Below are 487,587 nucleotides of genomic sequence, written 5' to 3'. Positions count from 1 at the left end.
CGACCTGGTCGTATGACATCCTTATTGACGTATCTATGTCCATCCTTATGTCAATCTCGGCACCTTAAAGGTATAAATATTACCGATATTGCCCTATGCAAAGACACGCGGTGGTGACGAGGACGGAGCAGCCAGACTTGCCGAAGCCCAGAGCAGAGCAGACCCCGCTGGCGCAGCCCCGCCTTCCTGACGCGCTGAGAACGAGAAGCCGTTTTTCTCCTGCCGAGAAATCCAGCTCCGGCGCTTCCGGGTAGCCCTCGCAGGCAGCCTGGAATATCGAGACCAGAGACGAGAGATACCATCCCTCATCCATCCTAGATTCCAGGTACAGAACTGAATAACCCCTCACAGAGAATTCTTTAGTCAGTCACTTGGCAAAAACAAACTTAACTTAAACTGTAACTTTCTATTCCCGCCCACGTATTAGACTTAGGTCAGGTACACGGGGTAGGCTTAGCTAGAAACACCAGTTGAGTACGATTAGTCAAATGTATATGTGTATGTAATATATTTTATTCATTTTAAACCTTCATATGGCTTAGAAACCATATCAATGTTTTTACAGTATTATTTTATACTTCTGCTTTTAATGTATGCACTTTACTTAATCACAAGTATTGCAATAATATCGATCCATTTCTCTTGTACGAGAAAAGAGACTGATCAATAAATAACATCTTTTATTGAACACGCCCGTCTCTTCCTTTTCTCTACAATTTGATGAGACTAAGAATGCACGTACTGACTGAGTAAAATAAATTGCCTTTTGTTTTCACACGACTCTCGAGATACACTCTTGATTAGGGGAGAGCAAAGTTGTCATGTTCTATGGTTGTCAGAAACTAAATCCCTTCTTGTCTATCCAGGGAGGTTCAACTCCTCCTTGCCTATTCGAGAAAGTTTCTAGTGAACTCTGAGCTAGCTGGCAAACCCAAAACTTTAAGTCTAATATCGACAGTAGTAGACCTAGTTAACGTCTGGTCTAGGCCTATACTATTGAAGGTATTATTCCAATGCGCAGAGCCTATTGGGATAATAGGAACTACACTACAGAAGTTTACAGTGAATTTGATATCTGGGTGTCGGGTATTAAGCCAATCGTGGAAACGGACAAGCATTTCTTCCGACCCGTTCCACTGACACCAGATATCGTCAATATAGCGATACCATGTTTTTATTTGTGATCTGAAAGGGTTGTTCTGGTACACGAAGCGCTCCTCATACAGGGCCATGAAGAGGACCGCCATCTCCGGGGCATAGGGACACCCCATGGCTGTCCCCTTCACCTGCATGTAGAACTCATCCATGAACCTAAATTAATTCTTTTTGAGTGCGATTCGGGCTAAATCAATTATGAATTTAGTAGGGACTCTTTGTGGCTTAGGTCTGGTTTCAAAGAAAAACTCTATGGCCTCTAGTCCCTCATCTTGAGGGATTTGGGTATAGAGGGAGGTGACATCAAAGGACACCATTAGATCATGATTAGCATCAAAGGAATTGCCTTCGATTTTGTTTATAAAATCAGTGGTATCTTTTATGTAAGATTTGACCTGATCCATAAAAAGGCTTCAAAAAGACGTTTACGTATTTTGCTATTGGTTCTAATACTGATTCACACCCATACTCGATGGGTCTTCCGGGTGGCTCAGAAAGATTTTTATGTATTTTAGGTAAAAAGTAAATTACCGGAATACGTGGCGTCTTTTTGGTCAAATAGTCGAATTCTCTAGGGTCTAGGATGCCCATGTCAAAACCCTCTGTAAGTTTTTGCTGGATTTCTTTTTGAATTTGCAGAGTTGCGAGAAGGAAAGCATGCATGGCACGCTGAAAACCAAAAACACAAGAAGCAGCCGCCGTTGTGAAAGCAGTGTCTGTGAGTGGCGTGTGTGGCAGCTACTGCTAAAGTGTGGGGTGCAGGGCTGCTTAGAAATGAAAATGGTCTCTTAAAATAAAAGTTTGGTCAGTGGTGTTGTTTTCTCTGCTCTCATGACCAGCTTGCTAGAATGCGCGTGCACGCGCAACGTGAAAAAGTGATGTGCGCGTTTCATGCCCTGTGCGCGTTCTAGCAAGCTGGTCGCCGCTTTGGGAGCACTTCCAGAAGCCCACTAAATGTCTCTCCGAGCAGCGCATGCGAGCTGACTCAGCGAGACCTAAAAACAGTTTGTCTCCTCAATCAAAAAACAAAAAAATGAAATGTCGGCCTATCTGCTTTATCAAGGGTAAAGCATATCAACATATACGAAGAAGATCTACCATCATCATGCTAAAATCACCATTAACTATAATCAAGTGTATATTTCACACAATGCAATGTTTAATAAAGGTGATTGTCTTAAAAAATATTCAATAACGTTTTTTTTTTAAATCACTCTAATAGTCCTTATCCGGTGGTGTGGGCAAGAAGGTGGCTGAGTTTGATATGCCATCCACTCTTCCACCACTTAGACCATCTATAGCTGCAGCTAGCTGTTTATCTTAGCAAATGATCACTGTGCAGCTTTTCCCTCATGCTGCGGTGTCTGCCGGTCCCTCCTCGTTGGGCAACTTCTGGCTCTGGATAGAACCAGAGTGCTGTGACCCGGTCAGCCAACCGCGTGTCAACAAGATGGCGGCTCCCTGAGCAATGGGGCCACTGCCCGAACCACGCCACCTCCCCCTGCGGCAAGGATGGCCCACAGTCATTGGGCCATAACAGGGCCCCTCCAGGATCTGCCGGGAGCCCAGGAAAATTTAGATGTATGTCATCAAAGTTAAATAGAGCAGGGACAACCCTCAACTAGCTCGAAGGCAGGTCATAATGTCTTTAAGATCTTCTAAAACTACAGCACTCCAGAGAAGTATTTAAGAACAACAATAGTGGTGTACAAGATTTGAATGTTAGTAAATAATACACCTATCTCAGGGTTTTAAGTGGGCCGGACCCTGTTGGTGCTCTAAAAAGCTCTCCATTTTTGCCCTCATCTTCGGGGGCAGGAGGGGGAATCTTAACTCTGCAGCAGAACCACCTTCACTGCCTTTGATGTAACTTCAAAGAGACTGGTTATAGTTCTTTCACAGTCTCGTCATTTCAAAACTGAAGTATTTTCAATATTCTATACAACGTAGTCATTGTTGTTGCTTATTTATCTTACGCAACTAACAACCCTTGACAGAGCTAATAGTCTAGGCTTAGCTGTTTCAGAGGCCAGCTGTAACAAACCTCACTATGGATTAAGCGCACAATTTGTAGTAGTCGTTAGCACTTTATTACCACTTGCACTTGAAAAGCTTTTTACAAGTATTTAATATTTTAAAACATCTGCTTTTTTGTAAAGGTTTTTATTAACTATCCCAAAAATATGACTATGACTAGTCCTGGCTTCTTGTAGGTGTAATGCTACTTGTATTATATATCTGGATGCAATGACAGAAGCAGCAAAATACCAGTCGGGCAGCACACTATGCAAAGCACAGATCTTTTGCTTACCTGTTTGTAAGCCATGCCCTTAATTACATCGCACCCCAGTTTTTAGGTCTCGTCCTTTACCATTCCGAAGGAATGGGAAATGGCGAGAATTCAAGTGCTCGAACTGATTGTCAAACCACCGCATTTTTTCGTGGCGTTTTCTTCAAGTGCACGTGGCCACAGGCACGCGCTTTTGGCCCATACACTTTCATGGCCATCTGTTCCTCAATGTCCCTCCCACCCTTCGTTTGATCTTGCCACGAGTTCAGGCTAATGGCCCTCCCCCCTCCCCCAGCACAGAGCGAGCATCGCGGCCGCACAGCACATCAAAGGGCTTCTCCCAGCGTGTGCTGTGCGGCTTCTCCTCCCCATATTATGTGGCCGGCCGTACTTGTGTTTCCCGGCCGCTTCCCGGCCGCTCTTGTATTTAATTAGCAGCAGCAGCATTTCTCCTGCGCCAGGCCACATCAAAGGCTCTGTGCCACTTTCACCCACACAGCAACACTTACAGACACGCAATGCCACTCACACCCACGCAAGCCCACTATCATCCACGGAACACCACACTCACCCACGCAACGCCACTCACCCAAGCAACACCACTCACACACGCAACGCAACTCATCCACGCAACCCCACTCATCCACGCAACCCCACTCATCCACGCAACCCCACTCATCCACGCAACCCCACTCATCCACGCAACCCCACTCACCCACGCAACGCCACTCACCCACGCAACGCCACTCACACACGCAATGCCACTCACACACGCAACGCCACTCACACACGCAACGCCACTCACCCACGCAACGCCACTCACCCACGCAACGTCACTCACCCACACCCACGCAACGTCACTCACCCACGCAACGCCACTCACACACGCAACGCCACTCACCCACGCAACGCCACTCACACACGCAACGCCACTCACACACACAACGCCACTCACACACGCAACGCCACTCACACACGCAACGCCACTCACACACGCAACGCCACTCACAGGGTGCAGATTGTGGGTGCAGATTGTGGGTGCAGATTGTGGGTGCAGATTCAGAGTGCAGATTCAGAGAAAACTCAGCAGCACCACCACCATTGCAATGCAATAGGTCTCGTTTTAACGCAAATTTAAGCTATAGGCCTTGTAAATGACAAAGCCTTTTATTTATGTTCCAAAAACCAGAACGCAAAAATAAAGGGCATTATCATTTACAATGCTAATAGTTCAGACTCACGTTATTGCGAGACCTATTGCATTTCCAATGCTTGTTTTAATTCCACTTAAAGCCCTGCGCGATCCACACATAATGCTTAGATACAAAAAATAAAAACCCTTAACATTCATACTTGCCAAAATTTTGAAATAAGCATAAGGTAGTTTCAGAAAAAAAATATTGGAAGAAATTATTTTCCCGTTCACTTCCTTGGGGTGGAGAACGTTTTCAGTGGTAGACAATCTCCATAACATTTTTTAGCTGAAAAAAACACGTCAGTCTGTAACCTTAATGGGAAGTATTGCAACAAATGAAATGGTAAACATAAAAAATAGTAGAGGGGCGGATAAGAACCACTGAGTGCATAGTGCAAAAGTCCACTCGGAAAAAGGGAAGCTGCTAGCGGTTTGGAAAAGAGAACGAAAGGGTAGGTATTTGTGCAAAAGAAAACATAAGACATGCACGCTAACCAGCTGTTTCCGTAGCTTAGCAACGACAAACTGAGCTCCTTACAGCAGAGTAAAGGGGCGTAGCTCTAGGGTGACAAACGCTCCGAGGCCATCTTGGACTAGCTTTGCATAGTCTGATGTGAGCGTTTCAAACTTAGTACGCATAGTGGGAAGGGGGTTCCACTGTAAGCATTATTAGCATTTACTAGCTGCCTGAAGCGTGATTATAACTGCTTATGCAAATTAAATCGTAGCCCAGTGCACCTTTTCCTGCAGTATATTTTGAAACCTAATCCTAGATCATTTTTCTTCCAGACACATAATGCTTACTGCTGTATTTCTAGGACCTTATAACCTATGTTAACGCTAGCATACTTGGAACTAAACAACGTCATTGGCGTAACACCGGTTTTTAGGCTACGCAACAAATCACTCATTTTTCAAGATGGCGACCACGCATGCACGTTAATCGTGCGACTCTACTAGCCCCAGAATTATTTCCGCTGAATTTCAATCGAAGAGGCGGTAAACAAGTTTCCTGTGTTCGGGGAGAGGATGGGGGTTGCAGGGCCGTGGTACGTCAGAGGACCGAGGTGAACTAAATTTACCATATTCCACTCGGAGTACTGTTTCTGTTCCTCCTGCCCTCGTACCCGAATGTGTACCATGGAGTCAGACGTCTCGGATAGCACGGAGCTCTCCCTCATAGACAGGCATATCGCTAGGTATGTAATGGTAGTTCCAGAGCTTTAGCCTTGTATTACTGCGTTTTTGTATAGCGCGTACTTTACCCAGAGGTGTCAGAGAGCTTTACAATAATAGAGCGAAGTGAATTACATAAGGTACAAGAGTGACATCATGGTAGTAGGTACCATTGCTAATATGTACAATAGTTACTCGTGGTGAGAGTTACGTATTAATAGGTTACAAATTCGCTCAAGTTTACATATTAGGAAAAGGTGGGGCGATTAGGGTTACACAAATATATAATACATATTTACAAAATTGAGACCGAGGGTCATGGTAGCTCTTGTGAGTGACATGAACAAACAGGGACAGGACCTGGGATCACGGGGCGGGTGCATTGTGCCTGGTGGGGAGCTTGGGCAGGAGAGTTATTGATCGCAGTGTCTTTGGAAGAGGAGAGTTTTAAGATCTGTTTTGAAAATCAGGAAAGAGGCGGAGATGCGAAGGTTTGGAGGTAGTGAGTTCCAAATTCTAGTTTCATTACTTGAGAAGGATTGTTACACAAGTCTTTCCCTTTTGAAAGTTGGAGGTTCGAGCAGTAGGTTTTCAGTAGTGCATGAAGGTCTGGAGCCGTCTGTTATTTTGAGTTTGTTCGCCAATTAGTTAGGGGTGGAAGTGTGTATGGCTTTGTGAGATGCAAGCATTCTTGTATATTGACCAAGAAAGCAAAGTGAAATCAAAATGGGTATAATATGGTAGTTTCTTTAGGCCTCACAGACGAAACGCGCCACTGAATGGAGGATGGATTTTTAGAGGAGCTATGTGAGTTTTGGAGAGTCCTGCAAGGAGAGAATTACAGTAGTGCAGTCTGGAGAGTACCAAAGATTGAACTAGAGTTTTCAGGTCTTGCTCAGAAATGAAACGCGGAATCCCCCAGAGAAGGTGCAATTGGAAGAGTGCATTCTTGGCCATGGTGTTGATTTGGGAATAGATGTTGAGTCTTTTGTCCACGATGACTCCTAGGGATATGTCACGGTCAACAATGGTAGGTTTGTTGTTAAAAATGTTCAGACCATCCATGATTGAACAGGACCGTGAAGAGTTTGAGGTTGAGAAAAGCAGGAATTTGGTATTAGATGGATTCCGAATTAGATGGTGAGACGTTATCCATTCTTGGATGGAGTTGAGGTTGGTGGCGAGGATTGAAATGCCAAGTGCGGAAGACACCTTTAGGTATAGTTGGGTAACATTGGCATATAGGTGATAATGGATCCTGGACTTTTTAAGTGGGTTTCCCTGCGGTTCCTAAAAGTGTGGCACAAAGATTGAGTTTGAGGGACACCTTGATCCACATCCTTTGATGAAAAGAGGCAGTTTGCAATTGTAATCATCTGAGATTTGCCTGTGAGGTAAGAGTCAAACCATTTGAGTACTGTGCCTTCAAGTCCCATTCTTTATTTTAGTGTGTTCAAAAGAGTGTTATGTTTTACAGTGTCAAAGGCTGCAGAAAGGATCAGGAGACAGGCGTTGCCTGAGTCAAGCACTCACAGGGCATCGTTGATAACTTGTAGCAGTGTTGTTTCAGTGCTGCAGTCTTGATTGAAGCTGGATTGAAATTCAAGAAGGTTGTTGTCCTTAACCCCTTCAGCGCGGGTGACAAAGCCAGCTCGTCATGGGCGTTACCTGCGCTGCGCGCATGACGAGCTGGCTTTGTCACAATCAAGCCATTTTTCAAATTTCAGCGCACGGCGGGATTTCGCGGTAGCGCGGAAGCGGTTAATATGTTCGGAGAGTTGCTCTGCTACACATCTTTCAGTGATTTTAGCAAGGAAAGAGAGGGTTGTATTAGGGCGGAAATTATTAAGGCCATTCACATCAGCCGATGGTTTCTTTAGTAGTGGGGTCACCTGACCTGTTTAGAGGGCATCAGGAAGGGAGCCTTGGCTGAGAAAGAGGTTAACCAGATTGATCCAGTAGGTGAGCATGTAGTTGTAGAAGTCTATTGCAATGTCGCTAGGGATGGGGTCAACAGAATGGTTTGAAGGTTTTGTTTTAAGAATGTTCTTGATGAGGGCATCTTCAGTGAGGATGTCAAAGCTGTGCCAGTCTTTAGATTTACAGTCCTGAAGGGGGAAAAGATGAGTTACATGGTCAAGGAGAGATTTCACTTTCGTATTGAAGAATGTGCACATTCTGCTGCTTTCTTGGGAGGGTCATCAAATTTGATAGATGAGTAAGATGCAGCGTTGCTGGTAGATTTGATCAGGTCAAAGAGTTTTTTAGGTCTATTTTTGGCAGAGTCCAGGAGTGTTCTGAAGTGATTAGCTTTTTCGCCGAAGTTGTGTTTGTGATAGCACGATCTGGCTTATCTGAGACTTGAGAGATTAATGGTGGAAGGGCACTGTCTCCATCTTCTCCAGGTATCTCAGGCTTTTTCTTTCATCGTAGAGGCATTTATTGAAACATGGAGAAGAGGGAGTGTGCCTTTTTTTTTTTTTGGGCCTTGTAGTGGAGCAACATTGTCTATCAAGACGGAAAGACTGGCGAGACACTGGGTGGTCTAGTCATTGACATCAGAGTTGGGGCTGATGTCTGGTAATGCCATCTTGGCTAAGTTGCAAAGAGTGTCTAGGTCGATATTCTTAATGTTACGAAACCAAGTGGTTGAGCTTTTTGTTTGGCCCAGGGTTACAGAATGAGAAAGGTACAATGAGAAGGGGATGAGGAAGTGGTCTGACCAGTCTACTAGTATAGGATCATCAACTGTTAGTAGCTCGTCTTTGGAAATAATATGGTCAAGGGTGGTGGAGCCCTTGTAATGTGTTGGTTTAATGTTGTGTTGTAGTAGATCATTTCCTGAGAGGAATGTGGCAAGCTGGTTGGTGGCTGAATCTTCAGAGATGCCCCAATGAAGATTAAAGTCTCCTAAAAAGATCACTTTATCGCTTTGTGAATATTGGTAATTTGGAAAGTCAGTGAATTCCTCAGTGAAGGCAGAGCTGTCACCTGGCGGGTGGTAAATGGCATAGAACCTAAAAGTGGGGCTGTGCTGCACATGAAGTTCCAGAGAGAGGCATTAGAATGTGAAGTAAAAGCTATTGGGAAGTTCCTTGAGTTGAAGAGAATTCCTGAAGACAGCTGCAACGCCTCCCCCAACTTTATCCACCTTGTCATTCTTGATAATGGAGTAGTCCGGGGGGGAGCAGGAGATCAAGAATAGTGTGCAAGGTGACATTGAACCAGGTCTCAGTGAGGAAGAGTAGATGAAGCTTGTGGTGATTGATGATGTTTGAGATTTCCAGCTGTGATTTTTGCATATCTGTAGTTGAGAAGCATACAACACAGTGCTGAGATGACTGTTTGGGTGTCAGGTGATAGGGGTAATTACCTAGGTAAAAGATGGCTGACATTTGGTTAGGACCATGGAGATGGTCGGTATGGTGCATTTATTTGTGTTGTCTGGCGAAGAGGAAGTGGGGGAGTTAGGGGTATTGTATCTAGCCAGTAAATTGGACATTTCTGTTTGGGAGACATTGTGTGCAGCTCTTTTAGGGTGTGGGAGAAGAGTATTTCTGAGGATTAGGAGTTCGGTGGCATTGTGTACTCAATCAAAAAATTAGGGCCACTGTTTCTAAAGAGAGAAAGTATCGACAAGTTGTCCAAGCCAGGGACATATGTAAGGTGGCAGTCAGCAGGAATGTTTCATATTACCCTCACACATCCCAAATGGATGTCATGCTTCATCATAGGGCTGTTGCTCCTCGTTGGGCCAGCACTGCAATGGGTCCTCCGAAGGGTCGATTTGGCGGAGATCTTTTGTTGGTATTCCATATGATGAGTGCAAGGGAGAGTTTAGGTGGGTTGGTATTTCATGTGTGATAGTGTGGATTAAAAATGAGCAGGGAGGCAACTAACTACTTTTAATAACTGGACTGCTCTGTCAGTTAAAAAAAACCTTTCTAGGTAAATGCTACCAGTAGGGTCATTAAGTCCATTGGTAGTCTAGATGTGAGTTGCTTCTTTAGGGTCCAACTCTAGTTGGTCAACATGTTTGCGCTGCTTGTGGTCAGGAGGATCCGTGGCACTTTGTCAGGACGGGAATAGTAAGTGAATCTTCATACCCTCAAATGTGTCAAAAGTGGTGCCCTTGCAGTGGTATCTATTTATTTGGAGTTGGTTTTCCAACCGGAGATCTAAGTACTCCCTAAGGTCTGGCAGAGGTGCCATGCTCAGTCGTTCTAGAGGTTTCCAAGTGCGATCAGATCGTCGCACCTACCCTTGTCCTCTGCTGGCCCCGAATTGTGTACTCGCCGGGTGGGAGTGAGGAGGTGGAGGGAGTAGAGTACAGTGGAAATTTTAGAGCTTAGGTGGGAGATGGTAGATGGTAGCTTGAAGCTTGGAGATTATGGAGTTGAGGTGGCCTAGTTTATTTTCAGGGTGCGCAGGGCTGGCCACGGAATGATATGTTGCTCGATAGGGGCGAAGGGTTCCGAAGGGAGTTCATCTTGAGAGGTAGAGAGAGGAAGGGGGAGGCATAAGGATGTGGGAGGGTATTGGAGAATGGGGCTGAGGGTGTAGCGTCATGAGGTGTTGGTTGGAACTGAGTGCGGGTTCTGCTGTGGTGTAAATGAAATTCTTAGTGCATTAATTGAGGGAGAGAGAGAGAGATGTATTGTGTAACAAATGGGGTGATAGCTATGGTGGGAAGAAGGTAGGCAGGGAGATATGGGAGTTGGAGAAAGGCAGGGGGCAGCATAGTGAGAGGCGAAGAGATGGGAAGAGGTTGTGGAACAAGAGCTAGGTTGTGTGTGTGTGTGGGCTGGAGATGAGGAAAACTACCTAGAAGGGGAGTGTGGGTAGTTGTTCTTGGCTAGAGAATAGGGGAGAGGTAGAGGTTGCCATACTGGAGAAATTGGTCGAGCGGCTGTACATAAAAGATGGCGAGATGTGGATTGATGTAAGGGGTGTGAGAAGGATTCGGGATAAGGAGAGAGGCAGATGGAGAAGAAAGATGGAGTGAAAAGGAAGGAAGAGTGTATGGTGGAGAGGTCCTATGTGAGGTGGGTAGTCTGGCTGTTGGAAATATGGACTGGTTAAGGTGGTGAATATCCTAGTTGGGGGGGTTCTTCGAAGTCCTTCCTGTAGTACCGTGAGGTAGAATGTGCATGCTGCAGAGCATTGCATCTTATATGTGTGTCACAGATCTGTATTTTATGCAGCTTAACTCAGCGACTGTAATGTTATTTGGTGTTGCTTGCAGGTTGCTGGTTACCGTCCTGGAGAAATAGTTTAGTAAGACAAGGGACCCCTCTAAATAGCCACTTGTAATCTGAAAGGCATCAGGTGGAAATTTTGCAGGTGTTAACCCCATCTATGATTGTTCTAACATAGCCTTAGAGCCCGACCTAGCGAGCTCTACCGGCCATTGAAGGGCTACTCCAGTGTTAAAGACCCGAGCCGTATTATGTGGTATATAAAGTTACACAAAAATACAGCATTGATATATCTGTAGAGCAAGATCTACACATCATACGTAGACCAAGAGCCTATGAGAGTCAAAAACACTGTAACATATGTTTTTTCCTTAGCAGATTGTGAAGTAACAATGCAGAGGGTTTCTTTTTGTCCCTTCTTTTAATGCGCTGCTGGGTGTGAGAATTGGGTGTGATGTTCCATATGTCTGCACTTGTCCTCCAACCGCTCACATCTAGGACACCTCTTGGATGCAAAAGGAAATACATTATCTTTATGTTATGTTATTTGTTATGTTATTTTAATTTGCACAGCTACCCCTAGGGGTTGCCCGCACCAGCCTGGTAGGGAAGGAGGAAGTGAAGTGAGGTGTTTTGCAGCTGGGTACACTGAAGAAGAAAATTAGTCTTATACAGTTCTCCTCGAAAACTGAACGTGCTCAGATTTTAATGCACATGCTCTGCTGTTAGTACACTGCACCAGAAAGAGGCAGGACCATTCACAGGTGATGGCTTGGAACCCAATTTTATTACAAGACTAGAGGCTCATAATGCAGTTTCCTTTCTTGCTGTGTATTTTTTTTTTTCACAACCAGTTTATTGATGAAGATGAGCATATGAAATATAGTGGCAGCCCACAATCAGGACTACACCACCAAACATTATGATACAATCACTGCACTTAACCAAGTGTCCAAGCAAGAAGATGATGCAATTAAGGATATCAGAAAACAGTTACCCCACCTTCACCTTATACTGCTACCTACCTACCCAACTCCCCGATCCCACCCGGAACCCACCCGAACCCCATGCATGTGTGTACTAACCGTAACGATGTAAGATTATGACGTGGGTAATGTGCGTGGACATGGGCCCTGCCAGCCAGTACGGGGCTAAAGGTCCTCTTCTGGCTCCACTGGAGGGTCCAGTGTCAGATCTCTATAGTCTGCCCACCTCTTCCAAATCTTAAAGTGTTTGCGGGGGCATCCTCGCGCCTCAAATATAGGTCTCTCCAGGCCCATACAGAAGTCCATACCAGCCTTCCATGCAGTCAGGGGGGGGGGGCTCACATTCTTCCACGCTCGGGCCAGGTCCCTTTTAGCCACCACCAGCCCCAGTAGGAGCAGGTGCCGCTTATAAATATTGCCACCAACCCCTTCCAGGACGTGCAACAGACCCAGACGGTGAGTACGGGGGAGGGTCCAGCCCAACACCTCAGACAGACAGCCCCAAACACCCCTCCAGAAGCCAACCAGCCTAGAGCACGACCACATTGTATGAAGTAGCGTACCCACCTCAGCCCCACACCGCAGACATTCCGGGGACCCAATCAGGCCCGCCTTCCACAGACGCTCTCGGGTATAGTATGCCCTATGGAGAATCTTGAATTGGATGAGTCGGAATCGCATTGCGATAGCCGCCCCCCTCGGGGATTCCAAAGCCTCTCGCCAGTCGTCCTCGTCCAAGGGGCCGAGGTCAACTTCCCAAGTCGCCTTCAGTGAGAGAAGAGTAGGGGAGCAGTGGGTGACCATGGTTTGATAAATGCGCGATACTTTTTTGTCCCCAAGATCTCCCATGAAGACCTTCGCCTCGATCGGGCTAAAGTCAGGGAGTGAGTCAAGGTTGGCAATGCTGGGCGTCAGTGCATGTCGGAACCGTAGGTACCGGAAAAGTTGAGATTGGGGCATATCAAATTCGGCACTGAGGGTCTGAAAGGATTTGAGCGCCGTACCAGACATCACTTGACCTAACTGCGAGATACCTATCGCATCCCAGCCATCGAAGCCTGGCAATTTAGAGAGTTCAGGTAGCATGCCGTTCCGCCATAAAGGTGTTTCAGCGGTTAGTCGGCCCCACCAGCCCACGCGACGCAAGGCCTGTCGCCATATAGCAAACACGAGTCTGGTAACCCTTGGCAGCGAGGTACGCAGTCGGGGTGAGTATAGGATGGTATGGAGCGAGTTATCGCCCATCAAAGCACGCTCTAGGGCATAGGCCGGGTCCCCACCGTCACAGTACCACCATTCGTTCAGAATAAGGAGGTGAGCGGCCTGGTAGTACGACTGCAGATCCGAGGTGGCCAGGCCTCCACAGTAGGTGGACAGAAAGCATGTGCGCAATGCCACCCGGGCAGGGCCTCCCGCCCAGAGAAAGCGGCCCAGCACTGAGTTAACCTGTTTAAACCACCGAGGTGGAATAGGATACGGATGGTTTTGCAACTGGTAGAGTAGGCGCGGGAGCGCAACCATCTTGAAAATGGCAGATCGGCCAAAGATTGTCAGGGGCATTTGAGACCAAGTTTTGACGTCCGACTGAACTCGTTCCCAGACGGGCTGCAGGTTACGGTCCCAGGCAGTGTCAGCCGAGTCCGAGAGAAACACTCCGAGGTATTTCAGCCCAGTCGTGGCCATTCGCAATCCCGAGGCCCAAGGGTCTGTCACCGGGTCTCCTGATAGCACCCACAGGGTGGACTTGTGGAGGTTGAGATACAAGCCCGAGGCCTCTCCAAACTGGTGCATGATCTCCAAGACATGTGGGCCCGAGCGTTGCAAATCAGTGAGGAAAAAGAGGACATCATCCGCGTATAGCGCGATCTTGTCCGACAGGGTAGTATTCCATACAAAGCCCCGTATCTGCGCATCCTGGCGCACTCTCGCCGCCAAGGGCTCCATGGCCAGTGCAAAAAGATAGGGGGAGAGCGGGCAGCCCTGCCTGGTCCCTCGGCCTATGCGGAATGTCTCTGACACCGCCCCGGCGACCCGCACCGAGGCTGTAACATCAGCGTAGAGGAGCTTTATATAGGAGAGGAAGACCGGGCCTAAGTTGAGCCAAGATAGCAAGGTAAATAGGTATGACCAGCCAACCGAGTCGAAGGCCTTGTTGATATCGGCCAGCAACAACGCCGCCTGGTCCCCCAGGGCTCCAACAGCGTCGATCGCCGCCTGCGCACGCCTGATATTGTGTCGCGTCGCCCTTCGGGGCATAAAGCCTGCCTGGTCAGAATGGACTAAGGCAGTAATGTGTGGAGCCAAACGGTTCGCTAGGGCCTTGGCCAGTATCTTAGCCTCAGTATTAATTAAGGAGATGGGCCTGTAGGAATCATGGCTATCTGGGGGCCTGCCAGGCTTCTGAAAGACCACTATTTCTGCATGGCGCCAGTCCGGTGGCAGTAGACCCCGGGTACGGGCCGCTTCCAGCGCTCGGCGGTAGTGCGATCCCAGCTGCACATGGAATTTTTTAAAAAACTCACATGGGTAGCCGTTTGGTCCAGGGGCCTTACCGGCGTTGAGTTGCCCCAACGCGTCTCCCAGTTCTTCCGCCGTGAGGGGTGCATCCAGGGCCTCCCTGGTCTCGTCCGACACCGGCACCGGTGGGAACTCCTCGAAGAAACGGGCTAAGTCGCCCTCAGGCAATTGGTCACGTGGGGCATACTGGTCTGTAAAGTACGTGGCGAAGCTTGCCGCCAATTCGTTTGGGTCGGTTAGAACGTCTCCGTTGTCGTTCGTGAGACCCGGTAGTACGAGGGGCTGGAAATTGTGTTGGCACAATCTATGGAGCATGGAACACGACTTGTCCCCCCATTGATACACCCTACTTCTGGTGGCGAGCCACGCCTGTTTGGCTTCGTCTAGCAATAGGGACGCATATGATTGCTGTGCCTGCAGGAGCAGCCGCAGATCCACCCCATCACTACCGGTACTGTGTTCTTGTTCGAGGGTCGCTACTCGGGCAGCTGCCTCCGCAGTTTGTTCTCGTCGCTGTCGACGGGCCGCCGAGCACCATGCAATATCGACTCCCCGTATAGTAGGTTTCATAGCCTCCCACACCACACCTACATCGGCACCCTCCACTAGGTTCTCCCGCCAATAATGGTCAATAGTCTCTCGTAAGTGCTTAGCGTACGCCGGTTTAAGGAGATGCCACGAGGACATCCTCCATCTAAACGGCTGCCGTTTCCGATGGAGATCTATTTTAACCGAAACCGGGGAGTGGTCGGACAGGCCCCTTGGCAAGATGTCAGCGCCCTTCACCCTACACAAATATTCTCCAGGCAGAAACATATAGTCCAACCGCGAGAACGAGCCATGCACTGCCGAGACATACGTATAGTCTCGGGTTACAGGGTGCATATGTCGCCAAGCATCCACCCAACCTAGCCCCTCACTCATGGCATGCAATCTGGTGGGCGGAAGGGAGGGGGGGGTGGTGCCAGTCACCTCCTGACGTCTCCGGCGATCCACACTCACGTCCATCACGTCATTCCAATCACCCCCAACCACTGCCAGTGATCCAGAGACATCCTCCCACACCGCAAACAGCCGCTCTGCCAGGGCCCACTGCAGGGGAGGGGGGGTGTATACACTGCCAAACACCACCGGCTCCGTGCCCACCATGCCCTTAACAAACAGGTAGCGACCCTGAGGATCCACCCACTGCTTCTCGTGCACATACGCCACCCTGCGGTGTATCAGTATAGCCACCCCCCTGGATCCTCTGGAGAACCCCGCGTGGAAGACCTGCTGATATCCAAATCTCTGGAGGCCCAGTGCCTTAGTGCCCATCATGTGAGTTTCTTGAAGTAGTAATACATCTGCCGCTTCCCTTTTCCCCCATCGCAACACCGCCCCCCGTTTAATCTTGTCTAACAATCCTCTGACATTCCACGTAACCACCCGCATAAAGTCTACAGGGAGTCGGTCGATCGATTCAGCCATAGTCAATCGGAGTCCACCATAAAAGCCCCCCAGGCCCGCACCACCCGCCACACACCACACAAAGCATCATTTTGGTACACACATGCATTACGCTAACTACCCCAAGAAAAACTATCAACCCCTTCGTCCCATGATCTGCAACAGTTCCCTCCCCCAACTCAGCAGTCGCAACCCCGACCGCCCGCATCCCGCCTCCCCCCACCCTATACCTCAATGAACCATGAAGTACCTGTCGCGGCATGGGTAGTCTCGAGCCCAGAACCGAGGGCCCGGGCCCACCCATACCAATGGATCCCAACATCCCAAGCAGAAAAACCATAAACACACCCCCCTCCCCTTGACATCCCACTCACAACTAGGGGAGTGGTAGCCCTTATATCGCAGTCCCCAAGTCCCAAACCCCACCAAGAACTCTCCCCCCAATCAGGAGAGCAAAACAGTACTATCTCAGAGCTGCACAGTGATCAGTAGTGCACAGGTCACAAGCGACTCAGCGCACCCAGCCCGGAGTCTCAGCATTTTCTTGCTGTGTATTTTGATAGCAGTTTCAAACTAACCTTATCTAGGCGGTAATTAACAACAAAGAAGAAATACAACCCACAGCTTAAATAAGGTAGTCCTAAGTAACTTTCTCTTTAGTTGCTGCAAAAAAAGTTGTGTAGTGAGCTTGTTGTAGATTTATAGCCTTGCATTAATCGTTGTGGCTGCCTGAGTGAAGGCAACACACAGCATGTGGTTTGGTGTTTATCTTCACCAGTGGGAGCGGCTGCTGGTGGCAACTTACTTTGTGACTGCTTCTTAGTGCGATCTATCAAAGTCGAACCACTCAATACATTGTATCCAGGGGACATGGGATAAAGGCAGCGCGGTCCATTTAGTGAGTTTTGAAGGCTACATTCTGGCAGCAAGTTCTGCTTTCCTCTAAATCAAATGCCCGAAATGAGCGCGTGGCCTTAATGTCAGTTGAGTTTTCATATTGTTTTTGTGTGTTTGAAACTAGGTCTCGCTTTGAAATCGAAATGCAATAATTGTGTTCAGTATTTCTAACATAATTCCTGTTTTAATGGATGCTGTGTGAAATGCAATGTTTATTTATGAACTGTTCATTTTACAAGTTAGCTTGAATTTCCAAATATTTTTGTAGAACTTTGTTGTGATAAAAGTTGCATATGCTGGTTGTTATAGAAAACAATTAGTGGAATTAGTTCCCGTGCTGTTATGTTTTTTCTGACCGTTGTGAGGATTCAATAATAGTGAAGATTGTATGGAGAATATTATTGCGCCTGAAATCTTTAGGAACAATCTGTTGACTTTCTGGGCACGTGTTTGTCTAATTCAATATAGAAAATGTTTTCTTCCACATTTAAAAATATGGCCTTAAAAATTGGTAACTCAGTGGCAACCGTACCAAACGCGTGCTTTACGTCCGGCTCGGAGGCGGGGGGAGGGGCAAGAAATAGTTGAAGAATAAGCCCTTGGTGATACTTGACAATATGATTAGCTATGATATTAATCAAATTGCTGGTGGTTCATGATTTATATTTGCATGATCTATATGATAATGATGCATATTATAGTGATTGCAGTCCTGATTCGGAATGCAGAAGGCCATCCCATGTTTGATCCAAGGCTGCTTCAGCACCCAAATTCTGTGGAAGGGTTTCCACAAGCCTTAGTGAACAATTATGTGAAAGGTAGATGCAAATCTATTGATAAAGCCTAAATGAGGGAAGAGTGCAGTAGGCCAACCATTCTCCACAAAGCAGCCCTAACCTCAATGCTTGGTGCAAATATTGTTACTTTTTTAAGCAGAATGGGTAAATCTACCAGAAGGGGTTTGAAACAGAGTTTGGGCATTATGCCAGGATAAGATGATGGACACACTCCGTCCTTTTGTGGAAATGTACCTTTTAGGGGTACAGTGGTGCAGGGTCACCCTCTCGTCCACGGGTTCCAAAGACTAACAAAAAGAGATCATCAGCACTGGAGTTGAAATAAAATAACAAGTTTATTAATCGCTCATGAGTGGGACCACGTCCACACAACATTCTCAAATGTTGCAGGAGGTAGTACACTGAATTAACAAACCATTGTCCCTTTTTATTAGGTCTCGCCTGTCGATGCGCATGCGCATCGAGCAAGCGAGACTATAGGGGCTCATCCACACTTTATCTAACTTGCAAGGAATCGTGGCGATTCCTTGCAGTGCCCGTGACTTTTAAGCTCAATGCGCATGTGCATTGAGCTTAAAAGCGCGTGCACAGCCGCCCGCATTCCTCCGACACCTTTGAAGTGAAGCTTAGCTTCACTTCAAAGGCCCGGCTTGTTCACACCCACATGCCGCTCTGCCCCGCTCCGCCCCCTCCCCTGAGTCATCCTGCCTGCCCCTTCCCGCCGTGTCGCATTTCTCCTCCCCCTCCCCCCTCCCCTCTCTTCCGTCCGTCCGTCTTGTTTTCTTTCTCTCCTGCCTCTCCTCGCCAATGTCTTTCTACTTGTAACCCCATTCCATCACTCGCCTCACTCTTCCCTTGTCACCCCACTCTCTCCCTTGTTATCCTTTGGGCTTAACTCAAGGCTTTTCTTTCATGTTTCCGTCTGCTTTTTTTGTGTTTTTACATGGCCCTTCTTTATGCCCTTGTTTGCTCCATTCATTGATGGGTGTTTGTGCGAGTACATTTGTGGAATTCCTCGGTCAGGCACGTAGTTTGGCATTGCCTGCTTGGGCTGTGGGTGGAACACTCAAAGCTGCTCGGTTTTCGACTGTCAATTTATGTAGACTTTGAATATTGGTTTTAAATTTAAAATGCTGCCGTTGACCATGTTGTGGCCATTCTGTGTATGACCGTTGGGAAGTCTTCTTGTAACTCTTTAGGTTCACCAGAGAGAATTTCCGTTACAAGAAATCCTTATTTAAAACCCCTATTGTCAGCCACAACTTGAATCCATCTTGCTTATTTCGCTGTATACTATAAAGCAATTAATTGTATGAACTGGGCGGTCCTTATGAAACAATACTTTTTGGTTAGGGGCTCCCTTTGATAATGCCGTGCTTTCCGCCGTCAGCACCACGCGCGGTAGTGGTTTTATTCTGTAAAATCCACTGGAATCTGCTCCCTTCTTCTGAAGTCTGGCAGTCTGCACTTCTGTCATGCTCTTTTGTGTTTCCTCCATGAAACGTGCATCTGTGTTGACTTTGAGGGCCAGATGTGTGAACTTGCGGTTTTACAATGCGATAAGAGGCTTCGAACACGTTACCACCCAGCTGACTGCCCCCATGAGCCCCTTGCACACACATTCTGTGTCTCCAGTTGTCATGGGCGCGGCTCCACGAAGCTGGTGTCGAACATGTGTGGGTCTCGGGAAGCCGTGTGTGCTGGCAAGTTCATTAATGCCAGGGTGGACTGCAGCTTGTTCGGGAAGCCCGCTGCTGCTTTTCATTCGGTGGAATTTTTTGTGGACGTTTTTTTCCGAAGGTGAAATGAGGGCTTTGTCGCAAGGTCGCCACTGTTTGGAAAAAAAGCCTTTAGAGAAAGCGTGTCACATTCCTTTACAGAACCGGTTGCAGAAGTCGTTTTGTCGCCTGCAACCTCTTCCTGCTCTGAGAATCTAACCAGGGAAACTCGGTTCCTTAAATTGCGATCATATTTTTCCTTATAAGGAAGTCTCTGCCTGTTCGTAAGATTTTGAAACCCTGCTTGTTGACTGTCAAGCGGGCTGTATAGGCTCTCTGAAAGAGTCAAGTGGCTGGAGGTCATCGGTATAGACATGCTGGATTAGCCCCTAGTCCTTGCTCAAATTAGTGTTTTCAGAATACAGCGGGGAACACTAAACCTTTATGACCATACATGATGGCTTGGGTTCTAAATATTAGCAGTGATGGAATTTGATTGCGATCAGGAGGCTGCCTGTAGATACTCGGTAGCGCTCTCCTTTATGTACTGTTCACAATCACAAGCAGGCTCTGTTCTGCAAGGTGCCGGGGGACCTTCCTGCAGCCCACGCGTTTCTAAAATGTCAGTTCCGTAGGTGTTTCCGACAGCCCTCCCCGCGGCTCACAGCACGTAACTTTCCTTAAGGGATGTTGTTTATCTCGTGTTTTGTTTTCTTTTTATAGGGATATGTTTTTATGCATTTATGACAAGGTCTCGTGGCGGTGTCACCTCGCATCCCAAAATACCTACCCCCTCACCCTCAACCCCTCACCCTCACTCACCCTCACCCTCACTCACCCTCAACCCCTCACCCACCCTCAACCCCTCACCCTCAATCCCTCACCCTCACTCACCCTCAACCCCTCACCCTCACTCACCCACACTCACCCTCACCCTCACCCACACTCACCCTCACCCACACTCACCCTCACTCACCCTCACCCTCACTCACCCTCAACCCCTCACTCACCCTCACTCACCCTCAACCCCTCACCTACCCTCACCCTCACTCACCCTCAACCCCTCATCCTCACCCTCACTCACCCTCAACACCTCACCCTCACTCACCCTCAACCCCTCCCCCTCACTCACCCTCAACCCCTCACCCCCTCACTCACCCTCACTCTCACTCATCCTCACTCACCCTCAATCCCTCACCCTCACTCACCCTCAACCCCTCACCCACCCTCACCCTCACCTTCACTCACCCTCAACCCCTCACCCTCACTCACCCTCAACGCCTCACCCTCAATCACCCTCACTCACCCTCAACGCCTCACCCTCAATCACCCTCAACCCCTCACCCTCACCCACCTTCACTCACCCTCACCCTCACCCACCCTCAACCCTCACCCTCACCCACCCTCAACCCCTCATCCTCACTCACCCTCAACCCCTCACCCCCTCACCCTCACTCACCCTCACCTTCACTCACCCTCAACCCCTCACCCTCACTCACCCTCAACGCCTCACCCTCAATCACCCTCACTCACCCTCAACGCCTCACCCTCAATCACCCTCAACCCCTCACCCTCACCCACCTTCACTCACCCTCACCCTCACCCACCCTCAACCCCTCACCCTCACTCACCCCCACTCACCCTCAACCCCTCACCCTCAACCCGTCACCCTCACTCACCCTCACCCACCCTCAACCCCTCACCCACCCTCAACCCCTCACCCTCAACCCCTCACCCTCAATCCCTCACCCACACTCACCCACACTCACCCACACTCACCCACACTCACCCACACTCACCCACACTCACCCACACTCACCCACACTCACCCTCACTCACCTTCACCCTCACTCACCTTCAACCCCTCACCCCCACTCACCCTCAACCCCTCAACCCCTCACCCTCCCTCACCCTCACTCACCCTCAACCCCTCACCCTCACTCACCCTCAACCCCTCACCCTCACTCACCCTCAACCCCTCACCCTCAACCCCTCACCCTCAACCCCTCACCCTCAATCCCTCACTCTCAAACCCTCACCCACACTCACCCACACTCACCCACACTCACCCACACTCACCCCCACTCACCCCCACTCACCCTCACACTCACCCACCCTCACCCACCCTCACCCTCACTCACCCTCACTCACCCTCACCCTCATGCTAAAGATTTACAAAAAAACCCATTAACAATTCTAAAAGCACTAACTCTAATGCTGCGAGACCTATTGCATTTCTAATGCTTGTATCATTTTGTTGCAATGTAAGCATGTGAAGAATGTGTGTTACACATCTGTCTCACACTCCCATCAGTCCTGCCAACGGATGTTGATACTTTGCTTGGACCAGTGATGGCTCATTCACTGTGTTGTCCCCAGCGGCTACCAATCCTGACGACGGCATTCATTGAGATCTCACATTGCAAAATGCTGACTGTGAGGTACGAGAGAAAAGCAGCACACAGGCACCATCCAATTCGATCATTGCTAAGGCAACCAACGCTGACGGCGATGCATAACATCTATGTGCGATTAGTCTTCTTAACAAGGTAATCCATCTTTCACCTACAATGGTAGACAAATTCTTTACACCAAACAATAACACTGACTTTTGATGTGGCACGCAGTGTTCTGAGAGACTCTGAATTCGACCTTCATTTTTCAAAACAAAGTCCTAACTTTTGAACTCTATTTTTTTTTTCTACGATCAAACTTTTGTTTTTCCAAATTTGTATTTTTTCATTTTTTGGCACAAAGTAATCTGCTTAAAGTAGAACTATTCTTAGAGAACTAGTATTCTTTGAAAACTTCCAAGATACAATATTTGACCTTGTCCACATTCAAACAGTTTATATATTCTGACATGGGATAGTCTCGACTTTTTCTTCTGTAATTAAGAGCCATTTCATAAATGTATTTTCGTCATTCATTCGGATAGCATTTTCAAATGTCATCTATATGCTTTGATTGAAACATTGCTTTAAATGCGTAGAGCACAAAAGCTTTCGTGGACAACCAGTACCAATGCATTTTTATGTATTTTGGGTGGGTTTTAACACATCATGTTTAGATATGTTTTTATGTGTTTAGAACTTAGTAATGTCGTACATAAGAAAGTGGAGTGGATGTTGTGTGGCGTTTTTAGCTCCGACTGAATTTTCCCGATTCATGCCCTTATATAGGTACAATTCACATTGCCCTTATATAGGAATAGAAACCAAGCCCTTATTTAGGCGTAGCCCATGCTACCCAAATACAGGCATGGCTACTTCCACCCGTACCAAACGACACGACTTCTTGGAAAACCAGCTTAAGCAGTCAGGGACTTCCCCTTGCCTGAATATTGATTTGTCCAAGAACTCAATTACTTTACAAAGAACAACTATTCCCTAGGGGTTCTTTCCTGACGTACAAATGCCCGACTTTATGTCACACTATGGCATTCCTAAACACCTTCACGGTATAAATATACCTTCACTTGCTCTAGCAAGATACGGGGGTTCGGAGCAGTTCGAAGACCTACTTGCCAGACGCAGCTCGCTACAGCAAATGCAGAAGGAAGCTGACTCTCCAGCTGACGCACTGATCAGGAAGCTGCCCTTCTCCTGTCGAGAATCCAGCTCTAGTGTTCCGGCTCCCCTTGCGGGGTGTTGGAAAATCGAGTCCCGAGACAGAAATGCCAGACCTCCTTCATTCTAACAAGGTATGGAGCTGATTAGAATCTAGAGAAACCTTTGGTAGATTCTTGGCAAAAACGAAACCTATGCTACACAATACTTACTTCATCCCTCGTACTAGACTTAGGTTAGGTACATTGGGGTAGGCGCAGTTTAGAAGCACCAGTTGAGTATTTTAGTCAATGTTATTTATATGTGTATTTTTATATGGCTTAGAAACCATACAATGCTCTTACAGTATTATTTCATATTACTGTTTACGCTGTACGCATTATACTTTACAGTCTGCATAACAATTGTAGCAGTTCACCTCTCTTGCATGAGAAAGTAGACTGTTCAAGAAACCCTTTTTATTGAAAATACCTGTCTCACTATTTATCTGCAAACTCTGTAGAAACTAAGCATGCACGATTGACTGAGTGAAATATTTATCTATTGTTTCCGCGACTCAAAGTGATATATTCTTATTCTTGGGAACAAAGTTGTCATGTTTATGCGGTTGTCAGAGACGAATCCCTTCTTGTGTATTCGAGAACGTTTCTAGTGACCTCTGAGTTAGCTGGCACACACACAATTAAGTTTAGTGTATTCGATAGAGAACTAGTATACTTCAGTCCTACGTCAAATCTATAGGATATATTATTCCAATGCGCGGAGCCTATTGGGAATATAGGTACTACACTACAGCCCTTGATCCCCTTGCTCACCTTGCCCACCTTCGTCACCACCTTCACCTTCGTCACCACTTTCACCTTCGTCACCTCCTTCACCACCTCACCTTCTTCAACACCTCCTTCACTACCTTCTTTACCACGTTCTTTTTGTACAGAAGTTGGTCTGACATACTTTTGACATTTTTCAAGTAAGCCAAGAAAAAGGCACACATAGTCCCTGAAAACCTTGCAAGAACTTAGGATTGTATGAGTTTTGTTGTTGGGATTGGATAGTGGAGTTCTAGTTGCTCAATGGTTGTTGGCTTTGTAGACTGTACTGTGGTTTGAGATTGGATTTAAAAGTGTCTTTCAGAGAGCAAATGTCAGACTTCTGTCAGTCGCTGTTATTCCTGAATCTTCACTGGTCAACAGTTACTCTGAGTATACTGCTGACGTCAAACTAATTAAGCTTAAATGCCGTCACTATGAGGGGATCTGGAGATCCCATTACAGCATTCAACATAGGAAAGAATATACCAGTGTCTAACTTGAATACAAAATAAAGATAAAACAGGCCAAATCGGTCTTCTTTACCAACAAAATTCAAGAGGCTTCAAATTCCTCAAAGGAATTATTTAAAACTGTCTCGAAATTAGCAAAGTGTCCTCGAGACACTATCTTTGTCCTGGATCAGAACTTTGTGGACAATTGGCCCTGTTTTTCCAGCACAAAGTCCTAGCTGTCTACGACGATCTCCACAATCTATCTACAACAATAGCAACGGACCACATGGAACAGACTGAACCCCCTGCAAATCATCTTTCTCAATTCTCCCTCCTAAATCAAAATCTGGTCAGAAATCTGTTAATTCAGACCAAATCAGGATCACCCCTGGACCCCTGTCCGCCTTACACACCTCATTTGGCCCCTGAGGCAATAAGCTCTATTTTGACCCCTTTTACTGAATGTGATAATAAGTTTTGGAGTCTTTCCTCAAAGATGGAAAAAGGCCTGTATAAGGCCCATTTTGAAAAAAGAATCCCTGGACCCATTGGAATTCAAACACTATCGTCCCATAGCGTGCCTTCCCTTACCGGCCAAGATACTTGAAAAAGCAATGAACCAGGAACTAATGGAATTCATAGACCTAAATAACATCTTAGACCTTACCCAGCATGGCTTTAGGTCACGTCACTCTACGGAATCCGCTTTAATTATGGCCACTGAGGAAATTCGCAGAACCATGGATGAAGGAGGCAGAGCTGTTCTAATACTGCTAGACCTGAAGGCAGCTTTCGAGACTGTCAATCACATGGTCCTATTAGATAGGCTCAGAGCAGCAGGCATTACAGATATTGCCTTAACGCTACTCAGGTCTTTTTTAGAAGCCCGAGTACAGCAAATCCACTGGGAGGGTCTTCAGTCGGGAGAGTTCTTTCTCCCATGTGGCGTCCCTCAGGGATCGGCGCTCTCCCCTACCTTGTTTAATCTGTACGTGTCCCCACTGGCAAAACGTATAAAATCTCACGGCCTGTGCTTAGTGTCTTATGCCGATGACACTCAGTTAGTGGTGTCTCTCTCCCAGACGGTGGAAGTCACAGCAGAGCATTTTCGTAACAGTCTCCTAGATGTAAAGAGCTGGATGAGAAAGAACTTTTTAAAGCTCAACACCGAAAAAACCGAGGTGATTGAGTTAGGCCAAAAACCCTCCATCTGGAGTCACCTATGGTGGCCTCCAGAAGCTGGCACATGCCCAGTCCCAGCAAAAAAAGTTAGGAACCTGGGCTTTATGATCGATAAAGAACTAACTTGTACCGCACAAATTAGTCAAGTTACATCGGCCTGTTTCTTTACAATTAATATTCTCCGGAAAATCCTGCCATATATACCTCTCACTTTGAAGAAAGCAGTGGTTGGAGCCCTTGTACTATCCCATATAGACTACTGTAACGCCTTATATCTAGGAACTGGTGAAAAACAAATCGCAAAACTTCAATCAACTCAAAATGCGGCAGCCAGAGTCCTGCTAGTTCTCCCCAAGCGTCACCCGACATCGAATGCCATACGGCTACTTCACTGGCTCCCTGTCAGTCGTAGAGTGCAATTCAAGACCCTCTGTCTAGTCCACAAGTCCCTTAATGGAAGGGGGGCGGAGGACATGACAAATCTTTTTCCTCGTGATGTGCCGCCCCGTACATTAAGATCTAGCAGTCTGGACTTGATCCGTACGCCTAGAATAAGGAGAGTCCGATGGGGCGGAAAGTCTTTTTCCTACCAGGCAGCGAAACTATGGAACACCATGCTCATTGCGCTACGCTCTGATTCAAACAGGATCCGTTTTAGAAAAGCTTTGAAAACCTGGCTCTTCTCTATTGTCTAACTGGCAGTTCTGTTTCACCTTCCTTCTATAGCGCCAAGGCGCCTCGGCATAAGCGCACTTAACAAATAATTCAGTCAGTCAGTCAGGGACCATGGCTTGATTCAGCTAGAAGACCCTGTTGATCCTTGTGCGGGAACTATGTGCTGATGAGTATACTCTTCATCAAGGCAGCCTAAGAGGAGGAGGAGGATTTTTTCTATCCGATTCCTTCGACGAAGTACCAATATTTCTATATTTAGTAGTTAACGTTCCTGTGGGAGATGCAGTATTCAGTAAACCTGGTGCAAGCAGTGACTTCATGTCCCTACTATAGGTAAACTCAATGTGCATTCAAGATATTAGAATTCACCAACTTATTAATAACCGTGCTAACGGAAGATCAGTTTAATTAATTTTCAAAATAATCTCTATTTGGTTAATTTTAGATAAGTGTCTTCCTTTTGTGCATGTATGCTTTCGTTAATTAAAAAAGAACTGAACAATTTTAGGTTGAACCTGGGCAGCTCATGACCCTGCTCTTCGAGGCATGCTGTATTCGTTCTATGGGCTGGTGGGGACTTTGGACTTCCCCAACGCTTTTGGTTGGTTAGTTGGCCTGCTTTTTAAAATTCCTTTTCTCTGGTTGGTTAATATTGTGCATCTGTCCCACCTTTTGGTGCTTGGTTCCCTACCAGCGGCCATCACCAATTGTTTATTTTAGTTGGCCAGCTCTCAACTCCATACTTGCATCCCTCCACCTACCCCCCCGCCCCCCCGTCATGTGCATCCATGTCGCTATCTGGAGGGAGAACATTTAGGCCCTTTTCTACAGGCCACTGGCCTGCTGTTAGAGAACGTCATGTGATCCCAGCAGGAATATCAAGCATTTGAAATGCATAAGTCGTGCATTACAGAAATTTTGACTTATTTGCGTTGCAAATAATAATGTAACGCCAATTTCTCAAACTTTTAGTAATGCGGGACCTACTGAATTGCAAATACTTTTTTTCCCTAAAGATCGAAATTCTTGTTTGGGATATGTAATGAGCATAACTGAGTGTTCTTAAAAGCTGCTAATTTTCGCCTGCACCCCCAAGCTCGAACAGATTGCATGGGATCGTCTTCCTGCCATCTTCGACTTTCCCTGCATTTGCAAGAGAAAGACACTGCCTCCATTTTGCGCACACGCCTCCGGTTTGTCACTTTCTTCATTTTCATCTGTTTAAGAGGTGAGATGCTATTCTGATCAGAATTCTAGTCATGCTGAGATTTAACAAAGGGCTAAGGCCAGATTCTTGCTGTGCCGTTATTGTGAACTGGTATTTATGCACTTTTTGACTCCTTATACAAAGACCTGGACTTCTTTTAGAAAGATCTGGACTTCTTTATTAAATTCTATTTACAAGTACTGATATTGTGCACCATTGATTAATTTCAAGCGGCCACTGAGAATGTTGCAGAAAGTATTGCTATTACCTTTATGCAGGACCACTAGAGTTCTGTGGGAGGGGAGGTCCAGATTATGTAGCAGGTTTGACTCAATTGTGCGGCAAGGAAAGGCAAATTATGTAACGCAATGCCGCACATTTTTTGATGGTGTTACTTTAATTATGTCATGTTTTCACATGTTAACCCTGCCTGACCAAAAGTTGCAGTTAATTAATGCCAGTTTAATATTAAAATACAACAATATTCAAATTAAAGATGACCAGTCAACCATTGCATAGATCCTTCTTCTATTCGGCAACATGTGTCGCTGTGATCTTACTAAATTGGAATCCATTTAATCTTAGGAAATTTTAATCCATTTAAGCTCGAAACATTTTTGGGTGGTTAAAATCTTCACGTTATGTCGCAGATGATGGGAGATGCAGCAAATTCATAATGCGGAAAATGTTGCAGCCCTAGAATTCAGTTAAAGTAAATGTTTTGATATACCCTTCTGTTTTGCACCTTTGTAGTTACTAATAAACAGACGTTTATTGTTCCCCAACTCAAGGGTACCAATTTAACCGACCTAAAGGAATGAAAGGCTGAGTAGACCCAGCAGAATCTGAACCCAAGACTGAGGGCAAACACCGGTCCCTGCAGTGGATGCATTAATCGCTTTGTTCTATCCTGTGATCACTGGGTATTCCTAGTACATCAGTCCAATTTCCCACCTGACACATTGTTTGTATGCAGAATCTTGGTCAGAGACCACTTCCGATTCCCCCAAAACCATCATGGTGTTCCGAAGCACTCTCTTGTTGGTCCTTTTCCTAGTCTAACCTTATCCTTTGTTTGCACTCTTGTAATTTCTGTGCTGGTCACTTTCCGCTCATTCTTTATTTGGCCTTTCTTTTGTAGTTCGTCTTCATCTGTCGGCAATACAGCACTGAATGTCTGTCCCACTTCTTCCAGCTTTACACCTCTGAAAATAAGACTACCTTTCCCCTTGTACTCTATATGCTTGTTCTCCTTTTTCCTCTGTTTCTTTCCCATCACCATCTCTACCTCAGTCTACCTCTTTGCATCACCTTGCTTTTTATTGATGATCATTCTTTCTTTCTTTCTCAAAGCACACTTCCTCTGTTGGTTCTTCTTGCTGACTCACTTGCACAAGCTTTGAAAAATTTCATACCTTAGAGAATCCATCGAATATCAGAGCGTCCACAACACAACCATCTGTGAATCTCCCAATTTCAGCCATAATCAAGTTATTCCGTTGATGAATCGGGAATAGGTTCCAGGTATATTCCCCTATAATCCGCCCATCTTTTCATATCTTGGGATGTTTTCTTGGGCAACCCCGGGCAACAAAGATGGGAAGCTCAAGCCCCATGCAGAAATCCAGGCCCTTTTTCCAGACCCCAACATAGGGTGGGGAGGTGTCCTCCCAATGTTTTGTAATATCGCGCTTTGCAAGTGTGAGACCCAGTAAGAATAAATGCTGTTTATATATATTCCCCCTACTTCATCCATAATATGCAGGAGGGTCAATCTGGCCGCATGAGGGACATCCCACACCAATACCTGTGACAGACAAGAAATGAAACCATGCCAAAATTTCGAAAGGGATGTACATGACCGGACAGTGTGGATGAAAGTACCTTCAACTGTCCCGCACCTTAAACAGAGCTGGAAGGCAATTAGTACTGCCCGCCTCAGCTGTTGCCTAGTGTAGCACACTCTGTGTAAGTACTTGAACTGTATATATCTAAGTCCACGCGGGGACTCCAGCACCTCGGTCCGATTCTCATCATCTAGTGGGTCCAGGTCAGTCTGCCAATCCTCCCTCGTATGGGGCAGTGTCGTGTGGCTATTGGTAACTATGATGGAATAGATTTTCGCAATTTTATGTTGCCCCAGATCGCCCATGAAAACCTTAGCAGCAATGGGGCTAAATTTGGGATGGGCTCCTGTAATGTTAATTAAGGCGCAAATGCATAGCAAAACTGCAATTTCATACCTTTAAAACCACTACATTTCACATTTCTGGGAAGTTTCCACCACCGGTGTGTTGGAGTGATTAGTCTTAGGGATATTTCTTTTTTCCTTGTTCATGTTGAACGTGCATGTTTTGTTTGCAGCTCCTCCTTGCTTGAGTCTGAAATTGAAGAGACATTTGCGCCTGTCCAGCATTTTCTGGTGAAAGCAACTTGTTTTAATTTTGTGAATTTCTGTGCAATGAATGGCCACCTTTCCGTGTAATTATGTTTCATCATTTTTAAACTTGGTAACACAATCCACACAAATATACTCCACACCATGGGTACTCATAAATATTTTCTCAGGGGCCACAAACTACAGTCTGGGATGTGCTTGAAGGCCGCATTGATGCTGGGCCATCCCGAGGAGACAGGAAGGGTTGGGAGATTATCGAGGCAGTTAAAAAACAATACCTTTTCAAAAATAGGAGATTAAGAAAAAAAAAACGGGGGAATGTATTTTCCTCATTGGCTCATGTTTAAACCGATGCAATTTTAGGTATGAGACCCCTAATAAAAAGCAATTTTAATTGTATATTTTTCAGCAATAACAGCAAGTACGATAGACATAGTTCACAGATAATTACATGTGTATCAGCACCATCAGTGCATCATGACAGTATAATGTAGAGTCCAGTATAATAAAAAATCGATAGAATATATCACATATCAAAGGATTAATGCACACAAAAAAATAGTTCATCAAATGAAAAGAAATTAATATCGCTCATGTATAGAATGGCATGAGCAGAATGTAAATGAGGACTATCTTGTGCAGGCAACATATTAGCACAGCATGGTAGCAGCCGATGTGTTTTTTTTTAACACACTTTATTGATGACCGCAGTATGACATGTGCAGTAGTGCATATTTGCATTCAACTAGCGAGAATTTATACAAACCCCCTTCTCCCCCCACCCTAACCCACCCCGCCCCTCTCCTGGTCTGTCTTGCTTCAGCTTCCACAGTGACCACAGGAGTTCTATACATAATCATCCTTCTATAGATTACAGTGTCCAGGGTGAAATTACAATGTCTTGGGTCTACAGGGCCTACTGCCCGAAAATTTTTGAGTGCCCGCATGTGTTCCTGGGTCGCGGCATCTTATGTGGAGGACAACTCAAGTGCTTCCAATTCAATCATCATGGCCTCCCAATCCAGTGCTACAGGTTGCTTCCTCAGCCCCCTCTCTTCCTCCCTTCGAAGAGCTGCACCTTCCCATTGAAGCATGTCAGTCTTCCCAGTAGTAACCGCAGGACATCTGGGGCATTTCCACCTCATCGTGAGAACCCTAATCGCTAAGATGAAGGCTAGGTCTAGGAACCTCAACTGCACCTTTTGTACCTCTAAGTGGTCTTCAAGCCTTCAAGGCAGTGTAGGGCCTCGTCCGGGACCTGCATTTATGTCACTACAGGTAGGGCGTTGTGAACTCATCCCCAGTATTCCCGTAGTCAATGTTTAAGTTGTGGGATGAGGTGCGTGGGGAGAGAGAGTATCGTGATCAGCCTCGATCGGATGTTCAAGGAGCTACATCTTGAGTGGATCCCAAAAATCTCTGGGGCGAGAGGTTGGGGGGAGGAGTTCCCAATAGATACATGTTTGGTCTTGCCAAAAAATCATGTCACTAATCCATTCCTTAAATTTAGGTGCTCTACCGCGACACTACCTGCATGCTACTTGCCTCTTGGCCAACAATAGGCTAAAGGAGACAAATTTGCAATGCTTTGCGGCAAGATCTCCCGTGTAACCAAGAAGAGCGAGGATGGAGATGGTGACAGTGTAGAGGATATCATCTGTTCAAGAGCGTTGATCACCTGCTACCAGTAGGCCAGCACAGAGCTGCATTCCCAGGCAAGATGTAGGAAGTCAGCAGCGTCAAGGATGCGTTGCCAGGCCTTCACCTTGCAGTCCACAGAGGTCGGATGCGAGCGAGCGGTGTAATCGCAGTCCGTATAACCCCGTCTAGCGGAACGGATTCCACCAGCCAATGCTCTGTCACTACATGAGGTGTATTTGGGAAGGTGAACCCAATAATGGGCATAATGTGCTTGGGTGCAAAGATAGTACAGTTGTTATGTTATGTTATGTTATTTTATGGCTTCTATAGCGCACGGCTACTCAAAAGAGTGTCCCGGCGCTTTATTAACAACCTGAAGAGCAAACACAACACAATAAAAGAACGAAGCGAAGAAAAAGAAATCTAAGAGGCAAAAAGCCAGGTTTTTAGGCCCTTCCTAAAGGATAGCAGGTTTGAATTGCTGCGTAGCGAGAGGGGCAGAGAGTTCCAAAGCTGAGGGGCCCGGAGCATAAAAGAGCGGCCTCCCAAGCGGGCCCTCCTCACACGAGGAACAATGGCGAGAAGCTTTGATTCTGATCTCAGAGATCGAGAAGGACGGTATGGCTTAAGCCTCCTCTGCAGGTATTTGGCCCCGGTGGAGTAGAAGGCCTTATGCGCGAGGGTCAGAGTTTTGAAGACTATCCGCTGTCGGATAGGCAGCCAGTGAAGCGACTGCAATAGGCCGGAGACATGAACTCGCCTATGCAGACCAAAGATGGCGCGGGCCGCCGCATTCTGGACCACCTGCATCCGTTGCAGGAGGTATTCGGGCAGGCCAAGATATAAGATGTTAGCGTAGTCCAATCTTGAACCAATCAAGGCCTGCACCGTAATCCTCCTGTGATCCTCGGAAAGCAACGGAAAGAACTTCCGAAGCATACGGAGAAGTCCAAAGCATGTGCCCGTAAGGGCGAGGATCTGAGATCTTAAGGTCAGACCGTTGTCAATTTTGACCCCCAAATTCTTCGCTAGCTGAGATGACTGCCTCGGAGGAGACATGTCCGCAGGCCACCACACCTGCCAGTCCGGGTCGGATTGACAGCCGAAGAAGAGTACCTCCGACTTATCTGAGTTGCACTTGAGGCTGTTCAATTGGAGCCATTTGAAAACAGCCCCAAGGCACTCACGGATACTCTCTCCGTCAAAATCCTCCCCTTTCCGGCAGGTGAAGAGCAGCTGGGTGTCATCCGCATAGGATACAATCTGGGCTCCGAAAGACTCAGCCAGAGCCGCCAGAGGGGTCAAAATTGGGAACGTCGAATCCCCCCTGTGAATAGGGCCGAGCATATACGTCCCATTGTAGTCTTGGGTGTTTACCGCCCCATATTAATCTGGTTAATTCCGAGCGCAGTGAGGAGAAAAAAATGCCGGCCGGGGTCATAAGGAATATTTAAGAACAAGTACAAGAGTTTAGGGAGGATGACCATTTTAATGAGGGAAACACGACCAGCCATAGCGAGAGGGAGAGCATTCCATCTCGTTATAGAGTTGGTGAAATGTTCCATCGTCCTCCCATAGTTGAGTCTCATAAGGTCGTCGCGATCAGCGGTAACATGGATCCCCAAATATTTTAGGTCTGTGCTGCAGCATTCAGTGGGAAAGTCTGTGTCAAATGGCGATACAGAAGCATTAAGTGGGAATAGTTGGGACTTTGCCTAATTGATATAGATTCCAGAGAGATCACCGAAACGGACGACCTCATGAAGTAATGGATTGAGATTTTGCGACGGCTCAGGGACAAAGAGGGTAATATCATCCGCTTAGAGGGATATAAAGGATGGGACGAAGGAAGCAGCGAAGAGCCTTCTCATGATGATGCTGTCTGACACTGGCAGCCAGAGGCTCCACGACCAAGGCATAGAGAAGCAGAGAGAGCGGACAGCCCTGCCGCGTGCCCCGGGTAATGGCAAAAGGGGCATGACACGCAGGCCCCCTCTACATAATTCCAGTACATTCAACACCACTTAATTACAATACACATAATTCCACTCCACGCCATGCCTCATAATTCCACTACACAAATCCACACCACACAATTCCACAACTAGCAATTCCAATCCAACCTGCAAAATTTCATTCTGCACCCCATACATCCACTCCGCTCCAAACCAAAACACATGGTTAAAAGACATTGTCATTTACAACGCCAACATCTCTAACTCTCACAAATACGAGACCTATTGCATTAGGCTTGTTTGTATTATTTGTTCTTGTTGTCTAGACCCATTTTTCTGTAATTTGGTCTTCTGTCATTGATTTAAGGATACAAGGAGCTAGGCATTGAACTAAGTGGTTTACGTATTGGGATGAAATCCGGGAGGCTGCTGCTTGGTAGCAGTTGAAGCATATAGCCAGGAGGGAAGTGGAAATAAGTATTCTGTTAATGGCCTTTCTCTAGTACAATGGGTTCTTAAACTGTGTGAGTGTCAGGGGTTTGAAACCTATATTTCTTTCTTACATTACTTTTTGATTTCTTTTTTAGTTTGTTGGAGATCTCGATCAGCTCAAATCTGCGCTCTCTCAATTTACATTGTAATCAGGTCGCCAAGATTGATGGCCTTGGCCGCGCATGGAATTTACAGCATTTAGACCTATCCTCCAACTGCATCTCTCGAATTGAAGGCTTAGCCTCATTGACCCAATTACGGACCTTGAATTTGTCCTGCAATATGATTACTCGAGTGGAAGGTAGGAACTTATTTTTATGCTGACACTCTTCTATGTATGTACTTGTGAAATAATTTCTGATAATGGGCGTGCAACGTCGACCAGTAAAATGCCGATTAAAATGAGTTTTAGAAAATCGCGCAAAAACAATTGTCCGTTTCTTATTAGGCCGATTGCTATGTATTTTGTCACATAACAGCTTCTTGCTGATTTTTTTTTTTCTATTGCGAAAATACCACATTTAAGACTTGTTACCATCTCGTCACACGTCACTAATGCAAGTGACTTAAAGTTAAGATGAAATTCTTACCGCTTTGGATTCATAATTGAAGTAGAAGTGGGTGTTTGCTATGATGTAGAATATTTTTGTCGCCATTCTATTTGAGGATGTTATTAGAATTGGTACCTCGTTTTAGACCTTCATTAACAAAATGGTAGTGACTTGAGCTCGTAGCAGTTTCCTAATTTTAAAAATGATACCGTACAACCGCATTTGTCTTGCTGCACATATTTTTAGTTAGGCTGTTTGGTTTTGTTTACGAAATGTGTTGTTCTACCAACGTGTAAAATCAGTGGTGAAGGCATTTTCAATTTATTACAATATTCTGTGGTGCCCCCAAGAGTAGGGGAACTCCCAGTGAATGCACACCGTTCAGTGTAATTGCTATATTTGACAAGTAGTATGTTTGACTTAGTGTGCAAGTGCAACATTTGCTCATGCCTGTGTTTGCACGCCCAAGCATAGTATTGCTCTTGCCATGATGCTGATGCCGTACAGTTTTTTGAAAACACAGGGATAAAATGTAGGCATAATTTATTTCCTCATCTTCTCATAGAGAATGTGAAGTGTGTGCATTCTTAGTCCATATGAATGTGGACCGGCCAGTTGCCATACTGCTTGTAACTATATAGCATCAACCTATGTGTTTCATTTAAAGTGCCCACATACCTGCAAAGTTCTTTTTTTTATTATAATCTATATTATCTTCCAGCCTACTTCAGCAATTATTATATGTACTTTTTGTTAGCACCAATAGGAAAGAGATGGGCTAGATGCTAGGCAGCAGCAGTAGGAAAACCAATTCTTTTTAGGTTCAAACATTATTGGAACTTGCACAGCACTCACAAAACGCACAAACTTGTCTGTACCAAGTGACCATAAATAAGCCTGTGAAAGTTCCTGCCTCTCCTTATTGAAGAGGCATATTGGAGACAGGGCCGGACTGGCTGTAGCAGGCAGTGGGCTTTTCCCTGGTGGACCGCTAGGGTGGGGGCCAGTTTTGGACCCATGGGGGGGCCGTTTTTGCTTCCGGGGGCGGTTTTATTGGCTCGCTGTAACAAAAGCAGCTGCAGTGTTTTCCTCGTGCGCACCCCCTCAATTGTTAGGGCTGGTTTGCGTTCCCAGGCTGGACCTGATTGGAGGTGTGTCTGTTCAACAAAATGCCAGAACCGTTCTCTATGCGTCCACGGTGTGCGTTCATATGCAATGCCTGTGAAATAAACTGGCCCAAGCACCCTTTAAGAGAAAAAAATAAGTCAAATGAAAGTTTAAAAACCCGCACAGACCAATGCACTCTGAAAAAGTCTGCCCCAAAGAGAGACAAAAATGAAATAGGAAGTAATGGTATTCAATTTCCCTTTTGCATAGTAATGGAGTTGGGTACTCAGATGACCATCCTATAGAGAACAAGCATTAGTAATGCATCGGTTTCACCTTTGTGATGAATAATAAGGTGTTTTTATCAATCACTGTCCGGGATGAAGAAAAGACCTCCCTTACAAGTATCACAGGAGTGCAGAGGATGTAGCACAGTGGCCAGAGCTGCTGACTGAAGAGCTGGGGATCTCGGTTCGAGTCTCGGTGGTGGGACATACTATGATTCTGGGCAAATCACTTAATCTTAAGTTGCAATATAAATCTGCTGCAAGACAAAATAATATTGTATTTTTCTCGTTGCCCATGTACTCAACAGTATACTATGGCTCCTGCCTGTGACTGACTTCAATCATTTTACTGCAAGCAGATGGTGTGTTCCCTTATAAAAAAAATGTGAGCACAAAAATGATTTCTATATGTTACAAGCTTGTTAAATCTTTTTGGGATCAGCTAAATGAAGGGCATCTATCTAAAGGTACATGATAATGAGAGAAGACTCTCAAGTAGCTGACAATTTATCAGTGCTAGAACGAAAAGACATCAGAATTTAAATCCTGTCACCCGATATGACCAAATTATGTGACGCTAGGGGCACAACTTAAGGAATCTTTTGAATCCAGCATGGAAAGTAGATTCTGGAAATGCCGTAAGGCTGAGCTTTTCAGACTGTTGCTCAAATAAAATACAGACTTGGTGTGAATGAGCGAGGAAATCCGGATAGAAGACTTGCCCCACATTCAGTTGAACTCCTACTGCCCGTCAATAACTGGATTTGTAATTCTTGCTGTATAGCACTCTGCAGTAACCTGGAGTAGACCTGCAACGCTATATAAATCTCCTAAATGGGTAGTGGAGAGTATGTGGCGCAACGGGCATAGCTGCTGACTCGCAAGCTGGGAATTCCGGTACGGGTCTCAGCAGCACAACATCCTGTGATTCTATGCAAATCACTTAATCTCTTGGTGATAAGTTGCTATATAAATCTGCTGCAAGACAAAAAAGCAAAAAGAGGCAAAACTTTATGAAAAAATAGTTCCACCAAAGTGGATGTTGACAGTATTTCGACTACGGAAAATGAATAAATAAGAGAAGCAGACGAGAAACCAGCATTGGTAAATGCAGGAAAATATGCTACAGCCAATAGAAATGGAGGAAAAGTAAGTGGCACTCACAAGAACCAATGAAAACCAGGAAAGAGAAGAGGCGCGATGTAAGCCCCTTCCAAGTTTATATTAAAAACAATACATTTGTCAAGAAAAGCGCATGCAAAACCTAAAAAGGATGCTTAGAAAAGGTGACTAGTTGGAGGCGTGTAAGTACTAAGAAGAGGAATAATGTCTGAATAGGTAATGAAACCCTATACTAATAGCAAATGGCAATTAGAAACAAGCATTGACAAAGCTAATAGTTTTTGCCTATGTGAGATTTATTGGCTCTGCTAATGTTTTTTAGCTATGTTGCAAATGGCTTAAAGTAATGTAAAAAAGGTGTATGACACAGCCAGTCCGTGGTATGGCAATTTTTGTTTTCAGTTATGCTTCACTGAAGCTAGCACTGCTGTATAATATGGCTAAAAACATTGACCGAGCCAATAGATCTTGCATAGGCGAGACCTATTGGCTTTGCAAATGCTTGTTATGGAATGCGTATGTTAGGTTATAAGTATTTATACAGTGTTTACAATGGCTGAATTGCTAATGTTACAGAATGGAGAATGCCCTTGCCAAGGTGTTAGTGTATCCAGATTCCGAAGCATTTGGGGACCATTCAAAACATTTGAAAATGTGCCATATAAATGTGCTGATTGTAACGTAAGTTATAGGTAGACAGAAAAGTCCAATAGATTACAGCTTTTATTACAGCGATGCTTTAGACTATGTGTTACTTTGAGCGCAAAGGTTACAAAAGAACCAAAAAAGCACTCCTGACTGCTTGTTTAGAAGTAAAATATAGCAATAATCTGTGTAAGGTGGGTTTCCAAGAGCTTTTGGACCCTGTGCCACTGCACCTGCTGCACAATTCAAATCATGACCCCTGTGCCTGCAAGGTAACTGCACTTGTGACTGCTTGTTTAGGATTAACATATAGAAGTAATCAGTGTTCTTTGGATTTCCTAGAGCTTTTGGCCCCTGTGCCACTGCATCTATCAAACAAGGAGCATAAGCGGGAACTATAACCAGGACGCCCTCCACTCACAAATTAAATAAAACGAGACCTGTTTATAAAAAAAAATAACTATTTCCAACATTTTTACCAAATGTGTATCATGTCTTACTCCTTGGTGAAGCAATGCTTGCTTATCTAGTCATGCCCTCCCATATGTGTTTGTCGTATTAAAAGTTCACCAACCACTCAAAACAGGTAGAAAGCACACCAGCTAATAGTCTCAAAAAAGGCTATCAAAAGAAAGATATTTTTTATGTAAAAAATGTGAGGTGGGTCAGAAAGTGCCTCACGTAAGCACCATCCATGGAGCTACTAGTTGGTACTCACCAGTTAGCTTACTCTGTCTTTATCAGCACTTTCTTGATGGAAAAGAATGTGAACTACCTCTAAACTAATGTATAAAATAATAAATAGAAAAGCGAGGTGTATGAATAAAGGGGACCTCTATCTACCATCTATACCTTGTAATGTGAAAGAAGTAAACTAAACTCCCCATAGGTTAAAATTGAGTTGTGGACATCTATCACACATATTCTTTAATTTTTTAATAGTGTTCACACTCCGTTAAGAAGATGGCATGTTTAGACCATTTTAACCTGAACGCCCGCCATGTTTCATTGTCCTAAAAGTTTACGGCAATTTCATCAGGGCACGGGGACACATCTCCACTTCAAGAATGCACCGGACAAAGTGGTTGACAGGTGGTCTCCTACCAGCAACTCACTGATGTGGATCTGGAGAGTAGCAACTCCCCACAGATCAATGTAACCAAGAGCGCAAATGGCCGGGTACTTGTGTCTAGAATGCACATGGACCTGCTGCACCATTCAAATCATGGCCCTAATGCCTGCAAGGTATCTGAACTTGTGACTGTTTAGTAGTAAAATATAGCAATATTCGGTGTTCAGTTGATTTCCTAGACCTTTTGGCCCCGGTGCTGCTGCACTTGCTGTACCATTCATATCATGACTTGAGGGCCTAGAAGGTAACTGCAATTGTGACTGTTTTTTCCATAGTAAAATATAGCCTTAATCGGTGTTCAGCGGGTCTCCTAGACCCTTTGGCTCCTGTGCCACTGCACTTGCTGCACCATTGAAATTATGACCCTAGTGCCTGCAAGTACACATGAGGAAATTGTTTATATCAAGGAATATGTGTCCTGAAAAAGGCATGTTTGCAGACTGAATAGATAATTATTGTGTAGCTAAACATAAACAGCAACGCTTTCATAAAAAGTACCTTTAAACGTATCCAATTCTCCAAAACAAGTTGTCACAGATGTCCTAATAGAAGCATATGCTTTATATATATCAAAGTAAACGGGAAACCTTTTTAAATTGTGTTACAATGTGGCAGGCCCTTTGCTGTGTAAAGATCTTATCCTATGCTTGACTGCGAATGGGGCATAAACAGTGTAAATTTCCAGAGATCACATGACAGTGAGACTAAAAAGCGGTTTTGCACTTTCTTCCTAAACAGGTAGTTTCACAAATTAAATGGACTCACCAAAAAATGTGCTAATGCTTTGTGCACATGAAGTACGAGATACCTTTTGAGATGCTATGTCTAAAGGTGAAATTTAGGGGGGGCGTGGCCAAGATGACGGCGAGGTAGGATGCATTGTTCAGAGCTCCTGCCCGCCGTCTGCCCAATTTAGCACATACCGGCCCCCGCGGGGCTCAGGAATAGCTTGGGGTGCCTTCGGAGTGCCCCCCTGACGAGACTTTGCCTACAGCTGGCCCGAGATCCCAATGCAGGCAACAACCGCAGCTGCCTTGCGGGGACAGCGAGGGAGAAGACCTGGCCTTCCCCTCGCCGACGCCTGGAAGCGGCCTCAACAACACGGTGGTCCGGAGTCCGGGCCATCGAGGCCAGCCACTCTGAACCCAGCTGCTTTACAGGCAACCCGGATGACATGCGGGTTGCCCAGCAGTACACCCAGCTGCCTGCGACTGCTGTCCTCATCCCGCCTTGGAGGGCATCGGGGCCGGGGACTTGAGCTCAGCCTCGACCCTGCTTTTCACTCTGCTCGCGGGGGCGGCTGAAGCTCATGGAGACAATCTAACTGCCCGTCACCTTAACTGGAACACTCCTCAGGAGCCAAGGCAAGCTGCTCTTGTGTCCCGAAACTCTAAGTGTTTACACGTCGAGAGGGCCCAGCAGCACGCAAGGCCGTGAGGATCCCCGGCCTTGATTTCGGTGTCGTCCGCCTGGGGCGCAGGGGTCCGGGGCAGCGGGCTCGGAGGGCCCTTGGGTCCTCCGGAGGACGGACGTGCCGCCTAGCACCTTGTTACCGGGCCTGGGGATTGGAGGCGGCCCGTGACTCTGCCCTCACTATTGAGCATGTTACCGGCCCGACGCTACATCAATGCCTGGGCCCTACAGCACACGTGGAGGTAGGCCTTGCCTTTGAAATATACTTCAACTTGCAGACGCCCGTTGAGAGAGCGCACCCTGCAGCCGCGCTGGGAGGGAGGCCACGTGACCTGGGACAGGACTACCCCTACCTCTAGGCAGCCATCGTGCCGCGCATTTCGAATCTGGGAAAGAGGCTGGAGGGCTGAGGCCTGCCTGAACTATTCTGGACTGGGGTGCCATTGTGTAGAGGCCCGGCCTAGCAGTGGCTATCTAAGCCCTTACTCCCACATCATCACGCAGCTGCAACAAGTGGAAGCGACGGCCCCACGCGGTGCCTAGGTCTGGCTAAGCTACCTGGATCCCTCGCTCCGGGATCGGGCGTGCCCGCCTACATTCGCCCCCGTGGCGCCTTTACAGTGGTCAGCAACAGCACTCCACATGTATACACAGCAGAGACACGCAGATGTGCGCTGTTTGCCTAGCGCCAACAGAGGCGTGACACACCAACACCTCCCTTGATAGGCTGTGATCTCTCCAACACCCATATCCCACTCAACAGCCCGCCTGGAGGTGTCAGAGGAGTATGTCCTCTTCCAGGACGAAGAAGGTGAAGCCCCTGAAGGACATTTTTGGATGCTCACACTCTCACACTCTATCCCCAACATGGCGACTGCGGCCCCCGTGATGGCGGCCCGATGCAGTCTGCAATCCCCAGTGATGAGCCTATTACGAAGGCATTCCTGGAGTCGCTGTTCCTAACTCTCAGAGAAGGCCTGCAATCTTTGAAAAATGATCTCACAGCTGAGATCAAGGAGATACATAGAGATGTAGACGACGTTGGGGATCGAGTGGCCGCCCTAGAGGAGAAGTGCGACACCGTGGCGACCGAGTCAAACATGCTCTAACAGGAGGTACTTCGATTACAGGACCATCATGTCGACATCCAAGCTCACCTAGAGGATTTGGAAAACAGGTCTTGCAGACAAAACATCCGGATCCTTTCCAGGGACACACTCCGATGCTTTTCCAAGATCTGGCCCTGATTACGCTTCAGCGCTGCTGGCAATTTCGCTCCGTGACTGAACACCTTTGACAGCAAGGAATCCCAATACTCCTGGGGTCATCCTTTTCGACTTATTTTTTGTTATGGCAAACTCCACAAGCTTCGATCACTCAGTCATGCTGACTTCTGAGCCTAGCTGTACCAAGTGATGACGACGACCAACATAGCACTAGCTCGGGCCTGAGGTCTCCTTGTCGAGGTGGCAGCGACAGGGCCGACGGAGACGTGGCCGGAAACCAAACAAGACAGAAATCGCCAGGAGTCAGCTGGCGGCCCTGGGGTTCATAGATCTTTGGCGCTACTTCCACCCCCGCAGTCGAGCTTACACCTTCTATTCAGGAGCACACAAAACATACGCTAGGTTGGACTACTTCCTTAGTTCTTCCCCACTACATGCGCTTGCGACTGACACTGAGATCCTGATGGCCTCTCTTTCAGACCATTCCCCTGTCGTTGCCACCTTTAAATTCCCACCATCATCGCAGCCTATTAGACACTAGCGCCTGCGCGATACCTTGCTCCATCAAGCTTCCATAGTTGAATAGATCCAGAAAGCCATCACAAATTAGCTTGTCATTAACGCTAACTCAAGACACCTCTTTAGCGACACAGTGGGCGGCACTAAACGCAGTTATACAGCTAACAACCTTGAGTGTAGTCTTAAATGGGCTGAACTCTCCCAGCTAGTCGCGGAGCTGGAGCAGATGCACCAGCGGACTGGTGCTTCCTGGGCCTGGGGTCAATTGTGTGTAGAGTCGAAGCAACTTGCAGCATTATACCAAGACAGGGCAGAATATGCGCCCCTCCGTCTCCGACACTCATACTACACGGGTGGTGACAGATGCGGTCGCCTCTTAGCCCACAAACTACGGGAGGCCAGACAGGGACGGGGTGTTCAGGCCATCGGCTCCTCCGACGATGCTGCAATAGTGGCAGTCTTTCGAGACTTCTACGCAGAGCTCTATTCGGGTGACCCTCTAACTGCTCATCACAGCGCCGACTATCTGGCCGCAGCACACATACCCTCCTTTACCCAGGCGCAGGCCGACTATTTGGATAAGGATATTGAGACTGAAGAAGTCATAGCCGCGATCTCACGCCTCAAGCTGGGCAAATCACCCGGGCCAGATGGCTACTCAGCGGCCTTTTATAAAACATTCTGCAGCCAAATGGCTCCCCTCCTGACGGGTTTGTTCAACACCTTTGCACAGGATGGGGTTATCCCGAAAGAAATGCTTAAAGCGTCGATAGTGGTTATCCCAAAACCCGGGAAAGATAAAACATCCTGCGTGCATATAGGCTGATCTCCTTATTGAACATAGACATTAAACTCTATGCTAGCATTTTGGCGACCCGTCTAGCGCCCTACATGTCCCAACTGGTTGAGCCGGATCAAGCAGGCGTCATCCCGCAGAGACAAATGAGTGATAACACCAAGCAGGTTCTGCACCTAATCGAAAAGGCGTCTTCAACTCAGGGAGAATACATGCTACTAGCTATCGATGAGAAGGCCTTCGACAGGGTGCATTGGCCCTATCTGGAGCAGGTCCTGACGCATGTCGGTTTCGGTGAGAAACTGCGTACTCGGATCCTCAATTGCTATCGCTCACCCAAGGCAACAGTTCGGGTTAATGGTCATACGTCCTCTCATTTTCCCATTTGAAGAGGCACCAGGCAGGGGTGCCCTCTTTCACCCCTTTTATTCGCACTCTATATGGAACCCTTAGCATTACGGATTAGACGCCATCCCCTCATTTCTGGGATCAATTTTGGAGTAGACTTACACACTATCAGCTTGTACGCAGATAACATTTTGCTTACTTTCTCTAACCCGATTCCTGCACTGCGATCTCTCTTCATTGAAATGCTCTGGTTCGCACAGGCCTCGGCATTTAAGATTAACATGGATAAGTCGATCGTATTTAATATCTCCCTATCCCCGCACACTCTAGCTCATCTACAAGAAGAACGCCCCATACAATGGGCACCCTCCTCGATTCTGTACCTGGGAATTCAATTAACCCCCTCCATATAGGCTACTGCTGAAACCAACTACTCCATACTCCGCGCGCACATACGCAAGGAGCTAGGCCAGTGGAAACACTATACACTGTCCTGGCTGGGTTGGATAGCAGCTACCAAGATGACCATCCTTTCCCAGTTTCTGTATTTTTTTTCAGACCCTCCTCCTCCTCCGCCCTCCCTCAGGCTAGATTCAACAGGCCCAATCGGAGTTGGCGCATTTTATTTGGCAAGGCCGCAAGCCCCGGTTTAAGCACGCAATAGCAATTCTCCCGCCGGAGAAGGGAGGTGTGGGGGTTCCTGATCTCCAGCTCTATTTCTACGCCTCGCAGCTTCGATATTTAGTGGAATGGCACCACCTAGAGTCTGAGAAACATTGGTTGTTCCAGGATCAGGCAGTGGCGGCCATGCCCCTACAGGGCATTCCTTTCCTCCGTGAATCACATAGAGCACCCAATCTCTATGCATCATACATCACAAACACGATTATGGAGTCCTGGGATCGCACAAACACTGCCCATAATCTGACTACCTATCCCTCCCCCCCTCACACCACTGTTGGATAACCCAAAATTCCAACCCGGCATGGGTACTAGGGCCTTCTCTGCCTGGCGCTCCACCTCTTGTCGGTCCCTGGACCACCTCTTTGACTTGGAGGGGATTATCCCATTCCGACAGCTTAAGGCAGATGATGGCCTTCCTGAATCGGAACGCCTGCCCTACCTTCAGCTCCGACACTGGGCTCTTCACCCACACATCCAACCTGAGGCTCAGCGCCTTCTGACTCCCTATGAGAAATGGCTCGTCACATGCGCATCCAATAAGAAAATAATTTCCGACCTACATAAAATGTTACTAACGTCCACTACGCATACATATAACGCTGGTCGAGCTTGTTGGGAACAGGATCTGGTAAGGACACTTAGCCACAAGGAATGGGAAGGCATATATCCTAGGGCTCGGCACTCAGCATACCACATGGGATTTACTGAGACACTGACTAAGATAGCTACATATTGGTATTATACTCTGGAACGCCTGCATCGATTTGACCCACGACAAAGCGCCCTTTGTTGGAGGGGTTGCGGGGAGGTGGGCACTCTAGTGCATCTCCTCTGGGGCTGTTACCGTATTCAATCATACTGGCCCCAGGTGCTCGATAAAATAGACACCCACTTCGAGACACAGCTCCCGAGATTTCCTACATACATTCTCTTGGGTTTACCCAATCCCATAACATATCCTCTAAAGTCCCGGAGGGGCCGACTGATTGCCATCGCATTAGGCGCAGCCATGCAGAACATCCTGGTACGTGGCGCACCGCCCAGCTCCCAACATTTTCCGGATGGTCACAGTGACTCTGGCTGGTGTTGGGTATGGAGACATTAACCCTCGCATTAGCTGGCAAGGGGTCTGACTTCCCAGAGATGTGGCGGCCCTTCTTGACCCAACTTGTGTCTGAGTTCCGTGAACTGACATGCCCCTGATACCTCAGACTTCTCCGCCTTTCAGACACACAGCTCCCACATAATGATTCCTCACAGCACCGCCATCGACCACGTTTATTCCCAGATTATTCTTTTTTCATGTTTTTGGTGGACAGAGGAATCCAGTTGTTTTAATTTTTCCCTTCTTCCCCTTATTGTTTATTCTTACAGGCCTGCTCCGCTCATATTACCTTGGTAATGCTACTATTTGCGACACCTGTTGTCTATATTTCATTGATTCCACGGAGCTCGAGGTCTTGTTTTTCCTCTTCCTTTAAAATTAATAAGAGTTAAACCATAAAAATGCAATTTGGAAAAAGAGCACAAGCAGTCTCCATGGAGAAAGTACGCTGGGTTTCTCTTTCCTATAAACGATCTCACTTTGAAGTCCGCTGAAAGGAAAATAAACACCAGGCTCCCAGGAAAACTCAGCTTGACTTCTTGAACTCGGTATTTGTAAGGGCAGCAAATGTGACGCGATTAGAACAAGATTTAAAGGCATGTTTATTCTAGAAAACAAGTTGGTGGAAGAATACTGTAAACACAGCTTTAGCATGGGAATGAATGAACTCCAGCTGCTCAGTCTAAAGCAAATGAAGCCAGCCAATTGAAAGCCAGAAAATGTGAGTTACAAACCACGCCAATAATAAGCCATGGGTGGTATGCATTCCCAGCCTAACTTTTTGAAAGTCCCCAAGATGTCATCCGCATACCAGACAGCTACGCTATCTGGTAGACGGTGACCTAAAAAGGGGAAGTGCAATTGAGCAGGAAGACCTGGATGCTAACTTTAGCGAAAGCGTGTTGACAACCAAAAAAAGCTGGTAGTCATTGAGGTGGTTGTGTTTTTTTCAGGCGGCTAAATTTCATTGCTATGAGTTTAGGGAAAGGTCTCCCTTTAATAGAAGGAGAGGAGGCCGATGATTTGCTAACTGTAGCATGCTGTAATTTGTGGGGAGTGCCTTTTTTGCAGGCTCTGAATGTTGCCATTGAGTCGAGACTTTGCACTCGCTATACTCCATATTTTAACACCTAGGTTGGTAACCGCTATCATGTGTACGTATCGTGGGCTGGATTATGATTTTTTTTGTCACACATGACAACACGAGGACAGATTGGAAACTATACACACATGAATCTTAGAAAAAATGTTCAGTTTAGACAGTCTCCTGCTGCATTGGCAAAAATGAGGCAGACTGTTGCTGGTGTTAGGAAAAATTACATGATATTTGAGTATGTGGATTTTATGAAGCACTGCAGTATCAACAGAAAACTCTATAGTGCAAAAGGCTGCTACAGAGAAAGCACTATAGATCAGCAATCTGTTTAAAGCAATTTGTGATGGAGATGCAATAGTGTGAGGGGATGAGGGTGAGGAGGACAAGGAATGAGCACATCTTGGCTCGGGGAATAGAGAATGATTGTCACCACCAGAATAATGTAGGAGAGTAGGATCTGCTATCCTATGGTCACCCCATTTTTTTGCTTTTTGGTTCACTGGTTTTCAACTTAATGTAGCTGTGGGCCTGCTAATCAGACCCACAGCCCTGCTGTTCTCTCTCTAAATTCACAACCATGTACTTTAGGTACCTCACCAATTGGGATTGGGTCACCTTATGAGCCCCTGTACAGTGTACTATAGGTACCCAGGGCATAGGTGCATCCAAGGCCTACCAGGGGCTGCAGCATATTTTTTGCCACCCCTGGCTGGCCATCCAAACTGACACAACTGGCTGATCACTCAGCTGGGGCAAGGTCGTGTAATCATACCTTGCTTAGATATAGTATACCTATGTCTAACCCTATATCTGGACACATATGCACCTATAAGTCACTCCTATGGCAGGCCTTAACAATCCTGAAGGCAGAGTGCTTGGTTTTATGTGAGATGGTGCTCTAGCATGAGCTGAGCCTGTCTGCAGCTTTCAGAACCATGTCCTTATAGCTGTTCCAGGATATTGCCATACCATATACTCTTAAGTGTATTATGAACCTCGCGGTTTAATGCTATCTTTGGTTTGGCTTTATCAAAACATGTCGTGTAAGGTGTCATACGCTTTGGAATACTACCCCCTCGCCAGTTCTGGCGACGGGGGTAGCATTCCACCCTTCTAGAGGGAGAAGACATGTTACTTTACTTAATCCCGGTTAAAGTTAACCAGAGCCTCAGCATCACAAAATGGATGCTGCTGCCACAGACACAAGTCTGGCCTGCTGCTCCTGGACGAAACTCCGGCAGGGGAAGCCTGGACAATAGGTTTCCTGTCACAGGGAGGTGCTAGCACCACCCTAGACAGGAGATAGTAGATTGGGGCAGGGAGGGCTGAATTAAACTAGACACTGCCTGGGGCACACAAGGTGTCCCATGCATAGGCCAGTTCAAACCGGTGCTGGGGCACTCCAGCCCCAGCGCGAAACTGGACAAAGGGAAAGGGGTGTAACCACCCCCTTCCTAGGTCCCACCCATAGGAGGGACCTAGCAGGTAATCCAGCCCCTTGATTTGGAATAAAGGTAGGAGCTGTGTCCTTAGACTTTAGATAATCCTGGCTGAAACTCTGATACGAAACTCTCGACCCTTTGACATCCTACTCGACGTAGAAGACTGAAGAATCTCCCTTGTGGTCAAGGAGTGACCACCCTGTGCAAGCAGGCACCATCAAGCGCTCAACGGTTTGCTTTGTTGTTGCTCCCGCCGGAGCTCGAACGACAGAGCCTGACAAGAACCGAACTTCCAGACATCCAACAGCCCGATCCACAGCCACAGCAAAGCTGAGACCCGTGGAGGCGACGAGAGACGTGGGACCGGCCATCTTGGAAAGCCAGCGAATCTTCTTCAGGCCCCCAAAATACTTCTAATGAGGGGGGTCCCAAAATTCCAAGAAAAAGAAGAAAGAAGGTCCAAAGAAACCTTGGTGTAATTATTGTAAAACTGCCTCTCACTGGTATAGTGAGTGCACCAAGAAAGGTACAGCCCCTACCACTGCAGCCCCTAAGGCACCTGCACCCCCTAGTACAGTCAGCAGTGGTAGTTCCCAACCCAAGGCTATAGTGGGGTTAACCATGGGTACTGAGGTGGATCCTGGCCTAGTCAGGATTGCTACTCAGGCTGTCCTGATCTGTGATGTGGACATGGCTATGTCCACTACTGTGAGTCCCAATACTTTGGGCAAGTACAGACAGACACCTTTGATAAATGATAAAGTGGCTCAAGCTTACAGGGACACATGTGCCAGTGTCACTATGGTGACACCTAACTTAGTGAACCCTGGACAGATTGTACTGGGTGATAATGACCTAGTGACCAATGCTAGCAATGTCACTACTACACATAGTGTGGCAGTTGTTAATTTCTCCTGGGGAGGGTAACTGGCCTCAAAAGAGTTGTGGTAAGTGCAGACCTCCCAGTTGAATGTCTTGAATGTCTTTTGGGCAATGATCTAGAAAACTCAGTATGGTCAGAAGTGGAGTATAGGACTCATGAAGAGATGCTAGGTATTTCAGCACATGTCCTTGCTGTGACCAGGTCACAGGCCAAAAAGTGCTTACCTGAACCTGTGCTGGATCTTGAAACTATAGACCAGACACAACCCAAGAGAAAGAGGTTGAGGTTCAGCCCTCCCAGGTGGATGATTCTGTGATCCAAGAGGGAACTGTCCTAGAAGAGCTTGAACCTGATCAGGTTGAGTTTCTTGGGACAGGGGGACCCTCAAGGGCAGATCTGGGGCAGGCTCAATTAACTTGTCCTTCTCTTGAACCCCTCAGACAGCAGGCTGCTGCTGAGGCTGCTGGGAATGCTCAAGATACCCATAAAGTGTATTGGGATGATGGGCTCCTTTATTCAGAGGCTAGAGACCCCAAGCCTGGTGCTTCCAGGAGGTTGGTTATACCTCTGCAATTTAGGGGCTTCCTTCTTACCTTGGCCCATGATATTCCCTTAGCAGGGCATCTAGGCCAGAACAAGACTTGGGACAGGCTTGTCCCTCACTTCCACTGGCCCCATATGTCAGAAGATGCCAAGGAGTTTTGTCGCTCCTGTGTCACCTGCCAAGCCAGTGGCAAATCAGGTGGCACAACAAAGGCCCCCCTCATACCACTACCTGTGGTGGGGGTACCCTTTGAGAGAGTGGGGATAGACATTGTTGGCCCAATGGACCCCCAAACAGCATCTGGGCACAGATTTATACTGGTGGTAGTGGATCATGCCACCAGGTATCCAGAAGCTATTCCCCTGAGGACCACAACAGCACCTGTTGTGGCTAGGGCCCTACTTGGAGTTTTCTCCAGAGTGGGGTTTCCACAGGAGGTTGTCTCTGACAGAGGTGCAAACTTCATGTCAGGATATTTGACTGCTATGTGGAAGGAGTGTGGTGTTAATTACAAATTCACTACACCCTGCCATCCACAGTGCAATGGGCTAGTTGAAAGGTTCAACAAGACCCTAAAAGGGTTACCTGAAAAGCTTAGGCGAAGACGGGACATCCTTTTACCCTGCCTTCTGTTTGCTTACAGAGAGGTCCCACAAAAGGGGGTTGGCTACAGCCCTTTTGAGCTTTTGTTTGGGGATCCTGTAAGGGGACCCCTGTGTCTTGTGAGGGAAGGATGGGAGTTACCTCTCAAAAAGCCTAAGCAAGACATAGTGGACTATGTACTTGGTCTCCGCTCCAGGATGGCTTGAGTATATGGAGAAGGCTTCCAAAAACCTTGAGGCTAGCCAAGAACTTCAGAAAGCTTGACATGACCAAAAGGCTGTGCTGACTGAGTACCAGCCAGGACAGAAGGTGTGGGTGTTGGAGCCAATGGCCCCAGCAGCACTCCAGGACAAATAGTCTGGACCCCACACCATTGTTGAGAAAAAGGGAGAGGTCACCTACTTGGTGGACCTTGGCACCCTAGGAGCCCCCACAGGGTGCTCCATGTCAACAGACTCAAGGCATATGTTGACAGGGCAGACATGGGCTTGCTCATGGCTACAGATGGGGAACAGGAGGAAGAGAGTGACCCTCTCCCAGACCTGTTGACTCAGAACCCTGATGATGGTTCAGTTGATGGAGTGGCCTTGGCAGACAGCCTCACTGACCAGCAGCAACAGGACTGCAGACAAGTTCTGCAGGCCTTTAGACATATGTTTTCCCTAACACCTAGTCAGACTAACTGGTGCACCCATGAGGTTGACACTGGTGACAGTCTGCCTGTGAAGAGTAAAATCTGCAGGCAACCTGACCATGTCAGGGACTGTATAAAGACAGAGGTGCAGAAAATGCTTGAGTGTGGAGTAATTGAGCCATCAGAGAGCCCCTGGGCCAGCCCAGTAGTCCTTGTACCAAAACCTCACACCCAAGATGGTAAGAGAGAGATGAGGTTCTGTGTGGACTATAGAGGTCTCAATGCTGTCACTAGGACATATGCTCACCCAATTCCAAGAGCAGATGAGCTCATTGATAGATTGGCTTCTGCCAAGTTTCTGAGCACATTTGATTTAACAGCTGGCTATTGGCAAATCAGGTTAGCTGAGGATGCCAAGGCCAAAACTGCTTTCTCAACCCCAGGAGGTCATTATCAATTTGTGGTAATGCCCTTTGGTTCTAAGAATGCACCTGCTACTTTCCAAAGGTTGGTGAACCAAGTCCTTGCTGGGTTGGATGACTTTTGTGCAGCTTATCTGGATGATATTGCTGTCTTCAGCTCCACCTGGGAGGATCACTTGATCCACCTGAAGAAGGGTTTAGAGGCCTTGCAAAAGGCAGGCCTAACTATCAAGGCCACAAAGTGCCAGATAGGGCAGAGTAAGGTTGTGTACCTGGGCCACCTTGTAGGTGGGGGTCAGGTTCAACCCCTGGAGAGTAAGATCCAGACCATACAGGACTGGGTCCCTCCAACCACCCAGACACAGGTCAGAGCTTTCTTGGGCCTGTCTGGGTACTACAGAAAATTTGTCAAGAATTATGGGTCCATTGTGACACCACTCAATGACTTCACTATAAAGAAGATGCCAAAAAAGGTTCAGTGGACAGTTAGCTGTCATAGGCATTTGATGACCCGAAGAAGGCCATGTGCTCTGCACCTATCTTAAAGAGTCCTGACTACTCCAAAGAGTTTATTGTCCAAACAGATGCTTCTGAGTTGGGGGTGGGAGCTGTGCTTTCACAACTTAATGTAGATGGTCCAGGCCAGCCCATTGCTTTCATTAGCAGAAGGCTGACCCCTAGAGAGAAACGTTGGTCAGCTATTGAGAGGGAGGCCTTTGCTGTGGTTTGGGCCCTGAAGAAGTTGCGTCCATACTTGTTTGGCACTCACTTGAAGATTCAGACCGACCATAAGCCCCTCTTGTGGCTAAATCAGATGGAGTGAAAATCCCAAACTGCTCAGGTGGTCCATTTCCCTACAGGGGATGGACTTTACAGTGGAGCACAGACCAGGGACTGACCATGGCAATGCAGATGGTCTCTCCAGGTATTTCCACTTAGAACATGAAGGGGGGGTGGGTTATGTAGGAGAGTAGGGTCTGCTATCCTATGGTAACCCCGTTTTTTTACTTTTTGCTTCACTGGTTGTCGACTTAATGTGGCTGTGGGCCTGCTACTCAGATCCACAGCCCTGCTGTTCTCTCTCTAAATTCACAACCATGTACTTTAGGTACATCACCAATTGGGATTGGGCCACCTTATGAGCCCCTGTACAGTGTACTATAGGTACCCAGGGCATAGGTGCATCCAAGGCCTACCAGGGGCTGCAGCATATCTTTTGCCACCCCTGGCTGGCCATCCAAACTGACACAACTGGCTGATCACTCAGCTGGGGCAAGGTCGTGTAATCACCCCTTGCTTAGATATAGTATACCTATGTCTAACCCTATATCTGGATACATATGCACCTATAAGTCACTCCTATGGCTGGCCTTGACAATCCTGAAGGCAGAGTGCTTGGTTTATGTGAGATGGTGCTCTAGCATGAGCTGAGCCTGTCTGCAGCTTTCGGAACCATGTCCTTATAGCTGTTCCAGGATATTGCCATACCATATACTCTTAAGTGCATTATGAACCTCGCGGTTAAATGCTATCTTTGGTTTGGCTTTATCAAAACATGTCGTGTAAGGTGTCATACGCTTTGGAATACTACCCCCTCGCCAGTTCTGGCGACGGGGGTAGCATTCCACCCTTCTAGAGGGAGAAGACATGTTACTTTCCTTAATCCCGGTTAAAGTTAACCAGAGCCTCAGCATCACAAAATGGATGCTGCTGCCACAGACACAAGTCTGGCCTGATGCTGCTGGACGAAACTCCGGCAGGGGAAGCCTGGACAATAGGTTTCCTGTCACAGGGAGGTGCTAGCACCACCCCAGACAGGAGATAGTGGATTGGGGCACGGAGGGCTGAATGCATAGGCCAGTTCAAACCGGTGCTGGGGCACTCCAGCCCCAGCTCTGGTGCGAAACTGGACAAAGGGAAAGGGCTGTAACCACCCCCTTCCTGGGTCCCACCCATAGGAGGGACCTAGCAGGTAATCCAGCCCCTGGATTTGGAATAAAGGTAGAAGCTGTGTCCTTAGACTTTAGATAATCCTGACTGAAATTCTCTGATACGAAACTCTGGACCCTTCGACATCCTACTCGACGTAGAAGACTGAAGAATCTTCCTTGTGGTCAAGGAGTGACCACCCTGTGCAAGCAGGCACCATCAAGTGCTCAACGGATTGCTTTGTTGTTGCTCCCGATGGAGCTTGAACGACAGAGCCTGACAAGAACTGGACTTCCAGACATCCAACAGCCCGATCCACAGCCACAGCAAAGCTGAGACCCATGGAGGCGACGAGAGACGTGGGACCGGCCATCTTGGAAAGCCAGTGAATCGCTTCCCGTGCAACTTCTGAGGCACCCTCGAAGTTGTGCATTGGGGATTGAGAAGCCCCAGCCCCGAGCATCCTTTGCACCGAAGATCACCTCTCCAAACTCACCGAGTGCTTCGTGGGGCCCTTTTGCATTTTCCTGCTCGGCGCGTCTGTCCAGTCACTTGCCCGTTGGCTAGTGGTCTCTGTGACGACGAACCTTTGAATTTTCAACGCTGCTCTATTTGCTCCAGACTGGCCCTTGCTCCCCTGAGCCCATGAGACCTTGCTGGTCTGATCCAGAAGCCATCTTCGATTCCTGCGTGGGTTGCATTTGCCAAGGCCTTTTGATTCCGAATCGAGAACCGACACCGCCATCAGCGAGAACCTTCGTGGGACAGTCCGTGCCCAGCTCCTGGTCGTCGTCGACACCTCCTGGTCCACGTGGCAGCGGAGACAAGCTTCACTGCATCACCTGATCGCAACCCGACATCGCCTGGTTCCTTCCTGGTCACTGGCTAGTGACCCAGACTCTGTCCCCTCTGCTTTCAGGTACTCTACAGCTTCGATCCACCCTTGGATCCAACCGGACTCTTCTCTCCTGGTCGCCTGCTGCATCTTTTCTCCAAGGCTCCATAGAACTCCACGACGAAACCTGACACACTTTGACACCTATGCACCCGCTTCCTGTGGGTGAGGTAACGCGAGTACTGCGGTGCTCATGTAGAGGTTTACACTCCTAGTGTCCTAGTTTTAAGTGGTTAAGTTCTAGTCCAGTCGGAAGACTTCCAAATCTTTAACTTTCTAACTTTAAGCACCCATTGACTTCTATAGGTGCACGCTTGTGCATTCAGACACTGCACCCGCATCCTGTGGGCCTCCTGCTCCCTAACTGCTGTTAGTCCAGTGTAGCCCCAGCGATGCCCTAGGCCTTACCATTGTTCGTGACGTGGTTCTTATACCACTATTTTAGTATATGGCTTAACGGGCCACCACTATTTTAGTATATGGTTTAACGGGCCGCCAGGGCCTATCCATATTTGTGCAACTTTTTTATGTTATATTAAGTTACTTGTTATACGCTTGTGCTCCTGTGCTCATAAAGAGTTAAGGGGATTTATTTAGAAATAAATACATATATATTTTGAATATATAACCTGTGTGGTGTCCTTTCATTTGGTATTAAATGGTTTGCATATGGTAAAACAGCTGGCTTCACATGCCCTCTTGAGTTTAGCCTAAGACTGCTTTTGTCCATGCTACCACTAGGATAGCTGGTCTATAAGGTTGACTTTACAACCATCACCATAAGGGTTGTTTGGACTGGTACAAGATGGTCACTAGAATAGTGAACATCATATACCAGGCCAACTTCTCACAAATGTGAGTTTTTTTTAAGGCAGTCTGATGATAGGACTGTGATCACTGAGTGATTTCGGGACACCCCCAAGTTTGCTGTGTATTTGTGACGACAATACAGTGAGATAATTCTTACATCACGTATCCTTAAAGTTTGGCTTTGTCATTATTTTAGCTTTAATATTTCCTGCTTCTTATTTTGTTTAATGGTGATCTACTTTAATAGCACATTAATGTCCTTGAGACGGTCCGTAAGGCTACAATATCTGAATAGCTTTGAGTTATAAAGCACCTTCTAACTTTGAAATGGTGATTGTTTTCCTGTTCTTAAGCATTCAGTGTGCGTTATGTTCATTATAGCTGTACACTACTAATAGACAAAGTTATCAAGGCACTCCTATCTTAAACATTTAAGCAGCTATAGGAATGCCTTTGCTTGTTGGGATGGCCGATCATCATGTATGTATTTAATCTAGTTATCAGTACATTTATTGTTTAATTTGCTTTCTTTTTCATGTCTAGGACTTGAGAAACTGACGATGCTGACAAAAGTCAATCTATCTTACAATCGGATAAATGACCTAACTGGTAAGTGTGTCCGGCTCAATCATGAATTAGATGGTTTTAACTTTCTCTGTCTTTTGTTTATAAAGATATTCAACTCTTTTCTTTGTTTTTCCTGCGAGAAATAAAGACGATTTTGTGTTTCCAGGACCACCAGCACTTGTTGACATAATTGGTAATTTGAAGCTAAAGACACCTAACTGATCTTGAGCCCGTAAGATAATATTCTGTGAGGGAAATAAGTTGACCCTCTTTTTATGTCTCGGCTGAGACGGTGCATGCATTGTTGCTTGTGAAGCATTTTGCTTACGTACAGGGGGTTTAGAGCTTACCGATTTCTGCCCATTATTTGGCTTCATCATTGCTCTCATTTCTTTGCTTCTCTTCGGTCAGCACATGCTCGCTTGACTTCCTCTTTGTGTTGGTCCGTCCCGGGGAGCATGGCCCAAATACTGCTTCCTTTGTCGAGTGTCCCATTCCACCCGCTCTCTCATGCATTGTTGCGGTTACTTGCTCCGTTCTTCCCACCTTCTGCGTTGTTCCTACTTGCCTCATCCCTGCCACCACCCTCCCTTCTGCGTTGTTGCTGCTTGCCCCTCCCCTCCAACCCAAATCCTGCATTGTTACTTCTTGATCCGTCCCTCCCACTAAAATCTTGAATTGCTGTTGCATGCCGTCTCCCCCTCCCTGTGTTGTTGTTTCTGCTTCTTCGCTCTTGCTTTGTTGCTGCTTGCCCCCTTCCACCCCCACTCCTGCATTATTGCTGCTTGTCCCCACCCTCTCGCTCCCCTCCTGCGTTGTTGCTGCTTGCCCCCTCACACCCACACTCCTGTGTTGTTGCTGCCTCAACCCTCTCTCCCACCCCCACTACTGTGTTATTGCTGCTTGTCCCCTCCCTCTCACCCCCTCTCCTGTGTTGCTGCTTGCCCCCTCCCTCCCATCCCCTTCTCCCACGTTGTTGCTCCTTGGCCACTTCCTCCCACTCCTGCATTGTTGGTGGAAAACCAACACTGTAGCCATTCTTTGTTGGACGTGTTAGCCAATAACGTATGGAGTTTGCATCTTGGTGGCCTGTCGACATTTTAGTAGTCCGATGGATGCATGAATACGCATAGTGATGGCCTGCATCCCATGGTAAAGGAGTCCATTACCTCGTCGTCCTGTCTCCCCGTCCCATTCCTTAACAGTGAGCAGCTAGTCTGCTCTACAGAAACCTATTACCTAGCTGAGCTTTTGCACTTCCCCCAACATGGCGTCGCCATCACGTGACAACAAAGGGGGAAGTGCAGTAGAGAAACTTCCTGTTCTTTTTTTTTTTTCTGTGTTGCAGTTTGCCTTGGTGCCTAGCCGAGCTATGGGTAAGTGTTCCCTTTTCTTTTGTTTGTATTGCGGCGTCCTGCTTTAGCGGTCGCTTTTGTCTTCATGCTTTGTGCACTCCTGTGCTGCCTGATGTTCCGGTTTTCTACGCGGTTCGCTTTTGCGGCCGCTTTTGCCGGGTGCGCTCACCTGTTGGGTCGCGGCCTGCTTCAGCGGCCGTTCTCCTGTTTGCCGGTCCGGGTGCGCCCTGCTTTAGCGGGCGGGGGTTCCGGAGGTGTTCTTGGCTGCGTATATGGTCCTTTGTGGTCCCGCTTCTGCGGGATGGAACCTGGGGACAAAATTTGGGTGGCTTTTTTTTTTTTTTTTTTAAAGCCGGCCCCTTTTTCCTGGTCCCGCGGGAGCTCGGGTCCTCGGGACTTCATTGCTTTAAGATGGGGTCCTTTTTTTCATGCACTCGTCCTATGTGAGTGTCTGTTTTGGTTCGTTGCTGTTGTAGTCATGGACTCGAGTGCCTCTTCCTCTGCTGCTCCTCTTGATGCCCTGCGCCTGTTGATTAATGGGGCGGTGGCTGCTGCCTTCTAGGCCAGGGACGCTGCAGGGCCTCCTTCCAAGGTGCCTCGTGGTTCTGTCGATCCACAGGCCGCTCCTGATGATGAGATGGGTCCTGAAGAGGATGAGGGTGTCCAGGAGCGATTTGTTCAGGGTGCTGAGCTCTCTGGCTTGTTTGCCCATGTGCGGGACAATTTGGGTTTCACTCCTCCTGTGGCTAATGTTCTGGAGGATGACTTCTTTACGCAGTATCACCAGCCGGCTCCTGACTCCTTCCCGTTGCATGGTGCTGTGCGCAAGGTGCTGGATCACGAGTGGAAGGAAGTGGATGAATCCCCTTCCCTCGCTTCTTGTCTAGGCGTTACCCTCTGGAGGGTTTTGCTGCTGAGTTTCCACAAGCTGTGAAGGTCGACAATTTGATGGCCAGTCTTTACTCTCAAGGTTTGGTCCTCTCGGATGACACCCTTCCTGCAGACGCTGTGGAAAAGCGTGTTGAAGGGGCGGTGAAGCGTTCCTATGCTGCTTTTCTGTTTGTGCAACTGCCTATTCAAATTACATGGTCCAGTCCTTCCTCGAGGATTTTCAGTCCCTGTCCCTTCTGTTGCAAAGGGGTGAGGATGCCACCCCTCTTTTGTCCCTGATGGAGTTGCAGGTGCGATACTTGTCGGATCTTTCCTTTGACAATTTGACTGCCTTCCCTCCGTTTGCTTTGATTCCGCGGGTCCTCCAGAAGATTTGGTTGGACCGGGCGGAGGTTCTCCTGGTTGTGCCGGAGTGGTCTCGTCAGTCTTGGTTTCCTCTGCTGCTGACCTTGTCTGTATGCCCTCATTAGAGGTTTCCCCTGTGTCCCTCCCCTCTGCGGACTCCTCTGGATTGCCTCCCTGCGCCGCCTCCGGCTGGGGGTTTGGCATTTGAGAGGTTGAGTTTGTTGGGTTAGGGTTGCTCGGTTGAGGTTTCCCGGTGCCTCCAGTTGTAGCGACGCCCTTCCACCTTGAAGTCCTATGCCCGTCATTGGAAGAATTTCTCCTCCTGGTGTCTTGGGAAGGGTCTCTCTTCTGCCTCCTGTGAGGCTGTTGGACTTCTTGCGGGATGGTTTTGTCTTGGGGCTCGCTGTTTCTTCCCTGCGTGTGCAGTGGGCTGCCATTCTTGCATTTCGGGGTTCCTCTGTGTCCTCTGTCTCTTCGTTGGTGGCTCGCCTTCTGCAGAGTTTTTTGATTCAGCATCCTGTTTCTTGCTCTCCTGTGCCTGCCTGGGATCTTCCCTTGGTCCTCCAGGCCTTGATGGGCCCCCCTATCGAGCCCTTGGCCTCTGTGGACCTTATGGTCCTTTCTGCTAAGGTTCTTTTCCTGGTGGCCGTTACTTTTGGGCGGCGGGTTGGTGAGATTGGGGCTTTGATGGCTTCTCCCACCTTTTTGCGCGTTTGTGCTGACAAGGTCATTCTCCGTCCTAGTCCGTTTTTTCTGCCTAAGGTGTTGTCATCTTTCCATTGTCAGGAGGATATTGTTATCCCGTTTTTTTTTCCGGATCCTGCCTCTCCTGAGGAGGTGGTCCTCCATTCGTTAGATGTGCTGAGAGCTCTCCGCATCTACTTGGAACAGACAGACCTCTAGTTTCCGTAAGGTTGATTCCTCGTTTGTCACCTATGGCCTCTCTGGAGTGGGTCTTCGTCCTTCTTTGTCCACCTTGACTCATTGGGTCAAGGGTGCTGTGGTTTCCGCCTACGATTCTGCCCACTGTCCTCTCCCCTCTTCTGTTCAGTGTAGGTCGACCAGAGGCTTTTCCTCCTCTTGGGCCATGTTCAAAGGGGCCTCCTTGAGAGACATTTGTAATGCTGCCACATGAGCTGCTCCCCATAAGTTTGTTTCACATTATCGTCTTCAGTTGGGGATTGTGGCCTTGGCTACCTTTGGCACTCATGTCCTGTCTGCGGTACATGGTTTGTGATTTGTACTGTTTTCTTTTGATTAAATGGACCTGTTTTTCCTCGTACTTTATGGTCTGTTTTTCTTACAATGCTTGGGTATGGGCTCACTGTTAAGGAATGGGACGGGAAGACAGGACGAGGAGGTAATGCCCGGTTATTCACCGGTAATGTTCCTTACTCCGAGTCCTGGTCTCCCCGTCCCATTCCTGAGCCCTTCCCTCTCTCCCTGTCTTGCATTTATTTTTGGGGTGATTGTTTCGTTTTCTGGGTTCTTTGGTATTCTCAGGAAGTTTCTCTACTGCACTTCCCCCTTTGTCACGTGATGGTGACTCCATGTTGGGGGAAGTGCAAAAGCTCAGCTAGGTAATAGGTTTCTGTAGAGCAGACTAGCTGCTCACGGTTAATGAATATTACCGGTGAGTAACCGGGCATCTCTCGATATTGCTGTGCTCTCTGTGTGTGGTGGTGCAGGAATGTTCTGGCCAAAAGAGTCCATCTATTACCAGGTGCAAGACATTTCGGGTTGGTCCACCCTCGCGGATTCTTTCACTGCACGCAGTTACAGCAGTGCGCAGCTGGTTACGAGAGGGCTGTCCAGGCCCTTGGGATACCAGCCCTCCATAAAGCTGTGAAACTCGTTTGTGCGGCAGTGGTCTGGAGGAAGACCACGCCCCCTTACGCCCCCTCCTCACACACATGGTGACGGGAACTGCGCCTGTGATGCTCTGCGGTTCCTAACACCACATGCTCTCTCCTTCTTTATCCATTCAGCCTTCAGGGTCATAGCAATGATGAGCGGCTGGGACCGTTCCCTTGAGCCCTCACACTACCTGTGAGGTGTTCAGCCATGCTTTCTGTACAAAGGCCACTGCTAGCCGCTCAGAAGAAATGCAAAATGGCTGCGAATAACACCCAGGTCAGAAAAGAATAGCCTTTGTTTTTTTTCCTGCTGTCAAAGTACTAGTAAGTGCACTTCAGTGTACTGCATTATGGCACTATTGCTGCAACTGATGATGTTAATAACTGTTTTCTTTGTACTGCTATTTAGCACTTGCTGCTGAATAATGTGTAACGAGGAGTGACATTATCATTCTTGGATGATTTAAACCTTTCTCTTAAACTTAGAAATCGAATTTAAAGCAAACACATGTGGTCAGGCCCTTACTTCACTGGTATTAATGCATGTGTTTTTGTTAACATGTAACATCAAAGTACCTACATGTACCAGGAACGGAATTGGGAAAATGTCTGAACAGTGAGAACACAGAAAATACAGACTCCTCGTGTGTATGTATTTGAAAGTTTTTGAACTGGTACACAATACTAGAGACTTTCAGAACACTAAAATGTCTTAAGTAATGCCATACGTTTGTCAGTGAAGTGCAGTGGTTCCAGAGTTCCCCCGTCTCTAATTCTACAAAACCTTATAATTCGAAAACTCGAGTGACCGGCGTGCCAGTGCTTGTTACTTGATGCAGTCCAAAGTCTCTCCTTGAGTGTGACGACTGCGTGACGTTTGTGCAGGAAAGGTAGGACCTATTCCTTGGCCTCGGGAATGTATAAAATGAAGCTGTGAAAGAATTCAGGATGGAAATAAGAGGACATGAAAAGAGATTTCATATTCAAAATTATGTTAAACTGTGAGAGAAAACACAGCGACCAGAAAATGTAACCTATCCATTAAGACCCAGGTCTCATAGGTAGTGAAATCCTGTCTCTCGATTATTCACCTGCTCAGGAAATGTTTGCACCCGATTCCTCAGAAATCACAGATCACAGTGGCTTGGGCGTGGATATTATCACGGCTGGATTATGTCAATGTTTTGTACTTGGGCGTCCCGGAATATTTAATCCAGCATCTACAGGTAGGCCAAATTTGGCGATCTGCTTACTGTACAAGCTACCTAAGCACTCACCTGTATCGCTTTTTTTGCGGGAAGCTTCAATGGCTTCCAGTGCGCCAGCGCGTAATGTTCAAAGTGTTAACCTTGACACACCAAGCACTCTACGACAGGAGCCCTTCGTATCTGAATGAAAGGATCAAGGCTTACAGACCTGGGAGAATGCTACGTTCCAGTCAGGCTGGGCTGTTAACAGTACTCCACTTTAAAAAGCAGCATAGAGGGGGTTCTTCATTTATGGTCCTGGCTGCGGACCAGTGGAACCATGCCTAGACATCTGAGATTAAGGAAATCAGTTTTAAGAAAGTGCTGAAAATATGCCGCTTTGATAGTTAGGTTTTCGGGGACACCGCCTAGGATCTATTCTCTCTTTCTGCCTCTGCTGCTTAAGCGCCGGGACACTCTTGGAGTAGCTGCGCGCTATATAAATAACCTTAATTAATTTTATTCATGAAGGTAATATTTGTGATCACCCTCTGTGGAAAAATGTAATTACAGCATGACCGCTGTGGTGCAGTGCAACCTGATCCATATAAAGGGAGACACTCAAAAGGTAGTTCCAATCTGGAAAGAAAAGACTGTTGGTTCTAATCGAGTAGAAATATGTTGTGTTTAATAAAGTCCTGTATTTTGTTAAACAAGTGAATAGTTGGATAACAGCTCTTAAATAGTGCTTTCCTCTTAGGACTGAATGTCTTGTAATGACATTGGTATACTAAATACCCATCAGGGAGAACTGTATACAATTTTGTTTATTAAGCTGGGCACTGAGAGTATACCAAAGATCTTCCTCAATTTCTCTAGTGGGAGCTACATCTGGTCGCTGAACGGCATCTTGAGCCACTGCCCAACATATGGGTGTTAGTTAAGGGTACATACAGTCCAATTAACCTAAACACAGCCCGTAGTGTCCCAATCCTGCTCCAGTGACTATACAGGTTTATTTCCACATGAGCTCTATAGCAAATGCTAATTTTTGGGGTCCCACACGATCAGTTTTGTCCCTTGTTTACGAATCACACTGACAGATGAGAGCCTAATGTAGCCTGTGTTTCTTATTGTCATGCAATACATAAAATGGCACTGCTCTCATTTTGAGAGTTCGAGCATGAAGGACCAGTACCAACAATACATTGTGAAGGGCCCATGCCGACTTCATAGCTATTTACAAGTAACCATATCTTGGCAGTGACAGGCAGTAGGAAAGGAAAGGAAGCATAGGAAGAAAGAAAAAAAATGTGAGGAAGAAAAAGACGAAATAAGCTAAATACATGAAAGAAGGACTAGAGAGGAAGAGATCAATGAGGAAGGAAGAAAGACACAGAAAAAGCCAGTTAAGAGATGGAGAAAATTATGCAAAAAGAGAAAAGCAGTAAAACAATTAGTGAATGGCAGAGAGAAAAGAAGGGTAAAGAAAAAGGTGGGGTGAGAGCATAAGAGGAAAGGAGATAGAAGAGGAGGAAGAAAGAACAAGAGAAACAAACAAAAGCTTAACAGCAACACCCCACTCCTTGTACAGTCCCGCAACATGTAGGTTGCAAGCAACCTGTACCAATTGTGCCCCCATGAGCACGCCACGAGAGACAGGGTCTCAGAAAACTGGTGGCACCCATAAAACAGTAGATAAAAACTGAAAATGATTTTTCAGAAGGGTGTGGGCTACATGGTCCTGCAATTTCAGCTTCCCAGATCCCTCAATCAATCAATCAATCAATCAGGGAATTGTAAGCACGCTACTCACCCGTGAGGGTCTGAAGGCGCTGAGGAGGGCGGGGGGGAGGTTTGGGGTGTTCGCAGCTCTGTTCAGCCGAAGAGCCAGGTCTTGAGAGTCGTCCTGAAGGTGTTCAGGGAGGGGGCGTGTCTGATGTCTGCCGGTAGCTCGTTCCAGGTCTTGGCTGCAATGTGAGAGAATGATCTTCCGCCTGCTCTGGCTCTGTGGATACGCAGGGTTTCGGCCAGTGCGAGGTTGGAGGATCGGAGGTTTCTTTTGAGTACGTGGAAGTTTATTCTCAGAAAGCGGTGCACTGTTCTAAAGTTCCAGCATTTGGGCAGCTGCATATTGTTAAACCAGCTGACAAGTAATTATCATGTGCGAGCTACTCATAAGTAGCATGCGAGCTACTGGTAGCTCACAATTGACCTGTTGGAGACTGCATTCAGAACCATATTCTGGCTATCAGAATGCACCTGCTGCCCTTGCGTAGAACCTCCACGGACCATGATAACAATGTGGCCTTGGGGTACATGGAACTTGGGAAGAAAGGACATAACTTAGGAGGAGGGTTCCAGCCAGCAGGAAGACGCAGGGCATCGTTAAGAACAAGCACAGCAGATCTACATCCCTTGGGGGACAGGCAGATTGAAGCACCGGTGTGCAGTCTGCACATAAGTGAGTCCCCAGAGAAACGGAGAAGTATGGCGAAAATGAATGAATACAGTGTATGCAGGGTACAGTGCAGAGGATTGCTGTATGTGCTGGGACAGGACAAGCTGCGGCTTCAGATGCATTGCTCCGATGAGTGGAGTTGGAAGGCTATTGAGATTTGCATACATAATGCAGTGTGATTTAGTTGCACATACAGCTCACCACATAAGCTCTCTTTTTTTGATGCACAGCAATCATGCTTTACAGCATTTCAGATGTAGAGGTTGCACAGCATTTCAGTTACGTACGTACACTTGTGATACAAGGTGCAGCATTCTAGATATATTAACAGCATAATGCACAGTGTGACAAATGCACAAACGGAACACCATTCCAGAGGAGCGCACAAAAAACACCACAGTATCCTAGATGTACCAGCATCACACTGTGGAGCATCACAAAAGTGCTACAAGCAAAGCACACATGAAAGATACAAAAGCAGCGTAATACACAATATTCCTGGTGCACTGCCAACACCGTACATTGTGTGTCAGACACTTGTGAAATTATTGGTGAGCCCAGCACCAACCCATTGATTAGGGGCATTTGTGTTAGATTACCTTCCACTTCACATATGCAAGCCCATATATACATCATAGGAGCTTCCAGAGCACGCACCACAGCTGTGATAGCAACATCCTCTTGTGAGCACAGTGCTTGTACAGGATACATGATTCCACAAGTAGTGCTACAGTGCTCTATCTCATGCTCCACACCGCTGCACCAGTAGCCTGTCAGAAGGAAAGGGAGATCTGCGCTTGAGCTAGAACGGGGTCTTCAACCTTTTGTTTAATAAGAGCTACTAATAGTCAATGAAAATCAACTCAAGCTACTAATATTATTAGTAGTGTACTAGTGACCACAGACAACATTATATTGTTGGTTACTATACGCAAGATTACTGCAGCGATCACCTCAGTGCATCAGAGGAGGTTGCCAGCGATAATGTAAAATAGGCTGAGTCAGTTTGGAACACTCTGCATGGGTAATACCTTCCTGCTACAGCTGCAATATTAGTAATAAGTCTCCCTCATGATTTATTACACAACAACTAGCTTTGAATATTTTTTTGAAATTCATCCATTTTTCTCCAAACATCAGCTTACGAGTTCTGAAAACATACACAGTTTTGTCCCGAAATCACAACTTGGGCATAAGTGCTTTAATTTAACTTAGCAGAAGGTTCTAATTAAGTAGGCTGTGATGCAAACAGAAGAGCAACTTACTGACAGCTGGAGAGCTACCAGTAGCCCACGAGTTATTTGTTGGAGAAGCCTGAGCTAGAAGTTGTAACAACGACTTCTGAGCCAGCACACTCAGCACATTTGGGCCAGGTGCTGTTTGACACTTCCTCTGTGACTGGCACCAAGGAAAACACATGGCACCAGCCATCTCAGTTTCCCACTTCCAGGTATGTCTTCACTATTTTAGACCACAAGAGACCACAGATAGCCTAGCACAGTTCTGTGTACCTGGAAGCTCCAGTGTACCTAAAAGCTATCTGAAAGCAACAATTCTCCTGTAAACAAGAGATAGACCCAGATTGGTTAACATGTTTCCCAGTATGTATACTAGCCATTTTACCTCCCCTTTTGTTCTTGCTGCTGTTTTTGGTATTTGGTTACAGTATGGAGAGCTTGTAATAATGTTCATTCCAGTGCTCTCCTCTGCCAACACTTTTAGTCCCCTGTCTAACTGCCCCTAACGAAATGTGCTGTCAGACCCTGTTTGTAAATCAATTCTTTGAGTACTCTGTGGAGCCCTCCCTTCCTTGATCAAGAAGAACCTGGAACTGGAGCAAAGTGGGGTCAATTGAATCCTACTTTTATACACATCCTTTAAATAGGAGTTGTAGATCTAATGTATAAAGTTTCAGAACCAGTTTGGGTTTGTTGTCTTTCAAATGTCATTTCCAGGATGTTCTCTAGACACTGACTTTGTTCCAAGTGAGGGTTCTCACAACATATAGTAATGGGTCTGGCTCCCAGGAGGAGTGCCTGGAACATGGGCACAATGAATTGTGGGTTCTCGTCATCTGGAAGTCATTAGTCTCCCCAAAGCAATTATGGGAGGCAGAGAAAAGGGCAGGCCCTGCCAAGAAACGTCTTCACAATGAACAACAGAAACTGCAGTCTCGGCCCTTACCCTTACCAAAAGCCAAATGGCGGTGCTCAAGAAAAATTATTCAACAGCCCTTTGCTAATAAAGACCTTATGGTGGCTTGACATTCGCCCCAAGCCTCAGGAATGCAGGCAGTACACTTTCATTGTCTTGTGGAAGCTGTCCTTATCCTCCATCTTGTGCCATGCTAAACCAGGGCCACCCAAATGTATCCCAGTGGCCTAGGTACTCAGACACGCACAATATGTTGAGGTCTACTACCATACTTGTAATGTAAACTCACTGCACATGCATTCGACATGCACATGAGATAGCCACGCAAGGTTCTAGATTATACTTCACAGTGGAACTTTACAAGAGTGTGGTCAGTAGTCGTTCAGTAGCCGTAACTCTGATTAATTGAGGATAGAATTGGTCACACTATGGATTCAAACCACTGATCCACTCAGGGCATGGACAGTAGTCCACTACTTATTATGATGGAACACTTGGTGCATCGCTTCAGGTCACAGAACCTTGTATTGTCAAGGGCAAGCCCCTTCCCTATTATTTAACTCTCTTCTGCGTGTTACTGCTTGTGTTTGACATAATGCCTAGAAAAGTGTGCTCAATATTGGCTTTAACTGTTTTCTAAGCTTTTAGCTTGTCTAGTGGCTGACTTTATACTGCTGGAACATTGGTTTGAAGTGGGGTTAGAGAACTTGACCAAGGAGAGTGTCACCATAGATAAGGAGACTTGGAAAAGTATGAATGTGGCAAAAATGTTCAAATTTGTTGAATTAGGCAATAGGATATATTGTCTTTTAGGAAGGGAAAATGTTCACTGTGTAAAATTCATCTGAGAAGGCAGTAGCTCTTTGACCCCACACCTCAGCCAACATGACGATGCATATGCGCTGAAACTTTTTTGCGATATGGGTTGAGACCCAGAGCAGGGTTTAGGAGTCTGGAGGTACCAAAAGAACAGATGATGGACGGAATGCTGAACCAATCAAATATTCACCCACAGTCATAGATCTGGGTGAAATCCATCGTTTTTTGCATTCCATGCCATTCCAGTTTAGAGCCTGCCATATGCAAATCTGTCTTGACCCTGCTCCCCATGGAAACAGTCCAGCCCGAACTACCAGGCCAAGTCACTCCTGGACCAGAAACCAGCATTCTGGGACTGGTTTCAGGGTTTCAGGCTACCTTGAATTTGATGGCGTAGAGAGCAAGGGACCATGTTTGGACAGACCCTTTCCACTTAGAGCAACAATTGCAAAAATAATAGATAATTACTTGACAAGAATACCATCAGCTCTGCAGACAATAGAGAATTCACAGTGGTGGCAGTAATACGATTTGTAGATGTTTTTACTTTCCAGAGGCCAGGAGTGTAGCTTACTGACATGTCCCACCTATTTGTAAACAATTCCTGCCTGTCCTTCAACCATCTATGTGGGTCCTGGATGTTGTATGTGTGCACCTTATTCAATGTATAGAGGATGTGTTTATGGAGACCATGTGATGCCTGTGGCCTTAGTCACTGGAATCCTTTTTAGGTCTCGCCTATTCTAGCCCGCAGGGATAAATAGGCGAGATTATAGTACGCGGAAAAGAAAAGCCAACCTAGCTGCGGATCGCGTACAGTTCATGTAAGCTATGCGTGTGCACATCATCCCCGGCCATATCACACACCACCATTTGTCTGTGCCTCGGCATCAGACTTCAAAGGCTGCCGCTCCCCCGCACCTCCGCGTGCACACCGCACACCACCATTTGTCTGAGCCTTGGCATCAGACTTCAAAGGAATGCGCTCCCCCGCCCCGCCCCCGCCGCCCCAACAGCAATGCCGAGAGCTTGTTTTTTTTTTTTGCATCCATTTCGCGGGGAAGCCGTGTTTTGTTCGGCGTTTTCTGAACATTTCTCGGTTTTTTTTGGGACGAAAGTGAAAGCCTACCGTGCTTGTTTACAGTAGCCTTGCTCCTCAAATGCTGTTGCTGTGTTGCCATCTCTCTAGGGACACTCAGCTTGAAAACACTCGACTTACTAGCTGCAATGCTACATCCGCTATGCTTTGCCTCTAGACACGTTAATCCCTCGCAGACTGGGCTGACTCTGCCCCTCCTGATTCTGAAACTGACCAACACAGTCACCACGCAGTCTCTTCTCTCTGTTTTATGATGTCTGCCCTGCCACCATTTACTTCGGACCTTCACCCTCACACCTCCTCACACTCTCACACCCTCACACTCCCACCCTCACACTCCCACACCTTCACACCCTCTCACGCTCACACACCCTCACACACCCTCACAACCCTCTCACCCTCACCCACACACCCCGACCCCCCTCACACCCCCTCACCCACCTCCTTACCCTCACACCCACTCACTCTCACACCCCCTCACCCTCACACCCCCTCACCTCACACCCCCTCACCCTCACACACCCTCACCCTCACACCCCCTCACCCTCACACCCCCTCACTCTCACACACCCTCACCCTCACACACCCTCACCCTCACACCCCCTCACCCCTCACCCTCACACCCCCTCACCCTCACACCCCCTCACCCTCACACCCCCTCACCCTCACACCCCCTCACCCTCACACCCCCTCACCCTCACACACCCTCACCCTCACACACCCTCAAAAACCCTCTCACCCCCTCTAACCCTCAAACACCCTCTCACCCCCTCACATCTCGTCACCCTCACATCTCGTCACCCTCACATCCCCTCACCCTCACATCCCCTCACCCTCACATCCCCTCACCCTCACATCCCCTCACCCTCACATCCCCTCACCCTCACATCCCCTCACCCTCACATCCCCTCACCCTCACATCCCCTCACCCTCACATCCCCTCACCCTCACATCCCCTCACCCTCACATCCCCTCACCCTCACATCCCCTCACCCTCACATCCCCTCACCCTCACATTCCCTCTGCCTCACATCACCTCACTCTCACACACCCTCACCCTCACACACCCTCACCCTCACAACCCTCACCCCTCACCCTCACACCCCCTCACCCTCACACCCCCTCACCCCCTCACCCTCACACCCCCTCACCCTCACACCCCCTCACCCTCACACACCCTCACCCTCACACACCCTCAAAACCCTCTCACCCCCTCTAACCCTCAAACACCCTCTCACCCTCTAACCCCCTCACATCTCGTCACCCTCACATCCCCTCACCCTCACATCCCCTCACCCTCACATCCCCTCACCCTCACATCCCCTCACCCTCACATTCCCTCTGCCTCACATCACCTCACATTCCCTCTGCCTCACATCACCTCACCCTCACATCCCCGCACCCTCACATCCCCGCACCCTCACATCCCCGCACCCTTACATCCCCGCACCCTCACATCCCCGCACCCTCACATCCCCGCACCCTCACATCCCCGCACCCTCACATCCCCGCACCCTCACATCCCCTTACCCTCACATCCCCTTACCCTCACATCCCCTTACCCTCACATCCCCTTACCCTCACATCCCCTTACCCTCACATCCCCTTACCCTCACATCCCCTCACCCTCACATCCCCTCACGCTCCCTCACACCCCCTCACACTCACACCCCCTCACCCTCACACACCCTCACCCACCCTCACCCTCACACACCCTCAAAAACCCTCTCACCCCCTCTAACCCTCAAACACCCTCTCACCCTCTAACCCCCTCACATCTCGTCGCCCTCACATCCCCTCACCCTCACATCCCCTCACCCTCACATCCCCTCACCCTCACATCCCCTCACCCTCACATCCCCTCACCCTCACATCCCCTCACCCTCACATCCCCTCACCCTCACATCCCCTCACCCTCACATCCCCTCACCCTCACATCCCCTCACCCTCACATCCCCTCTGCCTCACATCCCCTCACCCTCACATCCCCGCACCCTCACATCCCCGCACCCTCACATCCCCGCACCCTCACATCCCCGCACCCTTACATCCCCGCACCCTTACATCCCCGCACCCTCACATCCCCGCACCCTCACATCCCCGCACCCTCACATCCCCGCACCCTCACATCCCCGCACCCTCACATCCCCGCACCCTCACATCCCCGCACCCTCACATCCCCGCACCCTCACATCCCCGCACCCTCACATCCCCGCACCCTCACATCCCCGCACCCTCACATCCCCTCACACCCCCTCACCCGCCCTCACCCTCACTCACCCTCACTCACCCTCTACCCACCCTCTCACCCACCCTCTCACCCACCCTTTCACCCTCACCCACCCTTTCACCCTCACACACCCTTTCACCCTCACACACCCTTTCACCCTCACACACCCTTTCACCCTCACACATCCTTTCACCCTCACACACCCTTTCACCCTCACATCCTCTCACCCATCCTCACGCCCTCACACACCCCCTCACCCCCACACCCCCTCACCCCCACACCCCCTCACCCCCACACCCCCTCACCCCCTCACCCTCTCACCCTCACACCCCCTCACCCTCACACCCCCTCACCCTCACCCCCCTCACCCCCACACCCCCTCACCCCCACACCCCCTCACACGCTCACACACAACCTCAGACCCCCTCACACCCACACCCTCACACCCTCTCACCCTCAACCTCACACCCCCGCACACACCCTCACACTCTCACCCTCACACACCCTCTCACCATCACACCCCCTCACCCTCACACCCCCTCACCCTCACACCACCTCACCCTCACACCACCTCACCCTCACACCACCTCACCCTCACACCACCTCACCCTCACACCACCACACCCTCACCCTCACACCACCACACCCTCACCCTCACACCACCACACCCTCACCCTCACACCACCACACCCTCACCCTCACACCACCACACCCTCACCCTCACACACCCTTTCACCCTCACACACCTTGTCACCTCACACATCTTCTCACCCTCACCCCCCCTCACCCTCACACCTCCTCACCCTCATGTCCCCTCACCCTCACACCCCCTCACACATCCTCACCCTCCCATCCCCTCATCCTCACACCCCCTCACACCCCCTCACCCTCACCTACCCCCTCACACCCCCTCAACCACCCTCACACACCCCCTCAACCACCCTCACACACCCCCTCACACACCCCCTCACACACCCCCTCACACACCCTCACCCCTGCCACCCTCACACCCCCTCACCCCTGCCACCCTCACCCCCGCCACCCTCACCCTCCCTCACACCCCTCACCCTCACACCCCCACACCCACACCCTCACCCTCACAATCCCTCCCCCTCCCCCTCACACACTCACACCCCCTCACACCCCTCAACCTCACACCCCCTCACCCTGACACACCCTCACTCTCCCTCACCCTCACTCCCCCTCCCCTTCACCCACCCTCACTCCCCCTCACCCACCCTCACTCCCCCTCACCCACCCTCACCCACCCTCACACACCCTCACACACCCTCACACACCCTCACACACCCTCACACACCCTCACACCCCATCACACCCCCTCACACCCCATCACACCCCCTCACCCTCACCCTCACACCCTCTCACCCTCCCTCACCCCACTCTGCCCCTCCTGATTCTGAAACTGACCAACGCAGTCACCACGCAGTCTCTTCTCTCTGTCTTATGTCTGCCCTGCCACCATTTACTTCGGACCTTCACCCTCACACTCACACACCCTCACACACCCTCACACTCACACACCCTCACACCCTCACACTCCCACCCTCACACTCCCACACCCTCACACCCCCACACCCTCTCACGCTCACACACCCTCACCTTTTCGTCACAACAAAATACACTGAACATAATCTTCACAAAAGTTATTTACAAAACTTTAAGCTATTGCCATTATAAATTAAAATAACTTTTATTTAAGTATTAATTATTGAAAAAAAATTAAAAGCCATTGTTATTTGTAATATCAATACATGTAAGTCACGTAAATACAACACATATTGCATTACAAATGCTATATGTGTCACATTTGCGAACGTTATAACTATTGGCATTGTAAATGACAAAGCTATTAATTTCATTATTCTCAAAAACAAAACATAAATAAACAAGCATTTGCAATGCAATAGGTCTCGCATTTGTGAGAGTTTGAGCTATTGCCACTGTAAATGACAATGCCTTTTATTTATGTGTTTTGAAATGCTGCCAGCGGTGCATAAACACGCAAATTTCTTACTTATAGTCCTGTAAGTAAAAACTTTTTGATCTACAACACATCTAAAATGTGGTCTCTAATAAGTTTTAATGCATGCGCGGCTCTATACGAGACCTAAACATGAAGATCCGCCCCTTCCAGATACAGCTGGTGCATGCAATCAATAGTGCATTCATGCTTGGTTGAGAGGCTTAATGGTACATGCTACACGTATGAATTAATGACAGACATTAATGATGTAGGATGGCCTCGTGAGTGACATCATCAGGCTGAGGCTGCCGGAGAGGCTTGTGCAGACAGTGCCGTTTACCCCCAGTGGTTGGCATCGGAAGGGCTGTTAGAGACAAATATTATGTAGAAGCCCTCCACGCGTAAACTCAACCCGTAGGTATCAGAGCGCTTTAGGTGAGCACCAGTTACATTACAGACAGACACATTAATTTTTAGGCACGGGGAAAATAAGTGATTTGTCCAGAATCAGAAGATGTTTGAGTCTCCCGCCGGGATCGAACCCGGTTCCCCATCTTCAAAGTCGTCCGCTCTAGCTGTTGAGCCACATCCTGATCAAGTGAGCCTCGGACCCTGCATGGATGTCGCAGTCAGCTTGCCGGGATCATCATGTCAGGCGGCCTCTGCAGACAGATACAGTGGGGTGTCTGATAGAAAGCACGACAGCCAGACATCCATCCAATCTATTTTGAGGCTGTAGGTATGTGTCACACGGTTAATGAGAAGGCCACCCGACGCATGCGCAAAAGAGGAGTTCCTGCATCTCAGACCCAGCGGCAAGTTGGACCACGAAGCGAAGAAATAAAAGCCTGTATGTTTGAATGTTTGTATATTTTTGATTCAGATGACCTAATGCACGTCTTCACAATGATGTGCGGACCCTGCATCTATTTATTATTAAAGTGGATGTGTGTATAATCTAACTTTGGCCTGGTCGGTAGGCCTATCCGACGACATGCAATGTCTGTGTGCATGGATATTGGATTGTTACAGCAAAGGCCTTCATTTCAGTAATTACAGAGCAGTGGGCCAGGAATAAGTTTTATGCTGCCATCTGCTGTGTTGTCAATGCCACTGTGTCGACAGAGAGGGGCTTTGAAGGACGGAGAGGCAACAGGCAGATCAAAGGATGGGTGGGAGGGGAAAAAAACGCATTAGCGAGTGAGAAAAGCCAGAAACACCAATGGGGGCGGGGAAGCAGATTGCCTTCAAGCTTTCAAGCGAGTGGGAGGGATTCTGTGAGATTAGCTTCTGAACTCCTGTAACAAATGACTAATAAGCAGTGGCTAGAAAATGGTGCAGACACTTTGGGGAAAATGGCTTCTTCCATGTACATGGGCAATGTTAGGTTTTTATCCTTTGTGGCCAAAATCCATATAGATGTCAAGATTATTTATATTGATAAACGGAGAAGCTACCCTTGCCTCATGCCACTTGTGTGTTTCAATACATCTATCAATTCATCATTGTTCCCATTTCTAATTAAAGTTGCAGGTCAGTGTGTGCTCTGATACAAATACGTTGTAACAATGGTAACATTCGTATTGCATCATTTTCAGGCTAGAGCAGCTCACACTTTAACCCGGTTTACTCAATCAAATCCAGACCCGAGGTTCACGCGCCCTAGATGCATTGTCCACTTGCTATTCCGAGTATGTTTGTTTATTCATTTGAAGCTCTCTAAGCCCAGGACACACCAGGAGGATGACAGCGCCCTTTAAAGTTTGACAGGGTGAACGGAGCTATTGTGTGCTATCAACGATGCTACTGTGCGCACTGCATGTATTCCTATCCTATTATTAACACATGCATGCAATGTGAAATATAGTTGATACCTCTTCTACACTAAGGTCAAATCATTTGCAGTGTTATATAAATTGCATAACAACGTAGAACATGAGTTAGCTTTAAAAAGATAGTAAAATAAACTACTTTTTCAAACCCTTTCACCTAGGCAGCATCATTTAAAGTTATCCATAAGAACTGATGGATTTGCAAAGGGTCTTGCAGAGCTCCAGACATGGTCAAACCTCATCTGAAGTTTTAGGAGTGGCTGAATCTGTCAGTTAATGTGCTTTTTGTTCAAGCGCCTCATGGCAGGGCAGGCATTATGCAATGTAGTTTCTTATATTTCTTATATAATCTAATATTTTCACTCCCTTAACCTGCATGGGATGGCAAACTCCAACAAGGGAGTTTTCACTTTATTTTCCCAAAGGTAGCGCTGAGAAGTCATTGCTCATAAGTTCCTATAATATAGTCACTCACCTTTTGATATATCACTAGTTAAACTGGACGCAACGTAATGAAACGAGCTTGTAGTCAGATAAAATGTGTATACCGACATGAACACTTGTGCAAGTATACACTGCGAATTTCGAATATATAATAAACAGTCTTTGCTGTCACCTACGAAGGGATAGAAGAGAATGAAAGACCACGATAGTGAATCCACAGATGCAACAGAAGAAAACAAGCCGGGGTGCCAACCTTCGTGTAGCGCTGTGAGGAGGAGGGAGGGGGGAGAGAGTGCGCTGTGCATACCAATGGCGAGGTTAGCAGCGAAGGGGCCTGAAGCGCATCAGCAGGCGAGCCCTAAAGAGAGCCAAAATGGATCAAGGGAGCAGCAGGGCAGGGGGAGAAAGGAGGGGTGATTTTGCGAGGCTTCTGGCGGGGGGAGAAAGGAGGGGCAGCGGAATGCGTGCGAGGGGAGGAGAAGTGTGGCAGGCAGATGTGCGGCCTGGTGAGGGGGCGGGAATGCGAGCCTGGTGGGGGCAGGCGGATTAGGGAGATGCTTGTGCTTGTGTGGTCACCTGACCCGCTTTGTGGCCACGTGACCTCACATGCATGTAAATTGAAAGAGCTTGCAGGCAGTGGGCGGAAGCCATTGTAGGCAGCGTGCTGCATTTACGCCCTTTTAATATTTTGTAAACAGTGTTTTAAGTTGAGCAGAAATATTTAGCATATATAGAGGCGATCAAATGTCTTAAATGGGGTACAATAAAAGACAATCTAAATAAACGACATGAGGAGGGGAGGGAGGGGCTAAAGGCAACACGGACACCGGTTGAATGAAAAGTGAGATGCGGGCGGTGTTCGAAGCTATGAACAGTAGCATGGAACTACACGCTGAAACTGTGATACGCACATAAACACAATCCAAACAAACGGCATGAGGAGGGAAGGGAGGAGCTAAAGACAACACAGATACTGGCGAGCCCAAAGTGATTGCGGCACCATAATAAATAAATAAAGGCGCACGCCGTGTCGGGAGAGAAAGGAAAGCCAAGATCAAGGGAGCAGCAGGGCAGGGGGAGAAAGGAGGGGTGATTTTGCGAGGCTTCTGGCGGGGGGAGAAAGGAGGGGCAGCGGAATGCGTGCAAGGGGAGGAGAAGTGTGGCAGGCAGATGTGCGGCCTGGTGAGGGGGCGGCAATGCAAGCCTGGTGGGGGCAGGCGGATTAGGGAGATGCTCGTGCTTGTGTGGTCACATGACCCGCTTTGTGGCCACGTGACCTCACATGCACTGTGAAGAAACGCCAGTGGTTTCACTAGCCGATCAAGCACTATAATTCTCCCCCATTTCCCATTGCTTCGCAATGGAAAAGGACGAGACCTAAAAATGTGACATTTACAATACCAATAGCTCAAACTTTCCTAATGCGAGACCTGTTGCATTGCAAATGCTTGTTGTATTTGCTACTTCCAAATGGTACCTATGAAGGAAGCTGGGAAGAGCCTAGACCAGCCTAGACTGTAGATTTTTACTTAACACCTCCTCCAGGACGTTCCAGGGATCCTTTGTAATGGGTCAGAATTTTGAGTGCGGAGGAGAGAAGCCACTTTAGAGTTGAGAAGTTTCCCACCGCTCTTTCCTAGCCCATTATTCTCTGGGATGGCTATCCGCCCAATCTCCACAGACTAACAATTAGATAATTGGGCGAGCCCTGTCTCTTTTGTACCCTTTCTGTAATTTTTTCCTGTATGAGACACCATCTTTTCCTTAACTTCCTGCCAGCACCTTGTGCCGAGGACCAAGGCTGGATAGATCGTAGTAGAATAAGCACGAGAACAAAGTGCCCAAAAACAGCCTCAGTCTAAACTGTTAGAATACAAAACTACTGTCTGCAATTTTAGTGCAAAAATGAGGCAGAACAGCAAGTGTCAAGATTTTTCCACCAGAATCTAGTGTGTCCGCAACAGTGCGCACCAAAACCTTCTTGTGCACTGCGATTGGAGTATTTGCCACCAATTACCTTTGCTAGACTCTGCAACCTTCAACAAGATTGTTGGGTCAGACTGCTTAGATCCTGCTTCGAGGAAGAGAGCGGACAACTGTTCAGCAGGGGTGGGAAGGTGCCTGACATGCCGTTGTCAGGCTCTGCATAGCAAAATTGAGCTATGGCAAACTTGGCGGGAAGGGATTGCTTTGGCTGGCCACCTTTTTAGGTCGAGCATTCAAGACCTCCTTTATAAACTTTAGTATATACTTACATGTGTATGTAATTTGTGGGCTCTGGAGATCAACCCTAGGACTTGTCTGCTTCCGCTTAGGGACTTTTCTGTTCAACTGCCGCTATATAACTGTTTTGATAGAAAATGACCAGTAGAGGTCCGTAAAATACCAGAACTGGTTTCTGCTGAGGGACTCTTTTTTTTTTTCTTCTTCTGGCAACTACCTCTATTTAAGTTTCTTGATAGAAAACGATCAGCAGGTGTCAGTAAAATACCAGAGTCACTTTAGCATTCGCTAGATTCCAGTCCATAGAAATAGTCTTCCACGAGCACCCGTAGACAATAATTTTCAAATCTTGTATTTTCAGTGATATGACCACCGATGGCTCTGATTTTATATGAAAAACAGAGCTTTGTACTATACCATTTCATGCTGAAAGGCAATATTTCTCTCCATGTGTTTCCATACTTGGCGCGTCACGCAGTTTGGTGCTTACTTTCTCTTCACTTTTGCGAACAGTAGATGTTTGAGCACCCAGGCTAATGTGCTCCATCGCTAAATACATATGAGATCCCAAAGGCGAGACCGATTGCATTGCAAATGCTTGTTTGTTTTGCAATTAGAGCAGGGACCTTTTTTCTCGTGGACAGCAGTGGTCGCTGCTGCAGCCAGCTAACAGTTCCTCACTAGAGCTACAGATTGTGTGACCACTCTAACAGGCGTTGGCTTGCACAGTAATATTTTATGACTTCTTTATAATTGGCTTACATATAAAAAGACAGACACATGCGCTGGGATATCATTACTGTCTATACATTGAAAGCAGATACTCAAAATTATGAACTAGGATTACAAGTAAGTAACTTTTCTTATGCAACGATTTTCCTTGGTGTAACTTTGGAACCTAGTCCACTTTTGGCACCTCCATAAAAAGCCTCTTTGACATATGACCGAGAATCTGGCCTCCTATTGCCGAGTAGCAGTTGTTGCATTGCCGTGTAGTTCATTTGTTACAATATGTATTCATTAAACACGCTAAGCTGACTTTTGAGTTGGGTGTCTTCCATAGTGCTGCGATGTTTACTTATAAGGCTTTTCCCCCCCGCAACAGTGCATGATACTTTCATGAAAAAAAATAGTAATGTTTGTTGCGCAGACGGTCAAACAGAATTAATTACAGTGAGCAATAAAATGTCTGACGGTCATTCCCGCCTTTATTTCTTTCCTTCTTCAGGGTTTATGCCTCTTCATGGAAACGCCCATAAAGTGAACCACGTTTATCTTCACAGTAACTGCATCAGTAATCTGAACCATTTACTTCAGTCCATGGTAGGTTTGCACAACCTGCTGAGTCTCACGTTACAGAAGAATGGCAAAGGGAACCCAGTCTGCCAGTTTCCGGGTAAGAATCGTTTGAGGTGGACTGGAGTGACACGTTCCTCTTTCCAAAGCCGCCTCTCAGACACGGAGTGGGTGTTTACAATTTTCCCCTTCTATCCAGAACACATTTTGTGCTTTACGTGTGTTATTTAAAGTCCTATAACGAAAAGGAATGGCCCTATTGGGCTTTAATGAATGAAACATACCAGTATCATTACCCACCTAGTCCTAGGGCACTGCCCCCAGCCAGGCAAAAGAGCAGAGAATGGGTGTATGTGTTCCCTCTGAGTTTGTAAGGGAAAGGTACTATGGGTGGGTGCCCAATAGCAGTGCACCAGCAGCAGCAATGTAAAGGTTTGTTTCACAAGCCCTTGCTCTTTTGACTTGACAGCCACCTCTGTGCCAAAAGCACAGACATCATTTTCGAGGCTTACCCCGATCTAAAATCTCTTGACAGTCTAACAGTTGCCCATCCTTTGATGACCTTTAACCCTCAAGTCAATTGCACATGCTGAAAAATCATCTTCTTCCCCGCCTTTTCTTCCCCACCCGCTGTGTCCACTCTGTTTAGTGTACCTTGTTATTTCCAACCCTATTCTGCTTTAAACCCTGCATATGCTGTTGAACTTTAGAATGCGGTCGTCTTCATTTACTTCTAACAATGATCAACTCCACAATATCAGGACATTATTGTTGTCATCTCCTCTCTTGTAGTGGGCATTCTTTCCTAGGCCTCCACTCCTCACAATAGTCCTCACTTTAAAGAAATGTGTCTGCTTCAGTTTACCTCTAATTCAACTCACTTACTACCACAAAACAACTTTTTAGATGGCTGTCAGACTAAAGACCAATATAAGCGTTTTCATACCCGTGAAGTAAACAGCAATGTTTGACCTTCATCTCACCACATGCTTGCACTTGCATTCTGTGCTCAAACTCTTTGGCTCTGCCGAAGAGTTTGATAATTGTCCACCTTCCTTGAGCATCCTACCTTTTCTAGTCATCTAGACGTCCTTGAAATACGAGCCTTACCCTTCCTCTCTGCACTCTAAACTGTTCTTAAGGCTCATTTCTTTCACATCAAAGTTCTGCCCTGCTGGTGAGCCCCTTCACCCCACAAGTTATTGCTGTCAATATGTAAATAATTTGTTTAAATGTCTGCGTTATATCTTATGACCCATTCATCAACCTCTTCACTTCTAAAGCTATTTATAATGTTTTCGTCATCCGTGTTTGCTATGTACCATGATGATTGCTATGCACAGTGTTTTAGTTGTAATTCCTCATTCTTTTTCTCGTATAAAGGTAAATAGTTCAGAATAGTAGTTACATATGGAATGGAATTTTATTTATCAAGCCACAAGAATGAATTCATAAATGACTTGTTAAGCTTTACTGCTCGCTTTTTCTCAAATCACCATTTTACTTTCGCATACTAGCATTAAATTCCAGTTCTAGCGAGGATTGTCCTGCTTCATGTCTTTTCTAAAGCTGTTAACCAACGTTGTATTTGCATTAAAACATCAAGCACACCCAGAATTGGCAGTCCCAATCTGTTCCAGTTTTGTTGCATAGACCGTGCATTGCAATAGTGCCTTTCACTAACATAAATGTAAACTGTTACCCTTCATAAATATTGATCATTTATAGAACACACACTAATAATTGAATTGTTTCTTGCCTTTTTTAATGGTATTTTAATCTGATCTATATATTTCTTGTAGTTTAACATTCATCGTTAATAACCAACCTAACTGCCCGCAGCTTCTGCTCTTCAGCCATCAAGAAACTTGTCCCATTTCTGCTGCATGCATTTTCTGAGTTTAAGCCTGTTTCTCATCCAGGGGATACTCATCAATAGTCATAATCTATGAATAATCCCCGCCCATGTGCGGGATCCCGGAGCATTTAGAATATATATATATATATATATGTGTATGTGTATGTGTATATATATATATATATGTTCCTTTTTCTCCGTTCGGGGAGTTGTTTCTTCATGCACTCTCGGGTCTCCCAAATTACACCACACGCTTTTTTTGCAGATTAGTTCGATTTATTTCATCATTGTAACAGCGAGCCAGCAGCATATATATATATATATATATATATATATATATATATATATATATATATATATATATATATATATATATATATATATATATATATTTTAAGACCAGAGTCTCCTGCGCGTCACCACTCACTCCCAGTAGGCGCAGAACACAAAGCACGGACCAAATTTTACGGTGTTCGATTATTTATTCGCTTGTCGGTTCCATAACGTTTCAGGACCCCTGTGCCTTGCTCACATGACAGCGTTAGTGAGTGAGGGTGAAACATTTAAAGTGACAGTGCTCAATTTTTATTGGATAATATATCATATCATAGACCTAGAGAGTGGGCTTGTTAGCGGGACATTTACTGTATAATAAAGTTGCATTTAGTAAGAAAGTCACCAAATTGCAATAATGCATTTGCATAATGGATATTAATAATCATCAAATCGATGGTTAGACACTTTGTGCAAAATATCTCAAATTTCATGTAAACAATAAGAAGAACTCTCACATAGTTGATTAATCCCACTATGATGATACAATACTTTAGAGAGTGAGCTTATAAAGCAATAATAAATGTGTAATACACTTTCCTGTAGACTGGTCGTTAAACTAATACATTCAAGTAACACCTATATACGACCTCTATATGGTTAAAACACTGTTGTATATATACACAATGGATATTAAAAAAACACATCAAAATGATTGAATGCTTTGTGCATGATATCGTATAGTTCAAGAGATCTTCCCATTGCTAAATACACTTAACAAGAGCACAGTATCATAAACAATTCATATATTTACAAGTAGAGAAAGTCAAATAAACCCTATATCGTTTATAAAACCATTTCACCACTAAGTATCCATTATACTAGATTTAAAAAATACATATACATCAATCCATGATATAAATAACAGCCCCTCCCGGTCAATTCATTTTAATGTTTTTTTTATATTCAAAAGTGCCATATATCCCACCAAAAAGCCTATCAGAATACTGGATATTGTGACATATTCTGTTTGTGCAAAACCATAATAGTACAAAAAAGTGCTTAGTGCAATTTAAAATTCCTTGTTAATTACTGCTGATTATACTTCAGACATAGATCCTTACACTATTTTACTGAGCCCAGTTAAAATTGTCGTTCAAGGAGACATTTATCTGATTTCTTTATAGTATTCACACAAGTACACCCCCATACTGTGAGCTTGTGCTGAAGTTTTAGAATAAGACAGGTATGGCATATATATCACTGTGCCTCAAATATCCTACCCTATTGGAGCTAATATCTCACTTTTACCTAATCGCAATGTAAAATACATATTTTAGTCTCCAAAAGGAAAACCTGAAAATCATTTTAATAATAAGGTTTGAAGAAGAAACCAAATCTGGATTAGTAAATAAGGCAAACACTAAATAGACATTAAACAAGACATTCATATATATATTCCTGTGATGGACAGTGTCAAAATCAGTACAAAATTGCCAACCATTATTATCTCACACTTTTCATGTAACCAATTTCAGAGTCATTACGTTTGATTGATGATATATCGGGGATTTATTCTCAGATATAGTTTTTTCTCAGATATAGTTTTTTCCTGTGCCAATAGATCTTTTCTAGGTGTACAGAGGGCACTGTTGAATAAAACAACTATATATATATATATATATATATATATATATATATATATATATATTACGTAGGTTTGCATTGTAGCACCTATACTATCCCAACCCCTAAGGAAGAAAGAGAGCAGTAAACATTTGTCACACAACAATGCTTTATTGCCATAGAGAAAACCTGTAGTTGCAGATATTTGCCAGTAGGCTGCAGTAGAGTATAAAAAAACAAAGAAAAATGGACACTGTGCCTTTAAGGCGTTAGAGTAGGGGTACCGTGCCTTTAAGACCTGCAGGAGACCCCATGCTCCCATGATGCACCACAGGTGGCAGTTGAGTCAGTTCTTTTTTCCAGCTCCTTCTGAGAGGATCCTGGAGCTTGAGCTCTTCAGTTTTTGTGAATGAAACTGATTTTGAAGACATTGTTTCAGAAAATTCAAAGTTTTCTGTATTCTAAAGGCTTCTTCTGCTGGTTTTTGTGGACTTCCATACATTTTTTCCCGTGAGAATGCCAGCCTTATTCAGGAAATGTCCTTCCTGTGACAAGAAGAGGTCACTGGCAGATCCACACTCGGTGTGTATTGTGTGTCTTCCATCCTCACACAATCCTGACCAGTGCCACCATTGCCAGAGGTTCTCCAGGCGGACCCTGCGCGACAGGGAACGCATAAAACTCCAGGCACTGCTGGAAAAGGACAAGAGTCATCAGGGTGGTGGCCATGGAGGCCCCAGACCACCATCTTCCAGCAAACAACATAAAAAGCGGCGACATTCCACCTCTCCTGATCCCAGAAAGATGAAGGAAACAAGAGATTCACCGTTGACGTCGAAATCGCGTCGAAGAGGCCCAGATACTCTTCAGGGAAACAATCTTGACGTTGAGAGTCTCCGCCCCATGCAACTAAGCCGGCGTCAAGGCACCACACTTCGGGCTCGAAGGCTGTGGGTGCTGAGAGACCTAAGTCTCTGTCGACGTTGAGGCATCCGTCGTCGTCGAGACACTCTCCGCCGCCCTCGAGGGGGTCAGCGTCGAGAGTCGCAACTGCAAACATCTCTCCACCAGTGGGCTTGCCGTCGCAACTGCAAACATCTCGCCACCAGTGGGCTTGCCGTAGTCGAGAGGGTCGTCGAGGTCCCACCACTCGACGTAAAGAAGATCAGCGTCAACACAACGGCATTGAAAATCGCCGTTGACTCGACGCCATGGCAGATCAACGTTGAGATCTCCAAATCGATGCCGAAGGTCGGGGTCACCTCATCGCCATAGGCGATCGACGTCCAGACCACCATCGAGACCTCATTCAACACCGATGGTGACTCAGACCTCATCGCCGTCGAGGCACTCGACGTAGAGAGAAAAAATTACAGGAATCACAGAGGAGTCCCGACGGCAGTCGGTTCCAAGGTCCAGATCGTCATCTGGAGACCGGTCATCGTCTCCAGGACTGCATATTGTGGAGATATCACCCGAGGTATCCCCCAGACCTGCAGAGGAGAGGGCCCACTGTCTGTCGCCTTGCCGTCCGCAAGGTGCGGGGGTCAGGTGGCCCCAGTAGTCCGGGTTCGGATTACTCCCGGACATATTCGCCATCCAGGGCCACCGCTCGGAGAAGCACTCCGGGTGGACCCTCGAAGTCTCCCCCTAGGAGATCAAGATTCGCCTTCCAGACCAAGATCACCCTCTACTAAGTCCAGGGGTCGACACGGCCATCATCACGACAGACCCCATAAGAGAAGGTGCACAAGATCACCCACATGGTCTTCCTCTACAAGATCTTCGGTCCGGGACTACTCCCCAACCTTCTCTTCAACTCCTCCATCACGGGTGTCGCCCATCGATGACCTCTCGACTTTCACAGATGTTCTGGGTCGGGGTGCAAAGAAACTCAACATCACTTTGCATACCCCGGTGGTTCCCACGTCCGTCATCTTTGATACCTTACATCACCGTACAGCTCCTAGACCGCTGCTACCACTGGTGCCAGGATTTTTGGAACCGGCTATGGCCACCTTCCTCACCCCTGCGACGGTGGGTTCCGTTCCATCCAGAATTGCCAAAAAATACATGGCTCCAGCAGAGGACCCCTTGTTTCTCAGGGCTGACCCACCAGCGGACTCTGTTATTGTGGCTGCAGCCATAAAGTCCCACTCAGCTTCTACGTCCTCCTCTGTCCCCCCTGAGAAGGATAGTAAACAGATGGACTCATATGGAAGGAAGATGTGCAATACTTCAGCGGTACCTGCAAACACAACAATGATGGACAGAATGTGGATCAATGTCACACATTCACCCCAGTCCAAAGATCTGGGCCCAAATCCATCGTTTTTCCACTCCACACCACCCTGGGTTAGACAATGGCGATATGCAAATCAGCACTGACCCTGTGCCCCATGGGAACAGTCCAGTCCGAACTACAAAAGCCATGTCCTTCCCAGAACGGAAACAAGCATCCGAGGACCGGCCCGGTTTCGAGGTAACACCTCTCATCAGCCCGGCTAGCTTGATTCCAGTGGTGTGGAGTGCCTGGGACTCACGTCTGAGCATCCCCAGTACACTTAGAGCGGTACCTGCAAACACAACAATGATGGACAGAATGTGGATCAATGTCACACATTCACCCCAGTCCAAAGATCTGGGCCCAAATCCATCGTTTTTCCACTCCACACCACCCTGGGTTAGACAATGGCGATATGCAAATCAGCACTGACCCTGTGCCCCATGGGAACAGTCCAGTCCGAACTACAAAAGCCATGTCCTTCCCAGAACGGAAACAAGCATCCGAGGACCGGCCCGGTTTCGAGGTAACACCTCTCATCAGCCCGGCTAGCTTGATTCCAGTGGTGTGGAGTGCCTGGGACTCACGTCTGAGCATCCCCAGTACACTTAGAGCGGTACCTGCAAACACAACAATGATGGACAGAATGTGGATCAATGTCCCCTCATCGCTGCTGTGCTGAGTGGTCGCTCCCCAGTCTCACTGCCGAGACCTGGTATCGTTGTGCTGCGTTTTCACTTGTGCTGCTTTTAAAATAATTCCGTTTGAAGATTACCTGCAACGGTATCGTTGTGCTGCGTTTTTCACTTGCTCTGCTTTTATATTAATTCCGCCTGAAGATTATTTGTAACGGTAGCGTTGTGCAGCGTTTTAACTTGTGCTGCTTTTAAATTAATTCCGCCTGAAGACTATTTGCACTGTACTGCCCTGGTCGCTGCTTCGCTTTGCTTCCGCTGAACTTGCCACAAATACTTTTACTTTTCAAGCGCGATAACCCCCGGCGCTCTGCTCTGCCCTCCCCTCTGCTGCCATTTTGTTTATGTTGTTGTTTTGAGCGGTGTGCGTCCTCTTGAGCCCGCCCCGCCTCCCAGCTGAGCCGCCCTCGCCCCTCCCCCTTCCCACTATCCATATATGACAGATTCATTTTCGCGCAGCGGTCGCGCCCCATTCGCGCCGAAGGTGCGCCAAAGGTAAGCCCGTCTACGCCCGTCCGCGCCTGGACCGCACCCAGCGCCCGTCCCCCTGCTCTATGCCGCTCCCAACCCCCCAGAGTAACTTATGATGCCGCTACTCTCCTCGCCCTCAACCCCGGACGCACCCCACTTTGCTGCGCAACAACCCCAGGACGTACCCACGGCCCATTCTCTTGCCTCTCCTGTAAGTTCAACTGCTTCAGGACCCTCACCAAACACACTTCCTTCACACTCAGCTCCGAACCCAACGACTTAAAATGCATCCTACTGAACACCCGCTCGGTCCACAGACATGCAACCGAACTCTGGGACCTAATGGACACCGCGTCACCTGACATCGCTTTCCTCACTGAAACATGGATGAATGCATCCTCTGCCCCTGACATCGCCATAGCCATACCGGACTCTTACAAGATCATTCGGAAAGACCGCACCGATCAAACTGGAGGAGGCATCGCCATCGTCCATAGAAACACCATCAAAATTACAACCTGCTCTGACGACAATCTTGCATCCGCCGAACACCTCCACTTTCAGATCCACACCGACCCCAGGACCACACTTAGAGGAACCCTCATTTACAGACCCCCAGGCTCCCGATCTCAATTCAGCGACATCATCACTGACTTCATCACCCCGCACGCCCTCGCCTCAGAGAACTACATTCTTCTAGGAGACCTCAACTACCACCTTGACAACATTCTCGACAACAACACCACCACCCTCCTGGACAACATGGCCAATCTCGGACTCAAACAACTTGTTAACACCCCCACTCACACAGCCGGACACACGCTCGACCCTATTTTCACCTCCAGCAAACACATCTCCTTCAATCTCACTACAGCTCTCCACTGGACGGATCACAGCTGTGTTCACTTCAGCTACAAAACAACCCTGACCCACAACCGTCCACAACCCATTCCCCGAAGAAAATGGAACAAAATCACCACTGACCAACTCCTCACATCACTCAGCCAAAATACTCCCACCCTAGCAACGGACCCAGACCAAGCGGCCACCAACCTCAGGCAATGGATTACCCTCAGTGCAGACGAACTAGCACCCCTGAAAAAACACCAGTTGAAATCATCCAGCAAAAAGGCTCCCTGGTTCAATGATGACCTTAAAAAATCCAAGAAGACATGCCGCACCCTGGAGAAGAATTGGAGAAAAGAACCTACCTCAGACAACATGACCTCCCTCAAGACAGCCACCCGCAAACACCACCAACTGATTCGATCCGCCAAGAAATCAGCATTTAAGGACCGTCTCGACAACAACTCCCATAACAGCAAGGAACTCTTCAATATCGTCAAAGAATTCACCAACCCTCCCGCAGCATCCAACGACATCACTAACTCCCAAGACCTCTGCGATGCGTTATCCTCCTTCTTCTACAACAAAATTGCCGACATCCACAACAGCTTCAAGAATACTCCCAATGAACAACTCACCCCACCCCCTTCAGATCCCACCCCTCCAACTAACTACCTTAACTCCTGGAACCCAGTCACAATTGAAGACACCATTCGCCTCATGAACTCAATCCACTCTGGCTCACCTTCTGACCCCTGTCCCCACTACATCTTCAACAAAGCTGACTCCATCATCGCCCCCCAACTCCGCGACGTCATCAACTGCTCCTTCAACTCCGCCACCTTTCCAGAAATATGGAAACACGCCGAACTCAGCGCCCTTCTGAAAAAACCAACAGCAGACCCCTCAGAACTGAAAAACTACCGACCCATTTCCCTCCTCCCTTTCCCGGCCAAAGTCATCGAGAAAGCCGTCAATAGCCAACTCGCAGCCTTCCTTGAATCCAACAACTCCCTGGATCCCTCACAGCACGGCTTTCGAGCCAAACACAGCACCGAAATCGCCCTCTTTGCTGCGACCGACGACATCCGAGCACTCCTAGACAACGGTGAAACAGTGGCCCTCATTCTACTCGACCTCTCCGCCGCCTTCGACACTGGCTGTCATAACACCCTCATACAACGCCTCAACAACATCGGCATTCAAGGTAAAGCCTTGGACTGGATCATCTCGTTCCTAGCCGGAAGAACCCAGAGAGTCCGACTACCCCCTTTCTACTCAGAGCCCACCGAAGTCATCTGCGTCGTACCTCAAGGCTCCTCACTCAGTCCCACCCTCTTCAACGTCTACATGAGTCCCCTCGCCTCCATCGCACGTCAACACAACCTCAACATCATCTCCTACGCCGACGACACCCAGCTAATCCTTTCCCTCACCAAAGACCCCAACACCGCCAAAAACAACCTTCACGAAGGTATGAAAGAAGTAGCCGAATGGATGAAACAGAGCCGCTTAAAACTCAACTCAGACAAAACGGAGGTGCTCATCCTAGGATCCTCCCCCTCAGCTTGGGATGACTCCTGGTGGCCTTCCGCTTTGGGATCAGCGCCCACACCCACAAACCATGCACGTAACCTTGGCTTCATTCTAGACTCCTCTCTATCAATGTCCAGACAAGTCAACGCCGTATCATCCTCCTGCTTCAACGTCCTTCGCATTCTCAAAAAGATCTTCCGCTGGATCCCCCTCGAAACAAGGAAAACTGTCACCCATGCACTGGTCACGAGTCGACTGGACTATGGCAACACACTCTACGCCGGAATTAGAACAAAATTGCAGAAAAAGCTCCAGCGCATCCAAAACGCATCAGCGAGACTCATATTAGACCTCCCGCGCCAAGAGCACATCACCGGTCACCTAAAAACCTCCACTGGCTTCCCGTCAACAAAAGAATTACTTTCCGCCTTCTTACCCACGCACACAAGGCCCTTTATAAGCTAGGACCCGAATGCCTCAACACTCGACTGTCCTACTATCCCATCCGCCAACTAAGATCATCCAATCAAGCCCTCGCCGCAGTCCCGCGCATCCGAAAAACCACCATGGGTGGCAGATCCTTCTCCTTCCTGGCTGCCAAGACCTGGAACTCACTCCCCACCCACCTCCGCCTTACTCAGAATCACATCTCCTTCAGAAAAGAACTGAAAACATTGCTATTCGACAAACAATGAACCCCTCCCTCTAGCGCCTTGAGACCCTCTGGGTGAGTAGTGCGCTTTATAAATGCCTGAACTTGAACTTGAATGTCACACATTCACCCCAGTCCAAAGATCTGGGCCCAAATCCATCGTTTTTCCACTCCACACCACCCTGGGTTAGACAACGGCGATATGCAAATCAGCACTGACCCTGTGCCCCATGGGAACAGTCCAGTCCGAACTACAAAAGCCATGTCCTTCCCAGAACGGAAACAAGCATCCGAGGACCGGCCCGGTTTCGAGGTAACACCTCTCATCAGCCCGGCTAGCTTGATTCCAGTGGTGTGGAGTGCCTGGGACTCACGTCTGAGCATCCCCAGTACATTTAGAGCGGTACCTGCAAACACAACAATGATGGACAGAATGTGGATCAATGTCACACATTCACCCCAGTCCAAAGATCTGGGCCCAAATCCATCGTTTTTCCACTCCACACCACCCTGGGTTAGACAATGGCGATATGCAAATCAGCACTGACCCTGTGCCCCATGGGAACAGTCCAGTCCGAACTACAAAAGCCATGTCCTTCCCAGAACGGAAACAAGCATCCGAGGACCGGCCCGGTTTCGAGGTAACACCTCTCATCAGCCCGGCTAGCTTGATTCCAGTGGTGTGGAGTGCCTGGGACTCACGTCTGAGCATCCCCAGTACACTTAGAGCGGTACCTGCAAACACAACAATGATGGACAGAATGTGGATCAATGTCACACATTCACCCCAGTCCAAAGATCTGGGCCCAAATCCATCGTTTTTCCACTCCACACCACCCTGGGTTAGACAATGGCGATATGCAAATCAGCACTGACCCTGTGCCCCATGGGAACAGTCCAGTCCGAACTACAAAAGCCATGTCCTTCCCAGAACGGAAACAAGCATCCGAGGACCGGCCCGGTTTCGAGGTAACACCTCTCATCAGCCCGGCTAGCTTGATTCCAGTGGTGTGGAGTGCCTGGGACTCACGTCTGAGCATCCCCAGTACACTTAGAGCGGTACCTGCAAACACAACAATGATGGACAGAATGTGGATCAATGTCACACATTCACCCCAGTCCAAAGATCTGGGCCCAAATCCATCGTTTTTCCACTCCACACCACCCTGGGTTAGACAATGGCGATATGCAAATCAGCACTGACCCTGTGCCCCATGGGAACAGTCCAGTCCGAACTACAAAAGCCATGTCCTTCCCAGAACGGAAACAAGCATCCGAGGACCGGCCCGGTTTCGAGGTAACACCTCTCATCAGCCCGGCTAGCTTGATTCCAGTGGTGTGGAGTGCCTGGGACTCACGTCTGAGCATCCCCAGTACACTTAGAGCGGTACCTGCAAACACAACAATGATGGACAGAATGTGGATCAATGTCACACATTCACCCCAGTCCAAAGATCTGGGCCCAGTAGTTCGGACTGGACTGTTCCCATGAGGCACAGGGTCAGAGCTGATTTGCATATAGCCAGTGTCTAACCCAGGGTGGTGTGGAGTGCAAAAAAACGATGGATTTAGGCCCAGATCCTTGTACTGGGGTGAATGTATGACATTGTTCTACATTCTGTCCATCAACTGTGTGTTTTGTGCAATACTTCAGCGTCATCAATGAAGGTTGCGAGTGCCTCTGCCCTTCTCGAGAGATATGACAGATCTCTTTGGGGCTCCCTGGCACGATTAACCGAGAAGCTTCCCAAAGAAGACCGGCATGATTTCACGGAAATTCTGCAAGAAGGGGGGTTAGTAGCCAAAGTGCTGCAGCAGACGCTTCAGATCTCGCCGCTCATGGCTACTCCCATGGAGTCTGTTCAGGACACTCAGCCTGGCTGCGACTCACAGGCCTCAAGCCTGATGCCCAGCAAAAAAAATTCTTAACCTTCCATTTAATGGCTCGTCTTTGTTTGGGGCTCACGCTGACGACGAGATGAACAAAATTAAGCCAGAGATGGACACTGTCAAGGCTGTTGGCCTAGAAAAGCGCAAAGAGTTCAAGAAACGTTTCCGTCAGAGCGACAAACCTTCTTTTCAACAGAGGGTTCAAACCCCTCAATGGTCCTCCCAGATTCAACAAAGATCCCAGTTCCAACACAGGCGCCCTGGAAGAGGAAGAGGCAATAACAAACAGCAGTCCACCTCTATGCAGCCTCCCAAGCCTTCAACTGGAAGAGTGGAAAACCATAACAAGAGACAAATGGGTGCTGAATATTTTGCAGCATGGTTACTTGCTGAGGTTCAAGTCTCCTCCTCCGCAAGTGCCCCCCCAATTCAAGCGCCTTCCTCTTATTGAAAGTCAGCTGTTAAAGGACGAAGTATCTATCCTTCTGGCAAAGAAGGCAAGAGAGGAGGTCCCGCCCCTACAATTAAATCAGGGGGTATATTCCCGCTACTTCCTAGACCAAAAGCGAGGAGCAGCCAAAGAGTACAGACCTATCCTCGACCTGCGCCTGCTGAACAGGTTTATCAGAAAGGAGAAATTTCGTATGCTGGCCCTGCATCAGATCTTTCCACACCTTCACCAGGGAGACTGGATGTGTGCCATCGACCTGCAGGATGCCTATTTTCATATACTTGTCTCAGTGAACCATCGCAAATTTTTCAGGTTTCAGATCTCTTGTCACCACTAGCAGTATCGAGTGCTTCCGTTCGGCCTCAAATCCCCCGTGGACATTCTCCAAGTGCATGGCGGTGGTGGCTGCCTTCCTCCGCAGATGGAAGATATTAGTCTAACCATTCGTAGACGACTAGCTCCTGAAAAGCTCCACCCCTACTCTGCTTCAGAGCCATCTCACATACTGCCTCAACCTGATGCACTCCTTGGGGTTGGAGGTCAACTACAAAAAGTCGGTCCTCAACCCCACCCAACGAATACACTACCTGGGCGCCTCCCTTGACTCCGCAGAGGCAAGCATGTGTCCTTCAGAGGAGAGGTTGTCATCGATGCTTCTGAAGTGCCGCACCCTTCTCGACACCTAGAGTCCTACTGCCAGACAAGTGTCGTCACTACTGGGATCGATGGCCTTGTGCATCTACATTGAACCCAATGCACGCCTTCACATGCGACCTCTGGAGCAAGGCACTCGAGGATCAATGGTCTCAGAGGTCAGGTCACTGGGAAGATCGTGTCTCTCTCCACCAACTTGCCAGAGACTCCATCAGATGGTGGATGAAACGCTCTCACCTGCTACAAGGGGTTCCGTTTCATCAGTCGCCTCCAACGCAGACAGTGGTCACAGATGCCTCAATGCAAGGCTGGGGAGCTCATATGGACCAGCTTCAGGTACAAGGTCTCTCGTCCGAGACAGAAAGAAGCTATCATATCAACTTCTTGGAGTTACGGGCGGTCTATTTGGTGCTCAAGTCCCTGTACCCATCTCTTCAGTCCAGCCACATTCAAGTTCAGACAGACAACACAGCCACGATGTTCTATCTGAACAAACAAGGAGGCACCAGGTCACGAGTTCTGTCTCTGGAAGCTCAATCCATTTGGCAGTAGCTTCTGGCTAGAGGTCTCTTCATTGTTGCAGTTCACCTTCCAGGGACCCTGAATGTTCAGGCAGACGGTCTAAGCAGAGACTTTGTAGAAGCGCACGACTGGGTGCTCAACAAAGATGTCGCCCAGGAGGTGTTCCGGCAATGGGGAGTGGCAGACATTGATCTGTTCGCAGACGCGGCAAACGCGAAATGCCCGGTCTTCGCGTCCAGATTCCCCCAGCAAGGATCATGGGGGAATGCACTTTTGATCAGCTGGTCGCAGACATTGCTGTACGCTTTTCCTCCACTCCCTCTGATCCCGGAGAAGTTCTACAGGACCAACACCAGAATGATCCTGATAGTGCCGGAGTGGCCACCCCAGTGGTGGTACCTGGATCTCCTCCAATTGTCAGAGGTTCCTCACCGGAAACTACCATCCCGCCCGGACTTACTGACCAAGGACGAGGGGAGGGTGTTTCATGCCCAACCTTCCCTCCTTTCGATTGACGGCATGGTTCCTAAGGTCATCCAGTATGACCACCTAGACCTTTCGGCTGACTGTATGAACATACTTAGAGAAGCGAAGAGACCCTCCACCAGAAAGTCTAATGCTTTCAAGTGGAAGAGGTTTTACATTTGGTTTAAGGACAATGCTCTCGATCCAATTCAAGGTCAGGAGCAGGTGATTCTCCCATACTTGTTACACTTGGCAAGGTCAGGCCTGAAGTACCCCTCCATCAGGGTTCACTTAGCTGCTATCACAGCGTACAGGAAATCTCCTTCCCAGACCTCATTCGTCGTTGTGCCTGTGGTCAAAGATTTCCTGGAGGGGCTTAAGAAGGTGGTTCCACCAGTGAGGTCCCCTTCTCCTCCCTGGGAGCTTAACATCGTACTTACTAAATTGATGGGTGCTCCTTTCGAGCCTATTCATAAGGCGTCTTTGCAGCACTTGACCTGGAAAGCTGCCTTCTTGGTAGCCATCACCTCAGCCCGCAGGGTGAGTGAAATTCAGGCCCTGTGCTGCAAGGAACCTTACATGGTTTTTCATGCCAATAGAGTGGTGCTACAGACTCATCCAGTCTTCCTGCCCAAGGTGGTCTTGGATTTCCACATCAATCAGACCATCACACTGCCTACTTTCTTTCCTCAACCAACCACTCCCCTGGAGAGCTCTTTACACTCCCTAGATCTCCGGAGGGTTTTGAAATTTTACCTGGCTAAGACTCTTCCACTTAGAAAGTCTGACTGGCTCTTTGTCAATTATGGTTCAACTAATATCGGCCTGGCGGCTTCAAAAAGGTCTATCTCTAGATGGATCGTATCATGTATAGCTTTGTCATATCAGCTAGCTAACAAGGCTTTGCAGGGCAGACATGCCACAGCTCTCCTTCGCAACATTCCGATATCTGAGATTTGCAATGCGGCTACATGGCGCTCAGTACATACATACATACCCGCCATTACTGCCTAGATTCAGATGCCCAGGCCGATGCCCAGGGGGGCAGGCCTCTTTGAGGAATTTGTTTGCAATTTGAATGTGATGCTTATTCATGTTGTATATATTTGTTGCTCGTCCTCGAGACTTTGAGTATGGGCTTGCTACTCTATTCATAGATTATGACTATTGATGAGTATCCCCTGGATGAGAAGGATTAGTTACTTACCTGTAATCCTAGTTCTCATCCAGGGGTATACTCCTCAAAGTCATAAGCGACCCACCCACCTCCCCGGACGAGCATTACTGGAAAGTTATTGTATGATGATTGTGGATCTACTCAGGTGCTTATGCACCTCCAAAAAGAACTGACCTAACTGCCACCTGTGGTGCATCATGGGAGCAATGGGTCTCCTGCAGGTCTTAAAGACACGGGACCCCTACTCTAATGCCTTAAAGGCAAGGTGTCAGTTTTTCTTTGTTTCTTTATACTCTACTGCAGCCTACTGGCAAATGCCTGAAATTACAGGTTTTCTCTATGGCAATAAAGCATTGTTGTATGACAAATGTTTACTGCTCTCTTTCTTCCTTAGGGGTAGGGAGGGTTTAGGTGCTACAATGCAAACCTATGTAATTTCAGAATTGTGGCCATTGTGGAAATGTTTTAGGCTGTACATATATATATATATATATATATATATATATATATATATATATATATATATATATATATATATATATATATATATATATATGTTTTCACATATGCATATATAGTTATATATATGTATTTTCTATATGCTCTGGGATCCCGCACATGGGCGGGGATTATTCATATCTTATGACTTTGATGAATATATCCCTGGATGAGAACTAGGATTACAGGTAAGTAACTAATCCTTCGTTAAGCCACGGCCCTTGTCCAGTGTCTCTACAAGCTATGAAACAGTTTGGTAGTAGGGGGTGAGACTCGAGGTTTGCATCCTGTTCCGAGTAATAGATTGTTTTTAACTTTCCCGGATCCAGTCCATACCATCCTCTGGTATATAATCTTAAAAATCCCCCAAGTTGTCCTTCATTCTCTTTGCCACACAGTGCCCATGCAATGTTAGAACCCAGGATAACCCTATTAAATTGTGATAGAGTCCAGACACATTTTTTGTCTATGGACACCTAACTGTATTTCCTACTGCAAATAAATAATGTTCCTAGGTACGGTAACAGACTTTAAAATAGTGATTTTCTTTCATGACCTCCCCTTAGAAATGTTTCTAATACTTATGTTGTTTAATCTAATGTATATTTGAAACGTATGCTGGTGAATAAACTATTTTGACTCCATTGATAAAAAATAAAAAAAAGAATGGTCTTTAGCATGCCACCTTTCAGTATTCCCTTGAAGAAGGGTGGTCCCTTTCTGCACTCACTCTGTGAATCAAAAATTGTTTGCCACTCTAACATTTGGGTCTAATAAGGCGAGTGGTTAAAGTGGCCCTTTGGGGGTTGAACGTGCCCATTATCCTGAATGCAAATGTCACTTCCCAGAACTATAATAACATATTAATATGAATGTTTTCTTTCAAGGTTATAGACAGGTTGTTCTTCAGACAATTCCGCAGCTAAACTACCTCGATGGGAAAAATATTTTGGGTGAATCTGAAAATTTTGAAGAAGATTTTATGGATTTTCCAAATCTAGATTTTCTGGAAGAGTTTGCTTCTTTGAACTCCAACCATCTTGAAGGAAAGGTACTCAAGGTATTAAGAATGTTATTTAGTGTTCACCCATCAATTTATCTATAATTTATTTTGACTGCACTGACACATGTTCCATTTTTTTCCAGAGTGCTGCTAACTTACCTGTCACAACGCCTCGCATCAATGAAGTTTTATTGCGGTATAGGCAGCATAATAGAGTCCCAATACTAAGCACTTTAAGTTCCAGGAAGGATGCTGACACATCATCTGATCCAGAAGCAACTACAAGTGACGATGTTGATAAACTTAACAGAGAGATGAGATTAAAAAAACTGGAGGATCAAATTGCAGAGTTATTGCAAAAGGTAAAAAAAAAAACTGTATGCGTTACTGAAAAGTAATGGGGGTTTAAGGAATGTGAATACTGATAGAATTTCACTGTGTAAGTACATCCCACCCAGACAAAGACCTTTTCCTCATCTAGTGGAATTTACATGTTTAAGGCCTTCTTCAAATCTAATGAAGTGAGCACTCTCTTTTCCCCACAATGTGTGGCTTTTTAACAGAGTGGGGAAATCACCTGGTTTAAAAATATTCAATGATGGATTCGTCCGGGAAGCAATAGTTAAAACGTTTATTAGCCTGCTGCTAGTCTATCTGTATTTTAGCTACATGCTCCCAAACCGTTCTACCTCATCTTGATTTTAATTGCCTTGAATGGTTATCCGCTCAGTCACCCTAATTAATTCCGTACTATCCACCTCTGTCCCACGGACCGGACCCCTAACTTCTCGTGGAAAAAAGATCATTGTGATTCTGCACATCTCCCTGGTCTCTGCGCCATCTTAATCTCTCCCCCTCGCTCATGTCTACTCTCCCACGCCTACTCTCCCACTCGCCGGTTATAACAGGGACTCCCAAGTCGCTCTTACTATTCTTCATTTCCCCCCTTCCTCACTCCCCCTCATCTCCCCCCGTCCTAGCCATGCCGCCCCCCCCCCCCCACACCACGCTCTCTCCTCCTGACCCTGCACTCTCTAGACATGGCCCCAACTCATGGAACATCCTATACCCCTCAAACCTTTCAAAAAATGGCAAGAAAAACTTCAAGCATAAATTACTTACTTGTCACCCAGAAACCTTAATAGCAGATACCTATCTTAGTCTCACCTCTCCCATTAAATCGAATTACATTTTCTTTACCAAATGCCCCTCTAAATGGAAAAACACTTTCCTCCGCCACCTTCAAATCTCTAAATCTACTAACATTCCATATGGTTTCAAACTGTCTACCTCCCCATCCCCAATTTTTCCCGGTGAAATTGACATTTCCATCTTCAAAACTGGGAACATCATCATACAAGCCTCAGAGCACCACCTCTCCCTCTTTGAGAAACACTTTAGCACCTTGATACACCAACTCTCTCTACCTTCTCCAAACCCCACCCAGACCCAACTACCTGATGACCTCACCCGGCCCCCTCCCCCACTAGATCTCCCCATCCCTCCCCTACACACCAACCCAGAACAGACTGTCATGCCTACTCTCCCTCTCACTTATGACCAACATTCGCCTGCTCACCCAACTGCACCCCTGGATCCCCCTCCCCTCCCCACACTAGACACCCTCCTAAGACAATAATGAAACCTGCTGCATCCCCCACACCCTTACAACCAAACCCCCACCTACTCTTGTAACACAGACGCTTACCAACATCGAGCAAAATCTCTCCATTTTGACCTCTGAACTTTCACGGCTCAGAAAGGACTACAACTCCCTCAAATCCCTGGTCCTCCCCAACTACAAGGACCTCCCCTGTTCCTGTCCCCAAGGCATGCACCTACCCAATAAGTGGAGAACTACACCCTCCTGTGACCGAGCTCGTAGACCTCTTCGCTCTGTGAGCGACTTATCCTCTTCTGACCTCAGGAACCTCTGTAATGCCTCCCTTCCTAATCTGTCGGATCCCGAGCTCCACCCCCCAACATGCCAATATTCCTGTGATCACTGGTATCAACAGAATCCCATCCGCACGCCTTTCCCCCGACCCCCTGTTTAACTCCCCACCATCCAATGCAATCCTACAATCAGACAGCCCAGATCCCCTCTCCTGCATGCTGGTAAACTGCCGCTCGGCGGTCCGACATGCAACTGAATTATCCGAAACTATACTCAGCGAAGACATTGACATCGCCTTCCTGACCGAAACCTGGTTCAAGGACCACTCAGCGGCTTTTTTGGACCTAATCATCCCTCCCGGCTTCTCTATCCTCAGGAAGGATAGGCCAGTTAAAAAAGGTGGCGGTCTAGCCATAATATATAAAAACGTCCTCAATCTCTCCCTGCTAAAAGACTCAGTCCACCAAACCTTTAAATACCTTGGTGCTGAACTCATGATACAGGGCGCGCCCCCCATCCGACTGCACAACATCTACCACCCGCCAGGTGAACCGCCTCTCTTTGCTGAAGAACTATCTGACTTCATCTCACTATCCTCTCTTTCAAACTCCAAAAACCTCTTTCTAGGAGATTTTAACATCCATTGGAACAATGCAGAGGATCCCATAGTCATGCACCTCAACAACTTCCTAGTGATTAACGATCTCAAACAACTATGTCAACATCCAACTCACATCAAAGGAGCAACTCTTGACGCCATCATTTCTGAAAACGACCTCACGTCCCTTTCCAGCATCACCCCCACTGACTGGTCGGACCATCACCTCATTCTTTTTAAGATCGTAACTAATCCCGCTCGCCCAACAAAAATCTCCAAACCCTTAAAATGGACCAGAAACCTTAGTCAAATTCCCCCATACGTACTTGAATCTTAACTCCAAGCCCAACTCCTCACTGAGCATTTTAACAAGACAGTCAATGAGGTGCTGGATCACTTAGCCCCTCCCAAAAAAAAAAACAAGAAACATCCCATCTTGGTTCAACTCCAATCTGAATAATGAAAGACGTTCTCTTAGACAGATTGAAAGAACATGAAGGTAACACCCCTCTCCCTCCCATCTAGCACTCCTCAGATCAGCAAGATCGAAATACAAGAAACACATCTTCAAGGAAAAGGCTAGTTTTTTTCGATCACAACTTGATTGTGCAAAAAATAGGCCAAGAGAACTGTTCAATATTGTTAGAAAGCAGACAAAAGAGCTCGATTTACCCCTCGAGAAGCTTTATTGCAAACAAAAGAAAAGAAGGAGTTAGATCGAATGGTATGCGTGACCACCTTTGGGCCGGACACGCGCAAGCTTAGACAAGCTGTGCTTAAAATTGGCACCTTTTGGAGGACCTGGAGTGTCCCTTCCCGCGCCCTATTTTTGCATACAAGAAGAATCGTAGCTTGGGACAACAAATTGTGAGAGCCGATCTTTCTAAGCCTCAACCCAAGCATGATCTCCTCGCCCTATGGGACATGAAACCAATAGAAGGCCACCATAAATGTGGTAACTGTGTTTCATGTGGTAGTACTATTGAAGGAATCGAGTTTCAACATCAGGAAATAAAATGGAAACATCTTGGGTTTTCGAACTGCAGGACACGTAACGTAGTTTACGTGATAATTTGCCCTTGTCGCAGAATTTACATTGGCAAAACAAACCAGCAGGTCAATCTTCGCATAGGGCAGCACAGGTCAAGCATAAAAAGGAGAATATTGACTGCGCCCATGGTTGAACAATATGTGGAGATGTCCCATAATGAAAATGATTTCAAATGGTCAGTCCTTTTCACAATAAATAACGTGCAGCGCCCAGTTGACATTGACAAGATGCTTCTTGAAAAAGAAGCATACTTGATTTTGAAATTTCGTTGTATAACGACTGGGTTCAACAGTATGTCAGAATTGTCAAGAATTTGAGTTTTGGCTCCTCGCTGTTGGCTTGAAGGCGCTTGGATACAGCAAAACGCTGCATTTAAATGGTATGGTCACGCAAGAATAACGAGATCTATTAGAAGTGTTAATGTCTACAAGCTACCACCTGTGATAAGAATGAAGAAAGATTGTTTCAATTTGGCTATACAACGTTTTACGCTTTAAATAATCCTGTCTTTAATAAATGTGGCACTTATTTAAACTTGAACTATTTGAATACCTTTGGGTGGCCAACGTTCATACAAATAATTGCTTTCGAAAACTACAACCCCCAGGATGCATTATAATAAAAGACTGGACTTTTAAGGCATCTTAAAATGGCTGCCGGCTTCAGACACGGCGAGTGACGGACGCAGGAACATTGACTTCGTTGAAGCGGAGTAGACCACATTTTCAGGTATTGGTTAAGCATACGCGTAACGGATGTTCGTGTATTCCGGCTAAGATGGAGAGAACGTGACTGATATATTATCGCGCCTCCTTTTACACAGATGGATTGATTCCTCCTGGAACGAGTCCAAACTTACGTGCAGAAGTAGAGGCGAGTTTAAGAGACGCCGAGCCCCGGACGGGGCAGCAGACGGGGGCGAGAGGAGACACCTCGTTTTGTCTTTTAAAAAAAACAGGTAGGGCAGTAGTTTACTATGCAATAAAAAGGTCAAAAAGAGTTGTACGCTATGTGTATGTCCTGATTGAACGTTATTGTTCTAATAGGTGAAAGTCACAGCTGCTTGAGAAAAGGTGGCGCAGCCCAACTGTAACACGACAGCGGATTATAAATAAGGTATGGCAGGCTTGTATTAGCTTTATAGGTAATGAAAATGCCAATTGATATTAGCAATGTTGCTATAGGCATCATATGTTTCTTTGTTAAATAGGACAAAAGCAAACCGATACAGAAATTCCTCTGCCCCTCCCACAGCGCCAGTCCGCGTAGACGGAGGTACGGATCTTATTACTAACTCTATCCAGGTTTTTGACTGATTTAAAAGTACATGACCCATACATAGAGGTAATATGTGGTTAATTTCCAGATTTTAAAGCGTGCCATCTAAGATCTGAAGAAAAGAGTGTATCTATCGACATAAATGACCAATGGTCACCTGCAAAGGAAGATACAGGTACAAATACACTTTGTCCAAACGCTATGATAACTAGAGAAGAGGAAAATAGGTTGTCATTAAAACTTCATGTTTTCTTGCATCCTAAACAGATGATTAACAGAGCCCTGATGATGGTTTGGGGCTCAATGACCCGAACTTGAAACGCGTCGGCAAATCCATCAAGAGCTAATTATTACATTGAATGTTTTTGATTAAGTGATGCAAGTCTTGTTGCTCTTGTTATGAACTATGTCTTTTTTAGGATTGTGATTAATGAAATGATTTAGCATATTTCAAAATCTTGAATCGGATTTTGTAAATGTTCGTTGGATGTTTGTTTTGATTTTTTTTTAATGTTATTTCCTTAGGTGTTTCTGTAATGTTTTATGTCAATTAGGAATGTAGTTTGTTGATTGAATAAGATGTAAGTGCTTTGATATGTGTATTCTATTTACTGCCTTTAAATACTTTTTTCTGGAGTATACTAGTTTCCACTGAGAATATATGAATAATAGGTATAAATAAATGTACCAGACCAGATCTAATGAAATTGTTTATTTGGTCGCTGTTAAAGTCATATTGGAAGTAGCGTGAGAGGGGGGTATTTTTGTGTGTGCTTTGATATTATAAAAAGGTCCAGCCCTCCCTCAGCCCCCTCAAGGACCTAACTCCTTTTGTGTGCAATATTGTTAGAAAGCAGACATCATCTGCCCCCGAGAGCCAATTGCCTCCTCAGAGAGATGCGCAGAAATTGCCAACTTCTTCTCTGAGAAAATAACCAAAATCGAGCAATCGTTCCTCACTCCCCTGCCACGCCTTCCCTCTACCTGCTGGTGACATCTTTTCGAACAACAACAGCGGTCCCCAACATTAAGGAATATCACCACATGAATAAAATATAGACAGAGTCAATCTATATTTTCAAAAAAGACATGTCCAGCCGGACAGAGGTCTTTCAGAGATTTTACTCAGGATTTATGTATTGAAATCACATAAAGATACCATCCAACAATCAACCAAAGTGGACCACAAGCCTGTGTCCAGTACTAACAGAGCAAGTACAAGAGGTGATGTAGACAGCAGAGAAGGGCTTTGTAAGGCGGAACAACGTTACTCTATAAACAGTACAATTGTACAGAGTATAACAATCATGCACTGGACATTTCAGTAGTAATCACAGTTAGGTTCACGTGCATTAAAGGTCGACGGCGTTTCGGACCCCTATAAAATATCAGGGACCATCATCAGGACAAATACAATGAAAAGCCTTAGGTTAATTAAGCCTCTAAATGCCTAAAGGGGGGAAAAAGGAAATATTAAAATCAGATACAGGAACAGCTTAAGCATGATCAGTAACATAGTGACTTGAGTGTGACCAGTGAGCGACACAGTACCGGTCAAGCATGTCAAGTGAACTATGGTGATGGTGTATACAAGATTAGCCGTGATCAGGAAGAAGGGAAAGTACATATGGCAGTGAAAGTGTCCAGTGAGGACGTAAATGCAATCAAGAACGTTGTAGCACAAAATGTTGCCGCGGAGACTAAATTAGAATGGCCTCGCAGTGAGGGAGTGACGTCTGGTGAACGGCGATATTTAAAAAAAGGCAAGATGCGTGATCGTGAAGGATTAACTGACGCGGGTGGAGTCAAGAAATGGGACCAAGGCTCACCAGGTTGCCTCGTGAGATAAGGGCTGGCTCCTCGGGCATAAGAATAACACGCGATCACCCTGCAAGGGCGGAATAATTAGTAGCGGAAAAAACGTGGCATTTTTAGGTAACAAGCCGCGAGGGCTCTACCAAGGGAGTAACGAACTTACCAGAATCGAGTGGCGGCGGCCGCGGAGTAAAATAAAGTCCGTCGGCTTGCCAGGATACCTGATGGAAAGGGGGGCGCATTACCAATATGTACAGTAACGATAATAACAGTAAGAGAGGGGAGAGTGGAGGTAATCCGCTTACCGGGTTAGTCGGCCTGAATCATTTCCTGGCGTGCACAGGGAGGAATCATTCAGAGAGCAATATAGTCGCCTCGGATTGGTCCCAAGGTGGGGCATAGAAATCGATGACGGACTCACATAGGCGCCATCTTAGGACAGTGGTTGTGAGGGGAACAGGTCGTGACGCGAAGTGAATTCACATGCTTGGAGAAAAGACATGCTTTTAGAAAAAGGACGCGCTTTAAGAAAAATTGCATGCTTTAAGGACAGTGCAGTTTAAAATACATTTATACAATGGAATGCAGGACGGACTGAAGATAGCATCCAGTTCTTGATGAATGCTTCTGGGAAAACACATAATTATTACAATCCAAATACAAATGTAAAGCAGAGAAATAAAGAAATAAGTCTGACTCCAAAAACCCAAGTATCAGATAAGGGCAGTCCATTCATCTTGAAGGTTAAGCCCCGAATTCAGACTATCAGTCTTCAAAATCCATTTGAGTTCCTCCCTGTTCAAGAGGCGTGTGAGATCACCACCCCTGGGTGAGATGATGATTTGTGAAATCACAGTCCATCGGATATCATTCTCCGAGTGTCCCTTCTCCAAGAAATGTTCCACCAGAGGGGCGTTGGGTGTTTTACACCTGATGCGGCTCCGATGTTGGGAAATCCTCAGTTTAACCTTCTGCTTGGTTTGACCCACGTATATCAAGTTGCATGGGCAGAAGATGGCATACACAATGTTCTGACTATTGCAATTGGTAAAAGTTTTTAGTACATTTCTTACATTGTTATACACAAATTCCTTGCCATCAATTGAGAACTCACGCACGACCCGCAGCGGGCGTGCCCAAGGAGTGGGGGTAATTGCCAGTGGTCATGAAGGGTTACATTTCTAGTAGAGGGTAACGCAGCCCTCACCAATTGGTCCTTGAGATTTTTGTTCTTCTTGAAGGCAAACAACGGAGTGTCCCAATTTAGTACCCCTGAGTTTAGAATGTGCCAGTTCTTTTTTACACATTGTCTCACCCTGTTGGAGACTGGGGAATATGTAGTAACACAGACCAATTTTTCAGTGGCTTTTTTGGGTTTTGGGTCAAGGAGGGTTTCCCGTGGACAATACCAAGCTCTCTTCATAGAGTTCTTAATGAGGCGCCGGGGGTACCCTCTGAACCGGAGTTTATTCGATAATATGCTGGCTTCACAGAAATAATCTTCCTTTTTATAGCAGTTCCTTCTCAGCCTAAGGAACTGAGAGTATGGCAGACTGTCCCTCAGAGCCCTGGGGTGACAACTGTCATATCGTAGCAGCGTGTTTCTCTCCGTAGGTTTACGGAAAAGGGAAGTGTATAGGATGCCCTCATGATGTTGAATGTTTAAATCAAGGAAGGAAATGCTACTTTGGTTGTGAGCAATTGTGAAGGTGAGGCCATTACAATTATGGTTCAGCCAGTGTAGGAGCCCGTCCAGTTCAGGGATAGTACAGCCCCAAATCAAGAAAATATCGTCTATATATCTCTTCCAATTTTTTAATCCCTGGTAAAAGGGATTTGTGGGGCACAGGATGGTGTTCGTCTCCAGCCAATCCATGTACAGAATAGCCAGGGTGGGGGCAAAGACAGCCCCCATAGATGTACCACGCACTTGTTGGTAATACTGCGAGTCGTACATGAAGAAGTTTTGGGTAAGACAGATTTCTAAGAGTTGGATAATAAATATCGTCGGAACTCTGTGTGGACTGGGTCGGGTGTTGAGAATGCTCTCCATCACCAGCAGAGAGTCCCTCTGTGGTATATTCGTGTACAAAGACTCGACGTCTAATGTACACAGGGTCTCAGTGTTAGGGTCAAAAGTGTGGTTTTCTATGATGTTTATCATATGCATACTATCTCTAATATAACACTGGGTTGTTGATACAAAGTCCCTTAGGAAATAGTTGACATAGAGGCCCAGTGGCTCAAGGACTGAGCCACAGCCCGAAACGATGGGTCTACCCGGGGGGTTATCCAATCTTTTGTCGATCTTCGGTAGAGTGTATATCACTGGTATTCTGGGATTGGAGATGTTGAGGAAGTTATATTCATGTTGGCTGATGATGCCCTTTGACATCGCATCTGTTGTCACATGCCTGATGAGAGTCTGCAGTTTCTTTGTCGGATTACAAGGTAATCTGCAATAATGATCAGTGTTGGAAACCTGACGTAGTAATTCTCCCTTATAATTTTCAATGTCTTGTAAGACAATCCCCCCACCCTTGTCAGCAGGTTTAATTATGAGCTGGTTGTTATTTTTCAGGGTGGAAATGGCATTCTTCTCTTCGATCGGAATGTTAAAGGGTATGAAAAGATGAGATTTTTGTAGCTCAGAAATCTCTTTAAGGATAACCTTTTCAAATGTCACAATCTCTCTCGGTATCATGCTAGCTGCCGGAGAGAAGGTCGAAGGTGGTCTAAAAGGTGTAACAGTGGTTTTTGGCTCAGAAGGATTGAGTTCGAAGTAAGAACGTAGTCTTAGCTTACGAAAAAAGGCCATCAATTCAGATTGTAGGTCCAAGAAATTAGGGTACTTAGCAGGGACAAAAGATAGCCCTCTCTGGAGGAGTGACGACTCATAATCAGTGAGTAAGTGGTTGGAGATGTTAAAAATCGGTATAAGGTTGTGGGCACAGTCAGGAGTTACCATTGGTAAAATTTGTGTCTCGTCTGGCGTTCCCCAGGGGGATTGTGCCATCTCTGTTGTTGTTTTACCCTGCCTTTCTTTTGGGGTTCTGAGTTGCCTCTGGATAAAAAATGGGAAGGGTTGCGTTGCTGGCCACTTGTTCCTTCTCCTGTATCCGAACTGTCAGATGAGTCAGCTGACGAGTCCGTGAATCCAACCACTGTGTTCCTTTTATTAAAGCGTCCCCAAGGTCTAGGGGTCTGCTGGTGTGGGTTACAGTTGCGATTAAGATAGAAATCCTTCTGTAGATAGGGATAGGTGCGCTCCAAGGAAAAGAATGTGATGTCCTTCTTTACCTTGTTAGATTTTTTATTCTGTTCTATCCGGTGAAACTCGGCAACCGTTTTGTCAATTTTCTCCAAAAGGGACTTGGTATCAACAATAGTTTTGTCATCTACGATTTGTTTTTCCAAATCCTTAATAATATCGTCAAGTTTTTTCAATTCCTCAATCGCAGTATCAATCCCAAGTACTAACCAGTGGCGGGAACAGGTAGTACCAATCCCGCTAAACCCTGTGATGTATTTGGGGTTGTCAGTAAACACACCTGGAATATTTCTCACCTGTAAGCCAAGGGGTATGGTATTAGACTTAAGATACTGTGTCAACATAAGCATCATCAATTCTAGCCGTGCATGTTTTTTCTTATATTTTTCCAAATCATCTGGTAAGCTGGTGCAACCACTTACTCACTGATTATGAGTCGTCACTCCTCCAGAGAGGACTATCTTTTGTCCCTGCTAAGTACCCTAATTTCTTGGACCTACAATCTGAATTGATGGCCTTTTTTCGTAAGCTAAGACTACGTTCTTACTTCGAACTCAATCCTTCTGAGCCAAAAACCACTGTTACACCTTTTAGACCACCTTCGACCTTCTCTCCGGCAGCTAGCATGATACCGAGAGAGATTGTGACATTTGAAAAGGTTATCCTTAAAGAGATTTCTGAGCTAGAAAAATCTCATCTTTTCATACCCTTTAACATTCCGATCGAAGAGAAGAATGCCATTTCCACCCTGAAAAATAACAACCAGCTCATAATTAAACCTGCTGACAAGGGTGGGGGGATTGTCTTACAAGACATTGAAAATTATAAGGGAGAATTACTACGTCAGGTTTCCAACACTGATCATTATTGCAGATTACCTTGTAATCCGACAAAGGAACTGCAGACTCTCATCAGGCATGTGACAACAGATGCGATGTCAAAGGGCATCATCAGCCAACATGAATATAACTTCCTCAACATCTCCAATCCCAGAATACCAGTGATATACACTCTACCGAAGATCCACAAAAGATTGGATAACCCCCCGGGTAGACCCATCGTTTCGGGCTGTGGCTCAGTCCTTGAGCCACTGGACCTCTATGTCAACTATTTCCTAAGGGACTTTGTATCAACAACCCAGTGTTATATTAGAGATAGTATGCATATGATAAACATCATAGAAAACCACACTTTTGACCCTAACACTGAGACCCTGTGTACATTAGACGTCGAGTCTTTGTACACGAATATACCACAGAGGGACTCTCTGCTGGTGATGGAGAGCATTCTCAACACCCGACCCAGTCCACACAGAGTTCCGACGATATTTATTATCCAACTCTTAGAAATCTGTCTTACCCAAAACTTCTTCATGTACGACTCGCAGTATTACCAACAAGTGCGTGGTACATCTATGGGGGCTGTCTTTGCCCCCACCCTGGCTATTCTGTACATGGATTGGCTGGAGACGAACACCATCCTGTGCCCCACAAATCCCTTTTACCAGGGATTAAAAAATTGGAAGAGATATATAGACGATATTTTCTTGATTTGGGGCGGTACTATCCCTGAACTGGACGGGCTCCTACACTGGCTGAACCATAATTGTAATGGCCTCACCTTCACAATTGCTCACAACCAAAGTAGCATTTCCTTCCTTGATTTAAACATTCAACATCATGAGGGCATCCTATACACTTCCCTTTTCCGTAAACCTACGGAGAGAAACACGCTGCTACCTTATGACAGTTGTCACCCCAGGGCTCTGAGGGACAGTCTGCCATACTCTCAGTTCCTTAGGCTGAGAAGGAACTGCTATAAAAAGGAAGATTATTTCTGTGAAGCCAGCATATTATCGAATAAACTCCGGTTCAGAGGGTACCCCCGGCGCCTCATTAAGAACTCTATGAAGAGAGCTTGGTATTGTCCACGGGAAACCCTCCTTGACCCAAAACCCAAAAAAGCCACTGAAAAATTGGTCTGTGTTACTACATATTCCCCAGTCTCCAACAGGGTGAGACAATGTGTAAAAAAGAACTGGCACATTCTAAACTCAGGGGTACTAAATTGGGACACTCCGTTGTTTGCCTTCAAGAAGAACAAAAATCTCAAGGACCAATTGGTGAGGGCTGCGTTACCCTCTACTAGAAATGTAACCCTTCATGACCACTGGCAATTACCCCCACTCCTTGGGCACGCCCGCTGCTGGTCGTGCGTGAGTTCTCAATTGATGGCAAGGAATTTGTGTATAACAATGTAAGAAATGTACTAAAAACTTTTACCAATTGCAATAGTCAGAACATTGTGTATGCCATCTTCTGCCCATGCAACTTGATATACGTGGGTCAAACCAAGCAGAAGGTTAAACTGAGGATTTCCCAACATCGGAGCCGCATCAGGTGTAAAACACCCAACGCCCCTCTGGTGGAACATTTCTTGGAGAAGGGATACTCGGAGAATGATATCCGATGGACTGTGATTTCACAAATCATCATCTCACCCAGGGGTGGTGATCTCACACGCCTCTTGAACAGGGAGGAACTCAAATGGATTTTGAAGACTGATAGTCTGAATTCGGGGCTTAACCTTCAAGATGAATGGACTGCCCTTATCTGATACTTGGGTTTTTGGAGTCAGACTTATTTCTTTATTTCTCTGCTTTACATTTGTATTTGGATTGTAATAATTATGTGTTTTCCCAGAAGCATTCATCAAGAACTGGATGCTATCTTCAGTCCGTCCTGCATTCCATTGTATAAATGTATTTTAAACTGCACTGTCCTTAAAGCATGCAATTTTTCTTAAAGCGCGTCCTTTTTCTAAAAGCATGTCTTTTCTCCAAGCATGTGAATTCACTTCGCGTCACGACCTGTTCCCCTCACAACCACTGTCCTAAGATGGCGCCTATGTGAGTCCGTCATCGATTTCTATGCCCCACCTTGGGACCAATCCGAGGCGACTATATTGCTCTCTGAATGATTCCTCCCTGTGCACGCCAGGAAATGATTCAGGCCGACTAACCCGGTAAGCGGATTACCTCCACTCTCCCCTCTCTTACTGTTATTATCGTTACTGTACATATTGGTAATGCGCCCCCCTTTCCATCAGGTATCCTGGCAAGCCGACGGACTTTATTTTACTCCGCGGCCGCCGCCACTCGATTCTGGTAAGTTCGTTACTCCCTTGGTAGAGCCCTCGCGGCTTGTTACCTAAAAATGCCACGTTTTTTCCGCTACTAATTATTCCGCCCTTGCAGGGTGATCGCGTGTTATTCTTATGCCCGAGGAGCCAGCCCTTATCTCACGAGGCAACCCGGTGAGCCTTGGTCCCATTTCTTGACTCCACCCGCGTCAGTTAATCCTTCACGATCACGCATCTTGCCTTTTTTAAAATATCGCCTTTCACCAGACGTCACTCCCTCACTGCGAGGCCATTCTAATTTAGTCTCCGCGGCAAAATTTTGTGCTACAACGTTCTTGATTGCATTTACGTCCTCACTGGACACTTTCACTGCCATATGTACTTTCCCTTCTTCCTGATCACGGCTAATCTTGTATACACCATCACCATAGTTCACTTGACATGCTTGACCGGTAGTGTGTCGCTCACTGGTCACACTCAAGTCACTATGTTACTGATCATGCTTAAGCTGTTCCTGTATCTGGTTTTAATATTTCCTTTTTCCCCCCTTTAGGCATTTAGAGGCTTAATTAACCTAAGGCTTTTCATTGTATTTGTCCTGATGATGGTCCCTGATATTTTTTAGGGGTCCGAAACGCCGTCGACCTTTAATGCACGTGAACCTAACTGTGATTACTACTGAAATGTCCAGTGCATGATTGTTATACTCTGTACAATTGTACTGTTTATAGAGTAACGTTGTTCCGCCTTACAAAGCCCTTCTCTGCTGTCTACATCACCTCTTGTACTTGCTCTGTTAGTACTGGACACAGGCTTGTGGTCCACTTTGGTTGATTGTTGGATGGTATCTTTATGTGATTTCAATACATAAATCCTGAGTAAAATCTCTGAAAGACCTCTGTCCGGCTGGACATGTCTTTTTTGAAAATATAGATTGACTCTGTCTATATTTTATTCATGTGGTGATATTCCTTAATGTTGGGGACCGCTGTTGTTGTTCAAAAAGTATGCTCCCCATGGTCCCTGCTGACTAAATTTGGGGTCCCTTGTTGTCATTAAATTAAGGTGACATCTTTTCAGCCCTCTCACCCACGTCGACCACACCCCTTCATCCCAGCACTCCAACACATAGTCCTGTCTCTACCTCTCCTGTTTCCTTCTCCCCCATCTTACAGCTGAAAAAGAATGCTTCCAGGCAAAATTTCCATCCTGTTACTGAACAGGAAATCCTCAGCATCCTCTCCAAAATTAAGCCTTCTTCTCACTCCAAAGATCCTCTCCCCTCCAGTCTCGTCCATGACCTCAAACACATCATCGCCCCTTACTGGACTTCAATCATTAACTCCTCCTTTGCCACGGGGCGTGTCCCCGACTCTCTCCAGCTCGGTCAAATCACTCCCAACCTCAAAAACCCATCTGCTGACCCGAATGACCCTAACAACTTTGGCCCCATTTTAACCTCCCACTGTTATCTAAAGTACTGGAAAAACACATTCTCTGACAAATCGACAATCACATCTACAATTTCCACCTCCTTGACCCGTTGCAATCTGGTTTCAGAAAAGGATGCAGCACGGAAAAAGCCATGCTCAAGATTGTCGGCGACCTCCACCGGTTCCTTGACAATGGGGAGTCCTGCCTTCTCATTCTCCTTGACCTCTCCGCTGCCTTCGATACAGTTAACAACGCCTCTCTACTTAACTCACTCGAAACCCGTTTCAGCATCAACGGTCTAGCCCTCAAATGATTCTCCTCCTTTCTCCAACACAGAACACAACAAATCAAAATCAAGGACTGCCTCTCCAACCCCATGCCGGACTCCCTAGGCGTACCCCAGGGCTCTATTCTCTGTCCCTCCCTCTTCAACCTCTTTATGGAACCCCTTACCTTCATTCTGAAACAAGCCAGAATTAACTACCATCTCTACGCGGACGACACCCAACTGTACTACAAGATCAAGTCCCACTCCGATATTAGTCATCTTAACAATGCCCTGAGTATTATCCAATCCTGGTTCTTCTCCAATCACCTCAAACTTAACCCTAATAAAACCGAAATCATTCTCTTCTCACCTAAAAACAACAAGCTCCCGATCCAAGGCTGGCTCTCTGACCTCAATGCCCTGAACTGCTCTCTCTCCTTATCTAACTCAGCAAAATCACTTAGCTTCAATATCGACAACAAACTCACTCTTAACAACCACATTAAGAACGCGGCAAAAGGAGCTCTCTGCACTCTCCGGCATCTTAAAAAAACTCAAACCCTTCATTCCTTCTGACGACTTTAAATGGGTTGTCCAATCCCTAGTCCTCTCCAAAATAGACTATGGGAATGCTATCCTCACTGGAATCCCCAAAGCACACCTTGCCCCCCCTCAGATCTGTGCTCAACTCTGCCGCCAGGCTAATATCCGACTGCAAACGCTTCGACCACATCACCCCTCAAGGCCCTAAACTGGCTACCCATTGAGGGAAGATCTGCATACAAGACTGCCTGCATTACACACAAAGCCCTCCACCAACAAACCCCGCTATATCTCTCCGACAAACTTGAAAGAGCGGGCCGCTCCCGGCAGATGAGAATCTCAAATGCTCTACTTCTCTTCCCTCCTATCAAATAGGAGCTCCACACAATCCCGCTCCTTCTCCGGAAACGCCCCAATCATCTGGAATGCCCTCCCCAGAGATCTGCGCTGTAACTCCTTGTACCACAACTTTAAAAAAAAGACCTCAAATCCCACCTTCTCTCCAAATACTGAGGTCCGTAATCGCTGCATTCAACCCTTTATTCATCCCCTGTCATATATTTGCCCGACAGACTTTTTCTGTCCGACTCTTCCTCTCTCTCTCTCTCCTAGACTTTCTCTCCACTCGAATGCTAACCTCCCTCTTTTTAACCCTTACCCCTAGCTCCTCCTCAATCTCCCCCAAACTCGTCGCTCCCTTCTCCTCTCTTTTGCTCCCTCCCACCCTATTTCACTCGATTTCTTTACTTCGCTTCCTCACCTAACAGCCCAGATTTCTCCCTTTCCCCCTTTCCTAATGTGAGCTGTGCTGCATGTTTCGGGCAATGGATATATGATCAGCCCCATCCCATTTAACTGCGTAAATGAAAGCCTTGTCGGGGAAAAGGACCCTTCTAAAGCTCCCTTGCCTTTTTTTTATTGTTTCTGTGCTAACCGTCTGCCGTGTCATTCTCGTTCTACTCAGGGCCATAACTGTTAGCCTATTTGCTTATTTAAGAATTGTTTTTAATGTGTAATGTCTGTATATTTTTTTGATCTTGCGGAATCTACTGTACCGACTGGAATCTTAATGCTCATGTAAAGCGCTCTGCTACCCCCGGGTCTTGCAGCCCTATATAAAACTTTTGATATAAATAAATATCGCTGCTATATCCGCTTCGGCCATCATAGGTGTGTGCATGCCTATAGATCTGAACAAGGCTATCAATGCAGCCCTTTGCTGTCTCAAGCTTATTGTAGAATGACCCGAGAACCAGTCGGGGATGGGAGCTTTAGCTGATTTTATTCCAATAATGGCTCTGAGTACCAACGTTTAAGTTAGTTGTGCTACCAGCTACTTCCTAAACAATGTAACCTCCAGTAATGATGAAAACTATGCAGGCTGTGGCTGGCTTCCCCCTACTAATGTCCTAGTCTCAGTAGGCCCCAAACATGTCAGCCTTTACCCCGTCCTTCTGATGCTGTTTTACATAAAAAGGAGTAATAATGTTTTCTAGGGTTCAAGGATTGGTGGTATGTAGAGGTTACAAGGGTTGTTTAGGTTTTAGGGATGGTTAGTGTATAGGAGGAGTAAAGGGCATTTAGGGTTCAGTGATAGGTAGTGTATAAGGTTAGTAAGCAGTTTTTAGGGTGCAGGGATGGGTCGTGTATAGTGGTAGCAAGGGCTTTTTAGGGTTCAGAGATGGGTAGTGTATAGAGTTAGTAAGGGATTTTTAGGGTTTAGGAACGGGTAATATGTAGGGGTGGTAAGGTTTTTTAGGTGTCATGGATGGGTAGTGTATATGAGTAGGAAGGGATAGGGTTCAGGCATGGGTAGTGTGTGGAGTAGTAAGGATTTTTTTTAGGGTTGAAGGAAGTGTAACTTTATATTTAAGCAATAAATGTAGTTAAATACTTTAGTTTCTTTATAGTGTTATTAGATGACATATTGTTTTCACAAAACTATTTTAAGAATGCATATGTTGCTTGAACATGAAATACTTTGAAACAACAAGAGGCCTTTGGCAAACCCAGAGCAATTTGTTAAATTAAATAATGCAACCAGGAGCACAGTCACAGGCATAGGGTATTAGGACTGTCTAAATTAACAATCGGTCTAACATAGACTTTTATACAATTCATTAAATGCAATAAAATAGTTCGGGTGATCATTTTTTGGTAAGGAATCTTTAGAGCCATTAATTAATGTACTGGATGAGGAATTCAGGTGGACATTGACTTTTTATGGACACAATGTGGCCAGAGGGTAACATGTGCAGATATCAGGCATGGTGAGCGTGTGGTCACTAGGTGTACTATGTGTGCTGTGTCACGATTGGCTAAGTGTTCCTTACTTCATGTGGCATCTGACTTTATGGTGTTTTAGGAATGCGCACACCCCTCCGGCCATGTGTGTTTTATTGGGGCCAATCTGTGTGGATCATTGTGGTGTTGCTGTGCCTATCTGTGTGATTGAGCTGGGATTTATGGTTAGCGCATTTATCTGCTGGCTACATGCCACCCCACCTGTGATCTGTCAATCGGTGACCTTGGGCCTGGGTCTCAGGGCCTGCCTAACTACGTACTTCTGAGTCTGGGTTGACGTGGAGTTCACAATGGGCAAATTTGTCAATAAAGATGCAATTTCTTTTTATACACAAATGTATCGTAATTCATATTGACGTATACTTTTTCAATATTAACGCATATTTTAAAGAGTGAATATAACACTATATAAAACAATATGTTCATACTCAACTGCCCATGCAGCCTCCTGATCTAAATTGGACCTATACCTGCAATAACCCAACCCTCCTTAACTTTGCTGATCCATACCTACTACTTAGAATTATACCCAACTACATGAAGATATTAGTGATCAGAACCAGGCCAATTTAGATTATGCAGCACATACCTGCATTTGCTAATAAGACCCATGCTGACTATCTCCAATCTTATCTCTTCTATCTGACTCTACCGATTTCCTCATGCTCCCCTCTGGCTATTTTCCCCTCTGTCTCTCTACTCTAATTATTTCTCTTTAAGCCGAACATAACTGCATACAATGGAATCTCAACTGACAATATTTTACCCTACAGCTGCATACCAAAATATTAGATGGCACATCCATCCAGGAACAACTAAAATTGTTACCACCAAGGGATATCACTCTGTATTTGTATATATGTATATATGAAGATGAAGGATCACAAGAAAACAACAGCCAGCCAGGGCAAAAATCTGGATCCCAAAGGATACAATGAGTCACAAAGAAATAAAATATATAAGAAAGAAGTGACTCAAACAGATAGATTCACCAAAGAACAAAAATATATTTCCACTACAACGTTTCAGCTTCTGCCTTCCTCAGGTAGTTTCAAGATGGTAAGCTCAGTGGCTGCACAGATGACACAGCTGAATTTTCAAAAAGCATCATGAGTGAAGATTCCATTTGGAATGTGGAATCAATGCAGCCCTGAGAGTTCTTGAGATATGCATTAATCAGGTTGTATTGTCAGTAATGTTCAGTCCATCTGGATGCAATGATTTTAAACGGTACATCCAGAAGTTTTCCTTGGAGTCCAGTAGTTCTTCCTTTGAGACATGTTCTACGGGGAAAATCTTCAAATCTGATAGTGAATGATCCACAAGGTTAAAATGATTGGCTACAGGCTGGTCAATTTTCTTATTAATTATTGCTGATTTGTGGTTCCTGAATCGTGTGCGGAGGTCATTCACTGTTTGGCCTACATATTGTTTTTTACAGCTTTGCCGATGGCACTGAATCACATAAATAATGCATGTTGAGCGACATGTTAGATGCTGCCTTATTGCATAGGTTCTTCTGGTAACATAACTAGTAACTGATGATGTTTGTAAAAGGTATTCACACGTGATGCATCTTTTAGAGTCACAGCAATGAACCCCTGCATTTGTTACAGCTTGCTTGATTTCAGCTCTCACAATAAGATCGTAAATTTGGAGCTCCTTTCGTGGCCACGGAATGGGTGCCCCCACACGTCCTGCCAGCCACGGGCCTCAGACTACCATTCAGCGCGGCGGCGGGCGTGGTTACCGTGGTTACCGTCCCCTGTTACCGCCGCGGCCAGTCCATATCTACCCCCGCAGCATCCGCCTCAAAGCCTTCCTAGTCCGAGCTTTCAGGCCCATTTGACGCCAGTGGGGGCAGGGTTCGCCATCACCTCCTCCACTGGCGCTCGATCACATCGGACAGGTGGGTGCTGCAAATCGTCCGAAGGGGCTACTCCCTCCCCTTTGAGGCAACCCCTCCAGCCATGCCACCGCAGGACCACCGCCGTGGATCACTTGCAACTTCTGCAAGAGGAAGTTACGGCACTCTTGGTCAAGGGGGCCATCTAGCGCGTTTCTGGGCCAGAAGTAGGGTGTGGTGGTTACTCCCACTATTTTCTGGTTCCCAAGAAGGGCAAAGGGGGCCTACGCCCTATTTTGTACCTGCGGAACGTCAACGGCTTCCTCCGGAAGGATAAGTTCAAGATGCTGACTTTGGCTCAAGTTTTAGCTGCCCTGGACCCGGGAGACTGGATGGTAGCGTTGGACTTGCAGGACGCCTATTTCCACATTCCCGTCCTGCCGGCCCACCGGCGTTACCTGCGGTTCACGGGAGGCCACAAGCACTTTCAGTTTACCGTGCTCCCCTTCGGCCTTACCAGCGCCCCACGGGTGTTCACGAAAACGATGGCGGTGGTCGCAGCTCATCTGCGCAGGTTAGGGGTTTCAGTCTTCCCCTACCTCGACGACTGGTTGTTGAAGGCGGGCTCGCCCCAGACAGTCGTCAGCCACCTCCAGACTACGGCCAACCACCTGCACCTGCTGGGGTTCTCCATCAATGTGCCGAAGTCGCACCTGTGACCCTCTCAGAAGCTCCTTTTCATCGGAGCAGTTCTAGACTCAGTTTCTGGTTTATCCTCCCGAACAGCGGGTTCGGGATATTCAGGCTCTGATTTCGATCTTTCAGCCGTTATCCCGAGTCTCGTCAGGTTGACGCTGTGGCTTCTGGGGCTGATGGCCTCCTGCATGCTTCCGGTGCATCACGCCAGGTGGCGGATGCGGGCTCTGCAGTGGGACCTTAAGTTTCAGTGGGCCCAGCATCAGGGCAACTTGTCCGACCATGTCTTGATCTCGGAGGGCACTGCAAGACAGTTGCAGTGGTGGCTCACGGACCGCGATTGGGTCAGCGGCAGATCCCTCTCCCTACCCCAACCGGAGCACGTAGTTGTGACGGACGCGTCCCTCCAGGGCTGGGGGGGCCACATGGGAGAGGCGGAGATCAGAGGCCTCTGGTCTCCGGCGGAGTCCCGGCTCCACATCAACCTTCTGGAGCTGCGGGCAATCCAGCTTGCACTGAAGGCATTCCTCCCCTCTGTCCGGGGAGTGTAGTGCAGGTGTTCACGGACAACACCACCGCCATGTGGTACTCCAACAAACAGGGCGAGGTGGGGTCGTGGACCCTGTGCCAGGAGGCTCTGCGCCTCTGGCAGTGGCTGGAACATCAGGGCGTGACCCTGGTGGTTCAACACCTGGCAGGTTCCCTGAAAGCCAGGGCGGACGAACTCAGCCGTCGGTGCATGATGGATCACGAATGGCGTCTGAACTCGGACGTGGCGCAAGGTCTTTTTCAGCAGTGGGGAGAGCCTTGGTTAGATCTATTTGCCACAGAAGAGAACGCGCAATGTCATCAGTTCTGCGCGTTTTGAATTTCCAAGGCGGCACTCGCTTGGAGACGCTTTTCGTCGAGTGTGGAGTTGCAGTCTGTTGTACGCCTTTCCGCCTATACCACTTCTGCCCAGAGTGCTGAAGATCAGGCGCGATCGGGCTCAAGTCATCCTTGTGGCTCCAGACTGGGCACGAAGATACTGGTATCCCGAGCTACTCAGCATGTCAGTTGATCCCCCGATTCATCTGCCTTTTCAGGAGGACCTTCTGTCGCAGCAGCCGAACCTGTCCTGTCTCCACCTCCATGCGTGGAGATTGAGTGGCGACAGTTGAGGCCATTTGACTTGCCTCCTGAAGTCTGCGATGTAATTCTGGCAGCCAGGCGTCCCTCCACAAAATCGGTATACGCCTGCAGGTGGAACAAATTTGTGGCATGGTGCACAGCAAAGGCTGTGGATCCACTCTCTGACCCCCTTTCTGAGGTTCTCCTCTTCCTTCTTTCTCTTGCCCAGCAGGGCTCTGCTCTGGGCACTCTTAAGGGCTACCTCTCTGCCATTTCCGCCTTCTTAAGGCTCCCTGATTAGCCCTCTTTGTTCAAGTCCCCAGTTGTAAATAGGTTCTTAAAGGGCATAACTCGTATGTTCCCCCCTGTTCCTTTTGTGATGCCCCAGTGGGACTTGAACCTTGTTCTGACTTATCTGATGTGCGCTCTCTTCGAGCCAGTTCATAACTGTCCTCTTCGTCTTCTTACCCTTAAGACTGCATTCCTGGTTGCCATCACCTCTGCCAGGAGAGTGAGTGACTTCCAGGCCCTTTCTTCACAGCCTCCCTTCCTTTCTGTCCATCCGGACAAAGTTGTGTTGCGGATGCGACCCTCTTTCCTGCCCAAGGTAGTCACAGCCTTCCACATCGGGCAGTGATCACCTTGCCCACCTTCTTTCCGCCTCCGCCTCCGCATCCCTCGAAAGAGGAAGAGAGGCTCCACCGTCTGGACCCAAAACGCGCGCGCTCATACTATATGGATCGCACACGCCACTTCCGGGGTGATGTCCAACTCTTTGTTGGTTACGTGGGCGCTAAGAAGGGACGAGCGGTGCACAAGCGGACCTTTTCCCCATGGGTCGTTTTGTGCATCAAGGCATGCTACTCTTTGGCTTAAAAGGAGCCTCCTGTTAGGCTGAGGGCCCATTCCACTTGGTCCACAACGGCTACTATTGCCCTGGGCGTCCCCTTGCAGGACATCTGTCAGGCAGCTACGTGGGCCTCGCTGCACACGTTCCCAACACACTACTGCCTGGACAGCCAAGTCTGGAGAGATGGCTTTTTCGGCCGTTCCGATCTCCAGGACTTTCTGGTGTGATTATTGGTTCGCAGACCCACCACCGGAGTTGGCATTGTTGGGGTATCTATTCTAAGGTAAGGAATCTAATACTAACCTGTTTCTTTCAGATGCACAAGTTACTTAATTTCGGTAACGATATATCTGGAAGAAACAGTAGTTAGTATTAGATCCCTTACCGCCCCACCCATCCTCCCCGTTCTGCGAACCGATACCTAGGGTTAAGGTCATCCCTTTTCAGGCCCTATTTTCATGGCACCAGTGTTGGTTTTTATCATGGCTCTGCGTTTCTGCCGTGGAAAAGCTGTGTATAAGAACTGACGTCAGCGCGCGAGGGCGGCGTCTAAGTACCCCGACGTCATCCCGGCACCAACGATGCCGACGATGGACGCAGAGCCGTAGACGACGCCTACCGACGTGCAGGAGTACTGCCATGCAAAAATTTCTGGTTCCAGACTGACGCCTGGGAATATTCTATGGTAAGGAATCTAATACTAACTACTGTTTCTTACAGATATATCGTTACCGAAGGTAAGTAACTTGTGCATTTACCTAATTTGCACCTATTCTATCTAGTGGCAATCACTGTGAGGTCCAATAAAGTCACTGGAGATTGATCTTGTACAGTAATCTGTTCCATTTGCACCTCCTTGATCCAACTTGTCGTCTAGTCAACTCAAATATGTGGTCTATCCAAGAGAAGGATCTGAGTACGTGTGGGAAAAATTGAGTAACCTTGTTTCCCTTTGTGTAGTGGTTTCCATATATCCACTAAGCAGGTTGGCGTTGCCAATGCTTGTTTCCCAAGTCGTTAAATGAAGATTAACTTAATCGGGAAATAATGTTATCCTCATTGCATATAATTGTCTACACCTTATGATGTCTTTTATAAGCATTACTCATTAAATGCATCTTGAAGCCTGGTGTGACATATGCTGTCTCTACCAATTGACATTGTGTTGAATCAGTGCAACACAAGAGAGTGCATCTGCTAGGTCCCGTCTCCATTCCCAGAAACATTCCCAACCAGTTGTGAAAGAAGAAAATTCACAATTAAAGAGTACCAACATTGCCATGAAGCTAATCTTTTTTTTTTTTACTCCCAACACTCCTTTAACAATGGGGTTGGCTCATAACAACAACAATCGGACATCATGCAAATGGCATCGTTGAGACTTGCAAAGTTCTGAACTGGTCTACTGGACATTCCTCAGAAAGAGCAGTTTAATTTAGATCTGCAAGAGAAAGTTGATGGCAGATTTATGTTTAGCACAGAAAGTGTGGAATAATTTGACATTGTCTTCCTTGCTGTTCATTTTTCACCATCATTCTTGGTACTTCTCGTACGAATTCAAAATATTGGCATTCTAATAGAAAATTAGTAGAAGGGAAATTTGATCTATACTAGAGTATAACATCAAAATTCATATTTCAAAATTAAGGACCTAGCCACCTCATCACTACCTGGATCTCTGCATTGATGTCAGAGGCATTCAGTGGCTGGAATAATTAGCGTATGTTTGCACTTGGGCAATGAGCTGTCAATACTGTCACCAGTATCCTTGATTAATGCAATTTAGCCGGAAGGTATAATATTTGTTTCTGAACATCACTTCTGGTCGTAGTAGTTGTATTTGTAGCAAATATTCCTCATATCTTACTAAATTGCGCTTACCGTTTGCCTTGAGTGTGTAAAGTGTTTGGTCTTTGGTCCAGTCTAATTTGAACCAATGCTTTTTTACTACTATTTAGCCTTCTAGTTCAAGAGTTGTTACTCCTGTGAAAGTGATGAAAGCAAAACGAGAGACTGATCTGACATCGGAAAGTGATTGTGGAAGTGGGAAAGAAAACAGGCGTTTGTCAAAGAAAACTAAGACGCCAACCTGTCGAAAAACAATGCAGACTTCAAAGCTGCCTGATCACCAAAATACAAAAGCCAAGATGTTCGACAGGTAAATGGTTTGTTCAGATGTTGTTGCTAATATAGTACGAAGTTAATTTCTACAAATCCTTTTAAAACCTTATATATTATTTATTTAATACATTTCTAGAAAACAGCTGTCACCTTACAGGTATCCTTTAAGCAGATGTTTTCTTTTTTTTTAGTTCAAATCATTTTTATTGAAGAGAATCGCACAAAAACAAAAGAAAATACATACATAGAGAAAAAAGGGAAAAAAGAATAGGGGAGAAATAAAATGACAATGCAGATGACATCTTGGTACATGAAACAAGACAATCATTGTATGCAAACTAGCCAAGAAATACAAGCTATAAGCTAACGAAAAAGAATACATACTATACAATACAATACTATACTATCGTGCTCAAGTACCTATAAATTCAGCCATAGATCGTTTGTGGGTCGCAGGATAAGAAAATAACCTCGGGCATAGTAGAATACCAAGTGTGTCCAATTGAGAAAACATTAAGTTACATATGAGGAGTGAGACAAGAATACAGCATACCTCTTCATAACAATGGTGGCACATTACAGAGCTATATATTTCACAATAGACTAGATTCACGGTGGTTCAAATGACAGTGTTGAGGCGTCCAAGGATTTCCACAGTTTCCGGTGAGATTTGCGCCACGGGGAGGAATGAAGTGCCGGGTTGTCCACACCTCTCAGAAAGGACAGCCACTCTTGCCAGATTCTAAAAGACACGTTGCTAGCATTTTTCCAATTGCACAATATAACCTTACACGCTAGGGTAAGCAAGAGGTCCATCTAATGTCGGTCGTTGTCATTGACCAGTGTCGGATCCAAGACGCCCAATAAAATATATGAGAATTCCTTGGGAGGTTGAGTGTTAAAAATGTGGCCTATGCATTGGTAAATTTTATCCCAATATGACTGTAGAGTTGGGCAGGTGAAGAGCATGTGAGTGAAGTCACCAACAACGGAATTGCAGTTCCAACAACTCGGTCTGTCTCGTAAATGGAGTTTGAAAAGTTTTTCTGGTGTCCAGTATGACCTATTGAGCAACATGTATTTAGTCCGTGATAAGATAGGGGATATTTTATTCGAGAAGGCTGTACTATATATTTTTCCCCAGTCAAATGAAATATTAGTGGTGTTAGGTTCGGATTCCCACTTAGCTTCATTTCGTTTATGTGCTTTCCTAGGGTTAGGTGACAGAAGCTTGTATATTCTGGATACGGTGTGGCCAGAATTCAATAACAGTGGTGAAGTAATCAAAATCCTTCTCAGGGGTCTCACTGATACTTGGTCCTTTTAAACCAACAAAGAAGAAATTGGCACAGAAGCTGAAATATAAAAGATAATTTTTATTAAACTCAAATGAGGTGAGGCTACGTCACACAGAAGCCTTAGCAACTGAATGAGGCAGTCTAAGGAGTACAGAAAACTGGGGCTTTATATATGCTTTAGAGTTACATAGTAAGCATAAATGCAAGGGGCAGTCCTGGCTCATGTAAGCATGCAAAATGACTAAGTTGGGCATACAAGATCTACTTGCTCAACAAAGCAGGAGGAGAGTTACTTCTCCATACAGCAGCAAAAATAGCCTGACAGTTATACTAGAGAAGCAGGTGCATTCTACTAGCTAGGCCCTTCTGGGCATGTGCGAAGTGGAGGATGCTGATTATAGTTTGTCTCTAGGCAGACTACAAGAGCAGTTAACAGAAAGGTAGGACAGAGCACATGGCAGACAAAATGGCTGCCAGAAATACAAAATGGCTTTCAGCTCATGCTAACAAATCTGTCCAATATTTAACAGATGGTCCTTTTAGAATGAGCTAAAGACATTCCTATGATCCAGTAGGAACATAGAAAATATTTGTACATTAATTTTCATAATTTTATCAATTTCCTTATTCATTGCTAGGTGGGCTTTTTCCATTCTAAACATTTCATTAAGCTTGTATGAGCAGGAATACAAGGGGAACAGAGCGTTTAGTCATCATTAACATTCAGATAGCAGTAGAAAGTAATGACCACTATAGAATTATCATTTTTCTAGTCCTAAGCAAAAGCAAATCCTAAAATCATCTAGTAAACACCTTCAGGGCTCCTATGCATTTCAGTGACTATTATATACTCGGGTGAGACAGTGGCGATCCTTATCAATGCTCTCAGGTGAAATGGGACTACCCTTTATCAGAGTACAGACAGAACATTACTTTAAAACGATGGCAGCAGAACAATAAGAACAGTCACAAAAATGTACTTATGGTGGACCATTTTGAATGCTAAGGGCAGAGCCACTAGAGGCTATTTCTCCTCCATGGCAGTTCAGTCAAATGGGAACATCTCCTAACCCACTTTATACAGTGGCACTGGAAACACTTATGCAACTATGCCAAAGTCCGTACTAAGCCTCTTTGGTAGGCTTCTATCGTCCATCAAATCTACTTCCGTTGTCTTTTTCCGCGTTGGGCCTCTTGATTCAGGCCTTCCATGAAAATAGTGCTTCTCAGTATCTGTTGGAGTGCCCTCCTGGCAAACACTCACAGCTCACTCTAAAGTCTCAATGTCTCAATGCAGTGCACCAGTGTCTCTCCTCTGCAGCAGGCACTACAGATATTGTGCTCGTTGATGGTCGTGGGCACAGATCATCTCGTGCAGACCCGGGTCTACATTCTCAGGCTCCAACACTCATTATTCAGTGTCAGAGGACACTCGGGCTCCTCTTTCATTTTATTTTTCCTTTCATCATGGGTACCACAATGTAGTGCCTTTTGCCAATCTTGGATCCTCTGGTGCACTGCCCTTCCGTTGGAGCAAAGAAAAGGGGGGTGGCCAAAACTCAGGCCAAGAGGCTCAAGGGACCGCGCGCTGTCAGAGGTTACCAGCACATGACGGGTAGAAAACTGAAGCCTCAAACCAGCCCTGCCATCAACAACAGGGATCCTTCTCTTTCGCTCTTTTGCACTGAAACTCTGGTTCTGTGGCAAACAGGGAACCAGCTCCTCCTTCTTGTCTGATGTCCAACGCCGTCTGATGGAGCAAGCACGATGCTTTGGAGATGCCATTGATGAAGCCCTGGCGATCGCTGTCCAGCCTTGCTACTTTCTGGGTGCTGGGACTGTAGGTCCAAGACGTCTGCCCTTCATCTGTAGCTGTCACTGATGGGAATTAGGCTTAAATCAGTGTTCTGCAGGTTATTATGACTCTTCCTTTTACTCTGGAAGATCCAGCAGAACCTAGTGATGTAGGAAATGGGACACAGTTGTTAGTTTCCTTCAATTTAGTACAAAAACAGTTCATTGTATTTAACAATGGGACTGCAAGCAGGTGGCCTGCAATCTGCGAGGGAGTGGCAATACGCCATGGGACAACTCTGGTCTAGAATGCACTGTCACTCTCAAAGGCAAAGTGTAGGTAGCTACATGGGAATTCTATTTAAATCATCATCATTTAATCTTTATTTCGGCTCATTCGGCCATAAAAGATACATAAACATCAACAATACATTTATCACGGAGGATACACAAACAATCAATTCATATATAAGTGGGAAGCAGAAAGTATACAATACATCATCTAATACAATAAATATCTAAATATATAAAAGAAAAAGGCATGTAAACAAATATTTTTACAAAAGCCACCACTAGCCAGTATCAATGCAATATACCTTATATACGGTTTGCACACAATTTGTTTCTACAGGTCAAGAGCCATATTTTTGCGGGTAAAACTAGCACTTAATAAAAATCTGCTAACACAAAACACTGTGAGACGTCCAGTGTTTGTTTTAATAATTCGAAATGCTTCAAGATATGAACGTATACCTAATGTTTTGCACAAGGGTTTGATCCATTTTCTCCTTGCTAGTTCTAACTAATGTGTTTCCTCACACATAGTGGCATTGTCTAATGGGGTAAACATTTTCTTTTCCAATGATTACGTCTAGATGTTCCTAAATTCCTTATCTAGATCACCTCAAAAAGGAAATCACATGATACAGATTATCAGTGACATGTAGATACCTCCCTTTAATAATTGTGCATCAGGTGCACTATGCAATACACAGGCTAATGATCAAAATGTGGAAACAAAACACAAGAACTAGAGAGTCCTGGTATTTCCATGATTAGAACACATCTGATCCCAACACAAATTAAAGCAGCAGGAACAAAAAGGGTAAAAAAACAAATTAAAATAGGCATTGAAAATTTGTCATGTTAATAAAATAAACGTAAGGTATCTCCTATTGAGGTGGAAAATTTGTCTTACTATAGTATTGAGTCAGTTAACCAGTCCATCACTACCCTGACAGTCAGACTGGAAAACATCGAAGTGGGCCTAAAGAAAATTCTTGAAAACCAGTCTGGTCATACAAAAGGGAATTATACATAATATGGGGGTCCCTGGTACATCACTGCAGTCTGGAAGTGTGAACTTGAACAATACACCAACAATAATAAAAGGGCTGACTGGTGAAAGGAATACGGAAAAGGGAAATGGGAAATGGGACTAGGACACAGCTAAAATCCCCAATAACTAGGCACAATGCGACATCGATCAGGGGAGAAGCGGCAAAAGAAAAATCTATAGGAAAAACAAGAAATTACTTGGGTGATAGTCAGGCATGTGACACAACACCAAGAGTACGGGTGATACACAAAAGACCAAAGTAGTACACAAATTTTAACTGTACCACCGGCCGCGATACCATATACTGTAATCTCTGCTACTGTTCCAGTTCCTTCCCCGGGGGAAATGAAACTTGGTTTCCTTTAAGGAACAAAGCCATACACTACCTAGGAAGAAGAACAGGATTAACTAGTGCAATATCATGAGAAACGTTTAGGTCACCTTTAGCAAGAGCCGCAGATTTATAGTTCCTCCTTAGGGTCCAATCAGGGAACATTTAATCAAAGGCTGCCCATCCCTTAAGGGAAGGGGCAGTAACATGACTAACTGCAGGTGACACACTTTTAATCCTATATTTCTCTTTTTCTTTTCTTCAATGCCATTATAGCCAAATAGACATACACTGATGAATTGTTGTCTGTCATGTTCACAGCATGAGGTATCATATCTGTGAAATTTAGTAACCAGAACAAGTCCAACCAACTGTTGAGTAGCGATGGGCATTGTCATGACCATCCCCTCACAACACAGAGGAGCTTGTAATAGTATTAAACAACAAACGCATAGAAACAAAAACATGCATAACAGAAAAACACACATGCCAATCCATCAGGTATACTTGCTGTATACCAAGCACAGAAAGCATAGACAAATTACAATAGCATATGTAAATGAGCGATGACGCACAACACCATGTCATGCACTTTATGCACAGTGAACCTGCAGCCCAAAACCCAATATTCTTGCCTGCTTAATTTGTCAGGCTTAAAATTAATATTCAATTTCGTTATTTTCCTCACCCCCCTTTTGACAGCAGGTCACCTTAGTGGTGATTGGCTGTCAAATACAACTTACTGTGTTGCTTCTGACACACAGGACCAGCAGAAACAATTCATAAAAGGACAAAATGCGCACACACAAAAAACAACACAAAAGAGAGACACTTCACATAACACACGAAATAGCAACTGAAACCATCTTGTCAACTTTGCAATGACTAAAACATGTAAGCATATTAAGCCACCTTAATTTTTACTGTCCAAAAGTAAAACTGTTTCACAGACACTCTGTGTGTCCCTTGCGCCACAATTTTTCCTGTGAAAAATAAATCTGAATTTGCTAATCTTTTTTACCTAGGCATGTAGCCCACACAATTCTAACAAAGAGCTTCATCTTATTTTCTGTCTAAAACTAATGCAACATTTTATTTTCTGTTAAATGAAGGCAACTACGTGGACATTATTTTTCAAGCACAAAAACCAAAGGGGAAGCGTAGAGGTTGAGATAGAATCACCCTCCTGAACGGTTCATATAAACATAAGGATTCTATCAATGTGTGGAGGTGCAAGATATTTTTAAGGATTTTTTCAAAATTTAATTGTAGTGAAGTGGTAGACTCTCTCTTAGAGATGGAAAGATGAGAGCACGTGTGCTTGTTTAAAATACCCCTCACACACTAAAAAAATCCGTTAGTGTCATGCTTCATCATAGGGGTCTTCCCGTCCCTATAACGGGGCGGGGCGTGCTACGACCAGACGGACTACGCGGGAGCACTATAAATGTGACAGAGCTATGTGTAGGTGCAGTGATGATACGTGAAGTGTAGGGATCTAACTAGTGAATGCAAAAAAATACAAAAAATTAAAAATTCCCTGGCTAGTAGAACAAATACACTTTATTGGAGTCTCTGGCTGGGAATGTTAAAAGGGGGATGTAGGTAGAGCAATTACTGACTACCAAGTCGACATGTTTCATAGGCAGTCCCCTGCTGCCTACTCATCAGGACCAAATCGTGATCCCTACTGTGAATAGCTCAGTTCTAAAGAAGTAGGCCTACTGTCCTACAAATATACCGGCAAAAATAAGCTGGATATTTGTGCTTCAGGGCATGAGCTGGCCCGGGTGAAGCAAGGCATCAAAAATCAGTGCCAAAAAAAGTGACCCATGGTCTCTGTAAAAGAAAAGGAGGAAAACGAGGGAGAAAGCACAGACATATTCATGTTGTTACTGCTGGTCATGAAATGTACATCGTTAATTCGCCTTGATATTCACAACCATAGCCAATTTAGTAGGATTTGTCATGCTAGGTGCAATTACCTTCACCACAAGTTTGAATATATTAATCAAAATACACCTCTTGTTGTTGGACAGTGTGTCCGACATTTGGTCCAGAACCATCCAAATGGACGTGGTTCTTTCATAACCCATCACTCATACATTAGTGGCTCAACACATTCATACATCCGATCCCAAAAGCATCAGAAAGGACACATATATTTCGTATTTTCTCAAGATAAATATTCTAGAAATAGTATATCGTATTTTCTCAAGATAAATATTCTAGAAGTAGTACTAGTGAAGATGGTGATTAAATACACTCGTTATATACATACTTTTCGGTAGTTCTCTCAGTGCCCCATGAGCTGGCAGGAGGAGGAAGATTAGCGCGGTCTACTGAAAAATAAATGTAGCCGCCCCCACTGTTAGATGTGGTTCGTTCGTTTTTTGGCAGAGAAATGGCCCTGTGACCCATTTATTAAAGACTCGGGGTCCGAGTCTATCACTTACGTTACCGGCTTGAGCAATTCGCCTGTCATTCCTACCGTCCAGCTCCGAGGATAGGTAGTCGCTCGTCTGCCGGTGGAGTTATATTATGCCATTGCCTTCCGTCATGCTCATTGCTACGCGGGGAAACGCCCAAAGTGAAGACTAGAATGCGCAAATCCAAGATGGCCGCCGCAGAACGGCTCAATGTGAGGATTGCGACCAATAGTCTTTCTACGCTTTCTGTGGCCAGCGTGAGGGACCCGGATTGCCTTAAAAGAGCTAAATGCAAATTGTATTCTCGTGCTATACCTCATTATTAAATGCTTTTCTTTTACAGAGACCATGGGTCACTTTTTTTGGCACTGATTTTTGATGCCTTGCTTCACCCGGGCCAGCTCATGCCCTGAAGCACAAATATCCAGCTTATTTTTGCCGGTATATTTGTAGGACAGTAGGCCTACTTCTTTAGAACTGAGCTATTCACAGTAGGGATCACGATTTGGTCCTGATGAGTAGGCAGCAGGGGACTGCCTATGAAACATGTCGACTTGGTAGTCAGTAATTGCTCTACCTACATCCCCCTTTTAACATTCCCAGCCAGAGACTCCAATAAAGTGTATTTGTTCTACTAGCCAGGGAATTTTTAATTTTTTGTATTTTTTTGCATTCACTAGTTAGATCCCTACACTTCACGTATCATCACTGCACCTACACATAGCTCTGTCACATTTATAGTGCTCCCGCGTAGTCCGTCTGGTCGTAGCACGCCCCGCCCCGTTATAGGGACGGGAAGACCCCTATGATGAAGCATGACACTAACGGATTTTTTTAGTGTGTGAGGGGTATTTTAAACAAGCACACGTGCTCTCATCTTTCCATCTCTAAGAGAGAGTCTACCACTTCACTACAATTAAATTTTGAAAAAATCCTTAAAAATATCTTGCACCTCCACTCATTATTTTTCAAGAGCAGGAGCAGTGTGCAATATACTTCTCTAACAATCCAGAAGTCAGCTATTTGTATTATACCTAAATGTATGCAATTTCTGAAGCCTAAGTCACTTTAAAGCTACTGTAAACGGCAAGAATGCTGTTTAAATAGTCTATTTTACCCAATTTCGACTTTGATATTTGGGGCACTTAAAAATAAATATCCTATAATTGTGTTACATATTAATCATCCACAGAATATTTTCTACAAATTGCAGAGATTGGACATTAGACAGATCTCATGTAAATCCTTAGAAAAATGAGTTTTTTACGCCTGCGCCAAGTGATATTCCATATGCAAATGTCCTCATTATGCGGTACAACACAACTTAAATAACATTTTAATGCTAGGAGATCATAGTATGAGTATTAAGCTTTATAAATATTAAAAAACGATTTTAAAAGCACTGATTTTTAAAAATAATTTTCCATACTTAATAATTATTCTTTTAATAAAACCAATCATTTTTGATAATTCCACATATAAAAGCAAGCTGCATCCCTTGCCTATCATATTTAGACGCATTCATTCACAAGCCTAAGCACAGAAGCCTAACTTGAAACATGACAAATTTTTGCGCCACTTTGTTTTTTTAAAAGGACAGAACCAAGAATATGCTTATAAAAAAAACTTTTAAGAATGGAAATCCCTACCTTAAACCTTTTCCTCGTATCTAAAATAATGAACCTGATTTTTGTAACCTTTTTTTAAAACCGCATTCTGGAATGCAAAATTTTGCCCCGTGTTTAACTGAGAAAGTCCTGGCCGAGTGAACATTCCTGTCTATTCGTGGCCTACAAAAACGACAGCTGTTTGCTTAGCTGCAGTAAAAGCTTTTCCTCAGTGTTGAATCATGAGCACGGTGGCAGTCTTATTTAAAACTAAGACTCTTCGAGTTTTAAAATGCGTGTGCAGTACAGCAAAATCCAATTTATTCAGATGATGTGTTTGCCTGTTAATATCTAATACAATGTATGTAAGTAAAATGCTATAAGTTTATTTTTTTACAAAACACACAATTTCGTTTTTGAGGCCTTTTTCATTCCTAGTGAATGTGAATTTTTATTTGATCTTTTAAGCATTTAACAGTTTGTACATGTGGATAATTGCTTACTCTATAAATTAAATAGCAACACATAGCTATTTTAGCATATCATATGGTTCATTTCTGGATTTTTATTTAATGTCTACTTAATATTAATTAACTGACATTTTGCATAACAGACTGAAAACAACAAGAAAAACCACAAACACACATTGCGCTCATTTCGGACATATACAGAAAGGGGTCAAACACTCAGGACACACAATACAGCGCGCGTAATAGCCATTATTTCATAAATAGCGCAATCGCTATTTACTTACAGAAGTATCACCAATGTGAAACCACGAACCACATAGACATTTAAACACACATTTAACCCACAGATCAACACTTAGGACAGAAACAAAGGACAGCCCACAGACTGTACTTAAACCAAACCATTTGTAAATACTAGTTGTAAGTCATATTTACGAGAAACGCTTCTCAATAGTATTAAAAAAGACTGCAAAAACAGCCCAACAGACAAGAAGCCAAAATACACTCAATTCACTAGCTTTGTCTGGCAGAACACCCAACAAATCGCTCTGCATATCTCCATTCATAAAACTGCGCAGAAAAAGGATCCTTGTTTGTATTTTGTCATATTTTAATGCCCTGCCGATACAGAATCACCAAGGAAGAAATATGTTTTTGTACCTAAACCTATTTAGATATTCCCTCAAGGGAGCCGGCTAATTTAATTCACATCTCTCTATGGTACCTTCAAAAAGCAACACATTCTTCGATGTGTGCTTGAAACAGGCATGCCAAAAATAGTGCAAAATATGCAGTATAATAATCAAAGTAGCCCTTAAAGTACTCTTCGTACGTTGAGCCGTTCAAATTTCATAGGAGTAGAGAAAAATCTCCTCATTACCTGCCTATATGTGTTGCATCACATACATCTACATATTCATATTCATAGGAATAACTCAATATTTGGCCAATACATATCAAAAATGTCGTAGTAAGCGTTTCTAAACTACCTTACTAAATACAAGGCGTCATACTTGCAGCAAGTGCCGTAACTAACTGCCAAGTTGTGAATGACCTAACAGTTTTTTTTTTTTAATACTCCCACCAAAAAGGTTCTCAGTCAGGGGTCACATCATGTGGAGGATCAAAATCAGGAAGATCAGAAATATACTGGGCTGCAGAGACGGAGAATCCCCAGAATCTCTGTGCACAGAGTTCCTCCTTAGTAGAGTCCTGTCCGGTCCTTCTCAGTAGATTTCGGTTTCCTGACAAGATCACTCCCTCAGATAGCCACTTCTGATGAGGTCCACGTTGGAGCGCCAAACTGAAGTAATCAAAACCCTTCTCAGGGGTCTCACTGATACTTGGTCCTTTTAAACCAACAAAGAAGAAATTGGCACAGAAGCTGAAATATAAAAGATAATTTTTATCAAACTCAAATGAGGTGAGACTACGTCACACAGAAGCCTTAGCAACTGAATGAGGCAGTCTAAGGAGTACAGAAAACTGGGGCTTTATATGTGCTTTAGAGTTACATAGTAAGCATAAATGCAAGGGGCAGTCCTGGCTCATGTAAGCATGCAAAATGACTGTGTTGGGCATACAAGATCTACTTGCTCAACAAAGTGGGAGGAGAGTTACTTCTCCATACAGCAGCAAAAATAGCCTGACAGTTAAACTAGAGAAGCAGGTGCATTCTACTAGCTAGGCCCTTCTGGGCATGTGCGAAGTGGAGGATGCTGAATATAGTTTGTCTCTAGGCAGACTACAAGAGCAGTTAACAGAAAGGTAGGACAGAGCACATGGCAGACAAAATGGCTGCCAGAAATACAAAATGGCTTTCAGCTCATGCTAACAAATCTGTCCAATATTTAACAGTTGTAATTGGGTAGCTAGCAATGGGACGTAGGGTTTAATTGAGCGCGAGGAGAGGAGGCATTTAAATTTTAGAAATTCATAGAAGTTCATGGGGGTTAAGTTGGAGAGTTGAGAAAGGTAGCGGCTGTGTACCTGAAAAGAGGTCCTTAACTAGGTTTATACCTTTGTGGGACCACGGCTCCCAGTAGAACATACTGCCTTCGATTCGGAGCGAGGGGTCTTTCCAAAGAGAGGTCATGCTAGATTTGTTTATCTTAAGCTTATAAAGGTGGTCTAATCGTAGAAGAGCTCTTTTGGTGTTGAGGAGAACGTATCTTGAATGAGGAAGGTAAGATAGGTCCATGGTGAGGAGAGCAGATAGAGGCATTCTATCAATGAGTGATAGAGGCATTCTATCAATGAGTGACCTTTCTATTTCCAGCCATATTGGAGCATAGTCTGGATGCCCTGTCAACCAATTGGCTCCTTGCTTACAGAGAAATGCAGTTTGATAGTTCCCAAAGTTGGGCAGACTTAGACCGCCTTTGTCTTTAGAAAGCTGTAGCTTACTCAATGATATTTTGGGCTTCTTACCCTGCCAAAGAAACGAGTTAAAGAGTTTATATATTTTGTTTTAAAAAATCGGGAGAGAAAGTCATTGGGAGCATGCTAGTAAGGTAATTGACCAGGGGAGTCACCATCATTTTTAGGGTTTCAGTCCTGCCCCACCATGAGAGGTATTTGGGTGACCATCCTTCCAGTAATATGGATATCTTCTTATAGACCGAAGCTTCATTGACACGGAGAGTAGATATTCAGTCTTTCTCTAAATCGAGGCCTAAATATATAAAGCTTTTGGGTTGCCACGACAAGCCGGAGTCGCACATAATGTCCTTATTGCCGATATTGTTTAGGAGTTTAACTTCAGTTTTATCCTTGTTTAGTTTTTATCCCGACACCTTTGACAAATTGTCTATTGTAGACATCAGCGCAGGAATGGCTTTTAGCCTCCTCAGAGACAACTAGGACATCATCGGCGTAAGCCGCAATCTTGACCGTGTAATCATTAAAGTTGATCCAAGAGATATATTTATTGTTCCTGATGTGAAACAAGAACGGTTCAATGGCAAGTAGGAAAAGTGAGGGGGAAAGGGGACAGCCCTGTCTGGTTCCCTGTTTGAGTTGGGAGGCGGATGAGATCGAACCTCCAGCCTGGACCCTGGCCGAGGGGCTGAAATATAATGACATGACCATGCGCGTGAAATTTTCACCTAATCCAAATTTATTCAGCGCCGCTTCTAGATAAGTCTAGTCCACTTTGTCGAATGCCTTTTCAGCATCGAGCGTGGTGGCTACTATGTGGGCGATGTGGTTAATTTAGCCTTTTCCAAAACATGTGCTAAGACCCTAGTGTTGTCGCTAGACAATCTATTCTTTAAGAAACCCACCTGAGATGGATGGATCAGTTTAGGTAAGAATTTTTGTAGGCGGTTAGCTAAAATCATGGCGTAGATCTTACAGTCTAAGTTGATGAGGGAAATCGGCCTATAGTTTTTGGGAAGTGTTGTATCTTTCCCCTCCTTTGGAAGAACTGCAATAATAGCTTCGGCCAGAGTACCCGTAACTTTGCCTGTCCCACGGAATTCGTGGAATAGGTTCAAGAGGGGAAGAACCAGTAAGGAGGGGAAGCACTTATAAAATTTTGCATTAAACCCATCTTGGCCTCGGTTCTTCCCACATTTAAGCAGTTTAATAGCTTTTTCTATTTCCATGGCGGTTATTGGACTGTTGATTTCTAATCGTTCTAAATCTGACAGGGCTGGAAGGTCGAATTCATTGAGGTAATCCTGAATTTTACTCTCATCAACATCTTTGTTCTTAGAGTATAAAGTATTATAGAAGATTTTAAAAAGATCAGCAATCTTATCTGGTTCTGAATGAACCTCGCCTTTATGATCTCGTATACTATTTATCGTATTTTTCTGTACTTTAAACTTTAGATATGCTGCAAGACTTTTACCAGCCTTGTTGGATTCACAAAGCCTGAACTTCTACTGTTTATTAAGCCACACATCAGCTCTATTTCTTATTATTTTATTATATTCATATTTTTTGTTCACCAAATCATTCAAAACTGATGCATCTCTGGATGCTATATGTTGGCTTTCAAGGGTTAGGATCTCCTTTTCTAGTTCATCAAGTGTTTTATTGTAATTCTTATTAATGGCTGATCTGATTTTGATGATTTCACCCCTAATTGTGCTTTTCATGGCCTCCCAGCGGGTTAGGTCGGATGTGTAATACCGTTTATTATTCAAGAGATCACTCTGGATTGCTTGCTCTATGGTTTTCCTATGTTGTTCTTTCTCTAGTATCTCATCGTTTAGTCTCCAGAGGGATTGGCGGGTTGTCTGCCTGGTATTTGATATAGATAAGGAGATGCAGGAGTGGTCTGAAATCACCCTGGGTTCTATTGACGTCTCTACTATTCTAGCAGTGACGTTACTGGTAATAAATAGGTAATCTATACGTGAGTACTAATTGTGAGGTGGAGAGTAAAACGTGTATTCCCTACCTGTGGAGTTTTGTAGTCTCCATGAGTCCAACAGGTTGATTCGGGAGCAGAGGTTAGTAAAAGCTCTGTGGGGGTTGTTACTGCGATAGGCGCAGAGGGAGTCCCTATCCAAAGCGTGGTCAAAGGGTAGATTAAAGTCTCCCGCCAGTATATGCATACTAGAGTCTGGCATAGTTTCGATCTGTTTAAAGTGGTCAATCCAAAAATCTTACTCACTAGTGTTGGGCGCATATACTTTGGTAATAAAAAATTCTGTGTTGTCTTTAAGCAATTTGGTTGTAACCCACCTCCCATGTGTATCCGCCGTATGAGGCGCTATTTCAATGTTTGATCTTTTCACTACGAGTGATGAACTCAGCCGTCGGTGCATGATGGATCACAAATGGCGTCTGAACTCGACGTGGCGCAAGGCCTCTTTCAGCAGTGGGGAGAGCCTTGGTTAGATCTATTCGCCACCGAAGATAACGCGCAATGTCATCAGTTCTGCACGTTGGAATTTCCAAGGCGGCACTCGCTCGGCGACGCTTTTCGTCGCGAGTGGAGTTGCGGTCTGTTGTACGCCTTTCCGCCTATACCACTTCTGCCCAGAGTGCTGAAGAAGATCAAGCACGACCGGGCACAAGTCATCCTTGTGGCTCCGGACTGGGCACGAAGGTACTGGTATCCCAAGATACTCTGTATGTCAGTCGATCCCCCGGTTCATCTGCCTCTTCAGGAGGACCTTCTGTCGCAGCAGCAGGGGACGCTCCTCCACCCGAACCTGTCCAGTCTCCACATCCATGCTTGGAGATTGAGCGGCGACAGTTGAGGCCATTTGACTTGCCTCCTGAAGTCTGTAATGTCATTCTGGCAGCCAGGCGTCCCTCCACAAAATCTGTATACGCCTGCAGGTGGAATAAGCTTGTGGCATGGTGCACAGCAAAGGCTGTGGTTCCACTTTCTGCCCCTCTTTCTGAGGTTCTTCTCTTCCTTCTTTCTCTTGCACCGCAGGGCTCTGCTCTGGGCACTATCAAGGGCTACCTTTCTGCCCTTTCAGCCTTTCTAAGGCTGCCTGGTCAACCTTCTCTGTTTAAGTCCCCAATTGTAAATAGGTTTTTGAAAGGCATCACACACACGTTCCCTCCTGTTCCGTTTGTGATGCCTCAGTGGGACTTGAACCTTGTTCTTACATTTCTGATGTGTGCTCCCTTTGAGCCACTAAACAAATGCCCTCTCCGCCTTCTTACTCTGAAGACTGCTTTCCTGGTTGCCATCACCTCTGCCAGGAGAGTGAGTGAGCTCCAGGCTCTTTCATCTAAACCCCCTTTCCTTTCTGTCACTCCGGACAAAGTTGTGTTGTGGACTATGCCATCTTCCCTGCCCAAGGTTGTCACGGCCTTCCACATCGGGCAGTCTATCACCTTGCCTACCTTCTTTCCGCCACCGCATCCCTCTAAAGAGGAAGAGCGGCTCCACCGTCTGGACCCAAAACGTGCGCTCTCTCTCTATCTGGATCGCACACGCCAGTTCTGGGTGGATGACCAACTCTTTGTTGGTTACGTGGGCGCTAAGAAGGGAAAGGCGGTGCACAAGCGGACCATCTCTCGGTGGATCATCTTGTGTATCCAGGCATGTTACTCCTTGGCTAAAGAGGAGCCCCCTGTTGGATTACGGGCTCAGTCCACTCGGGCCACGGCGACTACAACTGCCCTGGGCCGGGGAGTGCCCTTGCAGGACATTTGCCAGGCAGCTACGTGGGCCTCGCTGCACAAGTTTGCAAGACACTATTGCCTGGACAGTCAAGTCCGGAGGGATGGCTTCTTTGGCCGTTCTGTCCTCCAGGACTTTCTGGTGTGATTATTGGTTTGCAGACCCACCACTGGGGTTGGTATTGCTGGGGTATCTATTCTAAAGTAAGGAATCTATCACGAACGTGTCTCTTTCAGATGCACAAGTTACTACTTGTGTAACTATATATCTGTAAGAGACATTAGTTAGTGATAGATTCCTTACCGACCCACCCATCCTCCCCGTTCTGCGAACCGATATCTAGGGTTAAGGTCATCCCCTTTCAGACCCGAGTTTCAATGGCACCAGTGTTGGTTTTTAACATGGCTCAGCACTTCTGGCGCGGAAAAGATGTGTCTAAGAACTGACGTCAGCACGCGGAGGCGGCGTCTAAGTACTCCGACGACGTCATCACGACGGACGCGGAGCCGCAGACGACGCCTACCGACGTGCAAGGGTACTGCTACGCAAAACATTTCCGGATCCAGTCTGACGCCTGGGGATATTCTAAGGTAAGGAATCTATCACTAACTAATGTCTCTTACAGATATATTGTTACACAAGTAGTAACTTGTGCAATAAGGCTAAAGAGTCACTGTTTTGTGATAATACTATGTCCCCTGAAGCCTAGGGCGGAGGTAGTCTGGCTAGATTTATCTGGTGATGCCACACCTAGGCAGTTGCGAGGTGATCATGAGCTGGTGAGTTCAGAGGAGACTACAAATTTGGCTTGTGTGTGCATGACGTAGAACGCAGAATCAAGGAAAAAAGAGAGGAAAACTAGAGGAAGGTGCAAAAAAGACAAATCTGTACATACCGATCGGTGGGATCGCGAGGAGAGAGGTTCTTTCTACAGCCGAGTCCTGTGTTGCGCGTGGTGCAGGCCAGCTCCGTTGAGCCCGTCTTGAAATGTAACAACCAAGCGTGAGTTCCGCAGGTTGTCAGTAATCGCAGATCTGTGATGACCGCCTTGATAAGGGCCAAGATCCGCAGTTCTGGAAGGGACAAATGATAAAGGAATGAGAGCGCAAATTCCAAGAAACTCGGAGGGTGGTGCGATGAAGGCCGGTTCGGGCGCGTCTGAAAAATCAATGTATGTGCATACTATGGGGAACAGAAATATAGGGTGCTTGCCTGCCTAAGTAGACAACCTATAAGTGTGGGCGTGTCTTCCTTGAGTAGGGAAAAAAATCCAGAGGTGTGTGGCACATGGAAAACCACAGTAGGTGAAGCCAGAAATGGGAGACAAGATAAGAACTCAAGGGCAGCCATGAGTTGTCTCGAGGGAAGGGAGCTCTACGTGCCGGCTTAATGGAGTAAAAAAAACGCCTGCGAGTCCCCCATAGACGCTGGTAAAATTTACGAGAGAACGCGCATAATGTGGAGCTGGCAGAAGAAAGAGAACAATCCATATGTAATTCAGGACGCGTTATCAGAGAACATGTAACCCAATGTGGCATCGTTAGGTTCCGAGAAACGGGGGAAAACCCCGTGTGTGCAGCACAGGGTTTGATAATAAAGCAGTGGACAATATGTGAACCAATTACGCAATAGCTAGGCTCGACCTAAAAAGGGGAGTGGCCTCGGAACACCTGTCTGCAACGCAGCTCCCTGGCGCATACTGGAGATACCTGTTGGCCTATTTGGCCCTCAGGGACCCTCAGTATTGAAAGAGAATTAATTCCCCAACTTAAAACGTGCCACAGGGCGCCTTTGCACAGTTGTGAAGGAAGGAGGCGTGGCCTAAGGTGATATGTCTGCAAGCACACCCTGTGGCGCGTTTAAAGTTAGAGAATTAATTCCTCCTAAATCCTGTGAGTCCCTGGGGGCCAACTAGCCCACCAGGTCCCTCCAGTATGCGCCAGGAGGCTGCGTTGCAGAGAGGTGTTCAGAGGCCACAGACCTTTTTACAACACTCTGCAATGCAGGTCCGTGGCGCTTACTGGAGGTACCTGGTGGGCTAGTTGGCCCCCAGGGACCCTCAGTATTGACAAGGAATTAATTCCCAACTTAAACCTCGCCACAGGGCGTGTTTGCACACATGTGAACTCAGGCCCCGCCCCCTCCCTTCACCACTGTGCAAACGCGCCCTGTGGCGCGTTTTAAGTTGGGGAATTAAGTCCCTTTGAATCCTGGGGGTCCCTGGGGTCCAACTAGCCCACCAGGTACCTCCAGTAAGAGCCTGAGAGCCCCCCAGCCATTTTAAACAAGCCCAGGGGGGTGGCGGTCCCTGGGGCTCCAGGGGGGCCCCCGGAGCCCCCCGCATATATTAAGTAAGAGCCCCTTGGGGTGGCGGTCCCTGGTCTAGTGTGGGGGGAATTGAGACTCCCCCACACTATTTTTTTAATAATGCCTCCGGGGGCAAATGACCATATTTAGGACGGGACACAGCGTTTCTTTTTTTTTTATATCGGTAGGATGCACGAACCCTACCCGCATCCCGCGATTTAAATTTTTTAAAAATTATTTGGCCCTGGCGGTCCTTGTGGGACCCCTGAGCAGGCCTAGGGGTTCAGGGTGTGTCTACCCTGCCACCTTTTCGCATTTTGCGGCATTTGTTTGGGGGATCGCTGCCAACACTTCCTGATTTTAAGTGTTGACAGCCAATTAAAATACAGCTCGTGCACGGCAGGGTGCGTGCAGGCTGCGCTTAGGGTACGCAGACCCTCCGAGCCCATAGATATATAAATTATTTTAACTGTCATTTTCTCAGGAACTACTGAACGGATTTACACCAAATAAGCAAAAGGCACGAGTCTAAACCAAGGACTACCTCTTTGCCATATGTGGTGTAATTCCATTCAGCAGTTCGGGCTGTAGCTGAGGCTAAAGGTCCTATGGGAAATTGCATGGGGAAAACGGGTTTTGGAACCCCCCTTTTTTCTCAGCCCCCGCTTGATGAATCATCGTGAAACTTTCAGTATAGTAGCGGACTGGAGCTGGCCAAAAGTTTGGAAAATTTCACACAGATTCGTCAATGGGCGCCAAAGTTATTCCAAATAGAATGTTGCGGATTTCCCATGGATAATAGGTCCTAACTAGAAGTACCTACTGGCGACCGCCAGTAGGTAATATATTCACTTAAAAAACCATAGGTTTCAGGCACGTTATAGTTTAGAATTAGCATTTAAAAAACCTTTGAAATCCACTAAAAAAAAACATAGGTTTCAGGCATGTTATAGTTAGAATTTAGCATTTAAAAAACCTTCGAAATTCACTGAAAAAAAAATAGGTTTCAGGGGCGTTATAGTTATTTGGACATTTCACTCGTACAAAGCCATAGAAATTCCGCCGTTATAGTTAGTTCAGCTAACTATAACTCACGCGCCCGCAGTGCACTGCTGATGACATCATCCAGTGAATGTGTTTTTCCTGAAAATTAAATATGTTTTATATATGTATATCTCTAGGTCGATGGAAGAATAAATAGGTATATAAGTGTCTAAATGGATGATTTTTTTTGTAAAATTGATTGTATATCTGACTAAGTGTATCTTAGTGAATACATGGGTTAGTGGGTAATGTTTAATTATGAAAATATCTGTATCAGTCTCTCACTTTGTGCATAAGTGGCTGCATGGGTTGGTGAGTAGCTACATGAGTGTCTATATGGGTTATTAGTTGTTTTTTTGAGTATCAGTATGAGTGTCTGTATGGTTCGGTGGTGGGAATTAGTGCATAGATGCATCAATGAGTGACTCACTGTTTGTATGTGGTGAAGACAGCATGTGTGCAGGACTGTATAGGTGGATGCGTGTGTGTATTGGTGTGTTAGTGAGTGAATGCCTGTCTCAATAGTGTCTTTATGAGTAACTACATATGTATTAAACTAGTATATGTGAGTGTTGGTGTATATAAGTGAGTATATATGAGAGTGATAGATCGGAAGAGTTTCTGTATAAATAGATATGTGTTTTCCTATAAGGGATTGTTTAAGAGAGTAAGTATGTGTACGTTTCTGTAAAAATAAGTGTGGTGATGTGTGTATAACTGTATATGCAAGTAAATGGATGTTTGATTTTATTTGCATGTGTGAGTAACTATGGATGAGTGGCGGTGTGTAACAGGATGTATAGGTTTAGTACATATGATTAGTGAGTACATGTATGAGTGACTGTATAGGACTGTTGCTGAATGAGTGGATGTGTGTGTAGATCTTAGAATTACTGAATAGGTGTGCTGTAACTGGTATTGGTGTGTCCATTGTTTTGAAAATGTTAGTTTCTATTTTTGAGTGTGTGCATCAAAGGTTATATTAGGGTGAGAGGATGTCTGCCACTCTATCACAAGGATGATGTAATCAGTGATGTCATTTGAGATGTCATGAGTGATGTCACTGACCATGTCATGAGTGATGTAATATATGAAGTCATCAGCAGTGCATTGCGAGCGCGCGAGTTATAGTTAGCTGAACTAACTATAACGGGGGAATTTCTATGGTTATGTACGAGTGAAATATCCAACTAACTATAACGCCCCTGAAACGTATGTTTTTTTCTGTGAATTTCCAAGATTTTTTAAATGATAATTTCCAACTATAACATGCCTGACACCTACGTTTTTTTAAAGTGAATTTCTAAGGTTTTTTAAATGCTAGTTTCTAACTATGCCTACAGAGGTAGGACGTGTGAAGAAAGAAGAAAGAACGCACAGAAAGAAATACAGAGAGAAGCAACAGAAATACTCAAAGACGAAAAAAAAGTGCAGGAAGAAGCAAGACGTGCAGAAACTAACCAACAAAGTAGCAGAAAGAGGCCTTGTTGCAAAATCACCCTGTGCCCACAACTTTTTCTGACTGGTACTGGTGTTAACTGACTCGGACTAACCAGGCCTAGAGCCAGTGGTATGCTAAAAGCCACTTAGAATACAGTGAAAACACCTACATAAACTAGGGAACACTGCGGATTTGGGGTACCCCTGTAATTAGCATGACCTCCTCTGTAAGCCCCTAGTACATAATAGGGCAGGGGGATTAAAACGACCTCTTAAAACGCACCACGGGGTGCGTTTGCACACTGGTGAAGGGAGCCTGAGGTGACCTGTGTGCAAACACGCCTAGTGGGCGTTTTAAGTAGGGGGATAAAGCCCCCTTGAATCCTGAGGGTCCCTTGGGGCCAACTAACCTACCAGGTATGTCCAGTAAGTGCCACAGAGTTGCACTGCAGAGAGGTGTAAAATGGGGCATGGCCTCGGACCACCTCTCTGCAGCGCAGCTCTGTGGTGCTTATTGAAGGTACATGATGGGCTAGTTGGACCCAGGGACTTTTAGGATTAAAGGGGACTTAATTCACCAGCTTAAAACGCGCCACAGGGCGTGTTTGCACACGTCACCTCAGGCCCCATCCCCTTCCTTCACCACTGTGTCACGGACCCCCCAATTTAAATAATTATTCCCCAGGGGAGGTGGCGGTCCCCGGGGCGTGTGTGAGGTTCGAGCCCCCCTACACAAGGTGTTAATTTTTTAATAAAAACAAGCCCTGGGGGGTGGCGGTCCCCTTGGTTGCGGGGAGGCCATGTGCCCCCACCAATATTTTATATTGCGGTCCCCGGGGCTTGGGGGGCCTATGAGCCCCCCCACCCATTTATTATGCAAGCCCCGGGGGTGGCGGTCCGCGGGCTGCAGGAGGCCGTGAGCCCCCCCCACCCAAATACTTTTGAAAAGCCCCAGGGGTAGCTTTCCCTGGGGCTGGGGGCCCCTTTGGGCCCCCATTATAATATAAACATTGCCCCCGGGACTTGGCCCACTCGGGGGCTAATTAATAACGAAGCGCAGGAGCCCACGCTTTGTTTTTTTTTTTATTTTCGCGCCCGGATCAGTTGGGCATTTTGGTATTTTTTTGTATAAAAAATTGGGTTTTTTTGGCTTTGGGGGTTCTTGTTGGACCCCCTAAACAGGCCTAGGGGGTCAGGGTGTTTTTACCCTGCCCCCTTTTCTTTTTTTTTTTTTAGCGTTTGTTTTACTGATTGCTGCCAACACTTCCTGGTTTGGAGTGTTGACAGCCAATTAGCATGTAGCTCGTGATCGGGAGGGTGCACGGATCGTGCGTGCCTCTAGATATCGATTTTTTTTTATTATTATTTTTTTATTTTGATTTTCTCTGCAACTAGTAAACGGATTTACCCCACTTAACAAAAAGAGTTCTTTCTGAACCAAGGGCTACCTTTTTGTCAAATTTGGTGTAATTCTGTTCAGCAGTTCAGGCTGTAGCCACGGCTAAAGTTTCCTATGGCAAACTGCATGGGGAAAACACGTTTTGGGACCCTCTTTTTTTCTCGGCCCCCGCTTGCCGAATCACCCCGAAACTTTCAAGATAGGAGCAGACCGGAGCAGGCCATAAGTTTTGAAAATATCGCGAAGATTCGTCAATCGGCGCCAAAGTTATTGGGAATAGAATGTTGCGATTTTCCTATGATAACTAGGTCCTAACTATAACTACCTACTGGCGACCACCAGTAAGTAACGCTACAGAGCAATGCAATTTCCAAGAAAAATACATTTGTAGTTTTCTAAAACCAAAACTTAATTTTTATAAAGCATTTATTTTAAGGAAAAAATCAAAAGTATTTAAGTAAAGGGGTTAAAGAAGTTGCAGAGTGATAGGGTTTATTCCAAGGGTCAGTGCTAAAGTATGTTTATTGGAGTGGTTCTTAACTGTTTGATTTTTGTGGACCCCGACTTTTCATTACTGGAATCTGGGGACCGCCACTGAATCATTATTGAAATCCAGGGACCCACAACTGTGTCATCACTGGGAGCTAGAATCCCAGGCCTAAGCATTTTCAGGTATTTGAACCGCAAAACAATACACAGAAAATACAGAAACAAATGTTCATCAAATAAATACACAAATGAAATGTTTTATTTAATGTGCAAACAAATATAAATTAAAAAAGCCAACATTTTAATGGAAAGGTTGGAGATTTTCTAAATTCAATTTAGGCCCCTCACCGTCCATATTGTATTCTGTTCGATGCACATGCACTGCTCCGGCGAATCGAGCTGATACTAACTTAATTTTTTATCTCCAATGTAAAATTCATTCACAGTTACAGAACTTGCTTATTTAAATGCTTTTTTTTAAAGTTAGTATTTAATTATCTAAGCTGTCGTGTACCCCTGATTTTGCTTTGCCGACTCCAATGGTTTAGGGTATGGTTTTAGTTAGAGTTAAGTTCAGGAGATAGTGAATGAAACAACATGTCATTGTAAAGCTTCTTCTTGGGAGTACATCAAATTCCATGTGACTGTTATCTGTTGTGCTCTGTTCACCCACTATTTCCCTCTAATGAAACAATATTCAAGTCGTTATTTCAACAAAACACACAATGCAGCTCTCATTTCTATATTTTCACTAGTTTCCTACATTCCAAAGTGACCAGTGTAAAATCTTTAGTAGCCTTTTTAGATCTTCATTTTCTATATGCATAGTAAATATTACATTCTTTGAATTTTCTGGGTCATTAAAATATGTCAACTGAGCTGTTTACAAATGGCCCTTTAAAAGCAGGAGTTTTCTGTATGCACTTGTAGGCCACATTGTTTATCATGGCCATTTGCTAATTCATTGCTATTCAAATTGATGAATTTCGCTCATTTGTTTATGGGAATTATTACGTCTTTTTTCTATATATTTTGATTTTGTAGTTCCAAACATAAATATTTTTTGTGTTTCGTTGTTTTCTTGATGTATGCACAGATGTATGTATTTTTACATCCTAGATTTGTGTGTCTTGAAAGCATAACTCTTCTTTAAACAACATTTATTGCCTCTTAAATGTTGTAGTGGAACAATTGAACTGCAAACAGTTTGTGCAGTTTAAATTATATTTTTCAGGTCTTTCTTTTAGTTATTGAACTTTATCTATTTGACAGTGGGCAGAAGCAGAATTTGACTAAACGAGTGAGACAAAGTACTCAGATTAAAAGACAGCCGTATAGCAGTACTTCTTCGGGAAATATAAACACAGAAGAAGAGACAACATTGTCCAGAGATTTGACTTGTGCACCTAAGAATAAACCAGGGAAAACAGACACATTAAAAATTGCTGAGGAATCTACTTACCGGGTAAGGCTTTTGTACTGTAATTTTATTATTTAGTGTGTTTTATTGCTGGTGTGTTAGAACCTGTTTCATCAGAGTAAACACACTGCTCTTTGAGCCTGGGGTGAAAGAATCCTCTGTAAATAAATACATTGCTTGTTAGCTCAATGTATCTGTTGAATCGAGTTTGTTTACATCAGCTATTGATTTGATCGATGTCTGTATTTTGGTTTTTGTTTATCAAAGTGGGTCCTGGGTTCTGTGTCAAACTGAACCAATCTGTCTTCAGTCGCTGGAAATATTGGTCTTTTTCACAAAGTCCCATATGGAGTTGCATGTTTTCGTTTGGTATCAGTACTTACATAGATTACCAAAATGATGATAGGGGAGTCAACCATCCAGGTTTTTATCCAGAATTCAGATTTGTAGTACATTTTATCCTGAGTAACTTGAAAACTTTAATCTTTCTCAAATTGGGTTATTGCTTTCCTGAGACCAGCTTAAATGGCTTTTTGAGTTTTCATTGTCTGTGGCACTAGAAGAATCACAAGTGTACACTCCAGCAGTTTACTTTAGTAGTTATATGAAATTGTTTTTTTCTGTGAATGGTTAACTGAGATTGTGAGTTGTAGTCTGATCCTTAATAGGTCGCATATACCCAGTCCTGATCTTGTTCTCCATCATCCAGTAAGTTCAAGGCAAAGTGGAGATACTAGCCGTGACTGAAGCACAAGTAGTCCAAAAAGGGTATCCCCCGCTGCTCCAGAGAAAGGTTGCACAGTTGGTGCACTACAGGCCAAACTCTGCCTGCATTATCGAACTCAGACCCTATTCCAGTCCTGTTGTTAACGTACATCAGATATCCCATGTTATTGTCCGCACTGGCCAAAATGTAGGCCGCTATGGTAGTCATGCTGCCTATCTTAAAAGTGGTTCTGGTTCACTCTGGTGTGTCTACGTGCCTCACAAATCCATTAGGGGTCCAGGAGAAGCTTCACTAGTGGGGTTTTGCATTGCAGAGTCTTACCCCGTCTGTCCCCAATGTAGCAGACTTCATCATGGTCCCAGACTATGTCTCTGTGTGAGATTACAGAGGCCCACCATGTGCTTATTTGAGTGCTATCCATGGTTCTCATGTCAAAATGTTGATATTACAGGAACCTGGATGTCATTTTCAGCTCTGACTCCAGCAATGACCTTCAGCATACATCAACCAGGATCAGGTCGACTATGAGGAGGCGTATCCGGTCCCCCCCCCCTTCTTCTCTAGTTGGACTTGCGTAATGCTAGTGGCCTAGACAGCTCAACTGAAAATGACAGTAACTGTCTTTTGGTTTCCCATACGGAATAGAATGCATCTTCTGCACTGGTAATTCGCAGGGCTGCTGAACCTGCAGCTATCTACTGTCGACACTAAAGTCAATTTACTTGGGTGTCTGTGGATCATGGTGCTATCTTGCCCATGGAGGTTCAGTCTTCTCGCCCATAATGTGGCACCCATGGCAGATCGGCAGAGGCTGTTACGTTTTGTGAAGGGGAAAATGAAATGTGAGGAAATTGCACTAACGTAGACATTAGTAGATACCAATGCAGAGCGTTACATGGTTAAAGAGCAATATATGCCTTAGTTTCATAAAGATGCAATGTAGGTTGAAGTTCACCATAAAGCAGATACAGAGTTTCAGCAGGTTGTCATCTAAATAAAAAAACATGTTTACAAGCCTTGAAGAAATTATAATCGGAGCACACAAGCAGAGTCCATTCTCGTTGTTAAGTGAGAGGTGGTTCAGAAAATATTAGTCAAAGGTGGCTTTAGTCTAAAGCATACAGAGGCAAATAAGCAGTCTTGGGAAATTGCTCTCAGAAAGAAGGTTAATGTTTCATTAAAGCTTTGTTAGAACTATGATAAAGAGAATGTAGAGAAAAGGTTACGAAGTTAAAGGACGGAGGTGATGTGATTATGTAAATGTATATTATGAACTCATGTATTCTTTGACCTGTTATTGGCTTTTATATACAATTGTGTTTAGGTCATCACTTTTTCAACTGTATAAGCAGCTGCAAGGTAGAAGCAAATTGAGATCAGCTTTTCAGCTCTAACGAGGTGACTGATCTCTCGGCCGTTGTGATTAAACCTACTTTTGCTTTGCCAGAGAAGTCTTGTCTCGCTTTATTCCAGTTTTCCCCAACAGTTTGCTGTTTCCTGGTCCCCAAGAATGGTAGGAAGTTGGAGTCCTGTCTTGGACCTCAGGTTTCTGAACATTTTCCTGAGAGAGGACCGGTTCAAAATGCTGACTTTGGCCTCATTTCTGTTGTCCTTGGACCCTGGATGAGGGAAGCATACTTTCTTCTTCTGGCCTTGTGCATCCTGCATGTGCCACATTCCCATTGGCATATGTAGGCTGTGCCTTGTAATCTTAGGCTGCTGTAGTGGGTCCAAAAGTGAAGCTACTTGTTTGATCTGTATCTTGGATAAAGCAGCTCAAGGCCTTCAATGGTGGGTGGTGAAAGTAAACATGGCAAGTAGCAGACCAGTTTCCCCTTCCCTGCTGGAGCTCTTGGTTTTGACGGATGAATCACCTCAGCTCCTTGGAGTGGATCTCAATGATGTGGAGATCAGAGGCCTCTAATCTTCGAAGGAGCTCCCCATGAATATTTTGAGCTGAGGGCCAGTCATCTTGCCTTTAAGACTTTTTTGCCTTCCACCAAGGGCAGGTCTGTCTAGGTCCAGGCAGATAATACTACCATGTTGTACTGAAACGAGCAAGGCAGTGTATGGCCTTGTGTTCTCTGTCTATAGGCTCTCCTATGCTGCTGATTGGTTTCATGGTTTTTCCCAGACGATGAGTCGCCTGGCAGTCTTTCTTAACATTTGGGCGAACAATCGTGCTTAGCGATCAGCTGGCATGATCTTGCCAATCATGAGTAGCGACTGCATCCGGAGATAGCATAGGGCATCTGCGTCCTGTGTGGGATGCCTATGGTAGGACTGTTGCCTATCTCCGAGAACATCCATTGTCCGGCTTTCTGTTCCTTGGAGTTTCCTATTTCTAATATTTTAGTAGGCGCTTAAAGATCTGGTATTCCGACTTGTTGAACCTGGGCGTGTGCCCTCCACTTCGGCTTCCTTTTCAGATGATACTGGTGTCCCATCTGCATGGCACGGTCCTGCACCCAAACCTCCACAATTTGCATCTCCAAGCATGGAGATTGAGTGGATCAAGCTGAGTAATTTAGGGTTGATTTTTAAAATGTTGGGTGGGATTCAGGCTGCTTTCTGCCCTTCCTTGAAGTCTGTCTACTCTGGCTGCGAAGCTAAGTAGTTGACCTTTAGTGAGGACCAACACTCTGACCCTCTTACGGCTAAATTATCTTATGCTGTTTTTGTTTATTTTGTCTTTGGCCAGGCAAGATCTTGTTGTAGGCACTATTGAGGGTTACCTTTCCACCCTTTCGGCCTTTGTGCAGTTACCTGATCAACCCTCTTTTTTCAAATCACCAGATCTGATGTGTTTTTTGAAGGGCTATCTTATGTTTCTGCCTGAGCCCTTCGAAATGTCACAGTGGATTTTTAGTCTTTCACTGTGCATACTACTTGAATTCATGCAAAGTGGCACTCTTAGATTGCGAATGCTTGTGAATTACTTCCTTATTGCAGCCACTTCCTTGTAATCCATGAGCTGCAGGCACTTTCGGTACAGCTACGATACTCTATATTCTACCCTAACAAATTGGTGCTTTGGGCTTGGGCATCCTTTCCCCTGAAAGTGGTGACAACCTTCAATGTAGGAAACAAAAAGATCCACCTCAAAGTGGACTTTGTATGTCTAGAGGTGTAAGGCATACACAATATTTGTTAAAATACCCCTCACACACCAAAAGGGCCCTTGGTGTCATGCTTCATCATCGGGGTCTTCACAATTATTACTATTTTTTTCACCTAGGATGCCTGCATAGGGAGGTTCCTACCCAAAGAAACTATGATTAAGACTCTGTTTGTCTTCTTCCTTTTTGTTTCCCTTGTGATTTTGCCTCACTAACAGATGAAAGTTTCATTTCACCTCTCGACCCGAAGACTCATGGGGCATTGACTCCTTACGTTTCTAGTATGTACTTACAACAAACTTACATGTTTTTTTCAAGCTAGAGACATGTTGTGTTTCTTTCAAACTAGAGACAATCCACTTTGGATTTTACCATATAGAGTGTGTGCTTTCTGTTCTATGTTTGTTTTGTTGGGTATTGTCCCTCCCTCCCTCCCTTCCTTTACCACAGCAGGTCACAATACCAATGATTAACTGTAGCATACTATGTCTACAAAAGTCACTGTGCATCACCTTTTTCTTCCATAGGTGATCTGTGTTTGCACATTGGGAAGTGCACGTGAAGTAACTGTGCTCTCTTTTACAGGCTTATTCTCAGAAATACTGACAGAGCTTTACAAATCATATACTCGTACCACATAGGTATTGTATTTTAGATCACTTGTATATACTTTTTCTTCACATATTGATAGCAACATAGTGAGTGACAGAGGGATCTTACTCCGTCCTGACGAAGAAGCTGTTACAGCTTTGAAACATGTTGATACCCCCAGGAGATTCAGCACATTACTAGCGTGATTTCTCCGACCCACGCTTTTAATGGTACCAGCTTATGACCAAATAAAGTTGTTTTGTATCCATAAGGCAAGGTATTTTTTAACATCATTCTTTCACTCACCCCTGACCCTACTTCACTCTCAACAAATACACCACACACACTTACAAAAACCAAGTGCTCTAGCGTAGTCGCCAGTCGCAGCACGCCCCGTCCCGCAGCGGGGCGGGAAGGCCCCGATGATGAAGCATGACACCAAGGGCCCTTTTGGTGTGTGAGGGGTATTTTAACAAATATTGTGTATGCCTTACACCTCTAGACATACAAAGTCCTCTTTGAGGTGGATCTTTTTGTTTCCTAAACCATTGCATGGAGGAGGATGCATCCACCATAGTACTCTTGCGAGCACTACCTCTTCATTCCCTAACCCTTGATTTTTTAACCTTCAATGTAGAGCAGTTTATCACAATCACTGTGGTTTTCTATAAGCCACATCCCCTTAAAGAAGAGAGCCTGCACTAGTTGAATTCCATACTGGACCTAATGCTTATAAATTTATAGGACTAAGGCACACCTTCTGGTCAATCAACTTTTCATGTGGAAGAAAGGGCAAGCAGTCTAAAACAAGCATTTACAATGCAATGGTTTTGCCTTTGTTAAAGTTAGAGCTATTGTCATTGCTCTTGACATTACTTTTATTTATGTTTTTTTTAACAGAAATAAATGGCATTGTCATTTACAATGCCAATAGCTTAATCTCTCGCAAATGCCACACACAAACACCCACAGAGAGCCCCCCACACACAGAGCCCCCCACACACACCCACACAGAGCCCTCCACACACACACCCACACAGAGCCCCCCCACACACACCCACACAGAGCCCCCCACACAATGCGAGCCCCCCCACACACTGCGAGCCCCCCCCCCACACACTGCGAGCCCCCCCCACACACACTGCAAACCCCCCCCCCCACACACTAAGTTTGGCGGACTGCCTGCGCTGTAAGCCTGATTGCCCCCGGACAACGTCGGGGCGGGCTGCTAGTATTTGTATATAATGCTTATATTTACTTCTCGGTGTGTTATGTTTGGCTGTTTAATTTTCTAAAATGCTTATGTGCGTTCATCCGTTAAATAAACATGCAATTGTACGGCCTCTATGTATTCTCAGAACACAAAATAAATATGAATACCTATACGATGAGTGAAAAAGAAATGGAGAAATACAAACGGAAATATTACTAAAAGAATGTGCATAACACCGGGAGCCCTAATTATGATGGTACTGCTGGGGTGGGTCGTGGGTAGACTACAGGGTGCAGATTTCAGTATTTTCTAAGTACCCTCCGTGCTCTGGCCGATACAGGTCTCGGAATGCCATGTAGCCGTAATTATGATGGTATTGGAGGGCGGGGTAGGAGGGGGGGGGGGTAGGGTGCGAAGTACTTTCTAATTACCTTCCGTGCTCTGACTGCAGAGTGAGTCATTTCGCACAGTGTGATCTTCGGCGCACGGCACCAGCCAGTCCACCGCCGGGGCTGCAGCCTCCATGCACAGGATGCAGAGGTAGCCACAGGAAACGGCTTGTGCAGTGGCAGTACGGCACACACTGCTCTTGGATGGAGGTGCTACTCTTGCATGTCCACGGACAGCACAGTACCCCTGCTTCCACACAATGGCAGCGCTGGACACTCTGGTCTTGGCTGGAGGGGTTGCTCCTGCGTTTCCACATACAACACAATCCCACGGCTTCAGCACTGTGGCAGCACTAGACACTAGTCTCCGTTGTAGGTGCTGCTCCTGCGTGTCCACGGACAGCAAAGTCCCCCAGTTTCCACACAGTGGCAGGACTGCAGGCTCTGGTCTTGGGCAAAGGTGCTGCTCTTGTGTCTCCATAGACAGCAGTACAATCCCACAGCTTGCGTACAGTGGCTAGACTGTGCGCTCTGGTCTCTGCTGGAGGTGCTGCTCTTGCAAGTCCACGGACAGCACAGTCCCACAGCTTCCGCACGCTCTGGTCTTGGCTGGAGGGGATGCAAATGCGTGTCCACGCACAGCAAAAACCTATGGCTTCAGCACAATGGCAGCATTAGACACACTAGTCTCAGCTGGAGCTGCTGCCACGATATGAGGTGTGATTTTAAAATAGCGTTCGAAGAGGAGACCACGGGTGCCGTCGCCGGCGGGAACGGGCATTGTAGAGCAAAGCACGGGCACCAGCGGGAAGGGGGCGGGAACGGGGGCCGGAGACATGGAGAGCGGGAGGGGGGCGGGAACGGGGGCCAGAGACACGGAGAGCGGGATGGGGGCGGGAACGGGGGCCGGAGACACGGAGAGCAGGAGAGGGGGTGGGAACAGCCAAAAATAAAAGCAAGCACTCACCTGGACTTCTTCCGGGTGCCGTCAATGCCGGACCAGATTCGGGGGCGTTCCCGGCTTTTGGCTGACGTAGCGTGACGTAGCCAAAAGGGAAAATTTCTCGGGAACGCCCCCGAATCTGGTCCGGGATTGACAGACAGAGCCCTCTCCCAATGGCTAGCCTCCATTTATGGAGCTAGCCAATGGGAGGAGGGGGCGGATACCCGACCCCACAGAGCAAAACATAAGATTTTGCTAGCGCATGCGTACTTCGTACGCATTGCCGAGGCAAAACCTAAAAAAGACTGATTGGCACTGCCCAATATATGGCACTCAATGAGAGTGATGGGTGTTATGGGGTAGGTGTAACTAGCAAGTTGTGCTTTGCTTATTTTGTGTAAAGTTTGAAGTTAATCATGAACATTAAGATTGAGTACTGCAATTACATGCCCAGTACTGCAATTTACATGGTTAATGGTATGCGTCAGTTCTGTGAAGAAATCTTATATATTTATATTACCTACTGGTGGTTGCCAATAGGTAGTTATAGTTAGGACCATGTTTCTATGGAAACAGTGTTTTTTGACTTGCTTATATCTTTGGTGTTTGACAAATCTGCACAAAATTTCCCAAAACAGTTTCATAGTGAGTTTTGTTGTGCATGGAAAGTTTCGGGGTGATCCGTCAAGTGAGGGTCGAGAAAAAGGAGGGTCAGTAAAAGTGCGTTTGTGATGTTAATTCCCATAGGAGCTTTTGACACAACATCAGCTAGAACTGCTTCACGGAATTGCACCAAATTTGGCTTAAAGCTAGCTATTGGTCCACAGATTGTGCTTTAAGGAAATTCAAATTTGTATATCTGCAATTGCTGCTACGTCGCTAATAATAATGAACTCATGCAGGGAAATGCAGAGTTCTGATTGGCTGCCAACACTTAAGCCAGGAAGTGTTGGCAGCCTTCTTTGGACTCTGCTTCGGCAAAAAAAAAAGGGGGGGGGCCAGGGAAAAAGACCCTCACCCCCTAGCTCTGCTCGTGGGAGTGTGGGGGGTGGGGGGGGCCTGGTGGCCACCAACTCACAGGAGCCTATGAAAATTTCGACGGGGGTGCCCCCTTTCTCGCCTCTTCCCCTCCTCACCCCGTCTCAAAGGTTACAGGTTACAGTTAGGTAATAACATATGAACACCGTAGGAATTCACTGGAAAAAAACAAAGGTTACAAGGACGTTCTAGTTAGGCTCAGATTTCACACTTGCGAAACCATAGAAATGTAGTAGTTATAGTTACCTTAGCTAACTATATCTTACGCCCCCATAATGCACTGCATATGACCTCATGACATGGTTTCCTCTCATTAGTTTTCGAGAAAATAAGGGTAAAAATTAATTGTATATTTTGGCAGTTAGGTTCTTGAGACTCTCGAGTTAGTGACAGTTTTTAGGTTTAAAGTATTTTATTAGAGTTTCTGCAACAAGAAAAACAATAATACATACAAAGGAATACAGACATCATGAAAGTATACTGCAAAGACTCTCCCCAAGAACCCCATCAGTATCCGGAGAGGACTAGCCAGGCGAGTGTAGAGCCCCAATAAGAGCGTGAGCGCCATGATGCACTTGTTCCAAAACTAGAACACCCCCCCCAACTCCCACCCCTCCCCATCCCAACTCCCCCCCACCCCCCTGTGCCTGAGCTAATGTCCAGCAACACCCTCACTTCCAGAAAGGAACCCCGTGCCCTCCCCTCCTCCCCCCCCACCCATTAGGAAATCGGGGTGGTCAGCCGCAGCAGTCGGAGATAACGTGGACAGGTGATCTCTTTGAATTCTGATTGCAATAGGACACCAAAAGGCTGCCACAGGTCATCAAATCTGTCTACCTCCCCCGCCACCGTGAGGGACATCTTCTCCATCCCTAGAACATGCCACAACCTGTGTAACCAGCCCGTGGTTGTGGGAAGCGTGGTGGTACGCCAATATATAAGGATGTTCTGGATCGCCGACCCCAGAGCGATCGCTATCTGTCTGCCCCTCCTAGAGCGCAGTGGGTACATCAGGCCATTGGGTAACCCTAGCAAAACATAGGCAGGAAGGCGCGGCAATTCTATGTCAAAGCACTGATCTATATCATCCAGGACCTCCCGCCAATACGGACCCAGCAACGGACAATCCCATAAAATGTGCGAGAGTGTTCCCGTCTGCCCACATTCGCGCCAGCAGGTGTCCTGTATGTGGTGGTTCATGTCGTGCAGCCTCTGAGGCGTATAGTACCAGTACGTAGATATCTTCGTAAAAGTCTCCGTGAGCCCAGTGTGGTAGGCCGAGTGCCGAGCTCGATACGAAATGTCGTCCCATTCCTTGTGACTCAGCGTCCTCCCCAGCTCCCGCTCCCAGCGCGCCCTCCCGGGGCTATAAAAGTGATGGGGGGGGGGGCTGTAGTAGCCGGTAAAGATCCGAGATAAGCTTGGCGTCGGAGGAGCGCGTCGCGAGCCACAGCTCGTATGGGGTAAGTTTCCGATCAGCCAGATCTCGCACCTGCGGCTGTAACGCCCAGTGGCGAACCTGCAGATATCGCATACGCTCCGTCTCGGGCAAGTGGTATTCCCTGCACAAGTCAGTGAACGACACAGCACCCTCCGGGCCATAAATATGAACCAAAGCACAGCACCTGGCCGTCTGCCAGAGCGAAAAAGCTCCAGGCTCTGTTCCAGGCCGGAAGTCAGGATTCCCCGCCAAGGGAGTAAGCGGCGACGGGAAGGTGGTAAGTTCATGTCGAGTGCACACGGCATCCCAAACGCGGAGCGTGGCCTGCGTGACAAAGGACGCATACAGATTGGGGGGCCTGTGACTCCTGCGAAGGAAAGGTATCTCCTGCAGAGTCCTGCCCGCCACCGCCTGATCCTGAAACAGCCAGTGTCTGTCCGACTCCCATTTACTCCATTCAACCAAGTAGCGCAACTGCGCCGCCTGGAAGTACTTGTGTAAGTCCGGGATGCCGAGGCCCCCGGACTCGGGTGCCAGTGTGGAGAGGGCTCTACGGAGTCTAGGTTTACGACCCTGCCAAACAAATCGAGCGATATCAGCCTGAGTCTGTCGTATCCATCCCTTCGGAGGCTGTAAAGGCAAAGCACGGAACAGATACAGCACCTGCGGCAAGAGAGTCATTTTCACTGCAGCAATGCGTCCCAACAGTGATAGCGTACCTTTGCTCCACCGGAGCAACTCTTCCTTCAGTTTGGTCCCTAAGGCCGCATAGTTAGCCGTAACCATGGCAGGCAGGGATGGTGCCAGCAGTACCCCCAGGTATGGGATCAGATCTCTAGACCATTGCAAGGGGAAGCGGTTCTGCAGCTCCAACCTGGTAGCCGAGGCGAGCGAGATGTCAAGGGCCGCCGATTTCTTTATATTCATTTTGAACCCCGCCACAGCCGCAAAAGCGTCCAACTCTGCGAGGCAGGCAGGGAGCGCCTCCTTCGGGTTGTCGAGCATAAAGATCACGTCATCCGCATAGAGGCTGATCGTGTGGATGTAGCCGCCCATCTTGACACCCGTCACTTCTGGGTTACTTCTAATCCTCTGGGCAAAAGGCTCCATGTACAGAGCGAAGAGCAGTGGGGACAGGGGGCACCCCTGCCTAGTACCCCGTTCAATCGCGAATTGGCCCGAATTGCAACCATTGACCCTCACCGTCGCAGTGGGAAACTTGTAACAGTTAAGTATTAGGGTGCGAAACTTCTCGCCCAACCCCAGCTTACAGAGAACCTTCTCGAGGTAGGGCCAATGCACCCGATCGAACGCCTTTTCGGCGTCCACCGAAAGCAGCATATGCTCCCCGGGGATCCGAGAGGTCTTCTCCAGAACGTGGACCACCCGTTTGGTGTTGTCCACTGTCTGCCGGCCCGGTACAAACCCGGCCTGATCCGGATCCACCAACCCCGGCAGATGAGGCGCCAAACGTGCGGCCAGGATCCCGGTGTAAAGCTTAAGGTCTACATTGAGCAGCGAGATCGGTCTATAGGAGGCACATTCGGTGCGGGGCTTTCCCGGTTTGGGAATAACCGACACCGTCGCCCTCAGTAGATCCGGGGGGATGGCCCCAGACTCCGCGAAGGAGTTAAAGAGTCGTGTCAGCAGCGGGGCCAGTTCCAGGCAGAATGTTTTGTAGAAGAGTGGAGTATAACCGTCGGGCCCTGGGGCTTTCCCATGCTTGAGTCGGGAGATAGCCCCAATCACTTCTTCCGGGCGGATATCCCGGTCCAGGTACTCAGCCTGTTCCGGTGTGAGTACCGGGAGGTCGACCGATGTGAGGTAATCAGCCTCTGCCGAGGCCGATGGGGGCTCGCCAGCGTAGAGGTCCGCATAGTATCGGCGGAAGCCTTCCGCTATCTGGTCGTCCTCCGTGACCAACCCGCCTCCGGGGACGGACAGGCCCTCGACCTTCTGGCGTTGGTGTCGTACCCGCAGTTTATTCGCCAGCAACCGGCCGCAACGGTCACCGCCAGTATAGTATGCGTGCTTCAGGCGCAGCGCCGCATATTCCGCCCTGTCCATGTCCAGTGCGGCGAGAAGCTTCCGCGCCGCCTTGAGCCGCCTCCAGACTCTGGGGGCCCCTGTCCTTTGGTGTACCTGTTCTAGCTCTCGAACCGTACCTGTAAGTTCGTCCCTCTTCCGCTGTCTATCCCTGTTCTCCGCCGAGGAGATGGAAATGAACTCTCCCCGCAGCACCGCCTTCAGGGCTGACCACTGCGTCGCCCGGGTGGTATCGTCGTTCTCGTTGTGCTCCCGGAACCCAGCAATTGCGGCCCGGATCCGCGACAGTACCTCCCGTCGGTGTAACAGAGTGTCTCGGAGGCGCCAGACCCCGCGTCTCGGGGATATCGGCGGCAACTGGAAGCATCCCGACACCGGAGCATGGTCCGACAACGTGAGGACCCCTATGTCAGATGCCGTCGCAAGTGCGGCCAACGGCCCCGTCACCAGGAGGTAGTCCAGCCTGGCGTAATAGGAATAGGCCCTCGAGGCGGGATGTAATTGTCTCCAAAGATCGTGCATGTCAAGGTCTCCTAAGTGTGAGGCACTAAGCTGTGAAATTTCCCCAGTCTGTGGATGGCGCTGCGCGGATCTGTCTAAAGATGAATTGAAGACCATATTCAGGTCACCACCAATGAGTATATGCCTATCTGGGGTAGTCGCAATGTCGGCTAGAGCAGACTGCAGAAACAAGTCCTGGCGATCATTAGTACTATACACAGAACCCACCGTGAAAGGGAAACCCCCTAACCTAAATCTGTATGCCAGGAGCCTCCCCTTCTGCTCCGCCACCTTGTGCAGTACCTCCCCCCTGAACTTCCCAGACACCAAGATAGCAACCCCTGCCGTTTTAGTAGTCCCAGAGGAAAAAAGCTGAACCGGGAACTTCGGGGACCGCAACCTGGGACAGTCCCGGGCCAGGAGATGCGTTTCTTGTAAAAGGCAGATATCCGCCTGGGTGCTCTCAAGAAGGGATAGTATCGCCCTGCGCTTGACCGGGTTATTCAAACCCTTCACATTAAGGGTAACGATCTTCAGGGCCATGAGTAAACAAAGGAGAAAGAGCTGCAATGGGGCCCGGAGACACGGGAAACACCCCGCCAGGCGGGGAGGCGGAGCGGGGCAGGCGCAGGAGCGAGCCACGGTGAAATAACCAAAGGGGAGGCGACATGTGAACCTGAAGTAGCAGGGGCCCAGGGCGAACACAACAGAAGGCCAGCACCACCCCTCCCCCCCTCTCCCAGCGCAGGAAGAACACAGCAACAACAGCACCCTGAAACCAGAGAGCCCGCCCAGCACACCATCAGAATCCCCTCCCGAACAGATACCTCCCCACTCAAGAAAGGCAACATGAGGGCACAAAAAGCACAGCAGAAGGCAAATGAGGCACATCCCAAATCCCGAACCCTCCCCCCCCCAACACCCCAAACAACCCTCAAACTCCCCAACTCCCCATCTCTCCATCTCTCTTCCACCCCCTCACACAGAACCCTCCCTACTCTCCCCAACATCAACCTTAATGGTTTGAAAAACCCCATTGTCCCAGTCCAGCCCCTAACGGGCAAGTCTGTGGTAAAGTGTCCGAGTGGACGTCCAGCCACCATCCATGCCCCCCCAGAGCCCCCCACCCCCCCCGGAACCCTCAAACCTGCAGTGCCAGTAAAGCCAAGATGATCTCCCCCAAGACGATGCTCAAGCCGTCAAGGCCACGTCATTGGACGACGTGGAGCCGGATACCTCCCGAATGGCGCTGTCCATTTCCGCTCTGACCGTAGGAGAGTCCGGTCGAGAAGGCTGAGGCGTGGTCCGGCGCCGTCGGACTGTCTGCCAGCCCCCTCTAGAATTGCGGCGGCGTGGCGTCGGGACATCTTCCTCAGTAGCGGTGATTCCTAGCACCCCACACGTGTCCTGAAGGGATCTCAGTTGGTGCAGTGTCCCGTTCCAGCGGAAAATAAGCCTGAAGGGGTGGCCCCAGGAGTATTGCGTGTCATGCTCTCGTAGAAAGTCCGTGGCAATTTTGAAGGATTTGCGTTTCTGCAACGTAATCGTGGACAGATCATGAAACAACGCAATCTGGTGACCCCTGAAGCTCAACGGTTGTTTCTGACGGGCCTCGCGGAGGATACGCTCCTTCAGAGGGAAATCCGGGAGAAAGGCCAATATATCTGGGGGTGGTGCCGAGGCCCTACGCGGGAGGCCCACTCTATGCGCCCTGTCAATCCTCACCGGAAAGTCAGCCGCTTCGCCCAGGACATCCCGGAACAGGTCTCGTAGGTAGGCTGTGACGTCCTCCCCCTCCTCTTTGGACGGAACGCCCCTGACCCTGATGTTGTTGCGCCTTGGCCGATTCTCAAGGTCCTCGGCGTGGGCCTGGAGGTCGATCTGCTGGTCCCGAAGCCGCAGCACTTCCTGTTGTAGGTTCGTGATCTCCTCGTCCCTAGATTGATTAGCGTCCTCCATGGTGGCGACCCGCTCACCAAGCGAATCAACTTCCCTCCTCACTTCTCGGACCTCGCCCGCCACCTCCTGCTTCAGGGTTTGAAAATCCTCCCTGAGTGTGCTAAACAGCGACTCCAGAAAAGACCTGGTGACCGGGGGCTCACCCCCCTCTGCCCCACGAGATCCGGACGAGGGGCTCGGCGTCGGCTGGGATCTGTCCTGTCTCGGGGCTCCCCTGCCCAACATCTCGGGTAAGGTACGCTCACCTTTCTTGCCTCCCCTGTTACCTGACATCGCAGAGGCGGCGGTGCGTCGCAGGGAGAGGGCCCGCGAACCACGTGGGCTCCCGCAGCAAGTCGGTCCAGTGCAGATCCGGGGCTCCTAGGCAGCGCCCCAAAGCTCCCCGACAGTCTGGATGAGAGATGAGCACGACCAGCACTCCACTGCAACACTCTCTTAGTGCGTCCCTGCTTCCCAGGAGCGGGTCACCACCCTGTCGTCAGGCTCCCGGCCGTGTCGCTGCTCCACCGCAGCCTTCCAGGTAGGCACCGCCGCCCTATGAGACCCTGCGCCGGGCAAGCCACACTCCGTCCAGCACCCTCCGGCCAATCAAACTCCTGCAGGGCCCCAGGCGCAGCACGCGGGCCCAGCAAGCCCACTGGGGGACGAGGGTCGGCAGTACAAGCCCGAGGGGCACAGGCCCGGCGGTGGGCAGGGTCACCGAAGTTCGTTGGCGCCCTCCGCCCGAGCCCCGCGTGTGTGCCCCTCAATGCAGCCACCAGATCAGTCTCACCGGTCACAGGCAGGCATAGGCGTCCCACCGGGGTCCACGCCGGGCCGCTCCAGAGCCGGGGCCCGCAAAGGAAGTCCACCTGCGTCTCCGGCCCGCTAGGCCTCCAGGCTCCGCAAATCCCCGGGTCCGCGCAGCGCTCCTCCCCGACTCCTCTCACCACCAGGGGCGGATGGCGCCGCACCGCCAAGGGCCAAGGCCGCCGGCTCTTCACGCCAGGGAGCACCGGCGCCGCCGGGGGTGGGCTCGACCGCGCCTCCGCTGGTCAGCAGGCCCGGGAACGCTCCACCTCACCGGGGTGCCGCGGGTCAGCCGCTCTCCCTTCGCCCGGCCTCGTTCAGGCCGCGATGTCCGCCCGCCTCAGGGGCCCGCTCTGCGCGGCGTCGATCTCCGCGTCTGTGCCTCCGGGTGCTCCCCAACCGCTCACACCTGGCTCCCGGCCGCTTCTGCTCCCCTCTCCGCTAGATCTGGGGGAGATCAGCAGCGCAGGATGGATCAAGGGCTCCGGGGACTCAGGAGCTCACGGAAGGAGCGACCGGTCAGCCCGCCATCTTGGCCACGCCCCTCCCTAGTGTGACAGTTTTTAAAAATTAAGAATTCTGATTGGCCCAGGAAGCTTTATTTCCGTTGGGCCGTTCGCTTCCACAGGAGCTGGACTCTCGCGAGCTCTCTGATTTGCTGACATCAACATTATTCCCCTGTCCGTATGTTTAAAAAATGTAAAAATGCTAAATGGAAACAGGGCAGGGATGGCCTGACACAATATGCCCCATGAGGAAGGACGCAAAGGGACCCTCCCTGGGGCCAAAGAAGAAAAATAAATGTCCAAAAATGCTGCGAACCCACAAGACTTTCGCAGGATAAAAGAAAATGAAGGCATGGCCACATTTAGAAGCAGTGTTTAGATAGGGGAGGGGGGCCCCACCCCGAACCTTTTGAGGCCCTGAGGAGTCCTGTGTGTGTGTTTTTAACTATTTACATAAGAAAGAGCTGCTCACTTTTCTGGTCCAGTTTTCAAAAGAATTGCTCTAAATAAGCTCCAGCAAACAAACGGAGAACTGAATTGTTCGTAGTTAGACCAGAGGAAATGTTCTTACCCAAGACAGGATGAAATCAGTTTTCCATATTGGGTAGTGACGCTGGCTTCAGATTGTGCAGAGATGAGCCACTCCCTGAATTTCTTAATGATGGTACGTCAGCAAGGAAACGCTTGTTTTATAAAAATGAATTGACTCTTGATACGCTGTTGAATACTTTACACAAGCGTTGTGACACTACTCGGTGTTCGAGACCCCAAAACCTCTTTCTTCATAAATACAAGAGACATGAACGCTCTACTCAACCGCCAGGCAGAGAAAATGCTCCGAAACTATTTTGGAAGAATTTCTCTTCTGAAACGATGCGCTGGAAGAAGACACTACCGGCGCCTCACAGGATTCAGGTAAAGTGCAACGTTCTTCTTGAACATGCACGTTAAGAGCTGCCGACCCGAGCAAGCATAATAACTAGACTGCTCACCGGGATTCTTTATCATGCATTCATTGCTTCGTGAACTGGGAAGTGGAGGAACATTGAGTGAGTTCAGGAAATGTTTTAAGGCAAGTTTGGTGGATAGAGGTGATCGCTTCCAATGTGGATATGTCGGTGCTTTTATCAACCTGACCTGCTGTTCAGCTTTGCAACCTTTTACTATGAACCTGGCTACAACGTTCCTGACATATATTTAGGTGTAATTCTCAGTGATAACATTAACGTTTGAACTAAAAAAAAAAAAAGGAACAGAAATTCACCAAATGTAGTTAGCAGCCCTAACTATAACTTGCGCCTCGTCATGCACTGCTTATGACTTCACATGGCATCATACATGTTCTATGACCTCATTTATCACATCACTGATGACATCTCAAATGACATCACTGATTGTATCCAATGATTGTGCTAGTTTAACAGTTTACATAGTGGCAAGTAACTACCATAATACATTTGTACCTAATATTTTTTAGCCTGGGTACAGATAAAGGGTGAGGGTTTACAAAACACGTCCTCCTAATGCACCATAGCTGTGATCCCCACAACTCTTTGGTTCAGCAGAAAAAGTTTCCAAAAGGAGAAAGATTCTACATAGTAGATGCTAACTTTTTTAAGCAGCCTTGAGTTATTAGAGAGAATCGTGTTAGCCTGATAATTTATACTTAACATAGAAGTGAGTCCGTGCACCAGGTGCTCACCTATGTAAGTTTGCTTGTTTTGTTTCAGAAGATGGGCTATCTGTAAAGTTTTGCAGCGTGAATCTTTCTGGATTCACTATGCTGTGCATTATTCCGCGGTCTTGTGGTTGGGTCCGGATTCGTAGTCTTTTCTTTTCTTTCTTTTTTTTTTTTTTTTTCGTAGCCCAGGTGGGAGTCGACGCCCCACCTTTGGTGTATTTCCGGTGACGTCAGCACGCTTCCCGCGGAAGCTCCCACTCCAGGGCGTCATCTTCAGATTCTTTTTTCCGCGGTTGGGTCTGGATCATTCCCGAAAGGGCTCCAGACATTTTTGGAGAAAGAAGAAGAAAAATACGCACCTTTTGCAAGAAAAGAGATTGAGAAGACTACAGGAGACTACATCATCGAAGAGGACGACAAAGGAGAAGAAGAACCTCAAGAACTTCGACGTCCATCGGAGAATGCAAGCTCAGGGGGACCCCTGAACGCATGAGATGGACAACACTCCTTTCAAATTCTGCCGTAACTGCCACCACAAGTACGCGTAGAAGGACCAGCACCCGGTCTGCAACCTTTGCCTACCGGTCGACCACGAGAGCGAGGACTGCAACGCCTTCTCCGCCTTCACGCCGAAGACTCTTCGAGTGAGCGAGAGACAGAGGATAGCCAACGCCACCATGCAGGGCAAGGGACAGCCACAGTCCCTTCGAGACCTGGGGCTATCATCAGACGAGTAGGACAACGCCGCCACAGAACGCGACGGCTACACGGTCGTAGAGACCGATATTACGAAGACTCCAAAGAAGGTAGGAGACTCTACGGCCCCATAGGCACCGAGAGACCCCCGAGTCTTGAAAAATTGAGGGCAAAACCTCGAAAGCGCAGACGCCGAAAACTATGGCGTCCGCGGCTACACCAAGGCACAGCGGATCCTCTGAGAAGGACTCCCAGGCGCCGAGAGCTGGAGAACAGCAGAAGACGTCAAAAATCGCCCCCGAAAAGGAGCGTTCAACGCCGAGGGAAAAGGACCCGAAGGGCGCGTCAGCGCCAACGAAGGACCCGAGAGCCAGCTCGGCACCGAAACCTTCGACGACGAACGTCAGCTCGGCGCCGAAAAGAGCGGCCGATCCATTCGATGCAGACCACGCGGCCGAAATGGAGAAAAAGAAAAGACGGCTCGAGGCCGAAATGTAAAACATCCTGCAGCGGAAAAAAGATTTCGACGCCAGGATGAAGGAATACACAATCCTGACGAAACCTAGGCTACAGGTGGTCGAGGAAACGGAAGAGGAGGACTACGACGTCGAAGGACAGTCGGTGGGCGTCGAGACCTTCGACGACCAAGAAGAGGAGGAGGCCTCCTACTAAGAGGATGAAGAAAAGGACCGCAGGACACTCCTTGGGTCTGCATCCTCGGAGACTCGGGAAATAGATTGGCAGGACATTGACAACGAGAGCCCAGAGGAAGCCGTCGACACGTATCCCTCGAGGCCCTCTTCGCCGGATGACATCGGAGTCTACAACACAGTCATCAGGAATGCAGCTGCAGTTTTCAAAGTAAAACTCGACGAAGAGAAGCAGAAAGCAGACTTCCTTCTCGAGACACTGCTCCCTACACAAACAAGGAGCCAATTCCTGCCCATGCTCGACAGTGTCATGGCACAGGGAAAAGAGGCTTTCAAAGAACCAGCTACATGCAAAGCCGTCACTCCCAGGACGGAGAAAAAGTATAAACATTCCTCCAAGGACCCACCCTACATTCAGGGATCGGTCTCAGCAGACTCCATCATCGCAGCCACGGCAAGAAAGAGGGCTAATGTGCCTAGTACTTCTGGGCCACCTCCAGGCAAAGAAAGCAAGAGGATGGACCTGGTGGGGAGAAGAATTGCACGGAATGCCGCAATGCACTGGCGCATGGCGAATTCCAATGGAACAGCTGGGCCAGTTAATAAAGAACATGCCACAGGAATTCAAGCAAAGAGATGAAAACCTTGTCGAAGAGGGGAAGAATGTAGCCAATTCTTGCCTCAAGACTACCCTGGACGGAGCAGACACCTCCAGCAGGCTCATGATGATGGGCATCACAGAAAGAAGACAAGCCTGGCTCAGAATTTCGGGCTTCAATCCAGAAGTGCAGCACAGCATCCTCAACACACCGTTCAACGGAGAAACGTTGTTCGGGGCCCCAGTTGACGAGAAACTCAGCCAACTGAAGAAGGATAACGAGACTGCAAGATCCATGGGGGCATTGCAGTTCAGAGGTACTAAAAGGGGCACCCCGTCACGAAGACCTAACGGGAGGGGAGCAAACCAGCCAGGAACATCACACCAGGCGTTCCAACAAGCCCACCAAGCAGACACCCAGACACAGCAGGGGCAGCAAAAACAGTTCTGGCAGTACCAACCAAGAGGCCAGTCCTTTCGCGGGAGAGGGAATGGACGTAGACAGAATAAGAGAGGGGGACAGCAACCCGCCTCTAAGTAACTCAATAAAACTCCATGTGCCCACCCGAGCAAAAACTCCAAGGGTGGAGCACAAACACATCGGACAGGAGTTACGCAAATTAAACACCTCCGTACATGTAAGACCAGTGGGAGGAAGACTGAAACACTTCTTCAGGGAGTGGAAGAGTATAACATCAGACAAATGGGTACTCAACATCATACAGTACGGGTACTGCATAGAGTTGGAAGGAAAGCCAATGGACAGAAAACCAAAAAGAAGGCCACTAGCAAGGAAAGACCTAGAGCTCCTTCGGGAGGAAGCAAAGGAACTCCTGCAAAAACAAGCCATAGAACCAGTACCTTACAGGGAAAGGAACAAGGGCGTATACTCCACATACTTCCTGGTACCAAAGGTGGATGAAACTATGAGACCCATCCTGGACCTAAGATTCTTAAACAAGTTCGTAAGAACGCAAAAGTTAAAGATGACCTCCCTACAAGAGGTACTTCCTCAATTGCAAGGCGGGAACTTCATGGTCACCATAGACCTAAAAGATGCCTACCTGCACATCCCAATGAACAGGGGCCACAAGCACCTCCTCAGATTCATCATCGGAGAAGACCACTACCAGTTCACAACCCTCGAGTTCGGACTCAAATCTGCACCAAGGGTTTTCACAAAGTGCCTCGCAACAGTCGCAGCACACCTACGAAGGGAAGGGATACACGTGTACCCTTACCTGGATGACTGGCTGATCAAAGCATGCTCATACAAAACGTGCAAGCAGCACGCACAGAGAGTGACCAGCACACTGATGAACCTAGGATTCTCCATCCACTGGGGAAAATCCTCCTTGGAACCAGAACAAATAAAAATCTTCCTGGGAGCACAGATCGACACCTTACAGAGCAAGGTGTTCCCCAGCGAGAAGAGAACAATAGCGCTCATGAGGGGGAGATGCAGCTCTACCAGAAGGGGCAAGCTCGGACAGTGAGCAAAATCATGGGCATGATGGCATCACCTAATGCCAAACGTACGGCTCCACATGAGACCTTTACAGAAATGGCTACAGGAGCAATGGTCACAAGCTACAGGTCGTTGGGAGGATCTAGTGGTTGTAACGCACGCAGTGCAGAAAAAGATGGCATGGTGGAACATGGGGAACATAACAAGAGGGAAGCCTCTGATGCCACCAACGCCAACAGTGACCATTACCACAGACGTGTCCCAGAAGGGATGGGGCGCCCACATGGAGGAACTCAAAGTAAGAGGCCTGTGGACACCAGCAGATGCGGTCAGACACATCAATTACCTAGAGTTGAAGACAGGTTTCCTAGCCATAAAGGCCTTCCAAACAAAACTGTACAACCAGAGACTGTTGATCCTGACAGACAACACAACAGTGATGTTTTACATCAACAAGCAGGGGGGGACACAATCAGCCCCGCTTTCTAAACTAGCGTAGGAGATTTGGAGATGGGCCATCCCACTCAAGATAGACCTGCTAGCCATACATCTACCAGGAAAGGACAATGTAGAAGCAGACTGGCTCAGCAGACAGACATCGGCATCCCACGAGTGGGAACTCAATGCACAAGAGACGAGAAGGCTTTTCGACAGGTGGGGGACACCGTCGGTAGACCTATTTGCAACACGCCAGAATGCAAAATGCCAAAACTTTGCATCCAGGCAGCCCGGGGAGGGCTCCCTGGGGAATGCCCTATGGATAGACTGGTCCAGGACATTTGCTTACGCTTTTCCCCCGATACCGCTGATGCACAAGGTACTCAGCAAGTGCAGAGCGAGCAACATGACCCTGATACTGGTCGCACCGCAGTGGGCCAGGCAGACATGGTACTCGCAGATCATGGAGATGACACAGAGTGCACCCCACAGATTCGGGAGAAGAAAAGACATACTCTCCATGCAAAACGGAGAAGTGCTGCACCCGGAGCCAGAGAGCCTGAGCCTCGTAGCGTGGCTCCTGAGGACATAGATTTTGCGCATTGGAAACTGCCAGAAAGCACCCTAAGGGTACTTCGGGAGGCACGAAGACCCAGCACACGGAAGTGCTACGTAGCGAAATGGAAGAGATTTACACTGTGGTGCAGAAGGGAAAAACTACACAATAAGATGAAAAAGGACTCGACAGTGCTAAAGTACCTCACGCACCTGCTCAACAAAAATCTGAGCTCAGAGGAGGAGCTTCGCGCGCACCCAAGATGGTCGCGTGAGCACAGGGCTCCCGGACCCTCGCCACCTCCATCGACTATCCTGTCCTTTATCCTGGTTCAGACGACGGGTGTTTATTGGCACAGTTCTACTGCTCATTTATTTGTTTCAACGAACTTTTTTGGACTTCGGGGTCCAGAGCTACAGACTGTCGCAGTTTTCAGGCCTGCTCCATGGCGACGCCCCGCGCTATCTTGTCTCGCTTGCCGTTCAGTAAGTGAACAACAACGGACTGCCAGACTTGCGTGGGCTGGCGATTGCTTTCGGTTTCGATTTCTGTCCGGAGCTTAACCTGACTTTGTCGGCTCCGTGGGCGGCCGGACACTCCTGCACCCTTGGTCTCTCCGTTCCTACTGCCGATCTGTAGCGGTTTCCAGATCTGAGACTGGCACCACCTTCGCCCTTTTGGTCCTACATTTGCCACCGCAGTCACCATTTTTACCCGTCAACGGGCGACCCGTGCGGGTCCAGGATCCAAGATGGCCACCAAGCCTGAGGGTGAGAAGCGCGGGCCTAAACCAGGCGTTCGAGGGAGTGCTCTGCAAACGAACATTATGGACCGGTACACCCAAGCTAAGGGATCGCCGGGAGCAGCAGCTAAAACCTCGACGACAATGCCGGAGGACTCATCGATTGAGGACGAGCCCTCGCTGCGAGATCTCATGGGCGCCATCACTGGTATGAAGGCCTCATTGGGGCAACAATATGAGGCCTTGACCCTCAAACTGGATACGGTGGCGATTGACGTCAATCTGATCAGGGCGGACTTGGCGAAGACAAACGAAAAGGTCAAATCCTTGGACCTTATGGCCTCTAGCCTGGTCACTGACGTCTCTGATTTGCAGGCTGAAGTCGGGAATCTGAGGAAAGCCAATGATTATTACTCTGGGCGCCCAGAGGACTATGAAAGCCGTGCCAGGCGCAATAACATCCGCCTGATTGGGGTCCCGGAATCATCGACTGCTGCCTCGACGGACCTATTGGTGGAAGACCTGGTGCTGAACCACCTGGCGCCCAAGGGTCTCAGCAAGTTTTTCGCTGTCGAACGTGCGCATAGGATCCCCGGCGGCACACCTAAATCGGGTGCTAACCCTCGACCTATCATTGCGAGGATTTTTCATTTCCGGGACAGAGACGCTATCCTGCAGGCTTCGCGGCAGTCAGGTCCCATTGCCTTTGAGAACTCTACTGTCAGCTTCTATCCGGACTTTACACAACAGGTCCAGAAACAGAGGCTGGGGTTTCAGGGGGTCAAGAAGAGACTCCGGGAAAGGTCAATGAAGTATGCCATGCTCTTTCCGGCCCGTCTGCGGGTGGTACATAAGGATCGTACTTTTTTCTTCGACCATCCTGGGGTTGTGAGTGACTGGCTTGACACGCTGCCTATGGATCATGAACCCTTTGAGGACTCTGGCAAGTCGGATCGGGCGGAAGGTGGCCCGACGGAGCAAGAGTAACTGTTGACTTTGACCCCGTACCCTTCCCGTTGGCTTTGAACTGCGCTATGCTGTGTTCTTAATGTTTGCAAGTAATAGTCTCTTTTTTGGGGGTAGGTGGGGGGTGGACGGGTCCTTTCTCCTCCTGGGTTTTCTTTTCGTAGATTAGTTGGGTGGTTGGGCGACAGGCACACTGCGAGTTTATGGGGCTCTTTGGTCTTCAGCAGGGGTGCGGGGTGGGGGGTATAGTTGTTTTGACATTGTTGGGGGGGCTGGGTTGTTTGTTTGAATTTTCATGTTACTTGCAAGGCGAAGGAAAGGCGCTCTCCTGTTTTTTGCAGTTGCTCTGGGTGTGGGGCTGGGGAGGGGCTGGGCACGGGGATGGGGGGTAGGGGACTTCGGTTATTGTGTTGGAACGTGAACGGGTTGGGGGATGGGATTAAGAGGAGGGTGTTGTTACAATTGCTGAAACGTTTGACTCCAGATGTTGTCTTACTGCAGGAGACTCATTTGCTCGGCAACAAGTGCTACGCTTTGAATAGGCGTGGTTATCGCCTTGTGGCGCACTCTGGTTTCACTTCGGGCTCTAGGGGGGCGGGCATTCTGGTTCGGGCCTCCCTCCCCTTGGCCATTGATGATGTCATATTGGATGATAGGGGACGATATGCCGCCATTGTGGGGCGCTGGGAGGGGAAGGTTCTTATTCTGATTTCTGTCTACGTGCCCCCGGGCCCCCAGGCCACCACCTTTGCTGATCTGAGTGGACTTATCCTGGGCCTCCCCGAGGGTTTGCTTTTGGTTGGGGGTGACTTTAATGCGGTGGTCTCGGGAATGCTTGATCGTCACCCTCCCAGGGAACTGCCGAGGGCCCAGACTTGGTTGAGCGACTTCCTGGAGACGTTGGGGCTCACTGATTGCTGGCGGTTGCTTCACCCGGGACAGTTGCAATATACCTATCATTCTGGTGCTCATGGTAGTCTCTCGAGGCTAGATTACGTTTTACTGCCCTCGGCCCATGCATCCCTCATATGGGAAGTTAAACATCTGGCACGGGGTATCTCGGACCATTCTCCGCTTTGGCTGGTGGTTGATGCACGGCAGGGTTCGGCGGGCCGAGTGGCCCCGATCAACCCCTGGTATTTGAAGGACCCCAGGGTCAGGGATGAGCTGGTTAAAGCACACGATTGTTATTTTGAGGAAAATGTGGGCTCTGTTTCCTCCCCTGGTGTACTTTGGGAAGCTTACAAGACTTGTCATTCGTGGCCAGGCCCTCTCATTGATCGGTAGCGTGAAGTTGGTCAACCGTGCTGAGACGGTTCGACTTGAGGGGGAGGTCACGGCCCTGGAGGAGGGCTTGGAATCTGGGGTTACCGCTGAGGGGCTACATCTACTGGAGTTGAAACAACATGAATACAGAGCTCTGGTCACTGAAGCTGCTAAGGAAATGGGGCGGGAACAGCAGGGACGCCTGTATGATGTGGGTGATAAGGCTGGGAAACTGCTTGCTTGGTTGGATAAGAGGGAGATGCGAGTCGTGTCGTCCCTGTGATTGTTGCGGAGAATGGAGAGTGTTGTACGGACCCTGTTGATATTGTCGCATGTTTTGCCGATTATTTCCGCGAGGTGTACTCCCAGGTGTCTGATCGATCGGAGCAGGACTCCCACCTGTTATTGCGTGATATTGCACTTCCCCGATTGTCTGATATTGATAGGGATGCTCTGGATGCTCCGCCTACTGTGGACGAGATTGCCGCTGCTGTCCGTTCGGTCCGATCCGGCAAGGCCTCGGGCCCTAATGGGCTCCCCATTGAGCTATATAAATTGCGCCCGGATTCGCTAGCTCCTCATTTGCGCTCTATGTTTCTTGAGTCTTTGGAGGTGGGGTTTCTCCCGCCAGACCAGAGACTGGCCACTATTGTTGTCATCCACAAGGATGGTAAACCTCGGGATCGCTGCGCCTCTTTTCGACCCATTTCGTTGATTAATGCGGAACCTAAAATCTTGGCCAAGCTGCTGGCGACACGTTTGGCATCCGTTATTGGGGACCTGGTTCACCCTGATCAATCCGGCTTTATACCGCATCGTAACACGGCGCTTAACCTCCGAAGGTTGCATGGAGTTCTGGCACGGGCTGAGACGCTGCGTGAGCCCGCCATCTTGGCGTCCTTGGACGCTACGATGGCGTTTGATACAATAGAATGGCCGTATCTGTGGGCGGTTCTTGCTAAGTTTGGTTTCGGTTCGGACTTCGTTCGATGGGTCAAATTGCTCTACGCCGGTCCCATGGCCCAGGTGGTGGTCAATGGTCGGGTCTCTGCGCCCTTTGCATTGAGCAGAGGGACGCGACAGGGCTGTCCCCTGTCCCCCTTGTTGTTTGCTCTTGCCTTGGAACCGCTGGCGGCCTGGTTGCGGTGGGAACCGTCCCTGAAGGGCATTAGATGGAATTCGGAGTTTGAGGACCGTGTATCTCTCTACGCTGATGATATTCTGCTTTATCTTACATCACCCCGTAAATCCCTCATTGTGCTGTTTGATGTCTTGACGTCCTTCCGCAAAAACTCAGGTCTTGTCATCAACTGGTCGAAGTCCTGTGTATACGTCCTGTCGGGTACCGCCCCCCTTCTGCCAAGCGGCTGTCCTATCGCGATTGTGGAAGATGGATTTAAATATCTGGGCATTTTTATCTCGCTGAGCCCTGCACTGCGGTTCGACCGTAATTTACTGCCCCCTCTTCAGCGCCTTCGGGCGGATGTGGTCGCCTGGGGGAAACTTCCTCTCTCTCCCCTGGGTAGAGCGGCATTGTTTAAGATGATGTTACTGCCCCGATTCCTCTACGCATTGCAAAACACGCTTGACGTTGTCCCGGCTACATATTTCCGTGAGGTCGAGAGTTTACAGAGACGACTGGTGTGGGGGGGTAGGCCCCGGATTGCCATTGCTAAATTGTCGCTCCCGTGGTACGACGGTGGAATTGCTTTGCCTGATATTCGTCGCTATTATTGGGCGTCTCAACTGGGGGCAATAAATCATTGCATGTATGGCCCTTTGCCGAATCCGGCCTTCGCGATGGACAAATGGTTGTTACCGGGGGGCGACTACAATAGAGCCCTCTACTCGAAACTCACCCCTCGCAACGTGACGGGCCCCACTAGGACGGCCGTCCAGGTATGGCGACATGCTTCCATGGCGCTTGGGTGGACTGATAAATTGACTCGTGCCACCCGCCTGTACGCCTCTGATAGACTTGGCTCACTTTGGCAGTCCCGGGGGTTTGATAGGTGGGACTTGATTGGTATCAGCAGGATTGATGATGTTTGGACTAAGGGGAGAATGAAGACGTTTGAGGAATTGAAAACCGAGTACGCGTTGAGCGATCGCGAATTCTTTCGCTATGCACAGATCCGCCACGCGGTGCTCTCGGTCTTTCCTTCGGGTGTGGAGATTCCGGAGTCGTCCCCGCTTGAGGACAGGGTACTGGACGGACATGTTCCTGATAGTACGATTTCGCTTATTTATAAAAAGTTAATCAACTCCAGGTCTGACCTCCTGTCTCGACTCAGAGAGGTCTGGACTGGTGATGGGCTGGAGCTGGACGATGAGGACTGGCAGGCGGCGATCTCCTCCCCTAAAGAGGTGGCCATCCAGGCGCGCCTTAGATTTGTGCAACTTAAAATCCTACATAGAGTGTATGTCACTGGTCCCCGTTTGGTGCATATGGGCTTCTCTGTGGATGGTTTGTGTCGGCGTGGCTGTGGTCTCCTGGGCACCTTTTTACATATCATCTGGGAGTGCCCTGAGATAGTGCGATTCTGGACCCGTGTGCACGAGGTGATGAGTGAGGTTACCGGGGTGCGATCGATGCCGGAAGCTAGGAGATGCCTGCTGAACGTATGGGAACCGAATGATTACTCCGTGTCGCAGCTTCGGTGGGTGACCTTGGGCAACATGATTGCCAAAAGAGACATTGCGCAATTGTGGGGCGCTCAGGGCCCGCCCAGACTTCAGAAATGGAAACAAAACATGGACTGGTGCATGTTCAGAGAAAAAACTGTGTATATTTCTCGTGGTACCCCCCGGAAATGGGGAAAGATATGGACTCAGTGGAACACTTATCGTGGTGATATATGTGCCTCTCCTCTCCCTGACCCTGATGTTGCACCTATGTCCCCGTAACCCGAGGGTTCCTCCACACACTATTGTATACTGATTGCAATTTGTTTCTTCTGGCCCCCCCCCCACTGTGTAACTCTTTCTCGATAGAACGAACGCTCATTGGATTGTCCTTCCACCACCATGTAATGCAACGTTGTGTATATTGATGTCTCTTTTTCTTCTTCCTTGCAAGTTGTTTGTGTTTGTGTTATAAAATCAATAAAAAGTTTTCAACCAAAAAAAAATCTGAGCTCATCCTCACTGAGGGTTCACTTGGCAGCGATAGTCGCTTACACGAGAGGAGAAACGTGCAAGAGTTTATTCACATCACAGGTCGTTAAGAGATTCCTGGAGGGAGCAAAGAGGATCGCACCGCCAAAGAGGGTGCCACCACCTGCATGGAACCTTAACCTAGTCCTAACGGAACTCATGAAGGAACCTTTTGAACCAATTCACAAGGCCTCCCTAGAAATGCTGACCAATGAAACAGCTTTCCTGGTAGCAATCACTTCACTGCGCAGAGTGAGCGAACTGCAGGCACTAAAGCTACAGGAACCCTACATACAGATACACAGCGATAGGGTGGTGATGAGAACGGACCCACACTTTATGCCAAAGGTGGTGTCAAGGTTCCACTTGAACCAGACTATACAGATACCGAGTTTCTTCCAAAAACCGTCAACAAGAGCTGAAAAGGGACTGCACACTCTGGACGCCAGAAGGGCAGTCATGCACTGCATTGAGAGAACAAAGGAACACAAGAAAACAAAGCAGTTCTTTGTGTCCTTCGCTAACCGTTGCATGGGGAAACCAGTAACTAAAGGAACAATTGCGCGATGGATCGCCCAAACAATACAGTTCTGCCACAAGCGGGCAGGGCAGGAACTAGCAGAGGGGACACGTGCCCACTCTACCAGGAAAAAAGGAGCTACACTAGCTTTCCTAGCTAACACACCAATTCAGGACATATGCCTGGCGGCAACATGGGCTTCAGTGCACACGTTCACGAAGCACTACTGTATGGATATACAGATGAGCAAAGAAGCACAAGTCAGACAAAGGGTGCTTCAACACATATTCAATAACCAACGCTCATCTTCCACCCAGCCGCCACAAACATGAGAAACCGCTACAAAGTCTATGCACAGCATAGTGAATCCAGAAAGATTCACGCTGCAAAACGAATAGTTTCTTACCTGTCGGTGTCGTTTTGCAGCTTGATGATCTTTCTGGATTCACTAGCGAACCCACCCACCTCCACCAGAAAGATGAGGCCGGAGAGAAAAGGTTGTTGAAACAAAGACAATACTTGGAAAAGAAGCCTTAAAAGGTTAAAGCGGTGAAAAGACTTTAGTTGAACATTGCCATAACTTCGGTAACAAAACGAACACGAGAAAAAAGAATCCGAAGATGGCGCCCAGGAGTGGGAGCTTCCGCGGGAAGCGTGCCGACGTTACCGGAAATACACCAAAGGTGGGACGTCGACACCCACCTGGGCTACGAAAAAAAAGAAGACTACGAATCCGGACCCAACCACAAGACCGCGGAATAATGCACATCATAGTGAATCCAGAAAGATCATCAAGCTGCAAAACTACACCGACAGGTAAGAAACTATTCGTTTTCTCCACAGTATGAAGGGTGCAGGTAGTATGATATTTAGCACCTTTAGATCTTGGCTACTTTTAGCAAATAGTATCTTTTTTGACAACTGTTGCATATTATGTATACTGTTCTTAGTAGATTCTTTTGAATACTTGTGGTGTATTTCTCATGAGTGTATCCTTGTTTGCAAATACTTTGCCAAGAATGATCTCTCTCCATAGAGTAAAAACTGTTTACAGTACTCCATTCTCTACCGATTTTAAATTCATTTCTTTGTGTTGATTTGATGTGTGTGAGCTGTTTGATACAGATAAAAGCTGTCCGTCCTAGTGCATTTGTTTTGGAATCGGCATTCGCTCTTTTGGCTTTCTCTGAACAGTTGTACACAGATTCAACACCATACTCAAATCAGGGCTACCCAGATGTATGTGGTTGTTTGTTAATCTGAACTGTGCTAGCTGTGAAGTGTATGGTATAGGTCAACTTTGCACACGTGTGCTTTCTGCAGCGAAGGGAGTTGTATATGTGATGGTAGTAATGATGGCTGATATTCTCCTGAGTTAGTTTGTACTTGCTGTCAGTCCTCTAATACCATATTAATTTATAGACCAATATGTGGAAAAGCGAAGATTGGATGAGGTCATCGGCGATGTCATCAGTGGTGTCATTTGAGATGTCATCAGTGATGTCAAATTATGTCATAGAGCATTTCATAAGTGATGTCATGCGAGATCATAAACGGTGTATGGTGTACAGTTAGCGCTGCCACCTATAACGTAAATTTGTGGTTTGTTTTTTCTAGTTAAAAAAAATTTAAGTTTTCACTGAGAAATTTACCTAATTATAACATTACTTTAGCCTTTGTTTTTTTCAATGAATTTCTGTGGTTACAAAATAAAAAATCCTTTTATCACACCGAACTATAACCTCACTTTAACCTTTGGTTTTGTTCAGTGAATACGTACTTGTATGTTTCCAATGTTTACAGTTCTTTGATCATTTATTTTTACAGTTTGTAAAACCCCTCATGTAATGTAGTTCTTTTAAAAAAAAAAAAAAATCAAATCATAAAATCATTTTATCTAGGCACTAGTTCAAGAATTGGACCAAGAGCGAGAAAAAAGATGGAAAGCTGAACAGATTGTAACAAAGTTAACAGACCACATTAAACAGCTGCAGAGCCAGACTAAGGAAGAAAAGGATATCAATAGCATGGCTGTGTATACCACCGACAGGTAAGAGAGCGCTGGTTCTTCAAACTTTGTTTTCCATATTTTTAGAGACAGCTGTCCTCAGCTGAGGCTGAATTATGCCCCCCCTACAATTCAGAACCCTGAGCAGTCTGTGCTTGTTGCACTACCGCTGAACACATTTGATGAATGGTGGAAAGATGTAAAATTGTGAAATTCCACACATGTGCCTCAGACTCCCTCAACTCATAAATCAAGACAGATGAGCAGAGAGAATTTCATTTGCCTGTAACTACATTTTCCCAGCCTTAGTGTTTTCATAGGTTCACAAACTTGAAGTGGTACCCATGATCAGTTTTGTTAATCCTTAGTAGTTTTAATGACTAGTAGTCACAGTCAAAATATAGTACTCTAGAGTAGCTAATTAGTCTTCAGTATGTGGTGTGAACTCCAGCCAATTAAGTAACTGTAAATCCAATTCTAAACCTGACTGTAAATGTTATTGATTTATTGTAGATTATGCAAACTGATAATTTACACTATTCGTACACAAATCTGATCCCTTAATTACATGTAATGTTGTTACTGTTTAATTAATTATGATAATATTCTTAGTATTGCAGCAGTTGATTTACTTAGGTGGAAGCTTATCCACCATAGTGGATATTTCGGGCAGTTGTTTTCCTGTTATAAATCCTGAGAAAATGAAGATTACATTGAGACTGTGTCCAACTGAATGAAATGGCCTAAAGACCAATTGGTGAAGGTTTCAAGATAGATATGATAGATCTTCTTTGAGATAGTTGTAGTCTGACAAACCACATATTGAGATCATCCTCAATGCATGGATTGGTTTGTTTGAGGGTGATGTCAGGGATGAAGTTGAAGAAGATTTCTGAGAAGACTGGGTTGTGTGGTGGAGTCTCCAGATCAGCAGGACCAATGAACTGGAAAAGGTAGGCTTCAGAATGAGACTGTCATCTATCCAGGTAAGGCTAACCTTGGGTCTTAACAAATGTGGGCTACTCTATTCTACACTTGAGCATTCTCTTAAGGAACATATCATGGTTAGTCAACATTTGTAGCTTGACATTGGGCCCATCGGAGAGTATAATAATGCTTGTTTTGCACTACTTCTGTCTCTGGCTCTCTGCCTGTCAAGTACCATGGATGGTTGTATAAGGCCCATTCCTACAAGTTGCACCTCTGGCTTTACTTAGTGTACTCCAAAATAAATAAAATTTTGGGATGCAAGATGGTACTTCCAAGAGAAGCATCCTTAACGCCTGTGTACCACTTATCCCATAGTTAATGTGATTTAAACTCTATAATGCAGGCCAGTGGTAGATATCTGCATTGTAAGAGGAATGTAGTGATTGACTGTTTTGAGTTAAGAGTTGCATGGATATAATCAAATTGTTAGGTGTCAAACAGAGGTACAGATGATCAAATTGAGATTTGTCTTTTTGCAGATCGTGCAACATGGAACTAAAAGTGAGTTGCAAGTCACCATATAGTATGAGATTTGACATGGGCTTAATGTAGTAGGGATTTATGTACAGTATGGATGCTTTTTGAATAATAGTGCTCAGTTTTGCACTGCAATGGGTTATTATGTATTTTATCATAACCAGAGCTATTCACTCGGATTAATTTCACTGGAAGTTCTAATCTGCAAAAGTAACATTTTGGTACAACAAGCAAAGGTTATTTGCAGACCTTTCTAACAGAATACAACCATAAAATGTTTTTTTTCTTACTCCCCCCTTCTCTAATCCCCTATATTTTGTACATTTATTTTTTGCGCTATTCAGTTTCCAAGTCCCACATCTGGTGGCACCAACAGAATGTCTTTTGTTGAGCCCAGCTCATCAGATTGCATGGGCCCACACATGCTGAAAGAGTCCATGGACCCACACTGATGCGCAATGAGATTTGTCTGTTTAAAAAAATTGTCTGTAAATTAATGGTAAGAATATGCAAATGATTAACCTATCAAAGCTTACTGAAAAGATTCACACCTACTGCAAATGGTCATAATCTGGGTAAAGACGTATCTACATGTAACTTAATATCTCAAAACGTAGACATGTTTGATAATTGTCTATCAAATATGCAGATTCGTCAAACAGCTCCAAACGTATTAGCAAGTCATAAAAGACCTATTCAGTGGAAAGTGAGTCTTAATAAGAAGTACACATTCACAGTTGTTAACTATGTAACATAAGGTTCATAAAGACAGTCTTACATAAAGATTTTCAGTGCAATCCCTTTTCTCATCTCATTTAAACCAATTGGTGGCCAAAGAGACGAAATTATGCGCCAAAGAAAGTTCCCTGCATACAACAATACAGAAAAGTGTAAACATTCAAGCTTAAAACCTTACTACTGACTATGCACAATCCGCCTGATAAGTTGTTCAGATAACTTCAGTGTCACTGCATTTCTAGTCTGCAGCATCTGTCAGGCTTCACTTTGCTTGGGTGCTACATATGATAATGAGTGGGAAGATATTCTCTGCAACAATTGTTTTTTATGTACTAGTGAGTAAAATACTTCAAAAAACCGTTCCTCGCAGAGCAGCTACTACCTGATCCGCTAGCACCTAGTTCCTTGTCGACCACAACATTTTGTTTAAAAATAGATAATTGTTTTTATGCTTTCCATGTACTTTAATATTCTCAATCTAGTTTGTTTTTGTGTTGATGAATCGCAGATTTTGTTGTGTATCTCTTGTATATTTTGTTTTTCTTTAGTCCGCGAACACAGGAAAAGGTGCACAATTGCTGGTCCAGTGAGAACCCCATATGTTACAATTATGTATTGTCTGTCTCAGAGGATCTGTATTTATACTGCTCCAAAACTTGGGCTTTGCCTTTGCCAACCTCCGGTTCTTTTCAATGCTCTGACAAATTGTGGCTTTGGTCATGCCAACTTAGATTGTGGTTGCATATACCTTATATGTGTGCCTGTTTTGTTAATTGTTTGTGAATACTCAAAAAGTACAAACTTATTAGAAGCAAATTTACACTCCACACGTCTGATTCACAAATTCATGAAATTACGGGTTGGCATCTGCACCTCAGTCTAACATTCACCAATGTTAAAGGTATGGCTTGTAAGCTGTGCAAGGCACAGGTTTCCAGGCATTCTTCTGGGCAGATCATGTTGCATTGCTTTCCGGATTTCTGTTTGGGCTGTGTGGAGTTCTTATTTGGCAAGAAAATGATGCCTTGTTTAAAGGCAATCTTTTTATTTGTCTCCCATAGGAAAATGTTTGTGGAGAAAGCCCTTCCACCTACACCCCTGCCAATACGGGAGTCATCCCTTCCTACCCTGGAAAGAGATTCATGCTAGCTCTTGGCTGAAGTAAAACCCCTACCATTTCCAGAGTGCAAAGGAAGTTAAGAGGAGTTTAGTTATCCTCCTAAACATACCTGTTTGGGGCATTTAAAAACATCCAAAGTTAATCCAGCTTTGAAATGCCCATTTTCACATTCTTTGAATGGGATTTACAGGTGCAAAGAACGCTGCACTCATAAATGGATTTAGGCATGCAATGTGGGCTATGTACAAATGGGAGGCCAAGTGGAGTTCATCTTGAAATGGGGTTTTTCCAATGAAGGTAGTGAAAACTCCCTTCAAAGATGCGCGATGTATATCAATATAAATTTGTAGAACGGACTGCACCAACAGTGGTATTATGTCTTCATGCTTCCAATTCCACTATTCACATGCCTGAAGACCAGAAGATAATAAGGCCGGGGAATGGTTTGAACGCAAACCTTAGTCACTGTTTGTGCTTGTTCTACTTGTGAAGCTTGCTAGCCTGCTAAGATCTCTCTCTCTCTCTCTCTCTCTCTACCTCTATCTCTACCTCTATCTCTCTCTTCTTCTCACCCCCCCACGCAACCCCCCCCACAAGCATGCTCATGGTTTTCACAATTTCTGTTCATTCTATAATGCTGTGAGGTTAGGTCCCATGGGCCAGAGACAACATTGCACCCCTGCAAAGGGGCTGACATGTAGGATAGCTGACCTGCAGAAAGCCAGTAGGGCTGACTGTAATGTTCTAATGGATGAGCACACTGGAATGCACTTGAATGGGGAACTGCTTCCCTTTCCCGCACTACGAGACATGTATAGGATACCGGAGGGTGACTTTCTGATCTATGCAGCGGTCACGACCGCGATCCGGAAACACTGGAGAGAGGGGCGCACGGAACCAGTGACCACGTTGGCATGCCAATATGTCGTGATGGCAGCGGGGACGGTTAAAGCGGTCACATGCCTCCAATCTCGGATGTTGTGGGAAGGCTTACGCCCATTGGCGGGCCTCAAAACGAAATGGGAGGAAGGTATAGGCCGTCCGATCCCGGATACCACATGGGAACATATTCTCAGGGGGGGCGTGGAAGGGGAGCAGGAACGCTCGACTCCAGCAGATTCAGTTTTTCATTCTACATCGGGCCTACTTGACCCCGGGAAAGATCAGAAAATACTTCCAAGTCCAAGGCGTGGCATGTCCCAGGTGTCCAGAGGAGGATGTTGAATTGGAACATATGCTATGGTTGTGTCCACGTATGGGGGGTTATTGGGTGGAGGTAGGGGACCTTTTGAATGCAGTTACAGATAGGCAACTAGAGTACGATATGGCCACTTGTTTGTTGCACTGGTTCCCACACACGGCTAAAACAAAAGTAACCAGCAAATTTATTGATTTGGGCCTCTTGCTGGCCGAACGAGAAATAACCTGGCATTGGAAGGCACAGGAGGGGCCTTCGAGCAGGCGCTGGCGCAAGGAATTCTGTAAATGGGCGAATTGTGAGAGTGTGGTGAGGGTACGGCAGGCTGCGCGTTTGGGTAATGATAACGCTCTGGAGGTAGCTAGGGCATGGGAGGCCTTGGTTCAGGGCTTAAGGGACTGGCAGGTGGAAGAGGGTGAGGAATGAGCAATGCATGACCATGTGATTGGTGAACACGGAACAATGCTTGCAAGCTCATTGGACAACTGGTAATACAGTGGGATATGAGACTTTGTATGTGCCCACACCACCGAATACGTAGGGGGGGAGGGTGTTGAGGGGTGAGTTGGGTATTAATATGGGGGCATATTTGATTGATATGGATATTGTGGTATGCATTTCTTTTGATTGTAAGATGACCATATAAAATCAATAAAATATGTTTTAAAAAAACAAATTAGCACACTGGAATGCACAAATGCAGTTTGTGTGCAAAATCATATTAAAGCCGAACTTGTTTTCTTTGCTAATACTTTTTTTAATTTTACCATGTCTGCAGGAACGCTGAACGTTTGCATTTAGTATGTGAAAAATGTTTTCTCCTAACTTTCCCATGTTTTGCATTACTAATTTTGTTAAGAACCTTATTGAAATCTCCAAAGTTATGTTGCCGCTTTCAGAAGTGATTAGATGGATTTGCTTGTTAAGTCTGCCTTCTTGGCTGTGTATGCTCAGCAGTTAAAGGACAGTTCTGTGTGCCTGAGATGTCTGCTTATGATTGTAACGACAGTTGCTTTTTTGTTGTTGTTTTCTTAGACTCAAGGAGTTGCTTCTTAAGGAAAGAAATAATAAAACCAAACTGCAAGCTGTTATCCAGCATTTGGACGCTGAATCGCAGAGACTTGAGAATGAGCTCAAACTGGTAATGGCTAAAGAAGAAGAACAGAATAAGACCTTAAAGAAGTTAGAAGACACTTTAGCAAAGATGGAAACAAAAAGTCTACGTCAACAAGCTGTAGAGGTATTTGTTTGATTATTAACTCACCACATGCAAGACAGTAGTTTTGTTTGCTATGTCAAGAGCCAGATTGTTTTCACTAATGGTAGTCTTACGTCCTAGGTACCCCCTTCCCCCACCACCCACCTACCTACCCCCAATCTCCTTCTGTGTGGTAACACAACGGAATGGAGGCACATGTTCTGGCATGAAAAATGGTAGAAAATCCAGACTTTGTGTGTGAATCTGCATTCAGACATTCCTAAACTTATGTCCTTCTCCACCTTCCCATGTCTCTTTTTCTTCACTGAAGTCTGTTATTACCTCAATTCTGAGAGGTGTGTTTGCGAGTGCAAGGTGGTCGGGCAGCAACTTCTGCTGAAGCTCTCATGTCGTTCCAAATGCCTCACAAATTGTTTGGGGTTTAAGATAGGTCTGTCCTTTGGAATGTTGATTACAATATTCAGGGACTTTTAGTTTAGTAGTCTACTAGTATTTATTCCAAGAAAGAAAATATGGTTTTACAGCTCTGTAGGGGCTAGTGAATGAAATGAAGGCAGTATGCTTCTCAATCAAAGTTTTCTATAGTTTTCATTCCCCATTCACATTTTTACAGATTAAACAAATCCAAGAGGCTGAACTTAAAGCTACAGCTGCTCATCGAGAAGCTGACTTACTCCGAGTAGCTGTCCGTCAACAGAAGGAGAAGGTACAACAACTTCATGAGATTCTTACTTCACGAGAGCAGGCACACAGGTATTTAACTCAATTGCAAAAAAAGTTAGAGCACTAGTGTATCCCACCCTCCTGCAGTCACACTAAGTTCTAATTTCAGCAAGAATAATAGTATTCAACATTTTAAGATATCTAACCATGTTAAAATATGAGATCGTGTCTTGATAATCCTTATAAACAGTCACTAAATTGGTAAGACTTAGCAAGATTGTTTCAACTCAGTATATGAATGTCAACAAAAGTAACAACTTGTGAAAGCAAACGCAGACTGGATGATGACTTATATTTACGCCATCAAGATAGACCAATATTGACTCATAAATTTGGTTTTGTTGCAGCGCTAATTATTAGTGTGGTATGCGCCATTCTGGCGCATGAAGACTACTGAAATTGTAGGATCCTTTAAGTACTTATACTATTTTGTTATAGCTGTAGAAGTCTAGGCTTTGGTAGAAATACATATTTATTTATTGAGCATTCTACTACAGTATCTACTAAGGAAGGCTGTCAACAATCCTTGAATCTGGGGGAAGAGGTGGAACTTTATTAACGGGAACCTTTGGTTTTTCAGTCCTACGAGAAATGAACACTTTATGATGAAGCACCTTACAATTCCTATAAAAACTTCAACTAAATAGTCATTATAGTTGTGATTCAAAATGTAGAAAAAAATTAAATTGACTAATTATAGTGAGCAAAGCAACCATAAAGTCCTCTGCAATACAGTGCTCATAAACTCAAACCTAGCTCGCCAGTCCAGCTCCCTCATATCCTTGTGAATACAGCCTTTAGTTTTAAATGATGTGATCCAGATGCAGGGTGTAGTGCCAGTTACTCCATACTCACCTGTTTGGGAATGACTTCACTGCTGGTAGGGTTGGAGAAAAAAATCATCAATAGATCATGTCACTAAATTCTGAATCTGTGTTTGCTGTCTCTTTTTGCTTATAATCCAATGTCTTTATGACACTGCAGAGGAGTCTCCTGTCTTGGAGCAACACTGAACAGACACTGAATCTACAGAAAGATGAGTAGACCAGATGACTTCCATCAGAGGTTAAATGCCACTGCCAACAGGGTACTTGTTATTCTTATTGTGTTCAGTACAAAAAAGCACAGGGATGAGTGAGGAAAAGGAAAGGGATGACATGAGCGAGCATTGCAATTCAGTACCATTTCCGCTCCACTGCTATTGGAATCTATACCTGACCACTGCCAAAGGTTGTGATAAAATCCGTATAAAAGTGACACTATTAAGCGTCTCAAACAACTTTGTGACTGGAAGTGCTCACTGTGCATCATGAGGCATTCTTTTCAACTCCAAAAGGATTCAAAACATCACTCTAATTTTCTCCAGCTGAAATTAGCTTTCCTGAAAATGTTTTGTCCTACTACACCTGCACCTTTCATACTTTATTTCTGACCAATCCCTACACCTGTAGTGTTTAATGTTCAAACTACACTATGAACATATGTAGATATCTTCGTTTGCTGGATTTCAATCTCTATTCATATATAAGGTGTGTAAAACAGGGTATAATAAAATTGTGAAACAACAAGACATAGCCTGCCTACATAAACAGTATAATACGCTGTTTTGTTATTTAGATTATAATGACTCCACCAAAACTAGTATGATAGTTGCAGGAGCTCAAGCCTGTACACATTACCTGGAGAAAGGGAGGGTGAAAAAAAAGAGAGAGATAAACGAAAGAAAATTATGTGCAGGAGGAGCAACCTCTCAATTCCTCACAGTTCAAATCATGTACTCATAGCATTAGACCTATAACAAACATCCTTCAGATCATAATCCAGGTGCACTTCACTTGCAACCCCACTTCAGGGAAATGTTTTCGATGTGCAGTCTGCTCAGGAACCATGTGGAAGCTCCAGCACCATGTGTGAAAACCTCCTTACTCTACAATAGCAGCACTATACCTGCTCCCCTTCCAGCACCATCCAGAGCTCTAGTAGGGATCTGCAAACCATTAATCACTCCCTTAAGCAGTGCAAATGCGCTCATGTTTTAAGAAATCTCCTTCCTGAAGAAGCTGGCCCAAGGTACAAAGTTACAACGCGTTACTTTTGTTTTCCATCATTTCGATATTGGAGTCTAGTTTGAGAGATGGAGGCATTGATGTACTTATCAAATTCCTGGAACTGGTGAAAGTCATCCCCATGGTACATGAAACAGATTCTGTTTGATTCATGTGATGTTTCCAGTTCTCCACTTTGTTCTTTTGCAGCTGTGCAGCCCTTCAAATAGTGAAATTCCCCTTCAGATGTGTTATTTTCCCATTCATTTGTTGCAGGCACTTTTGCATATCCCCAAAAGGCACCATAATCAGTGACTCCCCCTGAGTTGAGGGATGCCTGCTTTTCACCTTTTCAGTCCTCACCCCTTCCATTAGAGTCACCTAGAAGTGAGCACTGTGGGGAAGAAAAGTCTTGCTATCCCTGATCACCTTTTGTGTTTTCTTTAGGAGACATTTTCTCGAAGCTGATATAGTTCTCACAGAGATTCATCTGACGTGCAGTAGAGCGCAGATTACTGAGGCCGCCTGCTTACTGCCAGTCAATGAACGGGCTTCTGCTTGCTATTCTTGATGCTATTCTCTCTCACCTTGGGGACATACACCCTTCCGCCTCACAAAGAAAATCCCTGCTCCCTTTGATCCAACACCATTGGCAGTGTTTTAATAGTATTCCCGTTCCCTGGGACTGCTATGAAATTCTGCACCTGCCGCACAGTCATCCAGTAAGAGTGGCCATTCTGGCAGGTTTAACATCTTGTACACAAGAAGAGCGTCCCCATCAGTCTCCATGCTGGCTGGACATGGTAAGAACCCTAGTCAGAGCACCACCTTCACAGGCCTAAAACCGGAACACTCTCTGAACTCCAAACAGAAATGGCCATCATGGATTTTGAACAGTACCTGCTCCCTTAATTCTTTATCAGCAATCTGTAGGAGCCACAACTATTTGCAGCTGACTAGGAGACTCTGCCTCCAGATGATTCTAGTGAAGCATAACAGAAATAATAGGCAGTGTTGAAATCTATTTACTCTAAATCTTCTCTTGATCTTGCAGACATACCCCTAAAACAGTCAATGCTCAAAAACACTTGAATACCTCCCACCAGGCGGTTAAGGTATCTTTTAGAGTCAGGGTTTTTCCAACCTGGGGAGTGCAGGATCATCCACATATTTCAAATCCGTTTCATATGATATTCGAAGCCTTGAAGGCATTATATTTGATCCCGATTTTAAATCAGCTGCTTTAAGATTGTTTTCTGTACTTCTACAGATTCTTTTAGAACCATTCTGGATGTTGAACAATCTATAATTAAACTGTAGATTTCTATTTGAGCACAATCCTATTCAAAGCTATCATACTCCAAGGGATGTGGTGCTGGAAACGCTTTCAGCTCAGTCAGTGGTTTTTAAAGTAGCATTGGGCAAATTTAAAGGTGCTAATTCTCCTCCTTCATCCCTCTTGGACTAGGAAGCAAAGAGATGGTAGATCAAAGAGAACAAGAGATCCTTTTCTTAGGATGATAAGTATGCAAGGGTGAAATTCTAGAATAATCTATAGAATGATCACAACATTGACAAATATGCATTTTATCTTCCAGCTGAGCTAGCTGAAGAGTTTCAGAAGAAACTACTTTGTAGCATTTACAGATTAACAATGGATTGGTAGGCGCTACAGCTACACCTATGAATACCCCTTAGGTATGCACAGACATGCATGGCTCAAGCCTTTGCCCATAACTAGGACATTCGAGACAAGGTGACGAGGCTTTTGAGAAATGTGAAACTGGAATACTGTTATACTAAATCATTCAGTCTATTTATTAACTTCAAGAAAGACACTTATCAGCTTTAACATACATTCACTGCCTTCTTTAGATCCATTTATTAATGGGTGTTGGACTGGGCCCAATTAGACGAAAGGGGTAAAAGATCCAATCAATAACAAGTAGCTAACAAATCCTCTATGTTGCTAATAATACAGGGTTATTTCCAAGAGAGACAGATATGTCACGATTTTACTTGTGAACTAATCGTGTGTATATTGTCAAAGACTTTTTCTTCTGATTCATTTTACACGAAGAGTATTACAATGAATTGACCATGAATCTTAAAAAATAGGTAAGTATTTTTTGACACAATAATTAAAAACATATATTCTCAAATCTCATTTGATGATGCAGAACTATATTTTCTGATGGACACTTCTAACTGCAGATTCCTCACCTTAAGAATACCCTTAGGCTCCAGACATGATCAGGAGATTTTTCTTAGTATTGCTCCTGCGTGTGAGCATGTGGTGTCCTGGGAACAGGAAATAGACCCAGGCACCAAAATAAAAGTGGCCCCCATTAGAGAATTAGCACACAAAAAAATGGCCCCTGTTTGTATATTGGGATATTTATGAAGTTACAACGAAACGCTGTATACGTTTTTTGCAAGGTATGGAAGACTGCATGAATTTGAACTTACTGCAGGCAATGTTTGTTTCAATATTAGGGAAATATACAGTTAAAACAGGCTCACCAGACCATAAACTGGCACACATACAGCCATAAAACTGGCTTGCACACTGAGCTGACAGACTTTAGCAGGGTTAAAGTGTAAGAGGTACACACCCTTTTGACATTGTGGGAGCTGGTACGTGGGCCCGTGGCTTCCACTTGATAAATATAGTAACTTTTAAGTACAGGACCTGGGGCTATGTCTCAAACTGTGTCTTGACTAAACAGGACCTGCTTTGAAGGAAGTTGCGAATGGGGGTGATTTTAATCAATATTATTTGCTTGTTTGTCATTCACTCGGTACTCAATGTCCGATGTCCTGTGAGGTGATTGCTGACCTCAAAGCCCTGACGAATTTGCCGCAAAGACATACGGACAATGAAACATGTTGGCCTTCCTTGAAATGGTTTACAACATGCTGTGTTTTTAATGCTGAGCAAGCTCATGTTTCGGATTAAAAAGTTGTAACCATATATGTGAGTTCTTGCTCGATTTTACTGCTATTTGAGACATTCTGTCTTGTGTGTTTGACGGGGTCTTTACTTTCTTTTTCTTTTTTCAGTGATATACTTATCACCACTTACACCTCTCTACACTCTTTTTACTGGACACTAATTTCTTTTCAACATGAGAAAGTTATTAATGATGATAAAAACGTGGACAAGCTGGTGAGAACCTGCCAGTAGCTCCTCTGGAGGTCACACGTGAGTTCCTTTCTCATCTCTATACACATTTTCTTTGTAGTACACATACACCTAATTGCTGAGGGTATGTTTTTTGCAAGTGATCTGACTTACATTCTTTCTTTTATAAAAAACAATTCGAATTGTGGGCCCAGGGGACTGGATTAGACTGTATAATTGATAAAACAGTGGTTGGGTAGGAATGGAGACCCCCCTACACCAGTCCTACTTAAAAGAAATGGTTCTTGCCCGATTCAGCCAGAACTTTTTCATTTGCATTTTCTTTTTGAATAACTGCCGTAAGTATGCCAAATGTCTTTAGGTTGTGAGGTTTGGAGTGTAGCATATATTTCGGTCTGCATGTCACAATACAACATGCTTCGGAGCCATGCTTCCTTAATGGGACGTTGTTTGGTGCCTCAGGGTAGTGCAGTTTCCCTTTTTCCTAGCAGCAGCACAATGGTGATAAATCTGCGGTGGCAGGGTTTTATATCACTGACTATTCCCAGCAAGGCGAGTTGTGGAGAGGGGGAGAGCGGCATGGAGACCACATCAGAAAGCGTCCGAAACACGTCTGTCCAATACGTAGCTACAAGGTGACACGTCCCTGTCATGTGCGCAAAGTCCTCCTCCGGAACCCAGCACTTTGGGCAGCTGGGTGGTTTGGTAGGGTCAGATTTGGTCCGTTGTGGGGTTATGTAGACCCGGTGTATAAACTTGAAATGCAGCAATTTATGTCTGTGGTTGGGGATACCCTTTTTTATCTGTTCTTGACAACAAGCCTATTCCTTGTCAGCCAGTGGCTGACCCAAGTAGCCCTCCCATTTTGCACTGTATCCCCCTATCCCGCACTTGTTTGAGCGCCATCCATGCCTGACATAACTTTGTGACCGAGTGGGTCCCTTTTTTGTCAGTTATAAGCAACGTAAGGGGTGTGAACTCAGCTGGAGGAGAGGAGAAAGAAGGGGTGGCCGAGCGGAGTGCACCAAGCAGTCTGGTCGCTACAAATTTGTCCATGTATGACATCTCGGTTCATGCAGACAGGTCTGCCATGGTTATTGCCCGTTCACCAGGGAACAAGGAACCAATGGTGCATAGTTTGTTTATTGAGAGTGTGTTGCCCCCACAATCTCAGAGGGGAGTGGTAAAAATGGGTTTTGTTGCAGTGGGATGTCTGGTGAGAATTGGGAGCTGGTACCCAGTAATCAGCTCAGTTTACGTGCGGCCTAACAGGTGGTGGATAGGGGCTGTATGTCATTCTGGTTGAGTGGTATACCCTGGGGGAGCAGTGCTCTCAATAAGGTTGGGGCAGCCAAGTCTCGTTCAGGCTTGGTATATGGTATACGGGCATCTGGATGGAACTAGTGCCGAACAAATTGAGACTGTGCAACCAGGTAGCAGAGATGTAGGTCCGGAACTGAGAATCCACCTTGCTCATAAGGGAGTGTTAAGGTGTCCCATGCTACTCGCGGTCTATGTCCTGCCCATACCAAGCAGATAAGCAGGCTGTGTGAAAAAGCCGTTTGAGTGGGATTGGTATATTAACCAATAAATACAGAAACCGAGGAAAACGTTCATTTTAATGAGTGCAATGCATCCGGCCATGGATAGTGGTAGTTGGATCCACCTCTATATCTGTGAGGTAAGCTGTTCCGTTGCAGGCCCATAGTTTAGGCGGATAACTTGTTCCTTACTTCTATGTAAAATGATGGCCCAATATTTGGTAGTATCTGTCGTCTATCGGAGCGGCAGCTCGACTCTCCCTGAGTCGATAGTCTGTGATTGAAAACCGCTCTGACTCCCAGTTAACTCGCAACCCGGACATGGTGCCAAAACGACAGATTTCATTGATTAGAGGTTGCAAAATAATGTTGGGTTTCCTAATAAAGAGCAGGATGTCGTCTGCGTACATAGACATCCGCAAGGGTCCTGGCTGAACCTGGAGGCAGCTGAACATATGTATTTCTTGTAGATGCCTGACTAGGGGATTCATGGCTATTATGAAAAGTAGGAGAGACGGGGGACATCCCAGGCGAGTGCCACAGGATATCTGGATCGGGGGGGAGACAGTGAACCATTCACCCGGAGCTTGGCCGTGGGGGGTGAGTACAGCAGCGCAATCAAAGCAGTTAAATTAGCTGGGATGCGTTGTTTACGAAGGAAGTGTGGCAGTAAGGAATGGCCACTCCAAAGAGTCGAAGGCTTTCTCTGCATCGAGAAGAGCTATTGCTGTGGAGACACTGGGCTCTATCTTTTTATTACTGAAAAAACTGTCTGGATGTTTAGGGCGGAAGATTTGTGTGGGATAAAGCCGGATTGCACTGGTTAAAGAGTTTGGTCTAGCAGCAGTGACAATCTGGTAGATAGCATTTTGGCCAGAATTTTTTATTCATAATTTATTAGGGAGATGTGGCGTTAGGAGGTGCAGTTGGGGGGCTCCTTACCCGGATTCAGCAAGAGGGATATGGAAGGGTGTAGTACCCCCTCCTCGAGTGCCTCTGCGTACATTTCAAGCAACTGCGGTGCTAGTATTTGCTTAAATGTCTTGTAGAATATCCCTGGTCCGTTAAGTCAAGTCAAGTCAAATGATCTTTATTCAGATAAAAATATCCATAAAAGGACAGTTTATCACCACCAGAACAGGATAAATAGCATTCAAAGAAAATTATATGAATACATAAAACGCTGTTAAAACTTTAAAAAGGTTGGAATGGGCCTATAAGCTAGCAGCATAGTCACAAGTGCAAAATAACGCATTATATCATATGTAAAGTGCATTATAAGTAAAGTGCAACAGCTGGACGATAGATCTAACAATGATTACAACATCGAAATCAATAATAAAACATAGGGTTGATTCGAATGTACAATTATTTTATTTATTTTTGGTATTTTTAGAGCGCGAACAAATGCCCGTGGGCGTCTCGGCGCTATAGAATACGCCATAGAATAAAATGGTAAGCTAACAGTCATCAAGATACAACACCCTCCCAATTCAAGCTCAATCAACAACATATAGCTAATTGTACTGAATGCAAAGGGCCAACGGTGGACTCCCAGTGCCGCACCAACCTCTAATTATTTCCCAAGGTATCTGACAGTACTTGTGTTCTGATGGTGTGCATACACGACTCCTGTACCCACCGTTGCGGGGTACAATCCGTAAACAGGAAACAGAATCACCCAAAACAATGGAGTGGTGCACTACCAAGATATCCAAGAATTAATAAAGAAGCTCAGTCAGTATCTTCGTGGAAGAAGTCTTTAATTGTATAAATCCAAAGCATAAGTGTAAAAGCAATCAGCCAACGCGTTTCGTTCTTGAAAGAACTTCGTCAGGGCTGAAGAAAAAGACATAAATAACAAACATAAAGGTCTAAACTCAAACAGCAGAGACCACATTGCATATAAAAACATTTCATGTTAAAAAAGGACACAGGATCCGGAAACCTAACGTTAACAGCAACCTAAGGGTTCCATACTGTGCTTATAACCAACACACATTTTAAGACTAAACAGTTCCATCTGGAAATCACGTGGTGGTAAAATTTGCATAACTGGTCCCCAAACGTATGTGTATGGGGCCATTCAAAAGTAAATCACACCACTAAGTGTGATATGTCTTCTTCAGTAAATCACACCTCTAAGTGTGATATGTTTTATTAGATATTTGGGAAAAGGAAAGAAAAGAAAGTGGGGGCGGGAAAAGTAGAGCCTGTGCTCTTTCAAGAACGAAACGCGTTGGCTGATTGCTTTTACACTTATGCTTTGGATTTATACAATTAAAGACTTCTTCCACGAAGATACTGACTGAGCTTCTTTATTAATTCTTGGATATCTTGGTAGTGCACCACTCCATTGTTTTTGGTGAACATATAGCTAATGTTTATATGTGTCAGAAGGCGAGAAAGAGCAAAGAATTGCTCGGAATAATGTTATAGAGTTCATGAGGTATTAAAATTCATTCACTCATGGAAGCACGCGAACGTACTGCAACTGATAGAAACGTGCTTACACGGAATATTAAGTCATCACTACCCAATTTTAGAATCTCAAGATAAGCTTGTTTAAAATCCACAGTGGCCTTAGCCTTGAAGAAGGGAATTACAAACTGTTTTGTATATCTTGAATAATATTTACAAAATAGCAAAAAGTGTAACACTGTTTGCTTACTACCAATGCCACAAGGGCAGTTCATCTGCTCAAGATTGTTATTATATCCTATTGGGAAGCAGAGTGAATATTTTATACTGCCATCCCTCAGGCGATAAAGTAAACTCCTTTTCCACCTTCCAATACTTTTCCTGAGGTATTGCTGTGGCAAATGGTTTTCGGTAATTGATGTTTCCAGCAAGGGCGTGTATCTAATGATCAGTGTTTTGTGACGCTCTATATTCTGTCTCTCTTTAGAATAGCAATCATACAGAGCCCCCCTTACAGATTTAATACTTGTGGTCTCAACTCTTAGTGGGTGTGTGAATAGGTGCTCCAGATTTATGCTTGCGAGACTCTTTTACTGCCCTAAACCAGGGTATATTCCCACCTTTTTATCGCATCTGAGACAGTCGGTAATTATTTCTCTGGTTAGGGAGGCAGCAGGATTCTGCCACACTTTTATCCAGAATAAAGCTGGGCGAAATTTAATAAAGTCCTCCACATAGTGTAAATTCAATTCTTTGTGGCATATATATGTTGGGGAGGAGATTTGAGCCCCTAGGATTTTCCTACAGAACCTATTCTCCTCAGCTTGGATTCCACTACAATTCACATAACCCCAGACTTCGGCTCCATAAGTGGCTGTAGGTATGCATTGTGATTTGTAAATCTGCATCAATGGTACAACCACCTCGGCCTGCTTAGGTTGCCTACGGCTAATGATGGAATTCACTGCTTTACAAAGTTTGGTTCTACCATGGGCAGCATGGGTTTGCCAAGAACCGGAATCTGCAAAGACTAGGCCCAAGTATGGAAAAGTGCTGGTGCATACTAATGAATCACTGCCCAATTTTATAGACTTCATACAATGCTTTTTTGGCCCGCAAGTCATTATAAATGATTTTTTTAAATTCGTGCAAAGGTCCAAATTTGCCATAAACGATACAAATCCAGTAACTAAAGTGCGTAGTGCATTAGGTGTGCGGACCATAAGTACTGCATCATCGGCATAGAGAAGCACGGGGAAAATTTTACCATTAATTTTGGGGACATCACTAGTCAGTGAGGACAGGGAGTTGTGCAGTTCGTTTATATAAAGAATAAAAAGTAGAGGGGCCAGAACACATCCTTGTCTGACCCCTCTACCAATAGTGATGTCACCAGAAACCTCCCCAACAGTGCATATCTTCACCCGAGCCTTTAAATCCCTGTGCAAATATGCCAAAAAATAAACCACAGCCTCATCCAACCCATATTTTAAAAGAATCTCCCATAAACGTGATCTGTTAACAAAATCAAAAGCTGAAGTTAGATCCATAAAACCTAAGTATAATGGCACTTTTTGGGCGATCGTGTATTTGCCTAAAATGAGATTCAGATTTAAACACTGTTCCACAGTGCCAACATTGCTTCTGAATCCCAGCTGACAGTGGTTTAAAATTTGGTTGTCATCAGCCCAGTTCCTAATCTTATTAAAGACAACCCTGCCCAAGATCTTCAGAGTGTTGTCGATCAAAGAAATTGGGCGGTAGCAGCTCGGGTTGGATTGATCGCCCTTTTTGAAAATGGGCACGATGATGCTTGTCGACCAAGAATTCGGGATAGATGTGTTGGTCAAATTATTAAAAAACATTGCATAAAAGGGGCGCCCAGAACTCAGGTGAGTGTTTTATGAGGTCAATGGACTACCCGTCAGGGCCTGGGGCTTTATTCCCTGCACTTTGGATTATGGCATCCTCGACTTCCAAGATAGTTGTGACAAACTGTAAAACTGGGTAAGATGTATGGGTGCTGGGAATATGTATAGGGGCAGTGTAGATTTCGGAAAAATGTTCTTCCCAAAGTTCCCTAGGTATATTACAGCTTATTGGAGTGATAGCCGAGTCCATAGACCTCATTTCTTTACCTTCACTCCAAAATCCTGTTACATCCTTAAGTGATTTTGCCAATGTTCTATTAATATTGCCTCAGAACAGAGTCTCATGGTTATCAAAAGGGTATTGTGATGGCTTTAACTAGTACTTAAAACCTCAGCCTTAGCTTAAAAAAAAATCCAATGCAGATGATATAAAAACATAATCTATGGTGGATGAACATCCACGCCCTCTGTAGGTAGGCAGGTGGTCTTTACTCTGGTCAACACCAGCCTTTTCCATGGTATATATTAAGTAATGGGAGGATAGAAAATTACTAAGCTCCTCACCCCTTTTACGCGTGTTATACCAAACTGTTAGGGGGGTGGTATTAACAGTATTGCTGTGTAACCGTGCATTAAAATCCCCACCTAAACAGATACCATCTATTTTGCCATACCTCTGTGCGTCTTGTAAACCATCAATAAATCCAAACAAATTAATAAAATTCCTATTCTGTAGTGATATAAAATCATTATTGTAAAAATTGATTAAACATATCTAGGCCCCCCTTGTGTAGATTGTTGCTTGAAAATTTTTGTTGTTTGTCGCCACAGGTTTTATACTTCCCCCGGCTGCAATCTTTACCCAGGTTTATAGACCCCCGCATGGACGTCCTGTTTTTGGGCTAGGTACAATAATGTTATAACACGCAAACCCGTCCAAGATCAATTCACTTGTGCACCATGTCTCTTGGAACATCTGGATATAATATTGGCTAACCAAATCAACCCACTCAATTGAGTTTAATTTGGATCTCAAACCTGCGATATTCCAACGTAACACGTGCACATTAGGGTCTGAGCCTCCAGGATCTACAACGATTGAGGGTATAATTAAAGGTTCCAATTGTTCAGGCGTATAGGCCAAAGTTTGACTTATTAGTCAGTCCTGACTTTCTAAGCCAGACAAGGCGGTGAACCTATTTTGTGAGGTATATATGGGAACTGAATGGTTGCATAACCATTGTGGTGGTTTATAGAAAAAACCCAAGGGTAGTGGATGTATCTGGGTTGGAGCAGTATTGGTGCAAATTTGGGCTCTTAATAGCAATAGCCTTTTCACCAGGGGCGGGTGTCTAAAATTCACGACTATACAGTCACCTGGGATGTTCTTTTCTAATGATCCCACCCATCCTACTCGACGAACCATTAAAATATTGTTGGCATTTGTTGACCCCAGGCCCTTATACTTCATTAGCCAATCCATGCTCTTATTCTTTAGTTGTTTCTAGGATTCTGAATGGCTCTTTTTAAGCGGGGGCACCCCTGCTAAGGTCAGAACGTAAGGGCAAGCCTCTGGGGGTAAATTAAGAACGTCCTTAGATGGACTATTCCCCAAGTTAATAGGTGCTGCAGAGATAACGGGGGCAATAGTAGGAGTTGTGGGGGTATTTCCTGACTGCACAGAGGTAACTACTGCCGGTATTTGAGGCAAATTATTACAAGTAGACCTGTTACCAGATGCCGGCGTAGCCATGGCCGTTTGACTACCAGTTGGTTTGAGTATGGGACAGGCATCATTCTTAAAATTACCACACATTGTACATGCAATATTAACAATAGGGGATGTGCATACAACACCCTCCTTCGTTAGACCATCAGCAACAGCCTCTATCGATTTAAGATTATGTTCCCCCGGTGTCTTGTCAACAACAGTAACCAATTGTCTTTGCGTATCAAGTTTTTTAACAAAGTTTTCCATTCTATCAAGGCGTTTAAATTAGGCATTAAATTGTTTATCCACCAGGGTTTTTAAACGACCATGAATAGAGTCCACTATAGTGTCAATAAGGGTATCGTCCAGATTCCTACTAGTTCCTTGTACGTTTATTTTTTCTGTTTGGGTGGAGATAGAGTTACTTGTCGCCTCTGATGTTGTCAAATCTACAGTGGGCTCGTTTGTTGGTTCAATTAGGCTTATTGACGTAGTGTTGGCAGCATTTGTTCCTCGTTTCCACATACTCAAGGGGGTGGGTTGAGTTTTCTGGCGAGCTGGTTGTTTCCTCTTACTAGTCGTGAATTTAGATGCACCCCTCTTTCTTTCCCCCCCCCCTGTTTTAGTGGCTAGCACTGTGATTCCGGTGATAATGACCGCTTCAGGTCGTGATTGTGATTCGGGAATGTCCTCAACTCCATTGCTGTTCTCTAGGCCATCAAGCAGACTGCCGTGCTGGTGGGGGACGGTAATTACAATATTAGGTGATAATGGGAGGGGGCGAGGTGAATTATCCTGTTCTACACCTTTAGACTGTTGTTGGCCTATGGAGAGTCTTCTTTCAGTTTGCTCAATCTCTGTAGTAACCAGGTTAATGGCCTCAACGAACATACTTTCAATAGAGGTGACTGTGGATGGTTTTAGGCCTGCTACCACTGTGTGTTTCCCCATACTGCTTGATATCTGTCGCTCACCTTAGGCCAATGCTTAGGGGGGTGGCCCGGCCTGGCCACTTCTGGCCACTGACGGCCACAGACGGCCTGTCCTTTGCCCGGGCTTAGCCCGCGCACGTCCCGCAACGCGGGGCTCCCCTCTGCACTTAAGCGCCTCCGGGCACGGGCTGGGCGTAGGCGGCTTCCTGCCGCTAAGGCAGCTGGGACCTGTAGTCCCCCCCCTCTCTGTGGCCGCGCCGGATGTCAGCAGGCTTGCGGCAGCAGGGGGAGACCGGCCCTGGGAGTGGGAGCGGTAGCGGGAAGCAAAGTGCTGCGATGGCTCAAGGAAGCTCTCCCCCAGATGACGTGGGCAATGGCAGGAGCAGTGCAGGTAGGTTCCCCCAATGCGGCGTTTTAGCAGTGGCAGCAGCGGTACAACAACCGCTCTGCCGAGGCTCCCCTCTGCACTTAAGCGCCTCCGGGCGCAGGCTGGGCGTAGGCGGCTTCCTGCCGCTAAGGCAGCTGGGACCTGTAGTCCCCCCCCCTCTCTGCGGCTGCGCCGGATGTCAGCAGGCTTGCAGCAGCAGGGGGAGACCAGCCCTGGGAGCGGGACGCAAAATGCTGTGATGGCTCAAGGGTGCTCTCCCCCAGATGACGTGGGCAATGGCAGCAGCAGAGCAGTGCAGGTAGGTTCCCCCAATGCGGCGTTTTAGCAGTGGCAGCAACGGTACAACACCGTTAAGACCCGGGGCCTTTGCTCCATCTAAAGCGTCTATTGCCTGTGTTACCTCCTCCATGGTGAATGGTTCACCGAGGAACTGCGCCTGCCCTGTGGTGTGCCACACCATTGCAATCTCCTCAACATAGACTAGGTGTTGTGTAAAATCCTTGGGGAGCTTGGTTGCATATAACGACTCATAATACTGATAGTATATCCGCGTTGTACATAGCTACAGAGTTTTCAGCCTGTGTCCCGCTCCTCATGGAGGGCAGGCCAGTGTCCTGCCAGGGCGCTCCCCCTCTCTATATCAGCGCGCTGTGTGGTATTTGCTTAACAAATTAGCCTCCCTGTCTGGGTGCTCATTGAACTCCAGTAGGAGGGTGTTGTGTAGGTTTGGAGGTGTTTGGTATAATTGGTGATGTGTCTAGTTGTAACAGGTCTGCCTAAACCCTGGCAAGACTGCCACGTACCGAGCCCCCCTGTTTGGATATGCAAATACCGCGGGCATATGCCTTATAAGCATCCCAAAGTGTTGCGCATTTAGACACTGATGTGAAAAGAACAATTGATGGACAGAATGCAGAACAATGTCATACATTCACCCCAGTACAGAGATCCGTCGTTTTTTTGCTCACCATGCCATTCCAGTTTGGACCCAGCCATATGCAAATCAGTCTTGACCATGTGCCCAATGGAAACAGCCCAGCCCGAACTGCCAGCCCAGGTCCTCCCTGGACTGGAAACAAGCATCCTAGGAACGGTTTCGGGCTTTCAGCCCTCATCAGCCAGGATAGCTTGACTCCAGTGGCATGGAGAGCACGAGACCCAAGTCTGGGCATACCCGTCCCACTCGGGGTGACAAATGCAAAAAGAACAATTGATGAACTGAATGCAGAACAATGTCCTACATTCACCCCAGTACAGAGATCTGGGCCTAAATCCATCGTTTTCTTGCCCACCATGCCATTCCAGTTTGGACCCAGCCATATGCAAATCAGTCTTGACCCTGCGCACAATGGGAGCAGTCCAGACACTGATCCTGTGTTTAGAGTGAAGTATTCAGTTATCCCCTAGTTCAGATTTAAACAGCACATCCAGCAGGGCCATGGCTGTAAAAGACAAGCGGCATCCACGAGGATCAAGCCGACGCGCTGTATCTTTGGCTTGATCCTCGTGGAATGAGATGCACTGCTCTGCAACATCAAGCCTGGTGGTGTGTCCATCCCAGTGCTCCCCTATTCTATCCAACCTGGTGGTTAGGGAATCTAATCTAGAGTCTATGGCTCGGAACCCAGCACAGAGCTCCGCCATTATGGCTGCTGCGCCGTCCAGGGCGGGAGGTTGCTCAACCTGTTCCGACCCATCAGGGTTTTGAGTCCGTGCGTTCTGAAGTGCCTGGTTTGTCAAATTTCATTTTATGTTGTTTAGGGTCCCCGCTACCCATGCCTGCGTAGTGTACAATGATACCTGCTGGGTACGTTATGGGTGCAATGCTAAAGTCTCTATGGTTAGCAAGGGTGCTGGGGAATGATGGCGTTCCCTCCCTCACCGAGAAGTTGCAGTAGTTAGTGTCTTAGGGTCCTCACCCTTGATGTGAATGCGGGCCCGGTGTCACCCAAAGGGGTGAGCGTGCATCCCCCGGTGGGTCCGGTCCGGGGAAGGTCAGTGAGGCGCAGCTAAGCCAGGTGTAGCGATACACATTTGGCCTCATCGCCTGGCTTTCCCTCCTAGTTACGTGCGGTGGTACGTTTTGTTACATAGGTGCAGGCTCTACTTGCCCTGCATTATTGGTACTGGGTTAATGGCGGCCACCTCTCGGGTCTGAAGCGCCACCGCTCCTCTTCGAACTGCCCGGCCCGTACCCCCAGACCAGCGTGTTTGGGTGCCTCTCCGGTGCGTGAAGACTTCTCCTGGTATTCTGGGATTGCGTCCGCAACCCCCCTTAAAAGTTATCCTATCGCTGTTCCTATGTCTTGTCTCTAAAGCGAGGGGGGAATGGCCGTGCACTCACAGCGGAGGGCCTGCGGAGAGCTGCTGGGCCCGGGGGGTAGGCAGTGATGACCCTGCGCCACACAGGCCTCTGTGCTGATCTTCTCCACCGTGTCTTCACTGGCAATCCAGGTGCAGAGTGGGGCCCGCAAGAATGATTACCGGGCCCAGGAGGGAAGGCGGTCCCACTCCCTGACCGCGCAGGTCACCGCATCGAGTCCTTGCAATGTTTACTTCCACCCGCTTCACCCCGCTGTCGCAGCGTGGTGGGGGGGTCCTTGCAGGTGGTGCGGAGCCCGGGAAGAAGGGGGAGGGCGGCGATCTCCGTGCTGAACACGCTCCTATGTTGGGCCCTCGCGATGAGTATTTTCACTGGGCTGTGTGCGCCACAGCCCGTCTCCCCCCACTCACCAGGGTACCGGGGATGGGTGTTGCTCCTCAGGTTAGGCTGTTCGCGGCAGTGAGGGCGCTTCTTTTTTCTTCTCTGGTCAGACGGCCTGGGCAGACAGGAGGCCGAGCGAAGCACCACTGCGCCGGCCTCAGGCTCCCTCGTGGTCCCTATCACCACAAGGCCTCCGAGGCAGGCTGGATCTCCACACACCTCTGCCCGCCATTGCAGAACCGAAGGGCGGCCAACGAGAGGGTCTGTGCAGGGTTTCTTTGCCCCCGGTCCTGTCACCACAGCGTTTCCCGCTCTCTGTCTGCTGCTTTCCCAGTATTATGGGCTACCAGTTCATGTCGTTTCTGTTATTTCAGGGGCATCGGGCACCGGAGCTTCATTGCCGTTTGGCCATTATGGTCGACGGCTTGGCCACGCCCCAAAGGCTGTTACCATGAAAGGTGAACTTCACAGTCCAAGGCATCTGGTAAGTCCAGGTTGAAAAAGAAATGCAAGAAGTTGAAGCTTGACTCTCCCTCGTCCTGCCACTCTCGTCCACAGAAGTTGCGAGGATAGACCTGGTCTCTGTACCTCCCAGAGCTCATCCCAATACTACCCGAATTTCCTAGTCCATCTGCGATGTGGAAACAAGTAGTGCCTTTCCAGGAAGGTTTGTTGCGCATCTTGGGCAACTTTCTGACTTGATTTGACGCAACTTCGAATCCCAAGGATCCAGCGAATCCTCTAGTCAAACTACTGTTGACGGATCCGTCCTTGATGCCATCTGTTACTCTTAACCTCACTGTAGTGTCACCACACCTCTGGGGCTCACAGCCAGCAGACTTTTAATCCAGTGCCATAATCTTCACAGGTGTCTGCCAGATTAACGCCTCTGATGCCGGAGGCAGAACACCTTGTCTTATCGGATTCTGAGACACTCTACTGAAGTTGCGTCCTCCGCAATATTTGCACTGCTTATCCAACCTCATTTTGACTCTGGCAGAACACTGCCGCTCCGTAGGACGCTTTACATTACTTTTGCCTCAAATTCTGAACACAGTCAACACAGGGATGATCCAAGGAGAAATTTATATGTACCTTCAGGAGGCCAATGGACTAGACAACTCCAAGGACACTAGGTTAAACTTTCTCCTGGCCCTTCCACAAAATAATCTGCTTCTTTTGTAGTGGTCATCAGACAGGCTGCGAAAGTGTTAAACCTGCAACTGCTGTCCATTGAAGTTAAGACTAATATCCTGATGGAAAACTCAGATAAGTTTGTGACCGGATGTAATTCCTACCGTACAGTCCTATAATGGACGAAGCTGTTGGATGTTTTGCTTTTTGTGCTGTCTCTCGCCCAGCAAGGCCTTGCAATGGGCACTGTTAAAGGTTATTTATCTGCCTTATCTGTCTTTTTGTATTTACCCAGCTACCTGTCCTTATTTAAATCACCTGTTGTGATGTATTTTCTTAAAGGAGTAGTCCATATGTTTCCAACTAAGGCTTTTATGATGCCACAGTGGGACCTTAAGTTTGTTCTCACTTTCCTTATGCATATCTTATTTGAGCCAATGCCTAACTGTCCTTTTAGGTCTCGCCTACGCAGCTCACATGTGCCTGCTTGGAGGGCCTTTAGCCGTCGCTCTGCTCATTTTCACGCACACACTCGTGCTTGTGGCTGCATCCACCTTGCGGGAGCAAGCAGGGGCACGCCACAAGCACTCCACAAGCACAAGTGCAGTGCTTGAAAATGAGCAGACTGCTCTCCCATGCGCGCGCGCACCACTTGCGGGCTTACCTCCTGCTCCCCCTCTCTCTTCACGTGGCCACTCCCCTTCCTGTATGCGAGGCTCGCTGGGGCCGCGCTTGTTCTAAAGAGTGTAATTAACTCGATGCTGTTAAGTAATCCCATGACATGTGTGACATCTGCATCCAATCTTGATGTTTTAAAAGGCAGCAACACTGACAGCTTTGGAAACAGTCTTCTCAGGATGAAAAAATAGAAAAGATCCAGTCCTATATTTGGCCATGATCGCGGTAATCCGCGGCCTCTCTTCCCGTGTCCCTGGTATTGAAAATGTAGAGCTTGTAGAGGTCAGAGGTCACAGACATGCCCATCATTTCTAATGGTTTGTATTCGCTTCCAGCGGGCTCTGGCCAAGGAGGCCTTCCGCGAGTGCCCAACTTCATTGTCTACAGGCATGAAATTGCCGCCTCTTATGTTACTAAAGCACTCACACCTGCCTTTCCCCGTGCCCAGGCGCTCTCTGCTATTGTATCAAATCTGTCGTTAAGAGCTGGAGCCTGGTGCTTACTCCGAATGTTCTTCTGGTACCCTGGAGACGACCTCCAACCCTTGAAGAGAACAATAGGCACTCTGTGCTGCACGGACAGACGTAAGAAACGCACCAGGTGAGGAAGCGTTGAAGGGCTGGGATGTTTATATAGGGGGTGTGTTCGGAAAGCTGAACCACTTAATGAAATACCCCAAGGGTCTCTGGACACTTAACCTGAAGAGTAGACGCACTTGGAGCTGCCTTACTTTTCTTTGACCCATGTGTGCAGTAGCTCCTGTCTGCATCCCTGCATTAATATCGTGTTGAAAGGATCGAAACGTCGTCGACTCTTGATAGACCGCTTTGTGCATTACTCCATTATGTAAAACAAGTGCACTGACTGTCTTGAAAAAGCTTAACAGAATTTGCAATGGAACAAGCTATATTTGACTTGCCTGAAATGTCTTTGTGTATGTTTTGTACTTGTCATGTTCTAAAGAGGATACAGGACTGTGTCCCACTAGATTGATGTTCTCAACTACGGTTGCCCAATTGTTCTCATTATTAAATAATTGTCCGGCTAGACATGTGCAATATAGCACTGATTTCAGTCTATATTTATCGTGATAAAAATTTGATTATTTAAGGACCACTGTTTATGTTTATAAAGTGACGCCTTTTCATGTCAGACAATCCATTACACTTCCTGCATTCTTTGCTTGACCTCATCCCTCAAAAGAGGTATCAATTGATCCCCAAAATAGCTTTTAGCTTCTGCATCATCATACATTGACCCATAGGGTGGAGGTGAGGAATCTGCGGGAAGATGAGTATCCACCAGAAAGAGAGTTACTGAAGGTATTAACTTGTTCACATTGACATTTCGTTATTATGCCTGCTCACCAAGAAAAATTGTGTGTCCTCAAGTGCAAATTAAAATGTGTCATTAAGGGATAGAAAAGGGTAGCAGTAAGTGTTTAAGAAAAGACCCAAATTGCTTTAGAAAAAATTGTAGCAGCTCTGCTAAGTGCTGAACAGGATAATTTCCTTCAATCAGACCGAGCGAGATAATCCACAAGAAAGCATTAGCAATAATATCTTTCGGCTTTTAAGACCAGCATTATCAGGACAGATGCCTTTCATTTGGACTAACTTATTTTTCAAGAGCTGCATGTATGAATGCTTCTGGTGATGTACAAAGTCCAATTTATGATTCTGTATCTTTTTTTTTGTAAAGTATTTTTATTTCTATTTTTAAATGTTCTGCCTACATTACATTAATGATACCAAATCTTTATTAATACCATGTTACTCCATGGGCACATTGGAGCATCAGTGAGAAACGCACTTTTGTATCCATAATCACAACTATGAATTGAGTCCAGCTTACGTCAGAGTCCATGGACACAGAAGGTCATGTTCTAGCCCATCGCCGACACGTAACTGCCATTTGTAGATGTTGTCCATAATCCCTAGTACGTGTTTCCCCAGTATCTGTTCCCAGTAATTGACAAAGGAGAGTGTCCACTCAGGGGGGGGGGGGGTCAAGTTACATATATAAGTCTTAATTATATAAGTTACATATATGTCTTAATGCTACTTCATTTGTTTAAGTCATAATACATTTTTAAGAAAAAGACTATACAACCTTCCCAACATAAACAATGAGGAAACAAAAGGGCCTTATGTGGAGGGGCAAAGCATATCATAACAGACATTACTTGCGTGAGTGGGAGGCATAGCATACTAAAGTTTCTCAGAGGAAGGCTAGGAGCATAGGGATGGGGGAGAACTCCTAACCAAGGTCTAAGCCGCCTCACCAGAACAGGGAGTGTATAGAGTACTTATTCCATTACGGCGTTCAATATTATTCATATTTTCATTAACAAGGGAACCCAATAAGGTAAGCAAGGACCTTGGGTAATGACTTTATATCCAAAACAGTGGTCCTTACAAACACCAAATGCACAAAAAATTAATATAGACTACAAATCAGTACTATAATTTCACTGTCCAGCCAGACACGAAGTTTAATACTGCATTAAATTCATAATAAACATAAATACACCACATCAAATCGAGGGGACACAATCCTGTATCCAACACAAAATAACATACATGAAAACAGACATTTTCAGGCAAAACAACAAGATGCTTGTGAAGAATATTATTACAACAAGCTATCGAAAAACAGAAAAAACAATTCAATAAAATGAAGTTTATAACTGTTGACTGTAGTCGACGTTTCGATCCTTTAGCAGAATCGCTGGATCATCATCAGGACTCTAAAATGGAAGCCTGAGCAAGTAGGCAAGGGCCTGCAGAAAAGAATATAAAGTAAAAACACAGAAGACAAACATTTTGTCAATACAAATAACGACTGGAGCCAAAGTGACTGCCCTCACATTCTAATATGATTAGAAGTCAGAACAGATGACAATTGATGTTCGATATCAATTAGCCAGTGAAGATTAAAAATGATTTCACATCAAAGTGTTTGTGAAAAAATCGAAAAAAGTGAAAAGGAGTAAAAGAGGGTGCCGAGGAATATGAACCATTGAAACCAATGAATAGAAATAAATAGGGTGCCAAATCACTAGAGAGAAGACATAACCACCTTATATCCCCACTAAAACAGTGAGAAACAAAAAAGGGAGGATTTTACCTAGTATGACGCAACAGATCTTGCAGGAGGCCAGTAATGGTGTCTCAAACGATAACAAAAAAACTCCTAGAAAATGGGAGAATATATAAGCCACAATATCTAGAGATACGCAATATAAATATAAATAACGACTTGCCAGGGCATTCTCACCTACCCAGGAAAATTATGGTGGTTACAATATAGTATGAATGTACAGCCACGAAGAATGTGATGGTAACGGACCCCTGTGGGAGCCAAAGGGTCCCCTTACACTGAAACAAAGATGATGATCTATAGTCAAACATATGGAGAATTATGTGAAAATAATCCTAACAACAATATGGAATGACCATTACACATACCGAGACTACATTTCTGATAGATACATCTGCCGTGTGGATTCCTCACTTTGTGAATATCCCCCTTGCGTCAGCAACATTCGGAAATTCTTTTCGTAGCTTCGCGCCGACGTGGACTTGGACGTCATAGAGGCACGGCATCGCTCGCGACTCCGCTGACGTCACCGACGCCCATAATAGGCCCACGCCGGCGTGATGACATCAGTTCCCTTTTTTTCCGCGTCGTCGACGCTAACGGTTTCGGGAATCTCAGTAGCTATTCTAGTGACTTTGTTTCGATTTTCTGTGTTTCCTGCTTCTTTGTTTCGTGACGATGTCGAAGAAGACCGGTTTCAAGCCCTGCAGGGAGTGCGGGAAAATGATGTCCATCACGGATCCGCACGAGAACTGTATTTGGTGCTTAAGCTCCGATCACGACGTGGATGGATGTACATCTTGTCGTAAGATGAATCCGAAGGCCCTGCGGGAGAGGGAAACCAAACTACTTGTGGCAAGACTTAAGGCCGACAAGGGTAAGAAGACTTCAAGATCCCGCTCGAGGAGGACGAAGTCGAAGTCGAGGTCCCGATCTCGAGAGGGTTCGGCCTCTAAGTCCTCTTCGGACCATGCTTCAAAATCGAGGAAGAAGCACAGGAAGAGGAGGCATGAGTCTCGACGTCACTCTGTGAGAAGTCGAACTCTAGGTCGAGGTCCCCCAGGAGGGTTCGTTCGAAGGTGGTCCCGCCGCAGGAGACTCCGGATCAGGAAGGTGAGGCTTCGCCTTCGAGGTCGCAGGTACCCTCTGCGGCTCCGGAGTCCAATCCATCTCCGGCTCGAGAGAAGGAAGAAGTAGTCCCTGTGGAAGATGATGAATCTGCGCATATGGTTGAGCCGGATTTGATCCCACCTCGAGGTCAGCCTGAGGGTGTTCAACCACCTTTTCCAGCGCCGGGCCAAGACCCTTCAGCGTTCTTGAACGCTATGTATGACGTGTTTTCAAGGGCGTGGTACCCCTCTGGTGCACCTTCGGGTCCCATGGGTCCTCTGGCATTTACTTTGGGTGTTCCACATTCTTATGCCCCGGCTCCGTTCATGCCGTTTATGCCAGCCCCAACGACACCGTGGCAGTTCCCGGCTCCGCCAAGGTCGTCACCGGCTCGTCCTAAGTAAACGACTCCGATGCCGACGTCGCCTGCTCCAAGTAGACATCAGGAGCATACAAGTGGGACATCGAAGTCGGTACCGACGTCGGTTCCGACTCCGTCGGAGTCGTTTGTGGATCCGGTGCCGAGGCGTGTAAAGGAGAGGTCCAGAAGAGAAGCACAACGCCTCTTGGAGGAACAAAGTTATGCCGACTCTCGCCCTGACTTAGAGGAAGGTGAGCTGGGTGAAGATTGTTTTGAAGAGCTGGCTGATGCCAGTGGCCTGGATTTTTCCCCGGGTTGGAATTGCCCTCAGGGCATGATGCGCCTTCAAAGGATGTCCAGCCATATCATGTGGTGATGAGAAAGGCTGCGGGACTTTTAAATTTAACATTACCAACGGTTGAATTTAAGTCAAACCTTCTAACAGAAGTACTTCACTCACCGAGTTCGGCTGTGGAGCCTTTACTTCCATTTAATGAGGCATTAACTGAGCCCATTATGGAGGTGTGGAAGAAGCCACTCTCTGCTCCTGCTGTATCCAAGAGTGTGGCTAGAAGGTATAGGGTAGCTCCAGAGGACCCTGCATTCTTGACATCTCACCCTTCTCCAGAGAGCCTGGTGATTCAGGCTGCGTGCTCTAAGAAGTCAATAAGTGCGTTTCCCCAAGTTCCTGGGGACAAGGAGGCTAAAAAGCAAGATCAGGTGGCCAAGAAAACGTTCCCATCTGCAAGTATGGCTTTGAAGTCTACAAATGCCACTTGTCTCATGGGGAGGTATGTGAACGCACTTATGGACTCAATGCGTGCTTTGGTTGCTAAGATCGCTGAGGAAAATAGGAGTGATTTCGAAGAGGTGTTGTCTGACACCCAAGCAGCGGCACGCCTAGTAATTCAGAGCGGTCTTGACACGGCTGATTCTGTGGCTCGGATTATGGGTACTGCAGTTGCTACGCGAAGATCGGCTTGGCTAAAGTCCTCGGTCTTTTCTACTGATGTTCAGGCAGCGCTTTTGGATCTGCCTTTTGATGGAGAAGGATTTTTTGGCAAGAAGGCAGATACAGCCCTCGAAAGGTTTAAAGACAGCAGAGCTACTGCCAGGTCTTTGGGTCTCCAAATTAGAGGTACATCGGCCAGAAAGTTCAGAGGATTTGGACGCTCTTCCTTTCGGAACTTTAGACAAGGTCAGCAGCAGCAACCACAGCAGCAGAACACCTTGTACAGGTCATACAGGGGGAAGCAAAGGGGTCGTCTTCGAGGGCGTCAAACCTCTTCCTCCTCCACCTCCTCCAACCCCCCAGCCACAGAAAAGCAGCCCTAGATCTGCCATTCAGGATCATGTGGGTCCAGTGGGGGGTCGGCTTACCTACTTTCTACGGGATTGAGAATCGGTTACATCAGATCTTTGGGTTCTCAATCTCGTAGAAAATGGGTATGCCCTTCCCTTTCGGGAATTTCCTCCCAATTACCCTCCTTGCCAAGGTTATTGCACGGAGGAACACCTGTTGCTTCTACAGGAGGAAGTACAGACTTTGTTAAGAAAGGGTGCGATAGAGGTGGTCCCAGAGCAGGAAAGGGGTCAGGGATGCTACTCCCGGTATTTCCTGATCCCCAAGAAGGATGGCAGACTTCGTCCAATCCTGGATCTCAGGATCTTGAATCTTTATCTGAAACAAGAGAAATTCAAGATGCTCACCCTTGCACAGGTTCTTCAAGCGCTGCTGGAAGAAGACTGGATGGTGTCGCTCGACTTGCAGGATGCGTATTTCCACATCCCAATCCTGAAGTCGCACAGAAAGTATCTCCGTTTTACGGTGGGATTGCAGCACTATCAGTTTGCGGTCCTTCCTTTTGGAATTACTACTGCGCCTCCAGTCTTCACCAAGGTGATGGCGGTGGTGGCGGCACATCTCAGAAAGTCTGGGATTCCGGTATTCCCCTATTTGGACGACTGGCTGATCAAAGCAGAGTCGTCAGAGAAAGTGCTCCAGCATCTGCAGGAGACAACTCAGTTGTTGTACCGTTTGGGTTTTTCGATAAATGTACCCAAGTCTCTCCTGGTGCCCTCCCAGCGCAACCTGTTCATAGGTGCAGTACTGGACACTACTGTGTGTCGTGCATTCCCTCCTCCTCAAAGGATTCGCGACATACAGGAAATGATTCCTTTATTTTACAATGGAGCGGTAGTTCCAGTCCTGAAGGTCCTTCGTCTGCTCGGTCTGATGGCTTCATGCATTCTGTTGGTCAACCATGCACGCTGGCATATGAGGGCGCTCCAGTGGTGCCTTCGCAGGCAGTGGTTTCAACACCAAGGGGATCTCAGGGAGTCAGTGAGGATCTCCAGAGAGGCTGCAGCGGATGTTTCTTGGTGGGGCGTGGAAGGCAATCTGTCTCAAGGAAAGCCTTTCCAACTGCCTCCATCGGTGGCCACAGTGATAACGGATGCATCCACTCTAGGGTGGGGTGCTCATCTGGGGGATCTGGAGGTCTTTGGTCTCCAGAGGAAAGGTTGCTTCACATCAACCTTCTAGAATTGTGGGCGGTACGTTTGGCGCTCAAGGCCTTCCTCCCTTCCCTTCGCGGTCGGTCAGTGCAAGTCCTGACGGACAACACAACCGCGATGTAGTACATCAACAAGCAGGGAGGTGTAGGGTCGCAGTGTCTCTGCAGAGAGGCTCTGCGGCTCTGGTCTTGGGTTCAGGACCATCAGATTTGTCTGATGGCAAATCATCTGGCCGGGGTTCTGAACGTGCGAGCAGACAGTCTGAGTCGTCAGTTCTCGGCCGACCACGAGTGGAGGCTCCATCCAGAGGTTGTTCTCGACATCTTTCGGATGTGGGGAACTCCTCGGGTGGACCTGTTTGCCACTCGCAAGAATGCTCACTGCCCGTCGTTCTGCAGTCTCCAGTATCCGATGCAAGGAGCCTTGGGGGACACGTTTCAGTTGAGTTGGGGAAATCAACTCCTTTACGCCTTTCCTCCCATATCCTTGATTCCTCGGGTTCTGAGGAAGATTCGCCAAGACCGGGCCCAAGTCATATTGGTCGCCCCGGGTTGGCCAAGAAGGGTGTGGTACACAGATCTTCTCCACCTCTCCTCTCACCCGCCGCTCCGTCTCCCTCTCAGGGCAGACCTCCTCTCTGATGGAGGGGCAGGTTCTACACCCACACCTCCAGACATTACACCTTCATGCCTGGAGATTGAACGGGGCAACCTGAATACCTTTTCTCTCCCGCCTGACGTGGTGGATGTCATCTTGTCAGCCAGGCGTGACTCCACTAAGTCCATCTATTCATATAGATGGTCAAAACTTGTCACTTGGTGTGGGGAGAAATCTATTGAACCTTTGAGAGCCCATTTGTCTGATGTTCTCCAGTTTGCCCTCTCTCTGGCGTAGCAGGGGCTTGCTGTTGCCACAGTGAAGGGCTATCTTTCAGCGCTGCCGGCATTTCTCTGCTTGCCTGACCAGCCATCTCTTTTTAAATCTCCTGTGGTTTTAAGGTTTTTGAAGGGCCTCACAAATAAGTTCCCTCCTACTCCTTTTATTGTGCCTCAGTGGGACTTAAATCTTGTCTTGACCTTTTTGATGGGTGCTCCCTTTGAGCCTCTTCACAAATGTCCTATGAGGCTTTTGACTCTTAAGACAGTCTTCCTCGTTGCAATAACCTCAGCAAGGAGGGTAAGTGAGCTCAAGCTCTTAGTTCCAAGCCCCCTTTCTTGACCATTCATGCTGATCGAATGGTTCTTAGGACCAGGGCTGCTTTTCTGCCTAAGGTAGTGACTCCTTTCCACCTTGGGCAATCCATTACCCTCCCTACCTTTTATCCTCCCCCACACCCTTCCAAGGAGGAGGAGAGATTACACCGCCTGGACCCCAAAAGGGCGGTGTCCTTTTACCTGGACAGATCTAAAGACTGTCGGTTGGATGACCAGCTCTTCATTGGGTTTGCTGGCTGCAAGAGAGGAAGAGCGGTCCATAAAAGAAATTTGTCAAGATGGATCGTCCTCTGTATAAAGATCTGCTACTCTTTGGCCGGTAAGGAACCACCAGAGGGTATAAGGGCTCATTCTACAAGAGCTAAATCTTCAACCTCAGCATTGGCTAGAGGTGTTCCTGTAGAGGACATTTGTAGGGCGGCAACTTGGTCTTCCCTCCACACGTTCGCGAAGCATTACTGCTTGGATTCCGAAGTGAGGAGGGACGGCCACTTTGCACGCTTTGTCCTCCAGGATTTCCTGGTTTAGAAGAGTGGACACCCTCCTCCGGGAGTGGGGACTGCTGTGGGACTCTATTCACAAGGTGAGGAATCCACACGGCAGATGTATCTATCAGAAGAACAAGTTACTTACCTTCGGTAACGCTTTTTCTGGTAGATACAGTATCTGCCTGTGGATTCCTCACTGACCCACCCGCCTCCCCGTTGTCCGCTCTTCTATACCAGAGAATCTGTGCAAGCCGTTATTTATATTGCGTATCTCTAGATATTATGGCTTATATATTCTCCCATTTTCTAGGAGTTTTTTTGTTATCGTTTGAGACACCATTGTTGGCCTATTGCAAGATCTGTTGCGTCATACTAGGTAACATCCTCCCTTTTTTGTTTCTCACTGTTTTAGTGGGGATATAAGGTGGTTATATCTTATCTCTAGTGATTTGGCACCCTATTTCTTTCTTTTCATTGGTTTCAATGGTTCATATTCCTCGGCGCCCTCTTTTACTCCTTTTCACTTTTTTCGATTTTTTTCACAAACCCTTTGAGTGAAATCATGTTTAATCTTCACTGGCTAATTGATATCGAACATCAATTGTCATCTGTTCTGACTTCTAATCATATTAGAATGTGAGGGCAGTCACTTTGGCTCCAGTCGTTATTTGTATTGACAAAATGTTTGTCTTCTGTGTTTTCACTTTATATTCTTTTCTGCAGGCCCTTGCCTACTTGCTCAGGCTTCCATTTTAGAGTCCTGATGATGATCCAGCGATTCTGCTAAAGGATCGAAACATCGACTACAGTCAACAGTTATAAACTTCATTTTATTGAATTGTTTTTTCTGTTTTTCGATAGCTTGTTGTAATAATATTCTTCACAAGCATCTTGTTGTTTTGCCTGAAAATGTCTGTGTTTTCATGTATGTTATTTTGTGTTGGATACAGGATTGAGTCCCTTCGATTTGATGTGGTGTATTTATGTTTATTATGAATTTAATGCAGTATTAAACTTCGTGTCCGGCTGGACAGTGAAATTATAGTGCTGATTTGTAGTCTATATTCATTTTTTCCGCATTGGTGTTTGTAAGAACCACTGTTCAATATTATTCAGGTCGGCTCCCGGTATTGCCTTGAAAGGCACCGTGAACCTGACAGTTTAAGTCCCTTTGGGGTGATGCCTCGCCCAGAATCCGACCCCATCCCACTAGTCGCACGCCCCTCAGGGTTCTCCCAGGTCGCCAACACTTCCCTCCATTGGCCGGCAATTGGGTGCTTTCTCATGCCCTTAGATTCCTCCCAGCTGAGTGCCCTGCATTCCACTCCAGCCCACATGATGACGTCCTCGTTCCAGGTCTCAAACGCAGGTCCCCTCTGAGATTTCCACTCCATCGCAATGCAACGTTTCGCCAGACCTAGCACGAGATCCACTAACCTATTACCTACTTTACATTTTGGCGGCCTGGGAAAGAGACACGTCTGCACGGATGAGGGCAGCACTCTGCCCAACACCGCAGGAAGCTTACCGAGCACGGCCCCCAAAAGGGCCGTAGGCCTGGACAGTCCCAGGTCATGTGGCTGAAGTCCGCATCTGGATATAAACACGAGGACAGCCACGGACCTTCCCCCACCATAGGTCACATTAAGGCGGTGAGGTGTCATGTAAGCCATGTGCGTGTAACTGAACTGTATGTATTTGTGGCGTGTATTGCGAGAAATTTTCTTGTGATCGTGCAGAACCCTCCGCCACTCCACATCTGTAAGGACTCTGTCTCCGATCCTATCCCATTTTGCCCGTAGCCTATCTAAGGGACATACAAACGCCGATTGCAGGGCCACGTAAAACCATTTCACTAGGTGCCCGCCGTCCCAAGTGTGAACAAGGCATGCAATACTGGATGCGGCTCCGGCTCATCTCTTCCTTTGTTTCCACAGCTGAACAAACATATGGGCCAGGGCCTTGTAGCGCAGGAACTGGCCCGGGGACAGGCCACATTATTCCATAAGCCTGTCAAATGGGAGTAGGGATTTGTCCAGAAAACAATCCCCAACATTATCGAGCCGAGCCACTGTCCAGGGGGCCAGTTGCTCATTAGTGAAGACAGACTGTGGATCGCCATGTGGCAGACCCAGAAGGGGGGCACTATAGAGTCTACTTGACAAGTCGCCATTCTCTACCCAGGCAGCGCCTCTAGGCTTGGAAGGCAGTGTGCTGAAGTAAGGAGCTGTACGGGGTGGGCTTCGTAGGTACCAGTAATTTCGCCACTATTAAACTAGGGTGAGAGGCCGAATGCGACAAGTACGTCCCATCTACGTTCACACCCTCTGTCCATTGTGCCAGCCACTGCAACTGAAAAGCCAACATATAATATTCAAAGTTCGGTACTCCCAGTCCACCTTCAGAGACAGGCGGTGTAGCGTTGTGAGAGACACCCTAGGTCGCCCATCGCCCCACACCAAGTCTCGCAGTAGGGTGTTCAGTGAACGAAATCCGGCGCCAGGAATGAGAACCGGAAGATTGACAAAGTACAAAAGGCGCAGAAGCATAACCGTTTTAGATAATGAGATCCGGGACATCACAGGCAATTGCAGCATGCGCCAAAAGTGTACGCACACTCGTAACGAGCGCACCGCTCTACCCAGGTTGCCTTCCTTCAGGTCATCGAGCGAATGAAATATATTTATGCCCAGATATTTAAACGTGTTCAGGGCCCATAATATTCCTGCCATCAACGTGTCCGGCCTGGGGGCAGGGCCCGCAACTGGGAACTGGAACGTCTTTGCTTTGTTGACTCTTAGGCCCGCAAAATCTTCTAAAATACGTATAGCTAATGATGTACCCTCTGACAGGTACAACAATAGGTTGTCTACGTAAAGGGAAACATGATGCGTCCGCCCTGTAATATCAAGCCCGTTTCCGTCCCCTCCCAGGCGAAGTCTCTCAGCAAGGGGTTCAATTGCCAAGGCGAATAGGAGGGGGAAAGGTGGCACCCCTGTCTTGTCCCCCGAAACACCTTCTACTCCCTGGAGATTGTTCTGCCCATTCTAACCCTTGCAGTAGGCGCTGCGTACAGTAGCTGCACCCATCTCACCCAAGCCTCTCCCAAGCCCATGCGCATCATCACTTCAAATAGATAGTCCCACCCCACTGTGTCAAAAGCTTTTTCCAGATCGATTGAGAGCACCGCGGCCTCTAATCTGGACCGGGTCTCGGCGTGGTAAAGCAAAGAGTAGAGCCGGCGAAGATTATAAGAGGTGTTACGGGAAGGGATAAACCCATTCTTATCGGAGTGTATTAACGTCTTCATGTGCAGTAACAGCCTACCTGCCAACACCTTGCTTAGAATCTTACAATCCATGTTGAGCATGGTGATGGGCCTAAATTTCTTAACTCCTGCCCCCGGAATCTTAGATTTCGGGTGGGGGACCAGCAGGGCTGCCCGCATGGAACTAGGCAACTTCCCAGCCTCGTACGAGTCTGCATACAGCCGAACCAGGTGCGGCGCAAGTAGCTCTGCGAAACGTTGATAAAATTAGGCCTGAAGGCCATCCGACCCCGGGGTCTTGCCAGGAGCCAAAGCATATATGGTAGCCTTATACTTCAGGGTTATGGGTTCCCCCAGCTCGTATTGATCCTCTTCCTCCAACACTCGCAGGGGCAGACTCATTGATCTCATCCGGGCTGTACACCACCTCCCAGGTGTCCAGGCCAATTTGTGTGATGGGGGATCCCCCTAGCTCCGCTCTTATTAACCGAGCTAACAAGCGGGCCCGCCTTAGCTTCCTCTCTCTGCACCCTGTCTAGGTAATCCTTATGGTTATAGCAGCGTAGCCGCCCAAGTGCAGCATTATATTCCGCTCTCGCAGCCTGCAGTGCCACTAGGGATGCGTCCCCAGTACCCTGAGCCTTATCGAAGCAGCGGATGGACCCTTCCAAGTCTAATCATTCCCAAAGGAGCTCTCTATAGGCTCCCGTCGCCTGTCCCATATAATGACCCTGCACTACCACCTTGAACGCCTCCCATTCCACCTGAACAGAGGAGGCCGTGTTAGTCTTTCAGGGAAATATATATCTATGAGAGTGTGCAGTGACGTGCGAAAAGGTTCGTCCTCTAGTAGTGCGGAGTTAAGCCGCCAAGTGGGGATGGGAGGGCGCCTTCCCAGGGGTTGGTACGTCATTACCAACGGACTGTGATCTGACAGGGTACGTCCTAAGTATTCAGTATGGGTGACAGCGCTATTAAATGCGGTGGAACATAAGAACGAATCTAGAAGAGTATGCACCTGGTGTACCGGTGAGAAGAAAGAGAACTCCCTATGGCTATGATGTTGCAGCCTCCAAGTGCCTTCGAGACCCCAAGTGCCTTCGAGACCCCAGTGCGTGACCCATGCACTAAACCCCAACAGGATGTGACAGGTCCGCGACAACTTCCGCCACACAATTAAAATCCCTCCCCCCCCAAGAATCAGAGTGCACCTCAAATTACCCGCTAGTACAGCAGAAAAGGAATCCAGAAAGCCAACCTGATCCTGGTTAAGTGCATAAATTCCCTAGGGTGGCCTCTTGTCTGCCAAACTCCCAACAACCAGTGCTTATCTGCCTCCCGCATCCAGCCACGACGCTCTACAGCAAAAGGGGCCCCCGGTTTGACCCAGATCAGCACCCCCATGGCAAAGGCCTAGTATGCAGTTGTGAAGACCTGTCCCCTCCATCTCCGTTTCAGCCTCTCAGCCTCCTCCCTTCTCAGGTGAGTTTCTTGCAGGAACGCTATATGAATATCCCGTCGTCTCAGGTACGAGTAGATCTCATGGCGCTTTGCGATAGACCCCATCCCCCTGATGTTCCACGTTAGGAACCGTATAACACTTTGAGACCCCTGCCATTCTCATGGTATGTCGTCAAGCAACACTACGAAGGGGGCCCCCCTCAGCACCCTCCCATATCACATAACATTGCTCCCCTCTGCAAGCATAAAGGACCAACAAAAGGACCCATAACTCCCCAACCTGCTGCTGGCTCAAGGGGATCCAATCACCGCATCGCTTTGGGGCACACCACCAGATGTTCTGATTTAATGCTACAGCCACATCTCTGTTACGGCCCCAGCACAGCCTCCACCAGGCTGCGGCCCAGCTTCAACCGGACACTGTCTCACAGCGCACAGCCACTCCAGCGGGCGAGCGCCACGCCCTCCTCAGGATGTTCCGCTTCGCTGCCAACCGCTCTAGGCCAATCACTCTGGCCGCGCAGTAACCAAGAGCCTCCCTGTTGTCTGCCAGCCGCAAGCGCTCACCGCTCCAATCTCTTTCCCAGGGCCAAGCCGCTGCTGTTCAGGGCCCATGTAACCAGACACCGCTCAGCCGTAGGTTTTGCTGCACTATCGCAAGCAGCCGAATCTAGGCCCTTCACGTGACTCTGCCCCCTCAATGGCTGCAGTTCCAAGTCAGGGCCGGCGGGATCGTCACTACACCTGCTGGGGTATGCAATCCCGTTCCGGCCGGACACCACTCGTCCCAAGGCCCAACTGCGCACTTCAATTGGCTGCCACCCGCAGTCGAACGGGATCCCGGGCACAACCACTCCGCCCCCGGTCAGAAGCACGAACCAGGGGGCCCTCCAGGGCCAGGGGAGCTCACCTGTATGGCCACCCGACCAGACGACACTCGCAGTCTCATCAGGTCGCTCTCCCGGCTTCACCCTTCGATGGGGGCCGTCCGAGGCGCCCAAGCCACGTCTTTGGTGTCTCAGGTGCCGTCTGCAGGTGTCCCCGCTGCTTCTCGCGCCTTCTCACCGCCCAACACTCGGCAGACCCCAGGGGCAGCAACAGTCTCTCGCCCGGAGTTCAGCCCCACTTCCGGGCGGCTCACCGCCCTCGTCCCCGTTGATGTGGCCTCCGATACTCCCTCCACTGCGCAGGCTGGCACTCCCGACCTGTAGTACCAGCAGCCTCCAATCGTTGCCTGGGCACACCCCTCAGTACAGCGACCCCCACTAGGGATCCAGGAATGTGCAGGTCGGCCCGGCTGTATGGTTAGCGCGGATAAATTGTGGGCTGATGCGGAGCTTCCGGCTCACGTGTCCACATTTATCCTCGACCAAGCAATGCGCCTTCCGATTCGGTATCTTGTTACTGAATCGTCATTTGGGTTTTGCGATTTGGTACCTGGAAGGAGCATGTTGAGGCCGTCCCTTCCTAATACTGAATTGTAATGGTACGTAAGACATTAGCAATTTACCGCCAATTGAAAGTTGGTGGTAATCCATTTTGTGAATGGAATGGGTCTACCCATTCCCCTTTGATACTGATCTAAAAATATTTTTAAGAGCAAGTAATGGTCCAAGAGACCACTGCCTACTCTTAAAAAAATGAAACTTAAAAGTTTCATTTAACTTTTTATTTTTATAAACGATGATTGATTTATTTAAAAGCAATTGCAAACATGGTACCCCAGCAGTCCACCATCGCTATGATGTGGCTAAATCGTAGTGGGTCAAAAATTGTGACCTACCTTATTAATATTCATGAAATAGGTCTATGTGCGACCCTCTACAAATCGCTAATGAAACTCAAAAGATTTCATACATTAGGAATAGCGATTTCCTAATTGTGAATTGCAAAAAAATCGTCATTAGGAAATCCTATTCCTGACTTTCGTACATCTAGCCCCAAATGATTTTACAAGGCTACTTTTGAGCAAACTCTCATCTTCTACTGAAACGAGAAAGTACACCTACTCTTACCTAGACAATTGGCCGATAAGAATTCAGTTGGCTGAGGAAATACCCAAGTATTTTTTCATTTTTTATGCAGCACCCTACACAGTTTATGATTTTTAAAGTCACTGCCAAATGAATAACAAGGATACTCTAAGATGACGGTGTGTTAAAATAGATTCTATGTATGAGTAGTTTCCCGACAAAATAGTTTATTGGTCATGGGAAAGAACTCCAAGAATATTGTAATAAAAGGGAGGTCAAAACACAGTTGCAAGGGGTTTGTAGCAAATACCATTATTAGTGACAAAGTGCCATTAGTAGGAACCACTTCCCAATTACTGATGATCAGTTTCCGGGAGACTGTATACTGACTGGTGGTATTCAGTCCTTTTAGGAGACAATATTAGCTGGTTGGGCTTGATTATAGGGTTACGAAAGAAACACATGATGAATAAAGGGCTCATGCTCGGAAATAGATAATGAGCCTCAAAGTGGGCATTTGTATTTTCATACAATTGTATTTAAAGGATTTGCTGATCACATGAACTCGACGGTGAGAATTGAATAAAGGATATGATTAACAAACAAATCCTTAAGGATGTGTTGGAAATAAACAATGTAAATACATAGCAACTAGCACAAGAATGTCTGTATGTTCCGTATTATTATTGAGTTACTAATCGTTGGCCAACTGAGGGACTATATACTTTGAAGCTTCCCTAGTTTAAATCTTGCCTTTTTATGTTTTATTCAATCAGTATAAATACAGGCATCACAAATTAGAAAAGAAGGAAAAAAATATGCAAATAGAGTTCAGTATGCATCCTCAATAAATGGCTTGCACAATCTGTACAGCATGATGTTAACAGTAAATAAAACCTGAAAGTAGCATCCGACATGCAGCATCAGCACTAGAAGCTCTCTGGCACAATTCAGTAATGCAGAAATAGGGGGATAATAGTACGTACACAGTTCCGCAACTACACTTTAGTCTTATCCACAGTATCGTTTTTGGAAGCACCCATATATTTTGAGGTATGCAAAAAGAAAAGGATGGATTGCTTTAATTAATCTCTGCCTGTGGTAGTTACTCCGGCTGCCTCCCAATTTCTTGTAACTGCAAATTAGTCTTCACCCTGCTCTAACCAGAACATTCCTCTTATTAGAGGTGGTATAGCTTAAAATCCCTTACTAGGGCAAAACCGGTCCTGGGTTGCTTGTGTTCTGGCTCAGGGAAGGCTGAACACTCAGCACTTCCAGCCAGGACATATAATCGTGAAACAACGTGTTTGGAACTGGCATTATGTATGAGATATAAGTGCAATGGAAAAGAGTCAGGCTGGCCAAGGTGGCTGACAATAATATCCCAAGAGCACTGTGCATCCGGTAATAAAGGAATATATCAAGTACTGTGAGAGCCGGTTATTGTTCTCTGATCTGGTCCCATGTCTTAAATCTATTCACAAAATAAGTCTTTCATAATTGCGGTCTTTCTAACTACTCAAAAAACCATCTCTCCAGACATACCAGAAGCCAGACACCCCAACTCACTTATGTTGCAGGAGTGTACAATTATTCCTCTTGTTCACTTTTAATCACCCATCTCCATGCATGCATAATAGTTCCACTCAAATCTATGGAGCCACACTTTCAGGTGAAATAGCTAAAAATCACAGCCTCAAGAAGCAGGGGTGATGTAGCGTATTTTTCCAGCCAGAGGTGCAGCATACCATCAGAGGTACCTGTCTTCCCTTACTATGACAGCTGTCGCCATACATCCTTACTTTGTTGGGATTCATTATCAATGTGCCGTAGTCGTACCAAAGTTACACTTCACTCCTTCACTGATGCTCCTGTTTATGATCCCTTTGTCCTGGAACTGTTAGCAGATGTTTCTGAGGCTGCTCAGATTGTTGGCTGCCTGCATTCTGCAGATGAAATATGCTAGATAGCACAAGCGGGCTCTGTAGTGGGACCTCAAATACCGGTGTGCGCAACATGAGGAAAATCTGTTTAACTGTTTTTGGGATGAGATTGCAAAGCACCTGCAGTGATGGCTGCTGGACTACAATTGGGTTAGTGGCAGGCCCCTCTTCTTAACTTGCCCAGAGGTGACAGTGTTCACGGCTGCAATACTTCTGGGTTGGAAAGGTCATTTAGGAGACATGGGAATAGAGGTCTTTGGTCTCCAGTGGAAACTCGACACAACATCAGTCTGTTAAATTTGAAAATGATTCCCTTGGTGTTGGAGGCCTTGCTCGCAATCAAAGGAAGGCTGGTGCAGGAACTCAAGGACAACACCACTGCCATCTGGTACTGCAACAAGCAGGGTGGGGTGGGCTCCTGAGTCCTTTGTCAAGAAGCCTTGCTCTTCTAGAAATGGTTGACCTGGCAAGGGATTTCTCTGTTGGTGAACCACCTGGTGGGATCTTTAACCTCCAGGGCACACACACTCAGCTGCAAAAGTCTAGCGGATCAAGAATGGCAGTCGTGCCATTATATATGTTCGAGGCATGTGGGCTGCTGAATTCATATCTGTGCATAGATCGCCGTCTAGTGTTGGGTCCGGATGATTGCACATTGTTGTCCTGGAAGAGTCTTCGAAGTATGACGAGATAGGTGGCTCCTCCCTCGGACTACAGTGTGCATGGGCATCCTCTCCATCCCCAGATTGTTTTTCTCCGCCATTGGTTTCGGATGTACGGATGTTCGGATGTACGCTCGGTACCGATACGCTTTTTGAACGTTCGTTGCACTCCAGTCGTCGAATCGGGACGTGTGACCTTCTTGACACCATGTGGACCGACCGTTGATGGAACGAAGTCCATTCAAGTACTGCCCGCAGTGCAACTCGAAGTTCCCGCACACCGACCAACATCCAGTGTGCAACAAATGCCTATCTCCAGACAACAATGAAGATAGTTGCCTAGCCTGTGCCCAGTTCCGATCGAAAAAAACTATCCGGAATCGACGGGCGGCGAGGCAAGAAATGCAAAGGTCGGCGCCAGCACCCGAGAACATCTTCGACGATGACGGAGATCTAGCAAGCGCCGAGGACTCGGATCAAGATGATCAACAATACTCGGAGCACGACTCTGAATATTACCTCGAGGAAGGAGAACTAGTCGTCGACCTCGAGGAATATGATCAAGACATCGTAGCGGTCGAAGACGACTCCGATGGCAACGACGGGCGAACCGTGAGTACACCGCCCCATATAGACACTACACCTCTATCAGAGACTCAGGTCAAGGCATCGCCAGCAGGCCTTAGCCGAGATCAACAACCTCGTTCTACAGCCCCGCCATACCGCCCGTCTAAGAACACACAAAAAGAGCCCTCTGAGACACAATATACGACACCGGTTCAATCGAAACCGAAACTCGTCGACAATACTGTCTTCGTACCGAATTACGTCGAACCGAAGGGGACTAAGCCGAAGGGCGTCGACCCGAAGGCCACCGTACCGATACAACCTTCGAACCCGCAGACTATCGAGTCGACATCGAAGACCAAAGCTGTTGAGTCGAAGACGAAAGCCGTCGAGTCAACCTCGAGGCCAAAACACGTCGAATCGACACAAAAACAAAAGCACGTCGAATCGACCCCCAAGAAGCACGTCGAATCGAGCAAACCAGCCTCAGGTGTCGACAAGGGGAAAACAACGGTCGACGAAAGCACAAGGCCTGCGGCCAAGACTACTGTCGAGCCGAAACCGAAACAGAAAGTGGACCAAAGTAAATCGGTCGAGCCGAAGCGCCTCGAGCCGAAAAAGGGCGTCGACACAAAAACGCAGGCTCCAAAAACACCTAAAGACACTGTCGAACCGACAACACCGCTCGGTCCGAAAAAGGTGGGGAAGCCAACCAAAGACGTTGAACAGACAAAACCTGTTGAAAAACATCATAAACCGGTCCAAACACCAAAAACGGTCCAAACGCCAAAAGGCGTCGACCCGAAAAAAGACAAACCAAAGGCTACGGCACCAAAACCAAGGACTGTGGCAGAGAAACTTATTCATCCAGATCCCTCCACAGAAGACCAGTCAAAACTGTATATTGACCCAAACACTGGTATAGTGACTGTGTACACCAAAAAGAAAAGACCTCTGCCAATCAAGACTTTTCTACAATTCCCCTGAAGAAAAAGAGAGACTGTGCTACCTCTCCTATATTCTTTGAACCTATGACTACAGCTATGCCTCATACCCCATATGCCCCTGCCTCACCAGAACGCTCTGACTACAAACCAGACGAAGATCAGGACGCAGATGTAGGGTTTGGCTATCCACAAAACCCACTTGCAGACCCTCACTCACAGCCATGGGGTGGGGGAGGGGAACCAGACACTGAGGGAATTCTGCCCATTACAGAGCCTGCAGTTTACCCCACTAAGCCTTCTCCAACAGAAGACACAGTAGCCTTTAATTCACTGCTGGATAGAGCAGCATCATACCATAATGTAGATATGCACTCTGATGCTGCTGAGGAGGACTTCCTCTTCGATACCTTAACAACATCTGAGAGACATGTTAAAACACTCCCAATGCTAAAAGGCGTATTAAAACACGCAAGTGACATTGTGATGAACAGAGTGCCTGAATTAAGCAGACCACTCTTACCCAGTCCAAAGATCAGGGCTTGATCCATCACCGTTTTTTAGCTCACTGCACCATCCCAGCTCAGAACTTGGCTATATGCAAATTAGTCTGTTCCTGTCCCAGTGCATGATGGGAACAGGGCAAACCAAACTACCAAGCCAATTCTTATACTGGGAAGGAAACAAGCTTCCGGGGACCGGTTTCTGCCATTTCAGGCGTCGTCGGCACGGCTTGCTTGAATCCTGATGGTGCAATGAGCAAGGGACTCACATCTGAGTATACCCTTCCACGCTTATGGTGGACAAAAATGATTCAGAAAAGGGGGTGGTGATGAACAGAGTGCCTGAATTAAGCAGACCACTCTTACCCAGTCCAAAGATCAGGGCTTGATCCATCACCGTTTTTTTAGCTCACTGCACCATCCCAGCTCAGAACTTTGCTATATGCAAATTAGTCTGTTCCTGTCCCAGTGCATGATGGGAACTAGGGCAAACCAAACTACCAAGCCAATTCTTATACTGGGAAGGAAACAAGCTTCCGGGGACCGGTTTCTGCCATTTCAGGCGTCGTCGGCCCGGCTTGCTTGAATCCTGATGGTGCAATGAGCAAGGGACTCACATCTGAGTATACCCTTCCACGCTTATGGTGGTCCCCGGTAGCTTGTCTCCTTTCTGGTGAAGAATTGGCTTGGTAGTTTGGTCTGCCCTGTTCCCATGATGCACTGGGCCAGGGACAGACTAATTTGCATATCGCCAGGTTCTGAGCTGGGATGGGGCAGTGAGCTAAATAACGGTGATGGATCAAGCCCTGATCTTTGGACTGGGTAAGAGTGGTCTGCTTAATTCAGACACTCTGTTCATCACCACCCCCTTTTCTAATAATGCATCACAGCAATCCTCCAACTACAAAAGTAACACACAATCCACATACAACAAAAACACCAACAGGGGTGGATACAGAGGGAACAACACCAAGGGAAGAGGTCGTGGGGGCAATGCAAATAGATCCTCCACTAACACCAAGCAGTGACTTCTTACCACTACCCCCCAGACCATATAACACCAGTCGGGGGAAGAATACAACAATTTCTGCCAGTCTGGTTAAATATCACAACAGACAAATGGGTCAGGCAAGTTATCCAACATGGCTATTGCCTTGAACTCACCTCACCCCCACCCAACATACCACCTGTGCACCGTCCAATGTCACAGGAACATATTACGCTACTACAGCAAGAGGTCATCAGTATGCTACAAAAGGGGGCCATAGAACCAGTCCCACTACAACATCAGGGAACAGGAGTATACTCTCTATACTTCCTGATTCCAAAAAAGGACGGGTCTCTAAGGCCAATATTGGACCTCAGGCCCCTCAACCTGTACATTTTGTCGGAGCATTTCCACACGCTCACTCTCCAGCAAGTCTTACCACTGCTTCGCCAGGGAGACTTCTTAGCAACATTAGACCTCAAGGACGCATACTTTCATATCCCAATACACCCTGCTCACAGAAAGTATTTAAGGTTCACCCTTCAGGGACAACACTACCAGTTCAAAGTCCTACCATTTGGTGTCACGACAGCTCCAAGAGTGTTCACCAAATGTCTAGCTACAGTGGCAGCACATCTCAGACGGCAACATATCCATGTGTACCCCTATCTGGACGATTGGCTAATACACGCACCAACAGCCCAGCAATGTGCCAACCACATGTCACAGACCATACATCTCCTGCACAGTTTAGGATTCTCGCTAAACTACCCAAAATCACATCTACAACCCTCCCAGGTCCAACAATACCTGGGAGCAACAATAGATACACTGGCAGCAAAAGCATATCCCAACTCAGCAAGAATCAAGGGAATGCAAACGTTGATACAAAAGTTCAGACCCCAACACTCACTACCAGCTCGAGTGTTTATGCAGCTAATAGGCATGATGGCATCGTGCATATTCATAGTCCCTCATGCCAGACTACATATGCGTTCGCTCCAAGAATGCCTATCAAGACAGTGGAACCAGGCTCACGGGCAATTAAAAGACCTAGTGTTGGTGACCAGTCGGGCATACAACTCTCTGCATTGGTGGAATCCACAAAACCTTTGCAAGGGACGACTGTTCCAAGAGCCTGTCCCACAAGTAGTGTTAACCGCGGACGCCTCTCTCATGGGATGGGGAGCTCATGTCCTACACTACACAGTACAGGGACTCTGGACTGTACAGCAAAAGAAAATGCATATCAACCTTCTAGAGTTGATGGCAGTCTTTCTAGCCCTAAAAGCTTTCAAGAGACACTTATGCAACAAAGCTGTGCTGATCCGGACGGACAACATGACAGCTATGTATTACATTCAAAAACAGGGGGGGGGACACACTCGCCACAGCTGTCGCACCTAGCTCAAGCAATGTGGAAATGGGCCATTCAAAGGAACATGTTTCTCATGGCAGAACACCTCCCAGGCAAGGACAATCAGGTAGCCGACCTGCTCAGCAGGCACAGCCAACAGATACACAAATGGGAAATTCACCCCAAAGTGCTCCAACCATTCTTCCGGAAGTGGGGACACCCGGAAATAGACCTGTTTGCCACAAGCGCAAAATGCCAGTTCTTTGCTGCCAGGTTCCCACATCCGCAATCACAAGGGAATGTGATATGGATGAACTGGTCAGGCAAATTTGCGTACGCTTTTCCCCCAGCTCCACTAATTCCGCTGGTGGCACGCAAAATGCGCAAACATTCCCTGACACTAATCCTTGTTGCTCCCACATGGGCGAGGCAACCATGGCACACAACGTTCCTAGAACTGTCAGTGGTGCCTCATCAAAGACTGCGACTCACTCCCAGTCTTCTAACTCAGAACCATGGCGAAATCCAAAACCCAGATCCGCAACAGCTGAACCTGGCGATCTGGCTCCTGAAATCCTAGAGTTTGGATACCTCAACTTGCCTCCAGACTGCATGAATATTATCAAAGAGGCAAGAAAACCCACTACCCGGAGCATGTTATGCATCAAAGTGGAAACGTTTTGTCATTTAGTGTAATAACAATGACATTAACCCACTTGATGCTTCCACTCAAAACATCATTTGCTATCTCTTGCACCTACAACGTTGCAATTTAGCCTATTCATCCATCAGGATACATTTAGCTGCGTTAGCAGCATATCTGCAAAACAGGCAACACCTTTCACTATTTAGGGTGCCAGCAATTAAAGCGTTTATGGAAGGACTTAACGCGTCATTCCTCCAAGACACCCACCTTCACCAGCCTGGAATCTAAACGTTGTTTTAATCAGACTTATGGGACCACCTTTTGAACCACTACACTCATGCGAAATACAGTTTCTTACTTGGAAGATGGCTTTCCTTATTGCCATTACTTCGCTTAGAAGAGTTAGCGAGCTGCAAGCCCTAACTATTCAAGAGCCATTCATTCAAGTACACGCAAATAGAGTAGTTCTCAGACAAACCCTAAATTCATGCCGAAGGTGGTATCCCATTTCCATATAAATCAAACTATAGAACTGCCAGTGTTTTTTCAGAACCCACAGACAGTAGCTGAAAGGGCATTGCACACTCTAGATGTAAAAAGAGCCCTACTTTACTATATAGATAGAACTAAGGCATTTCGGAAAACAAAACAGTTGTTTGTTGCTTTCTCACCACAACACAAAGGCAACCCTATTTCAAAGTCAGGTATAGCCAAATGGATCGTTAAGTGCATTCAGATATGCTACTTAAAGGCAAAACGCACCTTAACAGTTTCCCCTAGGGCGCATTCCACACGCAAGCTAGGGGCATCCATGGCTTTCCTAGGAAATATTCCTTTACACGAAATTTGCAGAGCAGCCACATGGTCAACAACACATACATTTACAAAACACTATTGTGTAGATGTACATTCAAAACAGCAAGCTGCTGTAGGCCAAGCTGTTCTCAAAACTCTCTTCCAGACTGCTGCAGCTGACACAGGTGGCCACCGCTAGGGGAGATACTGCTATACATTCTATGCACAGATATGAATTCAGCAGCCCACATACCTCAAACGGAATATGCTACTTACCAGTATGCATCTGTTCTTGGCATGTAGGGCTGCTGACATTCATATCTCCCACCCACCTCCCCGGTGCCTGTTGCAGCTGTAGCATTCACTCTTTGCATGGCCATCTCTTACTGTACTATACTCCATCTCTGCCACAATGGCGAAAAACAATCTGGGGATGGAGAGGATGCCCATGCGCACTGTAGTCCGAGGGAGGAGCCACCTATCTCGTGATACTTCGAAGACTCTTCCAGGACAACAATGTGCAATCATCCGGACCCAACACTAGGCGGCGATCTATGCACAGATATGAATGTCAGCAGCCCTAAATGCCAAGAACAAATGCATACTGGTAAGTAGCATATTCCTTATTCATTGTTGCAGCCGTAATCACACAACATCGGCCCTTGTGGGTGCTGGAGTTTCCAAAGCACCTCTCGCTTGGAGATGCTTTCCACCTAGAGTGGAGCTCAGGGCTCCTTTATGCCTTCCTGTCGTGCACACCTTGCATTTCCATGCTTGGAGATTGAGTGGCAAAAGTTGACCTCCTTCAACCTGCACCCTGAGGTGGATGATGTCTTCTTGGCGGTAAGGCCTCCCTCCACAAAATCAGTATATGCCAGTCATTGGGACAAATTTGTGTATTGGTGTGGCACCTGACAAACGAGCCATTACAGAGGAAGTTGTCCGAAGTTTTATTATTTGCTCTGTCTCGAGCCCAGCAAGGACTTGCTTTGGGTATGGTTAGGGCTATTTATCTGCTTTTTTCGCTTTCTTGTGGTTGCTGGATCAGACTGTTATTTAAAACCCATTGTGAAGAGATGATTGGGAGGTTTATAATACGTATCCCCACCAAAACCCTTTGGGATTCTTCATTGAGACGTGAACTTCACCTTCTTGACGTACAGCCGTTTTGAGGTGCTGCACAGTGGGCTTATTCCAACAGGGCCACAACTACTACCACTTTGTTAGAACGTGGAGTGCCTGTCCTGCACATCTGTCAGGTGGCTACGCGGACATCGGTACACATGTTTACAAAGTACTGCCTCAACACTCTGGTCCATCGAGAGGGGCATTTCACCCGCTCAGTGCAGCAGGAACTTTTGATATGAGCCTGTTTACGTACCCACCATCATTAGCGGTACTGCTATGTTATCTGTTCACTAGATGAGGAATGTGTGGTTAGAAGAATTCATCAGAAGAACAAATTACCTTCAGTAATCTTTCTGGTAGATAATCTAACTGCAGATTGCTCACTAACCCTCCAACCTCCATGTTCTGTGACCTGGAATCTTTCTCCATCTAAAAAGTTCCCAGTCTAGAGATCTGCACACAGATCATACCCTTCTGCCGATTGACTCTACATCTGAGGACTAGGAGAACCTAAGAAAGCAACTGACGTCTGCACGTATGGTTGGCACTTATATGCATTTGCACACTGGATAACTGCTCTAGAAGTTTCCAGATCCAGTCTGATGCCTGAGGAATATTCACAAGGTGGTGAATCTGCAGTTAGATGGAGCATGTACCAGAAAGATCGTTAACAAAGGTAAGTAACTTGTTTGTTGCATTGATTTAGTGGGTGTTCATGCCAGTGCATCTGCTACTATGTCATAGAGCACTGGTAAACTCAGGCACCCTTGGTGAGTTCCTCTGCTTATGGGCATAGAAGCAGTTACAGCACCATTCAGGCCAATATGGGCTGTATGGTCAACGTATAAAAGATGAGTCTACTTAAGAAATGTATCACTGACCCCAATCTTAGCCAACACCGTAAACATAAATTTCCATTCAGCAGATTCTAATGCCCCCTTGGCGTCTAGAAAAACTGCTACAGCATGGACATCGGGGGTCAATCTGCAAAACTGCACCAAAAAGGTGTTCTACGGTTGTATACAGTTGACCTAGCTGTAACAAAACCTTCTTACTCAGGCAGAATCAGACAAGCCATGAAGAGTCAAAGGCGAATTCCACAATAGTTTCCAGTATTTCTGTGTCTGTATTGAGTAAGGAAAGTCAGCTGGCTTGCTAGGCTTCAAAATAGTTATGGCAAAGGATTCTAGTAAGAAGGTGGAAGCTATCCAGTCTATATCATAAACTCAAAATGTTTCATAATAAGCTCATGAAGTTCTCCTAAATTTGTGTGTATCGCCCTCGGAGTGGCCAGTGTGTTTGTAATCACATGAGATCTTAACCGATCAGATATCTCTCTTTTAAGCTGCAAGAGGCTATGACGTAGACTAAAAAAACTCCAGCATCTTTTTCTACACTTATTCCACAGATGTACAGATGCAAAGTTTCTCACACTGGCTCAAATTGGTCAACAGAGCCACCTTAAAAGTATCCTTCCTATACCTGAGCTACATCTCATTGAGAAACCTCTTTCAGCCCCTGCCTCCAATGCTTTTATCCCCAGTGTGCTGAGATGACAATTAGCCAGAACATTGGAAGCAGTTTTCCTATTTTTGCAGCTTGGATTTTGTATATTATTGATAGGAAACTATAGATAGCAAACATAGAATCCATATTCTAAAAATTATCTACTATAGTATCTTTTTGTTTATTTCTAGAAAAGAACTTGAAGCCAGAGTAATGTTGAATGGACCTGAATTTCAAGCAGCTCTGGCTAAGGCAATTGAAAAAGAAGAACAGAGGCATAGCCTACATGTTAACGAATTACAGGAAAAGATTAATTTATTGAAGAAGCAATACATGGAACTTGAGGATGAGTTTCGTGCAGCTCTTACTATTGAAGCCAAAAGATTTCAAGAGGTAATGTTGATCTTGGTCACTGCTGTTAGCATTGTGGTCATACATGCTTTCAAGTTTTCCTTTGTTTCTTTTTAGCATTTATTGTAATTGCAGGAAAGTGGCTGGGGGAGGGTAAGATGGAACCGGTACAGTCAATTATTGTATGTTTAGAATCCTGCCATGTGAGAGGTAAAAGATAATAGCATGAATTTGAAACGTTGACTCTCTTCACAGGTGATGGTAAGAAGAGGATGGCACACACCTGACATGGTATAATCAATATGAGTTCTGTATAGTCCAGCTTATCTCAAAATTGTTAAAGGTTTTCAGAGTCATGGCCTCTGCAGTTTTTTTTTACTTTTCTAGCAGGCGTTGTTTTTTTAACTAGATTTTAAGTTTTTGTGAAGGTTGTTAGCTATCCACCAGGGGCTATACATTGGTATGGGTATGAGAAAATTTGCTTTCATCATTCTGTCGAGGTGGGAATTATTGGGAGAAAGATATCAGAATGGTTAAAATGAAAGATGATCAGATTCAGAACTTATAGATAGAAGTTTTTGGAAAGCCCCTTGCAGCCATGGTCTACCATTTTTCAGCTGGCTTTACCTGACAGGGTTGTCCATCAGAGTTGGTTTCAACCTGTGGCATTTAGCAGATATTAACTACTTAAACGATGTTAACATACACTACTGTTAATTCGTTTTTGGTGTATTTTGAATGCATATGAGTTCCCCCATGCTCTGAGAGCTGGATTGTAGAGAGGTGGTCCGAGGCCACGACCCTTTTTACACCACTCTGCAAAAGCCGCTCCTGGCGCACTGCTGCTCGGAGTCCACTTGTGTCCTGAGGTCCTCACAGGAGCTGACCTGAGTGAACAATTAGTTTTGAAAATTTCTTGAAGATTTGTCAAACGGCACCAAAGTTATTGGCAAATCAAAAAACACTTTTCCTATGGAAACTAGGTTCTAACTCTAACTACCTACTGGTGACCGCCAGTAGGTAATATATATGTGTGTGTGTGTGTGTGTATATATTGGCATACCGAAACGCGTAGGTTGTTCACCAGTACCTTCATTTGGAATTTAATAGAAATAATAAATCAACACTGCTGCTTAGAAAACCAATGGTGAGAGTGTGACTTCATTTGGGTTCCTGTGGGTGACCTAGGAACGGAGAGGAAATATATATATCTATGTGTTTATATGTGTGTGTATATATGTATATATATTCACTAAAAAAACATAGGTTTCAGGGACGTTATAGTTAGTTGGACATTTGACTCCTATAACACCAGAGACATTTGCCTGTTATAATAATAGCTAAGTTTATAAAGCGCCTGGTTACACTAAAAACAGTGTGTCCCCGCTCTGTGAAGACAGAACCAGATGTTCTCCTTAGTTGCCAGGCCGGAAGAGCCGACAGAGAGCCTAACACTCCTTCGGGAAAAGAATAATAATAACAAAGTTTATAAAGCGCCTGGTTACACTAAAAACAGTGTGTCCCCGCGCTGTGAAGACAGAACCAGAATGGGTGCCGCAGCGTTAGGTGTTCGTGGTGTGACTGTCCTGCTGGTGTTTATTGTTGCTGGGGCCAAAAAGACTTGCAGCATACTAAAGAGGGGACCGGAGTGCAGGCGCGAGACAACGCTCATTTCCCCTAACAGGACTCCATCTCCCAGGAGCCTCGCCGTCCACACACCTGCAGAGGGGCCTGGAGCACCGCTCCTCTTGCTGACTGGTATTTATTGCGCGGCATCTTCCATTGCGCGGGAGCGTCCCGGGACAAGGGCGGGACAGTTTGTGGCCGGAAGAGGTCTGGAAGGGTCACCCCTCTTGGGTTTGTATTCTATTTATGCGATTTGATGATATTCTTGGACTAATAGTGCACAAAAGACTTCTAGGCTTTCATTTTTCTAAACACGAGCACTGGGAATTACCCTGGATTAACAGTAGCAAAGAATGGGGAAAAACAATCTCGTCAAGCTGGTCCCTGCCCTGAAGCAAAAGGCATTGCTAAACCCTCCATTACCCAGTCTGACAGCAATTGACCGCATCCTGCAGAAAACCATTGGTGTGGTGGCAAATGCTATCGAACACACAGAACACCGCTTTTCGCTTCCAGCCGGTGCTCTTCCTCCTTTTCCCCCTATCAACACATCAGTATTGACTATTAATTCCCAGGATTCGATAATAGCACCTTCGTTTGCCACTCTCCCTGGGCCGTATAATTTCTTAGCAACTCAAGACACTGCCCTTACCAGGGCTGACGTACATTCTGAAACCCCGCCTCAATTAACAAGGTTATCCATGACTCCTACTTCTTTTTTTAAATGACTCCATTCCCGATTCCACTCCTCAGTTAGAGTCTCCTATAGCTAATGAGTCACCTGATATATCAATAAGTTCAATCTTGGTCTCCCCCTCACCTCAGAGTGTAAACAACAATAGTTCGAGGGTAACTACTAGAGGGCAGAAGGCCAAGCATAAGTCAAACCACGCGAACACGCTAAGCCCTGTGGCCAAAAAGGTTAAAGGACTTGCAGGGGGCTACAAACAAAAGAAAGTACCTCTGAAACATAACGTAACAAAGGGTAAGACTGTTAAAAATATTGTCCCTGCTACTACAACCGTACCCACACCTAACAATGATTTGGGGCCTTATGCTGCAAATACGGAAAATCCAGTCATTACTTCATCACTCCTTCCCTTTCCTTTAAGTAATGAGGGTCTTTTTGATAAAATTGAATTATTGATGAAATCTTTAATGGCACCCCTCCTTGAAAGGGTAAAGCGCTTGGGAGACAAAATAGACACATTGGAACATATAATAAAAAATAGAGTGACCACCTTAGAGCAACTAACAGTTGGGGAAAACACAAAGCTTACTGAACAACATCATCCCCTTTCAAGTCAAAGAATAGGTATCAGCTGACTTCGCAGCCACCAACTGACCCTAGGCCCAAACCCGCTCAAACAACAAACACCACGGGAACTCAGGGTAGGCCTTTACAGAGGGCTTCTAGTAGGCCGGAATTTAATGAACAGGTTGGAGGGGTAGATTGCTCGGGAAAGCCTATAGACCATACGGGCCAGACGGAAAATTACCCCCGTGTATTCAATGTCCCTTCTCCGCCTGCTAAACCAAAGAGGACATTTGTACATATTGACCTACCCCCTCAATCACAGCCATACACTGTAGTGTTAGTTGGTGTCCCGGAGCTACCCCAAGGAAAAACTGAATCCTACTTTGAGTTAAGAAACAAAGCAGCCTATTGGCTGAACAAGAACAGGCCACTCCCTCCTGATATATCAGGACAAATATTATTTGCAAGAAGGCTAGCCTGGCTGGGGCATAGGAGAAAAGACGTTCCAGGGGATTGCATTATCATTAATTTTGGGGATAGGCGGGTGGTCCAGCATGTATGCAATTGGCCCTCCCAGTTTGGTGAATCTCAGATTCTTACTAGGGATGTGAGCTTTTTCTACCCTCGACCTCCCCCTCTACAAACAACAATGAGCCGAAGGGACATCGCAAACATGAAGCTGGATGAGGGAACGAGCATTAGATACAACATCCCAACTTTCAATTATTTTGATAAACTCTCCGAACTAGAAAGGGTGGATTGACTTCACTGCAATGGTTTTCTCCCTGACTCTACGACCTCCGAACCCACTTCTCCTAGAAATTTAGCTAAGTCAGACCATGGTGCTGTCATAGATGAACAACTCCCCCTAACCAATAGCAAGGCCTGTCATCAAGAAGAAACCATGAGAATGGTCCCTGGTCTTAAAACCAATAGGGTCGACCCAGTAGTTAAAATTTTATTCTGGAATGTTGCTGGCTTACGTGCAAAGGTCGTGAACGGCATCTGGTTAGACTTCGTTCACGATTTTGGCATCCTATGCCTGCAGGAAACTTGGGCTCCATCTGAGTTACATATTGAGGGATATAGAACATTCTTCTCTCCCGCACTACCCTCTTCTTCAGGCAGAGCAAAGGGTGGACTGACTATCTTTGTATCAAACATTCTTTATTTTATAAGCATAGACCCCATTAAATTGGACACAAATTTTCAAATACTTATGTTACACCAAAGTAACACTAAGGCTCTCGTAATTGTGAATGTCTACAATAACCTCCCGATAGAAGACCTGATAAAAACCATAAAGGAAATAAATGCTTGTCTATGACCTAACAGATAAAGTACGGAAAGAGCTGTCTATAATTTGGGGCGGGGACTTTAATCAGACTCTCTGTACGCAGAGTACTAATATAGTCTGTGGCATTGTTGATGAAAACGGTGATCAGATAACCCATTTCCCCCACACTACAGTTGGGCACTGTCTGAACGACACCTTTTGTGGTTTAGACCTTGCACTTGCCAACTATCTGCTGAATCCCCCCACTCCAGTCACACCTACCTTTATTGGTAGAGGCAGGCCAAGTGCAATTGATTTTATCTTTATTTAATTGATAGCGGGAAAGGACCTACTTGATTATAAAACCCATAATATCACGATTAGCGACCATTATCCAATCAGCATCACTCTAAAACTTATTAACAACTGTGTGAGCTTTAACATCAAGTCGACTTTAACTCAAAATAATCTCACTTTAGATAGATTGAATGGTTATTCGCTAAGGTGGGAAAAGGTGGACCCCTTGGCCATTACTGCAACACTGGTTTCAAATTTGTGCCCAGTGTTTGATAAATGCCTTGATCTAGCCACTACTAGTGAGGGCGTCCTGGCCAACTTTTTGATATTGATAGCTTCAATTAGGGAAATCTTATTTGTTAAGACTAAAACCGGTAAAACTAGAATCAAGGGCTGGTTCGATAACTCTTGTACGAAAGCTTATCAGAGCCTAAAATTAGCATTAAATAAAAAGGACAGATCTCCTACGGAAATTGCGGCACTTAGGAAAACCTACAAACAAGCACTAAAGATTAGGAAGAAAAATCTGAAAAAAGACCTGTGCACTCAATTACACAGATCATGTTCCTTGCGGGACAGTGCCGCTTTCTGGAAGGTCGTGAAGTCCCCTTTCTTAATAATTTCAACGGTCAAGGCCAGCATCGACGTTGCGATTGATGAACAGTGGTGGGTTGAGTATTTCGAGCGGATATTCAGCCTTCCTCACTCTGCAACTCAATCGATTCTGCCTGGCCCAAATCCAAGATCTTTCCCGCTGCTTATTAATGTAGCACATGAGAAGGTGGAGCTGGCCCTGATGGCCAGTAAAAACGGTAAAGCGCCAGGCCCTGACGGGGTTCCGATCGATTTATTTAAACATAACATGGAAGTCTGGTCTCCAATCTTAACCAGGGTCCTTCAGGCATCATGCGCCGTGGGTCTTATCGAATCATGGTCCAAATCAATCCTCCTGCCTATATTTAAAAAGGGGGATCGCCAATTACCATCTTGCTACCGCCCTATATCCCTCCTGGATTCTTTGGGGAAAGTGGCTGGCCGTGTCTTCCTAGAGCGCCTCCAGCAGTGGGCTACAGACAAATAAGTCCTGTCTGACCAGCAATTTGGGTTCCGAGAGGGCCTGGGATCAACAGAACAAGCCCTTAATTTATCACTGCTAATTGGTAAATATGTTAATGCGAAAGGGGGGGCCCTCTATATGGCATACGTTGACCTGTCAGGAGCATTTGACTGTGTCAACCATAGCAAGCTCTGGACCATCTTAGCTGATATGGGAATAGAGAGGCCCCTCCTAACATTTTTACGCGAATTATACACAGGCCCCACAGCGCGAGTTAGATACGGCGTGGGGGGCAAGCTAACAAAGTCGTTCAGAGTAGAGCGTGGGGTAAGGCAGGGTTGCGACCTGGCCCCGTTTTTATTTAACCTTTATACCAACGGCCTGGAAAAAGCTATGGCCACGGCAAGCCAGGACCTTCCCGCTATAAATAAACGCCCAATACCGATCCTGCTCTACGCGGACGACGCTGTAATTTTAGCCCGCACCCCCATGGAGTTACAGCGTGCCCTCGTAAAATACCACACTTTCATGGCTAACCTTGACCTTCACGTTAACATTAAAAAGACCTTTGTTATGTCTGTAGGGTCGAGGGTTAAGAATATCAAGTCCATGTACATTGATAATCAAAAAATAGAGAGCACCATCTCGTATCCTTACCTGGGCATTGTATTCAACCATAAATGCTCCTGGAAGTTTTCCTTTGAGTCTAGGAAACTCACTTTTAAGAGGACAGCAGCGGCCCTGGTTAATTTTGCAAATAAATTAGGTAAGGGGCCGACCCTTGAACTTCTAGAAATTTATAGGGCAAAATGCATTTCAAGTGCAATATATGGGGCGGGTGTGTGGGGATTCGCCAAGGTCGAAGAGATGCAAACGGTAGAGAATGGTTTTCTATGATTTCTTCTGGCTCTCCCTCAGGGTACGTCGACCTATGCATGTCACTTGGAATTGGGTTCCCCATACATAACAGACCTGATGAGGATTGAACCCTTACTTCTGTGGCACCGCATATGGTCGTCTAGTGAAACCACTCTGTGCCGGGAACTCATCGAAGATTGTATCTCTCTCGATAAGGCACATAAGATCGCCTGGATTGCCTATATTAGGAAATTCCCTAGCGATCTGGGAATGCTTCAGCATTACTCTTCCCCTATTTTAATTGCTGCAATTCCAAGGAAGTGATTTAAAAAGGCTTGCTTGGCTCACCTAGAATCTTTACGACTGTCTAGTGAGGTTTCCAAAATCACTACAACACTCACTACAAATCATTGACGGTCCAGCCTTATTTAACTTTTAGTATTTCGGGCTATGAAAGATTATTGTTAATTAGGCTCAGACTAAACATTTTCCACCATCTGGTCACTTTTCCTAAAATGAACACCTGGGAGAAATCTCCTCAACCTTGCTCTTGCGACGACATTGCTCCCCAAATAACAATCCATACAATAATGTTTTGTAAATTCTATCAGGATCTGAGGAAGCAGTGGCTTATTCCCATCTTAAAAGTCATGGCCCTTCGTAGGTGTCGCCCAGCATTTCTCGCGCTCCAATTTCTAGAAACTGAATCTTTTGCCCAATCTATAGCAAATTTTCTGAAATTGGTGATTAAGCACAGGCAGTACTTGGAGTAAAACTTGTTTGCACCTTTCCCGACAAAAAAAAATGTCGGTTTAATGTCCCCAATCTGTTGCGTTTTTTGCACTAAAGCTGGTTGATCGAATTTTTATACTCTCTGTTTTAATTTATCGTGTGGTAAATAAATAATTAATTACCGGTACTATTTTTGAATACATTAATAAAACCGATAGCTCAATAAATAAGAGGCAGGATCCGGGGAATCTGAGTCTAACAGGCTTTAATCAGGCACAAGGGAAGGGACAGGATCGGAACAGCCTGAAATAGAATGGCACGAGTGGCAGCTGCAACGTCTCATTAACAGTACAAGGTATATATAGTAAAACATTAGAATTACATTGCATACAGTAGGCGTAACAAGTGACAAGCGTAAGATAAGAACACATGGGCGTGAAAAGAAGGCGTGCACATAGACATGTGATGAGAACGTCACAGAAGTGTCATGAAAGTGGGTGGATACATGGAGGGGGCTACCTGGGCAGCTGGAACCTTTAACCTAGTGGTGCGCGCAAAACGGGCTATGACGTGTGACTGGGAGAACTGGGGGCTATGACTTCTGCACTAGAAGAGGAGACGGAAGTCTGCGATGTCAGGACGACATGTACCTATAGCATATCTGGTATCTGGTGTTTTGGAGTACATGTTGATAGAATCTAAAAGTTATCAGGGCAAAGGCTACTGGACACTAAGACTGGTGCATGCATATATTCTTTATGTATTGCGTGTGCTATGAATCTTCTATGGATATTAATTAATTCTCTTACATGGAGACAGAAAGACTAGACTATAGCTAAAGCTGTTTATGTGGTTCGTTAGCTTAGGAATGTGAAGACGGAGAGCTGAACTGATAACTAGAGGCATAACATATTCTTGGCAGACAGGCAGGCAGAGCCAGGCCGGGCACTGCGCTGCGCGGCAGGAAGTAAGTGAAGGGTCAGGGATGCAGGTGGGGGCTGCATCGCTCCTCGGAGTGGGTTCAGGAGACTGGAGCTTGAATCTGGTGCTCAGGCCCTTTGAGGCATAGAAACGGGGACAATTCAATAAATTAACGTGCATAATGTAAAACGTGGGCAACATAAGCCTAATACTCGTTGCTTTCACGAGAGCTGGAGACTGGCATACTAACGTTGGACACAACTATAATTGCGTCTTTAATCGATCATAGGGGAACATATGCATATCGATCATGTACATATTACATAGGATGTGGAACACGTAGGCACATATGACAAGGCAAAATTCAATTTTCCTTATTCCCTCCTTGTGCCCTACGTTTCCATCAGGAAACATCAATATTCATGATACCATCTATTTGTTCATATAACATCATTTGCTCGTCTCGAATTGTCTTGGAACGGGACTTAGGACTAGGAATACAAGAGGTAGCACACAAGCCGCAAATCGCAGGGCCACATTGTAAACAGAGGCAGCAACTGAATATGATCATTACTGCTATACCCAGGAATGACAATACTTTCCATCCCCAGGCAGATATTATACTCCAGAGCCAACCAGACCATGTCCAGGTGCCTGGATTCTGGTGTAACTGATGGGCTATTTTATGAAGTCTGGTTATAGCTGAATAAACAGACGGTGCGTTATTAGGAATGAAAATGCAGCAACTAGATCCGATGACTCTACAAGCTCCTCCCCTATCGGCCAGTATGACGTCAAGACGAGACGATTTCGGAGCACAACAAATCTCATAGCAGATTGCTCTTCAGTTAAGTTACCTAGAGCGGAAGTAGTCTCATTCACTACTGCTTCAAGGGTTCTGGTTAGCCTACGTATTAGCTTACTATTCTGGACAGGACCTATGAAGAAAAAGAAACCTTTATTGAAGTCTTGATATTGTTCTAAGGCAGTTTCAGTCTGATCGACAATTGGGGACTCGACCTCCCTTCTATGTCTAACGTGTACTAGATGTGTATTTCTGTGATAATCGGATGGGGCTAGGAAAACTGGTGGCAGTAGGAAGGCAAGGTAACATGTTCCATCCCAATCTTGGGGCAGACGTACATATGCGGTCTGGCCACATACAAAATATGAATGACGTGAGGCTTTGAAAGTAGATTTCCCACTGTCACTATACTCGACCACAGTAGTACAATCACTATGACCTACATGTGCGGAACCATTCTTTCTGACACATAATTCACCTTTCACGGGTAGAACTGAAATAGCAGGCAAATCTGGAGTAGTTTCGGACTGAACATTCAGGACCATGAAATTCGAGGAATAATTACCTAGATCATATACTTCATTTTCTAGATCTAACCCTGTTCTATGGGAAGGACCTTCCTTGTCTGGAAAACATGTTCTATTCAGAAGGGACATATCATTTGAGGATGACGTTAACGTGGACCATGCTCCACACGAACCATTGTGTGAAAACGGGTAGGGAAAGAGTGGCAGAACTCCCTTCGGTGTCTGGAAAGGGGGGAGTCGACCACACACCCAACAATTAGTGGCATTGCTGGTCTGATGTGAATAGTGTAACATTCGGATAAACGTATTATTGCGCATGGCAAGACGATAGGATAACTCGTGAGGAGGCAGGTCGCTAAAAGTGTGCTCTACTGTAGCATTAGAGGAAAAATGTACATGCGAATTAATTGGAAAACATAAATGTAAGGCATAACTTATGCAGGTAACCATAAGACTCAGAAATAACAAAAGCAATAAAGTAATAATACATCGACTTCGAAGATTCTTACAGTATCGTATTCTCTTAGAGTTTTGACTAACTCTCTCACTGTGTGGGTCTATCTCATACATGTCAGGAACCTGTCTAACCGTTTCACCCGAGAGGGACTTAGACAATTAAACTGGCTGACTTACTAGACCTCAGTTTTTCTTTATACTCCTGCTGCGGAGTTTTCTCTAACAGGGGAAGTTTAGAGTCAGTATCTGGGCAGTCCTTGAGAACGGGGCAGTCCTTGAAAACAGTTTTTGGCCGAAGTCCATGAAATCGCTTCACATGACTGGAGTGCAACCACCCCTTGCGGCCTTCGATCTTGACCGCCGTCCTTGTTGTCATTAATACAAGTCTTGGTTGTTTCCACCGGGGCTCCAGCGGACTTGAACGATCAAAATTCCTCACGAGGACTAGGTCGCCTGGTATGACCTCGTGCGGTTTTACTTGAGTGTTGTCTGGAAAAGCAGCGGCAACCTGTGAACGACAAGAGAGTAGTGCAGACATCAAGGAAGCCAGGTAATCTGTCAGCATATTACTGTCAACATCAGTTATTGTACGTGGTCTAGGTGTACCCCACATGTTTGGGGGACGACCAAACACTACCTCATAAGGAGACAGACCTGAACGGGAGTGAGCGACCATTCTCATATAAAAAAGAGCGACTGGCAGGGCTACCATCCAATCTACGCCTTTTTCTGCGCATACTTTGGCAATGCGGATTTTCAGAGTCTGATTATGTCTCTCTACGAGACCAGCTGCTTCGGGATGTCGTACACAATGGAACTTCCACTGGTACCCTAACAGAAGGGATACTTGTTTCATAAGCTCGGATGAGAATGGCTGGCCGTTATCTGAATACACGACCCTACGACCCTCGGTAATCCATAGCGTGGGAAAAACTCACGAACCAACTGCCTGGCAGTGGTCGCAGCAGTGTAATCTGGGACTGGATAGGCTTCGGTCCACCTGGACAAAGCGCATACAACTACGAGGACATACTTGAAACCTCGACATCGATCCATCTGAATATAATCCATCTGGAGGACCTCAAAAGGGTGGTCAGGAGGATGGAATCCACCTTGTTCCACCGGGACACCTTTACCTGGATTGAACTGACAACAGATCATGCAGGTACGCACTTTCTGTTTGGCTGCTGCTCGTAAATGCTTGTTAAACCAGAGGTTCTGAATACTGTCTAACATGGCCTTTTCTCCTAAGTGTGCTGGACTATGTGCGGTGTTAATAATAACTTGAACCATAGAGTCGGGGAGAAACCATGTGGCTTTTCCCTTCGTCAACCATCCTTGATCTGTCTGGACCCCTCCTTGTTCAGACCATTTCTTGATTTCCTCTGGGGTAGCATGTGACTGTATATCTAGTACGTCTTGTGTAGGGTCCTTAACGGTCATACAAGTAGTCTGATCTGGAATGTCTGTCGGTGTCGTGTTAACTGGAATATCTGGAGTCTGAGCTGTGAGCTTGGCTGTTCGATCTGCCAGGTCGTTACCCTGGGAAATGATGTCAGTGACTTTCGTATGTGCCTTGCACTTCATGATAGCGATAGCTGTCGGTAAATGTATTGCTTCTAACAGAGCTTGAATGAGGGGGCCATGCTGAATCTTGGTTCCATGAGAAGTCATAAAACCTCTTTCTTGCCAGAGCACTCCAAAGTCGTGTACGACTCCGAATGCATAACGTGAATCTGTGTATATGTTTACTTTCAGGTTCTTGGCTCGTATGCAGGCTTGGGTCAGAGCGATGAGTTCTGCTGCTTGAGCAGACAGGGTGTCAATACGATGTGTTTCTATAACTTCAGTTTCAGTAGTCACTGCATACGCGGCTACTAGTTCTCCTGTACTTGTTCTCATACATGAACCATCCACATAAAGTGTCAGGTCGGGATCAGGTAATGCAATGTCTGTCAAGTCTTGTCTTGGCTTTGTCATGATGTTAACAACTTCCACACAGTCATGTGTGGCAGGATTTGAAGTAACTGAAGGTAACAGTGTAGCTGGATTTAAAATGTTGCAGCGTCTGATTTCTATGTGTGCTGAAACAATGTCAGTTCATATCCTGTTAAACGTGCAATTGTCAAGTGCTGAGTCTGTGTTCGGTTTAAAAGAACTTCCACGGAGTGTGGAACCTGTACTGTCAGGGAGTGTCCTAACACTATGGAATCACTTTGTCTGATAGCTAGAGCTGTGGCTGCAACTGACTTGAGGCACGCAGGCAGAGCCTGGGCCACCGGATCTAATGTGCTAGAGAAATAAGCACAGGGCTTGTATTGTCCTGCTTGATCTTGTGTGAGAACAGATAATGCAGTACCATCACGTTCAGTGACAAAAAGTGTAAAAGGCTTACTATAGTTTGGTGTTGCTAGAACAGGTGCTTGGCATAAAGCTTTCTTTAACTCATTGAAAGCAAGTGTATGTTCTTGGGTCCAAGGGAGGACAGTCGATACGGCTGCCTCCTGTGTCGTTAACTGTATCAGTGGCTTGGCTAGATATGCGTACTGAGGAATCCATTGTCTGCAGTAAGAAGTGAGGCCGATAAAAGCTCGTACCTCCTTCTGAGTCTTGGGCTGTGGAAGATGTGCTATTAACTGGATACGGTCAGGTGTCAACTGCCTACCCCTCTTGGACAGTAAGTGTCCTAGGTAGACCACTTGCTGGACACAGAATTGCAATTTGGAAGGGGACACCTTGTGCCCCATCTCGGCCAGAAAATACAAGACTGTAAGTGACGCACGTTCGCAGTCACGTTCAGAACGGGCTGTGATCAGTAGATCATCGACATACTGGAGCAGGGCAGTGTCAGTTGGCATATGAATATTGTCTAGTTGTCTTTTAAGTGCTTGACTGTAAATACTAGGACTTTCTGTGAAACCTTGAGGAGCTCGTGTAAATTTATAGCTCCTTCCATTTAAACAGAATCCGAAAAGGAATTGACTGTCTGGATGAATGGGGACACTAAAGAATGCGTTCTTGAGATCAATAACAGTGAAGAACGTAGCTTCTGAATCAATGGCAGTTAATAGGGAAGAAATATCTGGAACCACTGGGTACTGGGGTATGATACATTTATTAAGTTCTCGAAGGTCAATCACTAATCGATAAACTGGAGGTGCATTGGGATCAGTACGTTTTAGAATCGGAATGATAGGAGAATTACATACATTGGAGTCAGTTTCTACAACTACTCCTTGAGCAATAAGTTTGTCAATAATTTTGGATAAGGCTGCTACAGCCTCAGGTGGCAATTTGTACTGTCGGATTCGTGGTAATACAACACCTTGTTTCAGAGTAACACGATAGGGTGTAATGTGCATACAACCTACATCAGTTGGACCTTGCGCCCATAAATGCTGTGGTACATTCAATAATCTTGGATCTAAATCACGTAATATATAATGACCATTAAAATCTCTTAAAAACAATCGTACTCCTTCTGGTGAACAGCATATAACTGCTCCTAATTCTTTCAGTGTCTTGATGCCCAGTAAATTTTCTGGACATGATTTCGTAAGTAACAAGTCTGTAGTTCGGGACAATGGACCAACTTCTAGAGTAACTGGTTTCGATATTTCATTAACAATAGGCTTTCCTGAAAATCCAAGGGAAACATTTCTAGAGCCTGAGAGCGGAGCCCCTGGAACCTCGTCATGACTGATGGTAGTCCTACTTGCCCCTGTATCAATCAGAAACTTTCTGTCTTTCCCTAATACTTGACTATGTACATAGGGACCCTCTTGATCTACAGGAATCTCGATGAGAGGCAAGCCAACCTCCCTCTCTAGGCTGTTTCATGAATACGGCTGATAATCTGGATACTCTGACTGTGCATACTGGTACATCTGCTGTGTAACGTGCTGTGTGGCAGCTATAGGCTGCGGTACTGTAACTGTCTGTTGTGCGTTCTGCGGTGTCTGGGCATTCTGCGGAACCTGTTCTTGTCTAGGCGGACGTGGTCTCTCTTTCGTTTTACCAGTAGCTATGTTGTGTTTCAGAACTGCACATTCGTTTATATAATGACCTGGCTGTTTACAGTAATTGCAGGTCCCTTTAACGGGAGCTGCAGGGTGACTAGTTTGATTCGGACCCCTCTTCTGACTGTCTTGTGGAACAGACTGTGCAACTAGTACTTTCATTTTCGTGTCTTTCATACGTCTCCTTTCATGTTCCTGCTCCTCCCTAATTCTGTTCTGGTGATACTGGAGCATCTGGAGCATTTGTGACGGAGTATTAGCTTGCCAGGTACTTTCGACTTTCAGTACTCGATTTTTAACTTGTGGTAAAGAATTCTCGACTAGTTTGGTAACAAAAAGATGTGGATACGATTCACTACTTGTTTTCAGACCACTATTAATAATGAAACATTTCTCAAATCTAGAATAAAAATCACTAGTGTCTTCATCTTGTTTCTGTTTACAGGCTGAGATGGCATCCCAGTCTTCCTTTTTCGTGGCTAATAATCTTGGCAAGACTTGTATCAGTAACTCGGGCAATGCTTTAGCTTTTTCCCCAAGACCGGTACCTGGAATTCGTGTATTGTCTTCAGTCTCTAATGCGGTCCAATCTATCTTTTTCTCTCCCACTTCCCATTCTTTTTCTTTAAGTTTTTCGTATATGCCCGCAGGCAACAGGACCTTTAACATTTTAATGATATCAGGATACGTGTATTCTCCCATACGGAGCATGTCCTTTAATTCACGGTGGAACCCTGCTGGGTCTTTATCGTGACAGGGTATTAACTTTTTCATTTCCAGAAGTTCTATTTTCGTGATAGGGGTGTAAACAAATACTCGTTCTAGATCACCCCCCTCTCCCTTAACTGGATGTACTTCTCGCAACGGATTCTGTCTATCTATGTAGAATGATTTTCTTACTGGGGGTGGGACAGGAACAAAATGTGGATTCAGGAACGTTCTGTATTTGTGGCGCTGTTCTAAGATGACACTAATTAAATCAGTACCTAGACCTTTCCATCTGTTTAAGAGTAACTCGTTCAGTACATCATGTAAAGGACCTGGATCAGAATGCTGATCCTCATACAATGTAATGAGGTGCTGGATCATATACGTACCCACCAGACGCTGCTCGGCTGGGGGCAGTTTCAGAAACGTTTGGGCCACTATTTCGTCTGGAAACGTGGTAGAATCACTAGTCCATCGGACTGCTGATCGGGCTAGTTCTTGTTCATGCATTGTACTAAGCTCACTATAACCTATTCGTGATTTCAGAATTTTATCGGTAGCCTGGAATACTTGTTCTAGAGAACATTGTTCTGGTACGGGAGGAGGAAAAACTTTCTTGTAATCTAGGCGTGAATGTCTGTCGGAAAATCTAGTTCTACCTACATATGCTATTCTGGCGGGATTCTCGCTATCTACCTCTTCACTTGAAGAGTCATTCTCTTTCTCGGTTGCTCTTTTTGCTTCCTCCTTCTGGTGTATACTTATAATTTCCTTACGTATTTTCTTGTACATACTTTCTATACTACCTAGTGTCTTGTGTTTTCCCTCGGCTATATTGTCACTCCACCTAGTCAGGCCTTTCATCTCGTCTTGGTCTTTATCAGGATAATCTTGTTCTCTTATTAAACAGTTAATCAAGAACTGTAAAATCATATTTTGAATCTCGGCTTTCCTGTGTGTCATAGCTTCGTGAATACTTCCTGGATTCTCCCCTGTACGGACAAAATGATATATTCTGTCTAGATGTTCTTTCATGTCGGGCAGGGTGGCCAAAAAGTTGGCAACCCGTCTTAAACGTACTGAATATAATATCATGTGATCTTCGCCTGGAACTGGATCATATATGCAGTCAGTAAGAAGTCGCTTGAGGTCTGCGTATGTAGCCACTTTTGGCGTACGCTGTAACGCTGCTTCTCGCGGCGTCAGTCGTCTTACTTGAGGCGGGGTGATAGGAGCACCTCCCCCCGCACCTCCTGAACTGGAATCGTCAGTTAATACTGTACGTGCTGGTAGAGTGACTGACAAAACGGGCACACCTAATGTGGGCTGGTCCGGGGGTACTTGCACATTAACGTGGTCCCCGGGACCAGTGGCTGGAGGAACAGGAATTACATTATTAACAGGGTGCTGCGGGTGAGCAGGCGGAATATGATTTGCATATGCTGGGACTGTATCGTCTAAGTAGGACGAAAGAAAAATTTCAGCTGCAGTCGGTTTATGACGTAGCTTAATCGGGACCAATGGTGGCGGTGAATTACAGGGTACTTCCGGGGTTGCCTTCGGCAAGCCCTCGGCAAGAAGAGGATACATACCTTTAATAAGGGCATTTCTCTGTCTGTCTGACTGTTCTGCTCTAACTCGTTCACCTTATTCTAGAAGTTCCCTTTCTTGGGCTTTTTCTGAGGATTCCCTACTTAACTCTGCTTTTCTGAATTCTTTTTCGGTTCTTTTATGAGATTCTTTGCGCCACAACTCGATGGCATCTTTCTGAGACTGTCTAGCTTTCTTTTTCCATAATGCTTCTTCTACTCGCATGATGCACTCGGCATCCCATGTACCTGTTACAGGCCATCTATATTTCTCTTCAAGATCCTTTGTGTAATCCACCCATAAGTCTAGATATAATATGGCATCTAAGCCATGCTTGTGATACATAAAATGTCCAGGACTGTCCCTAGGAGGGACAGGAACTGATTCTTCGAGTAACCCTTTTCTGGTTTTGATCTGACGTAATTTCGAAAACAGAGGCATGATCGGATCGTACTAGTACTAAACACAATACACAATAATCACAGTAATGAAATGGCAAACAAATCACTCATACCACGACATAAAAAATACATTAATAACAGTTCGAACAGAATACCACCTGATACACTGAAAACATAATACTTGAATTTCTCGAGAACGGACTTACTAGAATTACTGGATGCACTGCTAAAACAGTACAGAACATACCGGTCTCGTAAAGAGACACGTCATACCGTATCCACCTAGGTGGACACGTCGGACTGGATCTGTGTACCCAAACCCATCGGACCAGGGACAAACTAATGACCCTGTCTAGATACTCCCCCAGCAACGGTACTCACCGGGAAGCAGAACTTGAAGGCCTCGGACTGGACTGGACTGCTACGACGTCTGGTTACTACGCATGCGCTTCGGACCTCGGACTCCGGTTACAGGTGGGCCTCCGGATACCTCGGACCTTGCTCTCTCGGCTTGGGCTCTGGTCGGGACGAACCGCATTCCTCACCGCCTCGTCTGGATGCCGGACCGCAGTCTCCGTCTCCTCCGTGGGCCTGAGGGAGACTTGATGAAGCAGAAATATCTGCACGTGCACGGTAGAGTTCCGTCACGGCTGTAGAAGGGTCAGGGGGCCTGCGTTACATCGCCGGCACGTGGGGAAGGGGCTCGTCCCTATTCGGGCGCCATTATGTGGTAAATAAATAATTAATTACCGGTACTATTTTTGAATACATTAATAAAACAGATAGCTCAATAAATAAGAGGCAGGATCCGGGGAATCTGAGTCTAACAGGCTTTAATCAGGCACAAGGGAAGGGACAGGATCGGAACAGCCTGAAATAGAATGGCACGAGTGGCAGCTGCAACGTCTCATTAACAGTACAAGGTATATATAGTAAAACATTAGAATTACATTGCATACAGTAGGCGTAACAAGTGACAAGCGTAAGATAAGAACACATGGGCGTGAAAAGAAGGCGTGCACATAGACATGTGATGAGAACGTCACAGAAGTGTCATGAAAGTGGGTGGATACATGGAGGGGGCTACCTGGGCAGCTGGAACCTTTAACCTAGTGGTGCGCGCAAAACGGGCTATGACGTGTGACTGGGAGAACTGGGGGCTATGACTTCTGCACTAGAAGAGGAGACGGAAGTCTGCGATGTCAGGACGACATGTACCTATAGCATATCTGGTATCTGGTGTTTTGGAGTACATGTTGATAGAATCTAAAAGTTATCAGGGCAAAGGCTACTGGACACTAAGACTGGTGCATGCATATATTCTTTATGTATTGCGTGTGCTATGAATCTTCTATGGATATTAATTAATTCTCTTACATGGAGACAGAAAGACTAGACTATAGCTAAAGCTGTTTATGTGGTTCGTTAGCTTAGGAATGTGAAGACGGAGAGCTGAACTGATAACTAGAGGCATAACATATTCTTGGCAGACAGGCAGGCAGAGCCAGGCCGGGCACTGCGCTGCGCGGCAGGAAGTAAGTGAAGGGTCAGGGATGCAGGTGGGGGCTGCATCGCTCCTCGGAGTGGGTTCAGGAGACTGGAGCTTGAATCTGGTGCTCAGGCCCTTTGAGGCATAGAAACGGGGACAATTCAATAAATTAACGTGCATAATGTAAAACGTGGGCAACATAAGCCTAATACTCGTTGCTTTCACGAGAGCTGGAGACTGGCATACTAACGTTGGACACAACTATAATTGCGTCTTTAATCGATCATAGGGGAACATATGCATATCGATCATGTACATATTACATAGGATGTGGAACACGTAGGCACATATGACAAGGCAAAATTCAATTTTCCTCAGGCAGATTAATTTTAGTGTATTGATTAACTGTGTAGGCATACCGCACTTTATACTCGATCTGTCGTAGCTTTTATGCCAGGAGTCAAAACTGCTCGAGTAACGGAACAATGAGAAAACTCTGTCATTATTATGATATTTTATTATATTTGTTATATTGTTTTTAAATGTAATTTCTTTTAGCAATATGTAAATGCACTGTGATTTTATGGATGTTTTTCTCTACAACCGAATAAAGCTCGATTTTGATTTTTTGAATGTGTGTTTCTATAAAATGTAAATATATTTCTCATCCAGGGGATACTCATCAATAGTCATAAGCAGTAAATTATCCCCACCCATGTGCGGGACCCCGGAGCTTATAACAATATATATACATATATATATATAATAAATATATATGTAGATATAATAAATAAATATATATATATATAATAAATAACTATGCAGCCCTATAAAAACCCAACTAAAACAGGGGCAAACAGCCGGAAAAAACTTAGCCATACTTGTATAGTAACACATTACTTAAGAAAACTTGTACTAGAGACCATACACCCAAATGGCTTCATACAAGAATTTCTTTATTTTCCACCCACTGTGGTATCTTCAAGAAGAAGAACTCCACCAAGATCACGCTCTCCACGATCCCGTCGGAGGCATTCAAGGGACAGATCTAGATCCTTGCATTCTTCTTCAAGGAGGAGTCCTCGAAGACCTCGCACTTGGTCTACTTTATCTACCAAGTCCTCTAGGAGAGATTAATCTCCTACTTGTACTTCTTCACCTCAATCACGGGTTTCACCTGTGGACGATCTCACTACCTTCAATGAGGTGTTATGTCGAGGAGCGAGCAAATTAAATATAGCGATGGCGGTCCCTAAGGTAGACCAACAAAGAGAGAAGACCAGGTCCAAATGGATGTGTTCTCATGATTGGTGTAAGAGGATCACACGGATACGTGTGTGGGGAAGTGTGTTGCGTCACAACGGGCTGAAAAGTCCCATCAGACCGCCCTCGTGACGGTATATCATCATGTGGGGAAAAGGGGCAACAGCTCAGTGTACCGCCCATGCCCTCAAAAGATGGTACGGAATTGGAAAACGGTACCTGTAGCCTCAATTGTGCGCAACCTACAATACAAAAAAATGCAGTGCTTAAAGAAAAAGTGCTTGGTTAAAAATGACTACCTAAACTGAAAAACATTTGTCTTTGAGGATAAGTGTAGGTGTCAAGATTAAAAACCCGCGCATGGTAGTCAAAAGGTGAGACTACATTTGAGCGCTGTGCAGTATGGTCGACTAGTTTCAGCTAGATGGAGTTTTTCTCCAGCTTTCTTCAGGACCTTATAAAATAGTTAGCTACTGCAATACAGTGTGAATAGATATTTAGACACAAGTGCAAACACATTGGTTTCACACCACAGCGTACAATGTACTTATGGGAAGACAATTTTCCCAAAAACTTAGAACCTCAGTATCCACTTTGGGCAGGAAAAGAATCTTCTTCCTGTGTAAAAAAACAGAAAATACCATGTATCCATTAACACACAAGAGTCAGCATGACCCAAAAAAACCATCAAGACAAAACACACCTGCGAGAACAATTGGCGTTCCGCAAAAGATAAGCATATTAGCTTCATCATGAAGAGGCTTTTCCTCCTAATGATACTCACCCAGCTTTATGTGGGTGAAGACCTCATCTCGCCCGGCAACCGCTCGGGAAATTGAGGCCCCGCTCTAATGTGTAGAAAGAAGGGGGGGGGGGACACAGTTAGCACAAAGTTCAGCCATGTCCAAGCCAGTCGCTATACACAAACACCAATGTACGTGTGATAGACACCCCACTAGCTTGCCGTGAGCCACCCTCGCCACTGAGTCAACATTAATTGTTATCCTAATTACTACTTCTTTTGTGCTAGGCTTTATTATTAAGTTGAAAGTTGGTAGCCTAGAGACTGGGATAGTGATAAGGCCAGTAACGACCATATGACACCTCATCACGAATTACATACAGAACCTCGAGAGTACTGTGAATAGATAATATCACTGTGATGTTATTGTTCAAGATACGGTGGGAGGAAGACCCCAATCTTAAGGCGTTTCCTTCAATAGCGCTGTAAATCGTAAAGTAGGAGGGCAGCAAAGGCCAGCCAACACACTGAAATACGGCCTGTTAAACACCCATATGTAATATCACAAATGTCGTAGGGACTGTTAGCTACCAAAGTTGCCTACACAAATAGTGGTAATGAGTGCTAGGCTGATAAAACTAGCAACTCTAAAAGCTCACCTGTCCGTCGGTGCCCGTCGCTCTCAATCGAGCGGAAGGGGAGGCACCGACGAGTTCCAAGCGTCTGGTTTAAATGCGTATGGCTTCACATATAATTAACCAATTGCAGCAACCGCTGTGCTCGTTTGCCCATGAGTCCGCCCCTACGCATTGTGACTCGTAGGAAGCGGAAGGGCAGGCTCACCTGTGTATCACCGGGAGCGAGCACGGGAGTCAGGTCAGTAGCGTCTAGCACTGATCTCGTCGCGCATGCGCAGGGGTGTTGGAATTCGGAGACCACTAACCCATCGCGCATGCCCTGAAAGGAGACTGCAAGAGTAATTGAAAAACATCTTATCTAGCACAGTAATACGAAGATGCAACTGTGTTAAATATGGGGGCTGAGTATACCCCTATCCAGTAAACGTCGATCATGATGAATCCCCGTGAGTTTCAGGGACATAGAGAAATAGTCCTTCATGTCACCATAGACCATTTCGGTCAGTATATCGTGTACAGCTGGAAAAAGGCAAAGTGCTGGGGATAACAGTATCAAAGTAGTGTGTACTCAGACCCAAATGATGGGATAAGTCTAGTTAACTATCCTCATTAAAGGTAATGACAAAGGACACATTATCCAGATGTTTAACCAAAAAGAGGTGTAACAACGGAGTATATGGGTAAAAAATGTTGAGAAGAGGTGGCGAGTGGGCCGGCAAGCAGAAGGGGTCACACTCAATTACATTGGGTGAGCATTAATGATGCAAACAACACCCATAGGTTTGCATCTGAAAAAAGACCCGCAACACGAAGTTGCTCTAAATACTCAAAACACTAAATTTTACAGAGGGTCAAAGGGGTAATAATTTAACGACCTGTCACCTCATGCCCCTAGACTAAGGTAGACCAACAAAGAGAGAAGACCAGGTCCAAATGGATGTGTTCTCATGATTGGTGTAAGAGGATCACACGGATACGTGTGTGGGGAAGTGTGTTGCGTCACAACGGGCTGAAAAGTCCCATCAGACCGCCCTCGTGACGGTATATCATCATGTGGGGAAAAGGGGCAACAGCTCAGTGTACCGCCCATGCCCTCAAAAGATGGTACGGAATTGGAAAACGGTACCTGTAGCCTCAATTGTGCGCAACCTACAATACAAAAAAATGCAGTGCTTAAAGAAAAAGTGCTTGGTTAAAAATGACTACCTAAACTGAAAAACATTTGTCTTTGAGGATAAGTGTAGGTGTCAAGATTAAAAACCCGCGCATGGTAGTCAAAAGGTGAGACTACATTTGAGCGCTGTGCAGTATGGTCGACTAGTTTCAGCTAGATGGAGTTTTTCTCCAGCTTTCTTCAGGACCTTATAAAATAGTTAGCTACTGCAATACAGTGTGAATAGATATTTAGACACAAGTGCAAACACATTGGTTTCACACCACAGCGTACACTGTACTTATGGGAAGACAATTTTCCCAAAAACTTAGAACCTCAGTATCCACTTTGGGCAGGAAAAGAATCTTCTTCCTGTGTAAAAAAACAGAAAATACCATGTATCCATTAACACACAAGAGTCAGCATGACCCAAAAAAACCATCAAGACAAAACACACCTGCGAGAACAATTGGCGTTCCGCAAAAGATAAGCATATTAGCTTCATCATGAAGAGGCTTTTCCTCCTAATGATACTCACCCAGCTTTATGTGGGTGAAGACCTCATCTCGCCCGGCAACCGCTCGGGAAATTGAGGCCCCGCTCTAATGTGTAGAAAGAAGGGGGGGGGGACACAGTTAGCACAAAGTTCCGCCATGTCCAAGCCAGTCGCTATACACAAACACCAATGTACGTGTGATAGACACCCCACTAGCTTGCCGTGAGCCACCCTCGCCACTGAGTCAACATTAATTGTTATCCTAATTACTACTTTTTTTGTGCTAGGCTTTATTATTAAGTTGAAAGTTGGTAGCCTAGAGACTGGGATAGTGATAAGGCCAGTAACGACCATATGACACCTCATCACTAATTACATACAGAACCTCGAGAGTACTGTGAATAGATAATATCACTGTGATGTTATTGTTCAAGATACGGTGGGAGGAAGACCCCAATCTTAAGGTGTTTCCTTCAATAGCGCTGTAAATCGTAAAGTAGGAGGGCAGCAAAGGCCAGCCAACACACTGAAATACGGCCTGTTAAACACCCATATGTAATATCACAAATGTCGTAGGGACTGTTAGCTACCAAAGTTGCCTACACAAATAGTGGTAATGAGTGCTAGGCTGATAAAACTAGCAACTCTAAAAGCTCACCTGTCCGTCGGTGCCCGTCGCTCTCAATCGAGCGGAAGGGGAGGCACCGACGAGTTCCAAGCGTCTGGTTTAAATGCGTGTGGCTTCACATATAATTAACCAATTGCAGCAACCGCTGTGCTCGTTTGCCCATGAGTCCGCCCCTACGCATTGTGACTCGTAGGAAGCGGAAGGGCAGGCTCACCTGTGTATCACCGGGAGCGAGCACGGGAGTCAGGTCAGTAGCGTCTAGCACTGATCTCGTCGCGCATGCGCAGGGGTGTTGGAATTCGGAGACCACTAACCCATCGCGCATGCCCTGAAAGGAGACTGCAAGAGTAATTGAAAAACATCTTATCTAGCACAGTAATACGAAGATGCAACTGTGTTAAATATGGGGGTGAGTATACCCCTATCCAGTAAACGTCGATCATGATGAATCCCCGTGAGTTTCAGGGACATAGAGAAATAGTCCTTCATGTCACCATAGACCATTTCGGTCAGTATATCGTGTACAGCTGGAAAAAGGCAAAGTGCTGGGGATAACAGTATCAAAGTAGTGTGTACTCAGACCCAAATGATGGGATAAGTCTAGTTAACTATCCTCATTAAAGGTAATGACAAAGGACACATTATCCAGATGTTTAACCAAAAAGAGGTGTAACAACGGAGTATTAGGGTCAAAAATGTTGAGAAGAGGTGGCGAGTGGGCCGGCAAGCAGAAGGGGTCACACTCAATTACATTGGGTGAGCATTAATGATGCAAACAACACCCATAGGTTTGCATCTGAAAAAAGACCCGCAACACGAAGTTGCTCTAAATACTCAAAACACTAAATTTTACAGAGGGTCAAAGGGGTAATAATTTAACGACCTGTCACCTCATGCCCCTAGACTAAGGTAGACCAACAAAGAGAGAAGACCAGGTCCAAATGGATGTGTTCTCATGATTGGTGTAAGAGGATCACACGGATACGTGTGTGGGGAAGTGTGTTGCGTCACAACGGGCTGAAAAGTCCCATCAGACCGCCCTCGTGACGGTATATCATCATGTGGGGAAAAGGGGCAACAGCTCAGTGTACCGCCCATGCCCTCAAAAGATGGTACGGAATTGGAAAACGGTACCTGTAGCCTCAATTGTGCGCAACCTACAATACAAAAAAATGCAGTGCTTAAAGAAAAAGTGCTTGGTTAAAAATGACTACCTAAACTGAAAAACATTTGTCTTTGAGGATAAGTGTAGGTGTCAAGATTAAAAACCCGCGCATGGTAGTCAAATGGTGAGACTACATTTGAGCGCTGTGCAGTATGGTCGACTAGTTTCAGCTAGATGGAGTTTTTCTCCAGCTTTCTTCAGGACCTTATAAAATAGTTAGCTACTGCAATACAGTGTGAATAGATATTTAGACACAAGTGCAAACACATTGGTTTCACACCACAGCGTACAATGTACTTATGGGAAGACAATTTTCCCAAAAACTTAGAACCTCAGTATCCACTTTGGGCAGGAAAAGAATCTTCTTCCTGTGTAAAAAAACTGAAAATACCATGTATCCATTAACACACAAGAGTCAGCATGACCCAAAAAAAAACCATCAAGACAAAACACACCTGCGAGAACAATTGGCGTTCCGCAAAAGATAAGCATATTAGCTTCATCATGAAGAGGCTTTTCCTCCTAATGATACTCACCCAGCTTTATGTGGGTGAAGACCTCATCTCGCCCGGCAACCGCTCGGGAAATTGAGGCCCCGCTCTAATGTGTAGAAAGAAGGGGGGGGGGGGACACAGTTAGCACAAAGTTCAGCCATGTCCAAGCCAGTCGCTATACACAAACACCAATGTACGTGTGATAGACACCCCACTAGCTTGCCGTGAGCCACCCTTGCCACTGAGTCAACATTAATTGTTATCCTAATTACTACTTTTTTTGTGCTAGGCTTTATTATTAAGTTGAAAGTTGGTAGCCTAGAGACTGGGATAGTGATAAGGCCAGTAACGACCATATGACACCTCATCACTAATTACATACAGAACCTCGAGAGTACTGTGAATAGATAATATCACTGTGATGTTATTGTTCAAGATACGGTGGGAGGAAGACCCCAATCTTAAGGCGTTTCCTTCAATAGCGCTGTAAATCGTAAAGTAGGAGGGCAGCAAAGGCCAGCCAACACACTGAAATACGGCCTGTTAAACACCCATATGTAATATCACAAATGTCGTAGGGACTGTTAGCTACCAAAGTTGCCTACACAAATAGTGGTAATGAGTGCTAGGCTGATAAAACTAGCAACTCTAAAAGCTCACCTGTCCGTCGGTGCCCGTCGCTCTCAATCGAGCGGAAGGGGAGGCACCGACGAGTTCCAAGCGTCTGGTTTAAATGCGTATGGCTTCACATATAATTAACCAATTGCAGCAACCGCTGTGCTCGTTTGCCCATGAGTCCGCCCCTACGCATTGTGACTCGTAGGAAGCGGAAGGGCAGGCTCACCTGTGTATCACCGGGCGCGAGCACGGGAGTCAGGTCAGTAGCGTCTAGCACTGATCTCGTCGCGCATGCGCAGGGGTGTTGGAATTCGGAGACCACTAACCCATCGCGCATGCCCTGAAAGGAGACTGCAAGAGTAATTGAAAAACATCTTATCTAGCACAGTAATACGAAGATGCAACTGTGTTAAATATGGGGGCTGAGTATACCCCTATCCAGTAAACGTCGATCATGATGAATCCCCGTGAGTTTCAGGGACATAGAGAAATAGTCCTTCATGTCACCATAGACCATTTCGGTCAGTATATCGTGTACAGCTGGAAAAAGGCAAAGTGCTGGGGATAACAGTATCAAAGTAGTGTGTACTCAGACCCAAATGATGGGATAAGTCTAGTTAACTATCCTCATTAAAGGTAATGACAAAGGACACATTATCCAGATGTTTAACCAAAAAGAGGTGTAACAACGGAGTATTAGGGTAAAAAATGTTGAGAAGAGGTGGCGAGTGGGCCGGCAAGCAGAAGGGGTCACACTCAATTACATTGGGTGAGCATTAATGATGCAAACAACACCCATAGGTTTGCATCTGAAAAAAGACCCGCAACACGAAGTTGCTCTAAATACTCAAAACACTCAATTTTACAGAGGGTCAAAGGGGTAATAATTTAACGACCTGTCACCTCATGCCCCTAGACTAAGGTAGACCAACAAAGAGAGAAGACCAGGTCCAAATGGATGTGTTCTCATGATTGGTGTAAGAGGATCACACGGATACGTGTGTGGGGAAGTGTGTTGCGTCACAACGGGCTGAAAAGTCCCATCAGACCGCCCTCGTGACGGTATATCATCATGTGGGGAAAAGGGGCAACAGCTCAGTGTACCGCCCATGCCCTCAAAAGATGGTACGGAATTGGAAAACGGTACCTGTAGCCTCAATTGTGCGCAACCTACAATACAAAAAAATGCAGTGCTTAAAGAAAAAGTGCTTGGTTAAAAATGACTACCTAAACTGAAAAACATTTGTCTTTGAGGATAAGTGTAGGTGTCAAGATTAAAAACCCGCGCATGGTAGTCAAAAGGTGAGACTACATTTGAGCGCTGTGCAGTATGGTCGACTAGTTTCAGCTAGATGGAGTTTTTCTCCAGCTTTCTTCAGGACCTTATAAAATAGTTAGCTACTGCAATACAGTGTGAATAGATATTTAGACACAAGTGCAAACACATTGGTTTCACACCACAGCGTACAATGTACTTATGGGAAGACAATTTTCCCAAAAACTTAGAACCTCAGTATCCACTTTGGGCAGGAAAAGAATCTTCTTCCTGTGTAAAAAAACAGAAAATACCATGTATCCATTAACACACAAGAGTCAGCATGACCCAAAAAAACCATCAAGACAAAACACACCTGCGAGAACAATTGGCGTTCCGCAAAAGATAAGCATATTAGCTTCATCATGAAGAGGCTTTTCCTCCTAATGATACTCACCCAGCTTTATGTGGGTGAAGACCTCATCTCGCCCGGCAACCACTTGGGAAATTGAGGCCCCGCTCTAATGTGTAGAAAGAAGGGGGGGGGGGGGACACAGTTAGCACAAATTTCCGCCATGTCCAAGCCAGTCGCTATACACAAACAAACTAAGGTATCCACCACGGTGATCTTTGAGACCCTACATCACCATTCCTCAGCAAGGCCTTTGCTTCCACTTGTTCCTGGCATTATTGATCTTGCCACTCAGACTTTTCTTACTCCTGCAACAGTGGGGTCTGTGCCTTCGCGAATAGCTAAGAAGTATAAGGCTCCTAATCAGGACCCATTATTCCTTCGTTCAGATCCTCCCCTAGATTCCATCATTGTGGCAGGGGCGTGGAAAACGCAGTCATCGATGTCTTCATCCTCCGCTCCTCCTGATAAGGACAGAAAAGTGATGTGTTGCATATTTTTCTGCTCATGGAAACCATCGGTCTCTTTTATGAAGGTATCCAGTCATCGGCTCTATTGGGAAGATACGACAGGTCCTTATGGGATTCCCTGGGTCGTTTTGTTGACAAGCTTCCTAAAGGAGATCAACAAGATTTTCGAGAAATCTTGCAGGAAGGAGGTCTTGTCGCTAACCAAATGATTAGCGCTTCCGCGGATGGGGCTGATTTGGCTGCTCACGGATACGCTCATGGTATCTGTTCAAGACGGACTGCATGGCTACGACTAACAGGCCTTAAACCAGAAGTGCAGCGAAAAATCACTAACTTGCCGTTTAATGGTTCTTCTTTCTTCGGTCCTCATGCGGACGAGGAGATGACAAAAATGAAAGCGGAGTTGGACACAGTTACGGCGGTAGGTCTCGAAAAGAAGAAAGACTTTCGCAAACGTTTTCGTCCCAATGATGAATGTCAATTTCAACAGAGAGGTCAATCAAACCAGTGGTCGTCGCAAGGTCAACTGCAGCAGCAAAGGTCTCATTTCCAACAGAGACGTCCATGGAGAGAAAGAGGCAACAATAGACAACAGGCCTGTATCTCAAAGCAACCAGCGAAACAATGAGCAGTTACTTCCTCTAAACGTGTTTTCCACTCCGGTAGGAGGAAGCATCGTTGGTTTTCTGGAGGAGTGGCGCAAGATAACAAATGACAAGTGGGTGCTAAATATTGTAGAAATTGGATATCTGCTACGTTTCAAGACTCCACCTCCTTCCATCCCTCCGAGGGCTCTCAGATCGTGTCATCTCATACTTCTAAAGGAGGTACGCAGTCTTCTAGAAAAAGAAGCCATAGAACGTGTCCCAATTCATCAGAAGCGCCAGGGCATATACTCTCGTTACTTCCTGGTCGAGAAAAAGGGTCCCTCTGTGGAGTACAGGCCTATTCTGGATCTTCGCATCTTAAACAGATACATAAGAAAGGAAAAGTTCCGGATGCTGGCTCTACACCAGATCTTTCCACATTTACATGAAGGACACTGGATGTGCTCCATAGATTTGCAGGACGCTTATTTCCACATTCCAGTGTCCAGGAAGCATCGAATGTTTCTCCGTTTTCAAGTGGCTCGGCATCATTATCAGTTTCGAGTTCTGCCATTTGGACTCAAGTCAGCACCAAGAACGTTTTCAAAGTGCATGGCAGGGGTGGCAGCTTTTCTGCGCAAACGAGGAATTTTCATTTACCAATACCTCGACGACTGGCTTCTGAAGAGTTCCACTCCATCTCTTCTTCAGTCGCATCTGTCTGTCACTCTTCACATTCATAACAACCTGGGTCTTCGAGTCAATTACAAGAAATCGATTCTCAACCCCACTCAGAACATTCACTATCTGGGAGCGTCCCTGGTCACCATGGAAGGAAACGTGTGTCCTTCGGAGGAGAGGTTCCTATCTATCAGGAAGAAGTCACAAGAGCTTCTTCAGACTCTTCTCCCTACGGTCAGGCAAGTGTCCTCTCTCCCACGGTCCATGGCCTCGTGCATCTTCATTGTCCCTTCTCTGAGATCCAACTCCCTCTTGTTTCAGACAGACAACACCACAACTATGTTATACCTGAACAAGCAGGGGGGCACCAGATCCAGAATTCTGTCCCAGGAGGCGCAAGCAATTTGGAAGTGGTTACTGGCGAGACATCTGACCATCAAGGCAGTTCACGTTCCGGGTGCCCTAAATGTTCAGGCGGACTTCCTCAGCAGAGAGTTTGTAGAGGCGCACGACTGGGTGCTCAACGACAACGTTGCTCTCGACATTTTTCAACGCTGGGGTTTTCCAGACATAGACTTTTTCGCAGACGCAACAAACGCCAAATGCCCCGTCTACGCATCCAGGTTTCCCCAACCAGGTTCGAGCGGGAATGCGCTGCTGATGAGCTGGACCCAGAACTTGCTCTATGCCTTTCCCCCACTGCCTCTCATTCCAGTGGTGATCACCAAATTCTACAAGACCAAATCCAGGATGATACTGATAGCTCCGGAGTGGCCGCGCCAGTGGTGGTACCCGGAACTTCTGCAGCTCTCCGAAGTTCCACCTCAGAGGTTGCCTTGCCGTCTGGACCTGCTGTCCAAGAGTCAAGGGAGAGTGTTCCATCCCTGCCTTCCCTCGCTGCGGCTGACAGCATGGCTCCTGAAGTCTTGCAGTATGGGCATTTAGACTTACCAGATGACTGTATGAACATCCTCAAGGAGGCTAAAAGCCTTCCACTGGAGGTTCCTACGCTTTCAAATGGAAGCTTTTCTACATCTAGTGTTTGAATAATGGACATGACCCAGTCTCTGGTCAGGTACAAGTCATACTGCCATATTTGTTATATCTGGCTAAATCTGGGCTGCAATTTTCCTCCATCAAGGTGCACTTAGCAGCCATCACAGCGTACAGAAAGTCCCCTACACAGGACTCTTTCTTTAAGATGCCAGTGGTGAAGGATTTTTTAGAAGGACTAAAAAAAGGTGTATCCACCAGTGCGAGCGCCTTCTCCTCCATAGGAGCTCAATGTGGTCTTGACCAAACTGATGGGAACACCTTTTGAACCTATACATTGCAGGCCTTATTGGTCGCAATTACTTCTGTTCGCAGAGTAAGTGAATTGCAAGCTCTGTGCTGTAAGGAACCCTACACAGTATTTCATGCAAATAGGGTGGTTCTTAGAACTCATCCTAGTTTCCTGCCAAAGGTGGTGTCAGTGTCCACATCAATCAGGGAATCACATTACCTACTTTCTTTCCCAATCCCTCTAGGCCGCCTGAAAGGGCCTTACATTCTTTAGACCTTAGGAGGATGTTGAAGTTCTACCTAGATAAAACTAAAGGTATTAGAAAGACTGACAGATTATTTGTCAATTATGGTCCTATTAATACGGGCTTAGCAGCCTCTAAGCGATCCATCTCAAGATAGATAGTTTCTTGTATTTCCTTGACTTATCAGTTAGCTAATAAAGTTCTTCAAGGAAGACCTAGAGCTCACTCAACCAGAGGAAAGGCCTCAACTACGGCTCTCCTCAGAAATGTGCCCATAGGAGAAATTTGCAAAGCAGCCACATGGCGGTCTGTTCATACTTTTTCTCGCCATTACTGCTTAGATTCAGATACTCAGGCAGATGCGCAAGTAGGTCAAGCATCTCTGAGGAATCTGTTTGGTTGATTATTGATACCTATTACTTTAAGATTGGTTTTATTTGTAGTGCTACATTGCTAGTCCGCGAAGTGTGGGGTATGGGCTTGCTATTCTATTCACTGCTTATGACTATTGATGAGTATCCCATGGAAGAGAATCCCCTGGAAGAGAAGGATAAGTTACTTTCCTGTAATCCTAGTTCTCTTCCAGGGGTATACTCATCAAAGTCCTAAGCAACCCGCCCTCCTCCCCCGTCTAGCAATGTTTAGTACTGGTTTTAAATGATATTTTACTCGCCTTTACAAAAAGAACTGACCTAACTGTCACCTGTGGTGCATGCTGGGAGCATAGGGCTCTCTGAGGTTCTTAAAGGGAAAGTACATAGATTCTTGGAAGTCTTAAAAGCGAGGTGCCCGTTTTCTTTTCTGTCCCAGGACAGTAATTCCTATGCAGCCTATGGGCCAAACTGCCTTCAAAAACTTATGTTTTTTTCCTTGTTCTGGAAAATAAAGAAATTCTTGTATGAAGCCATTTGGGTGTATGGTCTCTAGTACACGTTTTCTTAAGTAATGTGTTACTATACAAGTATGGCTAAGTTTTTTCCTGGCTGTTTGCCCCTGTTTTAGTTGGGTTTTTATAGGGCTGCATAGTTATTTATTATATTTATATATATATATATATATGTGTGTATATATATTGTTATAAAGTCGGGTCCCGCACGTGGGCGGGAATAATTCACTGCTTATGACTTTGATGAGTATACCCCTGGAAGAGAACTAGGATTACAGGTAAGTAACTTATCCTTTATATACGTATGCCAAGGTGTATTGAAGAATGAATGGGTGTATTAAGTAGATGTGTGACTGACTGTATAACTTAGTGATTAATTATGACTTGCTTAATATATGTGTTACAAACTGATACAGACATTCACACAGTTTAGGTTGTCAGTTGGTGTGTACGCGGTTGCATGGTTTGGTTAGCAGCTAAATGAGCATCTATATCAGCTATGGATTGATTGTCTGAGTATCTCTATGGGTGCCTGAGTGTCTGTGTGGGTGGGTGAGGGTTGATACTCTGTGCATAGATATGTGAGTGGATAACTCACTGGGTATATGTGTTCAAGTCTATATCTGTGAAGGGATCTATGGCTGGGTGAGTGTGTAAGAGTGTCTTGGTGAGTGAATGGATGCCTGTGCGGTACATGTGTGAGTAAGTGCATATGTATTGGCGACCGCCAGTAGGTAATTTGTGTGTATATATGTATGCATATATATGTGTGTATATATGTATGCATATATATGTATGCGTATATATGTGTGTGTGTATATGTGTGTGTGTGTATATGTATGTGTGTGTATATATATGTATGTGTGTGTGTGTATATGTATACATGTGTGTGTATATATGTATACGTGTGTGTATATATGTATATGTGTGTGTGTGTATGTATGTATATGTGTGTGTGTATATATGTATACGTGTGTGTATATATATGTATACGTGTGTGTATATATATTTATACGTGGGTGTGGGTATATGTGTATACATGTGGGTATATGTGTACGTGTGTGTGAATATATATGTGCACGTGTGTGTATATATATATGTATACACATATATGTGTGTGTATATATGTATACATATATATGTGTGTGTATATTTTATTTATTTTATTTATGCGTTTTTATATAGCGCGGACTTTACCCGAAGGCGTTGGAGCGCTTCACAAAAGGAACAGAAAATTACAAGTGAACAAATTACAAAAGCAGACGTTAAGTTAAATGAGGTAAAAAGTGACAATTGCGAGCAACAAAATACATGAGGTAGCAAACAGTGCATTACAGGAGGAAAGAGTGACAAGTGTGCAGGTTACAAGAGAAAACAAAGTGCAATTAGAGGTAATATACTGCAATATATGCTAGACACTCAGGCACAAGAACAAACGTTACGTAGGCAATGGTGGCACTTGTGCAAGTATCAAAAGCAAACAAAATGTGAGAGGTAGCAAACAGTGTGTTACAAGAGAAAAGTGGCGTGTGCATGTTACAAAAGAGTACCAAACACAGGTACAAGGATAATACTGAAATAAATGGCAAACACTCCAACCACAAGAACACATTGGGAAGGCACTTCCATAGTCATGGAGAATAGAGTTTTCAGTAATGGGAGGTCTTCCTTCAGATAATAGAGCGGACGTGAATTACTTTTGGAGTCGTCTTTGGAGGAGGAGAACTTTGAGGTCTGTTTTGAAGATCTGGTAGGAGGTGGTGGTCCGGAGCTCAGGCGGAAGTGAGTTCCAGATTCTCACCACGTTGCCTGAAAAGGATTGGGCCATCGATCTTTCCTTCTTGAATGTGGGAGGTTCAAGCAGTAGATTTTCTGCATTACGTCATGGTCTAGAGCCTCCAGAGAGTTTCAGTTTATTCGCCAGGTAGCGAGGAGAGGAGGAGTGCAAGGCTTTGTGGGTGATACAGGCAGTCTTGTAGGTAGCTCTAGCCTCAATGGGAAGCCAGCGGAGGGTGGGTAACATCGGTGTGATGTGGTCGCTTCTTTTGGCCCCATAAATGAAACGAGCTGCTGAGTGGAGAACAGATCTAAGGGGGGACAAGTGGGATTTGGGAGGCCAGTAAGAAGAGAATTGCAGTAGTCCAGTCTGGAGAGGACCAGCGATTGCACCAGGGTTTTAAGGTCCTGCTCCGCGAAAAAGTGACGAATTCCCCAAAGAAGGCGCAGTTGGTATCGAGCAGACTTTGCAATGGAATTGATGTGGGAGATTAGATTGAGTTTTTTGTTTCATATTTCTGTCAAATCAATTCTATTTGTATCAAATTTTTATGGAATAATAAATGCCCCCGTATTGCCCTTGCAAAACTTAAACGTCCCAAAAATGGGGGAGGTATTCATTTTCCTGATTTTAAACAATATCATTCTGCATTTTTAATTAGGCAATATTTTGGCTTAACTTATGGATTTGAAGATAACCCCATGCCACGATGGATTGCATTTGAACACTCCCTACTGCTGGATTTCCCCTTTAAAAAAATAATATATATGTCTAATTGGATTTTGCGCTGTCGACATTGATGGGTTTATTGTTAAGTAGATTCATCTGATCCATCCATGATTGAACCGGGGGACGAGAGAGTGAGGAGGAGGAGAGGAGGAGGATTTCAGTTTTGGAGGGATTCAGAATCAGTTGATGAGTTGACATCCAGTTTTGGATGGAGTCGAGAGTAGAGCTTAGGATGGAGAGATCGTGAGTGGAGGCAACCTTGAGGTAGATTTGAGTGTCGTCTGCATAGTGGATCCCGGATTTACTTAGGCGATTTCCCAGTGGTTCTAAATAGAGATTGAACAATGTGGGTGCAAGCATAGAGCCTTGAGGAACACCTTGACCTACCGCCACAGGAGCTGAAAGACTGTTTGCTATTTTGATCATTTGGGATCTATCTGAGAGAAAGGTGGCACACCATTTAAGCACAGTGCCCTCCATGCCCATTCTCTGTTGAAGAGTGTTGAGGAGGGTGTTGTGATTGACAGTGTCAAAGGCTGCAGAAAGGTCTAGGAGAATTAGAAGACAGGACCCCCCCCCGAATCGAGTATCCTCAGCTCGTCATCAACCACTTGCAGTAGGGCTGCTTCAGTGCTGCAGTTTTGGATGAAGCCGGACTGACAATTGTCAAGAAGATCATTGTCCTTGATATGACGAGAGAGTTGTTTTGCTACACATCTTTCTGTGATCTTCACAAGAAAGGGTAGATTAGTGATGGGGCGGAAGTTGTTGAGGTCATTCGCATCAGCTGTGGGTTTTTTAAGCAGAGGGGTGACCTACCCAGTTTTGAAGGAGACAGGAAGGGAGCCTTGACAGAGGGAGAGGTTGACCAGAGTGGTCCAATAGGGAAGGGAATGGGTATAGAAGTCAATGGCACTGGGGATGGGGTCCAGAGAATGGTTAGAGGGCTTTGTTTCGCGTATGCACTTGAGGAGGGCATCTTCAGATATTGGGCCAAAGTTCTCCCAAATGGCTGAGGATTTGCGCTCCTCTTTAGGGGTAGGATGAGCGACCTGATCCACAAGTGATTTCACTTTGTCATCGAAGAATATAGCGAAATTTGCTGCTTTCTTTGTAGAATCCTCAAACTTGGAGGTTAGGGGAGAGCAGTTAGGAATCTTGATGAGATCGAATAGTTTTGTGGGTCTATTTTTGGCTGAGTCAAGAAGGGTTTTGAAGTGCGATGCTTTCCCAAGGAAGATGTGCTTGTGGTACTTGGATCTTGCTGAACGAAGCGTAGCCAAATTATCGGTGGAGGGCACTTGCCTCCATTGTTTCTCCAGGAATCTTAGCTGCTTCCTTTCTTCGTGGAAGGATTTGTTGAACCAAGGTGCTGAGGGAGTGGGCCTTATCTTTTTGCTTTTGAGCGGAGCGACGTTATTGATTTCGGCTGCAAGGACTGTGAGGCATTGGGAGGTGAGTTAGTCAACATCTAGGTTCGGGTCCAGCCTTGGAAGTGATAACAAAGCTGATTCACAGAGGGGACCGACATCAATATTTTTAGCATCACGGAACCAGGAGGTAGCCCTTTTAGGTTGGCCAAGAGTTAGAGTGTGATAGGTGAAGAGAGTATGGGATGAGGAGGTGGTCGAACCAGTCTACATGAATAGGGGTGGTGATAGAGAGCATGCCTGCTTTAGAAATAACAAGGTCCAGGATTGAGCCCTTGGAGTGTGTTGGTTCTGCGCAGTGTTGGATAAGATCGTTTGCAGAGAGGAAGGTGGCCAGCGAGTTCGCAGAAGAGTCATGCGGTACGCCCCTGTGGAGATTGAAGTCACCCACAAAGGTCTGATTGTCACTTCGCGAGTATTGGTCGCTGATGAAGTCAGTGAGTTCCTCCATAAACGAAGGGCCACTACCAGGCGGACGGTAAATGACATGGAATCTGAGGGGTGAGCGGTGGTGCAATTGAAGCTCAAGAGAAAGGCATTCAAAGGTGTGGAAGGAGCTGCTAGGAGAAGCCTTAAGTTGAAGGGAGTTTCTAAAGATGACTGCAACACCTCCCCCAATGTTGTCAGTTCTGTCATTCCTAAATATAGAATAGCCTGTGGGTAATAGGAGATCAAACACAGAGTGAGAGGTATCGTTGAACCAGGTTTCTGTGAGGAAGATCATGTCAATATTGTGAAAGGTGATGATATCGGAGATTTAAAGTTTGTGTTTTACTGCAGATCTGCAGTTGTGGAGCAGACAGCGCAGCTCTGTCAAGACTGTTTTATATGTGTGTGTATATATATGTGTGTGTATATGTATACATATATGTGTCTGTGTATATATGTATACGTGTATATATGTATACGTGTATGTGTATATATGTATACCCGTGTGGGTGTGTATATATGAATATTACCTACTGAAGTCGCCAGTAGGTGGTTATATGTAGGACTTGATTTCTATTAAAAAGCTGATTGTTCCGACAGACAGTCACTCGTGATACCCCTTATGTTTTGTCAAATCCACATGCAGGATTCAAGCTGAGAATGTCACAGGTTTGCAGGTTAAATTATTAGCTACTTCCAGAGAAGGGTGGCGATGAAAGGATCTTTGCTATTGTACTGCCTCCTGCGCATAGCCTTCTTTCATTGCAGAAAGTCTGGGGCTACAGCCCTGCATGCGAAAGTTCCTGAGGCTTGTGGGCCAGCTTTCTGCTGTCATGCAGAGGTTTAACGCAAAATGATACACCCCCGCCCCTCTTGCAGGGACCTACGTTTCGCTAGTTGCCATGGCTGGACGAACAGATGGTGTGAGAAAGTGGCTCTATATATACTGGACTAGAAGGAAGTACAGTGTGTATAGAGTCCGCCAACCCCAGAGGTATAACAGAGGTGAAAGTCAGAACTGACCTTACTCTCCAAAGTGGTAGCTTGGTCGAGCAGTAAGGCAGTACCACAGGACAGTGTAAAGCATTTGTTGTACACACTCAGTCAGCAAAAGGTTTCACACACTCAAGGACTGAACTCCAGGCTAATTGTTTGTATATCAAAAGATATAGTTGTTTTATTTTTAGAACCAACAGTTAAAAAAATTTACTTTTCTCGATATGAGTATTCTCATTTAGTTACTTTGCCAGGAAGCAATAAAGGTTGTGCACACAATAGTTACAGTACAAACAGTAAGCAACACAGTTCTGAAACACAGTCTAGCATTGAGCTCAATGGGTTTTTCATAGATAAGTACAGTTGATTACTCTATGGATTACTTTGGTAATTCCAGGACTAGATCTAAGATTCAGTCCTGGGGTCTAAGCTGAAACCAGATTAGCAAAAACGTTTTAGTTACTGTGAGGGATTTTCAGGAATATAAAGCTGTTTTAAAAGTTCACACTTAGAAACTTTTCAAGGTAAATTATTATTATTATTATTATTATTATATGAAATTTGTAGCGAGCTCAGCTTACCCGGGGGCATCCCGGCGCGAAATCTGACCATGAGAGGGAATTCAGGTTGCAGGTAAGTACGATCACGCTACTTTTGTAACCCAGCACTAATCTCCTAGGGCCAGCACTGGGGGCTTAACTCAAAACAGGTAGGTAATTGTGTTTCAGTATTTCGTACAATTTTTTAAGAATATTTGCAGTTTTCAAAAGTAGACACTTAGAAGAAATTTCACAGAAAAGCAGTCAATGGTTTCCTATGGCAGAAATTTAGATTACTAGCAAACACAGTTGTGATTACTTTTGCGGTCCAGTACTGGGCTACAAGGTACAGTACTGGCTTCTCTCCTGATCCCATGTGAGTAATTCGAAATTCGTTATTCGGCTGATTTTAGATGAATATTTTAAGGTTTCAAAACTTCACACTTAGAAGATTTTTCGAGTCAAACCAGTCAATGTTATCCAATGGCAGGAAAGTGAGTCATCGGTTTTCAGGTGAGTACTCGACTGGTGAAGTTGAGGTTCTGGGCTTAGACTCAGGGGTCCCCCAGGGTCAGGTAGGTACAGTTAGTACACCCTCAGCGGCACAGGGGCGGCCGGGTGCAGAGGTAGTTAGGCCCAATGTTACCCAATGAGAGGCAAGGGGCCTTCGGTTGGTGGCTGCTGGCTAGCAGGCCACGCGGCTGTGGGAGCTGGGCTCCTGGTCACTTGCTCAGGGCAAATGGGTAAGTAGAATAGGGTACAGGTTGCACTGCCAGGGGCAGGGTGGCTTTTGTGCCGTCGGGCGCTCAATGTTATCCAATGAGGATCTTGAAAAGGGAACAAAGGCTGCAGGCTCGGGGACGGTGGATCTTCAGGAGCGACCAACACTTCGAGGGGTAAGTTGGGATCTTGGAGGATGGGTAGGAACCCAGGAGTTGGGCACAGGGGGCCGTGGGGCGCCGGGTGCAGGGTGTCTTTTGAGGTCGGGAAATCTTACCCCCTGCTGGTCGCGGTCGGAGGGATCCTTTGTCCTGAGGCTGCAGGCGTCGTTGGGGTCGTCGAGGAGGGTCCTTGGGCACTGGACTCCGAGTCAGAATCGCCGGGGGGATGTCCTCAGGGTCTTGGTTCACTCCAGCACAGGCCAGGCTTGGCGGGTGCAGAGTGTGCAGGGTTCGCGGTTCCGGGCTGATGCCAGGGCTTGTTACTTGCTTTGAGCAGTACCACTGCTCGTGGGAGACCCAGGTAGTCAGAGTCACAAGGCAGTCAGGTCCTCCGGGGTTTTTGAGGTTGCTGACCACTGTAGACGCCGGGGTTTAGCAGGAGCAGGTTCAAGGGTCGACAGGCCGGTAGGGCTGGGGCTAAATCAGTTGGTGTCTTCCTCTTCTTAGCAGCTGCACGGCAGGTCTTCTTGTTTCTTGTTCTTCTTGCTTGTTTTTGTATCTGGATCTGGGGAAGGAAGGTTCAGGGAGCCCCTAAATACTACTAAATTTGGGGGCATTACAGGTAGGGCAAGGGCAGGGACCAATGGGTCCCTGTCCTGGGGTTGGTACACCCCCTAGCCTGCTCCTCTCCTGTGGGAGGGGGGCGGGAGCCTAGCTGGGATTGGGCAGGGCTCCCCATCTACAAGATGGCCAGAGCCCGGGGTTGTGCTTCACCTCGCCTCCTCCACCTGAGGGGTGGAGTTGGCAAAGGTTGGCACACCCCCCTTCCTGACGTAGTTTTTCCCGCCAGAGTGGGGGTAGAACGGGTGGGGGCCAGTTGCTGGGTACAGCAAATGGTCTGGAGAAGCTCTCAGAGGCGGCATGCCTTTGCAGCTTCCCCCTGTCCATCCTGTCCATCCTGGGGGAGGAGACATAGCACCTCGCCCAGGATGTGCATTGTTGCAGGCCCAGGAGAGCGGGGGGCTCTCCACCTAGGGGTCCAGCAACATGTCTGCTGTGTGGCAGCCTCTGCAGCCACTCAGCCCAGGCGTGGATTGTAGGTTAGGTTTCAGGGGGCATCTCTAAGATGCCCTCTGTAGTGCATTTTACATTAAATCCCACACTGGTATCAGTGTGGGTTTAATGTGCTGAGAAGTTTGATATCAAAACCTGTCAGTGTTCAGTGTAACCATTATGGTGCTGTGGAGTTCGTAATGACAACCTCCCAGCACCATATACTCTTAATGGTATCACTGTACTTACAATGCCCAGGAATGGCCCTGGGTACTGTAGGGGCACAGGGCTCATGCACCCGTGCCCACACCACTGGCATAGGAAACCCAGCTAGAGGGGTGGCTGATGTATGCCAGGGCAGTGGGGTTGTGGGCATGGCACACAGGGATGTGTGCCATGTCGACTCTTTGTTTAGTTCTGCACCTAGACACTCAGCCTGCAAAGGCAGTGTGTGGGTGTCAAGGTACAGGGCCCCTAAGGGTGGCACAATAAGTGCTGCAGCTCTTAGGGGTTTTCTCTGGTCACAATGCCCTGGGTACCTAGGGTACCATTTACATGGGGCTGATATGTGGCCAGAGATGTCAATTGGGTTTAGGCTTTAGTATAGTGTTTAGGAAAGAAACACAGGCCCTGAGTACCTGATTGGCAGGGAGCCAGGGCACACCTAGGAAAAGTGAATCAGGTATCAGGCAAAAAGTGGGGGGGTACTGCAACAGGAACTCACTTTCTCACAGATGGCATCTCAGCTCACATCGCCTGTAAAGGATGTCCGATGGACCAGCTCACAGTCTTCTTACAGGTGCCCGCAACATTTGCTGCTACGGAGAAAGAATGCTCCGAAGTACATTGGCAGACCTGTAGAATTCCATTTTTCACAAGTTTCTCTTCTAAGCTGCATTTCAGAATTTAATTTATTTTTAGCCACTATTTTTGAAAAACTATGCTATACAGTTAATGGTCATATGTTGTAAACAAACTTGGGGAGTGGGGGCGCCTGCCTCCAAACCCATTGCTTTTCATGCGGGTGATCTCGCTCATGCTGTGCAAAGTGGTGCAGTTGTAAGAATATCTTACCGGGGCTGCTTTTACTTCCCAGTCTAGTCCTGTCAAAGACTGACTCTGTTGAGGCCACATATCTGCCAGACTTAAGAAAGCTCGCACGATCCACACCTCATGTTCACCTTTAAAACCCAGACAGCTAGAGGTGTTAGACCGGATCTTGAGCTGGCAACTGTGTGCCAGGAAAAGGGCAGCTGGGTGGTTAGCATAACAAAAGCATAGTTGCCAGGTCTCGCTCTCCTTGGTTAATAGCACGTAATTATGCTAATTAACACGGGCCCTCGTGGACCTTCGCCCACATCCGGTCGGCACTTTGGATGTCAGGCTAATAACACCAACAACTGGCTTGCTTTAGGATACAACATGTGGTAATTTTAGTACATGCGCTGTGAGACTTGTTTGGAGTAGCGAATAGAAGCCCCGCCCACTCTCTGCCCATTTTTGCCATTGGCTTGTGTCATTGTCAGTCTTAAATGCTGGCTTCTGATTCAAAAATAGGCTTGTTAGTCCCTCCTTAGTACCGCCTCCTTCATTAATCACCTCCCATGGCGACTGGCCCCTTTACTTCGGTTGTTACACGGTATGTGCTATTTAGACTGTGAGCACTATTTTCTTTATTCAGTTTCTCTTATTGCAGGCACAACATGCTTTGGTGCCTTATTTTACCCCCCTCCCTCCTGTTGTTATACCTTGTTTACCCCCCCGCTCTGCCTTCCGTTGTCAGTGCCTTCTTCCTCCCCTTCCCCTCCCCTGCCCCCCCCTCCCGCCGGCCCTCCCGTTGTCCGTGATGCCTTGCATTTGCAGTGCAATAGGTCTTGCATTTACGGGAGTTTGAGGTATTGGCATTGTAAATGACAATGCCTTTTATTTATGTTTTGGTTTTTATAACATAAATAAAATGCATTGTCATTTACAATGCCAATATCTTAAACTCGCATAAATGCGAGACCTAAAGATTCCTGTCTGTTACACAGCCGACATGCTGAGTAGGATGACGGAGACTGCAGTTTCTGCTTTTCATGTGCCACCTACTCTTTCATAGAAATAATCACCTGGAAATGTCACATAAATGGGATAGTACTCAAATACGGATTGGCTGTCAGTGAGAGACGCCCCATAAACTGCTTCCTATTTTGTTTTTCTTTTTGGTCCGTTTAACGCCGACTGAAATACGTTAATATCGTTTCAAGAACAAGGCCCCCTCCCACTGATGTAGGTTACTAGGGCAGGTAAAATAGAATTATTGAGGAAAGACCCCAGGGCAACTGTAGATGTGTACAATATATGAGACTTGGTTAAACACAAGCATGATATTTATACATGCGGTGTGCAATCCAAATCCGTGAAAAATTATTTTATTAATACAAATTCATTAAAAATAACCTTTATAGGTTCTGCAATAATTTCATTGAACACATGTATAAAACAATAACATCACAATATGACCAACAAAATAAACACAAATGAATACAATCGGCAAACATGTCCATATCTCCTGTTCAAATTATCATATAAGGTGATTAATCTTCAAGTAAACTATTTATAACTGTAGAAAAATTGCAAATAACAAAGGAGAATCAAAGGACACGATAAATCAAAAATGTAATATGTAATGAAGTGGCTAGTTTAATGATGAACCTTCTTAATATCTATGCGCGTTTCGGCGTACAAAGCGCCTTCTTAGAAAAGTCACAGTAATTCCTATGCCAAAAAAATTGAGAAAAAAAAGTTGTACACCAAGTCTTATTTAAAAGAAACATATACTGCATTTTTAAAACCTTCTAACTCCATGATTTTTTGAGGAAAGCAGAAGAAGTGGTGATGTATAAAGATTTACATTCACCAAATAGGGTGCTCATTATGCCCCAGTCAAGAGAAAGATGAAATGTTCCTTTAGATGGTGAAAAGACCTAGAAAGGAAAATGTGCCAGATAGAAGAAAAAGGGTCCAAATGTATCCTCTATTGTGAACCTGAATATGTGAAGTGGATTAAGGAAGAGGAATATTTTTATGGCTTACCATGATTGAATTATGACATAGCCAAGGCAAGATAAATATAGAATGTATGAATGTGGGGTTTAAAATACGATGGATACCTGAAACATAAATTGTGGAAATAATATTAACCTAAAAAGAATCTAGATGGATCTTTAGCCACTTTATTAAATACTATGAATCGTGATATGTGAAAACGACCTCGTAGGTTTGATATGTAAATTGCTTGAGCTCAAGCAACCTAAAGTCAGGATTGGAACCCAAAATAACATTTGTACTGGGTAAATCCGCTAAAACTAGAGATAATGAATTCAGGACTTTAATGAAAAATTAAGGGATTTGTTATGACAAATGAAATTAGTCATGAAAAATAGGCATTTAATTCCGCTGAAAGACTTCTGCAAGAGGAGTATGGTCTTCGAAATAGAATTAAGTTTCACGAAAACGACTCCAAGAAATACCCAATAGGGTGTGGCTGGGTAGGAATTTCCGCTATATATGAGAAAAAAAGTAAAAAAGAAAAAATATTGCATTTAAATATATAGCCGAGCACACTAATGCTACAATTCGAAGAATCTGCAAAGGAATAGAGTTCCTTTAAATAACATTCTTGAGTTTTGGTGCTCCATTTTCATTAAAGTAAAATTAGAGTGGGAGTCAAAATGCATAAAGGAAAACTATATCAAAAAACGTGAACAATGCTGGTACTTGTATTTGAAAGTATGATTATCTCATATGAATGCTGAGGAGTGAATATACATTAAAACCATTCATATGACAAAATAGATGATTATGAAAAGGACTGATATATCCAGTTCAATTTCAATCCTTCTCTGCTATGTTAAAAGGACTCAACTTAGTTGTAAGGGTCGATAAGAAGGGAGCATTATATATCATTGATAGAATCCGCATAATTATGACAAGATTGATGATTATGAAAAGGACAGATATATCCAGTTCAATTTCACTCCTTCCCTTCCATGTCAAAAGGACTCAACTTAGTTTTAAGGGTTGGTAAGAAGGGAGCATTATATTACTGACAGAATCCGCATAATTATGCTCTGTTTCCAAAAAGCGTAGACTTCCAATTAACCCAATGTTTATATCCACCATAGATTGAGTTTAAGTGTATAGCGTCTTACCTGGGGGAGTTAGCAGCAAGAATTCAGACCGAAAAAAGGCTATGTTAAAACCCAGAAGTATTTATGCTCTGATACGCAACATTAAAGAGACGTGACGTTACGTAAAACTAAATTATGGATCTGACAACAACTAGACCGTAGAGTGGAAGATCAAAGGGTCTAAATGGAAGATAGACTATCACTAAATGAAGTAAAAGATGAATAAGGGCAGGGAAATTGATCACAACAGAGATGCTGACAATTTAACTAAGAATCTAAAGCCTAAAACCAACATGTGTATCTAATATAGTATAAAAATAGAAGCTATGTCGGTTTAGAGGAATACGAAATATGTGTAAATGAGAAATCCGAATGCGTTCATGATTTATGGGAAATGCGGACTAAAGCATATTTTAAATCTACTACACAGAAAAACTACTGGAAGTCAAGTAGAATTGATACTTAAATAAAATACATATAACAGCAGCTGCAGGATTTTTGTATACAAAAGGCAAGGAAATATAGCTGTAATGTACAGTAGCTATTTGTCAAAAATTTAAAAAAAACAAAAAACCCAGATGGAGAGGCTGATAAGATCACGATAAATGTCAGAAGAAGGAAAGTAAATCATCTTGTAGCTACCGGTGTAAACGCAGATAAAGGTAAAATTCATTGGATGGATTCAGCTTGAAGGGAGACAGTAAATATAGTCGAGGGCAGATGTTTTAAAACCACATATGTGTAATAGCGATGCGAATATTAGAGATGGGTGTTATGGGTGAAATTACTGTGCTGCACTAGAGGAGTATAAGAACTTAATCATTCAGGCTAAATCCTCATACTACTCCAGGAAGATCAGGATGCTGCCTATTCTAGTAGAGAATTGTTCTCCACAGTTAACACCTTACTGAGCTGTCCTCTGAACAACAGCTTCCAACCAGATAAGGCATTCACTGATAAAATGGCGACCTACTTCCAGAGCAAGGTGCTAGCTGTTTACAATGATCTGTCTACAACAGCAGACAGGACACCCATAGTGCAAAGGGGGGGCAACGATATATGTAATGCACAAGGTGTACTTTCATCGTTTCCCTTGCTAGATGTGAACAGGCTGGCTGACTTGCTGCTGAGCACCAAGTCAGGCTCTCCAATAGATCCCTGCCCACCTTTTGTGCTTCATTTGGCACCAACTGAAATCAGTGCCCTATTACTGCCGGTTTTGAATCAGATGCTGAGCTCGGGAGTCTTTCCACTAATATGGAAGAAGGCCTGCATTCGGACCCTGTTAAAGAATCCCAAGCTAGACCCTTCTGACGAGAAGAGCTATCGCCCTATATCCTGCCTGCCGTTGCCAGCTAAGCTAGTGGAAAAAGCCATGAATGTGGAATTATCCTCTTATCTTGAGACATGGCACATTCTAGACAGCACTCAGCACGGCTTCCGGGCTAATCATTCAACTGAAACTGCCCTGTTGATGGCAGCCGAGGAAATCCGGAAGGGGATGGATGAGGGAGGTAGGGTCACGCTGATTCTACTGGATCTTACGGCGGCCTTAGACACCGTAAACCACGAGGTACTTATCCAACGGCTGCAGGATATCGGTGTCAGGGGCCTAGCATTAGATCTCCTCTCCTCCTTTCTGTCAGATAGGGAACAAGCCATCTCATGGAAGGGCCATCAGTCAGACAATTTCACTTTTCCTGGAGGAGTTCCTCAGGGTTCGGCGTGATCGCCTACCCTGTTTAATATCTATGTCTCCCCTTTGGCTAAGATAATAAAGAACCTGGGCTTTAAACTGGTGTCATACGCTGATGACACTCAGCTGATTGTCTCTATGCCCCATTCTGCAGACTCGAAGTCAGCTGATTTCGCCGACTGTATGTCGGCAGTTATGCAGTGGATGAAATCGAACTTTCTGAAATTGAACACCGAAAAGACAGAAGTTCTCGAGTTTGTGACAGAAAGCATCCCTCTGGAACCATACCTGGTGGCCTTCGTCTGCGGGAGCTTGTCCGGTTCCAGTGGTGAAAGCAAGGAACCTTGGGTTCCTTTTTGATAAGGATTTGGCTTGGAAGCCACAGGTAAACCAGGTAGTGTCTGCATGCTTCTTTGTGCTTAAGGGGCTGAGAAAGATCTGGCCGTTTATTCCTTACCATCTCAAGAAAACGGTCATAACTGCCACTGTCTTTTCTAGAATAGACTACGGCAAAGCCCTTTACCTGGGAGTGGGGTGTGCACAACTGGCCAAACTGCAGTCTATTCAGAATGCGTCTGCCAGATTGCTACTTGGTCTGCCTAAATACCACTCCACCTCACAGGCCATCAGGAAGCTGCACTGGCTCTCAGTCCATTGGCGTATTGACTTCAAGGCGCTGTGCCTAGTTCACAAAGCGCTGGCAGGAATGGGGGCCCTCGATCTTCAACATCTATTTTCCAGGTACACGCCAACCCGCCCGTTAAGGTCTGCCTCTCACGGGCTGGCTTTGGTGTCTAAGATCAATAGACAGTGTTGGGGAGGGAAGAGTTTCACCCATCTGGCTTCAAGGCTTTGGAACGCTTTACCTCAACAGCTCAGGCAGATCTCCAACCACTTGCAGTTCAGGAGGGAAATCAAAACGTGGCTTTTCACTAGATAGGATCGCGGTCATCCCTCTCAGCTTGTTGCCTTGCACAGCGCCAAGACGCCTCGGCATTAGTGCGCTTTATAAATACCATCACTCACTCACTCACTCACTACCTCACTTATAGCATACAGCATTTTCCCAGGGCATCTCACTGTTGAGACCACGTTTATAGGTGTCTAAGACAAAAATCCAGAATACCTCTCTCCTTTTACGGCTATCGTTACTTTTACTCTTGAGTTATTTCCATTTTCTCAGGTATAAGCCACCTGATGTCATTGGTTGTATGTTCCTTTTCAAGGTAATGTGAGACTAAAGGCGCAGTAGCTTTGAAGGTACGGATGGCTGATCGGTGTTTTGTCAAACGGGTGGACAATGAGCGAGACATTTCGCCTACGTAGCCCAGATTGCAAGGGCATAGTAAAAAATAAATCACATTTTTAGTTTTACAGTTACAGAATTTATTGGCATGGATGGTATATCCATTGTGAATGTATGTATTGCCTTCAATTACAGTGTCACATGATTTACTTTGAGAGCATTTGAAAGTGCCTTTCACTGGCAAAGTGCCATCAATAGTTTTTTGAATGAATGACGGACTGCCTGTAAAGTGAGAATGTAGAATGATATTTTTATTGCGACGGTGAGCAAATAAAGGCTTAGGAAGCTTGAACACTTAATCAGTATGGCTATTGAGAATATGCCAGTTGGAATTTATCATTTGTCTGACTTTTTCCATTCATGGTGGAATGTTTAATGATACAAACTAGTTGTGTAACTGGAATATGAGTGTGTGATTTGAATAGGAAATATCTGTCATAAAATCTCGCTCTTTTGTAAGATTCTCTGACTAGACGGTGTGGATATCCACTGGTCAGGAATTTTGCTTTTCATAGTTGCTTGTAAACTAAAGTCTGGTAAATTGGACCAATTTAGTTGTAATCGTAGAAACTGTCTGAAAGGAATACTCTGTTTCTGTGCTTGTGGATGATAGCTTTCATAATGTAGTTCAAATGTGCATACAACTACTTGGATGCATCCCTGTGTGATGCAATCCTCGGGGTTCACAAAAAAATTACTCCACTGTTGTTGAATTTACATTATTCAAATTTTATGTATGGTTTCAAGTTTCATAATTTATGTTCAATATGTCGGTACATTTGGTGTAATGATGAACATCTCATTAAACACAGCATTTAATTCCAACTCCAATGCATTTCGGGCTTGGGGTGCCCTTTTTCAAGGAGTACTGTAAAGGGCGAAGAAGATATAAAAGTGGTTTGGATGGTAAAAATAACTATAGTCAAACACTAAGGTGTGCTCAAACAACCTTATGTGTGAAGATGCATAAAAAACCATGCATTATAAATGTGGGTATATGTGTAACAATAAGTTAAGTGCCACACATCATGTGTGCCCGATGTGAAAGAAAAAAGGGAAACTCGTGCAAGAAACCCAGCGTGTAAAAGTAATATGAAGGAAGAGTGAACACACGTGTTACATCAGAAACCACTTGCAATCGTGCAGCCGTTAAAAAGAAACCACGGGGTGTAGAGATGTTGCGCGATTAGTTACAAAGAGCGTGCTGATACAACTAGGTTTAATCGACTACTTACAATCGTTCGGTCGGAGTGTTAAAATGCTGTGCTCTGTGGAGTAAATATGATCAAATATTACCTTTATAGCCTAATCAGTGCCTTAAATAGCGTAACCCACACGGTAAACAGGGTATTAAAGAAAATATAGCTTACGTTATCGGGTTAGTGATGTTAAACGTAGATAGTGTTCAAGCTCCTGGATGTCGATCCGCCGACCAAAACGCGGAAGTGAGGTAGTGCGTGCTTTTGCTAGAGCTAGTGGTTAGTAACGTGACCTACAGGTGGGCCTAAACATCAACGATGGACTCACAAGAGCGGCCATTTTGAGTGGGGTAAACAAATCAAAACATTAAAGTGAAACATTCGACTATTGAATACACATATAACTAAAGTTAACTATAGTTCAAATGAATATCACTCTACTAAAAATACTGCCTGTCAGTAGAGGCCAATTAATACATAGTACAAAGCATAATTCATACTACATAAGTAATATAACTTTAAATACCACTTGATTCAGTGTGAGGTACAGCAAAGTCTCAGTGTCAGTAAGACCATACGAATGGTTTCATAAGGCGAAATTGGTCATAAGTAACAACTAAATTCAGTTCTGTCGTTTAGACCAAAAGGTTTCATACTTTGTAAGCGATAAATCCAACTCATTTCGCGTCGCAGCAGATGTTTGTGGTTGTCTCTCCCTTCCACTTTATCGATAATTTCCAAAACCATGAGTTTGATTTGGGCAATGGTGTGTCTTTGTTGGTTGAAATGAACTGCCACTGCAGACTTTTCGTTATTTGTTCTTATATTGGATTTATGCTCATTTATCCGTACTTTAATTTTTCTCTCTGTTTTACCCACGTAGATTTTACCACATGGACATTTTAGGGAGTGAATCAAGTTTGTGGAATCACAGGTTGCATTTACGTGAAGTTTGATGTTATTCCCTTTCATGGGGTGGGTAATTCTATTGCCTTTAGTAATGTTGTTGAAGTTGCTGCAATTCATACAAGGGCGTGTGCCCTTGTAGTTGGTTTGAATGGTGGGGGGTTTCTCTAATATTTCTTTGATGTTTTGACTTCTTGTATGAGCAAATATAGGTGGTTTCTTGAAGATGTCTTTGAAATCAGGCTCTAGTTCTGAAATCGGCCAATGTTTCAAAATGATTTTTTTGTAAGTTCGGCTCATGGTTGAAAATGTTGATACCAGGACCATCCTGTCATCCGGTTGTTTTATGTTTTTCTTTAATGCATCTTGTCTCCTGGTGGATAGAGCTTTTGTTTTTGCATCCTCAAGTATGAGTTTAGGATACCCTCTTTCTGTAAACCTTTCTCTCATTTCATTCATTCGTACTGCGGCAAGTTGATCATCAGATGTTATGCGTCTAACACGCAGCATTTGCGAGAATGGTAAATGGTTCTTAAGAGCTCCCTGATGGAAGCTACTATAGTGAAGGGTATTGTTTCGATCTGTGGGTTTTCGGTAAAGGTCAGTCTTAAACCCATTTGCAATCCTGGTGATGGCCACATCCAAAAAATGTATAGTGTCTTTACTCATTTGCCATGTCAGTTGAATCCTTTCATTTTTTTTGTTCAGTTCCATCAAAGCTTGTTGTAAATTTTCCTCGGTCTTTCCATAAGATGAATAGGTCATCGATGTAGCGTATAAATAACTTGATGTTTTTGTGGAAATTCTTATTGCCAAAGATGTGGAGTTCCTCATACTCTTTCATGTATATGTTGGCATATGTGGGAGCCGCACAATTTCCCATGGACATTCCAGACATTTGAAGGTACCAATTTTTGTCATGTTGAAAGTAGCTATGGTATAGCGTAAAAGTCATTAGTTGCATAAGAAACTCTTGCATCGGTAATTCGAGATTGCAATTTAAGATGTTTTTTTCAATGGCTTCTATGCCGCCGTCATGCGGGATAGAAGTGTATAATGCACTAACATCAGCAGTGCACAGTATTAGTTGTTCATCTGGATGGATGGGCACTTCCATAAGTCTTTGTAAAAATTCAGTGGTGTCTCTCACGTAACTTTTCATGTTTCTGACTGAAGGTTGGAGATACTTATCTATACATTTCCCGACAGGTTCATGTATCGATCCTTTGGTGGAGACAATTGGCCTAAATGGTGGGTCGACCAGATTCTTGTGAATCTTGGGTGTCATGTGTATGGAGGGACTCTTCGGATGTTCTTGAATAAGGAATTTTCTAGTACGATCATCAATGATTCCTGATTTGTGTGCTTTAGAAACGATGTTAGACAAGATCTCTTTGAATTCGTGAGTTGGATTGTTGGGTAGTTTCATGTATATGTTCTCGTCACTGATCAATAACCTTTCGGTTATACATGCTGGTATTGACAATCACTAAGGCGCCGCCTTTGTCTGCTTTCAAGCATTTAATGTTTTTGTTGGTGGCAATTTTCTTAAAAGTGTCTAGATCTTTTTGTGTTACAATTTTGATGACTTTCTTGTTGAAATTCAGTTTTAAAAGATCTCGTTTCACTAGATTCTCGAATAAGTCAATACATTTGTGACTGCTTGGTGCTAGGAATGTGCTGTGGGGACGTAATCCCATAAGTTGGTCCGGTTTGGTCTGTGTGGTCGGTGTGAGGACACAGTCAAAAAAATTACGTAATCTGAGTTTTCTGGTAAACTTGAAAGTACTGACTTCAAGTTCCAGTAAATTCGTTGTCGCGGTTGGAATAAAAGAAGTGCCTTTTTCAAGTGGTTTCATTTCATGTGTAGTCAGGTGAGCGTCTGAAATGTTGATGATTAAGTGTTCTTCTTGGGTTTGGTGTCCTTCTTCTGAATGGTGCTTCGCGTTTGTGGGGGCCCCTTTTCTTTGTCTTTCTCTTTTATTCTTGCTCCTCCTGAGTCTTCTCTTTCTTCTTGGCCAGGCTCTAAAAAATGAACCAAGGAGGATGAGTCATCGCGGGATGTAGAAGGTTCTGTAGTTTCACCAGTGGATTGTTGTAGTTGTTGTCTCGCTATAGTAGGAGTCGCAATGTTGTTTTTTCTATGTTAGAGGGGGTTTTGGATTGCGCACTGCCGCTCTGTATCAAAAATGAATAGCTGTGGTGTGCTTCAAAGATATCACCCCCTGACAGAAGGTGTTGAAATGCAAATAGTGTCCGCAGCACTTAAGGTAAGTGCTGACTCCCTGAGCACAACCTTGGAAAACGAAGAACGTTTTATAACTGATTATCAATAAAATTCAAATCCAATTTGTAATGACTTGCTTCTTCTTTTATTCACTGTTGTTTTTCACATGAATAAATTTGATTGCTTTGTCATGGTCGATCAATTCATATGTCACATTTTACTCTTGATAAATTCATCGTCACCCAATGCATTTCGGACAAATTGTCCTTCATCAGGGGTGTTCTGCAAATAATATAAACACAATGTATGTATGATCCCACAGGAAATGAATGATATACATGCATCAAAAACATAAGTTAAGACATTCAGGTATGGTTGCTTGCAGGTTGAAATAAACAGAGTTAATGTGCATATAGGGTGAAACTAAACAAAGTGTGTTCAAAAAATGATTTGTGCATGTTCACAGGATAAACCGAAATATGAAAAGTATTGTGTACCCAATGGAGGGCCACCCCCAAAGAAGAATTAAGTGACGTGCATAATCGATAGTGTGCAAACGTTTTAAAACAAATTGCAGATGAGCCGGTGCGAATATCGAACTGTGGAATGATGACAACCCAAGGCGTGTGTTCACTCGTGACTCGTCAAAAGGAGTTCGCGGTTGATGTTACATGATCAACAAAATGTTTAAGTTCCCAAAGCACAACGTGCTAACGCAGCAATTAACAAAAGCGACAAAGCTTAAACAAAGTGTAAAACGCTATGCGGACGACGTTAATATGGAACTTACTGATGGTGCAGCGTGGACTCGCGCGTCTACTCCATGCGTCTACAGCCGTGTGTGTGTGTCAAATATACGGAAGTGCACCCACCTGAAATCATGTGTATAGAAAGAGGACAACGAATAGGCGGCCATATTGTAATGGTCAAAAACTGATCTAGTGTGCGATTAAAACGAGAACATATTTGAAATACATGAAATTAATTAAATGATGCATCATAATTTGAACAAAAATCCTCATTTACAGGTAACATAAAAACTCCATACGATCATTTAGACCCAAAGGTTTGGTGGATTGTAAAAATGTAATCCAATGGTTCTCACGTTGCAGCAAAAAGTTATTGTTGTCCCTGTCTTCTCGCTTTGTCACCACTTCAACAGCAGCGAATCTAAGTTGACTGATGTTGTGTCTTTTTTCTTTGAAATATGTCGCCAAGCTGGATTTAGCGTTTTCAGTCCTTATATTGCTTTTATGTTCATTAATGCGTATTTTCAACTTTCGTGAGGTCTTTCCAGTGTAGACCAATCCACATGGGCATTTAACAATGTAGATCACATTTTCAGTGTCACACGTCGCATTCAATTTCAATTTGATGTCAGTGCCTTTCATTGGATGTTTTAAAACCGATCCTTTTATCAAATTATTGCAATTTTTGCAATTGAGGCAAGGTTGGTTCCCTTTGAACATGGTAGAGGTGGTTCGTTTGGTTGTTTAATGATTTCTTTTATGTTTTTCCCCTTTTGTACGCAAACAAAGGTTGTTCCTCAAAAAGTTGTTTAAAATCTGGTTCTGTGCTGATGATCGACCAATGTTTGAGTATTGACGTCTTGTAGAGTTTGGAAACAACTGAGAATTTAGAAACTACCACAGGTCTTGTGGTCTTGTCTTTATTCTTCATTGTTAATGCATCTTGACGTTTGAATTTGTCACAGCGTTCCTTTGCGTTGTTCAAGATGTTGTGGGGATAACCTCTCAGTTCAAGACGTTTAATCATGTTGTCTGCTTGTGTCTCAAATTTTGTTGGATCCGATACAATTCGTTTAACACGAAGCAGTTGAGAGAACGGTAGATGATTTTTTAATGATGATTGGTGGAAGGATTTATAGTGCAGTGTGTTGTTTTTATCCGTTATTTTTCTGTGCAAATTGGTTTCCAAATGATCTTTGGCTCTGTTGACACTGACATCCAAGAAGGTGATAGACTCTTGACTGATTTCAAAAGTAAATTGAATCCGTTCATTGATGTGATTCAATTGTGACAGTGCTGTTGTCAAAGAAATTTCATCTCCATGCCATAGAACAACAAGCATTGGAAATGCAAAAGGTCTCGCAATAACGCGAGTCTGAACTATTAGCATTGTAAATGATAATGCCCTTTATTTTTGCGTTCTGGTTTTTGGAACATAAATAAAAGGCTTTGTCATTTACAAGGCCTATAGCTTAAATTTGCGTTAAAACGAGACCTATTGCATTGCAATGGTGGTGGTGCTGCTGAGTTTTCTCTGAATCTGCACTCTGAATCTGCACCCACAATCTGCACCCACAATCTGCACCCACAATCTGCACCCACAATCTGCACTCTGAATCTGCACCCACAATCTGCACTCTGAATCTGCACCCACAATCTGCACTCTGAATCTGCACTCTGAATCTGCACTCACAATCTGCACCCACAATCTGCACCCACAATCTGCACCCACAATCTGCACCCACAATCTGCACCCACAATCTGCACCCACAATCTGCACCCACAATCTGCACCCACAATCTGCACCCACAATCTGCACCCACAATCTGCACCCACAATCTGCACCCACAATCTGCACCCAGAATCTGCACCCAGAATCTGCACCCAGAATCTGCACCCAGAATCTGCACCCTGAATCTGCACCCACAATCTGCACCCACAATCTGCACCCACAATCTGCACCCACAATCTGCACCCACAATCTGCACTCTGAATCTGCACCCACAATCTGCACTCTGAATCTGCACTCTGAATCTGCACTCTGAATCTGCACTCTGAATCTGCACCCACAATCTGCACCCTGAATCTGCACCCTGAATCTGCACCCTGAATCTGCACTCTGCACTCTGAATCTGCACCCACAATCTGCACCCACAATCTGCACCCTGAATCTGCACCCACAATCTGCACCCACAATCTGCACCCACAATCTGCACCCACAATCTGCACCCACAATCTGCACTCTGTATCTGCACTCTGTATCTGCACCCACAATCTGCACCCACAATCTGCACCCACAATCTGCACCCACAATGTGTGAGTGGCGTTGCGTGTGTGAGTGGGGTTGCGTGTGTGAGTGGCGTTGCGTGTGTGAGTGGCGTTGCGTGCGTGAGTGGCGTTGCGTGCGTGAGTGGCGTTGCGTGCGTGAGTGGCGTTGTGTGCGTGAGTGGCGTTGCGTGCGGGAGTGGCGTTGCGTGCGGGAGTGGCGTTGCGTGCGGGAGTGGCGTTGCGTGCGGGAGTGGCGTTGCATGTGTGAGTGGCGTTGTGTGAGTGGCGTTGCGTGTGTGAGTGGCGTTGCGTGTGTGAGTGGCGTTGCGTGGATGAGTGGGGTTGCGTGGATGAGTTGCGTTGCTTGTGTGAGTGGTGTTGCTTGGGTGAGTGGCGTTGCGTGCGTGAGTGTGGTGTTGCGTGGATGATAGTGGGCTTGCGTGGGTGTGAGTGGCGTTGCGTGTCTGTAAGTGTTGCTGTGTGGGTGAAAGTGGCTCAGAGCCTTTGATGTGGCCTGGCGCAGGAGAAATGCTGCTGCTGCTAATTAAATACAAGAGTGGCCGGGAAGCGGCTGGAAACACAAGTACGGCCGGCCACATAATTAGGGGAGGAGAAGCCGCACAGCACACGCTGGGAGAAGCCCTTTGATGTGCTGTGCGGCAGCGATGCGCGCTCTGTGCTGGGGGAGGGGGGGAGGGCCATTAGCCTGAACTCGCGGCAAGATCAAACGAAGGGTGGGAGGGACATTGAGGAACAGATGGCCATGAAAGTGTATGGGCCAAAAGCGCGTGCCTGTGGCCACGTGCACTCGAAGAAAACGCCACGAAAAAAAGCGGTGGTTTCACAATCAGTTCGAGCACTTGAATTCTCGCCATTTCCCATTCCTTCGGAATGGTAAAGGCGAGACCTAAAAATGTTGTCTATGTATCTCAGGAACATCTTGGCATGTGTCTGCCAAGGGGTCTGGTTCAAGATATTGTTCTCCTCAAAGTATTTCATGAACGCATTGACGTAAACAGGTGCCGCACAGTTGCCCATTGAGGTCCAGGACAACTGAGTGTAACATTGATCCTCCCACGTGAAATAACTCTGATAGAGTGTGAAGTACATGAGTTGCATAATGAATAGCTGGAATTCTCTGTCTAGGTCTGAATGTACCAAAATGTCCTCAATAGCCTCCATGCCAAGATCGTGTGGTATGCTGGTATACAGTGACTTCACATCTATAGAGCATAACCAGATTGGATCATCTTCCTCAAATGAAACATTCTGTATTTGGTGTTAAAAGTCGGTAGTGTCCTTAACATATGTGCGTGATAGTTGTATAAATGGTTGCAAGTATCTGTCAATGAATTTACCAGTTCCTTCATGAATACTACCTCGGGTAGAAACAATTGGTCTGAAAGGTGGTCGTGTCATATGCTTATGAATTTTTGGTAGCATATACATGCTTGGAGTTCTTGGATTGTTTGGAGTCAAAAACTGTTTAGTTGTGTGATTGATGATACCGTTGTCATGAGCAGTGGACAGAATGGTGAGTAAGATATCCATATATTGACTTTTGGGATTGTATTGTATGGCATTGTACGTGTTCGTGTCAGACAGATGTTCCTGTACTTGTTCACGGTAGAATGTAGTGTCCATGAGGACTAAAGCTCCTCCCTTGTCAGCTGACTGGTAGGTGATATCGATGTTGTTGGCCAAATTCCTGAGAATGGCAAACTCCTTATTGGTCATGTTGGTATATTTTTTCTTGCGTCCATAGTTAAAACCAGATATGTCATTTTTCACCAGATTCTCAAAGATATCAAAAGATTTATGGCTCACTGGTGCCATAAATGTGCTCTTGGCACGTAATCCTCTGAGTTGATCAACTTGAATGGAATCAGATATAGGCATGATGTTATCAAAGAAATGTCTTAAGCGAAGATTACGCATGAATTTAAACAAACTGATCTCCAACTCTAACTCGTTGGTGTGGCTGGTGGACACAAAAGAGGTGCCTATTTTGTAATACCGATCAGGGGTCAGAGGCCAAATGCCCAACAATCTACCATCTGTGTTGATGAAAATGTCGAGTCAGAGGTTGTGGGTATGCAATTATGAGGCGGATAAGTAGCAGCATGGTTCTTTTAGTATACGCAATATATTTTACTTTATTTTACACACAGGCAATGCGCAATGAGAGCTTGGCGGCACTATGCAATTATTTGTTCCCAACCCAAGCAGATGGCATATACATTTTAAATCCGTATGTACATTCAACTAAGACAAAGATATGTTTTGGTGGTTAACAACACTATGTAATTTAAAGACATAATTGTATGTTTTTACCTGTTATCCATGCACAGCAACCTTGGATACTCATCGCAGGGCTACACTGTGGTTTCATGCTTCAGAGTATGTTGTCTATGTTCATTAATGCTTTTAGTGGGAGGGACTATATAAATCATTGATACAATAGCGCCAAGTAGATTGATAAAGGCTTCTAGTAAGCCGAAACGCGTCTCTCTGTTATCTTGAGATTGAGGATGACCTGATCTAATAAAACTGATGCTGTATCCTGACTGCCCCGAGTCTGTGCCTTCTTCCGTGGATGCCTCTGTGGGAGCTGGTTGTTGTGATTTATATATATCGACAGGACGGAGCAACAGAAGGAAAGGACAACAGTGATGGGTACTGAAGAAGGCCTGGGAGCCGAAATGCATTTACCGCCACTGTCATCAACTCAATAAAGCTTGCTGTCGCCTTGAAGCCCCCTCTGGCCTCTAATTTCTTCAGCCTAGAAATTGGTTTTCCATATAATTCTGCGCCAGCCAGTGTCGCAGTAAAGATGGCCCTGTCACGCAAGAGTCCCGGTTCTAATCTGGCATCGCGCTGTTGCAGCGCTGTTCGTGATTGAGGAATCAATAAGAAGCGGTGACCGCCCGGACCCTCGGAGGAAAACAGGAAGAAGAAGGTATTCAAACCTCCATTGGACGTGACGCCTCGCATTTGGCAGTCCCTTCCTGAATGAAATCCTTGGCAAACTGGTAGTGACGGTACGAGGGGGCCCAGGGTTAAGCTTGTGGACATTGGGGAGCTGTAAAGAGTCCGTTTCCACTCACCTGAATGTCAGCACAGACCTACAGTCTTCAAACTCCTCGCCCATGCCAACGACCCGGTATTGACGGAACAGTGCATGCTGGGGTGGGTAGTTCCCAGAACTGCATTCGAACTGCCCAGGTGTGTCTACTACATAAGGGGGAGGAGTCAGTGGTGCTGACGAATATTTTCGACAGGACGGAGCAACAGAAGGAAAGGACAACAGTGATGGGTACTGAAGAAGGCCTGGGAGCCGAAATGCATTTACCGCCACTGTCATCAACTCAACAAAGCTTGCTGTCGCCTTGAAGCCCCCTCTGGCCTCTAATTTCTTCAGCCTAGAAATTGGTTTTCCATATAATTCTGCGCCAGCCAGTGTCGCAGTAAAGATGGCCCTGTCACGCAAGAGTCCCGGTTCTAATCTGGCATCGCGCTGTTGCAGCGCTGTTCGTGATTGAGGAATCAATAAGAAGCGGTGACCGCCCGGACCCTCGGAGGAAAACAGGAAGAAGAAGGTATTCAAACCTCCATTGGACGTGACGCCTCGCATTTGGCAGTCCCTTCCTGAATGAAATCCTTGGCAAACTGGTAGTGACGGTACGAGGGGGCCCAGGGTTAAGCTTGTGGACATTGGGGAGCTGTAAAGAGTCCGTTTCCACTCACCTGAATGTCAGCACAGACCTACAGTCTTCAAACTCCTCGCCCATGCCAACGACCCGGTATTGACGGAACAGTGCATGCTGGGGTGGGTAGTTCCCAGAACTGCATTCGAACTGCCCAGGTGTGTCTACTACATAAGGGGGAGGAGTCAGTGGTGCTGACGAATATTTTCGACAGGACGGAGCAACAGAAGGAAAGGACAACAGTGATGGGTACTGAAGAAGGCCTGGGAGCCGAAATGCATTTACCGCCACTGTCATCAACTCAATAAAGCTTGCTGTCGCCTTGAAGCCCCCTCTGGCCTCTAATTTCTTCAGCCTAGAAATTGGTTTTCCATATATATATATATATATATATATATATATATATATATATATTTATATATATTTATGACCTAGTTTCCATAGGAAATCCGCAGCATTCTATAGGGAATAACTTTGGCGCCGGTTGTTGAATCTTCGCAAATTTCTCAAAGAAGATGGCCCGTTCCGCTCCGCTTCTTCCCTGAAAGTCTCGGGTAGATTCGTCAAGCGGGGGCCGAGAAAAAAGGGGGGGTCCCAAAACGTGTTTTGCCCATGTTAATTTCCATAGGACGATTAGACACGGCTACAGCCCGAACGGCTGAACGGAATTACACCAAATTTGGCAAAATGGTAGAGTCTGATTCGCAGATCGGCCTTTTGTTTAAATGGTGTAATTCCCTCCAGTAGTTGTTGAGAAAACATGTATATATCTATAAGCGCGCACCCGTGCGAGCACCCCGCGATTTTTTGAAAACAAAAAAAGTTTGGGGGGGCCTTGGGGGTCCTTGTGGGACACCCTGAGCAGGCCTAGAGGGTCAGGGTGCTTCTACCCTGCCCCCTTTTTGAGTTCTACACGTTTGTTTTTCTGCTTTCCTGTGCCTCAGTCTACCGAGGCACAAGATGACTGCCAACAATTTCTGTTTTGGAGTGTTGATAGACAGTGGCAGCCAATCAGCATGCCTTCCAGAGAAAGCTGTTTACAATGATCTGTCTACAACAGCAGACAGGACACCCATAGTGCAAAGCGGGGGCAATTATATATGTAATGCACAAGGTGTACTTTCATCGTTTCCCTTGCTAGATGTGAACAGGCTGGCTGACTTGCTGCTGAGCACCAAGTCAGGCTCTCCAATAGATCCCTGCCCACCTTTTGTGCTTCATTTGGCACCAACTGAAACCAGTGCCCTATTACTGCCGGTTTTGAATCAGATGCTGAGCTCGGGAGTCTTTCCACTAATATGGAAGAAGGCCTGCATTCGGACCCTGTTAAAGAATCCCAAGCTAGACCTTTCTGACGAGAAGAGCTATCGCCCTATATCCTGCCTGCCGTTGCCAGCTAAGCTAGTGGAAAAAGCCATGAATGTGGAATTATCCTCTTATCTTGAGACATGGCACATTCTAGACAGCACTCAGCACGGCTTCCGGGCTAATCATTCAACTAAAACTGCCCTGTTGATGACAGCCGAGGAAATCCGGAAGGGGATGGATGAGGGAGGTAGGGTCACGCTGATTCTACTGGATCTTACGGCGGCCTTAGACACCGTAAACCACGAGGTACTTATCCAACGGCTGCAGGATATCGGTGTCGGGGGCCTAGCATTAGATCTCCTCTCCTCCTTTCTGTCAGATAGGGAACAAGCCATCTCATGGAAGGGCCATCAGTCAGACAATTTCACCCTTCCTGGAGGAGTTCCTCAGGGTTCGGCGTTATCGCCTACCCTGTTTAATATCTATGTCTCCCCTTTGGCTAAGATAATAAAGAACCTGGGCTTTAAACTGGTGTCATACGCTGATGACACTCAGCTGATTGTCTCTATGCCCCATTCTGCAGACTCGAAGTCAGCTGATTTCGCCGACTGTATGTCGGCAGTTATGCAGTGGATGAAATCGAACTTTCTGAAATTGAACACCGAAAAGACAGAAGTTCTCGAGTTTGTGACAGAAAGCATCCCTCTGGAACCATACCTGGTGGCCTTCGTCTGCGGGAGCTTGTCCGGTTCCAGTGGTGAAAGCAAGGAACCTTGGGTTCCTTTTTGATAAGGATTTGGCTTGGAAGCCACAGGTAAACCAGGTAGTGTCTGCATGCTTCTTTGTGCTTAAGGGGCTGAGAAAGATCTGGCCGTTTATTCCTTACCATCTCAAGAAAACGGTCATAACTGCCACTGTCTTTTCTAGAATAGACTACGGCAATGCCCTTTACCTGGGAGTGGGGTGTGCACAACTGGCCAAACTGCAGTCTATTCAGAATGCGTCTGCCAGATTGCTACTTGTTCCACCTCACAGGCCATCAGGAAGCTGCACTGGCTCTCAGTCCATTGGCGTATTGACTTCAAGGCGCTGTGCCTAGTTCACAAAGCGCTGGCGGGAATGGGGGCCCTCGATCTTCAACATCTATTTTCCAGGTACACGCCAACCCGCCCGTTAAGGTCTGCCTCTCACGGGCTGGCTTTGGTGTCTAAGATCAATAGACAGTGTTGGGGAGGGAAGAGTTTCACCCATCTGGCTTCAAGGCTTTGGAACGCTTTACCTCAACAGCTCAGGCAGATCTCCAACCACTTGCAGTTCAGGAGGGAAATCAAAACGTGGCTTTTCACTAGATAGGATCGCGGTCATCCCTCTCAGCTTGTTGCCTTGCACAGCGCCAAGACGCCTCGGCATTAGTGCGCTTTATAAATACCATCACTCACTCACTCACTCACTACCTCACTTATAGCATACAGCATTTTCCCAGGGCATCTCACTGTTGAGACCACGTTTATAGGTGTCTAAGACAAAAATCCAGAATACCTCTCTCCTTTTACGGCTATCGTTACTTTTACTCTTGAGTTATTTCCATTTTCTCAGGTATAAGCCACCTGATGTGATTGGTTGTATGTTCCTTTTCAAGGTAATGTGAGACTAAAGGCGCAGTAGCTTTGAAGGTACGGATGGCTGATCGGTGTTTCGTCAAACGGGTGGACAATGAGCGAGACATTTCGCCTACGTAGCCCAGATTGCAAGGGCATAGTAAAAAATAAATCACATTTTTAGTTTTACAGTTACAGAATTTATTGGCATGGATGGTATATCCATTGTGAATGTATGTATTGCCTTCAATTACAGTGTCACATGATTTACTTTGAGAGCATTTGAAAGTGCCTTTCACTGGCAAAGTGCCATCAATAGTTTTTTGAATGAATGACGGACTGCCTGTAAAGTGAGAATGTAGAATGATATTTTTATTGCGACGGTGAGCAAATAAAGGCTTAGGAAGCTTGAACACTTAATCAGTATGGCTATTGAGAATATGCCAGTTGGAATTTATCATTTGTCTGACTTTTTCCATTCATGGTGGAATGTTTAATGACACAAACTAGTTGTGTAACTGGAATATGAGTGTGTGATTTGAATAGGGAATATCTGTCATAAAATCTCGCTCTTTTGTAAGATTCTCTGACTAGACGGTGTGGATATCCACTGGTCAGGAATTTTGCTTTTCATAGTTGCTTGTAAACTAAAGTCTGGTAAATTGGACCAATTTAGTTGTAATCGTAGAAACTGTCTGAAAGGAATACTCTGTTTCTGTGCTTGTGGATGATAGCTTTCATAATGTAGTTCAAATGTGCATACAACTACTTGGATGCATCCCTGTGTGATGCACTCCTCGGGGTTCACAAAAAAATTACTCCACTGTTGTTGAATTTACATTATTCAAATTTTATGTATGGTTTCAAGTTTCATAATTTATGTTCAATATGTCGGTACATTTGGTGTAATGATGAACATCTCATTAAACACAGCATTTAATTCCAACTCCAATGCATTTCGGGCTTGGGGTGCCCTTTTTCAAGGAGTACTGTAAAGGGCGAAGAAGATATAAAAGTGGTTTGGATGGTAAAAATAACTATAGTCAAACACTAAGGTGTGCTCAAACAACCTTATGTGTGAAGATGCATAAAAAACCATGCATTATAAATGTGGGTATATGTGTAACAATAAGTTAAGTGCCACACATCATGTGTGCCCGATGTGAAAGAAAAAAGGGAAACTCGTGCAAGAAACCCAGCGTGTAAAAGTAATATGAAGGAAGAGTGAACACACGTGTTACATCAGAAACCACTTGCAATCGTGCAGCCGTTAAAAAGAAACCACGGGGTGTAGAGATGTTGCGCGATTAGTTACAAAGAGCGTGCTGATACAACTAGGTTTAATCGACTACTTACAATCGTTCGGTCGGAGTGTTAAAATGCTGTGCTCTGCGGAGTAAATATGATCAAATATTACCTTTATAGCCTAATCAGTGCCTTAAATAGCGTAACCCACACGGTAAACAGGGTATTAAAGAAAATATAGCTTACGTTATCGGGTTAGTGATGTTAAACGTAGATAGTGTTCAAGCTCCTGGATGTCGATCCGCCGACCAAAACGCGGAAGTGAGGTAGTGCGTGCTTTTGCTAGAGCTAGTGGTTAGTAACGTGACCTACAGGTGGGCCTAAACATCAACGATGGACTCACAAGAGCGGCCATTTTGAGTGGGGTAAACAAATCAAAACATTAAAGTGAAACATTCGACTATTGAATACACATATAACTAAAGTTAACTATAGTTCAAATGAATATCACTCTACTAAAAATACTGCCTGTCAGTAAAGGCCAATTAATACATAGTACAAAGCATAATTCATACTACATAAGTAATATAACTTTAAATACCACTTGATTCAGTGTGAGGTACAGCAAAGTCTCAGTGTCAGTAAGACCATACGAATGGTTTCATAAGGCGAAATTGGTCATAAGTAACAACTAAATTCAGTTCTGTCGTTTAGACCAAAAGGTTTCATACTTTGTAAGCGATAAATCCAACTCATTTCGCGTCGCAGCAGATGTTTGTGGTTGTCTCTCCCTTCCACTTTATCGATAATTTCCAAAACCATGAGTTTGATTTGGGCAATGGTGTGTCTTTGTTGGTTGAAATGAACTGCCACTGCAGACTTTTCGTTATTTGTTCTTATATTGGATTTATGCTCATTTATCCGTACTTTAATTTTTCTCTCTGTTTTACCCACGTAGATTTTACCACATGGACATTTTAGGGAGTGAATCAAGTTTGTGGAATCACAGGTTGCATTTACGTGAAGTTTGATGTTATTCCCTTTCATGGGGTGGGTAATTCTATTGCCTTTAGTAATGTTGTTGCAGTTGCTGCAATTCATACAAGGGCGTGTGCCCTTGTAGTTGGTTTGAATGGTGGGGGGTTTCTCTAATATTTCTTTGATGTTTTGACTTCTTGTATGAGCAAATATAGGTGGTTTCTTGAAGATGTCTTTGAAATCAGGCTCTAGTTCTGAAATCGGCCAATGTTTCAAAATGATTTTTTTGTAAGTTCGGCTCATGGTTGAAAATTTTGATACCAGGACCATCCTGTCATCCGGTTGTTTTATGTTTTTCTTTAATGCATCTTGTCTCCTGGTGGATAGAGCTTTTCTTTTCGCATCCTCAAGTATGAGTTTAGGATACCCTCTTTCTGTAAACCTTTCTCTCATTTCATTCATTCGTACTGCGGCAAGTTGATCATCAGATGTTATGCGTCTAACACGCAGCATTTGCGAGAATGGTAAATGGTTCTTAAGAGCTCCCTGATGGAAGCTACTATAGTGAAGGGTATTGTTTCGATCTGTGGGTTTTCGGTAAAGGTCAGTCTTAAACCCATTTGCAATCCTGGTGATGGCCACATCCAAAAAATGTATAGTGTCTTTACTCATTTGCCATGTCAGTTGAATCCTTTCATTTTTTTTGTTCAGTTCCATCAAAGCTTGTTGTAAATTTTCCTCAGTCTTTCCATAAGATGAATAGGTCATTGATGTAGCGTATAAATAACTTGATGTTTTTGTGGAAATTCTTATTGCCAAAGATGTGGAGTTCCTCATACTCTTTCATGTATATGTTGGCATATGTGGGAGCCGCACAATTTCCCATGGACATTCCAGACATTTGAAGGTACCAATTTTTGTCATGTTGAAAGTAGCTATGGTATAGCGTAAAAGTCATTAGTTGCATAAGAAACTCTTGCATCGGTAATTCGAGATTGCAATTTAAGATGTTTTTTTCAATGGCTTCTATGCCGCCGTCATGCGGGATAGAAGTGTATAATGCACTAACATCAGCAGTGCACAGTATTAGTTGTTCATCTGGATGGATGGGCACTTCCATAAGTCTTTGTAAAAATTCAGTGGTGTCTCTCACGTAACTTTTCATGTTTCTGACTGAAGGTTGGAGATACTTATCTATACATTTCCCGACAGGTTCATGTATCGATCCTTTGGTGGAGACAATTGGCCTAAATGGTGGGTCGACCAGATTCTTGTGAATCTTGGGTGTCATGTGTATGGAGGGACTCTTCGGATGTTCTTGAATAAGGAATTTTCTAGTACGATCATCAATGATTCCTGATTTGTGTGCTTTAGAAACGATGTTAGACAAGATCTCTTTGAATTCGTGAGTTGGATTGTTGGGTAGTTTCATGTATATGTTCTCGTCACTGATCAATAACCTTTCGGTTATACATGCTGGTATTGACAATCACTAAGGCGCCGCCTTTGTCTGCTTTCAAGCATTTAATGTTTTTGTTGGTGGCAATTTTCTTAAAAGTGTCTAGATCTTTTTGTGTTACATTTTTGATGACTTTCTTGTTGAAATTCAGTTTTAAAAGATCTCGTTTCACTAGATTCTCGAATAAGTCAATACATTTGTGACTGCTTGGTGCTAGGAATGTGCTGTGGGGACGTAATCCCATAAGTTGGTCCGGTTTGGTCTGTGTGGTCGGTGTGAGGACACAGTCAAAAAAATTACGTAATCTGAGTTTTCTGGTAAACTTGAAAGTACTGACTTCAAGTTCCAGTAAATTCGTTGTCGCGGTTGGAATAAAAGAAGTGCCTTTTTCAAGTGGTTTCATTTCATGTGTAGTCAGGTGAGCGTCTGAAATGTTGATGATTAAGTGTTCTTCTTGGGTTTGGTGTCCTTCTTCTGAATGGTGCTTCGCGTTTGTGGGGGCCCCTTTTCTTTGTCTTTCTCTTTTATTCTTGCTCCTCCTGAGTCTTCTCTTTCTTCTTGGCCAGGCTCTAAAAAATGAACCAAGGAGGATGAGTCATCGCGGGATGTAGAAGGTTCTGTAGTTTCACCAGTGGATTGTTGTAGTTGTTGTCTCGCTATAGTAGGAGTCGCAATGTTGTTTTTTCTATGTTAGAGGGGGTTTTGGATTGCGCACTGCCGCTCTGTATCAAAAATGAATAGCTGTGGTGTGCTTCAAAGATATCACCCCCTGACAGAAGGTGTTGAAATGCAAATAGTGTCCGCAGCACTTAAGGTAAGTGCTGACTCCCTGAGCACAACCTTGGAAAACGAAGAACGTTTTATAACTGATTATCAATAAAATTCAAATCCAATTTGTAATGACTTGCTTCTTCTTTTATTCACTGTTGTTTTTCACATGAATAAATTTGATTGCTTTGTCATGGTCGATCAATTCATATGTCACATTTTACTCTTGATAAATTCATCGTCACCCAATGCATTTCGGACAAATTGTCCTTCATCAGGGGTGTTCTGCAAATAATATAAACACAATGTATGTATGATCCCACAGGAAATGAATGATATACATGCATCAAAAACATAAGTTAAGACATTCAGGTATGGTTGCTTGCAGGTTGAAATAAACAGAGTTAATGTGCATATAGGGTGAAACTAAACAAAGTGTGTTCAAAAAATGATTTGTGCATGTTCACAGGATAAACCGAAATATGAAAAGTATTGTGTACCCAATGGAGGGCCACCCCCAAAGAAGAATTAAGTGACGTGCATAATCGATAGTGTGCAAACGTTTTAAAACAAATTGCAGATGAGCCGGTGCGAATATCGAACTGTGGAATGATGACAACCCAAGGCGTGTGTTCACTCGTGACTCGTCAAAAGGAGTTCGCGGTTGATGTTACATGATCAACAAAATGTTTAAGTTCCCAAAGCACAACGTGCTAACGCAGCAATTAACAAAAGCGACAAAGCTTAAACAAAGTGTAAAACGCTATGCGGACGACGTTAATATGGAACTTACTGATGGTGCAGCGTGGACTCGCGCGTCTACTCCATGCGTCTACAGCCGTGTGTGTGTGTCAAATATACGGAAGTGCACCCACCTGAAATCATGTGTATAGAAAGAGGACAACGAATAGGCGGCCATATTGTAATGGTCAAAAACTGATCTAGTGTGCGATTAAAACGAGAACATATTTGAAATACATGAAATTAATTAAATGATGCATCATAATTTGAACAAAAATCCTCATTTACAGGTAACATAAAAACTCCATACGATCATTTAGACCCAAAGGTTTGGTGGATTGTAAAAATGTAATCCAATGGTTCTCACGTTGCAGCAAAAAGTTATTGTTGTCCCTGTCTTCTCGCTTTGTCACCACTTCAACAGCAGCGAATCTAAGTTGACTGATGTTGTGTCTTTTTTCTTTGAAATATGTCGCCAAGCTGGATTTAGCGTTTTCAGTCCTTATATTGCTTTTATGTTCATTAATGCGTATTTTCAACTTTCGTGAGGTCTTTCCAGTGTAGACCAATCCACATGGGCATTTAACAATGTAGATCACATTTTCAGTGTCACACGTCGCATTCAATTTCAATTTGATGTCAGTGCCTTTCATTGGATGTTTTAAAACCGATCCTTTTATCAAATTATTGCAATTTTTGCAATTGAGGCAAGGTTGGTTCCCTTTGAACATGGTAGAGGTGGTTCGTTTGGTTGTTTAATGATTTCTTTTATGTTTTTCCCCTTTTGTACGCAAACAAAGGTTGTTCCTCAAAAAGTTGTTTAAAATCTGGTTCTGTGCTGATGATCGACCAATGTTTGAGTATTGACGTCTTGTAGAGTTTGGAAACAACTGAGAATTTAGAAACTACCACAGGTCTTGTGGTCTTGTCTTTATTCTTCATTGTTAATGCATCTTGACGTTTGAATTTGTCACAGCGTTCCTTTGCGTTGTTCAAGATGTTGTGGGGATAACCTCTCAGTTCAAGACGTTTAATCATGTTGTCTGCTTGTGTCTCAAATTTTGTTGGATCCGATACAATTCGTTTAACACGAAGCAGTTGAGAGAACGGTAGATGATTTTTTAATGATGATTGGTGGAAGGATTTATAGTGCAGTGTGTTGTTTTTATCCGTTATTTTTCTGTGCAAATTGGTTTCCAAATGATCTTTGGCTCTGTTGACACTGACATCCAAGAAGGTGATAGACTCTTGACTGATTTCAAAAGTAAATTGAATCCGTTCATTGATGTGATTCAATTGTGACAGTGCTGTTGTCAAAGAAATTTCATCTCCATGCCATAGAACAACAAGCATTGGAAATGCAAAAGGTCTCGCAATAACGCGAGTCTGAACTATTAGCATTGTAAATGATAATGCCCTTTATTTTTGCGTTCTGGTTTTTGGAACATAAATAAAAGGCTTTGTCATTTACAAGGCCTATAGCTTAAATTTGCGTTAAAACGAGACCTATTGCATTGCAATGGTGGTGGTGCTGCTGAGTTTTCTCTGAATCTGCACTCTGAATCTGCACCCACAATCTGCACCCACAATCTGCACCCACAATCTGCACTCTGAATCTGCACCCACAATCTGCACTCTGAATCTGCACCCACAATCTGCACTCTGAATCTGCACTCTGAATCTGCACCCACAATCTGCACCCACAATCTGCACCCACAATCTGCACCCACAATCTGCACCCAGAATCTGCACCCAGAATCTGCACCCAGAATCTGCACCCAGAATCTGCACCCTGAATCTGCACCCTGAATCTGCACCCACAATCTGCACCCACAATCTGCACCCACAATCTGCACCCACAATCTGCACCCACAATCTGCACTCTGAATCTGCACTCTGAATCTGCACCCACAATCTGCACTCTGAATCTGCACTCTGAATCTGCACTCTGAATCTGCACTCTGAATCTGCACCCACAATCTGCACCCTGAATCTGCACCCTGAATCTGCACCCTGAATCTGCACCCTGAATCTGCACCCTGAATCTGCACCCACAATCTGCACCCACAATCTGCACTCTGAATCTGCACTCTGAATCTGCACTCTGCACTCTGAATCTGCACCCACAATCTGCACCCACAATCTGCACCCTGAATCTGCACCCACAATCTGCACCCACAATCTGCACCCACAATCTGCACCCACAATCTGCACCCACAATCTGCACTCTGTATCTGCACTCTGTATCTGCACCCACAATCTGCACCCACAATCTGCACCCACAATCTGCACCCACAATGTGTGAGTGGCGTTGCGTGTGTGAGTGGGGTTGCGTGTGTGAGTGGCGTTGCGTGTGTGAGTGGCGTTGCGTGTGTGAGTGGCGTTGCGTGCGTGAGTGGCGTTGCGTGCGTGAGTGGCGTTGCGTGCGTGAGTGGCGTTGCGTGCGTGAGTGGCGTTGCGTGCGGGAGTGGCGTTGCGTGCGGGAGTGGCGTTGCGTGCGGGAGTGGCGTTGCGTGCGGGAGTGGCGTTGCATGTGTGAGTGGCGTTGTGTGAGTGGCGTTGCGTGTGTGAGTGGCGTTGCGTGTGTGAGTGGCGTTGCGTGGATGAGTGGGGTTGCGTGGATGAGTTGCGTTGCGTGTGTGAGTGGTGTTGCTTGGGTGAGTGGCGTTGCGTGCGTGAGTGTGGTGTTGCGTGGATGATAGTGGGCTTGCGTGGGTGTGAGTGGCGTTGCGTGTCTGTAAGTGTTGCTGTGTGGGTGAAAGTGGCTCAGAGCCTTTGATGTGGCCTGGCGCAGGAGAAATGCTGCTGCTGCTAATTAAATACAAGAGTGGCCGGGAAGCGGCTGGAAACACAAGTACGGCCGGCCACATAATTAGGGGAGGAGAAGCCGCACAGCACACGCTGGGAGAAGCCCTTTGATGTGCTGTGCGGCAGCGATGCGCGCTCTGTGCTGGGGGAGGGGGGGAGGGCCATTAGCCTGAACTCGCGGCAAGATCAAACGAAGGGTGGGAGGGACATTGAGGAACAGATGGCCATGAAAGTGTATGGGCCAAAAGCGCGTGCCTGTGGCCACGTGCACTCGAAGAAAACGCCACGAAAAAAAGCGGTGGTTTCACAATCAGTTCGAGCACTTGAATTCTCGCCATTTCCCATTCCTTCGGAATGGTAAAGGCGAGACCTAAAAATGTTGTCTATGTATCTCAGGAACATCTTGGCATGTGTCTGCCAAGGGGTCTGGTTCAAGATATTGTTCTCCTCAAAGTATTTCATGAACGCATTGACGTAAACAGGTGCCGCACAGTTGCCCATTGAGGTCCAGGACAACTGAGTGTAACATTGATCCTCCCACGTGAAATAACTCTGATAGAGTGTGAAGTACATGAGTTGCATAATGAATAGCTGGAATTCTCTGTCTAGGTCTGAATGTACCAAAATGTCCTCAATAGCCTCCATGCCAAGATCGTGTGGTATGCTGGTATACAGTGACTTCACATCTATAGAGCATAACCAGATTGGATCATCTTCCTCAAATGAAACATTCTGTATTTGGTGTTAAAAGTCGGTAGTGTCCTTAACATATGTGCGTGATAGTTGTATAAATGGTTGCAAGTATCTGTCAATGAATTTACCAGTTCCTTCATGAATACTACCTCGGGTAGAAACAATTGGTCTGAAAGGTGGTCGTGTCATATGCTTATGAATTTTTGGTAGCATATACATGCTTGGAGTTCTTGGATTGTTTGGAGTCAAAAACTGTTTAGTTGTGTGATTGATGATACCGTTGTCATGAGCAGTGGACAGAATGGTGAGTAAGATATCCATATATTGACTTTTGGGATTGTATTGTATGGCATTGTACGTGTTCGTGTCAGACAGATGTTCCTGTACTTGTTCACGGTAGAATGTAGTGTCCATGAGGACTAAAGCTCCTCCCTTGTCAGCTGACTGGTAGGTGATATCGATGTTGTTGGCCAAATTCCTGAGAATGGCAAACTCCTTATTGGTCATGTTGGTATATTTTTTCTTGCGTCCATAGTTAAAACCAGATATGTCATTTTTCACCAGATTCTCAAAGATATCAAAAGATTTATGGCTCACTGGTGCCATAAATGTGCTCTTGGCACGTAATCCTCTGAGTTGATCAACTTGAATGGAATCAGATATAGGCATGATGTTATCAAAGAAATGTCTTAAGCGAAGATTACGCATGAATTTAAACAAACTGATCTCCAACTCTAACTCGTTGGTGTGGCTGGTGGACACAAAAGAGGTGCCTATTTTGTAATACCGATCAGGGGTCAGAGGCCAAATGCCCAACAATCTACCATCTGTGTTGATGAAAATGTCGAGTCAGAGGTTGTGGGTATGCAATTATGAGGCGGATAAGTAGCAGCATGGTTCTTTTAGTATACGCAATATATTTTACTTTATTTTACACACAGGCAATGCGCAATGAGAGCTTGGCGGCACTATGCAATTATTTGTTCCCAACCCAAGCAGATGGCATATACATTTTAAATCCGTATGTACATTCAACTAAGACAAAGATATGTTTTGGTGGTTAACAACACTATGTAATTTAAAGACATAATTGTATGTTTTTACCTGTTATCCATGCACAGCAACCTTGGATACTCATCGCAGGGCTACACTGTGGTTTCATGCTTCAGAGTATGTTGTCTATGTTCATTAATGCTTTTAGTGGGAGGGACTATATAAATCATTGATACAATAGCGCCAAGTAGATTGATAAAGGCTTCTAGTAAGCCGAAACGCGTCTCTCTGTTATCTTGAGATTGAGGATGACCTGATCTAATAAAACTGATGCTGTATCCTGACTGCCCCGAGTCTGTGCCTTCTTCCGTGGATGCCTCTGTGGGAGCTGGTTGTTGTGATTTATATATATCGACAGGACGGAGCAACAGAAGGAAAGGACAACAGTGATGGGTACTGAAGAAGGCCTGGGAGCCGAAATGCATTTACCGCCACTGTCATCAACTCAATAAAGCTTGCTGTCGCCTTGAAGCCCCCTCTGGCCTCTAATTTCTTCAGCCTAGAAATTGGTTTTCCATATAATTCTGCGCCAGCCAGTGTCGCAGTAAAGATGGCCCTGTCACGCAAGAGTCCCGGTTCTAATCTGGCATCGCGCTGTTGCAGCGCTGTTCGTGATTGAGGAATCAATAAGAAGCGGTGACCGCCCGGACCCTCGGAGGAAAACAGGAAGAAGAAGGTATTCAAACCTCCATTGGACGTGACGCCTCGCATTTGGCAGTCCCTTCCTGAATGAAATCCTTGGCAAACTGGTAGTGACGGTACGAGGGGGCCCAGGGTTAAGCTTGTGGACATTGGGGAGCTGTAAAGAGTCCGTTTCCACTCACCTGAATGTCAGCACAGACCTACAGTCTTCAAACTCCTCGCCCATGCCAACGACCCGGTATTGACGGAACAGTGCATGCTGGGGTGGGTAGTTCCCAGAACTGCATTCGAACTGCCCAGGTGTGTCTACTACATAAGGGGGAGGAGTCAGTGGTGCTGACGAATATTTTCGACAGGACGGAGCAACAGAAGGAAAGGACAACAGTGATGGGTACTGAAGAAGGCCTGGGAGCCGAAATGCATTTACCGCCACTGTCATCAACTCAATAAAGCTTGCTGTCGCCTTGAAGCCCCCTCTGGCCTCTAATTTCTTCAGCCTAGAAATTGGTTTTCCATATAATTCTGCGCCAGCCAGTGTCGCAGTAAAGATGGCCCTGTCACGCAAGAGTCCCGGTTCTAATCTGGCATCGCGCTGTTGCAGCGCTGTTCGTGATTGAGGAATCAATAAGAAGCGGTGACCGCCCGGACCCTCGGAGGAAAACAGGAAGAAGAAGGTATTCAAACCTCCATTGGACGTGACGCCTCGCATTTGGCAGTCCCTTCCTGAATGAAATCCTTGGCAAACTGGTAGTGACGGTACGAGGGGGCCCAGGGTTAAACTTGTGGACATTGGGGAGCTGTAAAGAGTCCGTTTCCACTCACCTGAATGTCAGCACAGACCTACAGTCTTCAAACTCCTCGCCCATGCCAACGACCCGGTATTGACGGAACAGTGCATGCTGGGGTGGGTAGTTCCCAGAACTGCATTCGAACTGCCCAGGTGTGTCTACTACATAAGGGGGAGGAGTCAGTGGTGCTGACGAATATTTTCGACAGGACGGAGCAACAGAAGGAAAGGACAACAGTGATGGGTACTGAAGAAGGCCTGGGAGCCGAAATGCATTTACCGCCACTGTCATCAACTCAACAAAGCTTGCTGTCGCCTTGAAGCCCCCTCTGGCCTCTAATTTCTTCAGCCTAGAAATTGGTTTTCCATATAATTCTGCGCCAGCCAGTGTCGCAGTAAAGATGGCCCTGTCACGCAAGAGTCCCGGTTCTAATCTGGCATCGCGCTGTTGCAGCGCTGTTCGTGATTGAGGAATCAATAAGAAGCGGTGACCGCCCGGACCCTCGGAGGAAAACAGGAAGAAGAAGGTATTCAAACCTCCATTGGACGTGACGCCTCGCATTTGGCAGTCCCTTCCTGAATGAAATCCTTGGCAAACTGGTAGTGACGGTACGAGGGGGCCCAGGGTTAAGCTTGTGGACATTGGGGAGCTGTAAAGAGTCCGTTTCCACTCACCTGAATGTCAGCACAGACCTACAGTCTTCAAACTCCTCGCCCATGCCAACGACCCGGTATTGACGGAACAGTGCATGCTGGGGTGGGTAGTTCCCAGAACTGCATTCGAACTGCCCAGGTGTGTCTACTACATAAGGGGGAGGAGTCAGTGGTGCTGACGAATATTTTCGACAGGACGGAGCAACAGAAGGAAAGGACAACAGTGATGGGTACTGAAGAAGGCCTGGGAGCCGAAATGCATTTACCGCCACTGTCATCAACTCAATAAAGCTTGCTGTCGCCTTGAAGCCCCCTCTGGCCTCTAATTTCTTCAGCCTAGAAATTGGTTTTCCATATATATATATATATATATATATATATATATATATATATATATATATATATTTATATATATTTATGACCTAGTTTCCATAGGAAATCCGCAGCATTCTATAGGGAATAACTTTGGCGCCGGTTGTTGAATCTTCGCAAATTTCTCAAAGAAGATGGCCCGTTCCGCTCCGCTTCTTCCCTGAAAGTCTCGGGTAGATTCGTCAAGCGGGGGCCGAGAAAAAAGGGGGGGTCCCAAAACGTGTTTTCCCCATGTTAATTTCCATAGGACGATTAGACACGGCTACAGCCCGAACGGCTGAACGGAATTACACCAAATTTGGCAAAATGGTAGAGTCTGATTCGCAGATCGGCCTTTTGTTTAAATGGTGTAATTCCCTCCAGTAGTTGTTGAGAAAACATGTATATATCTATAAGCGCGCACCCGTGCGAGCACCCCGCGATTTTTTGAAAACAAAAAAAGTTTGGGGGGGCCTTGGGGGTCCTTGTGGGACACCCTGAGCAGGCCTAGAGGGTCAGGGTGCTTCTACCCTGCCCCCTTTTTGAGTTCTACACGTTTGTTTTTCTGCTTTCCTGTGCCTCAGTCTACCGAGGCACAAGATGACTGCCAACAATTTCTGTTTTGGAGTGTTGATAGACAGTGGCAGCCAATCAGCATGCCTTCCAGAGAAAGCTGTTTACAATGATCTGTCTACAACAGCAGACAGGACACCCATAGTGCAAAGCGGGGGCAATTATATATGTAATGCACAAGGTGTACTTTCATCGTTTCCCTTGCTAGATGTGAACAGGCTGGCTGACTTGCTGCTGAGCACCAAGTCAGGCTCTCCAATAGATCCCTGCCCACCTTTTGTGCTTCATTTGGCACCAACTGAAACCAGTGCCCTATTACTGCCGGTTTTGAATCAGATGCTGAGCTCGGGAGTCTTTCCACTAATATGGAAGAAGGCCTGCATTCGGACCCTGTTAAAGAATCCCAAGCTAGACCTTTCTGACGAGAAGAGCTATCGCCCTATATCCTGCCTGCCGTTGCCAGCTAAGCTAGTGGAAAAAGCCATGAATGTGGAATTATCCTCTTATCTTGAGACATGGCACATTCTAGACAGCACTCAGCACGGCTTCCGGGCTAATCATTCAACTAAAACTGCCCTGTTGATGACAGCCGAGGAAATCCGGAAGGGGATGGATGAGGGAGGTAGGGTCACGCTGATTCTACTGGATCTTACGGCGGCCTTAGACACCGTAAACCACGAGGTACTTATCCAACGGCTGCAGGATATCGGTGTCGGGGGCCTAGCATTAGATCTCCTCTCCTCCTTTCTGTCAGATAGGGAACAAGCCATCTCATGGAAGGGCCATCAGTCAGACAATTTCACCCTTCCTGGAGGAGTTCCTCAGGGTTCGGCGTTATCGCCTACCCTGTTTAATATCTATGTCTCCCCTTTGGCTAAGATAATAAAGAACCTGGGCTTTAAACTGGTGTCATACGCTGATGACACTCAGCTGATTGTCTCTATGCCCCATTCTGCAGACTCGAAGTCAGCTGATTTCGCCGACTGTATGTCGGCAGTTATGCAGTGGATGAAATCGAACTTTCTGAAATTGAACACCGAAAAGACAGAAGTTCTCGAGTTTGTGACAGAAAGCATCCCTCTGGAACCATACCTGGTGGCCTTCGTCTGCGGGAGCTTGTCCGGTTCCAGTGGTGAAAGCAAGGAACCTTGGGTTCCTTTTTGATAAGGATTTGGCTTGGAAGCCACAGGTAAACCAGGTAGTGTCTGCATGCTTCTTTGTGCTTAAGGGGCTGAGAAAGATCTGGCCGTTTATTCCTTACCATCTCAAGAAAACGGTCATAACTGCCACTGTCTTTTCTAGAATAGACTACGGCAATGCCCTTTACCTGGGAGTGGGGTGTGCACAACTGGCCAAACTGCAGTCTATTCAGAATGCGTCTGCCAGATTGCTACTTGTTCCACCTCACAGGCCATCAGGAAGCTGCACTGGCTCTCAGTCCATTGGCGTATTGACTTCAAGGCGCTGTGCCTAGTTCACAAAGCGCTGGCGGGAATGGGGGCCCTCGATCTTCAACATCTATTTTCCAGGTACACGCCAACCCGCCCGTTAAGGTCTGCCTCTCACGGGCTGGCTTTGGTGTCTAAGATCAATAGACAGTGTTGGGGAGGGAAGAGTTTCACCCATCTGGCTTCAAGGCTTTGGAACGCTTTACCTCAACAGCTCAGGCAGATCTCCAACCACTTGCAGTTCAGGAGGGAAATCAAAACGTGGCTTTTCACTAGATAGGATCGCGGTCATCCCTCTCAGCTTGTTGCCTTGCACAGCGCCAAGACGCCTCGGCATTAGTGCGCTTTATAAATACCATCACTCACTCACTCACTCACTACCTCACTTATAGCATACAGCATTTTCCCAGGGCATCTCACTGTTGAGACCACGTTTATAGGTGTCTAAGACAAAAATCCAGAATACCTCTCTCCTTTTACGGCTATCGTTACTTTTACTCTTGAGTTATTTCCATTTTCTCAGGTATAAGCCACCTGATGTGATTGGTTGTATGTTCCTTTTCAAGGTAATGTGAGACTAAAGGCGCAGTAGCTTTGAAGGTACGGATGGCTGATCGGTGTTTCGTCAAACGGGTGGACAATGAGCGAGACATTTCGCCTACGTAGCCCAGATTGCAAGGGCATAGTAAAAAATAAATCACATTTTTAGTTTTACAGTTACAGAATTTATTGGCATGGATGGTATATCCATTGTGAATGTATGTATTGCCTTCAATTACAGTGTCACATGATTTACTTTGAGAGCATTTGAAAGTGCCTTTCACTGGCAAAGTGCCATCAATAGTTTTTTGAATGAATGACGGACTGCCTGTAAAGTGAGAATGTAGAATGATATTTTTATTGCGACGGTGAGCAAATAAAGGCTTAGGAAGCTTGAACACTTAATCAGTATGGCTATTGAGAATATGCCAGTTGGAATTTATCATTTGTCTGACTTTTTCCATTCATGGTGGAATGTTTAATGACACAAACTAGTTGTGTAACTGGAATATGAGTGTGTGATTTGAATAGGGAATATCTGTCATAAAATCTCGCTCTTTTGTAAGATTCTCTGACTAGACGGTGTGGATATCCACTGGTCAGGAATTTTGCTTTTCATAGTTGCTTGTAAACTAAAGTCTGGTAAATTGGACCAATTTAGTTGTAATCGTAGAAACTGTCTGAAAGGAATACTCTGTTTCTGTGCTTGTGGATGATAGCTTTCATAATGTAGTTCAAATGTGCATACAACTACTTGGATGCATCCCTGTGTGATGCACTCCTCGGGGTTCACAAAAAAATTACTCCACTGTTGTTGAATTTACATTATTCAAATTTTATGTATGGTTTCAAGTTTCATAATTTATGTTCAATATGTCGGTACATTTGGTGTAATGATGAACATCTCATTAAACACAGCATTTAATTCCAACTCCAATGCATTTCGGGCTTGGGGTGCCCTTTTTCAAGGAGTACTGTAAAGGGCGAAGAAGATATAAAAGTGGTTTGGATGGTAAAAATAACTATAGTCAAACACTAAGGTGTGCTCAAACAACCTTATGTGTGAAGATGCATAAAAAACCATGCATTATAAATGTGGGTATATGTGTAACAATAAGTTAAGTGCCACACATCATGTGTGCCCGATGTGAAAGAAAAAAGGGAAACTCGTGCAAGAAACCCAGCGTGTAAAAGTAATATGAAGGAAGAGTGAACACACGTGTTACATCAGAAACCACTTGCAATCGTGCAGCCGTTAAAAAGAAACCACGGGGTGTAGAGATGTTGCGCGATTAGTTACAAAGAGCGTGCTGATACAACTAGGTTTAATCGACTACTTACAATCGTTCGGTCGGAGTGTTAAAATGCTGTGCTCTGCGGAGTAAATATGATCAAATATTACCTTTATAGCCTAATCAGTGCCTTAAATAGCGTAACCCACACGGTAAACAGGGTATTAAAGAAAATATAGCTTACGTTATCGGGTTAGTGATGTTAAACGTAGATAGTGTTCAAGCTCCTGGATGTCGATCCGCCGACCAAAACGCGGAAGTGAGGTAGTGCGTGCTTTTGCTAGAGCTAGTGGTTAGTAACGTGACCTACAGGTGGGCCTAAACATCAACGATGGACTCACAAGAGCGGCCATTTTGAGTGGGGTAAACAAATCAAAACATTAAAGTGAAACATTCGACTATTGAATACACATATAACTAAAGTTAACTATAGTTCAAATGAATATCACTCTACTAAAAATACTGCCTGTCAGTAAAGGCCAATTAATACATAGTACAAAGCATAATTCATACTACATAAGTAATATAACTTTAAATACCACTTGATTCAGTGTGAGGTACAGCAAAGTCTCAGTGTCAGTAAGACCATACGAATGGTTTCATAAGGCGAAATTGGTCATAAGTAACAACTAAATTCAGTTCTGTCGTTTAGACCAAAAGGTTTCATACTTTGTAAGCGATAAATCCAACTCATTTCGCGTCGCAGCAGATGTTTGTGGTTGTCTCTCCCTTCCACTTTATCGATAATTTCCAAAACCATGAGTTTGATTTGGGCAATGGTGTGTCTTTGTTGGTTGAAATGAACTGCCACTGCAGACTTTTCGTTATTTGTTCTTATATTGGATTTATGCTCATTTATCCGTACTTTAATTTTTCTCTCTGTTTTACCCACGTAGATTTTACCACATGGACATTTTAGGGAGTGAATCAAGTTTGTGGAATCACAGGTTGCATTTACGTGAAGTTTGATGTTATTCCCTTTCATGGGGTGGGTAATTCTATTGCCTTTAGTAATGTTGTTGCAGTTGCTGCAATTCATACAAGGGCGTGTGCCCTTGTAGTTGGTTTGAATGGTGGGGGGTTTCTCTAATATTTCTTTGATGTTTTGACTTCTTGTATGAGCAAATATAGGTGGTTTCTTGAAGATGTCTTTGAAATCAGGCTCTAGTTCTGAAATCGGCCAATGTTTCAAAATGATTTTTTTGTAAGTTCGGCTCATGGTTGAAAATTTTGATACCAGGACCATCCTGTCATCCGGTTGTTTTATGTTTTTCTTTAATGCATCTTGTCTCCTGGTGGATAGAGCTTTTCTTTTCGCATCCTCAAGTATGAGTTTAGGATACCCTCTTTCTGTAAACCTTTCTCTCATTTCATTCATTCGTACTGCGGCAAGTTGATCATCAGATGTTATGCGTCTAACACGCAGCATTTGCGAGAATGGTAAATGGTTCTTAAGAGCTCCCTGATGGAAGCTACTATAGTGAAGGGTATTGTTTCGATCTGTGGGTTTTCGGTAAAGGTCAGTCTTAAACCCATTTGCAATCCTGGTGATGGCCACATCCAAAAAATGTATAGTGTCTTTACTCATTTGCCATGTCAGTTGAATCCTTTCATTTTTTTTGTTCAGTTCCATCAAAGCTTGTTGTAAATTTTCCTCAGTCTTTCCATAAGATGAATAGGTCATTGATGTAGCGTATAAATAACTTGATGTTTTTGTGGAAATTCTTATTGCCAAAGATGTGGAGTTCCTCATACTCTTTCATGTATATGTTGGCATATGTGGGAGCCGCACAATTTCCCATGGACATTCCAGACATTTGAAGGTACCAATTTTTGTCATGTTGAAAGTAGCTATGGTATAGCGTAAAAGTCATTAGTTGCATAAGAAACTCTTGCATCGGTAATTCGAGATTGCAATTTAAGATGGTTTTTTCAATGGCTTCTATGCCGCCGTCATGCGGGATAGAAGTGTATAATGCACTAACATCAGCAGTGCACAGTATTAGTTGTTCATCTGGATGGATGGGCACTTCCATAAGTCTTTGTAAAAATTCAGTGGTGTCTCTCACGTAACTTTTCATGTTTCTGACTGAAGGTTGGAGATACTTATCTATACATTTCCCGACAGGTTCATGTATCGATCCTTTGGTGGAGACAATTGGCCTAAATGGTGGGTCGACCAGATTCTTGTGAATCTTGGGTGTCATGTGTATGGAGGGACTCTTCGGATGTTCTTGAATAAGGAATTTTCTAGTACGATCATCAATGATTCCTGATTCGTGTGCTTTAGAAACGATGTTAGACAAGATCTCTTTGAATTCGTGAGTTGGATTGTTGGGTAGTTTCATGTATATGTTCTCGTCACTGATCAATAACCTTTCGGTTATACATGCTGGTATTGACAATCACTAAGGCGCCGCCTTTGTCTGCTTTCAAGCATTTAATGTTTTTGTTGGTGACAATTTTCTTAAAAGTGTCTAGATCTTTTTGTGTTACATCTTTGATGACTTTCTTGTTGAAATTCAGTTTTAAAAGATCTCGTTTCACTAGATTCTCGAATAAGTCAATACATTTGTGACTGCTTGGTGCTAGGAATGTGCTGTGGGGACGTAATCCCATAAGTTGGTCCGGTTTGGTCTGTGTGGTCGGTGTGAGGACACAGTCAAAAAAATTACGTAATCTGAGTTTTCTGGTAAACTTGAAAGTACTGACTTCAAGTTCCAGTAAATTTGTTGTCGCGGTTGGAATAAAAGAAGTGCCTTTTTCAAGTGGTTTCATTTCATGTGTAGTCAGGTGAGCGTCTGAAATGTTGATGACTAAGTGTTCTTCTTGGGTTTGGTGTCCTTCTTCTGAATGGTGCTTCGCGTTTGTGGGGGCCCCTTTTCTTTGTCTTTCTCTTTTATTCTTGCTCCTCCTGAGTCTTCTCTTTCTTCTTGGCCAGGCTCTAAAAAATGAACCAAGGAGGATGAGTCATCGCGGGATGTAGAAGGTTCTGTAGTTTCACCAGTGGATTGTTGTAGTTGTTGTCTCGCTATAGTAGGAGTCGCAATGTTGTTTTTTCTATGTTAGAGGGGGTTTTGGATTGCGCACTGCCGCTCTGTATCAAAAATGAATAGCTGTGGTGTGCTTCAAAGATATCACCCCCTGACAGAAGGTGTTGAAATGCAAATAGTGTCCGCAGCACTTAAGGTAAGTGCTGACTCCCTGAGCACAACCTTGGAAAACGAAGAACGTTTTATAACTGATTATCAATAAAATTCAAATCCAATTTGTAATGACTTGCTTCTTCTTTTATTCACTGTTGTTTTTCACATGAATAAATTTGATTGCTTTGTCATGGTCGATCAATTCATATGTCACATTTTACTCTTGATAAATTCATCGTCACCCAATGCATTTCGGACAAATTGTCCTTCATCAGGGGTGTTCTGCAAATAATATAAACACAATGTATGTATGATCCCACAGGAAATGAATGATATACATGCATCAAAAACATAAGTTAAGACATTCAGGTATGGTTGCGTGCAGGTTGAAATAAACAGAGTTAATGTGCATATAGGGTGAAACTAAACAAAGTGTGTTCAAAAAATGATTCGTGCATGTTCACAGGATAAACCGAAATATAAAAAGTATTGTGTACCCAATGGAGGGCCACCCCCAAAGAAGAATTAAGTGACGTGCATAATCGATAGTGTGCAAACGTTTTAAAACAAATTGCAGATGAGCCGGTGCGAATATCGAACTGTGCAATGATGACAACCCAAGGCGTGTGTTCACTCGTGACTCGTCAAAAGGAGTTCGCGGTTGATGTTACATGATCAACAAAATGTTTAAGTTCCCAAAGCACAACGTGCTAACGCAGCAATTAACAAAAGCGACAAAGCCTAAACAAAGTGTAAAACGCTATGCGGACGACGTTAATATGGAACTTACTGATGGTGCAGCGTGGACTCGCGCGTCTACTCCATGCGTCTACAGCCGTGTGTGTGTGTCAAATATACGGAAGTGCACCCACCTGAAATCATGTGTATAGAAAGAGGACAACGAATAGGCGGCCATATTGTAATGGTCAAAAACTGATCTAGTGTGCGATTAAAACGAGAACATATTTGAAATACATGAAATTAATTAAATGATGCATCATAATTTGAACAAAAATCCTCATTTACAGGTAACATTAAAAACTCCATACGATCATTTAGACCCAAAGGTTTGGTGGATTGTAAAAATGTAATCCAATGGTTCTCACGTTGCAGCAAAAAGTTATTGTTGTCCCTGTCTTCTCGCTTTGTCACCACTTCAACAGCAGCGAATCTAAGTTGACTGATGTTGTGTCTTTTTTCTTTGAAATGTGTCGCCAAGCTGGATTTAGCGTTTTCAGTCCTTATATTGCTTTTATGTTCATTAATGCGTATTTTCAACTTTCGTGAGGTCTTTCCAGTGTAGACCAATCCACATGGGCATTTAACAATGTAGATCACATTTTCAGTGTCACACGTCGCATTCAATTTCAATTTGATGTCAGTGCCTTTCATTGGATGTTTTAAAACCGATCCTTTTATCAAATTATTGCAATTTTTGCAATTGAGGCAAGGTTGGTTCCCTTTGAACATGGTAGAGGTGGTTCGTTATGGTTGTTTAATGATTTCTTTTATGTTTTTCCCCTTTTGTACGCAAACAAAGGTTGTTCCTCAAAAAGTTGTTTAAAATCTGGTTCTGTGCTGATGATCGACCAATGTTTGAGTATTGACGTCTTGTAGAGTTTGGAAACAACTGAGAATTTAGAAACGACCACAGGTCTTGTGGTCTTGTCTTTATTCTTCATTGTTAATGCATCTTGACGTTTGAATTTGTCACAGCGTTCCTTTGCGTTGTTCAAGATGTTGTGGGGATAACCTCTCAGTTCAAAACGTTTAATCATGTTGTCTGCTTGTGTCTCAAATTTTGTTGGATCCGATACAATTCGTTTAACACGAAGCAGTTGAGAGAACGGTAGATGATTTTTTAATGATGATTGGTGGAAGGATTTATAGTGCAGTGTGTTGTTTTTATCCGTTATTTTTCTGTGCAAATTGGTTTCCAAATGATCTTTGGCTCTGTTAACACTGACATCCAAGAAGGTGATAGACTCTTGACTGATTTCAAAAGTAAATTGAATCCGTTCATTGATGTGATTCAATTGTGACAGTGCTGTTGTCAAAGAAATTTCATCTCCATGCCATAGAACAACAAGCATTGGAAATGCAATAGGTCTCGCAATAACGCGAGTCTGAACTATTAGCATTGTAAATGATAATGCCCTTTATTTTTGCGTTCTGGTTTTTGGAACATAAATAAAAGGCTTTGTCATTTACAAGGCCTATAGCTTAAATTTGCGTTAAAACGAGACCTATTGCATTGCAATGGTGGTGGTGCTGCTGAGTTTTCTCTGAATCTGCACTCTGAATCTGCACTCTGAATCTGCACTCTGAATCTGCACCCACAATCTGCACCCACAATCTGCACCCACAATCTGCACTCTGAATCTGCACTCTGAATCTGCACTCTGAATCTGCACCCACAATCTGCACCCACAATCTGCACCCACAATCTGCACTCTGAATCTGCACCCACAATCTGCACTCTGAATCTGCACTCTGAATCTGCACCCACAATCTGCACCCACAATCTGCACCCACAATCTGCACCCACAATCTGCACCCACAATCTGCACCCACAATCTGCACCCACAATCTGCACCCACAATCTGCACCCACAATCTGCACCCACAATCTGCACCCTGAATCTGCACCCTGAATCTGCACCCTGAATCTGCACCCTGAATCTGCACCCTGAATCTGCACCCTGAATCTGCACTCTGAATCTGCACTCTGAATCTGCACCCACAATCTGCACCCACAATCTGCACTCTGAATCTGCACTCTGAATCTGCACCCACAATCTGCACCCACAATCTGCACCCACAATCTGCACCCACAATCTGCACCCACAATCTGCACCCACAATCTGCACCCACAATCTGCACCCACAATCTGCACCCACAATCTGCACCCACAATCTGCACCCACAATCTGCACCCACAATCTGCACCCTGAATCTGCACCCTGAATCTGCACCCTGAATCTGCACCCACAATCTGCACCCACAATCTGCACCCACAATCTGCACTCTGAATCTGCACTCTGAATCTGCACTCTGAATCTGCACTCTGAATCTGCACCCACAATCTGCACCCACAATCTGCACCCACAATCTGCACCCACAATCTGCACTCTGAATCTGCACTCTGAATCTGCACCCACAATCTGCACCCACAATCTGCACCAACAATCTGCACCCACAATCTGCACCCACAATCTGCACCCTGAATCTGCACCCTGAATCTGCACCCTGAATCTGCACCCTGAATCTGCACTCTGAATCTGCACCCACAATCTGCACCCACAATCTGCACTCTGAATCTGCACCCACAATCTGCACCCACAATCTGCACCCACAATGTGTGAGTGGCGTTGCGTGTGTGAGTGGCGTTGCGTGTGGGAGTGGCGTTGCGTGTGGGAGTGGCGTTGCGTGTGGGAGTGGCGTTGCGTGTGGGAGTGGCGTTGCGTGTGGGAGTGGCGTTGCGTGTGTGAGTGGCGTTGCGTGTGTGAGTGGCGTTGCGTGTGTGAGTGGCGTTGCGTGTGTGAGTGGCGTTGCGTGGGTGAGTGGCGTTGCGTGGGTGAGTGGCGTTGCGTGGATGAGTGGCGTTGCGTGTGTGAGTGGCGTTGCTTGGGTGAGTGGCGTGTTGCGTGGATGATAGTGGGCTTGCGTGGGTGTGAGTGGCGTTGCGTAAGTGTTGCTGTGTGGGTGAAAGTGGCTCTGAGCCTTTGATGTGGCCTGGCGCAGGAGAAATGCTGCTGCTGCTAATTAAATACAAGAGTGGCCGGGAAGCGGCCGGAAACACAAGTACGGCCGGCCACATAATTAGGGGAGGAGAAGCCGCACAGCACACGCTGGGAGAAGCCCTTTGATGTGCTGTGCGGCCGCGATGCGCGCTCTGTGCTGGGGGAGGGAGGAGGGCCATTAGCCTGAACTCGCGGCAAGATCAAACGAAGGGTGGGAGGGACATTGAGGAACAGATGGCCATGAAAGTGTATGGGCCAAAAGCGCGTGCCTGTGGCCACGTGCACTCGAAGAAAACGCCACGAAAAAAAGCGGTGGTTTCACAATCAGTTCGAGCACTTGGGTGAGTGGCGTGTTGCGTGGATGATAGTGGGCTTGCGTGGGTGTGAGTGGCGTTGCGTAAGTGTTGCTGTGTGGGTGAAAGTGGCTCTGAGCCTTTGATGTGGCCTGGCGCAGGAGAAATGCTGCTGCTGCTAATTAAATACAAGAGTGGCCGGGAAGCGGCCGGAAACACAAGTACGGCCGGCCACATAATTAGGGGAGGAGAAGCCGCACAGCACACGCTGGGAGAAGCCCTTTGATGTGCTGTGCGGCCGCGATGCGCGCTCTGTGCTGGGGGAGGGCCATTAGCCTGAACTCGCGGCAAGATCAAACGAAGGGTGGGAGGGACATTGAGGAACAGATGGCCATGAAAGTGTATGGGCCAAAAGCGCGTGCCTGTGGCCACGTGCACTCGAAGAAAACGCCACGAAAAAAAGCGGTGGTTTCACAATCAGTTCGAGCACTTGAATTCTCGCCATTTCCCATTCCTTCGGAATGGTAAAGGCGAGACCTAAAAATGTCGTCTATGTATCTCAGGAACATCTTGGCATGTGTCTGCCAAGGGGTCTGGTTCAAGATATTGTTCTCCTCAAAGTATTTCATGAACGCATTGACGTAAACAGGTGCCGCACAGTTGCCCATTGAGGTCCAGGACAACTGAGTGTAACATTGATCCTCCCACGTGAAATAACTCTGATAGTGTGTGAAGTACATGAGTTGCATAATGAATAGCTGGAATTCTCTGTCTAGGTCTGAATGTACCAAAATGTCCTCAATAGCCTCCATGCCAAGATCGTGTGGTATGCTGGTATACAGTGACTTCACATCTATAGAGCATAACCAGATTGGATCATCTTCCTCAAATGAAACATTCTGTATTTGGTGTTAAAAGTCGGTAGTGTCCTTAACATATGTGCGTGATAGTTGTATAAATGGTTGCAAGTATCTGTCAATGAATTTACCAGTTCCTTCATGAATACTACCTCGGGTAGAAACAATTGGTCTGAAAGGTGGTCGTGTCATATGCTTATGAATTTTTGGTAGCATATACATGCTTGGAGTTCTTGGATTGTTTGGAGTCAAAAACTGTTTAGTTGTGTGATTGATGATACCGTTGTCATGAGCAGTGGACAGAATGGTGAGTAAGATATCCATATATTGACTTTTGGGATTGTATTGTATGGCATTGTACGTGTTCGTGTCAGACAGATGTTCCTGTACTTGTTCACGGTAGAATGTAGTGTCCATGAGGACTAAAGCTCCTCCCTTGTCAGCTGACTGGTAGGTGATATCGATGTTGTTGGCCAAATTCCTGAGAATGGCAAACTCCTTATTGGTCATGTTGGTATATTTTTTCTTGCGTCCATAGTTAAAACCAGATATGTCATTTTTCACCAGATTCTCAAAGATATCAAAAGATTTATGGCTCACTGGTGCCATAAATGTGCTCTTGGCACGTAATCCTCTGAGTTGATCAACTTGAATGGAATCAGATATAGGCATGATGTTATCAAAGAAATGTCTTAAGCGAAGATTACGCATGAATTTAAACAAACTGATCTCCAACTCCTAACTCGTTGGTGTGGCTGGTGGACACAAAAGAGGTGCCTATTTTGTAATACCGATCAGGGGTCAGAGGCCAAATGCCCAACAATCTACCATCTGTGTTGATGAAAATGTCGAGTCAGAGGTTGTGGGTATGCAATTATGAGGCGGATAAGTAGCAGCATGGTTCTTTTAGTATACGCAATATATTTTACTTTATTTTACACACAGGCAATGCGCAATGAGAGCTTGGCGGCACTATGCAATTATTTGTTCCCAAGCAGATGGCATATACATTTTAAATCCGTATGTACATTCAACTAAGACAAAGATATGTTTTGGTGGTTAACAACACTATGTAATTTAAAGACATAATTGTATGTTTTTACCTGTTATCCATGCACAGCAACCTTGGATACTCATCGCAGGGCTACACTGTGGTTTCATGCTTCAGAGTATGTTGTCTATGTTCATTAATGCTTTTAGTGGGAGGGACTATATAAATCATTGATACAATAGCGCCAAGTAGATTGATAAAGGCTTCTAGTAAGCCGAAACGCGTCTCTCTGTTATCTTGAGATTGAGGATGACCTGATCTAATAAAACTGATGCTGTATCCTGACTGCCCCGAGTCTGTGCCTTCTTCCGTGGATGCCTCTGTGGGAGCTGGTTGTTGTGATTTATATATATATATATATATATATATATATATATATATATATATATATTTATGACCTAGTTTCCATAGGAAATCCGCAGCATTCTATAGGGAATAACTTTGGCGCCGGTTGTTGAATCTTCGCGAATTTCTCAAAGAAGATGGCCCGTTCCGCTCCGCTTCTTCCCTGAAAGTCTCGGGTAGATTCGTCAAGCGGGGGCCGAGAAAAATGGGGGGGTCCCAAAACGTGTTTTCCCCATGTTAATTTCCATAGGACGATTAGACACGGCTACAGCCCGAACGGCTGAACGGAATTACACCAAATTTGGCAAAATGGTAGAGTCTGATTCGCAGATCGGCCTTTTGTTTAAATGGTGTAATTCCCTCCAGTAGTTGTTGAGAAAACATGTATATATCTATAAGCGCGCACCCGTGCGAGCACCCCGCGATTTTTTGAAAACAAAAAGAGTTTGGGGGGGCCTTGGGGGACACCCTGAGCAGGCCTAGAGGGTCAGGGTGCTTCTACCCTGCCCCCTTTTTGAGTTCTACGCGTTTGTTTTTCTGCTTTCCTGTGCCTCAGTCTACCGAGGCACAAGATGACTGCCAACAATTTCTGTTTTGGAGTGTTGATAGACAGTGGCAGCCAATCAGCATGCCTTCCAGAGAAAGCTGTTTACAATGATCTGTCTACAACAGCAGACAGGACACCCATAGTGCAAAGCGGGGGCAATTATATATGTAATGCACAAGGTGTACTTTCATCGTTTCCCTTGCTAGATGTGAACAGGCTGGCTGACTTGCTGCTGAGCACCAAGTCAGGCTCTCCAATAGATCCCTGCCCACCTTTTGTGCTTCATTTGGCACCAACTGAAACCAGTGCCCTATTACTGCCGGTTTTGAATCAGATGCTGAGCTCGGGACTCTTTCCACTAATATGGAAGAAGGCCTGCATTCGGACCCTGTTAAAGAATCCCAAGCTAGACCTTTCTGACGAGAAGAGCTATCGCCCTATATCCTGCCTGCCGTTGCCAGCTAAGCTAGTGGAAAAAGCCATGAATGTGGAATTATCCTCTTATCTTGAGACATGGCACATTCTAGACAGCACTCAGCACGGCTTCCGGGCTAATCATTCAACTAAAACTGCCCTGTTGATGACAGCCGAGGAAATCCGGAAGGGGATGGATGAGGGAGGTAGGGTCACGCTGATTCTACTGGATCTTACGGCGGCCTTAGACACCGTAAACCACGAGGTACTTATCCAACGGCTGCAGGATATCGGTGTCGGGGGCCTAGCATTAGATCTCCTCTCCTCCTTTCTGTCAGATAGGGAACAAGCCATCTCATGGAAGGGCCATCAGTCAGACAATTTCACCCTTCCTGGAGGAGTTCCTCAGGGTTCGGCGTTATCGCCTACCCTGTTTAATATCTATGTCTCCCCTTTGGCTAAGATAATAAAGAACCTGGGCTTTAAACTGGTGTCATACGCTGATGACACTCAGCTGATTGTCTCTATGCCCCATTCTGCAGACTCGAAGTCAGCTGATTTCGCCGACTGTATGTCGGCAGTTATGCAGTGGATGAAATCGAACTTTCTGAAATTGAACACCGAAAAGACAGAAGTTCTCGAGTTTGTGACAGAAAGCATCCCTCTGGAACCATACCTGGTGGCCTTCGTCTGCGGGAGCTTGTCCGGTTCCAGTGGTGAAAGCAAGGAACCTTGGGTTCCTTTTTGATAAGGATTTGGCTTGGAAGCCACAGGTAAACCAGGTAGTGTCTGCATGCTTCTTTGTGCTTAAGGGGCTGAGAAAGATCTGGCCGTTTATTCCTTACCATCTCAAGAAAACGGTCATAACTGCCACTGTCTTTTCTAGAATAGACTACGGCAATGCCCTTTACCTGGGAGTGGGGTGTGCACAACTGGCCAAACTGCAGTCTATTCAGAATGCGTCTGCCAGATTGCTACTTGTTCCACCTCACAGGCCATCAGGAAGCTGCACTGGCTCTCAGTCCATTGGCGTATTGACTTCAAGGCGCTGTGCCTAGTTCACAAAGCGCTGGCGGGAATGGGGGCCCTCGATCTTCAACATCTATTTTCCAGGTACACGCCAACCCGCCCGTTAAGGTCTGCCTCTCACGGGCTGGCTTTGGTGTCTAAGATCAATAGACAGTGTTGGGGAGGGAAGAGTTTCACCCATCTGGCTTCAAGGCTTTGGAACGCTTTACCTCAACAGCTCAGGCAGATCTCCAACCACTTGCAGTTCAGGAGGGAAATCAAAACGTGGCTTTTCACTAGATAGGATCGTGGTCATCCCTCTCAGCTTGTTGCCTTGCACAGCGCCAAGACGCCTCGGCATTAGTGCGCTTTATAAATACCATCACTCACTCACTCACTCACTACCTCACTTATAGCATACAGCATTTTCCCAGGGCATCTCACTGTTGAGACCACGTTTATAGGTGTCTAAGACAAAAATCCAGAATACCTCTCTCCTTTTACGGCTATCGTTACTTTTACTCTTGAGTTATTTCCATTTTCTCAGGTATAAGCCACCTGATGTTATTGGTTGTATGTTCCTTTTCAAGGTAATGTGAGACTAAAGGCGCAGTAGCTTTGAAGGTACGGATGGCTGATCGGTGTTTCGTCAAACGGGTGGACAATGAGCGAGACATTTCGCCTACGTAGCCCAGATTGCAAGGGCATAGTAAAAAATAAATCACATTTTTAGTTTTACAGTTACAGAATTTATTGGCATGGATGGTATATCCATTGTGAATGTATGTATTGCCTTCAATTACAGTGTCACATGATTTACTTTGAGAGCATTTGAAAGTGCCTTTCACTGGCAAAGTGCCATCAATAGTTTTTTGAATGAATGACGGACTGCCTGTAAAGTGAGAATGTAGAATGATATTTTTATTGCGACGGTGAGCAAATAAAGGCTTAGGAAGCTTGAACACTTAATCAGTATGGCTATTGAGAATATGCCAGTTGGAATTTATCATTTGTCTGACTTTTTCCATTCATGGTGGAATGTTTAATGACACAAACTAGTTGTGTAACTGGAATATGAGTGTGTGATTTGAATAGGGAATATCTGTCATAAAATCTCGCTCTTTTGTAAGATTCTCTGACTAGACGGTGTGGATATCCACTGGTCAGGAATTTTGCTTTTCATAGTTGCTTGTAAACTAAAGTCTGGTAAATTGGACCAATTTAGTTGTAATCGTAGAAACTGTCTGAAAGGAATACTCTGTTTCTGTGCTTGTGGATGATAGCTTTCATAATGTAGTTCAAATGTGCATACAACTACTTGGATGCATCCCTGTGTGATGCACTCCTCGGGGTTCACAAAAAAATGACTCCACTGTTGTTGAATTTACATTATTCAAATTTTATGTATGGTTTCAAGTTTCATAATTTATGTTCAATATGTCGGTACATTTGGTGTAATGATGAACATCTCATTAAACACAGCATTTAATTCCAACTCCAATGCATTTCGGGCTTGGGGTGCCCTTTTTCAAGGAGTACTGTAAAGGGCGAAGAAGATATAAAAGTGGTTTGGATGGTAAAAATAACTATAGTCAAACACTAAGGTGTGCTCAAACAACCTTATGTGTGAAGATGCATAAAAAACCATGCATTATAAATGTGGGTATATGTGTAACAATAAGTTAAGTGCCACACATCATGTGTGCCCGATGTGAAAGAAAAAAGGGAAACTCGTGCAAGAAACCCAGCGTGTAAAAGTAATATGAAGGAAGAGTGAACACACGTGTTACATCAGAAACCACTTGCAATCGTGCAGCCGTTAAAAAGAAACCACGGGGTGTAGAGATGTTGCGCGATTAGTTACAAAGAGCGTGCTGATACAACTAGGTTTAATCGACTACTTACAATCGTTCGGTCGGAGTGTTAAAATGCTGTGCTCTGCGGAGTAAATATGATCAAATATTACCTTTATAGCCTAATCAGTGCCTTAAATAGCGTAACCCACACGGTAAACAGGGTATTAAAGAAAATATAGCTTACGTTATCGGGTTAGTGATGTTAAACGTAGATAGTGTTCAAGCTCCTGGATGTCGATCCGCCGACCAAAACGCGGAAGTGAGGTAGTGCGTGCTTTTGCTAGAGCTAGTGGTTAGTAACGTGACCTACAGGTGGGCCTAAACATCAACGATGGACTCACAAGAGCGGCCATTTTGAGTGGGGTAAACAAATCAAAACATTAAAGTGAAACATTCGACTATTGAATACACATATAACTAAAGTTAACTATAGTTCAAATGAATATCACTCTACTAAAAATACTGCCTGTCAGTAGAGGCCAATTAATACATAGTACAAAGCATAATTCATACTACATAAGTAATATAACTTTAAATACCACTTGATTCAGTGTGAGGTACAGCAAAGTCTCAGTGTCAGTAAGACCATACGAATGGTTTCATAAGGCGAAATTGGTCATAAGTAACAACTAAATTCAGTTCTGTCGTTTAGACCAAAAGGTTTCATACTTTGTAAGCGATAAATCCAACTCATTTCGCGTCGCAGCAGATGTTTGTGGTTGTCTCTCCCTTCCACTTTATCGATAATTTCCAAAACCATGAGTTTGATTTGGGCAATGGTGTGTCTTTGTTGGTTGAAATGAACTGCCACTGCAGACTTTTCGTTATTTGTTCTTATATTGGATTTATGCTCATTTATCCGTACTTTATTTTTCTCTCTGTTTTACCCACGTAGATTTTACCACATGGACATTTTAGGGAGTGAATCAAGTTTGTGGAATCACAGGTTGCATTTACGTGAAGTTTGATGTTATTCCCTTTCATGGGGTGGGTAATTCTATTGCCTTTAGTAATGTTGTTGCAGTTGCTGCAATTAATACAAGGGCGTGTGCCCTTGTAGTTGGTTTGAATGGTGGGGGGTTTCTCTAATATTTCTTTGATGTTTTGACTTCTTGTATGAGCAAATATAGGTGGTTTCTTGAAGATGTCTTTGAAATCAGGCTCTAGTTCTGAAATCGGCCAATGTTTCAAAATGATTTTTTTGTAAGTTCGGCTCATGGTTGAAAATTTTGATACCAGGACCATCCTGTCATCCGGTTGTTTTATGTTTTTCTTTAATGCATCTTGTCTCCTGGTGGATAGAGCTTTTGTTTTCGCATCCTCAAGTATGAGTTTAGGATACCCTCTTTCTGTAAACCTTTCTCTCATTTCATTCATTCGTACTGCGGCAAGTTGATCATCAGATGTTATGCGTCTAACACGCAGCATTTGCGAGAATGGTAAATGGTTCTTAAGAGCTCCCTGATGGAAGCTACTATAGTGAAGGGTATTGTTTCGATCTGTGGGTTTTCGGTAAAGGTCAGTCTTAAACCCATTTGCAATCCTGGTGATGGCCACATCCAAAAAATGTATAGTGTCTTTACTCATTTGCCATGTCAGTTGAATCCTTTCATTTTTTTTGTTCAGTTCCATCAAAGCTTGTTGTAAATTTTCCTCAGTCTTTCCATAAGATGAATAGGTCATTGATGTAGCGTATAAATAACTTGATGTTTTTGTGGAAATTCTTATTGCCAAAGATGTGGAGTTCCTCATACTCTTTCATGTATATGTTGGCATATGTGGGAGCCGCACAATTTCCCATGGACATTCCAGACATTTGAAGGTACCAATTTTTGTCATGTTGAAAGTAGCTATGGTATAGCGTAAAAGTCATTAGTTGCATAAGAAACTCTTGCATCGGTAATTCGAGATTGCAATTTAAGATGGTTTTTTCAATGGCTTCTATGCCGCCGTCATGCGGGATAGAAGTGTATAATGCACTAACATCAGCAGTGCACAGTATTAGTTGTTCATCTGGATGGATGGGCACTTCCATAAGTCTTTGTAAAAATTCAGTGGTGTCTCTCACGTAACTTTTCATGTTTCTGACTGAAGGTTGGAGATACTTATCTATACATTTCCCGACAGGTTCATGTATCGATCCTTTGGTGGAGACAATTGGCCTAAATGGTGGGTCGACCAGATTCTTGTGAATCTTGGGTGTCATGTGTATGGAGGGACTCTTCGGATGTTCTTGAATAAGGAATTTTCTAGTACGATCATCAATGATTCCTGATTCGTGTGCTTTAGAAACGATGTTAGACAAGATCTCTTTGAATTCGTGAGTTGGATTGTTGGGTAGTTTCATGTATATGTTCTCGTCACTGATCAATAACCTTTCGGTTATACATGCTGGTATTGACAATCACTAAGGCGCCGCCTTTGTCTGCTTTCAAGCATTTAATGTTTTTGTTGGTGGCAATTTTCTTAAAAGTGTCTAGATCTTTTTGTGTTACATCTTTGATGACTTTCTTGTTGAAATTCAGTTTTAAAAGATCTCGTTTCACTAGATTCTCGAATAAGTCAATACATTTGTGACTGCTTGGTGCTAGGAATGTGCTGTGGGGACGTAATCCCATAAGTTGGTCCGGTTTGGTCTGTGTGGTCGGTGTGAGGACACAGTCAAAAAAATTACGTAATCTGAGTTTTCTGGTAAACTTGAAAGTACTGACTTCAAGTTCCAGTAAATTTGTTGTCGCGGTTGGAATAAAAGAAGTGCCTTTTTCAAGTGGTTTCATTTCATGTGTAGTCAGGTGAGCGTCTGAAATGTTGATGACTAAGTGTTCTTCTTGGGTTTGGTGTCCTTCTTCTGAATGGTGCTTCGCGTTTGTGGGGGCCCCTTTTCTTTGTCTTTCTCTTTTATTCTTGCTCCTCCTGAGTCTTCTCTTTCTTCTTGGCCAGGCTCTAAAAAATGAACCAAGGAGGATGAGTCATCGCGGGATGTAGAAGGTTCTGTAGTTTCACCAGTGGATTGTTGTAGTTGTTGTCTCGCTATAGTAGGAGTCGCAATGTTGTTTTTTCTATGTTAGAGGGGGTTTTGGATTGCGCACTGCCGCTCTGTATCAAAAATGAATAGCTGTGGTGTGCTTCAAAGATATCACCCCCTGACAGAAGGTGTTGAAATGCAAATAGTGTCCGCAGCACTTAAGGTAAGTGCTGACTCCCTGAGCACAACCTTGGAAAACGAAGAACGTTTTATAACTGATTATCAATAAAATTCAAATCCAATTTGTAATGACTTGCTTCTTCTTTTATTCACTGTTGTTTTTCACATGAATAAATTTGATTGCTTTGTCATGGTCGATCAATTCATATGTCACATTTTACTCTTGATAAATTCATCGTCACCCAATGCATTTCGGACAAATTGTCCTTCATCAGGGGTGTTCTGCAAATAATATAAACACAATGTATGTATGATCCCACAGGAAATGAATGATATACATGCATCAAAAACATAAGTTAAGACATTCAGGTATGGTTGCGTGCAGGTTGAAATAAACAGAGTTAATGTGCATATAGGGTGAAACTAAACAAAGTGTGTTCAAAAAATGATTCGTGCATGTTCACAGGATAAACCGAAATATAAAAAGTATTGTGTACCCAATGGAGGGCCACCCCCAAAGAAGAATTAAGTGACGTGCATAATCGATAGTGTGCAAACGTTTTAAAACAAATTGCAGATGAGCCGGTGCGAATATCGAACTGTGCAATGATGACAACCCAAGGCGTGTGTTCACTCGTGACTCATCAAAAGGAGTTCGCGGTTGATGTTACATGATCAACAAAATGTTTAAGTTCCCAAAGCACAACGTGCTAACGCAGCAATTAACAAAAGCGACAAAGCCTAAACAAAGTGTAAAACGCTATGCGGACGACGTTAATATGGAACTTACTGATGGTGCAGCGTGGACTCGCGCGTCTACTCCATGCGTCTACAGCCGTGTGTGTGTGTCAAATATACGGAAGTGCACCCACCTGAAATCATGTGTATAGAAAGAGGACAACGAATAGGCGGCCATATTGTAATGGTCAAAAACTGATCTAGTGTGCGATTAAAACGAGAACATATTTGAAATACATGAAATTAATTAAATGATGCATCATAATTTGAACAAAAATCCTCATTTACAGGTAACATAAAAACTCCATACGATCATTTAGACCCAAAGGTTTGGTGGATTGTAAAAATGTAATCCAATGGTTCTCACGTTGCAGCAAAAAGTTATTGTTGTCCCTGTCTTCTCGCTTTGTCACCACTTCAACAGCAGCGAATCTAAGTTGACTGATGTTGTGTCTTTTTTCTTTGAAATGTGTCGCCAAGCTGGATTTAGCGTTTTCAGTCCTTATATTGCTTTTATGTTCAATAATGCGTATTTTCAACTTTCGTGAGGTCTTTCCAGTGTAGACCAATCCACATGGGCATTTAACAATGTAGATCACATTTTCAGTGTCACACGTCGCATTCAATTTCAATTTGATGTCAGTGCCTTTCATTGGATGTTTTAAAACCGATCCTTTTATCAAATTATTGCAATTTTTGCAATTGAGGCAAGGTTGGTTCCCTTTGAACATGGTAGAGGTGGTTCGTTATGGTTGTTTAATGATTTCTTTTATGTTTTTCCCCTTTTGTACGCAAACAAAGGTTGTTCCTCAAAAAGTTGTTTAAAATCTGGTTCTGTGCTGATGATCGACCAATGTTTGAGTATTGACGTCTTGTAGAGTTTGGAAACAACTGAGAATTTAGAAACGACCACAGGTCTTGTGGTCTTGTCTTTATTCTTCATTGTTAATGCATCTTGACGTTTGAATTTGTCACAGCGTTCCTTTGCGTTGTTCAAGATGTTGTGGGGATAACCTCTCAGTTCAAAACGTTTAATCATGTTGTCTGCGTGTGTCTCAAATTTTGTTGGATCCGATACAATTCGTTTAACACGAAGCAGTTGAGAGAACGGTAGATGATTTTTTAATGATGATTGGTGGAAGGATTTATAGTGCAGTGTGTTGTTTTTATCCGTTATTTTTCTGTGCAAATTGGTTTCCAAATGATCTTTGGCTCTGTTAACACTGACATCCAAGAAGGTGATAGACTCTTGACTGATTTCAAAAGTAAATTGAATCCGTTCATTGATGTGATTCAATTGTGACAGTGCTGTTGTCAAAGAAATTTCATCTCCATGCCATAGAACAACAAGCATTGGAAATGCAATAGGTCTCGCAATAACGCGAGTCTGAACTATTAGCATTGTAAATGATAATGCCCTTTATTTTTGCGTTCTGGTTTTTGGAACATAAATAAAAGGCTTTGTCATTTACAAGGCCTATAGCTTAAATTTGCGTTAAAACGAGACCTATTGCATTGCAATGGTGGTGGTGCTGCTGAGTTTTCTCTGAATCTGCACTCTGAATCTGCACCCACAATCTGCACCCACAATCTGCACTCTGAATCTGCACTCTGAATCTGCACCCACAATCTGCACCCACAATCTGCACTCTGAATCTGCACCCACAATCTGCACTCTGAATCTGCACTCTGAATCTGCACCCACAATCTGCACCCACAATCTGCACCCACAATCTGCACCCACAATCTGCACCCACATCTGCACCCACAATCTGCACCCACAATCTGCACCCACAATCTGCACCCACAATCTGCACCCACAATCTGCACCCTGAATCTGCACCCTGAATCTGCACCCTGAATCTGCACCCTGAATCTGCACCCTGAATCTGCACCCTGAATCTGCACCCTGAATCTGCACCCTGAATCTGCACTCTGAATCTGCACCCACAATCTGCACCCACAATCTGCACTCTGAATCTGCACTCTGAATCTGCACTCTGAATCTGCACCCACAATCTGCACCCACAATCTGCACCCACAATCTGCACCCACAATCTGCACCCACAATCTGCACCCACAATCTGCACCCACAATCTGCACCCACAATCTGCACCCACAATCTGCACCCACAATCTGCACCCACAATCTGCACCCACAATCTGCACCCACAATCTGCACCCTGAATCTGCACCCTGAATCTGCACCCTGAATCTGCACCCTGAATCTGCACCCTGAATCTGCACCCTGAATCTGCACCCTGAATCTGCACCCACAATCTGCACCCACAATCTGCACCCACAATCTGCACCCACAATCTGCACCCACAATCTGCACTCTGAATCTGCACTCTGAATCTGCACCCACAATCTGCACCCACAATCTGCACCCACAATCTGCACCCACAATCTGCACCCACAATCTGCACTCTGAATCTGCACTCTGAATCTGCACCCACAATCTGCACCCTGAATCTGCACCCACAATCTGCACCATGAATCTGCACTCTGAATCTGCACCCACAATCTGCACCCACAATCTGCACTCTGAATCTGCACTCTGAATCTGCACCCACAATCTGCACCCACAATCTGCACCCACAATCTGCGAGTGGCGTTGCGTGTGTGAGTGGCGTTGCGTGTGTGAGTGGCGTTGCGTGTGTGAGTGGCGTTGCGTGTGTGAGTGGCGTTGCGTGTGGGAGTGGCGTTGCGTGTGGGAGTGGCGTTGCGTGTGGGAGTGGCGTTGCGTGTGGGAGTGGCGTTGCGTGTGGGAGTGGCGTTGCGTGTGTGAGTGGCGTTGCGTGTGTGAGTGGCGTTGCGTGGGTGAGTGGCGTTGCGTGGGTGAGTGGCGTTGCGTGGATGAGTGGCGTTGCGTGTGTGAGTGGTGTTGCTTGGGTGAGTGGCGTGTTGCGTGGATGATAGTGGGCTTGCGTGGGTGTGAGTGGCGTTGCGTAAGTGTTGCTGTGTGGGTGAAAGTGGCTCTGAGCCTTTGATGTGGCCTGGCGCAGGAGAAATGCTGCTGCTGCTAATTAAATACAAGAGTGGCCGGGAAGCGGCCGGAAACACAAGTACGGCCGGCCACATAATTAGGGGAGGAGAAGCCGCACAGCACACGCTGGGAGAAGCCCTTTGATGTGCTGTGCGGCCGCGATGCGCGCTCTGTGCTGGGGGAGGGGGAGGGCCATTAGCCTGAACTCGCGGCAAGATCAAACGAAGGGTGGGAGGGACATTGAGGAACAGATGGCCATGAAAGTGTATGGGCCAAAAGCGCGTGCCTGTGGCCACGTGCACTCGAAGAAAACGCCACGAAAAAAAGCGGTGGTTTCACAATCAGTTCGAGCACTTGAATTCTCGCCATTTCCCATTCCTTCGGAATGGTAAAGGCGAGACCTAAAAATGTCGTCTATGTATCTCAGGAACATCTTGGCATGTGTCTGCCAAGGGGTCTGGTTCAAGATATTGTTCTCCTCAAAGTATTTCATGAACGCATTGACGTAAACAGGTGCCGCACAGTTGCCCATTGAGGTCCAGGACAACTGAGTGTAACATTGATCCTCCCACGTGAAATAACTCTGATAGTGTGTGAAGTACATGAGTTGCATAATGAATAGCTGGAATTCTCTGTCTAGGTCTGAATGTACCAAAATGTCCTCAATAGCCTCCATGCCAAGATCGTGTGGTATGCTGGTATACAGTGACTTCACATCTATAGAGCATAACCAGATTGGATCATCTTCCTCAAATGAAACATTCTGTATTTGGTGTTAAAAGTCGGTAGTGTCCTTAACATATGTGCGTGATAGTTGTATAAATGGTTGCAAGTATCTGTCAATGAATTTACCAGTTCCTTCATGAATACTACCTCGGGTAGAAACAATTGGTCTGAAAGGTGGTCGTGTCATATGCTTATGAATTTTTGGTAGCATATACATGCTTGGAGTTCTTGGATTGTTTGGAGTCAAAAACTGTTTAGTTGTGTGATTGATGATACCGTTGTCATGAGCAGTGGACAGAATGGTGAGTAAGATATCCATATATTGACTTTTGGGATTGTATTGTATGGCATTGTACGTGTTCGTGTCAGACAGATGTTCCTGTACTTGTTCACGGTAGAATGTAGTGTCCATGAGGACTAAAGCTCCTCCCTTGTCAGCTGACTGGTAGGTGATATCGATGTTGTTGGCCAAATTCCTGAGAATGGCAAACTCCTTATTGGTCATGTTGGTATATTTTTTCTTGCGTCCATAGTTAAAACCAGATATGTCATTTTTCACCAGATTCTCAAAGATATCAAAAGATTTATGGCTCACTGGTGCCATAAATGTGCTCTTGGCACGTAATCCTCTGAGTTGATCAACTTGAATGGAATCAGATATAGGCATGATGTTATCAAAGAAATGTCTTAAGCGAAGATTACGCATGAATTTAAACAAACTGATCTCCAACTCTAACTCGTTGGTGTGGCTGGTGGACACAAAAGAGGTGCCTATTTTGTAATACCGATCAGGGGTCAGAGGCCAAATGCCCAACAATCTACCATCTGTGTTGATGAAAATGTCGAGTCAGAGGTTGTGGGTATGCAATTATGAGGCGGATAAGTAGCAGCATGGTTCTTTTAGTATACGCAATATATTTTACTTTATTTTACACACAGGCAATGCGCAATGAGAGCTTGGCGGCACTATGCAATTATTTGTTCCCAACCCAAGCAGATGGCATATACATTTTAAATCCGTATGTACATTCAACTAAGACAAAGATATGTTTTGGTGGTTAACAACACTATGTAATTTAAAGACATAATTGTATGTTTTTACCTGTTATCCATGCACAGCAACCTTGGATACTCATCGCAGGGCTACACTGTGGTTTCATGCTTCAGAGTATGTTGTCTATGTTCATTAATGCTTTTAGTGGGAGGGACTATATAAATCATTGATACAATAGCGCCAAGTAGATTGATAAAGGCTTCTAGTAAGCCGAAACGCGTCGCTCTGTTATCTTAAGATTGAGGATGACCTGATCTAATAAAACTGATGCTGTATCCTGACTGCCTCTAGTCCGTGCCTTCTTCCGTGGATGCCTCTGTGGTAGCTGGTTGTTGTGATTCATTTAATTCAGCGTGAGCGGTCGTCACGCTTTTCACGGAACACCAGTCGTTTGTGGCTCTCCTTTCTGACCGAATGTTCTTTGGAGGAGTACTGGAGTGCTAAAGGGGAGCCCCCAGTGTGGCAGCTGGGATGAGGAACGAGGATGACTACAGAGGGAGACCAAGGGCCCGTAGCGAGGCTGTTTTTGCGACAGCCAGCGCGGATTCTACGTTTTCCCAGCAAGAAATGCCTTGCCCAGAAGACCGGCGCCATCTGGTGACTGGGTCTGGGCACTGCGGATGGCCTATGCCGATGCGGTGAGGTGGGTTTGGCGCATCCGTATTTTGTCCATCGGTCCCCCTCAACCTCGAACTGGTGCCTGGTTTGAACCAATATTTTAATTTGCTGCATGTCATTCAGGACACTGAGACTCTGTTCCCCTCTAAATGACTAATTTTACAATTGCCTTTTGACCTCGGGACTTTGTTATAATTTGCAAGGTTTCCATCATTAAGACTATGTTGCAGGACTCCTGCCTGTGCCACCGCGTTTTTCTTTGGTCAGCAAGTAGGATTATGGGACAGGTAGTCCTAACAGGACACAAGCACGAGCTGGGAAGCAGATACAATTGTCGAGTAGCACACTTTGTGCTCAGTTGGGCCCCGGGGAAGCAGCTGTGATTTATCCTGTCATTTTACTTCTAGAAAAATGTACTGAAATCGCGGTTTTCAAAGACTGGGCTAGAGGGAACATTGTTTCCGTAACAGGGGTCAGAGGCCAAATGCCCAACAATCTACCATCTGTGTTGATGAAAATGTCGAGTCAGAGGTTGTGGGTATGCAATTATGAGGCGGATAAGTAGCAGCATGGTTCTTTTAGTATACGCAATATATTTTACTTTATTTTACACACAGGCAATGCGCAATGAGAGCTTGGCGGCACTATGCAATTATTTGTTCCCAACCCAAGCAGATGGCATATACATTTTAAATCCGTATGTACATTCAACTAAGACAAAGATATGTTTTGGTGGTTAACAACACTATGTAATTTAAAGACATAATTGTATGTTTTTACCTGTTATCCATGCACAGCAACCTTGGATACTCATCGCAGGGCTACACTGTGGTTTCATGCTTCAGAGTATGTTGTCTATGTTCATTAATGCTTTTAGTGGGAGGGACTATATAAATCATTGATACAATAGCGCCAAGTAGATTGATAAAGGCTTCTAGTAAGCCGAAACGCGTCTCTCTGTTATCTTGAGATTGAGGATGACCTGATCTAATAAAACTGATGCTGTATCCTGACTGCCCCGAGTCTGTGCCTTCTTCCGTGGATGCCTCTGTGGGAGCTGGTTGTTGTGATTTATATATATATATATATATATATATTTATGACCTAGTTTACATAGGAAATCCGCAACATTCTATAGGGAATAACTTTGGCGCCGGTTGTTGAATCTTCGCGAATTTCTCAAAGAAGATGGCCCGTTCCGCTCCGCTTCTTCCCTGAAAGTCTCGGGTAGATTCGTCAAGCGGGGGCCGCGAAAAAAGGGGGGGTCCCAAAACGTGTTTTCCCCATGTTAATTTCCATAGGACGATTAGACACGGCTACAGCCTGAACGGAATTACACCAAATTTGGCAAAATGGTAGAGTCTGATTCGCAGATCGGCCTTTTGTTTAAATGGTGTAAATCCCTCCAGTAGTTGTTGAGAAAACATGTATATATCTATAAGCGCGCACCCGTGCGAGCACCCCGCGATTTTTTGAAAACAAAAAAAGTTTGGGGGGGCCTTGGGGGTCCTTGTGGGTCACCCTGAGCAGGCCTAGAGGGTCAGGGTGCTACTACCCTGCCCCCTTTTTGAGTTCTACACGTTTGTTTTTCTGCTTTCCTGTGCCTCAGTCTACCGAGGCACAAGATGACTGCCAACAATTTCTGTTTTGGAGTGTTGATAGACAGTGGCAGCCAATCAGCATGCCTTCCAGAGAAAGCTGCATGCTCATTGGCTGTCAACACTTCAAACCAGGAAGTGTTGGCATCCATCTTGTGCTTGGTAGACCGAGGCACAAGAAAGCAGAAAAAAAAACGTGTAGAACACAAAAAGGGGGCAGGGTAGACACACCCTGACCCCCTAGGCCTGCCCCGGTGGTCCCACAAGGACAAAAAAGGCCCACATTTATTTTTTTTAAAACACGGTCTGTTTTTTTTTAAATTACCCCCCGGGGGGACCAAATCACGGGGGCATAGTGATAAAGACGTGTGGGGGGGTTCCCAATCCCCCCCCCACACTGCCCCGGGGACCGCCGCCCCCCGGGGCAAAGCAACGCAGCCCCTCTGCGCATACTGGAGGCTCCTGGTGGGCTATTTGGCCCCCAGGGACCCCCAGTATGCAAGGGGAATTAGTTCCCCCTCTGCAAACACGCCCGGGGGCTGTGTTGCAGAGAGGTGTAAAAAAGGGTGTGGCCTCATTACACCTCTCTGCAATGCAGCCCCCTGGCGCATAATGGAGGTTTCAGGTACCCCTAGTATGCAAGGGTACTTAATCCCCCAATTTAGAACACTCTACAGGGTGCGTTTGCACAGTTTAAGTTGGGGAATTAATTCCTGTTCAATCCAGAGGTCCCCTAGAGGGAACTATTCCAACAGGTATCTCCAGTAAGCGCCATGGAGCTGCGCTGCAGAGTGTTGTAAAAAGGGGGCGTGCCCTCTGAACACCTGCCTGCAAAAATGTAGTAAATCAGTGTAAAAAAATAACAATTAATATATTTAAAAATTGTCATTTAAAAAACCTTCGTAATTCAATGAAAAAACCATAGGTTTCAGGCCTGATATAGTTAGGAATTAGCATTTAAAAAACCATTGAAATTCACTGAAAAAACCATAGGTTTCAGGCCTTATATAGTTAGGAATTAGCATTTAACAAAACCTTTGAAATTCACTGAAAAAAAACATAGGTTTCAGGCCTTATATAGTTAGAAATTAGCATTTAAAAAACCTTGCAAATTCACTGAAAAAAACATAGGTTTCAGGCCTTATATAGTTAGGAAAAAAACTTTGAAATTCACAGAACAAGCATTTACAATGCAATGGTCTCGGGATTCTTAAAGTTAGAGCTATTGGCATTGCTGATGACATAATTTTTATTCATGTTTTTGTTTTTAAAACATAAATAAATGGCATTGTCATTTACAATGCCAATAGCTTAATCACTCGCAAATGCAAGACCTATTGCATTTGAACCCACACAGCCACCCACACAAAGCCACACACACACACACAGAGCCACCCACAGAGTCATTCACATAGAGCCACCCACACACACACACACAGAGCCACCCACACACACACAGAGCCACCCACACACACACAGAGCCACCCACACACACACAGAGCCACCCACACACACAGAGCCACCCACACACACAGAGAGCCACCCACACACACAGAGCCACACACACACAGAGCCACACACACACACACAGCCACCCACACACACACACAGAGCCACCCACACACACACAGAGCCACCCACACACACACAAAGCTACCCACACACAGAGCCACCCACCCACACAGAGCCACCCACCCACACAGAGCCACCCACCCACACAGAGCCACCCACCCACACAGAGCCACCCACCCACACACAGAGCCACCCACCCACACACAGAGCCACCCGGCCACAACCATCAACAGCATGAAATGGGGATGCAGGGATCATGTTGGTCTGGGTTCCAACCTTTGTGGATGTCAGTGTGGGGCAGGAGACAGAACCTGGGGCCTCTATTCTTGTTTCCCAGTTTTCCTTCCTGCATTCCTCTCTCCGCATCAGGCACTTTCCATACTTACTTCTTACAGCCCTATAGGTAGGTGGGTATGTATGACAGTATATTACACTGGCTGCTATACACGTCACTGCTGCACTAGACTTATCTTTTGACCGTGCGCTGCAACAATATTCCAGTCAATATTCAAATATAAACTGCCGTGACCAGTGTAAATACAAAACTGCAGGTGTAAAATGTCCCTGCATTCTCTGTGGACCTCTGTGAACAAATACTAATATAACATTCATGTGCGATGTACCACTCGCAGTGCGCGAGGCCAGTGGCATGGAAAATACACTTTGCAGGTCACTAACAAGATTCGGTTTCAAGTTTCTCCGACGGGCTTCCCCTTTCGGCCTCCCACTGCCTTTCTTATCTGCCCTCACCCTCACCCTCTCCCGCCCTCCCCAGCTAATGTCCATCCCGTCTCCTCTCCGCCTCTTGAAATGAGATCCCTGCTCCCTCATGATATGGATGAAGCGGAGAGATGAAGGGATCATCTTCCCACAAGATACAGCGCTGTCACCCTTTCCTGGGAATGTCCCTGGGTCTGCACTTTGCGTGCTCTGGCCTAGCAGGCAGCCTGTTTGTCTCAGACCTGCTGCCCAGGGGCAGCTCTCCCCCCAGGGGTCAGGGCATACCAGTACTATCAGATTTCCCACGATCCCTAGGGGGTTTGATACAGTGATACTGTCCAAGCAAAGCCCTGGCAAGTTACCGACTTGGATTATTTTTCTGTAGCACTTGTACTCAACATTAGACACTAATTGCACAGATTTAGAGATACTTGCTGCCACTGTAACCCGTTTGCACGTGCAAACAATGCAGCTTAGTTGCACCTAATAAAAAATGACAACAGTAAAACACCCACCCACACAATAGCTTTAAAATTGTTTTCTGCTTTACAATAACATTTGTGGAGAGAGGGGAACGAGAACAGCAGCGGACGACCTAATTAGCGGGAGGGGGGCGGGAAAAAGACACGGCGGGGAAAGAGATACGGAATTCCATCTTCCCCCGCCACGGGCTGTCGCACCCCACCTATGGCTCGTGCCTGCAGCTCCCGGGAGCCCCCCTCGCCCCAGAGGAGGCACGCGTCGGCTAAAGCCTTCAGTGCACACTCCACACATGGCCTGCGCGGCGGCGGCCAGCCCCCTCCACAGCAGCATCGCAGAGGCCGCAAGATCAAGAGGAAGAACTGGAGAAGCGAGGAACCTGCCGGAGCCTCCCTGTGCTGTGACGCCCACCTGAGATGAGTGCTGGGTGCCGTGGAGCAGGGGTCTGACGCTGGTGGAGCTGGGCTGCACTGCGGAGGTTGCTGGGCATTGCAGGGACTGCTGGCTGGTGAAACGTGTGCCTTGTGCATGTCTGTTGCGTCAGGCGGTCGGGGAGCAATGGCGGCCGCAAAGCTCCGCAAATTTAGGAGGCGTGTTTTGGGCGTTCTGAGTGACGGATGACGTCACAGGCGAAAGAACGCAAAAAAACACGCCCCCGAATCCGAAAGAGACGGGGCTTTATTGGAGTGACTCCCTTCTCCTCCAATGGCTGGCCTCCGTTTAGGAAGCCAGCCAATGGAGGAGAATGGAGGAGAGAGGCAGGTTCAAAGCCCCCTAACTCCAAAACATCTGTTCGTTTAAAGACAGTTTGCACATAACGGGCGGCAGTTCCAAGATGAAAGCTACAAAACGTGCCGGGCACACGAGCGCTAGCCTGCACCAACCCACTGGGGTAATAACTTTGTTTAAAAGAGATGCCTTTAAAGACAGACTCACTGAAGTTTTATTTTGTTTCAGGCACTACAAGAACCACAAGGCTAAGACATTGGCAACGCCCACTGGGGCAGGTTCTTAGGAAATATAAAGCGCATGGAACACGCTGTCTTTAAACGAACATATGCACGCCACTGATGAAAGGAATCAACTTCCTGAAACGCGTCTGGCCATGCTGTATAATGGATGTTCGGCTTGTGCTTTTGCCTGAGTGTGAGCTTTCAACAATAAAAAAGTGGAATATTTTCTGCTGGAGGCCTTCTTCCTTTGGGGCTACCTTTCTGATTTATATATATATATATGTCCAGCTCCAAACACCAGCTAGCTGCACACATGAGCGGGTGCACGCCAGAACGGGGGTGTGCCCGTTATATAAATCAAAGCTCCAAACATCCACAAACGATAAGTCTGTATAGAAAGCAGCATATATAGACACAAACAGAAAGCAATCGTTTCTAAATGTATATACCAACATTTTTTTTTTTAAATTTTCATGCACGATTGTTTGTTTAAAAATGAGTTGAGCGCCTTGGCTCTTTGCAGTACTTGACGAAGCCCTCTGGCGAAACGCGTCGTATGCTGTGAGGTTCCTCATTAAAATCTTCTGAGGAATCACCCCCTGCGTGTGCTGCTTTCTATACAGACTTATCGTTTGTGGATGTTTGGAGCTTTGATATATATATATATATATATATATATATATATATATATATATATATATTGCATGGAATATACATGAAATAAAATGCAAGCACATAATGAAACGCAAGCAGATGATATAGAATGAAACACAAGCAGATTATGCTGGACATCCGCTGCAAGAAATCAGAATGATATATACACTAAATACATCAGATGATTACAATACCTGAAGTCTTTATTTGCACACAGACACCCACACATCACAAAGTCAATATTCAAAGAAAACACCTCAGATGATTATAGCCACTGGAGACTCGAATGTGCACACAGACACTCACACATCACAATGGCAATAATCAAAAACAAGATGCATCACTGCCTGCAAGCTTCATCTTGGCCCCCTCCAGACTCAGGAATTCACAGCCAGGGTCCAGAGACTCCGCAAAACCAGGAGCTGCTGCACTGTAGACGCGTCTGTCATTCAGGCTCAAATTCCAGTTTCCAAGTCAACAAACCCCAGCTTTATATTCTCAAAACACACCGGAAGGTTCCGAGAGGCCTTCCTCTGCGCCAAGGAAACTTACTGGAATTGGCGACTTTCCATGCAAGTATTCCAAAGGTAAAGGAGTTCTCACCCTCCTTCTGCATTCTCATGTGTTCCAGCCTTTATCTTAACAAAACTTACGAAAGTCTCCGGCAGTACAATAAAAAAAAACAACCTTGAACATGAATACCCTAAACAACTTGGGAAATCTGGGGGGCCTGCCTGTGCGTGCAAAAAGCTCAAGCAAGACCGAGTCAGAATTCAAGATGACATAATACTTCCCAATGTACAACACAATTTACATTTGTGGGCCACTGCCTATAGCATCACACACTTCATATCCCCAATGAACAACACAATGCACATTGGAGCACCACTACTTATAACACTGCACTTCGAGGTACATTCCACACCTTGTTCTCTTTCTCTCATGCTTCCAAATACACATCCCGCACGTTCTGTTCCTGGCAACGCTGTTCTACTCTGTGAAGGCTCTCCCACTTTAAAACTACAAGATTACATGAAATACATCTTCAAGGAAACATGCACATGCAGGGAAAAATGATGTCTTACATTCAGGCAAGAGTACAGTAAAACACCAAAGTCAATTAAAGTAATGGTAGTTAAAGGTCAAGTGGTTCAAAACATGGGAGTGCCTCTAGTACTACACAGCACTGCTAGACTTGTGCATACTTTTGAATCTTGTGCCATTGGAAATGATGCAAGTGTGTGTGGAAAAAGATCAATTGAAGTTCCTTCATCTATTTGGAATTTCAAGGAACCACTGTGTTGTATCCTGTTGTTTGTATTATTATCTTAATAGTAATGACTTGTTTTTAAGTAGCATCATATATCATACTTCTGTTGCCTGTAAATGCTTCAGTGCATGGGCTTATCCAATAAATCCAGCTATTGTTATTACGTCTTAGCGTGTTGAATATACTGCACTAGGTATTAGACATAGATTTGTTAGACCCAGGCCATTGATGCCACTGTCCTGTTGCATGGGCTGGTTCTCCATTTCCCTTCATTTTAATAGTAACCTGTTTTATATAACACTTCATCCTGCACTTTTGCCATTGTAAATAATTAGCATTAGTATTACCTAATTTATGACGCCTAATTCACTGCTCCTAATGATTTTTTACGGGTAAGTAGAAAACTCCCTGAGCTATCTTCGGGGGTAAGTATATGGAACCTTTTAGGAGGAAGAATATATTGCTAAAGGCAAACATCACATTAGCATGCCGTTCCTCTGCAAATGCTGGCCTGCTACTGCTACACTAATAAGTGTTGTATCCGCTTTATTTTTTAAAACCAATACAGATACAATTTGAAAAAGCCAGTATTTGCCAAAACATATCCGTGCCAGTGCCTAGAAACCGCATTAGGGCATTTATTTGCTTGCATGCATTACTTCATTAAAAATAGCAATTTTGGCTTTCCCAGTGCTGGTTTTCAGAGCAGCTATACCAGTAAGTGCTGATGTAGTATTTGTTTATTGGCTACTTTTAACTTTTTTTATACACTCACATACAGTAATAATCGTGCAACATCATTTGAAATAATGTGGTCATTATTCATACCAGGGTACATCATAGCTATATGTATTCATTTGTGGCAAACCTTTTTAAAACAGATGTAGCCAATAAAGACTTCTGTGTTTTATTTTTCATTAATCCGAAGGTTAAGGATGGTTTTGAGAATGTCACAACTGAACTAACAGAGCACAAGAGTGCTCTTGTTCATTCTAAGCAAAGAGAAAAGCAGTCATCTACATTAGTTCAAGAGCTAACTACAATGGTGAAAGAACAAAAGATGAGGATAGCAGAAATAACAAAGTCGAAGGAAGAGTCGGTATCTGATTTAAAGGTATGGGTCTTTATTAATTTGTATTCTATTTAGGCAGATTATTGGTATTAAAACAGTACTGATTGAACCCGCTCCATCCACATTTTTTCATTAGCTCTCAACATGTTGTGGTTTGACCTCTGCTGTGGCTGAGGACTTAAACACAGGTGCCATTCACCTCCCTTCTGTTTGGAAGGGCAAACTGTTTTCATATAGAAAATCCAATAGCTGCCACATTGAGTTATCTGTCTGTGCAGTGTGCTTGCATAGAAGATAAGTATTGAGCGGTTGAGAGAGCGACATTTTTCCCCACCTACACCTAAACCATTACATGAGATTTCAGAAAAGCGTGCGTCCAGATGTTTGCACTTTGTTTTTGCTAGAAGAAGACTTTCCAGTCACAAGGTAAGTGACTCCTCCTTTCGGTGATAGTGCGCATGGGCATCGGCTCCATTGATAGATTGTTTTTTTCCGCCATCAGGTTCAGATGTGTATTGCTGCGCTCCGGTTCTGCACCGTTTCTCGGACCCGTCGACGCTCAATCCTCTACCCTCGACGGTATTGTTATTGATCACGGCTTCCCAATTCTTTGGTATCCTCTCAATTCAAAACAACTTCGATCGGAAAACTCGTGGAGGGCCATCGGGTCTACCCGCGCCGACAGTTCCAGCAATCGATGGAACGGACTCCCTTCAAGTTCTGCCCCAGGTGTCGTGCTAAGTTTCCATGCACCGACTTGCACGAAGTGTGCAACCTCTGTCTGTCGCCAGAACACGACAAGAAAGAGTGCAACATGTTCAGATCATTTCGATCGAAGAAGACGCTTCATGACCATCGGGCTCGATGTCACAAGACGCAACATCAAAGCGGCTCCGCACAGGACATCTTCGGTTTCGACACAGAACATCACGTTAAAGGAGAGGAGGAAGAAGAACAACATATCTCCGTGTCTGAAGCCGACTTTGACATGGAATAGGAGGAAAAGGTTACTCCGGGTCAGCATACCGTGAGTAAAGATACCCCCTTGCCCCCTCAACAAACAAAGAAAAATGTTCCGGTCCCTCCTCTGCCTTCGGGGCCAAAGTCTGCACCGACAAAAAGTTTCCGACGCCCCGCCCTCGGGCCCGGCTCCGAAACACATAGACAGGCCTTCCAGCTCGGGCTCGAGCCGTCCCCATATCAGTGCCGAACTGACACCTTCTGCACTGAAATCGAAACATCTCCTGGTAACAGTTCCACCGTTACTGAAGAATCCACCTTCCGCGCCGAAAGGCACTGAGCCGAAACTTCTACCCGAAACTGGCGAGCAAGGAGAAAGACACTCCGTCTAAAGAGCCTTAGCCCGATGCTCCACCTTCGGATCCAAAGCAGAAAATATGATTATACATCCTGATACAGGACATATCCATGCCACCCTTCCAAAGAAACGTAAAACAGACCAGCTGGAGGATTACCACATTCCTCTCTAAAGGAAAAGTGTGGGTACAAGCCCTTCTCCCCCTTACATTCCACCTCCTTCTCCCACTGATCCCAATTTACTTATTACTCCCTCAAATTCACCACCACTATCACCTGACCCATAGGATGGAGGGGATGGGGATGAGGCTCAGTATATGCCACAGGACACCGACACTTGGGAGGATTATCATACTGACCCCAATACAGATAATTCGACCCTGATCTGTAGCCGTCTAGACCCTCCCAACCTGATGATAACATTGGATATATTGAGCTTCCTAACAGGGCTGCTCAATATCACGGTGTGGAACTCCATAAAGAGATATTAGAAGAGGATTTCATCTTTGAGACTTTTACTTCTTCTCAAAAAACCATTCATACATTGCCAACGCTTAAAGGCATGTTAACCCCTCCCATACTCATGATGAGCTCAGCTCGTCATGAGGCACAGTGGAGCTGTGCTCATGTCGAGCTGAGCTCGACATAACTGCCGTGGCCAGCCCACGCGCGGCTAATTCCCCGCCTGTGCGGGAGAATTAATCAGTGGGCGGGTCTGTGACGAGCTCATCTTGTCATGAGCACAGCTCCGCTGTGAGTCATGAGCACAGCTGGGCCGCGGCCCCCCCAGCACCGTGGGGGAATTACCCCAGCAAGCAAGGGGTTAAAACACACAGATGACATATTTAAAGATCCTGTGAGGGCACAAATTATTACACCTAGGGTGGAGAAAAAATATAAGCCTGCCCCACTGACCCTGGGTAGATCAGAGATCAGTTGCCTTTAGACTCGCTTGTGGTTTCCTACGCTTGCAAGAGAGCTAACTCACAGACCACAGGTGAGGCTCCTCCTCCTGATTAGGAGTCTAAGCTCATTGATGCCTCTGGCAAGAGAGTGGATACACAATCAGCCAATAATTGGCGCATTGCCAATGCTCAAGCTTTGCTGGCTCGCCACGATAGGGCTCATTACAAAGAGTTAGAAAAACTCATGCAATTTTTGCTTGATGAATTCAAGACTAAGGCTAATGATCTTATCCAAGACGGTAAACTCATCACCAATACATCTATCAAGGGTGCCCTAGACGCAACAGACACGGCAGCCCGTGCAGAAAATACTAGCTTACTCCTACGCAGGCATGCTTGATTGAGAATCTCAGGATTCAAGCCTGAGGTGCAAACCTCCATTCTCAACCAACCATTTGATAAGGAACATCTATTTACCCCAGCGGTGAATACCTCGCTGGAGAAAGTAAGGAAAGACATAGAGGTCTCAAAGTCCATGGGGGCTTTGCAGTTACCTACCACTAGGGATTCCTTTCGACGCTCCTTTTACGGGGGTGGTTCCAAAAATGTATCCACCGAAAATCCCTCCTCTTCTTACAAGGTCAACGACCAATCCCCCTGATCAAGAGGTTATTTCAGAGGAGGTTTTAGAGGAATCAACGGTAAGGGTAGAGGCAACTCCCCCGCAAACAAGCAGTGACTTCCTTCCGTTGCCCCCCGATCATCCACTACCATCAGGGGAAGTCTCTCCCAGTTCCTACCTGTCTGGAATTCAATCACCTCAGACAAGTGGGTACTACAAATTATCCAGTATGGTTACTGCCTGGAGCTTACAAACACTCCCCCAAATATTCCTCCAAGATCACATGCAATGTAACAAGAGCATCTTACCCTTCTAAGACAAGAGGTTCTCTCTCTGTTGGAAAAGCACGGTATAGAGCCAATCCCATTACAATACTAGGGAACCAGAGAATACTCCCTGTACTTCTTCATTCCCAAAAAGGACGGCTCTCTACTAGACCTCAGAGTAATGAATCTATACATTCAGTCGGACCACTTTCACATAGTCAAACTCCGACAAGTACTTCCACTCCTTCAGCAAGGTGACTTTCTGTCCACTCTGGACTTAAGACGCCTATTTCCATATTCCCAATCTCCCTGCTCACCGCAAATACCTCAGATTTGTGGTAGACGGCCAACATATCAATTCAAGGTCCTCTCTTTCGGAGTAACAACCGCACCCAGGGCTTTCACAAAATGCCTGGCAGTAGTCGTGGCTCATCTGAGAAGACAGCACATCCACGTCTTCCCTTACCTAGACGACTTGCTCATAAAGGCCAGCTCACAGCAAAGCTGCCTATCCCACACTCGAATAACAGTTCAACTACTTCAAAACCTTGGCTTCATTGTAAACCTTACCAAGTCTCATCTCCAACCGTCCAACATATAAGTGTACTTAGGAGCCACAATAGACACAAAGCTCTAGCGTGTCCCAACCCAGTCAGAATCCGCAACATGCAGACTCTAATCTCTCAATTTCAGCCCCAACACTCATTATCAGCTGGAGTGTTTATGCAATTGCTAGGAATGATGGCGTCTTGCATTTTAATCATTCCTTACGCAAGACTCCAAATGCGCCCCCTTCAAGAGTGCTTAGCATGTCCGTCGAACCAGGTTCGGGGTTCAGTTATCAGATCTAGTGTTGGTGGACGGCTGCACCCATCGCTCTCAGCAGTGGTGGAATAAACAAAACCTTTCATAGGGGTAGCCCTTCATCGACCTGGTTCCACAGCTAGTGCTACCAGCAGATGCATCGCTCATTGGTTGGGGAGCTCATCTCCAAAAGCATACTATTCAGGGCATGTGGACTGTGCAACAAAAGCAACTCCACATAAACCATCTTGAGATGCTAGCAATTTATCTAGCTCTCAAAGCGTTTCAACTTCATCTAGTAGGCAAAGCTGTCCTGATTCGTACAGACAATATGACAGCAATGTACTACATACAAAGTTAGGGGGTGACACACATTCTCCAGCGGTCACAATTTGCTCCGAACATCTGGAGATAGTCCATAACTCACATAATATATCTCCTCGTAGAACACCTTCCAGGAGTTAACCAGATTGCAGATCTGCTCAGTCATCCATGACAACATATCCACGAATGGGAACTTCACCCTCAAGTTCTCCTCTCATTCTTTCAAATGTGGGGCTTCCCAGAGATAGATCTGTTCGCCACACATCTAAACGCAAAATGGCCAAGCTTCGCGTCCAGGTATCTACACCCATTGTCCAAAGGCAATGCACTGTGGATGAACTGGTCAGGGATATTTGCTTACACTTTTCCGCCTCTTCCACTCATTCCATGAGTGGTTCGGAAGCTCAGACAACAGTCCATGACACTAATCCTAGTTGCTCCCACATGGACCCATCAACCATGGTTCACAACCCTGTTAGAGTTATCAGTAGTTCCCCACCAAAAACTACACATTACTCCCAATCTCCTCACTCAGAACCATGGAGAGATAAGGCATCCAGATCCCTGTCATCTCAAGCTTGCGATCTGGAACCTGAAATCTTAGAGTTTGGCTACCTCAATCTTCCCCCAGACTGCATGAATATCATCAAGGAGGCTAGACGCCCTTCTACAAGAGCATGCTATGCAGCAAAATGGAAGCGGTTTGTGATATACTTTAATAACAATCTAATCGATCGACTGGATGCTTCAATCCAAAACACCATTTGCTATCTGTTACATCTACAGCGTTCCCATTTAGCGTACACATCTATATGCTTACATCTGTCTCTTTTCAGAGTGCCTGCTATTAAAGTATTTATGGAAGGACTTAAAAGAATAATTCCCCCCAACACTTCCACCTGCTCCAGTGTGGAACCTCAACATCGTCCTTACTAGACTCATGGGTCTACATTTTGAACCATTGCACAGATGTGAAGTACAGTTTCTCACTTGGAAGGTAGCTTTTCTCATAGCCATCACATCTCTGAGGAGAGTGGGTGAGCTTCAGTCACTATCCATAGAAGAACCATTTTTCAAATTCACCAAAGCAAAGTGGTTCTTAAGACTAACTCCAAATTCTTACCTAAAGTCATTTCTGCCTTTCATATCAACCAATCTGTTGAGTTGCCTGTTTTCTTCCCTCAACCAGATTCCGTGGCAGAACGTGCTCTTCACACCCTAGATGTGAAAAGAGCATTACTGTACTGTATTGAAAGGACCAAACTCTTCCGTAAGACCAAGTAACTCTTTTGTTGCCTTTGCTCCACCACATAAAGGCAAGCCTATATCCCAATCAGGTATTGCACCGTGGATAGTCAAGTGCATTCAAACATGTTACATTAAAGCAAAACGCACATTGACAATTCCCACTAGAGCCTACTTCACTCGCAAACTAGGGGCCTCTATGGCATTTTTAGGAAACATACCCATAGATGACATCTGCAAAGCTGCAACATGGTCTACACCACACACATTTGCAACACACTATTGTGTAGATGTGTTAGCTGGACAACAAGCTAGTGTGGGCCAAGCAGTTTTACATGCACTATTTCAGACAGCTGCAACAGCTACAGGTTATTCACTGCTTTGGGAGTTACTGCTTTATAGTCTATGCATAGCGTGTGATCTACAGCTCACATGCCTCGAACGGAAAATGCTACTTACCACAGTATGTATCTGTACTTGGCATGTAGAGCTGTAGAGCCCATGCGCCCACTCACCTCCCCGGGTACCTATATCTGTTGCAGTAATATCTTACTTGGATACAAACTACATGGACATCTATCTTTACTACTCTTACTAACTCCATCATCACCCTCTGCGGGAAAAGAATCCAGCGATGGAGCCGATGCCCATGCACAGTATCACCGGAAGGAGGAGTCGCCTACCTTGTGACTGGGAAGACTGCTTTGAGCAAAAACAAAGTGCAAATATCCGGACCCAACACTAGATGGTGGGCTATGCATAGCATGTGAGTCTACAGCTCTACATGCCAAGAACAGATGCATACTGTGGTAAGTAGCATTTTCCTTTTCTTAACAGCCTACTAATATTAAAAAAATTAATTTAAACTTTAAATATATAACATTTGATAGGAAAGGACTAGTAAAACCAAATTTACAGTGTTTATCTAATCTGAGTTGAAAATATCAGCAGTGAAGTTTAATTCCAATAACCAATCAAGGCTATATCCTTTTCAGAGTTCGAAAAATAGTATGCCCGAGTGTAGTTTAATGAATTCGAAAATCATACGATTGTTTGATGTCACACACCTTTCACATTTTATGCTAAGCAGTGCCTTCCATCTGCTATGTCTGAGCACTAACCCTACAATAGGCAAGATAAGATAGGAGATGAGTCAGGAGGTACAAAGAAGTGTATTTGTCTTGAGCATTATTAAGTTTATCAAGAGCGATTAATTAAACATGGTTGTATTCAGATGTTTCCAAATATCTTTGTATCTTACCAGCTGCCTAAAGCTGTGGACCTGTAAGACAAATATTTCCATAATGTCTGACCGGTATGTTTCCATCCTATTAGTAATTGTTTATTTTTATATAATGGTACTCTACACACTTAGGAGGTGGGAAGGTTATGTCAGCAAACCTGGCATTCTGGGTAGTGATTTGGGAATATTCAAAAGGTGTGGAGTCTGTGGCTAGATTCTAGATGGCCTGTCAAATTGTTGTCTGGTGTGAAGACTCCTCTTTGGTTTTCATTTTCTATGCTCTGCTTTTATAATCCAATCTCATTGTTGCTAGAAACTCTTTCGAGAAGCAATTGTCAGAAAGTGACCTGATGGCATTTCATTTATTTTCTTTCGAAAGGGCTATGTTGTTTTAAATATCAACAAAGTAAAGGTATGTTTGTATTAACCTTCTAAAATTCATAGACATTAAGAACAAGTTAACATAAAAAATGCAGAGATTAGGTCCATAAAAGCAAGATGTAAGAACCACCTCTTTCATGGACATATTTGTTTATAATTAAGTGCAGCTTTAGATACTATTGCACGGTGCCTAGTCCAGGCCTGAATCCATACTGAGCATTTGCAAGAAAATAATTTTCAATAGCCCCGATCTGAATCTGCCCCAGAAGTGTTCTGGCCACAACTTTCATAGGGGAATCTGTATGCGAAATTGGCTTCTAACATTTGGGATTCGCTCTCACCCCTTGTTTTTGGAAATTGAAAATAATATAGGAACGCTGAGAAGAAGGCATAGGAAATCCACAAGCATTGTTAAGGATATTAATCAGAAAAGCTCCCCAAAGAACATGAGTGCCCTTGAAAAGCTCCAGTGGTAAGCTATTGGAATGCAACTCTTTATAAGTGCCACGTCTGGTGCTAGCAGAACGTCTGTAAGTGTAAAATGTAAAGAACACTAACCATTAGACAGTTGATGTGCATTATCAAGGGTGCGATTACCGTAAATGAAGAAATAAGGGCAAAAGCTAGCTCAGGGCTTTAAGTGCCTACAGAGTTAGGGCCAGAAGTATGACCCGCCAATTACCTAGTCGCAAATTGCGTCACATTTGCGATTTACTAATTGGAATGCACAACAGTCTCTCAGACACTGTTTGCGATTCCTAATGGATTGGCGTCTAACATCCGGGATTCGCTCTCACCCCTTGTTTTTTTAAATTGAAAATAATATAGGAACGCTGAGAATAAGGCATAGGAAATCCACAAGCATTGTTAAGGATATTAATCAGAAAAAGTTCCCAAAGAACAGGAGTGCCCTTGAAATGCTCCAATGGTAAGCTATTGGAACGCGGCTCTTTTTTAGAAGTGCTACGGTCTAGTACTATCAGAACGTCTGTAAGTACAAAATGTAAAGAACAATAACCATTAGACAGTTGATGCGCATTATCAAGGGTGCGATTACCGTAAATGAAGAAATAAGGGCAAAAGCTAGCTCAGGGCTCTAAGTGCCTACAGAGTTAGGGCCAGAAGTATGACCCGCCAATTAGCGAGTCGCAAATTGTGTCGCATTTGCGAATCGTTAATTGGAATGCACAACAGTCTCTCAGACACTGTTTGCAATTCCTAATAGGGTCGCAAATTGCATGCCTCATTATTATTAATGAGGCAGGCGCAATTTGCGACCCCATAGGGAATGGCTAGCACTCACAGGATTGGTGGCCTGCCGGGGTCGTCAGACCACCATGTCTGTGACTGCCTTTTTAATAAAGCATAAAAACGGAATGCATTTAAAAAAAAGAAAAATGAATCTTTCAGTTTAATTTTTTTAAGGGCAGTCGGTGGTCTCTTAAAAAATATTTTCCCACATACTCACAAAGGGGAAGGGGTCCCTTGGGTTCCCCTTCCCTTTTGCGAGTGGTTTACCACCTACTTGAAGTAGGTGGTAAACTGAGTGTTTTATGCCCGCAAATGCGGTTGCAAAACATTAGTACATAGAATGTTAACTTGCTATTAGGAATGGGTGCCCTTCCTAATAGCGAGAGTCGCAAATGCCATTTCCCTTTTTTGTGTCCGCAAACGTGAGGATCTCTCGTTTGCGGCCTCAAAAAAGGGTTGTACATCTGGCCCTTAGTGTCTTATCATACCCTGTCACAAATGTACCATTTTATCTCACTTCAAACACCCACATACCCAGAAAGCGAGGTTACAGTTAGTATATCCCATGCCACTTCTTGCAGGTAAGTTTAACATTGTCTTATAGCCTTTCTGTATACCAATCTACTTATTTTCACCTCTACTGTATCTAGGGGGGCTTTTGTTTAATGCTACTGTTAGTTTATGATTGTTTTTACTACCCTAGAGTCAAACCAGCAATTTGAGAGCTGAATCCTACTATTCATATAAGTAGTAAAAAAAGATTATATGTAGTAGACTCTCAGATTCATAAGGGCAACTAATATCAGAAATGGGGTATGGTTTTCCAGACACAAAATAATATATTGCTTAGCTGAAAGTACAATCCTCTTTAACAGAACTAGGAATAATTGTTTTCTTTTGTATCCTTTTGACCCCTACTATAGTTACTTTACTGCTAACCCTATAATTATGTCACCTTCTAAAAAGAATTTCCTATCATAAAACTAATCATAAGTGGATTGCGATCGCTTAAAGGGCTAGGTGACACTTCATACCCAGTCATGTATCTGTACAATGACTCTGTTGTCTCGAAAATATAATTCAAGTTCCATTTAGCCAACATATTCACTAACCAAACAGATTGCCTATCAAAAGTTGCTAACTTGCGGAAAAAAAGTTCCTATCACCATATAATAGATTTTTACTAATGTCAGAGACTATTTTTGAACAGGTTTAGAGTACTGTAGAGCTCAGTAAGCGAGCACCCTTTGGCCTATAAAAATAGCCCCTGGAAAGTACTCTAATAAAGATAAAATGAGTATGGTTGACAAAATATACTCCAGAAGAAAAGCCACTTAAGTAGGATGTTTGAAAGTGATAGCTAGCAATACAATCCCGTTCTTGCAGCTTGTGCAGCGTTCCAACCCATCCTACTCTTCTGGCCGTGTTAATATCCTCATGAGATACCTTTGGCCCATTCATTTGTGTTAGCTGTGAGTTAAACCAATATACCACTTTGTTCTTCAAAGGGGCCTGGTTCTCTATAATAATCTTAGGCAAACAGGAAACGTTTTTCAATAGCATTGCATAAGGATTAATTTGTGGGTGTTTCACAGTTCTGTGCTCTTTTACTCGGGAGCTGACGGGTGCACTACCGAGCATAGGATGTGTTGATAAAAATAGTCTGTCAATGGTCTGATGTACAATTAAAGTACACTTCATGAGTGTCAGGTAAGCTTTTCTGATGCACCAAGTCATTACTAAAATCAGTTTGAGTTGATTTGTAATGTGCAATAATATTACTCTGAAGAGAGGTTATCTCACTTAAGCAAAAGTGCAAGAGATGTTATTTCTCACGCAAATTGTCAAGTAGCAGACCAACGTCTTGCAACATTTGAGCGGCTAATTAGTTACTTGCAATGAGAGCGGAATTGTCTATTGAGTAACAGTGTTTTACCCGAATATATGGCCAACAGACTTGTCATTAATCGGTACTAGCAGAGCTAGTATTACCCCCCTCCATGAGCACCAACTGGTTCATCAGAGGATCTGTGTACATCTGATTGAACCATAATTTGAGTTCCTTCTAAATTAATAGTTTTGTTCAAAGATGCCCATTGTAAACTGACGAGGTGGTCTGTGGTGGTCAAAACTGGTGCGCCCGCAAGACTTTCAGCCTGCAGCACATTAATCCATGAAGCAGTAACAGTGATTTCTTTGTCTAATAGTTTCACCGCTTTCTTTAGGGACTTATCAATGCTGGCAGAAGACAATCGCAATAGCTTTTCTCTTACCTATAGTGCATGGAATATAGCCAAACTAAATAGCACAAGTTGAAAAGGAAGAAGGCAAAAGATCAAAAAAGTAGGCACAGTCTTTCCTCTGATGAGCCACAGAGAGGCCAGCCTTTTTGCCCAGGCATAGCATGGCATTGCCTGAGTGCGTTTGTGCTACGGGTATACTGAACTGCTTAAATACCCAGTGCATTCTGGTGAGCCTCATCTCATTAGCACTGGGATCCTGCTATTTGAAGTCTCCAGTGCAACAATATACACACGGAGAACTCCTACAATGTTGTTCTTTCGTAACATGTCCTGACTGGCCTCAACCCAAGATAATACACTATCCTGGATTTGTTATCTACAATCTCAAGTTCAATCTGTAAAATACAGGGTTTGTTTTTGCAGTGGGCATCATTTAAACTAGTACAGGAATGGCTACACTTCACAAAAATCCTGGGCCACACCCCTTCTGTCATTGACAAAAAAATGTTCATCATATTTGGCTGTAGATAAACATACTCTGCCATCTAGTGTTGGGCCCATCTAGGCTGCTGGACATCAGAAGAAGCATCACAGTTGAATGGAGTTGACCGTGATATTAGATTCTCAACCATTCAGACTGGATCTCTTCCAGAACTCGAGTCATATTTAGAATGGTAGGGAGAATAAACCTTTTCAATTTTGTCCAAGTTGGACTACAAAATAGCCCTGGTCTGATTATCATGGGGTGGGTACTCATGGCCTGTTTTCCTCGCATGGAGAGTCCAACTGTACTGCTTGCCAGGCCTTCAAAAACAAGAAGACACTTCGGTACCAATACGTTTGGCTTTGAACCCACCCCAACATGCAGCACCAGGTCCTATCTGATGTACCAGGCATCTTCAGCACAGAAGACTCCAAGAAGGTCAAAGAGGAAGGCGGTGACCAATCAAACTTCACGCCAAGACAGAATGGCACTTGATGTTTCTAGCTCGGAGTAGAGTCAGAGGCCATGCCTCTACAGCCTTTAAGGGACCTAGGACAAAGACTACCCCTTATGGTCACTATCCCTCGATTATAAACTCGAGGACCTAACTACAGGGTATCTGCCTTGGAAAAAAGGTCTTGGCAGAAGGCAGACCACTGCTTCTCATAGAGTTGGGTGTCTAATTTTCGAGACCACTCACAAATGACTGATCTTGAAATTCCCCCATAGCTCCAGGAAAGCCTTCGACAAAGAGTCTGAATCTCTGCCCCAGCCAACACCTTCTTGGCCTCCAGCTGCTAACCAACCCTACCTAGGAGTTAGTGGACTATGAACGCCACCCCTAAGTCTGCTCCAAAAAAGGACTCTGTGCTGAACTCGGAGACCAGAGAGCCTCTGTGTGCCATTGATCACGCAAGATGCCTAATTCAAGTTAGTGAAAGATCATTATGCACCCCTCTATCGGGAAGTTAAATTTGAGGAGCCCATATCTGAGAAACTTTGGTTTTACCCATACCCTAGGTTGCTGGCCCTCAATTACAATTTTCATCACTCTGTCCCCAGTGACTCACACCACCACCTCGCTCACCTGAGGAGTTGTTCCACTCCAGTCATATGGACTCCAGTCAGGGGAGTGCCTATGACGCGCAAGACTCATACCTAAAAGGCCAGCCACCAGGGAATTGAGATGATCATGGGGAATCGGCATGTCCACCTACAAGGCGACTCTGGTTTAGAGCCCTACCCCATTAAATCCTCCTTGCTGATATTACAACATAGCATACAGTCAACCAGATTGCCTCAGCCCATCGTAAAGTCAAGCTGCATGTCCTAGAAGAAGAGGAGTAATTTTTCACTCTCTAAAATTTTAAGGTGTGTCCAATGCAGCACAGAAAAATATAAAGAACCTGTAAATGTCTGTGGTCACACTAGGGGTGGAAAAAATATAAAACCTCCCCAGGCCTATTGTTCCACCCTACATCGTACTCCCTGGTGGTGCATCCAGCCAGGATGCACGCTCATGCCCCCCTTCAGACAAAGGAAGTGAAAAAACTAAATTAAACAGCAAAAGGGTGGTTGTGAGAACAGCCACTGGGTGGAAGATTTGGGATGGATTACTCTTCCCTTATGGCTGAGCTTGATGAGGGGAGATGGAACAGTTGCTAAAGCACCTCACAGAACCCTTTCACAAAAGGGAGAAGAAAATGGTGGCAGAGGGGAAGACTATATCCACTGTCAATATTAGCTTTACCTGACTTTTTGGCACCCCATATCCCCTGTACCTCCTATTTTATTCTGCTTGGGGACCTCAATCTTCATCTTGAGGACCTGGACAATAATTGCACTAGATCCTTAATTGAGGACTTGGGCGACCTTGATCTGATGCTGCTCAACACCTCACCCACGCACAAGGCGGGGCACCTCTTAGACCTTATTTTGTCATATATCAAGAGTCTACTGACAGACCCTCCATTGCGACAATGTTGGTCAGACCATCTCGCTGTACCATTTAGGATCAGGTTGGCCTCCTCTGCTTCTCATCTCACGGCGTTCCCTGAAATGTAAAGCTAAGAATTGGTGTAAGCTGAACATTGTAGCACTTAATGGCACCTACTCTGCACTAAGCCCTCCTCCAACAACATCTTGATTTGGATCAAAGTATGATCTATCATTGGTTGGAGAAGGCGATTGATGCCGCTCTTCCTGAGTCTACTTAAAGGTGTGTTCAGAACCTACCCGCCTGCCCCTTGGTTCTCTGAATCACTTAAATCTGAAAAGAAACACTGCAAAGTGCTGGAAAGACTCTGGTGGAAGTCATACACTGTAGATGCTGAGTCAGAATATAAAGAATCACTCACAGCCTACCATGCCTCTTATAAATCTGCCTGTGCTTCTTCTTATACAGCTAAAATCACTAAGGGCCAGAACTGCCAGAGGACCTTTTTAAATGGGGTGAAAAAACCTTCGTATGCCAGTATCATCCTGTCCAAGCCTTCTCTTTCCCAACAACATTGTGATGAATTAACTCTCTTCTTCACTCACCAAGTGGATAACATTCATTCTCAGCTGGCCAAAGACTAACTGCTGCTAGAGGCTGAATACGACGATGATCCCTATGATAGACGTATAGTAATGTCCAACTCTTTGGCATCTAAAGCAGAATATGCTGCCAGCTTAAGCAAATGGTCTCCCCTGGACCTATCATCCTTTGTTGGTATCTTGCTTTTAATCAAAAGTGGCTCTCCACTGGACCCTGTCCCCCAGATAAGCTCTGCCTGTTGGATCCACCTGCCCCAATGACAATTATGGAGATTCTGAATACATCTCTTAAAGAGGGACTGGTACCTCAATGTAGGAAGCATGCTCTAGTCCTCCCTCTTCAATCTTGACTGTCTTTTGAACTTCGGCCCCATTTCCTTGCTATCTGTTTTCTCCAAAGTACTGGAAAAGCATGTCAGTGCCCAACTCTCGTCGTTTGTTGACACGCATTACCATCTCCACCCTTCCCAGTTGGTTTCAGTGCTGGGCGCAGCACTGAATCCACTCTTTTGGTCGTAACAGAACATCTTAGACAATATCTGGATGTGGGAGGCACGGCCGAACTCATCCAACTGGACTTGAGCACAGCTTTTGACAAGGTGTCCCACCCTACCCTGGTTCAAAGGTTGGAGTCAGTAGCGGCTAAATCCGCTTACCTCACGTTAAGGATTAATAAAGCAGCCAACTCGAGCAAAGAATTATATAAAATCGTCAATGAATTCACCTCCCCGCAGGTGGAGCAGACTGCATTTGTGCCCACTGCTCAGTGGGTGGATTTATTTTTTTTATTTTTTTAAGACCTTTATTATTCAACGTGCATGGTACACAGCATTCAGCTTACAACCCGCCAGGGCCAGCCGCGTATGTCTTTAACTGCATGATTATCAGTAGATGAACACAGCCTCAAGGCCGACAACCCTGAGGTTCGGCGGCGTAATTTGTTCCATTTGAGCACTTCACAATCATCAAAACATTCAGTAGTATGGAGGTATAGGCCTATAGGGTTTTCTCTTTTTGTATTTAAATCTGTAGTTACAGAGCTGTGATAACACTTATCAACTGCAGCAGATGGATAGCGTCCCGTTTTTACACATGTGTGTCATGAGGAAATGTGTCAGCTAGGTCCGCCCTCCAAGAGGGCGCGGGGCAGCGGTAGTAGAAGATGAGGCTGCGTTACGTCTTAAGTGTGTCGGTGAGCGTATATCTATGTAGCTTATCGTACCTAATGGGAATGGCTGATGGTTATATTGGTGTTCAGGTAGGATCGCCTGGGCTATGGCTGTTATTCTCAAAGACCCCATGGTGTAGCATGTACAGTAACTTACTGCTCAGTGGGTTGATTCGCTTGCAGTTTATTTCGATAATAAGGTCAAGACGATCTATTCCACATTTGCTGCCCCCAAATTAGATATCCATCTAAACCAAGAGGCCCCTCCCTGCCATCCCTCCATTTCTGTCCACACTGAGTTCCCTTCCATTCTGGAATTCGAGCCCACCACTGAGGTGGAAGTGTTGGAAACTCTCTTGAAGGTAAAATCTGGTTCCCCCACAGATTCCTTGGTCCCGGGTAAGTGCAATCAGATCTTTCCATCACTGATTGGTTCCCTTACAGACCTCTTTAATGCCTCATTTGATCTCGCTTTGTTCCCTAGTTGTTGGAAGGTGGCTCAGATCAAGCCTATTTTTAAAAAAAAACAACAGCGACCCTACCATCTTGTCTAATTATAGGCCGATCTCGCTTTTGCCTTACTTTGGTAAGGTACTGGAGCATCTTGTCAACAAGCGAGTTTCAACATTCATAGAGGAACAGGGCCTTCTTGATCCCTCTCAGTCGGGATTCCGGGCCGTCCACGGGATCGAGACTGCAGTAATGGAGGTAGTGGACAACATCCGCCTCTCTCTTGACCGGGGTGAGTCTGCTGTTCTTATCTTGCTGGATTTATCGGCAGCCTTTGACACCGTCTCCCACAGTATTCTTTACCAACGACTGTGGGAGATTGGTGTCAGAGGCAAAGCCCGTGTATGGTTTGAGAGTTATCTGGCCAGCCGGTACACCTATGTAAAGATGGACACTCTGGAATCCAATAAGATTCCCCTTTCTGTTGGAGTTCCTCAGGGGTCGATTTTGAGTCCCTTGCTTTTTAATCTTTACCTCACCCCTCTGGCGAATGGTAATAAAGTCCTATGGCTTTTCCACAGTGTCCTACGCAGACGACACTCAGGTGTTGATTACCTGCAGCTTGGACTTTCTTGATACTCGCTCCAGATTCCAGAAATGCATGATTGCCATTAAGGACTGGATGAGTACCAACAAACTCCAACTGAATTCCAGCAAGACTGAAATAATGCTGCAAGGCCAATCAGATATGGGCACAAGATTGGTGGCCGCAAGAAATGGGATCTTGTCCTGAGCCCAAAGAAGTGGTTCGTGACCTGGGAATCATGATCGAACCCACTCTCTCCTAGAAGTCCCATGTCAACCTGGTGTCGCGTACCTGCTATGGCATCCTGCGCAGGCTGCGGAAAATATTTAAATGGCTTCCCCTGGAATCCAGGAAACCCTTGATTCAGGGGCTCATCATTAGTCGTTTAGATTACGGCAATGCCCTGTTTGCATCCATAAATGAGTGTCTATTGACCAAATTACAAACGGTCCAGAATACCGCAGCACGCTTGGCGCTGGGGCTGCCTCCTAGATCATCAGCCCTACCCAGTCTTAGGGAATTACACTGGCTCCCTGTGCGCCAAAGAAGCCACTTCAAGATACTTAGCATTGTCCACAAGCTTCTAATGGGAACTGGTCCTTCCTATTTAGCGAAGAAACTGGTCCTATATAATCCTTCCAGAGTTCTAAGGTCCAGTTCTAAATGCCTTCTGGTTCAACCAAGGGCCAGAACCTTGAGAAACGGCTGTCGGGCCTTTTCTTATATAGCTCCCCTACTCTGGAACAGACTGCCCCTCCATTTGTCATCCATCTCTAACCACCTGGCCTTTCGTAAGGGTCTGAAAACATGGCTCTTCCCTAACTGATCATTGTCACCTCTTTATTCAGGGTCGTTGTCTCTTTCTGCTAAGCGCCTTGAGACCTTTTTGGTGATTTGCGCGCTATATAAGAACCTATAACTATGACTATGACGGATTCAGCCTTCGAGTGGAGTATCCCCTTCTTAAAAGACTGCACGTTTCAAGTTTCCTAATCCAATGTGAAGTCCCATGCGCAAGCCTTGACTTCCTGTGTCCCACAGGGATCCATCTTAAGGCTTACAATTCAACATCTATGTACGCCTTCTGGCGAATTCAATATCAATGAGAGTTGTGGATTCACCCTTTTCTCATACGCCGATGATACACAGATCATCTTCTCCTGGTCCTTGGCACAGAGAAATTATCCATCCTTACTGAATCTGGGTATGACGAAAAATTTCAGCCTGGTTGAACCAAAAACTCACTTAAACTCAACAGTGATAAGAGCGAGGTCCTAGTTCTAGGTAATAACTCCTCCCTCTAGGGGGGCCAACCATTGACCAGAAGTGCTAGGGACCCTTCCCATTCCGGTATCTAAGGTAAACCGCCTGGCTTTCTTATTGATGATAAGCTCTCAAGAAGCCGCAGATAGCTAAGGCAACTGACACAGCCAGAGGACCCTTACCCAGGCACTGGTTTTTTCCTGCCTGGACTATGGTAATATACTGTGATTTGGGCTGATAACTCGTCTATACTGTACCTGCAAATTGTCCATAACAGCGATGCCAGACTGCTCTATCACTTACCCAGATATATTTCTGTTTCTCATTTATTAAAAGCGCATCATTGGCTTAAGGTGGCCAAACGAATTGAATTCAAATCATTGTGCTATATTTTAAAGGCCAAATTTGGCCTGTGGCCACTTTACATTCAGGAACTAGTATCTCCTGACCAGCCGACTCTGCTACTAAGATCCTTGACCCAGGCCCTGATTAATAATAATAATACTGCCATTTGTAGAGCGTGAACAGCTACCTCCGAAGAGGTGTCCCGGCGCTATAGCAACAGGTGGCACGCAAAGATATGTGGCGTTCAAAGATTCCAGGAGGTTAATCTTGATTAAAAAGCCTTGTTTTAACTGCTTTCCTAAATTGTGTTTCCGAGGTAATCTGGCGCAGGGCGTTGGGCAAGGCGTTCCAGATCATGGACACCCTTAACGTGAAAGATCTGCCGCCCATCGGGGGTGCATAGCAGGTTCTGAGAACTAGACCTGAGGAGCCCAGACTGCTTGTACGCGCCTAACCTCAGCTTCAAATAACTGGGGCATGTTCAATGGAATGCCCGAAAGGCTAAGGTTAAGAACTTGAATTTAATTCTGTTAACGACCGGCAACCAATGCAATTCTTTGAGATTCTGAGAGATATGCGGTCTAAATGGAAAACGTTTGCTCGATCTCACAGCCGCCTTCTGGACCATTGCAGTTTCTTTATCTGGTACGCTGGTAGGCCCAGATAAAGGCCATTCGCGTAGTCCAAGCGAGATGTTACCGTGGCATGGACAACGACCCGACTACAGTTTTCTGGCAAAAGGTGTATGACTTTTCGCAGGTTTCTCAGACTGCTAAAGCGTGCACCTCTCACCTGCTGAATTTGAGACGAAAAAGATAAGTCCGCCTGCCATTTTACTCCCAAAATGTTTGCACCACCTGCAGGGGCGGGAGGACTGTCCATTTCCTCCAGCCACCAATGGTCTGCAGCGGGGGGGTTGATTTTTACCAAAAAACAACACCTCAGTTTTGTCTGCATTCAACTTGAGTTTGTTGTTATTCATCCATTGAGCTATATCCTTTAAGCAACTCTTAACATTATCGACATATCTTTAAAAGGAATCATCGGCGTAGGAGATTGCCTTCACCCCCCAGTTGGCAACAAAAAAAGAGGGGCCTGATAAATGTTAAAAAGCAGTGGGCTCAAGGCCGACCCCTGCGGAACCCCACACCATAAGTGCTTGCAATTTGACTGATGGGGTTGAAGCGCCACCCTCTGCATGCGCTTATGGAGGAAAGATTTTAGCCACACCAGGGCTGTGCCCTCTATCCCCATGTCCGAGAGGCGCTGGACCAGTATGGAGTGGTCCACCGTATCAAATGCCGCTGAAAGATCCTGGAGCACAAGCAATGCCCCCGAATCCAGCTCCATCCTGACTGAATCCGCCACCTTTATCAGCCTGTCTCTGTGCTGAAACCAGCGCGGAAGCCAGATTGTGTGTTGTGCAAGATAGCGTGGCTCTCGATATAATTTGCCAGTTGTCTCTGCACCATCTTTTCAAGCATCTTTGCTGGTGCAGGCAGCAGATAGATCGGTCTGTAGTTATTCAGTTCACCTGAATCAACATTGGGTTTCTTCTTGAGGGGGAGGAGAGTGGCGAGCTTCCATAAATAGGGAAAGATGCCGGTAGTGAGGGATGTGTTCCATATTTCAGACAGCACCTGGATGGAGGAGTTAGCCAACCTCCTTCCACAGTTTCGGAGGACGTGGGCCCTTCGGAGAACCCGACTTACAGCCCTGGATCACCGCCAGTGCCTCCTTCTGTGAGATCAAAGTGATTTCTAAGAAGAGAGACCTAAGTGTTTTCCTTATCATTACGTCTGATTTGACAGTTTCAACTATTGCCGAAAAAGAATTGTATACCTTACAGGTTTTGTTGCAAAAAAAATCTGATATTTTCTCACATAATGCCACCGAAGGTTGTGTGTCAGTCATCAACTCGCGAGGTTTAAGGAAAGCGTTTACAACCTTAAAAATAGCCTTGCCAGGTTTATCAGCATTCTCAATACATTTAGCTATATAATCTCTCCTAGCTTCCTTCATTGATTTGTACATTTCTTTCAGCGATTTTTTTTAACTTTTTTTTTTATATATATATTGTTTTTGCTGTGCTATCGTGGTCCGCTCGCAACTGTCTCTCAAGGCGCTTGCATCTGCTATTCGTAGTCCTCAACAACTCCGAGAACCCGGTTCCCAGGTTTCAAATTACCCGTATGACGGACCATTCTTTTGCCTACCTTGGTCTTAAGCTTTGGTACTCGTTACTGGATGATTTTCAGAAACTGTAAATCATTTGTTATCTTCCGTGAGATGCTGAAAACTTGGTTATTCTGATTTTGTACTGTTGGGACAGCTAATATGCGACCGCCTTTGCGCTGGGAAACTCTTCGTGGTAGCTGTGCACACTACAAGTTGCTAATAATAGCTGGATTTTTCACTCGTCCAATATCTCATCACGGGAGAAGTATACTAGCATCAAACTCTGCCGCCATGCATGGCTTAGTGTGTATGTCCAAACCAGCGGTTGAACAAAACCTCAGTATTTGTTTGGTCTCCAAATCGACAGCATGTTAGAAAAAATCAAAAAAGGCACTAAAAAAGCTGTGTGTTTTCTACAGATCAAAGCCTAAAGCTTTTTTCCATAAGAAATAGTAAAGAGGGGGTCACATGGTCATCAACCCAATTTATGAAACCGGAATATAAGCAGCAGCAGCTGTTTCATGAAATTGAGGAAGGTGTTGAACACTGCTAGCCCAACTTTTCTTTTGAATGCATTGGCAAAGCCACAACTTTCCCTGGACATTTGTGTAAGTTACCTCTCTGGCAAGCCTACAGAGCCCTGCCTGGGCAGGACATGTACACTGCATGTCCTGACAGTAAAACCCACACAAATGTCATTTGTATTGTGGAAAGACTTGATCGCCTAGTTAGCGAATACAGGGTTACATGCTGACCCTCCGCTGTTCTAACAACTGAATGTTGCGACCAAAGTAGGCACTCCAAGGTATCAAGCAACTTGTTATATTAAACCTGACTTGTATCTCAAGTCGAGATTAATGTAACTTGTTTCAGTGTGCAGCTTTAGCAAAGCTGCCACTTTGTTGCCTTTACAACTCCTGTGCCTTACTGGGCACACATGGAGCCTGCTCCATAAGACAGCTTTCTGCCATCCTGGAGAGATGTGCCAACTACTCTCAGGAAAAAGAACAATGGGGGATTGCAGGCCAGGGAAGCGTCTACCCCCCTCCTACAGGAATCCACTTAGGCGAAAGCCCCAAAAGGCAGGATTCAAAGTTGAAGCCACCTCTGAAGGGAAGATGTGTAACACCCAGTGGGAGGAATGCTCCATTGTTGAGGTGGACAGGCTAGAACAGGAAACAGAGAGGGGAAACCAGTTGCCAACCCAGTTTTCCCAGTGGCTTTTTGCTCTGAGGTAGCCACAGCCCAGGGGTGGACTGGTGATGTCTGGTTACTGAGAGAGGTGTCTTGCTATCTTGGGAGTGGGCAGAATGGTGCATCCTGGCATAGCCTGATGCCACACTCTGCAGGAAATGGTCACCAGGTAGGAGGGAACCTGGTAGCCCATTGGCCACCAACCGCATCCTGCAAGGAGGGCATCTTCCGAGCATAAAGAGGGCACCCCTGGCACCCAGACCTCAGATCTCGACTACCTTGGAAGAAAAACCGAAGAAGGACTTCCCTGCTACAAGGATGGACCAGCAAAGAGAGGCTGCACTGACGAGGACTGCACCTGCTGCACCTGGTGACGAGCAAAGAGAGGGACTATGTCCGTCGTGTCCTGCTCCAATCAAAGCAGTCTCCAGAGCCCAGTCAAGCCGAGAGAACTTCAAGGACCAGCTGACTTGCCTCCTGCTCGCAGCACACTAAAGAAGTCTGCTGAGGCAAGTTGGTAGCCCAAATTCTTCTTGCCGCAACCACCGCTGCCGTGCAGCACCGAGGACCAAGACCCTAAGCACATAGTCAACTAAACTCAGGAGTTCTGTCGGAGAGTTGCTGGGCCCCTCAGAATGCGAGTTATTGAGTCTTGAAAGGATTGGCCTGTGACCATGACAAAGGGCACCTGGTAGTCCAGTGGTGACTGGACTTTGGACAGACCGGAGAGGACTTTGTGGGACATTGACCGTGCAACTAGGACTCCCTCACCATCTTAGTGGACCGAGGAATCCATGCAGAAAGACACCTGGCAAACACTTCACATCCATAGCATCTTTATGGCATCTTCAGCATCCTTCTTCTCTTGCATCAGGATCACTCCATAGGAATCCGTTGCAGTGTGGATAAAGTACCTGGAACTGTCGAAGGGCTGCTCCTTCTGTGAAGGTTACGGTTCTGGAAAACCTTGCTGGTCCCCTTGACTAGTTCTGTGCCAGAGTTGGTCACCCCAAGTACTTCTAACCAACCACATTGATACTTACCGACGTTTTCCTTGAAAAAGATTATGAGTGTCCAATTTGTTGACTTTGCCAAAGCTTGTTCTGGTTGAGTGAAATTGCTCCTATTTATTATTGTTTATAAAATCTTAACTTTACCACCTTTTGGTATTCACAAATGTAAGTTACTACTAGTAACTTTACTCCTAGTAAACGTACTTCTAGTAAAGTTACTACTAGTAAAGTTACTAGCGGTAAAGGTACTAGTAATAACTTACTTTTGTGAATACTGCACAGTAGTAAAATTAGACTTAGGTTTAACTTTACTTTGGTGAATCAGGCCCAATATCTCCGAAACTCAGGGTTATGGTTAGTCCAGTGTTATTGGTTACCGATGATTATTGGCTATTAATAGTGACTGGGATTTGTCTTCTGCTCTCAATTGCATCTGTTTTTCATGGACCACTTAGCTTTAAGGTTCAGTACTTAGTGTTCTAGGAAATCTTGGACATATAAGTTATGCACAGATGTGCCAGCTTCTGGGACAACAAGGCATAACCTAGTTAGCTTTTAACATTTGATAGTGGTGTACTACTTCACATAGCTTTCATAATAACCTTATTCAACTTATAATTTATATCTTCAGCGACAATTTATTGATTTTTAAAAATCCATTATTCATAACTCACACTCCTCGTATTGCAAAATCAAAAGTGAAAGCATGAACAATTATATATTTTGTTGAACAGATCCCAATGCATTTTGGGACAAAGCCCTACTTCAGGGGAAGGTATCCTAAAATGTAACCAGAGTATCAATATTCAATGATCAATGTATTTTAAGTGTAATGAAAATCCCCAAGTAACCACAACAGACACCATCCAAAATGCTGGAAAAAAAATCCTCTGCATGTTACAGTAACTGGAAAGAAGCTGAAGTGAATAGAGGAAAGTAAGTTCATTGTGCAAAGTACCACTCTCATATGAAAAAGTCCCATATTAAAAAACGAGGAATAACTCGGTGAATGAAGAAGCGAATTCGGTTCACTTTGTGCCCGTGAAACACCAGTGCTTAAAACCTCCACGAGTGAAGAATTTAAAGCAGCTCGACCTTCTTTGACGCAAAAAGTGTGAAAGACAAATCCAGCTTCCTGAGTATGGCTGAAGTTACTGGTGGTAGTGACAGCCAGTCAGGGTTCTTGAGGGGTACGTGTCTGCATGTAATTCAGTGAAATCATGATTAGAGCCATGTTACTGACAATCTCTTGCACAGGCTGCATCAGATACTGAAGTGTTCAGTGAACCAACTGTTGCAAATTTGATAGTTTTTCATTCTGCTCCAATCACTGGAATGATCAGAGGTATTCTTTACCCAGCATATCAGGGCATTGCAGGTCATGCTTTACTTCAGAACTCCTGCTTCTACTGGACCTGGTGGTTCTTTAGAGGCTTAAACTATCGAATAGAGATTTCTAGCCGCAGATTTCTTACCTTTGAATAACCCCAGGTGTCAGACTGGACCTGGAAGATTTTCCAGCAGTACCCCTGCGTGCCAGTAGGTGGTTTTGTTGGCTCAACGTCGTCCCCGTCAAAAGTGACATGCGCAGTACCTATACAGGCACCACTGTCAGCTTTTTTTGTGAGATTTCATCTCCTGGTGTGAGCATGTCACCCAAGAACCCAGCAGGTTTCAAACCATGTGGGGCCTGTCCTAGGCAAATTGGTTGCAGACCCCCTCTTGGTGTGTTTGTGGTGCCTGAAGCCAGGACACAATTCCAAGGCGTGTGAGGACTGCCGCGTCATGCACCTGACGACGCTGAGGGAGCAATCCCTTAAGTTCCTCGCCGCCAGACGTCAGTCGACTCCACGACAGTCGAGGTCCTGTTTGCGTAAGAGGCCCCAAGACCATTTGCGGAGCCTCTTCTGATATTCCTCGTTGCCCTCAAAATTGTCAGGTAATTCGCACAAGAAGTGGAAACGCTCTGCCTTCCCTGCGTCCGTCGAAGTCACTCCAGGCCATGCGAGTCATTTGGGTCTGAACTTTGGGCTGCTTCACACTTCCCTAATTGTTCCAGAGCCGGAGTGGACCCCACCCAGCTGAAGAAATTTTATGAGGCCATGCGCCTCAATTTTGGGCAGCCCGGTCCGCTGGATTGCCGTTGGACCCCACAGTCGTGGGAGGGGACCCCACTGAAACCATGCTGGCGGGTCCACCCTCACTGTCAGTCAGGCCACAAGGATCCATTGCTGGTTCCAGAGCGGAGCTGCTGGAGAAACAGAGACCTTTCTCTGCACCCGCCCGTGTGCCAACTCCTCAGGTAATGTCATTCCCATCATCATACCCGAATCTGACACGGAGCCAGATGGGAGTCGTCTGATACTGGTGCCGGCAGAGGATTTTTTCCCCGGGGAGGAGCCAGTGCCCTATTTAGTGGATAGGCCTGACAAGGGTGATGTGTGGGAGGGTGTCAGGTTGAGGGAGGTAAAGGGGGACCCAGAAGAGACTTAGCTGAAGACTGTCATTGGTATTCTCCCACCATTGTGCCTGAAAAAGAAAACAAAGAAGGACTTTTCATTTTACAGGAAGCAGAGACCCAAACAAGGGAAGGACAAGGTCATGCACAGGAGTGGGACATAGATGTAAGGAGAGGAGACAGTGAAGAAATACCGACCACCAACCTGGATAAGTGCTTAGCATGTTCCTGTGCAAAGCAGGATGTGTTGCCAAGAGAAAAACACACTCCCCGCGTAAAGAAAGGATTCCGGGTGAGACTCCGTTTAACTTTTTCTTAACAACAAGAGTATAAATGTTTGGAAAAACAGTATAAAAATCCCCCAATACAGGAAAACGGAGATCAACATTGGTATAGGCGACAAGGGGATCAACAGATATATGGAATATAAGAGGGGGGTAAAATAGAAGGCAAAATGATATATGGTCATGAGGCTTACCTATGGTATATTCTTTTTCGAGGGTGCCAACTGGCAGAATCCAGAAAGTGACCTGAAGAAATAAATGAAAAAGATAGTTATCGAACTGAATAACTAGAATTAACCTTTCCTCTTATACCTTAGAAAACCTAAATATATAGTAAAGAACTGGATTGTGAATCAAACATGCTCAAAGAGAGACCCTTATGGAGACGACCCAGTTGACGAGGGCAACTGGTATGAGGAACTGGGTGAGGCCAGCAGGTTAGACACCTCACTTGACACTAGCCTGGTTTCCCCTCCTATTGTGGCTACGGAGGAGGAAGCTTCTTTCCCTATGGTGGTGCACAGGGCAGCTGACATCCTGGACCTTCAGCTGCCCCCAGTGGCTTGACTGGGGGTGCTTCAAACAGGAGTCACCCCCTCAGAGCCTTTACTCCTATTTCATTAAGCCGGATGTCCTACTTAGGGCATTGCCCAAGCACTGCATAGGGGCTCCTGTGAATAGGACGATTGCCCTCCTTTAACGCCTAACTCCTGGGGAACCCAGTTTCCTTACCCAGCATCCCACCCCAGAGAGCTTTTTTTTCCAAGCCTCCTTGTTCCGCATTCACCCTGGAGCGTTCCCTACCACACCAAATAGGGATTCCAAGAGACTGGACACCTGCGGTAAGTAAATGTTCTCTTCCATCAGCCTTGCACTGCCGTGAGTGAACACCATGTGCCTATTGAACCGTTAGTCCCATACACTATGGGATTTGGCTGTCTATGGTCCATACACTCTAAGGCAGTTGCCAACGGAAGAGAAGCAGCAAAGTTCTCAATCAGGTGTGGTCTTGACACAACCGACTCGCTATATAGAGCGATTTCATAGTTTGTGACCTTGCGGAGCACGCCTAGCAGAGAACATCTGGTTTTTCAGGGAATGTCCAGGATTTCCTCATGAACATGCACTTTGATGGCTCTCGCCTATTTGGAGACCAGGCTTATTCATCGCTGTAGCATTTAAAGGATAGCAGAGCTTACATCCAGGTCCTTGGGCTGGTCTGTGGCCCCTGATCAACTCCACTCCAGATTCCCCCCTTTTTGGAGCTATGGAAGGGGTCTTAAGCTGCACCCATAGCCTCTCAGCTACCACAGCCAGTAGGCGCCCCAGCCAAGGGCTCTAGTCCCACAGATCATGTGGGACATGAAGCCAGTGGTCAGGTCAGTCCACCAACAAGCCCCTCATCCCCCCGGCTTCCAAACCTTATTTTGTCGGCCATCACAGGCACCCAGTATTAGGGAGGATATTCCATCCCCTCCCCCACTGGTTGTCAGTAACATCAGGCCGATTTGTACTACAGATAGTCTAAAGTAGCTTCGCCCTTTCCTTTGTGATACCCGCTTCACCCATCCCACCCACTTATTATTGGCTGACGGAGGACCATCATTCCTTGCTCTGTTAAGAAGTGCAAGCTCTCTTGGCCAAGGGAGACGTAGAGAGCCTGCATCAGAAGTAGGTTGTGGTTGCTATTGCTGCAACCTTCTGGTGTCAAAGGACGGAGGATTTCGTCCTATTCTATATCTGCAGCTTCTCAACCTCCTCTTGAAAGAGAAATTCAGAATGCTCTCGCTCGCCCAAGTTTAGTCTGCCCTGGATCTGCGAGACTGGATGGTAGCGTTGGACTTGCAGTATGCTTGTTTTCGCATCCACGTCCTGCCAGACCACAGACGGTATCTCTGGTTCATGGTGGGCCACAAGCACTTTCAGTTCACTGTGCTCCCCTTCAGCCTTATCAGTGCCCCTCGGTGTTCACCAATGTGATGGCGGTAGTCACAGTTCACCTGCCGAGATCAGGGATTTAATTCTTCCTCTACCTCAATGACTGGTTATTCAAGTCCGGCTCACCCCAGGCAGTCTTCACTCGCCTTCAGACTACAGTGAACCTCCTGCTCTCACTGGGGTTCACTATCAACATGCAGAAGTCATACCTGGCTCCCTCTCAGACGCTCCTCTTCATCTGCACTTTTATGGACACGGTGCAGTTTCGGGCCTATCCTCCCGAGTGGCAAGTCTAGGATATTCATGCTAAGATATCGACTTTTCAGGGGGGCGCGTTTCAGGGGGCGCGTGGCTAAGCTGGCAAAGATGGCAGACGTGCTCGGGTAGAGCTCCGCCTGGAGCTCCCCATACACGGCCACATTTATCTGCCCAATGCTGACCTGCTGTGGCTCCTGACAAGCAGAGACGTGCCTGGATGCCTACAGCGTCCCGGAGGCGAGTTTCCCCGAAAATCGGGGACTGCTGACCGTGCCCAAGACTCTGAGCCCTGTGATCGGCGGGGCGCGCTCCCAACTCATCGGAGCCGCCGGCTACGCGAGTCCGAGGCTGAACTCCGCCCACCAGGCCCCGCCGAGTGGCGCAGCTGCTTTCACGGTGCTGCCGGGAGTGAGACTCGGGCCACGCTGAGCGGAGGAGTGGGAACCGTGCCCTAGATGTCTGCCCCGCTGGACTGGATAACCGGCGTGCCTTGGCTCCTGGCATTGACCCCTGGTGTGTCCGCGCGACGGCCTGGCGACCGTGCACTGACGCCCGACCCAGAGGGGCTGACTTCGTGAATCGCACCCTACTTTCGGAGTGTGCCTGCTGAAATCCCAGGCTCGGGTAAGTGGGCCCCTTGACGGACTGTGCTCTACTGAACTGACCTCGCTGCGAGCTGGAGGCCCGGTGACAGTGGGGACATTGTACTGTGGAGGGCCGGCAGCGAGTCATGGTGGACCCTAGTGACTCTGGACATTCCTGGGTGGCCCCCCAGTCACCCCCCTGGCCTCTATCGAGCTCTGCCCATTTGGTCCTGGGTGTTGTGGCTCTAGTGGTCGGGTTGGGGCGCTACCAGCAATCTTCTTCTGGTCCTGCATGCTGGGGTAACACTGTGGTGCTTCTGCTGTTCTGGATGCCACACACAGCTGCCCCACAGCTCCACTCCCACCTGCGCTGCTATTCTCAGTTGGGCTGCTGGATTGTGACTGCGGCTCTGCTCTGTTATCCGTTCACTGCTGCATCCCCGACGGGGGCACCCGGGTGTGGCGAAGAGGATCTACTATCTGAATGCCACTGGTAAGTGGTGCAACGCACGCTCCACACCCGCGCCCTTCTGTGTTTGACCGGTGGATGTCTTGTCTCGGCGGCTCTGACATTTGGCACGACCCCTGTAACTGAAGCAGAGGCCACTCTTCTCCTGGCGTTGCAGTGCAGGTAGAGCCCCCACCTCTGAGATACTGGTTCCAGTGGCAGGACTCTACACCCCTTATGCACCACGCCGAGCTGCACTTCAACCCCTAGCACCACGCTCTTCCGCTGGCTGCTTCCCGCCGGCCCCGCCACCCTGTGATGGGGATCTCCTGGTGTGCTGCGTGCCGGCCTCTGCTCCCTGCAGTGCCTGCCCTGGCGTGACGGCTTCTTCCGTGCTGAGCCGGTGCTCTTGGTCCGTGACCGGATTGTACCAGTGGACGCCACGCAACTGAGGCCCCAGCCACATGTCCCACGGCACTCGTGCTAAGGTGAGTGCAGGACGTACCCTAACCTCGCCTCTGTCCTTCAGCAGTAAATCAAGCAAGATGGCGACGCAAACTGCCACGGACTCCACCTCTGGCAAATTGGATGCAGTTTTGGCGGCAGTCGAGAACCTGGGCGAGACCCTGCAACAAGTGCGCACTTCCTTAGAAAATAAAATTGACAAGGTGGCCATAGACCTTACACATTTGCGCGCAGATCACCGCAAACTAGCGGACCTCACCTCTGCCACAGAAGCTGACGTCGCTCTGCAGGTTGTAGCCGCAGACCAGCATATACAAAATCTGCTCAACCGCGTCGAGTTCCTGGAGGACAGGGTCGAGGATGCCGAAGGGCGGACAAGACGCAACAATGTGCACCTGGTGGGCCTGCCGGAGGGCCAGGAGGGGAAAGATCCGGGTGTGTACACCGAGACCTGGCTCCGTTCTCTGCTACCTGAAGGCACTCGCTCATCTCATTTCATAGTGGAGTGGGTGCACAAGATGCCTGCGAGGCTGTTGCCAACGGGCTCCAACCCCTGACCGTTCTTGATCTGCCTCCTCAATTACAGGGCCAGAGATGCCATATTGCAGGAAATGAGAAAACTATGGGACATTCAGGTTGATAATCATAAAATAATGTTCTTTCCAGACTACACAATACAGGTCCAAAAACAGAGGTACTCCTACATGGCAGTCAAAAAACGCCTTAGACAACACAATCTGCAGTACTCTTTCCTGTTCCCAGCACGTCTTCATGTAGTTGCCAATGGGAAGACTCATTTCTTCCAAACCCCACAACAAGCGGCAGAATGGATGGATTCTTATGCCTCCGCAAATCCTGAAGCTGCGCCCTCTGGCCCGCAACAACAGTCACGCAATGCGTCCTCCCACCGCCGCTGTACTGGCAGACGGCGGAGGCACTCTCAGACCTCCCAGTCTGCTGGACCAGACCGGAGCCAAGCGCTGAGGGAGCGCTGTGAGGTATTCCTGGCCACTGCGGACATCACAGGCTCTCAACTGGACGACCACGCCTCTGTCTCCAGCCATCAGGACCGGGACCAGATCAGTGACAATGATTACTCCGACGTCCAGCAGGCCTCTTATGAACTGCTTAACGTCACTGCACAAACGTCCGACAACATTGTCTAACAAGTTGTATTAGATCATCGCTTATGCGACACGCCTTTGTCATCTGTTGGGGCCAGCGGACACGGCCTGCCCTACCTTGCACTGTCTAGTGCTGCAGTCCCTGGGATCTTCGACACAGTTGCAGCTTGGCTGTGTCTTGAACTCTGCTCCTACGATGGTCCTGGGGCTCCTCTCGTTCCTTTTTTATTTTAATTTTATTTAATGCGATTTTATATAGCGCAAACTTTACCCGAAGGTGTCAGAGTGCTTTACATAAGAACCAGTTGCAAAACATAAGGACTAAGGATTACATGCGTTACATAAAAGATACAAACAGAAAAAGTTGCAAATGTACAAGATGTAAAGTCACACAAAGAAGAGACTGGTGATTAGAGTTATCTCTATATACATAGGGAAGGGCTACGGATGGATATACTCTAAGAGTCACATAGGAATGGTAGAGAGTACACAGGACTGCACACTCACTCGTTATCCCTGAGTCAGCATGGATCACCGGGCTGAGATATCGCTCGGCGCGACGATCGCCCCTTTACGACTGGCTGACAGTCGGGGAGCTCCTGAGATTTTTTCAAGATACTTGCATATCCTTTGTTCATTACAAGTGTTTAGCGCACCCCCCCCCTTAGTCATTGTGTGAATGTTGTCTTGGTACAAGGTTTGGACGATGGCCTGTTGCAAAATCGCCCTTTTGGTATTACTTACTCTTTTTGAACTGTTTGCTTCGCCATCTAACGTGTGGAAGCTTAATTTTCAACCACTTAGGGCTATAGGGCTAGAGGAGCCAATAATGCGGCCACACTCATTGCTTGCGAAGTCTACTTGTTTATGTGCTCTTTCTTCTGCTCACATTCTTCACACACTATGGCCTCCGTTAAAATAGGCACATGGAACGTGCGGGGCATGCACACTCCATCACGACGCTATCAAATATACTCTTATCTCTAGCGACACCTTATACAGATATTGCTGTTGCAAGAGACCCATTTGTCCAAAACTGAGCTGCCACACCTACATCGCCGATGGCGGGGTAAGCTGTACGCCACAGGCTACTCAGCGTTTGCGCGAGGAACATTAATATGGGTCAGACCGAGGGTCCCTTTCAAAGTTACGGATGTCAAAATAAACACTGAAGGCAGATATGTGGTGGCGCACGGTACCTATTCACCTATTCACATTCAGGCCTATTTCACTGCTTCCTTTGCCAATTAAGATCTTGGAGAAACTGGCGACAAAACATCTGTCCAGCTTTATAGAGACTAACATCTGCTTGGACGAGGCTCAGTTTGGTTTTAGGCCAGCCCACGGTACTGAGTCTGCATTGGTGACCGCTTTGGCTGACCTTCGTTCGCGTGTCGACCTTGGTCGAGCAGCCTTTTTAGTGCTGCTCGACATGTCGGCCGCGTTCGACATGGTCAGCCATGCCATTCTGGCCACGAGACTAGAGGAGATTGGGGTATCTGGCCTGGCCCTGGATTGGTTGGTCTCTTACCTTGGTAATAGACACCAGGTGGTAGCCTTGCCGCCCTACCGTTCTGACATCAAGAAAGTGGGGCAGGGCGTACCTCAAGGGTCGGCCATTAGCCCTATTCTATTTAATCTATACCTCCGTCCCCTGGTCAGATTGATTAAGTCCTTTGGCATTGCGGTCATCAATTATGCCGATGACACGCAACTTATCTTCTCGTTTGAGGGTAGGGATGCTGTGTCGCAGGAGACGTTCCATCGCTGCATGACAGCTACCGCAGAATGGCTGAGTTTGAACTCCCTGCAATTTAACAGCTCAAAACCCGAGGTTCTGCACTGCTCAATGGATCGCATTCCCCGGCCTCTGCCACCGGACTTTTGGCCTTCTTCCTCCCAGGGCACTGGGGCAGCGGCAGCTTCAACTCGGAATCTGGGTGTGATGTTCGAATCTAATCTACAGCTAGACGCGTTTGTCAATAAAACCATGGCAACATGTATGATGCTGCTCCGAACATTGTGGAAGATTCTTTCCTTCCTCCCGGTCCATGCCCGCCCAGAGGTAGTGCGTAGTATCATCTTAAGCAGGCTGGATTACTGCAACGCGCTACTTCTGGGTGCGCCAGCTATCCTAGTGGGTAAACTGCAGCGAGTGCAGAATATGGCTGCTAAGCTGGCTCTGTCTAGACGGCGTTTTGATTCCTCTTCCTTGGCGCTTATGGATCTCCACTGGCTGCCAATTGTCCAGCGGATTGATTTTAAAGCTCTATGTCTTGTTTTTAGGGCCCTCCATGGCCAGGGGCCGTCTTCGTTGCAGACGATGTTCTCCTGGTATATTCCTACCAGACCCCTTCGTTCTTCATCAGCTTGTCTGGTGGTAATCCCTAAAATTGTGAGGACTCGGATGGGCGGACGCTCCTTCAGATTCGCCACAGCTAAACTGTGGTATGCTCTACCCTTGCCCTTAAGAAGCAAGGAGGATCTTCCCTCCTTCAAAAAAGGTTTAAAAACACACCTCTTCCCAGGATAGCGTAAAGATTGAGGCAGCATAACATTGCGTATGGCTGGTTAAGTCAAGCGCCAGGATACCCTTTGGGTGACAGTTTTGCGCTATATAAATATGCCATAAAATACATACAATACAATTAGACGACAGGCATGTAGTGCTTGCCTCGCTGTATGCCCCTAACACGTAACAAGGGGTGTTCCTTGATCATATCTCACAAATTCTAGCACCCTGGCATGATTTCCCTATGCTGCTACGGGGTGATTACAATAGTGTATTAGATGCAGGACTGGACAGGTTGTTCCCTCCCCTCCCAGGTATGAGCACAGCACACGCCATGAGGGCTCTAGCCGGCTGGGCGTCACAGTGGAACCTGATTGATGCATGGAGACACTCACACCCGACTGACAGAGTATACTCCTATCAATCGGGGAGGCCCACAGGCTGCATGTTCGCCTTAACCGCTTTATGACGTCTCCCGCCTTGTTGCCTTATGTAGTCTCAGCACATTATTTGGGCCGAACCCACTCAGACCACAACCCCCACATCCTAGACCTGCAGTGGGCAGACGCCCGACCCCCAATCGCCACCTGGCGGCTGCAGCCTGTTGTTTTATTAGATGCGCCTTTCCGTGGCTCCTTGGCCACCGCCATTGCAACATTTTGATGACAATGCAGGCACAGCATCCGCCGCTCATATAGAGTGGAATGCTTTCAAGGTGGTGATGCGTGGCCACTGCCCACACACACAAGGGGGTATGCGCAAGCAGCTGGAGAAGAAATTGCTCAGAATAGAAAAGCGCTTAGCTACACTTGAACGGGGCAGGACATGGATGCCACAGACACCCTGTCTGACGTGTGAGAGGAACACTCCCGGCTTCTGGATAGGTTACGCTGTTTAAACTATGCGGTACACGCTGTGAAAACTCACCACCAGGGTGACAAGGCAGACAAGCTACTCTTCTGATCTTCTGACTCCGCCGATCACATCCGTGCATACTCCGCAGGGTACTGTGGTGTACACCCAGGCAGCTATTCATGACGAGTTTACTTCTCACTACGCTCAGTTATATCTATCCCAAGCGCAATCCACACCCGCTGAGCTTCAGTCCTTCCTGACAGGAGTCGAGTTACCGTAGCCCACCCCGAGCAACAAGAAGAGATTAATGCTCCCCTCTTGCAGGAGGAAATACGTGACAGCATTTTTTCGCTATCTAATGGCAAATCACCGGGCCCTGACGGCTTGCCCGCTGAATTTTATAAGGCATATTCAGACATCTTGCTTTCGCAGCTACTGACTCTGTACACAACCGCCATAAAAGACTCCTCGCTCACGACTACACAAAATGAGGCGACCCTTGTCTACTTACTTAAGCCGGGTCGAGACCCTCAACTCCTGGGCTCCTATAGCCCTTAGACTGTTCCCATGAGGCACAGGGTCAGACTGATTTGCATATGGCCATGTCTGAACTGGGGTGGCAGAGTGGGCTAAAGAACGGTGATGGATTAAACCCAGATCTGTTGACTGGGTGTGAGTGTTTGATTGGTTCAGATGCTCCGTCCATCACCACCCCCTTTTGTACCGCTTTGTTCTCCATAAGTTGGCAGGGTATGCTCAGACGTTGAGTCCCTTGCTCACTTTGCCACTGGATTCAAGCAAGCCTTTGCTGAAGACCGCTTAAATGCCAGAAACCGGTCCTAGGAAGCTTGATTCCGGTCCAGGGAAGGCATGGCTTGGCATTTCGGGCTGGACTGTTCCCATGAGGCACAGGGTCAGACTAATTTGCATATGGCCATGTCTGAACTGGGGTGGCAGAGTGGGCTAAAGAACGGTGATGGATTAAACCCAGATCTGTTGACTGGGTGTGAGTGTTTGATTGGTTCAGACGCTCCGTCCATCACCACCCCCTTTTGTACCGTTTTGTTCGCCGTAAGTTAGCAGGGTATGCTCAGACGTTGAGGCCCTTGCTCACTTTGCCACTGGATTCAAGCAAGCCTGGCTGAAGACTGCTGAAATGCCAGAAACCGGTCCTAGGAAGCTTGATTCCGGTCCAGGGAAGGCATGGCTTGGCAGTTCGGGCTGGACTGTTCCCATGAGGCACAGGGTCAGACTGATTTGCATATGCCCATGTCTGATCTGGGGTGGCAGAGTGGGCTAAAGAACGGTGATGGATTAAACCCAGATCTGTTGACTGGGTGTGAGTGTTTGATTGGTTCAGATGCTCCGTCCATCACCACCCCCGTTTGTACCTATAGCCCTTGGCACTCCTCAATACAGATTACAAAATATTTTCATCTGTGCTGGCCAAACGCTTAGCTCCACTGGTAAAGACTGATTCACCCCGACAGGAACAGTTTTGTCCCTACCAGAAGCACCTCCGTCAACATACGACGGTTATTCCACGTGCACACGTATGCCCCCATGACTGGCCGCGATCCGGATGCCTAGTTCTCGATTTGGAGAAAGCTTTTGATTCCCTAGAATGGCCTTATCTTGCGGCGGTCTTGCGCAAATACGAGCTGGGGGACGATTACATCCAGATGGTTGGCCTCCTTTATAGACGCCCTATGGTACGGGTCAAGATGGGGAAGCTAATTTCCGACGCCTTGAGAATTAGACGAGGGACAAGGCAAGGATGTCTGCTGTCCCCACAACTCTTTTTCCTAGCTATGGAACCCCTGGCAGCATTGCTCGGGCCAGTGGTGGTGATTGGGGTCTACAGCTAGGTGACAGGCTACACACTGTCTCGCTTTACGCGGATGACCTATTATTGTATGTTAGAGACCTGCGGACTATCCCACCGGTCATAACGGACATCTTCCGACAATTTGAACGACTGTCAGGGCTCAAAGATAACTGGTCGAAATCTGGAGTTTATTCTGTTGTCAATGGGGTGACTGATACACCTATTATTATCAAGGGAGCCACGTTGACTTGATATCCATCCATGTTCAGGTACTTAGAGAGATATATATATACATCTCCCACAGACATCTTAGAGGGCAATTTGGTACGAGCCATAATGGCAATGTAATTGTAATTTGTAATTTGGACTTGTAAAGCGCACTAATACCCATGGATGTCCTGGCGCTGTAATGCATACCGCTGTGAAACCCTTCCTGGCTTTTCCCTGTGAAATGTCCACTCCTGGGCACCCCCAAGGTGAAGCCAGGCATCCCAGGGCTGTTGGGGCCATTGTGGAGATTAAGCAAGCTATTGCCCAGAGTTGCAGAGTGGGACCCATGATTAGAATCAGGTCCGAGGAAATTGAGCCCAAGACCCGCCGAGGCAGGAATTGAACCCTGGTCCCGGGCCAGACCTCTGCATCAGGGTCTGCCGCTCTAACCATTGAGCCACACTTCTTTGTGCAATCAGAGCACAAGCCCAGTTAAGATTTTCTGGAGCATGGAGGCCATCCTTCGTGATTTGATGTGGAACAAAGGCAGGCCTCGAATAGCACTAAGCAAACTATATGCGCCCTCGTGCAGCGGCGGTCTTGCAGTCCCGAACATGGAATTGTATTATCTGGCTTCCCAGCTGCAATGGGTGTCAAAATGGATGAGTGGGTGTGGAATGACGGATACTGCGACCACAACACTGCCATGGCCACAGTCCCAGCTGTATTACTTTTTTCACCCTATAAATCGCCTCTCCTGCCCGTCCCAGATCTACGTATCGCTGGTTCACAAGTGCTTCAGGAGAAGCCTGCATCTGGCACACGACACGCCTCCTTATGCTCCACTGTTACCATTATTAGGAACTCCCAGAGGCAAGGGTAAAGTGTCTGACTCTGAATTACAAGGGTGGCATGAGGCGGGCCTAGACGTGGTGGGTGATTTATACGCGGAGGACACCCTTCTCACGTTTGACACTCTATCCATGGAAAATGACATCCCTACCGGCCACTTCCTCTTACATGCGGCAATAGTGCACACCCTGACGCGACCTGGGGAGGCATCACCACTGAGCCCCAAACGCATTTCCTTGTACAATACCTGCATGTGATGGGAGAGGGCTCACACGTGGTACACTGGCTGACAGAGGCTCTCCTGACACACACACTGAAGCCACTGAAAAGACTACGCGAGAAGTGCGCTGCCGACAGAGGACGTTTGTGGGCTGATAAGGAGTGGGAGACAATTGTGGCTGGATCCACTTACATACCACGCAACTCATGATTCAAACTCATTCAGACATGCATAATTCATTAAGCGTACCTTTCCCCTGATGAGATTAATGACTACTTCCACCTTGACACCTCTGTTTGCCCCCGGTGTCCCCTAATTGACGCTGATCTGCTGCACATGTTGTGGTTGATCCTACTGGCACACAGTGGTGGACGCATTGGCAAACTGCACCACGGTCCTCTTGCCGTTTACCTGGAAAACCTATATCCTGGGGCTGCACACACGGACAAAAAAGAATAGATTAGCATCCAGATTCATAGACCTGGGCTTGATAACGGCAAAACGCCTCATCACGAAACGATGGAAACACGCTGACCCACCAGTGCCAGCTAGCTGGGAGAAGTCCTTTACAGTATGGGCGCAATCTGAGAGCACTACGCTACATAAGGAGGAAACTGCGGGGTTGCGCAAATATCCGATTGCACAGGCCTGGGGTGAACTCCTCAAACACCTCACGCACCCAGAGGCTGTGGAACGAGACTCGCAGTCCCCTGCCGTGACTGGTGCCGTCACACTATAATAAGCTGCCCCTCTCTATTCCCCCATCCCCCCCTCCTCCTCTCTTTGACAGACTAGCAGGGAAAATTCAATAAAAAGATGTTTAAAACTTTAAATTAAAAAAAAGATACCGATGTTTCAGCCTCTGTCCTGGATTTCGGTGAGACTGACTCAGAGGATGTGGGGCCTCATGGCCTCCTGCATCCTGCTGGTGACGCATTCCAGCTGGCATATGCAGACTCTGCAGTGGGAACTGAAGGTCCCGTAGATGCAGCATTAGGGGAATCTCTCCCACATGGTCCAGATCTAGGAGGAACGGCAAAAGACCCGCAGTGGTGGCTAACGAACCGTGATTGGGTCGGTGACAGACCCCTCTCCATTTACCAGCCAAAGCTGACTGTAGTGGCAGATGCGTCATTTCTGGACTGAGGTAGCCATGTAGAGGGGCGGAGTTCAGAGGACTTTCGTCTCTGGCAGAGTCTAATCTTCACATAAACCTTTTGGAACTTCAGGCGATCCGCTTGCCATTAAGAGCCTTTCTTCCTGCAATCAAGGAAAGGCTGGTGCAGGTCTTTACAGACAACACCACTGCCATGCGGTACTACAACAAACAGTGCAGGGTGGGGTCGGGGACCCTCTGTCAAGAGGCCTGTGCCTCTTGGCATGACTGGAACATCAGGACATTTCTCTGGGCATTCAACACCTGGCAGGCTCTCTGAACATCAGGGTGGATTAACTCTGCCGGAGATGCCTACTGGATCGCAAATGGTGTCTCCACCTGGAGGTGGTGCAAGGTCTCTTTCAGCAGTGGGGAGAACCTTGGTTAAATCTGTTCGCCACTGCCTAGAACGTGCAATGTCAGCAGTTCTGCACCTTGGAGTTTCCAAGGCGACCCTCGCTCATAGGTGCTTTTCGTATGAGTAGAGCTCCGGCCTCCAGTACGCCTTTCCGCCAATACCACTACTGCCCAGAATTCTCAAGAAGATCAGAAATGACCAGGCCCAAGTCATTCTTGTGGCTTTGGATTGGACACTGTGAGTCTGGTATTCCTAGCTGTTGAGCATGACCATCGGTCATCCGTCAAGCTACCACTTTGGGAGGATATTCTGTCGCAACAACAGGGCAGGGTTCTGCACCCACACCTGTGAACTCTTCACCTACATGCATGGAGATTAAACAGCGACAGTGGACAGCTTTGACCTTCCTCCCGAAGTCTGAGGTTATTTTGGCAGCCTGGCGTCCCTCGACCACGACTGAATACACCTGCAGTTGGGGAAAAATTGTATTATTATGTGCCTCCCACAATATCAACGCCCTTATTTGCACCCCTCTCAAGTTCTATTGTTTGTTCTGTCTTTAGCCCAGCAGGTCTCTGCTTTGGGCAAAGTTAAGGATTACCTGTCTGCCATTTCTGCGCTTTTTTCGGTTGCCAGACCAGCTTTTACTTTTTAAAGCCACCTGTTGCGGCAAGGTTCCTTAAAGACCTACAACATATGTTACCACCTAAGACTTTTATCATGCTTCAGTGGGACCTCAACCTGGTTCTGACCTTTTTGCGTGTGCACCATACGAGCTACTACACAATTGCTCTCTTACGCTGCAGACTATCAAAACTGCCATTTTTAGTGGCCATATAATCGGCCAGGAGGGTCAGCAAACTGCAAGTGCACTAAGTCACCCTCCTTTATACCACCTTTTACCAAGACAACTGGTTCTTCAGACAAGTGCCTCCTTTCTGCCAAAAATGATCACCCCTTTCTATGTAGGCCAGAACATCACCCTGGCTAGCTTCTTTGCTCCACCTCATCCCTTCAAAAAAGAGGAGAGACTCCACTGCCTGGACCCAAACAGAGCTTTGTCGTTCTACCTTGACCACACAAGAGAGTTCCTGGTGCACAATCAACCGTTCGTTGGTTATGTGGGGGCAAAGAAAGGGAAGGCTGTACAGAAAAGAACCATCTCATGAAGGATTGTCCTGTGCATTAAGATCTGCTACACATTGGCCAAGAAACAACCCCCTGAGAGCTTGTGGGCTCACTCTACCAGAGCCAAGGCTTTGACCACTGCGTTAACGCACAGCGTTCCTTTCCTGGATATCTGTGAGGCAGCGACATGGACGTCCCTACACACGTTTATAAAACATTACTGCCTGGGCAGTCGGGTCCATCGTGATGGGCACTTCGCCCTTTCTGGCCTGCAGGACTTATTGACTTAATTAGATTCGCTGACCCACCTCCAGGGAGGTATTGCTTGGGCATCTATTCAAAGGTAAGGAATCTGCAGCAAGAGGTCTCTATCATGAACAAGTTACTTACCTTCAGTAATGCCTTACATGATAGGGGCTTGATCTAGCTTCATATTTCATACCGACCCTTCCATCCTCCCCACTTTGCGAACCGGTTGAGGTATGGGAACACCCTTTTCAGGGCCTTAGTCTTTTCCACACCAGTGGTCAGTTCTCATTGTGGCTCTGCACTCCTAGCGTGGAAAGTCACAAAAGTAGCTGAAGTTAGTGTGCCGAGTTGGCGCCTATATAGGTACCGCGCATGTCACTTCCAGTGTGGACAACGCTGACATGTAACTGAACAATGCCTCCTACGTGCGCGCTAGGGTACTGCTCGAAAATCCTCCGGATCCAGTCTGACTCCTGGGGATATTCAAAGACAAGGAAACTGCGGCGAGATAGTGTCCACCAGATTAGGCGTTAGCCAAGATTAGTAACTTGTTTGTTTAGTGTACCATTAACATCAAGAAATGGACTAAAAGAGCAAACAAGTTGGGTGTTTCTATGCATACATTGTTATTCATGTAGATTAAAGTCACGATTGATGGTGCTGCTTATTATTGTTGGTTAGCAACATTTAAGTAGAAGAAAATTATATGTTCTATAGAACATCTTTACCCCACTGCCTTTTCATTAAAATGCATCTTGTATTTTGTTAAAAATAGTTCATACTTATCTATCATTTGTTTCTTTTGTTCTTTTGTTGAATTAAGAAAAAACTTCGAGCACTTGAGGATACAGCGGACGAAGAAAAACGAAAGGCACTTCAAATTGAACTACTCAAGCAAGACAAGGCTAAACTTATTTCACAGCTAACTGCCCAAGAATCTGTGATAGATGGTTTAAGAGCAGAAAGAAAAATCTGGGGACAAGAGCTTGCACATCAGGGTAATATACTCAGGATTATTTGGGATTGCTAAGCACTGTTCTAAAAGTGTTTTTTTAATTGGCTAGACCTATTTTATTGTTCCCCCTGTCTTTATTATTAGTTAAATATGCCTGAAAATAAAATATACGTGGCCAGGTAAAATAGTTGTGTTTTGCTTAAGAAATGATGACCAACTTCAAACACATCAAATTGTTGGTACCTTTGTGCTTTAGGGTAGCTAACTTCCTTAAACACAGACTACACTCACCTCCTATCCCTTGCCTCTTAGGCAACATAGTCCAAGACAAGCACAATTGGAACATCAAGACCACCATCTACATCCTCCGTTGTAAAAGGTAGAGTAAATGGACACTGTGACCAAGCACAACAAAAGCTCATCATAAAGGAGATAGCTAACATAGACATGATTATGGCTTTTTCCGTTTTTTTCCGGTTCATGGATCTTTGCTCCACTCACATGCTATGTGATCCCAGAATATACAGTGCCGATAGAGAACATTCTCCCCGTATCTAAGCCATTGCCTTATTTGTTAGGTAGGCCTGGAGAGGGAGACATCTGAGGATTATCAACTTTAGGGAGGTAAATGTGACCCAAAGGAGGACTTACCTGAAGTCCTTCGTTGGTATTCTCCCACCATCATGCCTGCAAAAAAAACCAAAGAAGGACTTTTCATTGTAGAGGAAGCAGAGATTTATGGTTTATTGAGGCTCTTGAAGGAGGAAATTACATATTATTTGTGTCTTCAATGTTGCTGTTCTCTGATAATTCGGATGATCAGTCTGCGTGTGGAAAATTTGCTCGGTCAGATTATGCTTTCTTGTGCTAACTGTTGTATTCTTCCTGTATCTCTGCAGTTAATTTGGTGTTTGAAACGCTGTTGTTCTGCAGCAAACGATTTGGTTTAGTGTATGCTACAGAATCATAACTGCTTTTATCACTTTAAATTTGCTCTACCAAAGTGTGGTTGTTTGCGATTTTATCTATGATTGATCATTTATTTGATCATCAGATTCAGCTCCTTTCTGCACATATAGAATCACTTTTCCTTGCGGCTATAGCTTATGTTTTATGTTCCCCTAGTTTCCATTTCAATTCTTCTGTTAATACTACCACTCCCATAATACATTTTATACGTGGTGCTATATTGTTTTTGCTTAATGTGCAGTTTTTTTATCTGAGTTCTTGTAGTAACAAATCATGCATGATAAGTAAATTTAAATTAACTTGGGTTACCGTCTGTAATGCATCTTCTGCTGTCTTCTGCGCTCTATTCTCAGTAGTTGTATGCATCCGCAGTCAAGAATTTAGTTGATGGCAGTGTTGGGGGTGATGTTTCTCTTGCTTATCATCATCTTTTGTTCTTAGGCCACAGTGGCACCCTGGGTGATCCAGCATCTGAGTCTGTGTCTGCAGGATCTCTTGGGCCACCTGGTCCTCGCAGGCTTCGAGGTATTCTGGAGTCATGAAGAAGCTTGCAGTAGTCTTCTTCAGATGAGCATAGCTGACACCACTTGATACTCTGGGGGAAGCTACCCCTCTGTCATGTCACTATTGCCCAAAAAGAGTTCCGCCTGAACCACCAGCACCATGGTACATGTTGGCTACTTTTGGCACCATGTTCATTGATTGCTCAAATCGTAAGTCTTATCCGCTGTGCAGCACAAATTTTACACTGGCTACAAGGCAGAAAATGAAGCAGATACCAATCACAGATATAGGTCATCTTTCATACGTAGTTTCTCGCTCCTATGCTGGCAGGATCAATAGTGGGCAGAAGAGCTCCTTAACTTCAAGCTAGGTATCCACCTTCTTTTCCCTATAATGGCTAGATGGTCTTAGTTATCGTTTGCACTACACAAGCCCCAACTTGTGGTGTAACAATCAAAGAAAGGGAAATCGATGTAATATTTTGAAAAAAGCCACTGACCACATTGTAAGATGAGAAAACATGACTGGAATGACATCCCTTACCGTATGTTCAGTTTAAGGCCAAAATATGTACGACATTGAGATATGTGAATTTCTAGCGCCACTAATCTGCAGTGATTTTAATTGTAGTCTTGATAATGAAAAGTTGCTACAAAGCTACATGGTGCAAAAACAACGGTCAGGTATGCTATCAATAGACTTATGCTGATTCATGGCTTAGTGGATTCCTAGATTAGACTACACCCCATATATATGGGATTTACATTCAAATCACATCCCCGTAAAAAGTGTATGACAATAGTTTTTTTTAATGAACAAAGGGACGGACTAGGAGCCTTAAATGTAACGATTAAACATCGAAGGATGGTGTTCCTCCAAGGAAAGGAAATGGGTGGAGGAGAAGCTGTCAGTCTGGGCTGGTCAGCTGGATCAGGGAATCTGATTGATCAAAAGTGAATGCCCTCACACACCCAGAAAGGTATCATTCTTCATCATTGGGCTGCTCCTTGTTGGACTTGCGCTGCAATGTCAACTGGCCCCTTGAGGCGTCTTTGTCGGAGGTCTTCTGATGTGATTGCCGTAATGATGAGTGCAAGTGAGGATACCGTGTGTGTCTGGTGCGGCAGTGAGTGGTTAAAAATGTCTAAGGGGTACCAAAGATGGTTTTAACAAGGTGATCCCCATGACAAGTAAAAACAAATGCTGTTTTAGGGACTAATGACCCTCGACAGGTTAAACTATGTGAAGTAGGGTCAACATGTTTCTTGGCATTGTGGCCCAACTGGACTTAGGCAATTCATCAGGACCAAAATAGATGACGCCCCACACCTGATTAGGAATAAAGGTGTGTATTAAATAAATGTGCCCAATATTGTCAACCATACCTGCTACGGTACAGGACATCTGAAAACCGACCCTACTCGAGTAGTGTTTGTGCCCCTTAGGAGTGGGCAGAGGACAGTGCTTGGCTGCAGAAACAAAGTGGTCCCACACTGTAATTCATCCGTAATCTATTCTCTGCCAGCCTGGAAAAGCATCCTTCTATGTTTAATTAATACATTTGTTTTGGGATTAGCAAATATTATACATAATGTCTCGATGCAGAAATACCCTAAGGTGTTTTCAGAACATAACCCATTGGTATTAGAACGTAAGGGGCCATGCAGAGAACAACTTTTAACTAGACGTTTGACAAAGCTCTTTTGTTAGATTCAGAATATATTAAATATATGGAGCCGTGGAGACCTGATTTTTTTTTACATTTAATGTCAATGTGAGGTCAATTAAAGGCAGGTGTTTGATGGGCAACATTAAGCTATACCATCAGAAAACAAAAGCTGGTGTTCAATCAGATTGGCAAACTCTATGTAGAAATAGCTGATCTAGAAGCCAGGCATATTACAGCTACCATTAATAAACATCCTATGGAGCAGCTTTTACAAACATTGCAGTATAAACATAAGTGTCCACAATATCTATACTAATGAACTTGCAATGAAGTACACTATTTAATAGTGATCAGAACTATGAATATAGCAATTCCATTGGAAGGTGCTTGCACTAAAAAATAAGACAAAATAGATCCTGAAACAGAATAGATGCTATTCAGAGCATGAAAGTTATCCTAATGCATGACCCAGGGTAGATTGTTCAGGTGTTTCACGATTTTTATCAAGAATTATATGAAGCCGAAACAAATCCCATGTAAGACCTGTGTATCTTGATAATGTAAAACTTGATATTTAAAAGAAAAATTTATTTTTTAACGTATTTTGTTTAATTTTGTCATTATTCATAGCACACATGCTGGCTGACCCAGTCTCTCCCTCCCTCCTCCAGTTTGCCACAGTTCTCGCATGGCACTGCCACATCAGCCCATAACATTTTGTCTAAACATTAAAGTGAAACGTGCTGTGTGATCATGTAGATACCATTCACCAAAAAAGGACAACTAACAGCCCTTCTAGCAATCGGTGGGTGGAGTGGGGTTGGGCGTTGGCTCATGTAGGACAATGGTGGTGGGTGTGTGTATGGTGGGTTCAATTGTCTGAGATACTTGCTTGTGGTGGGTGATAGATGAGGGCCTGCGTTTAGAGGAGTCTCGGGACGTGTTGTGGGTGCACCACCTTTTTGTGCTCATATCGTGTTACCCATCATCTGCCTGGCACCTTATAATTGCCTGGTTCCCTCGTTGATGTATTTCGACCAGTGAGTGATCCCTATTTAGCTCTGGGCCCTGTTAACCTCTTGATGTAATGCATTTCATTCATAGTTGTCCCATCTGTGGAGTTCCGCTAGCCATTTCTTAAAATTCGGGCTACCAACGGCCTTCCAGGCTATTAATATTTGACGTCTGCCAAGTTTGATCGCCAGATCTGTGAATCTATTCAATAATTGCTTCTATCTTCCTTTGTGTGAAGAATCCCTAGTAGTAGGAATGCTCTGGGAGTTTGTTATCCGCCGTCCTATTGATGCTATCTCCGCCACCTCAGTCCAGTAATTTTGTGAAGTTGGACAGTCCCACACCATATGCATAAATGCAGTATTCTCGCTGTATTTAGGGCAAGTCACACTTGCATTGGGGTACATTAGATTTGCTCATTTTGGTGTGATGTATATGCTATGTGGAGGTAGTATTGGATTCGTTTAAAACTCGCATTGTATGATACCGTTGGGGTGAGCGCCAATATTTTAGTCCAGTCTGTGTTGCTTATCTGGCCACCCAGGTCATGTTACTATTGTTCTCTTAGTGCCTAAGTTTAGTCTGTCCCTGCAGCTCCCTGTATATGAGTGACGTTGCATGTCTTGTTCAAGAAATCTCACAAATGCTCTGCAGGCCCTTGTGCATCTGAGGTTATATTAGCCCCTCTCACCACCATTGTTGTGTGGGCATGGTTATTGCTCCATGGAACAAGAAATCGCTTGCTTGAGCTCCATATTGTTCCGTTCAGCAATTTTGCTCATGTCCATGAAAGCTGGGTTGGTGGTGAAATTTTGTTGTTATAAATATTGTGTTGTGGTTCTAAAAAGATTGGAAAGCACTGCGCTAGTCGTCAATGTAGAGAACGCCCTCCAGACAATACCATAACTGGCATGTTGTTTTCTGTTCATAGGTACCTGCACATCTTGCAGTTATGTAGGCCACATTCGAATTTCAGTTCATGAAATGTTTTAATAGTATTTTGGTCCTCAAAAGTTTGTAAATACTATCAGGTTACTTTGTCTAAAGCCCTCCAACTGAGGGAGTTCATCTGCTGCTTGGCCACCCATAGCGGTGGTCTCCTTGCTAAGTAGACTTTAACAGCCAGTGACTGTACCCGCAGCTGGCTACATCTTGATTACGAGCTTGTAGCAAATATGAAATCTGAAGTTATTCCACTCCTGCATCCAAAAGTCAGATTGCAGCTGAGTGGTAACCTCAGGACATGGCTAAGTCCCCAAGGGAGAAAAAGGGGAAGGTAAAAGAAAGAAAGCACAGAAGACACTGTTGTATCTCAAACCTGAAGGTCCCCTCTAAAAGGTGAGTCAGCAGTATCACAGGCAGTAGAGGTTACCTATAACATACAGTCTAGTCCCAGATATCAAGTACTAGTTCATAACCACAATTAAATCAGATATATGGAAATCATAATGTGCATCTTACCTGTTCCTGGATGGACTAAATTGTGACAAGTTACCAATAGAGGAGCTGAAAAGGGAGTCTGGTAAAGCCTTCAAAGTGAGGGATGTAGAAGGGATAGCCGGCAAGATACAAACAGCATGAAATTTATGCCTGGGCGGTAAATTCCGTTCCGCTCGCAGAATTTGGGTAGTTTCGCGTTCTGCGGAAAACGCGAAATTGCCCAAAATTCTGTGTTCCGCGGCTTTGCGTAATTTTTTGCTTGCTCGCATTCTCAAAATGCGTGTTCGCAAGATATTTCCCCCCGAGCATGCAAACAGCGATCGCGAACAGGAAAAAAGCATCGTAAGGAAGCAATTCCGCGTGTTCGCATAATTTCGTCATGTTCGCTGAGATTTTTTACCATTTCGCTGAGTTTTGCGTAGTGTGACTATGCAAATTCCACCCATCCCTAATGAAATTACAAAAATAGATAGTGAGGTACACAAAACAGGTGTGAATTGGGGACTGCAGCTAGATCCCATGCAACAGCTAAAGTTGCAAGACCCCAAGTTATATTTGACAGTGCAACTTACGGTGACTCTAAGTGAATAAGTGGCACATGAGGGATTTCTGTCTAAGACCCAAGGCTAGCCGCCTCTGTCTGCCTGCCACTTTCTCAAGTCCTGCCTTGTCTAGTGCTCTGTGATGCCTGTGTATTTTCTTGTGTTCATGCATCCGACATGCCGCCTTGTTCTTGGTAATCATCTGTGTGCCCCAATGTTTTGGTCACTGCTAAATAAATTGTGAAAAGACTATCTGGCATGTATTGCCATTCCATAGCAGTGCCCCAAGTTTGCTTTAATTTTTTCTGGAACCTGATAAGGGTTCTTCTGCAGTACGTATTCACATTTTGGGAACACTATCATCTTAAAAATGGCTGCTTGTGCCACTAGTGAGAGGGGCATCATTTTCCAGTGGTAAACACCACTTGTTATGCAGTACAATCAGTATGATGCTTTCAAGTAGTCCTGATGATCTCCATATCAGGATAAAATAATTCATTCTCTCCTGTTCTAAATTGGAACAATCTCAAAGTTCTATTGTCCCAGGCAAAGACTTCATATAAGGTACATTTGTCTCAATTCTTCTGGTACCCAGAGTGTTTCCCGTATTTTCCTAAATATATTCATAAGCCTAGGCACTGTATATCTGGTGTCACATTTTGGAAATAAAATCTGTATAGAGCAAGATCTTGTTCTTGTTCTTGTTCTCTTTGGCCCATAGGAAATCCTTTAACAGGGTGAACATCCCTGATCCAGGAGGTCCAGAGGCTGAATATGCAAGCGAGAAGCCTGAGGAAAAGAGGCTAGCCTTGTCTCACCCCCCACCCAACCTTTATTGTAGGTGGCAATATATAATTAACCCTCAGGGATCCAGTAGTTTCTCCATGATTGCCACCCAGGACTAGAATTCCATCTCAAATACTAGCCTCTGCAGAACCACAACTTGAGTGTTGCTGCTGCAGCATATACTTGCATGCGGCCTTAGATCTAGTTTGCCTCTCACCTCTACTGCAACAGTGGGCTGAACTATGGTGGAGAGCTGAGCTGGAAGCCAAATGCTAACAGGAAAATGCTCCATTGGCTTTACTCACTTCAATTGGAGAGCCCTGGAGTTTGCTGTTTCCTTTGGCTATAGGGACTGTCCAAATGTGAGAAAGTGGCACATGCAGCAGTGGGGAATGGAGGGCGAAGAGGAATAGAGTCTGACAAGTGTTGAGAAGGGGAGGTGTAGAGCAGGTGGTGCCCTGGATGGGGGTACCCTCTTAAGTCTGTACCCTTCTCCTCTACATGTTGTTCTGCTGATATAATGCCCACTCCCCCTATTCTTGAAATATTGTCTCCACTGTAGATGATTTCACCTCATTTATGCCTCATACACAGTTTATCAGGAAATATTAACCTCAAGTCATAGGCGGAGCCCCGCCTATTGCTGTGCATAGTTACATTCCACTACCCTCACCCTGCGTACCACGCACCAAGAGGACCCAGGAGTTGCACTTGCAGAAGTTGATGTTCGAAACCGAAATCACGGATCTTGGTGACATCAATATTGCCAATGACTGCACACACCAAGAGAAAGCAGTCTTTTGAGTGTGTGTGTGGGATGGGTGGGGGGATGGCGAGGGAGGGCAAGCATTGTAGGCCAATAAGTGCTGAAATAGGGTTTCTGGTTTGGGAAAATGGAGAGAGGAGGTGAGGGACACCCATATCTTTATCTACTGTTCTTCCTCTCATAGCCCCACACTATTCTGGTACGTCCCGTTCTATCTTCTCTAGCTCACTTCTAACGCTATTCTGGCAAAGGTCTCTTGAAAATCTTTGGTTTTCTAAACCCTTTTAAGTGTTCCTTTTAAATTGCGTTTTTAATCCCCAAGTATAGGAGTGAACCAAGCTCGAAGTGTATTGTGGCACACAGTTTTAAGTTTGCCCTTATCCAAAAACTGTTTGATTGCCTATTTTGTTTAGTCATATTGACAGTTTTCTTGTGGTGGTATCATTTCTTCAGATTCTTAATTGTTTGCCTTTTTTTCACACTCCGTTTTATTCTCCTTAACATATGCACCTTTCATTATCCCAATATGGTGAATGAATATGGTGTGTGGACTTTTGGAATGAGAGGGCTTAAAGTGTTCTGTTATTGGCTAAGCAATAGATCAGATTTTCTGACCTGATTCTGCTCTATAGCAACAACTTCCTGGAAACTTATCTGGTTTCGGATCTCCTGACACATGATATTCAATGTGTGTTTGGTTATTTCTTGCATGATCTCAAGTGTGGAAGGATTCCTCGATAACCATGATAAACATATGAAGTATTTGTATGACCATCTTCTTTCTGATGATCGGCATTGCTACAATTTCTTACTGACTCCTTATTTTCAACAATGTTATATTAAATAGTTTCATCTAGAGTTATACTGCATGTCCTTCTAGTTGCTAAATGCATTGTGAATGTTTTCTTTTGTGGATACTTTGGTTTGTGTTTATATTGGTTAAACCTGAGCCTCATAATGTTTTGTGCAACAAGTGTTTTTTTCTGCTTTCTGTTTTTAGGAGTATCTTTAGCTCAGGATCGTGGGAAACTTGAAGCAAAAATTGAGGTTCTAACCGCTGAAGTCGAGACCTTGAAAAAACAAAATGAACGCGACAATGATACTTTGAGAATTAAAGCAAAGGTTGTTGAAGACCAGACAGAGACCATTAGAAAACTAAAGGAGGTAAGCTATGGCTCTTTGTTTTTTCAGTTTCATAAAGAATGCTATACTTTACAGTGGACCGCATTAAAGTGGATTACCGGGTTAAGTTAGCGCACCACAGTCTTATAAAGTATTTATGCCTCACATAAAATCTTGCTATTTGAGGAAGGATGTTCTTTTTGTTATTGTGACTTAAAATACCTGATGTTTTAAGTGTCAAGTAGACTTCTGTTTTCTATCAGAAATCAAGATAAAATATTAAGGTGCATCGTTTTAATGCAAGATGGATCTGTGCTTCATTTACCACCTAGGCCATTACGTTTTCTAATTCAAAAGAATTAAGTAAACATTCTGTAGCTTACCGTCAGTTAAAGGATAATTGTAGTGCATGTCCCTTCAAATGATTGATCTATTTATATTCCCTGCTCTGTGTCACGCACTTATACATGTTGTGGGAATACACTGCTCTTGAAGTATGATATTATTCATCCTTCCTGGACTCTATGGTCCTCTGCAATTGAAGACAACAGTACTCTGTGGTGGGGATGGGAATAGGAAAAAGAAACTATAGCTGGAGCAAAGTGGTCATCCGTTGTCCCTGCAGTGAGTAGCGCCTGCTAGTTTGAGAAGATTCCAGAATTTCTCACTACTGCTGCAATATTATATGCAAATGACTGACTGAGTTGCTACCTGTCTGAGGCAAAAAGAAACCAGCAATTATCCAATCATGCTACATCTTCTTAGCTACACCACCTCTGTCAGAAATAGTTAAAGAATAAATCTATATGGATGTTGAACGAAAACAAAATGTTTTCTGCAAGGAATTCCTACTGAACAGCCAGTTTAGTACGCCCCCAAAACTGCTACATTAAAAAAAATGTTTTCCACATCTACTTTCAAATTCACCTTTCTTCAAAGGGTGGCAATCCTGGTCATGTTAAAGGTAATATTTGTTTGTAGCATGTGTGGCTGTAGAAACACATGCTCTGCATACTCCTGCCATCTAGTGTTGGACTTGGATGTTTGAAAGTTTTTTTTCTTCTTCAAATAAGCTTTCGAGTCATGGGATGGACTGTGACAACTCCCTTAGATCACAACACGCATGGGCACCAACTCCATGTTAGATTTTTTTTCCTACTTTGGGTTCGAACCTACACTGAGATGGCTCAGAGACTGCCCTATTCTTCGGGCCCACACAGTTTAAGTTCAACACTGAAGATTCAAAAGAAAAGTCTATGTCTCGACTCCACTTCGCTCCTCTATTCTGCCAGATGCCTTCAGAAGACCGCCAACTACTAGTCAACACCCCAGAGACCGGGGACCTCCACATGCTATTTGGGTATCATGAGTCCTTCCTCGATAACCAGCACCGGAGAATGCAATCCAGAAGGGGTGGTAGAATGAACACCCTTCCAACACTGCCGGATATGCAACTCTAAGTGTCTATGGTGAGATTATCACTACTTCTGCAATCTCTGCCTCTTCCCCAATCAAAATGATACCAGCTGCAAGTCCTGCCTCGCATTCTGCTATAAGAAGACCTTGAGGTAACGCAGAGAGAGGTGCTGGGCACCCCACAAATTACACCAGCAACATTCCTCTGAAACTCTGGACATCATCAGAGAAAAGGCTCTCTTTGGTGCCGAATAAAACCTGTCAGTCTGGAGTCTCAGCTGCTAAGCCAAAACCCATATCCTCAAGCGAGTTAGAGCGAGAGTGGGAAGAGGAAATCGAACCGGACCAAAGATTGCTGACCCTCAAAATAAAGACACACAGGCTTATAGCACCCATGCCTGCCTCTAAGAGCCATGCGGCCAACCCGAGGTTGCAAAAGAAATCCCACACCAAGGTAAAGGGAGTCTGGCATCAATCCCCGAACCTTGACAAAAACTGATTCTAGGACCTCTGTCGCCTTCAGCTTTGACAGTGAGAGAATTCTTTGGAGTCAAATAAGCCTCCTCTTAAGGGTGTCAGTCCTCACCAGCTTTGGAGCGTCTCGCAACCCAAGGGCAAAAAAAAAGCCCTAACTCACACCAGAAGTCTACACCAAAGGCACCACTGATGATGGCACCCAAAATCCTGTCCATGCTGAAAGCTTCGCTGACAGCCGAATCGGAAGAGTCAGAGGCACCGACAGTGCAGAAACTACAGAGGGAACTTGATGCCAGGAAGAAGTGTTCTTCATACATTCCATCCCAACTGCTAAGTCTGGGTGCCTAGTAATCGTCAGCTGCAAGAGGCACTTTTCGTTAACAGCATCCCAGGAGAAGAGCTAAGACCAAACGAGCCTCCGTCTTATCAAAGACAGCATCATACATATCCCTAACAAGTGGTCAGGGGTAACATTAGGGGTGCATACAGGAGAAACAACATTGGAAATGGCAGAGTGACCCTGGGAAAGGAACTTCCACCTCTAAACTTCGACTCGCCCTTCCTTCCCCTCAATCACGTGACATCTGTTCTGGTAGAATACAAGATTTGCTCTGTTGCTGGCAAAAAATAACATCAGTCCAGTCGGTTTTAGCTATGGCCCACCACAGCTACTGTGTAATGCTTTTCACATATCCTCTCAACATTCCACCCTGCAGACCTGTCCTCAGCCAAGGCCATCTCTGGCTCTTTGAGAAAGAAGTACAGGCGCACCTCAAAAAGGGGGTAATAGAAAGGCTGCCTTAGCACCAACAGGGAAATGAGTTTGCACTCTTTATTAGCTCATTTGCAAAATGAACTATTCCCTCATGCCCTCAATAAATGAACCTCTCAATAAATACATCTTGTCGGAACAATTCCATATGACAACCTGCAGGATGTCCTCTCTCTGTGCCCCAAAAAGGTGACTACAAGACAACAATCAAACTCAAAGACACATATTCCCAAAAACCCACTCACTGCACCCTCTGTTGGTATCTTCACTTTGTGGTAAGTGGAAATCACTACCAATACAAAGTAATCTCTTTCAGGATCACCATGGCTCCAAGGGTGTTCACAAAGTGTTTAGTTGCCGTCCATCTGTTAAGGGGAGGCGCACTCAAGCCTTCCCCTTTCAGGACAATTGGCTGATCAATAGTGGGGGCAGGCAGCAGTGCTTAGCTCCCAGTCAAGCAGCATTTTGCCTGCTCAACATCTTTTGATTCACCATAATTGCCACCAAGTCCCATCACCACCCTCAATAGATCCAACCCTTCCTGCGATCTGTGTTGAGTGCAGTTACAGGAAAAGCCTACCCCGACAACCAAAGGGTAGCAGCATTCAGAAGCTGCGGCCTCTTTCTCAACCTAATTGTCGTATCATAGTCCGAACAGTGAAGTATTTTTTAGGAATCATGGCCTCCTGCATTGTAGTCATATTGCACACCAGTCTTCACGTGCACCATTACTGGAGTGCCTTGCGAGAGAATTGTCACAAGTGGAAGGTCACTGGAAGATATAGTGATGATGAAGGCCAGTACTCGCTACTTTCTGCAGTGGTGGAACAGCAGCATGTTGCAGGGCTGGTCTTTCTCAAACCCACTTCTGCAGGTAAACATCAACATCTGATAGAGACTACTATATCTCCTGAGGCGGAAGCCGGTAGCCGAACGTAAAGAGCACTCTAATTTTTAACCTTTGAGAGTCACAATTGCAGTGTGTTGTTGTTTTTAATTACTGAGTGGCACGTCAGAAGTGTGTTGATTGTAAACTCACCGTACCGAAACTCAGTCTCCTCACCACTCCCACGCAGCGGATCTTAGCGTTGCCGAGGGAACTCGTCCAAACAACTCTTGGCGCCATCACTGACGCCACACCCCTCTCAGAGGCCACGCCCTTCCCTCCCAGGACCTACACCCTATAAACTATGTGCATATTTCGAACGCGCAGCGGGCGCGACGTTTGCGCGCCTAAGGCAAGCCCATCTGCGCTCGTCATCGCCAAGACATCGCCTCTCGCCTGTCCCCCTGGCCAAAATCCACAAGACCCCCGCCACTATGATAGAAAATCCCTAGCCGCCCTGAACCCCGGGCAGAGCTGCGAGATGACTTCAGGAGTTCTCGGGCCGACTCGCCTCCTATGTAAGTCCTGTCATTTCTCCACACCCATCCCTTGCCTATTTAGGCACCTCTCAGGCACGCATAAACAATCCCCCCTTTTCATTCTTCAACTCAATGTCCGATCCCTCGTTAAACACCACCTAGAAGTAAATACTCTCCTACTTGAAGAGAACCCTGACATTCTCTTTTTATGCGAAACCCGGCTCCGCGACGATACGACTAGCATACCGAACCTCACGCTACCAGAAAGCTACTTAATGAAATCACTAAATAGAGAAGCCAGAGGAGGTGGCATCGCTGTCATCTACAGAAAACAATTTATCTGTTCCTTTACTAAAGAAAATATCTCGAGCTGTGAAAGCGCTCGATTCAATATCACGACGGGCCCACACTTCTCCCTATCTGGCCTTTACATCTATCGGCCCCCCGGACCTGCTTCTAAATTCATTGAAGCTCTCCTTGAAACGGCAAACTCCTTAGTGGTGAGCTCGGCCAACTTCACCATTTTAGGAGACCTTAATCTCCATTTCGACCTGAATCAAGATTCCATCATTAAAACTCTCTTGGCTGACCTATCAGCCTTGCAACTTTACCCTTTGATTCAGGCCGCCACCCACTCGGCCGGGCATACACTAGACCCTGTTTTCACTAACATCTTGGAGACTGCGACAGAAGCGCTCAAACCTATGGGATGGACAGATCACTACCTAATTAAATTCACTATACTGATCACAGAAACATTCAAGAAGGCCGAACCTACTCAACACCTAAAAAGACCGTGGCACAAACTTTCAACCAGGGACTTGCAACTCCGCTCTTGTAGAATTCCGGCATGAGGCACATATGGACATCAACACTACATATGCTGCCTTCCATGACTGGATCACGAAGGGACTAGATGCCCTCATCCCTCTCAAATGATCTAAAGGACGTAGTTCCCCTTCCAACCCATGGTTTGACAACACCTTAAAATCCATGCGGAAGGAATGCAAGAAAGCCGAGAGAGTCTGGAGACGAGAATACTATGATAGGGATAAAGCTATCTACCTGTTTAAACAAAAACTTTACCACAAAGCTATTCGCTCCGCGCGTGCTACCTTCTATGCAGACGAAATTAACTCTAGCCCTAACCCCGCTAAAGTTGTTTTCAAATTGGTAGAAGAACTGCAGAGTAGCAGATCTCCCTCCTCCAACATCGCCTCCGCGCAACAATGTGAGGACCTGGCCACATTTTTCGTAGAGAAGGAGCAAAAAATCTACAAATCATTCCCACAAAGCGCTTCGGTCCCATCTAACCCCCCTAATTCCATCAGTAACGGCACCACTATGATGCTCATACCTGAAATCTCACATGAGGATCTTACGAAGCTATGTAAGAAAGTCAAATCTGGATCCCCTGCAGACCCGATGAGGCCGGCCCAATCTATCGAATCCCTAGAATTTTTCTTGCCTTGGCATTAATATTGACTCTCTGATTCTGTTAGACCTCAGCGCAGCCTTTGACACGGTCTCCCATAACATACTACTTAATCGTCTGGCCAATGTAGGAATCTCAGGTCCTGCCCTGGAATGGTTCCGCTCCTTCTTGAGAGACAGATCTTTCCGGGTGTCGGCCCCCCATTTCTTTCCCAGCCTTACCCCATCGGACAGGGTGTCCCTCAGGGCTCTGCACTCAGTCCATCCCTTTTTAACCTATATGTGCAGCCACTCGCCGCAGTGGCTAAAGAATGGGATCTCACGCTGGTGTCATACGCTGATAACACGCAGCTGGCCATCACTCTCACCGAAGGCCCTTCCACCACGGCCTCAAGATTTAGGGATGGCCGTAGCCCAGTGGATGACGGACAACTGCCTGCAGCTTAATGCAGGAAAGACGGAGGTGCTGCTCCTCGGTAAGAACACCAGCTATTGGAACAAGCACTGGTGGCCCTCATCGCACCTCCTAAATCCCTGGTTAAAAACCTTGGCGTCTGGATGGACTCCGCACTTAGCTTCCAGACCCACACAAAAAAAGTGGCAGCTACCTGTGTGGGCCTGCTGAGGAGCCTCAATCCTATACTCGGATTCTTCGACTCCAAGGTTCGTCAGCTGATTGTACAAGCCACAATTCTCTCCCGCCTGGACTACGCCAATGTTCTACTACTGGGCGCCAATAAAGCGGAAATAGCATGATTGCAACGCGTGCAGAACACCGCGGCAAGAGCCTTGGTTGGTCTCCCCCGCAGATGTTCAGCCAGGGCTACTATTCAAAAATTGCACTGGCTACCCATCGAATCGCGTATCCAGTTCAAAGCACTTATCATGACTTTTAAAATACTTAAAACTGGACGCCCAGAACTACTCTGCCCACTCCTAACACCATATGTGCCTCAACGCAACCTTCGCTCACTAGGTCAACACCTACTGATTATACCCGGGTTCTTGCTCTGAGCCTGTTTAGGCCTTTTCCTTCGATCTTTTATGTGTTGTGGGAACAGTGTGCGGATTCCTTCGGGCTTCAAGACGTGTTAGTCTTGTGGGCGCTTGATGTCAGTGACGGACCCTCGCCTCATTTGCGTGTGATGCTTGGGGGAGGATCATGATTCAAAAAGGATGTGGTGATGGACAGAGTATCTGAATTAAGCAGAACACAACTACCCAGTCAAAAGATCAGGGCTTGATCCATCACCGTTTTTTTAGCTCACTGCACCTTCCCAGTTCAGAACCCGGCTACATGCAAATTAGTCTGACCCTGGCCCAGTGCATCATGGGAACAGGGCAGACCAAACTACCAAGCCAATTCTTTACTGGAAAGGAAACAAGCTTCCGGGGACCGGTTTCTGGCATTACAGCCGTCTTCGGCCCGGCTTGCTTGAATCCTGATGGTGCAGTGAGCAAGGGACTCACATCTGAGCATACCCTTCCACACTTTTGGTGGCCAAAACGATTCAAAAAGGATGTGGTGATGGACAGAGTATCTGAATTAAGCAGAACACTCCTACCCAGTCAAAAGATCAGGGCTTGATCCATCACCGTTTTTTAGCTCACTGCACCTTCCCAGTTCAGAACCCGGCTACATGCAAATTAGTCTGACCCTGGCCCAGTGCATCATGGGAACAGGGCAGACCAAACTACCAAGCCAATTCTTTACTGTAGAGGAAACAAGCTTCCGGGGACCGGTTTCTGGCATTACAGCCGTCTTCGGCCCGGCTTGCTTGAATCCTGATGGTGCAGTGAGCAAGGGACTCACATCTGAGCATACCCTTCCACACTTTTGGTGGCCAAAACGATTCAAAAAGGATGTGGTGATGGACAGAGTATCTGAATTAAGCAGAACACTCCTACCCAGTCAAAAGATCAGGGCTTGATCCATCACCGTTTTTTAGCTCACTGCACCTTCCCAGTTCAGAACCCGGCTACATGCAAATTAGTCTGACCCTGGCCCAGTGCATCATGGGAACAGGGCAGACCAAACTACCAAGCCAATTCTTTACTGGAAAGGAAACAAGCTTCCGGGGACCGGTTTCTGGCATTACAGCAGTCTTCGGCCCGGCTTGCTTGAATCCTGATGGTGCAGTGAGCAAGGGACTCACATCTGAGCATACCCTTCCACACTTTTGGTGGCCAAAACGATTCAAAAAGGATGTGGTGATGGACAGAGTATCTGAATTAAGCAGAACACTCCTACCCAGTCAAAAGATCAGGGCTTGATCCATCACCGTTTTTTAGCTCACTGCACCTTCCCAGTTCAGAACCCGGCTACATGCAAATTAGTCTGACCCTGGCCCAGTGCATCATGGGAACAGGGCAGACCAAACTACCAAGCCAATTCTTTACTGGAAAGGAAACAAGCTTCCGGGGACCGGTTTCTGGCATTACAGCCGTCTTCGGCCCGGCTTGCTTGAATCCTGATGGTGCAGTGAGCAAGGGACTCACATCTGAGCATACCCTTCCACACTTTTGGTGGCCAAAACGATTCAAAAAGGATGTGGTGATGGACAGAGTATCTGAATTAAGCAGAACACTCCTACCCAGTCAAAAGATCAGGGCTTGATCCATCACCGTTTTTTAGCTCACTGCACCTTCCCAGTTCAGAACCCGGCTACATGCAAATTAGTCTGACCCTGGCCCAGTGCATCATGGGAACAGGGCAGACCAAACTACCAAGCCAATTCTTTACTGGAAAGGAAACAAGCTTCCGGGGACCGGTTTCTGGCATTACAGCCGTCTTCGGCCCGGCTTGCTTGAATCCTGATGGTGCAGTGAGCAAGGGACTCACATCTGAGCATACCCTTCCACACTTTTGGTGGCCAAAACAATTCAAAAAGGATGTGGTGATGGACAGAGTATCTGAATTAAGCAGAACACTCCTACCTAGTCAAAAGATCAGGGCTTGATCCATCACCGTTTTTTAGCTCACTGCACCTTCCCAGTTCAGAACCCGGCTACATGCAAATTAGTCTGACTCTGGCCCAGTGCATCATGGGAACAGGGCAGACCAAACTACCAAGCCAATTCTTTACTGGAAAGGAAACACGCTTCCGGGGACCGGTTTCTGGCATTACAGCCGTCTTCGGCCCGGCTTGCTTGAATCCTGATGGTGCAGTGAGCAAGGGACTCACATCTGAGCATACCCTTCCACACTTTTGGTGGCCAAAACGATTCAAAAAGGATGTGGTGATGGACAGAGTATCTGAATTAAGCAGAACACTCCTACCCAGTCAAAAGATCAGGGCTTGATCCATCACCGTTTTTTAGCTCACTGCACCTTCCCAGTTCAGAACCAGGCTACATGCAAATTAGTCTGACCCTGGCCCAGTGCATCATGAGAACAGGGCAGACCAAACTACCAAGCCAATTCTTTACTGGAAAGGAAACTAGCTTCCGGGGACCGGTTTCTGGCATTACAGCCGTCTTCGGCCAGGCTTGCTTGAATCCTGATGGTGCAGTGAGCAAGGGACTCACATCTGAGCATACCCTTCCACACTTTTGGTGGCCAAAACGATTCAAAAAGGATGTGGTGATGGACAGAGTATCTGAATTAAGCAGAACACTCCTACCCAGTCAAAAGATCAGGGCTTGATCCATCACCGTTTTTTAGCTCACTGCACCTTCCCAGTTCAGAACCCGGCTACATGCAAATTAGTCTGACCCTGGCCCAGTGCATCATGGGAACAGGGCAGACCAAACTACCAAGCCAATTCTTTACTGGAAAGGAAACAAGCTTCCGGGGACCGGTTTCTGGCATTACAGCCGTCTTCGGCCCGGCTTGCTTGAATCCTGATGGTGCAGTGAGCAAGGGACTCACATCTGAGCATACCCTTCCACACTTTTGGTGGCCAAAACGATTCAAAAAGGATGTGGTGATGGACAGAGTATCTGAATTAAGCAGAACACTCCTACCCAGTCAAAAGATCAGGGCTTGATCCATCACCGTTTTTTAGCTCACTGCACCTTCCCAGTTCAGAACCCGGCTACATGCAAATTAGTCTGACCCTGGCCCAGTGCATCATGGGAACAGGGCAGACCAAACTACCAAGCCAATTCTCTACTGGAAAGGAAACAAGCTTCCGGGGACCGGTTTCTGGCATTACAGCCGTCTTCGGCCCGGCTTGCTTGAATCCTGATGGTGCAGTGAGCAAGGGACTCACATCTGAGCATACCCTTCCACACTTTTGGTGGCCAAAACGATTCAAAAAGGATAAGGTGATGGACAGAGTTTGGTTTGCCCTGTTCCCATCATGCACTGGGACAGGAACAGACTAATTTGCATACAGCCAGGTTCTGAAACTGGGATGGTGCAATGAGCTAAAAAACGGTGTTGGATCTAGCCCTGATCTTTTGACTGGGTGAGAGTATTCTGCTTAATTCAGAGACTCTGTCCCTCACCACCCCTTGTTGTAAATATTTTTGTCCACCCTAAGCGTGGAAGGGTATACTCAGACATGAGTCCCTTGCTCATTGCACCATCAGGATTCAAGCAAGCCGGGCCGAAGACGGCTGTAATGCCAGAAACCGGTCCCCGGAAGCTTGTTTCCTTCCCAGTGTAAGAATTGGCTTTTGTAGTTTGGTTTGCCCTGTTCCCATCATGCACTGGGACAGGAACAGACTAATTTGCATACAGCCAGGTTCTGAAACTGGGATGGTGCAATGAGCTAAAAAACGGTGTTGGATCTAGCCCTGATCTTTTGACTGGGTGAGAGTATTCTGCTTAATTCAGAGACTCTGTCCCTCACCACCCCTTGTTGTAAATATTTTTGTCCACCCTAAGCGTGGAAGGGTATACTCAGACATGAGTCCCTTGCTCATTGCACCATCAGGATTCAAGCAAGCCGGGCCGAAGACGGCTGTAATGCCAGAAACCGGTCCCCGGAAGCTTGTTTACTTCCCAGTGTAAGAATTGGCTTTTGTAGTTTGGTTTGCCCTGTTCCCATCATGCACTGGGACAGGAACAGACTAATTTGCATACAGCCAGGTTCTGAAACTGGGATGGTGCAATGAGCTAAAAAACGGTGTTGGATCTAGCCCTGATCTTTTGACTGGGTGAGAGTATTCTGCTTAATTCAGAGACTCTGTCCCTCACCACCCCTTGTTGTAAATATTTTTGTCCACCCTAAGCGTGGAAGGGTATACTCAGACATGAGTCCCTTGCTCATTGCACCATCAGGATTCAAGCAAGCCGGGCCGAAGACGGCTGTAATGCCAGAAACCGGTCCCCGGAAGCTTGTTTCCTTCCCAGTGTAAGAATTGGCTTTTGTAGTTTGGTTTGCCCTGTTCCCATCATGCACTGGGACAGTAACAGACTAATTTGCATACAGCCAGGTTCTGAAACTGGGATGGTGCAATGAGCTAAAAAACGGTGTTGGATCTAGCCCTGATCTTTTGACTGGGTGAGAGTATTCTGCTTAATTCAGAGACTCTGTCCCTCACCACCCCTTGTTGTAAATATTTTTGTCCACCCTAAGCGTGGAAGGGTATACTCAGACATGAGTCCCTTGCTCATTGCACCATCAGGATTCAAGCAAGCCGGGCCGAAGACGGCTGTAATGCCAGAAACCGGTCCCCGGAAGCTTGTTTCCTTCCCAGTGTAAGAATTGGCTTTTGTAGTTTGGTTTGCCCTGTTCCCATCATGCACTGGGACAGGAACAGACTAATTTGCATACAGCCAGGTTCTGAAACTGGGATGGTGCAATGAGCTAAAAAACGGTGTTGGATCTAGCCCTGATCTTTTGACGGGGTGAGAGTATTCTGCTTAATTCAGAGACTCTGTCCCTCACCACCCCTTGTTGTAAATATATGGGGGAGGATCATGGCTCCACCGACTGCGAGGCATGTCAGCGGTTGAAGCCGAAGTCGCGGCGGGAGCGCCGCATGAAACTTCTCTCGGCTTGCATGTCCAGATTGGCTTCGTCTCCTAGCTCAGCTTCTGCGAAGGGTTTTTGAGCGGCCGTCATCGTCACCGTCCTCCTCATCCATATCCTGTGCCGCAAGAGCGGTGCTCCCCTGTGGGTAAGTTATTTTTTAAATTATGTGGGTAGGTGTCACAGTTTGTCCTCAAGGGCGGGTTTCTGGCCTGTTGGGGGCGTGGGCTCTCTGCGGGTGATGCGGCCCCGCGTATCGTCCCCCTAGCCATCCTTCCCCAATGAGGGGGCGTTGAGAGCCCAGATGGAGACCTATGCGGCGGCTGTGCAAGCCTCGCTGGCTCCTCTTCCTCCTCCTTTGCCTCCTGGGACGTCGGCGGATCCCTTGCGCCATGCGGGGCTCTCCGCGGCGTTGCCGACGGCTTCGGCCCGGCGCCGACAGGTTCAGCTCCAGGTTTGGAGGTTGTGGTGCTCCTTTTTGGGCCTGGCCCGTTCCCACTCCGCTTGGTCTGGGGATGGATGTCTTAGTTTGCAGCTGCCCCCCACGGAGGAGTTGCTTTTTCCGCCGTAGGGCCCTACGAAGGCGGGTGCGGACTTCGCTCGTGCTGTTTCCACGGCTATGGGAATTTTGCACATGGGAGATCCGGCTTCCCAGTTCCCCTCGGACCATCTTTTGGAGGTTCTTCACCAGGGCTCTGGTGGGAGGGAGCTGCTGCTCCCCTTTGAAGGTTCGCTGCATTCTTCGCTGACGGGAACTTGGCGGCACCCCGCCACTGGGGAACCGGTGCCCCAACACCTTCTGCACCCGCACCTTCTAGCGCCGTCTTTCCCTTCACCCCTCTGCCAGTGGCCCCCTCTTGTGGAACGCCTTTCCTTCCCTGCTATCGTTGTTGGCTCCACCCTCTCGGGAGGCCCGCTGGCTGGACTCCTGGGGCTGCAATATGTTTGCCTCGACCAGTGCGGCTCGGCGGGCCCTTAACACCTTATGTGTGCTAGCTAGGGCCACGTCTTGCTTGTGGGACTCAACGGAGTCCCTTAGATCTGCAGCTTCGCAGGAGGGTGCTGGTGTTGACTTGCCACACCATTCGCTAGATGGCCGGAGCTGGCAGCGTTTATTCTCCGCTCTGCTCTGGATATCACGGATGTGCTGGGTCATGCCATGGCTTCTACATTTCATTTCCCCTTCACCGCCATCGACTCCATCTGAGGATGGAGTCGATGACCATGCGCAGTATTGTCCAAGGGAGGAGTTACCTATCTCGTGACTGCAAAGACTTCTTCCAAGAAGACAACAACCTGCAATCATCCGAGCCCAACACCAGGTGGCGATCTATTGCAAAAGTGTACGAATCTGCAGCTCTACATGCCAAGAACAGATGCATACTGGTAAGTAGCATTTTCCTTTTCCAGTTTTTAAGAGGCCTGCTTTGGCCTACACCAAAGGCCATCCAACAAATAATATCAGCCATAATATCAAATTGTTCGCCGTGATAGATTACTCTAAATATGCTGGATTTAGAGTTAATGCTACCCATTGGGAACACCAATACTGCATTGCGCCTAATTTTCCTGGGACATAATTCCGGCAGGAGTTTTAGTTAATTAGCTTTTGAATGAAGAATAACAAACATGTTTGGATCTTGTATACCCATTTAGAACAGATTCTGCCATCTAACTGTGAAGATTTCACCAGGGTTTCCAGGCAAAATCTTAGCAGTAAAGACTTATGGCTTTGCAAAAAAACCACAGAGTTGGTAATTGTGTCCAGATCAGAATTAATCCTAAACACATAAAGAGGATCAGTAAATTATCACCTCAACAAGCATTAAAAATGCAATAGGTCTCGCCTTTTATTAAGTTAAAGCCATTTGCTTTGCTATACAATACCATTAGCAAAGCAAATTGCTTTAACTTAATCAAAGGCGAGACCTTTTGCATTTCCAATGCATGTTATGTAACGCAACTGATGGTATGTAAAGTACTCTGATACCTTTCAAGTTCGCGCTATATAAAACTTCGGGGGGGGGAGAGTGTGTTTTGTCCTGGTAGATGTACGATGTTAGCGTGGTCGCTCATTCGGTTTACACCATTTAGGGTCATACAGGCCACACCTTTAAATCCTGGCGGCCTGACTCATGCTTTCATCTTCACAAAACGGTGATACGGGCACTATTTATAGCACCTAAAACAACAGAGCGTTTTCTCTGCGCTATATAAAGTCTCTGCTCTTGTGCCTGTTTGGCTTATAAAGCACTTCATGGACTTGTAGGCGCTTCAATGTAATGAAAAGTGGAGCTCCCAGAGAGGGCTGTTTTCCATAAGTACATGTACTGCTGCAAAAAGCAGAAGTAAATTTATTGGCCCGAGTAGAAATCGAAGTGAGCGCCCCCTTATTTAATGGGGTGCAAAGGAAGGAGTTTCTCTACGAGGAGACATGTGTTCTCTGTGGGAAAAGATGTATATTGTGTAAATGCGCAGCTCAGCCAAGCTCTGCAGATAGCACCAGCTGCGGACAAGCTGTAGGTGTGGGGGGAGTGAAGGAGAAAGATGTGGGATAGAGAGACAAATGAAGGTTGAGAGGGATGGTGGAAAGAGAGAGAGAAACTGGGGTTTTGATGTGGGGATGGATGGATGGATGGATGGATGGATGGGTGGGTGGATGAATGAATGAATGAATGAGTGGATGGATGGATGGATCGATCGATGGGTGGATGGGTGGGTGAGTGAGAGAGTGAGTGAGTGGGTGGGTTCTGTTGTGGAGCCAAAGACTACTGAGGGGAAAAGATGCATCAAAAGATAAATGGCATCCGCTGAAGAAAACGGAAATGTGAGAAGGATAAAGAGGAATGAGGCCGCGTGCAGCAGCAGCAGAGGCCTTCCCACCAACTGCCCCAGCTACAGGAGCGCCTCATAAATGAAAATAAATAACAGAGCGCCGCTGGTAGGGAGACGGCACCACCAACTGATAGAGAGGCACTAACACACCCACGCACAGCAATACCTACACACGGTCATGCTACGCTTGCAACGCCTCCCAGACACGGTAACACACCCAAAGCATAGCATGTCCAAAAGAGAGACACGCCACAAAAACATCTTCACGTGCAGAAAGAACTACGCAGCACACAGCGTCGCACACAGCAACTCACCAGCAGCCTCCCTGGTACAAATAGAGAGTCACACAACACTGAGACAGGTGCACCAACACACAACGTAACTGTCAGTGGCAACACGCTCCCACACACAGCATTACTCCGCAATGTAGACACCTTAACACACTAGTACACAACACACAAAAGATGAGACACACCAACAAACTCTTTGGTGCACATAGAGAGACCCACAACAAATACACCATCACTGAAACACATGCTCAAAGAGCTACACATGATACACAGCATCACTCAAACCAAAACGTATAAATCATCATTAGTACAAAGAGACGTTCACATAACACTGACACAGGCACACCAACACATAACTGACTGACACAATGCACACACACACAGCATTACTGACCAACACAGACACACTAACACAACAGTACTGCCATACGGAGCAACATAACCTCATGGGTGCACATAGAGAGCATTAAAACAAACACAGCCCTCTGATACATGCACGCATAGCGTCACACACGCACCAACACATCTACACCATCACTAGTACAGAGTCACACAAACAACTTTGAAGACACTGACACTTGTACACAAACATAATTGACAGTTACACAAAGCACACACTGCATTATTTAGTTTTGTTTATTGTTTAGTTAATAAAAACCATAACAACATGCAGGCAAAAAACAATAGAATGCAATAATGACTATAAAATCGCTTGGCTTCACAACACATTACAAGATTACCTGCAAAAAGCATTGTGTATATGTTTACAGCATTAGTAACTAACACTGACCCACAAACAAACTGTACTGCCACACTGAACCACACAACATGCAAAGCATCATAGTCTCACCACGTACACACTTTGCATAAAATGCATCACGTACACATGCACATGCAGGCACACACGGCTGCACACGGCCAAAAGTACCCCTGACACAAACCCCCCAGAGCACTATATCACTGATACTAAAGCAGCAATTCACTCAGCACATCACTGATATGCAGTCACCCTACGTGCTCAGTGTCTCTGACACAACAATACACTCAGTGTCATGGGTCCCACCCGCACTCACAAAAAAAGCAGCTAAGCGCTTTAAACGCAACTTCCTGAGGTCCCACCCTGAAACACCCTTTGCCGACACCTACTTCTCTCCGGTAAATGGATCCTTGAACACTGATATCATCTTCCACACCGCACGCAGAGCTCAATGGAAAAAAGCGTTTCTTACCTTACTCAACGTCTCCACCACCAGGAAATCCGCACATGGACTAACTCTCTCCATCGCACCATCTAATCTCTTCCCAGGCAGTACAGCCATTACTATTTACAATAACGGGATTGTTCTAATTCAATCCACGGACAGAAACCTGGAACTACTCGACAACCTGTTCCCCACTTTCAAAGAGCACCTCCCCAATCATCGGCCCTCCACACATACCCCAATCCAACTGAACCAGAACTCCTCACTGCCAACTAACGTCTCAGAGCGACCCACCGCCTCTGACCCTCACAACCCGACTCTATGCCACCTCAAATACCCCCGCAATACCGCCACCCCCGCCACTCCCTACACTCCCGCCGCACCCAGCTCCCCCTCCAACAGTGCCAACAGTGCCCTCTCTCCCCCCACTCCCTGCTCCCCCCCCTCCGGGCCACCACTCCTCCCTCAACATCTCCCTCCCTACTCTATGCACACAAACAACTCCTGACATACACCCCTCCCTCAACATCTCCCCCCCACTCCCTGCACTCCCGCCACTCCTAGCCTTCGCTCCGCCCCCAACAGCGCTCCTCCCATTCTCGGCACTCATCACATTCCAGACATACACCCCTCCCTCAACATCTCCCCCCTCACTCCCTGCACTCCCGCCACTCCTAGCCTTCGCTCAGCCCCCAACAGCGCTCCCCCCATTCTCTGCACTCATCACATTCCAGACCTACACCCAACACTCAACATCTCCCCCCCCACTCCCTGCACTCCCGCCACTCCCAGCCTTCGCTCCGCCCCCAACAGCGCTCCCCCCATTCTCGGCACTCATCACATTCCAGACCTACACCCAACCCTCAACATCTCCCCTCCCACTCCCTGCACTCCCGCCACTTCTAGCCCCCACTCGTCCCTCAACAGTTCACTCCCCACCCTTAGCTCCCCCTCCACTCCTGGTCCCCACTCAACATATCCCCCCCCATTCTCACCCCCCATCATTACACTTGCCCCCCCACATCGATCAGTCACCACACGTCTCGCATTCTCCCCTCCCCTCCTGTTACCGACTACCCTTCCAATAACTCTAACCTCACACCCAACGGCACGCTAGACGCAATAATGACCACCCTCCTCCAAGTGAAAGAAGATCTCCGCACGCTCAAAGAGTTAATCCTCACGCACACCGAGCACCCCCCCCTCTCCACCACTTCTCAACGAATCATTAACTCCCCCCCACTTCCTAGGCACCCCATACTTGGGACCCCTATTCCCTCTCGCAATACCTCCAACAGGCCTAAGCGCACCATCGGGACACATCCCAATCGCTCTTTACATTGGACCGCCATCCCCTCTCGCAATACCGCCAACCGCCCCCAGCGCGCAATCAAGACTCTCTCGGACCGCGACATACACACCCTACTCAGCACATATGACCCTGCAACCCAAAACAGCTTAGCCACCACTCACATATCCATCCCTACGATTGTCTCCAACCCTATTAGGCACCCAACGCATAGCAACAGAGGCTCTGTCCCCGACAACCTCACTAAAGTCCCTCTCGCTATGGCCCCCTCCACTTCCCCTTGCACCCCCAGACTCAAATGCACACTTCTCAACTGTAGATCGGCCCAAAAACACTCGACGGAGGTCGCCGACCTCATCCTGTCTAGGAACCTTGACTTGGCCATACTAACGGAAACATGGTTAACTCAATCCTCCAATCCTATCATGGATATCCTAGTCCCCCCCAACTACTGTATCACTAGACTTGACAGGTCCCACAAGACAGGCGGAGGAATAGCCTGCATTTACAAGAGCAATCTCTCTATTAATAAAGTCACCGCCCCTTCTCTTACCTCCTGTGAATACTTCTGCCTTGATGTCATCAGTGAGAACAAACCTGTATGCTCACTACACATCATGTACCACCCCCCGGGGGACAACCTCCTCTTCTCCCAACAACTCATGGACACAATGTCAATCAACGCAGGACGGCAAAATACACAAATCTACCTGGGTGACTACAATCTCCACTGGAATGATAGCAGTGACGCAGTAGTTAATAGCCTCAAAAACTTCCTTATCACCTCTGACCTCACTCAAATTTGCAACACCCCAAAACATGACAAAGGATCTATCCTCGACCTGGTCATCTCCAAAGAAGGCACCACTCAACTTGACTCAATACAACCCTGTGACTGGTCAGACCACACTATTATCACATTGCTCATCAAGGAAAAAGTAAAACTCATCCCGGTACAATACGCCATGCCCAAAGTTTGGAAAAGAGACATGAGGAAACTCAATCCAATCTCTCTACCCCCTAACAGCTGCAATCTCCTACTCCCCCCGACCGACGTCACTGACGTCCAGGACCTAACAGACCACTATCTCAACTCCATGGCCTCAGTAATCAATTAGGCCGCTCCAATGCAACTGAAAAGAGTATCCACTAAGATATCCAACCCCTGGTACAACGGGAGTCTCAATGAAGAGAGACGGGCTATGCGAATGGCAGAGCGCACCTGGAGATCAGTCCCCTCAGCACTGCATCTTAAAACTCTGAGGAAAAAGATAAATGCATATTTCAGGAAAATAAAACGATCAAAATCAGAGTTCTTCAGACTCCAGCTAGACCAAGCAAAAAACCGTCCAAGTAAACTGTTCGAGCTAATCCGATTTCAATCTAAGGAGCTACCCCCAGCTGTCAACAGTGTGAACACTACTCCTTCTTGTGAAGATTTCTCAGCTTTCTTTAACAAAAAAACTGACAATATAAGGAGCGACCTCCTCAATGACGCAATCCTTTACTCAATACCCAACTGCATAACTCCCAATAAACTAAAAAACAATGCGACCTGGTCATACTTTGACACCTACTCTGAAGAAGAAATTGACAGAATACTCAGCACCCTAAAACCATCCAATCACCTCAATGACCCCCTTCCTGCTAACGCCGTAAAATACTTCATCCCTCTGCTACTCCCACTCTGGACTAAAATTATCAATAGCTCACTACAACAAGGAACCATCCCTGACGCCCTCAAAGTTGGACAAGTTACACCTTTACTAAAGAAACCAACAGCCGACCCCACTGATTTAAACAACTACCGTCCGATTACCAACATTCCCACTCTCGCCAAACTCTTAGAAAAATTCGTCCAACTACAATTGACAAAGCACATAGAACAGTTTGATCTCCTCAACCCACACCAATCAGGCTTCCGAGCAGGGCACAGCACTGAAACTGCTATGACTCACATAATTGACGACGCCATCCAAATCTTAGATGAAAATAATACCTGCCTCCTCATCCTTCTTGATCTCTCTTCAGCATTCGACACAGTGAAACATGAGAACTTACTCGATCTCCTAAAGACAAGAATGGGCTTCTCTGGGACTGTGCTTCGCTGGTTCACTTCCTTCCTACACAACAGGTCTCAAAAATTCAAGAGCAAAAACTTGATGTCCTCCCCAGTACCGGTATCTCTAGGTGTCCCTCAAGGATCCTGCCTATCCCCTACTTTGTTCAACCTAGTGATGGAGCCTCTCACCACCCTGCTACAAGCATCCAATGTACACTTTCACATGTACGCTGATGACACTCAAATATATCTCAAGTTACATTCCCCCAAAGACATCCTGAGTCTGAATTCAACGATCAGAAGTACCCAATCCTGGCTGGCCGATAACCACCTCAAACTCAATGCTATGAAGACTGAGTTCCTCCTAATCTCACCTCCCTCGAAAATATCCTCCGCACAAACATGGCTTAAGCACCTAACAGCACTCAATGTCCAACCGACAATCGTGGACTCAGCAAAATCCTTAGGCATAACACTTGACACCAACCTCAACATGCAGCAGCATATCAGCAAGGCTACTAAGGGGGCGAACTTCCAAATAAATACCTTGAGGAAACTGAAACCCTTCCTTCCAGCAAAAGACTTCCAAACAGCAGTACAAGCTCTAGTCATCCAGCGCATAGACTACGACAGCGTGGCCCTCTGCGGCCTCCCCCTAACGTCAACTGCACCCCTCAGAGCGTCACTAAATGCGGCAGCGAGACTCATCACTGGATCAAAAAAACATTCGCATATCTCCCCTGACTTCAAATCCTTGAACTGGCTGCCTCTTGAAGCCAGAATACACCTGAAAATTGCCTGCATGACGCACAAGGCTATTCACCTGAAATCACCTAGCTACCTCACTCATAAGTTGACAATTTCAGGAGGGTCCAGAACTACCAGGAGCCCAAACAATCTTCTGCTGAAACCGCGAAGATTCCGGAAGGAAAAAACTTACAAACGCTCCTTCTCTGGAATGGCGCCCAGGATCTGGAACGCACTTCCTCCTGAAACTAGGCTCATCTCCTCCTCCCTTCTCTTTAAGAGAGAAGTCAAAAGTATCCTTATGGCTAAATATACTTGAACAATGCGTCTGACCTACACTGCGAACAGTATTCCAGTATTTTATTATGATTTAGCCTATATATTCCCTTGCACATGTGTTGTGACTTATATTAGTCTATATATTTTAGCATATTAGCCTTGATTCCTCATACATGTACTATATATTTTAGTATAATAGCCTTGATTCCTCGTACCTGTACTATATTTCTGTTATTTTTGTTATGTACATGAACATGAACTTGATGAATTACCTACCTACTATGCCCCCTGTTTCCCCTACCCTTCCACCAGCCTGTGTAAAGCGCTCTGTTATCTGCAAAGATCTTGTTCGCGCTACATAAAACTTTGAAATAAATGGGTACACACACGTGTAGCTACACAGCATCATTGACTCACGCTACTGAGCATACAAAGCGCCTTGTCTCACAACAGAAATAGTCACAGCCTATCAGTCCTGGTAGGGGCGGGCAAGTTAGAGCAGCAGGGAGTCGCCTGGCAGACAAATGGCAGCAGAAGCGCTCACCAGGACGCTTGCAATACGGAAGGCTACCAAATTGCCTATTCTCCGGGGGAGTGCGCTAAATGACATTAAATACCACATGCGTAGACTCAGCTTACATGAACTGCTGAGAATCATTTTGCGTGGACATGAAGGCAAGCCCTATTTTAAAGTCTGCTTTGTTTCGGTAAAAAAAAAAAAAAAGCTATTGGCATTGCTGTGGTGAGGGAGGGAGGAGAATGCTTCACTTCAAAGGCAGGAGGCAGGCAGGAGGCTCGAGCAACAGGTGGCTTTGATGTGGTGATGCGAGGCAGGCAGGCGGATAGAAGCGCGTGCCCTGGACACATGCACTTCTGGAAATCTGCATTTTTTGAGAGCTTAGTTTAGCTCTTAGTTTAGCCCCAATAGTCTTGAGCTATTAATTCCAGCGGAATTTAATAGTCGAGACCTAAAAATATGCCTACCAGTTTTCTCTCTATTTCAAATAAATTGGTACTTCATAGTTATAAGGTTATATACAAACGAAGGCCAATGCTCATGTGACCTGTACTCATCCCTAAACTGTTGCACACATTTGAGTAAACTGCCAAACAAATGTACAATGAAAAGCTTTGTACAGGAGGGGCATGGTTAGCTGAGCTCTGAGTAATGTTGTTCTCTTTGCAACTCATACTGGCTCCTTGCTTTTTGAGGCCATGTTATCAGTCATGTAGAAAAGAGTAGCCCCAGTGAAGCTGATATGAGTAGAGGATATGAAAGAGCTTATAGTGTTGTCAGGATGTTTGAAATGCTACTCTCGGAGCTGAAATAGACCCAAGATTAGAAGCAGCACTTGTTCTGCAACCAGAGTTACGAAGATGGCACCTCCCATAAAATGGCAGCTGTGGTGGCTCAAACTCAATCCAAATTCTGGAAGCTGGCATGTCTGCAGTCAGCACTTCGAGGTTGAACAGCAAAAAACTAAAATGGGAGAACCTAACATACCAATAGTGCTGCAGTTATAGAGTCCACTGGTCAAATCTTCCTTTCCTTTAGTTGCGGTGTGACAGCATCAATACAACCTCTAAATGGGTTTTGCCTGCCTTTCCTGCAGTTGCATAGTGACTGCATCAACATCTAAAGGTGTTTTACCTGAGGAAGTGCCCTTCCATGAATCTGGCTAAGGTGGGTGTTGTGGGTTCCCAAATAATACCACATGGTGATGGGACATAGCTTTGAATTCCTAAGAATAATTTTTACTTTATATTCAGGATATTTATAAATGTGAAAGACTTATATACTCAAATTGGAGAGACACTAAGCCTAGCCTCAAGTCTGTTTACTGAGTGAGTTGAGACGGAGGAAGCGGTGGCCCTTGCTGTTGATTTGTGGGTATGGTGTCGAAGAGAAGGTGCCATCTCATGTCTTCTTAATGACATGCGTGGGGTAACTAAATGAAAATGTTCAGGCCAACAAAGGAAAAAGAGTTACTCCAAATAGGGAGGATGGTATGAGCAAGTACACCGGGATGAATAATAAAAACTAGGATTAAGAATGTAGTAATCTAAAGAATAGTTTTCTGTCTTATGTTTTTTTTCACTTCATTCCCACTTTTAAATTAGGGTGCCTGAGTAGAAGAGAAAGCTTATAATGAGAGAAAAAGAGATGTGCTAATTATTTTATGAAATACACCAAAGATGTCCAAATGGAAGACCTGAAAAATAGGTGTAAAGGCTATGTGATGATATCAATGTTTATTGCATCCATCTAAGCTCCAGTTGAAGAGATGCTGTATCCCCGTTGCGCCTCTGAATCTAACTCTGTGCCCTGCAAGACCGCATGGTCATCATTTGGTCAGCAGAGCTTTGAGAACACACACCTGCTGCTGTCAGACTTGTCTCCAGATCCTGCTCAGCTGCACTCAGCAGTGGCTTCTACTGGCATCTTGGCCGGGGCTCCGAATTTGTCTCTGATTCGTTCCTAACTCCATGGTTTGTGGTGAGGAGCCTAACCCGCAAGCTTGGGATTCTGAACCTGCTACATGAATTATACTCCAGACTGCGTACCCACTTTGCTGGCATCTTTTAAGTGAACCTTCTGAAAGTAAGTCAAGATGGGCAAAAATATTTTTGGGCTTAAGTTACCCAATACAAGATGGCACCTGTATTTCCTACTTCACCTCTTCCTATAGTCGGTATTTCTTGTGCAATTGCTTTATAAGAAGCAGAAAATGTATCTCTACTTCAATACAACACAGCAGGAATTATTTTTTTTCCCATTCAGTTTGTCATCCCCACCAAAATAATGTTGTCCTTACATGATTTATGCATTTTTCTGTAAGTTTCTGTTTAGCTTATGATAAGTCCTTCTTCTTTCCATTGTTTATTTGTTGTGCATTCTGGTACATTTTAAGTGGGTTTTTTGTAATGTTTTTGAAAAACTGTAAAATATCTGTGGCTATCCGTGTTTAATCTTTTTGGTCCATACAAAAGAGGATGAGGTTTTTCCAGTGCTTATAAAGCAATTTACCTTTATTTTCTCCTTTTCCTTGTTCAGTACTTTTGTAAATAGTTTTTCCCTTCTTCCTGCTTCTACCTACATTCTTCTTAACCTTTCCTTGAATTTGCTCTAGCAGGTAGCTTTTCATTATCTTACCTCCTTGCCTGTCTAAAGTCCCTGTACTCACATCCTCTTTCCAACAGTCCAGTCCCACCTCATGCCAATAGTGCATGTGAATGTAGATTTGTTTGCTAGCTTACTAACATATGATTCTCTTCCAGTGGATCCTCATCAATAGTCATAAGCACTTGAATATTCCATCCCATGCGCGGGGACCCTGAAAATATATAAAAATTATATATGAAAACATATATATGCAGCTCTATATATTTACATATACATTTTTTTTATTTTTAAACAAAAATGCAGCTTTACAGACACCAACAGGCTAAGCAATGCTGTGCAATCTTGTCTTTGCACATACACATATAAACCAGGAAAACCAAAAGACACTTGAACTGCTTTTAATGAACAAAAGAAAAGTAGTCCTTCAAAGAGAAAAACAGGCATTGTTAGCCCATAGGCTGCATTGTAACTTCAATAGCATATAAACTGAAAGCAAATGTAGACAATCAAAAACTGTCCCTTTGCCTTTAAGGCAGCCATGACCCCTAACATCCCATCATGGCTCTGGGGAGACAGTTAGGTCAGTTGTTCTTTCCGGTTCCTTCCGTCAGTACCCTGGTTAATCAACTCCATCTTTTTTTGACGTTTCTTTCAGAAATTATATTCTTTTTTCACTTAAAACCATTGTACTTCGACATTTTACATTTATTGGGGTATTCCTTTACCTTTTTTCAGAAGTTTGGCATTTTGTATCTCTCAGAAATGCCTTGCCTTTTTGATCCTTGCCCTTCCTGTGGGAAAAAGAAGGCCAAAACAGACTCCCACTCTGTCTGTATTCTTTGCCTTCTGGATTCTCATGTACCTGAGACTTGAAAAAACTGCCAGCCATTATCAAGACGGACTCTCAAGGACAGAGAGAGGATCCGCCACCGTCAACCAGTCTTAATCGAAGATTCGCTCTCCGTTGGTACGGGGTCATCAAACGTCGAGACACCGCTCTGCATCGCCACCATCAGTACGGCTTTCGACGTTAAGGCGCAGCCCTCCGTTGCCGTCAATCTGGTGGCAGTCAACATCGAGGCCTGGGTCATCAAAGACCTCCCAAAAGGATTCGAAATCGAAGCAGAACCCTCTGTCGCAGCCATCAACACGCAGACTCCTCCTTTTCAGCCCACAAGACGGCGCTCAACGTCGAGGCCTAAATCGACGGCGTCAAGGGGTTCGACATCGAGAAGGATTTCACCATCACCTTCCCCACGTATGATGTCGAGACCATGTACTCCGTTGGGTTCTCCTCTTCCAACATCTAAGCACAAGTCTCTGTCAATGGGACATCGGTCGACGTCAAAACACACACAGCTGACGTTGAGGCAGAGGTCTCTTTCATTGGACTCTCAGGTTTTAGTGGTGCATAGTTCGATCTCAAGGAGATACCATTCCATGTCAAAAGACCTCTCGGAACCTTCAGTGTCTGCTGCAGGATCCCCAAAAGTCATCTCGATGTCGAGAAGCTCATCTTCTCCGTCTCCGGAACTGCGGGTACAGAAATCCACCCCACAGATTACTGCTTCACGTACGCAACGAGGGGAAGAACACAGATCTCCCTCTGTTCATCTTTCACCCAGGTGGCTTCTCCCGGTTGATCATTGGCAGAAAGAGCCTTCTGCACAGGTTCAACAGCCTTTGGACTATTCAAGCCCTCTGCATAGATCCCCTTTGGCTCGGCTGGTGCAGGCAGTTGACCGATCACCCTCCACACCATCCGAGTCGCCAGAGGGACAAGTCTCCGTCTCATAAATCTGCTTCTCATGGACGTTGTAGGGGACGAAGATCACCCTCCTGGTCGTCCTCCTCGACCCACTCCTCCTAGACTGATTATTCATCCACTGTTATGGGCGGTCCACCCTCCAGTGTGTTACCTGCTGATGACATCAGCACCTTCCATGATGTCCTATCCCTAGGAGCACAAAAGCTAAACATATTTGAGACTCTGCATCCGATGTCCGAGTCGAGGCCTTAGCTGCCATTAGTTCCTGGTCTTTTACAACCAGTCATGGACGTTTTCCTTACTCCAGCAACAATAAAAATGACCCCAGCAAGGATCTTAAAGAAATGTAGACCAGCAGAACAAGATCCCCTGTTCCTCAGGTCAGATCCTCCACCTTATTCGGTGATTATTGTGGCTGCAAAGAAGGCCCATGCAGTGGCTTCTTGTTTTACAGTTCCTCTGGACAAGGAGAGCAGAGCCCAAGATTCTATGGGGAGAAAAGCTTGCGGCTCTGCAGCAGCATCTTTGAAGGTTTCCAGTGCAGCGGCTCTGTTAGGCTGTTATGATAGAGCGTTGTGGGACTCTCTAGAACGCTTTAAAGAAAAACTACCCAAAGAAGACCATCAAGACTTTGGGGAGATTCTCCAGGTGGGAGCCCTCATGACCAAACAAATGATCAGTGCGGCAGCTGATGGGGCATCTTTATCTGCTCACTCATATTCGCATGGTGTATGCGCAAGAAGATCCTCCTGGTTGCGTCTAACATCTTTGAAAGCGGAGATCCAGCAACGCATCCTGAACCTTCCTTTTTTGGGAAATTCATTGTTCGGCTCTCACACTGATGAGGAGATGGGCAGGATGGGGCCGGAACTGGACACTCTCAAAGCTGTGTGTTTAGAGAAAAAGAAAGAGTTCAGACGTCAGTACAGGCCTTACGATTGAAGGGCGTTCCATCAGAGGGTACAAGCCCCTCAGTGGTCCCAAAAGCAGTACCATCAGGACAAATATCACTATCAGGGACTTCCCCCCTCCCAGATGTAGAGGAGTGCCCCAACAGTCCTCTTCAGCAGCAAAGAACAACGGCATACAATGAAAGTTCACTTCCTTTTGTCGCCGTCACCCATTCCAGTGGGAGGAAGCATCTTCAGACATGTAAAAAAGTGGCGCAAAATAACACACGATCAGTAGGTGCTGAATATACTACAAAATGGTTATACACGTTTTCGTGCCCCTCCAAAGTGCATTCCCCAGTGAAGTCAAGAGTTCACCAACTGCTGCTGTTGCGTCAGGAGGTAAATTGACTATAGAAAAGGTTGCTTCATCACAGCAAGGAAAAGGGGTATACTCCAGGTTTCTACTGGTGCAAAAGAAGGGTCAAAAAGAGGGTTCAGATCTATTCTGGATCTACAATTCCTCATCAAAAACATTCAAAAAGTGAGGTTTTGTTTGCTGGTGCTCCATCAAATATATCTGTATCTTCGAGAAGGAGATTGGATGTGCTTGATAGACCTCCAGAGCGCTTAATTCCATGTCCCGATTGCCATGGTGTAATCGGCACAGGGAACGTTTCTACGCTTCATGATAGGCGCAAACATTATCAGTACAGAGTCCTACCATTCGGCCTGAAATCTGCACCTCGAGTATTCACAAACTGCATTGCAGTGGTAGCCGCAGCTTTACGTCACCAAGGTCTGTTCGTCTACCCATATTTCAACGACTGGCTTCTGAAGGGCTCATCTCAAATGGTGGAAAAACACTATTGAATATGCCTGAACTTACTGCAACGCCTGGGCCTGCATGTAAATATGGAGAAATCAATGCATCAGCCCACTCTAACAATTCACTACCTAGGGGCTACTCTGGACTCCAGCGGAGGAAAAGTGTTTCCTTTGGAGAAGAGACTGTTATCAATCCAGCAGAAGTGCAATCTCCTTCAAGTTAATCTGCCCATAGTTCAACAAGTTGAATCACTTCTGGGGTCGATGGCATCTTGCATTTTTCTGGTTACCAACTTTAGACTGAGAATGAGGCCTCTACAACAGGACTTGAAAGACAAATGGGATCAGACGTCGGCACGATGGGAAGACAGTATTCTTCTCTCCCAGTCTGCTAAAGCATCCATTCCCTGGTGGACTCATCGAAAATATCTCTTGGTGGGAGCCCCTTTCCACCAACCTCCTCCGACACAATCCCAGATCACAGACGCCTCACTTCCGGGTTGGGGTGTACCCATGGGCCTTCTATAGACTCAAGGCAGGCGGTCAAACAAAGAACAATCGTATCAAACATGCTGGAGCTACGGGCAGTAGATCTAGCTCTCAATGCATTCTACCCATCGATACAATTCAAGTCGATATCCGGACAACACGACCACCATATACTATATAAACAAGCAAGTTGGGCTCACTGTCGCCCTTTGTCCCTGAAGGTTTAGGCATTGCCTCCTGGCCAGACAGCTCTTTATCACAGCGGTCCATCAGCCAGGGGAACAGAATTAACAAGCAAATTCTCGGAGTCATCATTTCTAAGATCAGCAAGACTGGGTATTAAACGACAAAGTGGTGGTGGACATTATTCTACATTGGGGTCATCCTATCGTCGACCTCTGTGTGGACGAGTCAAACAAAAAATGCCACGCCTTCGCGTCAATGTTTTACCGACCATGATCGATGGGGAATGCCCTTTTGATCGCCTGGTCTGGAACCTTTGTTTACATTCTTCCTCTCATCCCGATGTTAATAGCCAAACTCACACGCTCCAGGATGAGAATGATTCTTATAGCACCAGACTGGCCACGGCGGTGGTGGTACCCAAGGAACTGCTACACCTCTCGGAGTGTCCCTACATGAGGCAGAACGGACCTTCTGTCCAAAAGGAACGGGAGGACTCATCATCCCAACCTTCCCTCGCTGTACTTGGCACCATGGCTCCTGAGGTCCTCCAGTCCGGCCACCTAAATCTCCATCAGGACTGTATGGACATTTTGAGGGAATCCAAAACACCTTCCACGAGACATTCATATTCTTTTAAATGAAAACGATTTTATTTGGGGTGTATACGCAATGGTTTTCAGCCTACTAAGGGTCAAGAGGAGGTAGTTTGACCTTTTCTCCTACATTTGGCAAAATCAGGTCTAAAGTTTAATTCCATTAAGGTGCACTTGGCTGCCATTACAGCCTACAGATAGGCTCCGAATCAACTTTCTTTCTCCCCCTCCAGGTGGTTAAGGATTTCCTTCAGGGTTTAAAGAAAGTATTCCCCCCCCTGGCAGGCCAACCCCCCAAGAAGTTGAACTTGGTTCTTTCCAAACTGATGGGCCCTCCTTTCGCACCTGTTCATGAGGCGGCCTTTCAGCATCTCACATGGAAAGCCGCCTTTTTGGTGGTGATTACTTCAGCTCGTAGAGTATGCGAAATTCTGATGGATACATCTGCCAGTGGATTCCTCACCCTGTGAATATCCCCCTGCGTCAGCAACGTTCAGAAAATTCTTATGCAGCACGCCGGCGTGGACGACGTCATAGGAGCACGGCATCGCGCGCAACTCCGACTGACGTCACGGACTCCTTATTAGGCCTACGTCCGCGTGATGACATCAGTTTCCCTTTTTTCCGCGTCGTCGACGCTAACGGTTTCGGGAATCTTCTGTTGCGAATCGTGGTAACTTTGTTACTGTTGGATTTCTACTGTATCTTTTTTGGTGTGGCTGTCTTTTCGAAAGATGTCGTCGAAGAAGACCGGTTTTAAGCCCTGTGATGCTTGCGGGAAGATGATGTCCATCACGGATCCGCATAGTGACTACATCTGGTGCCTGAGTTCGGATCACGACGTGCAGAGTTGTCGATCCTGTCTAAAGATGAACCCGAAGGCTCTTCGAGAACGTGAGGCCAAACTGCTTGTTGCCAAATTGAAAGGTAGGGAGGCCAGGAAGAGTTCAAGGTCGAAGTCAAGGTCGAGGTGCTCGAAGTCAAAATCGAGGTCTTGTTCGAGGTCTCGTTCGAGGTCGGCTTCGAAGTCGACGTCGGGGCATGTTTCCAGGTCTTCGAAGAAGAAACATAAGAAGAGGAGACATAGTTCCAGGCATCATTCAAGGAAGGATTCAGACTCAAAAGCTAAGTCATCTGGAAGAAGGCATTGAAGGGGCATGGTGACTCCCTCACCGAGTCGAGATCCTGAAGGTGAGGCCTTGCCTTGCGAATTTCCGGAACATTCACCGGCTTCGGAGTTGAATCCGTCTCCAGTTCCATCGGAATCTCCGGAGCGTGAGGAGAAAGAGGTTGCTGATCCTCAGGGCTCGACGACTCCGGTTGGCCAACCCGAGGACAAAGAGGAACAAGAGGTGTCTACTCCGGTACAGCCTCCTCAGGAGCAGCCGGTGGGCTCGTATCCTCCCTTTCCAGGTCCTGGACAGGACCCCTCGCATTTTTTAAACACCATGTATGGTGTTTATGCGAGAGCCATGTACCCCTCTGGAGCACCGGCTGGTCCCATGGGTCCGTTGGCTTATAATTTGGGTGTGCCTCAAGCCTATGCTCCGGCGCCTTTCCTTCCTTTTATGCCGACGCCGACTCCACCTTGGCATATCTCGGCGCCGCCGAAGTCATCATCGCCGTATGCGGCTTCACTAACGTCGGGTAGACCTCTGGATCCGCCTCGAAGCTCGACGCCGGCTCCGCGTTCGACCAGGCTCCGGAGCCTTCGGAGTCGATACCGGACCTGACGAAGTCGATTCGAATGGAGAGGTCGAGGCGTGAAGCCCAGCGCCTTTTGGAGGAGCAGAGTTATAGGGAAGCTGAATACGAGGAAGGTGAGCTTCTTGATCCAGAGGATTAATTTGATGACTTGCGAGAGGCAAGTGGTTTAGAGCTGTCCCCTGAGTGGGATTTGACATCAGTGTCAGGTGCTCCTTCTAAAGATGTGGCGCCTTATCACGTTGTGATTAAGAAGGCAGCAGACTTGTTGAATTTGACTTTGCCTACAGCTGAATACAAGTCAAATATACTGACTGAAGTGCTTCATTCACCGTCATCAGTGGTTGAACCCATTCTTCCCTTTACTGACGCCCTAACGGATCCAATACTGAAAGTATGGAGTAGGCCTCTAACGGCTCCTGCAGTGTCTAAGGCCGTGGCTAGGTGTTACAGAGTGGCTCCTGGTGACCCTGACTTTTTGTCATCTCATCCCTTACCGGAGAGTTTGGTGGTGCAAACTGCCTGCTCTAAGAGATCTGTAGGCTCTTTTCCTCAAATGCCTGGTGACAAGGAGTCAAAGAAGCTGGACCAGACTGCAAAAACAGTATTTTCATCTGGCAGTATGGCCTTAGAATCAACAAATGCCACTTGTTTGCTAGGACGGTATATCCATGCTTTGATGGATTCAGTGAAGCAGTTGTCACCTAAGCTTCCTGAAGAAGACAGAAATTTTTTTAACGAGGTGATGTCTGACACGCAAGCTGCTGCTCGGTAGGTCATTCAAAGTGGTATGGACACGGCAGACTCAGTGGCAAGAGTAATGGGTTCTTCGATTGCCCCTAGAAGAGCGGCTTGGCTAAAGACCTCGGAGTTCTCGGCTGATGTTCAGGCTGCATAATGGATTTGTCCTTTGATGGCTCAGGCCTTTTTGGGAAGAAGGCTGATGCTGCATTAGAACGGTTTAAGGACAGCAGGGCAACAGCAAAATCTTTGGGTTTGCAATCCAGAGGCTCTGTGACCTAAAGATATAGGGGATTTGGAGGATCTTCTTTTTGACCCTATAGGCAAACACAGCAGCAGCAGCAAAATCCTTTGTATAGGTCCTACAGAGGCAGACAAAGAGCTTGTCCCCGTGGACGTCAGGCCTCCTCCTCCTCCTCTTCCTCTTCTGCTACCCACCCCCCTCCCACAGCAGCAAAGCAGCCCTAGATCCACCATTCCTGATCATGCGGGTCCTGTAGGGGGTCGGCTTACCTATTTTCTACAGGATTGGGAATCGGTTACATCAGATCTTTGGGTTCTCAATCTCGTGAAGAATGGGTAAGCTCTTCCCTTTCGGGAATTTCCCCCAAATTACCCTCCGTGCCAAGGTTTTTGTTTGGAGGACCACCTGTTGCTTCTGCAGGAGGAAGTCCTGGCACTGTTGAGAAAAGGTGCAATAGAGGTGGTTCCAGAGCAGGAAAGGGGTCAGGGATGCCACTCCCGGTATTTCCTGATCCCGAAAAAGGATGGCAGACTTCGTCCAATCCTGGATCTCAGGATCTTGAACCTTTACGTGAAGCAGGAGAAGTTCAAGAAGCTCACCCTTGCGCAGGTTCTTAAAGCGCTGCTGGAAGAAGACTGGATGGTGTTGATCGACTTGCAGGATGCATATTTTCACATCCCAATCCTGAAGTCACACAGGAAGTATCGCCGTTTTACGGTGGGATCGCAGCATTACCAGTTTGTGGTCCTTCCGTTTGGTCTTACTACTGCGCCTCAAGTCTTCACCAAGGTGATGGCTGTGGTGGCAGCACATCTCAGAAGATCAGGGATTCTAGTATGCCCTTATCTGGACGATTGGCTGATCAAGGCGGAATCTCCAGAGAAAGTGCTCCTTCATCTGCAAGACACAACTCAGTTGTACAGGTTGGGTTTTTCGATAAATGTACCCAAATCTCACCTGGTGCCCTCCCAGCGCAACCTGTTCATAGGTGCGGTACTGGACACAACTGTATGTCAGGCATTCCCTCCTCCACAACCGATTCGCGACATACAGGAAATGATTCCTTTATTTCACAATGGAGCTGTCGTTCCAGTCTTGAAGGTCCTTCGTCTGCTCGGTCTGATGGCTTCCTGCATTCTGCTGGTCAACCATGCACGCTGGCATATGAGGGCACTCCAGTGGTGCCTCCGCAGGCAGTGGTATCAACACAACGGAGACCTCAGGGAGTCAGTGAGGATCTCCAGAGAAGCTGCAGCGGATCTGTCTTGGTGGAGCGTGGAGGGCAATCTGTCTCAAGGAAAGCCCTTCCATCTACCTCCATCGGTTGCCGCAGTAATAACGGATGCATCCACTCTAGAGTGGGGTGCTCATCTGGGGGATCTGGAGATCAAGGGTCTTTGGTCTCCAGAGAAAAGGTTGCTTCACATCAACCTTCTAGAATTACGGGCGATACGTCTGGCACTCAAGGCCTTCCTCCCTTCCCTTCGCGGTCGGTCGGTTGGTTCAGGTCCTGACGGACAACACCACCGCGATGTGGTATGTCAACAAGCAGGGAGGAGTAGGGTCGCAGTGTCTCTGCAGAGAGGCTCTGCGTCTCTGGCCCTGGGTTCAGGATCATCAGATTTGTCTGATGGCAAATCATCTGGCTGGAGTTCTGAACGTGCGTGCAGACAGTCTCAGTCGGCAGTTCTCAGCCGACCACGAGTGGAGGCTTCATCCAGAGGTAGTTCGTCACGTCTTTCGGACGTGGGGCACTCCTCGGGTGGACCTGTTTGCCACTCACGAGAATGCTCACTTGCCGTCATTCTGCAGCCTCCAGTTTCCGATGCAGGGAGCCTTGGGGGACGCGTTTCAGTTGAGTTGGGACTCACAACTCCTTTACGCGTTCCTCCCATACCCTTGATTCCCCGGGTTCTGAGGAAGATTCGCCAAGACCGGGCCCAAGTCATATTGATTGCCCCGGATTGGCCAAGAAGGGTGTGGTACACCGATCTTCTCCACCTCTCCTCGTGCCCGCCGCTCCGTCTCCCTCTCAGGGCAGACCTCCTCTCTCAGATGGAGGGGCAGGTTCTACAACCCCACCTCCAGACCTTACACCTTCATGCCTGGAGATTGAACGGGGCAACCTGAATTCCTTTTCTCTCCCACATGATGTGGTGGATGTCACTTTATCGGCCAGGGCATGACTCCACCAAGTCAATCTATTCATACAGATGGTCTAAATTTGTGACTTGGTGTGGGGAGAAGTCTATTGACCCTTTGAGGTCTCGTTTATCTGACATACTTCAATTAGCTCTTTTCCTGGCTCAGCAAGGGTTTGCTGTAGCTACAATTAAAGGTTATCTTTCGGCTTTGTCGGCTTTTCTCTGCCTGCCGGATCAGCCGTCTTTATTCAAATCTCCTGTGGTTCTAAGGTTTTTAAAGGGTCTTACGAATAAATTTCCTCCTACTCCTTTTATTGTGCATTTATTGTGCCTCAAGAATCTTGTGCTTACATTTCTGATGGGTTCTCCTTTCGAACCTTTGCACAAGTGTCCCATGAGACTTTTATCTTTTAAGACGGTCTTCCTGGTTGCAATTACCTCGGCAAGGAGGGTAAGTGAGCTTCAAGCTCTTAGTTCAAAGCCCCCGTTCTTGATCATTCATGCTGAACGAATGGTTCTTAGGACCAGGGTTGCTTTTCTGCCTAAGGTGGAAACTCACTTCCATCTAGGACAGTCCATTATCCTACCTACCATCTATCCTCCCCCTCACCCTTCCAAGGAGTAGGAGAGACTTCACCGCCTGGACCCTAAGAGGGCGGTGAGCTTTTATCTTGATAGAACAAAAGACTATCGAGTGGATGTCCAGCTTTTTATTGGATTTGCTGGCTGCAGAAAAGGAAGAGCTGTGCAAAAGCGCACTCTCAAGATGGATTATACTGTGCATCAAGATCTGCTACGCCCTGGCTGATAAGGAACCTCCAGAGGGTATAAGAGCTCACTCTACTAGAGCAAAGTCTTCTACATCTGCTTTGTCTAGGGGTGTACCTGTAGAGTATATTTGTAGAGCGGCAACTTGGGCTTCCCCCCACACTTTCGAGAAGCATTACTGCTTAGATTCCGAAGTGAGGAGGGACGGCCACTTTGCGCGTTCTGTCCTCCAGGATTTTCTGGTATAGGAGAGTGGACACCCTCCTCCGGGAGTGGGGACTGCTGTGGGACTCTATTCACAAGGTGAGGAATCCACTGGCAGATGTATCCATCAGAAGAACTAGTTACTTACCTTCGGTAACGCTTTTTCTGGTGGATACAGTATCTGCCTGTGGATTCCTCACATGCCCACCCGCCTCCCCGTTGTCCACTCTTCTATATGAGGGAGAGGTGTTGCGCCGCGTCCAGGGCGACTGATGCTGGAATCTGGGGATCAGGGTTCGATCCCCGGCTCCGGCGGCAGGTTAGTCCAGCACCATGTGACTCTGGGCAATAGCTTGCTTAATCTTCCCGACGGCCCCCAGCGCCTAGAGACCCTTACGGGTGATTGTGCGCTTTACAAATGTGGATTATTAATATTATTATTATTATACCTAATATTATGTGACGTTAAATGTGTATATATATTACCTACTGCTGGTCGCCAGTAGGTATATATAGTTAGGATTTTTTCTCTATGGGTTTTTTGAAAATTCTATGTCTAATAACTTTGGCGTTTGTGGACGGAATTGGCTGAAATTTTCAGGAAAATGGCACATTTTGTTTCTGAGCAGCCCCTGAAAATTGGGGGGGGGTTCGTCCAGGGGAGGTCGAGAAAAAAGGGGGGTCCCAAAACGTGTTTTTAACATTGAGTTTTCCATAGGGCGGTTGGCCTCACTTTTAGCCCGAACGGCTGAATGGATTTGCACGAAACTTGGCAAAATTGTAGGGACTGGTAGCCCGATGTGCCTTTTGTAGGTCTCAATATATGTGCTCCAGTGGATTTTGAGAAATTCACGTTTAAAAAAAGATATATATCTGTAACAGCGGACCGGGCAGCGCTCCAGTTCGCGTACTTTTCGCGCAACGGAGCTTTGTGAAGCGAAGCTGATTGGTTCTCCGGCGTCTGTCAACATTCCAAACAGTCCATAGCGGCCGCCATCTTGTCTCTCGGTAGGATCGAGAGACAAGAGGAGGCGAAAGGGAAGGGACAAATGACGATAAGGGGGCATAGTAGATCCTCCCTGACCTCTTAGGTTTGATGTACCATTTTGCCAAGTTTGGTGTAATTCCGTTCAGCCATTCAGGCTGTAGACGTATCTAAATGTCAATAATCGAACGGCTGAATGGATTTGCACGAAACTTGGCAAAATATTAGGGACTGGTAGCCCGATGTGCCTTTGCTAGGTCTCAATATATGTGCTCCAGTGGATTTTGAGAAATTAACGTTCAAAAAAAGATATATATCTGTAACAGCGCTCCGCTTCGCATACTTTTCGCGTTACGGAGCTTTGCGAAGCTGATTGGTTCTCCGGCGTCTGTCAACATTCCAAACAGTCCGTAGCGGCCGCCATCTTGTGTCTCGGTAGGATCGAGAGACAAGAGGAGGCCAAAGCGAAGGGGGAAATGACCATAAGGGGGCATAGTAGATCCTTCCTGACCTCTTAGGTTTGATGTACCATTTTGCCAAGTTTGGTGTAATTCCGTTCAGCCATTCAGGCTGTAGACGTATGTAAATGTCCTATGGAAAATTGCATGGGGAAAACACATTTGAAAGTGTTGAAATTTAGAACCAATTAAAATGTTACTTTGGTTTTGTATTTGTGTGTGATGAAAGTTAATTGGTTATGTATATATGTCAAATGAGAGGAAACCACAGCCATTTTGTGATACTACTGTCTGAGGTACATTTGTGAGGAATTTTTGGTGGTGAATTTCTGGTGTTTGATTTACACAGTACTAACACTTCTCCTACTTTTAAAAAGGTGAGTTGTTAATTTGTAAGGGGAACTATGTTGTACACTTGAAGATAATTTGAAAAATGTTTTCTGTTATTTATTTGCAGTCCTTTCTGTTATACTAAATACTTGATAAAGTTAGTTTTATATTATGTATTACTAAAAACGATAAATGAAAGTGATTATTTTTTTCTGCAATTTACAGCAAGCAATTTCAAAATAAAATGGCTCACAATGAAGAGACCGTGGCAATTTCTTTTGAATTGTCCACTACATTGATTGAAATTGAGAGCACCAATAATGAAATATTGTCACATGGAGGAGATGACTTGTATGATTCCATTAGATTGATTGAAATGGACAGCACCAATAATGAAATATTGTCACAAGGAGGAGATGACTTGAATGATTCCACTACATTGATTGAAATTGAGAGCACCAATAATGAAATATTGTCACAAGGAGGAGATGACTTGTATGATTCCATTAGATTGATTGAAATGGACAGCACCAATAATGAAATATTGTCACAAGGAGGAGATGACTTGAATGATTCCACTACATTGATTGAAATTGAGAGCACCAATAATGAAATATTGTCACGAGGAGATGACTTGAATGATTCCACTACATTGATTGAAATTGACAGCACCAATAATGAAATATTGTCACAAGGAGGAGATGACTTGAATGATTCCACTACATTGATTGAAATTGACAGCACCAATAATGAAATATTGTCACAAGGAGGAGATGACTTGAATGATTTTTTTGATCAATCTGTTGATGGCGAATTTATCGAATGTTTGGAGACCATAGAGTTACAAGAATCATCATTGCAGACTTTTCATGAGGAAATTGCTGATGAGGACATGTTACTAGTTCTTTCAAATTTAGAAAATTCTGAAGAATACATTTATATTTAGAAATCAAAAATTGTTTGAGACATTATTCATTTTTATTTTTAATTTATGAGGTTGTAGCGAAGTGATTGTAGTATAAAATGAGACTTATAGTATAGAGTGCAACATTTTTATGTTACATGGTAAGTTTACTCATATTTACTTCCCTTCTGCCACTATATTATCTCCAATGTGTATTTGACATCTCTTCTTCATCTCCGGCCTCCTTTCTCTCACTGTGTGTCTCCGATGCATCTTATCGCTGCTATTTTGTGTAATTACAGAAGAGAGTAAAATAAAATAGTTCGGAACGTGAAAAGGGGGCAAAGTAGAGTACCCCTCACCCCGTAGGCCTTTTCAGGCGGTCCCAAAAGGATCAGTTTCTGCTTTCCTGAGAGATTATGGTATGAGTTCCATATACCACAATAATTTGCATTACAACATGCAAGATATCTATCTCCTATTACCAACTTTTGGAGATATTCGCGCTAAGCGCGAATATCTCCAAAAAGTTATACCTGCCCTGAGCAGTTCTTAGCCATGTTATCCAATGGGAGGTGGATAACATGGCTAAGAGCATTAGCTCGGTAATGCATGAATATCGCGGACTTTTTAGCGATATTCATGCATTGCGGCCGTTTTTTATCGCATTTGCGATAAACCTTGATAATAGCAAGGTTTATCTTCGATAATTTCTGACGATGCTTAGCGGTAAAAAATTCGTTGGTAAGCATCGTTAGCGATAAATATCGCTTAACTTTGGTAATATGCACCAACGTCTGTTAACGTTCGATTCGAAGGAAATGAGGAAGTGTTGAAAAACATTGTTTGCGCCATCTTGCCTTTTTTGAAATGCCACACTTTTGTCGTGCACGGCAGCCATTTTAGATGCCTTGACCAGACCCACTCTCTGCACGCTGTCGATTCGTAGCATGGCTCCCCACCCACGCAAGCATCTTCCCCAGGCACTGGTCACCCCCGCTCTCTGTCTTATGCATGGGCAATAAACCTCCCCCCATCTGCGCTGCTCTTCCCTGAGAATCACACTCTGTGCCCGCCCGACACCTCCCTTTCGCCCTATTCACTACCGCACCCTCTGACACTCCTCTTCCTCTGTGTCCGATTGTCCAGGCTATCAGCTAGCCCTGCAGATGTAGTTTATGGCTCCAGCTGTAAAGAATCACCCCTCTTTAAAGGAGTTATAGTAGATCAAGGCCCACACCCGATGAGATCCGTCACACCACACGTGTTCCTACTATCTGAAAACCATCCTGTATTGTGATTGGGGAGGGGACCGAGCCTGAAGCGGAAGATTCCAGGAATGACTCTTTGTACATCAAAGTTTTTACAATTATGTGTCACATTAAAAATATATAGCACTCCAACAAAGTAGTAGGAATATAAAACTTTAATAACATATAAATATATACAACAAAACAAAAACAGTAAAAACATTTAAACAACGAAGAGACCGTGGCAATTTCTTTTGAATTCCTGATGAGGACATGTTACTAGTTCTTTCAAATTATGAAAATTCAGAAGATGTTGCCTGGGGGTGGGTCGTCAGTAGCAGTCTGTTGTGCGAATAGTTCCAAGGCAGCAGAACGCGCTGAAATCTAGATGGCACGAAAGTGATGTCTAGTAAGTTGCCGCCCAGCAAATAACGGCGTGGGGCGCCGCGGGGGGTGGATTGTCAGTAGCGGTCTGTTGTGCGAATAGTTCCAAGGCAGCAGAAAGCGCTGAAATCTGGATGTCACGAAGGTGATGTCTAGTAAGTTGCCGCCCAGCAAATAACGGCGTGGGGCGCCGCGGGGGTGAGTGAGTCCAGTAGGCACCACAGCTATTCTTACCGGCATTGCAGAATTACTGCTGGGGACAATGCCTGTGCTGTAGCAGGGTCACAGCAGAAACAAAAAGGATTCTGTTGAAGATGTTGTTGGTTTTCAATTTGAAAACAGTTCTGGTGTCAATTGCTATGCTAATGTAGTGGTTAATGTTTTGTTTTCTCTAGAAAATGTAAAAGAGGGGGAGGCAGTCCAAAGTTCCGTTAAAAGGGCAAAGGAAAGGATCGGTGGTTTGAACTATCAGTCAAAAAGGGGAGGGGGTGCAACAATTTTTCCTACCGGGTCACACTGTGCTTTCACCGGAACTGAGGTCTGCAGGATTCTAGTAATTCAAAGTGAGGCTGGCGCCAGCATGGGAGCGCCGACGTCCCGCAGATACAGTTTCGTCACTCCACGGGCGATCATGGCAGTCATTCCCCATCGGGGGTGTCTGCGGGGGTCGGAGACTCCCGCGGCTCCTGTAGAATCTTCAAGGTCGTGGAGGACTACGGTGGTGGAGTCAACCAGTGACCGGGCCATTTCTTTATGCTGGGCCCGCTCTTGCCAGGTCGACCGCCATTTTGAGAGTTCGGTAGCTACTGGCGATCGCGGGGTCAAATGAGCGGACGGGCTCCACCCTGCCGGGCGAGACGTTGCAGCATCGCCACAGTGGAAGAACCCTTTTCCGGGCGCTTGGAGCGCCGAGGGTGCAGGTGGGAAGCCTCCACTGGGGAGGCGGGAGAGGCCTGTTCGCATCGTCTCTCCCTCCCAGTGCACCCCACGGCGTCTCGCTTGAGATTTGTTATGGCCGGACCAGGCGATGAGGACGAGGGGGGGGGGGTCGGAGGCATGTGCAAGACATCCCCCCCCCCAGTGTTGTTGCAGCCATTATTCAAGATAGAAGAAGTGTCCCGTCCGTCTTCGGGCCGGGCTTCCGGTGGATGTCGGCCGGACGCCCCTGGCTCTGGCCCCATGAACGGGTTTCTTGGTTTATCGGCTGCAGCCGGATCCCGTCCGCCTCGGCCCCCCGACCGTTGGTGGCCGGACCGGAAGAGCATGTGGCGGGACTACCTGCAACTCTCAAGGGCCACCGCGGCCGGACTGGGAGAGAGAGGGGAGGGTTGAGGAGACATTCCCCCCCCCCGAAACTCTTCAGCGTTGTAAAGGCAATCCCCTGGCCGGGTCCCGATGGCCTCGGCCTCTCCTCCGGCTACACCCTACGTTAGGATCTCCTGGCCGAGGCGTGGCAGCAGGATCCGCCTTATATGGGCTGCTCCCGGCTGGGCGTAGCCGCAACCCTGCCCCACCTTGGAAGTTTCCAGAGTGGGGGCGGATGTTCTACTGACTTGCATTTTCCCTAGTCTATCGATTTTTTTGGCGTGGCAGGCGGTGGGACAGCGAGGGGTGATTTGGTTTCTCTTACTGTTTTTCTGGTCTCTCACCACTGGCATATTTCTAACGTTTTCTTGTTTCTAGGACATTAATAGGTTTTATCATTACGTTATGTTATCGTTTCTTTGTTCGTTGTTTAATAAAAGTTTATGTTCATCAGTGGCCTACTGATTTTCGTTTTCCTATTCTTTTCTTTCCAGGTTGTTTCATGCTAAAGTTTCTGTTAACAGGATACAGTGATCACTTCGTTATTATTGCATATGTCCTTTTCACTAGGGGTGCTCTCTGGTCGGGCCAGATGACGTATCTCTAGTAAATGGTCCGGGTGAAACAGGTGCATCAATCAGTGGGGAGTAGATAGGCATGACAGATTACAACGGGGGAGAAAGGTCCGCATTACGTACCCTTTCACTATTTGCAAAGATTTTCCTACGTATATTTGCAAACAGGGAATACCTCCAAAAAGAACCAATTCCCAAACAGTCAATGTTTGGGGAAACAATCAATCAATGAGGAACGAAATAGGCACGACGTGTTAAAGGTTTGCGTTACCTACCCTTCACTATCTGCAAAGGGAGAGAGAATATTCCTATTCTTCCTCGTTTGCAGGCAGAGAAGATTCTTAAGAGAACCAACTTCGAACAATTCAATGCTCGATTCAAACAATTAAGAAGGGGTACTGTGAACACAAATGAACGCCGCTTATGTACATACACATTGGTATTATCAACAGGTTGTTCCTAATGTTTCTATTTTAGGGAGGTCAAAAAGAGATCCCATTAGTGGCCTACTGATTTTGCTCGATTCCTTTTCTTTTTTTACACGATTTTTCGCTATCTGCAAAGACTAAACAGAGTATTGTGACTCTGTGCTTGTTTGTAAATAGAGAATGAACCAAAGAGAACAATCAATCAAATGGAGAGAGAAGCAGGCACGACGGATTACAACGGGGGCAAAGGCCTGCGTTAACTACCCTTCACTATCTGCAAAGAGAGAGTACTCCTAATAGAAATGAGGGGTGGGGGGCAGCATTCAAAGCAGATCAGTGTGCATAAACACGAAAATGTTTTTACTTACCACGTACTTGACATTCGACAGCTTATGATATTTGCTATTAAAAAACCATTGAAATTCACTGAAAAAAACATAGGTTATAGACCATATATAGTTAGGAATTAGCATTTAAAAAACCTTATTTTACTCACACAAAACCATTGAAATTCCATATATAGTTAGTTGCACTAACTATATATCGCGCACCCGCAATCCACTGCTGATCATGTCACATATTACATCATTCATGACATGGTCAGTGACATCACTGATGACATCACTGATGACATCTCAAATGACATCACTGATGACATCTCATTTGACATCATTCTTGTGCTAATACGATAAACCTCTTCAGACTCTAATATAACCTTAGATACACTCAGTGTATACAGACACTCACACACTGCCACTCATCCATGGAGTTACTCACACACCCAGTCAGTCATGCAAAGAAACAATCTCACCTCCATTTCTTCAACTATACAGTTAAACACACCTTACTTATTGAAACATATACTAACACATATTTACTCTCTTATACAATCCCTGATACAAGTTCACAATGATCGATACAACCACTCACTCATTCAGTGGCTCTCATGCACAGTTATTTATATATGCCAACTCTCACATGTACTGTGTTTTACATATGTATTTAGTATGACATGTAGCATTGAGATATCCATTCACTCATCAATACACTCATGCACACAGTCAACTGCCCATGTAGCTGTTTCCACATGCACTCTTGAACTCATACACCTAGTGAATAAACTGCTCACACATCTATGCACAGAGTCACACACCTTACAGCCACCCCCACACAAACTCAATCTCCCATAGAAATACTTGGGCAACCAATTAATAACACATATAGCCTCTCGTATAGCTAATGATCAACACATGCAGCAGTTTACATCACAACAGACATAATGATGCACAAATTAAGACAGTTTAGTCACTAACCCATGCATTCAGTGAGACATATTTAATCACTCACTCATACAGTCAGTCACGCACCTACTAAATCCTTCATCCAGACACTTATACATCCACTCATTCTTCAATATGTAAGACATATTTTAACTTTACAGAAACATACAGTCACTGGATGTTGTCATCAGTGATGTCATCAGTGATGTCATTTGAGATGTCATCAGTGATGTCATCAGTGATGTCACTGACCATGTCATGAATGATGTAATATGTGACATGATCAGCAGTGGATTGCGGGTGCGCGATATATAGTTAGTGCAACTAACTATATATGGAATTTCAATGGTTTTGTGTGAGTAAAATAAGGTTTTTTAAATGCTAATTCCTAACTATATATGGTCTATAACCTATGGTTTTTTCAGTGAATATATATATATATATATATTTGTTTTTATATATTGAGTTTGGTTTCATGCTTTATATTCACACTGTGTGTGTTATCTTGAATATTTTGTACTATGTACATTGTATATGTATATATCTATTGTCATTGGTCCGTCCGGGTGCCTCGAAGGCACAGAAAAAAGGGCGGAACTGATGTCATCACGCCGACGTAGGCCTAATAAGGAGTCAGTGACGTCAGTCGGAGTCGCGCGCGATGCCGTGCTCCTATGACGTTGTCCCCGCCGGCGTGCTGCAAAAGAATTTTCCGAACGTTGCTGACGCAGGGGGATATTCACAAGGTGAGGAATCCACAGGCAGATAAAAGTGTTACCGAAGGTAAGTAACTTGTTCTTCAGGTGCTCTGTTCCAAAGCACCGTACACGGTTTTCCATCACAACGGAGTGGTTTTAAGGACCACCCCTCCTTCCTTCCGGAGGGGGTGTCGGATTTCCATGTCAACCAAACGATCTCGCTACCTTCTTTTTTTACCAATCCATCTACACCAGCAGAAAAATCTCTTAATTCCCTTCATCTTCAGAGAGTTCTGAAATTCTACTTAGATAAGTCCAAGACCATTAGTAAGTCTGATCAGTTATTTCTAAATGATGTTGTGCCATCAGAGCAGGTTTCCCAGCCTCCAACCTTTCCATCTCCAGATGGATAGTGTCTTGCATCAAGCTGGCATATCAATTGGCAAATAACCCCTTCTGGCTTCTCCCAAAGCACATTCCACTAGGGGAAAGGCAGCTGCAGTAGCTTTTTTACACAATATACTGATGGCTGAGATCTGCAAAGCAGCCACTTGGAAATCAGTACATACTTTCACGAGACGCTATTGCCTCGATTCTGAAACCTGAGCAGATACTCAAGTAGGCCAAGCCTCTTTGAGGAATTCATTTCAATGCTAAATTCATTCAAATTAGTTTTATGGTACTCATTTGCCTGCAGGAAGAGGGGATGGGCTTGCTACTCGATTCAAATGCTTATGGCTATTAATGAGGATCCCCTGGAAGAGAATTGTAAGAGACTTAACTGTAATCCTAGTTCCATTCCAGGGGTATCCTCATCAAAGTCATAAGCAACCCACCCACCTCCACGGGCTAATGAGCCAAGACTATCATCTCTTTGTGCCCTGACCTCCGGGTCTTCGCAAAGAACAAGTGACCTACCTGTCACCCCCGAGTCATGATGGGAAGCTAGGGTTCATGGCTGCCTTAAAGGCACGGTGCTAGTTTTTGATTCTCTACATTTGCTTTGAGTTTCTATGCTATTGAAGTTATAATGCAGCCTATGGACTAACAGTGCCTGCTTTTCTCTTTGCAGGACTACTTTTCTGCTATTCATTAAAAGCAGTTCAAGTGCCTTTTGGTCTTCTTGGTTTATTTTTGTATGTGCAAAGACAAGATTTCACAGCATTGCTTAGTCTTTCTCTGTAAGGCTGCATTGTTTATTTTTTAGAAATTGTTATATATATATATATTTTTTTTTTCTTCAGACAAATTGCAAAGATCTGCTGAATGGAGATTTTCTACTTAGGACATGAGCTATATATTCTGGGGAGCTTGCTGCTAATATTCAAAGCCAGTGTCACTGTCCTCTTCTTTGCCCCAAGATACCTTAAAAAGAACTGGGCTAGTAAATGTGTTATTACTAACTTATTTGGGCCTGTTCCTGCTCTACCTTGACATAGGGTATATACTTGCTAAGATATTACTAAGCCTACTGTTAGCTGTAGGGAATTTAGTGATAGCAAAGAGTGGTGTTGTATGAAGAAGGAAGAAGCAGCTCATGTAATAAAGAAACTTCATGAACAGAAGGGTGCCTAGGAACACTTGCCTGTGCAGTTCACACTGTGAAGTCCACTTTACATTAGTGAATCTAGTCTGTGGAATTGTGTATTTATTGCTGGCACAAAGACCTCTAAGAATCAAATTTTGTTGTGCATGTGGATGGGTGGGTTTTTGATTGTTTGAAAAAGGCCCTAGGAATGCCTTCCTGTCAGGCTTGTGACAATTGCACAAGACATTTTACCTTTGTATTCTGTGCATGGTTCTATTGCATTTTATATCTTTCAGCAAAGAACAAGTACCTTGCAATATGTTACCATTAACAGCAGTCAGTGTTTCATAAAGGTGCCTTAATCCGTCACCATACATTTCAAGCTTAATTTTGGATTGAGACTGTAGGAATGACGATTTAACTTGATGGTCCTGAGGCTGAACAATAAACAGGTCCTACATCAGTGTACATGTTCAGAACAGATCCTTAAACCTGGTTTGCTGAATTTGTATATGCTAGGAAACAGAGCAGTAGTTGCCGCCTTCATGTTTCTGAGATGTATTGTTAACAGCTCATACACTAACTCATAGATGTTGTGAGTTAATGTAAGCATTAAAAGCATGTGGCTCTTACGGGCTTTCATTTCAGACCACCACAGTGTATACAGGAGTGATGAATGTTGTGTTTTATGTGTGTGTGGGGGGAGGGGGGATTGATTCTGTAGATATCCGTATGCTGAGTGACCTTTAGTCTCATAGTCCTAGTACCTGAACGGTTAGAAGCAAAGCTCTGTTTTGCTCTTTATGTAGGAGGACATCCTAGAAGAGGCACATGAACGGATATGTTGCTCAAAGGTCAGCTTCAAATCTGCTGACCTCTACACAGCAACTTGCAGTACACAGTAAGCTGAAGCCATATGAAGCAGTCATGCTTTAGAGACTGGAATGGATGTAGGTCCTGGGGGTCACAAGACCTTGTGAATGTCCAGATGGGAAGATTAAGTGGCTTACTAAGGGCTGAGTCGGTCTTAGCATAAGCATCCATCACCAAATAGTGCCTAGAAGTTGGGGCTGCACTTATACTTTTTTACACCAGAGGACCCAATAGCAATAATAGTGTTGCAAAATGCGGTATTTTCCATCAACTGAAAAGCAAACTTTCCCTTCAGCGGTTGTAATTGGGTTTAACTGGAAACCCTATTTATGATTAAGCTATTCAGTATCTTGTTATCTCTGTGCTTCTACTCAAGTCAGTACTTTCCATCGCAACATTTCTTCTCAAGGTACCTTTGCCACTACTGGTGTTTTTTGCCTTTTTTCCACACAAATTGACTCTTTTTCCTGAAGATTCATATGTTGCCATTAATATATATGGCAAAACAGTGGCTTCAGCTGGAAGTCGCCCTTTATTCAGACAAGTGACAACTGACATTTGACCCATTCTCTTCGCCCTGCACTTTACAGTTACAGAGATGAAGGAATCTGATAGTGATCATCATCTGATTTTTCTAGTAAGGAGTGATGATGGAAATCAAAAATAAAAAGATAATTTAAGGGCATTTCAATGTAGAATATTTTAGAAAGCATAAGTCTCAATGTTATACGTAGCTGTAGCTTACGCCTGTACGCATATGCTGCTGGAGAGGATGATGGTAAATCCAGTGTGTTTTTCCTTTCTAGGGTCTACAGGACCGAGATGAACAGGTCAGAAAGCTCAGGGATGAAAATATTGTAATTCAGAAGACCTTTCAGGGGCAAATTGATGACCAAAGTGCACAACTTGAAGATCTTAAACTGAAACTAGGAAGGCAAAATGAGAGAAAAGAGGAACTAAAGCAGCTACTTGAAGACCGAGACACTGAGCTGGAAGATATTAAAAAAGAATACAGGTAATCAACCATAACTTGTACATGTGAAGTGGAAAGTCTGTAAGTATGTGTAAACAATTAATTTCATGTGGGCATTTGGTTGATTGTAGTCTTTTTGGTCTTTTTCAGTATGATGAACAGAAAGTGGCAAGACAAGGCAGAACTGCTGACACAGCTTGAGGCACAAGTCAAGCAGATGAAAGAACATTTTGATAGCAAGGAAAGAAAGCTGATTGAAGAGAGGAACAAAAGCAATCAGTCGCAGAAGTAAGAAAATACATCTTTATAACACTTAGAGGCAATTGGCATCCAAACATCTATTATCAGTGGGCTGTAAATTCCAGTGGGCACGGTAATAGATGTTAGTGGGGCCAATTAACTTAATAGATTTTGCATTTTTTCACAGTGAGAATTAGCCTTAAAATTACCATATGAATCTCCAGAAAAACATACTGGACCGGGCGTGGAAACATCAATTTCTGCACATTATTTCCCAAAAACCTGTAATCCCTGTTATTTACTCATCCCCAGTATTACAATGAATCCTGGTAATGCTATCCTGTTGAAGGGAAATAACAAGATTGTAACTGCCCCCTGTAATTAAGGCCCTAGTGTTGCTTATAATTACTTTATGCTTTTGAAACATACCTATCACGTTTGTAGCTTTTTCAGTGTAAATGATGGAAAATACAGTACATATGGTTGCTTCCCTTGAAACTGTGAAATCTCCATTTTGATAACTGTTCCTGTTGTGATATGTAGTCTTATAACTTGTCCATTTTTTGCATATTGTAACATTATCTAAAACTAGGTCATGTGCTCAGTCTAGTTTGCAGTAGAATTTGAGATCAACAACTTCGCCGCCTTTTTTGATGAAAAGGCTGACCAGGAGGATTCTCTTTAGAACGATTATGATTAGAAAAATAGGTAAAGGCAAAACTGACCTGGTTGCCTGCCTTTCTTTCCCCACAAAGTGCTTCAGGACACCCTCTTCTGCTTGAGCACATGTCCACCACAGGTAGACTGAGCTGCTCTTCTAAACTGGAGGGGGTCTTATTCTTTCTCCTGGCCCAACTCAGCGTCACATTTTACGTGCCTCCCTTGTAGAATGATGTCTCGAAATGCCTTGTATTTTGTCGCATTGTATATTGTGATGTATAGAATGCCTACAAATACATTCTACAACTGCCAGAATTCACTTAGCAATTAAAGCAGGCATTAGGAGTGTGGTTACCAATCAGCAACAGGTAACAACATTTCCAGATATGACAAATGCCACTATTTCCCGATTGCAAAAAGCAGATCTTCGTATTATTTTTGGGCATATTTAACTCATACTTTTATTGTGAGGGATATTTCAGCAGGTCTACAGACTGTTCCATCATCCACATCCAGCTGTAAGTAACAATGTCCCATATTAGGTATTTCTCGCACCAGTGAGAGTAAGATGTTATTCTGGATTTAGGAGTAAATACAGTAAGCGGGGGCTTAAACTCTACAATAAGGTTCTCCCATATGCTTCTTGAATATTGGTTCTGATGGATACATCTGCCTGTGAATTCCTCACCTTATAAATATCCCTTGCGCCAGCATTCCGCTCAAACTTTTTCCTAGCTCTCAACGCCGACAAGGTCATCACAATGCTATGGCTCCGCATGACGTCACTGGAGCCGTAAGAGGGCCACCTCGGCGTGATGACGTCAATTCCCTTTTTTCTACACTGTCGTCGCTAACTGTTTTTCTGGGACTCTCCATACTATCTGCTAGATACTTTGTATTTTGGATTGTTTCTTTCTATGATTTTGCCATGTCTGCTCTGAGAAACTCTGGTTTCAAGCCCTGGAAAGAGTGCGGGGGTCATATGTCGATCACTGACCCCATGAGGACTGCCTGTGGTGTTTATCATCAGATCACGACGTCGAGGGCTGTTCTTGCTGTAGAAAAATTAACCCGAAAGCCTTGAAGGAACGGGAAGCCAAGCTGTACATGGCTAAAGTGAGAGAAAAAAAAGGGGTCGAAAACGTTCCAAGTCGAGGTCGTCCACTTCACATGACTCGAAGAGGAAGCACAAGAAGAAGAAGAGGCATGGATCTCTGCGCCACTCGTCGAAGGCTATGGTTTCAAGGTAGCATTCTCCGGCTCCTCGATGTCGTGAAAAGGACTTTGTCTCCTTCACCTTCAGTGTCTCCTCAAGCAACTCCGATCCATTCTCCTTCGTGCAAGAGGACTCCAGTGCAGTCACCAACGCCGAGATTTTCTCAGACTACGGAAGGTTTGTCGAATCCGGCTGATGCTGAGGCTCCTTCAGCTCCTGTGGCCCCTGCGGTTCCACCTCCGGAGGTGCCTCGATTGGATCCCGAACCGGCTCAGTATCCTCAATTTCCGGCGCCAGGTTCGGATCCCTCGCATTTTTTAAATGTGATGTATGACGTGTTTGCTAGGGCTTCATACCCTTCTGGTGCACCTTCGGGTCCCGTGTGTCCTCTGGCATTTAATTTAGGTGTGCCTCACCAATATCCTCAGGCACCCTTCGTGCCAATCATGCTGACTACGCCGTCCTGATAGTTTCCGGCTTTGAGGATGTCGACGCCGTAGGTGCAGTCTCCGACTCCATCCTCTGAACCTTCTTCTCGGATTCGTTCTGTGCCGGTTGCGGCTGCGGATCCTTCTTCAACGCCGCTCCCGGAGCCATCGACTCTGCGTGTGGTGCTGACGCCGCAACTGAAGGTACGCTCGAGGAGAGAAGCGCAGAGGTTGATAGAGGAGGAGCAGTACCAGGCTGAAGAGGTGGAGGAAAGTGAAATTTATGATACTGAGGATATTTTTGAGGGTCTGTGTGAGGCAAGTGAACTTGACACCTCCTTGGAGTGGGACTTTGCTTCACAGAAAGCTTCCCCTTCAAAGGAAGTTGCACCTTACCATACTGTGAAGGAAGGCTTCAGAGCTCTTGGATCTTCAGCTCACTATGGCTGAGTATAAGCCTAATTTGCTCACAGAGATGCTTCATTCTCCGCCCTCTGCGGTTGAACGACTTTTGCCGTTCAATGATGCCTTGACTGAGCCAATTCTTGATGTATGGCGGAATCCTCTTTCTGCTCCTGCAGTTTCAAGGTCGGTATCCAGAAGGTACAGGCCTGCTCCAGGGGATCCTGTGTTCCTTTCGTCTCATTCTTCTCCTGAGAGTTTGGTGGTACAGGCTTCATGTTCTAAGCAGTCCACGGGCGCTTTTCCGCAGGCTCCTGCTGACAGGGATTCCAAGAAATTGGAACAATCTGCAAAGAAGCTCTTCTCTTCTGCAAGTATGGCTTTAAAGTCCACCAATGCTACCTGTTTGTTGGGTAGCTGCATTCATGCCCTTATGGACTCTGCCAAACAGCTTCTTCCAAAATTGTCTGAGGAAGATCTGGGAAATTTAAGTGAGGTATTGGCAGACTCACAGGCTGCGGCTTGCCAAGTCATCCAGTCTGACCTGGACACAGCAGATTCGGTTGCCAGGGTGAAGGGCTCATCCATTGCTACGAGAAGGCATGCATGGCTACGGTCTTCTGGGTTTTCTCCTGATGTACAGGCTGCCTTTCTCGATCTTCCTTTTGATGAGTCTAGACTTTTTGGAGAAAAGCTGATTCTGCTCTGCAAAAGTTCAAAGACAGTAAGGCCACAGCGAAATCCTTGGGTCTGCAGACTCAGGCAAAGGGTTATGGCTATAGAAGATACCGTGGCTCCGGAAAGTCTTCCTTTCGTGGTTTCCATCAACCACAGCAGCAGCAATAGCAACAAAACCCCTTGTACAAGTCCTACAGGGATAAAGGCAGAGGTTGCCTTCGTGGGGCGGGTTGTCAGCTGCCTTCCTCCTCCTCCACCTCCCCAACCCCTCCTGGAAATACAGGAAAGCAGCCCTAGATCCGCCATCCTGGATCTTGCAGGTCCTGTGAGTGGCCGGCTTACCAATTTTCTGCAGGATTGGAAATTGGTCACTACTGAGCTTTGGGTTTTAGATCTGGTTGAAAATGGGTACGCCCTTCCCTCACAGCGCAACGTGTTAATAGGGGCAGTACTGGATACCACTATGTGTCAAGCTTTTCCTCCTCCGCAAAGGATTCTTTTTTTTTCAGAACAAGATTTTATTGTTGTGCTGGATAAGATTGCAAGATATCCACAGCACTCCGAACACCGGAGGAGCTGTGAGCATAGTATCAAAAATGCAAAGGAAAGCAATCAACATAGTATTACATATTAATCAGTATCATCAAACAGACCCTATTCCCCCCACCCCACAAGAACTACCCCCCACCCGTGTCCCCCCCTAGCCCCGTTCACGATGTCCATCCTGGTCAAGCAAAGTAGTCCGTATGAAAATAGCAATACACTCTTACCCACGCCCTGGTACTTAAAGCAATTGTTCACCAGTTACATCTTGTTGCATTGGCGGCTCCAGCCACAGCCCCCTGTAATCCGCCCACCTCTTCCAGATTTTGTAGTGCTTTCTAGGGCAGCCACGGGCCTCAAACACCGGGCGTTCCAGCCCCATAAAGTAATCCAATCCCTGTTTCCAGACCTCTAATGGGGGGGCTCTAGGTTTTTTCCAGGCACGGGCCAAGTCCCTTTTAGCCACCGTAAGTCCCAGGAGTAGTAAGTGTCATTTGTAGATGTTGCCACCCACCCGCTCCATGACATGTAAAAGACCCAGCTGCGATGTGCGGGGGAGCTTTCAGCCTAGCACCTCATCCAAGCAGTCCCAAACACGCGACCAGTATCCTTCCAATGCCCCGCAGGACCATACCGTGTGCATGAAAGTGCCCACATCTCGGCCACATCTCAGACAGTCCGGGGAGGCAATCAAACCAGCCCTACACATCCGCAAAGGATTCTTGACATTCAGGAAATGATCCCTTTGTTTCACAATGGCACGTTTGTTCCAGTTCTGAAGGACCTTCGCCTGCTCGGTCTGTTCGCTTCGTGCATTCTGTTCGTCAACCATGCACGCTGACACATGAGGGCACTCCAGTGGTGTCTCCGTAGGCAGTAGAATCAGTATAACAGAGATCTCAGGAAGTTAGTCAGGATCTCCAGAGAAGCTGCAGCGGATTTGTGTTGGTGGAGCGTGGAGGGCAATCTGTCTCAAGGAAAGCCCTTCCATCTACCTCCATCGTTGGCCACAGTGATTACGGATGCCTCTACCCTAGGGTGGGGTGCTCATCTGGGGGATCTGAGGTCAAAGGTCTTTGGTCTCCAGAAGAAAGATTACTTCATATCAATCTTCTGAAATTGCGGGCGATACGTTTGGTGCTCAAGGCCTTTCTCCCTTCCCTTCGCAGTCAGTCGGTTCAAGTCCTAACGGACAACACTGCCGCGATGTGGTACGTCAACAAGCAGGGAGGAGTAGGGTTGTACCGTCTCTACCGAGAGGCATTGCGGCTCTGGTCCTGGGCTCAGGACCATTGGATTTGCTTGATGGCAGATCTGGCCTGGGTGCTGAACGTGCTTGCCGGCAGTCTCAGTTGGCAGTTCTCTGCCGACCACGAGTGGAGGTTTCATACCGAGGTAGTTCGACACCTCTTCCGGACTTTGGGAACTCCACGGGTTGACCTGTTTGCCACTCTCGAGAACGTGCACTGTCCATCATTCTGCAGTCTCCATTTTTCGAAACAGGGAGCGTTGGGGGATGCGTTTCAGTTGAGTTGGAGCACACAACTCCTTTATGCGTTGTAATTGTACAGATATCCCTGCACTCAAAAGTGATGCTCTGAATGTCTTTTTGAATTAAATCACTTTTTTTGAGAACCTAAACCTGTTTGTTGCCAGTGATATTCTGAGAGAATATAATGTAATTTGTTTTGACTAATTATGAAAAGGAGATGTTACTTTTGAGTGCCGGGATATCTGTACAATTACATTGTTTCTGTAGTAGGGGATCTCTGTGTATAGTCCTAATCTAGTGAATAGTCCCGCCCATGTGCGTGGACCCCGGAGCAATCAAAAATAATCTCTTAAGGTGTCAAACCATGCAGAACTGCATCGACACTTAAGAGAATTTAAAGACAGATAATGCAGCCTATATCCACAGGCTACACTGTCCAGTACTTCAACTAGAAATTCCACCAAAAATCCACAAACAGCACAGCCTGTCCAGATTTCGCCACAGAGAAAAACCTTGCCTTAACAGCAAAACCCTCTGGAATGATAGAGAGGAAGAAATGGACAGACAAGCCCAGGCTGCCATTATGTGGCTCAGAACAGGATACTGTGCCTTTAAGAGAATTTTCCAGAACTTCACAGTATCCCAGAATGCACTGCAGGTCCCTTTTACTTTCAGTTCTTTTTTCCGGCTCCTGCAAGCAGGACCCTTTTTAAGCGTTTATTTGGTGATTTTTCACTGTTTTCAAAGTTTTTCTTGAAGTACTTTGGTGTTTCTTCCTTGCGTTTGTCTTGGGGTACTCTTTATTTGCCAGCATGCCTGCATTATTTGACAAATGCCCGGAGTGCTCGAGGACTAAGGCCAAGCCTGACCCTCACGAGGTGTGCATCATCTGCCTTCCCTCATCTCATGTCCCGGAAGAGTGTGACATCTGCCAGGGCTTCTCTAGCAGAACCCTGAGGGACAGACTGAAGATCAGACTCCAAGTCCTGGAAGACAGAAGACTGAAGACACAAGATGGGTTTTGAAGGGCTTCCTCTGCCCGTGCTGAGGCCTCTGGGGGGCTCCCCAAGGGCAGGAAGACCAGCAAACGTCTCCATTCTCTGTCGGCGTCGATTGCACGGACTACGGCGTCGAGAGGGATGACTACAGTCTGTTCCCCGTCTCCCCAGGGCTCTGGGTTGAAACGGCGTCGACGCTCGGCGTCGAGGGAACTGAATAGACCGCCGTCGAAGTCACCGGTGACGATTTCGTCGTCGTCGTTGAGTATTTCACGTCGAGAAGGGGCCCGGCGTAGGTGCTCGCCGTCGAGGTGACCCCGCCGCTCGCCGTCGGCAAGGAGAAGGAGGTCGTTGTCGTGGGGAACCTAGATGCCGAGGAGGCGTTCAGCGCCGAGGAGATGCTCGCCGTCGAGACGAAGGCGCTCGACGTCATGGAAGAGGCGTTCGGCGTCGAGGAGAGATGCTCGCCGTCGAGACGAAGATCGCCGTCGAGACGAAGATCGCCATCGAGGCGAAGGTCGCCGTCGAGACGAAGGCACTCGACGTCATGGAAGAGGCGTTCGGCGTCGAGGAGTCGGCGCTCGCCGTCGGGTCGCCGTTCTTCGATGCCGAAGAGGCGCAAAAGGAGTTCTGGCGCCAGGAGTCAGTCGAGCAGGCGGCTGGTGCCTATGAGGGATTCTCCAACATCCCAGCCTAGGAAAGAGGGCGGTTCACCGGGCTCGGTGTACTCCGAAGTGTTTACGCCTTCTAGGCCAAAGTCGGTTACGCCCCCTCCTCCATTGCCCAGGGATGCCACCGCCGCGGGCTCCCACCCCGCCTCCACTTCCACCTCCTCCTCAGCCTCAACCTCGACCTCAAGCCTCAACCTCAGATTCTGGCTGACAGACCTCCTCCAGTTCCTCGGAGGACGGCGTCGCTGCCTCGATTCCCGACGCCCCCTAAGGGTACCCCTCGGCCGAGGGCCCCTGCTGGGCCAAAGTCGCCCGCTCCGGTGAAGCCGGCTGAGCGCCCGAAGCCAAGGAGATCGCAATCTCGCTCGGATCGGAGGGGGAGATCGCGGAGTCGTCACAGGTCCTCTACGAGATCTAGACGGCGTCACAGGAGGAGACGGTCACGGTCCCTCACGGATTCCTCCGGGACCAGAACCTACTCACCGATCTTGTCGGAATCCCCGGGGACGAGAGTATCGCCGGTGGACGACATCAGCACGTTCCAGGATGTTCTCCTGAGGGGTGCAGCGAAGTTGGGTATCACGGTGACGGTGCCTACTCCAACAACATCCGTGATTTTCGAGACACTGCATAAGAAACACCTGTCTCGCCCTTTACTACCCCTGGTGCCGGGACTTGGGGAGCCTGCAGAAGAGTTGTTTCTCACCCCTGCGGTGACGAAGTCCGCTCCCTCGCGGCTCCTAAATAAGTACAGGGCCCAGGATTCTGACTCTTCGGATGGATCCTACTCCGGATTCTGTCATTGTGACGGCGGCTAGGAAGCAGCATGTCACCTCCCCGTCCTCTACTGTACCTCCGGATAAGGAGAGCCGCTGGATTGATTCAGTGGGCAGAAAGGTCTGTGGGACGGCCTCTACTGCTATGAAGTCCGCCAGCGCTGCGGCTTTGCTAGGGCGCTATGATCGTGCCCTATGGGAGTCCCTCCAGCAGTTCGCTGAGTTCCTTCCCCGGGAGAAAAAGGAAGACTTTCAAGAAGTCCTGAAGGAGGGGATGCTGGTGTCGAACCAGCTCATCAGCGCGGGTGCGGATTCGTCCCTTCTGGCTGCACACGGGTACTGTCATGGTATCAACCAGCGGCTTCGGCTTACGTCACTCAAGCCCGAAGCTCAGCAGAGGGTGGCCAATCTGCCTTTCTCGGGTGAAACCCTGTTTGGCAAACATGCGGATGACGAAATGGCCCGCATGAAGGCGGAGGCCGAGACCCTGACGGCGGTCGGGCTGGAAAAGCCTAAAGAGAAGAAGACCTACCGCCCGTTCCAGAGACGGTTCGGGGGTCAAGGCCATGGGCGAGGACAGACTTCGGGACAGCAGCAACAACTGCAGCAGCAGTTCCGGAAGCCCTTCCAGAAGCACCAGAGGGGTAGAGGAGGCCAGCAGGCCGCGGCAGCGAACAAAGGCCCGGCTGGGTCTCGACCCTGAGCGGTTACTTCCCCTACATCCGTTACCCGCTCCGGTGGGGGGAAGCGTTAAATTTTTTCTGGTAGAGTGGAGACAAATTACTCAGGACAAGTGGGTGCTGAATATTGTTTGCAATGGATACAGTCTTCGTTTCACCAGCCCGCCTCCCTCCATTCCACCGGTTTGCTTGCAGTTTCAACTGCGCCAGCTCCAGGCGGAGGCCAATATTCTGTTAAGGAAAAGTGCGATAGAAGACGTACCTCTGTCTCAAAGGGGAAGAGGTCTGTACTCCCGGTTCTTTCTGGTTCGCAAGAAGGACAAGAACGAGTTCAGGCCCATTCTGGATTTGCGGCAAGCAAACAAGTGGATTCGCAGAGAGAAATTTCGCATGCTGTCGTTGCATCAGATTTATCCTCAGCTGCAACAGGGAGACTGGCTATGTGCTATAGACCTACAGGATGCGTACTTCCATGTGCCCATTGCACACAAACACAGGAAGTTCCTGCGATTCCAGGTCGGTGCCAATCATTATCAGTACACAGTGTTGCCATTCGGGCTGAAGTCTGCACCCAGAGCATTCTCGAAGTGCATGGCGGTGGTAGCCGCACACCTGAGAAAGAACAAGGTGTTTGTCTACCCGTACCTGCTCAAGCGCACTTCCGGAAGACGTGCGTTCTCTTGAACAAGCTGGGGTTGCACATCAACATGTCCAAGTCTGTCCCGACTCCGGTCCAGTGCATACAGTACTTGGGAGCCTCCATCAATACGCTGTCAGCAAGCATGTCTCCTTCGGTGGAGAGTCGGTTATCACTCCTTCGGAAGGCTCAGGCTCTTATGACCGCTCCATCTACAACAGTGAGGACGGTGTCTTCTCTACTGAGGTCGATGGCCTCTTGTATCTTCCCAACGCACGGCTGCACATGAGACCATTGCAGGAGTGCCTGGAGGATCAGTGGGATCAGAGGAAAGGATCTTGGGACGACAGGATACGACTGTCTCGGCATGCTCTTCAGTCTCTGAAGTGGTGGTGTTCAGCGGAGAATCTCCTCAGAGTGGTTCCCTTCCACAAGGACATTCCCACACAGACTATCATGACGGATGCGTCTCTCCACGGCTGGGGGTGCACTCCGGAGACTTACAGATACAAGGAACGTGGACCCCGACGGAGTCCACGTATCACATCAACTTCCTGGAACTCAGGGCTGTTCACTTGGCACTGAAGGCCTTTCATCCGTCCTTCCAGACCAACTCTCTGCTTGTACAGACGGACAATACGACCACGATGTATTACCTCAACAAGCAGGGGGGGGTCGAGATCGCGCACTCTGTCGCAGGAGGCGCAGGCGATCTGGCACTGGCTTCTAGCCAGAGGACTGACAATAACGGCTACCCATCTACCAGGTGTGCAGAATGTTCAGGCCGACACCCTGAGCAGACTGATTCAGGAAAACCACGAGTGGGTCATAAACGACGAAGTACTAGGAGAAGTCTTCGCAAGGTGGGGGACTCAGACGTAGATCTGTTCGCCACCTCCGAAAACAGCAAATGCCGAGACTTCGCCTCCAGGTACTACCAGCCGGGGACGCTAGGGAATGCGTTATGGATCAACTGGTCGAACAGTTTTCTGTACGCTTTTCCACCCATTCCCCTGATTCTGGCAGTGCTCATCAAGCTGTCCCAGTCCAGGGCGCGGATTATCTGATTTTCATGTTAACCAGACCATAACTTCACCTACGTTTTTTCAGAATCCTTCATCTCCAGCGGAAAGGTCTCTGCATTCCCTGGTGTCAGGAGGATGTTGAAATTTTATCTGGATAAAACCAAAGATATTCGTAGGTCAGACCAATTGTTTATCAATTATGTATCAGTCAGGACCGGTCTTGCTACCTCAAAACAGTCCATCTCGAGGTGGATTGTGTCCTGTATACAATTGTGTTATCAAAAGGCTAATAAGACCTTAGGGGGCAAACCTAAGGCTCATTCCACCAGGGGCAAAGCTGCCACGACTGCTTTGCTGCGTAATGTTCCCATTGCAGAAATCTGCAAGGCGGCCACTTGGAAGTCGGTCCATACCTTTGCTAAGCATTACTGTCTGGACACTGATGCCAGGACAGGCGCTCAGGTTGGGCAGGCTTCGCTGCGAAATCTGTTCGCACAGTAGTGGTGTTATTCCTTCCTCTCCACCGCCGCTTTGGTGTGGGGATGGGCTTGCCATTGTATTCACTAGATTATGACTATACACAGAGATCCCCTACTACAGAAGGAGTAGTTTCTGTCCTGTAACTCCAGTTCTGTAGTAGGGGTATCTCTATTATAGTCATAAGCGCCCGCCCTCCTCCCCGGTGGAGAGAGATATTCATATAGAAATGCTACAGGTCTGGCGTGTTACGCCTTCAAAAAGAACTGAAAGTAAAAGGGACCTGCAGTGCATTCTGGGATACTGTGAAGTTCTGGAAAATTCTCTTAAAGGCACAGTATCCTGTTCTGAGCCACATAATGGCAGCCTATGGAGCTTGTCTGTCCATTTCTTCCTCTCTATCATTCCAGAGGGTTTTGCTGTTAAGGCAAGGTTTTTCTCTGTGGAGAAATCTGGACAGGCTGTGCTGTTTGTAGATTTTTGGTGGAATTTCTAGTTGAAGTACTGGACAGTGTAGCCTGTGGATATAGGCTGCATTATCTGTCTTTAACTTCTCTTAAGTGTCAATGCAGTTCTGCATGGTTTGACACCTTAAGAGATTATTTTTGATTGCTCCGGGGTCCACGCACATGGGCGGGACTATTCACTAAATTATGACTATAACAGAGATACCCCTACTACAGAACAGGAGTTACAGGACAGAAACTACTCCTTATCACAGTGAATGCTTTTGCAGGACCTTTGTACTTCAGCATCTAGGTAGTAGGGTGCATGTGTAACCTGAGTGGCACCGCGTTCAAATTGTTGTTTTGTGATTTGCTAATATTGAAGACAAAAATATTATTCAATGACCCGAACTGACTATATATTTGTTTGAGGTGCGCTCCCCTTACGTTACTACCGTAAAAGTGTTGTTAAAATCCTTTATGCGTTTCCTCCCATACCCTTGTTTCCTCGGGTTCTGAGGAAGATTCACCAAGACTGAGCCCCGATTGACCAAGAAGGGTGTGGTATACAGACCTCCTTCACCTTTCGTCGCACCCTCCGCTCCGTCTCCCTCTCAGGGTAGACCTCCTCTCGCAGTCGGAGGTGCAGGTTCTACACCCCCACCTCCAGAGCCTGCACCGTCATGCCTGGAGATTGAACGGGGCAACCTAAATTCTTTCTTTCGCCTGACGTGGTGGATGTTATTTTATCGGCCAGGCGACACTCCACCTAGTCCATTTACTCCTACAGGTTGTCAAGATTTGTTAAAAGGTGTGGAGTGAGGTCTATTGATCTTTTAAAAGCTTATTTTCTGATGTTCTTTGTTTTACGCTGCTTTTGGCCCAGCAGGGTTGTGCTGTGGCTACTGTTAAAGGTTTATTGTCTGCTTTATCTTCATTTCTTTGTTTGCCTGATCAGCCGTCTCTTTTTAAATCTCCGATTGTTTTAAGGTTTATTAAGGGCCTAAGTAATATGTCTCCCCCACTCCCTTGGTTATGCCCCAGTGGGATTTGAACTAGTTTTAACTTTCTTAATGGGTTCCCCAATGGAACCTATGCATAGTTGTCCTTTGAGACTGCTGTCATTCAAAACGGTCTTCCTTGTGGCTATCACCTCGGCCAGGAGGGTGAATGAGCTTCAGTCTTTGAGTTCTAAGCCACAGTTTCTGACTATACATATACATGCTGAAAGGTTGGTTCTCCGGACCAGGACTGCTTTTCTACCTAAGGTGGTAACTCCCTTCCATCTAGGGCAGTCCATTACCCTCCCTTCTTTCTATCCTCCCCCTCACCCTTCCAAGGAGGAGGAGAGGCTTCACTGCTTGGATCCTAAGATGGCGGTTAGATGGCTGGATAGAATGAAGGACTAGTGACTGGACGATCAGCTCTTTGTGGGCTAAGTTGGACGCATGAAGGGCAAGGCGGTGCACAAGTGCACTTTATCCAGGTGGATCATCTTGTGCATCAAGATCTTCTACGCTCTGGCTCGTAAGGAGCCTCCTGAAGGCATTAGAGCTCATTCCACCAGGGCTAAATAATCTACTTCTGCCTTGTCCAGAGGTGTTCTTGTGTTGGTATAGAAGGGTGGACACCCTCCTCCGGGGGTTGGACTGCTGTTGGATTCTATTCATAAGGTGAGGAATCCACAGGCAGATGTATTCATCAGAAGAACAAGTTACTTACCTTACCTTACACTTTTTCTGGTGGATACAGTATCTGCCTGTGGATTCCTCACTAACCCACCCGCCTCCCCATTCTCTACCCTTTTAATTAAAAATTAATTAATTAATTGTGGGTTTATATAGCGCTAGAATCAACTCCCGGAGGAGTATCTCCACACTTCGACCGCTGGGGAACCCGTCCTGGCTCACCCTGAGAGATGGTCCCTAATGGGTATCTCTAAGGTGCGACCAAGCATCCCCGGCGGTCTGGGGGGCCGTTGTGAAGATGAGGCAAGCTAATGCCCAGAGTTGCCGAGTGTGGTCCCTGACTAGAGTAGGCACCGAGGCGAGAATTATCGAGCCCGCTGACCCTGGTCCACGACCCTGCCGCGTCGGGAATCGAACCCTGGTCCCGGGCCGTCCTCTGCTTACGGGTCTGCCGCCTCTAACCAGTGAGCCACACCACTCCACCTTACCTTAAAAGAGGTATTGGTTAATATGGTTGTATCATATTGTCATTTTGTATGGACTCTGTTTGCCTTTGTGTAGGCTAATAGGAAATGTTTGCTTTCTTTTGCTTTCCTATGTCACTTTACACTGTGTGTATTTGTGTGGATACTGTATACTATGTATGCAATGTCTCTATGGTCAGTCCACCAGTTTGCCTCGGAGGCACGGAAAAAATGGGTGGAACTGACGACATCACGCCGACGTGGCCCTCTTATGGCTCCAGTGAAGTCATGCGGAGCCGCGACTTTCCCGGAGCAGACATAGCAAAACCACAGAAAGAAATAATCCAAAATACAAAGTATCTAGCAGACAGTATAGAGAGTCCCAGAAAAACAGTTTGTGACGCCAGCGCGGAAAAAAAGGGAACTGACGTCATCACGCCGGCGTGGCCCTCTTATGGCTCCAGTGACGTCATGGGGAGCCATAGCATTGTGACTACCTCGTCGGTGTGGAGAGCTAGGAAAAAGTTTCTGCGGAATGCTGGCGCAGGGGATATTTATAAGGTGAGGAATCCACAGGCAGATACTGTATCCATCAGAAAAAGCGTTACCGAAGGTAAGTAACTTGCTGATTGCAGAGCACTCCTCATTCCGCTCAAACACTGACCAGTATACTTTTATGAGATGCAACACTGGATCTTTTTCTAGACCCAGTCCTGTAGATTAGGTCTTTCAACTAAATCATCGAACCGGTCATTCCATACTTGAGGTCGATGTTGGGCAAAGAGCATAAGTGGGTGCTCAATAATGGCATTCTTTTAGACATGTTTGATACAGGAAAACTGCATGCATCGCTGTTTGCACTTCCACAGAAAATGCAAAATGCTCTTTTCATAGTTTGGTCGAAGACCTTCGTCATACGTGAAAACCACTTCTGTTAACCCGATAGTAAAAGTATATTTTGTTTCAATGGAGGCATCTAATTGCCCATCTGTGTCAAATATTTGGTGATTTTTGCTTGGTTTCCGGTTGCATTTTTCAAGCAAAGATCGCTTGTTGTATTGTCCTGGTTCATCTGAAATTGTGCGTGTTCATTAATTGTTAAATTAATTTTGAGTGATGGTGTTAAAGATGAATCTTCAGATGGATACATATTCCTGCAGATTCATCACCTTATTGAATACTCTGTCCAGACTTCCAGGGTAGTACAGAAAAGTTTTTCCAAGCAATGAGAGCCCAGCAGTGCTTATTTGGCACCACGCAGCTTTAGCCATGACTCCATTTCCAGAAGTGATGTCACCCGAGGTATATTAGGAGCCAACCAGCTCGCTGACATCCGTTTCTGTTTTACCTCACCTCATTGACCTGGTCCGGAGCTGCCTCTTTCTGTCTTCCTGAAAACATTGTCTGCTTTTGAAAGCAACAAGGGCAAATGTCTACTCCCAGTGCAATTTCCAGGCCTTGCAGAATTATTTTGGATTCCCTCTAAAGCTAGTAATGTGATTTTGGCCCCATTACGTTGTATGTTTTAGTGTACTGTGTTGTGTGTTCCAGGTAAGTGAGCTGGAATCTTTGCTGCTTGACTTGCTTGAGCTTTCCATCTCTCAAATGGGTCTGGATGCCGATAGGTGAATGTGAAGTTTTGAATTTCCACATATTGCAATTTGCTTTGGCTTCCCTTTCACTGATCTTACTCTGGTAAAGGAGATTTTAATGTGGCCTGTAATTTGCTAGGGTCAATTTATTTTTTATACTTTAATCATTGATTCATTATTCCCTTTGCCAAGTATTCATTAATAATGCCTATGATTTCAGAAATGAATGTTAGAAAGAATGTCACCCTTCCTCCCCTTAATGTGCTTCTTGCCTCGCCAGGGATAGTAAGCAATCTTTAAGGACAATTGCAATACTATACAATGTGAGGGTGAGCAGGAATCAGCAAGTTAGAATGATGTCTGGATTTTTTTCTGTCCGCTTCCTTACCGCCTCCTTTTTCGATGAAAGTGAACATAAAGGATGTCTATGATGCCTAGTACTTGGGAGGGGTATGAGGATACTAGTGGATTATTATTGCTATAGGAGGCTCTGCCTCTCCCCCTGCTCTGCCCAACTACTTGGGTCGTGCAATTTCATGACAACAAAAGAGATTGCTGTGGAGTTCATCCCTTCTGCAGCTCTCACATTGATAACCACATAGCCTGTGTTTCTCAAAGCTCTGAAAGGAAGTGGCTGATTTATTTAAAATGTTCATGAAAGTAGTCATACATTAATATTTATAGACCACTGACGCTTCTTTTTTTCCACCGGCTCTCCCACATTTTAATGTTATCTACAAAAGGTGAATATTCCACTATATTAACAGAAGATTGTGATAAATGTATGGCATGTGCACATTCATGACTGAAGTGTTGCTTAGTGCACATTTTAAAGTACAAATATTTTTCAGAATTGCAGTGGAAAAACTTCACTCTGTTGATGATGCATTCAGAAGACAGCTTGAATCCGTCGTAGCTTCTCATCAAGCAGAACTACTGCAACTCTCAAATGAAAAGCAGAAACAAATTGAGGCAGCAAATGAAAAGGTAACCTATTATATGTATTTATCAAGATCAAATTGAATCAAATATAGCACAGCTAAATACATTCTTAGTCAATAAAGTTCCTTACATGCTAATTGACGTGTACCCCTGACCAGGGTGCCCAGGCTGTGGTGATTCTGGATCCTTAATAGCGATTTTTGGTCATGGTCGAGCCCGTATCATCCGTGGTTGCCATTACCTAGGCCTTTCTCATGGTTTTTGGTCTTGCTTAGAGTGGGAGGGGTCCACAAATCTCCAACCGTGTGCAGTGAGAGTCTACTAGGAGCACAAGCGTGCTGGTGGTAGCATACTGCGTTTTAAGTCATCGTTATCAGTAGAGTGATAAGGAGTTTTTACCTGTCACAAGAGTGGGGTGTAAAGGGCCCACTCGTGTTCCGCTGTTGTGTGCTTAACTCACCCTTGACCTATGTTGTTATGAATGTAGCGCCAGACAGTGCACCCTTGTTTGCGTGTGTGTGCACTGTGATGTAAAGGTACCCCTGAGTGGTGCCGTACATAGAAGACTTATCGTTTCTGTGTGAGCACACTGTGATGTATGGTGCAGTAAATGGAAGCCTGCACACATATGTTGCGTGTGCTTGCAGGGACGTGTGTGAGTGTCAAGGGCAAAATACAAGGAAGCCTTTAAGTTTCATTTAGGGAGATGCAGTGCCTGTTGGAGAAGCATGTGGCGGTCAAGTAGCCCCCCAGACAGATTTCTGGATTCCTGCATTCCCGACAGCTGGCTAGGACACACACTGGAGGGAGGAAGAGCCAGGCCCTTTCTTCAAAAAGGCTCTTTGATTGTGAGAGAGGGTACGGGTCTAAGGGACCTAGACACATCTCAGAAAGGAGATATAGCTAACAAGAGAATCTTAAAGAGTAGGGCTGGGGGGCCTTTGCAACCTTTTGATGAACCTAAACTTACCAGATTCTTGCCTTGTGTTTGCCGCCGCCAGAGTCACAGGGGAAGCATTGCTGGTCTGCTAGTCTCAGGAGAGGAGACTAGTACTACATTCCCCAGCAGCCTTAGCAGTGCGCATGCCGCCCACACCTGAAACAGCGCCAGGAGGTGCATAAAAGGGACACAGGGCTCCCACAGCGCGGGAGCTCAACTTACCGGGTTCCTGCCTTGTGTTTGCCACCACCGCCGCCAGAGTCACACTGGGAGCATTGCTGGTCTGCCGGTCTCAGGAGAGGAGACCAGTACTACATTACCCAGCCTTAGCGGTGCGCACGCCGCCCATGCCTGAAACGGCGCCAGGAGGCACATAAAAGGGTCACAGGGCTCCCGCAGCACCCGTCAGAGACTGGAAGAGGCTGAGCAGGGCCACCCCCCTAAGAAGCTCCAACTTCTATTCTGTGCCGAGGTGAGTGTAGAAATACCACGACATGGAGAAACATACCATTATAACAAGCTCCCACCCCTCTACCTCCATAGACAGCATGATAGAATGAGCAGTTAATATTGTTGCAAATGAGATCGAGCTAACTGAGAGGCGATTGTATTAGATCCCCCCCCCCCCCCCCCGATGCCAAATCCGTTCAACAGTACTACTAGACATTCACCAAATATAAAGGGTGATTGCAACATAGAACATAACCAGAGCAATCAGGGCGATAAGGGCAATGGAGCCCTCGAGGATCACCCAGTAGTGGTCTGCAAAAAGGACATTGTACCAGACATGCATGTCTCCCCGAACCCAGTATTCACAGGGGCAAAAAGAAAACTGGCTAAACCGACCAGCTCTAAGAGGAAACAACACCCTCCTCTTTAAAACAACAACGCACAGCCCTGAGCTCATGGATTCCAGCGATTGTGGAGACTGCTGATGTGACTGTCGACTTAACTTTATCAGAACCATTCAATCATTCTACTTTTGCTCAGACTGAACCCACAGCAGCTCCTCCAACCCGCCCTTGATCTGGTGACATTTCAATCGACATTATAGTGGAAACTGTATATGAGCATATTAGAGACCTCGTGGACAAGAATTTCACTGCCCTTAAGAAACGTTTAGATCGTTTGGAGTCATTGACAAATAAATTGAATACACATACTAATATCTTTAAATCAACCACAGAACAAGGGGGGTCTTCCAATGCGCAATCCCCTAGTGCAGTGAAATCGAACCAACAACCGCAAACTCCGACACCTATGCCCCCCCTATAACAGTGCATGTGGTATGTGTAACAAAGCAACGAAATGTCCTCTACCTAAACCCATTCCTGCTCAGAATAAACCATCAACTACAGGCCGCATGAACAGCCCAAGTGCCCATACCCATCCAGCTAATTATGTAGCCACTGCAAATTCTATAAATAAAGCCACTTCAGGGTGTAGCACTCAAAGCGCAACCACCGCTATCGAAATCCATGATAGCGGAATGTCTGCTGATGCCATTCGAGAAGTTCTTAGCTAACCACCAGCAGCATGTCCCTATGTCCTAGTCTTAGCAGGCGTTCCCCCTCTAAGAAAAAATCAGACTGAAACTTGGGATCAATTGCAAAACAAAGCTCTGACTGGCTTGTCAAACACAAAGGGTTTAGGGTGGCAAACATTAGCGACATCATTATGGTGCGCAGGGTGGGGTGGGTTGGACCCTCATTAAAGAAAATTGAGGGAGACTGTGTTTTCATTAACTTTCGATGACCGTCACTAGCAAGATCGATCTTGATGATACAGGAGTTTAACAACATCATTCCAACCCTCATCTGGTCACTGCCCCTAGGTTTTTTCTATAAACCAACCCCAGAACCAAACATCTTTGCCATCCCCCCTCATACAATGCATAACAGGTTTCCCGCCCTGTCTGGTCTAGACAGCCTGGATTGACTGATGCCCATGCCAACATTAGCTGAACCCGCTCCCATTAGTTCCCTGTCCAATTCCTTGGGACATGTTATCCAAGAACCATATGAATCAAACCTGCATGTGCTAAGCTGGAACGTTGCAGGCTTGGCCTCTAAATTAAACTCTGGGTAAATATAGTCCAAAAATATGACATCCGCATGTTCCAAGAAACCTGGGCTACAAGGGATCTATATCTAGAAGAGTTTGAAGGTTTTAAACATTGTACCCGCTCCTAAAGTAGGCCGCCCATCAGGCGGACTCTCCATCTGGATTAATATCTCCTTAGGTGGTAGTGCTTTCAAGCCTTGATCTACACATGGGACCCCAATTTGCTTTATCGCTATTTATAATAATGACTTTTTAATCTTACCAAATATGAATTTTATTAATTTGTTTAATTTTATTGCCAATTTACAAAGTCAAAAGGCGTCCCATAAGTTGGTTGGAATTTGCTTAGGCGGTGACACTAACACCAGGATTCCCAGGGAAAATGAATTAGCTACTGTACCCCGGCTTACGAGCACCCATGCAAAAGGGGGACAGAATTGTTAGATCATTTGTCTAATCATAACTTATTAAATGTGATGGAAATCGCTGCTGTATGTCACAATGATAATTGTTTAATACCTACATACAGGGGTCGGGTTGCGCCTCTACCATTGATTGTTTTTATATCTGTCACACTTGAAGATTTTTTTTATTAAAGTCCGAGGTTTTATCTACTGTACAGGGCGACTATAACCCGATTTCAACTACAATTATATTTGCCCAGAGACTAGATTTTGTTAAAGAGCCTGGGGCCAGTAATCTAGTGCCCTCGACTGATAATCTAAGAGTGACCTGGAAAGGCATTGATAACAAAAATTTGTTTTCCAAAATGATAAAAGCAACCCATCACTCATTGATAATTGTCTGTCACCTAGTGATCCTAACCCAAAGGCAATAAACGCTTTTAGTCATCTGTGCTGGCATCAAACGATTGATTTCTAGGCCTGCATTAGATAATAATCTGAACCAAAATGTTTTAACAATGCCTGCTTGCAAGCAAACCGAGAACTCCGTGCAGCACTCACAGCAACACCAAGGGATGTAACTCTCGTTAAGTCTCTCAGGTCACACTACAAACAAGTGGCCAGGCAAATAAAGACGAGATCCTAAAAGAACTCTGGGACGATCTTGCCTGTGCCGCCAGTCTTAACAATGGGAACGGTTTTTGGGCAGCAGTAAAATATATGAGGTCCCCATAGGTCTTTTTTTCAAGATTTATATAGCCCCATCCTAGAGCGAGGAACCTTTAAACTCCCAGGGTGTGTCGCAGATGTTGATATCCGTGTCAGATGTTGAGGATGCCATTTATCAAAGCCTGGGTAATAAGGCGCCTGGTCCCAATGGGATTTCTTTTGATCTTATCAAGCATAAACCCGAATTCTGGGCACCCCTTTTGCCTAATGTTTTTAACAATTTAGCAAACACTTTTATCCCTTCACATGGACTACCAGCATTTTTGTTCCGATTTTTAAAAAAGCAGACCGATCCAACCCTAGCTGCTACAGACCGATCTCCCTGATTGACAATACATTGAAGATTCTTGGGAGGATCCTGTTTAGCAAAATTGTGTCTTGGGCTGAGGGGGAACACTTTTAAAATAAGTGCCATTGAGGTTTTAGAAGTAAATTGGGAACAATGGAACAGTGCCTAAATCTTAATCTGATTGTCGGCAAATATACCATAGCCCAGAAGTCGCCCATTTACTTGGCTTCTATGGACCTCACTTCAGCCTTTGACTTTAACAGGTCACACTTGTGGTCAGTTCTTTTAAAATATGGGTTGGATGAGGTTTTAGTTAATTTTCTTGCACAGGGATTTGAAGGCACGGGTGAGGATTGGTAAGGACGGGGAGGTGTCAAGGGACATCAATATTGGTAGAGGGGTCAGGCAGGGGTGTGTACTGGCCCCTCTCTTATTTATTCGATATATTAATGATTTACACAACGTAGTGTCTGAACTTATTAATGATGTTCCGAGAATCAACGGTAATACACTCCTCTCATTGTACGCAGATGATATGGTTATAATGGGTCTCACACTGAATGCACTACGCACTTTAGTTAAGGGTTTCGTAGATTTCATGGCTGGCTTAGACCTTTGCACTAATTTAAAAAATCATTCGTAATGACCTGTGGCCCTAAAAAGCACCTTATTAATTCAATTACCTCAGGTCCAGAACGCTTGTTACGCACTTGCACTTTCCCATACTTGGGGTTAGTATTGTCTGACAATGGCTCTTGGACAGGCCATGCGGCTCATAGTAGAAGTACATTTTCAAAGGCGATTAATTCAATTTTGAGCCTCCTGCAACCCAAAGGAGCTGAGGTAGTGCTATCCATGAGTAAAATCTGTAAAACACTGTGCATTCCGACCGCACATACGGCGTAGAAGTTTGGGGCTTTACAAAATGCAGTGGTATCCAGGGAGAGGAAAATAGATTTTGCAGGAAACTCTTAGGGGCCCTAAATTCCTCCTCACAATTTGTATGCTATAACGAATGAAAACTGCATTATATTGAGAATTATATTAGGTCCCCGTCCCGCTATATTTTGGTTAAAAGTCAGGCAAAACTCAGCAGCTACTCTGACGAGAGACATAATAGTAGACTGCCTTAAATGTGATAAGGGAGGGAGCATACCCTTGCTTGCCGCTGTCAGAAAAAGCTTGAGCAGCTTGAATTTGGAACACATTTTTCTAAACCCAACTGACCTGGAGGGAATAAGTAAAAACACCCTCCAAGAGGCCTTATAGGAACAATATAGCAACACAAGAGACACTTAAGAGCTCTCTAAATCATCAGTTGTAAGGTACATGTCTTTGGTGGATGCTTATAGCCCCCCCATCACATCTGCCGTCCAGCTACTTTTTAAAGAACATAGGCCGGTTGGAGAGAAGTTTGCTCTTTAGCCTTAAAGCTGGAATCTTAAAATACTCACTTTGCTTCCCTATTAGCTTTAATATCAATCTTTAGCAAATGCCCTGCCCCTGTGGCACATGCAGCAATCAATCTATGTTACGCTTTTTATTTTCCTGCAACTTTTATCAAAAATACACCAAACAATTTCTAATCCCCTTCTTTAAGGCTACTGCTATTATTGATTATAGAATAGCCTATTTGGAAATTCTTAAGCTCAATAGAGATGATCTGATTTTTTGTGTAAGGTCTTTCTTGAGAGTGGCAGTTCGTTCACATGTTTCAAAGAGCACCCCCTAATCCAGCTAATTGTATTCAATCTCATTATGCTGTTATTTGATTGGAGTTATAAATATTTATTATGGGATGGTGCTCCGCAAGAAACTGATGTTCTCTACATTAGAATCCTCCTTTTATTATTATATTCAATTGCACTTCGTATTATGCTGCTAAAACTATTTTTATTTGATTGCACTTTATTACAATATGCTGCTATTCATTGAACATTTGATTGCACTTTATAATACTATGCTGCTACCTCTTAAGGGTTATATACTCTTTGTGTTCCAACGTTATCCATGATGTTGCTGCTTTGAATATTAAGCCCCTTTTTAACATATAGATGTTATTCTTTGATACAAACTACAAGCCCCTACATGCCTACTGTTTATATACTGTGCATTGTTTATAACTGTACTTTGCTGGTATTTTAATCTGTACTTTTATGGCTATTCATATCCGAATAAAGATTTATTGAATTGTATTGATAAACCTATATCAGTAAGTCTGACATTCAGATGTGATCTTCTAGTCAATCCCATGGCTTGTTTTTGGGACTGTCAAGTTTGGAGACACTCCTGCTGCAACAGACTGCTATGTAGATGAAGGATGAGACAAAGGAATGGCCTCTTTAAAGTGGGCAATCCGGATAACATAAACTTCAATGTCTCAGACACTAAATTACATTTAGGTCTGGAAAGATTATGAAAAGGGGAGTTTAAGCCTCCCAATTTTGTCAGTCTAAAGTTGTTCATCATAGTGCAGAAGCTTGGCGCTATGTCTTCCTGTTGTGTCCAGGACTGGTGACTGAGGGTCTGCCAGTCTCCCTGCTGAGTTAGTCGACATCACCCAGGAGAATCAAGAACACCCCTTGCCCTGGAGCCTTGAGAACCAGCTTGACTGACCGAGACCAGTGAGCCCTGTGAGATTTTCCGGAGGGAGCGAGATCCTGCAGAGTGAATCCCAGGAAGCAGAGTGTGAGATTCTGGTTCATCGGAATCAGTGTACTGTTCAGGCTGCCTATTCATGTTTGCTGTGTTGATCACAGCATGCTCGGAGGGTGGAAAGGGGGGGAGGGGGGTCACAAATTAGATTTAACTGCAGTATTGATTAGGCTGTCTGCCCTATGTGTAGTTTGTGTCCCCTGTGTGCCAGTTGGGGGCTGCAGTTAAGAGTAAGGGTCGTTGTCCTGGTGCCAAGAGGAGAGCCTTACCCCTGTGCAGCACCATGACCTGTGCAATCACCTTATTGTGCTATTGGGACCCCCTTGTACCAGGAGGGGCCGCAGTGAAGATTGAAGGCTGTCGCCCTGATGCATTGCTGTAACAAGAAGTGGTCTGTTGCTCTGTGCAGTGCACTAAATAAAGCAGTCATAGTCATGTGTGCCCCTGTGCAACCCCGGTATGCCAGGAGGGGACCATGCTAAAGCAGCGTGCAGCCGCCAAGAAGTGGGCTGCGGTACCTGCGGAGGAAGAGTAACACGTAATCCACCGAGCCCATAATTACCTAGGACCTGCCTCAATCAATCAATCAATCAATCAGTTAATCTGTAAAGCGCACTACTTACCCGTAAGGGTTTCAAGGCGCTGGGGGGTGGGGTGGTGCTGCTGCTACTGGTCGAAAAGCCACGTCTTGAGTCGTCTCCTGAAAGTAAGCAGGTCTCCGGTTTGTCTTAGGTTGAGGGGGAGGGTGTTCCAGGTCTTGGCGGCGCAGTGGGAGAAGGACCTGCCTCCGGAAGTGGTTCTACGGATGCGCGGGACCATGGCCAGGGCGTGGTCAGCGGAGCGGAGTTTCCTGTTGGGTACGTAGAAGGAAAGTCGACTCTTGAGATAGGCTGGGCCGCTTTTGTGGAGTGCCTTGTGTGCGTGGATCAGGAGCTTGAAGGAGATTCTTCTGTCGACGGGGAGCCAGTGCAGGTTCCTCAGGTGGGGGGTGATGTGGTCGCGGCGCGGGACGTAGAGGATCAGGCGTGCAGAGGTGTTCTGGATTCTTTGCAGTCTGTTGATGAGCTTGGACGGGGCTCCGGCGTAGAGGGTGTTTCCGCAGTCGAGTCTGTTGCTGATTAGGGCCTGGGTGACTGTTTTCCTCGTGTCTGTCGGGATCCATCTGTAGACCTTGCGGAGCATACGGAGGGTGTTGAAGCAGGTAGAGGAGACTGCGTTTGACTTGTTTGATCATGGTGAGTTTCAAGTCGAGGATGACTCCCAGGTTGCGTGCGTGGGTGGTAGAAGCCGGGGGTGTCCCCAGTGATGCAGGCCACCAGGAGTCGTCCCATGCTGAGGGGTTGGGCCCGAGAATGAGGATCTCTGTCTTGTCTGAGTTCAGCTTAAGTCGGCTTTCCTTCATCCAGTCGGCGACAGCCTTTATTCCCTGGTGGAGGTTGGATTTGGCGGTGGGGGGTCCTTGGTGGTGAGGGAGAGGATCAGCTGCATGTCGTCAGCTTAGGAGATTATGTTGAGGTCTTGCTGTCGGGCGATGCGTGCGAGTGGAGCCATGTAGACGTTGAACAGCGTCGGGCTGAGGGAGGATCACTGTGGGACGCTGCAGATGATTTCGGAGGCTTTGGACCGGAACGGGGGAGGTGGACTCTCTGAGTTCTGCCGGAGAGGAAGGAGGTGGTCCAGTCCAAGACCTTGTCTCGGATCCCTGCTCGTGGAGGCGCGTGCGTAGTGTGCGGTGGCAGACAGTATCGAAGGCGGTGGAGAGGTCTAGGAGGATGAGGGCCGCCGTTTCGCTGTTGTCTAGCAGGATCCTGATGTCGTCCGTGGCGGCGATGAGGGCGGTCTCGGTGCTGTGGTTGCTGCGGAATCCTGATTGGGATGGGTCCAGGATGCTGTTGTCTTAGAGGTGACGGGTGAGCTGGGTGTTAACTATCTTTTCGATGACCTTTCCTGGGAACGGATACAGGGAGATGGGCCGAAATTTCTTGAGGTCACTCGGGTCCGCCTTGGGTTTCTTCAGTAGGGTGTTGATCTCTGCTTGCTTCCAGCTGTCAGGGAAGGTAGCGGTCTTGAAGGAGAGGTTGATGATGCTGCGCAGGTGGAGTGCGATGGAGCTGCCGGCTTTGTTGAAGATGTGGTGTGGGAGAGGGTCAGACGGGGAGCCGGAGTGGATTGTGCCCATGGTCTTGATTGTGTCCTTGATGCTCACGTTGGCCCAGGTTGTCAGGGAGTCGTGGTCGATGGGGTGCGGTGGGTCCGGCGTGTCTAGGCCTGTAGGGGTCGTCCGGGGGTTGAAGCTGTCATGGATGTCGGTGATCTTGCGGTGAAAGAAGGTGGCGAGGGAGTCGCACAGGGCCTGCGATGGCGGGATGTCGTTGGCGCTGGCGCTGGGGTTGGAGAGTTCCTTCACGATGTTGAAGAGCACCTTGCTGTTGTGTGCGTTGTTGTCAAGGCAGTCTTTGAAGGAGGTCCTTTTGGCGGCCCTGATGAGGTGGTGGTGGTTGCGGATGGCGTCTTTGTTGGCAGCCCGGCTGTCCGGCGTCTTGTCGCTGTGCCATGGGTTCTTCAATTTCCGGCAGGTGCGCTTTGATGCTGGGAGCTATGGGGTGAGCCAGCTGGCTCTCTTGCTGGTGTCTCTGTTGGTTGGCTTTTTCAGCGGTGCTAAGGTGTTGGCGCAGTCGTCTGAGGGTGTGTGCACCATCGTCTTGGTTGGTCGGTGGGTTGAGTGCGAGGTTTGTCTGTAGTTGTTCTTCAGTGACTTTGCCCCAGCATCGGCGGGGGGTCTGTAGGGTGCGGTGGTGTGTGATGGGTTTACGGAAGGTGAAGTGGAGGCAATGGTGGTCTGTCCAGGTGTGTCCGGAGGCGTGGCTGAAGGCGACGTGGGGGCTCGAGGAGAAGATGGCATCAAGCGTGTGACTGGCGATGTGGGTCGGGGTCGTGACGAGCTGTTTTAGTCCGAGGTTGTCGATCAGGGTGGAGGAGTTGTGGTTGTTGTTGTTTTCCAGATGATAGTTCAGGTCTCCGAGGAGGATGTAGTCGGTGGAGGTCAGCGTGTGCGTGCTGATGAGGTCGGCGATGGAGTCGCAGAATTGTGGTCGGGGTCCGGGCGGTCTGTAGACGAGGGTGCCTCTAAGGGTGGTCTTGGGGTCCGTGTGGATCTGGAAGTGCATGTGTTCGGCGGTGCTGAGAGGGTCATTGGTGTTTGTTGAGACCCTGATGGTGTTCTTGTGGACGATGGCGATTCCTCCTCCGGCTCCATTGGTGCGGTCTCTACGGGTGATCTTGTACCCGTCGGGGATGGCTATGATGATGTCCGGAGAGGAGGCTTCGTTCATCCAGTTCTCGGTCAGGAAGGCGACTTCCGGGAATACATCTTCGAGTAGGTCCCAGAGCTCGACGGCGTGTTTGCGTGCGGAGCGAGTGTTGATCAGGATGCATCTGAGCTGGTTGGGTTCCGTCGTGGCGGGTGTCTCGGCGGCTTCAAGGCAGGAGAAGCTGTGGGTGCGCTTCGGGGCGGCCTTGCAGCAGGTGTGGTTCCTTCCTGGGTTGAGGGCGACGAGGGTACTGGTGTCATAGCGGAGTCGGTCTTCGTGGCTGGTGCGGCGGCCACGGGGTTCTAGCGCTGGGCGCGGTCCAGGCGCGGACGGGGGCGCCTTAGGCGCGCCAAAGGCGTGGCCGCCATATATGGGGAGGTGCGGAGGGAGGAGCAGCTGGGAGGCGGGTGGCAGGGGCAGCGAATGGGCGCGGAGGGGGCGGGCCGCAGGGGAAGCAGCAGCGGGGAACGGGAGCAGGGAAGCGGAGCGGTTGCGGGTAGGAGACCGGCAAAAGGGGTACAGAGCAGACCGGGCAGTGGGGGCACAGAAGTAAAGGAGGTCGCGGCGGCGAGTGGGGGCAGGGGGGAACAAAAGAGGAGCGGGTGTACAGAACTAGGGCTGCGGAGTACAGGAGAGAGACGGTCAGACAGAGTACAGGCACAAAAGAGGAATGGGTGAACAGAACGAGGGCAGCGGAGTACAGGGAAGAGGCGGGCAGATTTGATTTTGATTTGATTTGAAAATAATTTATATCGCGCAACTAAAACCCTAAGGTATCAAGGCGCCTAACAAAATGAATAAAAAAAATGGCAGATCAAACTACAAGTATGCGTGCGCAGAAAGACGGGTCTTCAGGGCCTTTCTAAATAACTGCAGGGTGGGGAGAGACCTCAATTCCACAGGGAGAACATTCCACCACTTGGGTGCCAAGTTGGAAAAGGCTTTACCACCCCATCTAGCTCTTCGGATACGCGGGACTGATAGGAGAGCCTTGTTTGAGGAACGTAAGTTCCTGCAAGGACTGTAACAGGACAAGATGGATACAATTCCTATAAGGCTGTTTTTTGCTAAAGCCTTATAGATCAGGCACAAGGTTTTAAACAGGATACGATCCTCCATGGGGAGCCAATGAAGCCGTTTTCTGGCCAAAGTGGCCGAGGTGCCCCGAGGTAGGTCCAAAGCAAACCTAGCCGCTGCGTTCTGGACTACCTGCAAGCGCTGCAGCAGGCTTTTATTCAGTCCTGCATACAGTGCATTGCAGTAGTCCAGGCGAGAGCCCACTAGAGCAACTGCCAGTTGTTTCCTAGCTTGCTGCGAAAGATAGTGCCTGATCCTCCTCAGTATGCGAAGGATGCCCCAACAGGTAGAGATGGTCCTGTTTACCTGTTGACACATACTGAGGGTAGGATCGATCACTACCCCGAGATTTTTGGCAGATGCAGCAGGGACAGGACATGCTCCCTGTGAGTCTGGCCACTAATCGGCTGACCATACCTCCTCCTTACCTCCGAACACCATCACCTCGGTCTTCTCCCCATTCAGTTTCAGCGAATTGTGAATCATCCACTGTCCGACAGCCTCCATACAATATCTAAAATTGGAGGCAGTCGGAGTAACTGACTGGGAGAGAGAGACGAGGATCTGGGTGTCATCCGCATAGGAAACTACCTCCATCCCAAAAGATCTAATTAGTCTGGCAAGGGGGGTCACATAGATGTTAAAAAGGGTCGGGCTTAACGCCGACCCCTGAGGGACCCCACATTGCACAGACAGGGATGGAGATAGAAATTTACCCAGCTTCACTCTTTGCTCTCGTTGATCGAGGAAAGAGGTAAGTAGAGCTAGTGCCTCCCCCTGAACCCCAATCTCCCTCAGGCGAAATGTTAGAACTGAGGGAGAAAGGGTATCGAAGGCGGCTGTAAGGTCTAAGAGGATCAGGAGGGAGGTCTGTCCCCCATCCACACACATACGGATATGCAGACAGAGTACAGGCACAAAAGAGGAACGGGTGAGCAAAACGAGGGCAGCAGAGTACAGGAAAGAGACGGACAGACAGAGTACAGGCACAACAGAGAGCAGATGCAAACCTAAGGCCACCACTGGCCACCAGGGATGAGGCGCAGGTGGTAGCCTGTGGACAGTGGAGGGTATCGACTTCAGCAGCGGCAGAAGGCGACAGCGGGAGTGCAGGCGGAGCTGCAGCGGGGGGTAGTGACCTACCAGGCCACAGCATCTAATAGTATGCTCATTGACTGGCCACAGACAGTATGCTCGTACATTCTTACCCAGTGAGAACAGGTAAGACTGACTACTGGGCCAGTGGGCCTTGGGATAAAAATGCTCTGACTGACGAGCTATGGTGCAGAGACACTTTGACTTTCTCACAGCCATGGTGGAACTTCTTGAACTCACTAGCAGGCCTTGCTTGGATGTCGCCTAATGAAAATGGAAAATAACCGTTCTTCTTAGATAGGGACATCAGAAATATAAGGCCTCCACTTCCAAGGCTGGGCCCAGTAGCTCCTGCAAGTTCCTTGACCCTCTGAACGGGGTGCTGACAACTTTAAAATTTAAACATTATGATTTTAAAGCAATTTAGTCAGTAAGACTTGGTCTACCAACATTGCTGGTGTTAGTGTATTAAGAACACAACCATTCAGAAGGATTCAACATTTTAAGTAGTACGTCCAGTCCCCATAAATCTAAAAAGTTCAAATTACATAACCAAAAAGAAAAATAAATCCTCTTAAAAGGATAAAATGGGTAAGTGGAACACATGTAAAGAAACATATTAGTTAGATTCCTTATCTTAGAGTAACCGCCAGGCGATAGACTGGATCCGGAAAATTTTGCGTAGCAGTACCCTTGCGCGTCGGTAGGCGTCGTCTGCGGCTCCACGTCCCTCGTCTGTGTCGTTGGCGCCGGGATGACGTTGTCGGAGTACTTAGACGCCGCCCTCGCGCGCTGACGTCAGTTCTTCTTTTTTCCGCTCCAGCAAGCTCAGGTCCGGAGAAAGCAGTACCTTAGTCACTTTTTGACTAAACTTTTTTGATCATTTTTGATCTCTTCTCGAGTTTTCACGACTCTCGGTGCCGGTAGGGATTTCCCGTGTTCAAGCCCTGTACCGACTGCGCCCGACTGATGTCGGTTACCGATCCCCAACAACTGTGCCTGTATTGCCTTGGGGCTGACCACGACGACCGGTCGTGCCCCGATTGCCGGGCCTTGACATCGAAGGCTAGATGGGAGCAGTCCCGTAAGCGCCTCGAGCTCCGGCAGTCGGCCCCGCGCCACTCAAAGTCCTTGTCCAGGAGGGGGTCGGGGGACCGGTTGCGGGGCCACAGTCATCGAAGCTCGACGAGTCGACACCATTCGTCGAGCTCCAAGTCCTCAGGTAAGAGGCATAAGAAGTCGATGCAATGACATCGCTCTTCCGACCATCCCCGATGCTCGCACGATGTGGCTGGGGGTTCGGGCGACACTGTCTCCGCCGGCAGGCGCCGCGACCAGATCCATACCCGCCGGTCCCTGGGCTGAACGCGACGCCGGTGGAGATCGAGGCCTTCCTCATGGCCATGCGGTCCCTCTCTTCTCCGTCGGGTGCCGCGGTGCCTCCGGGCCCCGCGGCCCCGACTGGGAGTCCAGGCGGGCCGGGTGCTTCGGCCCCAGCGCCGTCGGCGACTTCGGTCCCGATGCCGCAGGCTCCCGCTGGATCCTGTTCCTGATCCGGGTCGCCGCTAGTCGACCTCACGACCCCGCCGGCGTCGACCCCCAGGGTGTCCCCCCACGGCGCCGCCCCTGATACCTCCCTCGGTCCGGATCCGGCGTCGACCGATGCCGCATTCGACGCCAGCTGAAGAGCATTTCTTCTTTGATCCGGCTCCATCCTTTGACCCTGAATTTCAGGAGATGGGGGACGAGGGGAATTGGGAGGGGTCTGAGGACCCTCTGACACGTGAGTGTCAGTCCTTTCAGGACTGGACAGAGGAACTAGGGGAGGCCAGTGGTCTTGATACTTCCCTGACACTGGCTTTGTCTCCCCTCCTACCGTGGCTACAGAGGAGGGGGCTGCTTATAGTGTGGTGCTGACGCGGGCAGCCAAGGCCTTGGCGCTTATGCTGCCCGTCGCTACTGTGAGGTCTAACATCCTCACTGAGGTCCTTAAACCGCAGACAGGCACTCCGGAGCCTCTGCTGCCATTTAATGAGGCTCTCATGGACGTCCTGTTGGGCACCTGGTCCAGGCCCCCTAGAGCCCCCTGTAGATAGGAACGTCGGCAGGCGCCACCGCCCAGCTCCGGGCGACCCTAGCTTCCTGTCCACCCACCCCACCCCCGAGAGCCTGGTTATCCAGGCCTCTACTTCCCAATCTGCATTCCCGACTGCACCCCCAGATCGGGAGTCCAAAAGGTATGAACAGTTTGGTGAGAAACTGTTCTCATCCCTCAGTTGTGGGTTGCGGTCAGTCAACACCGCTTGTCTTTTGGGCCGTCATACCCACTCTCTGTGAGATACGGTTGCGGCCGTGCTGCCAGAGTGCCCGGAGGAGGCCCGGGCGAAGCTCGCTCAAGCCCTCGCGGAGGAACGAGACGCAGCTCGGTATTCCATACGATGTGGGCTGGATACCACGGACTCGCTGGGCAGGGCGATGTCAACAACGGTGGCGGTTCGCCACCACGCCTGGCTGAGGTCCGCCAACTTCTCGGCCGATGTCCAGAACACCCTCATGGACATGCCGTTTGATGGCAGCCACCTCTTTGGTGGCAAGGCAGATTATGCGCTAGAACGCTTCAAGGACTCCAGGGCTACGGCCAAGTCCTTGGGCCTCTCTGGCCAGCGTCAGCAGCAGTCTGCCTTTCGCTCCTTTCGTGGCCAAGGAATGGGCGCCCCTTCACGTCCTGCCAGCCACAGGCCGCAGTCTAACATCCTGCGCGGTAGCGGACGTGGGACAACGACGCGGCCAGTCCACATCGACCCCTGCAGCACCCGCCTCAAAGCCCTCCTAGTCCAAGCTTTCAGGCCCATTTGGCGCCAGTGGGGGGCAGGGTCCGCCATCGCCTCCTCCACTGGCGCACCATCACTTCGGACAAGTGGGTGCTGCAAATCGTCTGAAGGGGCTACTCCCTCCCCTTCGAGGCGACCCCTCCAGCCATGCCACCGCAGTACCACCGCGTGTCGGGGGATCACTTGCAACTTCTGCAAGAGAAAGTGTCAGCCCTCTTGGCCAAGGGGGTCATCGAGCGCGTTCCTGGGCCAGAAGTAGGACATGGTTGCTATTCCCACTACTTTCTGGTTCCCAAGAAGGGCAAAGGGGGCCTGCGCCCTATCTTGGACCTACGGAACGTCACCGGCTTCCTCCGGAAGGAGAAGTTCAAGATGCTGACTTTGGCTCAGGTCTTAGCTGCCCTGGACCCCGGAGACTGGATGGTAGAGTTGGACTTGCAGGACGCGTATTTCCACATGCCCGTCCTGCCGGCCCACCGGCGTTACCTGCGGTTCATGGTAGGGCACGAGCACTTCCAGTTCACTGTACTCCCTTTTTGCCTTACCAGCGCCCCATGGGTGTTCACGAAAGTGATGGCGGTGGTCGCAGCTCATCTGCGCAGGTTAGGGCTGTCAGTCTTTCCCTACCTCGAAGACAGGCTGTTGAAGGCAGGGATGTGGAAATACACGTCCTGCAAGTGGTCAGTCACCTTCAGACTACGGCCGACCTCCTGCACTTGCTGGGGTTTTCCATCAATGTGCCGAAGTTTCACCTGTGTCCCTCTCAAAGGCTCCTCTTTATCGGAGCGATTCTGGATTTGGCGCAGTTTCGGGGTTATCCTTCCGAACAGCGGGTTCGGGATATTAAGGCTCTGATTCCGATTTTTCAGCCTTTATCCCGGGTCTCGGTCAGGTTTACGCTGCGGCTTCTGGGGCTGATGGCCTCCTGCATCCTTCTGGTGCATCACGCCAGGTGGCGGATGCGGGCTCTGCAGTGGGACCTGAAGTTTCAGTGGGCCCAGCATCAGGGCAACCTGTCAGACCATGTCCTGATCTCGGAGGGCACTGCGAGACAGCTGCAGTGGTGGCTCACGGACCGCGATTTGGTCAGCGGCAGATCCCTCTCCCTTCCCCAACCGGAGCAAGTAGTTGTGACGGATGCGTCCGTCCTGGGCTGGGGGGGCCACATGGGAGAGGTGGAGATCAGAGAACTCTGGTCTCCGGCGGAGTCCCGGCTCCACATCAACCTTCTGGAGCTGCGGGCGATCGGCTTGCACTGAAGGCATTCCTTCCCTCTGTCAGAGGAAGTGTAGTGCAGGTGTTCACGGACAAAACCACCGCCATGTGGTACATCAACAAACAGGGCTGGGTGGGGTCGTGGACCCTATGCCAGGAGGCTCTGCACTTCTGGCAGTGGCTGGAACATCAGGCCGTGACCCTGGTGGTTCAACACCTGGCAGGTTCCCTTAACGCCAGGGCGGACGAACTCAAGTCGTCGGTGCATGATGGATCACGAATGGCGTCTGAACTTTGACGTGGCGCAAGGTCTCTTTCAGCAGTGGGGAGAGCCTTGGTTAGATCTATTCGCCACAGAAGAGAACGCGCAATGTCATCAGTTCTGCGCGTTGGAATTTCCAAGGCGGCACTCGCTCGGAGACGCTTTTCGTCGCGAGTGGAGTTGCGGTCTGTTGTACGCCTTTCCGCCTATACCACTTCTGCCCAGAGTGCTGAAGAAGATCAGACGCGACCGGGGCCAAGTCATCCTTGTGGCTCCGGACTGGGCACGAAAATACTGGTATCCCGAGCTACTCAGCATGTCAGTCGATCCCCTGATTTGTCTGCCTCGCCAGAAGAACCTTCTGTCGCAGCAGCAGGGGACGGTCCTCCACCCGAACCTGTCCAGTCTCCACCTCCATGCGTGGAGATTGAGCGGCGACAGTTGAGGCCATTTGACTTGCCTCCTGAAGTCTGCAATGTAATTCTGGCAGCCAGGCGTCCTGCTGCGGGGCCCGGGAACCCTGACGGCCCGAGAGCCTCGAAATCAAGGAGGCGGGCTGTGCAGGAGGGTCGCCTTAGGCTGTGGCCGTCCGAAGCGAATGCGGGACCCTGGAGGGCGGTCCCAACAGAAGGGGAGACGGGCGACTCGCGGCTCGGCAGCGGAGGCCGCGCGGAGGAGGGCCGGAACGGCGCTGAGCACTAGCCGGGAATCTTGCCCTGGAACACTGGGAGTGACAGACATACGCCGCAGGTAGCGGTGATCGGGCGAAAGAGAAAGCGAGGGCGGAGCGGTCCCCGTGGTGCGGCGCGGAGGACGTGGACTGAGTGGCGGACCAGAGGTACCTTGCTCCTGCCGCGGTGAGTGGGGGACGGCCTGTTCGGCGGCCCCGGGCAGCGGAGGCGGCTGCGGGGGACGGCCGCGACCTGAGTGCTGCGGTGGGGGTGAGGGAGAGAGACTTGAAGGGCATCACTCATATGTTTCCCCCTGTTCCTTTCAAGATGCCGCAGAGGGACTTGAACCTTGTACTGACCTATCTGATGTGCGCTCCTTTTGAGCCACTTCATAACTGTCCTCTTCGTTTTCTCACTCTTAAGACTGCATTCCTGGTTGTCATCACCTCTGCCAGGAGGGTGAGTGAGCTCCAGGCTCTTTCTTCTAAACCTCCTTTCCTTTCTGTTCATCCAGACAAAGTTGTGTTGCGGACGCGACCCTTTTTCCTGCCCAAGTTAGTCACGGCCTTCCACATCGGGCAGTCCATCACCTTGCCCACCTTCTTTCCGCCTCCGCATCCATTGAAAGAGGAAGAGAGGCTCCACCGTCTGGACCCAAAACGTGCGCTCTCATACTATCTGGATCGCACACGCCAGTTCCGGGTGGATGACCAACTCTTTGTTGGTTACGTGGACGCTAAGAAGGGATGGGCGGTGCACAAACGAACCATCTCTCGGTGGGTCATCTTGTGCATCAAGATTTGCTACTCCTTGGCAAAGAAGGAGCCTCCTATTGGGCTGAGGGCCCATTCCACTCGGGCCACGGCGGCTTCTACTGCCCTGGTGCGGGGAGTCCCCCTTGCAGGACATCTGTCGGGCAGCTACGTGGGCCTCGCTGCACAAGTTCGCTAGACACTACTGCCTGGATAACCAAGTCCGGCGAGATGGCTTCTTTGGTCGTTCTCCAGGAATTTCTGGTGTGATCTTGGTTCGCAGACCCACTACCGGGGTTGGTATTGCTGGGGTATCTATTCTAAGGTAAGGAATCTAACTAACGTGTTTCTTTCAGATGAATAATTTACTTACCTTCGGTAACGATATATCTGTAAGAAACATTAGTTAGTTAGATTCCTTACCGCCCCACCCATCCTCCCCATTCTGCGAACCGATATCTAGGGTTAAGGTCATCCCTTTCGGGGCCCTAGTTTCATGGCACCAGTGTTGGTTTTTATCATGGCTCTGCGTTTCTGGCGCAGAAAAGCTGTGTATAAGAACTGACGTCAGCGCGCGAGGGCGGCGTCTAAGTACTCCGACGTCATCCCGGTGCCTGGGGGTTATTCTAAGGTAAGGAATCTAACTAACTAATGTTTCTTACAGATATATCATTACCGAAGGTAAGTAACTTGTTCATTAAATTTAAAAAAAACATGCTAAATTAAACGTGCCTTCATATAATGTTTTCAGTGCTTGTGGGTACAATTTTGCACAATATTAACCACACCTGTGCTTCTTTGACGTGCTGTACTCTTGATGGGTTCTTGTCACTCCTAATGCCTTGTGTTGGATACTCGCTCCGTTTGCTCTGCTTTTGACTCTGCAGCTCAATTGTTCGCCACAGCTCACCTGTTTAGGTATTCTGACTTGTGGCACAATCTGGTTCGAGGCATGTGGGCTGCTGAATTCATATCTTGTGCATAGATCGCCGCCTAGTGTTGGGTCCGGATGATTGCACATTGTTGTCCTGGAAGAGTCTTCGAAGTATCACAAGATAGGTGGCTCCTCCCCTGGACTACAGTGCGCATGAGCATCCTCTCCATCCTCAGATTGTTTTTTTCCGCCATTGGGTTCGGATGTACCTTTCTTTACTCAAGTTCGGAAACTTTTCTATAAGGCCAAAAGGCCTTCGGGGTCGTCGGTATTGTATATTCGATCAGTGCCGAGTTCTGGTTCCAGTTCTTTTCGAAGCAGGACGTCGAGGAGAGCCGCGTGGCCTTTTTGACACCAGAGGCCCGATCGTCGATGGAACGGAGCCCGTTCAAGCGATGCCCCCTTTGTAACTCGAAATTCCCTGCAAATCGATGTACACCCGGTGTGCAACAAGTGCTTATCACCCGACCACAACGAGGACAACTGTCTAGCTTGTGCTCGATTCCGGTCGAAGAAGACGCTTCGGCTCCGACGTGCAGCATGACAAACGATGACGAAGCCAGCGCCCGACCCGGTGAATATCTTCGATGAACACGACGATGAGGTCGTCGAGGCCGAGGATCCAGAACAAGCGTCGGATCCAGGTTCGGAGCACGACTCCACCTACTATGAAGACGAAGAAGAACGCGTCGAGGAAGAACAACACGTCGAAGAGGTAAGGGACGACGTGTCCCCCATCGGAGCCGTCGATGACGACTCGAGTGATGAACCAGGCCCAACAGTGGGTACTGGGCCTCAAAAAGACACTCAAAGACTTGCAAAGGCTCAGGTCGAGGCATCGCCACAAGGCCTTAGCCAAGATCTTACCAAACATTCTATAGCCCCGCGTCTCGGCCCGGCTAAGAATATCTCACACGAGCCATCGGTTGCCCTACAGAAAGCGAAACCGAAAGCTGTCGAGACAATAACGAAACCGAAACTGCTGAAAACAGTCCTCGGATCGAAGAGTGCGGCCGCATCAGTTTCGACGCTGAAAAAAAGCGTCGGCGACCCGGCTGGATCGACCACAAAGGGTGTCGAACCGACGAGGTCAGCGTCGACGGACAGCGACACAAACAAAGGACTCGAGTCTCGAAAAGCCATCGGGTCGAACAACAACAGCTCGGCAAAACACTCGAGCCGAGGCCTAAAGGCGCCTCGAAGGAGCAGGTCGAACCGAAGAAAAAGAGCGCGCCTCCGACACAACAGACACCGAAGTCCCCGCTAGGCCAAAAGCACGATGACAAGGTGACGTCTGTCGGTCCAATATCAACATCGGGCCATAAGCCACCGATAAAGTTCGGACTGCCCCCAACAGCACGGCCTAAGGTGGTCGATCCGAAGACAAGGATCGCACCGACCAAGTCGGTGTCACTTGGGAAAAGGAGTCATCCACTAGATGAGGATGTTATGTACCAGGAGCCCTCCTATGATAATCAGTCGAAGCTTCATATCGACGCCGACACAGGTAAACTTACAGTTTATCAAAAATAAGGTTGTAAGATCCTCTGGAGTCATATAAAATCCCACTGAAGAAAAAAAGGGATTCTTCAACCTCACCTGTCCACTTTGAACCTGTAAGGTACTATAGCCAGGACACCTCTGCAGGCTCACCCACATGCTCTACTGAGGATATGGGGTATGACAATGATGAACAATATAGTTACCCTGCAGGCGATGATCAGGAGGACCAGACCCAATCCTGGACTGATCCTATTGACCAGGGGGAGTCACAACCTATCCCTGATACTCCTTTTTACCCTGTAAAAACTTCGCCAACAGAGGATACAGCAGCGTTTAACGCGTTAATAGAGAGGGCAGCACAAAATCATGATGTGGACATGCATGCTGACCCAATTGAGGAGGATTTCTTGTTTGACACTTTCTCAACTTCAGAGAAATCAGTTAAGACATTGCCAATGTTAAAGGGGGTCCTCAAACACGCTGGAGACATTTTCAAGGAAACCACAAGAGCAAGGGTTGTTAACCCCAGGATTGAACGAAAATACAGACCGGCGCCTGTGGACCCTACATACATTCGGGGACAGCTGCCGTTGGACTCTTTGGTGGTATCCAATGCTCGGAAACGTGCCAACTCCCAAACTACTGGTGATGCTCCCCCTCCAGACAAAGAATCTAAAGTATTAGAAGCTTCTGGTAAACGGGTGGCTGCTCAAGCAACTAACATCTGGAGAATTTCCAACACACAGGCCCTATTAGCCAGATACGATAGGGCACATTATGACACATTAGAGCAACTGCTACAACATTTGCCTGATGCCTACAAGGAAGGTGCGGAAACTCTCATACAGGAAGGGAAACTAATATCCAACGCATCCAATAAATGTGCACTAGATGTAGCAGACACTGCAGCCAGGGCCATCAACACAAGTGTCATGCTCAGAAGGCATGCTTGGTTGCGCATCTCAGGGTTCAAACAAGAGATTCAAACCACATTAATAAATCAGCCTGTAAACCCTGATTTCTTATTTGGTCCTGATGTGGACACAATATTAGAAAAAATAAAAAAGGACACTGAAGCAGCCAAATCCATGGGTGCCTTGCAGTCACAACAATTCAGAGGCGGTTCCTTTCGCCGCTCCGGTAACAGAGGAGCTACACGAGGCCAGGCATCACAGCAGACCCCATACAGTAAAGGGAGCACGCAAACCACCTATAATAAAAACAACAGAGGTGGTTACCGTGGCAACAGCAACAAAGGTAGAGGACGAGGGAATAACAACACCAGATCCTCCACCAATACTAAACAGTGACGCCTTCTCACTGCCCCCGGACCATATAACACCGGTCGGGGGACGATTACAACAGTTCCTATCAGTCTGGGAGAGCATTACAACAGACAGGTGGGTGAGGCAACTTATTCAATACGGCTATTGTCTAGAGCTAACGTCCACTCCACCCAACATACCCCAAGACACCGTCCTATGTCCGTAGAGCACATAGACTTATTGCAGCAGGAGGTTATCAGCATGCTGTAAAAAGGGGCCATAGAACTCGTCCCTATAGAGCAACAGGGTACAGGGGTGTACTCGCTGTACTTCTTAATCCCCAAAAAGGACGGGTCTCTCAGACCTATACTAGACCTCAGGCTCCTAAACCAATACATCTTGTCAGAACATTTTCACATGCTCACTTTACAGCAGGTTCTACCATTACTACGTTAGGGAGACTTCCTCGCAACATTAGACCTAAAGGATGCGTATTTCCACATACCGATACATCCAGCGCACAGGAAGTATCTCAGGTTTACCATACAAAACAAGAACTACCAGTTCAAAGTACTGCCTTTCGGGGTAACAACTGCCCCAAGGGTGTTTACCAAGTGCCTAGCGACAGTAGCGGCGCACCTGCGGAGGAACAACATCCACGTCTACCCGTATCTGGACGACTGGCTTATCCAAGCAAAGTCAGCCCAGCAATGTGCCGACCACATGTCCCGCACTATTCACCTCCTCCACAGCCTCGTATTCTCATTAAACTACACAAAGTCTCATCTCCAGCCCGCCCACGTACAACAGTACCTGGGAGCGACAATAAACCCTCTGGCAGCAAAGGCTCAGCCAAACTTAGCAAGAATCAACAGCATTCAATCGCTGATCCAGGGATTCAGACCCCAACACTCGCTCCCAGCACGGGTATTTATGCAGTTGATAGGCATGATGGCCTCCTGCATATTCATAGTCCCCCACGCAAGACTACACATGCGTCCGCTTCAGGAGTGCCTAGCACAGCAGTGGAACCAGGCTCATGGACAATTGAAAGACCTAGTGTTGGTGACCGGTCGCGCATACAACTCTCTGCATTGGTGGAACCCACAAAACCTTTGCAAGGGTCGACCGTTCCAGGAGCCTGTACCACAAATAGTGCTCACTACGGACGCATCTCTCCTGGGATGGGGAGCGCATGTCCTCCATTACACTGTCAAGGGGCTGTGGACAACCCAACAGAGAAGGATGCACATCAACCTGCTGGAACTGATGGCAATCTTCATGGCACTGAAGGCGTTCAAAGTACATTTGTGCAACAAAGTCGTGTTGATCCGGACGGACAACATGACTGCCTTGTACTACATACAGAAACAGGGAGGGACACACTCTCCGCAGTTGTCCCATCTAGCGCAAAGCATGTGGAAGTGGGCCATTCAGAGGAACATCTTCCTCATGGCGGAACACCTCCCAGGCAAGGACAACCAGATGGCGGATCTGCTCAGCAGACACAGCCACCAGATGCACGAGTGGGAGATCCATCCCTCAGTGCTGCACCCGTACTTCCAGCAGTGGGGTCACCCAGAGATAGACCTATTCGCCACAAAAGAAAACGCAAAATGCCAAAGCTTCGCCGCCAGATTTCCACATCCGCAGTCTCAGGGCAATGCGATATGGATGAACTGGTCAGGCAAATTTGCGTACGCTTTTCCACCAGCCCCGCTCATACCACTAGTGGCACGGAAACTGCGACAACACTCCATGACACTCATCCTAGTTGCTCCAACGTGGGCAAGGCAACCATGGTACACCACGTTCCTAGAACTTTCCGTGGTGCCTCATCAAAGGCTAAAATTAACACCCAGTCTTTTAACGCAGAGCCATGGCGATATTCAGCACCCAGATCCGCAACAGTTGCACCTTGCGATCTGGCTCCTGAAGTCATAGAGTTTGGTTACCTGAACTTGCCTCCTGACTGTATGAATATTATCAAAGAGGCAAGAAAACCTACTACCAGGGCATGCTATGCGGCGAAGTGGAAACTGTTTGTCATCTATTGCTCCAATAATTACATAAATACGCTAGACGCATCTACTCAAAACATCATATGCTACCTGTTGCATTTACACAGATGCAATCTGGCTTACAGTTCCATACATATCCATTTAGCTGCTGTGGCAGCTTATCTTCAGAACAGGCAGCACCTTTCCCTCTTCAGAGTGCCTGCTATTAAAGCTTTCATGGAGGGACTCAAACGAGTAATTCCTCCTCGACACCCACCTTCACCTGTCTGGAACTTGAACATTGTTCTCACCAGACTAATGGGACCCCCTTTTGAACCGCTACACCCATGTGAGATACAGTTCCTAACGTGGAAAGTGGCCTTTCTAGTGGCAATTACCTCCCTTAGAAGAGTTAAGTGAGCTACAAGCTCTAACTATTCAGGAGCCATTCATACAAATTCACTCAAATAGGGTTGTGCTACGAACAAACCCTAAATTTATGCCAAAGGTGGTCTCTCAGTTTCACATCAATCAGGCTATAGAACTGCCAGTGTTCTTCCCAAATCCAGATTCAGTGGCAGAAAGAGCTCTGCATACCCTAGACGTTAAACGAGCTCTCCTGTACTATATAGACAGGACAAAACTTTTCAGAAAAACTAAACAACTGTTTGTTGCCTTTTCACCACAGCACAAAGGCAACCCCATTTCCAATTCAGGTATAGCCAGGTGGATTGTTAAGTGCATACAAATTTGTTATCAAAAAGCTAAACGCACATTAACAGTACCCCCAAGAGCGCATTCAACACGCAAATTAGGGGCATCCGTGGCTCTCCTAGGGAACATTCCTCTAGAAGACAAATGTAGAGCAGCCACATGGACTACCATACACACATTCATCAAACACTACTGCGTAGATGTACACTCCAAACAGCAAGCAGCTGTAGGACAGGCTGTTCTCAAGACTCTTTTTCAGACTGCCGCAGCTGGCACGGGCAACCACCGCTAAAAGGGAGACTGCTATACATTCTATGCACAAGATATGAATTCAGCAGCCCACATGCCTCGAACGGAATATGCTACTTACCAGTATGCATCTGTTCTTGGCATGTAGGGCTGCTGATATTCATATTCAATGCTTGCAATGATTTTGTGACTTTTGAAAATCGTGTCTTAATCTGCTCACACATTTTGTTTAGAATATCTTTGGAAAGTTTACTGCACATTCTTGCGGTGAAATTTCTTTTAGTGATTTTCATATCCCCAATTTAAGTAGTAATTATAGCCTTTAAACATCCATCGTTAAAAAGGAGACCTACCAGACTCATGACTTTGCACGCTAAACTTGTATCTGCCTATTTGGTTGGTACAAAGAGTACTTCTTCAGATGAAGAAGTATTTACCAGTGAGCCGCAAAATAGACAGTAACGGTTTCTTCTCCCTTAGTGACTTCTGTAAAGGAGTTTTTGCAAAAGTATATCAAATCCAGATGAGATTTCGGCAAGCAAATGAATGGGAATCTATCTGCATTATCCAATTTATATATGTCTGCTTCTGATGGACACTTCTCCCCGCAGATTCCTTCACTTTCTCCAGGTTGGTGGCCTCAATTAAATAAAGGACATCCCTAGTATCCTGGCCCTACGCCCGACACAATTGGTCTTCCTGGTGGTGACAGTACCCCCTTATGAATCTTGGGCAGAGTATAAAAGTAGGGTAGTCTGGTGTTGTCATTGATAAGGAATTCTGGCTAATTTTTTTAGATCCATCCTTGGTTAAGAGCAGATGTTGTAAATGATTTGATTTGTGTCAAGAGACGTGCAGTAGGATCCTCCAGGAGGGGGGTGTAGTATCTGCTGTCCTGTAGTTGATGCAGGCATTCCGTCCTGTAGTTGGTGGTGGACATAATGACAATGGTGCCGCCTTTCTCTGCTTCTTTGATGATGATGGTAGTGTCGTTGGCCAATGTTCTAATGGCCTCAGTTTCCAATCTGGATGTATTCTGAAATCCTGCATTGGTGCTTTTCTCCGCAATCTCTTATAGGACTGCCTTCTCAAAAGTGAGGACTTCAGATGGTACCATGCTAGCGTTGGGGGTGAACGTCGAGGGTTTGCTCTGAATCAGTTTGATTGCCAATAAAGGCTTTTAGGCGTATTTTCCTAAAAATAAATTGGAGTTCACAGTTGATACGAAAGTTGTCAATTTTGGGAGTAGGCACAAAGCCCAACCCTCGTTTCAGTACTGTTTTTTCTACATCGGTTTGCGGTCTCTCAGAGAGATTAACAATTCGTTTTTCTTCTCCGTGTGGCTTCTCAATTCCATATGTTGGTGTGCTTGATCCTTCCACTGTACCTGCTTCTGCTGGTTGTAGCTGCCTCTCCTTTTTCTGCCTCTGGCTCTGCCTAAAAAAGGTGGTGGCTGATAAGGGGCAAACTGTGGCTTTTGGCCTGGCAGTAAGTTTAGGTATTGCCACATGGGTGGTCCCTGGTAGGGCGAATGACCATATCCCTATGTCTGGAGAACCGCAGCCTTAGTGCCCGGCGGCGCAGGGTACGCCTAAATCCCCTGGGTTCACCCACCTTATCAAATACAGAGACACAGACTCTTCGTTCTGGCGTAGAAGAAGGTATTTATTAGCTGCAGCTAGTACAGTGGTCTTAGAAGTCGTCAATGCAACGAGGTTCAAAAGAGACTGCCACTTAACTCCGTGGCGCACAGGTTTAAATACAGTACAACACAATGTAAAAAGCCAATTTCACAAGAGCATGAGCTATAGGCAAACGTTAGAAACAATGTTTTAAGACTAAGGCAACTCAAATTCCCGGTCTCGTTTGTCACTCGACCTCTTAAGTAAATTACAAGTGAATCCACATTATTCAGTTTACGAGCAAGGGAAACACACAGGTGTGTGTCGCAGGAGGACAGTCGTGAAACAGGAGAATGCAGGAGACATGTAGCGAAGGACAGCAGATAAGATAAACTAAAGAAAACAATGGTGTGAACCAACATGTTAGTCCGTACGGGGATTACTCCGCTCAGACAAGAATTAGTGTACTTGGCCAGACCCTGACACTCACTAGTAAACATTAGCAGAGAAGCCACCTGACACGCAAAGGCAGAAACGACAGAAATACATCGCAATCGCCAAGCTGCCTGAGTGAGGGCAACATAAAATGGCAGCGGTCACAAAATGGAGGCTGAGTACGAACGAATTTGTAATTTTCAGAACCTCAGACCCTCCTTTTGCCATTACTCAGGCAAAGACAAACCAACTCATGCTAATCTGAGTCAGAGTCAACACTGATGTTCATAGGGTCCTCAAGTCGTTGCTGCACAATCATTCGAATATTCTCTGTCTTCTGAGTAGCAGATGATGGAACACACAAAGTAGCCAACAGGCCACAGACTGCAGGACCACATTGCACACACACACAACAAGAGAATATGACGGCTAAGATTGCTCCAATGAATGTTAAGATCTTCCATCCCCAAGTTGACAATATTCACCAGATCCATCCCATAAAAGACCAATCTCCTTCGTCTTGATGAATCGACTCGGAGATCGTGTGCAATTTGGAAATGGCTTGGTATACTGCTGGAGCGTCGTCTGGAATATAAATGCAGCAACTAGATCTAATCAGTCTACAGACACCACCTCGATCTGCTAGGATAACATCTAGAGCAATTCGATTCTGTAATGTCATAAGACGGTCAGCCTGAAGCTCTGCTGTAATGTTACCTAGGACACCTGCAGTAACACTAATAGTGGTCTCAACCACCCGAACCAGTTGCCTAATATGCCTACTGTTAATCATCGGACCCCAAAAGGGAAGGAATCCTTTAAGGAAGTCTCCTCTCTCTTGCTCTGTCGTGTCTTTAGCATCAATTACACCTCTGCTATGTCTAGTTTTGTGATGGTCTGATGGAGCCGTATATGTAGGGGGAAGGAGAAAAGCTATGTAGCAAGTTCCAGAGAAATTGGAAGGAAGCCAAGTATGGCCTCGGTCATTGCAAACAAAATATGTTCCTTGTGACGGGACCAACGGAGGAAAATCAAGGGATGAAAAGAAATATGTATATGCACATTTCTGCTGTATGTCATTTTTCTTGCTATTTAATTGGAGACAAAAATTACCTTGATAGGGCACAGTCCATACTGGAGAGGACTCACCCTTCTTAGTCTTGTCCCCAAGAATAGAGACATAGTCGGTAACATTCCATCCATCGTAAGCTTTCCTCTCATCTAATGGAATCTTACTCTTCTCTACGATTTTAGCCATTATTACTATGCCTTTTATCAGGGAACTATGACTAAAATCTAGTTCGATCCCAGAAGTTCTTACAGGGCTTCTAAGTCTGTTATGGTATGCGGCCGAAAACATTGTCAAATAAGCCCAAGCTGAACCTTCATATGAAAAAGGAAGAACCAGATATGGCATTCCCTTTTGCGCATTATGTGGCATAAGACCACACACCCAACAGTCAGTCATGTTAATAGCCAACTGATGTTGGTGCAACATCTGAATGAACGTATTGTTCATATCCTTGGCTCTCCTAATCTGCTCATGAGGGGGTAGAGTATGCATTTTATGTGAAAGGACAGAAAGACGAGAAGGCAAAGAAGATGTAGAATTATCAACATTTCTGGTTTGCAGAATATGAACGATCCATCCTGTGCAAGCTAATAAAATACATAAAACCATCAAAACACACAGTTACGCCAAAGCGAATACGCAGTAATTTACAGTACTTGATTCACATTTCCTTCTTCCTGTTTTCCCTATCTATGGTTGTAGCGCCATCCATCTTTGTCTAAAAAAAAATGTCGCTCACGGCACTCTTCCTTAATCACTCAGCTATTTATTTCTGTAAAACCTGAGGCACTAGCCACTTACTAAAAGGTCAAAAACCAGGTTTCAGTCTGAGACTCCTACCGTGACCCTGCGACGGAGACAGATGGCACATCTATAACTAAAACAAATTTATATCAACAAGGAAGGAAAAATACGAAGAGTTCGAAAAGAAGTGTCTTCAAATAGGAGAATGTTCACGAAAAAAAATTCAGTTCGTTTTATTAATTCTTGGTCTTAAATTGTAACGCGTTTTGCTCGGCACAGTCTGGTCCTGGAATAAAGCCTCTGGATTGGTAGTATCTATCCGACGATGCAAAGGCACAGCAGCTTGAAGAATGTCATCATCCGCTTTTTCTGACTGAGTCCCATAGATTTGAGCGTCACTGAAGGGAACGAAATGAGGAATAGCCGCAGTGTCCGATTCTCTCAGACCACTACGAATCCATTGGTCAAAGGGCAACGGCAGTGGCACTTTCTTACAGTGCACGCCGTAGACCCAATTGCGCTTTCCCACCACTTTGACAGCTGTGCGAGTGACGAGCAGGACTTGCGTAGGGGTTGACCAGCGAGGCTCCAGATTCTTTGTCCGTTGAAAGTTCTTCACACAGACCCAGTCTCCAGGTCGAATCGTGTGACCTGGGTCTGTGGAGGCTTCCGGCAAAACACTTTGCACCTGTTGACGAATAACACTCAATTTAGTAGTCAAATCGTGCAGATAGTCAATTAACAAAGGATATGGTATGTCAGAATATCTTTTGGGACGAGGGACACCCCAAACATTTGCCGGGCGTCTGAATACCACTTCATAGGGGCTAAGTCCCATACGAGAGTGTACAGTAGTTCTGGTCGATAAAAGAGCTAGGGGCAAAGCATCAGGCCAAGCAAGACCAGTGCTAGCTTGGATCTTAGCCAACTTCAGTTTGAGTGTGCCATTGTAACACTCAACCAAACCTGCTGATTGTGGATGGTTTGCCGCATGGAATTTTTGCCGTATACCGAGACTAGAACAGACTTTCTGCATAATCTGCCCCACAAATTCACTTCCATTGTCACTCCAGACAATGCGCGGCAAACCAAATCTAGGGAAGAATTCCTTTATTAGCACCTTATCAGTCGACCAAGCAGTATTATCTTTCAAGGGGTAGGCCTCTATCCACCGGGAAAAGGCACATACCACCACCAGAACATACTTGAGGTTGTTTCAGCGATCCATATGAATGTAATCAATCTGCAACACCTCAAAAGGATATGACGGAGGAGCAAAATGACCTGCTGGAGTTGGGGTACCCTTTCCTGGATTATGCATTAGGCAAACAATGCAATGTTTAACCACATTTTCTGCACATTTCGGAATTCCTTCATTCTGCCATACCGGGGCCAAAAGCTTACATATACCCTTCGCACTAATATGAGCTGGACCATGAGCCATAGTCACAACCGGTAATACATAAGCGTCCGGTAATAACCATCGCTGATGTTCCGACAATTCTGTCCAGCAGCCCATCTGGTCTAACATTCCCGTACTTAATTTCCAGGTGCTCAATTCCTTCTCAGTAGCCTCTCCCTGAATCGTTTGCACTCTCTCAATCGTATCTTCACACATTCCAACTTCCCTAACCCAATTTGCAGGGCCTGCCACATACATTCGGCTAGCAATATTTCTAGCTGTTGTTTTTGCTACCTCATCTGCAAATGCATTTCCACGACCCACATCATCTGTAACTTTCTTATGTGCACTACACTTTATGATCGCTATTTGTGTAGGTAAGGTAAGTGACTCGAGAAGATCCGTCACTAACTGGCCATGTTGAATCTTTGTTCCATGGGAAGTGAAAAATCCTCTCTCCCTCCACAACTTGCCAAAACTATGTGCAACGCCAAAGGCGTACTGACTATCCGTGTACACATTCACTCTCTTTCCCTTTGACAACACACACGCTCTAGTCAAGGCTATTAATTCAGCTGCTTGGGCTGAATTATGTTCAATACGTGCTGTCTCAACAATAGTGCATAAGGTAGTGACAGCATAGGCAGAAGTGGTTTCTCCATTCGGGAGCTTAAAACAAGAACCGTCCACCCAAAGGGTCCCATCCGGGTCCTTGAGCGGAGTGTCCTTTAAATCAATTCTACCCTTCGTTTCTTCTTCCGTTCGGAGAAAACAATCATGTTTCTCCCGATCATCTTTCTCATCTGGAAGGGGCAACAACGTAGCTGGATTTAACGTGTTACATCTTTTAATGTGTACATGACTCGCTAGAAGTGTCAGCTCGTAACCAGACAAACGAGCACTCGTAAGATGCTGCGTCTTAGTTCTGTTCAGCAAGGTGTCCACTGCATGTGGAACCATAACAATGAGTGTATTATCCAATACTAATCCAGCAGACTGTCTAATAGAGATTGCGGCAGCTGCTGTAGCTCTGAGACAACTGGGCAAAGCTTTAGCTACTGGGTCTAATGTAGCGGAGAAATAGGCGCACGGCCTTTGTTTATCTCCGAATTGCTGTGTCAAGACTGACAATGCGCAACCCTCTCTCTTGTGAACGTATAATGTGAAGGACTTGTTGTAATCTGGGGTCCCTAACACCGGAGCAGAACACAGGGCAGTACGTAAATCAACAAAACTTTGCTGACATTCATCCGTCCAAGGGAGCGGATGGGGCGTATCTTTCAACGTTAGTGCCAGCAATGGTTTCGCCAGGAGCGAAAAATTAGGAATCCATTGTCTACAATAAGAAGTGATACCCAAAAAGGCACGCACTTCTCTCTGTGTGGTAGGTACAGGCATCTGTGAAATAGCATGAATACGTTCTGGGGTCAATCGCCTTCCCTCCTTCGACAAGAGATGACCTACATAGGTCACTTCTTGGCGGGCATATTGCAACATAGAGGGTGACACCTTATGGTTCAAAGCAGACAAATGATGCAACAAAGCAACAGTCGCACTCTTACACACATCTTCCGTATCAGCAGCCACCAGTAAGTCATCCACATACTGAATAAGCGTAGCACCAGGAGGCAAAGAAAAAGCATCAAGCTGAGACTTGAGAGCTTTACTGTAAATAGAAGGACTTTCACAATAGCCTTGAGGAGCTCTCTTAAAGCGGAAACTTCGGCCACCTAAAGAGAAACCAAAGATGTCCCTGCTTTCCTCAGCTATAGGAATGCTAAAGAAAGCATTCTTAAGATCGATCACTGAAAACCAAGCTGCCGAAGCAGGGATCATCGTTAACAAGGCTGTAATGTCCGGAACAACAGGAAACTGTGGTACCACTATTTTATTGACCTCTCTCAGGTCGATAACAAATCGATAGACAGGAGGTTGTGAGGGATCCGTTCTTTTAAGAATCGGAAGAACAGGACTGTTACAAACATTGCCTCTCGTTTCTTCAACCACGCCTTTCCGAATAAAATCATCAACAATAGCCAATAGTGCTCTCTCCCCATCACTTGATATACGATATTGGGGAATACGTGGCATCCTAGCATTCTCTCTAACTGTAACAACATACGGCGGGATCGCAAGACGACCCACGTCATTTGGACCCTGTGGGGCCCGTAGCCCAAAAGACTTTCCGAGAGAGAAAGCAACTCAGGTGGAAACTGATCTCGAGACAAACGTATGGGAGACATCAGTTTCTTCCCCAATGTAAGATGCACACCAGAATGGGAACAATACAGTGTTGCATGCAGTCTTTTTAGCAAATCCAAACCCAGCAAATTTTCCCCACAACCAGTTTGTCAAGATGAGTGAAGTTTCAAAATCATAAGGGCCAATCGAGACGGGCAAGAAACCGGATTACCGACTGGGGCGCCAGAAAATCCCACGGATGTATTCACAAAGCCAGACAAAGGTGCCCCAGGGAGTTTAGAATGCATAATAGAACTTCTCATCGCACCAGTATCCAAAAGAAACGGTTCTAAAACGCCCATAGTATTGACAGTAACATATGGCCCATTTTGATCTACAGGAATCAATACAACTCCCTCACTTTGTCCATGGCTGTCCTATTCAATCTGAGAATCGTCGACTCCATTTTCAACATAATAATCATAATTGTAATATTGTATGGACGGAACTGCCTGTTGATCAAAATAATTCGAAGTAGATGAAGGAAAAGATCGCTGCTCCTTAGAGGACGCACCCTGTCCTCTACATCCTGTCTGAAAATTACCACGACCACGGGGAGTAGACATCCCATTATTACGCTGTAATAGAACCGGACAATTATTCTTAAAATGCCCTTCTTCCCTACAATATGCACATTGATTCGGGCCTAACGAAGGTCGCGGCACATAATACTCAGGCTTTTGTAATAATCTCTGAAACTGCGGGGGCTGTTGGAACTGGGAAGACTGCTGATTTGGATTCGAGCGAGGCGGATACGCCTGCTGCAAGAGAACCTTTGTTTTCAGATCTCTATTTTTCTTCTCTTGTTTCTCCTTTTCCTCTTTATCTCTGTTCTCATAATACTGTGCAGTAGCCAATATTTTGGCAGGGGAAGAGACAGCCCATGCACTTTCAGAACTCTTTAATTTGTTCGACAACTCAGGAAGCAGATTATATACAAACTTATCCACAAATAATCGCTGACCACCCTCTACACTCAAATCCTGACCACTGTGGTCTATAAACGTCTCTTCGAAACGAGTGAAGAAATCCGAGACACTTTCGTCTTTCTTTTGCTTGCACGCGGCCAGCTTATCCCAATTTACTCGCACTGCAGGCATCATTGTCTTCATCAATTCAATTATTCTACCTGGAAGAGCTGTAATCAAATCCTCAGGCTTCGCACCGCCTACCTGATTTGCATCTGCGGCTCTAATAGCAGCCCAATCGCCACCTAATAAAGCCAGGTGATTTTCCTTGCGAATTCGTGCCCATATACCCTGCGGAACCACATTTCCGAACAGCATATCGACATCGGCCAAATTTATAATGCAAGCGTCGACTGTTTGGGACAATTCTTTATAGTATCCAGCAGGATTCTTACGAGGGTCCGGAAGAGTGCTCTTAAGCGCTAAAACTTCAGACCTCTTCCAGGACTCATGGACCCATATACGCTGGAAATGAGCGGGGACAGGAAGCCAACCACCGCTTCTCTCCACACAGGAGGAACCTCACGCATCGGATAATTCTTACTACCTTGTTTGTTAGCGGTGTTAACTCCAGAAACAGACAAGGACAAGAACATAGTGCGGAATGCAATGAGTTTATTCACTGCCTCTTCAACCCCGTTTCCTACAATAACGCCTTTATCGAAGTCAACCTGTAATTTCAATAATTCCAAGGGAACTGTATCTGACTCCATATCATCCCAACCTTTAATAAGGGTTTGACACATAATATTAAAAACATATCTCTGCGTAGGTTCTGACCACTGATAGAAGTTACTCATAATATCTGCAGTACTGTATTCTAATCCCTGCTCAATCCATCTACGAGCGAGAGAACCCAAAACCACTTTCTCGTCCGTAAGAGGAAGCTGACAACGAGATTGTCCTCTAGAAAAAGCTGGAGACAGATTGAAAGACCCGATAAGAGGAGAAAGGAAACTTGAAACAGCATCCGTTATCCTCCTCTGTGAGGTAGGAGAATTCTTCAGAAGAATAGGGGGCATGACAGATGTAGAAGGCAGCGGAGACTGAAACATAGCAGGCTGAGGAGCAGGAGAAGGCGGAGGCTGAATCACAGACTGCAAGGATGGAGCAGAAGCAGAAAAAGAAGTATTGACAGGCTGAGCCTGTTGCTGAACAATTGGCAAAAGAGCAACCACTTGCTGAGCAACGGGAGGGGGTAACGGAGGTGCGGTAGCATTTTGCACATAGGGCAGAGGGGAACTCGGCAAACAAGTCATTAAGTCATCTTCTAATTCCTTATGTTTATCTGAGGAGGAAGTAGGCAACATTGGATAGCATCTATCTATCGCCATATGATGTTGTCTTTCTGACACCTCCTTCGCACCTTCTTCTTCATTATCTTTAAGCTGTTGTGCAGCCTGTAAAATCGACATATCTTGTGCTTTCTTATCCTTTTTTGCTTGTCTAATTTCTTTCTGTTTGGCTTCTTTACGCCAAAGGCGAAAGGAGTCAAACATAGGGCTTTTCTTTTAAACAAAATCGTTCTAAATTATCCAGTATAGTGGGGTCAAAGCTACCATTTTGGGGCCATCTTAAAACTCCACTATTTTTCGTATATCGGACCTATGTCTCGTTAAAGGTAATGAGACCAATACCATGTTTCGAATAGAGCTCGTAAGTGGGAGTTCCAACTGGAGGGATCGGGCACGATTCCTCCAACTGGGAATCCCTCGTACAACCTAAACAACAAAATCTCTTAAACTTACTCAGTCCAGGCATCGTTACTTCTCTAGACTGATCACAAACAACAAGGGGTGAAAAACAGTAAGACAGTACAATCGTACTCACCCCTTGGCTTCAAGGATTGCAATACCTGAATATACCAAAGAACAAAACAAAGCAAAGGTCTGTGGGAGCGACCCACCAAATACTTAACTAAGAATCGTTCCACACCAGCGAAGGTCCGTCTATCGTCTCACTCTACCAAACGTCATCAGAAGGGTCCAAGGCAGGGCGACAGTCAGGGCAGCAGTCGTCAGCAGCCGTCGGAGGGGAGTAGCCGCGCTGTCAAAGACCTTCGGTCCACTTCCGACATACAGGGGTCGATCAGGTGGTGCGCCTCCTCCAGAATTTTCTTGTGGGGCTCCTCACGACCCTCAGGCTCAACCGCTACCGCTGAAGTCGCCCCACGTTGGGCGCCTGTTGGAGAACCGCAGCCTTAGGGCCCGGCGGCGCAGGGTACGCCTAAATCCCCTGGGTTCACCTGCCTTATCAAATACAGAGACACGGATTCTTCGTTCTGGCGTAGAAGATGGTATTTATTAGCTGCAGCTAGTACAGTGGTCTTAGAAGTCGTCAATGCAACGAGGTTCAAAAGAGACTGCCACTTAACTCCGTGGCGCACAGGTTTAAATACAGTACAACACAATGTAAAAAGCCAATTTCACAAGAGCATGAGCTATAGGCAAACGTTAGAAACAATGTTTTAAGACTAAGGCAACTCAAATTCCCGGTCTCATTTGTCACTCGACCTCTTAAGTAAATTACAAATGAATCCACATTATTCAGTTTACGAGCAAGGGAAACACACAGGTGTGTGTCGCAGGAGGACAGTCGTGAAACAGGAGAATGCAGGAGACATGTAGCGAAGGACAGCAGATAAGATAAACTAAAGGAAACAATGGTGTGAACCAACATGTTAGTCCGGACGGGGATTACTCAGCTCAGACAAGAATTAGTGTACTCGGCCAGACACTGACACTCACTAGTAAACATTAGCAGAGAAGCCACCTGACGCGCAAAGGCAGAAACGACAGAAAGACATCGCGATCGCCAAGCTGCCTGAGTGAGGGCAACATAAAATGGCGGCGGTCACAAAATGGAGGCTGAGTACGAACAAATTCGTAATTTTCAGAACCTCATGTCATGTTCATTGGTGCTCATAGATGTAGATGTTGACTGCCCCGACTATCAGTACTGTCGAGTAGTTCCTTCTTCATGAGGTGTAGCTGTCATCCGAGGAGTTAATTTCCACTCCTGGGTTGTAGACATCCTTCAGGTATGGGTTGATTTTTTTTCCTTGCTGAGTTTAGAGATATCTTTTTGTAATTTAGCAACCTTTTTGTCTCATTAGATAGTCTTAATTATTTGCAATTTCACTATTGATTTCTGCCAATTTGGAATTAAAAGACGCAATGGTAATGCTGGCTTTTAGGGCTCCTTCTGCCACTGTGATTTTAATGATGACCTTGTCTGCTAGACGTTTGGCTGTTTTGATGATCAGCATCAACAATTCCCCGGTACACTTCCAGGGACCATTTATCTTTAAATAGTTTATCCTCCAGGAATATTCTTGGAGTATTAGAGATGATGAGATTGTTAGGAGCTATATTGGCGTGCAGATATTCGGTCATTATGTCTCTGTGCATGATGATTTTCATGAGTTGTCTTTTCATTGTTGTGATGGTGTTCCAGTCACTACCTTGGCTACTGGATGAGGCTCCTCCATCCGCATCTAACAGAGAGGGTGTTCTAAGTATTTCAGAAACAAGGTTGTCACTGAACGACAAGCCTTGGTTATTCTCCATTGTTTGAAAAAGTTTTAGTGAAACCCAGAACAACAGGAGGGGGAGGGGAGGGGGGCGGTAGGTCCCACTGTGGGTAGGTCCCACGGCGCTTACTGACCCTGTGCCAATAGTCCCTGCTCCCCCGGAAACAGATGGGCCACCAGAGAATTTTCCTGGTGGTGAACACACCTGGCATGATCGTTGAATGCCAGGGTGGAGAAACTCAGCCTTTGGTGGCAGATGGATCACGAGCAGCAGTTGCACCCGGAGGTGGCACAGGGTCTCTCCTGGGAATGGGGAGAACCTTGACTCAATCAGTTCGCCACCTCCAAGCACACACAATCTCAGCACTTATGCACGTTGGGGCTTACAAGGTGTGTCTTGCTCGGACACCCGTTCCATCTTGAGTGTAACTCGGTACTCCTTTATGCCTTACCGCCAATACCACTCCTTCCCCGAGTTCTCAGGAAGATCAGCAACGACCAGGCCCAGTTCATCCTAGTGGCCCTGGATTGGGCATGGAGAGTATGGTATCCAAAATTCCTAGGCTTGAGCATGTGTCATCTAATCTGGCTACCCATCCGGGAGCACCTGCTGTCTCAGCTTCAGGACAGGGTTCTGAACCCGGCCCTTCACAATCTCCACCTTTGATCATGGAGATTCAGTGGAGGTAGGTCATTGTGGCAGCCAGACATCCTCAACAAAACTGTATACGCCTGATGGGTCAAATTTGTGGGCACCCACCAGATCAACCCCCTCCAGGCCACATTGTCCAACATTCTGTTGTTTTTTTGTCTCATCCCCAGCAAGGTTTTTCTCGGACACAATTAAAGAGTACCATTTGGCTCTTTCAACTTTTTTTTTACGGTGTCCGGATCAGCCCTCATTGTTTAAGGCCCCAATTATTATACTCTTTTTGAAAGATTTACATTTGTTTCCTCCCTGTCCCTTTGTCATGTCACAGTGGGACCTTAACTTGACCCATACATTTCTGATGTGCACTCCCTTTGAGCTACTTCACACCTGCTCCTTGCGTCTTCTCACCCTCAAGACAGTGATCCTCGCCGCCATAACATTTATATGGTGTGTGAGTGAGCTTCAGGCCCTCTGTGTCAACCCTTGTAAAAAATCTTCTCCTGAGACAGGCTGTGATACTGTTCCACATCAGTCCGAACGTCTCCTTACCGATGTTCTGTGCTCCGCCTAAACCTAAACCTGAGGAGCAGGAGAGGCTCACTGTATGGGCCCAAAGAGAACTTTCAGCTTTTATATTGGTTGTAGCAAAAAATACCAGGTGGACGATCAGGCCTTTGTGGGGTTCTCTGGAGCAAAAAAGCAAGGCTGTGCATAAGAAACCATCTCTCTCTGTCTTGTGCTCTGTTAAGCAGACCCTCCAGGATTTCGCGATTTCACAGTTTGCAGCGAAATCGGCACTTTTGTAAAAATGCCACGATTTTTACATAAGTGCCCGCGAAATCAGCACTTTTGTAGAAATCGCTGCATTTTTACAAAAGCTAATCCATGCCGCTATTTCCTGGGGGGTCTGGTTAAGATCTGCTACACATTATCTAAAAAGCAGCTTGCAGATGGACTGCGTGCTCATTGTACCAGGGCCATTGGCACGAGGAGTCCCTGTCTAGGATATTTGCCAGGCTTCTACATGGCCGTCCCTGCATGCATTCATGAAGCACTATTGTCTGAACATTCAGGTCTGCAGAGAGGGGTATTTTCCCCTCTCTATCCTGCAGGGCTTTCTGGTCGCAGTCTTGCCACTGACCCACCTTCAAATATGTGCTGCTTTGGTATCTTTTCGAAGGATGAGGAATCTGTGGTTAAAAGTCTCTATCAGAATAACTAGTTACTTACCGTCAGTAAAGCTTATTTTGGTAGAGACTCCAACCACAGATTCCTTATCAACGATCCCATCCTCCCCATTCCGTGGTTGAATTCTGTCTATTAATAAGATCCCAAGTCTAGGAATCCTCACACAGGTCACACCAATTTGCTTTTGGGGAATCTGTGTCCGGGGGCTTGGACCCATTCGAAACCAGCTGGCATCAGTGGACAGGAATTGAGCCTATATATGCTCTGCACCTCATTTCCCAAGCGGAACGGCATCAGCACGGAGCTCCATGGCGCCAGCTCCTGACGTGCAAAGGTACTGCTGAAAAGCTTCCAGATCTAGTCGGTCGCCTGGGGAATATTCAAAAGGTGAGGAATCTGCGTCTAGATAGAGGTTCTACCTGAAGAAGTGTTACTTAAGGAGCATATCCAGTGAGAAGGATTAAAGTTGAGGGGTATCAAGAAATTTTTTATGTTCTAATAATTTTGTCACAGTTTGATGGATCATCACTTAATTTGGCAAACACTGCTGTTTGGGTTATCAGGTTCATGGAGATCCATCAAAGGGAGAGGGAGAATTTAAAGGGGTAAACAAAGTGTTCATTTGCTAGTACTTTTGTTACTATTTGATGAATCGGCACAACATTTGGCTGACATTTAGACGTTTTTGCTTTCCTGTAGTTATGTAAAATCTGGAACAGATCCACTAAGGTTGAGTCAAAGTTAAATGGGGTCGTGGCATTTAAATTTAATTCCGCAAGAGGCAAAACTTCACATCAATCTCTTGGAATTGAAAGCAGTTTTCCTGGGTCTTCAAGCTTTTCTTCCCAGAATTCAGGGTTCATCGATCTTGGGGAGGACCAACAGCACTACGACGATGTTTTATCTTCGAAAGCAAGGTGGCACAAAATCAAAGCCCCTTTCTGCGCAGGCTCACAAAATTTGGACTTGGCTTCTTCGTCACAACATAGCTCTGCAAGTAGAGCATGTTACTGGGGTAGACAGCGCAAGAGCGGATTTGCTAAGTAGATCATCCGCCATTTGCCACGAGTGGGAACTGAATCAAGACCAACTAGATTGGATATTCCATCTATGGGGCAAACCAAATTTGGACTTGTTTGCAACTCAGAGCAACAAAAAGTGCAGACATTACGTAAGTAGATTCCCACAGAAAGGTTCAAGAGGGAATGCTCTTCATCTCCGATGGACAGGGATGTTTGCTTATGCTTTCCCTCCTTTTCCTCTAATTCCAAGGATATTGAGAAAGATGAGATCGGGACCTTGACAAATAATTCTAATAGCCCCAGCCTGGCCGAGGCAATTTTGGTACACAGAACTTCTCCAATTGTCAGGGGAGCCCAGTATACAGTTCCCGATAATCCAAACTCTGATTTCCATGAACAAGGGTCAAGTTCTTCACCCGCAATTGACCTCTCTAAAATTGTCAGCTTGCAACCTTTCGAGCATGAGTTTCAGTCACTAGATATTCCTCAGGAATGTCGTGAAATCCTGGCAAGTTCTACAGCAATGTCTACTAACAAGACATACATGGCAAAATGGAAAATATTCTGTAACTGGTGTCTTGCACATAAGATTCATCCTTTTACCTCCTCACCGGAACAAATACTTCCATATCTGCTTCAACTAGCCAGATCGGGACTTTCTCATTCTTCAATTAAAGTCCATTTGGAAGCAACATCCAGATACCGTAGATCTCCAGGATGTCAATCTCTTTGGTCTCAAAGGTTAATTAAAGAATTCCTAAAAGGCTTATTCAGGAAATGTCCTCCTATTAAACGTCCTCCGCCTCCTTGGCAGCTTAACATAGTCTTGTCACAGCTCACGAAAGCACCTTTTGAACCAATTCACAAAGCTGAGTTGCAATTTCTCTCATGGAAAGTAGCATTACTTCTTGCTCTCACATCAGCCAGGAGAGTCAGCGAAATTCAAGCTTTTTCAATTCAAGATCCCTTCATGCAATTCAGATCGGATAAGGTGCTGCTAAGAACTAATCCAAAATTTGTCCCTAAAATATCTTCTTCCTTTCATCTAAATGAACCAGTGATCCTGCCTACTTATTTCAAGAATCCTATCACTGCGGCAGAGAAAGCTCTTCATACTTTGGACATTGGGAGATGTCTTAAGTTTTACATTGAAAAGACAAAATCTTTTCGTAAATCAAATCAGTTGTTTATTGCTTACTCAGGACCTAGAAAAGGTTTGGCTCTTTCAAGATCCTCCATCTCTACTGGATTGCATCCGCCATTGTCTTCTGTCAAGAAAAAGCGGGAAAACCTCTGTGCACAAAAGTACGTGCTCATGATACACGGAAGATGGCAACTTCAACTGCATTGCAAGCAGGCGTATCGTTTCCAGACATATGCAGAGCAGCAACTTGGTCAAATGTCCATGCATTTACCAAACATTACTGTCTGGACACAGAATGGAAAGCAGATGCAGCAGTGGGACAAGCAGTTCTACGACACACTTTTTAAATAAGGTACATGTTTTTTAAATTTAGAATTACTTTTCTGTAATGTTGTTTATACACAAAGGTTTCTTAATGACAAAAGTTGTTACATATTTTTCTAAATGAGTCTTTTAAAAAAAAAAAAAAAAGAAGAAGAGAGAGAGCTTACAGCGCAGAGCCCTGAGACAAAGGGGGTCTTGTCTAGAAACGCTCTTAGAAAAGGACTGCTATCTATTCTGATACAAGCATGTGAATATATGAAAGATACAATACTGGAGAAAAAACTAGTTACTTAACTGTACACTATGGTTCTCCAGTATTATCTTTCATAGATTCACATGTGCTCGCCCACCTCCCCGTTTCTTCTAGGTAGACCACCTTTATCTCAGGTTTCTTACAAAGCTCACTCTTGGGCTGTTGGAAATCTGAGGTATGGTGGCTCTGCTGGGAATGGTGTAGGCTGGTGCTGGTAGCTGATTGGCTGTAGTTTGGACCACATAATGAGGAGAGGTTGCCTATTGTTTTACTACTCTATGGTTTCCAGGCAGTTTTTTCTTCTACTGCTATGGTTATTCTTTTACCGGGAGACTCCCACCATGACGACGGGGAAGATACAAGCATGTGAATCTATGAAAGATAATACTGGAGAACCATAGTGTACAGGTAAGTAACTAGTTTTATCTCCTACAGTGCAAGCACTGTTTAGGCTCGACCTAAAAACTGACATCGCAATAAAGGGACCTGCTCAGCTAATAGGGCCCGCCAACATGCCACAAACTATAAAAAAGAAAAATGCACATCTATCCCTCACACTTCCTCATCCATCACACTGCTAGGCGATGCACAATAATTGCTCTTTCTGATTTGATTTGTCAACTTGTAGAGCGCGCGAATGCCCGTGGGCGTCTTGGCGCCATGACAGATCCTCATCTCTTGGTAACGGTTTCTAGAGCTGTACAGAGAATAGCCATGTTTTTACTTCCTTTCTGAAGGATTCCAGAGATGGGCAAGTTTTTATGGCGAGGGGCAACTGATTCCAGGTTCGTGCTGCATGTACAAGGAAGCTTCTTCCACCCCAGTTAGCTCGTCTAAATCTGGGGACACTAATTAGCTTTAATTGGCCGGATCTGAGAAGGTTCATATATTTTTAAATGCGATCTCAAAAATTGTGATCCTGTTCCCTGAAGTGCCTTGTAGGTCAGGCAGAGTGATTTAAATGTCACCCTTTTTTTTCAATTGGCAGCCAATGTAGGGTTTTTAGTTTGTGACTGATTGGTTCAAACTTAGGTATGCCTAAACCCAGTCTGGCTGCTGCATTCTGCAGACGTTGTAATTTAGTTATGATTTTTGTCCTGGCTCCGGCATATAGACCATTTCCGTAATCCAGTCTTGACAAAGCTAAAGCTGTCACTACTTTCTTACGCGAATCCTGTGGTAGATAAGGCAGTATCTTTTTTATCATTTTTAAAATATACCAGAGTGTTGATGACAGCTTGCTGGCTTGGGCTTCAAAAGATAGATTGGTGTCAAGAATGACGCCCGGATTCCTCACTTTTTCTGATGAACTAGGGCATCTACCCAGGTCATTAGGCCACCAAGCGGGCGACCAGATGTTTGTGTCACCCCCTAATATCATCACCTCACTTTTGTCTCCATTAAGCTTTAGACAGTTTCTTTCCATCCATTGGCTAACCTGTATCATACATAATTGAAATTTTTCTGCTGTGTCCTCCACATCCTTGCTGATGTGGAGGTCATCACAAACAATGTGAAAGCACTTTCCACATATGCACAAAGCAAGGACAACACACTTCCAGCCACACTATGTAGCAGGCTCCCCTTATGGATAACACTTCAGTGCCACCCATAGGGATAGCAAGTGGTCTGCAAATGCCATAATTCAGCACAGAGGCTTCTCGGCTGCTTAGGCAAGACTATAGAGTGAAGGGCAAAGGATTCCCCCATCCTCACTGTTGGGCAAGACCGGGGCAGCATTAAGGGGAGGGTGAGGAGCAGGTCAAATGAAGCATCCCTGTAACTTTGCTGGAGTGGACAAGACTTATATTTTACACTCAGCATTTGTGGCAGGGCCCAGTTGTTTGTAACCACACCAGGCCCTGGCCAGTCATACGAGGGTATCGGGTGAAGGGCGTTTTTTGTTGTTGTTTGTTTTAAATCGAAGAGTAAGTGGGTTGGCCATGACCCACCTACTTATGCATAATACATTGTTATGCTCCTTCTTCCACCCCTCCCTCCCCACGTCCTCCTGATTTAGGCAAACATTGCTAAACCATGTGCACTAATTTTCACTGACATTGTCATTTTAAACAAGTTTAAACATCCGATTTATGTTTACCTTATTTTAATTTCAGAACATCTTGATGTAAGTAGTCCATAGTCCAATATGGGGGAATCAAAATGGCTCCCCACAGAAAATGTTTCACTGATTCTAGCCATGTCCCCTTTTTTGTGTTTGAGGCATTTTAATGTTGTATGCAAACATGAACTAAAATATACAGACCCCGTGCATGCTCATTGGCCACGTTGGGTTTTACTCATCAACTTTAAAGGCTGAAAAAATATACATCAAACCAGCAAAAGGCACCAGTTGGATCCTAGAACAGCATGGATGCCAGTTTGTTCATTTAATCAGATAGTTTTTGTGGCTAATGGTGCATATGTTGATTGCCATGTTAAAACAAAGGACTTATTATTTTAGCCGCCCTATTTGTAAAGTTCTCTTCTTCCCCCAACTAATGTGCAATATATTTTGCAGGATGAAAGCCTTAATGTGGTAGTGCATTTTTCCGAGGTTTGTCGCAAATTAGTCACAAGGGGGCACAGTTATTAATTTTGCACAAACTAGTTTCCTGTTGGTGTTCTGGCCCATTACAATACATGCATTTTGCACTCCGAGTGATAGCATATCATTCTCTTTATTTCCTGATTTACCAGTTCATGCTCACAAACTTTTGCTGGCCACTTTCCCTACATTTACATTTTTATGGTCTGACATGACAGCGCAGCTGTGGCCAAACAATGGTGTGAGCATCCTGAGAGGGGGGGTTTAGCTCCGCCCACATGTTTCAAACCAGGATAAAATGTTTTGATTGGAAAGAAGTTGTGTGCTTCCACCAAAAAGTTTTTGCTCTCCACACAGCAGTTTGTTTATTTTTCCAGCTGCCTGAGCTGGAATTTTCAGGGGCACCTACACGCCATTGTAGTGCTATTAACGTTTCTTAGAGAACTAGATAATTTATAGTGTTTTCCCTTGGCAGCAGCACAGATGGATGGAGGGCAGTTATTAACCTACACAAATGTTTAGGTCCAGCTTGACAGTGCAACTGTCACCTGACCGTTTATCCTACACCAATATCATTCTACAGTTATTTGCTTCCACACAGATACATTCCATTCCCATGTTATTTACTTGTAATTCTTCACATTACCGTACAGAATTCCTTTAAAGCCAGACGCTTTGGCATTCCCATTGGGTGGATGAGAAACACCTCCAGACCGAGGACACCGTGCTTTCTTTCGCCTCTTCTTGATTGGAGTCGCCAGTCATTTGCTTGAAAGGCTAACTATGTTCACATACAAATGAACTATGGTTGTGTTAATTGTTTGTATAGTTATGCATTCTTTCACATTTTGTTTCAGTGCAACTCTTACTGGTTATCGGTATAGTTCATGTGCTATTAATACGTTTCTTCATATTTTGCAATAATGCAACTCCTGGAAAAAATATTCTGCTGAGTTCCTCATCTAGCAAAATGTGTGTCTGGATTTGCATTAAAGCCCAATTTAAGGAAATGCATGAATAACTACAATGTCCATAAAGGACTGAGAATGAAATGTCAGACTACTTAAACCAGTATTTGCGATGGAACAAATTAACTAGAAATACTCGGCTGCTATGTATCTTGCCTCCTTAACAAGTTTTGATATCGGAGTTTGTACATATTAAAGTTGTTATTGTAAGAGTGCGTGATTGAGCTAGAGATGTGGCTTTATTCTCAGTTCTTTTCAATACAACACTGTCTCGTTACCTCTACGCTCCTTTATGTAAAGATGACTAGCAAAATAGAAAAGTTAGCTGAGCAGACTCTGGTAGCACGATGTGCCTTAATGATATGCTATTTCAATCTTAATCTAGGTTTACCAAGTAGAAGAAGAAATGCGTCAACTTCTGCGTGAAACAGCCCATAGCAAGAGGGCAATGGAGGAGAAAATCAAAAGGCTTACCAGTGCTTTAAGTGACATTCAGCAAGATCTCTGATGGAGATGAATTTATGATATAGAACTTCCATCAACACATGATATTGGGTGCTGGGATTCACTCAGCCAATCAGAAAGCTTAGAGTGTAGACACTAACAACTGTTTTCTGTTTGCATTCTAAGCTTAGTGGCAGGGACATGAAGCTGACATGGTTTTCTTGTCTACTGCCATTATAGTCTGGTATTGACTTACTGCTGGTTTTCATTAATTGCTCTCAATTGCCCTTTCCGTTATTATGAGCCATTGGTTTCAGGTCTGGCACATCATCGCACAGCAGGCAATTAACTAACAATAGTTTATAGCCTTCTAATACGTTAATCATCGTTAAAATGTAGTATTTCAAGAGCGATTTTGATTACATATATACACCTAGGGATATAAGGGCTCTAAGAACAATGTCAGAATTATAAGGCATGTCTTATTAAATGTTAACTTTGATTAATTGCGTAATGTGATCAGGGGCTTGAAAATTCAAATTGTTCTGTATAAATATGTACATATATGTGGGATAACCTGTGAAAAATAATTGTACAGTTCTAAATATGTTTTAACCAAGAATAATTCGATTTTTAATGTGGATATGTATTGATTGTTTTATAGTTATTTATTCAAACATGTACATTGGTATGTAACACCTATTTTATTTTCTTAATAAATTATTTGCCATTTGTCGTACTGCTCTTTGTGATTGTCACAAACTTCTTGTAGTACTGTAGCCAAAAACCTTAGTGGAGAGCTTTAGCACTTGACATGCCTGTATAAGCCAATCTGACACCTTTTGTAGGTTTCTTATGGCATCATGCCCATTAGTTTTATAATTGTTAATGTAGGAAAACATTTCATGGTACAGTACTAAATCAAATTGTAAGTCGAACGTGGATCCGAATGTTTCTACAACTTGACTCTTTTATTGCTAGAGGTGATAAAATGTGTGTATTTTTTATTTAGAGTGTTTATACCAAGGACATGTCTCGAGACATTAGTACCAATCAAAAAAGTGATGTTTGTTGCCTTGCTAGCACATATGCAACAGATAAGTGCTCACACGGTTTGAAAACATTGACAGTTTACATAGAGATTAAGTTCATTTTTGAGGGTGTGGGGGAGATAGTGCTAAACTGGTCTAGAGTACTCTTGGTGTGTAGTTTTTGTTAGCTTTTGTGTTTCGCCTTGCAGCAACATGATTTGCTTCACAGTGCTGTGGAAAAACAGAAGAGGGATGCCACAGAAAGGGAGAAGTAAGGCATAATGTCATGTTGTGCTGATTACTTATAAAGCACCTGCTTCATCCAGGCCACCTTAATGCACTGACGACAAGCTGTCTTCAACCTATATCGGTGATTTATGTGGTGTATAATGGTGAATAAAAGGTGTAATGGAGCGGGGTTTTATATACCTTAATTTTCTAGTATAATCAATAAATAACCTTCAACACTGGTCGTATGGAACTTTGATTGTCGACAAGGAGAGGTAAGGAGCCATCATCCACATCAGTCCAATAACACGTTAAATACTTTTTGTTCAGTCAATAAAAGAGTTCATGTGATTTAGAGTTTTACTTTCAATT

The 487,587-nt window shown here is 46.2% G+C and overlaps 1 protein-coding gene across 6 annotated transcripts; it reads left to right on the top strand.

The window, feature by feature from the left end:
* Window positions 1–5,610: 5,610 nt before the first annotated feature.
* LRRCC1 (leucine rich repeat and coiled-coil centrosomal protein 1) lies at window positions 5,611–486,695 on the top strand. 6 transcript variants are annotated; one of them, XM_078687088.1, is made up of 20 exons: window positions 5,713–5,839; window positions 21,758–21,927; window positions 33,857–34,062; window positions 54,498–54,563; window positions 76,630–76,797; window positions 93,483–93,646; window positions 93,742–93,960; window positions 117,659–117,858; window positions 141,141–141,333; window positions 171,189–171,337; window positions 176,854–177,058; window positions 177,651–177,790; window positions 223,055–223,256; window positions 329,959–330,144; window positions 369,673–369,847; window positions 378,495–378,658; window positions 424,216–424,424; window positions 424,533–424,670; window positions 440,347–440,482; window positions 485,898–486,162. In XM_078687088.1, the coding sequence occupies exons 2-20, from the start codon at window positions 21,806–21,808 to the stop codon at window positions 486,018–486,020; spliced, it is 3,165 nt and encodes a 1,054-aa protein (XP_078543214.1). In that variant the 5' UTR covers window positions 5,713–5,839; window positions 21,758–21,805; the 3' UTR covers window positions 486,021–486,162. The 6 variants fall into 6 exon arrangements, with proteins under 6 accessions (XP_078543215.1, XP_078543216.1, XP_078543214.1 ...); XM_078687087.1 differs by having other exon boundaries at window positions 93,483–93,655; XM_078687089.1 differs by lacking the exon at window positions 21,758–21,927 and having other exon boundaries at window positions 5,611–5,839; window positions 93,483–93,655; window positions 485,898–486,695.
* Window positions 486,696–487,587: the final 892 nt, after the last annotated feature.

Source organism: Lissotriton helveticus, chromosome 4_1 (assembly GCF_964261635.1).
Source record: "Lissotriton helveticus chromosome 4_1, aLisHel1.1, whole genome shotgun sequence".
In the NCBI taxonomy this organism is placed as follows: domain Eukaryota; kingdom Metazoa; phylum Chordata; class Amphibia; order Caudata; family Salamandridae; genus Lissotriton; species Lissotriton helveticus.
Note: the sequence above shows the minus strand (reverse complement) of the source record. Positions and strands in the feature narration are given on the sequence as shown.

Excerpts from the sequence above, each read along its gene's own strand:
- LRRCC1 (XM_078687087.1), top strand. The coding sequence starts at position 21,806 with ATGCTGACTGTGAGGTACGAGAGAAAAGCAGCACACAGGCACCATCCA. Across the intron at positions 177,059-177,650 it reads TACGTCAACAAGCTGTAGAG|ATTAAACAAATCCAAGAGGC; the intron begins GTATTTGTTTGA and ends ACATTTTTACAG. Across the intron at positions 177,791-223,054 it reads TCACGAGAGCAGGCACACAG|AAAAGAACTTGAAGCCAGAG; the intron begins GTATTTAACTCA and ends GTTTATTTCTAG.